We start from the raw sequence: 576,716 nt of genomic DNA on the forward strand, positions 1-576,716 counted from the left end.
AATGTATATGTATACTAAATATATATATAATGTTATAATGTTACACATTAATTACTTATGCATTATATTTTTGTATTTAAAAAAAATATATGTACATAAATACACCAATATATATATATATATATATACAGATAAAAAAATATATATATGTATTATTTATATACATCTATATGTATATATATATATATATATATATATATATATATATATATATATATATATATATAACAGATATCTATACATATGTGTGAACCATCATATCAACTGCATGGAAAACAAATGACTTTTTAGAAAGGAGCAGGGCTTGGTCCCTCCCGCTCACTGATGTCTGCCCAGTGGTGTGTCAGCTGCTGCTGTGTGTGATTTATCACAGTGCAGTGGCCTACACACAGCTGCACTTGTCCCCAGAGCACCTGACGCTGCAGCAGGGCATATCCCTTGTCAGGCCTACCACCTACTGCCAGAACGAGGGAGAGATGGTGCTGCACCCAGAAAATGAGAGCGGCAACCTCGGCCTTGCTGAAGATTGGTCAGGGCCGCACTCCTGCCTGCCTGCCTTACCTTCAAGGGGTGTTTGTGATACCTGCTTCTGCCATTGGAAGGAGAGGGACTGGAGTCAGAAGGGAAAGTGAGAGAAACAAGAGGAGGACAGACAGAGGACAGGAAAAGAAAACAAAGTACAAAAACTGCGAGTTCTGCTCAGGCCTAATTTTTCCCGTTTAAGACTTTTCTTCATTAGGAGTCATTTAAAGTTTTCACTTGTTGGAATCACAACTCATGTAAGACTCCTACTATATAAATGATCCCCTCCCTTTATTCTCAACACTCTAGGATAGCTACTAGTGTTTTGAGTGCTTAATAGAAATCTTTCAAAAACTGATAGATGGGAAGCTGACATAAATGCAACAATATTTAGGTGGCTCAAGACAGCACAAGATAGGTTATATATTAGTTGGTGTTCACTTTTATTTTTCACTTTTTAAATTTTACTGTTTCATTCTTTTTGTTGGGCGTTAGTTATATGTTGCTATACACTTGAATTAAACTAAGGAGCAGTTGAGCCAAATACAAATAATTCAGTATAGAGAACAGCCTACTGGAGACCCAAAATTAATATAAGAAGCTTCATGTTAGTTTATAGTTTCTAGCAAACATTTAGTTTTAGTTCCTTATGTAAAGTTCATAACACAAAACGCATTGGCAAAGCCAGTACATCTTGCCTTTCAGACCCATTGCACATCATATCCAATGGTGTGTAGCATGGCTAAGGAATAAAAAAAAGGTCTGCCTCATTTTGTAGGCACATGCACCATGCATTCGTGTTCCTACAAAATGACATGTGTGCTTTTTTTATCTAATGATTCAAATTGGTTTGCTAAATAAATAGAATAACATGCAAAATATTTGTTTTAAATGGGGGTGCAACATGAGTGGGGGAAGCAACAGAGAGGGGGCAGGTAGGGGCAAAGAAAAGCAAGGGAGAGAAAGAAACTTGGAGCACGGGGTGAAAAAAGTAAAAAGGTGAGAGTGAGAGAGCAACATGGAGCTAAGAATAGTAGCACACAGGCAAGAAAGCAATGCACAGGTAGAAGCACACTAAAGGCGCTTATTATGGAGGGGGATGGGGAGAAGCACACGAGCTACAGAGAGCAAAGTAGAGCACAGGGAAGATAAGTACACTAGAGAGACAGTTGGAAAACCCAGGCACTCTGGTACAATACAAAAAATAGTAGTTCCCTAAAAGAGAGCAGTGGAAAGACACAAGTGAATTGGAAATGCTACAGGGGAGACAGACTCAAGATGGACAAGGTAAGTCATTGAATAAGAAGCAAGCAAATAAGTGTGACAGTATAGCCAACCCATGCTAAGAAATGGTCTAACTGGGAACACCTTTATAGTCTTGGGAGCCCACAATATCTTTTGCAGCCAGACATCTACCTTTTATGTAGGCTTGACCAAAAAATAAACAGTGTATTGTTATGTGTTGCGTGACATGATCATTTTTAAAGGACCCAGTTTTTTTTGTAAAAAAATGAACTTTACTTGGGGAAACAAATAAACATTGTATTAATCAATGTACTAATATAGTATAATTGTATTAGTTGCCACCAATAAGTTGTTCTGTATCTTGTAAGGTACACCAGAGATGGTAACTGGTGTTTTGTGAGGACACTGGCGTTGTACACTATTTTCCCTTTTATATCCTTAATAAATAATTCTGTGTGCATGTTAGAGAAGAGAGTGTGCATGACCCCTTGATTCTGCAGTTAGACACTGAAATTGAGGTACAATCTAAGCAGGAACCTCAGACAAAACCAGATTTTCTAATCCAAGCAGAGAGAAAATTAACAGTGCCATCTGGAAAACAGTGGTAAAGTGTGAATTAAAGTTGTGCAGGAAGAAAAAACAAAGAAGGTGCTCTTGCGAGAGAATAATCTTCCTCAGGAGGAGATATAGAAATCTGAGACCTTGAGACAGGTTTGGTTGGTGAATGTATGTCCTCCAAGACCATATAAGATTGAAAATTATTAGGGGTTAGATGATGACTGTAAAATGAAACAGCTAAAGATGAACTTAAATACACATTTCTTTCAAACCCAGTATAATTTGGAAGAACAAAAGAGATTGATAACAGAATGCAAGAAACTTCTAAAATGAAATACATTTTTCATTAGCGAAAAGAGGCATTAGATGAGATAAAAATCATTTGCCAAATTGACCATACAGGGATCTCATACAGCATGCTAGGAATGGGTAGATTTTTCGATCCCCACCCAGTCTTGGTAATTCCAGTGTGAAATGACTGATGCTGTTTTCCTGCACAAAGCATAATCAGGGCTGAGGGTGGATAAAATGCTGCATCTGGTCAAGCATGTTTTTCCAATGGGCCTGGTAATGAGACACAAGCTGTACCACAAGTCAAGAACATTTTGTCATTGACTTAGATCCTGACTATGAGTGCATCGGTATTTTGCAACCCCATGCAAAATCCTGTTTGCTCAGGTATAGATCAGAGTTGTGTGGTATTTATCGCACTTTGGGCCAGATGTAAAAGGCCCTATCGCCACGGAAGCGTCACTTTTAGTGACGTGTCGGTAACGCTATGCACTGCGCCATATTTACAGTGTGGCGTTAAGCCACTTTTTGTGGCTTAACACCACCTTGTAAATATGGCCTCTTCATGGGCAGCACTTTGCTTGGATGGTGCATGAAATAGGTGTTGCTGTGGGTGTGCACAGCAACACCAATAGCATTTTGACGCTGCCCCAGATTTATGAGTTTTCGCAAACCTGAAGCAGTGCCCAAATCTAACACCACCCCAGGGGGTGGTGTTAGTATAGCACAATCTGGAGAAATTCTTTAATTTCTCCTAATTTTTTACCCTTTCAAATGCAGCACCCATAGAAAGACAAAATTGCCATTAAAGATTGTTTTTGTGCAGGAAGGTTTCCCTTCCTGCACAAAAACAATCTTCCCCACAGCAATGCCATCCTTGCTTCATGGCACAAGGGTGGCTGCACTGGAGCTCGGCAGGAAATTTAGTGCAGGCGCAGGGAGCAACACAGGGGTGCGTGTGTATTCTATTAAATACGGTGCATCCCTGCACTTTGAAAATGACAGAGCGCGGTGCTGACAAATGTGGCGTCACATTTCAATTTCTTTCAAATCTAAGCCCCATTATTTCCCAGGTGCGTTAAATACCTCATGGTTTGTTACATTTCAGCAAGCCCAAACCTTCTGGAACTTAAAGGGGGAAAACAATGCAATATTTTCGATACTATGCAGCGGTAACCACCAAAATCCGCTTGTTATTGAACCAAAACAAACAATAGGTTGCTCGCACCTATAACCTCCAATCATACAATTCATAATCAGCGCCTTGAGTGTTTCTAGGGGCTGAGACAATTGGTGGCCAAGAGTTGTGCAATTTAAGCCAAATGCCACAGGGGAATTGACATGCCAAATATCCCTTTAAAACGGCACAATCTAATCCGAAATTGTAGTAAGAAAGATTATTTGGTTCATATTTATATACATTTACGATACAGTTTAAGGAAAATAGGTCAGCTTGTTCTTAGTTTTAACATGACCGTTTCGACACCATGGCCTTCCATTTCTTAAATCAGACATAAAAAGCACTGTATCTGGCACAAAACTCGTTCAAAGATGTTATAAATGAGTAAAAAAATGTGCCGGTTTAACAGAAAGTAGGTGTTTTTCCTCTGTCTCTCCACAGTCAACAAGTTTCTGTTCCGCTATTGTGGGGCTCCCCTTCAACAAATCATGCAAACAATATGTATCTGCAACATTTAAATCACTTAACTGTGCACAGTTGGCAACTGGTTGAGCCAAAATAACGAGGCAACCAAAATATGCTGTTCGGCTCTGTCGCCGAACAATCTCCCTTTGTCTTCCTGGGATGTCTTCCGACCACAGACATGCCTGTCGAGAGTCGTTATGGCCATATCACAATTGAAAGTCATTAATGGCACTTTAAGTTGTTGACCTGCTGTATTCTGGCAGCAATAGACATTCAGCTACACCCTGCAGCATATTGTGCACAGCTGTGAGGTTTGTAACATTGCCAATTACATTGTTGTTTTTTCTATTTCAGAGAGGCAGCACTGTCCAAAGTAGTGGAATACAAGTCAAAATCTAAAAATATTGGGACCGATTCAGAAAAAATGTAATAAAATAACAAGCATAGAGTAACGCCTCTGTCTGAATGCAAGTTTATGATTTTTCAAACATCAGAAGACTTAAGTGGAATACACATTTTGTTTTTTGTTGTTTTTCTCCATGGAGAAACCTCTTCCTTTATATCCCCAAAAATACATATGCTCCATGGGAAATAATTTATTCTTGCCCATGCCAGGATAATACCTACGATTATTATGTGGGAAAGGCCCTATAGCAGCTTGCAAAGGCCCAAACCTGTGTTTTTGGGTGTTCATATAATTCAAGGCCTATTGCTCTTTGAAATGCCAACTATAAACCACTTGCAGGTAATTCTACATGAGCACAGGGTAGTTTTCATTGGATATAAAAGGTTTACCAGTGCCAAGTCAAGTTTTGCGAATAAATAAATACAGCCATTAGCTATAGTAACTCAGGGGCAGATTTATTAACACATCATGTAATGCAATGCAGCAAGACAACTTGCTGTGCTGCGCTGTGTGACAGGAAGAGAGCAGGAATGTGCCATATGTGCTCATACATGGTGCATTCCTGCTCTCTCCCTGAGCTGGCACACAGAGTGCAGCCTAGAGCTAACTCATGGCACTCGTGGACCATGGTGCAAGCATGTCTGGGTTACAGGCAGGACGGTTTTTGTGCAGAAAGGGACACCTTTCTGCACCAAAAAACATCCTTGGAGCATTTGCCTCTTTCCGTGTAGAAAGAGGAAAAATGTGGATAAATAAACATATTTCTCCTTGTTACTCTTCACCTGCAAAGGCATAGCATTTTGATGCATTCCCAGGCTTACTGATGTTAGTTATTTTGGGAATGCTCCAAAAACCTTGGGAAATGCATGGAAACACCCACACATCATCCATGAAATGCCTTACCAGGACAGAGTAACGCAAGGCAGTGATGTGCACTGCCTTGCGTTACTCCAGATTTAGTAAGCCATGCAAAGCCACTCAAGGTGGATTTGTGTGGCTTAGTAAATCTCACGGAAGCTCTTTGCGTTGTCCTGCACCACCTTGTGTGATGCAATAGCAATGCAAGGGCTTCATAAATCTGGGCTGCAGTTTTATGAGTATAAATGGCCTTGTGAATTGGGCTGTTGTCTTCATCTCTATGAGAAATTGACTATCACAATAAACCCATGGTCGATGTCATATTGTGGGCATGTTCTCCATTCATGATGAATACACAGAAACAATCATACCCGTAATGAGAGCAGGTAGCGTAAGATCAAGCATTCTCACTCTGTATTCTTAGTATAATCTTTTAATGTTCAGTTAAAAGTGGAGCAGTAGTTGGGTGGTAATATCCTGCACTACTACCACTGCATTATTTTATGCATCATTATATATATGGGTATCACTTGGACATTAAGGAGCAGATTTAAGGAAAGTGGTGCTGCACCCTGGGCTGCGCCACTTTCCTTGTGCCCCTTAGCCCCAGCCCCGCCGCCACCATGTGTGCACCGTGTCGAAGATACGGTACACCATGATGCAGGGTAGAGGGCAATAGTGTATTGATGTACTGTTCAGGGTTAGTGCCATCATTTTGGCCCTGATCCTCAACAGTACATAGGGGCCCATTATAAATAATGTTGTGCCCCTTTGAACGCATGGTCTGAGCAGGCATTAAAAGTGCAGAGAAAAATGAGATTTCTTTGCACCATTTATTCAGCCCCCCTAACTGGGCAACACCCCCATTGCATACATTATGCATGGTACATACAAAATGTAGAGCAAAGGTTTGCAAAGTGGTGCAACGCATGTATTGTGCCACTTTGTAAATACAGTGCTGGGAAAAGGCCACCTTAGCGCCAAAGAAATTACACTAAGGTGGTACTAAAGTAGCGGTAGGCTCTCTTAAATCCTAAGAAAGTTATAGCACCTTCTCGATTACTAGCACAGTTTCATCAGGCACTTATCATTTGAATTTTACTTAAAAAGAGCTATCTACAAGAAAGAACCTATGAAGCAGGAAGTGCAAGTTAACCAGACCAGACTCAGGATTTTAAAGTTGTTTGTAGCTGGGAGAAGAGATAAGGAAAAAAATCTATTTAGTGCGGCCTCTGTGGAAAAGGTTGTATTTTCTGCTCAGCAGAATGGATGGGCATGTATTACCATAGAAACGAATCAAAAACGCATCAGCTAAAATCGTATTGTCATTGTAAATATTTCACATGCAACCAACACTCAGGGCCTGATTCACAAATGTAGACTTACAGTTTTGTGTAACTTTACACTCGCTTGCCATTCACAAAGGTATTTTACCAATACTATCTTTAGGAGTGCGGAACCTCAGCACATAAAAAGATAGGACAGTCTGCTCGAACCCCCGTGCTAACTCGAGTCCATACAGTTCATACAAATCACTCAGTGGCCATTTGCAAGAACCCCCCAGAAAGCATGCCCGGTGATGCGATGGCACCGCCATGAGATGAAGAAGAAAGGAGGGGAATGAAAGCGTGCATTTTGGTTAACATTCCTATGCTTCATAAAATATAAGTCCGTTTGTCACGTTGAAGTCATTTTGGTCCATGGGTCGCTCAATTTTCTGCAGCAGACATGTTCATGAAAAGTAGCAAGTGAGTTGCATGTACATTATAGAAAGAAATGCACTTCCATCAGAGAGGCAAAGCGTTTTCAGCTACTGGCATTAAAAGTAGACATAAAGCCATCATTGCTTCTGTTACTGTTTCTTCAAGATAAGTTAGCCACATCTTTCAGGGAGCTGTACATTGTTCTACTCGCAATGTTTTGTGCACGGAAACTCACAATTCTGATCCTCAGATTCTGGTGGGACAGAACTTTATATGCAAAAGTACATTTGCAAGTGTGAACATTACATCCGTTCAGTGGAATTTCAGCATAAATAAATCTAGACTTGGAGTGGTCTGTGTGCATTTCTGGATGGTATATCAGGCACAGCCGAGGAACAGCTATACAAATGTATCCTTGGGGTTGTTCAGGTAAGTCTTGGTGATCATTTACCACCTTCGACGTGCTCCCAGAGATATAACTGTAAAGGGAAGGAAAGTGTTCTTCGAGGGTGGAGGTGTTGAAGGTACACACGCATATTTAATAATACTGTAGGAGTAAAGTGCCTTCATGAATTGCAAAATAAAATAACAACTAAGGGTCCGATTTAGTGTATGGCATCCATCAAGGTCACAGAAGCCATTACCACCACCAGCCTGATCAACTACCATCTGCCAAACTTAGAGCTGACTCTCAGCTCAACAGTCATCTCTCTACAGGAGTGTAGCTAGCAATAGTGCACGTGGTCCAATGGCACCTGGGCCCAGGCGTGCGAGGCTCCCTTTCCACCTCAACTTTCTCAATTGTATTAAGGCCCATAACACCCTTGCTATGGACTTTATTTATATCCTGAAAGGTACCATCATAATTACAGTTCTTCACAAGACATAAAAAGTTTACTGGAAGGCTATCATTGGTTTTAACAGCCGTTCACCAAACCTTCAAACTTTTTTCTTTTTCAGAAACAAACTCCCAAAGAAGGAAACATAAATAACTAACTCCAACCACTTGGAAGTTCTCCCCCAGGGTGTGAGTCACTGTTTTCTTTTTTTTTACCCTCACAGAAAAATAGACATTACACCATTCACTCTAAGTAGGGTGGGTGGTGTTATGCCCTTTCTTCGATGGCCCCTAGTCTGTTGGTCTTTTGGAAGAAGCTTTCCATTGATGTAGCCAACATGTGCTCAGTCAACTTAAGGTCTACGGTTCAGCCGTCTCTAAGTGAGGTGGATGGCAATGAGTTTGGGGGACAGAGTACTCAGCCATGATTGCAATGGAGTACCCTATCCACCAAACTCTAAATCAGGACTTAAATGTCTAACTCACACTTAAACCATATTGGCATATAGAGATTGTTTCACCTATTGGAAAATCAGGTCTGTCATTTAATTCAGTGCATTTCAAAGAAACTATTTAATTGAAAACCGTGCAACTAAAGAATTATAGTACACTTTGTATTAATAAAGACAATTAAATGAAAATTATTATTGAAAATGTTTGCATTGAGAAATGGCACAGATGCTCAATGATATATTTTTTTTCAAATATATTTCTAAACTTTTTATTAGTAATCCTGAATTACAAACCCAACTCCTAAACCTATTTATTACCTAACTTACCATCATAACTGTTAGACTCATCTCTTAGAGCAGGGTCATCCTCAAACCTTTTGCCTCCCCCTACCTGTTTTTATTTCTATGGGCTTTCAAGACTGTGCATACTTAACCACTGCTAATCAGTGCTAAAGTGCTTGTGGTCTCTCCTTAAAACATGGTTAAATTGGTGTAAGAAATTGGGTCTTTGGTTGAGAGTCAGGTTACCCCCTGTTCAAGCAAGAACCCTCACTGTAGTCAGGGTAAAAGAGAATCACCCTCAGCTAACCCCTGCTTACCCCCTTGGTAGCTTGGCAGAGCAGTAGGCTTAACTTCAGAGTGCTACATGTAAAGTATGTGTACCAACACGCACAGTAACTTAATGAAAACACTACAAAATGACACAACACCAGTTTAGAAAAACAGGAAATATTTATCTAAAGAAAACAAGACCAAAACGACAACAACAATCCGACAACACTGGCGCCGGGCACGGAGTCACACAGACCTCCAGGTACAGTACCTTTGGTGAAGAGTGAAAACAAGCTGATGCGCGAAGTCGGGGATCGCGGCGTCTGTGCGAAACGTTGAATCTGCGCACTTCAAGCGGCGTCAGTCATAACGTGGTGCGGCGACTTCCACAGAGTCGCAGACTTTGGCGGGGCTGCAGCGGTGTCGGTCTGGAGTTGTCCAAAGTCGATTTTCTTGAATTTTCACCAGCTTTTCCTTTCAAGGGCCCAGGGACAGGATAGGGCACCACTTGTCAGGGCAGGAGTCTCTACAGAAACTCCAGGTGATGGCAGAGAGAAGTCTTTGCTGTCCCTGAGACTTCAAACAACAGGAGGCAAGCTCTTAATCAAGCCCTTGGAGATTTCTTCTCAAGATGGAAAGCACACAAAGTCCAGTCTTTGCCCTCCTACTCTGGCAGACACAGCAACTGCAGGATAGCTCCACAAAGCACAGTCAGGGCAGCTCTTCTTCCTCAGCTCTTCGGCTCTTCTCCAGGCAGAGGTTCCTCTTGTTTCCAGAAGTGTTCTAAAGTCTGTGGTTTTGGGTGCCCTTCTTATACCCAATTTCTCCTTTGAAGTAGGCCTACTTCAAAGCAAAGTCTCTCTTGAATGTGAAATCCTGCCTTGCCCAGGCCAGGTCCCAGACACTCACCAGGGGGTCGGAGACTGTATTGTGTGAGGACAGACACAGCCCTTTTAGGTGTGAGTGACCACTCCTCCCCTCCCTCCTAGCACAGATGGCTCATCAGGAAATGCAGACTACACCCCAGCTCCCTTTGTGTCACTGTCTAGTGTGAGGTGCAACCAACCCAACTGTCAAACTGACCTAGTCAGGGAATCCACAAACAGGCAGAGTCACAGAAATGGTATAAGCAAGAAAATGCCCACTTTCTAAAAGTGGCATTTTCAAACACACAATCTTAAAATCAACATTACTAAAATATGTAGTTTTAAATTGTGTACTCAGAGACCCCAAACTCCACATGTCCATCCACTCCCAAAGGGAATCTACACTTTAATCAGATTTAAAGGTAGCCCCCATGTTAACCTATGAGAGGGACAGGCCTTACAACAGAGAAAAACGAATTTGGCAATATTTCACTGTCAGGACATATAAAACACATTACTATATATCCTACCTTAACCATACACTGCACCCTGCCCTTGGGGCTACCTAGGGCCTACCTTAGGAGTGTCTGACATGTAAGAAAAGGGAAGGTTTAGGCCTGGCAAGTGGGTACACTTGCCATGTCGAATTTACAGTTAAAACTGCACACACAGACACTGCAATGGCAGGCCTGAGACATAATTACAGAGCTACTTATGTGGGTGGCACAACCAGTGCTGCAGGCCCACTAGTAGCATTTGATTTACAGCCCCTGGGCACCTCTAGTGCACTTTACTAGGGACTTACCGGTAAATCAAATATACCACTCATGGATAAACCAATTACCCATACAATTTACACAGAGAGCATATGCACTTTAGCACTGCTTAGCAGTGGCAAAGTGCTCAGAGTTCAAAAGCCAACAACAACAGGTCAGAAGAAATAGGAGGCAGGAGGCAAAAAGATTGGGGATGACCCAGCATAAGCAAAAAAGTCCAACAATTGGCTTATACCCAATTGGCATGTTTAATTTATCTATAAGCCCCTTGCAATCTGGCACTACCTGTGCCTAAAGGCTGTAAATTAAATGCTACTGGTGGGCCTACAGCACTGCTTGTGCCACTCACATAAGTAGAGCTTTAAACATCTCTCAGGCCTACCATTGCTGCCTTTATGTGCAATTTTAAAACTGCCATTTCGACCTGGCAAGATAATCCTTTTTCCAAGCCCAAACCTTCCTTTAATACATATAAGTCATCTCTAGAATAGGCCCTGGACAGTCCAGAGGTCAGGGTGCAGTGCATTTAAAAGGCTGGACATGAACCTTTTTAGTTTTACAGGTTCTAGTATTGCAAAACTCCTAAATTTGTGTTTCATTATGACAAGACTTACTTTTCCCATGGGATAGCATTTAAGTAACCTTTACATTATATTCAATAAGCTGTAATTTCCAAATGGGGGCAGTTAACCAGTTAATGTTTGGTGTCTTTGGAATTGTAATTAAAATTTCTAACTTATGGTGGAGTCGGATTTTAAGTTACAGTTTAGAAAATGCCACTTCTAAAAGTTGGTACTTTTCTCTGAGACAGCAACACACAATAGGGAGTTGTAGGGAGCTGGGTTCTGGTTGCAGTACAGCCCCTACACTTTTTGCCTGTTTTTAGAAGCAACTGTGACTGAAGTGCACTAAGTTCCTGTAGGTCCACAGTGCCAGTGTTCCTTCCCTAAAACAAGACACCTGGTCACTTGATCCCCAAGTGACCAGACCCTTCAGCCCCCTGTAATCCCTAGTAAATGGTACCCCCTGATACCTAGGACATGGGTAATGAAGAGGGCCCCTCAGAGCTGCAGCACAACTTGTGCCACTCTGAGGGACCCAGCACCAACCTTTTCCAGACTGCCATTGCAGGCTAAGTGACAAGGTGCTCCCAAAATTGAAAACAAGACATATGCACAGCCTGTGTGCCATGTCCCCTGACATTGTATGTGATACATATAAGTCACTCCTTTTGCATGCCTTGCAGCCCTAAGGCAGGATGCATTATATTACACAGGAGTACATATTTTCATGAGTAGATGTGCACCTGCTATGTCTTTGTTCATTTTCAGACATAGAAAGTGACGAGAGAAGCCATTTTAAACACATCTGCTAGACACTGATCACTATGAGTTCCCCAGCTATATGATGGCTCCACTGAAGATAGGGAAGTTTGGTATCAAAAACATCTCATTTGGGTGAACCCACACTGATGCCAGTGTTGGATTTATCAATACATGCACCCAGAGGGCACCTTAGATGTGCACCCTGAAAACATATTAGCTACTACTGTGTTAACTAACTGGTTTTGACCAGTTCAGCCACCTGACCCCCTAAGGTGAAAGCCAGCGGTCTTGGGCCCAGAGACAAAAGCCTGCACTGGGCAGGAGTGTCGACACCTCCTCCAGGAAGGATGAACATTTAAGGGTGGGAAGTTTCAAAGGCCTAGCCACCTTTTGTAATGTGACCCAGGTTCCTCCAAATGGCAGAGATGACCACCCCCCCGGCATGAACCCATTTTTGGCGATAAAACAGTTGGGAAAATTGGGCATATTAGGAGGTGTGTCCACTTCATGTCAGTCCCACCTCTAAGGTGGACGAGCTGAAGTGGGCATCACTTTTTAAATTCCTCCATCTTGGTTTGGATGGAATTAGGCCACCACAGTCAGCGTTATGCCCACTTCCCAACGGACGTGGTGATAGAAAGGGTATAGTCACCCTAAAGGTGGGTAACCCATTGGCTGCCACCTGGGCCTCTCTCAAACACCCCTAAATTGAGTATTTAGGTGGCACCCTTGAATCCTAGAACTCAGAATCCTGCTGACCTGAAGAAGAAGGACACCCCTGGGATGCAAAAAGCAAGAACAGAAGATCCGTGACGGACTCTGCGTCTACACTGCCAGCCTGCTTGTGGACTTCAACAATTGCAAGAAAGACGTCTGTCACATCCTCCAGCTGCTGAAACTTCCAAAAACCCAGGAAGACTGCCAGATTTCACCCCAGCACAAGGAATTCCTGTAGAGTAGCTGAGCTACTCCCCTGCATCCTTGCAGGCACCAAAGAACCACTGAAGAGGACTCCAGAACGCCGAAGCCGTCGCCGGACAGCACCACTGTACCCAAGCCTCCCAGTCCATGTTGAAGTGGACCAACGGTGTCAACCTGATCTCTAGCCTCTCCAGCAGCCCAGTCCATTGTGGGCTTCCCCACTGCAACCTTCACACTGATGCCTGCAGCCTCTTTGAGCAGCCCCCCTCAACCTCGACTGCTGCCAGTGACTGTAACCTCGATGGTCCACTGCACCTCTGCATCCAGATGTCCCAGACCGAAAAGAAGAGGACCACTGGTGTCACCATATCTCCCAGGCTCGTGAGACTTGAGCCCACTTGTTGGTCCAGGTGCAGAGGGTTCTTGGACCATCAGGTGTCCGTCACTAGTGGCAGTCGCGGTGGAGGGAGCCCACAGAACAGGCTCACCAAATAGGATGTCCAGTCCTAGCTGAAGCCTCTTTTCATAGTGAGTGATCTCCATAGGAATGCATTGGGCACCTGACACTTATTTGCCTATGTCGCTGAGGGTGTATTGTGCATGCTGTCTTGGACCCTGCCCCCTATGTACCTTGAACCCAGGAGATTGGTCCTGTAAGTCACTGTACTTAACTTATTTGCTGACTTTGTTTTCCTTCGATAGGTTAACACGGAAGAACTCTGAAATTGCATTGTGCCTATTTTTTGTAACTAAAAAATATTTATGCTTAAAAATTTACTTACCTTATCATGAAGTTCTTGAGTTTGAAATATATATATAAAAAGAAGTGTTATTGTTCTAATTTGGTCTCAGATTTATTCTTCGAATGTGTGTCTCATTTATTGCCTCTGTGAGTACGACAAATGCTTAGCCTAACTGCCCACCCACAATACCACAAAATAGAGTTTTAGTCCTATCTACTTTTGCCTCTGCAGACCAATTGGGGATCCATTAGACTCTGTGCACGGTGTACTTCTTTTTACTGCACCATATAGAGAGCCAACTTCCTACAGGAGTTTAGATGTGTGTTGATGGGTCATCACTGACAGGGTGGAAGGGAGGAGCCGGGGCCAGCCTACGTACTAAGAGCTGCGCAACCCATGTAATTAGACTAGAGCCTGGGCCAGCAAGGCAAGGCACCTGTGCACTTCAAAGTCCTGCCCCTAGAAGCGTCTCCCCACTTCAAAGGCATAATTGGGTTTAAATACTGGACCTCAGACACCAAGTTTTGAGTGGACCTGTGGATACTCTGCCTGGAAGAAGGACTGCTGTACTGCTGAAAGGACTGTCATTCTACTGGACTGCTCGGCTGCTGATCTGAAGGACTGCTGACCTGCTATACTGAACTGCTGCCTGCTGTTCCCTAGCCTGAGTGAGAAGGACTGGAACTGCATCTCTTGAACCCAGCGCTCCAAGGCAACTCCAAGGGCAGGTTGGCTGGCCTCCTGATCTGAAGCCTCAGGGGTACAACAGGCTTCCAACAATCTTGCTCTTTTACCTGGACTCTGTCCTCTGCGAGTCTACCCTGCCAAGGTAAGGCTTTTGTGATATAGGTAGCTTTGAAGTGCTAGGTAACCAACATTCCTTGCCAAAGAGACAATTGTGCACCACAGTCACTATGGACAAGTGTGGAACTTCAGGGGCGTAGCTTTCCCTGGTGCAGCAGATGGAGTGGCACTGTGCCACAGGTCTGTGAGGAGCCCTCTGCCCTCCAAGTAGGGTGTCTTTGACCAGGGGCAGGGCCCTTTTGATTTCCTTCCTCATGAAGACAAGGCCACCCACCTCCTAAGCTACTGGCCACTACATGTCCTTCATTAGCCTCAAGTTTGCAGAATGAAGTAGTACTCGTAAGCAGTGAGTTGTCTAATTAGGCAGGGGAAAACACCTGAACCAATCCTGTCATGTGGCAGACTGAGGCTTAGACCAAGCTTTTCAGCACATCCTTAGATTCAGGTCACCAAGAAACAGGCACAATTAGTGTCTCACTTATTTTTGATCCAGCATGCCAGCAACCACTCCTTTTTACTGCCCATGCATCTACATCAGCTCCTCTGCCAAAGACGTCCTGAAGAATGATACATGAAGTCTCCTGCGGTCTGTGCACAGTCTGGGAGCAATGGGAGAGACGTGATCAACTTCCAGAAACATGCACACGGACTGAGACAACATCCATAGCTGAAGCTGGACCACTTAAAGGCAGAAGTACTCTTCTATTAGCTCTGGGCCATCAGCATATTATGTATTCAAGAAGTACATGCAGACAGCCAAGACAGCTGTTTCCGCTGTAGGTCAGACAAGCTCCCTGTCGGTCTACCCTCTAGGATCTGATGGGGTTCCTTGCTTGCCCGCTAATGATCCTTTTCTGAGGCATCCAGTCTCTGCTGGAGACAGTGTGGACTGAGGGAAAGAGAAAGGGAAGATTGATAAGTGAACGGTAAGTATTCTATATTACAGTATACCTCTAGCAAATGTCATGTTTTAAAATGTACACATATGTGAAATTCTGTGGGACGATGTCAAAACGTGATAGACAGCAGTGGGACCAATGCCTGAAGGGAGCTCAAGGAAACAAACTAATGCTCAAGAAGGCTGACCAAAAGCCCTTTGGTATTTAATATGATGTGTGTGTTGTTTCTGTTGTGTTGTGATATAAGGTCCTGCCTGACAGATGAAGCCGCCTCTAGCTCAACCGGAAAAACAGACATAAATGAAAGAACATGCCAACTGAGTGGGCAAGAAGGGGCTCATCACTTTTGGAGGTCTGGATATAGGAGGTCTGAGAACAGCAGTTCACTGAAATGCAGAGCCCTTCAAAATCTAGCTCATGAAAAAGGAACAGATCTGTAGTTTAAATTGCTCAAACCGCACAGAGGTGCTACAGTTTTCATTTGAATTCAGCATTGTTATTGTGGGAAACATCCCTAACAATGCGGTCAATGCACCGCTAAGCATTGACCACGTTGACCATTACTACGCATAAATACACAGAAAGAGAGCAAGGGAAGCAAGGCTAACCCACACCGCCTCCCAAAAGAAACTCTATAATCACAAAAGGTGTGGGGTAGTAGGAACCGGGGGTAAGACTGGGTTAGTCTTTCATCCAGTGCCTGGTTACATTAGGTTGCTTTATAGGGGGTGCTGTGTTGACCTACAAGAGTAGCAGGGAATTTTCCTTTACGGACTAGGTGGTCTCACACACATAGTAGTGTCTTGCTTCATCATATGACCACCTAGCCCCACCCAAGTAAGATGATACTACTCAGGCGGACTCAACCTCTGGTTAAAAGAACCAGAGGGAGTGCTGAAATTAAATTGACTGGATAGTTACAGTGATCCAGAGGGGGTGAATAATAAAATTACCGAACATGTCACCTGTGGCTCTTGTTAATTTTAATGGTGGTGCATGTTGGTAAGACTAAAACTAAGGGGGACGGCTCGTTAGAGAATGATGTCTCTTGGAGTCTAAAAGGGGATGGATAAGACCAACATGTTTCAGCCCTCACTAGGTGCTGGTAGGTCAGGGGCATTCGTCATGGTCAGAGCACGTGTAATAAGTACGGTGCTCAAAGTGAAAAGTGTGTGGCCTACCTGAACAGGTAGTTCACGGTGGGGTAGGCCTATGGTAAAATGATAAATAAATCACAATTAATTCAAAGTGACAAAGAAGTGGCACACCACAGCACACGACACAGCAATAGGTGAAAAAATGAAAAATTGCACTCACACATGCATGCAACAGTGACTTACCCCGGAGCTGGGGGCGTATTGCCTCTGGTCTGGCTAGAACCTGGGGTGGGGTTTCCCTTGTAGTCACACTCTGAGGAGATTAAGGGTTTAGCAAGGGGGGACAAGGAAAAGGAAGGGGACTGAGGACGCATAGTGTGCTTACAGAAAAGAGGAAAATGCGCAGAGTGCGCTACAGACAGAGGGAAGCCAATGGGGCAGGTTAATAGGAAAAGAAAGGGGCGAAAAGATGAAGAAGGTAAACATAAAGATCTGGGTAAAAAAAGGGGGGGAGAGAAAAGGAATGCCACAGGGAGAAGAAGAAAGAGGAAAAAGAAAGAAAGAAGAGGTACTAAAGATAGAGAAGGCCAGGCTGAAAGAAATTAAAATAAATTTAAAAGCTGCCAGAAGAAATAACCGGTAGCAGTGAAAGAAAGGGGGAAGAGAGAGAAATAAGGTGATTTAAAGGGCCAGAGTAGCCCACACTTACCACGCCAAAGGGAATACCATGGGGGATACCTACATGCCGGAGCCAGGCCGCTCTGGTACTGACTGAACGGCTTGCCAGGTCTTTATGAGGAGCTACAGCCAATCGATGTGAGGCTGCTGAGGCCAGGGGCGGTGCCCAGTGATTGCACTCAGGTGTGCTGTGCGTCACATAAATGGAAAATCCAGTGCGTCGGGGAAATAGTTGCTATGCCCCGGGGCCAGCCGCGCCCCCTCGGGGGCTGTGCTTCGTTCGGAGCCCACAGGGTCCCGATTGGTCCTGGAGAGGCGCGACGGCCCGCGGGGGCACCCGGGTCCGGGGCCCCGCAGGGAGCGTCGCGTGTAGTGACGGTGCGGGGAGGCAGGGCGCCTCGTCCAAGGCGCGGCTAGCGCGCACGGGCGAGCGTCCTGCAGTGACGCGTCGCATGTAATGCGGCGCGCCACTGGAGCCCGTGGGACTCTGGGGAAGTGAGTCCCACGGGGAAAGTCTGGCTTGCCATATGCGCGACCAGGGAAAAGAGATGAAGAGGCGGGGGGAAGAAGAGGGAGGGGGCGGGGGGGAAAAAAGAAAGGAAAAACAAAACAGGGAGAGGAGAGGAACAAAGAGGGGGGGAGAGACAGGGGAGGGGAGGGAACGGGGAAAGGAGAGACTAACAAAAAGTGACTAAAGATAGAGCAGGCAGGGAGGAAAAAACGCGGGGGGGAAAAAGGAAAAAAGGGGAGGGAGGGGGGGGGAAAAGGAGAGAGAAAGGAAAAGAGGAAAGAGCAGGAGAAGAAAAAAGAGCAAATACAAAGGAGAATCCAGCAGATGTTGTAAAAAATTAGAGAGGAAAACAGGAAAAAGAAGGGGGGGAAAAAAACCAAGAAAGGAAGGTGAGGGAAGGGAGGAGCGACAATGGCTTATCTACTAGGAGTAGGGGGAACTATTCTAGTGGATCAGGTAAAGTTGTGATACACAAGTATGCAAATGGTAGGTCCCGCAATGGGGATTAATAGGGCTTGTCGAATGTCAGTAAAGTTATCTAATACCGGTTATGATCATAGGTAGGTTGGTCATCAGCCTAGAGCTGACCATTGAATATTGTCATTCAGTCCTAAGGTGTCCGTTCGTAGCCTCCAGATCCATCTCTGTTCATACAGCAGGAGCTTGTGTTTGGCATTGGTTGTTGTGGATTTAAGTTGATCCAGTACCACCCACTGCATGTCATCAGGATGGTGACTGCTGGAGATATAGTGCTCTGTGAGTCTTGTTGCATCTCTTTTGCAACGGATGGTGCTCCTATGCTCGCAGATGCGTGTGCCCACTCTTCGTGTCGTCATCCCAATGTATCTCTTGTCACAAGGGCATGTTATCATATACACCACATTTTTACTGTTGCAGTTCGTTAGTTGCCTAAGTTCCCAAGGTGTTGGTAGTCCCAAATCGAGTGTGAGGGTTTTTCTGGTAAAGGCGCAAACACTGCAATTGCCGCAAGGGTAATGTCCTTTAGGAGGGGGAAGGTCCCAGAGGGTCTTTTGTCTGCTTGTGGTGGGGTTTATCCGTGGGCGGGTATGCACGATCATATCCCGGATACTTTTAGCCTTTCTGTAGGCATTCATGGGGATCTCGAAAGGGAGACCACCAGAGGTGAGGATTTTCCAGTCTTCGTTTATTATCTTTTTGATCATGTTGGACGCTGGGTTGAATGTGGTCACACAGATCAAGGGGTTCCCCTTGCTGGTTCGATTGTTTGGGTGCAGTAGAGTCTCTCTGGGGCTCACACGGGCCCGTTTATCTGCTCTCCTCAGTAGGTGATCCGGGTACCCTCTTGCTCGAAGTTTGCCACTAAGTAGCTGAGCATGCTTTTTGTAGTCTGTTAGTTCGGTACAGTTCCGTCTGAGGCGGAGGTATTGCCCCACTGGGAGGTTTTCCCTGAGGGAACGTGGATGAAAGCTCTGAAACTGGAGGAGAGTGTTCCTATCAGTGGGCTTGTAATACACTTCTGTTATAAGGGAGCCATTTCTTTCAATTATTAGTAGGTCGAGAAAGGAGACTGCCGGGTTGCCTACTGTGGCTGTGAATCTTAGAAAGGGATTTAGGGTGTTTAACCACGTGATGAAGATGGTTGCTTCTTCCCTTGTACCTCTCCAGATAATCAGGATATCATCGATATATCTTTTCCATAACCTGATATGATTGATGTATGGGTTTTCTTCAGTGAGTACCATTGCTTTCTCGAAGTGATCCACGTATTGGCATGCCAGGCTGGGTGCAAAAGTGCTCCCCATTGAGGTGCCCTGGATCTGTAAAAAGAAGTTTTTATCGAACTCAAAGAAATTTCTGGTAAGAGCCAAATGGGCTAGATCCAGGATAAATTCTGGGGGGGTGATGTAATTCCAGGTGCCCTTATTTAGTAGATCGCTGACCACTTCTAGAGTTGCTTCTTGTGGAATATTAGGCCCGTATTTATACTCCGTTTGCGCCGAATTAGCGTCGTTTTTTTCGACGCAAATTCGGCGCAAAACTAACGCCATATTTATACTTTGGCGTTAGACGCGTCTAGCGCCAAAGTATGAAGAAAGAGCGTCATTTTTTAGCGTGAACGCCTTCCTTGCGTTAATGAGATGCAAGGAAGGCGTTCCCGTCTAAAAAAATGACGGCGACGCAAATGCGTCGTATTTATACTCCCGGGCAAAAATCACGCCCGGGAGGTGGCGGGTCAAAAAAACCCGCATTTGCGCCTGAATTTAACGCCTGGGTCAGGGTAGGCGTTAAGGGACCTGTGGGCTCAGAATGAGCCCACAGGTGCCCTCCCCTGCCCCCAGGGACCCCCCCTGCCACCCCTGCCCACCCCAGGAGGACACCCAAGGATGGAGGGACCCATCCCAGTGAAGTACAGGTAAGTTCAGGTAAGTATAATTTTTTTTATATTTTTTTTTGTTTGTGGCATAGGGGGGCCTTATTTGTGCCCCCCTACATGCCACTATGCCCAATGACCATGCCCAGGGGACACAAGTCCCCTGGGCATGGCCATTGGGCAAGGGGGCATGACTCCTGTCTTTACTAAGACAGGAGTCATGAAATGGCGTCTGGGCGTCGAAAAAATGGCGCAAATCGGGTTAAGACGATTTTTTAGCGTCAACCTGACTTGCGCCATTTTAAGACGCCCTAACGTCATTTTTTCCCAACGCCGGAGCTGCCTGGTCTACGTGGTTTTTTTCCACGCACACCAGGCAGCGCCGGTCTGATTGCGCCGTCTAACGCCATTCCATAAATACGGCGCCCGCAAGGCGCTTCAGAATGGCGTTAGACGGCGCAAAATTTTTTGACACTAAACTGCGTTAGCGCAGTTTAGCGTCAAAAAGTATAAATATGGGCCTTAGTGTATAGCGACTCCACATCCAATGTCATGAGGTGTTCGCTATCTTTGTCAAATTCTAAGGTGTTTATAAGGGAGAGGACGTCTGTTGTGTCTTTCAGGTACGTGGGAATTTGTTTCACGAATGGTTGGAGAAACCAGTCGCAGAATTGCGACAGTGGTTCAAGCAAAGAACCAATCCCGGAAACTATTGGTCTCCCCGGGGGTGGATGCTTGTCCTTGTGGATTTTGGGCAGAATATAGAAATACAGAGTTTTTGGATCTGGTTGAGTGAGGAAAGAGGCCTCATGTTTGGTGATCCAACCGTTACTCATGCCCTTGTCTATAAGGAAAGTGATCTCTTCCCTGACCTCTTCTGTAGGGTCCCTTGACAGTCTCTTGTAGTGATGGTCATTGTTTAGTAGGCGTAGGCATTCAGTATTGTACATCACTGTGGGCATTATTACTATAGCCCCGCCCTTGTCGGCTGGTTTAATAGTGATGGAAGAGTCGTTACTAAGGTCATGGAGGGCTGAGAGTTCTTTAGTGCTGATGTTATGGAAAGACTCCCTCTGAGTCTTCTGTAGATCGTCGACCCTCCTGCTCACTGATTTTTCAAATGCCAAGACTTCGGGTGGCATGAGGTGGGAGGTGGGGGTAAATTTGGATTTGGGACGTAGCCCAGTGTTTTTTTCTTGTTCCGGGTTGGGTTCGGGATTCTGGAGGAAGAAGGTTCTAAGCCTGATCTTCCGAAAGAACTCTGCTAATTCTATCCTTAGTTTAAAGACGTCAAGTTTTGGGGTGGGAACGAAACCCAGTCCTTTCTCTAAGGCTTGGAGCTCGTTAGTATTTAGCACTCTTGAGCTTAAGTTAACAACTGTGGTGGACCCCTTAGTTACGTTCTGCTGGTGCTGGGGGATTTGTCGTCTGTTGGTCCTTCCTTTAGGTTCCAACTGACTCCCTTTTTCCTGCCCCTTCCCCGTCCGGGGCCTCTCCCAAAAAAAGGAACATTGGGATAAGACCACGTCGTTTGTGACTGGGGATACAGTGGGGCTTGGAATTGGTTGGGTGGCCCATAAGGGGAGGGCCACGCCCAGGGAGGTATGTTGAGCAACGGGGGTGGTGGGCCTGTGAATGGCGTAGGCCAGTTATTCCGAGTGTTCCCCCTCCTACCCCGCCTTGGCCGTGTTGGTTGTGTCCGGTTGGAGTCGGAGTCTGAACTGGAGTAACCCCCGGAGGAGGTATCGGAAGGCAAAGAGGACTGGGCTGTAAAATCTTCCCTTGAGTAGGGATGAACTTTCTCTAGGGAGAACCTGTCCAGATCTTTCTGGAATTTGGCAATTTTACGGTGAGTCAAGTAGTCTTTGAACTCACCGATTGTCTTATTTGTTTCTTCTAGTTTTTTCTTAAATGCTGCGGCCGTAAGTCCAGTTTTTAGGTTACTTTCTGCCGCTTTGATTTGGATCACTAGGGCATCTGATAGTCTGGTGGCTGTCTTAATGATTAGGATTAACCAATCACGTGTGCACTTCCAGGCTATTAGGGACCAATCTTTTCTAAATTCTTTATCTTCTAGGAAGATACGTGGTTCGGTGGTGATGATCAGCCCATTTGGTGCTGCGTTTTTCCTCAGATATTCAGTAAGGACAGCCCCATGTAGTATGGTTTTAACTTGTGTCCTTTTTAATTCAATCAAAGTATCCCAATCCCCTAGTTGGGCTATTGTCTTGGAAAGTGAAGAATCTCCTAAAAGTGAGGGTGCTGCGAGGATGGCCTGGAGCTCCTCCTCGCTGAAGGCAAGCCCTTCAGCCATACCCGGGAAGAGTATGGCAGAGGTTTCCAATTAACCTGTGCGTCTGTCACAGGGATTATAAAACAAGACTCTCACAGCTGGCTGCTGCGCTAACTACAAATACACAGAAAGAGAGCAAGGGAAGCAAGGCTAACCCACTCTGCCTCCCAAAAGAAACTCTATAATCACAAAAGGTGTGGGGTAGTAGGAACCGGGGGTAAGACTGGGTTAGTCTTTCATCCAGTGCCTGGTTACATTAGGTTGCTTTATAGGGGGTGCTGTGTTGACCTACAAGAGTAGCGGGGAATTTTCCTTTACGGACTAGGTGGTCTCACACACATAGTAGTGTCTTGCTTCATCATATGACCACCTTAATTGGAAACCTCTGCCATACTCTTCCCGGGTATGGCTGAAGGGCTTGCCTTCAGCGAGGAGGAGCTCCAGGCCATCCTCGCAGCACCCTCACTTTTAGGAGATTCTTCACTTTCCAAGAAAATAGCCCAACTAGGAGATTGGGATACTTTGATTGAATTAAAAAGGACACAAGTTAAAACCATACTACATGGGGCTGTCCTTACTGAATATCTGAGGAAAAACGCAGCACCAAATGGGCTGATCATCACCACCGAACCACGTATCTTCCTAGAAGATAAAGAATTTAGAAAAGATTGGTCACTAATAGCCTGGAAGTGCACACATGATTGGTTAATCCTAATCATTAAGACAGCCACCAGACTATCAGATGCCCTAGTGATCCAAATCAAAGCGGCAGAAAGTAACCTAAAAACTGGACTTACGGCCGCAGCATTTAAGAAAAAACTAGAAGAAACAAATAAGACAATCGGTGAGTTCAAAGACTACTTGACTCACCGTAAAATTGCCAAATTCCAGAAAGATCTGGACAGGTTCTCCCTAGAGAAAGTTCATCCCTACTCAAGGGAAGATTTTACAGCCCAGTCCTCTTTGCCTTCCGATACCTTCTCCGGGGGTTACTCCAGTTCAGACTCCGACTCCAACCGGACACAACCAACACGGCCAAGGCGGGGTAGGAGGGGGAACACTCGGAATAACTGGCCTACGCCATTCACAGGCCCACCACCCCCGTTGCTCAACATACCTCCCTGGGCGTGGCCCTCCCCTTATGGGCCACCCAACCAATTCCAAGCCCCACTGTATCCCCAGTCACAAACGACGTGGTCTTATCCCAATATTCCTTTTTTTGGGAGAGGCCCCGGACGGGGAAGGGGCAGGAAAAAGGGAGTCAGTTGGAACCTAAAGGAAGGACCAACAGACGACGAATCCCCCAGCACCAGCAGAACGTAACTAAGGGGTCCACCACAGTTGTTAACTTAAGCTCAAGAGTGCTAAATACTAACGAGCTCCAAGCCTTAGAGAAAGGCCTGGGTTTCGTTCCCACCCCAAAACTTGACGTCTTTAAACTAAGGATAGAACTAGCAGAGTTCTTTCGGAAGATCAGGCTTAGAACCTTCTTCCTCCAGAATCCCGAACCCAACCCGGAACAAGAAAAAAACACTGGGCTACGTCCCAAATCCAAATTTACCCCCACCTCCCACCTCATGCCACCCGAAGTCTTGGCATTTGAAAAATCAGTGAGCAGGAGGGTCGACGATCTACAGAAGACTCAGAGGGAGTCTTTCCATAACATCAGCACTAAAGAACTCTCAGCCCTCCATGACCTTAGTAACAACTCTTCCATCACTATTAAACCAGCCGACAAGGGCGGGGCTATAGTAATAATGCCCACAGTGATGTACAATACTGAATGCCTATGCCTACTAAACAATGACCATCACTACAAGAGACTGTCAAGGGACCCTACAGAAGAGGTCAGGGAAGAGATCACTTTCCTTATAGACAAGGGCATGAGTAACGGTTGGATCACCAAACATGAGGCCTCTTTCCTCACTCAACCAGATCCAAAAACTCTGTATTTCTATATTCTGCCCAAAATCCACAAGGACAAGATCCACCCCCGGGGAGACCAATAGTTTCCGGGATTGGTTCTTTGCTTGAACCACTGTCGCAATTCTGCGACTGGTTTCTCCAACCATTCGTGAAACAAATTCCCACGTACCTGAAAGACACAACAGACGTGCTTTCCCTTATAAACACCTTAGAATTTGACAAAGATAGCGAACACCTCATGACATTGGATGTGGAGTCGCTATACACTAATATTCCACAAGAAGCAACTCTAGAAGTGGTCAGCGATCTACTAAATAAGGGCACCTGGAATTACATCACCCCCCCAGAATTTATCCTGGATCTAGCCCATTTGGCTCTTACCAGAAATTTCTTTGAGTTCGATAAAAAGTTCTTTTTACAGATCCAGGGCACCTCAATGGGGAGCACTTTTGCACCCAGCCTGGCATGCCTATACGTGGATCACTTCGAGAAAGCAATGGTACTCACTGAAGAAAACCCATACATCAATCATATCAGGTTATGGAAAAGATATATCGATGATATCCTGATTATCTGGAGAGGTACAAGGGAAGAAGCAACCATCTTCATCACGTGGTTAAACACCCTAAATCCCTTTCTAAGATTCACAGCCACAGTAGGCAACCCGGCAGTCTCCTTTCTCGACCTACTAATAACTGAAAGAAATGGCTCCCTTATAACAGAAGTGTATTACAAGCCCACTGATAGGAACACTCTCCTCCAGTTTCAGAGCTTTCATCCACGTTCCCTCAGGGAAAACCTCCCAGTGGGGCAATACCTCCGCCTCAGACGGAACTGTACCGAACTAACAGACTACAAAAAGCATGCTCAGCTACTTAGTGGCAAACTTCGAGCAAGAGGGTACCCGGATCACCTACTGAGGAGAGCAGATAAACGGGCCCGTGTGAGCCCCAGAGAGATTCTACTGCACCCAAACAATCGAACCAGCAAGGGGAACCCCTTGATCTGTGTGACCACATTCAACCCAGCGTCCAACATGATCTAAAAGATAATAAACAAAGACTGGAAAATCCTCACCTCTGGTGGTCTCCCTTTCGAGATCCCCATGAATGCCTACAGAAAGGCTAAAAGTATCCGGGATATGATCGTGCATACCCGCCCACGGATAATCCCCACCACAAGCAGACAAAAGACCCTCTGGGACCTTCCCCCTCCTAAAGGACATTACCCTTGCGGCAATTGCAGTGTTTGCGCCTTTACCAGAAAAACCCTCACACTCGATTTGGGACTACCAACACCTTGGGAACTTAGGCAACTAACGAACTGCAACAGTAAAAATGTGGTGTATATGATAACATGCCCTTGTGACAAGAGATACATTGGGATGACGACACGAAGAGTGGGCACACGCATCTGCGAGCATAGGAGCACCATCCGTTGCAAAAGAGATGCAACAAAACTCACAGAGCACTATATCTCCAGCAGTCACCATCCTGATGACATGCAGTGGGTGGTACTGGATCAACTTAAATCCACAACAACCAATGCCAAACACAAGCTCCTGCTGTATGAACAGAGATGGATCTGGAGGCTACGAACGGACACCTTAGGACTGAATGACAATATTCAATGGTCAGCTCTAGGCTGATGACCAACCTACCTATGATCATAACCGGTATTAGATAACTTTACTGACATTCGACAAGCCCTATTAATCCCCATTGCGGGACCTACCATTTGCATACTTGTGTATCACAACCTTACCTGATCCACTAGAATAGTTCCCCCTACTCCTAGTAGATAAGCCATTGTCGCTCCTCCCTTCCCTCACCTTCCTTTCTTGGTTTTTTTCCCCCCCTTCTTTTTCCTGTTTTCCTCTCTAATTTTTTACAACATCTGCTGGATTCTCCTTTGTATTTGCTCTTTTTTCTTCTCCTGCTCTTTCCTCTTTTCCTTTCTCTCTCCTTTCCCCCCCTCCCCCTCCCTCCCCTTTTTTCCTTTTTTCCCCCCGCGTTTTTTCCTCCCTGCCTGCTCTATCTTTAGTCCCTTTTTGTTAGTCTCTCCTTTCCCCGTTCCCTCCCCTCCCCTGTCTCTCCCCCCCTCTTTGTTCCTCTCCTCTCCCTGTTTTGTTTTTCCTTTCTTTTTCCCCCCCCGCCCCCTCCCCCTTCTTCCCCCCGCCTCTTCATCTCTTTTCCCTCGTCGCCCATATGGCAAACCAGACTTTCCCCATGGGACTCACTTCCCCAGAGTCCCACGGGCTCCAGTGACGCCCCGCATTACACGCGACGTGTCACTGCAGGACGCTCGCCCGTGCGCGCTAGCCGCGCCTTGGACGAGGCGCCCTGCCTCCCCGCACCGTCACTACACGCAACGCTCCCCGCGGGGCCCCGGACCCGGGTGCCCCCGCGGGCCGTCGCGCCTCTCCAGGACCAATCGGGACCCTGTGGGCTCCGAACGTAGCACAGCCCCCGAGGGGGCGCGGCTGGCCCCGGGGCATAGCAACTATTTCCCCGACGCACTGGATTTTCCATTTCTGTGATGCACAGCACACCTGAGTGCAATCACTGGGCACCGCCCCTGGCCTCAGCAGCCTCACATCGATTGGCTGTAGCTCCTCATAAAGACCTGGCAAGCCGTTCAGTCAGTACCAGAGCGGCCTGGCTCCGGCATGTAGGTATCCCCCATGGTATTCCCTTTGGCGTGGTAAGTGTGGGCTACTCTGGCCCTTTAAATCACCTTATTTCTCTCTCTTCCCCCTTTCTTTCACTGCTACCGGTTATTTCTTCTGGCAGCTTTTAAATTTATTTTAATTTCTTTCAGCCTGGCCTTCTCTATCTTTAGTACCTCTTCTTTCTTTCTTTTTCCTCTTTCTTCTTCTCCCTGTGGCATTCCTTTTCTCTCCCCCCCTTTTTTTACCCAGATCTTTATGTTTACCTTCTTCATCTTTTCGCCCCTTTCTTTTCCTATTAACCTGCCCCATTGGCTTCCCTCTGTCTGTAACGCACTCTGCGCATTTTCCTCTTTTCTGTAAGCACACTATGCGTTCTCAGTCCTCTTCCTTTTCCTTGTCCCCCCTTGCTAAACCCTTAATCTCCTCAGAGTGTGACTACAAGGGAAACCCCCCCCCCCGGTTCTAGCCAGACCAGAGGCAATACGCCCCCAGCTCCGGGGTAAGTCACTATTGCATGCATGTGTGAGTGCAGTTTTTCATTTTTTTTTTCACCTATTGCTGTGTCGTGTGCTGTGGTGTGCCACTTCTTTGTCACTTTGAATTAATTGTGATTTATTTATCATTTTACCATAGGCCTACCCCACCGTGAACTACCTGTTCAGGTAGGCCACACACTTTTCACTTTGAGCACCGTACTTATTACACGTGCTCTGACCCTGACGAATGCCCCTGACCTACCAGCACCTAGTGAGGGCAGAAACATGTTGGTCTTATCCATCCCCTTTTAGACTCCAAGAGACATCATTCTCTAACGAGCCGTCCCCCTTAGTTTTAGTCTTACCAACATGCACCACCATTAAAATTAACAAGAGCCACCGGTGACATGTTCGGTAATTTTATTATTCACCCCCTCTGGATCACTGTAACTATCCAGTCAATTTAATTTCAGCACTCCCTCTGGTTCTTTTAACCAGAGGTTGAGTCCGCCTGAGTAGTATCATCTTACTTGGGTGGGGCTAGGTGGTCATATGATGAAGCAAGACACTACTATGTGTGTGAGACCACCTAGTCTGTAAAGGAAAATTCCCCGCTACTCTTGTAGGTCAACACAGCACCCCCTATAAAGCAACCTGACATTACTACGCATATGCATTTACTACACGTGTTTAGCACGCATGTCTTTACCACGCCTATGCGTAGTCACGGCAGAGAAAGCAGTCCGGGCAGAATAGGAAGGACCAGTGACCTCAGGGGAGAGAGGTAAGTGAGGCTGGATATTTGGGGGGGGGGGGTTGGGGTTTGGGTTAGCTTTTAGGAAAGGGGCGGGGTTGTTCTTAGGACATGGTGGGGTAGGTTTTAGGGATCAGGGTGGGAAGTCAGGGTCATTTTAAAACAGGGTAGGTTTTAGGGTTTAGGGCACGGTGGGAGTTGGGGAAGTTTTTGGGGCAGGACTGAGTAGGTTTAGGACAGGGTAGGGTAGCTTTTAGGGTTTAGGGTGAAGGTGGGAGGTCTGGGTAGTATTTAGGGCAGGGCAGGGATATCTTTTAGGGTTCAGGGTGCGGGCATTGTAGGTTTTAGGACAGGGTGGGGCAGTGTTTAGAACAGGGTAGATTTTAGGGTTTAGGGTGGGGTCGGGGTAGTTTTTAGGACAGGATGAGGTAGGTTTTAGGACAGGGCAGGGTACCTTTTATTGGTTAGTGTTGGGGTGGGAGGTTGGCGTAGATTTTAGGACAGGGCAGGGTAGCTCTTAGGGTTTAGGGTGGGGGTCATGGTAGTTTTTAGAAAAGGGTGGGGTAGCTTTTAAGACAGGGTAGGTTTTAGTGTTCAGGGCATGGTGGGGGGTCAGGGTAGTTTTTAAGACAGGGCGGGGTAGGTTTTGGATAGGCACAGTAGCTTTTAGGGTTTAGGAAGGGGTAGTTGTTAGGACGGGACAGAGTAGGTTTTAGGGTTTATGGCTGGGCAGGGTTGGGGTAGATTTTAGGACAGGGCAGGGTATGTATTAGGACAGGGTAGATTTTAGGATTTATGGCAGGGTGTTGGGGTAGTTTTTAGGATAGGGCAGGTAGGTTTTGGGACAGAGTAGAGTAGCTTTTAGAGTTTAGGGCGGAGGTGGGGGTCAAGGTAGTTTTTATGATGGCAGGGTTGGTTTTAGAGTTCAGGGTGGAAGCAGGGGGTTGGGGTCGTTTTTTGGACAGGGTGGGGTAGGTTTTAGGGTTCAGGGAGGGGGTGGAGGGGTGGGGTCGTTTTTAGGACAGGGCGGGGTAGATTTTAGGACAGGGCAGGATAGCTTTTAGAGTTCAGGGCAGGGTTCTGGTAGTTTTTAGGACAGGGCGGGGTAGGTTTTAGGTTTCAGGGCAGGGGTCAGGGTAGTCTTTAGGACAGGTGGGTAGTTTTTAGGATAGGGTAGATTTTATGGTTTAGTGCAGGGGTCTGGGTTGTTTTTAGGACAGGGCAGTGTAGGTATTAGAACAGGGCAGGGTAACTTTTAGGGTTAAGGGTGGGGGGCATAGTTTTTAGGGCAGGGAAGGGTAGGTTTTAGGGTTTAGGGCGGGGGGTCAGGGTAGTTTTTAGGACGGGTGGGGTAGTTTTTAGGACAGGGTAGGTTTCAGGGTTTAGGGTGGGGTGGGGGGTTGGGGTAGGTTTTAGGGTAGGGTGGGGTAGGTTTTAGGGCAGGGCAAGGTAGGACGGGGTTAGGGCTCAGGGCATGGGGTGGAAGATGCCGTTTTAAGGGCTTGGGTGGGTGGAGTATAGTGTCAGTTGTAGGGGACAGGGCGGGGTAGAATTTACCAAGCATGTTGCTTTACCAAACATGCTTTTACAACGAAATTCGTTGAAAAGGCATAAGTGGTAAAGGCATGCGTGGTCGTTGTAGAGACCGCATTGTAAAGAAATGTGTAATATAAGCATACGTAGTTCCATCATACATCCTGTTATGGTGATTTAGATTATGCATAAATGAAAACGTTTATTAAAATGCAGGGCGATTTAACTGGTTTTCAATTTGGCCCTATATGTTTAGCAAATTAGCCTTCGTATCCTCCACTTCTACACCGTATTTTCTCTCATTTCACCGTCAATATCTCAGGTTTAATTTCGAAGAATATAGTATACGGACCGGAAGCTAATAAAAAGAAAATATCGTGAAAATACAAATTTCTTGTCCATTCTAGAACTTTCAAGGATCTGGTACCCTGTTAGACTTATTAGGTAATTGCAATTTAAAACTTCACTCGAGCATAATAAAGCACATAATATTGCCGTGATTCCTGACTCCTATGGGCTTATTGACAATAAAAAATATTAACAATGGTAATGGTTATGGCACTGCTATGAGACATTTAAGACAAATGTGATGTGAATCATAAATCTCAAGCCCTGTGTCATTAGCAGTAACAATTTATAATCATAGCAGGGCTAAAATATTGATGGTGGATTTCAGAGATTTAAAAAATGAAAATCAAGTTTGATTTAGCAGCAAGTGGGTTGAATTGTCTACAGTGCTAGTAAGTAGTTCAGTACAAAGGCCTGCATGTGGTACTGGGTCGCGGCTCGCAAGGTCTGGCGAGATCAGGCAACCATAAAACAAAACTCTGTCCACCAGAAAGGAAATTGTCAAATAATGAAGAAACCAAAATTATAATCCACGCTTTACCTCTCAGCTAAATATTTCTCAGTTTTTAGAATATACTCCAGGAAAAGGACTATTAAAATGAAAAAAAACACAGACGGATGAAATTAGGATCAATCTGCTCGTGGTTACACATTTTATGTTTTGTATTATAAAGCTTGAATTTATGTATGCTGCTTTACTTACATTGTGTTCCATAATTTAAAAGGAACCTAAAACCAAGTAAAGTAATCACTGTCAGTAGCATAACGAGGCAGTGAAAATCTATTCACTCAGGATGATACTATTATATAATTACAAATAAATGGATTTAATTATTAATATAAAATTAATAAACCATTAGAATACATGCATTAAACATATAAATAACTTAAAAATTAAATGTATTAAAGCGAAATATATATTTAACATATGTATAAAATAAAATAAAAATAGTTGTAAGTATTCATATAAAATACATGTAGATGTTCCTTCTAAATGTGACTTGTGCGTCTAAAAGTGTTTGTGCACTCCTGTTGATGTTGCATCATGAGTGAGTCTGCACCCAAATGCGATTTAGTAGACAAATGTGACTTTCCCCTTGCGAAAATTGCTATCTTTCTGCATCCTGCTGTGCTCTGTTAAGAAAACTATTCTCAATTTGTTGACATTTAATTTAAGAAAATCACCTCCTTACTTTCTTCTTCCAACTCTGCCTCTCCTCCTTCCAAGTTCCATCTTCCCTTTTAGGGTTGAGCGCACTCTTTGGGCTTTTAACCACACCCATGTCACGCCTGTCACTTTCATTGGTTTGTCGGCTTGCCTTTTAAAATCCGCTTGATTTAATTAGTGAAAGGCATGATTAACTCATGCCTTTTTCAGTGTTTAGCCCACCTCCACAGCATCAGTACACTACTGAAAACATACGAGGCTCCATGTTTTCAGCCTGGTTTCTACACTACTTTATCTTTTTAATTTCCACGCAGCGCGATTGCGCTGTTTTTTTTGGGTTTTCAATTTCAGTACAATCGTGCTGGGTTTTACATAACGCGATGACAGTATTTTTTTTTCTATCAATTTATGTGGCAAGAAAAGTCCGATTAGGAGTTTACAAGGCCAATAGCTCTAACTCGAGCAAATGCAATATCGGTTGCATTGCAAATGCTTGTTTCCTGTGTTTTCCCGGTTTTATAATGGCCATGAGCTGTCTAAAGGCTGACATCAACTTTTATTCGCTTGTACTATGTAAAGCGCTCTCCTGGCTTTTGGGCTAGCTTCATGCTATGCAAATAATAAAAATGAATGAATAAAAAAATATATGCATGCAACATTTCGTCTACCCTACTCACAATAAAGGTCTTAACCTGGCCCTGATATTCATAAAGAAAAAACACATACATATTTTTTACCCTCTCAGATTTGATTGACCAGTCTGCCCTTTTCACTCAAAAGAAACTGTAACACCAACAGGACTATCTTCAATGTACTAATGCATGAAAAGATATGAATGCACAACTGTGCACAGACCATTTGTTATATGGCTCTGCACAACCTATTGCTATTTACGTGCCTCCTATGTCTGTGCTTTTTATTTTATTCCTCAAGCTTGCTTAGTGTTGGAAGCAAAGAAACCATGTCCACAATCTAAGAATGAGTAGCTATTAAAAGTAGCTAAAAAAGACATTGTTGCATTAATTTAGAAAAATCTTTTTCTGATAGATCCTAAGAATGAACCAAGATAAATCTACTCTCAGTCAGAAATCCAGCACTTCATTATACTTTTGGTGGTGGTCCTGCCTCCTGAGACAAGTACTCTGTTTGCCAGGCCAGTCTCTGTATAATATCCAGGAATCTCAGACTTAGAACCTACACTTGGTACTTCTTCCAGTTCCAGTGAGTTAATGTTATTCTGCATCATGAACACAGCTGTCTATACAGTACAGTGCTCTAATGTGTGTTCGGACCCCAAATCGTAAATCACATGCACCCCAGTCCAAATGATGATGCTTATGATCCCCAAGACAAGGAAACTGAAGACTGTAAGACAGACCTTCTGTTTCTATGCCCCCAAACTCTGGCACAATCTATCTTTCAGCTAAGATTATTCTCTTCATTACTTAATTAAAAAAGAATCTCAAAAGCCTCACTTTCTCTCAAGACCTTCCCATATCTTCTTAACCTTCCTTTTCCCAGTCATCAGCTAATGTGTGCCCTGCTGTAAACTATCCCACAGTGCTCCTTTCTGCCAAAATCTATGTAAATGAAACCCTTTTCCTCTTGTGCCGAGCCTGGTGCCCACCACAGAGGTGTGGCCAGGGTAATGATCTGCCCCTTCCCTATGGTCACTCTAAACAAATACTGTAGCACAGCTCCCCTCCTACTGGAATTGGTGCTAGCCTGACTGGGGTAACAAAAGAAAGGGCCTCTCCAGGTGACATCTGCCTATGACAGGGGAAGTCCCTTTGAAGTAAATTAAGTTCCTGTGCACAGTCCATATGCTAATCCTGCTAAAAAAATAATACATCTTCTCATACCCAGGCCTTTATCTTTGCTCTGGGAGCACTTTTCACATCTTGATCAATCTAGGTTTTTCCGAGCCAAAGATAGCATTATTAAATGTAATGGTGCATGCAGTGCCTGTCTGTGGAACATCCAGTCTTGCTACAGTGAAAAATAGCTTTTAGGAGTTGTAGTGAAAATAGCTTTTATGTGATAGCCACTGTAAGGACATGTCTAACATTACCTTTCTACATGTCCTCCTTTTAACTACTATGCACCCTGCCTTATGGGATATAAGCCTATACAGGGGTGTGTTATTACATTTGACCTGTCAAAAAGGTTTATTTTAACAGGACAGAATGATAGGTCTGAAGCCATGTTTACACTGCCACTGGATGACATAGTTTATGCTTCAGTCCACTAGTGGCATTTAACTTAAGGGTACAGGCCCTGAGTACACATTGGGCATATACCAGGGACATATAGGTAAGTCAGATATAACAATTAGGAGTATAGCCATTCAATCATGTTAGACGGGGAGAAAAGGCACTGTAATACGGGTTAGCAGGCATTAAGTCCAGAGTTCTACAGCCAGAAATAGCAGATATAGCAAAACTATGTGGGTATACAACACAAAAGACAGTCATTTCCTACAATTGTAAACACACCAAAATGTGCTTTGTCAACCTTGGATGCACACTAATTGGCATCATGAACCAATTTATCAAGAGGGTCATGGCTGACTAATGCTACTATTTTGAAGGCAGTGCTCCATCATGCACTTTAAAGTGTTTTGACTCAGATCTCAGTTGTAATTGCTCTGTTGTCTAGGCTGGATCAGCCACTTTGGCCTGTTGAGTGATCTTTTACAAGCAACAACATTTTCAGATAGAGTTGGCCATTGATTTTTTTTAAACATACTTTATTGTGATTTAGATTTTTCAGATAGAGTTGGCCATTGATTTTTTTTTAAACATACTTTATTGTGATTTTGATTTTCAATCGGTCAGTAGGCAAGTATATAAAACATCTCACAGAAATACATGTAACAATTCAAGTGGCCTATGTCTGCGGGATATCTGACCTTAAGGGTCCTACACAAAGAATCCCGAAATTGCTACTAATCCTTAACATCCCTCCCGTGTCCCACCCCTATTCCCTCCCCCCAGATGAGCGCATTGCCGTGCTGTAGTTCTTTTGGAGGAGCTGAGCATGCTATAACAAGGTGTGATCATTTACCTAACGCTAAGGGTAGTGCACTATTTCTTTATCTATCTTGCCGTTCCCATTGTCCAGGTCCCAGGGAGGGTCGCCAGCGGCCAGAATTACCTGCGTCATAATTGTCCCTTGGCCCGTGAGTCTGTTAGGGGGTTGATCCAGCCTGGGTTTCGGCCTTAAGAGTTTCGAGTAGCATCTCCCAGCCCTCTGCAACTTCTGGGGGTCTGATTCCTCTCTTGGCCTCTCGATGGAGAATATTCCCCTCGCTACCAGCCCATTTAGTCAACTCACTTTTCCACTGGGACGCTTTTGGCCCCCTTGGGTTTTATCAAGACATCGCAATCTCTCGCCTTGCCAGGGAAAAGTCCAAATCCTGGAATCTATCGGAAACTTTATTTTTAGTTGAATGTGGAAACCAACCTAATAGACAGTGACCCATTGTGCAAGGGATCTCTCATTCTATGACCCGTGCCAAGGTTTGGTTCACCTCCGTCCAGAATGCCCCCAGCTGGGGACAATCCCAGAACATGTGTTTAAATTCTACCCATATCACCACATCATGGGCAGCTCTCGCTCTCTTTCCCAAAGTATTTGTTGATTCGTGCAGGTGTCAGGTATGCCTGGTGGAGCACATAGAAATTTATGAGCTTGAATCTGGCATTCCGTGTCGCTTTAGAGAGACCACTCAGAATGCGCCCCCCATTCTTCTTCGGTGATATCAGTGTCCAGATCTTTCTCCAAAGTCTGTTTAAGAGGGGTTAGGGGGACAGTCCTGTCCGAGCGCATCAAACCATAAAGGGTTGAGACTGCTTTGTGCTTGCCAGTTGAGGATGCCAGATATGAGCATGTCGTCTGTGTTGGGTGTTCTTCCCCTCCTCCCCGCCATTGCCTACGAATACTGCCCACTAGTGACCCATTTAATAAGAAGTGCCCCCCCGGTAGCCCAAATTCCGCCCTGAGGACATCGAAGGGCATCAATGTTCCATCCTTGAATAATGCACCCACCATAAGGATCCCGGCCTCCACCCAGGTCTTGAGTTTGTTCCAAGTACCCCAATGTGGTAAAGCCCGTAATGATAACAGGGGGATTTCTGGTGATAGGGGGTTTCTATTTTAATTTTGCACAGGAATGCTTTCCAACACTGAGTCAGGATTTTTAATTCAGGAGGGTCATGTTTCCCATCTCCGGTAGTTCTTAATAAAACTTTGAACAGCCTGGGCCCTGGCGGAGTGAACGCCTTTACCCTCGTCCCTGTTTCTACTCTGCTCGATATCCATTGTGTTAACCATTGGAGTTGAGCCGACAAGTAGTAGGTTTCAAAGTTGGGGACCGCTAGCCCTCTGTCTGTGGAATGTCTTTGGAGTTTGGCCAGGGCTACTCTCCTCCGCCCCTCTCCCCATATGAATGTCACTACCATTGTTTCTAATTCTCTAAAGATTGCCCTGGGTACCCAGATTGGGAGCACTGAGAAGTGATATAGTAGTCGTGGGAGCACGAACATTTTAAGAATCGCTATTCTCCCTGCTACTGATAGGGGAAAGGTTTGCCAAAAGGACATACAGGACCTTATGGAACGTATGGAGCCACCTATGTTGCCCTCTAGGATGTCTTGGGGATCGTGATAAATTTTGACTCCCAAATAAGGGAGACCACTCGGGCCCATCTGACTAGGCCTAGGTTCAGCGGGGGTGTCATGGAAACCCCCAGAGGGAACAAACCGGTTTTATCCCAGTTTACTTTCAGGCCAGAGTATCCCCCAAACCGAGACAGCATCTGTTGCGCTTGGGGTAAATCCCTTTGGACATCGTCCAGAAATATCAGGAGATCATCAGCGTAAAGGGCTATTCAATGTCTCTCGCCTCCTGCTGAGATTCCCGGACCACCCTCTCCTGCTCTTGCCGCGGCAGTTAGTGGTTCCATTGCCAAGGCAAACAACAGCGGTGACAAAGGACAACCCTGCCTGGTACCCCGCTCAACTATATAGCTTCTGGATATTGTCCGTCCCGTGCGCACTCTAGCTGTGGGTTTGATATACAAGAGTTTTACCCAGGAGATATATTTGGGCCCTAGTTTAAGTCGGGCCATCACTGTATAAAGAAACTCCCATTCCAGGCTGTCAAAGGCTTTTTCTATATCTACTGCCAGGACTCCAGAGGGAGTGGTTGCGGAGTTCTGGTCTCTCATGATTGCTAGTAGTCTACGAATATTGCCCGCTGTATTTCACCCAGGGATGAAACCAGCTTGATCTGAGTGTATTAGTGTAGTCATAAATGGGAGGAGTCTAGTTGCTAAAATCTTACTGAGGATTTTGTAGTCAAGGTTCAACATGGATAATGGTCTATAGGCCCCCGTTTCCGTTGGTTTTTTTCCGGTTTTCAGGACGGGAATTATGACCACTTCACGGGCTGTTGCAGGTAGTTTGCCCTGCTCTTTGGCAATCCTGTATAAGTTTTCCAGTCTAGGTGTGAGTATATCTATGTAAGTGGCATAAAATTCAATAGGTAGTCCATCTGTCCCCGGGGTTTTCCCTCTAGCCAGGCTTTTTATGGCCTCCTTGATTTCTGGCTACGTAATGGCCCCTCCCAGTAGTTCCGGAACCTCAGGTGAGAGTGAACCGAGTTGCAGCTGGGATAAGTATCCCTCAGTGGCTTCCCTGATGTAGTTGAGTCTACTTTTATACAGGTGTTCATAGTAGGTCGTGAAATGTGAGTTGATTTATTCTTTCCCGTATATGTGACCCCCTTGCTCTGTAGTTAAGTCCAATATGACTGGGGTCCTATGGAACTGAGATACAACCCATGCAAGCTTTCGGCCCGCTTTGTCTCTCTCTCTCTCCATGTGCTCTTGTAAGGTAGTTTCTATAATGAAAGCACCAGAGGCGTTCTATACAGTCTGCTACATTGCTCTAAGCTCTCTTATAGAGTTCTGTAGGTGTGGTTTCCCGAGTCTACTTCTCTCAACCTCTCGCAGCTTGTCCTCTGCCCGTTCAGTGTCCCTGAGGAGAGTCCTACGCATCCCCACTGCCCCTGCTATGCACCTCCCCCTTACCACCACCTTAAAGGCATCCCATTCATTCAGTGGGTTATTAGTGGATGCTTCGTTATCTTCAAAAAACTGAGTGATATGTTGCCGTAGTTCTCCCCGGAAGAGCGTCTCCTCCAGAGTTTCCGGTTTGAGCCTCCAAGTGGGGATGCGGGAGGGGGGCCATCTTAATGACAACAAGAGGGGGTTGTGATCAGAGAGTGTGCGGGCAAAATATTGCAAATTGTGTACATGCGGGTAGACATCTGGCGTGCAGAAGAACGCATCTAATCTAACATGCAACTCATGTAAGTGTGAAAAAAGGAGTAGTCTCTTTCGTCTGGATGTAATCTACGCCAGGCATCAATCTGCCCCCAGTTATTTTGCCAGGTTGAGAACTGCCGAGCTACCCTCACCAGCGGAGATTCATTCAGTGGCGGGTGTGATCTGTCCATAATGGGGTCCCCCACACAGTTGAAGTCGCCCCCCAACACAACTGAGGATTGCAAATACGGGGATAATAGACCAGATATGTGCGTGAAAAACTCTCCCTGGTCCGTGTTGGGTGCATACACATTAATCAACGCAAGTTCTCTGCCCTCCAATCTGCCCCAAACCGCTACATACCGGCCCTCTGGGTCTATGAGATTATCTAGCATCTGGAAAGGGACCCCAGCCCGAATTCAAATTAGTGATCCCCTCGCATAAGCTGAATATGAAGTGTAATACGCCTGGCCTCTCCATCGCTTTTGGAGCGCTTTTCCTTCTAATTGTGTTAAGTGTGCTTCTTGCTGCATTGCTATCTGAATTCCCCTCCGCTGTAAGTGAGAATTTTTTTTATATCTCTTAACCGTCGAGGGCATGCCTCTTATGTTCCACTTGAGGTACTTATAGGAGTCAAGTACTGCCATTCCGGAATTCCCCCCCCCTCGATCGGGTACCAACATACATTTCACCTATCTTAACCATCTCACATGTCAGCTGTAATTTCCGTGTTAATTCTCTTTGTGGCTCACCTATCCCCGTAAATGGAACCCAACAGGTAACAACCCAACTCCCCATCCCCGGGACAAAAGTAAGAATGTCTCTCATCCAACTAGAAAAAAGATTTAACCGGTCTATTAAAGTAGAGGGTGCTCCCAGATCGAACAAGAAGTACATCGTAACACCATCTCCCAGTCTCAGGGGAGAGAAGTACACGGGGATTTTGTGGTCCCTGTCATCCTGCAAGCTCAGCAGTTCTCTGTCGCAGGGCCAGCCAGAGATTTTGATGTAATCTGCCACAGTCGTGATTGTCGCGCCAGCTTTCCATCTTGGAACTCGTTTTTTCCTTTGGGGGAGCCTGGGAAAGAGTCTTTCAGATGATACAGTCTGAAGTGCCCAGAGTTACGTCAGGGCCAGTCTTTTCTGATGTGTGTGAGAGCTTCGATTCCTGTTTCGATTCTGATTATTCTAAATCTTCTTGTGTCCGCTTATAGGAGCCAGGGTCAGAGCCACTCAAGGAAGCAGCCGCCTCCATCGCTTTTTGTCTCTCCTTCAGCATTTCAACAGGAGAAGGGCTACCCATTCTGCTGGCTTTACTGTGTCTGCTTTTCCTCTCTCGCTCTGGGCGTGGGCTCCCTGACATGTGTGCACCTTCCTCTGGTACCTGCATATCGATCCATTGCCAAACTTCTTCTGCCGTACTGAAGAATAGTATGCCATTTTTAGTCACTACTCTTAATTTTGCAGGGAACATCATCCCATATTGGATTCCCATTTTGCTGAGTTTCTGTTTGGCGTCCCTGAAGGAGGCTCTTTGCCTCTGTACTTCTCTGGAGAAGTCTGGGAAGATACGGATCACATGATTGTCCAGTGTACTGTCTCCTCTTTTCCTGCTTTGGCTAAGCAGATAGTCTCTGTCCCTATAGTGGAGTAGTTTGGCTATTATTGGCCTCGGGGGCCCTGGAGGAGGGGGGCGAGCCGGAACCCTGTGCACTCTTTCAATTGCAAAGAAGGGAGTTAATCCATCTTCGGCCACTTCTTCCTTCAGCCAATGTTCGAGAAACTCCACCAGGTTGGATTTTTCAGTACGTTCGGGTAAGCCAATTACGCGGATATTATTTTGCTGTGATCTGTTTTCTGCATCTTCAGCTCGCAGTTCTAGCTCTCGAATCTGTTTTTCCATTTGTTGCGCCATCTTGGCAGTGTCTTTAACTTCAGGTCGCAGTTCTTCCAAATGCTTGTCTGTGGTAGCTGCTTTTTTAGCTAGATGGCGGTGGTCATCTCTAAGCACTGTAAGGTCCGTGGCCAATGAGTCAATTTTTCCATCTAGTGCCACCCGGGAACCGTTATGGCCTGCAGTTCGTCCTGAAGGGTGGGGTCTCCTCGCCTTTCTTCTTGGGAGGGATTCATGGCACTTCCCTGGTCGGTCATCTCTCTCGAGGTAGGTCCACTCTTGCCTTCTGTTTCTTTTTTTCAGCCCGTTTTGCCCATCTTGTGCGTCATCCAGTGTGCTCACTGCGGGCGACTTTGCCTGTTCCCTCCTGGACCCATCTGTATAATGGGCTGGACCCAATCACCAATGGATCTGTCTCCCTCCTCCAGCCGGATTACCTCAGTTTTTAAGGCAAAGGGAGGGGCTCACAAGTCGGCCCTCGGGCTGTCGCTCCGTTCTGAGGTGTCCACGCCCTGCACAGAGCGCCGTCCAACTCCGACAGGACTCCCTATCAGCTCTGCTCCAGCTTCCCCCCTATCATTGGGGGGGTCGGTAGCCAAAAGGGGAAGGGAAAAGAGGGGGGCCCCCACCGTCTTCTGCCGGTGCAATTCTCCGGGCGGTGCCCCCACAGTAAGAGGGGCCACCCCGTGGTCACCAGGGGCCAGAACAGCGGGAGAGCCTTCTCAATGGGTCGTCACTGTCATGGGGTGGCTCCTCCCAGTGCCCCCATCCCTCTCCTCAGCCCCACATGGTCGACCGGAGCCACTGCTCTGCCCACTATGCCCCCAGGACCCCTCACCTCAGTGCTGGAGAAAAAAGACACCTCTGCGCGCTCTCAGGAGCCGTCTACTCTGTTTCGGTTATGGCTGACACCATCTTGGATCCTTCGCGGCTCCGAGCCGCTCTGTTTTGCAGCTTTAAAGTCGGGCCGCGGTCTGGACAGCCATTGGCAGCCCGACCGCTAGCCTCCTTGCACCTTTAGCCCCACTGCCGGCTCGGTTGCTGGGCCACGGATCTGCAGGATTCCCTGAGATGGGGAGCTGAAGACGGGAGCCTTACGGAGAGGCGTCTACCGCCATGGAGTCCGACCACGCCCCCCCATAGAGTTGGCCATTGATGCGATATTTATCAAATTATCCATCAAATGAGTTTAGATAAAAATAGTAGGGCAACAAAGAGACATATGCACTGAGATAGTGTGAACTTGCATAGTGTACACTAGAAATTCTTCAAAAATAAAGGAACAAGAAAACTGTAGATTAACCTGAACAACACAAGATTCAGCATGCAAATTTGGCCTTTGATGAAATGAGAACAAAAACCTCACTTTATCTAGTGAACCAGATGAATGTCTTTAACCTACCTAAGTCACACACGCACACAAGCACAAACATCCTTGGTCCCTCCTTCATCCAAATGACAATGGGCGTGTTCATCAATATAGTGGATAAGTAAGGAATTGGCATAGCCCCTTCGTCTTAATCCTTAAATGGCAAAATTGTATAAACATGGCTGAATGTATAAGATTTAGCTACATAAGTAAGAATACGACTAGAATACACTATCTGTACAATGTAATGAGAGAATCAGACTCTGGTCTGCAATAGTGTCTAACATGAGAAACGTGTGGAAGTCACTGGAGTGATAAAAGTGCTATGGAGCATGCCAGGGGCAGAATGCTAGCTCTTACAATGTCTAAAACATACCATAACACAAAAAATAAATTTGCCCCGATTTGCAAATAAGCACATTATTTTGTTATAAGCAAATTATCTTGTAGTATTTAATCCTTTATTGGTGTATGTGAACGTTTTATTAGTGGCTTCTACTTATTCTCTCCTTCATCACTCCTATTTTGCATACACAAATTGCTTATTTTTACATTTTCAAACTTTTCTCAGCCTCTTTTTGCAAGACCGATCAGCTAGTGTTTATATGACTCATAGCATCACTCTTCAGCATTAGGGTTCTCATGACTTTGGTGAGGTGTGTTTTTTGGAGATAGTATAAGCAGCATTATGTCCATCTGGTCAGTTCACATTTAATTGTTGATCCTAGTGTGCAAGGTTTCACATGTCCTCTAATTTGGATGAAGTTGGCAAACTTCAATTTGAAAAGGTTTTCCAAAAAGAAATGTTTTGTGAGATAATATTCAAAGTTTTGAGGCATGCTTAGGTTTACAGATCCTTGTAAATATGGAAATTCATCAAAACCCATGGGTGTTGCATAGGAAAAACCACATAACATCCATGGAACGCACCTATGACACAGTGTAAGGCAATGCTGTGACTTGTGCTGCATTGTCTTAAACCATATCTACAAGGACATGAAAAGCCACATGTTAGAAATGGGTTCTTTGGTTGGCAGTCAGGTTTCTCCCTGCCCAAGCAAGGACCCTCACTCTAGTCAGGGTAAAAGAGAATCACCCTCAGCTAACCCCTGCTTACCCCCTTGGTAGCTTGGCATGAGCAGTAGGCTTAACTTCAGAGTGCTAGGTGTAAAGTATTTGTACCAACACACAGAGTAACTTAATGAAAACATTACAAAATGACACAACAATAGAGAATATTTATCTAAATAAAACAAGACCAAAATGACAAAAATCCACAATGCACAAGTCAAGTTATCAATTAAAAAACAAAAAGAGTCTTCATGTAATTTTAAACCCACACTAACGCTGTTAGCATGAAAATGTACTTTGGGTGTGTCAAAAATAACCCAGCACGGGCGAGTGTGCGTCAAAAAGGGCTTGCGATGAGTCAGTTTCACTCATGAGCAAGACCTTGCATTGGTTCTCCTTTCGTTGGGTCAGCGTGCATCATTTCTTCTCTCCGCAGGAGAGCGAAGCGTCGATCTGGTCAGCACTCTCGGGTCCGGGCAGGCCTTGCGTTGTTTTTACATGCCCAGTGGTACTTGCGTCTGAAATCCAGCCGCACGATGATCCGAAAACCACACAGAGCAGGTTGCGATCTCACCAGCCTCCATCAGCGATGCTGTGCATCGTTTCTTCAGCCCCTGGCATAGATCTTTGGACCGCGTTGCAGGCGAGCATCGATTGTCAGCCGCGAAGCCGGCGGCATGTCGATTTTTCAGCTGCAGATCGGAGGTGCATCGCTCTTTTCCCCGCACAGCGTTCTGTGCGTGGCTTTCTTCCTCTTAGGCTGCCAGCTTCTCCTTACATGGTCCCAGGAACTGGATGGGCACCACTTAGTAGATTAGGAGTCTCTCCAGAGACTCCAGGTGCTGGCAGAGAGAAGTCTTTGCTGTCCCTGAGACTTCAAAGAACAGGAGGCAAGCTCTAAATCAATCCCTTGAAGATCTTCACAAGATGGAAGGCACACAAAGTCCAGTCTTTGCCCTCTTACTCGGGCAGAAGCAGCAACTGCAGGATAGCTCCATAAAACACAGTCACAGGCAGGGTAGCTCTTGTTCCTCAGCTCTTCAGCTCTTCTCTAGGCAGAGGTTCCTCTTGGTTTCCAGAAGTGTTCTAAAGTCTGTGGTTTTGGGTGCCCTCCTTATACCCAATTTCCCCTTTGAAGTAGGCCTACTTCAAAGCAGAGTCTCTCTTGAATGTGAAATCCTGCCTTGCCCAGGCCAGGTCCCAGACACTCACCAGTGGGTTGGAGACTACATTGTGTGAGGGCAGGCACAGCCCTTTCAGGTGTGAGTGACCACTCCTCCCCTCCCTCCTAGCACAGATGGCTCATCAGGAAATACTGACTACACCCCAGCTCCCTTTGTGTTGCTGTCTAGTGTGAGATGCAACCAGCCCAACTGTCAAACTGGCCCAGACAGGGAAACCACAAGCAGGCAGAGTCACAGAAATGGTATAAGCAAGAAAATGCTCACTTTCTAAAAGTGGCATTTTCAAACACACAATCTTAAAATCACCTTTACTAAAAGATGTATTTTTAAATTGTGAGCTCCGAGACCCCAAACTCCACATGTCCATCCACTCCCAAAGGGAATCTACACATTAATCATATTTAAAGGTAGCCCCCATGCTAAACTATGAGAGGGATAGGCCTTGCAACAGTGAAAAACGAATTTAGCAATATTTCACTGTCAGGACATATAAAACACATTACTATATGTCCTATCTTAACAATACACTGCACCCTGCCCTTGGGGCTACCTAGGGCCTACTTTAGGGGTGCCTTACATGTAAGAAAAGGGAAGGTTTAGGCCTGGCAAGTGGGTACACTTGCCAAGTCGAATTTACAGTTTAAAACTGCACACACAGACACTGCAGTGGCAGGTCTGAGACATGATTACAGAGCTACTTATGTAGGTGGCACAACCAGTGCTGCATGCCCCCTAGTAGCATTTGATTTACAGGCCCTGGGCACCTCTAGTGCACTGTCCTAGGGACTTACTAATAAATCAAATATGCCAATCATGGATAAACCAATTACATACACATTTTTATAAACGAGCACTTGCACTTTAGCACTGGTTAGCAATGGTAAAGTGCCCACAGTAACAAAAACAGCAAAAACAGAGTGCAGCACACATCAACAACCTGGGAAACAGTGGCAAAAAGTTAAGGGAGACCACGCCAGGGATGAAAAGTCTAACACCACACAAAAGGGCTTTGCGTGGCCTCGTGGATATGGGTCTGCATCAGTGGCAGTTGGTGACTTTTCAAAGTGGTGGGGCATTAAATTATGGAATGAGTGCCCTGTGGCGAGCGAGCCCCACCGTAATAAAGGGTAGTGTGGGGGGTCTCCCCCTGGGACATTTTTGGAAAAAGAGTGGGCAAATGGTGCATTTTCATGCAAATATGAGAAAGCAAGAAGGTTGATAGCAATTGTGAAAGTGCGCTTATGACATCAATAAAGAGATTTCATATGATAATGCCATAGGTAGCTGCTTATTTAGTATTATCAGAAAATTTCACTTCACAACCCTCAAACGTACAACGCACCTACTCACCTATAAGCACTGTATTGTCATTTACTTTTGCCTTCTCAATATTTTGGCAACTGTGTGCCTGCTTCACACACAGTTGCACAGAATCACAATTGCAGCTGGAATAAGTGACCATTGCTCTATTTGCTCAGCAGAGGCCAAGGATTGGAGGACTAAGTATTCTGAACACCTTTTTGACCCAATGACAGGCACTGTGAGAAATTTGCACTGCCTTCAGCCTTTGTTCCAGAGCCTCAATGGTGGCCCGTTAAAAATGCCTGAAAGCAACTCAGTTCAAAGTATGCACTGTACAAGAGAAATATGCTTCACAAAAAATACGGAAATACATCATCCTGAAAATAGTGAGCGCTCTTAAGGAATGCAAGATTAAGTAAAATGTGAACTATAAACAGGAACTAAATCACTGGCATGGAATACTTTAACATTTTATACATTCATTTTTCAGAAATCAATCATTGTTGTTTGCCCGTTTTGGATGGGTTGATTGGAGGAGGCATGCAGGTATTTATGGATGGATGGATGCCTGGTAATGTGAATGGACGGATGGGTGGGTGAGTGGATGGATGTGCTTGAGGGGGATGGGTGGATGAATGGAGAAATTTGCTGATGGGTGAATGAATGAATGTGTGGGTTATGGATGGGTGGGAGAAGGGGTGAGGTTGTGGGGCGAATGGAAGTATGCAGGAAGGAAGAGGTGGATGGATGAATTGGATAGAAGAACAGATGGTGTGGTGGAACGATGAATAACTTGTGAATGGAAATATGACATGGATTGATGAGTGAATGTATGGTCAAACAAATAGTTTTGGTGGCAAGATGGATGGACAGGATGATGGAAGAGGTGGATTCATGGATGGATCCCTAATGGAAGATGGATTATTGATGGAAGGATGAATGGATGGGTATGTGTATGGTAGGATAGGTGTATAAAGCATTTCTTTAGCACAATGCACCTTGCCAACAGCAGTGGACAGAGATTGTGAAAAGTTATAGCATGTATTTAGGTATAATCGTCATTAAACTGATTGGATGTTAAAACAATTATATTCCCATATTGCACTTTGCAATGTTAAGAGCTTCTGGCTATTGAGAATCAAGACTTCTCTACCAAAAACACTGTATAAATTACATGGCAAAAGGAAGTCTGCAACTGGCAATTTCTGGCCCCAGAACGGACATGTTTTTTAATTGGCTAAACACAACCTTACTAAACACGTGTGCTGCCATGCATTGAGGGAGCTGGGACAAAACATAACATTTGCCCTTGATGCTGCTAACAGGCAGTGCATTCTGCTAGTGCACATTGGTCTGAATAAGACACACATGTGTTTAGACTTTTGAGTGGTTTATGGCCATCTGAGTCTCGATGTAGAGGCTAGAGAAATGTTGCCCATAGTTAAGTAGCATCTATCTCTTACTGGCACCCGTGAAGTGTGCAGACAAACTGCATTAAACCTTATACTGAGTCTGCCTCTGGAGACAACCTGCACTGAAACTAAATTTACATGCCTGGGAACTTAATCCTGTCTCCTGGGTGCTCATTTTATAACAATTGAGTTCCTGTTTTAATGTCTACTACTCTTTCCGATTTGGGCTGGTTTTCCTTTGAAAGAGTCTTCGATCCTGGAAAGTGGATTTCTCTGGAGGATATGGCACGTGAAACATGGCTACTCTTAGTCCTACTTTTTGCAGCTCACAGTGGGGTAACATTGTTGGTACATTTTGGGCAGTTACACAGAAACCTTTTGACTCTAAGCCCCTCTCCTATATCCTCTGCCCCTTAGCAGAACGTGTACCTAACCAACACAAAGATCACAAGTCACTTGTTTCCCAGAAATACTCATTGAACTGTGCAGCTATCATTTGTAGCACTATCTTGCCGGAAATTTAGAAATGGGGCCTGTTAGATGTACGGCTGAACTGTAAAAGGGACTATGAAGTGGTTTCACAGTGTAAGTGACTCCCACCTTCCACCAGTGAGTCACGGTCCATCACAGCACATCAGTGCGAGGCGTTGGCTGCATTATTTAAGTTGAATACATGCTTTAAAAGTATGCGCCGAGCCGGATGGCCTCTGAGCTGTCAACAGACCGGCTTGGTCTATTCAGGCCGTTGTAAGAGGCCCAGGGACCGACCGGGTAACCGTGGTGACCTCCCACGCAACCACCAGTCACCCGCTAAGAGGAAACACACCCGCTCTGACACAGACACACCAACACACACTCACACTATCCTACACAGCACAGCAGCTACACAGAGACGTATAACAAAATGTGTGCCGAGACTTGTGAACTTAAGCAGGCGCACACGCAAATGCACACGCATACTTACCTACACATGCTAACACACACAGTAATACGCATGCGCACATGAAGAGTAACACACTAACACACACTCGCTAGCATGCACAGACCCACCTACACACACTCATGCTATCCTAGACAGCACCTACACACAGAGGTAAATGGGATGCGTGCTAACTTGTGACCATAGGCAGGAGCACATGCAAATACTCGCATATAGTAACCTGCACATACTAACACACATTCACAGTAACACACACACTCACATACACAGAGTAACACACACTCACTAACACACACACAAATGCATGCTATCCTAGACAGAAGCTACACACAGAGGTATACGGAATGTGTGCTGAGACTTGTGAGCTTAGGCAGGCGTGCATGCAAACACACTGAAGATGTGTTCCTGTGAAGGACAGAAAGAAGTGTGTCCAGGGTGGGAGCTGGGAGGGAGCACTCCAAAATTCCAGGGCTCTAACAGAAGGGGTTTGTACACAGGAGAAACATATTTTATGGCGATATATATAAATTATAAAAACCTAAAAAGTCAGTAAGTTAATTGCACTCAAAAGGCACATGTATGTATACAAAAATGTTTTCACATAGGAGTAACCTGGAATGCACATTATTATCCCAGAACAACTCCTGGAAGAATCTTCTAAAAATTCCAGTAAAGTTAGACATTTATCCAAATGTCTACAGGAGTACAATTTCCAGATTTCTTATGAACAGAGCCTGTAGTATTCTTGGGGTGGAACAGATAACGAGGGTGAGAGATTTAGGTCACGGAAGCCCTGGTTTAATACGCAGCATTAAACTCACTACTGATACTACCTCTGCACTTACACCCTCCAGCAGTGCCTCGCCTTCTGTCACAGATTCCTCCACTCAAGACCCCTTCTCACATGGCCATATCTCCCTCCAAGGGTTCGCCAGTCCCACCCCCAGCTCTCGTGCCAATCTAGATGCTGCTTCCTTGCTGTTTATGCCAGTAAACAGCATGAGAGCAGTACGACGATTGGCTCAGTCTGCTGCTGCCAGCTCTCCATAGGAGACTTAGGGGCTATGGTTTGAATCCTTCAGGCTCCTAACACCAAGCTGGTAGGAGAGGGTTCAAGTGCACATATCAGGCTGGGCACAGCAAGGTACCTGTCCTACCTGACATGCACACTTCACCACAAAGCGCAGCTCAACCTATGTGTCAATTATTCAATTAGGCTCCACCCCCACCCACGTCCGCCCGCCCTCACTCATGGAAAAAGGCAAACTATGCCCGGGCCATGCCTTAATAAAACACTGCGGCTAAAAATTGAATTAGATCATTTAACATGGGGACCAAGGGCAACAAAACAAACGGGGGAAACACCCTCACATCCCAATGAAGAAACCACCGCTGGCCTGCACATAAAAAGTGACGCACGTGCTGCGCATGGGACCTGTAAATATGCTCCGTATTGTGCGTGTCATAATTTAGTTGCCATTCTTAAGATGGGTCAGGCTTTTACTGACAGCCCATTTGTGACTGGCATCACTTGGTATGGACCCGTATTTTGGCTGTGCTGATCTCATTTATCAGCCTCCTTGGTCAATACTGAGCCCCACGGTATTCTGGGTGATTATACCACATCAAGTAAATATCTCTGAGTCAGGGTGCGGTATTTACTCTGCAATAGATTACTACATCCGTCTGAGTTCAGCACATAGGAGTGGGAGATAATGCGGTAATAATGCATGATTACCTATGTTTTGAGGTGCACAACTCAGACTGTGCACATACAAATTTCACCATATTTCACCTGGCAAAATGTGTGATGCGAAAAAATGCAGCATCGCAGCACCAGATGTGATCTTTATTCAGTGACACACTTCTATTTTTGCACTCACCATGATTACCAGCTCATTAGTATTAACAAAACATGACAGTTGTAAAGCACACTTTCACTCCCAAGGAGGTCTCGGCCTTACTTGACACAGAGCACCTGTTTATTAGTATTACAATCAATGGTGCTCCTTTTATCATCCCTGGGACGATGGAAGACTGATTGGACCCACCAGGATCTCTGTTTGTATCCATGGGACAAAACACAGATCACTGGGTTGAATGTGTTTGTCCTCTGGACCACCAGACCGGGCCCTGACATTGACGGCCAGGGTGTCCCTTCATGACCTTATTTGTCACTAGGCTTTTTCTGCCTCAGCAGGGGATCGGTGCAGGCAGGCAGACACTCGTAACAGCATCTCTGCCGACTCTCTGTCGACGGACCGGACCGGACACAGGTGGACGTGGGAGGAGCCCCAGTTGGGCCGGCCAGGCCATCTGAAGCCATCTGAAGAGGGGGACGAAAAGTGATGCGTCTCTCCCTACCGTGGGTCGACTGCAGGAGGAGCTGTGGCCAGCAGCATTACTGAGGAGTGGACGGCGTCCCACTCGGATTGTGGGAGTAGCTGTGGCCACTCGGATTGTGGGAGTAGCTGGGGCCACCGTGACAATCGAGGAGGCAGGTGCAGGCAGGCTCGGCTTGTCCCCTGATCTCAGGAGGAGCTGTGGCCGGTTTAAGAGCTGGTACACTGTGCTGAGGGGAGCGGAGGGCAAGAACAATTGGAGAGTGTGCCCGCTCCTCCTGTATTGTGCACACCCAACACAGTAAGCGACTACGCAGAAGAAAGAAGGAGGAAAAGTGGACTCCCTGGGCCAATTTAGGAGGTTTAAGAGGTGAGGTGAGTGCGCCTTTTGCCTTGTGCCATGTGCTTTGTACCAACCCGGCACTGCCATACATATTAAATTTGCTTTACTATTCTTTTTACTCTGCCCGATCTTGGAGTACAGTGACTTCCCCGCTCGGATTCTGGTGGAAACAGAACACCAGTAGAGTTACCAGTAGTGTATTGGAGAGTTACGGATTACGGATATTCCAACATTGCTGCTATTGTGCTCGTGCCCGCCACCTGTCCGCCACTGGTACTTTCATGTCTTCCTGTCCTTTGAGCCCCTGTGTGGCTGTATTACGACATGTCCAGCAGCGTCCTTATTCGAAGCAATGTTCTTAAAGCAGAAAACCTTACAGGTCATTTTAGAGGTATTGAAGGTGAATAACGATCTAGGTAAATCACATAAAAACCAGATACAGGGGATCACACAAGAATTAAAACAAATAAACAGCTGTATGCTGGTACTGGTGTGACCAGTGTCAGAGAAAAGGGACCAGGAGGTGGGTGTGTTTGTAGAAAGTAGTGAAGGAGAGCCCATAGGTACAATGAAGATAACGGATCCGCCATTGGAGTATAACTCTAAACAGCCTATGTTGGTGATAAAAAAGAGGTTGAGGTTGGGGAATGCAGGAAAGTAGCCTCTTTTTTAGCATGGTTACCCCCACTTTTTTCCTATTTGTCTGTGGGTTTAACTGTGTTCATTGGGATCCGCTAACCAGAACCCTGGTGATTATGCTCTCTCCCTTCTAACTTGATAACTTGGTTACTCACACCGCATATTTGGCACACTTTTTCCCCCTTGTGAGTCCCTAATGTATGGTACCCAGGTGCCCAGGGCATTGGGGTGCCAGGGGATCCCCATGGGCTGCAGCATGTATTATGCTGTCACTGGGGAGCCCATGCAAAGTGTATCTGCAGGCCGGCCATTGCAGCCTGCATGAAAGGGTGCATGCACCCCATCTACAGGTCACTGCACCAGGTCACTGTAAGTCACCCCTATGGCAGATCCTCCTAGCCCAGAGGGCAGGGTGCAAGAACCTGTGCGTGAGGGCACCCCTGCAGTAGCAGAGGTGGCCCCACAAACTCCACCTCCATTTTCCTGGACTTCGTGAGTGCAGCGACTCCATTTTATGCATGTACTGGACATAGGCCTCTACCTCTGTCCAGCTACCTAATGGTAACTCCAAGCCTAGGCATGTTTGGTATCAAACATGTTGGAATCATACACAAATACTGTTGCCAGTATTGGAAGTATGATTCCATGCTCTCTGTTGGCTCCTTAGAGGACCCCCAGGATTGCTCCTACCAGCCTTCTGGGGTTTTCTGGGCAGCTCAAACTGCTGCCACCACTCAGACAAGTTTCTGCCCTCCTGCTGCTTGAACAGCTCCAACCCAGGAAGGCAGAACAAAATATTTCCTTTGGGAGAGGGGGGAAACACCCTCTCCCTTTTGGAAATAGGTGTTACATGGCTTGGGAGCAGTACCCTCCCCAAGAATCTGGTATGTTTTGAAGGGCACATTTGGTGCCCTCCACGCATAAACCAGTCTACACCAGTTCAGGGACCTCCAGGCCCTGCTCTGGTGCACAACTCGACAATGGAAAGGGTAGTCACCCCAGGGGTGGTGCCCAGAGCTCCTTCAGGGGGATCCCTGGGTTCTGCCATCTTGAATCCAAGGTTGGCAGGGATCTCTGGGAGGATCTGAGTGGCCAGGTCAGACAGGTGCCATCAGAGCCCCCTCCTGATAGGTGGTCACCTGGATAGGTGACCAAGCCCCCTTTCAGGGCTATTTAGGGTCTCTTTCTTGGGTGGGTCCTCAGATTCAGCTTGCAATATTCCAGTAGGATTCCTCTTCAACCTTACATAGCCACTGGAACGGCGACTGGTCACTCCAGGAACCGACAATCTGCTTCCACGACAAAGACTCTGCTTGCAACATTGTTTCCACAGCTCCTTCCAGCTTCTGCATCATTTTCCCGGCTGTGCATCCTCTGAGGGTGGCAAGTCTTCAGTCTGCAGGAGAAGGAAGAAGGAATCTCCCTTAGAGTGAAGGAGTCACTTCCTTGCATCCGCAGGCACCAACTGCAAAGATGACCTGCTGTGTGGATCTCCTCTCATTCTGAGCTGCGAGGTTCCTGCATCATGGGTGGTACTCTAGAGTAGTCCTCTTGGTCCTCTCTTTGGTGGAGGTAAGCCTTTGCCTTCCCACGCATGACAGTACCCCTGTGCAGCACATCTCTTGCAGCTAACAAGGCTTGTTTGCATCTCCTCCATTGGATCTTCAGGCTCAGTGTAGCCCCAGCCACCAGCACTTATTCCTGCAATGCACAGCTCTCTGCGTGCTTCTCCTGTAGCGTGGGACCCTTCTCCAGTTGTGCTGCATGGGCTTCTCTGTGACTTCTGGTTCCTCTTCCAGTGGGTCTCCTGTGGGTGTTGCCTCTTCTTCTTTGGACTCTCTGCCTTGCTGAGGGTCCCCCTAGGACTCTTCCATTTGGTTGAGTCCCCCTTGACCTTGCTGGTCCCCGGCAGGTCCACTTTTGCTTCACTGCGACTTCTGCCTTTGCCAAGGCTTGTTGGTGGCTTTTCCATGCCACTGACCAACTGCAATCATCCATTTGGCATGGGACATCAACTGCATTGTTCAGGAATTCTTCACCTGCTCTAAGGCTGCATTCCTGACTTTCTTCGTCCTACTGTCGACTAATTCCTGCATCCACAGCTGGGTGGGTAATAGCTCCTGCTCCTCCTGGACTCTTCTGTGACTTCTGGACTTGGTCGCCTTCTTTCAGAGGTCCTTCTCTTCAGGAATCCACCACTGGTTTCTTGCAGTCTTTTCTGGGTGTTGCATTTTCTTATTTTTCTTCCTTTTGTGTGGTTTTGGGAAAATCCAGTAATTTACTCCTTTCTTCCTGGTTGCTGGGGGGCACTGTGGTACTTACCTTTGGGGTTTCCTCGTACCTCCAGCTCCCCTCTACACATTCCACTTACCCAGGTGGGGTCCTGTGTCTGCTTTCCATTGTTTTAGTAGATGGTTTGGGCTTCCCCAAGGGTCACTATTGTCTATTTGCATTTGCACTGTTTTCTATCACTTTCTATGCCCATTGCTGATGACTAGTGTACATAATGAGTGTGTTTATTTCCCTCCTATTGGAGGGTTGTCTCTCTAGTACTCTTTGGTATTGTGTCACTAAAATAAAGTACTTTTATTTTTGTAACACTGAGTGTTTTCTTTCATGTGTGGAAGTGCTGTGTGACTATACCAGTATTGCATGAGCTTTGCACTAGATAAGCCTTGGATGCTCATCCACAGCTACCTCTAGAGAGTCTGGCTTCTAGACACTGCCTACACTACACTAATATGGGATACCTGGTATAAAGTGTATGTACCTCAGGTACCTGCCACACACCAGGCCAGCTTTCTACAGGGAGTAAGGGGTTATATACCCTATCTCAATAGACTAAAAAGTAAACAGAGGAATATTAAAATGAAAAAGGCCATGAAGAGAGGGGGAGAGGATAGATCAGTATAAGAAATTAGGAACAGCCCCATGACAGAGGCATGAAATGGGCGTCCCCAAGAAAGGGAGTGTGACTCAAAGGGGATCCAGAGCAGTAGACATAATAGATACGCGGTTAGTAAAGGTGGTCATAGGGAAGGAAAGCAAGGAAAATAAGGAAGTTATTGACATTAAAAGGAAGGTAATTAGTGGAAAAAATATGGGGGGAGAAAGATTAGAACAACAGGAGAAGGGTGGCCCCTTACCAACATCTAGGGTTTTTGGAAATACAAGGAAGATGGAGGGTTACAATGGAAGTGAGAGTCTGTGGGTATACCTGGAACCCTGGGGAAGGGAGATTGAGAGGAAGCGACGGAGAAAACTTAAGCCATTAAATCGCTCGTGCCTATTAGAAGTTATGGGCAAATTCCCCAGCCTATACAGGATTGGGTCAGAGGACATAAGACAAATAGGATTTACGATTTAGGGAATGAGGTGACAAAGGTCCTTTTTTTATTTAGGATGTGTTAGACATTTGGTATTGAGGGCAGAGAAGGAATTAGAGAACAAGGGCATAAGACTGGTTCAAGCGAGGGAGATGGAGAATGTAGGGAGAAATTATAGAGCGCTCATTTGCCACGCAGGGCTGCTACCAGAACAGGTAAAATAGTGTCTAGTAGGTCTTCAAAATCCAAGAACATATGTGGACTGGAGTAATGGCAGGCTAAGTGTGAGCGTAGCAGCCGACCCTAAAAGCCTGAGGAATCGTTTTGAGCCCCTTTTAAATCCCTTTCGATGATTATAGTGGGGGAAGATGAGTGAGTTTGACTAGGGATTAGCCTCTTCGCACAGCCTCCAGGCTTTTTCCTGGAACTTAGGAGGATATATTAAACATTTAAAACAGGACTCATTTAAAGTGAAGTTGGAAAAATATGATGTATTGTGTTTCCAAGAAACTTGGCTGTGCGAAGAGCTGGACCAGTCGGTTGCTTTTTGAGACTTTTTAATGATGCCACCCGGTTAGGCCCAGGACGACCGTCGGGTGCCCTAATTACTTTAACCTCGACTAGACTAGCCAATACATTTACAAAGATAAAAACAAAAAGTCACTGGCTACTAGCAGGTTGGGTAGATCTTTATAATGATGTTGGTAGGTCAAGGCAAATTATTTTAATTAATTTCTATATCCAGCCAGGGATGACAGCTGATTCTAATATCCAGGTGGGTCTGTTTGAGGAAGATTTGGAGGCAATATGTATAATTAAAGCAGAGCAGTTGGTATTGATCTTAGGAGATTTTAATCATAAATTAGATCTGACATTTGGTGATCAATTGCACAAAGAGCTGTTGGCCACTGCACATGTGCTGCAAGCTTTTTGCCCTAAATTAGAGGGTACGGCATGGGATAGGTCCTTAGTAAGAATTTTAGGCTCTCTAGGATTGTTTTGTGTCAATGGACGTATAAACACAGACCGCCTGGCAAAGCAGACCTTTCAAACAGGTAACCTGGTTTGCCCTATTGATTATGACTTTGTAAATGTTTGGCATTTCAAGGAAGTGGCGGGATTCGAAGTTATGCACCTAGAGGGTAGTGATCACTGGCCTTTACAGTTAACACTTAGGGTAGGGAATAAAGATCTAAGAGAAAGAGTGGTTGCATTGCAGGTGGAATACCCACGTCGGATAACTACCCGTATTACAGAGAATAGCTTAAAGGTTCTTAATGATTTGATAATAAACTATAGGGGCCTCAGCGAGTCTGAAGATCCTAATAAGATATTTAAGGGATATGAAAGGGAGATCGAACAAATAGTAGGTTGTTTGAAAGTAAAATTTAAAATAATGCATGCGAATAAACCTCAGGGACAAGCTAGAAGGGACTATAAGAACACCTGGTATAATCAAGACTGTAAGATCCAGAAGCGAAGGAACCCGCAGTATCAGGAGTTCTTGGAAATTGGTGAGGGAGAGGAAAGCCTTTGAGAATATGCGATGCGTTGGGGAAGATGATTGGAATGAGCATTTGAGCAATTTATATGGAGCGAAGGATGCTGCATGAGACCAGAAGAATAATGTTGAGGTAGGTAGAGGTATAAGGGCATATTATTCCCCTCAAAAGATCAAAGAAATAATGATGGCTCTTACGTTAACTAAAGCATCTGGCCCAGATAACCTTCTAGCGATAATAATAAAAAATAATGTTGGTTGGTGGGCAAGACTTTTTTTGTTACCTTTTACAATATTTTTGACCCTGGCTGCTTCCCTGAAAGCTGTAACGGTGCAATATTTGGGCCAATTTATAAGAAGGATGACCCATCACAACCAAAGAACTATCATCTGATCAGCTTCTTGGACGTGGACAAAAACATTTTTGCAAAGCTACTGTTAGGCCAAAGGAAGTCTTGGGTAGAGTTAAATAATTTGAATCCAGTAGAGCAAGGTGGCTTCAAAGAAGGTCACTCTACAATAAACCACTGTTTCAGTCTTTGGGCACTGGCAAAAAAGTCAATAGAGGTACAAGGACATTTATTTTGTTGTTTTGTGGTTTTTCGAGCCGCTTTTGATCTGGTAGACCGGAATTTGTTGTGGAATATGCTGAGGCAGATCGGGGTCAATTCTTAACTACTTTTACTCCTCCATGGCCTATATACACAAAATTGGGACAAAGTAATTTTAGACACTGGTGGGTCGCTATCAAAGAAGATCCCTATAAAGAATGGGCTGTGACAAGGTTGCGTTTTGGCTCCACTATTATTGGCTATATTTTTGTCTGACTTGCCAAGCATATTAAAGGAGGTTAGGGGTCTTTGCCAAAAAATGGATGTATCCCACATTCCATATTCATTATATGCTGATGATTTGGTGATAATTGATATGACGGAGGTGGGATTGCAAAGAAAACTAGATGTTTTTTATAATTATTGTTAATGTAAAAAGCTTACAGTAAATTTGGACAAAACGAAAATAATGGTGTTGGAAAAAAGGAAGAGGGTTTTTTCCTGGTACCTCGGAGGTGATAAAGTAGACATGGTTGATAAATATAAATATTTAGGTATGTGGTTTGAGTCTGAATTAAAATAGAAAGAGGATATCGAGTCATTAAAATCCACAGCATAAACATCGGTTTGGGGATTAAAGCAGTTTAGTCGGAAGTATGAAGGACCATCTCTTCACCCAGTACTTTCCTCCTTTAATGCACGGTGCACCCAAAATTTCAATACAGGGTGGAAGTTTTAACTTTTGCTGGGAAGCTGAATTGGGATGCGGAAGAAAGTAAATGTGTTAGACAGTTGCTTATGCTTCCCCCCTCAAGTATGATTTAGGCAATAAGGACAGAATGCCAAATGACGGCGTGGAGTTACCAGGGAATGCAAGACTCATTGAAATTCTGGTGGAGCCTGTCTGAAGAGGGTATATCCCAAATTGAGCTTTTATGTAAAAGGGAAATAAGGACAAGTGACCTGAACTGGGCATCCCAAGTGTGAGGTCCGTTAGAGAAGATCTGCGCCACCCTACTTTTAGCAGCTAATCAGTGGCGAAGAGAACAAATCCCAAAGCAGGAGATTTAGGTTATTTGGAAGGGAAAATATCCACCCAGTTTATGCTGTGTGGGTGGAGAAATAAAGAAAACTTCCCCTATATAGAGGCTTTGTCTAGCCCCAAGTTAAGGGATGCAGTGTTAAAATTCTGAGTCGGGTTAAACTAATGTTCAAGGGCTCTGAAAACAAAAGCCATGATGAGGGATGAGCTGGGCTTATGTGCAGCTGGCCTCAAACAAAAATGTAGTTCCCAACATATTTGACTGGATAGTTTGTGGTTCTTAGATTAACGGAAAAAAAATGTAAAACCAATTTTTAGGGAATATAATGTTATTAACCAGGATCAAGCTCTCAGCCTATTGGTAGATTTTTGAATGTGACATGTGCCCTAGGCTGATTTTTAAATGAAATACGAGGTTCCCTATCGGGGCTTTTTGGTGCTTTGTAAGGGATGAGAGAGCAAGTACGCAAGGTATAATTTATTGAAGGCATTTATAAGGATTACATTATTTTTTACACTTGACCATATGACAAGGAATGCGGAAATGTTAACTAAAATGCATTTAGGGTTAGGTAGGCCTATATCACTCCTCCAAAAAAACAAGTATATTGTATAATGCTGCCTTGTATGATTTAGTAAAATTAGAAGATGATGACACTTTTATTTTATACCATTAGCGTGTTGTTTTCTACGTAATGATGAAAAAGTGATTTTACATTCAAGAATTCAAGATTTTAAGCTATTGTTCTTATTTAACTGTTTTTAGATGAACATGTTATCTATGTTAAAGCTGCTTTCCATCTGAGGACCAGGGAAAAATGATTTATTCCCATGTCATTTGAATTTTAAAGCAAATCAAGTCACACTTTTTCTAGATCTGCCTGTACCTGAACCCTAGATTGATGTTTTTTTATTGGGTCTGGTTGGTTTTATAAAGCCTTTTGTGAATAGGGATATGTTAAGCTACACTGAATTTTACCAAGAGGCATTACAATACAGAAATTATATTAACTAAGAACAAATATGAGGCTCTAAACTATAGGTCAGATTAGTTTTAGTTTTATACTATGTATTTATGGATCATGTTTTTATGGCTTTTGTATGCTGAATAAAGATTGATTGACTGACTGCCTCAGCTCTTTGTAGTTCTGGGCAGCTTCGGTATTTTGAATGGTAGCAGTTCTATTATTTGCATCCACATGAGAAGTCATAGAGAATGTTTACATATGCTTAGTGTAGGAAAATGGCTCCCTGTTGCAGTTACATCCCACGTTTTGCCTGATATTGATGCGGACTTGACTAAGAAGTGTGCTGGGACCCTGCTAACCTGGCCCTAGCACCAGTGTTCTTTCACTAAAAATTTACCATTGTTTCCACAATTGGCACACCCCGGGCACACAGATAAGTCCCTTGTAAAAGGTACCAGTGGTACCAAGGGCCCCCTGACCAGGGAAGGCACCTAAGGGCTGCAGCTGGTGTTGTGCCACCCTTAGGGACCCCTCACTTAACACATGAACACTGCCATTGCAGATTGTGTGTGTTGGTGGGGAGAAAAAGGCAACGTTGACATAGCATCCCCCTCAGTATGCCACGCACACAAAATAATGCCTGTGGCATAGGTAAATCACCCCTCTAGCAGGTCTTAAAGCCCTAAGGCAGGGTTCACTATACCACAGGTGAGGGCATAGCTGCATGAGAAATATGCCCCCACAGTGTCTAGGTCTATTCTTAGACATTGTACGTACAGTGTGGCCATATTAAGTATATGGTCTGGGAGTTTGTCAAAACGAACTCCACAGCTCTATAATGGCTACACTGAACACTGGGAAGTTTGGAATCAAACTTCTCATAATAATAAACCCACTCTGATGCCAGTGCTGGATTTATTAAAAAATGCACCCCTGTATTTTACCCAATCCTTCAGTGTAGGACTGACTGGTCTGTGCCAGCCTGCCCCTGAGACGAGTTTCTGACCCCATGGGGTGAGAGCCTTTGTGCTCTCTGAGGGCAGAAAGAAAGCCTGCACTGGGTGGAGGTGCTTCACACCTCCTCCCTGCAGGAACTGTAAAACCAAGCAGTGAGCCTCAATGGCTCAGGCTTCATGTTACAATGCCCCAGTGCACTCCAGCTAGTGGAGATGCCAAACCCCTGGACACAGCTCCCACTTTTGGTGGCAAATCCGTGGAGATAATTAGAAAAACAAGGAGGAGTCACCCTCCAGCCAGGACAGCCCCTAAGGTGTCCTGAGCTGAAGTGACCCCTGCCTTTAGAAATCCTCCAACTTGTTTTAGAGGATCCCCCCAATAGGATTAGGGATGTGCCCACCTCCCCACAGGGAGGAGGCACAAAGAGGGTGGAGCCACCCTCCAGGACAGTAGCCATTGGCTACTGCCCCCAAGATCTATACACCCCCCTAAATTGAGTAGTTAGCGCCCCTAAATACCCTCAACCCAGAAAATCAGATTCCTGCAACCTACAACAAGAAGGACTGCTGACCTGAAAGCCCCACAGAGATGACGGAGATGACAACTGACTTGGCCCCAGCCCTACCGGACTGTCTCCATACTCAAATAACCTGCACAGCGACGCATCCAGCGGGACTAGTGACCTCTGACGACTCAGAGGACTGCCCTTCACCCAAAGGACCAAGAACCTCCCGAGAACAGCGGCACTGTTCAGAAACAGCAACAAACTTACAACTAAGAAACAACTTTAAAGAGATTCTCACTTCCCGCCAGAAGCGTGAGTTTTCACACTCTGCACCTGATGCCACCAGCTCAAGTCAAGGACAACAAACACCGCAGAGAGGACTCCCAGGCGATTTCAATGACGTGGACACAGTGAGTCGACCTCCATGCACTCCCCTGGCGACGCCTGCATAGAGGATCCAGATGCTCCGACTGACTGTGACTGGCTGGTAACAAAGGAACCCGACGCCTGGACCACGCACTGCACCCCTAGGACTGAGAGGAACCACCTACCAGTGCCGGAGTGACCAGCAGACAGCTCTCTGCCTAGCCCAGTCAGTGGCTGGCCCAAGAAACCCCCTGTGCCCTGCCTGCATCGCCAGAGTGACCCCCGGGTCCCTCCGTTGCTTTCAATAGCAAACCCGGCGCCTACTTTGCACACTGCACCCGGCCGCCCCTGTGCCGCTGAGGGTGTGTTTTGTGTGCTTGTGTGTCCCCCCCCAGTGCTCTATAAACCCCCCCTGGTCTGCTCACCGAGGACGCAGGTACTTATCTGCTAGCAGATTGGAACCGGAGCACCCCTGTTCTTTAGCCCTCCTTTGACCACCTGACCGGACCTGTGTTGCTGGTGTGGTGGCTTTGGGTTTCCTTTGAACCCCCAACGGTGGGTTGCCTATGCCCAGGAGACTGACTGTGTAAGTGCTTTGCTTACCTAAGAAAACTAACCAAACTTACCTCCCCCAAGAACTGTTGATTTTTGCACTGTGTCCACTTGTAAAATAGCTTATGGCCATTTTAACCAAAACTGTGTGTACTACTGTTTCAAATCAAAGTTCTATACTTATCTGTGTGAAGTACCTTGCATATTATGTACTTACTCCAAATCTTGAATCTTGTGGTTCTGAAATAAATTAAGAAAATATATATTTCTATATAAAAACATATTGGCCTGGAGTTAAGTCTTTGAGTGTGTGTTCCTCATTTATTGCCTGTGTGTGTAGAACAAATGCTTAACACTACCCCCTGATAAGCCTACTGCTTGACCACACTACCACAAAATAGAGCATTAGTATTATCCAATGTTGCCACTATCAACCTCTAAGGGAACCCTGGGACTCTGTACACATTATCTCTCACTTTAAGATGGTATATACAGTGTCAACTTCCTACACTTAGGAACTGCAAGCTGGGGTAATGCTCTTTTTCTTTGTGATCTACAAGCACTCACACTGAAGGTATGGAAAGTCGCACAACCATTTGTGAACTGCAGTGTCACTTTTACATTGCACTTTGGGGTTTTAGGCAGAAACCTTTGCACAAGCAAAATAGTTTTGTTCATCGTCTCCTTGGTACTATCATGCAGTCACTAGTATGGTGAGAAACACTCGACTTTTTCTGTTGATCATCCACACAAGTGCCCCCCATTATCCAACACAACCTACCCTCACCATCTCCACTATACCTAAACCAAGGTGTAATCATCTCTTCTGGCGACAGCCTTGGGACATGTGCCCCTAAAAGACAAAACAGCCGACCGATGTCCCCAGTACAATGTGTCCAATTCCTATTCAAACCTGCCTTACCCCGTTATAAGAGCACATAATGCCACAGCAATCTTCTTTGGTTGCAGGCTTCTCCCCTTGTACACGTTACCCGATATAAACGCCCGATTTTGTGGCTGACCCACCAGCGCGACCATGTTGTGTGCCCCACCAACTGATTATGGGACGCCGAGCCAGATATCACTGCATTCTCCTGCAACTTTGCACCCTTATCTAGTACCTCTCACTTCGTGACAGGTGGAGGTATGTAGGCTATACCAAACTCCTCCTCTAGGTGGCTCACCCATCCGACATCCGAGCGCAATAAATTGTTAGAGAGCAGCCAGTTTCAACAATTACATGAGAATCGGCCAATATTGTGACTTCACTCACCTTCATCAAGAGCGAAGTTGCACTTTCCTGAACTTGCGCAGCTATGCAAGAGTGAGGAAACCCTATGCTACTGTTATGTCGCAGGTTGATGTTGTACTTATTTACATTAATGAGCCCCTTTTAAAATCAAGAATGCATTTTGACCCATGACTTGAAATCCTTCCACTTTGACCAAGCTTATTTCCGTGAGGTTTCCTTTGGTTATTTCAACTTTCAATGTACAGAGTTTCATTTTATCACGTTTAAATTGCTCGACTCTGTTGCACATAACAGAAGCAACTGGTTTTGTGTGCATTTGTCCACGACGTACTGTATTTGGTCTATTCTGTGTTATATTATAGGAGTGTGTCAATGACACAATCCACGATTATGTCAGTTCTATGACTGTAATGTTGACTTTTGGGTTAGCACAAAAAGCGCACTGCTTCTCCCATCACCCCTTCTTCGTCATACACGTATGCTAAGAAGCATTAGTACGCCAATAATGCAACTCGACCAGATAAGAGCTGCAGCAGATGTATTCTTCCTATCTACTATGCCACATTTAAGCTTTATGGCTCAAACCTTCAGTTTGGAATAGAGATGGATTTCCAGTGTTGGTATTGAGATTCGTGTGCTATTCAGACCACGAATGAGAAGAGGTAGGCGCTTTTGGTGCAGTACTGGACTGACATGTACAATAGCTTGCGATCACAAGTACTGAACAGGACTGTCCCTTTGCCTTGGAAAATCTGAGGAGGTTGAGCGATAGTTGCTCAGGGTCGAGTGGCAATCTGTTCTATGAGAATTTAGAAAGGTTATTTTTAACCGCCTGCATGTTAACGCAAGCACTAAATTCATTTTAATTGTATTTAGCTCAGCGTTTCTGGCTCCGTTGTGTTTACCTGTTTTTTTGTTATAATTAACCTTAAAATTCATAGGGTGACAATTAAGGGATTTGTGATCTGTATCATAGAAAGTTCTAAACCTCACTTTTAGTAAGGGGGTACCATGAGAGCTGTGACATTTTAAGGCCCATATTTATACTTTGTTAGCGCCGAATTCGCACCGCTTTTTGACGCAAAAACGGCGCAAACTTACAAAATACAATTGTATTTTCCAAGTTTGCGCTGCTGTTGCGTCAAAAAATGACGCAAATGCGGCGCTAAAAAAGTATAAATATGGGCCATGTTTTAGTCATGTAACGGTTTTACTTAAGTATACGTGTTTGATAAATACGTTTGAATTCGAGTAGCAGTCTTCCACAGTCATCCAGTGGAATGAGTCCTTGGCAGTGATGTGCTCACATGTGAGGTGGAGCCTCTAGGTTATAGCGCCTGGTTGTCTCTTGGAGGATCTGTGAGGTTCTTGAGAGTAGGGTTGGGGTGCCACAGAGGAAGTGAGAGGTGAAAAACAAGTGTAGCCTGTAGCCATGATGAAAGTGGATCATGATGTATCTGCCCTTCTAGGTAAAAAAAAAAAACTCGGATTGATGCTGTAGCTGCAAATTTTGGATAGGCGAGACAGTCTACTTCAAGTTTGTTTCATGTTTGTGAGATATTTGAGAGGAGACTCATCCCAGACAGTCTTCTGTATTGCATCAAAGTGTGCTACACTTGGGGGCTTAATCTGTACAGCATCCCTGAATGTTGTGGGAGACCTGTCCATTGTTTGACTTCAAGGTGAAACCTCAGAGCTATAAAGATCAGTCTAAGTTTTCAAACCCGTAGAAGACCTGAAATGACCAAGAGAACCATGGAACCTCAAACGTTTCCTGAGGCTATCACCATAAGGACAAATTAGGTTCTCGAGATTGATGTGTTTCAGAAGTTTATAAGAGGAATGGAGGAGAGACTTCTAAAACTCAGGTGCACTGATCAGACCATAGGAGGGGACGAAGCACCCTGACCTCTCACAAGAGAAAAAGCATAGTGACACAGGGGTCATCCAATTAAAGGTGGGCACCAAGGCAATCTGCTAGCTGGCCTTTTTTGTGGAAAAGAGAGCCTTCCTGACGCCAGTGTTGCAGTAGTAGTGTCAAGGGCCATGCTCTGAAGCCTTTTCTTTGTCCTTTGCCTCTTATTAGGCTTAGAGGCTTCGGCCTCTACACTGTCTAGTCCAGGTGTAACACAGCTAATGGAAAAGATGTCTCATGGAAAAAAGTGCCAGACTGTACCATGGGTAAAGTGCCCAATGGGATAAAAAGCTTCAAAGTACAGATTTTTATAAGCAGGACTTTCCTTGCAAGACAGAATATTTGGAAACGGAGCAGACCGAACTGGAGCTTGCAGGACCAGAGCAGAACGGTTGTATGTCAGAACGACGCCTGCCGGAACAACGAATGCCAGAACAACGAGGTCGGAACAACGACCTCGTTGTTACCACTAATGCCTTTACCATGAATGCCTTAACAACGATTTTTCGTTGTAAAAGCATTCCTGGTAAAGGCATAAGTGATAGGCATCCATTGTTCCTGCATGCGTCCCCCCTATCCCCCTCACCCCCACCCCCACCCCTAAAAATTACCGCGACCCCCACCTAAAACCACACCAACCCCCCACCCTTGCCCCTAAAACTACCCCTGCCCGCCCCTAAAACTGACCCCCACCCTACCCCCAAAACCTAAAACAACCCAAACCCCCACCCCATCCCTGAAACCTAAAGTACCCCCACCACTAGAACTGATTGTGAAGACCAGTGCAGGGAAGAGCGGGGGATGCACTCTTTCACATTTCAACAAATGGCACAGTACACTTCTGCTGTTGTTGGAGATCAGTTAATAAGCATGCATGGGGTGGTTGAGAGTACGTTCTACTCACTCAGGCCAACACAACCTTGATGTCAGCAAGGAGTAGCAATTTACTAAAATGCCAGCTTGTTCTGTGCGATTCTCGACCACTCTCATCAACTACTGATGCAAAAATAGGGTCTTTCAAACTCACAAAACAAGAGGTGACAACTTGTGGTTAACAGATGCAACTGCAGGCCAATTTTAGTTCATTTAAATAAGCAACATTACATATTTCATTTACTTATACTTCACCACCAAATGGCTCTTCTGTGGGATGTTTCAAAATGCGACTGACACTTTTACCATGCCATGGCTCAAACGGGTCAGCCCAAAGCCCTTTTGTGTACATATTTTGTGTTACCTATGCTTATTTTTGTAGTTTTTTTGTTTATAAGTGCTCCTGGAAAGAGCTACAGCTGTTTCTACTTAGAAACATTACAGCTGCAAATGTGCAAATTTAAAGGTTGCATATTTTCATCACACCTGAAGCATAGGACTCACACACAATAGTCAGAAATTATAATCTTTTATTTTTCCATCAGTTACATAGCCTACACACCAGGAGAGCAACCATTCATTGTAAACAATGCAGACATTTCCCACACAAGCGTAACCACACTTGCCTAAGCAACGCATCGCTGTTTCTGTGCCTTAACCACACATGTGCTGAACTACGCACATGCGTGGTTAGGGCACAGAAACCGCCATGCTTTGTTCGGGAAAGGATGTGGTGAGGTAAGTGGGGCTGGGGTGTGGGGGTGGATTAAGGGATTGGGGTGGGTGGGGGGACTCGGGGCGTTCTATTTCTTTTTTTGAAGGGTTGGGGGGTTTGCGTATTTTTTTAAGGAATTAAGGTGAGGGTTGGGCCATTTTTTTTATTCGGGGCGGGAGTGATGCGGTGAGGTAAGTGGGGCTGGGGCAGGGATGGGTGTTGGATTAAGGGATTGGGGTGGGTGGGGCGCTGGGGTGGGTATTTCTTTAAGGGGTGGGTGTGGGGGGTTTGGGTATTTTTTTAGGGGATAAGGGTGGGAGTGGGGGGATTTGGGTGTATTTTTTATTTAGGGTGGGGTCGGGGTAGTATATTTTTAAAGGGGTGGGGGAAAGTTTTAGGAAGGGACAGAGGAGAGAAGAGGGGGAGGATCAGGAGAGGATGCAGTGAGGTAAGTGGGGTTGGGGCAGGGTTGGTGGGAAGTTTTTAGCGGTGGGGGCCAATTTAGGGCTTTATTTTTGTCAGAGTACTTTAGTTTTTAGGGGCAGCGGTAGGGGTGTTTTTTTTTTTTTTTTAGGGCTCAGGGTGGGTGGGGGGATTCTGGGTAATTTAGTTCTGAGGGGATGGGTTTGGGATAGTTCATTCATTTATTTTTTTAGGGCTTAGAGTGAGGGTGCTTTGGGTGGCTTACTTATTAGGGGGGAAGGTTTTAGGGCTCAGGGCAGGTGAGGGATGTTGTGGCAGTTTAGTTTTTAGTGGTCGGGGTAGTTTTGATTTTTTAGGGCTCAGGGCGGGTGGGTGGGTTCAGGTTAGTTTATTGATAGAGGTGGGGAGTCGGGATATTTTTTTTTTTTAGGGCACAGGGCAGGTGAGGGTGTCAGGGTAGTTTCAATTTATGGGGTCGGTGGGGGGGGGGTCAGTGTACTTTATTTTATAAGGGTGAGGTTGAGGATGTTGGGATTGTTTTTTTTAGGGTGGGTAGAGGGGTCGGGTGGTTTATGTTTTAGGGGTGGGTGTAGTTTTGGGCCTCAGGGCCGGTGGGGGGGTGGTATGATAGAACCATGCATGCCGTTTTGCATGCCGTTTCCAGACATGCCTTTACTAGGCATGCTTTTACAATGAAAATTTGTCGCAAAGGCACGCATGGAAAAGGCATGCATAGAAACAATGCGGTCATTGTTCCGACCATGTTGTTAGGACATGTGTAGTTACAGCATGCGTGGTTACATCATACAACCCTGTGTATTCACAAAGTCTTCTTATTAGAAACAATAACAGGCAAATGAACATATTGGAGTGAAACCTATTCCTATCTGTGTCAAAATTCTATTCAAGTACAGTTTCAAATAGCACATATAGAATCACTTCTGCAGATGGTCAATCATGCTGCCCAATGCCTTCGGCTGTGCCCAGCAGGGCCAAGAAGCAAAGACTGGCTGCTCCTGCACTCCACTAACTTCAAGGGCCCTACTCAGCTGTGCAAAGCCTTCATCTGTGCGTATCACAGGGAGGCCACAGGGCATGGGTTATGGCGCAAAACTTTAAACGAAGGGACCAATGTGGATAAACTTTTGTTTTTGAAATTTCTTTTATGTTGTGACAGCCATTACAGGACTAGAAGAGATTGCCCCCATTGAAATCCAAGTACAAAAAAGCCACTGTTTGAGGATGACCAAAAAGAGCACAAATAAAGGGTGGTAACTGATTTGATTCATAATGCAAATTGTTGGAAATGGCCTCTCTGCAGGATCACGCCCACATTTTTTGCCTTCCTCCTCTTCTTTTTCTGACCTGTTAACCAGTGCTAAAGTTCATGTGCTCTCTCTCTAAAAACATGGCAACATTGGCTCATACCCAATTTGCATTTTTATTTTTTCTTGTAAGTCCCTAGTAAAGTGTACCACACTAGGGCCTGTAAATTAAATGCTACTAGTGGGCATGCAACACTGATTGTGACACCCACATATGTAGCCCCTTAGTCATGTCTCAGGCCATTGCAGGGCCTGTGTGTGCACGTTCACTGCCACTTCGACTTGGCATTTACAAGTACTTAAACTCCCATTTTCCTATATATCAGTCACCCGTAAGGTGGCCCTAGGTAACCCATAGGGCAGGGTGCTATGTAGATAAATGGCAGTATATGTACATGTGTGCTTTATATATCCTGGTGGTGGAAAACTCCTACATTCATTTTCCACTACAGTGAGGCCTGCTCCTTCTATAGGCTCGTATTAGGATTGCCCTCATATACTGTTTGAGTGGTAGATTCTGATGAGAAAGGTGTATCCAGGTCATATTTAGTATGGCCAAAATGGTAATAGAAAATCCTGCCAATTGGTGAGGTTGGATTTTATATTACTATTTTAGAAATGCCACTTTTAGAAAGTAAGCATTTCCCTGCACTTAAAAACCATTTGTGCCTTACAGTCTGTCTTCAATCAACATCTGGGCTGTGCTGGGCTGGTTGACAGCTTTCTTGTGCATTTCACCCAGACAACCACAAACACAGGACACTGCACTCATCTGCATACTGAATGGGTCTTCCTGGGCTGGAAAGGTGGAGGGCCTGATACTTACATTTTAAAGGCTAGTGGCCTTCCCTCACACAATGGACTGCCTAACCCTCTACTTGGACACTGGCAGTCAGACCTGTACTGAAAGGGGAACTTGTGCACTTCAAAACCACTCATTGAAGTCTCCCCCAGTTCAAAGGCATTTTTGGGTATATAAACTGGGTCTCTGACCCCACCACCGCAGACATTTCTGGACCTGAACCTGCAACCTGTCAAGAGGAACTGCCTGGCTCCCCAAAGGACTGATCTGGGCAGCTTTGCTGAGAAGGACTGCTGCCCTGCTGTTTCCCTGCTTCCCTGCTGTCCTCTGACTTTTCTGAGAAGTGCTCTACAATGGCTTGGATTGAGCTTGCCTCCTGTTTTGTAAAATCTCAGGGCCAAAAAGAGTTAATCTATTCAGTATACTCCTTGTGCACTGAAAATTGTTGTGCAGCCTGTTGTAAACGACGCACAGGCTGCCTTGTGACTGACAAACCGCCACACAGCCGAACCGGAATTATGCAGCCCGACTTCCCGGGTGGAAATTTGATGCAGCACCTGCCTTGTGACAGAAAATTAAATGCACAGCCCTACCGGATCAACGCACAGCCAAACCAGAACAATGCAGCAGATTCCCCAAGTGGAAAATCGACACAGCGCCTGCCGTGCAACAGAAAATGCAACACATCACCCCATTAGATCCACGTAACACCGGTGACGTATTCCAGCGCACCCAGGATTTCTCTGCATCGTCCCTGGGCATCAAAAAGATCCCCGCATCGCTGTGAGGAACCAAGACTGCATGCTGAAAAATGACACAAGCCCCTTGCAGCGTAGAAAGAAACAACGCATCATCTGTGTCGTGTCAGAAAATCCGATGCACACCATATGTTTCCACACATCTCCTCCTCTGCAGTCTCAGTCCATATTATTTTTTGACGCAAACCAGGTACTTTGTGTAATTAAGAGACAACTGTTGATTTCCAAGATTTAAGACTCTTTTAAAGCTTGCAACAATGATATTTCAACTTGTGCTTATTGAATCTTTATCGGTTTGACCTTTTTTTAACCAGATAAATATCATATATTTTTCTAAACCTGTGTGGGGTATTTTTGTGGTATTTTCACAGTGTTGCTGTATGATTTATTGCACAATTACTTTAAACATTGCCTTCTAAGTTAAGCCTGACTGCTCAGTGCAGGATAATTTGGATTGTGTGTGACATACCCTGACTAGGATTGTGGTCCCTACTTGGACAAGGGTGTACACATCTGCCAACAAAAGACCCCATTTCTAACATAAATCCTTTGTTGATATCACCATACTAGCTTAAGGAATTGTGGTGTGTTGTACTAGGACTTTAACCCATGAAAAAAACAGTTTTCTCTCATGATTACCTCATAGAGGTTATGGAACTTGCTCCAAATGCTCATATGAGAGCCCATTTCGTATATACACTCACACTATCTTCCTCAGCCATTTGACAATAAAGTGTGATATTCCAAGTAAAACATGAACTTCCAACAGCAGCAGCCTGTTAGTTGATTCCCCAATGTTCCACTGCAACTTTCCATAGTATTCTGATGGACAAGTAGAGCACTAATCTTTGGTAATTATAGTCAAAAGTGTGTAACTTGTAACCTTAGAGTATGGGTGTGTGAGTGTCTATATGTGTTGGTGAGTGGGTGTGAGCAGCTGTATCAGTGTGTGAGTGGGTGTGTGATTGACTGTATGGGACTATGAGAGAGTGGGTAAGTAGCTGTATTGGTGAGTGTAAATGGGTATGTGAGTGGCTATATGGGTTGGTGAGTGGGTTTACGAGTGGTTTTGTGAGTGTCTGAGTTGGTGTGCTAGTGGCTGTATGGGTTTGTGAGTGAGTGTGTGAGAGATCTTATTGGTGTACTTGTGGTTGTGTGTGTTTGTGCCTGTATCTTTCAAGTGGGTTTGTACATTTGCATACTTATAGTAATTAAATTAAAGGACCATAGACTCTCCTGTCACCAGGAGAGAAGAAAAAAAAGTCCAGAGGGTACAGTTATTACAAAAAGATTGTGCCCTGATAGATGTATGATGCATTTGCCTGCTTCAAGGATTTCAGATTGTTTTTTTAAGATGCAAATCTTTGAAACACAAACTTGCTTTTCCTTTGTCAAAGATAAGAAGATAGAATCAATTGTGCTTTAAAAAAAGTTGTGGTTTTAAGTGGGGCACCTGCGATCTTCATATTTTTAAGTCCATTAAAAAGAAAATTGCATTTTTTGAAGGATTTTTTGGATTTGTGAATCTGTTGCAACCCACCCTGGTCTGTATATTCTGGTTCCATGAGACGTCTGCAAATCCAGCTTGTTTTTTAGCAACACTTAAAAACATATATAGACAGTATAACATTGATGCTTGAGGTAAGTGATTTACTATAATGATAAAGAAAGGTTCATTCTAATAAGCAAATATAGTTTAGAACGTTGTTTAAATATATTTTCCCGAATCACAATGACATAGCGACATCACCATGACATCATCGCAAATTCCATGTGACACAGGAACAAATTGATATTATTGGTTAAAACACCTTTCACTCATTTATAGAGGAAGCCCGTCAAAGTTTATTCTGCTTTGGGTGTGGCTGTGAAAAATCATACTTCACAGAGATACATTTACAGTTTTGATTTTATTTTGTGTTTTGTTTTGTATGGATTACAACCACGGCATCTGATAGTAAAGAACATCAGGAGCACCATAGGAAAAGCTCTTCATTCGATGAAGAACCATTGGTGAAGAAAGAGAGTATCACCTGGCAATTTTGTCACCATACTGTCGGGTAAGAAGAAAGTTATTTCACAAAAAGGAAAGTGCAACATCAGTGACAAACAGCTTTCTGGAGGAACATTCAAAAATATTTGTGTTGTACATCTAGCATGCTGAAACACTTGAAGACAAAATACCCTTGTCACCTTGCTCACGCAGAAACAGAACAAAATGCCAAGAATCTGTCAATATCTTGTGCAGGGCAGGTAGTTCCTGGTAATCTTGTTGCGCCTGGAGTTGCAAAACAGCTACCTGCCAGTGTTCTGGAGTTTGCCGTGGTTGGGCAATTTTATATAAATTGCAACAAGTTGCTGAGTATGGGACAACAGTCTATGCCTGTTCCTATTGAAGCTAGCAAAGCCAAGAGTGTATTTTTTTAAACATTTGTTGCACACGTTTTGTGCATTTTGTTGTGAAAGTGACTTTTCCATAGTTTTTTTTATAAAAACAATCAATTTTTTTTTTTTTTAAACGGCTCTAGTTTAAAGTAGAACCACCTATTCTGGTTTAAAAAAAATATAATATGTTGCTTGTGAAAGTGTAAATACCTGTTTCTATGTATTTAGAAAGATGTTAGTTTGAATGGGTGTTTTGGTGTTTGCTTGTCTGTGATTGTGGGTAGCTATGTGGTTGAGGAATGGGCTGTTTGAGGGGCCTGTATGTGTGAGTGACTGGCTGTGTGAGCTGCCTGGGTGAGCGGTTGGGTGTGTGAGTGGCTATATGGGTGAGTGACTTGCTGTGTGACAGGCTGTATGGGTGAGTGAGGGGCTATGTGAGTAGCTGTATGAGAGAGTGAGTGTGTGAGCGGCTGTGTGAGTCAGTGGGTGTGTGAGTGGCTGTAGGGCTGAGTGAATGACTGTGTGATTTGCTGTATGAGTGAGTGAGTGACTGTGTCAGTGCCTGTGTGAATGAGTGATTGGATTTGCGAGCAGCTCTATGGATGAGTGAGTAGTTGTGTGAGGGGCTGTATGGGTGAGTGAGTGGCTGCCTGAGTGGTTGTATGGGCGGGTGAGTGGGTGTTTGAGTGGCTGTATGGGTGAGTAGTTGTGTGATTGGGTGTATGGGTGAGTGAATGGCTGTGTGAGTGGCTATACAGCTGAGTACGTGGGTGTGTGAGTAGCTGTATGAGTGAGTGGGCGAGTGTCTGTGTAAGTGAGTGGATTTATGGGTGAGTGATTGGGTATGCGAGTGGGTGTATGGGTGAGTGAGTGGGTGTGTACATGGATGTATGGGTTCATGAGTGTCTGTATGAGTGAGTGGCTGCATGAGTGACTGAATGGATGAGTGAGTGGCTGCCTAAATGGTTGTATGCATGAGTGAGTGGGTGTGTGAGTGGCTGTATGGGTGAGTGGGCACCTGTGTGAGTGGCTGTGTGGGTGAGTGAGTGGCTCTCTGAGTAGCTGTATGAGTGACCGACTGGGTGTGTGAGTGGCTGTATGAATGAGTGAAAGACTGTGGAAGTGGCTGTGTGAGTGAGTGAGTGGGTGTGTGAGTGACTGTATGGGTGTGTGAGTGAGTATATGGGTGAGTAAGTAGCTGTGTGAGTGGCTGTAGGGGTGAGTGAATGCCTCTGTGAGTGGCTGTGTGGGTGAATGACTGGCTATGTGAGTGGCTATATGAGTGTTTGCGTGGGTGACTAAATGGGTGTGTGAGTGGTTGTATGGGTGTGAGAGGGCCAGTATCAGTATGTGAGTGACTGTATTAGTGTGTGAGTGGATGTGTGAGTGACTGTATCAGTGTGTGGGTCAGTGTATGAGTGACCATACCAGTGTGTGAGTAGGTGTATGAGTGCCTCTATGTATGTGAGTGACTGTGTGAGGGACTGTATCAATGTATGAGTAGTTGTGCTAGTGACTGCATCTGTGTGTGGCTAGGTATGTAAGTGGCTATATTGTTGTGTGGCTGGGTATGTGAGTGTCTTTGTTGGTGTGTAGCTGGATGTGTTAGTTGCTGAATCAGTGTGTGCCTGCATGTATCAGTGGCCATATTGATGTACACCTGGGTGTGTCAGTGGTTCTATTGGTGTGTCAGTTTGTGTGTCAGTGCCTGTCCTGGTGTGTGCATGGATGTGTCAGAAGCTGTATCGGTGAGTTGCTGGATGTGTCAGTGGATGTGTCAGTGTGTGGCTGTGTGTGGCAGTGGCTGTATCATTGTGTGTTGCATGTGTAAGTGGCTGTATCTGTGTACCATTGGATGTGTCAGTGGCTATATCATTGTGTGCTTACCTATCTGTGTATCAGTTTGTGCATTGGTGTTTCAGTGTGTGTATAGGTGGGTGCTTGGCTGTGTGAGTGGCTGTATCTGTGTACATGAGTGTGTTAGTGTCTGTATCGAGGTATATCTTCGAGTCTGTCAGTGGTTGTATAAGTGTGTGTGGCTTCCTCAGTGGCTGTTTAGGTGTGTTCCTAGTTGTGTGAGTGTCTGTATTAGTATGTGGCTGGGTGTGTGAGTAGGTGTGTTGATGTCTGTTTTTTGGTGTGTCAGCGCATGTATTTATGTGTCACTGGGAGTGTGAGTGGCTGTATCATTGTGTGTGATTGTGGGGAAAAACAATCATACAGATTGTAGACAAAACAGAACTGCACGGTATGCCACTGTAATTATGCAACTCTGTATATTGCACTCACTACAATTCTTCAAACAATTGTTTTAATTATACTTGCTCCACTAATCTAAAGAAACATATGCTAAAATAACTCCTTCAACAGCAGAAGTGCTACAGTACTACTAATTGTTATAGCGTATGGAAAGCCTTATGAAGACATCACCCCTGGTAGGCCGGATGATATAATAAATGCGTATTATGCATCAACTACAAGTACATTATTTCAGTTTTATAATTGTAATCCTCCCTATAACTTTGGTTTCCGAAACAAAAGATAGAAACTTGATAGATTATAAGTCAATCTTTGCTTCAATTTGAGGTTGCTATCATTAAATGGCATCCATCCAGTACTACACTTTGAAAGGAACTTGTAGTGTCTAGATGTAACACTAACTCATTCATGAAACATGATAGCTATTGTAGTATATGTTTTTCCAGAACAAGATATTTGTCCTGCTTTGAAAGTTGTAATTTCTGTTTCCAATTTACTACCATCTTCTCTGCATTGTTGTAGCAGTAAGTGCACACCAGCATATGAAAAGCTTTATAAAGACATCACCCCTGTTAGGCCATATGGTATAATAAATACGGATAGTGCAGCAACTACAACTGCACTATTTTACTTTTAAAATAGTAATCCTCCTTAGAACTTTGGTTGAAGAACAAAGAATAAGAATTTGGCAGCTTACAAGGCAATCTTTGCTTGAATTTGAGGTTGCAGTCATTACATTCTGTCCATCCAGTTTTACTTTTTTAATAGACAATGTAGTTTCCAGATGTAACAGTAACTCCTTGATGAAATCTGATAGCCAGAGTAGTATATCTATTTCCAGAAATATGTGTGCTTTAAAGTTCCTAATCTCTGTTTCCAATTTACTGCCATCTGTTCTGCATTGTTATAGCATTAGAGTAAGATACTGGCCAGTTCTTCCTATATGTAAAGTTGACAGAAGATCTGATTGACAATTTAGGCAGGTACTGTTTTGTGTAACATGTTTAAGCATGTTACACAAAACAGTTTTGCAGTGTGGTAGTGTTAAATGAATAAATTGCTCTGAATGTATTTCTGTAGTTGATGTGAATGAGAAATTATCACACTCATGGTTCCATGAGCAAGTAAATCTAAATAACTCCTTAACAGGTACTTCTTCTTCAAAAATAGCAAACATCACCATTAAAAACTCCTGTGCATCTTCTTGAGTGTTTCGTGTAAGCTGTACAGATCCAGTGCATACATGGAAAAGGTCTCGAAAGTGTGACTCACAATGTTCTTTAGTTCTGTCACAATGCAGATGTTGCAACAAAGCAAACAGTTGAGAATGCGATCTCTTCTTTGCTTTTGTTCAATTGCAAGAACACCATGAGGTAATGTAAAGACCACATTTTGAACACTATTTGCATAGCAGTTGATACCAGAAGGGTTTGACAGCTGGTAATTAACAAAATCTCCCTGATTATCAATTTTCTTTTCCTCAACACCTTTCTTGTTTTCTTTCTTTACCTTCTTTCCAACAACATGATTACAATCCTTTGAAAGTTTTCACTGTGGGCAGCTGGTACTTGTTCATAAACTGGATACAGCCCTAAATGAGGAGCATAAACACTTCTTAATCTGTTGTATTCTTTCACACAACTTGCGTAAGCATTTACTTTGCCGTCATCAAATTCATTGAGATACAAACCACACGTCTTAACTAGAGATAAGATTACACATGGCATACCTTTCTTAAACACTGTACTACCAATCTAAATAAATGCTGAATCTACACTTAAACCTTGAGATTCATGAATAGTCACAGCCTATGCTAGAGAAACTGGAAACTGCTTTCATTGAACATTTAAATCTTTCACAAGCAAAAAATGTACAATGGACCTTCCTATCTGCTTCACCCCATCAATCTGATCACATGTTATTGCTAGGTATTCCACCTCATCCCTATTAGGAAAGCAAATCAAATTATAAACTTTACCCATAGCACTATTAACTAATCCTTCCTCAACATCTAAATTTTGAGGCAACATTACTCTACAGTTCTTGAAAAAACATAAACATTTCACAATCCTACAGTTCTTGAAACAGATTTTTCCAATGAATCTAGTTTGGTTTGTAACTCCTCACTTCAGAATACTGTCACACCCTGGTGTTCCATTTTATCTATTGCTGTCAGTTCCAAACTTTTTTCTTTCTCCAATTCCAGCAATTGTTTGTGGAAAGAAGCACATTCTGCCAGGCACACAATTGATTTTCCTTCTTGAATAGAAGCAAACATTAGCTCTGCTGCGGTCTAGTTCTTTGAAAACAGTTTTTTAAGAAGCCGGCTTTCTAGTAGACGCTTCCCCTCTTTTGAGAGAACACCTACTCTAATATCCTTGAAAATGTTCACATATTCAAAGTCAGATGTCACATATTCCTAAGTAGTTCTTTGAATTGGAAGTTTAAGCAAATGTTCACATTTCCAATACTTCCCAAAGAATTCAGAGTTTCATCATGAATTAGTGTTTTGAAGACAGGCTGTCCTTTGGCTGGTGTAAGTTGCAGTAGATCTCTGAACATAATTGTTTTTCTCCAAATAGCAGATCATAGTCTGTTCTTAGAATTTATTGTACCATCAAATGTAAAAAGGGAAGCATTACGTTTGAGACCATGCTCATCTCATCGACGACTAAAAGTTAATTTTTTTTTAGAACTCTTGATACTTCATACCAACTTCACCGGATAACATTTGATACTCCTGTTTGTTGCCATGTTCCACTGTAAAGTCATTCCTTTAATATTGTGGGCACTAATTCAGTGGACATGACAAATTGCACTCTAGTCTTCTGTAGGAACACAGTGAGAACTTGTATTAAAAAGCTTTTACTGATGCCAGCTTGACTGTTGGCATACAATTATATAGGCTTGAATGATGTGTATGCACACTCTTGCTTGTCATGGAAGAATCCATGTTCAACTCTGTTTTTCACCTCCACATATAATTATTTTTCCTTGTCATTTAGTTTTCTAAATAATTCTTCCAAATCAATACTTTCCTGCCATGCTTGTTTCATTGAAGTCTTCACCTCATTAACAGCAGTGGCAGCTTTATTTTGAATTATTGATTGTGCAAAAGGATCTTGGCTTAGAGGACCTGAACTTTGGCTGCTTTTTGAATGCTCCTTAGCTATCTCAGCAGCAATTGTTTCCTCTTACTCAATCTCATCATTTAAGATTTGCAACAAGTTAGGAAATAGTGAACACGCAATGCCATCCTTTGCAGCATTGAAAGAGTCTTTGTGGCAGTCAAATTTTCTATGTAATTGTGATTCAGAACGCCAAGGTTTGAACAGTTTTAGAAGTGCCATTAGAAAAAATCTCTTCTTTAGGTAACCTGGCAACTATGATTTCTATGGTTAATTAGATTGCCTTTTGTGTGTCGTACCAAACCACCATCACAACACACTACTGCAAATGTACCTTCATCTACATTTTCTGTTACATTGTTTTTATATCTGTAGAGATAAAGTATTCCATAAAGACAAATATTTTCAATATGTGGACTCCTTTTTAGATAAAAGATGTCCAACATGTTAGTGTTCACAATGACTATACTTTTGGGGTCAAAGTATCAACTGAATTTCTTTGAAAAGACTTGAGCATTCGATTTTATGTTCATCCTAGGCCTAGAGTTACCCAAACAATTCTTCTTGTCTTCAAGTAAAAACTAGGTGAACTTAACTGATTAGCACACATACGATCCAATTTCTCTATGTGAAAGCATCTTCAAACTAAAGCTGTACAATTTCATGGTTAGATACGTTTCAGCAGAAATCTCCGCCACATATCTTTCATCTCCGTCTTCTCAGATTTGTTATGTATGAAGGTATATAATAAGCTACAGCTATAGAGTTGTCTGCTACAAATTGAATATCCGTATTGACATTCCACATTTTCAGAATGACACGATTGTAGTCATTAGTATATTTGGAGGCCTTTTTTCTTTTGAGGTTGTATGTGTTTTGGGGTAATTTTCTAGTAAGTGTATGTCTCACTGCAGACTAAAAACTATTCACTCTTCCTTTTGAAATTACAGGTACTGGAAATCCAAACCAACACTTTGTATAAGGTTTTTCTTTAGCTCTGTGTTTCTGCCAACAGTATGTCCCACATTTATGTGGCTGAAAAAGTAGAACTGGCTTTTTCAGGCCTTTTTCATCACTGTGTTTTGGAATCGCACATGCAAAATACTGTTTTATAAAAGAAAGTACATACACAACAGTTTTGATGCATCTTTTATCCATTACAGTATATGAATAGGAGGAGAACTTCTTGCTTGGTACTTTTAATGCCAAACAAAATCAGTAACCTCTCCAAGAGGTGGATTTTTTTTTACTTGCAGATGAAGGAGAGCATGGCCTGAATTCTGTGGTTCAATACCTACAGACATTTGCAGGATCTAAAAAGCTAATTTCTCCTGGTGTCTTCATATTGATGTCCTTAATGTTAGAGTTTGCTTCTCTCAAAAAGTCAAATAAGTCATCTCATGCATACTCTGCACAACTGAGGGTCACAAACCAAGTTTTAGCACTGAAATTTCCCAACATACATTTCAGTTCATCATGATGAGGATACAATACCAATTTGTCCCACATTGGCATCCCATCAGATTTGTCAAACTGTACTCCAACTTCTCATCTTTTCCATGTTTTTTGTCAACAAAGTCTTTCATTGACACATTCTGTAGATTAACTCCTGTTTTAAGAATATGGCTGACAGCATATGATCCTCCAGACAAATCACTTTCAAATAACAGATGGAATAATCATACCGTCCACCTACTCCATTTGGAAATAGTTTCAGAAAACAGTGAACCTCTAACCTTTTCTCCCACACACTCATTGGAGCTCCGTTATCTTGTTTCATCTGATACAGATCAATGACATCCCCCATGATCTCTTTTGAATGGAATAGATGGATACTGTAGTGCTCATCGATCTCTTCAGATTTACTTCTATCCTCTTTTTAAATCTGTCCACTTGAAGATAAGATTTCAGCTTTCATATAACTTCCATCTGCAACAAGATCTATGTCTTTGAAATAGACATTAATAATAGACATTATTATTTTAGTTTGAGGTTGATTGTAGCTTTTTTACTTTATTGACAGCCACTAATTTTTGCCAGTTTTGTTGTTGTTTTTGTTGTTTATGTGCACATCATTCACTAGAATAATTGGTTATTCTATATTTCTCTCTACACCCACATTTTCAATGTTGTATTTAGAATCTAAAGGTAAGTACACAACTCTTTCTTTAAGGCTTTTCTGTAGCTCAGTTGGTGGTAGTTTCCCAGTCTTTGGTTGCATACAACTATTGCTTGAAAAGGGTGAATAGATTGTACCAGTATTGTTTCATAAACATTTAGATGTTGCAGTTCCTCTGGTATGTGAACCAACTATAACTTATTATGTATTGCTCTAGCAGGCATTTTGGTATCCTCTAATTTATCATAGCAGTACTTGCAGATGATCTGACATGTTGACAAATCAAACCTCTATTCCCTTGCTTAGTTTTTAACAACACATCAACATTTCAAATGTTGCCTTTTAGTGAGTTTGCCTACAACAAATGCACCTATATGCCCTCATTATGAGTTTTGTGGTCAGCGGACCGCCGCAGTGGAGTTGGCAGTCGCACCGCCGCGGCCCCGTCAGTGAAGACTGCCATTTCAAAAGTAGGCACCTGCAGAACACTGTCAAGTTACCGTTCAGACTGCTACTGCGAAGGGGCTTGTGCAGCTGGTGGCAGCCATCTCCAGGCCGGCGGTCAGGCAGTATCCCACGAGCACATTACAAGGTTGCACACTGCAGGGATTTCCGGGACGGATCCACCGCCACCAAAGCCTGGTGGAAACGAACAATATGAAATGGAACATCCATCTTCAGGAACACAGGCACGTCTATAGGCACCATGGCACAAGCATTGCAACTCCTCTGAATGCTCTACCTGGCCATGCAACTCCCGGATTAGCAACGGTGACCAAGATACCAACCGTAAGTGCACCAGCGTAGCACACACTGGAGGGAACAATGTCAGTACACACACAACACGGGAAGCCATGCCCACACACACACACACACAAACACCCATACCAACACACACATATACACATGCATACATGCGAATACCCACAACTACCACACATACATGTGGAAGGAAATCCAGGACAAGGTAGGTACCATCAACACCAAAGGTGTTGTGGCCCAGATATATTATAACATGGTATAATCAGGAATAAAACTATGTACACACAGGCCCAAGGGTCAGTTCATAAGTCCCACAGTGCCCCGATAACACTGGGCACAAGGTGACGCCCCAAATTGACTCCTGACTGCAAAGTGCAGGCCTTCACAGGGCAGGTGCATCAATTGGGTATGCAGGCACCTCAAGGGTGAGGGGGTGGGGTGGTGGAATTTGTCCTTGGGCTTGGAGGGGGGTCCTTTAGTCTGGGCTTGGTGGGGATTCCTTGGGGGTGGATTTGGAGGAAGGGGTCCTTGGGCTTGCCCTTGGAAGGGGGGTTTAGCTGGGGAGGGGGTTTGGGCTTGGCCTTGGAAGTGGAGGGAGTGGGCTTGGCCTTGGAAGTGGAGGGAGCAGGCATGGGCTTGGGTTTGACAGGAAGAGCAGTGGACGTGACAGGGGCGGAAGTGGCAAGTGGTGGAGGGGCATGGCAAGGGGCAGTAGTTGATTGGGAGGTGAAAGACAGGGGCTTTGGAAGGGTAGCAGGGTGCTTGGGGGGAACAGGGATCGGGGCAGTGGTGGGGAACAGGGAAAACTCTTTGAGGAAACATTTTTTGGGGACACAAACCAGGGCAGGTCAAGGTAAGGACGTTTGGGAGTGGAGGGAGTGGGTATGATTGTGAGGTGTGTATGTGAAGGTGCAGTGGGTGCAGGTGCATGGGTGCATGAAATGTGTGTGCTGGGGGACTGTTGGGTGGGTGAGTGTGGGCGTTTAGATGTACTGGGAGGAGATGGGGAGGAGATGCAGGGCGATGGCAAGGGGGACGTGTGAGTGTATGTTGGGATGGTGTCTGCTGGTAGGGTGGATGTGCTGCATGTGGGTGTGTTGGCAGTCGTTGTGTCTGTGCCAGTGGTGTATGGGGTGCATGAATGGGGGTTCGGATAATGTGGTGACGGTGGCAGAGAGGACACATGTGGCAGGATCAGTGACTGATGTGGTGCTGACTGCAGGTGTGAGTGGTGTACAGACTGTGAGGGGGAGGTGGTGGGGGAGTCAGTGCAGCGTGTGGATTTTGTCATGTCTGTATGCGTTTTTTGTGTGTGTGCATGGATGTGGTGACTTTGTGTGCTTATGTCTGTCCTTGGGTACTGTGTCTATTTATGTGGATGCATTTGGGTCAGTAGGTGTGCCTTAGATGGGTAAGGGGAGAGGGATGTGGGTATGGGAACAGGTAGCTGGAGGGGATACGGAAGAAGAGGAGACTCTGGCTGCCATCAAGGAGGAGGCCAGAGCCTAAAATGATCTCTGTCGGCCAGATAAGGCACTGTGAATGCCTTCCAGGAATGCATTGGTCTGTTGCATCTGGGATGTCAGTCCCTGGATGGGATTCACAATAGTTGTCTGCTCCACAGAGATGGACCTCAGGAGGTCAAAAGCCTCCTCATTGAGGGCAGCAGGGCTGACTGCCGCAGGGGCAGAGGTGCCTGTGGTGAAGGAGATGTCTACACTCTTGGGTGAGCGGGAACTGGGTGGGGAGCTACAGGAAGGGGGTGCTGGTAAGTGGGGTGGTGGACAAGGATGGTGGTGGGATGGTCTCAGAAGGGTCTACCACTGCCAGGGTGCAGCCATCAGAGGAGGAATCAGAAGATGCAGGATTCGGTCAGGTCTCCCCCGTGGCACTCCCCTCGCCCTTCGTTCCACTGGTCCCCTCAGCTCCGCTGGTGTCAGCCTCCTGGGGCCCATGGGCTTCAGTTTCCCCACTCACCGGCGCCCCTTCTCCTTCACCAGATGATGCTGATGCACACAGAGACAGAGGAGGACAGGGAGGGAGGGAGAGAGAGAGAGAGAGAGGGTGCAATCAGTCAATGCCAGCACAACAGTAACACAGGGTAGAACATCACCATTTGATGCCATGCCATGATGCACTGTGCCCACCCCTGCACATCCTACAATTAGGGAACCCCATGGGGGAAATTAAAACAATGCACATGTCAACCACTGATGGTCTGATTGATTCAAACATGTACATGAGGAGTGGCATTCCTGACACACCTTTCCAGTACCTGCCCACTACCCATGGCTGTTGAGACAGGCATGTAATGGACTGCTCACCCAACAGAATCCTGCATGGCTGGTTGGCAGGCCTACTTGGCTATTGTCAACTAGCGCTGTGACCACTTGGCGCACCCTACCCCACTACACATGCTGTGCCTGCCAGCTGATTGAGGTCCCGGGATCCAGCCCTTTGCAAGGACTAATCACAATGGCCTGACACCTCAGCTCCAATCATCCTGTTGCCATGAGCTGGCAAGCACTTCTAGCTAGTAGGTGGCCACACAGTTACAACATTGGAGGAAGCTGCCCCACTACCACTCACTGCATGGCATTACCCACACCTGTGATGACAATCCTTCCCAGATGAACACTATCCATAGTGGACATCATTGTACCAAGCACCCATGCCACAGCTACCCAATGGTGCCCACCCAGAGCCCTATGGCAACACATGTAGCAAGTGAGAGTGAGTACGTATCCCATTTGTCTGCTGTGCTGCCCTCAAGTGCCCATCCACCTCAGGGTAGGCCACCGCCAATATGCGGGCCATTGGGGGGTCAGGGTCTGAAGGTCAACCCTCCCTCATTGGGAGGACGTCCCCAGCTGGGCCTCTGTGGTCTTCCGGGCCCAGCGTCTCATGTCCTCCCACCACTTTCTGCAGTGGGTACTCTGCCGGGCATGGACCCCTTGGGTCTGCACTTGCTTGTCGATGGCATGCCAATTCCCCTTCTTCTAATGGACAATGACCTGCTTGGGTGACACAGACAAAAGGACACAGTCATGTAGAGTGGCATCCCTGGGACAGCAGTGGACAGTACACATCACACCTCCACACCCACATGTTGCCACCCACTGTAGCCTTAGGCCCCTCACCCATGTCCATGATCCAGACACACTGCCACCTACCAAGGCCCCCATCCCCATGCACACCACTCACATACAGGACAATGACATTGGGTTCACCTGCTGCTCTGGTGCCTCATACAACTGTCCATAGAGGGGCAGGACCCCGTCCATGAGTCTCTCCAACTCTTCCTGGGTGATGTCTGGGGCCCTATCTCCTGCAGGACGTGGCATCTTGGCTACCAGAGTCAGAACACAGCAGCACACGCAGTGGAGGTCTTCAGTGTACGAGTTTCAGGAGTCAAGTGAGCAGGAGCACATGAAATGGCAGTCATGGCTGCCGCGGACATCGCGTCACTTCCGGCGGTGATCACCAGTGGCTCCTGCCTCCATAGACAACAGTATTAACCAATGGTGAGTTGCACGGCGGTCGTGACCTCCTACCACCATGAAGTGTTACACCAGCCGGATGACCTCACTTCCACTTGTCCCATGCATGCAGGACAAGCGGCTGCCATTTTACATGTCCAATGTGTATTGTAGGTGAAATGTTAGTGTGTCATGGGTGACATTTGGTGACCTGTGGCCACATCAACACCGTCGACACAGTCTACGGTGCATGACATAATACCAACTCTCTCCTGTTCCCAGGTACGATGTAAGGTTGAAGATGAGAAGTGCACCGGTGTACAGGCCCCTAGTTGACCTTGCCACCCTTAAGGAGCGTCACGTCATCCAGTCCTATCGCCTGGACCGTGAGACCATCATGGAACTGATGGTCCAGTTGGAGCCGGATCTGTTGCCTGCCAATCATCATCCCAAAGCCATCCCTCCCACAGTGCAGGTGTTGTCAGTCCTCCACTAGCTTGCCTCAGTCTCCTTCCATATCACAGTGGACCTGGCAGCAGAGATGTCACAGCCCATGTTTTGCAACATCCTGAGGGACATACTACGTGCCCTGCTCAAACATCTGGGCAGCTACATCTGGTTCCCCCAATGTGCAGAATTGCCCACTGTCAAGGCTGCATTCCATGTCCCTCATGTCATTGGGGCCATTGATGGCACCCACATTGCCCTGGTACCACCCAGGAGGAGTGAACAGGTCTATAGGAACTGCAAAAAGTTTTATTCGGTTAATGTGCAGGTGGTTTGTCTCGCGGACCAATACATCTCCCACATGACGGCCATGTTCCCAGGCTCTGTGCATGATTCCTTCATCCTGTGGAACAGCAGCATCCATACATGATGGCACCAGTTACGAGTGACCGGGTCTAGCTCATCGGTATGTACCCCTGCATATGTGTGCCCCTCAGCTCTCAGTACTCTTGTGTCCCTGCCCTATTGTCCTCTCGGCCTTTACATCCTCTTACTTCTGTGCACACAGGTGACTCTGGCTATCCCAACCTGCCCTGGCTCCTGACACCTGTGAGGCATCCAACTTCAGAAGCAGAGGACCATTACAATGAGGCCCATGGTCATACCAGACAGGTAATTTAGAGGTGCTTCGGCCTGCTGAAGGCCAGATTCTGGTGTCTGCAGATCTCCAGAGGTGCCCTGCTCTACAACCCACAGAATGTGTGCCAGATCATTGTGGCCTGCTGCATGCTACACAATCTGGCCCTGAGGCGTCATATCCCCTTGCTGGATGCAGAGGAGGGGGTAGCTGTACCAGTGTCTGATGAACGGGACATGGGGAGTGATGAAGAGGAAGATGATGAGGATGCAGCTGACTCCAGGACAGAGCTGATTTGACAGTACTTCGACTGAGATGCAGGTATGTGCCAACTGACAGGTTTGTGTTCTCTACAACTGTTTGCCTTGTCCCTACTACCACCTGTTGTGTGTGACCACTGACAGTATTGGTTGCAGCTGTGACTCTGAGTGGGTTGGGGGGGTCACATGTGCCCATGACTGAGGTAGTCACAGTGTACAGGTCAGGCCTATTGTCAGGCAGCTATTGTGCTGGTGCACTAGTGCCATCAACGTGTATGTACAATGTTCCCTGAGCTGCCAGTTCAAGTGCTATGTGTGTGCCAAACAGGGTTGTTGCATCTGTGCAGCATCTATCCTGGGAGTCGACATTGAGTGGCAGTGCTACATTGTTGTTGAGGCAGTGAGTATGGGGTCAGGACAGGCGCTGGGTGCTGTGAGGGTGGGACCATTGGGTTGGTATGTGTTGTTTTTGTGTGTTGGTACTGGCCATATGGTTGTGGACTTGACTGCCATATCTGCCTTGGATACCTGTTCCTACAGTGTATTTGTGTTGAGTCGGAATCTGTAACTCCTACAGTGATTGTTGTCCCTGTCTCACTCTATTTTCAGGACATTGTAGTGGTGTACTCTGGTCCCTGCCTGACCTGTTGCCTCCCTTGACACATATCTCCAGCCACTGGCTGCTCCACGATTGTCCTCCCTGCATTTTGCTCCCCCCTTTGTCACCCTCCTATGCATGTGCTGGGTGATGGGTTGTCAGTTGCACATGTATTGGCAGTTCCATTCATTCTCATGACAAATAAAGACGTAAGCAGTAACTGTGTTCAATGGTGTTCATTTGGGAGGGACAAGTGCAATGGGCAATAAGTGTGGTCATGGCGGCTGAGATCATTAGAGTGGTGAGGCCAGCTGTGGGTAGTCCAGGTCCAGTGTGCTGGCCATGGGAACATGGAGATACGAGAGTAGACAGTCACTAGGGTGTCAGTCACACACAGGGGAAAATGTTCAGGAGAGGGTCACTTCCTGGCAGTGGTCGTGGTCTTGGCATCATGTCCGGCTGGATGTATAGTTGGACGTCCTCTCTTGCATTTGGGTTCCTCAGGTACAGGGGTAGGGGTGCTAGTGTCCTGTGGGTCTTGTGGTGGGGCTTCCACACCATTGGCTGCCGCTGACGTGGAGGGCTCTGATGGGATGTGGCCAGTGGAAGGGGCCTGCTGGTGGGTGGTGGACTCATGCAGGATGATAGTCAGGTCCTTGAGCACCCCTGCTATGGAGGCCATGGTGGCATTGTGGGCCTGCCACTGTTGCATTACCTCCTGATGGTATTCCTCCTGTAGCCTTTGGGTCTCCTGGGATCTGGGTTACTGTGTCCTGGTTCTGCTGGTATACACCCAGGACTTGCTTGAAGGCCTCCTGGGCAGTCAGTTGGTGTTGCTGCCCGAGCCTTGGACCACGGTTCCCCTCCCACTGCCCTTGGCCCCCTGTGCCTGTGTATCTGGCACAGTGTGCCTATTTCCAATAGCAGCAGGGCCTTCATTGTCTGTGGTGTATGCCCTTGATCCTGGCTCCAGTACAACGGGGCACACCTCTGATTGTGAGGTTCCTAGGGGTCAGGTTTGGGGTTCATGGGCTGGCTGTGATGTTGTTGCCACATGGGTGGGGGTGTCCGGTGTGTCCAGGGTGGGCCTGCTGTTGGTGGACTGTCCAGTGGCCCCAGATTGCCCAGGCATGTTGTCCCCATCCAAACATCCAGTGGGGCGTTCATTCGGGGGAGGGCTGTCTGAGCCTGGCATCCTCTGCAGGGTGGCAGGGGTACCTGTGGATGAGATGGTAGATATTAGTTGTGTAACTGTGCTTGTTATGTCCCTGTTGTGATGCATGCAGTGGCTCAACTTACTTCCCAGTGATGGCAATGACAGCTCTGCACTGTGTGTGTGTCGAGTGCAGTGCGGGGTTTGTGGTGATGTGGGGGTGTTTGGCTGTGGGTGCTGGTGGGCTGTGGTGGTAATTTGTAAAATCTGTGCTGTGTGATTGTTTTTGTTGTGTTTGGGGTGTGCTTTGTGTCGAGTGTGTCTGTGGCTGCTCGTAGTTGTCTCTAGGGATTGTGGGTGTGTGTGTGGGTGTTATATGATGGCATGTGCAGGTGTGCGTGGTGTGTGTATGAGTTTCAGGTGTGGGATATTCAAACTGGCCTTTTTGTACCGCAGCGGTGCGTACCGCCAATGGTTTAACGCCATGCATGTGCCGCTGTGCTGGAGGTTGCCTCTAAATATGACGGTCGGAATGCTGTCGGCATGGCGGGGCCGGCGGTTGAACAGTCACTCTTTCGCCGTGGGTTGGCCTGGCGGTGTTGGTTTTGTGACTGTTTTTGGGCAGTGTGTGTTTTGTGACCCATAATCCAGCGTTCGCTATACCGCCACCATAGGCAGTATGGTGGCGCCATTTTGCATGGCGGTCTTGACCGAAGGCTGCCAAAGTCAAAATGATGGCCATAGTTTGGTTTGTCTGTAGAAACTACATTAAAAATTGCTATTTCCCAAGCAAAGTTGCGATTACTAATGTCTGTGTTCTGTTCTTCCCCACCTGAACAAACCAATCCCTCATTTTCCCTACACTGTTCTTCAGGACCATAGAAACATACTTCAATATAATCACAAACATTTTCAATCTCAGATACTGTACCATACAACAAGGCTTGGCTAATTTCTTCTAAACATAATGCAGAAGTTTTTACAAAGTAAAGTCTTCTATCTAAATTTCACATTTTTCAATGGTCAACAGTCAGCATTAAAAAATGATGAAAAGTGCTTGTGCACACTTTCTTGCTGCACACTCCTATCCTACTTGGAAATTGATGTAGAAAATTTCTTAACATTTCATTTGATTCCTGGTGAACTGTACAAATACTACTACAGTCCTATTTATAGGCAGGGGCTTGTCTACACCTTCCTTGTACCTTTTCAGCTATCTCTTGCTTTACATTTCTCGGAACAATCTCCTCTTTTGGAATAAGAGTAACATCTTTTACCTCATAGCATCAACCAGTTATTTCAACTACATGCACTAATGTGTTATTTTATAAGTAGCTTTTTCATTAAAGAAAGCCTCAGTACTAGATGTATGCTTCCGTTCTCCTTTGAAAAATTTACAAAAATTACTTTTTTTAATAATCCTTTTCTTTTGACTTTTTCCCTTTATAGACAACACTGTTTTATCCAGTGTTCTCGTCATGTTCAATATTAAGATATGCAGTTTTCACTTCAGGGCAAATGCTTTATCAACCTCACTTTCCATATGCTCTTTGTGCTTCAATGCTATCCTTCTTCTCTTACTCCCCCTAATATTTCCTACCAAATCCTAAATTATCCTACTTCTAAACATTGTCACTCGTATTTCTTTAACTTGTTTCTGTCTTCTTGTCAAAAAAGCCCTTTTTTAGAACATTTCCCACTTTCAGTATGACTTACTCCTTCACGATTGTTATTTGATTGTGAAGATGTCTTTTTATTTGAAACGTTTTCTACTGATTGCATTTTCCTATATACTATTTTAACAAACTCCTTCATTCTCTTACCAGCAGTTCTTTTTTTCTGAGGACATTCTCCACATTTTGCGATTTTTTACTTTCACTTTCAAGCGGATAGTAGTGGTTCCTCTGTTTTCTTCTATTTTCTTCTTTCTTGACATTTTAAATCATCTTCTTTAAGCACAAATATGTGACAACCAAACATAAAATACATGTAACTTTAAATCAAGTACTACTTCATCACATACGATAAGCAAACAATACATATATAGTGATTTATCTCATTTCGTAACATGTTCTCTAACTCTGTGTGTGAAACTGGCTATGTCAGTAACTGCTTGGGTATAGTAGCAGCTGTGCAATTCACTGTATAAGTATCTAAATGGGTATGTAAGTGCATGTATGGATTGGTAACTATGTGTTAGTTGATTTTTGGATGCATACCTGTGTCTAGCATGTTACTGGTACATACATAACTGCTATGTGGTTGTGTCAGTAAATCTGCAATTGCCTCTATGGCTGCCTCACTGGGTGTATAAGTAACTGTTTATTTTTTAAATAGGTACATGAGTGCTTATATATGTAGGTGGGTGAGTGTACATTTGGGACACTTTGTGTACCAGTGTCTGTTTACCTTACTGTGTGAGTGCTGGGTATGTGGATGGCTCTATAGTTGTTTTAGGTGTTTCACTGGATACACCATTGCCTGTGTGCATCTGTCAATAACTACATAAGTGGATCTGTAGGTAACTACACTCATATGTGAATGCTTTTATTAGTGTGTTTCTAAGAGTCTTAGTCACTGCCTACCTATATTACTTCTAGGTACATAAGTGCCTTTCTGCTAATATAAGTGGATGTACCAGTGACTGCCTCACTATGTGTATTGGTTGCGTTAGTGAATGTTGGGGTAAATAACTTTGTGTGCAAGTGATTCTGGTTGTGCTGAATACATAACTTCTGTGTAGATGTGGGAGTAGATGTGTAAGTGTCTTTGTCACCCTCTGACTGGATGTGTGAGTGGCTCTATGGATTTGTAAATAGATATGGCAGTGGCTGTATTGTATGACTATAATGGAGTGATTCCTAGATACATGAATGGCCATTTCATAATGTACTGATAAATCATGTCTTTATAATCTACTTTGCAAAAATTGCTGACTTTGACCCAAACACTCACTAATCAGTAATATTTCGATACTATTCTCCCATTCAGATTAACAGTCTAGTATTTATTTTCCCCTTCCACCATGTTTGTGTAGCTCTGTTTCCATGATGACCATGCTTGAAACATTGTCTGCTAGCACTAGGTCAAAAGTTCACAACACTTTCTGTCAGAAGCATACTAGCTTCAAATTCAACTGGTGCAGATGTGGTTGACTGTTTAGAATTATAAGCACATTGCAAACAGCATACCTTTTTTATATTTTTCCAAAATCCATCACAGGCAAAGTTACTTTTTTGCAATATCACTTCCTAATTTTATATACCTGCTTTTTTACAGCACCCAATCAAATATGGTATTTTAATGTTTAGGCGCTGTCCTGATTTTAACTGCCTTACATTTTGGAAATGTTTTCATTCAAATGCAGCCTTCTCCTGTATGCTACACCTGCGTGCTTCCAAAATAGTTGGAGTGTGGGTCATAGTTTTGTGTTTTGATCCAAAGAAACTGCTAGAAAGGGTGGCATTGATAGAGGCTTGGGTTTACCTAATGTAGACATTACTTAGATTAGCCTGAGAGGGTTAAAGTTGCATGGATTGCTGACTTTGGTAGAAAGCATTGTGGCTTGTCAACATCCGGACCTCATGACTGTGCACTGTGGTGCCAATGACCTCAGCACCCTTGCTGGGATAGGACTGAAAATCCTACTAAAGGATACCTTTGGTAAATTAAAGGCACTTTTCCCACACACTACTTTGGTGTTCTCCGAGATTTGTCAAAGGCAGAAGTGGAAGTGATCAAACAAATTCTATCCACAGATAGACAAATCTAGGAAACATGTCCATTAAACTGTTTCTGCATTCCTCAGAGACCACAACATGGACTCTATATACCAACAATTTACGGTTTGATATGGATGGAAAACATTGAAGCAGTGGAGTTAATTTCACAGAGATTAACAACAGGGTGTTCCTTAACAACTTGAAAAACTGCTTCCTGTTTTATGAGTAGTTATCATTTACACACCATAAGCACAAAGACTCTTTTCAGAGCCAACCCTATTTCCAAACTCTGCTTTAATTTCTGTTAAAACTCCTTTTTATTAATTATGTCACATGGATCCACGGATTAATTGTGAATACCAAACCAAAAATTCAAAGCAAAAGAGCAACACATTTTGACTTTGCAGCAGATCCATGGATCATGTCAACATCAGGGCAGTGCGCGCTCTATGGGTGACTAGAATGCAAAAACCTAACAATTTCAAGCTAACATCATTTATGCATTGTGCTGATATAATGTTGTTTAACCTTTTGCATTGCAAAGTTTAATCCTGAAGACTTATGTTCAGCATGCACATAAATACTGTTCACATGCAATGTACTGCTGCAGGCTTTCAGACTGTGTCAGGGTGTGGTCCCCTTCCAGGGACTTCTAGAAGCTTTCCCTGCAGCATGCCTGGGTGTGGTTGGTGGGCTGGGCTAAGACTCTATCAAAGACAGCCAGCCCAGCACCACGTGCTCACTATTCAGAGGTCCCGGTGCAGAGCAGCAGCAACGTCCTGAGTTCCTGTTCCAGAGGCCTACTTTGACCTTTCAGGCCTTTGCCCTTCATTTACATTGGTGATCCTTGATCAGGGCAGTAAGACGGAGGTCGGGCTGGGCCCCCTATCCCATTTTCGAAGGCATCCGAGTTCTTGGGCCTAATTTTCATGTTGAGAGATTTTACCTTGTGTGTGCAAATGTGCTCTGGGTTTACTCTTGGCAGTTACATGTTTACATTCGAATTGGCAAGACGCGCAATTCGTTTCTCATGCTTTAACCCTTGATATTCATTGTGTGCTACCATTTCTTGGCAGTTACATGGTGGCATTCGAATCGGCAAGACGCAGCGCGATTAATTTCTCGTGCTTTAACCCTTGATATTCATTGTGCGCTACCATTTCTTGGCAGTTACATGGTGGCATTCGAATCGGCAAGACTCGCAATTCATTTCTCGTGCTTTAACCCTTGATATTCATTGTGCGCTACCATTTCTTGGCAGTTACATGGTGGCATTCGAATCGGCAAGACGCGCGGTTCGTTCCTCATGCTTTAACCCTTGATATTCATTGTGCGCTACCATTTCTTGCCAGTTACATGGTGGCATTCGAATCGGCAAGACGCGCGATAAGTTCCTTATGCTTTAACCCTTGATATTCATTGTGCGCAACCATTTCTTGGCAGTTACGTGGTGGCATTCGAATCGCAAGACGCGCAATTCATTTCTTGTGTGTAATTCATGTTATTCATTGTACGCTACCATTTCCTGACATTCATATGGTGACACTCGAATCGACAATACGCGCGATTCATTTCCTGTGTTTAAAATCACGGTGTTCATTATGCGCTACCACTTCATGGCATTTACTTGGTGGCTTTTGAGTTGGCACGACGCGTGATTTATTTCTCTAGTCTAATTTATGTTATTCATGGTGCACAATCATTCCATGGCATTACAACCTTTTGTAAAAATCTGCAATGTGCGCAATTCATGTTCTGGTAATTTTGAGAAAACTAAAATGCTAGAGTTCTAGATGTAATGTTGTATGTACATAATAAGTTCCTCAAACTCGATTCATATGATGTTTTAGAAATCATTCAGATTATTTCCTGATCCTCATGCAAAAGATAATACTTGAATTTGAAAGTTGCATTTAACCTTTCTTGATTCCCTCACAGGTATCCAGTCATCTTGAAGCCTAGTTATTTAAGTCTATGCTTAGGTCATCCATGTTTTCAAAATGACAATGCTTAGAGTTATAGCCTAGTACTGATTAATGTGATATAATCTTGATATTGTGTGTTTTAACCTTTTTGCTTCTTACAGGTCTCCTTCCCAGCTGTTCCCTTCCTAATCCCCTTTTCCCCACTTGGACTCTCTTAAACTCTGTGATAATTCTACTCGGAGCTGTCTTGTGGTGGAAGTGTTGGGAACGTGCACAGACCCCAAGGATCTGGTGACTCTGACAGATGAAATCCTAACTCAAAGCATTCTTACAAAACACCAAAATATTTAATACATTATTCGAATAATGCCTGCATCCATATACCACAAACTGTGTGAGCGGATGTTTACCTGTGTGAGAGGATTTCTTAGTTACTCTATGGCTCTGTTATGCACATTTGCCTATGTGAGTGGGTATTTGAACAGCTGTGCAAGTGATTGTGTGGTGGTGTGAGACACTGTGTGACTGGTTATGCAAGCGGGTGTGTGACTACCTGTTTGGCACTATGTTTCTGATTGGCTATATGGGCATGTCAGTAGTGTGTGAGTGTCTGCACTGATCTGTGAGTGGGTGTAAAAATATCTGTGTGGTTCTGTGAGTGGGTGTGTGAATGTCTGAGTGGGTCTGTGAGTATATGTGTGACTGTGTGCGTCTGTGAGTGGGTATGTGATTATCTGCTTTGGTCTGTGAGTGGGTGTCTGAGTGGGTGTGTCAATATCTGTATGGGTGTGTGAGTGGTTGTGTGAATGTCTGAGTTGATCTGTGAGTGTACCTGTCTGTGTGAGCCTGTGAGTGGGTGTGTGAGTGTCTGCTTTGGTCTGTGAGTAGGTTTGAGAGGCCCTTAGGCCTCCCCCACTGCCCCATGGACCACCACCTCCCCAGAGCTTTAACTATAATAAATTTGAGGGGTCCGCACCACCCCCCACGTCCTGAGGACCACCACCTCTCCAGGGCAATATCTAAATCTGGTGCGGGGTGAAAGTTATAATTAAGTTAGGGGGCGAGATATAGTTACTTGAAATAACTCTAACTATAACTGCTGAATTTGTATGGTTTTGTACGAGTAAATTCAGACCCAAACTAAAACCTCCCTGTAACCTTTGGTTTCTTCAGTGAATATATATATATCCTACTGGCGGTCGCCAGTAGGTAGTTATAGTTAGGACCATGTTTCCATATAAGAACAGTTTTTTGACTTGCCTATATCTTTGGCACCGTTTGACAAATCTTCATGAAATGTTCCAAAACAAAGTGTGTTGGTGATTCTTCTTGTGCATGGAAGGTTTCAGGATGATCATTCAAATGGGGACCGAGAAAAAAGGGAGGTGAAAAAAGTTGTGTTTCCTATGTTAATTCCCATAGGACCTCTAGACATGACTACAGCCCTAACCACTGGATGGAATTACACCAAATTTTGCAGAAAGCTAGCTTTTTGTATGCAGATTGTGCTTTCGCTTATTTGTTGTAAATCTGTCCAGTAGTTTTGGAGATATTAAAGGCCATGATTTGATGTTATGGGAGAGGGTCCCTGGCACTGAAAATAGAAATGAGAAGTGCTATAGTGGTCATGGTGGAGGTATCCTGACACCATGGGCTTGATGAAGGGGTGTTTGAGGGTCAAAATATGGGTTTACAATGATTTTTCTTCACCATGCATGATATTCGAGAATATTCTTGAACATTCAGGAATTTTCTTGAATATTTGTGAATAAGCAAAAAAAAGAAAGAAAAAAATAGTCAGACTCTCATTTATGCACTAATTAATTCAGCCATAAATGCACTCTCCCACTCCCACTCAGACACTCATGCACTCATTCAGACCCACTCACAGACTCACACACCAACTTTCATACCCACTCAGATACTCACGCTAACACTCACAGATCCACTGACAGGCTTGGGTGGTTGCAAGGGCATTGCTGCTGGGCCTGGCTGCAGGCCAGGCCCTGTAGCCACCTCCCGCCATGCACGGCCGAAGCCTGTGAGTGGTGGATTAAAATTACTTTACGTTAAAAAAACATAGAAGTAACAAAAAAAAAAAAAACTAAAGGTTACAGGGACATTATGGTTAGGATCTGAATTTACTTGCATAAAGCCATAGAAATTCACTAGTTATAGTTACAGTTATTTCAAGAAACTATAACTCCCACTCTAAGGTAACAATAACTCATGCCTTCGCTATGCACAGCTAATTACTACACATATTACATCATTGATGATATCTTCTATGGCATCTTTGATATTTTCACAGAGGCTTTTGCAATAAAGTAAACAGTGCCTGGCAAGGGCGTGAGTTGTAGTTACCTTAAGGTGCAAGCTAGAGTTACTTGAAATAACTCTAACTATAACTGGTGACTTTTTATGGTTTTGTACGAGTAAATTTAGAACCTAACTTCAATGTCTTGGTAACTTTTGTTTTTTTTCAGTGAAAAAAACATATATATATACATATATATATATATATATATATATATATATGTATATGTACAGGCGATAGTCAGTAGGTAGTTATAGTTAGGACCAACTTTTCCTATAGACAAAGCATTTTTTGTTTTGCTATTGACTTTGGCGCCTTTTGATGAATCTTCGCAATATTTTCAAAAAACTAGCTTGCCACTCACTTCAGCTGCTGTGTGAAATGTTTTGGGGTGTTTTGTCAAATGGGGGCAGAGAAGTGGGTGGGGGGGTTCCTAAAACGCTTTTCCTCATGCAATGTCAACATACCGCCAATTTGATCTTGGTCCAGAAAGATCTCTTTTTGTTATTTGGTACAAATCTATTCAGTAGTTACGGGATTAATAAAGAAATACAGGGGCATATTTAAGAGCCCCTAGTGCCTCCTTTTGTCCCATTTGCTTATATTTTTTATGCAAATGAGGCCAAAAACGCTGTGACATATTTACAAAGTGGTGCAATGCATGCATTGCGCCACCTTGTAACTCTTTGCACTATTTTGTGCCTGCACCAGGCATAATGTGTGCAAAGGGGGTGTTTACCCGTTAGGGGGGCTGAAAAAATGGCGCAAGAAAATCTAAGAGATTTCCTTGCGCCATTTTTTGGGCACTTTTAAAAGGAGGTTTCAATTGCTTACATTGGGCCTCTACACTAATCCTACAAAGCGCCGGACTAGTGTAAAAAATTCTGACACTATTCCCCTAACTGCCGCCATGGTGCACCGTGTATTAAATACAGCACACACATGGTGGCGTTAGGGGAGAGATAAGTGGTGCAAGAAAAGTGCCACTGCACTGTGTGCAGTGCCATTATTCTTAAATATGCCCCACAATTTTGTATATCTAAGGACGCTGATCCTTTGCGGATCTGCAGGTACCCCCCTGGGTATGTGTATATATATATCTACACATATTTGTACTGATGTATGTAAATATATATATACACATTTGGAATTTGGAGTTGCATGTTTTCTCATGTATTTGTGTAGATTTTCAGGCACGATTGCTGTGAATAGATGCTGAGGTGAGACGTCTTTTGCTGGGGTTTGTGAGAGCAAGTCTGAGTCATTTGCATAGTCGAGGTCTTCCAGTGTAGAAAATAAGGTCCATGTGATGCTTCTGGCTTGTTCTAAAGGGTGTTTGTCATATCACGCAGTTGATGACTAGGTTGAAGAGCAAAACTAACCATGCATTGCTATCTAACAGTGGTCTTGACTTCAAAGCTATACTCATAGTCTCCTACCTTGCAGGTAACATTATCATAGAAGCTCTTGATGAGGAGCTCTATCTGCTGCATCATGCCATAGGCTCTCAGTATACGCCCAAGCCTGTCAATTTGGATACTGTCAAAGGATTTCTCAAAATAAATAAAGTTGATGTGTAGTTGTCTCTGCCACTCTGTGCACTGCTCTATGACACTGTGAAGAGTAAGGATCCGATCAACACACCATCTGCCCTTCCAGAACCCAGTGTGCTGTTTTCTAAACTGCTTGTACACTTCATCAGAAATGTGCTGTAAAAGTTTTGTCAGGAGTTTGCTCTGGTTTGACAAAAGGGTGATTCTACACTAGTTAGAGTTGGATAATGCTCCCCTCTTTGGAATCTTGACATTGATGCCTTGGTTTCTGAAGACTGGTACTTTCTTACCCCCTCCTCCCACACTGATGTAAACAGGGGTTGGAGGGTATTAGCTGATATTTCTGGGTCTGCTTTGAACATTTCTGCATTCAGGTTGTCTTGGTCTCGAGCTTTTCTGTTCTTGAGAGATTGGAGGGTGGTGATGATTTCTTCTTTCTGTTGTGGGATGATGTGCACATCCATGTATCCCTCTGCTTCTTGGATGTTCCCTTCGCTTGTTGCTACTGGTCTGTTCCCTACTTCTTTGAAGTGCTCAGCCTTGCATGCTTCCTGCCTCTTTTTCTTTTGTTCGTAGCCTGCCTTGCTTGTCCACCGTAGTGGTGTTATGTGTTATATAAGATTTACCATTGACTACCTTGTATTCTTAAAAATCTTCCCCTGTTCTCCTCTACTGGCTGCCAACTCTGCTTGGCAGTCACAATTTTCCATGTATGCCCGCTTGTCAGTCCTTGTCATTCTTTTGACTGCTCTGTTTGCTTCTACTGTTGCTTTCACTTTTTTGTTGCCTTACTGTCTTCAATAGCTTGCCATGTTTCTTGTCTCATTCATTTTTTACTCTTCCTTCCCCCAGCATGCTTCCCTGGTCGTCACAAATATTGAAGAGACCTATTCTCACTCCTTGTTGAATAAGTGTGCTGCTGGCTCAGACCAATATTCCACATCTGACCAAAGTTGGAATCTGTATTTGATTTGTAGGACAATTGCCTTCTTGATATTAAGGTCCTGTAATTTTGCCACATCTAAGGACTGTCATCCTGATGTTCAGTGTTCTGCTTTTCTGAGCTTCAGCTTCACAAGAGTGGTCATTAGATGGTGATCACTGCCGACACTCTTTTCCTCACACTGACATCTTCTAGTGAGCGTCTCCATGTGCCACTTATCATCAGGTGGTCCATCTGGTTTCTATCTCTGTCTTTGGATGAGCACTAGATAGATTTTGAATGTCACAGTGGTGGTGAGAGTCCCTCCTATGACTAAATAATTCATTGTGTAAACTTCCAACAGGCTTTCTCCATTGTCTTTTATTTTTCCACTACCTTCCTTTCCCGTGGTGTTGTCATGTTTTGTGCTGTCATTTCCCACTTTATTATTTTGGTCCATCAACACAATCTTCAGGTTGTGGTTCAGCATGGCTTCAACCTCAGCGTGCATCTGTTAATAGAATATGTCCTTGTCTGTTTCCCCTGTGTCATCCACTGGAGCATGGCGTTGGATAATACTGGTGTCAATATGTCTACCTTTTACCTGGCTGTCATAAGTCTGTTGTTGACTGGCTTCCATTCAATTATGCGTTTCTCTATTTCCATGCTCAGCATGATGGCTACTCCTTTGTGATGTGGGGCATAATCCCTTCCTGAGTATAGCACCGTATCTCCTGTGATGGTTTTCATTTCTACCAGATGTAGTCCACCCACTTCTGTTGATCCGCCTGGATGTGTAGATTGTAACGCCTCATCTCAGATCTTTCTTCAGCCAGATTTCCTGTGTCACTCATGGTTGGTACATTCAATAATCTGATTCTGGGCTTGCACTTAGCACCCAGAACTTCTGTCATCTTATCAGTAGATTCCTTGCGGCTTTGACTACTGCCAATCATGCATGTCCTACGCAGAGAATCTGGACGTCCCTAGTGTCCAGAAGTTTTAGTGGTTCTTGCTTGTGGTTCATGGAACTCTGAGGTGACTTACAATATCCTTATAATGGCAAAGAGTACTTTAGTTTTGCTGACCTCAGAACTCTGCACACTTTACCACTGCTAACCAGTGCTAAAGTGCCTGTGCTCTCTATCTAAATCGTGGTAACATTAGGTTACACCCAATTGGCACATTTAAATCATTTGTCAGTGTCTAGTAAAGTGGTACTACCTGTACCCAGGAATTGTAAACTGAATGCTACTATTGGGCCTGTAGGACATATTGTGCCACCCTCTAAAGTAGTTGAAATCCTCGTGAGTGGCAGGAAGAATCTGTGGCTCTAAAATTCAGCGCAACGTGCTGAAATTCCACCAGCCACAGAACCCTTCAGAAACTTGTTGAGTTTTTTGGTAACTCTGTGGTATTCCGCAGAGTGAAACGCCACAAGTTCCACCCAGGCCTGATTTTAACACTACTTACACTATTTACACCTACTACCAAATTTAGCATTTATAGCTCATAATCTATGTTCTTTGCACATTGCCACTTTCATGTTATGTCTGTTTCAAGTACCACACTCCATTCTATGTCACTTCACTCTAGTCTATTACACTCTACGGCTCTGCACTCTACATCACTCCACTATTCACCCCTCCGCTTTATGCTAATCCACTGTATGCCATTCCACTCTACACTAATCCTCTGTATGCGACTCCATTCTGCCCCACTCCACTCAACGTCACTCCACTCTACACCACTTCATTTTACAGTAATAAGCTGCACACCACTCCCCTCTGTGTCACTCAACTCTATGCCACTCCAATGTGCGCTACTTCACTTTACACTATTCCACGCTATGCAACTTCACTCTACACCATTCCATTGTACACAATTCCACTGTACACTATTCCATTGTATGCCACTCCACTCTATGCCACTCCACTGTACGCAACTTTAGTATACATCACTCCACTCTACGCCACTCCACTGTACATTATTACACTACACACCACTCCATTCAACGCAACTCAACTGTACTCCACTCCAATGTATGCCACTCCACTGTACACTACTACACTATGCTATTCCACTGTATAAATCTCCACTTTACGCCATTTTATTCTGTGCTATTCCACTATATGGGGCTCCATTCTATGTCACTGCAAGGTATGCAATTACACTCAATGTCATTTCACTCTACACCACTCCACTGTACCCTAATCCACTCTATGCCTCTCTACTCTCCGGCACTCTACTCTATGCCACTACAGTCTACACAATTCTGCTCCATGCCATTTCACTCAATAACACTCCATTCTATGACACTCCGCTCTATGCTGTACCACTCTACAACCATCCACAACTCTCCACTGTATGCTACTTCATTCTACATTATTTCACTGTGGTGCATGGCCGTTCTTAGTTGGTGGATCGATTTGTCTGGTTAATTCCGAGAACGAACGAGACTCCTCCATGCTAACTAGTTACGCGACCCCCAGCGGCTTTGGCTGGAGTGATTTATACATGAAGGAATAAAGAAGACTTTGAGGACTATATTGGGTCTGAATTTTATGTGAATTATTTTAAATATAAGAAGATGTGTGCATAGTGCATTGTACACTGTACACAACTACACTCTATGATACTCCACTCTACAACACTTAACTGTACACTATTCCACTGTACATTATTACACTGTACTACACTCCACTCTGCGTCACTCCACTCGATGGCACTCCAGTTTAAGTTATTTCACTGTATGCCACTCCACTATACACCATTCCACTTCATGCCACTGCACTCTACCCCACTGTATGCTATTCTACTTTATGCTACTCCACTGTACCTCACTATAGACTACACCACTCCATGCCACTCCACTCTCTGTTATTTCACTATTTGCAACTACAGTTATGCTGCTTGCTAGACGCCACTTCAATGTACACCACTCCACTTTACACAATTCCAGTCTACACCAATCCACTAGAAGCTATTCTACTGTATGCAACTACACTCAATGGCACTCAACTTTATGAAATTCCACTGTACAGTCATCCACTCAATCCAACTACACTGTATTCTATTCCACTGTATGCAACTGCTCTTTACATAGCCTTAATGTATGTCATTTCACTATACGCTATTTCAGTGAATGCCACTACACTCTATGGTACTCAACTTCATGCTACTTCCCTATACGCTATTCCACTGTACATCACTCCACTTCATGACACTCCACTCTACTCCCATTCCATGGTATGCCACTCCACTCTAAGCCACTCCACTGTACACTACTATGGTCAATGTTATTCCACTCTACACCACTCCACTCTACACTACTCCAGTGTATGCTACTCCACTCTAGCCCCACTCCACTCTGACACTAAACTCTATGCTATTCCATTCTACGGTACTCCACTGTACACCACTACACTCTACACCACTACACTGTACACCACAACACTGTACCCCACTCCACTCTACGCTGCTCCACTGTACTGTACTGCACTCTAAGCCACTCCACTCTTCACTACTCCAGTCTACACCACTCCTCTGTGCATCACTCCTCTCTTTGCTATACCACTGTATGCTATTCCACTATATGCCACTCCACCCTACTTCATTCCACTGTACCCCAGTTCACTGAATAATATTCCACTCTACATCACTATATTCTTAGATACTCCACTCTATGGCACTCTACAGCACATTCACAACAACTTGCGCCTTCTCCAGGCACTGCTTACACCCTTTTATATTATATTACTTATACCATCTAAAATAACAGCATTTACCATAACACTTATGGTTTTGCAAATTACATAATTTGTGAGAACAAACTGAATAATAGAGTGGGTAGTTATAGTTAATATATAGTTAATTTAGCGTGGCTACTAAGTTCAATACACTGTGTGGAGGTGTGCGATTTAAAAGTATTTGAAGGTGCTGTATAAATTATAAATGAAAGGCATAAGCTTAGAATTTATAACTTGTGTCTAGTTTAAGTTTGGTTTGCATCTAAGGAATAAATAAAGTTATAGTAGGTTAAAGGTGGTGTCTAAATGATACATTTAAGGTATAACTATAACTTTAAAATGTTTATTGTTTAGGTAGTCTTAGGGCCTGATTTAGATGTTCGTGATAATTGTTCCGCTCTTAAATTTTCGACTGAGAAACAGTCCACCGCCATGACTGTCTGCCCACCATCTCTGTCAAGAAACACTGCCAGCAACAATGGTGGGATAGGGAAAAGTGGTTACCAGCGGGACCCAACCCACCCTTCCCCCAGTGCAGATTTGGATGGTCCGACCTCCAATTGTGAAAAGGGGAAAAAGTCACCTTTTTCCCTATTTGCCAGCAACAATGGTGGGATAGGGAAAAGTGGCTACCAGCGGGACCCAACCCACCCTTCCCCCAGTGCAGATTTGGATGGTCCAACCTCCAATTGTGAAAAGGGGAAAAAGTCACCTTTTTCCCTATTCCACCTCCATCTTTGACTGGACACAGCTTGACAACACCTTCTGTCACTGCTGCCACTGTCTCATTAAGAAAACACGACCCCCCCATCACTGGACTCGAAGGTAGGGATGCTGCATTGCCAGGGTACGTTGGGTGGGCACTGCATGGGAGGTCAGGACCACTACAGACATATACATGTCACTGTAATTTATTTTAATCACTGTGACATGCATATGTTAGGGAAACAATTGTGTCATACATGGCTGGGGACACACAGGCATATTACACATGCATAGTACACACATACACACATGTCATTGTGGTGTCATCATTCATTACCAAATGAATGCTGGCACCACAATGAGGGTGCATTCCCACTTGACAACTGTGTCCATGTATGCACATTGCAAACAGAACTGTACTGGTAGTTTTATACTATCTGTTGTGCATGTGAGTCAGTATGTGTGTGTGTGTGTGTGTTTGAGTTGGCTGGTTGTGATGGAGGGAGCTGGAGTGAGTGATGTGGTTGTGCCTGAATATGTGGTCACTTACATGTGAGGCCAATATTGTGTATGTTGTGTTACCATGTGACACATTCAGGTGAGTGTTGTTGTTGTGTGGCAGACATTGTCATGAAGTGTGTAGTTGTGATTGTGTGTGAGTGTGTTTTTGTAGATGAGTTTTTAGTTCTGTTGTTGGTGTGGTTGTGTTGTGTGTGGGTGCAGTGTCAATGATGTGTGTATGTTCTGTCATGGATGGATGTCAAGGTGTGTTCTTGGCATGTACAGGTTGTGTTGGAACTGTAATGGATGATGGTGTGTATGTGGTGGGTTGTTTAGTGTGTGGTGCACAGGGACACATGTGGCGAAGGTACAGTGTGAGTGTCACTTACCTCTATTCCATAGCCTATGCTATTGTACGAAGTCCATTGGATGCCTACACCATCTCCATCTGTCAGAAATCTGTCACCAGTCCTCCGCTTGCAGAGCTATAACATGTAAATATGTCAGGCTGAAAACAGTTGACTTGACGGTCTTCTCAGGTTCGGCTCTGATGTGGCCCGGTGGTAACACCACCAAGATATAAATCAGGCCCTAAATTTGTATAGAAAGAATGGATAAGTGTTTCAAACTTTAACAAAGGTTTTATATATATATATATATATATATATATATATATATATATATATATATATATATATATATAAATAATATATATATATATATATATATAATATATATATATATATATTTTATATATATATATATATTTTATATATATATATATATATATATATATACACACACACACACTCACATATTATATATACATATATGAATATATATACATATGTTAGACCAGGCCATTTTTTGCGGGTTCATTCCCAGACCTTTTGTCTCCTTCTGCCTATATTTTCTGACCTCTTGCTGTTGGCTCTAGAACTCTGAGCACTTTATCACTGCTGATCAGTGCTAAAGTGCAGGTGCTCTCCCTTCTAAAGTTGGTGTGATTGGCTTACACCTTATTGGGATATTTCATTTACCTGAAAGTCCCTTGTACAGTGGGTATCACTATACCCAGGGCCTGTAAATTAAATGCTACAAGTGGGCCTACAGCACTGCTTGCGCCACCCACTGACGTAGCCTTTCAAATCTGTCTCAGGCCTGCTAGCGCAGGGCTTTCGAGCAGTTTACTGCCAGAGGGACCTGGCATCTAAATTTACTTGTCAGGCCAAGAACTCCCCTTTTACTAAATGTAAGTCACCCCTAAGGTAGGCCCTAGACAGCCCTATCGGCAGGGTGCTGTAGAAGGCAGGACATGTGTCTGGTTGTGTGGCCTGTCCTGGTAGCGACAAACAGCCTATTTGGTTTCTCACTGCTGTGAGTGCTGCCTTCTCATAGCATTGCATTGGAAATGCCCTGCCTTACGTCTAGGGGGTATTGTCTAATTTATGAGGGGTAGCGTAGGCATGTTTGGTATGGTTTAATGGCAGTGAGAAATGCTGCTTACTGGTGTAGGTGGATTTGTTATTATCATTACAGAAATGCCACTTCTCGAAAGTGAGCATTTCTCTGTGCTAATGGCTCTGGTGTTTTCCAGCTTGACTCCAATCCATGTCTGGGCAGAGTGACAGTTGGGCTTTGTGCATACTTTTCAGACAGCCTGTACACAGGGAGGGTGGAGGTGTTGTAGAGGTGAATCTGCATTTTGAATGGTCTTCCTGAGCTGAGAGAAGGGGGGGCGTTTACAAAACACGAGCGCGTCAAAAGTGCGGCGTGTCCTGTGCCCAGGGGGCACCAGCCGGCCCCTACTTTGGGAAGTTCACTGCTGGGGTCTGGGCGGGCTGCAGCTGGCTTGCTTACCAAGTCGGGTATGGGCGAGTCAGCATTCTAGAGAAGGGCTGGGAGGAGGCCTCATCTGAGGCTCCCCGCCCCACCGGGCCCTCATTTGTGCTCTAAGGATGGGTGGGGAGGAAGCCTCATCGGAGGCTGCCCAACAGGCCCTTATTTTTGTTAGAGGTTGCGGGTGGGGAGGGAGCCTCATCAGGGGCCCCCCGCCGCTTGACCCTTTTTGTTGTTTGGCTCTGCTCCCTCCCCTGAGGGCCGGTTGTGGCCAGGGGGCCACAGGGATTGTAGGTGCCCGGTTTGGGCACAGGCCCTCAGGAAGGGCCCCAAATACAAGTACAGAGGGGGTGTATGGGCATTTATGAGGATCTTATGACATGTGCATTATTTTAGTAATGTTTATCCTGACTACTGCTTATGATTCACAATAATGAGTAACTGTCGGGACAGGGCCACTCACTTGAAAAGCAGGATGTCTGCAGGGGTGACGGTATGCCCCCGACCTCCTGGTACACCTCTCAGCACTTCCTGGTGGACACAGAAACCCTGTCAGGTGTCCCAAAAGGAAAGGGGGAGTGGAAGAGAAAAAGACGAAACCTTGCCACTTCTTGCCGGTCCAGCCAGGCACCCTGTATCTTCGGGGGCAGGTCGTTGTTGACAGAGTGATAGTAGAGTTAGTGCACTCAACTTCCTTGAAACTGAATCTCTTTTTCTGATATGGGTACGGGAGTGGTAGAAGAACACCGGGATACTCCAGCACTTTTCTTGGATAATAATAACTGTTGGCACAATAACTAACACTGCATTACCAAATACCCAAACTGAGTACCATAACAAGAAGTACTGCGACACTAGGGCTAGCTTCACAGAGATTCACTGTTGCACACTAACTGTGGTTGCACGTATCATGCACAAGAAAGACAGACAAGGGCTTTAATTATATCACATATAACTTTCCTGCATGCATACGGTTAAACTAAAAGGAACAAAAACAATCCAAGAAATACAAATGTCCACTCTGGATTAAAACAGTTAGGATGGCACAGTTTGGTTTGGTTTCACTATGTGTGTGAAAAACCCTTCAAAAGCAAATTCCTCAAACCTGAAACACAGGCATGAATGACACAATTTAAATCCAAGAGTTATGCTATTAGAGAAAGAAAAGTCACGTAAATGCTCTTTTTAAATTGCACTTTTTGTAGTACTTGAGCTCAAGCATATTTCCTGAAGCACATTTAGGCAAGTAACTACAATAATAAAGTAGAATGTTTAGAAATACATTTGTCTCTTCAAGATAAGCACTCTGCCAAATACGGGGTCTGAAATACACCAGCTTTTCTATGAAAGTGCGGCGCTCAAAGAATAAACTCCCTTGAGAATACTTGTCACTTAGCTGCAGTCTTTTCCGGAGTGCTGGAGGACTGCCTGGTGTCAGCTGGTACAGGAACGAAGGAAAGAATTGCCTCAAAAGTCCTGAATACGAGGATGACAGCAAGGACTGGACTGCCAAATCAGATGCTGAGATCAGGAAGCAAAACAAAGCTAAGCAGGGAGGCATGCTTCACTGTGCTATTTATAGCCAATTAAGATTGCAGTTGAGTTTCCTCATGTGGATGAGTCACCACACCCAATTAGAAGCACATGTCTACACCACACCCAAATAGAAGCACACGTCTACACCTGCCCACATTAGCAAACAAGTATTGGTAAAACAAGCACTGATAAAACCAATTGTTTAGCACAGCACATTATGTTTACTTAGAAACACAAAGGTTTAACCAAGAACAGGGATATGATTTAACCCTAATCCCTGGGGATGCTGACAGATAATACAGGAGGCACCTTGGGGATTCCTGACAGTAACCTGTGTGTTATATGTGCCTGTTGCTGGTTTTCGCAGAGTAACAGTACTGTGTAATGTTCTGACAACTGCATGGGTAGCAGGGTATTATAGGCATGTGTTTCGTCTAATGATGGTGTGTACAATACAGTTTATTTTTATATAACTTGGTGTTGTGTTTCCTTTGGGGTGGGGAAAGTGCATCACTTGTGTTGTGTGTGTTGTGCAAACGCTTTCCACATTGCCTCTGGGATAGGCCTGACAGCTAGTACCAAGATACCAAAGGGGTGAGCAGGGATTATTTTGGGTGTGTAACTCCATCACCCTGACTAGAGTGGGTGGGTTCTGCCTGGCTTAGGTGCATACCCTAGCCAACCAGAAACCCCATTTCTAACAATCTATTCTAAGATATAGTTCTATATATATAGGTATGTACACATATATGTCCCTTCTCCCCATTAAATATGGTGCCAGGCTTCATGGGATAGGGTCCCCAGGGCTGAAACCATTCTGGGGAGGGTGGCTGTATGCTCCCCTCCTCATGAAAAATGTTGCTGGGCCCCAGGGCCAAAAGCAGCCAGTTGAGGGGGCCCCTTGCCCACCTCTTTCTAAAAAATGCATCGGGCCTTGGGGGATGACTTCCCTGGGCCCAAAAGTGGTCCAGGGAGGGGGCCTGTGGGTTGGCTCCATTTAGGGGGTTGGCAAGCAGGGCCTAGCTGCATGGCCTAAGGCAGAGCAAGGCATTGAGTTGGCTGCATGTGGGGGATTGGTCGCAGAGCAGGGCCACAGGCAACCAATGGTGTGCAGAACTGAAGGCCATGCATGACAGTTGTTTTATTAACATATGGTTATTAAATATTTTTTCGCCTTTGAAAAACCTAGAAATTCACTGAAAAACTGAAGGTTACAGGAACATTATATTTAGAAATAGCATTAAAAAAGGCAGAAACTCACTAAAAAAATCAAAGGCTTCAGGGATGTTATAGTTAGGAAAGAGAATTTAAAAAAACCTTACAAATTCACGAAAAAAACAAAGGTTACAGGGAGGATAGGGATAGATTCAGATTTTACACACACAAAACCATAGAAATTCAGCAGTTATAGTTAATTATCTCAAGAAACTATAACTTGCGGCCTAAGGTAACTATAACTTGTGTACTCACCATCTATTGCTAATTACCCACCATATTACATCAGTCAGGACATCTACTACATCATCATTGATAATATCATTGCAACATTTGCAATAAAACTATTGATGGGAAAATTGTTCATTACCTTAGGGAAGGAGTTATAGTTTCTTGAGATAATGAGATAAGTATAACTGTAATTGCTGAATTTCTATGTTTTTTTGTTTATAACATCTGTTCCTTGTGTTTCCTTACCTTATGTTTCCTTTGATGAGTGCAGGCTGGTTTCCCCGATGTCACTCAGTTTGGGTCTGTGGCTCCTTCTTTCGAACAAAATGTGTTGGGATTGCAATTTACTGGAGCCTGACCCACCTCAACTCATCAAAGGAAACACAAGGTACGGATGTGAATCCATCCGTTATATTCAACTGAGGTAGGCAAGGAAGAGAGAAAGCAATATTTTTGCTCTTACTATCATTAATATGTGGGTGCAGTAAGAGGTGTTAATTATTCTAGCAGCATGGTTATTACAAAAACTGGAGAATTACTGCACGTGAAAAGTCAGAAATGATAATTATGATTGCAGGTTGTGAAATTAATAGTGAATGGGAAATAACACTGCAATTTGAAAGTGATTTGAAATACCTTCAAATGTGCACTCTGATGTTGGTATGACTTTAAGATCACATAATACCGAAGTGATTTTGGACTGGCCTATAAATGTCACAAGATCATGTCATAATCAGAGGACTTGCTCAACTGTGATTAAGGCTCCTCATGAGCCGAAACACACCAGGATAAAAGGAAGCTGCCGCACTTTGTACATTGAATTAAGCACCTGATATTTCTGAAAGTTTGGGGTGCGGTGATATTCGTTTGAAAAAAAAAGGAGTGTGCTTGGATATTTTTGCGAGGTTCTTCATCCCTGTTTTGCCGAGGCTGCCCTGTTTGGGTCTGGGATTCCCTTTTTCAGAATATATATATATATATATATATATATATATATATATATATATATATATATATATATATATATAAATATATATATATATATATATATATAAATATATATATATATATATATATATATATATATATATATATATATATATATATATATAAATAAATAAATACATAAATATGTGTATATATATATATATATATATATATATACATACATATATATATATGTGTGTGTGTGCAGTTTTTCTCCAATAATTTAACTGCTAATGTTTCTTTGCTATTTTTATTCACAATACAAAAATTGTCATGAGTGCTGTAACGTCTGGGGTAATTAGCAGTGCATGATGAGGGCACAAAGTTACCTTAGGGTGTGAGTTATAGTTACGTGAAATAACTCTAACTATAACTACTGAATGTCTTTGGTTCTGGTTGAGTAAATTCAGAACTTTACTATAACATCCTGGTAACCTTTGTTTTTTTTCAATGAACATACATTAATGAAACCTTTGGCTGTGCAAGGCAGGGGAGAAGGGGTTGCCACAGGTCCTGGCCTGCGGCCAGGCCTTGAAGCCAACCCTCTATAATCACCCCACCCCGCACCATGCATGGCCTTTGGCTGTGCACGGCTGGGATTGGCTGCAGGGCCTGCGGTTAGGCCCTGTGTCCAACTCCCTATAATTGTAATTGTAATTGTAATAGTATTTATATAGCGCTTACTACCCCTGACGAGGCGTCAAAGCACTTTTCGGTGAGTAGCACGCTACTCCGGAACCCAACAAGAATTAGTGATGGATTAGTATAGGGAAATATGAGTACAGTTTTAGTATTATTATGAGTTAATTCGAGCCGTGGATATGAGAGTTTGTTAGTTAGATTGACTGGAGTATTGGAGGGGTGGAGGAGGAAAGAATCCAGAAGTGTTAATTGGGAGTATATGGTAATAGGATTTAGGCTTGGGATGAGTAAGGGAGGATGGATGAGGGAAGAGTCTGTGGAAGGTGTTAGGGAGATCATTGTAGTAGGTTGAGATAAATGAGGGTGAATTTAGTAGGGTTGTTTGGGAGGTCATGATTTTAAAGTGAGGTTTGGTGAGTTAGATGTGGAAGCAGAGGGAATAGCTTAGGCAGAGTTATTTAGGAGATGAAAGTAGTAGAATGGATTTAGGATGAGTCAGAGTGGGAATGGAGGATAGATTGATAGAGACATGACATATGGTGATGGGTATATAAGAGTGATATAAGATGAGAGCAGGGATTCATAGATATCTAGTATAACAACCCACCAAGGAGCCATGCAATGACCCACGAACATGCCAAGCACAGAACAACATACATACATACATATATATATACATATACACACACACACACACACATACACACATGAATACACACAGATATGCACACATATGTACATACATATACATATTTAAACCCATGAGTAAATATACTTAGTTAAACAGGTTTAAAGAGTATATGGCCCTCATTCCGACTTTGACCGGCGGCGGTCGCCGCCGGCCTGTCGGGGGCCGCCAGAATACCGCTGCGCGGTCAAAAGACCGCCGCGGTAATTCTGACTTTCCCGCTGGGCTGGCGGGCGGCCGCCTTCAGGCCGCCCGCCAGCCCAGCGGGAAAGATGCTTCCACGATGAAGCCGGCTCGGAATCGAGCCGGCGGAGTGGAAGCTGTGCGACGGGTGCAGTGGCACCCGTCGCGTATTTCACTGTCTGCCAAGCAGACAGTGAAATACTTGTAGGGGCCCTCTTACGGGGGCCCCTGCAATGCCCATGCCAGTGGCATGGGCACTGCAGGGGCCCCCAGGGGCCCCGCGACCCCCCCTACCGCCATCCGGTTCCCGGCGGTCGGACCGCCGGGATCTGGATGGCGGTAGGGGGGGTCGGAATCCCCTCGGCGGCGCAGCAAGCTGCGCCGCCTTGGAGGATTCAATGGGGCGGCGGGACACTGGCGGGAGACCGCCAGTGTTGCCGGTCCGACCGCGGCTTTACCGCCGCGGTCGGAATCCCCATTGGAGCACCGCCGGCCTGTCGGCGGTGCTCCCGCGGTCCTCCGCCCTGGCGGTCTTTGACCGCCAGGGTCAGAATGACCGCCTATGTGTAGTATATTGTTATGACATGGTAGCGATACATATTTTCTAAAGAACTGTACATAACTACAATATACACATAATCAGAAAAAATATTTATCATCATAGGCATATGCAGTCCATAGTTGTTTGAATATGGTAGTTATGAAGGAAAGAGCCAACTCTTGAGTAGTTTTCTGAAGACAAGAAAGTTATCTCTGGCAAGTTATCTGTGGCTCTTATAGTTGGGGGTAATGAATTCCATAGTTTGGCTGCTTGAACGGAGAAGGATGTACCACCTATAGTCTTTTTTTTATATGGTGGTGTTCTAAGGTGGGGTGCCAATCTTGAGCGGAGGTTTCTTTGTTGAATGTATTTGGTTATTTTGTTTCTGATAAAACGCGGTCCTGTTCCATGTAAAGCTTTGTGGGTGATACAAAGCACCTTGAAAGTGCATCTTCTGGCAACGGGTAACCAGTGTAGTGCTCTCAAGGCAGGGGAGATTTGGGCTTGTGGCTTTACATGTAATAGTAGCCTAGCTGCGGAGTTCTGAATATGTTGTAGTTTTTTCATATAATAGATAGAGATGATCCATGGTAGAGGCCATTGGCATAATCCAGTTTGGATATTACAAGCAAGATAGTAGCTTGCACCTTGTGTGGAAATCCGAGGTGGGGGAAGATGCGTTGTAGAGTCTTCAAGGTGATGAAGCTTGTTTGTGCTAATTTGTCCACTTGGGCATTCATAGTTAACTTGGAGTCCATGGTGATTCCAAGGTTTTTAACTTCCTTGGATAATTGAGGAGGTGGTCCGAGATCGTCAGGCCAGGCGCACAGTGGGTCATAACTTTTCCAGTCACCACATAGTATTTTTGTTTTGGAGGTATTTAGTTTGAGATGGCTCCAGGTAATCCACTGATAAACGGCTCTGAGGCAACTGAAGATTTCTGAGTTTTCAATGTTTTTGGGGCATTCTAATTTAAGTAGTATTTGTGTGTCATCTGCATAGTTGTAGCCTCTGAGATGAAAATCATTGATCAGTTCTGGTAATGATATCATGTAGATGTTGAAAAGCAAAGGTGAGATGATTGATCCTTGGGGGATCCCTGCTTTGGTGAGGTAGGGTTTGGACGAGAAGGGGGGAGAATAGATGACATTAGATCTTTTTTGAAGATAGGATGTAATCCAGTCGAGAGCAGTCCCTTCTATGACGGCTTTGTGGAGTCTTTGAATTAGGGTGTCATGGTCAACCGTATCAAAGGCAGCCAAGAGGTCCAAGAGAAGTAGTGCAGCAACTCCATTGCGGTCGACTGTGTTTTTAAGATCATCCCAGATTTATATGAGTGCCGATTCTTTGCCTCTTCCTGGGCGGAATACTGTTTGGAAGTCTGAAAGTATAGAATTGTCTTCAATGAATTGTGACATCTGGGCGAATGCTGCTCTTTCTATCAGTTTGCCCAGGAAAGGTCCATTTGTGATTGGCCTGTAGTTGTTGGGGTCCTGCGAATCTAGGTTTGTTTTCTTTAATAACGGTCTCATGTATGCCTTTTTCAGGTCTACAGGAAACGTTCCTGTAGTTAAAGAGTTGTTGATGATTCTTCTTACAAGTGTGGCAGCAGAAGTAGATAAAAGAATGTTCTTGAAGATTGGTGGTGGACAAGGGTCAGAAGGGCTACCGGAAGGCCTGCTTGCTTTGACCAAATCCATAAATTCACCTTGGGATATTTGTTGGAAGGACTGTAGAGGCATCCAAAACGCCTCGGCCCGCCTCATCCTCGACGTACCCCGCAACAGCCACATCTCCGCACACCTGAGACACCTGCATTGGCTCCCAGTCAGCAAAAGGATCACCTTCCGTCTTCTCACCCACGCACACAAAGCCCTCCACAACAAGGGACCGGAATACCTCAACAGACGCCTCAGCTTCTACGTCCCCACCCGCCCCCTCCGCTCCGCTGGCCTCGCACTTGCTGCCGTCCCTCGCACCCGCCGCTCCACGGCGGGTGGGAGATCTTTCTCCTTCCTGGCGGCCAAGACCTGGAACTCCCTCCCCACCAGCCTCAGGACCACCCAGGACCACTCCGCTTTCCGGAGACTCCTAAAGACTTGGCTGTTCGAGCAGCGATAACCCCCCCTTTCCCCCCTAGCGCCTTGAGACCCGCACGGGTGAGTAGCGCGCTTTACAAATGCTAATGATTTGATTTGATTTTTGATTAGAGGCTGGGTTGGTTTATTCTTAGAGGGTATTTTAGGAAAAGGGTTGGTTCTGATGGTTTTCTTCTATTTTAAATAGGATTTCAATGTGTCTGCCTTGGTTGTGTAATGAGTTTCCAGTTTGTTTGTGAAATCTTGAGTAGTGGGGTGACTTGCTTCAATGCGTGTAGGCTTTCGAAATTCATTGAGAATTTTATAAAATTCCTTGGTTGTAGACTTAGCATTTTGAATTCTGGCGGAGTAGTACCTTTTTTAGCTTTTTTGATTGATGATTTGTATATTCTGTTAAGTTTGTGTAGCTGCAGATTGTCTTGGCTGTTGTTTGTTTTGAGCTAGGTCCGCTGCAACTTTCTGATTTGTTGCTTTTTCTTTTTAAGTTCTGTGTTTCTCCAAGGTGTTGGTTTTCTTTTGTCGTGTTTAGTTTTTCTGAGTAGTATTAGGATATCAAAAGCTTCCTGTAGCCACTCATAAAGTTTTGGAACAGAATTAATTGTATCTAGATCTGTGTTGGCTGTTAGTTGTGTTTCTAAGTCATCCAAATTGAGTTTGCTCCAAGGTCGATAGGTGCATGTATGTAAGTAGTTGTGGGGTGTGTTGATTTGTGGATTTTTATGTCAGAAAGTTATCAAATGGTGGTCTGACCATGTGATTGGCGTGATGCTATGAACGGTAACTAGTTCAGGCTTAGCAAAAATTACATCTAGGATGTATCCAGCGATGTGTGTGGGATTGTGTACAATATGATGTAGGTTCAATGCGACTAGGCCAGTGGTGATAGCTTTTGGATGGGGCATATTGGGTTTGTCAAACCAAATGTTTAGTTCCCCAAGAATGCATAGGTTGGAGTATAGTGTAATAAGGTTTGAGACTGTATCTAGAAAAGCATCTGGGAATGTTGAGTTGTTAGGGTTGTTAGGTGGAGGTCTGTAAAGGAGGAGAAAGTTACAGGAGGAAGTTGGAGTAGGGTGGCATCTGGTGAGGAGGGCTTCACAACCTTGTATGGAAATGTTGTCTGTTTTACTGAGATTCATTGCCTGTTTGAATATAATAGCTAGTCCACCTCCTCTCTTGCCTATGCGGTTTTGTGTGATGGTTTGATAGCCCGGAGGAAGGGCTTCGTGCAACATTGGGGCCATGTCATCTCCCAACCATGATTCTGTTATGAATAGTAAGTCAGGTTGTGTGTCTGTGAGCAGGTCGGTGTTTGTTTTATCAGAGTGACCGAGCATTTATGAGCTGGCAGTTTAGAAAAGGTGTATCAGTGGCAGTGTTGTTTGGTTTAGGAGAAGGGTAAGCAGTATAATTTGAGCTTTAAGCAGGTGTGTTGTTGGTTGTGATAACTGTGTGAGGCGCACAATAGTCTTGTTTTTCAATATAGTGTTCCTCTTCCAGCAGGTTAAGAAGGCATTTTGTTGGGTCTGTGTGTGTGGGTGGTGGACTTGGTGGCTGAAAGAGATATGAAGAGTGTACTGTTTTTTGTAGGGTAGTCTTATTATGTAATAGACAATGGGATGCAAGGTTGTTAAGAGTGGCATGTTGTTTATTTTGTTTGTGTCTGTTTACTGTCAATGGAGTATGGGTTAGGGGTGGTGTGGATCATGATGTAAGGCTCTAAATTGTGCAATGGAGGAGAAGCGAGTGAAAGAAAGTTGCTGGGTTGGTGTGCTTGTGAAGAGTGAGAATGTAGGGGTAAACATAGGATGGGACTTGTATTCTTTGTGTAGTCCTGAGGGTGGGAGTGGGTGTGGTGATAAGTATAAAGAAAGTTTGTGTTGATTTGATGTGCTAAAGTGTATTGTCAGTATTGTTTTTTGGGAATAGTGAGAGAGGATATTGATGTAGTTGTTTTTGGTGAGGGATTTGTATGTGAGTTAGTGCTGGTGAGTGGAATTAGAGTGTTACAGGGGGTGTTGATGTGTTTTAGAGAGGAATGTATCAGGTGTGTAATAGGGAATGGATGTGTGTCAGGGGAGTTTGTGTTAGTTGTGATGACTGGAAGAGGTAATATATGAGGTGGAGTGAAGTGTGAGGATTGTATGGTTGTGTGTAATTGGTGAAGAGAGGGGAAGGGTGTTTGTAGATGGTGTGTTGGAAGGCTGGGTTTGGGCATTGTTATGATGAAAGGTGGTCTATGTGGAGCAAACAGAGGATAGTGTTGTTGGTTTGTATGAACAGGGAGTGTGCATCTGGAAGGCTGAAAGAAATGTATAGTGTGGTTTTGTGTTGTGTGGGTGATGGTAGGTTGTGTTAGTGGGAGTGGACAGAGTAGTGTTTGTTGTGAGAATGCAGGTGTTTGACTGTTGTAGTTGTGGAGGATATGTGTATATGTGTAGTATAATGGGCAATGTGTTGGATGATGGGACATTGCAATCTGTCTGCGGTCAGTTTGTGATGCATGAGTTGGATGTCTTTGCAGATATTGTGTTTGCATTTGGATGGATGTCTAAGGAGTTAAATCATTTCTGGTCAATTGAGAATTGGGCAGCATTTCTGGCCCAAGGCCATAGTCCCTACCTGTCCTGAACAGACCGAAACAGGCAACTGCCCTTGTCCTCTCCACCCTTTGCCTCAACGCCCGGGCTGAGACGCCCTGAGTCCTAGGCTTAAAGAGACCTACGAGCCAAGAGAAACCTAGTCCCAACCCTAACCAATCAGATTTGTAACCCTGATTCTAACAACAAATGGGAGACCCAGCCCTAATCACCAATCATACCCCTAATCCTGACAACCAATCACAACCCCAGCCCTAGAATCAGCAACCAATCAGATTCCCAGGCCTAACCACCAATTACAGCCCTAGAAACAGCAACCAATCAGAATCTCAGTCCTAACCACCAATCACAGCCCTAGAACCAGCAACCAATCAGAATCTCAGCCCAAACCACCAATCACAGCCTTAGAAACAGCAACCAATCAGAATCTCAGCCCTAACCACCAATCATAGCCCTAGAACCAGCAACCAATCAGAATCTCAGTCCTAACCACCAATCACAGCCCTAGAACCAGCAACCAGTCAGAATGTCAGCCCTAACCACCAATCACAACCCCAGCCCTAGAACCAGCAACCAATCAGAATGTCAGCCCTAACCACCAATCACAACCCCAGCCCTAGAACCAGCAACCAATCAGAATCTCAGCCCTATCCTCCAATCACAGCCCCAGCCCCAGCCCTAGTCCCTAAACCAATGGAAAGGCCAGCCCCCAACAACCTATCACAAAAACATATGCAACAACCAATAGGAACTTATATAAGGGGCGAGTTAACTGAAATCCAGTCCCTGTGGGCAGAGAGGAGGCAGCTGCTGCTCTATTCAGAATCTCCTTGGATACAGACAGGCTGAATCCACACTTCAAAGCTAGCAGGGTCTACTTCCCAGGTAAGGGAGAGATTGTTTAAAACAAACACTGAAATACTGCTTGTCGCGCATCCTGAAATGTGGCTTTTAGTAAGGCAAAAAAACAGGGGATGCAAACAGTTTCTAAACACAATTTAAATCACAGAAACAGATTAAGCAGTCTCCTAAACACACTCTGCAAAATGTATGTAGCCTTTTTACTTAGAAAAGGGGGGGGTTATGAAGTCTTGTGCCACAAACTAGAAAGGAAATTGACACAGTCACGGCTAAAAAACACCACTTTAAAAGGTCAAGCTGCCTGAAACACAGAGAGTCTACAGTAAAACAGGCACGGGTAGCTGAAAAAACCCACTTTTAAACAAATAATACTATTTTCCCACCCAACACTGCCGTTGGCCATGCACAGTGGTGGTTGGCTGCAGGGGCTAACCTGTGGCCCTTGCCTTGCAGCCATCCCCATATAACCACCCAACCTCCGGCCACTTACAATGAGAAATGTTCTGAGAAATCGAAAAAAAAAACAATGAATTTGACAATTAAAAATATTGAGATCACTAAAGCTGGAAAAAATTTAAAACCGAGTAATGACAACAGACACACCTAGGCCGGGACCTCAACCTTCATATGTACTGTGAAGGCATCTCTATGACATTCAAGCTAAATTTAGTGATGGCAAAAATGATGTAACTGTTCTATGACAAGGAATGTTTAACATTCAAAACACGAGTAAATAAAGAGACGCACTGCCATGAGGTACCAGAATTTGAACCTTCAACCTACTGAGTGACAGTCCAAGAACTTTACCAGTAGGCTGTAGGTAACTGTTCTGCTGTGCATCAAAATGTAACTATAACATTCCATCCAAGCATCCTGCTAGTGTGACGTTCTGAAGTCTTTGTATGGAGAAACCATTGCATTAATAATGTCTCTCTCTCTCTCTCTGTCTCTTCCATCCTATAGTGGGATGGAAGAGAGAGAGAGGGTCAGGCAAAGCAACAGGACCCCGGGGGAAACCTCAAGGCCCTCGGGGTCCTAGCCTCCTTGAAGGAATAATGTTTTCATCTCTTTCCCTGGGGAGGTGATGGTCCTCAGGGTGCAGGGCATATTATAATACTCTTGCCCTGGGGAGGTGGTGGTCCGGGGGCTTTGATAAGCCCTTGGAGGGGTGTCCGTGTGCCCCACTCCTATATAGTATGAATGTCCCCTCTGCCTGGCCCACCTGGGGCTAAAAGAAAAACAAGCATGCCAAGGTAGACCGTGCTTGCCTCTTTTATTAATCCACTGCGAATTCATAGTGAATTAAAAAAAATGCTTTTTAGCCATTGGGGATCCCTGGGGGACCCCTGAACCAAGGCTAGAGGGGTAATGCAAAATGCAACAGTACCATGCCCCCCTCTTAATTTATTTTATTTTGTTTATGAGACTCGGATGAAGCTCAGTCTGAAAAAGGCTGCCAATACTACCTTGTTGAGGTGTTGGCAGACACTCATATCCCTGCACAAGATTGTCAGTATTCGCCAATCCATTGCAACACTGGATATACATATTTCAATTTTCTTTCTTTTTCCTAAACTACTGAACAGACATACCCCAAATAATAAAAAGCACTCTTTCTGGACTAAGAGCTACTTTCCTGCCAAATTTGATGTAATTATGTTCAGTAGTACGGCCTGTAGTCAGCCCCACTTGATGGAACGGCTGAAAATTCAGAACCTAACTATAACATCCCTGTCACCTTTGGTTTTTTAAGTGAATTTCCATGTTTTTTTAAATTCTATTTCCTAACCATATTACAAGTTCCATTATATTCTATGGAACTTGTAAAACGGTGGGCGGGATATCCGTCATGTTTGGAATGGAGTAATCCCATCTGCCAAGGTTGTAATCAGGCCCTGTGTGTTTAAATGATGTGTTTGAGTTACAGTAAATTACAAACAACAGTACCTTGATTGTGTAAGTAAAATTTATTGGGCATATTTATGTAGGAGTTGTATCACCCTTGAATCATGCAATGGGATGCAGGAGCGAAGCTACATTGCGTTACTCTGCCCCAGGGAGGCATTCCATGGGTGGAGCGTGGGTGTTCCCATGCATCCACCGATGGATTTTTGCACATTCCCAGATTTACCATCAGTGGCAACCCAGGGAATGTGTCAAAATGGTACACCACTCCAGTGAGGCGTATCAAGGAGAAATATTTTTACTTCCTCTTACTATGTGTGCTGCATTGTGCAGCACACTTCAAAAGAGAAAAATGCCTCAAGGGGTTGTATTGTGTAGGAAGGTGTCCTTACCTGCACAAAAACCATCCTGCTTACAATCCAGGCACCCTTGCACCAAGTTGTAAGAATGCCTGAGTTGACTCTAGGAAGCAAAAAGTATGCCAGTGCTGTGAAATTACAGGAATGTGCCATATATTGTTAAGTACTTTGCATTCCTGCCCTTTCCCTATCACACAGCGCAGAAAGGTGACTTGCTGCACTGTATGATAATCTTTTTTTACCAGTCAACATTTAGCAAGCCAGCAAGTAGCCCAGTTCATCTTCCCTGACAGCTGCTAATGGAGAGCTGCCTGCCCTGACTGAACAGATTACTGCACAGAAAATGATGTAAGCAGGCACCCTGTTTAACAAAAGACCTGCGTATTCGCACAGGTAGATTGGTTCCAAGGTTGCTGTCATATAGGTGGGAACAACTCAGACTCCTTACCTTAAAATTAGCAATTGCATCATTCCTTGGCATTGACAATGTGGAAGATTAAGGAAACCCATTCATCACTGTTTGGATAATTCCTAATACCATAATGCAGGTAGGGAATGAAATGTGATAATCCTGGTTCCAGCCGGATCATAGTAGTAATCTCAGTTTAAGACACCTGATAGGAAATTGATTACCCAGGAATTCCTGGGTAGTGTACTACCGTGGAAGGGACATTTCCCCCAGAAAGTGACTGAGGCTGGGAAAGCAGCACCCGGTGGTTCTGACGTTTTGGTAATGAGACAATGAATAGATTGGTGTTATCAGACTTTACTTTGAGCACGGTCAGACACACAGTTCATGGACCAGGATGGAATGGCCAGATAGTAAAACAGCCCAGTTAGATCAGGAAGTACAGAGTAGAAGTAGTGAGTCAGGGAGCAGGCAACCGGTGTTAAGTCTGATGTTTCATTAAGAGAATGATTACATGACTGGTGCCGGTAGGTTTAATTTGAGAAAAGTCAGACACCCGACTTTCAAGTTCCCAGATTTAAGATATCTGGAAGGTGTCTTTAAGGGAAGAACGACCATAGCTGAGGCATCAGTGTGAGTCTGATGTTTTGGTAAGTGGACAACCAGATGGTTGGTGTCAATTAACTCTACCATGAGCACTGTCAGACCCTTTGTTGCAAAACCTAAAAAGCACATTAGTTTATGAATGAATATCCCTCCATGAGTAAGGAAGACATACAAATGATATAGTACAATAGTATTTCATAATTATAAAGGAGAAAGGGTTATACACTTTCCAGAAATAACCTGTGAATCCACCACAAACAAATATCCCAAAGTGAGTTACACAGAGATTTTGAATGTATCTTTGACATCAACAATGCCACCGAGTATAATAACAAAATAGAGAGATTCTCTACTGGGAATAAGATATGTGAAATAGTTCCAATAATAAGAGGGGGTCTACAGCCCACTACGGGACCAGAGGTCTCTGTTGGCTTCTCACAAAATTGATACAGGACAAATGACAGGCATACAAAGAATACTAGAAACAGAGGAAATGGTTGAATTGATAGTGGTCTTAGGACATCAGAGTGGAGAGCCTGTATGCGATCAGGGTCAGAGATTGTAACAGATTTAGAGATAGTTAGGAAGATGTTAGTAGATGCATTATTGACTGAAATGTGGGCAATGGTAATAACAAACAGTAGTTAGTCTGGCATGAATGAAAGACCCATATCAGAATTAATTATCCACATACCCAACACTTAAGTAGTGGGGTATTCATCAGTAACATACCGGTCACATCCATCTATCCCTGCATCCTCCCCCGATATACTAATAGAAATAGTATACAAAGCCCTGGGCTTAGATCCAAAGCACCCACAGGCCATGATAGTCACATGTATTAGTACCAAAGTTATGCCTAATGGCTCGGAGACCAGAAGTAATTGAGTGAGGGAGAGGTTTAGAGAAGTAGGACGTTAGAGGCATCCAAATAACTGGTCCCCGTAAATGCAACAGTCCAGTGTTATACACGGAAAGGAAAATATAAGCACACACAAAATATACTGTCAAATAAACAAGGGGAACAAACCATCTTCAGGGGACCATAGGGAGCCCTCTTGAACACATGAAAAAGACACTTCACTTAAATAAAAAGAGGATAGAGAAACACTATATGGAGTGTTATAATGAAACACAGAAACAATTATCCTGGCCAAATGAAGGCACATTTGATGAAAAGATAATAGAACATGTCACCACCCATCTCAAGAGTAAGCACAACAGGAAGAATTTAAGAATTTAGAGAAGAGGGAAGGCACCTTGGCCATGTGACGGGATTTTTGTCAGTGCACAAACCCAGAGCCAGACCACATCACACCACCTAGTGCATTACCATCTCCCTACACCACTGATTCCACACCAGGAATATACATGGCCATACATAAACAAGAGCAACCAGTCAAAGGATATGAAAATCCCAAAATAGATCCTGCTTTGTTGAAGAAGAATGACACCCCCACAACTGTGTAGGCTACCCTGAGACAACCTGCTGTGTTGGCTCTCATTATAACAATGAGACTGCTGGATTCGGGCAGCAGCACCACTGCAGGGAACTGTGGGGAACTGAGTTCCAATTCCACACTGTGTGACAACCGGCGGCCTAACCCTTCCATCCCGTTAGCAGTACCTAACCAGTAACCAAGAGTAGAGGTGATTTGTGGCAGCAGTGTGCATGACATTTTGATTTTTCAGGGAACTCATGGTGGAACAGATCTTATACTTTTCTCTCAGTTACATTTCTCTAACACATGCAAAGACATGCTATGGAAACCCTACAACTACCCAGGGAGTTTTTCTATTGCCCCTATAGAGCAAGGTCATGGGAGCAGCCTGAAGTAATACTTTACATACAACTATCAAAATAAGGCCAACATATGGAGTAGGGATAGCAGATGAATGGGACCCCAACTGGTGAGCATGCATCATTTTTACTGGTCCAGGAAAAACAATAAAAGAGGTGTTTGATGACCAGCTGTTTGGGGATAGCCCACGTACTACTACGGTCATGTTCAAAGAAAAGAGTGTGGGATCAGAGTAGATTTAAAGGTTATAACACCAGTCCCAGGGCCAATGTATGATACAGTATGTGAGTCAGATTTGGCTCTAGTGCGGTCCACATTATGGACCAAAGACCCACATGATGTAGGGCTGATACGGACAGCCACCCCAGTATGGATTAACCTGATACCAGGTGCTATATTCCTCAGAGTGTGTCACTTTCCCCTGTCCAAAGAATCAAAGGAGGGCATAGCTCCAACCATATAGGTACTACTGGAACAAGGAGTAACATACCCAGGGGTGTTCCCATGTAACTCCCCTATTTGTTTGGTGAAAAAATCAAACAGTAGCCTGTGGGGCATGATTCAAGACTTGCACACCCTTAACGACATTGTAATACCTGAGTTTTCAGTAGTACCAGATCCCTCCGTGATACTGACAAACATCCAGAGGGTCGCCAAGTGCTTCTCTGTGAAATACCTCAAGAATGCATTTTTCAGCATTCCAGTGCACCCAGATAGCCAAAATTTGACTGCATTTACATACTGCAGTGCCTAGTATCTTTATTTTCGATTACCACAAGGGTATTGCAAATCCCCAGGCATTTTTAACCGAACTGTGAAGCAAGGCCTCTTTAACTCGCAGTCCAAGAGTGCTCTGCTTCAATATGTTAATGACATCCTCATCTGCAGCCCCACAGAACTAACTTGTAGAACTGACACTGTTAAATTGTTGCTCACCCTCATACAGAGGGGTTACAAGGTGGAGAAGGATAAGGTGCAATATTGCCAGGAAGAGGAACATTACCTAGGCCTGTTGATTTCAACCTCAGGATGGAAAGTAACACCTGAGAGGGCTTAGGGCCATATTCATACCCTGTTTGCGCCGGATTTGCGTTGTTTTTTTTTACGCAAATTCGACGCAAAACGAACTCCATATTTATACTCTGGCGTTAGAATGCGTCTAGCGCCAAAGTTCATGCAGTTTGCGTCATTTTTTAGCGTGGACACCTACTTTGCGTTAATGATATGCAAGGTAGGCGTTCCCTTCTAAAAAATGACTCCGAGGCATGTGCGCCGTATTTACACTCCCGGGCAAAAATGACGCCCGGGAGTGGGCGGGTAAAAAAAAATGACGTCCAGCTGCTTTTGCGTCGTTTTTTAGCGCCTGGTCAGGGCAGGCGTTAAGGGACCTGTGGGCTCGGAATGAGCCCAGAGGTGCCCTCCCATGTCCCCAGGGCCCCCCCCGCCACCCTTGCCCACCCCAGGAGGACGCCCAAGGATGGAGGGACCCATCCCAGGGAACTTAAGGTAAGTTCAGGTAAGTATTATTATTATTTTTTTTTGTGGCATAGGGGGGCCTGATTTGTGCCCCCCTACATGCCACTATGCCCAATGACCATGCCCAGGGGACACAAGTCCCCTGGGCATGGCCATTGGGCAAGGGGGCATGACTCCTGTCTTTGCTAAGACAGGAGTCATTTCAATGGGGGTTGGGAGTAAAAAAAAATGGCGCAAATCGGGTTGAGGCGAAAATTTTGCCTCAGCCTGACTTGCCCCATTTTTTGACGCCCAAGCTCCATATTCCCCTACGCCGGCGCTGCCTGGTGTAAGTCCTTTTTTTTTACGCACACCAGGCAGCTCCGCCGGCTAACGCCGGCTAACGTCATTGAATAAATACGGCGCCCGCATGGCGCTTCAGAATGGCGTTAGCCGGCGTTAGATTTTTTGACGCACAACTGCGTTGGCGCAGTTGTGCGTCGAAAAGTATAAATATGGCCCTTAGTCTATTGGGAAGATACCAGAGACTCACACAGTGAAAGATATGCAAACATTCTTGGTTCTCTGTAATTACGTTAGGCAGTGGATTTTCGACTACAGCAGGCCAAGAATAGCAGTGATATTATAGAATGGACAAATGATAGACCGGTCTCATTTAGCAAATTGAAGACAGAAATAACAAACACCCCAGTACTTGGCACATCAGACTATTCAAAGGAATTTTATCTTGTCTCCCACTCCAATGGTGTTGCAATGATGGCAGTTCTAATGCAAACGTACCCTCTCGGTCATAAACCAGTACCATACTTTAGTGGCCTACTGGACCCAGTGATGAAGGGACACTATCCTCGTGAACAAGCACTGGACACATTTGCAGTAGAGAAAAGCACTTGCATAGAGATAGGCTCACCTGTAACGCTGTATGTGGAGCATGCAGTTTTTGCTGTCATTCAGAAGGCCAAGACAACCTTGACTATTCAGAGAGTCTCAGGGTACAAAGTGATTCTATCATTACTGTCACTGAAAGTTGTGTGGTGCCATACAGTTAACCCAGCTACTTTTTTCATCCATCCTTGTTGGATAGGAGACAATGCTCATAATTGCACTACATATGTGCCAGACAAAAGCAGCAAAGCTGAAGAAGACCGAATACCAAGCAGCACAATATATTTGTTGATGGCTCCTTTACAATAGATCAGGAGACAGGAGTAAAACACACTGGTGCAGCAGTAGTTGGAGTATCACAACATGGGTCCTCAGATTTTTAGTTGATAGACCAAATAACACTGCTGCCACAGATCTCAGTGCAGGTTGTGGAACTAGTGTTCCTTCATAGTAGCCTTTATATATGCAAATGAGGATAAGGGGACCATCTACTCAAATTCTGCATAAATCACCACTGCCATCCACTCCAGCATCACACGCTGGATGAGGAGGGGGTTCCTTAAATCACATGGTACCCCAGTCATGCATAGGACTATATTAGGACATTTAATCCATGCACTGGAACTACCCTCTAGAGTAGCCATTGTTAAATGAATCTCATTTACAAATAAGAAGGACTTTGGTCGCAAGACACTGCCCTGGCGGATTGGGCAGCCAGGGAAGTGCCCATGGCACACCATCTGAGCACTCTATCTTGCGCCTCCAGCCACCCACTACAGAGACTCCGGATACTGCTTACACCCGAAGGTCATACCTGCCAACCCTGACCTTTCCTTCACTGAGACAGCTAGGCTACATCCTAGGGAAATACAAGGGGCAGCACCACAGCATGAAAGAGAACTTTGGGAGAAGAGGGGATGCCACTAGAGTAGCCATGATCTCAATTACAGGCTCATGCCTACTGGCAAGCCTGTCTTGCCATAAGCACTTCTGTTAGTAGCCTTGCAGCAACTACATTTTCTAGCACACACCTCCAAAGACACCATGGCCCTCATTCTGACCCTGGCGGTCTTTGACCGCCAGGGCGGAGTACCGCGGGAGCACCGCCGACAAGCCGGCGGTGCTTCAATGGGGATTCCGACCGCGGCGGTAAAGCCGCGGTCGGACCGGCACCACTGGCGGGGTCCCGCCAGTGTACCGCGGCCCCATTGAATCCTCCGCGGCGGCGCAGCTTGCTGCACCGCCGCGGGGATTCTGACCCCCCCTACCGCCATCCAGATCCCGGCGGTCGGACCGCCGAGATCCGGATGGCGGTAGGGGGGGGTCGCGGGGCCCCTGGGGGCCCCTGCAGTGCCCATGCCACTGGCATGGGCATTGCAGGGGCCCCCGTAAGAGGTCCCCTAAATGTATTTCACTGTCTGCTGCGCAGACAGTGAAATACGCGACGGGTGCAACTGCACCCGTCGCACAGCTTCCACTCCGCCGGCTCGATTCCGAGCCGGCTTCATCGTGGAAGCCTCTTTCCCGCTGGGCTGGCTGGCGGTCTGAAGGAGACCGCCCGCCAGCCCAGCGGGAAAGTCAGAATTACCGCCGCGGTCTTTCGACCGCGGAACGGTAACCTGACGGCGGGACTTTGGCGGGCGGCCTCCGCCGCCCGCCAAGGTCAGAATGAGGGCCCATGTCTGCAACACTGCAAACACATTGGTTTATCACCAGTGCAGCTGAAATAATTACCCTATACATCTATAATTGCGCCATTTGCCAGCAGTATCACCCCATGTGACACTAAAGGTCATAACATCTGCTGTACCAAAACCACAGGGGCCATTCAAGGAACTACACATCGATTTTCTTCACATGATTGACAGATGTGCCAGTTATAGATACCTCATTGTTGCAAGTCCCTTATCATGTTGGATAGAGGCAGGTCCCTGTCTTCACTGCAATGCTAAATTGGCAGCCAACTTCATAGCACACAAGGTCATACCAAGGTGGGGAGAACCAGAAGTGATCAGGTCAAATAATGGCAGCCACTTTGTCAACAACATCTTCACACATCTCTGTACCATGGTAGGCATTAAACACAAACTATCCTTAGCATATCACCCTCAGAGCAAAGGAGTCATTGAGTGCCTCAATGGTTTGTTAAAGAACAAGATAAGCAAGATATGTGCCACTTTGGTTAAGAAGTGGCTGTACTGCCTTCCAATACCACAATTTGCCTTGCACATCACTCCCAATGGGGATCACCACCTCACATTGCGTCAGGTAGTTACAGGGAGACCACATTTCACTATAATAATACCCATCGCCATATGTGCTTCCAGTGCGCATAGCCTGCAGAAATGCTTGATAATGAAATGCATGTATATTTTTCTGAACTGACAAAGGTTGTAAAGTTTTGTTCCAAACAGGCAGTTATATGAGAGGAGAAGCATGCCACTGCTGAGGTCGAAGTCCCAGCTGTGCAAATAGGAGATCCGGCAACATCAAGAACTTTGTTTGGTAATGGAAGGATCCCAAGTTTGACAGCCCCATATCAGTGACAATGAGTAGCCCCACAGCGATAAAAGTACACATCAGGGAGCCATGGATCCTCCTATCAGATATTCGACTGGACCCTTGTTTGCATGAGAAGCTGCCACAAATAGAAAAGGAAAAAGAGGGGGGAATGCAGTATCAACTGTAGAAACCCCTCCCTCCAACACACAAGTGGGGCACTTTTTTGACTTAGCAAGTGGATAGTTATTAAATGTTGTTTTGTTTTTCCTTTTGTCTTTTTTATGTTGCTGTTTATCTTATGCTTTTACAATGACTTATGCCTAAGATTATGTCAAAATGGCACATGCCTACAAGAAGAAATAGATACACATAGCAATGTATCTCATAGTACTCAGGCTGGCTTACCAGACAATATGTGGTATCAACACATGTCAGAAATATGACTGGAAAGCACCAATGAATTATGCTTTGTATGGTCATTGATACCCTACGACACAGGGTCAGGTAGGCTACATTCAACTAAAGAAGTACTCCCGGGAATAGCTTTATGCTTGTTACGTCTCCTCCTTAGTAGGATTAAGGCCCAAATGCAGCCACCACATGTCTAGGTAGCACATTTTAGGGTAAATGCCACAAAGTATGACTCACTAATAGAAATATTACAAATCCTCACTGATAGGCAGGACATTGAGGATGAAAATGGATGAATGAACAAAATAGGTCATCACAAGGCCAAAGAATGGAAAGAGTTCTAGACTTAGGCTTTTTAGGGGTGGCGTGCCCACCCAGAGGGTACAGCATTTATTAGTAAAGCCCTTACTCCTGAACTGTGCACGTAGGCCAGGACTCAAAATCACTGGATCAGTCTATGCCCATGATCAGTGGCATCCCAAAATCAAGTTTACCTGGATAGCCATATCTATATTGAATGGCACTGATATTAGTTAGGACACAATAGGAAAGTGTGTGCATACATGAGACAACAACATTGCAGGATACACTCGGGTAGATGGTGCAGTAAGCTCTCGGTCAGTCATGAGATTACTATCAGCTTCTTTATGTTTCAGAGGGAATGGCACCACCAATGGAGGACAAAACACTCAGTGCAGTACCACAATAGATAACTCTGACGTGCAGGGGGAGCACATCCTGCCTCGTGGACTATTGTTGGCAGTGTAGAGAATTGCTATATGCCCAGTTACCATCGAACTGGAAAGGCCTCTCTTCTTTGCTTACCTTAAATACACCAACCCTGGTCATCCCTGGAATAAATATCTCCAAGTTACTTGACTATCCCATGAGCTGTCCAAATACCCAACCCCACCATCATTGGAAGAAAACAGCTGCAGAATATTTTGGTACTTGTGTCTGGAAAGATGTCACCCAAGAGCTCAGGCTGTTTAGTGATGCCTAGCTGTCTTTCAGAAGTGTTCTACTATTCGTTCAGACAAAAGCAACTGATTGATGGTTGCAGATAACTAAATGGAAACTGATGAAGGTGATCAATGCCACTGAGGATGGATTCAGTGCCATAAAGGAAGAACCGAGTGCCATGAGAATGATGGTCATGCAGCACCACTATGTACTTGACCTTATAACAGCAATAGAGGGGGTGCCAAGATAGGGACAGCTTGTTGTACATATGTTCCTGTGAGTGATGCAGAAAATGGAACATTGACAGAGGCTACGCAACCTCTGCATAACTCACAAAAAGCAATGAGGGACAAGGGAGGTGCCCAATGTTTGACCTGGCATCCTTGGCGTGGTCTCCCCTGTATTTTCTGCCTCTGCTTCCCATGTTTTGACAGTGTGCTGGACTCTGTTTTTGATACTCTGGGCACTTTACCTCTGCTGACCAGTGCTAAAGTGCAAGTGCTCCCTATGTGAAACTACATGTGTAATTAGCTTTTCCATGCTTGGCATATTTGATTTACTTGTAAGTCCCTAGTAAAGTGCACTAGAGGTGCCTAGGGCCCGTAAATCAAATGCTACTAATGGGCCTGCAGCACTTATTGTGCCACCCACATAAGTAGCCCTGGAAACATGGCTCAGACCTGCCACTGCAGTGTCTGTGTGTGCAGTGTTAAACTGCCAATTCAATCCTGGCAAGTGTACCCACTTTTCAGGCCCACACCTTCCCTGTTTATACATGTTAGGCACCCCTAAGGTAGGCCGTAGAAAGCCCCAGTGCATTGTGCAGTGTATGTTAAAGGTAGGACATGTACCTGTGTGATTTTACATGTCCTAGCAGTGAAATACTACCAAATTCGGTTTTTACTGTTGCAAGGCCTATCTCTTTCATAGGTTAACTTGGGTGCTGCCTTTAAATATCCTTAAAGTGCAGTTCCCCTTTGAGAGCAGATAGAAATTTGGAGTTTGGGGTCTCTGAATTCATAATTTAAAAATACATCTGTTAGTAAAGTTGTTTTTTAGATTGTTAGTTTGAAAATGCCACTTTTAGAAAGTAGACATTTTTTTTCTTAAACCATTCTGTGACTCTGCCTGTTTGTGGATTCCCTGTCTGGGTCAAACTGACAGTTGAGCTGTTTGTGAATCTCCTCTAGGCAGTCACACAAAGGGAGATGGGGTGTAGCCTGCATATCCTAATGAGCCATCTGGGCTGGAGTGGAGGTAGGAGTGGTCACTTACACCTGAATGGGCTGTGCCTGCCCTCACACAGTGCAGTCTCCAACGCCCTGGTGTGTTTCTGGAACCTGGCCTGGGCAAGGCAGGATCCTGTAAACAACAGAGACTTTTCTTTGAAGTTGGGCACCTTCAAAGGCAGAAAGGGGTATAAGTATTGGACCCACAACCCCAGACTTTAGATCGCTTCTGGATTCAAGAGGAACCTCTGCCAAGGAGAAGAGCTGAAGGGCTGAGGAGAAGTGCTGCCCCTGTCTGTGACTGTGCTTTGTTGGGCTATCCTGCAGTTGCTTCTTCTGCCTGTGAAAGGGGACAAAGAATGGACTTTGTGGTATATTCCTGCTTGAGAAGAATCTTAATGGGCTTGAACTGAGCTTGCACCCTGTTCTGAAGTCACAGGGTCATCAAAGACTTCCTCTGCCAGCACCTGGACTCTATTTAGAGAAATACTGGCTATTTTTTTTAACCTGGTGTTAAGTCATTTTGTAGTGTTTTCACTGTATTACTGTCTGTGTTGGTACAAATACTTCACATTGTCTCAGTGCTAAGCCTTTCCGCTCTTGCTAAACTACCAAGGGGATGAGCGGGGGTTAACCAGGTGTGTTTCTGAGGGTCCTTGTTTGGACAGGGGTAACCTGACTGCCAACCAAAGACCCCATTTATAACACCCAAGATGAATGGTTTAAGGGTTGGTTTAATTGGCTGCTGTCCTGGATTTCGGGACTGTTTAAGGCCTTGTTGTCAGTTATTGTGTTCTTGCTATTGGTTTGTTGTGTCTTTCAATTAGTTATAGCTTGCTGCAAGAGGATAAGTGCAAAGGTGAGAGGGATGTTCAGTCAGGCTAGGGTTAGAGGGAATCACTGAAATATCAACTAGAGGGAGGGATGTTAAGGAAAATATAAAATGCCAGGAAATCTCACCATCACAGACACCAGCAGAAAGAGTTGTAGAACTTTACATAATTGAAAAGCAGTACAAGCCTAAGTTTCACAAGGGCACAACGTAGGTGAAAGTTCACAAGATAACAGAAAACAAGTTTAGTTATTCAGAAAAACATGACTAACAAAGTATTGAAGAATTTAAGGCCACAGCACACAAACATTTACCCCACTCACATTGTTAGCAGAGACGCTGTTCAGAAAATATGTGGTCAAAGGTGGTTTTAGTCATCAGTGTAGAAAGTCAGATAAGAAATCCTGGGAACAGCACAATGAACACACACACACACATGAAGGGAAGGTTAATGTTTCAATGTTCTGTCAGGATCAAGATAAGGGAACCAGGGGGCGGACACAAGTTCAAGGATGCAGGTGGTGCGGTGTCTATGTGGTAATATATCAGCAACTTGTCTTATTCCGAGACATGTTTATTGCTTTTTTAAGATAACTGGCATGAAGTCATTGTAGCTTTTGAGTATGTAAGGAGCTGCCCGTGAGCAGTATTTTGAGGTGAGCATCAGCTCCATAGATTTGACTGACGTCCTGGACAAATTTGTGATTTAACCTATATTGTACTGTTATTTGCCAGTCAACAACTGGAAAGCTGGGACACATTCTGTTAAAATAAAAAAAATAAAGACACCCACCATTTTACTTAGTTTGTATTTAGCCGTCTACTCTTCAGTCATGAATGACTGTAAAATCTGTGATAAGGTGGCAGAAATACTGCTAACAGGCCGGCGGTAATTACCGCCAAATTATGACCATGGAGGTGAGAACTCCCATAGACAACCAATGTAACACACCATCCGCCAGGGCGTTAACACCACGCATGCCGGTGGTCGCCATCAACAGCCAGGCGGGAGACAAAGCACTGCCCACCATATCACAACAGTACACCTCCATGATTTCCGGGGCGGAACCGACGCCATCAAAAGCCTGGCGGAAACACATCACAGAAGATGAAAGACTCACCTACAGAGACACAGAGAAGATCAACGCCGCCATGGAACCGGAACTGCAAGTCTTCCCGATGCTCTTCTGCACCGTGCTCCACCTGTACACCAACGTCGACGAAGACAACGACGTTGAGTACAGCTGCCTAACACACAAGGGAGGGAGGGAGGAAAAGGAGAGTGACACACACGCACAACACACACCAGACACACACAGACACACCATACACACAACCAGCTGCAGAAGGAAACCAATGGCACAGGACTCATGTCATAATAATGCAAGGACAACAACACGGCAGTAATGAGAATGTATTGAATGGGAAGAGCCACCTAATGAACCAATTGGATAAAAAATAGATATGTACAAATGTCCACAAAGGGCCGATGCCCAGTCCAAAGTACAAAGGGCCCACATGGCCACAGGGAACAGTCCAAGGCTCAACTTGATTCCTGACATCATCTGCACAGAACTCTGCAGGGGCATCATTTTGCAAGTGGGCAGGCACCTCAGGGGGATACGGGGGGCTCCTCAGCCAAAGTCAGGAACTTGCCCACTGGTTCTGGAGGGGGCTCCATGCCCATTACTCTGTGCTGGGGAGTGCAAGGTCACAGTCGCTCAGGTAGGTGACTTGCCCACTAGTTCTGGAGGGGGCTCCATGCCCATTTGTCTTTGCTGGGGAGTGCAAGGCCACAGTCACTGAAGTGGGGAACTTGCCCACTAGTTCTGGAGGGGGCTCCATGCCCATTTGTCTTTGCTGGGGAGTGCAAGGGCACAGTCACTGAAGTGGGGAACTTGCCTGCTTGTTCTGGAGGGGGCTCCATTCCCATTTGTCTTTGCTGGGGAGTACAAGGTCACAGTCTCTCAGGTGGGTGACTTGCCCACTGGTTCTGGAGGGGGCACCATGTCCATTTATCTTTGCTGGGGAGTGCAAGGTCACAGTCTCTCAGGTGAGTGACTTGCCCACTGGTTCTGGAGGGGTATCCATGCCCATGTCTCTGTGCTGGGGAGTGCAAGGTCACAGTCACTGATGTGGGGAACTTGCCCACTGGTTCTGGAGGGGGCTCCATGCTCATTTCTCTGTGTCGGGAGTGCAAGGTCACAGTCTCTCAGGTGGGTGACTTGCCCACTGGTTCTGGAGGGGGCCCCTTGTACAGCAGTCCCAAGAGGGTGGCCTACATGCCCTCTGCTGGAGGTGGGGGCTGGACTGTCTCATCTGAAGGTAAGGACTGCACTGTGTCAGCAGGTGAAAGTGCCTCCTGGGCAGCCTCAGCCGGAGGTGAGGGCTACACTGCGTCAGCAGGTGAAGGTGCAGCCTCTGCAGGAGGAGAGGGCTGCACTGTCTCAGCTGGAGGTGAGGGCCCTGTGACCACTGGTGGTGGTGGTGTCACCCTGCCAACCTCTGCTAGAGCCAAGGGCTACACTGTGTCAGCAGGTGAAGGTGCAGCCTCTGCAGGAGGAGTGGGCTGCACTGCCTCAGCTGGAGGTGAGGGCTCCGTGACCACTGGCAGTGATGGTGGTGTCACGCTGCCAGCCTCTGCAGGAGTCGAGAGCTTCTTCTTCTCCATGGCAGGAGTCGAGGGCTTCTTCCCCTTCATGGCAGGAGGTGCGGCCTCATTCCCCATCATGGCACGATCAAGGGCTTCTTCCACTTCATGGTAGGAGGTACGGGCTCCTTCCCCTACATGGAAGGAGTTGAGGGCTTCTTCCCCTTCATGGTAGGAGGTGTGGGCACCTTCCCCTTCATGGCATGAGTCGAGGGCTTCTTCCCCTTCATGGCAAGAGTTGAAGGCTTCTTCTCCTTCATGGCAGGGGGTGTGGTATCCTTACCCTTCTGGGATGGTGGAGTAGGATCCATCACTGTCTTGCCTCCACGACTAGGAGGTGCCTCCACTGTCCGCGTGGACAGTTTGGCTGAGGTGCTGGGCTGTGTTGTTGTGACCCTGCTCTTACGGGCAGGACGGGGGAAGGGGAGGGAAGAGGTAAAGTTGGGAAAGGAAAAGCTTCTTAGGGATGGTGGGGTGGGAAGAGGGAGGAGGGATGGGAGTGGAGGTTGAGGGAGTGGTTGTTGGAGGTGTATGTCTGCTGGACTTGGGTGCAGGTGCCTGTGCAGTGTGCGTGTGTGAGGTGGATGGCTGTTGGGTGTCTGAGTGCTTGCATTTGTGTCCTTTAGGAGGGGGGAGACTGACAGGGTGGGAGAGGACACAGGGGACGTGTGCATGGATATTGTGGAGGTGTCTGCTAGTGAGGTGTGTATGCTGCTTGGTGTGGTGATGCTGTGGTGGATGTTGATGCAGTGCATGCAGATGTGAGTGTGGACGTGACTGTGAGGGAGGTGGAGGAGCATGAGGAGGGGGAGACAGTGGAGGCAGTGGATGTGGTTGTGTGTGCTACTGCCTGGTGTTTGCGGGAGTGCTTGTGGGCTAAAGTGTGGGGCCTGTGTTTGACTGTGCTACTCTTTTGTGATGTCTTGTGTGCATGCTCGTCTGTATGTGTGCATGGGATGGGTTGGGGTTGAGAAGACTGGGACTGGGAAGTGGTAGTTGGAGGGGGACAGTGGGGACAGGAACAATGGCTGCCATCAGAGAGGAGGCCAGAGCCTGAATCGATCTCTGTTCGGCCGCCAATCCACCATGGATGCCCTCCAGGAATGCATTGCATTGCTGCATCTGGGATGCCAGACCCTGGATGACATTCACAATGGTTGACTGCCCTACAGATATGGATCTCAGGAGGTCAATAGCCTCCTCACTGAGGGCAGCAGGGCTCACTGGGGCAGGGCCTGAGGTGCCTGGGGCAAAGGAGATGCCCACCCTCCTGGGTGAGCAGGCACTGGTAACTCACTGAGGGGCTACTAGGAGGGCAGTGCTGGTATGGGGTGGCGGCTGTAGCTGCAGCTGCAGCTGGGGTGGTCACATAGGTGTCCGCCACCACCAGGGAGCGTCCATCGGAGGATGTATCTGAGTCAGTGTTGTCACCTCTTGCCTCTGCCGTGGTGCTCCTCTCGCCCTCCGTCCCACTGGTTCCCTCGATGTCGTTGTACTCTGCCCCCTGGGTCCTGTGGGATGCAGCTCCCTCTGTCACCGGTGCTCCTGCTCCTCCACCAGATGATGCTAATGCACACATGGACAGGATGGCAGAAGAAAAAAGGGGGGAATAAAGAAAGGGAGCACTAGGTCAATTACTGCACCAACACCACAGAAGGCATACACAGTATCGTCACACACAGGGATCAGGATTTGGCACTATGCATTGCACTGACAAACAATTGGCTATATGCCACAGCAAGATGAGGGCCAACCCTCGCCAACTGCGCCCCTCCTGGGACCCACTAGGCCCTGTCTGACATGGAATGCAACCTACCTAGGTTACCTTGTTTTCCCTTTTAACCATTACCCTGGAGCTGGATCACGCTGCAATGTCTGGCCTGGCATTGAGGGCACCCACTAACTGACACCTACACCCGGATCCCATGCCACCTACAAATTATTGTAACAGCCACTGTACTCACCCCCTTGTGACTGCTGTGATGCCCTCAAGCACCCATCCAGCTCTGGGTAGGCCACCGCCAGTATGCGGGCCATCAGGGGGGTCAGGCTCCGACATGCACCCCTTCCTCGTTGGGAGGCCATCCTCAGCTGGGCCTCCGCGGTCTTCCATGCCCAGCGTCTCAGGTCTTCCCAAACTTTCCGACAGTGGGTGCTCCACCTGCCATAGACCCCCAGGATTCCCACGTCCTTGGCGATGGCACACCATGATCCCTACTTTTGATGGGCACTGACCTGCAGAGGCAATACAGACAGGAGGACACCATTACACATACAATCTAGCCTGTCACACATATGGCCCACCAATCCTGTTTCCATCACCATTGGCACACACATTGCCCTGCACACACCAGGTACACCACTACATGACATTCCACCCCCCAATGACATGATGCTTGCACACACATCTCCATGCATCCTTTCCACATGCATCGTGCCCAGGGTATACTCCCCTGTTGGTCTGGAGGCCCATTCAGCAGCCCGTACTGGGGTAGTCATTGGACAAAAAGAAAAAAAGAAAAAAGGGAGCACACTGCCTCACACTCAAGCAAAAAGTTAGCCCCAATGCATCATGGTAAATGCAGTCACTTCGTTTTGTGCTGAAAAAGTAATCAAAAGTCTTTCACCTAAGTAGGTGCAGCAAGTGCTGTGTATCTCTGGACACGTGTTTCTAGGTTTAGCCCGTCATCAGCAGAGAGCAGCCAAGTCTGTGGGGTTGCTTGAAATGCCGCCAAAAGTCTTCTCGGGTTTATGTACCACTCACTGGCGCACAGGTGCCTCTCCAGAGCTCGTCAGCTCGTTAGCTCAAGGGAGCAGTCATTGGACAAAAAGAAAAAAGGGAGCACACTGCCTCACACTCAAGCAAAAAGTTAGCCCCAATGCATCATGGTAAATGCAGTCACTTCGTTTTGTGCTGAAAAAGTAATCAAAAGTCTTTCACCTAAGTAGGTGCAGCAAGTGCTGTGTATCTCTGGACACGTGTTTCTAGGTTTAGCCCGTCATCAGCAGAGAGCAGCCAAGTCTGTGGGGTTGCTTGAAATGCCGCCAAAAGTCTTCTCGGGTTTATGTACCACTCACTGGCGCACAGGTGCCTCTCCAGAGCTCGTCAGCTCGTTAGCTCAAGGGAGCAGTCATTGGACAAAAAGAAAAAAGGGAGCACACTGCCTCACACTCAAGCAAAAAGTTAGCCCCAATGCATCATGGTAAATGCAGTCACTTCGTTTTGTGCTGAAAAAGTAATCAAAAGTCTTTCACCTAAGTAGGTGCAGCAAGTGCTGTGTATCTCTGGACACGTGTTTCTAGGTTTAGCCCGTCATCAGCAGAGAGCAGCCAAGTCTGTGGGGTTGCTTGAAATGCCGCCAAAAGTCTTCTCTGGTTTATGTACCACTCACTGGCGCACAGGTGCCTCTCCAGAGCTCGTCAGCTCGTTAGCTCAAGGGAGCAGTCATTGGACAAAAAGAAAAAAGGGAGCACACTGCCTCACACTCAAGCAAAAAGTTAGCCCCAATGCATCATGGTAAATGCAGTCACTTCGTTTTGTGCTGAAAAAGTAATCAAAAGTCTTTCACCTAAGTAGGTGCAGCAAGTGCTGTGTATCTCTGGACACGTGTTTCTAGGTTTAGCCCGTCATCAGCAGAGAGCAGCCAAGTCTGTGGGGTTGCTTGAAATGCCGCCAAAAGTCTTCTCGGGTTTATGTACCACTCACTGGCGCACAGGTGCCTCTCCAGAGCTCGTCAGCTCGTTAGCTCAAGGGAGCAGTCATTGGACAAAAAGAAAAAAGGGAGCACACTGCCTCACACTCAAGCAAAAAGTTAGCCCCAATGCATCATGGTAAATGCAGTCACTTCGTTTTGTGCTGAAAAAGTAATCAAAAGTCTTTCACCTAAGTAGGTGCAGCAAGTGCTGTGTATCTCTGGACACGTGTTTCTAGGTTTAGCCCGTCATCAGCAGAGAGCAGCCAAGTCTGTGGGGTTGCTTGAAATGCCGCCAAAAGTCTTCTCGGGTTTATGTACCACTCACTGGCGCACAGGTGCCTCTCCAGAGCTCGTCAGCTCGTTAGCTCAAGGGAGCAGTCATTGGACAAAAAGAAAAAAGGGAGCACACTGCCTCACACTCAAGCAAAAAGTTAGCCCCAATGCATCATGGTAAATGCAGTCACTTCGTTTTGTGCTGAAAAAGTAATCAAAAGTCTTTCACCTAAGTAGGTGCAGCAAGTGCTGTGTATCTCTGGACACGTGTTTCTAGGTTTAGCCCGTCATCAGCAGAGAGCAGCCAAGTCTGTGGGGTTGCTTGAAATGCCGCCAAAAGTCTTCTCGGGTTTATGTACCACTCACTGGCGCACAGGTGCCTCTCCAGAGCTCGTCAGCTCGTTAGCTCAAGGGAGCAGTCATTGGACAAAAAGAAAAAAGGGAGCACACTGCCTCACACTCAAGCAAAAAGTTAGCCCCAATGCATCATGGTAAATGCAGTCACTTCGTTTTGTGCTGAAAAAGTAATCAAAAGTCTTTCACCTAAGTAGGTGCAGCAAGTGCTGTGTATCTCTGGACACGTGTTTCTAGGTTTAGCCCGTCATCAGCAGAGAGCAGCCAAGTCTGTGGGTTGCTTGAAATGCCGCCAAAAGTCTTCTCGGGTTTATGTACCACTCACTGGCGCACAGGTGCCTCTCCAGAGCTCGTCAGCTCGTTAGCTCAAGGGAGCAGTCATTGGACAAAAAGAAAAAAGGGAGCACACTGCCTCACACTCAAGCAAAAAGTTAGCCCCAATGCATCATGGTAAATGCAGTCACTTCGTTTTGTGCTGAAAAAGTAATCAAAAGTCTTTCACCTAAGTAGGTGCAGCAAGTGCTGTGTATCTCTGGACACGTGTTTCTAGGTTTAGCCCGTCATCAGCAGAGAGCAGCCAAGTCTGTGGGGTTGCTTGAAATGCCGCCAAAAGTCTTCTCGGGTTTATGTACCACTCACTGGCGCACAGGTGCCTCTCCAGAGCTCGTCAGCTCGTTAGCTCAAGGGAGCAGTCATTGGACAAAAAGAAAAAAGGGAGCACACTGCCTCACACTCAAGCAAAAAGTTAGCCCCAATGCATCATGGTAAATGCAGTCACTTCGTTTTGTGCTGAAAAAGTAATCAAAAGTCTTTCACCTAAGTAGGTGCAGCAAGTGCTGTGTATCTCTGGACACGTGTTTCTAGGTTTAGCCCGTCATCAGCAGAGAGCAGCCAAGTCTGTGGGGTTGCTTGAAATGCCGCCAAAAGTCTTCTCGGGTTTATGTACCACTCACTGGCGCACAGGTGCCTCTCCAGAGCTCGTCAGCTCGTTAGCTCAAGGGAGCAGTCATTGGACAAAAAGAAAAAAGGGAGCACACTGCCTCACACTCAAGCAAAAAGTTAGCCCCAATGCATCATGGTAAATGCAGTCACTTCGTTTTGTGCTGAAAAAGTAATCAAAAGTCTTTCACCTAAGTAGGTGCAGCAAGTGCTGTGTATCTCTGGACACGTGTTTCTAGGTTTAGCCCGTCATCAGCAGAGAGCAGCCAAGTCTGTGGGGTTGCTTGAAATGCCGCCAAAAGTCTTCTCGGGTTTATGTACCACTCACTGGCGCACAGGTGCCTCTCCAGAGCTCGTCAGCTCGTTAGCTCAAGGGAGCAGTCATTGGACAAAAAGAAAAAAGGGAGCACACTGCCTCACACTCAAGCAAAAAGTTAGCCCCAATGCATCATGGTAAATGCAGTCACTTCGTTTTGTACTGAAAAAGTAATCAAAAGTCTTTCACCTAAGTAGGTGCAGCAAGTGCTGTGTATCTCTGGACACGTGTTTCTAGGTTTAGCCCGTCATCAGCAGAGAGCAGCCAAGTCTGTGGGGTTGCTTGAAATGCCGCCAAAAGTCTTCTCGGGTTTATGTACCACTCACTGGCGCACAGGTGCCTCTCCAGAGCTCGTCAGCTCGTTAGCTCAAGGGAGCAGTCATTGGACAAAAAGAAAAAAGGGAGCACACTGCCTCACACTCAAGCAAAAAGTTAGCCCCAATGCATCATGGTAAATGCAGTCACTTCGTTTTGTGCTGAAAAAGTAATCAAAAGTCTTTCACCTAAGTAGGTGCAGCAAGTGCTGTGTATCTCTGGACACGTGTTTCTAGGTTTAGCCCGTCATCAGCAGAGAGCAGCCAACTCTGTGGGGTTGCTTGAAATGCCGCCAAAAGTCTTCTCGGGTTTATGTACCACTCACTGGCGCACAGGTGCCTCTCCAGAGCTCGTCAGCTCTTTAGCTCAAGGGAGCAGTCATTGGACAAAAAGAAAAAAGGGAGCACACTGCCTCACACTCAAGCAAAAAGTTAGCCCCAATGCATCATGGTAAATGCAGTCACTTCGTTTTGTGCTGAAAAAGTAATCAAAAGTCTTTCACCTAAGTAGGTGCAGCAAGTGCTGTGTATCTCTGGACACGTGTTTCTAGGTTTAGCCCGTCATCAGCAGAGAGCAGCCAAGTCTGTGGGGTTGCTTGAAATGCCGCCAAAAGTCTTCTCGGGTTTATGTACCACTCACTGGCGCACAGGTGCCTCTCCAGAGCTCGTCAGCTCGTTAGCTCAAGGGAGCAGTCATTGGACAAAAAGAAAAAAGGGAGCACACTGCCTCACACTCAAGCAAAAAGTTAGCCCCAATGCATCATGGTAAATGCAGTCACTTCGTTTTGTGCTGAAAAAGTAATCAAAAGTCTTTCACCTAAGTAGGTGCAGCAAGTGCTGTGTATCTCTGGACACGTGTTTCTAGGTTTAGCCCGTCATCAGCAGAGAGCAGCCAAGTCTGTGGGGTTGCTTGAAATGCCGCCAAAAGTCTTCTCGGGTTTATGTACCACTCACTGGCGCACAGGTGCCTCTCCAGAGCTCGTCAGCTCGTTAGCTCAAGGGAGCAGTCATTGGACAAAAAGAAAAAAGGGAGCACACTGCCTCACACTCAAGCAAAATGTTAGCCCCAATGCATCATGGTAAATGCAGTCACTTCGTTTTGTGCTGAAAAAGTAATCAAAAGTCTTTCACCTAAGTAGGTGCAGCAAGTGCTGTGTATCTCTGGACACGTGTTTCTAGGTTTAGCCCGTCATCAGCAGAGAGCAGCCAAGTCTGTGGGGTTGCTTGAAATGCCGCCAAAAGTCTTCTCGGGTTTATGTACCACTCACTGGCGCACAGGTGCCTCTCCAGAGCTCGTCAGCTCGTTAGCTCAAGGGAGCAGTCATTGGACAAAAAGAAAAAAGGGAGCACACTGCCTCACACTCAAGCAAAAAGTTAGCCCCAATGCATCATGGTAAATGCAGTCACTTCGTTTTGTGCTGAAAAAGTAATCAAAAGTCTTTCACCTAAGTAGGTGCAGCAAGTGCTGTGTATCTCTGGACACGTGTTTCTAGGTTTAGCCCGTCATCAGCAGAGAGCAGCCAAGTCTGTGGGGTTGCTTGAAATGCCGCCAAAAGTCTTCTCGGGTTTATGTACCACTCACTGGCGCACAGGTGCCTCTCCAGAGCTCGTCAGCTCGTTAGCTCAAGGGAGCAGTCATTGGACAAAAAGAAAAAAGGGAGCACACTGCCTCACACTCAAGCAAAAAGTTAGCCCCAATGCATCATGGTAAATGCAGTCACTTCGTTTTGTGCTGAAAAAGTAATCAAAAGTCTTTCACCTAAGTAGGTGCAGCAAGTGCTGTGTATCTCTGGACACGTGTTTCTAGGTTTAGCCCGTCATCAGCAGAGAGCAGCCAAGTCTGTGGGGTTGCTTGAAATGCCGCCAAAAGTCTTCTCGGGTTTATGTACCACTCACTGGCGCACAGGTGCCTCTCCAGAGCTCGTCAGCTCGTTAGCTCAAGGGAGCAGTCATTGGACAAAAAGAAAAAAGGGAGCACACTGCCTCACACTCAAGCAAAAAGTTAGCCCCAATGCATCATGGTAAATGCAGTCACTTCGTTTTGTGCTGAAAAAGTAATCAAAAGTCTTTCACCTAAGTAGGTGCAGCAAGTGCTGTGTATCTCTGGACACGTGTTTCTAGGTTTAGCCCGTCATCAGCAGAGAGCAGCCAAGTCTGTGGGGTTGCTTGAAATGCCGCCAAAAGTCTTCTCGGGTTTATGTACCACTCACTGGCGCACAGGTGCCTCTCCAGAGCTCGTCAGCTCGTTAGCTCAAGGGAGCAGTCATTGGACAAAAAGAAAAAAGGGAGCACACTGCCTCACACTCAAGCAAAAAGTTAGCCCCAATGCATCATGGTAAATGCAGTCACTTCGTTTTGTGCTGAAAAAGTAATCAAAAGTCTTTCACCTAAGTAGGTGCAGCAAGTGCTGTGTATCTCTGGACACGTGTTTCTAGGTTTAGCCCGTCATCAGCAGAGAGCAGCCAAGTCTGTGGGGTTGCTTGAAATGCCGCCAAAAGTCTTCTCGGGTTTATGTACCACTCACTGGCGCACAGGTGCCTCTCCAGAGCTCGTCAGCTCGTTAGCTCAAGGGAGCAGTCATTGGACAAAAAGAAAAAAGGGAGCACACTGCCTCACACTCAAGCAAAAAGTTAGCCCCAATGCATCATGGTAAATGCAGTCACTTCGTTTTGTGCTGAAAAAGTAATCAAAAGTCTTTCACCTAAGTAGGTGCAGCAAGTGCTGTGTATCTCTGGACACGTGTTTCTAGGTTTAGCCCGTCATCAGCAGAGAGCAGCCAAGTCTGTGGGGTTGCTTGAAATGCCGCCAAAAGTCTTCTCGGGTTTATGTACCACTCACTGGCGCACAGGTGCCTCTCCAGAGCTCGTCAGCTCGTTAGCTCAAGGGAGCAGTCATTGGACAAAAAGAAAAAAGGGAGCACACTGCCTCACACTCAAGCAAAAAGTTAGCCCCAATGCATCATGGTAAATGCAGTCACTTCGTTTTGTGCTGAAAAAGTAATCAAAAGTCTTTCACCTAAGTAGGTGCAGCAAGTGCTGTGTATCTCTGGACACGTGTTTCTAGGTTTAGCCCGTCATCAGCAGAGAGCAGCCAAGTCTGTGGGGTTGCTTGAAATGCCGCCAAAAGTCTTCTCGGGTTTATGTACCACTCACTGGCGCACAGGTGCCTCTCCAGAGCTCGTCAGCTCGTTAGCTCAAGGGAGCAGTCATTGGACAAAAAGAAAAAAGGGAGCACACTGCCTCACACTCAAGCAAAAAGTTAGCCCCAATGCATCATGGTAAATGCAGTCACTTCGTTTTGTGCTGTAAAAGTAATCAAAAGTCTTTCACCTAAGTAGGTGCAGCAAGTGCTGTGTATCTCTGGACACGTGTTTCTAGGTTTAGCCCGTCATCAGCAGAGAGCAGCCAAGTCTGTGGGGTTGCTTGAAATGCAAGGACCACATCTCCAATCGCTACAACTCCTCTGCAGTGAAGGCAGGGACCCTTTTCCCGGTCACACGGGCCATGGTAGGTTCCAGACACAGATCACAGCAGAGCACACGCAGTGTAGGTATTCTCCTGTTGAAGGTCAGGAAACAAATGAGGAATCAGATAGGAAATGGCGGTCACGTACACCACCGGCGCAGATCCCCATTGGCCACTGTACTCCATAGATCCCATAATAGCCAATGAAGAATTGCACAGTGGTCCAAGACCGCCTTCCGCCATGATGCCCAATGCCGGCAGAGTTACTTCACTTCCACCTGTCCCTACATTCAGAACAGGCGGTTGCCATTTCATGGTGGTGGACAACGATCAGATTAACCTTGACTGCGTCACTGCCTAGATTTGCACATACCTTGCCATTCACACTGTACCATCACATAAATGCACTATGTACACTGAGGTGGTGGTTCCATTGTTCAACTTGTGACAGCCTACTCACTCTTGTGTACCTTAGATACCTAGCGCTGCAGATGAATGGGAGGAGAAGACGAACCCCTGTATACAGACCCATCGTGGACTTGGCTACACTGGAGGACAGGTACATTGCACTGACTCATAGACTGGACAGGGCTACAATCACAGAGCTGTGTGCCCAATTGGGCACACAGAGCTGTGTGCCCAATTGGAGCCTGACCTGATATCAGCTATCCGTCATCGCACTGGGATCCCTCCCTCTTGTGCAAGTGCTATCAGTGCTCCAGTTCCTGGCAACTGGTTCTTTCCAAGTGACAGTGGGCTTGGCAGCTGGAATGTCACAGCCAATGCTTTCAATCGTGCTGGCAAGGTTTTTGTCTGCCCTAGTGAAACACGTGTGCAGCTGCATTGCTTTCCCCCAGGTGGAAGATTTGGCCACTGTGAAGGCAGGATTCTATGCAATGGGGCTTATCCCTAATATTATTGGGGCGATTGATGGTACACATATTGCGTTTGTCCCCCCGCCAGAATGAACAGGTGTTCAGGAATCAGAAGAGTTTCTACTCACTGAATGTGGAAATAGTGTGCCTAGTGGACCAGTACATCTCCCACGTCACTGCCAAGTATCCTGGGTCGGTGCATGACGCCTTTGTCCTGAGGAATAGCAGCATCCCAACTACAGAGGCACAGGGTGTGGCTAATAGGTGACCTAGAGTCCCAACCCACTGTATGTCAGTGCATGCCTTCAGGCGTTATCCCCATAGGATTGTGTAAGGGTAAATGTTGTCCCTCAATTCTTGCAGGTGACTCTGGCTGCCCAAACCTATCGTGGCTCCTGACCCATGTGAGGAATGCCAGGACAGGTGCTGAGGACCGTTATAATGAGGCACATGGGCTAATTGAGTGGACCTTCGGCTTCCTGAAGGCTAGGTTCGGGTGCCTCCATCTGACAGGCGGATCCCTGTGTTACTTACTCTGATAGGTCTGCCAGGTAGTTGTGGCATGCTGCATGTTGCACAACTTGGCCCTCAGGTGACATGTGCCTTTTCTGCCAGAGGAGGGGACTGGCGATGACCCTGTGGCAGCAGTGGACCCTGAGGACAGTGAGGATGAGGAGGCAGAGGATGAGGATTAGGACAACAGAACATCAGTTATACGTCAACACTTCCAATGACACACAGGTGAGACAGTTAAACTGACCATTACTCTGACTATTGATGTTTTCTATGTGGCTGTGGCATGATGGCATTCACTTCGTTTGCATCTCAACTTACTGTCACCTCTGGCTTCTCATTTTCCACACATTGGTGATATGGCAACTATGTCCTGATGTGATCACTACAGACAGTTACAGGCCATTATTTGTATGCTATCACAGTGTTCAGATCATTTGCACTAGATGTGACTGTTCCCACAAATGTACATTTTCAACACATAAAACAGTGTCACTCAAATTGTGTTCAAGGGTGTTTATTGTAGTGCAAATAAGTAACTGAAAAGTGCAATGGAATGGGGTGATGGTGAAGTCCAGGGTATTGTTCCATTCTGTTTGTAGCACAGGTCCAGTGTCCAAGGGGCCATGGGAAGGGGAGCAAAGGCAGTTCAAAGTAGACAAGGTGACAGGGTGGGACACAAGGGGGACAATCAGGAGGGTCTTATTTCCTGGCAGTGGTCTTGGTCTTGGCAAGTGACTCTGGCTTCTGTCTGGGTCGCAGGGAATGTTTGCGGGGTGGTTCACCTTCTGCAGGGGGAGGGATGCTGATGGCCTGTGGGTCCTGTGACGGGGCCTCCTGTCCACTAGCTGCAGCGGATGTGGTGGGCTGGTGTAGGAGGCTGGCTTGGCTTATAGTGGGTACCTGATGGTGCTTACACCTTGTGCCAGGTCCACTTATCCTTTATTGATAGATTAGTAGTGTTCTAGAAACTTAGGCTGATAGAGGTAGCTATAGCAGAGCAGCTTATGCTGAACTAGGAGACATGCAAAGCTCCTACTATACCACTTATATCATATGGCACTATATCATAAGAAACACAATACTCAGAGTTACTAAATATAAAGGTACTTTATTTTAGTGACAATATGCCAAAAGTATCTCAGAGGATATACTCCCTTAGGAGGTAAGTAAAATACACAACATATACACACAAACCAAAATTAGGTAAGTAAAACACTTAGAAAAGTAGTGCAAACACTGTAGAACACAATAGAATGCAATGGGAGACAATAGGCCTAGGGGCAACACAAACCATATACTCCAAAAGTGGAATGCGAACCACGAATGGGCCCCAGGCCTAGTGTAGTGTGTAGAGGGTCGCAGGGAGTGTAAGAAAACACTAAGGGTGTCCAAGATACCCCACCCCAAGACCCTGAAAAGTAGGAGTAAAGTTACCCTACTACCCCAGAAAGACAGTAAAGTCGAGATAGGGGATTCTGCAAAGACAACAACTGACTGCAAAGCATTGAAGACGGATTCCTGGACCTGAGGACCTGTAAAGGAAGGGGACCAAGTCCAAGAGTCATGCAAGTCTCCGGGGGGGCAGGAGCCCACTAAACCCCGGATGAAGGTGCAAAAGGGCTGCCTCTGGGTGGAAGAAGTCAAAGATTCTGCATTAACAGAAGGTGCCAGGAACTTCTCCTTTGGTCAGAAGATGTCCCACGGTGTGCTGGAGGACACAGAGCTGTTTAAATGCAGAAAGACCGCAAACAAGCCTTGCTAGCTGCAAGAGTTCCAGTTGAAGATTATGGGTGCTGCCAGGGCCCGGGAAGGGCCAGGAGGTCGCCCCTTAGAGGAGGAGACAGAGGGGGCACTCAGCAATAGAGAAAGCCCGTGCAGAAGCAGGCAGCACCTGCAGAAGCACTTGAACAGATGTTCAAGAAATCTGAGCACAGCAGTCATCTCAACACAACAAAAGAGGGTCCCACGAAGTCGGAGATCAACTCAGTGAGTTGGGCAATGCAGGATGCAGTGCTGGGGACCTGGGCTGTGCTGTGCATGAAGGAAGTCTTGCAAAAGTGCACAGAAGCCCTAACAGCTGCAGATCACGCATTACACAGGATTATTGTCTGGCGTGGGGAGGCAAGGACTTCCACCAAATTTGGACAGAAGGACCACTGGACTGTCGGGGTCACTTGGATCCAGCTCCTGTGTTCCAAGGACCATGCTCGTCAAGATGAGAGGGGACCTAGAGGACTGGTGATGCAGAAGTTTGGTGCCTGCGTTAGCAGGGGGAAGATTCTGTTGACCCACGGGAGACTTCTTCTTGGCTTCCAGTGCAGGGTGAAGGCAGACAGCCCTCAGAGCATGCACCACCAGGAAACAGTCGAGAAAGCCGGCAGGATTAGGCACTATAATGTTGCTGGCAGTCGTCTTGCTACTTTGTTGCGGTTTTGCAGGCGTGCTGGAGCAGTCAGCGGTCGATCCTTGGCAGAAGTTGAAGAGAGAAGTGCAGTGGAACTCTGGTGAGCTCTTGCATTCGTTATCTGATGATAAACCCACAGGAGAGACCCTAAATAGCCCTCAGAGGAGGATTGGCTACCTAACCAGGTAAGAGCCTCTCAGGAGGAGTCTCTGACATCACCTGCTGGCACTGGCCACTCAGAGGTCTCCATTGTTCCCTCACACCTCTGTATTCAAGGTGGCAGAGGTCTGGTACACACTGGAGGAGCTCTGGGCACCACCCCTGGGGAAGTGATGGACAGGGGAGTGGTCACTCCCCTTTCCTTTGTCCAGTTTCGTACCAGAGCAGGGGCTGGGGGCTCCCTGAAACGGTGTAGACTGGCTTATGCAAGCAGGGCACCATCTGTGCCCTTCAAAGCATTTCCAGAGGCTGGGGGAGGCTACTCCTCCCCAGCCCTGAACACTATTTCCAAAGGGAGAGGGTTTAACACACTCTCTCAGAGGAAATCCTTTGTTCTGCCTTCCTGAGACTGGGCTGCCCAGACCCCAGGAGGGCAGAAACCTGTCTGAGGGTTGGCAGCAGCAGTAGCTGCAGAGAAAACCCCAGAGAGCTGGTTTGGCAGTACTCGGGGTCCATGCTGGAGCCCTGGGGATGCATGGGATTGGAACCCCAATACCAGATTTGGCTTGGGGGACAATTCCTTGATCTTAGACATGTTACATGGCCATGTTCGGAGCTACCATTGTGAAGCTACACATAAGTATTGACCTATATGTAGTTCACGTGTGTAATGGTGTTCCCACACTCACAAAGTCTGGGGAAATTGCTCTGAACAATGTGGGGGCTCCTTGGCTAGTGCCAGGGTGCCCTCACACTTAGTAACTTTGCACCTAACCTTCACCAAGTGAGGGTTAGACATATAGGTGACTTATAAGTTACTTAAGTGCAGTGTCAAATGGCTGTGAAATAATGTGGACGTTATTTCACTCAGGCTGCAGTGGCAGTCTTGTGTAAGAATTGTCTGAGCACCCTATGGTTGGCAAAAGAAATGCTGCAGCCCATAGGGATCTCCTGGAACCCCAATACCCTGGGTACCTAGGTACCATATACTAGGGAATTATAAGGGTGTTCCAGTGTACCAATAAGAATTGGAGAAAATAGTCACTAGCCTGCAGTGACAATTTTAAAAGCAGAGAGAGCATAAACACTGAGGTTCTGGTTAGCAGAGCCTCAGTGACACAGTTAGGCACCACACAGAGAACACATACAGGCCACAATTATGAGCACTGGGGTCCTGGCTAGCAGGATCCCAGTGACACAGGCAAAAACAAAATGACATATAAGTAAAAATGGGGGTAACATGCCCGGCAAGATGGTACTTTCTTACAGCTGGTCAATAGACCGGCTAGTGGTAGGGGCCAACTGCTGTGCAGTCCATTCCCTCATGATGTTGGCCATGTCTGCCAGCATCCCTGCTATGGAGATCATGGTGGTGCTGCGGGCCTGCAAGTCCTCCCTGATCTCCTGAGGGTGTTCCTCCTGCAGCCGCTTGTTCTCCTGCATGTTGTTCAGGATCTGGCCCATTGTGTCCTGGGATTGTTGGTATGCCCTCAGGATATTAGTGCGTGCCTCCTGGAGAGTTGGTTCCCTGGGCCTGTCCTCCCCCTGGTGCACGGCAGTCCTCCCAGTGTCCCTGTTGCCCTGTGCCTCTGTCCCCTGAACGTGTGCCCACTGCCACTGACCCCAGGTCCCTGATTGTCTTGGGTGTGAGGTGTTGACTGCGATCCCTGTACAAGTGGGCATACTGCTGATTGACATGTCCTGGGGACAGAGGTGTGGGGATGCTGGTTGGGTGCTGTGGTGTTGGATACTGATGGGGGAGACTCTGTGGTGGATGGTGTGTGGGCTGGGGTGACCGACTCACCAGTGGTCCCTGATGGGCCAGGTTGTTGATCCAGATCCTAAAGTCCAGAGTTACTGTCATCACTGGGGGCATCTTCTGTTAGGGGACTAGATAGTCATAGCAACTCCTCTCAGCTGACATTGGCTGGGGCACTTGAGGGGATATAAGTGATGTATTATACTTCATGGCTGTGACATATTGTACGACCCTATCTTCCCCTCTGTCGTTGCTGTTGCCCTGCCATCTTTGAATATGTATGTTGATGTATTGTGGGATTGTTAGTACCCCTATGCTGTACATGCTTTGGTGATGGGTGTCCATGCAGGGCTGGGAGGGCTGTCCATACATTGGTATGACATGCAGGGCTTGGCTTTGGGGTTAGTCATCGGCGTTGGTGCAGTGTGTGGTATGGAGTGGAGTGATGGGAGTGAGGGTGAGGGTGTGAGATGGCATGCAGGTATGGGGGGTGATAAGTGGTAAATGTTGACTTACCAGTGTCCAGTCCTCCGGCTACTCCAGTGAGTCCCTCTGGATGCAATGATGCCAATACTTGCTCCTCCCATGCTGTGAGCTGTGGAGGAGGAGGTGGGGGTCCACCACCAGTCCTCTGTATGGCGAGCTGGTGCCTTGCTGCCACAGAACGTACCTTCCCCCGTAGGTCATTCCACCTCTTCCTGATGTTGTCCCTTGTTCTTGGATGCTGCCATATGGCGGTCACCCTGTCCATGATTCTCCACCATAGCTCCATCTTCCTTGCAATGGATATCTGCTGTACCTGTGCTCCAAGCAGCTGTGGCTCTGTCCTGCCTATTTCCTCCACCATGACCCGCAACTCCTCATCTGTGAAACGATGGTGCCTTTGTGGGGCCATGGGTGTTGTGTGGTCTTTGTAAGTGTGTGGGTGTTGGGTAGTGTGATTGGGTGTGCGTCGTAGAGTGTGTGAGGGATGTATGGGTGTGTGTGTAGTTGTCGCAGTGGTCTTGAGGTCTGTGTGGTGGCAATGATTTGTATTCGTAAGGGGTTGTGGGTAATGTGGGTGTGTGTTTTATAGTGGTGTGAGTGGGTGGGTCTGGTGTGTGTATGGGTGTCGGTGTGTGTTTTTTTAATTGGCCAATGTTGTGTAGTTTAGTATTTGGGTGTCCATTCTGAGGGCGGCGGTGTATACTGCCAGTGGTTTACCACCGTTGAATGTCGACCATGGTGATTCGTGGGTTATGATGTGGTGGGCGTTATTTTGTTGGTGTGGTATGGGTGTTGGTACAGACAGTTACCCACTGACCTTTGGGCTGGTGGGTTTGTGTATGTGACAGTATTCTGTCAGTTTGGTGAGTGTGTATGTCATAATATGGTCAACAGATATCCACCACCACGGCGGTATGTTGACGGCCGTCAGAGTGGTGGTAAGTGGGACTTACCGCCAATATCATAATGGGGGCCATTGTTTCTTTCCTTAGTCATAAATTTAGAGTGAAATGTGGGAGCAACCACATCCTCACTGAAAGGGCAGTGAAATGGAGGGAATGAAGAAGTAGTAAACACTCATAAAATTGTGACTTTGTGGCTGTTCATAAACCTTTCCAAATGATTTCCACACAAACAACCCATTTCATAAAAATATTACAAAATCTGAATAGGCAGGTATACACTCTCACATGGGTGTAGAATTAAAGATATCAGGAATTTACAAATCTCTCCCAAAGAACTCCTCTAAACGTTTGACAGTCCTAAGCTTCCAGGAGGACCCCTGTAAAACATGTATGAATTAGTATGTGTGTAGGTGATAGGCTTTCAGCATGCATAGATCTACATAGGCCCTCATTAAGAGTGGTCTGTTAAACTGTGATGTATTCACAAACACTTGTTGACATATGGATCACAATTACAATTCACATTTAGTGCACCCAATAATTACCAAGTGCGTTAAAGTCATACAATTAGTTAAATTTCAACAGGTGAAACCTGCCAGAATCTAACAAGGGGAAAGGGCCAATATTACACCAGGACATGCAGATTTTGGTGCGGTAATTGCCAAAATCTGTATGTTATTCCCCCAAAACTTAGCATATGTTATAATTATCACATCCATTAAAATGTTAACACATCAGCGTCTGATTTTATCTATGCGATAATAAACGCATCAAAATGCCCCCCCTCCCCGTAATAAGGGCGTAAGTGTGCAGTTGTGCATAAAGGAACATCATTGTTTTGAGTAACCAGTCTTTTTGTTCTGTAAGATTTGTATTTACTATGGTGAAAACTCTTCCTCTATGCCCTCACCAATTTTGGAAATAATTCTTTCCTAGTTTCGCCCTTGGAAGAGATTTACTCCAGCCTTTTAGAAGAGCAAACCTCTGACAGTTTGCAGAGTGGGAAAGGGTTGGGAAATATTTATGAAAACCGATATGATCTCAAGTTTGTAGCAGTCCCAAAAATGTGAAAACCGGGAACTCCAAGGAGCTGACTAGGATTTAAACATTCTCACTTTTACATCATTCTGAGGAAGTAGCATCCATGAGTAAATTGATTTACAAGTGCAAGTTCACGTTTTTTAAATTCCTTGCATTCATGAAGCAAATCATCCAGGTCTGCATGTAGAACCTCCAAGAGTAATTGGCTGTGTGAATCAGACACAAAGGCCCATATTTTATACTTTTTTTTGCGCCACATTTGCGTCATATTTTGACGCAAAAGCAGCACAAACTTCCAAAATACAATTGTAAGTTTGTGCCGATTTTGCGTCAAAAAATGACATGAGAGCGGCACTAAGAAAAGTATAAGGGGCATATTTATACTCCGTCTGCGCTGAATGTGCATCAAAAATATTGACGCACATTCGGCGCAAATCTTGCCCCATATTTAAACTTTGACGCCCGCGGACATCAAAATCCCACCGTGTGCATCATTTTCTGGATGCGGGAAACCGCCTTGCGTTAATGATATGCAAGGTAGGTGTTCCCGTCCAAAAAATGACACAAACACCCGTGCGTCTATTTATGCTACTGCGCAAAAATCCCGCACGGCCGGGAGGCAGAGGCGGAAAATGACGCACAGCCCGATTTGTGTCAAAAATTAACGCCTGGGTCAGGGCAGGCATTAAAATGGGGCAAACACACCTGTATTTAATGAAACCACACAGAAGCAACAGCAGAGCAGCAAAAGGAAGACATGGAGGTGCTTCTCACCCAGCGTGCACGCAGACGCAGAGCACAGCAACAACAACAACAACAGCAGCTTCCACAACCCCAGCAGGGACCCCAAAGGCAACGCAGAAGGCAGGAGAGGATATTCCGCACCAGGACAACCCTTCATGGCCTCAGGGAACATGACATCATCCACAGGTACAGGTTGAACTGGCAAGCCGTTCAGCAGCTGCTGCGCAACATTGAGCTACAGTTGGCACCCAGCTTGCAGACACCCCGCACCATCCCACCAGAAACCAAGCAGCAAGCTGTACTACACATGTTGGCAAGTGGCTCCTTTCAAACCACTGGCACCCTGGTTGCTGGGATCCCAAAGCCATCATTCTCTGCCTTCCTGCCCAAGGTACTGGATGCCATCATCACACTCACACCCCGCCACATCTGCTTCCCAAACACACAGCAGAAGCAGCAGGAGACCAAACAGGGGTTTTACCTCATTAACGGATTCCCACACGTCCTTGGTGCCATTGACTGCACACATGTACGCCTTGTGCCACCTGCTGCAACTGAACATCTATACTGCAACAGGAAGAACACACATTCTATCAATGTGCAGGCCATTGTGGATCACCAGGGATTGATCACCAACATCCTGGCAAAGTATCCTGGGAGTGTACATGATTCATTCATCTTCCGTCACTGTACCATCAATAAACCCTTCCAGGATGGATGATATGGCAATGGCCTACTTGTTGGTAAGTACAGAAACCGACTTATATACACACTGCACAGCAACCCTCTAGGACAAACAACAGATACACCATGACAGTGACATGTGAACAGGAACACACTGAGGTTGTGACACCACTAGGCATGTTTGATAGGTCTGCAGTGAACTTGTCACACATGTGAAATTAGTGTACAGTCAAATGTTAAGACGTCAATTATCACAACATATGGAGAAGTTTGGCTAATTGTCACCTTGCAAAATGTAAGCGTCTCACTGATGTTTAAATTAATCCATTGCATATGTCAAAGGGATGGGATGTCCAGGGTACATAGATGCTAACGTGTTACCACCACTTTCAAACTGAATCTGTGTATGGAACTATCATCTCACCCCCAGTGAAGACACAGGGACACCTGTATCACAAGTCACAGTGCTAGGGAGTACCCAATGTACTGCAACTCCCAAAATATACTCCTGACAATCGGTCAGCAGGCAAACACTCGTTCAGCCGAGGATACAACCCAATGCTTATGGTACATCCTAGAAGCCTAGGAATCAACACAATAACACAAAAGAGTCACAGACAACACAAGACAACTACTGCCATGCCATGCAAGGTGATATTAACGGGGCAAGCTACATCAACATGATCTCAATTATTTTCTCTTTCAGCTGATCAGGGGTATGGGATCCAGCCATGGATTATGACACCATTTGGCAATCCAAGCACTGCAGCAGAGCGTGCCTAAAATGAGGCACATAGGAGGACACGCACCATAGTCGAGAGGACCTTTGGCATCCTGAAGTTGAGATTCAGGTGCCTCGACATCACTGGTGGCAGCCTCCTATACTCAACAGAAATGGTCTGCAAGATCATTTTAACATGTGCCATCCTGCACAACATTTGTGTAAACATGAGGGGGACCAACCAAACACAGCTGCAGGATTGCGTAGGCGCCAACATATTGTCAACAATTTCTTTTTAATCAACTCACCATCACCACTGTATCAACATATGTAAATAAACACCTATAATAATCACCATATTGATTGCAGCATATGGCACACAACTAAGACACCATCAGTCAATGATGGAACAAAATGCATCATACATGAGGCAGGGGATGTGCAATTGCAACAGTAACATTAATGTATGGCCACAACCTTGACAGCAGTAACTGTTCATCACCTATCTTTGCAAGGAACATGTGTGACTAGAATTCCATATAAGCAGAACATAGAGAGCACAAGAGCCACACCTATGACAAGCATTGCGCACATGACGTTCCATGTACATGTCAGCCCATGTCCTAAGTCCTGACACACCCATGTTCCTGGTCTGACCCCACCCGTCTAAAGAGGTCCCTGGAATGGTAATATGTGTACCCAGATATTCCCTCCCCTACACACACACAGACTAACAATATTAATCCAGTGTGCTTCACCCTTTACTATGGTATGCCATAGTCATTGTACATCTGTCCGCATGGACGTCAGGTTAAATAATGCACTGGCTTGTAGTCTCTAAGCCCTGTTCTCACCTGTAGTTTGCATGGCAGCATACCCCCATGGAAAGGTTGTTGGTGTTGAGTAATGGTGTGCCCCAGGTTTTCTCAGAACGGGCCATGCCCCTGTGCCGTGCCCCTTTACCTATGCCACTCCATGTATATGATGACTTACATGCATTGTGTAGTAGGTATTCCCCCCCCCGGTTGCAGTTAACATTTTAATTCCCCATGCTACTTACCCTGCATGTGCGTTGTCTCCTGGTAGTCTGCGCTGTCCTGTCCTTGATCCCTGTGACGATCTCCTCAGGGATGACGGCTGCGACCATCTCCTCCATGTGGTCCAGGGCCTCCTGTGGTGCTGGACTCCCACATCCAGTCTGCAGTGCTGCCTTCCTGTTCCTGGCCATCTTTTCCTTGGTCCTGCGCTTGCAGTCATGCAAGCGTTTCTTGCACTCGATGACTGTTCTGCGTACTTCTGCAACACTGTTAAGCTTGTCAACAATTTGTTGCCATATTTCCTCTCTCCTACTGATTGGCAACTTTGAGTTGACAAACAGTTGGTGCTGGTGTTCCGTCACCTCTTTAACCAGAATTTCCTGCTCCTCTGCACTGAAGCAACACTTTTTTTTTCTTCTTCTCCCTGCTGTGGGTCTTGTGTGGGTCCTCCTGGCTGGTTCCTGGTCTGTTGTCATCTTCCTGGGGTCTGGACAGGCATCTGAGATCCATTTTGGCTCTCCTCTGCTGAAATGGCTGTGTTTGCGGCGAGTTTTGACGCTATTGCGTCAAAAAACGCTGCATATCCGGTTTGCGGTGTTGTAAATTGGCTCACAGTCATTTCTGGCGCGTTAACGTAGTTTTCCTTTACGACGTGATGCTGTGGTGTGCGGCAAATAAAATGACTCACACCTGTGGTTTGCGCCGCCGTGCATCAAGGTATAAATTTGACGCCGCACGGCGCACAGAAATGACATTAGCCGGCGGTAATATTTTTGACGCAAAACTGCGTCGGCGCAGTTTTGCGTCAAAAAGTATAAATATGGGCCTAAATATGGGCCAAAATGTGCGAACCCTTCAGTCATGATCTAATTACAAGTTCAGAGATAAATTCATATTCGTGTGCAAAAAGAAGCTTATGAACACATCAGAATTCAAAATTGTGTGACAGCTATCATACTTTTAATGTTTTCTGGTTTCAAATTTCGACGGTTCAAACCTAACGAAATTTATCAGGAAAACGCCTGGAAAAATGGTAAAACGTGGAGTTTTGGTGTGTTAAAAGCTAATTCTTCATGCAATGCCTCATTTCTATTTCCTTGGGTTATGGTATTTACCAGTTGTGATAAACACCCCACCCTATCCCTAACAACTTGTAATAAGGACCTTGGAGCAAAAAAACGAATGGATTACGTGAGGTAAATGGGTATGAACAACACAAACAAACCCATGCCTACTCGTGGTGTATTGAAAGGATTTTCTGCATCTGGAAACTTGTTTAAGGGTGGAGAAAAACTTACCTACTCACAGATCAGATAAACCAACACCAAACGCTCCTTTGAAATGATTGTTGAGTCTCATTGCTTCAAACAGGCACATTCCAATAGAAATCTTCAGATAAATGAAGTGTAACATTTTAAGAATATACTCAGCAGTTTTTGGTGATTAGGTGCTACAAAGCACTAACTTATAGTATCACGGTAGAGCATCCTTTATCTTCAGTTTTCGCAATGTGAGGCTCCCCTTTGTGCATGATTTTCCTATTACAAGTGAACATAAATCAGATTTTTGGACAGTATACCATGATAAATACCAACTTCATTTTACAACTGTACGAACACTGCGTGTCCGTTGTTCCAGGTAAGAAAGAAAAAGTGAAAACACAAATTGTAAGACCACTTTTGTTGAGCTATTTACTTTACAGCAGCTTTTTGAAACTTGCCATTTGGGAAATGTATCCATGTTATTAAAAAATCCCTAAAATTCTCAGCTGAAAAGTTGGCTTCTGGTTTTTTTTCTACAAGCTAACTCGTACGATTTGTCAGAACAGCTCGAAAATGAAGTGCTAACTGCCGGGTTTTATTGAAAGGAAACCAAGTGGAACAACATATGTATTTTCCAAGGAAACCAAAAGGCTCCCAGTCATGTGCTGCTCCTCAGGGCAAACCCTTTGTTTTGAATTACAACCTGCTCACTGATGAGTTGTTAATAAAAAAAAAAAGTAGGCCTGCTGGCCCATTATTTTCATTCCACAGTGCACACGGTTTAGAGTTTTTGTAAAATTTTCATTAATGGAATGAGTGTGAATGAATGTGTTTCCAATTTGCAGTTGTTTCCTCTTTGTCAGGGCAGACAGGAATTGCACAATGAAACAACTTTTTTCGATGTGTTTATATAAAAATGAGAAACCGAAAGAAATTGAATAACTGATGTAATCAAAAGTTGTGTTCTCATGGTGCTGTCTACTTTCACCAAATAGGTGACTCACGGACATAAGGATTATAGAAAAGGTACCATAGCGCTAGAGGACTCTGCCTCATGGGAACATCTCTCGGCTGGAGTTATATGTAGTCGAAAAAACAGGATGGCGGAAACTGATGAACACAAATGGAACCAGATGTCAAGCTAGGGCGCCAGAACAACTTTATTCAGCACTGTGGTTTTATATTTACACCTATTTAATACACACACCTGGGTGCAACAGGGAATCTTCGAAATTGCTGGCGTTTTAACTCTGGAGTCATTTAAACATTTAAGCAACACATACTTCACAAAAAACAGTAAATACGATCGAGAAAGAACCCTGTGCCATTTGGAATGTCATATTTCGTGTTGGTGGGAGCGGTCGTCAAAGGTCCTGCTCCTCTTTAACATTCTCTCTCAGCAAAACATTTTTCCATGACATGGTTGAAGTCTTCAAAGTAAGCCAGCAAACGGCAGAATGTTTGAATTTGGTGATGTCACTGAAGGACGTTGTACAGTTGCAGAGTTAATCAGTCCTTTAAATAGAAATACAATTGTGAATGCATTAACGAAGGACTGGTTGAATGATATGATTGAAGCCGCAAGAGCTCTGAAAGTGAACTGTAGATTCTATACTCATAGGGACGTATTTATGAGCGGTTTGCGCCATGTTTTCCCCGCGCCACGTGGTACAGCAATGGCGCAAACCACTTAGTCATATTTTTGAAGTCATGTAAAGTCACGTTGAGTTGCTTTGAATGACTTCAAAAATATGGCCAAGTTAATGCAGCACAAATCGCTGCGTTGCCTTACGCTGAGCAAAAGAGGCGTTTCATGGGTGTTGCGTGGGTGTTCCCACACAACTCCCATGGTTTTTGACGCATGTCCAGATTCACCGAACCTGGTAAACCTGGGAATGCACCAAAAAGACACACCTTCCCGGGAGAGGCATAACCAGGAGAAATATCTTTATTTCTCCTTGATTTTTCCTCTTTCTATGTGAAAAGCCTGTCAGGATTGTTTTTGTGCAGGTAAGTGTCCCTTTCTGCACAGAAACAATCCTGCATGCAACACAGGCCCCCTTGCACCCTGGTTGCATTGGTGATAGGCTACCAAAAGGAAGCCAGCAGAGGAGGGCAGAAGAGGATAAATACCACACATTCCTCCCCTGGGACTGCATATAGAGTAGGGCAGTGGTTCTTAACCTGTGGTCCAAGAGACCTAATCAGGGAGACTGAGACTATTTCACAAATGTAAATAATTTTAACATTAATAAAAAATAATAAGTAAATACAAATAAGATGCACAAATGAGAATATGAAAACTACTTGATTATTAATTAAAAAAATCAATAAATGAGCATTTGTTTGGTGCAAACTTGTTTTTTGCATTATATATATATATATATATTCAGTAAAAAAAAAAAGGTTACCTGAACGTTTTAGTTAGGTTCTGAATTTACTCCTACAAAACCACAGAAATTCAGCAGTTACAGTTAGAATTATTTAAGTAACTATACCTCACACCTTAAGATAACTATAACTCGTGACCTCACCATGGACAGTTTTCTTATCAATTATTTTATTGCAAATGTTGCAGTGATAATATCAAACAGCCTTAGAAAGTGCCAATCGATGATATCATATGTGGAGTAATTAGCTGTCCATGGTGGTGGTGCGAGTTATAGTTTCCTTAGGGCACAAGTAATAATAATAATTTTGGATTATAATTGCATACCAAAAATCACCAAACCTAATTTATCTCCTTAAAATATTGCAATGTGGAACATTTCCATACATGTACTGCAGCATGTTATTCCTTTGACTATCATGCCCTGAATGAGTGATATTATCAATGATCTTTTAGCATCTTTCCCGCCTCGGTCATAGGTGGCTCGCTCCCCTAACATCAAGGTGTTTAACACCTATAGTGGTAGTGAACAACATAAAAAAAGGACATAGCAAGGTCCTGTTATTTCACAGGAAACTGGCGGACATTGTGACCTTATCAAAAAGAAGTTACAAAGGTCAAACCACTGAAAAAATTGCACAAAAATTGCACAAATATCCTGTACTAAATAAAAAGCTTACTGCACGTGTGTGCGAAGGTAGCCTCTTTCTAGCCTTGTTACCCCCACTTTTGGCCTGTTTTGTGAGTATATGTCAGGGTGTTTTTACTGTCTCACTGGGATCCTGCTAGCCAGGGCCCCAGTGCTCATAGTGGAAACCCTATGTTGTCAGTGTGTTTGACATGTGTCACTGGGATCCTGCTAGCCAGGACCCCAGTGCTCATAGGTTTGTGGCATATATGTGTTCCCTGTGTGGTGCCTAACTGTACCACTGAGGCTCTGCTAACCAGACCCTCAGTGTTTATGTCTCTCTGCTTTTAAAATTGTCACTGCAGACTAGTGACTAATTTTACCAATTCTGATTGGCACACTGGAACACCCTTATAATTCCCTAGTATATGGTACCTAGGTACTCAGGGTATTGGGGTACCAGGAGATCCCTAAGGGCTGCAGCATTTCTTTTGCCACCCAATTCTTTTACAGGACTGCCACTGCAGCCTGAGTGAAATAACGTATAGGTTATTTCACAGCCATTTTACACTGCACTTAAGTAACTTATAAGTCACCTATATGTCTAACCCTCACTTAGTGAAGGTTAGGTGCAAAGTTACTAAGTGTGAGGGCACCCTGGCACTAGCCAAGGTGCCCCCACATTGTTCAGGGCAATTACCCCGGATTTTGTGAGTGCGGGGACACCATTACATGCGTGAACTATATATAGGTCAATACCTTTGTGCAGCTTCACAATGGTAGCTCCGAACATGGCCTTTAACATGTCTAAGATCATGGAATTGTCCCCCCAATACCAATGTGGTTTTGGGGTGCCAATCCCATGCATCCCCGGGGCTCCAGCATGGACCTTGGGTACTGCCAAACTAGCTCTCTGGGGTTTTCTCTGCAGCTACCGCTGCTGCCAACCCTCAGACTAGTTTCTGCCCCCCTGGGGCCTGGGAAGCCCAGTCCCGGAAAGGCAGAACAAAGGATTTCCTTTGAGAGAAGGTGTTACATCCTCTCCCTTTAGAAATAGGTGTTACGGGCCTGAGAGGAGTAGCCTCTCCTAGCCTCTGAAAATACTTTGAAGGGCACAGATGGTGCCCTCCTTGCATAAGCCAGTCTACACAGGTTCAGGGATCCCCCAGCCCCTGCTCTGGTGCAAAAGTGGACAAAAGAAAGGGGAGTGACCATTCCCCTGTCCATCACCACCCCAGGGATGGTGCCCAGAGCTCCTCCAGAGTGTCCCAGACCTCTGCCATCTTGAATGCAGAGGTGTTAGGGCACAATGGAGACATCTGAGTGGCCAGTGCCAGCAGCTGATATCAAAGACCCCTCCTGATAGGCTCTTACCTGGTTAGGTAGCCAATCCTCCTCTAAGGGCTATTAAGGGTCTCTCCTGTGGGTTTCTCTTCAGATAATGAATGCAAGAGCTCACCAGAGTTCCTCTGCACTTCCCTCTTCAACTTCTGCCAAGGATCGACCCCTGTCTGCTCCAGGACGCCTGCAAAACCGCAACAAAGTAGCAAGAAGACTACCAGCAACATTGTAGCGCCTAATCCTGACGGCTTTCTCAACTGTTTCCTGGTGGTGCATGCTCTGAGGGCTGTCTACCTTCGTCCTGCACTGGAAGCAAAAAAGAAATCTCCCATGGGTTGACGGAATCTTCCCCTAGCCAACGCAGGCACCAAACTTCTGCATCACTGGTCCTCTGGGTCCCCTCTCATCCTGACGAGCATGGTCCCTGGAACACAGGAGCTGGATCCAAGTGACCCCGACAGTCAGTGCACCTTCTATCCAAATTTGGTGGAGGTAAGTCCTTGCTTCCCCACGCCAGACAGTAATCCTGTGTACTGCGTGATCTGCAGCTGCTAGGGCTTCTGTGCACTTTTGCAAGACTTCCCTTGTGCACAGCACAGCCCAGCCCAGGTCCCCAGCACTCCGTCCTGCATTGCCCAACTTACTGAGTTGGACTCCGACTTCATGGGACCCTCTTTTGTTGTGCTGAGACGACCGATGTACTCAGATTTTCTGAATGCCTGTTCAGGTGCTTCTGTGGGTGCTGCCTACTTCTGCGTGGCTCTCTCTGTTGCTGAGCACCCCCTCTGTCTCCTCCTCCAAGGGGCTACCTCGTGGTCCTTCCTGGGCCCTGGCAGCACCCAAAATATTCAAACGCGACTCTTGCCTCTAGCAAGGCTTGTTTGCAGTCTTTCTGCGTGGAAACAACTCTGCATCCTCCAACACATCGTGGGACATCTTCTGACCAAAGGAGAAGTTCCTGGCACCTTCCGTTGTTGCAGAATCTTCAGCTTCTTCCACCCGGAGGCAGCTCTTTTGCACCTTCATCTGGGGTTTAGTGAGCTCCTGCCCCCCCGGACACTTGCGTAACTCTTGGACTTGGTCCCCTTCCTTTGCGGGTCCTGAGGTCAAGGAATTCATCTTCAAAGTGGCTTTGCAGTCAGTTGTTGTCCTTGCAGAATCCCATATCTCGACTTTACTGTCTTTCTGGAGTAGTAGGGTAACTTTACTCCTACTTTTCAGGGTCTTGGGGTGGGGTATCTTGGACACCCTTAGTGTTTTCTTACACTCCCATCTACCCTCTACATACTACAGTAGGCCTGGGGTCCATTCGTGGTTCGCATTCCACTTTTGGAGTATAAGGTTTGTTTTGCCCCAGGCCTATTTTCGACTATTGCATTCTATTGTGTTCTCCAGTGTTTGCACTACTTTTCTAAGTGTTTTACTTACCTGATTTTGGTTTGTGTGTATATTTTGTGTATATTACTTACCTCCTAAGGGAGTATATCCTCTGAGATACTTTTGGCATATTGTCACTAAAATAAAGTACCTTTATTTTAGTAACTCTGAGTATTGTGATTCTAATGAAATAGTGCTATATGATATAAGTGGTATAGTAGGAGCTTTGCATGTCTCCTAGTTCAGCCTAATCTGCTCTGCTATAGCTACCTCTATCAGCCTAAGCTGCTAGAACACTACTAATCTACTAATAAGGGATAACTGGACTTGGCATAAGGTGTAAGTACCATCAGGTACCCACTATAAGCCATGCCAGCCTCCTACAACGTGAACGAAGTAATGCATAATTCACAGCGCTCCATAGATAGAATTAATGAACCAGCGGAATATGTATAAGCAGGGATGTACAAAATGATATGCCCCAATCCATCATATTGCACTACTGTCATTACTCGACAAATGGAGCCTCAAAAACAGGTAAAAGGGGATTCTGAGTAAGACTCACACAATCGTGCCTTATGTTTGCTACCCAATGATGCCCAAAATGCATGTAATCATGTATTTTTTAATCACATCCTGGCAGGCTAAGTACAGAAGGATATTCAAAATATATATCATTAGGTGCTCATATAATCACGTCCTAGGTGGGCTAAACACAATCATGTACCAGTGGGCTAATAGGACCAAGGAAAGCTGAAAGAGGCAAAAAAGTGGAGGGATATAGGTGAAACAAACCCACCCACTTAAATTAGTTAAAACACTGCATATACGACCAGCAAAAAATCATATGCTTGATGTAAGGAAATGCCTCCTTGGCATGGTTACCCCCTGACTTTTTGCCTTTGCTGATGCTATGTTTTGAATTGAAAGTGTGCTGAGGCCTGCTAACCAGGCCCCAGCACCAGTGTTCTTTCCCTAACCTGTACTTTTGATTCCACAATTGGCACACCCTGGCATCCAGATAAGTCCCTTGTAAGTGGTACCCCTGGTACCAAGGGCCCTGATGCCAAGGAAGGTCTCTAAGGGCTGCAGCATGTCTTATGCCACCCTGGAGACCCCTCACTCAGCACAGACACACTGCTTGCCAGCTTGTGTGTGCTGGTGAGAACAAAACGAGTAAGTCGACATGGCACTCCCCTCAGGGTGCCATGCCAGCCTCTCACTGCCTATGCAGGTATAGATAAGTCACCCCTCTAGTAGGCCTTACAGCCCTAAGGCAGGGTGCCCAATACCAAAGGTGAGGGCACCAGTGCATGAGCACTGTGCCCCTACAGTGTCTAAGCAATACCTTAGACATTGTAAGTGCAGGGTAGCCATAAGAGTATATGGTCTGGGAGTCTGTTTTACACGAACTCCACAGCACCATAATGGCTACACTGAAAACTGGGAAGTTTGGTATCAAACTTCTCAGCACAATAAATGCACACTGATGCCAGTGTACATTTTATTGTAAAATACACCACAGAGGGCACCTTAGAGGTGCCCCCTGAAACCTTAACCGACTATCTGTGTAGGCTGACTGGTTCCAGCAGCCTGCCACATCCGAGACATGTTGCTGGCCACATGGGGAGAGTGCCTTTGTCACTCTGAGGCCAGTAACAAAGCCTGCACTGGGTGGAGATGCCAACACCTCCCCCAGGCAGGAACGGTCACACCTGGCGGTGAGCCTCAAAGGCTCACCCCTTTGTGCCAGCACAGCAGGACACTCCAGCTAGTGGAGTTGCCCGCCCCCTCCGGCCACGGCCCCCACTTTTGGCGGCAAGGCCGGAGAAAATAATGAGAATAACAAGGAGGAGTCACTGGCCAGTCAGGACAGCCCCTAAGGCGTCCTGAGCTGAAGTGACTCTAACTTTTAGAAACCCTCCATCTTGCAGATGGAGGATTCTCCCAATAGGATTAGGGATGTGACCCCCTCCCCTTGGGAGGAGGCACAAAGAGGGTGTACTCACCCTCAGGGCTAGTAGCCATTGGCTACTAACCCCCCAGACCTAAAAACGCCCTTAAATTTAGTATTTAAGGGCTTCCCTGAACCTAGGAAAACAGATTCCTGAAACTACAAGAAGAAGAGGACTGCTGAGCTGAAAAACCCCTGCAGAGGAAGAACAGAAGACACCAACTGCTTTGGCTCCAGACTTACCGGCCTGTCTCCTGCCTTCCAAAGAAACCTGCTCCAGCGACGCTTTCCAAGGGACCAGCAACCTCTGAATCCTCTGAGGACTGCCCTACTTCGAGAAAGACAAGAAACTCCTGAGGACAGTGGCCCTGCTCCAAAAGAACTGCAACTTTGTTTCAAGTAGCAGATTTAAAGACCCCTGCAACTCCCCGCAAGAAGCGTGAGACTTGCAACACTGCACCCGGCGACCCCGACTCGACTGGTGGAGAACCAACACCTCAGGGAGGACCTTCCGGCGACTCCAAGACTGTGAGTAACCAAAGTTGTCCCCCCTGAGCCCCCACAGCGACGCCTGCAGAGGGAATCCCGAGGCTCCCCCTGACCGCGACTGCCTGAACTCCATTTCCCGACGGCTGGAAAAGACCCTGCACCCGCAGCCCCAGCACCTAAAGGAACGGAACTCCTGTGCAGGAGTGACCCCCAGGAGGCCCTCTCCCTTGCCCAGGTGGTGGCTACCCCGAGGACCCCCCCCCTTGCCTGCCTGCAACGCTGAAGAGATCCCTTGATCTCTCATTGAAAACCATTGAAAACCCGACGCGTGTTTGCACACTGCACACGGCCGCCCCCGCGCTGCTGAGGGTGTACTTTTTGTGCTGACTTGTGTCCCCCCCAGTGCCCTACAAAACCCCCCTGGTCTGCCCTCCGAAGACGCGGGTACTTACCTGCTGGCAGACTGGAACCGGGGCACCCCCTTCTCTCCATTATAGCCTATGTGTTTTGGGCACCTCTTTGACCTTTGCACCTGACCGGCCCTCAGCTGCTGGTGTGATAACTTTTGGGTTGCTCTGAACCCCCAACGGTGGGCTACCTTGGACCAAAAACTGAAACCTGTAAGTGACTTACTTACCTGTTAAAACTAACATTACTTTACCTCCACCAGGAACTGTGAAAATTGCACTGTGTCCACTTTTAAAACAGCTTATTGTGTTTTATGTAAAAAGTATACATGCTAATGTAATGATTCAAAGTTCCTAAAGTACTTACCTGCAATACCTTTCAAATGAGATATTACATGTAGAATTTGAACCTGTGGTTCTTAAAATAAACTAAGAAAATATATTTTTCTATAACAAAACCTATTGGCTGGATTTGTCTCTGAGTGTGTGTTCCTCATTTATTGCCTGTGTGTATGTACAACAAATGCTTAACACTACTCCTTTGATAAGCCTACTGCTCGACCACACTACCACAAAATAGAGCATTAGTATTATCTCTTTTTGCCACTATCTTACCTCTAAGGGGAACCCTTGGACTCTGTGCATGCTATTCCTTACTTTGAAATAGCTCATACAGAGCCAACTTCCTACATTGGTGGATCAGCGGTGGGGTACAAGACTTTGCATTTGCTGGACTACTCAGCCAATACCTGATCACACGACAAATTCCAAAAAATTTCATTAGAAATTGTTTTTTGCAATTTGAAATTTTTCTAAATTCTTTAAAGTCCTGCTAGGGCCTTGTGTTAGTCCCTGTTAGCATTTCTTTTAGAGTTTAAAAGTTTGGTAAAAGTTTGAATTAGATTCTAGAACTAGTTTTAGTTTCTTAAAAAGTATTCCAACTTTTAGAAGCATAATGTCTAATACAGATGTGAATGTGGTGGAACTCGACACCACACCTTACCTCCATCTACAGATGAGAGAGCTAAGGTCACTCTGTAAACTAAAGAAAATAGCAATGGGCTCCAGACCTTCCAAACTACAGCTCCAGGAGCTGTTGGCAGAGTTTGAAAGAGCCAACCCCTCTGAGGATGGCAACACAGAGGATGAGTATAGTGACTAGGAGGGTGATTCCCCCCCACCAGTCCTATCTAGGGAGAACAGGGCCTCTCAAGCCCTGACTCCACAAATAATAGTCAGAGATGCTGGTTCCCTCACAGGAGGGACCAACCTCTCTGAAATCACTGAGGATAACTCCAGTGAAGAGGACATCCAGTTAGCCAGGATGGCCAAAAGATTGGCTTTGGAAAGACAGATCCTAGCCATAGAAAGGGAAAGACAAGAGATGGGCCTAGGACCCATCAATGGTGGCAGCAACATAAATAGGGTCACAGATTCTCCTGACATGTTGAAAATCCCTAAAGGGATTGTAACTAAATATGAAGATGGTGATGACATCACCAAATGGTTCACAGCTTTTGAGAGGGCTTGTGTAACCAGAAAAGTGAACAAATCTCACTGGGGTGCTCTCCTTTGGGAAATGTTCACAGGAAAGTGTAGGGATAGACTCCTCACACTCTCTGGAAAAGATGCAGAATCTTATGACCTCATGAAGGGTACCCTGATTGAGGGCTTTGGATTCTCCACTGAGGAGTATAGGATTAGATTCAGGGGGGCTCAAAAATCCTCGAGCCAGACCTGGGTTGACTTTGTAGACTACTCAGTAAAAACACTAGATGGTTGGATTCAAGGCAGTGGTGTAAGTAATTATGATGGGCTGTACAATTTATTTGTGAAAGAACACCTATTAAGTAATTGTTTCAATGATAAACTGCATCAGCATCTGGTAGACCTAGGACCAATTTCTCCCCAAGAATTGGGAAAGAAGGCGGACCATTGGGTCAAGACTAGGGTGTCCAAAACTTCCACAGGGGGTGACCAAAAGAAAGGGGTCACAAAACCTCCCCAGGGGAAGGGTGGTGAGACAGCCAAAAACAAAAATAGTAAAGAGTCTTCTACAGGCCCCCAAAAACCTGCACAGGAGGGTGGGCCCAGAGCCTCTTCACAAAACAATTCTGGGTACAAGGGTAAAAACTTTGATCCCAAAAAGGCCTGGTGTCGTAGCTGTAGTCAGTCTGGACACCAAACTGGAGACAAGGCCTGTCCCAAGAAAGATACCACTTCTAACTCCATTCCAGCTAAAACTGGAATGGCCAGTCTCCAAGTGGGATCAACAGTGTGCCCAGAGCAAATCAGGTGTCACACTGAAGCTACATTAGTCTCTGAGGGTGGGGTGGATTTAGCCACACTGGCTGCCTGGCCCCCTAACATGCAAAAATACAGGCAGCAGCTCTTAATCAATGGGACAAGTGTAGAGGGTCTGAGGGATACAGGTGCCAGTGTCACTATGGTGACAAAGAAACTGGTTTCCCCTGGCCAATACCTGGCTGGACAAACTTATCCAGTCACCAATGCTGACAATCAGACTAAAGTACATCCCATGGCTATGGTAACTTTAGAGTGGGGAGGGGTCAATGTCCTGAAACAGGTGGTGGTCTCCTCAAATATCCCAGTAGACTGTTTGCTTGGAAATGACCTGGAGTCCTCAGCATGGGCTGAGGTAGAACTGAAAACCCATGCAGCCATGCTGGGTATCACTGAACTGGTGTGTGTCAAGACAAGGGCACAGTGCAAGGCACAGGGTGAAAAAGTAGAGCTGGAGTCTGGAAAAAGGGCCCAGCCTAGCAAGAGGAAAGGAAAGTCAGCTGGGAAACCAGCTGCAACACAACAAGAAAAAGAGAACCTCTCTTCTCAGGAAAAAGTTCTACCCTCTGAGGGAACTGAGCCTATGGAGCTGGAACCTTATCAGGTTGAGCTCCTAGGCCCAGGGGGACCCTCAAGGGAAGAGTTGTGTAAGGGACAAGAAACCTGTCCCTCTCTTGAAGGCCTTAGGCAGCAAGCTGCTGAAGAGTCCAAAGGCAAGAAAAATGGAACACATAGGGTCTATTGGGAAGATGGGCTCCTGTACACTGAGGCAAGAGATCCCAAACCTGGTGCCACTAGGAGAGTGGTAGTGCCTCAGGGTTTCAGAGAGTTTATTCTGACCTTAGCCCATGATATTCCCCTTGCTGGGCATTTGGGACAAACCAAGACGTGGGAGAGGTTAGTCAACCACTTCTACTGGCCCAATATGTCCCAGAAGGTTAAGGAGTTTTGCCTCTCCTGCCCCACCTGTCAAGCCAGTGGTAAGACAGGTGGGCATCCAAAGGCCCCCCTCATTCCACTTCCAGTGGTGGGGGTCCCCTTTGAAAGAGTGGGTGTGGACATAGTTGGTCCACTGGAACCTCCCACAGCCTCAGGAAATATGTACATCCTAGTAGTCGTGGATCATGCTACTAGGTATCCTGAAGCTATTCCCCTTAGGTCGACTACTGCCCCTGCAGTAGCCAAGGCCCTCATTGGTATCTTTACCAGAGTGGGCTTCCCTAAGGAGGTGGTGTCTGACAGAGGTACCAACTTCATGTCAGCATACCTAAAACACATGTGGAATGAGTGTGGAGTGACTTATAAGTTCACTACACCATATCATCCACAAACTAATGGCCTTGTTGAGAGATTCAACAAGACATTAAAGGGCATGATCATGGGGCTCCCAGAAAAACTCAAAAGGAGATGGGATGTCCTCCTGCCATGTCTGCTTTTCGCTTACAGAGAGGTGCCTCAGAAGGGAGTAGGGTTCTCACCCTTTGAACTTCTGTTTGGCCACCCTGTAAGGGGACCACTTGCTCTTGTTAAAGAAGGCTGGGAGAGACCTCTTCATGAGCCTAAACAAGACATAGTGGACTATGTACTTGGCCTTCGCTCAAGGATGGCAGAGTACATGGAAAAGGCATTTAAAAACCTTGAGGCCAACCAACAACTCCTGAAGTTGTGGTATGACCAAAAGGCTGCACTGGTTGAATTTCAACCAGGGCAGAAAGTCTGGGTTCTGGAGCCTGTGGCTCCCAGGGCACTTCAGGACAAATGGAGTGGCCCTTACCCAGTACTAGAGAGGAAGAGTCAGGTCACCTACCTGGTGGACCTGGGCACAAGCAGGAGCCCCAAGAGGGTGATCCATGTGAACCGCCTTAAGCTCTTCCATGACAGGGCTGATGTAAATCTGTTGATGGTAACAGATGAGGACCAGGAAGCTGAGAGTGAGCCTCTCCCTGATCTCCTCTCATCAGACCCTAAAGATGGCTCAGTGGATGGAGTGATCTATTCAGACACCCTCTCTAGCCAACAGCAGTCTGACTGTAGGAAGGTCCTGCAGCAGTTTGCTGAACTCTTTTCCCTAACCCCTGGTCAGACACACCTGTGTACCCATGATGTGGACACAGGGGACAGCATGCCGGTCAAAAACAAAATATTCAGACAGTCTGACCAAGTTAAGGTAAGCATCAAGGTGGAAGTCCACAAGATGCTGGAATTGGGAGTAATTGAGTACTCTGACAGCCCCTGGGCTAGCCCAGTGGTCTTAGTCCCCAAACCTCACACCAAAGAAGGAAAGAGAGAAATGAGGTTTTGTGTGGACTACAGAGGTCTTAATTCTGTCACCAAGACAGATGCCCATCCCATTCCTAGATCTGATGAGCTGATAGACAAATTAGGGGCTGCCAGATTCTTAAGTACCTTTGACTTAACAGCAGGGTACTGGCAAATCAAAATGGCCCCTGGAGCAAAAGAAAAGACAGCATTCTCCACACCTGATGGGCATTATCAGTTCACTGTTATGCCCTTTGGTTTAAAGAATGCCCCTGCCACCTTCCAAAGGTTGGTGAATCAAGTCCTTGCTGGATTTGAATCCTTTAGTGCAGCTTATCATGATGATATTGCTGTCTTTAGCTCCAACTGGCAGGATCACCTGGTCCACCTGAAGAAGTTTTGAAGGCTCTGCAATCTGCAGGCCTCTCTATCAAGGCATCCAAATGCCAGATAGGGCAGGGAACTGTGGTTTACTTGGGACACCTTGTAGGTGGAGGCCAAGTTCAGCCACTCCAGCCTAAGATCCAGACTATTCTGGACTGGGCAGCTCCAAAAACCCAGACTCAAGTCAGGGCATTCATTGGCTTGACTGGGTACTATAGGAGGTTTGCGAAGGGATATGGATCCATTGTGACAGCCCTCACAGAACTCACCTCCAAGAAAATGCCCAAGAAAGTAAACTGGACTGTAGAATGCCAACAGGCCTTTGACACCCTGAAGCAAGCTATGTGCACAGCACCAGTTCTGAAAGCTCCAGATTACTCCAAGCAGTTCATTGTGCAAACAGATGCCTCTGAACATGGGATAGGGGCAGTTTTGTCCCAAACAAATGATGATGGCCTTGACCAGCCTGTTGCTTTCATTAGCAGGAGGTTACTCCCCAGGGAGCAGCGTTGGAGTGCCATTGAGAGGGAGGCCTTTGCTGTGGTTTGGTCCCTGAAGAAGTTGAGACCATACCTCTTTGGTACTCACTTCCTAGTTCAAACTGACCACAGACCTCTCAGATGGCTGATGCAAATGAAAGGTGAAAATCCAAAACTGTTGAGGTGGTCCATCTCCCTACAGGGAATGGACTTTATAGTGGAACACAGACCTGGGACTGCCCATGCCAATGCAGATGGCCTTTCCAGGTTCTTCCACTTAGAAAATGAAGACTCTCTTGGGAAAGGTTAGTCTCATCCTCTTTCGTTTGGGGGTGGGTTGTGTAAGGAAATGCCTCCTTGGCATGGTTACCCCCTGACTTTTTGCCTTTGCTGATGCTATGTTTTGAATTGAAAGTGTGCTGAGGCCTGCTAACCAGGCCCCAGCACCAGTGTTCTTTCCCTAACCTGTACTTTTGATTCCACAATTGGCACTCCCTGGCATCCAGATAAGTCCCTTGTAAGTGGTACCCCTGGTACCAAGGGCCCTGATGCCAAGGAAGGTCTCTAAGGGCTGCAGCATGTCTTATGCCACCCTGGAGACCCCTCACTCAGCACTGACACACTGCTTGCCAGCTTGTGTGTGCTGGTGAGAACAAAACGAGTAAGTCGACATGGCACTCCCCTCAGGGTGCCATGCCAGCCTCTCACTGCCTATGCAGGTATAGATAAGTCACCCCTCTAGTAGGCCTTACAGCCCTAAGGCAGGGTGCACTATACCATAGGTGAGGGCACCAGTGCATGAGCACTGTGCCCCTACAGTGTCTAAGCAATACCTTAGACATTGTAAGTGCAGGGTAGCCATAAGAGTATATGGTCTGGGAGTCTGTTTTACACGAACTCCACAGCACCATAATGGCTACACTGAAAACTGGGAAGTTTGGTATCAAACTTCTCAGCACAATAAATGCACACTGATGCCAGTGTACATTTTATTGTAAAATACACCACAGAGGGCACCTTAGAGGTGCCCCCTGAAACCTTAACCGACTATCTGTGTAGGCTGACTGGTTCCAGCAGCCTGCCACATCCGCGACATGTTGCTGGCCCCATGGGGAGAGTGCCTTTGTCACTCTGAGGCCAGTAACAAAGCCTGCACTGGGTGGAGATGCCAACACCTCCCCCAGGCAGGAGCTGTCACACCTGGCGGTGAGCCTCAAAGGCTCCCCTTTGTGCCAGCACAGCAGGACACTCCAGCTAGTGGAGTTGCCCGCCCCCTCCGGCCACGGCCCCCACTTTTGGCGGCAAGGCCGGAGAAAATAATGAGAATAACAAGGAGGAGTCACTGGCCAGTCAGGACAGCCCCTAAGGCGTCCTGAGCTGAAGTGACTCTAACTTTTAGAAATCCTCCATCTTGCAGATGGAGGATTCTCCCAATAGGATTAGGGATGTGACCCCCTCCCCTTGGGAGGAGGCACAAAGAGGGTGTACTCACCCTCAGGGCTAGTAGCCATTGGCTACTAACCCCCCAGACCTAAACACGCCCTTAAATTTAGTATTTAAGGGCTTCCCTGAACCTAGGAAAACAGATTCCTGAAACTACAAGAAGAAGAGGACTGCTGAGCTGAAAAACCCCTGCAGAGGAAGAACAGAAGACACCAACTGCTTTGGCTCCAGACTTACCGGCCTGTCTCCTGCCTTCCAAAGAAACCTGCTCCAGCGACGCTTTCCAAGGGACCAGCGACCTCTGAATCCTCTGAGGACTGCCCTACTTCGAGAAAGACAAGAAACTCCTGAGGACAGCGGCCCTGCTCCAAAAGAACTGCAACTTTGTTTCAAGTAGCAGATTTAAAGACCCCTGCAACTCCCCGCAAGAAGCGTGAGACTTGCAACACTGCACCCGGCGACCCCGACTCGACTGGTGGAGAACCAACACCTCAGGGAGGACCTTCCGGTGACTCCAAGACTGTGAGTAACTAAAGTTGTCCCCCCTGAGTCCCCACAGCGACGCCTGCAGAGGGAATCCCGAGGCTCCCCCTGACCGCGACTGCCTGAACTCCATTTCCCGACGGCTGGAAAAGACCCTGCACCCGCAGCCCCCAGCACCTAAAGGAACGGAACTCCTGTGCAGGAGTGACCCCCAGGAGGCCCTCTCCCTTGCCCAGGTGGTGGCTACCCCGAGGAGCCCCCCCCTTGCCTGCCTGCAACGCTGAAGAGATCCCTTGATTTCTCATTGAAAACCATTGAAAACCCGACGCGTGTTTGCACACTGCACCCGGCCGCCCCCGCGCTGCTGAGGGTGTACTTTTTGTGCTGACTTGTGTCCCCCCCGGTGCCCTACAAAACCCCCCTGGTATGCCCTCCGAATACGCGGGTACTTACCTGCTGGCAGACTGGAACTGGGGCACCCCCTTCTCTCCATTATAGCCTTTGTGTTTTGGGCACCTCTTTGACCTTTGCACCTGACCGGCCCTGAGCTGCTGGTGTGATAACTTTGGGGTTGCTCTGAACCCCCAATGGTGGGCTACCTTGGACCAAAAACTGAAACCTGTAAGTGACTTACTTACCTGTTAAAACTAACATTACTTTACCTCCCCCAGGAACTGTGAAAATTGCACTGTGTCCACTTTTAAAACAGCTTATTGTGTTTTATGTAAAAAGTATACATGCTAATGTAATGATTCAAAGTTCCTAAAGTACTTACCTGCAATACCTTTCAAATGAGATATTACATTTGGAATTTGAACCTGTGGTTCTTAAAATAAACTAAGAAAAGATATTTTTCTATAACAAAACCTATTGGCTGGATTTGTCTCTGAGTGTGTGTTCCTCATTTATTGCCTGTGTGTATGTACAACAAATGCTTAACACTACTCCTTTGATAAGCCTACTGCTCGACCACACTACCACAAAATAGAGCATTAGTATTATCTCTTTTTGCCACTATCTTACCTCTAAGGGGAACCCTTGGACTCTGTGCATGCTATTCCTTACTTTGAAATAGCACATACAGAGCCAACTTCCTACACTTGATAAGCAACAATAGTCAAATACAATGATGACCAAGGTAGAATAATGTAGTCCAAACGGCTGATCCCAGTCTTACATTCAAATTCACTTATAATCATAACAAGTTAGTTCATGATAATTCAGCCTGCAGATATTGAAATAATTAAAGACAGAAAAGAGGGACCAAATTGAAAAAGTGAACAGTGTGTATAAAGAACCATATGCCCAACAATTGAGATATATAAACAAAACAGACTTAAAATAACTTTAAAAAATCCACAAAGGGATTGTAAACAGACACGGAGAAGAATAAGCAGTAATTTCATTTAAATATAGGGGGCTCAATATTGTCTGAAACTGGTACAGGAAGAATTTGAATTATCCCAAATGAACTGCTAATTCCTCATTGATGTTTAAACCTTGTGGTGTCTTGGTGTTCAGATGAATAATATATTGAAACTTCAACTGTCTAAGCAGTTTGGCTCTGTCACACCAGATGTATTAGGTGGTGTTCCTTCAATGAGCAGAATGTGAATGTAGAGGTGTCTTTATTATCCATTTGATTAAAGTGTCTTGCAACCAGGTAGTGGTGGTTGGCATGTCAGATTTTTCTAATGTGTTTAAGTATTCTTTTCCTGGCTTCATGTATGGTTATACCTGTGTACCTAAGTGGGCATTGGCATTCCAGTACATATATCTCAAATCAGCAGAGCATGTAAAATAAGATTTGATAATAACCGTGAGCAGGAGGCTGGCCATCTATGTAGTGTGCAAAACCAGGAATACTGTGTAGGGGTCCGGGCAACCACACATTGGTTTACAGAGGTTGAAACTAGACCACTTAATGCTCTAAGTTTTGTGGTAGCTTTGTCGAGCAGTTAGGCTAATCTTGGAGAAGTGCCAAGCATTTGTTGTACTCGCAGTATCAATAAATGAGACCACACACTCAAAAGAATAACTCAAGACCAACTTATGAAAATACTTCAGATTTTTATAATATTTTAAAGACAAAGATCATCAAAATCGGGTAAGTACTTTTCAAGTTATGAATTTGTGAAGTTTAGCAAAAATAGTCTTTTTGTGTGTAAATGTGCACCAGAGGAATCAGTGGAAAAATACTTTGAAAATGCATATAAAATCAGGTAATCAGTTTAAAATGTCTCCTTTTGCAGGTATGTCCAGGTCGTTGGTGGGTACTAAAGACCAGCTGTGGGTTTGGGCGGTTCCCGGTTTCGGCAGGAGCAGCTGCATAAAGTTGTTAGAGCTAGTGCCAGGCCACTGCATGGGACCACTTGGAAAAGCACTGCACAGGTGGACTTAAAGGTAAGTTCGGTGGGTCCCTTTCGATTGTTGAGGTTGCAAGGGGTGGGGGTCCCTTAGGGCACAGCTGAATCTTCAGTGCAGGGCAAAGGGTAGCCAGGTTCAGAGCGAATTGATGAGCCAAGAGGTGTGCACATAGGTGTCCTTAGAAACAGGAGGAAGGTCTCTTTGAGGGTCACTTGCAGGTCAGCAGAGGCTCTCTGGTGGGAGGTCCTGGTGATTTTTGATGTCCCTCAACTCAGGCTTCCTCCTGGTCCTTTTACAGTCCGGAATGGACTGTTCTTCTTGGTATCTGTTGTGGAGTGGCCAGTACCTAAGGCTATTGCAAAGTTTGGCCACTGGAGGGTGCAGTGCAACCAAACTGGGCACACTTGCAGGATCTGTCTTCACATTCCATTGGGTGGAGTTTGGTCCCAGCTGCATGCTCTGGTTCCTTTGTCAGCAACCGATCAGTGAAGTGGCCTTTACTTGGTCTTTGGTCTTGGGTTGCAGAAGAGAGATTTCCTCACTCTTGTGGGAGATATCGTTGGTGATTTGCAAAGAGTTGAGGTCCTCTTGGGGTTTGTAGAGTCTGTTTAGTGTCCAAGCAACCCCTTAGTGGCAAATGTTGAGTCCTGGGTGCAGCAGGCAGGGCTTGGCACCTTTTCTGTGTGCAGCAAGACTTCAGTTATCAAGCTTTGGGTCTTCTCTCTTGCTGGGATTATTTTGCCCCTGGAATCTAATCTCTTGGTCCAGGGATGCCCACTAAATACAGTATTTAGTTTTCATTTAGGGCAGTACCTGATAGTGACCAATGGGTCTTCTACGTTATAGTGACTACACCCACTAAGTGGCAATTTCCGGTGGGCAGATGTCATTACACATGCAAGATGGAGGAAAATGAAAGGGCGGGGTCAACTTGCATGCAATACCTTAGAGGTGGTGCAAGCTGGGCATGGCCACTCCCACGATCCTTTGTGTGGTTTCCTGCTTTTGCTTTCACCAAAAGTGGGGGTTTGCAATGAGGGTCCCTATCTGCTGTTAGCAGCAGGCTTGGGGGCAGAGTTTCAAGGGTGGAATGTCCTTTGAAGCTTGCTAGCAGGCCATTGAACATTCCTGAGGGAGGGAGTGTTTGCACCTCCACCCTAGAAGGGCCTTCTTCTGAGACCCAGGGAACAGGATCTTTCACCCCAGGGTTCCAGAATCTTGTCCGGTGGTGGCAGGCGGGTTGTGACTAGACTGCAACTATGCCAGGGTAGTTAGCTTTTGCAGGGAGCACATCTAAGGTGACCCCTGGGTACATGTGATAATAAATCCAATACTGGTACCAGTTTTGATTTATCACTATGAGTTGTCTTTTACTACCAACCCAGAGTTCAGGTAGCTGTGAAACTTGTACTGACCAGTGTCCAGCACATGTATCAAAATGGCTGCTCTTTTCATTTACTATGTCCAGGGTTTGGCAAGGACACTACAGGGGTATATGGCTCATGCACCTATGCCCACACATACAATATAGTACACCCTGACTTCGTGCTGGAGGGCCTGCCAGAGGGGTGACTTACCTATAGCACATGCAGTGTGAAGTGGGGAGGGCACACAGGCTGCATGCCATGTCGAGTTCATCTTTTAGGATTGCATCAGAACACTCAGCCTGCAATGGTGGTGCTGGGTGCTTCTGTATGCATGGCTCTAGAGGGTGTCACACTCTGTGCTGCTGCCCTTAGGGGCCTACCCTTAGTACCCCATGCCCTGGGTACCTAAGTACTATTTATTAGGGACTTATAGTGGCTAACTATGAAAAAATAGGCTTTTTCTCACACCATGGTGCCAGACAGGGGTGATATGTATTCTGTAACCTATGTTTACATGTCTTCTACTTAGAGCATGAGAAGAAACATTTTCTTGTATCTCTATTTTTATCTTCTCTGCAAATATCACTCACACCACTTATCCTTCAAAGTAGTGCCCTTCCTGAACGTCACCCTAGGGACATCATCAATGTACTGCGAAAGACTCTCCTCAACTAAAGGGACAGGCCATTGTCTTTCTCACTTCTTGCTCTTTATCATTATAGGTAGTGCTAAACTTACACTTCATTGTTCCATCTTTAAGGGAGCTTTTAGGAACCAATAGATCTTTTCTTTTCCATTTGCATGCTTTTTCTTGGGCTTTTCTAAGGATGACTAGTCTACATCCCCTTTGTACAAAGGTCTGAAACATAGATGTGCATTCCTCTTGGAATGCTTCCTCTGTTCTACAGTTCCTCCAGTCCCTCAAAAATTCCCTGTAGTGAATGCCTTACATTAAGTTAAAAATCTGCCTACCAGATTATGAGCCACAAATCACCATGGTTCTTCTGTGGCGGTAAAACATTGGCGGTGGGAGTCGCCGCAGTCACAAACCACCACTGACAAAACACAACACCACATTGGACAGTTTGAATACCCCACACCTGACACACAACCACACACTCGACACACCCCAACACAATCCACAAGCCTTTGTGATTTACATGCCAAATAGAACACTGAGAGCAGGCATATACACAGAGAAAGCCCTCTAACACTATAGGCTCACACATCACACATATCAAACATCAACTAAACAAACACAATACACACAAACTCCACTACAACTGTCCATCCAGCACAATGCACCACCCACACTCCAACATTCACCCAACACTGCACCGTTTCATACACAACACTCTCCCAACACTATCAACACAATACCAACCATGTCCCCACAAAACACCCACGATTCACCGACGATGAGTTGAGGATCATGGTGTATGAAATTGTCAGGGTAGACCCACAACTGTTTGGAGCACAGGTAAAGCAAACATCAATTGCAAAGAAAATGAAGTTATGGGAAAGAAGAGCCATCAGGATCAACTCAGTGGGAAGTCATCCACGCACCAGGGACGACATCAGGAAGTGTGAGAGGACCCAAGGGGGAAGGTGCGTTCCATGGCATCCAGGCTCCAAATTGCTGTGCAGAATACTGGCGGTGGGCCCCCACCTCACCCTGACAGTTCACATCTTGGGAGGAGAAGGTCTTGGAAATACTGCATCCTGAGGGCCTGATTGGAATACCTGGAGTCTTGTAAATACCCACCACATCCATGTTCCACAATTGTCGTGTCCTGCATGCTTCCTCACCAACAGAATACCCCATAATTCACTAAATGTCCCACTACACCTACCTACTAATCACCCAATTTCCCCCTCCTGCATGCCATCCCCAGCACAACCCCACTGTCAACACAGCCCTTGGCAAGGGCACAGATACCACAGGCTAATCCTATCACTACGACTCCCATAATGTACCAGCCCAATACTGTGAAAACCTGCAATGTGCACATCATGTCACATGTTATGCATGTATGACTATTGTACTACCTACACCAACTAGAATGTACGACTGAGGAACAATACATGGCAATGACAGCAATGCAATGGCACACCCCAATGGCAAGCAAGGCAAAACACAGCTACAGCTCTGTAACAATTCTAAATGGACACTGATCCACATGCTCAAGCCTTTAATGGACTGAGTATAGGTTGGAAAGTAAGATGCCAGACTCCAGGCTCCAGGCACATGAACAAGATCCAGAGACAGGAGTATTTGCCTTGCATACCCACATACTCTGTTCCTAATGGGACATAATGGTGCTCTGTGCAGCCATATTGTGTGACAACTACCAGGCCAGACTACTCACCAGGTAGAAGAGTTGAGTAGTCATGTCAAGAACAGATAGTAACAGAAACCCATCAGCAGTGCAGATGTACAAATCATTGATGACAGCACTCCTGTCACAGTCTTGTATGTTCCACAAAGCTATGTTGTCATTGCAGGGAATCATGCTAAGCCATTGTCTGTATCACACAAAGAGGGTACCAAACACACTTTCTAATCTGTACGCTGTGTCTCCCTCAATCCACAGGTAACCCTGCCATTGCCACCATGGACAGGATACCAGACCCTGCCAGCTCTCCTCAGGATGAAGGCCCCAGTGAGGACAACGCGTCTGGATGTCTGGACAGTGACGACCTACCTGACACCTGGTCAGTCAGTGAGTCCCAACCTCACCCTGCCCATATCAATCACCCACCCCAGTTGCTCAGACATCCTAGCCAAGCAACCGCCCTCAGACCTGTGTCCCAAGGACTGTTCAATCTATTGTGTGCCCCACAGTACTGGGACCTGAGTCAGACCTTTACACCCTAGACAATGATGGTCCTGCTAACACTGGGAGTGGGCCCACCATGCCAGGGGCACAAGGCACCTGGGGGCAGGGGGCTTGGGATGGTTAATGTGGTCCAGAGGATGGGGCCGCAGAAGGACTCCACTGACCAGGAAACCATACCCCAAGTCCTGGGAGCATATCAAACTTTGCAGAACAGGATGGACCGGATCATCAACATGTTGGGGAAAAATCAAAGGCTGCAGAGGGAATAGCACTAGGAGGCCATGCAGAAGTGGCAGGCACACAATGTCACAATGGCCTCCATAGCAGGGGTTCTGAGGGACATCAACACCACCCTGCATGATATAGACATCCACCATCAGGCCCCTTCCACTAGCAACGTTACATCTGCCCCCTCTACATCTGCAGCAGCTAGTGGAATGGAAGCCCTGCCAGGGGAACACCAAGCCTCAGACACCCCTCCCTCCTTAGCTGAAGAACCCCCCACAAACGTGGACGTCCATCCAGCCATCCGGCTGGAGCAGATTCCAAGAACACACCCACTGCCAGGAAGTGAACCTCTCCTGATTTGACTCCCTTGTGTGCCACTGAGACTCCCTGTTGACTGTTCTGAAACCTATCTTCATTTTCCCATGATAAAAGGACACTGGACCTGTGTGACTAAATGTTGTAGCAGCTACTCTGATTAAACCATCTACCATGGCTCTACTCATCACCTGTTTGTCATGCTGTTAACATATATTTCACTTATTACAAAACTGATATGCACAATGAATCACTGATGGACACAACTACTGTTTATGTGTTTAATGATACTACAACTTTTGTCCTTTTACCCAACTGTTGTCTGGAAAAGTCCCCCGGAATCGAACTGGCAGTGAAATGGCCATCAGACGGAGGCCCTCTCTGCAGGACAAACATTCCACAGTAACAGCAGGGAGTAGTCCATTGAGCCATCTGCAAATAGTGCAAGACAGAGAGCACCATCAGGATGGAATGCATGATGAAACAGTAAGCACAAGTAATCAACTTGGTGTCTATTGTAGTATGACTCCAAATCATTGGCACAAAATAGGATTTATACAGGACCTGGCTCAGGCCCTTCTTATTTTCCAGTTAACAAGCTATTTGTCATGTACACCTCTCAAGAACTGTACTCTTTCACCATTGAGTACTGACAATGTATACCTCGCACCCTAGGTACCTGACCAACACATGATATCCACATCATATGGGTAGGAGGAGATGACAATCTGAGAATGCAGGAAATCCTGCTCTAAACTGGTCAGTCCATGAGAGAAGTGAATGTTGGAATCAGTTGCTACAACACATGTTAGGGGTAAACCAATAATACTTTACACCTTACATTTCATCTGTCTGCTACCATAACTCACACACAGGCTTTGTACATCATTACACCATCACATATGCTAAAGGTCAGGAGGTGTAATGTCAGCTGTCCACTTCTGAATGTGGACTGACAGGCCATGAAAAGGTCCACATCAAATACCTGCATGTCACTGGAAGTACTGCTTGATGAGCTCAGTCTTACAGTCAGCTGCTCCGTCTTCCTCTGTCTCTTCATCAGTTTCCAATTCATCATCTGCAGGTACAGGTATCAATGCCTCACCCTTATCAGCTAGCAGTAGTATCCGACACCTCAGGGCTAGATTGTAGACCATACAGCAGGCAACAATGATTTGGCAAACCTTGTGGGCAGGTAGAGGAGGGCACCTCTAGATAGGTCCAAGCACCTGAATCTTGCCTTCAGGAGGCTGAAAGTATGCTTGACTACACGCCTTGTCCGTTCATGGGAATCATTGAAACGGACTTCCCCTGGCATGGCTGGGTACCTCAATGGTGTCAACAGCCAAGGAAGTTTTGGCTAGCCGGAATCACCTGTGACCACAACAGTAGAAGCAGGTCCATTGAAGGTACTGTGAGAGTGCAGATTGTGATGACAGGTCACATGACATACAAACACATAACTATGCATATTCACCAACCAGCCATGCTTTCTCTGTGTGTAGTTGCACAATCATGTTTGGGGCATTGCTGTTCCGCACAATGTAGGAGTCATGCCTTGATCCAGGAAACTTGTCAGTCACTCGGGAGATATACTGGTCAGCCAGACACACCACCTGCATGTTGATAGAGTGGGAGTTCTTCCTGTTCCTATGCATCTGTTCATTAACACTGGGAGGAACCAGGGATTCATGGGTGCCATCAATGGCCCCCACCACATGAGGGTTAGAAATGGGGTCTCTGGTTGGCAGTCAGTTTGCACTCTGTCTAAGCAGGGACCCTCACTCTAGTCGGGGTAAAGGAGAAACACACCTGGGTAACCCCTACTCACCCCCTTGGTAGCTTCGACGAGCAGAAAGGCTTAACATCAATAGCAATGTGTAAAGAATTTGTACCAGCACACACAGTAATACAGTAAAAACACTACAAAATAGACACCACACTAGTTTAAAAAAACAGGTAATATTGATCTAAATCAAACAAGACCAAAATGCCAACAATCAAATATATACAAGTTAAGATATGAATTAAAAAAAATAAGAGTCTATGGCCCTCATTTCAACTCTGGCGGTCGGTGACCACCAGGGAAAATGTGACGGTAGTACCACCAACAGGCTGGCGGTACTACTCACCATTTATTGACTGTGGTGAAAGCACCACGGTCATACCGCCGGGGCCGGCGGTATACTGCCATGGCAGTGCCGGGGGTTGTAATCCACCAGGGCAGCACTGCCCTGGGGATTTCGACTCCCCTTACCATTAGCCTGTCCATGGCGGTGAACACCGCTATGGAAAGGCTGGTGGTATGGGGACTCGGGGTGCCCCTGGGGACCCCGCCACTGCCCATGACTTTGGCATGGTCAGTGCCGGGGCCCCCAGGCACAGCCCCATCGCGCAATCCACTGCCCGAATTACGGGCAGTGGATTGTGCGACGGGTGCTGCTGCACCCGCCACACCGCCACATTGCCGCTGGCTCCATTAGGAGCCAGCGGCACTGTTACAGCAGAGTTTCCACCCACTGGCCCAGCGGGGATGTACAAATGTGGCTGGCAGGGTCCAGGCCGCATAGGCGGCCGACTGGTGGTTCAATATTGGCAGACGGCCTCCGCCGCCCCCCAATTTTGAAATGAGGCTCTTAATCCATAGAAAACAGTGAGAACGCTCTTTGTACACAAAAGTACTTGGTTTGCATCACATGTAAAGCACACGGGTGAGCGTGCATCGGAAAAGTCAGTGATGTGTAGATTCCTTACTCACAAGTGAGCCCTTCTCCGGTCGGTGATGCATCGTTTTTCTCCCTCGAAAGAGAGCGAGGAGTCGATTTCCGGATGGGTACCATGGGTCCGGGCAGGCTTTGCAGAAATTTTTCACGCCCAACGATGTTGCAGCAAAATCGGGTCGCACGGTGTCAGGAGACCACACTGCGTGGGGTTAGAGTCACTATGAGCAGCCGCTAACAGGTGTTGCGTGTCATTTCTCATGGATTTGAACTGCGAAACCGCATGCCGGTGTTTTCGTGGATTTCAGTCCTTTTCCACCAGCACATCTTTGCAGTGCCCAGGGACTGGATGGGGCACCACTTGTTAGGAGTCTCACCAGGGAGTCCAGGTGCTGGTAGAGGAAGCCTTTGCTGGCCCTGAGAATTCAACAACAGGAGGCAAGCTCAACTCAAGCCCTTGGAGATTCTTCTCAAGCAGGAATGCACAACAAAGTCCAGTCTTTGTCCCCTTTCACAGGCAGAAGCAGCATCTGAAGGATAGCAACAAAGCACAGTCACAGGCATGGGCAGCACTTCTCCTCAGCTCTTCAGCTTTTCTCTTTGGCAGAGGTTCCTCTTGAAATCTTGAAGAAATCTAAAAGTCTGGGGTTTGGGTCCACTATTTGTACCCCTTTCAGCTGTTGAAGTTGGCAGACTTCAAAGGAAAGTCTCTGTTGTTCATAAGATCCTGCCGTGCTCAGGCCATATTCGAGACTCACACCAGGGGGTTGGAGACTGCATTGTTAGAGGGCAGGCACAGCCAATTCAGGTGTAGGTGACCACTCCTACCTTCACTGTAGCTCGGGTGGCCCATCAGGATATACAGGCTACTCCACAGCTCCCTTTGTCTCGCTGTCTAGAGGGAATTCACAACAGCCCAAATGGCAGTCTGATCCAAACAGAGAATCCACAAACAGGCAGAGTCACAGAATGGTTTAAGCAAGAAAACAGCCACTTTCTAAAAGTGGCATTTTCAAACTGACGATTTAAAAACCAACCTTACAAAAAGCTGTATTTTTAAATTGTTGGTTCAGAGACACTAACCTCCAAATTTCTACCTGCTCCCAAAGGGAACCTGCACTTAAAAGTTATTTAAAGGCAGCCCCATGTCAATCTATGAGAGAGATAGGCCTTGCAATAGTGAAAGGTGAGTTAAGAAGTATTTCACTGTTAGGACATACAAAACACATCAGTACATGTACCACCCTTAATATACACTGCACCCTGCCCATGGGACTACCTAGGGGCTACCTTAGAGTTGCCTTATATGTAGAAAAAGGGAAGGTTTTGGCCTGACAAGTTGGTACACTTGCCAGGTCGATTTGACAGTGCAAGACTGCACACACACACACTGCAGTGACAGGTCTGAGCCATGTTTACAGGGCTACTCATGTGGGTGGCACAACCAGTGTTGCAGGCCCGCTAATATCATTTGATTTACAGGCCCTGGGCACCTTTAGTGCACTTTAATAGACTTACTGGTTAATCAAATAAGCCAATCAGGAATAAGCCAATTACATATACAATCTACACAGGAACACTTGCACTTTAGCACTGGTCAACAGTGGTAAAGTGCCCGGAGTACTAAAAGCTGCAAAAACAGAGTCCAGCACACAGTCAAAACAGGGGAAGCAGATGCAAAAAAGACAGAGGAGACCACACCAAGGATGCCAGGTCCAACAATAAGGAATCTGTCCCATCTGATAAAAGTCACCCTTCGCACTGGCCATATCCACTCTTTGGGGAAACCTCATGTAGCTGTCCAGGTGTTGCAAATAAGCACACAGTACATCACTTAACACCTGACTGAACATAGGTTGAGATATCCCATCTGTTAAGGTGAAAGTATTCTGGAAAGACCTTGTGGCCACAAAGAGTAACATTGACAATACTTGGACGATGGGAGGTATGAAAAGCTGATTGCGATTGTCTGGCATCAGATCTGCCTCCAACTGTCTACATGGATCCATGATGGTCTGGCTATTCAGACGGTAGGTCTGAATGACATGCCTGTCCTCCATGGTTGTCAGGTCTACAAGTGGACAGTACACTGGTGAATATTTCCTTCAGGGCACCATATCTATGTTGAAAGTAGAGAATGTGCAATAGGTCATGCATTTGGCACACGTCATCAGCACATGATATACTTGCAGACACCTAACATGTGTAGGGGATGCGTAGCAGTGCTGACATAGAAATCACAGACCATAGAAATCCACATTATACACCATCATTGCTGCACATTGGCTGAAATGTCAGTCGGATAGGACATATGACACATCTGTATGACTAAATGTGTGGTTGACTGTGCAGTCCTTCACTGATGAAACATATGTAACTAAATCAACCGATAGATAACCGACACCTGTGTACCTCAGAGTATCTACACAGGACTATGCACATGTGTACATGATCAACACATCATATTCTCATGATTTTCTCATTTAGTAGAATAATCATGAAGTCACAACATTGGGTGACATAGATTTATGGATGATCAGATGTCTGATGCACTTTCTTTTTTAAGCACATGCAGTGAGCACATCTGCACAAAATGGCAGACGCCTAACCTTCTGTTCTGGACAGTTGGAAGTGACCTCAGTCTGCTGGCGGAAGTCGTCATGGCGGTAGGTGGTCGCAATCGCTGTGCAACTTGTCATAGGTTAACATTGCTGCCTATGGTGGACTGGGGCCAATGGCGATGACTGCCGGCAGTGATGATCCTGTACGTGGTGGCTGTGACCACCATTTTTTGCAGTCTTGCTCACTTGACTGCTGACACTGTTGCTAGCTAGAACTCCACTATGTGAACCGCTGAGTACTGCCTCTGGGATCCATCATGCCACGTCCTGCATGTGATAGGGTCCCGGCCTTCACACAGGAAGAGCTGGAGGAGATGATGGAGGAGGTCCTACCCCTGTATGAACAGCTATATGGGGCACCAGAGGAACAGGTGAGTCCAAAGCCCCAGCCATGTTTGAATGGTGTTGTGTGTGAAGGTGAGTCGATCATGTGACCTGTAGTTAGTGTAGATGCGTGCATGTGGCATACTGTCAAGCATGTGTGCTGAGTGGATGGGTATTTGTGCTCAGTTGCTGTTACAGTTGGATAGTGTAAACTCCTGTTGGAATGGGCCATTTGTGCATGACTTTCTTCTTTTGTCTGTGTCATCCATGCAGGTGAACGCCCATCAGAAGAAGGGGATTTGGCGTGCTATCACCAAGCAAGTGTGGACCCTGGGGCCCACAGTCAGTGGAACACCCATTGTAGGAAGCGGTAGGAGGACCTGAGATGCTGGGCCTGGAAGACCGCAGAGGCCCAGCTGGGTATGTCCTCCCAACGAGGGAGGGTTCTCCGTCAGACCCTGACCCCTCTAATGCCCTATTGGCAGTGGCCTACCCTGAGGTGGATGTGCATTTGAGGGCAGCACAGCAGCCAAAAGGGGGTAGGTACAGACAGTTGTCTGGTACCTGGCTCTGGTTGTATGCTGTTTGCCTTCTCATTGTACCTTCTGTGACAATGTAGTAATTGACAAATGTTTCCAGACTAGTGGTAAACAGGTGATACCAACTTGCCAGTGTATGAGATGTTGCACTGGCATCATGTCTAGCTATGTGTAAGTTTTATACACCTGTTTCAAGCCATCATTCTGACTGCATTTGGCAATGCCCTAATTTCAATGTCACATGTGTTGCTCATCCTGCCATTCCTATGCATGTGAGCTAGTGTTTCACCCTACCCATTTACTCTATCCGGTCCATCCCTCTGCATATGAGCCTCAATGGCTCTGAGGTGTCTGACCACTCCCATCTGTTTTGATCACCTGTCATACCAACAGGTTGACTCACTTTTCTTCAAGCTCCAAACATAACTTGTAGTCGTACAGGTATGGACTCCATGTGAGCCTGCCATCTCAAGTACACCACAGATATTGCTAGTCTAGGACAGTACATATATATGTTTGAGGTTGTAACCCCATTGTCTGTTCTTCTCCATTCAATGGGGTATGTGTAGGTGGCAACGAATGGATTTTCTACTTTGCAGGTCTAATTTGTGTTTTCTAAATCATCATGCGTTTCCATGTGATTGACATGTGGGCATTTCATCTCTGTCTGAATGGGTTGGGTGTAGAGGAGGTAAGTACCTTGGCAGAGTTAGGCTTACACAACATGCATTGTCAACGGTCTGTGCGCAAATGCCCTACCAATATCTTAGCAATCTTGGTAATATGCTGCCTACATCATATCTCAGTTTTTACTTGGGGGCACAACATGTGGAGTAAGACAATCTATGGTACCCTTGGCCTAAATGACGTGTCCAGTCAGGTGAGGATTAGGTATTGCATCACTTATGTGATCATGATGTGATGGTCTTGTTGTACCACACAATCAACAGCAGGTTGTTGTTGGAATGGGAAATGTTTTTAATGCACTGGCAGTCGTGTAGGTCCATGTGTGCATCATGTGTACATGTCATTTCTGTGTGACATTTGTGTTGTCTGGAGTGAGGTACAGGTAAACACATGTCAGGTATGATGTGAGTGATGTTGGTTTACTGATGTAGTCAAGTCCTAGACCTGTAACTGCATATCATGTAGAATGGTTGTGGCCTTTGTTGTCATTTATGGCTGCCTGAACTGTAGTAATTGTGACACTGCACTTAGTGGTTGCCTATCAATGTGTAATATGTGCTCTCTAGCCCTTTGTTTTGCACATTAAATAATGAAGTGATGTGGAGTATCTGTGTTAAATGTGTGCTGATTTTCTCTGTGATTGTGTGAGTGTCATGCCATGCCTGTTCTGCAGACATATATTCTACATATCAGTTATCACCTGTATGGGACCACCAATAGTTCTGACTTCAACAGTTAAGGTACCCATGTTGGCATATATGTATAGTGGCTTAGCCAGCAATGTGATATAAGGGAGGTGCTGTGTGGTCTGTGAATGGGGTAGTCTACACTTCCAAGGGACATTAGTAATTGAGATGGACTGGTCAGGTGTTCTTTCTGGACATGCATGATGTGTTGTGATCAGTCACCTGCTCTTCCAATAGGTGATAGGAGTATGGAGAGATCTGATCTACTTCTGCCAGGACGTGAGGAGCAAGCTGACATGGCTTAACAGGTGTCCAATTGGATTACTCCAGTTGTGCTATTTTATGCAGATTGTGATGTGGGTCTGAGGGATTACATGAAGGGATGGATAGTAGAAACATGTTGTGACATCATGTAGGATATGTGTGATCTCAACAGAGATAGCCTAGCCTGGACACATTTACCTGCTGTTGTACATGTTTCCAAGTGTCTATGTAAGGAATGTGATAACCCTTTCTCTCCCTCTCTGGTTCTCCCTCTCTCCCTCTCTAGCTGTGTGCATCATCATCGGCAGGTGAAGGAGATGGGGCACAGGTGAGTGGCGATGCCACAGGCCACGGGACCCGGAGTGCTGCAACCAGCGTCAGCAAGGGACCCAGTGGCCCGGAGGGCAAAGGGAGTGCCTTGGGGGAGACCTGTTCTTCCGCATCATCTTCAGAATTCTCCTCCAGTTGACACTCCATGGTGGTGGTGGACCCATTTAGGACCACCCCAGCACCATCTTTGTCTGCCACCTCTCTTACCACCATCACCCTCCCAATAGCTCCCCACCCAGTTGTCCATGCCCGCTCACCCAGGAGTGTGGGTGTCTCCTTCGCCGCAGGTACCTCTGCCCCAGTCAGCCCTGCTGCCCTGATAGAGGAGGCTATTGACCTCCTGAGGTCAACCTTTGTGGGTCAATCTGTTGTGTAGCCATTTTAGTTATAGCTCCATGCACGTTATTTTAGCATACTAGGCCTGCCGCTGGAACTTTACCCTAGATATATTTTATTCAGCTTTGTTTACTATTCTTACAATAGCCACTTTTGCGGTCTGTTTTATTTCTTTCTATCTAGCTGTTTTTGCTTAGGCTAGCACTATTTTCTTAAACAAGACATTCTTAGTCACTCTGTGCTTCTTTCAAGGCTGCAGTGAGAAAGGCTGCCGTTGAACGTGGTACAAGTTTTGTCTCTGACATTCATAGAAAAACACACATCCTTCTGCAGGGACATTTTGCTAGAACATCAGCTGTTTTATTATATAAACACTTCCCTGTCCCTTACACTTTAGATAGAGATACCAGCCAGAGAACCATGACTGTATGCTGATTGCTGAACGCTTCGCTACAGCTGCTTATGCAGACTTCAGGCCTTTGCTCAGGTATGGGGGATGATGTCTTCCCAGGGGAACCTGAAGGGCAGAATTAGAGCTTAACATGCTGTGCTCTATTATAGCCTAGGTAGGAATTAGTCTATTGACTCTAGTGACAATATGGTAGCGGTATTTCTATGCTTCACTCTCCTTGTTACAATTTTAATCTTGTCATGCTGTATCGTCCTGGTTATTGCAGTACATGCTTTGCTATCTAAGATGCAGTCGCTTCATTAAAACCTTATTGAAACATATACTGCCTCTGTTTGTCATTGTGTATGTGAGACTAATGTAACTGAGAGAAATGGATGGGAACTGATTGACCATGATTTAGTTTGAGAAATTAACTATGTCATGCGCTCGCCTCCCCAAGCATCCTTGCTCTTGGGTAGAGATGAGGCACTGCTACTTAGCCGGAGCAAACCAGATTCGGGCGACAGGCGTCACCTGTAGTGGGTTAAGACTCAGTCTCCCACACTGCAGGTGATTCTGCCACTCAAAATCCAGTAGTCTCATTAGAATAATGAGAGCCTCCGCAACAAGTCGACCATCGTGAATGCCATTCAGGGGCTTGCAACTCAAGTCCAACAGAGCAATGCATTCCTGGAGGGCATTCATAGTGCACTGGCTGGCCTACAGAGATTGTTTCAGGCTCTGGCTGCCGCACACTGATGGCAGCCAGTCACCCTTTGTCTTCTGTTCCCCCTTCCATCTCCTCTTCCTAATCCCATACCCCTCTTCTTCGTCCCAACCAGAGCACACAGACAGACAGGCATGCATCCACGTCAACAGCCACAGGTACCGCAGTCAGACACAAGCACCACAATACCCACCACCGGCAGGCACACAGACAACACCGACCTGCAGACACACCAACAACCACTACCTGCACAGACATCCCCACTATCCCACCTTCACAGACACTACACCTTACACACCAGCAGACACCAAACTGATATTCACCAATCCAGCCACAACTCAAATCCTACCCACAGTCAGCACAACAGCAGACCTGCAGCCATCCACCCCAGTCACCACATTTGCAGCCGCCACAACCACAGATACACCCACATGCAGCACATTCACCATGCCTGCAGTCACCACCCCAACAGACACTCACCCATCCAGGACGGCATCTAGTAGCTCCTCCACCCCCTCCTCCCAAGACACATAAATGCCCCCACTCACCCACCCAACAGACACCCAGCACACACAAGCATTCCTCGCACACACCTGCACCCAAAACATCCACCAAGACATCTCCTACAAGCAATCCCTCTCCCTCCACTCTCACACCCTTTTGCCGTGACTGTCACCTGTGTCTAAGAAGTTTTTCCTCTCAGAAATGAACCTTTTCCCTACTCCTCTTCCACCCCGTGTGACCCGCAAGAGATCCATTTTCCTTCCCAAATCCAGCCCTACCACCTTCAAGTCCTTCACTGCCCCCCTGCAAATACCCATGCCCATCCCCCTGCCAAGAAGTCGACTATTCTGATGTGTTCCCAGCCTTCCCCTAAGCCAAGTCAGAAGCCTGCCCACCCAAGCCCAAAGACCCCCTTCCACACCTAGATCCAAGCCCCCCATCCCACCCCTAATCCCCGAGGTACCTGCCTGCTCCTTTTCAGCCGCTACCAATGGAGGTTATTTAGCAGTCAGGAGTCATGTAGGGACAGTTTGACATGCCACCTGTGCATATTGCGCCTTCATTTTTGGACTGGCCTAAGGCCTTTTATCATTATATATACTGATTTATTATCTTTGAAATTAACTATTTATTCACGTACATGTGGGCCAACCACTTGTCGCTTCCAACGTTACATCTTTGTCCTGCCTTACATTCCTTATGGCTGTTATGGTCTTGCCTGCTTTATTTTGTGTGTGTGTGTTTTGTGTGTGTGGTGGTTGTGCTACCTATTGTGTGTGAACTGCTTGTGTGGGTGTATGCTTTTCATTTCTGCTGCAGTGATGCCTGGGTATTGTGTGTTGGGCATGTTTGTGCATGGGACATACATTTAGGCTTATATTGTGTGCATTTATTGAGTTGGCTTTTGTTATTTGGAGTGTGGTGTGGCCTTCTGTTGTTATACTGTATGTGTGTGGAAATTGGTATACCTGAACCACTGTTGGGTGTGTTTGCGTTACATGACATATGCCCCATTACATGGCTGTGTGAGTGTGTGTCTTCGTACAATGGTTTTGTTACTTTGTGTTGTATTTATGTATTGTCAGGTGGGGATGTGTGTTGTGAAGTGTTGACGGTGTGTTTGAGGTGTTGCTGTTATTGTATAGTTGCGTACTTTGCTGGTGTTGTGGGTTATTGTGTGTGACAGTGCTGTGTGTCTGTGGCTCGGTATATGCTTTGGTAGTGTTTGTTGGCCCTGGTGTGTGTCCTAAGTCTGTGCGTGTGTATATGTGGCTGTATGTGAATGTGCTTGTCAGTGTAATAGTATGTGTACGTGTTGCCCTCGCCACCCATTCCGGATGAGTATGTTGTGTGTGTATGCACTTTGACCATTTACATCTGTGACAGGTAAGTGTGTGTACTCACGGTTGCTGTCATTGTCACTGGTTCTGGAGTCATTGTACAAACAGGAGCATTGGGAAGATGTCTAGTTCAGGTTCCATGGTGGTTCCAGGCAGGTATGAGTTTCTGAAGGTGGGTGTCTCCTTTTATGCTGTTTGTTTCAGCCAGGGTTTCTGTGGTGATCTGACTGCTTCGGAAACCTTGGCGATGTGCAACTTTGTAATCTGTCTGGCAGTACCATGGACTCCAGTGGCCTGAAGGTGTCACCTGCCATCTGTGGTGGTCTGTCTGCACTGGGGGTGCTGGCAGTGAATTGGCTGTATTCTGTTGTGAATACCGCAATGGTCATAATTGGCAGTCTTCTCCGCCGGTGGAACATCCACAACCTCCAACATGGTGGTACATCCGCCACCTCCAACATGGCGGTCATGGTATCACCAAGATCAAAATGATCCCCTTAGTGTCAGTGTGTGCTTCAAGTTAACATTAAAAGTGTTGTTATTAAGATATTGAATTAACTCTTCAGTTTTGTTTTGGGTGCCTTTCAATATGACAAATATGTCATCAATATCTATTAGCCATAGGACCACTTTCGAATGAAAATCCTCATGGGCCTCAGATACCTACCCCATAAAAAGGTTGGCAAAACTCACAGCAAAGCAGGTACCCATGGCAGTTCCCTGCTTTTGATGAAAACGTTTGTTTTCAAACAGAAAGAAATGTTTTCAAGGCAAAATTGGACAATCTGTAGAATCATGTCTGTGTGAAAAACCAAAAAAGGGTCCTAGCTTGCAAAAAATGTCACACCACATTAATTAATGCTGGTATAAAGGCTAGCTACATCAAGTGTAAATAATAAGGCATCATACTTCCATTCTACACACAAACTCCTATTAAGGAAATCTCTGCTGTCCTGTATCTATGAGGGGAGGGTCTAGATCAGAGGTCTTCAATCTGGGGGTCGCGACCCCCAGGGGGGCCGTGGAGTCCTGGAAAGGGGGTCCTGCATTCCCCCAACTGATTGTTAAAATACCTCACGTGAACTTTGATGTATTGAGTCTCCCGTGCTGTGAAAGCCACAGACAGCTCAGGAGGCCTTCACACCAGGCACCTGCTTCCTGAATGAAATGCAAATGTGCTCTACGAGCTGATCTGCAAATGTAAAGGGTAATCTGCAACTATAAAGGATGCTGGCGAGCTGATCAAATCACTCACAGCTATGTGATGACAAACGTTTATTCTTTTTTTTAGGGGTAGTGCAAAGAGTTAAGAATTGTGTGTGCTTTTAATTGTAGTTACACAGCGCTTACTTCACCTGGAGGTGTTGAAGGGACAGCTATTTAAAAAAAAAGGTATAGCATATGCTCTGGTATTACTTAAATCTAGGAAGCACAGTTTTATCTTAAACCTCTTTGTAGTGGCCTATCTTATAATGCGTGTGCATTAACTAATAGAAGTTTCCTAATGCACTTCAGTGCATTTCCCAATATGTAACAACTTTATTTTATTTATTTTTCATTAAAGCTGGCTGTTATTCTATATGTAGCTACCTGACGGTGAAAGAATTAAAAACAACTTCGAATATTTTGGGGTTTATGTATGAGAGGCTTGAGCTGCTGGCGCATCACTTTTTTGGCATTCCAGCGGCACAAGCCTCTCAGTCATACGTATGAGGTGACACAAAGCCACCCTACGTGGCTTTGAATGGCCTCATAGATATGGAGTAAGGCAAAGCAGTGCAAGCCAGTGCATTGCCTTACTTTGCGTCAAGGAGAGGTTCCGTGGGCTTTGTGGTGGGTGTTCCCATGCAACACCCATGGATTTTGACGCTGCCCCAGATTTACAAAATGACATCAACTGGAGCAGTGCCAAAACCTTAGGCCTCCCCAGAGCAGGCATAATGAGGAGAAATGTTTTAATTTCTCGTTGTTTTTCCTCTTTCCGTGTGTGTTGCTATCTGCCGCACATATAGAAAGAGGTACAATGCCTCTCTGGATTGTTTTTGTGCAGCAAGGTGCCCCTTCCGGCACAAAAACAATCCTGGCTACGTTGGTGCTAGGCAGCAATTTGTGCACCAGCGCAGGAGGAAAGGACAGAAATGCATTGTATTTCATAAATACGGTCCATTCCTGCACTTTTGTATTGGTGTAGGGCAGTGTAGCAAGAAGACCTGTGACACTGTCCTACACGAAATCCTCATAAATGAAGACCTTTGTTTTTAGCTACTCCTTTGGCCACGCACCCACACTCACTGACCTTTGTTTTGCTAAACAATGTTTAATATTAATATTATTTCCTCACCATAAAAATGATTTGCTGTGGGAAATGGGGACATTTATTATTGACTATGATGAGGAGTACCAGGTTCTAGAAATTTTTGTCAGGAGGGGGTCCTTAGACCTAAAAATCTTTGAGAGGGGGTCCCGGCATCAAAAAGTTTGAAGACCTCTGGTCTAGATATAAGGTCTAGCAAAATAATCAATACAGCGTGAAGTGTTCTCCAGAAGATAATTGAAGACACTGAGAGCGCGTAGTTTAAATATCATATATTATAGACGTGAAATGCTTACACTTGACAAAGCAATATTAATAATTAATAATTAAAATGTATTAATAAACGCAAAGATTTATTCATTTATGAACACTAATGCTGAATTAATAATAATCTTCAGTTATATGTATTATTACGATCAAAATTGTATTCATTAGAACTCGTAAGTCTTAAGTTAGCATGAGTCGCGAACTAGCTGTGTATCTCTCATTTAAAAGCGTGTTTTTCTGTTTCTCCAGTGTGCGGACTTGCAAATAACCATGACCCAGCCATTGTTCTTTCTGTACTAGTTTGAAACATGAAGGAATTTTCTCATCCGCATGCTAGCAGCTTTTAGTATAAGATGATGTGCTTCGAAACATTAATGGACACTTACAAGGACAATGAGACGAGGGAAAGATAACTTTTAACCTGAGACGTGTGCCAAGATGGTGAAGTAACCCCGGACGTACCACCTACGAAAATGCTGATTATGAAGACCAATTGGGAGACAAATTAATATCATGAAGTGACAAATGCATTACTTAATGTATAATTTGATTGGTTACCAATTGTGGGGTGTAGTTATTAACCAATAGAATTTTGGGGGAATGTATTACGAAAAAGGGATAAAAACTCATGACACAAGAGACGAGAGCATTAGGTAGGGAATGATATTGATTGCATCCAGAAACTCTGTCACTCTTTTTGGTGATCTGAGACTTAGACAAAATTATCCTAGCCCATAGACTGCCCTTTACACTTTCCTCCTTAAGAGGAGAGTGTCCCTTGCTTCTAAATTAGATAGATTGACGGTGAACTAACTGATGTCCTGAAGACGAAGACTGATCCTGTATGCTGACCTATCTCGAGGAGGGTAATTATTAATGCTAACGGAATCTATTTGCCTTTTCTTTCTAGGTACCAACTGCTGTGTATGTTTAATTAGATATCTTAGTTAGATGTTTTCCAAATTGATGTTTTAAAATTGTTTTGCATGAAGCCCAACATGCTAATGCTGATTTGAGGTTAGATGAGGAATTCATTTGACGGACGGAACTGACGTGACTGACATGTAACTATGCTGAACTGATATTCTATGGTCTATTATGCACTATGATCTATTCTTTGCTAACGTATCTATTCTATAATTCTGATCATCGCATTGTTGAAAGTTCATCGTAGCTGCCACTTTGTGATTATGCTTTTATGCTTCTTGGTTTTGAGATTAATACGTTTATTATTAGATTGTAATCAATAGGGAATAAATTCACAAAATCTTCCTTCAAGGTGTGGTTATTTGAGTCTGAGAACTAATGAATGCGTCGAAAGTTCATTGATGGTTTATGTGAAATATATTTTGATGCTTGGTAATCTCGTTTTACGGAGACTCACCACTGGGTCCAAAGGTTCATCGACCTAAAACGAGTCCTGATGTGTATAAATTGACATAGACGGACGCGTTAACAGTTCTGGTAGCAGAGCGACGGTTAGGTCCTTGGGGGCCCTAGGACGGAGTTTTCATTTTTAATTCTGTTTTCTGTGATAATGAAATTTGGCAAAACGATGAGTGGCTAGGTTCTCCATGGGCTTTCCTGGGATCTCGGAGCCTGCCTAGATGAGTTGGGAATGTTCTCGGCGCCATAGTATGTGTGATTAGGGCCTTTGCGCTTGCTTAAAGCTTATTCATCTTGCAGGAGATTGTGAAGATTGTGTGTATTTAGGCCAAAATTAAGTGTTGTTTAGCAGGAGTGGGCGTACTCCACAGTATGAGAGTAGGGAAGTCAGCGTACTTCATGTGAATGCAGCGCTTATTGTTCAAAATTATCCACGTGGTTGGTTAAGGTATACGGATCTATTGAGGTCTAAGACTCCGGAGTATGATGTTAAATTGATTTATGTTGTAATCTGTGCGGTTTAATAGGTCAATCGGGCGTGGTTGACAAGTCAAGTTTGAGTCACAACGTATGTATGAAACCTTCGATGGAGATTTGACAAACTCTAAAGTGCACTAGAGGGAGTCATTGACAAGTCGAGAGTAGGATTTGCGGGTCGAATTCTGCTTGCACATGTGGGATCTGAGAAGGAGAGAGTAGCGGCTGAGGCTTCAAGTGAAATCTCTGTAAAGTTCTGAAGCGAAGGTGTTACCCTTCCTGTAGTAAACCGGCAGATTTGTGTTGTCATTTAAAGTGTCTGCAATAAATCGCATAAGTTTGTATGAGTTGTAAGAATTTAGCGAGGTGTGGACAAGCCGCAAGACTTTGTCAGCTGCAGTGTGTATGGGTGTGACGTCAGTGGTGCCGCGCTGGGATAGGTCAGATGTCGAGAGGGGCCGCGCACGGATTGGCTGCCGTTCGTGAGAGGCAATAGGGTGAGCAAAGGGCAGGTGAAGAGTGTCCTGGGAACTAAGCCGTTTTCTGATTAAATATAAAATAATATGAATTTTGTTAAGGCATTCAAAAGCGCTTTGAGGGGAGATGTGTACATTGTCGCAACCGACGGGGAACCTACACCACCCGAGGGTTCTCCAGCCTACACAGTTATGGAGGAAAAAGGTGTTGCACCTTGTTTATGGATAAAACAATGGCGCAAGTTGACAGAAAAAGAAGGGTGTCTAGCGTTTCTGGAACATGGGACATTTAATCAAAAGGTATTAGAGAATTTGAGGTGGATGTTAAGTACGCAGAAACCACCTCCGAGACCGGCACAATACGAGGCTCTAGCGATCTGGGATCTGATGGCTCTTAAACATAAGCAGGAAAGGTTTCACAGGAGGTTGACAAGGGCAGAAAAATCATATGCAGAAGCAAGATGGGACAATAAGAATAAAATGTGGAGACGGGGAATAGTAGATGGGTAAAAGCTGTTTCCAGCGATAACACAGGGAGAAGAGACACAGGGAAAGAAAGCTTCTTGCAAAACTAACAAAGACTCAGGCAAAGTTAAAGAACAAAAAAGGTCTTGGGAAGAAGAGGATGATTCAGAGGATGAGGAGTTTATGGATAGATTGCTGCATGATCGACCACCACCTTATGCGGTGAGCGACGATGTTCCGAGCACTAGCTTGGATCCTGGGAACCAGACACAGGAAAAGGGAACTACTGATACGGTACAGACTAGCGATACAGCTTTGATACAGAATGGTGACAGTGTACCTATTGCACCAGACGTACCGATACAGTTACAACCTCCACCACAGATAAAAAGAATTTACCCCGATGTTCCAGTACTCAAGACTACTACGAATTTGGTGGTGCCGCCAGACCCGACATATACAAAGCCAAGGCTGATACAGATTGAGTCAACCCCACAGTTAGTGTCACAACCACCACGACTGATACCGGGGTATAACCCAGTAGCGGGTCCTTTGAAAGAACCTGCACCAGGATTATTAGAACTGACTTATGGTGTTGCAGCTCCTAGAAGTCTGGGATCAGGTCAGACACCTGCCGCTATATCACTACCTATCACTGTTGGTCCCCCAGTACCATTATATGCGCAGGAGAAAACAGGGACATGCGAACAGGGAGTTATGACCAATGAAATGATAAGAGGAGGGCCTATTAGAACTCCACAAATAATGGCCCAGGCAGGACAAGTCTGCGAACAATCAAGACCCTTAATGGACCTCAGTCCAATAGGGGCGCCTCTTGAGGCAATGCGACAAGCAGGGTTGGGAGTCCTGACTCCCCAAACTATGAGTACAAATACCTCATATACTCCAATGATACATGCAGGGAACATTTATCTGCAAGGTTTTACAGTACAACAGTTAAATGAGTGGTTAGAGAAAACTTGCACATCACAAAAGACTACAGTGACTACAGTAACCGAGGCCAATCCCGAAAAAGAAAAACAAGATGAATATCTGAATCTTGTAAGACTAGGAGCAGAAGCTGCTGAATTGGTGGAAGGAACAATGGGGGTGAATAGGTTGGAATCTTACACCGAGGCAGAACTGAGATACTTATGCCCTAAGATTACCAAAGAAGTAGGGAAAATACACCAGAAATTAACGAATTTGGAAGATAAATACAATATCGACATTGGAAACACAAAACATTTGAAACGAAGTTACAGATTAGATTTTGACACGAAAGATTTTGAACACATGAGATCCGCAGGTATGAAGACACACATGAAAGAATTGCTGCAGAGTGCGCAAATCTGGGGAGCATTAGAAAAATGGGAAGACCGATGGGCAAAGAAAAGAGACAAAGGGAAGAGGGATAGCCCAGGGTCTATTGAAACAGTGACTACACCCAATCTGGATTCAGTAAAAATCCTGCCCATGAGAGAAACGGCTGGTGGTGTTTTAGTCCATGTGCCTTGGTCCAGGGGAGATATTTTGTCCTTTACGAATGATTACCCAAGGTTGAGAGAAAAACCGATCGAGTGGTATCAACAGACAGATAGATTTGTGAAGCTTGCAAAATGTCTTTGGGAGGACTTAAATACTTTGTTTGAGATTATCGTTCCACCGGATTTGTGGCTTGAGTGCAAGAGAGGGGTAGATTGGCCCACAAAGGAACCGGCAAGGGATAAGGCGACTGGAGCACCTTCTGAAGAGGTGATGAAATATTATCATAAAGTCATTGAATTTTTTAAACAAAAGGTGTCACCGAAGGTGACCGATTGGCAGAAAATCGACCGGACTTCGCAAGAAGTTAAGGAATCAATACATGCCTATTATGAGAGATTGTTAAAAGCATTTAAACATTACAGTGGTACTGAGACGATCGAGCCGAAAGACATGAATCATCTTGTGTTCAGATTTGTTGAAGGGTTGAGACCAGAGGTTGGTCAGATGATTAAGAACCATTTGATTTGTTGGCAAGCTAAACCAATTGATGAGGTGTTGCAGTATGCGAAATACTGTAGTGATGAAATTGAGTTAAAACAGAAAAAGCTGAAAGAGAAAGTGATGGTGATGCAGACAAGAGCTGCACAAGCTGGAATTCAGGGAAATGGTGTTCAGCAGATGATGCATCAGCAACTGCAAATGAACGGTGGGTTTCAGGTACAGCCGAGAGGTAGAGGTCGAGGTTTTGTGAATCGTAGTTTGGACATGAATAATGTTGTCATTCAAAATGACGGGCAAGTAGTGAAGAGGATGTCACCATGTCATGCATGCAGGGGCATGGGACATTGGAAGCGGGATTGTCCAAATATGGTGCATGATGGTACAGTTCAGCAGGGCATGAGTGTCGGTGCACAGCAGAATCCGCGAGGTCCAAGAATGAGACAACAGAATCAGAACTATCAGAGTAATTTGGTGCAATTGTCAGGGGTGCAACCAATGCAGCAAATGCAAATGCCACGTTTCCAAACTGTGTCAGTACAACCAATGTAACCGCAGATTCCTATGGTGCCTAGACAGCAAATGCAGTTGCCCCTAGCCCTGATGGGACAGCAACAGGCGATGCTTCCTCAGCAGGTCACAGGTCAGGTAACGAGTCAAAACAATACTGTGCAACAATTCCCATTACGAGGTGAAAATGAAATGAATGAAGAATGGTCAGATGACAGTTCAGACAGTGAAGAGTGCCGGCTTGCAGCCTCATTAGAAGTAGATCAGAGAGGCCCATATGTAGAGGGAAAAGTAATGGGCTATAAAGTCTCCTTTTTGGTTGACACTGGAGCTACACGCTCTACAGTCCGCAGTGTGGAAGTACCGAGATTACCCTTATCAGGACGCATTATACGAGTGGTTGGTGTGGCTAATCAGTATTTGACAAACCCAATTACTGACCGAGTACAGGTTGAAATTGGAAATTTCCAAGGCCTGCATAGGTTTGTCGTATGCGACTCAAGTCCAGTATCCCTACTGGGAAGGGACTTACTATGTAAAACTAAATGTTCAATTACCTGTTCCAACAATGGAATAGAGGTTCAGACAAACAGTGATGATGAAGGAGATGAGGGCCAGCTCATAGAAGGAGGGGAAATGACCGAAGATTATCCTCTAATTACTTTATTCCCAGTGTTCACTCTGATTGACTTACCTGCTGACCTACAAGGGTCCGTAACGGAGAGAGTGTGGGACTTGACAGGAAAAGAGGTTGGATTAATTAAAGGAGTCAAACCAGTCAAGGTGCAGATAAGACCAAATGCAGTATTCCCACAACTACCACAATATCACATGACTCAAGATGTACTCATTGAAGTGACACAGATAATTGCAGATTTTCTCAGGCAAGGAGTTTTGAAAGAAGTTTTGAGCAGTCCGTGTAACTCACCTATTATGGGTTTGAGAAAGCCCTGTGGGAAAGTTCGAATTGTGCAGGATTTGAGAAAAATAAATGAAATCGTGATAAAATGCTGCCCTGTGGTTCCTAACCCAGTGGTAATAATGTTCTAAGTTCCTTGCGATGCCGAATGGTTTACCGTAGTAGACCTATCACAAGCATTTTTCTCAATACCGCTGCATGAGGACAGGCAATTTTTGTTCAGTTTCAAATTCCTGGATAAGGTGTACAGTTGGTGCAGAATCTCTCAAGGGTTTTCTGAGTCACCATCCATCTTTAATCAGATACTAAAGAAGGATTTGGAACCCCTTGTGCTGCCTTTTAACTCAACTCTTGTGCAGTACATTGATGACCTGTTAATTGCATCCAAAACCAGAGACAGTTGTAAATATGATACTATTGCATTGTTGAACCATTTGGGAAGAAACGGGCATAAGGTGTCACCTAAGAAACTGCAATACTGCCAGAAAGAAGTAAAATATTTGGGGTATCTAATTGAGAAAGGTTCCCGAAGGATATCAAAGGAGAGAATAACAGCTGTCATACAAATGAATCCCCCAACAACAAAAAGAGATGTCAGGATGTTTTTGGGAATGGTAGGTTATTGCCGTCAATGGATACCCAATTTCTCAATCATTGCAAAGCCCCTAATAAAATTGACAGGGAAAAATGTCAAAGATGAACCATACACAATCACTTTGACAAAAGAAGAACTCGAGTCATTCTTAGAGCTGAAGGAATGCATGTGCAGGGCCCCAGCATTAGGAATGCCTGATTACGAGAAACCCTTTCTGTTGTTTTGTCATGAACGTGATGCTTGTTCTTTGTCTGTTTTAACACAGGTCGACAGAGATGCAAATCGCCCTGTAGCATATTTTTCAGCTACCTTGGACCCTGTCGCAGCAGCCCTACCGGGTTGTTTGCGAGCAGTTGCAGCAGTTGGTCAAAGCCTTTCCCAATGTGAGGGCATAGTCATGGGATACCCTTTGACAGTTTTGGTTCCACATTCTGTTGAAATCCTGTTGACAAGAATTAAAACACAACACATGACAAATGCATGACTTACCAAATATGAGACGATTATTTTGGGATCACCAAATGTTACACTGAAAAGATGCACAGTACTGAACCCGGCAACTCTACTTCCCAATGAGAATACAGAAATCAAAGAGGGGGAAGAATTTGAGCATGATTGTCTTGAGGTGACTGACCTCTGTACCAAACCTCGCCCAGACATACAGGACATCCAATTAAAAGAAAACGATTGCATTATGTTCGTGGATGGGTCCTGTTTAAGAGATTCAACAAGGACATTGAGAGCCGGCTATGCAGTATGTACAATATCTGGCATAGTTGAGGCCTCTTGGCTTGAAAAGGTATTTTCTGCACAAGAGGCAGAATTAATAGCTCTTACAAAGGCCTGCCATGCTGCTGTGAATTTGAAAGTTACAATCTATACTGACAGCAGGTATGGATTTGGAATTGTACATGATTTTGGTCAGATCTGGTCACAAAGGGGTTTTATGACTTCCTGCGGATCACCAGTGAAAAATGGAGAACAAATAAGAGATTTGTTACATGCAATTCAGTTACCTCTTGAAATTGCCGTGGTAAAGTGCAGTGCTCACACCAGATCACAAGACTTTGTATCAATGGGGAATGGTTATGCAGATCAGTTTGCAAGATTTTGTGCATTGAATTGTATATCATTCAGAGAGCAGTGGGAATTGCTACCTCAACCTGAAAATGATACAACTTTGAATCTAGCATTACAAGTGGTTGATACTTTAGATGAGTTAAAGACACTACAAAACCGTGCTAACAAAGAAGAAAAACGTTCCTGGCAGAAAATGCAATGTGTACAAAGAGCAGATGATATATGGGTCTCAGATGATGGAAAATTGGTCTTACCTAATAGTCTTCTGTCACAATTTGCCCGATTATATCATGGGCGAGCACATTTAGGAAGAGACACCATGATCAGATCTTTTAAAATTGATTGGTTTAATCCAAAATTCAGACATGCCGCAGAAATTACTTGTCACAGGTGCATCATCTGTCAACAGATGAATGCTGGAAAGGGAACAGTGGTAAATTTGAGCCACATTGGAAGAGCTGGAGGTCCATTTAATAGAATACAAATGGATTTCATTGAAATGCCTGTTTGTGGAGGATTGAAGTACGTGTCGGTGATTGTGTGTGTTTTCAGTCATTGGATCGAGGCATACCCTACACGTAGAAATGACAGTCTCACAGTTGCAAAACTATTACTGAGGGAATTAATACCACCATTCGGGTTTCCGGTTTCTATAGAATCAGAGAGGGGAAGACACTTCGACAATGAGGTGATCAAGCTTCTGTGTGCAGCACTCAACATCGAGCAGAAGTTACACTGTAGCTATCGCCCTGAAGCATCAGGACTAGTTGAACAGATGAATGATACCTTAAAATCAAGAATAGCGAAAATGTGTGCAGCAACAAACATGAAGTGCCCAGATGCATTACCGCTAGTATTGATGTACATGAGAAACACACCAGATAAGAAAACAGGACTGTCCCCCCATGAAATCCTCATGGGTAGAGCAATGAGGTTGCCAGCGGTACCTGCAAATGCCCTAGTGAATATTACAGATGATATGGTGTTGGATTACTGCAAAAGTTTAGCTGACGTGATACGCTCTTTCTCTCACCAGGTGGAAGCTAACACGTTACCACCAATCGGCGAGCCAGGACACTCTCTACAAGCTGGAGATTGGGTGGTTGTCAAGAAGCACGTAAGAAAATCGTGTCTTGAACCGCGCTGGAAAGGGCCATATCAAGTGATATTGACGACCACTACTGCTGTGAAGTGTGCCGGGGTTCCCAACTGGATACATGCCAGTCATACAAAAAAGGTAACGTGTCCTGTTGAAGAGGAACTTGAAAATTCCGGTACAGCAACTTCGAGAGGAGAAGTTTCAGAGTCAGAAATCAGTCAAGAAAGATCTGAGACCACAGGAGAGCCCGCTGAGAACAGCCGCGTCCCTCACACTATCAGAGAGTTCGAGAGAGGTGACGGAGTGCCAATCTCAGTGGAGGCAGCAGGAGAACAAAGGCAAGAAGAGGTTCTCCCAGAAGCAGACAAATACAATTCAGAGCCTGAATACAGTATCGAACAGGAAGAAGAGAGAGACAGAGAAGTGATAAATCTAAACGAATCAGAATCTTCTGATCAAGTTCCAAGCTTATCAGGAGAAAACACCATATCCCAAGAGGAGGGTGCTGTCCAGCGTCCTGAAAGAAGATGCCGAAATAAGACACATAGAGGTGATACATGGCCAGAAAAATCACCTTTTAGAATAAGAGAAGTAACAAACGAGACAATAATAGAAGAAAGCGATACCTCACGGGTGGATGATCTGAGTGAAGGGGAACAGCAAGGTGAACGAAGACTAAAAAGAAAGAGAATAGCAAACCGAAGGTACACAGGTCCTGAATGGGCATACGCTACAACTTCTGAATGGCAACAAGAATTCTTGGCATTTTGTTTTGATCGAGAAGTGCCAGGCCAATACTACGGTACCTGAAGGAAAACAACAACAGAAAATCTTGGAAAAAATATTGAAAGGAAAGAGACTTTATAAACCTACCAGAAAGAGACAATTAAACCTGGATTTGACTTATAGAAACCTGATTGTGACAAGCTGCTAACCTGAACTGACGAAAAAGGGTCGTGGAGTGAGAGAAGACGCTGTAAATACGCAGAAAGAGTTTGCCATCTTGAGTTGATTGTTGATCTACTCTTCTGATTCTATACAAACATGGCTTATAGCAACAAAGGAAGTAAGGTGTGTGGTTGGTTAGGACTTATGATAGGTGTTGTGGGAGTGATTGTGGGAATGCCATGGAAAGAGAGTGAAACTATTAATGCAACTTTAAAACCTGAAACTACCACTACAACTAATAAACTATCACCATGGGAGAAATTTGAGCAGGATGCTAGACATCTACATGAGGGAACTGATACAAAAGGGGAACTTTCTACTAATGTTTTCTATCGCTTATTAAATGAGTATGTGGAAACTATGGATACGAAAGATTGTTATGTGTGTACTAAAATTCCTTCATCTGTGCAGGAGGGGGTTACTTATCATAGCCTCCCTCTTACTTATGGGATTAGCTGCAGCTTGCTACTAACAAGATTTTATAATCAAGAGCATGTACAATACTTTTATTCAAATCTGGATGTTGTGTTTTCTTTTGTGCCTGTAATTGAATTCTTAAATAAGTTAGCTAAAGAGCATGATATAAAATTAGTTAGAGGATTCTTTGAGCCAACACTAACATTTGGAACTGCTTATGCACACCGCAACAATTTAACATGCTTACTGTCTCCTGTGGAGAAAAGCTTTTTAGATCATACAGATGATAGACGCAAAGCATTAAAGGAGAAGTTAGAAAAAGGTTTAGAAAAACGCACTTATGCAAATGATTACGCTTATACTGCAATTAAAACACAAGGCAAATTAGCTATAGATGCATTACACGTAGGTAGGCTATGTATATACAGACCAAAATCCGATCAAGACAATTTGTTTGTGGGTACGAGTGAATGTCGACATGTGTTTTTGTTTCAGAGTAAATGGACCTTCATGTTAAATGGACAAGACCCAGCGATTCCTGGAATCTATTACATCTGTGGGTTAAATGCTTATTATCGTCTCCCAAAGAGATGGTATGGGACATGTTATTTGGGAATAGTTTTCCCAAAGATATACCAGATTGATGACTTAAAACAAATACCTAAATCTTCTGAAATACAACATTTTAGACAGAAACGAGAATCAGTGGCTGCTGTCATTGGTGACATATTTGGAGCAATAATCCCATCAGTTGGGGTTATTTTAAATTCTATGAAAATTCAAAAGTTGTCTACTATTGTGGATAACATGCTGACAAATTTTACAGGAGCAATATTATTGATGGATACTGAACTTGCTGCAGAAAGAGCTATGACTCTTCAAAATCGGCTTGCTTTAGACATTCTTTTAGCAAAGAATGGAGGTGTGTGCAAAATGCTTAATGAACGTCACTGCTGTTCTTATATACCTGATAACAGTAAGAAAATTAGAAGCATGCTTACTAACCTGACTAGAGATAGTACAGATTTGAAGGATCTAAAAGAACTTGGAGTTTGGGAAAAATTTGGAAAAGGAATTGCCCGGGTAGGAAACTGGTTTACCAACATTTGGAATGGAGTTCTTGCAAAAATCATGTTAGGCTTACTAATTGCTTTAGTTTGCCTATTAGGATTATGGGGAGCATGCAAAATTAATGACAAAATTAAAAGAAACCTGTCCAAAAGATCCAGACAGAATGAAGAAAGTGAAAGAGAGAAAATGTTCAATGAAATATGGGAAAGTTCACATAAAGGGCAAGATGTTGAAATGCGCATTATGCGCAAGGTGAAAAATTGAAGATCAAGAATTGTGTGATGACGTTCGTCATCAGAGGAGGGACTGAGAGAGCGTAGTTTAAATATCATATTTTATAGACGTGAAATGCTTACACTTGACAAAGCAATATTAATAATTAATAATTAAAATGTATTAATAAACGCAAAGATTTATTCATTTATGAACACTAATGCTGAATTAAAAATAATCTTCAGTTATATGTATTATTACGATCAAAATTGTATTCATTAGAACTCGTATGTCTTAAGTTAGCATGAGTCGCAAACTAGCTGTGTATCTCTCATTTAAAAGCGTGTTTTTCTGTTTCTCCAGTGTGCGGACTTGCAAATAACCATGACCCAGCTATTGTTCTTTCTGTACTAGTTTGAAACATGAAGGAATTTTCTCATCCGCATGCTTGCAGCTTTTAGTATAAGATTATGTGCTTCGAAACATTAATGGACACCTACAAGGACAATGAGACGAGGGAAAGAGAACTTTTAACCTGAGACGTGTGCCAAGATGGTGAAGTAACCCCGGACGTACCACCTACGAAAATGCTGATTATGAAGACCAATTGGGAGACAAATTAATATCAAGAAGTGACAAATGCATTACTTAATGTATAATTTGATTGGTTACCAATTGTGGGGTGTAGTTATTAACCAATAGAATTTTGGGGGAATGTATTACGAAAAAGGGATAAAAACTCATGACACAAGAGACGAGAGCATTAGGTAGGGAATGATATCGATTGCATCCAGAAACTCTGTCACTCTTTTTGGTGATCTGAGACTTAGACAAAATTATCCTAGCCCATAGACTGCCCTTTACACTTTCCTCCTTAAGAGGAGAGTGTCCCTTGCTTCTAAATTAGATAGATTGACGGTGAACTAACTGATGTCCTGAAGACGAAGACTGATCCTGTATGCTGACCTATCTCGAGGAGGGTAATTATTAATGCTAACGGAATCTATTTGCCTTTTCTTTCTAGGTACCAACTGCTGTGTATGTTTAATTAGATATCTTAGTTAGATGTTTTCCAAATTGATGTTTTAAAATTGTTTTGCATGAAGCCCAACATGCTAATGCTAATTTGAGGTTAGATGAGGAATTCATTTGACGGACGGAACTGACGTGACTGACATGTAGCTATGCTGAACTGATATTCTATGGTCTATTATGCACTATGATCTATTTTTTGCTAACGTATCTATTCTATGATTCTGATCATCGCATTGTTGAAAGTTCATCGTAGCTGCCACTTTGTGATTATGCTTTTATGCTTCTTGGTTTTGAGATTAATACGTTTATTATTAGATTGTAATCAATAGGGAATAAATTCACAAAATCTTCCTTCAAGGTGTGGTTATTTGAGTCTGAGAACTAATGAATGCGTCGAAGGTTCATTGATGGTTTATGTGAAATATATTTTGATGCTTGGTAATCTCGTTTTACGGAAACTCACCACTGGGTCCAAAGGTTCATCGACCTAAAACGAGTCCTGATGTGAATAAATTGACATAGACGGATGCGTTAACAACACAATGGGCCTACCTGGTGGGTTTGTAGGGGTCTTCTGAATCTTTGGTAGGAGGTAAAAAATGAGAATTTTGGAATGCTAATAATAAAGAAATCTAAATTATTTCCATCCGAATAAACCCCTCTCCCGACATTCAACCAATTTGCCATAGTAACTGCTGTTGGAGTTGTATCTGGTGTTATAACCAGTGAGTTCCTAACACTCCTTATTATTCAGTTGGAAGTATTCTTCCTGTAGCTGCATCTCTCTAAGGAGTATGACTATGTAGCCCCTTTTGTCAGATTGTCTAATTACAATATTAGTGTCTTCCTGTAGGCTCTTCACAGCCTCACATTCATACGTGGTCAAATTATTTGAATGCCAGTGCTTTTTCCGAGTCTATTTTTTCAAATCCTATCCAGGGCCTCAAAAACAATAACATCATAATTAAGTTTTGGATTAAGTGTGGATTTCACCTTAAAGTTACTGGGACAACTCATTTCCAGGTTACTATCCATATCATCTAGAGTCAGAAGGGGAACTGCTGTGTAACTCAATTCAGTATCTAGTTTTGCCAAAGTAAAGAGGATCTCAACATCACTTATTGTCAGGTTACTCACTCTCACCCTCTTGAGAGGTCTGGGTGCAGGAGTACCCTTCAAAGTGTACAATTGTGTAGTTTTAATTTTCTGATGAATTGGAAAAGGTCAATTCTGCTGTATTTAAAGTTAAAGGCATTTGTAGAGCAAAATGAGAGACCTAGCTTCAAAACTCTTACCTCTGTCTCGATAAGGACATGGGCAGAGATGTTACTCATATTAATGTTCTTATCCATTTTTTACTTGGTTTCTGACCCCTTGCCATCATTCCCATGAGGGACAGCTTTCTTTTTGTTTTTTCCTCTTTTGTTCTTCCTTTGTTTGTGCATCTGCTTCTGCCTCTTCCCCATCTTTCTTCCAGTTCTGATGGCTCCATTCCTTCCATATTAGTCTGAACTCCTCCCATACATGTGACAGTTTGTTGCTTTCACCAATCACTTTGCACCCGTTTCATTCACCAAGATATCACTCTTGCTGAATTCATTATACCCACGTTCTACCTTTGGGCTATTACCTTGCACTAAATGTAAATTATTTAAGGCTTGAAAATTCCTCATACTGAATGTTAGAATCCTACCTGATTCATAATCTCTCTGATCTCTTAAGAATCTATTGTATTTTTTAATTAGATTTGTGTCTCCAACTTTGTTACCTTGTCAATGATCTCCACCAACTGCTTATCAAGTTGTCTTCATTGCCCATTGCTTGTAATTCCTGTTTCAGTTTTGCAATCTTCTGCAAAAGCTGCTTCCAGTCCTTCCATGCATATTTTATTAAAATATTCATAATTTCTTTAGAGCAATTGGAACTATTTGTTGCCCAGTTTTAGAGCATCTCAGGATTGGGATGCTTATAGGAGGGGGCTTTTCTTAGTAATCTTTTGCTTCATTAATGTTCCTAATTTAAAGAATTTTTGTCTGGTGGTTAGGTTATTTAATGGTGCTCCATCCTATATTGTATTGTTGTCTGCTTGTGTAACAAAGCACCAGCTTGTGTTATTCTCTCTGGGTCATCCATGATGTTGCTATTAATATTATAACCATTAATGTAGTCCTTAAAGTGCCACATCCACTGCTTAATAAAAACCAAGCACTGCGGTCATGCTCATAAAAATCAACTCAAGTTCAAATAATCACAAGCACTACATGTTGACTTTTCAGTTTGTGATATAATGCTCAGGTAACCAGATAATGTGTTGCAAGCACTACTACAAGTAAATGTCACTTCACTGTCAAGTAAACACAAAGACTTTTACAAGTAGTTCTGTACAATCATGCTTGCATACATATGTGTGACCTGAACTGAGAGGCAAGTTAGTTGAATTTAGTTGAAGATCCAGGTGGGGTGAGGTAGCTTGAGGTAGTTTCATGCTTTAGGAATGATGTAGGAGAAGGCCTGGCCCCAGCTCTGTTTTGCATATTTGTGGGATGTGAGCTAGAAGGCATTTGGTGGAGTGTAGGTACCTGTGTGGCTGGTGGAAGATGGCATGGTTGTTGATGTAGGCAGATCCTAGATTTAGAAGACCCTTGCAAGTGTGTTTGAGGGGTTTGAACTGTAGTCTTTTGTATGGGGAAGACAGTGGAGTTCTCATTGAGGGGATGTGATATGGGTTCTGCATGGGAGATTAATAGCAGCTGTGCTGCTAAGTTCTGGACAACATTTAGTCTTCTGGTAAGCTGTTTGGTTATTCTGGCAAATAAGGTTTTCCCAAAATCCAGTTTGCTAGTGACAAGGGCATGGATGACCATTTTCCTGTTGAGGTAGGGCCGCCATCCAAAGCCTTCCATACTTTCATAGAGCTTGCTGACTTGGATATTGCCAAAGTTTCTTGTATGCAGACCAGGTGAAACTGTGTGACCATTGTCTTAAGTCCTCAATAAAAAAGTTTTTTAAAAAAACCACAAGGATTAGGAAAGACATACCCTGACCCCTAGGCCTGGTAGTAGAGCCCCCTGGACAAATATATAAAAAAATATATGTTGCTACAAATTGGCAAAGGAACTGCAAATCTGCAGCAATATTTTTTACACATTTGTTTTCTTAAGACCCCAGTGTGGGCCAGGTTCCAGGGGGAAATATTTATAATTTGGGCAAGGGGCGCAGGTGACCCCCTCCCCAGGCTGATTTCAGTCCTTGGGCCTCCATTCCCTGTGGTCCAGCAGCATAGTTAAGAGGAAAGGGGAATGCGGCACACCTCTCTGGGTTGTTTGTGACCCCAGGGAGCCTCATTCCCTGCGGCCTGGCCGCATTGTAAAGAGGGAGGTGGCACATGACCCCACCTCCTTGGGCTGATTTTGACCACAGGGACCCTATTCCAGGGACCTGGCTATGTAGCAAATGGCAAGGGTGCAAGCAGTCCCCTCTATGGCCGACTTTGGCCCCAGGGATTCCATCCCCTGGGCCTAGACATAATAAGAAAGGGGCAGGGGGCATGTGGCCTCGCTCCCTTAGCCTTTTTCAGCCCTTGAGAGCCCATCCTCTAGGGCCCATCTGTGTAATAAAGGAAGAAGGGACACAAAGCCCCCCTAGCTGGGCTGCTTTAAGACATAGGGAACCCATGCCCTGGGGCCCAGTCATATATGCATTGGGATTGCTCCCCTCCCTGAGCCATTAATGTCCTTGGGGACCCCATCCCCAGGGCTGGCTTATGTGCTATGTCCTGGGTTCTACACCATAGAACATAGAAGTTTCTCTGCCTCCAATAACACGGGCAAGGAAACTTGTGTTTGCTGTCACTTGGGAGGAGTAATTTAAATCTACCACCAAGCAAGCCTAAACACAACGTCCGCGCCCAGCAGACAGGAATTTGAAAAATGCTGCTATCAATGGGAGATGACTTTTCATCTGTTTCCCTGCCTGCAGTGAAGAGGGCAGGGAATCAGTTAAAAAAATTGTTCCTGCCCACAGGGAGAAACATTTTAGATACTCTCTGTGGGCAGGAGCAATGCTGGTTCCCGCTGGATGCAGGGAGACGGCTGCAAAAGCTGTAGCCAACAACAAAAGTGTGGTTGCCACCAGGGTGCCCACACTTTGTTGGCAGGGCTCTGGGAATTGAGCTCCCTGGGGCTTAAATCAGCCTGAGAAGGAAGGCAGTCAGGCTCTCTCTCCCTTACCAGATACTGCCAGATGTGGCGAAGCCCCGGGGATGGGGTCCACCAGGCCAAGGCTGGCCCATGGGGGGTGCTGCATGCCCTCCCCATTCAGATATTCCACCAGACCCCAGGGAAATGGGGTTCAAAGGGCCAAAATAGGCCAGGGGAGGGGCGTAACGTCCCCCTTCCCCTTAATTATGTTGGCATCCACAGGCCCAAAAGCAGCCCTTGGAGGGGGACCCTGTGCTCCTCTCCCCTTTAAAGTTGCACTGGACTCTGGGGGATGGGATCCCTGGGGCTAAACGCAGCCCAGGGAGGGGATCCCCCTTCACATAAGTGGCTGGGCCCCAGGGACGGGGTGCTAGGGATAACATGCTCCCAAAGAGGGGGGCCATGTGCTCGCTCCCACTTAAATATGTTGCTGAGCCCTGGGAGATGGGGTCCTGAAGGCCAAAAGAGTCCCATGGTGAGGGGCCACTTGCACCACAAAAAAAATACGCTTGCCCCAGAGGATGAGATCCCTGGGGCTGCAATCGGTCCAGGAAGGGGGTACCACATGTCCCCCTCCCCATATTTTTAATTAGTGGCCCTGAAGGTGGGGTGCCGAGGGTCATAAAAGGTTCAGGGAGGGGGGCTCATGGCCCCTTCCTCTTAAAAAAAAAAGGCCCAGGGGTCACAGGGCCAGGCCTTGTGGCCAAACCCTCACCGCACACAGATGAAGGCTGTGTGCGGAGTGAGTTTGGCTGCCATTGGGGGGTTGGCCACCTAGCCACAGGCCGGGACTTGTTGCCAACCCCCCACTGTGCACCACCTTTGGATGTGTGCAATGGGGGTGAGCTGCATGTGTGGGGTTCGCCACATGACCTAGCTGCAAGCTAAGCCTTGTGAACAACTCCCCATTGCGTATGGTCAAAGGCTGTGCCCAGAGTGGGATTGGCTGTATGTTGGGGATTGGCCGCAGGGCCTGGCCCTGTGGCCACCACTCACCATGCTTGACCAAATGCCCTGCACAGCTTGGGGCTGGCTGTATGTGGGGGGTTGGCTGCAGGCGCTGCAGATGACCCCTGCAGAGCAAGGCCTAGCTAACCTCTCGTGTGCGCTGCCAGAGGCCGTGACTGGCAGGTATTGGATTGATATATGGTAATTAAATATTTTACTTTACAATACAAAAACACCTAGAAGTTCACTGATAAAACCAAAGGTTAAAGTAATGTTATAGTTAAATGAAATTCTCAGTTTTAAACTCTAAAAAACACTGAAATTCACCAGTTATAGTTATCTCAAGTAACAATTACTTATGCCTTAAGGTAACTATTACTCACACTCTTGCCATGCACTGCTAATTACCCTAAATATTACATCAGCCATCTTCTTTGACATCATTGATACTATCACTCTGCACTTGTCATGGCTCACCAGTCTCTGCCACAACAGGCTTATTATTATTTTTTCTTTACTGTCCTCCTGCTTTCATGTGGACCTTGTTAAAAAAGTTCCAGATTTTTTTTTAAAAAGAACAAACATTTTATTTTCAGAACCAACCAACTACCTCAAAAGATAAAGGGTTTCTACCAATATGAACTTTTTTTCAGGTATCAAGTGTAAGGCAAGTAAAATGCGTGCCTAATGGTTGTCTTATGGTTGCTTCATAGTAGATGGTAAGTTAATAATAGACTACTACAATGATGTCTGATTATATGTAATAAACATACACACAGTCATTCCATCATTGTTTTCCTTTTTATGTGTTTTCAGACAAAACTACCATTTCTGTTACACTATTATGTCTTCATTTAGAACATTTATTGCTCAAGATGGTTACATGGTCATCGTGGGCTTTTAATATTTTAAGGACTCTACCAAGTTTTTGGCATATATCACTATTTAAATGTAAGTATTCCAGTTTGTTATCATGCATGACAGGTAATAAAGTAGACAATGTAATGATCGATGCAGTGTTTGATGTTATGTTATGCTAAGCAAGTGGGACTAGCAACTACACAAGATAAATTAGCATTAGCATTGTTCCAAACAAGCAGTAATTACTTAAATAATACAGCTTTTCCCTGGGCTTGCGTCTACATTTTCTTATTGTAATGTAGGTTCATTGGAGTGCATTCACATGTTCCATTTTCTTGTTCAAGTCCATCATCTACAGAATTCTTTGTTTATTTCTAAATTTCTAATTGTTCCCTATTCAATTAACATACTAAGTCATCTAAATTGTGTACATCTTTTTTGACATGGTCCACTGCATTTAGAACATCATCTACAACAACCATAGTTTCAGTATCAATAATCGATTGCTCATGTGTGCCAGGAGTACTGGAAGTAGACATGTTATTAGTAGATGGAGTATTGCATTCAATTTCTGCATTAATATTGTTTTCTTTTTCTGTTTATTGGTTGGGCATTTGTAAGTGAGTTTGAAACTCAGGGAACACAAAGTAATTATTGTAAATATTAAATGCATCTTCATAGCACTGAAAGGGACCTAAAAGTTCTCCTTCATGGGACAAGAGTTTAAATAGTTGAAGAAGTGCTAAGCAGTAAAATTCTTTCTTTTCTCCTATGTCCAAAATTAGTTTTCAATTATTAATAACAGTAGGTTAACTAGGATGTATTAAATAACCATTGGTACCTTCTACTAAAAATGTATCAGTGTTCATATCTTCTGTCAACTTGTTTCTATATTTGTTGAACTGAGCAACTTCATAGAGACATAGGGGGTCATTCATTCCCCTGCTTCCTCATTCCAGCACTGTGTGGTCGTTGTTCTGCCACTGCCCGTACCGCCTGCCCTGCACAGTTAGCTTGCTGCCCCATCCACCTCCTCCCTGCCCTCTGTTGACATGCACCAGCTCCCTCCCTCCTGTCTTGCATTGTCCAAATATGCTGCCACTGCCATCCATTTAGTTTGAGTCCCTGCCCACTCCTCCTGCCTTCTGTTGTCCAGTTCTATGCACCATCATTACCCTCCTGCTTAACCTTGTGCTTAGCTTGCTACCACTACCCTCCTCCCCCCTGCCCTCTGATGTCTATGTACTTGCCCCTGCTCCCTCCTTTTTGCCCACCATGTTCCATGGACCTTCCACTATCCCTCCTATCTAGTCTGAGTCATCTGTTGAACTGCCACTGCCCCTCCCACCTGACTATCATGTTCATATGACTGCCACCTTTCCTTGCCACCTTCACCCTGCCTGTCCGGGTTCCATTCCCCTATTCCCTCCCTCCTGTCCAGCGTGGACCATTTTGCTGCCACTCCCTTCTGCCCTCCATGCTCTGTTCTGCCGCAATAGTTCCTCCTGTCTACCCTACATGGTGTGTTGTAAAGGCCTTTCCCCTGCCCTCTCTTGTCTACCCATTCCTTATGAACTCCATGGTCTGTTGTACATGCCCGCCCCCTCTCTTCTACCCTACATGGCTATTGTGCTGCCACTAACCCTCCTGCTTGCCATACATTACCGCCACAGCCCCCACCCCCACCCAGTGGGGTCAGTTTGCAGTCTGTGACCACCTCACACCTTCCCTCCGTTGTCTGTGTGTACACCACTATAGTCTCACTGTTGCCCTCCATGGAGTGTTGTGCTTTCAGTGTCCATCCCGTCTGCCCTCCATGGGCAGCTTGCTGTTCCAGCCCTGCCCCCTGACCTCTGTTTTCCATGTGCAGGCTGCTATCCCCTCCCTCATGTCTTGTCTGGTCCATTGTACCCTTGCCCCCTCCCTCCTGCCCTTCATGGTCCATTATGCTGCAACTGTCCCTCCTGTCCATCCGTTATGGTCAGCTTGCTGCCCTTGCCTCTTTCCCTTCTGCTCTCTGTTGTCCCTGTGCATGGCTGTGCCCCCTCCTTATTGCTCTCCATGGCTCATTGTGCTGCACTGCTGTCCCGCTTGCCCTGTGTGGTATATTGTGCTGCTGCAACTCCCGACTCCTGCCCTGTATGGCCAGTTTGGGGCATCTGCCCATGTCCCTCCTACCCACTGTTATCTGAGTCCTTGTCCCTACCCCATTCCTCCTGCCTTCAGTGATCCAGTGTATCATACCTGCCATTTTGCACTTGGTGAGAGGGAGATTTTGATAAAAAAAACCTGGGGAATTAATTTTCCCCATTGAAACACTCATTGAACAAGAGGATATTTTAGGCAGGAGACAGATAAAATAAATCCCCTTTGGGCTTAAGAACATCAGGAGTCTCCAGCCTGAATCAGGTCCTTTGGCATGTAGGGTTGTACTGTACTGCTTCTGTCTTTCTTCCCTTGACGATCTGTTATATTGCTACAGCCTCTCTTGCCTGTCCTGCAAGGTTGGTTTATTGCTCCTGCCTCCCTTTCGCCTGCCCTCCATAATCTGTTGTGCTGCCACTGCCCCTTCCATCTGGTCGTCGTGGTCAACTTGTTGCCTCTGCACCCTCCTCCTTGCCCTCAATTACCTGAGTCTGTGCCCCTGACAGCTGTCTCTCCACAGTATTCGCATGAAGAACTAGGTTGCTCACATTCTATATTTATTACAAAAGTGTGGCATGGCTGACGTTATCTTGATATAATCAAAACTGTAATACCTAAAGCATTTCCCTAAGAAATTATAAAAATTAGATGATCTTATTCCCATAAAAAGTATGGTTAGGACTCTAAAAAACTAAAATAAGGACATATTTTCTGAGTTCTCAAATAGCGACAAAGCTCTTTTAAATTATTTGCTATCTTGATTTTTTTTATCCAGTTGATCACTATATATACATCACATCCAATTGCCACAACTTCACTACCGAACTACTTGTGGGCAGGTGCTTCCATCATGATTGTGGCCATCAAGAAACATATACCAAACCAAAGCCTACACATACGGAAAGCACAGAGCACTCTTTGGGTTCCAAAAAATCCTAATTTATTAGGCAGAAGCATTTCAACAGTTACTCCTTTCTAAATGGCAAATGACCACTGATTGACAACTCACACAGTTTAAACAATTACTGCCACGTTTCCATTGTACAGTGGTATATGGTGAGAGACGGACTCTAATTTTGCTGAGTTCATTTATTTTTGTCCGCCATATTAATGTGTTTCAGTCACAATTACTTGCTGTCAATAGCCATGCCAGCATACTTACGATGCCAATTACAATGTCTGTCTCTTGCATAGAACGAAGTATGCAGCATGTTCAAGCTCTCCTCACATGTGTTCAAATTTTGCATGATCACATTTTTCTTTCACTATTTCATGTAGTCAATTAAAAGATTTATATCCCTCACCCTGCTCTATTTGCACTTCTCTTCATGGCACATACTCACAGCAGCTGGTTTTGTACCCACCATCCATCAGTGGCAGCTCCTCCACTACGGCAGAGGAGTGTCATCCCCCTCCCAGCCAGCAGCAGCAGCTGCAAATCTTTAAAAATAACACAATAATAAATAGTGTTTATTATCATTTCATTTTTAAAAGGACAAGGCTATGGGGAGGATAACAGCCATGGAGGGGAGTGCACAGAACTCTCCTCAGTGTGCATGTATGTTTGGCAGTCCAACTTGGGCTGGCCAAACACACATGTACACAGGGCTCTCTCCAACCAGGCACTGTGTTGCTAGGTGGAGAGAGCATGTAGAGACTTCCACTCTGCCTCGGAGTGCCCAGTCAGGGTGCTCCAGCCAATTGTAACACTGCTCTGAGCAGCGTCAGGATTGGCCACAGGGCAGGCTGTGAGCCTATGTCTGCAGTGCAGCCGAGAGTGGCGGTGCGGTGGTGTAGTCAAGGTAATTTTTTTAAAATATATCTTTTTACTTTTGTTTTGTTCCACCACCAGCCACTTTGCCCCATCATCAGCTACGACTGTCATCCATCCATTTAGTAATGGTTCGGCAACAGGTGGACTGGGCACGCCATCCTTTTCCAGTCACATCGATTGTGGCAGTTTTTAAATTTACGGCACATCCAATTGCCACAACTTCACTGCCGAACTGCTTGCGGGCAGGTGGTTCCAATGTGCTTGCGGCCATCATCAAACAGGTACCAAACCAATATCTAGACTATTACATCCCTTAAATAGAAGTTGTTCTTGACTCAATGAGATTCATACTCCTAACATGTCAAAAGTGTTGGTAAATTTTAGCTTAATTGAACAATTGAGGTTTATTTCAACCAATATAGCAATACACCTGAGGTCCTGCCTGAACTTGAATTTGGAGCTACTGTATTTTATAACCAACCCTTATAGGAAGTGTCTATTGCCCATGTTTATTGTATCAAACAAACGTTGAAACCAACAACAAACAGTGCCCCTTGGCTATCACAATTTTTTTATTTTATTCCTAAAGTATTCTGACTTAATAGAGTCACTTTCCTAGTTAAATCTGGATTGGTGACTCTGTTACTTCTATGCTGAGTTTTCTAGCCATTGAGCATGTAGGCAACATAATATTTTTTTCCCTATCTTGTGGCTATCTATGTATGAGGGAAATACTCTGATACACACTTTTAATCAATCTCTTTGTAGGGTCTGTATTTATATTTCCAGACAGTTTACTCCTACAAAATCAGAATCCAGACAACCAACCTCTGTTTCCCTATTTGGGCAAAGAGTCTTGTGGGCCAGATGTTTAGCCCTAGAGGGGACTGTATTTGAATTTGATTGAGGAGTTTAAAAGAGGGGTAGTGCAAGCAACTAGGGCTACCATGCGTTAGCCATTTCCTGCTATTATGCCCAGTGTTCCTTTGTCCCTGTGCTCAGTGATCAGTGGTAGAATCCAGGGCAGCCTTATTGGTTAGTAGTTATAGTTGTGCAGTAGAAATTACTTACGTTATGTGCTGTAGGGAGCTTTTTTGTGGGACAATCCATTCTTTTGTTTGACAGCTTTTGGTATTGGCTAAGTTCACAGTAATAAGGGGCAGTAGAAAATTCTTGGGCGATTCAAGGATGCAGAAACACCTGTCCTAGCTCTGTCCCAGAAAGGGTTAATTATTTCCAGGCCTGGGTTTTCAGCATCTCTTGCTTCCATTGTCAACACTCCTATCAGTAGGACCTAATGTGTGCATTAGGAATCATGGCTGTTAATGTCCTAACCATCTTTTTTAGCTCTACTATTTTGGCTTTAAAATCAGTTATCAAACCAAATAGTTCATTATTATCCAGAGTTACTTGGTTTGGTTGCCTCTTTGCACCTTTGCTTTTACTGGAGTTAGCTTCATTCAGCAGATAGGGCTCACTGTCTGTTAAGGGAATAAACCTGTTACTGCAGATATCTCAGGGCTCCAGCAGAATACCCGTCACACTCGACGATGACCAGTTATTAGCATTTTCTGTCTGATCAGTCTCACTGGTGGGACCAAGGTTACCATTAAAGGCAATCCATGAACAAGAGATTGGGATTTTTGGTTTCTTTTTCACAAGTTTGCTACAAAGAACTTTCTAGGGGTTTAAGATAAGTTTTGCCTCCTCAATGTAAACATCCATTTCCCTCACAGTGCAATTTTCCTCTGTTTGGCAGGTTTATTCATGTTAACAACCCTCTGTGGGTTCTCTGCTGCCTTCCTTTTACCCATTATAGCATAGGAATCTCCCATAGCAGTCTCATGGTCCTTTAAATACACTCTGGTACCACCCTTATTATATAGCAAGATTGTTAGTCAAATTAGAAAAAACAATGCAATCAAAACAACCAAATTGCCTCAAATTAAGTAGCATGCCAATATAACCTGCATATCAATATGTTGCAGCTCATAAGATAGGGTCATCATTGAATAATTATCCCTACCCATAAACAGGGATTAAGATCCACACCAAGAGTCGGCCTGCTGGATTAGCATTAGAATGCTTTGTCATGCTGGGAAAGCCCACCTCATCCATCAACCCATGTTCAACTTGCAATTATGCCAATTGTCTGTTGTGATGTAATTGAACCAGCAATCCTCAGTAACAGGGAAATGTTACTAGAGAACGGAGGTAGGAGGGGTAGCCCTGTCCTGCCCCTTCTGTCACTCATGGATGTGGACGGGTGTGACTCTGGCCAAGATTTGCCAGGGGCTATTCTGAGCAAGTCCAGCACAGGGGAATTGGTAATGACAATACATAGCACTGGTTGGTCATAGGCCTGTGTCCTTCCTCTTCCAATGGTGGGCAGAGCAAAGGGTACTGGAAGTTGGAGTCCTCAGCAGCGTTGTTTTCTTCCATGCAGCTGCGCCAGTAATACTGCTATATGTCACTGGATGATCTTGGGGCACCTCCTTCCGGCCATCACATGCAGGCACAGATGAATGGTCCTAGGACTTGCAGTCCCCAGAAGCATTGTTTCATCCGGTGCAGTAGGACCAACAATCGGTTTATAAAGCCTGGCTGGTCCAGAGCCCACCTCCTTCCCCCTTCATTGGCAGGCAGAGAAAAGGGTCCTGGGACATGGAGCCCTAGGTGGCATTGTTTTGTCCCACCACAATTTAGCCATAAATACAGAATGTTAGTGTTCTTTTTTTTATTAGACCACTATGGAAAACTGCAGTTGAGTTGGGAGTTAACTGACAGTCTGCTGCTTGTGTTGGAAGTGCCTGTTTCACTCTGCATGTCACATATGATTTAATAAAAGGAATAAAGAAGATATTAGAAATGTGTCGTCATTTTAGGTTACTGTACCACTAACCTTAATTTCTGTGACACAAAGAGCCCCTTCATTTTGCTCATTCCTAAAGGAATTGTTTTAGGTATTATAGCTCTCATTTTATCAACATGGCTTCAGGTATGCCATACTTTTGTCAGAAATAGAAGTTTTAGCACTATTGCAGCGCATTAGAATGTTGTTCTAATGAGCTGCTAGAGTGCTAAAACATATTTATTCCCTTGATCACAAGAGAGTTAACTGATAGACTGCTGCTAGTGTTGAAAGCAAATATTTCAGTCAGAATGTTTCACTAACATGGATGAGAAAGATATCTGAGACCTCAGAAAGTATTTCCTCATTTTTGCTTTCTAGATCAGTAACCATAATTTCTATGACAAAATGAACCCTCAATTATATTTATTTTTAAAGAAAATGATTGCAGTTCTACAGCTTTGATTCCATCAAGATGGCCTCAGGTGTGCCACAGATTTGCCATGAATGCAGAATGTTGGTGCTCTACTTGTTCATTAAAAATCTTTGGAAGGCGTTGAAGAACACTGGGAAATCAACAGCCAGGCTGCATCTAGTGTTGAAGTACATGATTCACTCAAAATATAAGACTTTTTTCTCACATGGCTGAGGAAGATAGTGTGAACTTATAGAAAAAATGTGCTCTTATTTTAGCTTCAAGAGCACCTTCCTTAACCTCTATGAGAATATCATGAGAGAAAAAAGTTTTATTTCAAACATGGTTCATCAAATCCCAGCAGAGGCTCACCATTTTTCACAAGATAAAATCACATTCGAACACACCACAGTTTCTAAAATTAGTATGGTACCACCAACATATGATATCTGTTACCACCTTTTACATGTTCTCCTTTTTGTGACCCTCAAAATCTGGCATTCCCTGTAATTTATTTCAGTGGGACCATGTTACCAAGTCCTGTAATGGCTGCTTCAGGTTTTGTCAATTTTTTGGCCACACTGTAACGGGGTGGTTCTTCTGAGACTCCATCCACATGCCCTCTGCAGCCAGGGTGTGCTCACTAGGCCCCATTATATTTTGTTTAGTTCCTTTTCAGGACACAGGTCCATGTCCTCAAATCGTGCATCGTCTGGCACAACATATTGTTCAGGTTGTGACCAGCCAATCAGAGTAGGCTGGTTCCTATTAAAGTAGTTAGTTAGAGCATATCTAGACACCGAGGGCCAGATGTAGCAACAAAGCAAATTGCGACTTGCAATTTGCGAGTCCGTGCGACTCGCAAATTGCAAGTTGCAATTTGCTATGCAGAAAGGTGTCTCAGACACCTTCTGCAACTCGCAATGGGGTAGCAAAGACCCACCTCATTAATATTAATGAGGTGGGTCGCAGTTTGCGACCCCATTGCGAGTATGGGCACTCACGGGGATGGTGGCCTGCTGGAGTCAGCAGACCACCATGTCCGTGACTGCTTTTTAATAAAGCAGTTTTTTTTTTCCATCTGCAGCCCGTTTTCCTTAAAGGAAAACGAGCTGCACTTGGAAAAAAAAAACGAAACCTTTAGTTTCGGGTTTTTTAAGGGCAGGTAGTGGTCCATTGGACCACTGCCTGCTCTGAATTTTATTTATTTTTTCCAGTCACAAAGGGGAAGGGTTCCCATGGGGACCCCTTCCCGTTTGCGACTGGGTTACCATCCACTTCAAGTGGATGGTAACTGCGATTTCATTTGCGCCCGGTTTCGCGGTCGCAAATGAAATTGAATAGCATTGCGAGTCGCAAATAGAAAGGGAACACCCCTTCCTATTTGCGAGTCGGAAATGCATTTTGCGAGTCGGACTCGCAAACCCTTCGCTACATCTGGCCCCAAAAGTCCAAATATACCTATTTTTGTAAACCCTTAATGACCAACAGAGCACCTCTTCTAATGTGAATTTCTCAGAAACAGCTGACTGAATTATACAGAATAACAAAAAATACAGGTTCTGAGTAAAGTTCTAAACTTTTGCCAAATTTAGTGCAATCCCATTCAGTTATTTGTTTTTTCTGTATCTTTTGCCAACATTTCCAAACAAAAGAAACATGAGAAATCAATCTTTTGGGCTCCCTCTTTTTGTTAGCTCCTGCTTGTTGGATTAACACAAAATTTTACAGGAAGGAAAGAAGTGGATGAGTTTTTTTTCTGGTAACTTTTGTAAAGATTTTTCAAATGGCACCAACAAAACAATAATCACTTTCCTATGTATATATAATTTCCTAGGCAATCCCTGCAGTGAGAGGATTACCTCATGCATAATATTACACCAACCTTCAATGACATTATGCTTGCAAGTAAGTTCACTTTTTGTGAACTGCAAAGTCCCTACACTTGCAAATGACTCAAAGAATTGAGCCCTTTCAAATATGTTGGTACATAGCATGTTTAAGAAGTGTCTGGTCGGGATAGGAGTGGACCACATAAGATTTTTGCATCTACTTTTTCAGATTGGTGCAATTTTAGAGGCAGCCATATTGGGCATTCAAGGGCATGCTCCACAAAAAGTTGAAAGCTGAAAGTCAAGCTGCTTCAAATGTTATGCACATCATAAAGAAACCTTTAGTGCTGCAGAATCCAGCACTGCACCTTACTCATTTCCTACTGGTTAAGACCCAGTGTATTATTTTAAAGACATGTCTTATTGCCATATGTCTATATATTTCCTCTAATTTTGACGGCGTGCTTTTCCTCTTCTGGCAGAGAATTAGAGCTGCAATCAGCAGTTGCTGCAGAAACGTTCAGATTGGCTGTGAGGGCATTATAAAGCAGACAAGGCCTTAAGACTTATCAAGCACAGGACACCCTAAGAAAGCTTCTCATAAGGCACTCTTTTCTGTGTTGAAATAGGATAGCTGGAGCAATAAATGAGGCCCATGATGAACACTAGATTGGAAGAAGAGAAGACATTTAAGTATGATAGGGGTAGAGCAATGGGAGTAAGATTTATATGTGTACAATATAGGTGTTGGTTTTCTATGTGTAATTTAAATTGACTGTTGTTGCTATTTCCAGTTGAATCACAACGTAACATCATATTTGTCCCCTTCGTTATAATGTGTTATAAAGTAACAACAAAGTTAAGTTGCTTAATCTTCAGAAATGCCAACTCAGCTTGGGATGATTCCTGGTGCACCACATTCCTCGGCACCTCTCCCGCACTGTCTGAGCATACGCGCAACTTAGGAATCTTCCTCGACTCCTCCCTATCCATGACACGCCAGGTAAACTCTGTTGCCTCCTCCTGCTGGCACACACTCCACAAACTTCAGAAGATCTTCAGACGGATCCCAGCAGACTGTCGCAGGACAGTCACCCACGCCTTAGGCACTAGCAAGCTTGACTATGGCAATGTCCTCTACGGCGACACCTCAACCAAGAACATCAAAAAACTACAAGTCATCCAGAACGTCGCCGGCAGACTCATTCTGGACCTCCCTCGCCGAGAACACATCTCTCAACCCCGAAGGACCCTCCACTGGCTACTGGCCGAGAAGCGAATCACCTTCAAGCTTCTCACCCACACATACAAAGCCATACACAATGCAGGACTAGCCTACCTGAACCACCGCATCTCCTTCCACACCCCCACCAGCTCCCACCGCTTTGCCCAGATAGCCCTGGCCACCATCTCTCGCATCCAGAAAACCACCGCTGGAGAATGATTCTTCAACTACACTTCAGCGAAGAGCTGACATAACATCCCCCTGCATCTCAGACAAAGCCCGTCGCTCGCCATCTTCAGGAGGAACCTCAAGACGTGGGTCTTTTGATGAGACCCCTTCTCTCCCCCCCAGCACCTTGAGACCCTCACGGGTGATTAGTCTATCTCTACAAATACTGATTGATTGAATTTATCAATTGTCCTAAACAGGAAATCACAAACATAGAACACAATCAATTCAACATGTTAGATTTTTGTCCAAGAAAAAGCAACACAACAAAACCAAAATAATACTAGGAATAAATATGTTATATTTTAATAACAACTTGCAGAGATGAAACCTTCATTCCACTAAAACCAATGGACAACCCATTTGAAAAGTGTTGTACTTAATGCTTCACAATTAGATTGCCTATGCATTTCCCATAATTACTTTTGAGTATGTGTTGGCAACCTGAACGATGCCAGCCAGGTTAATCCCTAGGTAATTTTTTATATTTTATTTCTCAGATCAAAATCAGACATATCAGTTGAATAATTAAAAGACTCCAAATGACCCTGGGCTTGTCTCTTTAATCCAACTTAGGTCTTCTTTTCAAAACAGCATTCTATTTGACTCACCTAATAACACATCAACCTTTCCTCCCCTAGGTTGAGCCCATAGCAGCTGGTTTTTAGTTTAGTAGCAGATGAGTTTAAGTAAATTTAAAGAAATTCTAAATATTTCCCTGTCACCCAATTGGCATACCGTAATACAAAACCTGCAGTGTAGTTTAACTCCATAACACTCTTTACTTTTGGAGTATGTCTTATCCACCTACTATGTCAAATAATTTCATTTCCATCATCATACATTGACCTGCTGGTTGTTGGTGCTCAGAATACAGCAACATATTACAACCGATCCAGGTCTGGGGCAACTATGTCAAGATGGGCCAGGCAGAGAGATGTACCTGAGTGCGATCAAAGCTCTTTTTTGTATGAATGTGCTTTATTATTGGCCTGGGAAAAGCCTTTAATCCATCTGTTTCTGAAACAAAATCTGGCAAGTTGATAGATGAGATTCCAAAGACCCCCCTCTCCACTGCTTCTGTTGTTTCCTGAAGATTTTCCAGAGCCAAGAATTGCAGCTGCACCCACGGACGTCGAGAATGATACAGCCATACAGCCCTTTTGAAAAGGTGAGAGGGAGGGCAGGGATAGGACTCTGGCATATTACATGCAAAAATGCAACCAAAGAATGTAAAATAGGGGACAATGTTCGATTGTTCACATGCAAGTGAATGAAAGAACAACAAGAAATCTGCTTTCAAAGCATGTCTCTACTAGACTGTGTTTACAACTGTTAATACAAATACGGAAACCCAGCGTTCACACTCTCAGCATGACTGCAACATCATGGTTTTGTTACAGAGAGAACTATGCATGATAACCAGCAGGTTACTCTGTATTTCAATATGTCAACGTGGATTTAATTATATGTGTTCGTAGATGCATTCTACTGTGTAGGATATTTAGTTTGTAGTTTGTTACAGTATGCCTGCAATTTCCAACTTTCTAAAAGTGGCCTCAGAAGGCAAAATCAAAAAGATGAAACATTTAGAGAGAGTTAGTGGTTAAAATGGTTTATTCAGGGGCATGTCTGAATAATAAACTAATGACATCTAATACGTTTTATGTTGCATTTTATGTTCACGCAGCAAATTAATTCTAATAATGAAAACATAAATTAATGCCAGTGTGCCCTTATAATAAAAGTTTACCGTGCACTAGTCTGATGCTGCATAAGATGTTTTGTTTATGGCTAAATGCATTTCCATAGGTATTTCACTCTGATTCAGCTACGGAGTCAATATTAAAAATTGAATAACATTACAGTAGCTATGAAAACATACAGTACGCTAATAACCCCTTCGCTGCCAGGCCTTTTCCCCCTCCTCTGACGAGCCTTTTTTTGGCTATTTGGGGCAGTTCGCACTTAGGCCCTCATAACATTTTGTTCAAATGAGCTACCCACGCCAAATTTGCGTCCTTTTTTTCCAACATCCTAGGGATTCTAGAGGTACTCAGACTTTGTGGGTTCCCCTGAAGGAGACCAGGAAATTAGCCAAAATACAGTGAAAATGTTGTTTTTTAAAAACAAAATTGGAAAAAAGTGCTGCAGAAGGCAGCTCGTGTTTTTCCCCCTGAAAATGGCACCAACAAAGGGTTTGCGGTGGCAAGATCACCATCTTCCCAGCTTTCAGGAACAGGCAGACATGAATTGGAAAACCCAAGTTTTCAATACAATTTTGACATTTTACTGGGACATACCCCATTTTTACTATTTTTTGTGCTTTCAGCCTCCTTCCAGTTAGTGACCAAAATAGGTGAGAAACCAATGCTGGATCCCAGAAAGCTAAACATTTCTGAAAAGTAGAAAAAATTCTGAATTTAGCAAGGGGTCATTTGTGTAGATCCCACAAGAGTTTCGTACAGAAAATAACAGCTGAAATAAAAAACAAATTGAAATTGAGGTGAAAAAAACAGCCATTTTTCTCCACGTTTAACTCTGTAACATTTTCCTGTGATGTCAGATTTTTTAAAGCAATATACCGTTACGTCAGCTGGACTCTTCTGGTTGTGGGGATGTACAGGGCTTGTGGGTTCATCAAGAACTCTAGGTACCCAGAGAAAATAAATGGGCTCCACCTTGCAATAGGTTTTTATTCTACACTGGGTATACAGCAACTCATTTGCTGAAATATAAAAAGTGAAAAATAGGTATCAAGAAAACCTTTGTGTTTCCAAAATGGCCACAAGATAAGGTGTTGAGAAGCAGTGGTTATTTGCACATCTCTGAATTCCAGGGGTGCCCATACTAGCATGTGAATTACAGGGCATTTCTCAAATAGACATCTTTGTTACACACTGCCTTACATTTGGAAGGAAAAAATGTAGAGAAAGACAAGGGGCAATAACACTTGTTTTGCTATTCTGTGTTCCCCCAAGTCTCCCGATAAAAATGGTACCTCACTTGTGTGGCTAGGCCTAGCGCCCACGAAAGGAAATGGCTCAAAACACAACGTGGACACATCACATTTTTTCACAGAAAACAGAGGTGTTTTTTGCAAAGTGCCTACCTGTGGATTTTGGCCTCTAGCTCAGTCGGCACCTGGGGAAACCTAGCACACCAGCGCATTTTTGAAAACTAGACACCTAGGGGAATCCAAGATGGGGTGACTTGTGGGGATCTGACCACGTTCTGTTACCCAGAATCCTTTGCAAACCTCAACATTTGACCCAAAAAACACTTTTTCCTCTCATTTCGGTGACAGAAAGTTCTGGAATCTGAGAGGAGCCACAAATTTCCTTCCACCCAGCGTTCCCCCAAGTCTCCCGATAAAAATGGTACCTCACTTGTGTGGGTAGGCCTAGGGCCCACGAAAGGAAATGGCCCAAAACACAACGTGGACACATCAAATTTTTTCACAGAAAACAGAGGTGTTTTTTACAAAGTGCCTACCTGTGGATTTTGGACTCTAGCTCAGCAGGCACCTGGAGAAACCTAGCAAACCAGCGCATTTTTGAAAACTAGACACCTAGGGGAATCCAAGATGGGGTGACTTATGGGGATCTGAACAGGTTCTGTTACCTAGAATCCTTTGCAAACCTCAAAAGTTGACCAAAAAAACACTTTTTCCTCTCATTTCGGTGACAGAAAGTTCTGGAATTTGAGAGGAGCCACAAATTTCCTTCCTCCCAGCGTTCCCCCAAGTCTCCCGATAAAAATGGTACCTCACTTTGTGGGTAGGCGTAGCGCCCACGAAAGGAAATGGCCCAAAACACAAAGTGGACACATCACATTTTTTCACAGAAAACAGAGGTGTTTTTTGCAAAGTGCCTACCTGTGGATTTTGGCCTCTAGATCAGCCGGCCCTAGGGGGGGCAGAAATGGCCTAAAATAAATTTGCCACCCCAACCCCCCCCGGGGATCGACCCTTGCCTACAGGGCCGCAACCCCTGTGTGACATTGGCGCAAAAAAAAAGATCCCCGGTGCCTAGTTGTTTCTGCCCCCCTTGGGGGCAGATTGACCTAAAATCCGCCGATCTGCCCCCAAGGGGGGCAGAAATGGTCTAAATACAATTTGCCCCCCAGGGGAGCAACCCTTGCCTAATGGGTCGCTCCCCATCTCTAAAAAAACAAACAAAAAAAAAACCACCAATTTATTTTTTAGCCCTGGCGGCTAGAGGTTTCTGCCCCCCCGGGGGAAGATCGGCCTAATAACAATAGGCCGATCTGCCCCCAGGGGGGTCAGAAATGGCCTAAAATAAATTTGAACCCCGACCCCCAAACCCCCCCATGGGGAGCAACCCTTGCCTACGGGGTCGCTCCCCTTGCGTAACATTGGCGCAAAAAAAAATCCCCGGTGCCTAGTTGTTGGGGCAGATTGACCTAAAATCCGCCAATCTGCCCCCAAGGGGGGCAGAAATGGTCTAAATACAATTTGCCCCCCAGGGAAGCGACCCTTGCCTAATGGGTCGCTCCCCATCTCTAAAAAAACAAAAGAACAAAAAAAAAATTGCCCTGGTGCCTAGAGGTTTCTGCCCCCCCCTAGGGGCAGATCGGCCTAATAACAATAGGCCGATCTGCCCCTGGGGGGGCAGAAATGGCCTAAAATAAACTTGCCCCCCACCCCCCCAGGGAGCGAACCTTGCCTACGGGAAAAGATTCCTGGTGCCTAGTGGTTTCTGCCCCCCTTCGAGGGCAGATTGACCTAAAATCGGCCGATTTGCCCCTAAAGCGGGCAGAAATGGCCTAAATACAATTTGCTCCTCCAGGGGAGCAACCCTTGCCTAAGGGGTCGCTCCCCATCTGTAAAACAACAACAATAACAAAAAATCCACTTTGCCTAGTGGTTTCTGCCACTCTTCGGGGCAGATCGGCCTAATTAAAATAGGCTGATCTGCCCCCAAGGGGACAGAAATGGCCTAAAATAAATTTGCCTCCCAGGGGAACAACCCTTGCCTAAGGGGTCACTACCCTTGTGTGAAATTCACGACAAAAAAAAACTCCCTGGTGTCTGGTCGTTTCTGTCCCCCTTGGGGGCAGATTGGCCTCATAAAAATAGGCCGGGCAGAAATGGCCTAAATATAATTTACCCCCTATGGGAGCGACCCTTGCCTAAGGGGTCGCTCCCCACCTCTAAAATTAAAAACAAAACAAAAAAAATGTTTCCCTGGTGCCTAGAGGTTTCTGCCCCCCCCCCCCCGGGGGCATAAAAGGCCTTAAAAAAAAATACCCCCCCAGAAGCGACCCTTGCCTAAGGGGTCGCTCCCTCATGCCAGTTTCATTTACAAAAATAAATCCCTGGTGTCTAGTGGGCGTTCCTTTCCTTCCCTTTGAAGCCTCTCTGGCCTCCTCCAAGTGATCGGAAGAGAAATGCTTTGCATTTTTCTTCCGACAATCAGCGCGCGATCGTGCGCTGGCGTCACAGGGGGGCTGGGGGGTCAGGGAAGAAGGGGAAGGTCTTCCCCTTCCATCCCTGCCTTGGGGGGGGTGGGGTGAACCCCACAGAGGGAGCGCTAGTGCTCCCTCTGGGCTCTGTGCCCAGGACGTAATGGTTACGTCCTGGGCACACGAGCACTGTGCCTCAGAACGTAACCATTACGTCCTGGGCACAGAAGGGGATAAGCACATACAATGGTAAGAGCAGATAACATATCATCCCTTTTCAACTTAGTATATAATGACAATACAGAAAATACTTCTAGAAGACTACGTCTAACATGCACACTTTTCTTACAATGTTTTTAAGGCACTTTGGGCCATATTTATACTTTTTGACGCAAAACTGCGCTAACGCAGTTTTGCGTCAAAACAATTAGCGCCGGCTAACGCCATTCTGAAGCGCCATGCGGGCGCCGTATTTATTCAATGACGTTAGCCGGCGTTAGCCGCCGGCGCTGCCTGGTGTGCGTGAAAAAAAATGACGTACACCAGGCAGCGCCGGCGTAGGGGAATATGGAGCTTGGGCACCAAAAAATGGGGCAAGTCAGGCTGAGGCAAATTTTTCGCCTCAACCCGATTTGCGCCATTTTTTTCGACTCCCAACCCCCATTGAAATGACTCCTGTCTTAGCAAAGACAGGAGTCATGCCTCCTTGCCCAATGGCCATGCCCAGGGGACTTCTGTCCCCTGGGCATGGTCATTGGGCATAGTGGCATGTAGGGGGGCACAAATCAGGCCCCCCATGCCAAAAAAAAAATAAAAAAAAAATACTTACCTGAACTTACCTTAATGTCCCTGGGATGGGTCCCTCCAGCCTTGGGCATCCTCCTGGGGTGGTCAAGGGTGACAGGGGGTGTCCCTGGGGGCATGGGAGGGCACCTCTGGGCTCCTTCCGAGCCCACGGGTCCCTTAACGCCTGCCCTGAGCAGGTGCTAAAAAACGGCGCAAAATCGGCTGGACGTCATTTTTTTGACCCGCCCACTCCCGGGCGTGAATTTTGCCCCGGAGTGTAAATACGGTGCACATGCCTCGGAGTCAATTTTTTAGACGGGAACGCCTACCTTGCATATAATTAACGCAAAGTAGGTGTCCACGCTAAAAAATGACGCTAACTCCATGGACTTTGGCGCTAGACGCGTCTAACGCCAAAGTATAAATATGGAGTTAGTTTTGTGTCGGAATTGCGTAAAAAAAAACGACGCAATTCCGGCGCAAACGGAGTATAAATATGCCCCTTCATGTGTCAGATCAGTATAGATGCTAGCATTGCAAGCATTTGCAGTGACACCAGGGTTCCCACTCAATATTCCGCCAATATCTACATCAACGATCACATTGTCTTATTTTTGCTTGCTACATCCTTTCGGGCAAGACAACCTTGAAACAAAGAAACCCTATTGATATTCCAAACTTTTCCCCCTTCTGCCATAACAGCTTTAATAAAATCATCCACTACTTTGAAAGGGACTGACTAACTAGGTAATCTTCTACCAGCCACAATTGGAAATGTGATCCTTACCAGATCTGCCAATCCAACTTTTGGCTTGGAGGCCCCTTAAAATTCTCACTACTCTTCCCTCTCATTTTTAGTTGATCATATACAGAAATGTTCACAATCCAACTTCACAAAACAAGTGATACAGAAGCACATGTATTGTGTAATCAGTTAGTTTTATATGAGAATTTGTTCCATATGAGGGCCATGAATCCAAGGGCCAGATGTAGGTAGAGATGATTTTGCGACTCGGAAATTGCGAGTCGCAAAATCATGTGCAGAATGGTGTCCATGACACCATCTGCGAATCGCAAGGGGGTCACAAAGACCCACCTCATTAATATCAACGAGGTGGGTCGCAATTTGCAACCCCCTTGTGATTCTTTGCACTCACAGGGATGGTGGCCTGCTGGAGACAGCAGACCTCCATGTCTGTGACTGCTTTTTTGATAAAGCAGGTTTTTTTTGTATTGGAGCCCGTTTCCTTAAAGGAAAATGGGTTGCAATAAAAAAGAAAAAATTAAACCATTTGGTTTCATTTTTTCAGAGTAGGCAGTGGTCCATTGGACCACTGCCTACTCTGAAAAAATAGTTTTGGCGACATTCACAAAGGGGAAGGGGTCCCCTGGGGACCCCTTCCCTTTTGCGAATGAGTTACCACCCACTTGACATGGGTGCTAACTGCGAATTGCTTTGCGACCGTGTTCGCGGTCACAAAGCAATTCTGCATTGCAGTGCGAATCGCAAATAGGAAGGGAACACCCCTTCCTATTTGCGAGTCGCATTCCCATTTTGCGAGTCAGTACCGACTCGCAAAATGGGAATGTGCATCGCGATGCCCATTTTGCATGGCGCAAACTGCGAATTTTGCAGTTTGCGCCATGCAAAACGGTTGCTACATCTGGCCCCAAATGTTTATTTGGTAAGTTGTCCCGAACAATTACATAGATATTGTTTGTGCTTGTCTTAACACACGTTTATGTATATACTAACAAAAGAGATTAAATAAGAGAAGACACAAATGTGCACCAAATGTAACTTGATTATGTGGTGTTGTTTAAAAATGAAATAAAATAAAGTAGAACTTCCAAAATGGGATGGTGCAGGGACATTCATGCATTGCAAAAATCCCATACAAGTGAACATGCACACTCTAAATAATTTCAAATCCCAAGTAATCCCATCACCTACAAATTAATAAATTTGAATATTAAACAACAACTTATTATGTGAATTTGTTCAGTCCAAGGAAGAAGACAAATAAGGAGCACCTTGTAAAGAAAGGGATGAGTAAAAACAAAAGTATGTCTAATCTAAAAAGATAAATGAAAGTAACTCCGAAAATTACAAAATGAATACCTCAGTATAAGTTGTCCTATCTTCAAATACATTCCACATAAAAGTGAGACTGGATAAGATATTTGTAAAGTACAAGTAGTAAAACAACATGTCCAAAGTATTAATTGAATAAGTAACCTACATTTTGTATATCATACATGAAAGGGTCACTGAAGTGTTAAGATTTACTATGAAGTAGAGAAGACTGTATCCTATGCAGTAAGCTTCAAAGAAATGTTGCACATTGATACTCTTGAAGTTTGGCCGCCAAGCGAGCTAACCATGTTGTCAATGATCTTCCTCCACCTGTGCATATCATGTTTACCAAAGGTTTCTTGCTTTTCCTTACAACAAACCTGTCCCCATTAGAATTTACTTGAAATGTTGAGTCACCAATGTAAAAGCTAATAATTCTTTCTCTCTAGTAGCCTACCTACATTCAGAGTTCCTTAATGTTTAAGGAGCCTATGATACTATCCACTTGCTTCCTTTGCCTTTCTGTATTAATTCTGCTCCCAGACTGACATTACTAACATCAATTGCCTCAAAGCATTTCTTACCAATAACATAAACCTTAAAAATAATGCTTCCACGATTTTCAACTTGTCTCTCAAAAGCAGATTGTTGACCTTATACCAACTCAAAATGTAATCCTTTCCTAAGCAACTGTGTTAGAGTATCCATTGTGGTTGTGTAGTTCCGAACACATTTTGCCTAAAATTCAGTTAATCCTAGAAACAATAGCAGTTGGTCCTTAGTGGCCGAGGGCAAGACTTTCCGAATTATTTTACTATGATTTTGTTTGAGCTTGATTCCTTCCTTTCAAATTCTGTGACCTAAATACTCCACTTATTAATATCTAAATGTATACTTAGAAAGTCTTAAAGACAAACCCTTGCTTTCCAAAATCCTCATCACCACTTGCAAGTTCATGTTACTCATAATCCTTTTGAAAAACAAGTATACCATTTTGAAAAAGCAACAGTGCCAGTGATTTTTTTCAAGTGTTTGTTACGGAAGCCATTGAAATGCAGATGCAGTGCTTTGTTTGGCATTCTTAAAAGTTGAAACATCCCTTCCGGTATCATAAATGTGCTTAGATGCTTTGACTCTTCGTGTAATCCCATCTGGTGGTATATACTTGCTAGATCGATTTTGGAAAACACAGTCACACAAGCAAAAGCAGAAACAATTTATGTAATAATGGTTCTGTCTATCCAAATGTCCTGATTGAGTCTCCACAAATCAACATACAAGGGTAATTCTCCCATACTCTTTAATGACACATTGGACACCCTTGGAGAAGACTAAATTGCTTTGATAACTTTCTGATTACACAAATCAATGTAATTAACTTTATTCAATTCAGATAACTTAAATCATCAAAAAACAGATACAAACATATACAAATTATTAAAAGTGCAAGATTCTTAACATTAAAATTTCAAAATGAACAATCTAGGTAACACTTTGACCAACATAAATCTGATCCTGGGCAAGTACAAACACTATGAAAGATAAAATTAAAATCATTATTATCGCAATCCACCCAGTACATAAATCTTCTCTATTAGGATACAGGAACCACAAGAGTACAATATAAATAATGATGCAATCAATAAAAACTCATTTCCTTTTGAAAGAATCTCTGATCTAATATTTTTGGCATGCCAAAACAATTTAGCCACAGTGAAGTTGTTGCAGACATAAAAGAGCAGGTTTACGCTGGATACAACTATTTTTTCAAAAGGGCATTACAATGTACTCAAGTCAGTATAAAAAACACAGACAAACAACAAATGTAAAGTGCTTTGTTTGGAAATGGCATCAAAGGGATACAGCTGAAAATGATCTTTCAAGGTGTATTTAAGAGGGAAGGAGACTATCAAATATACCATATTTAGGTGAAATCTTGTTAAAGTATACCTGTGTTGTGCATTACTGACCAGTGAGGTGTAAGGTTGGATGCCACCACTGAATAACAGAGGGCAATGCCTCAGAGTAGTCACGTTTTTCTGATTGCTTAGCTCCCTGGCACTTCATCTATAATTATTAAGTAATGTTTTGAAATCTTGTTTGTTAATCCCTTTCAATGATTCTCGATCTTCAACTACTCTTGTACACTCATCTCATTACACATATTCTTGTAAGGAAATGCATAGTTTTGCATGTTCACCCCCAATTTTGGGACTGATGCTGCTTGTTTTCTGACTTTGAGAGTACACTGAGGCCTGCTAACCAGGCCTCAGTGCAAGTGTTTAACCCTATACAAAAGTAGATTTAATCGGCTATCCCCAATTGGCAAGAACTGCCTTACTAATGAGTCTCTAGTATATGGTACCCAGTTACCTAAGGCATGTAAGGCAGAGTGCCCACACAGGACTGCAGCACTGTTTGTGCCGTCCTGCATGTACAAAATGTGAAAGACACCTCAGCCTGCCAATGCAGACTGAAAGGGCAGTGTTCCACTATGCTAACTCGACTTTGCTGTTACCCCTAATGGCAAAGGGATCACTTCCCTTAAGTATATATTTCAGACTCTCCTAAAAGCAGGCCTATCAAGTCCTATGGCAGGAAGCAATGTATTCTTAAGTTAGACATATGTTTTAATGTGTCCTTTCAGCAACACTTCCTAATTGTTGTTTTGCAGGGGAAGGTTAGGAGCCCCACTGGCTAACACAGGGCTCAACGGTTTACACTTAAGCATGTCTAACTCCTGAATGGGATCACCTAACAAGTCAAGATATGTATCAAATTAACGGAATAATGAAGAGGACTGCATCTGCTGCACTTTTGAGCTAGTGATCTGGGACTCTGTCTGTGGCTCCTGACCTTGGGAATACTTCATTCCTCAGCATCACCACCTTCAGTGTGTATCATCACCAGTACTACAGACGCAGCTGTACAACTACTGCAACAAAGATGACTGTAAGGGACATCGAGATAGGTGACCAGTATCGTCCCACATCACCCACGAACCATGGAACTACCAGAGAGACATTCCGTCGACCACACCACTACTGGAGCATCCTCATGAGCATTTTTGCCAGTATCCCTCAGCATCAGGACCACTCATTGTTTCCTATGACGGTCTTGTGCTAAAGTTGGTAACTTGCTTTAAAATCACTCTGGTGGCCAGATAACTGTGCAAAGTATCCTCTCTGCCCCCCGGGGGTGTGGCTAAGATGGCGGTTGGAGCAGATGTCTAAATCCATCTCCGTTCCAGGCCTGATAAAAATCCTGAAATGACCATGACAGCCTAATTAAATATACCAACAGAACATGAGTCCCAAAACTTGCAACCACGGCACCGCAGTTGATGCACTGTGTCACCCTCGCGGAGACAGACCTGGGCCTGTTTACCGGCTTCGGGCTGTGAGTTGCGCCCCGCCAGGCTGGGGATTGGGCTGCCGTGGGGCTCGAGTGTGCGGACCTGCCACCGGGAGTGTAACCGCGGCGTCCCCTGCCTCCAGGGGGATCGCCGGGCGGGAACCTTCACCCGCAAAGCAGTGCCGTGTGGTGGGATCAATTGGCCTGGCAAGCGGAGGTGGCGACCTACTCCAGCGCTGGGTTGCGCTGTGCTGACGTCTGACGGAGAGGCGCCTGAAGACCAAACGAGCGGCCCGGGCCCAGAGGCTGCCTGATGAGAGACATGCTGCACTGGTGGTGTTCACTGCATTCCTTACCGCCCCCCTCCCCCATTGAGCCCAGTGCTGAGGCTAGCTGTGCCGGCGTGCTGTTACCTAAGGGAGGGAGCCTTGGAGAGCGGGGAATTCCCAATAAAACAGAACTGTGGAGCTGGACCGTGGGGGAGTGCGCACTGGATTTGCACGCCGGACCCACCACGCAGCGGACACTCTATGCCCAGGTCACAAAGCAAACCATGAGAGTGGCTTGGGGAGTGTCAGACTTGACCCGGTGGTAACGCGGATTGTTTTATGTTCTCGCAATAATACAGGATGGGACGCACCAAATCGGACAGGCCTGGGATGTCGAGTCCAGGTATGCACGAGAAGACAGCGTCGGAGGAGCATGGGATCTCCCTGGAGGCCTCGGTGGTGACCATTCTAGCGGCGCATACGCAGAAGTTTAATGACATTCTTAACGCAGTGCAGAGTATTAAGTCCACACTGGAACCTAAGATTGATGCCTTGCGTATTGATATGGGCCACCTGCGGGAGGATCATAAGAAATTGAAGGACCGTGAAGCAACCTCTGAATGCTGTCAACATCAGGGCAGTGCGCGCTCTATGGGTGACTAAAATGCAAAAGCCCAGTCTTTATGCAAGAGCATAATTCATGCGTTGTGTTTATATGCAGTTTGTTAACCTTTTGCAGTGCAGAGTTTTACCAAACCAAAATTAATGATGTTTGCAAATAATGTTCATTTGCAAGGTATTGCTGCAGGCTTACAGAGTGTAAAAGGGTGTGGTCCCTTTCTAGGACTTTCAGCATGACTGGGTGTGGTTTGTGGGCTGGGCCAGACTCTATATAAGGGAGCCAGCCCAGCTCCACAAGCTCACTATTCAGAGGTCCCGGTACTGAGCAGCAGCAACTTCCTGACCTCCTGTTCCGGAGGCCTATTTTGACTTTCCAGGCCTTGCCCTTCATTGTATTGATGATCCTTGAACAGGGCGGTAAGACGCAGGTCGGGCTGGGCCCCCGATCCCGTTTTCAAAGGCATTCGAGTTTTTGGACCTAGCTTTCATGTTGAAAGATTTTCCTTGTGCGTGTGAATGTGCTCGTGTTTTCTGGCATTTACATGTTGGTATTCGAAGCGGCAAGACGCGCAATTCGTTCCTTGCATTTAACTCTTGATATTCATTGTGCCCGACCATTTCTTGGCATTTGCATGGTGGCATTTGAATCGGCAAGGCGCGTAATTCATTCCTTGCATTTAACTCTTGATCTTCATTGTGCGCGACCATTTCTTGGCATTTGCATGGTGGCATTCGAATCAGCAAGACGCTCGATTCATTCCTTGTATTTAACTCTTGATACTCATCATGCATGATCATTTCTTAGCATTTTGCATGGTGGCATTTGAATCGGCAAGATGCGCGATTCATTCCTTGCATTTAACTCTTGATACTCATTGTCCGCGATCATTTCTTGGCATTTGCATAGTGACATTCGAATCAGCAAATCATGCAACACATTCCCGCATTTAAACCTTGATGTTCAGATCGCTTACAGAGTGCGTGATCATTTCATGACATTTGCATATACTTGGTGGAATCGGCAGTGTGCGCAATTCATTTCCTGCATTTAAACCTTGATGTTCAGATCGCTTACAGAGTGCGCGATCATTTGATGGCATTTGCATATACTTGTTGGAATTGGCACTATGCGAGATTCATTTCCTGCATTTAAACCTAGGTGTTCAGATAGCATACAGTGTGCGCGATCATTTCATGACAATCAAAACTTTGATGTGTAGTGTTTCCTGAAGTGCACACAATTATCCAGGGCCCTTGAATTTTCTGCAAAGGTGGTAAATTCAAGATGTTGCATTCTATGTGCATTTTAAGTCCTTAGTACAATTCCTATTGTGTTCCAGGGAATGTTTACATTACCTTCTGTCCTCATGTAAAGAGGCAATGTTTGGTCTGAAAACATTATTCTAGAAGGTTCTTATATTCCTAGATAGTATGTAACAACTCATGAAAAGTCCATATGAAACATTGTATTAACCATTCTTGATTCCTTTCCAGGTACCTCGATTTCTTGAGGCCTAGTTAGAGTCTAGTTCTATGTCATTCATGTTTCTTCAGCCAGAGTGTTTTTTCATGTTCCGAGTATCATTGAACTATAGGTTCAACAGAGTGTTATTTCATGTTCCGAGTATCATAGAACTCTAGATTCAACAGAGTGTTATTTCATGTCCCGAGTATCATTGAACTCTAGATTCAACAGAGCGTTATTTCATTTTCTGAAAATCATTGAACCCTAGATTTCAACAGAGAGTTTTTATGAACCTCAATGTGATTATATCTTGATATTGTGTTGTTTAACCTTTGCTTCCTACAGTTCTCCTTCCCAGCTGTTTCCTTCCTAATCCCCTTTTCCCCACTTGGACTCCCTTAGGCTCTGTGATACTTCTATCAGAGTTTTGATGCTGTCTTGTGGTGGACATGTTGGGAACGTGCGCAGACCCCGAGGATCTGGTCTCCCTGACAAAAGCACAGTATCTCAGTAGCGCCGTCAATGGCGGATGCTACCATGCGCATTAAAGACTTGCAAAAAGAGGTTATGCACCTACATCAGCGACTTGTAAGATCAGGAAGGGATACTGTCGCTACAATATACGCGTGATGGGACTGCCGGAACAGTAAGAGGGCCCAAGCATAGATCTTTACATGAAAGAGTGGCTATCCCAAACAGTTCTGCAAGTTAAACAATCGTCCTGCTTCTCAGTGGAGCGAGCCCATGGGGTCCCTGGCAGGCCCCCTCTACCGGGGGCTCGCCCATGCGAGGTGGTTCGACTCTTTAATTACAGAGACAGAGATCACATCCTACAGGTGGCTCGCGCCAGAGGCCCCTGGAGAATATCCAATGAGCAGGTACACATTTATCCCGATTAAAATCTAGAGGTTCAACCAAAGAGAACATCTTTCCTCATGGTGAAGTGCACGCTGAGAGAGCAAAATGTTAAATATGCATTGCAATTTCCGGCGACCCTCCGGATCATAACAGACACCAGCACCATCTTTTGTGCCACACCAGAGGAGGCCTGGGCATGGTTGGAAGGCAGAGGTATAACTCAAGAGATGCCAAGATTATCTCCACGATCCACAAGGCACAAAATAAACGGGAGCACTCCTGATGGGGCCCGGTGCTCACATGAAGCTCCTTCCAAAGAACAAGCAAACAAAGAGAGAGAGCAGGCATGGCCTGAGGTGGAACTGCAAGCGATTTCCCCCACGCTGTCTCTAGGGAGAGTGGAGCAGCAAGATAAGGACGTGGAACTGATCCACGTAATTTGGGCGGAGGCCCGCTGGTGACACCGCAGACTGCAGAGGATCTGATATGAGGCACGCCACACCCAAATTGCAAGGGGCTCACAGCTCAGAAACAACATAGCATATATGGCAGGCTCGTCAACGACATGCACACTACGGGCTGTGCAAGACTAATGTGTTTTCTTTTTCTCTTAAGGCACCAAGTTATTAATACCTGTCTGCACTGCCACTATTCCCCCTAACACCTTGGTGTATTCATAGTTGAACAATCATGTTTCAGTTTTGTATCAGATTTTTAGTGCTTTTGGCTGACCACCAGTTTGCGTCTCAGCCTGGGAGGGGAAGTTTACTGTTATATTCATGTTTTACTAGCAGGTTTGCTCAGTGGTTTATCAATGGGTTTGTGAAGGTGTGCAAGACGGGTCCCGTAATGGGAGGAAGGCACTGTTGTAGGGGGCAAAATGCAGTATGTATGACATTGGCTACTTGGGTTGCCTCTGCATACAGGCTGTCCTAGACACGATTTACACTATACACTTTTAGTTAAATGACACAATACTCTTTTATAACATGGAATGTAAGGGGTCTAGTGGGTTTTAATAAATGATACAAGATCTACCAGTTTCTGCACTGCCACAATTTACACGTGGCCTGCTTCAAGAGACACATCACACGGCTCCAGATCTGGGACAAATGTGTAAAAGATGGCGAGGGACTATAACAGGGACAACATACTCCAGATATGCCAGAGGGCTTTGATATGGGTGGCTCCGGAGGTACCATTGGTGGTATTACACACTAGGATAGATCCAGACGGACGATACGCCATATTGGAAGGGAGCCTAGACTGAGCACCGATTTCTCTAATTTCATTATACGCCCCTAATACAAATCAGAATGTATTTTTACAAACACTGCCTATATCACTTCTCCATAACCCTATGGCACCATGTTACTGGGGCAGAGATTTTAATAGCACTCCGTGCATAGAGTTAAATAGATCTCGCCCTCTGGTTCAGGGTGCCCAATCAATTGCAATCGCACAACGACTACTTCTCTGGGCCACACACAATCAGCTACATGACGCGAGGTGTAATCTGCACCCTACTGGGCGTGTGTACTCATATTATTCAGGTTTGCACGTTCTGCACACTAGGATTGACCTGGTTTACTGCAACTCTGAAGCATTGCTAAAAGTTACCATTGCGGAGTATTTTGGACAAGTATTATCTGACCACTCGCCTCTGCAGATAGGGTTACAGTGGAACCGCTCCCCTCCGAGTATTCCTACTTGGAGACTGCCTGTAACGGTGTTACGAGATGCAACATTTAGGGAAGTCCTTAGAGGGCATATTAATACTTACTTTGAGATAATTGAGAACATGGCAACGGATGTGGGGACTGAATGGGACACCTTTAATGTGGTACTGAGAGGTCATGCAATAAAAACAAACATCGGAGTGGCGCTGCTCCTGCGTAGGGAGCTCCAGGACCTAGTAGCCAAATGACAACACTATGAGCAACTTGTGCACATGGATGTGGGGGCGGCCACATCATTAGCGAGTATACGAATAGCTCAACAGCAGGCACTTGATAGATTAGCCCAGTTGCATTACAGGGATTACCAAGCCCATAAACATGCTGAAGAAGACAAGGCAGACAGACTTCTGGCTTGGCTCCTACGATCGGAGCACGTTCAAACACCAATCACTGCACTACGGGGTGGGAATGACCAACTACTGAACACACAGGAGGATATTAATGCGGAATTTTATGAATATTACTCCACCCTATACACAGCCCCAGAATTCGGAGGTAGAGAACAACGCAATGGAGGAGTTTCTGGGCTCCCTCCTTTTGCCTAGAGTGTCCCCTGCAGATAGGGAAACACTGGAGGGTTCACTGCAGCTTACAGAAATGGAGGAGGTAATTGAAGGCATGGCGCGGGGAAAGACACCAGGCACAGATGGAATTCTGCGCCCCATACCAGTACATTTTAGCCCCTAAACTGTTGGCGATGTATAATGCAGCATACGCTAAGGGGATCCTCCCAGCATCTTTGAGAGAGGTGACGCTGGTGGTCCTCCCCAAACCAGGCAGAGACCCCTTGTTGATGGGGTCATACAGGCCGTTATCATCACTTAACTCCGATTACAAGATCCTAAGCTCCATGTTGGCAAACAGACTCATGCCCATATTCACTGGATTAATTAATTCCGACCAGAACGGATTCAGTCCAGGCAGAAGCACCTTCCTCAACCTTCGCCGATTGTTCTCTATTATGGACTGGGCGAGAAAGAGGGAGATGGGCGCATGCCTGGCATCACTAGATATAGAAAAAGCATTTATTACACTGGGGTGGTCTTATCTGCTAAAGGTGCTAAAAAAGATGGGCTTCAGGCCTAATTTCCTGAAATGGATAACTGTTACATCAAGCACCATTGGCCTAGGAGAAGACGGGCACTATGATCTCAAAGCCCTTTGATATTGGACGTGGGATATGGCAGGGTTGCCCCCTGTCGCCATTTCTCTTTGCGCTAGCAATGGATCCCTTGGCACAGGCCCTAAGGTTGCATGTGCCTGATTGGGGTCTGCACATGGGAGGGGTTTGGCACATCGTCTCACTATACGCTGAAGATGCGCTGGTATACCTTTGCAGCTCTGCGGAGGTCGTGCCCCAGTTGATGGCATTGTTGCAGAGGTTCGGCAAGGCATCCGGCCTAAGGGTGAATTTGGAGAAATCCTGTTTGTTCCCCCTCACACCCTTAAACACGGCCCAACGTGAACAATTACCCATCACCTCCTTATCTTGGGCATGCGATACTTTCAAATACCTTGGGGTCAGAATATACCACAAGGAAAAAGATCTAATAGACGCAAATATCGGTAGTGCACTGACGGGAGTGAGATCCTCTTTGCAATTCTGGTCTTCCCTCCTTCTGTCTCCAATGGGCAGGCTGGCCATCTCTAAGATGCTGGTGCTCCCGAGATTATTATACCACTTCTCAGCCTTCCCGGTCTTCCTCCTGAATAATTGGTTCGCCGTGCCGTGTTCCCTTCTTACAGCAATGATATGGAGCAAAGGTAAAAGCCGGGTAGCCCTGAGCAAGCTTTATGCACCTAAGTCAGAGGGCAGCCTGCGTGCCCCAAATTTTGAACAATATTTTGTAGCGGCCCAACTCCAATGGCCCATGCGTTGGCTTGCAGGACAAAATTTACATGAACTATGCAACACATACAAACAGGGCGACACAAACAGACTCCTAAGCTGGATAATGAATCGGGGCTCAGATACACCAATAGGTGATAGCAATCTATTAATGAGAAATGCCAAAAAGTGCTGGATCAGATGCATGCACAAACCAAAGCAGAAATACCCATACGCGCCACAACTATCACTTTGGGCCTTGCCTGGCTGTGCTAATAGTTTGCACAAACCGACAGCGTCCGCCTGGGAAATTGAGGGAATAGTGGAATGGGATGACCTCTTTGAAGACCATATGCTGATCACATTTAATAGCTTAATGAATGATTTCGGTTTATCACCAGGCACCTTCCTCACTTATTCGGCGTTAACTCGGCATGCCGCACTCTATTGGGGCACCATACCCAAAGAACCACAAACGTCAGTACTGCTGCAGACATTACTAACACACGGAGGAGAGAGAAAACCGATCACAAACATCTACAAAGCGCTACACATAGACGATAAACTTCCCCTTGAGTTGCTGCGGGCATATTGGGATGAAGCGCTCCAAAGGGGACTTACAGATACACAATGGGAACAAGCTCTCGTGGTCCCGAAGATTATATCAATGAATGCTCGCTACAAATATATACAATTTAATTATCTGCACCACACTTACCTCACTCCTGCGAGGTTGGTGAAGGTTTATCAGTCCACAGTAGGTAGATGCCCGAGATGCCACACCGGGAATGCCGACTTTATACACATGGTATGGACCTGTACCTAGATGGTTGAGTTCTGGGAAACTATAACCGAGATGCTGAATAGGATCACAGGGTGGGTTACTCGTCGTGACATGGCACATTATATGCTCGGAGTAACGCATAGAACTCCTAAGACCAAATCCCCGAACAAATTCTTAGACTTAGCGCTCATACTAGCAAAAAGACGCTTAGCAATGTGCTGGAAATCAGCTACAACCCCATCAGTTAAAAGATGGCTAACAGACCTACGCATAGGAGTACCTGCAGAACAACAAATATTACTGTCGTCACATACAGTGGCTGGCCCCTCGCCCAGACCCCCAGATTGGACAACACTTATTGAGGGAATTGAGAGAATCTTAGGCCGGCAGGGAGTGTAGGATGTTGCAAATGTAACCCCCTTGCACGGGGGATACTCGAGTCGCTTGTCTGCTGTGCTGGGTCTTGCCCCAACTAAAGAACGGAACTCCGACTCACGCTTCTTGCAACACATCCTATCTGCGCACCTAGTCAATAACAGTTATATTTTATTTTAATTTCTGGTCATTACATTAAATATGTACATCATTCAGTGGTACTTAAACTGTAAACCCGGTGACAAATCTAGCAAGAGCACAAATGTCCAATTGATATGTATAGCTATACTACAATGGTCGTCAAACGTATCGCATTGCATGATAATAACTACATACAGCGTTGATATGTTGCAGTTAAAAGATTGTTGTACTGTATAAATTTGCAATTGGAAACGCTTGCTAATGATCAGAAAAATAAAGATATATGGAGTTTAAAAAAAGTTTCCTCTCTGCCCCCCTAAACCTCATCCCTGTCAGATTTGATTGCCCAATCCAGGCCAAAATACTCCAACTATTTTTTTCAAACTTTCCAAGGGTTTTCAAATTTCACATTAACTAGTTCTTGCTTGCAGTGCATTTAAAGGTATTTAAAAGTTATGAAATCTGTAACTCCGGAACCCTGAGGCTTGTTTTGCTGGTCAAGGCCTCTAAAAAATCATAAAAATATGCTTTATTTTTTATAAATTGTTGTTGTGTCTTTTTATTGGTGTATGATTTTCTGATTGCGCTATATGGTACTGTTAAATGTTTTACACTAAATTCCTTTACTGAGCCTTACTGCCCAAAGCCACAGCTACACAGGGTTGAGCTAGAGATTAAGTAAACAATACTGTACTTTCCAAGAAAGTTCTCTGGAGCGTACTTCATGATAGGCCCACCTAGCTCTAGACCCTCCTAATTCCTAACATAAGTTAACAAGGGTATTTGGTCAGCTTGAATCCAGCTTATGTCGAACCTGTAGAATTTCTCTGTTTAGGAAAGCAGCGGGCTTCATCCCAATCGACTGCCATTATATCAAGTTGAAAGTTTGATGCAGTATTCTAAATAAGGCATACCCAATTCTAGATGACAAATGGCAGTAGAGCAACTAGTTGAAACTGCCAAACCTCTTTTAAAACAATGATTATTTACTATTTGTATCATATTCACATTCACATAGCCCTAGATGCCTACTTCATACTAGGCTACAGACACACTTTTTGCAGAGTAAGTGGTTATCACTTTAAGAGGTTTCATAACCTGCCTTGAGGCAAAACTAAACACTCCTAATATAGATTTTTCAGTGTAAAGCCTTCTGTTTTCTCATAAATGGCTCTCCAATTATTCCAGCAATCAAAATTCGAACCTAAGTATGAGAACGACTTAGTAGCTGACAGCTTACCACTCTTTAGAAATGGGCACAGGATCTCTGATGAGCTGGGCTTAGAATCATTGTATATGTTTTACTGCATTTAACACTCAAGCATAGGTTATCCATAAATATGACAAAACTATATAAAAGGCATTGTAGTCCAGTCCCATTGCATGCAACCAGGACTGCATCATTGACATACAGTAACATCGGAAGCGGGGGTGTACCAATTTGGGGGAGATCTTTTGCCTTCACTACCAAATACATCTTGATACCGTTTATAAATTAACTGTACAGGAAAGGTATCAAAACACAGCCCTGCCTCACTCCTCTAAGTATCTTGAACTGGTTGGTGCACTACCCATTCCTTCCATAGCATAGACGTGCCATAGCATCTGCATACAACTGTCTCAAAAAAGTAACATTCAAAACATAAATCCCATAACACCCATGAGTGCTTATCACTTGGCATGACTTACACTGTCAAGAGCGCTCAGTAAGTCCATAAATGCTAGGTAAGTGGATACAATTTTGCCGAGGTATATTTATTTGCTAAAAGGTGAAGATTTAAACACTGTTCGATGGTGCCAATTCCTTTACGGAACCCACACTGAACATCGCATATAGTGCTTTGCTATTGTGACCATTATTTCAGCCCTGATAATAGTATGCTTCCAGTGATTTTCAGTGTTGAATCAAGTAATCAAATAGGCCTTCATCAGTTCATGTCTAATCTATTCCCCTTTTTAAGGTTGCTTCCAGGAGGAGGGGGCTTATGGCAGCATTCAATATGTTAGTCAATAAGGGACCCACAGATTGAGTTTCTCAATTAATGTGTCTAATTTGACCTCATCAGGACCTGGAGCTTCCCCTTATTGCTTCTTTGGATAGTATGACCAACTTATTCTAAACTGAACCCGGTACTTACGGTTTTAGCTATATCAGCACTTTGCCCATTGGTTGTTGACAGAGCACCTAGCTCTTCTGTTTGAGCATGATAAATACAAGGGAAATGTTCTACTAATCATTTGGAGGAAATTTGGCTTTCTATAATTGAGGCTAAAATAGGACATACCTTCCCTAATATTACTGGTGAGAGAGCGTAGTTTATATAATCTATAGTAACATGAAATGTTTATGAACTAATGTGTGATAATGCCGCATAGAAAATATATTGATGTATTTTTCTAAAACGTGCACTTGAAACGTGAAAACGGGGAGTGGCCGCCAATGTATACGGGGACTAATGAAAAAGACTAATGTTATCAATAATTGCATAGAAATGGTTTTATACTAATTATTAAGGACTATGTTATTAAAGTTATGCCAAATAAATCTTGTCTTAAGGCCCTAAGTTAGCATGAGCCGAAGCCTAGCTGCCTGGCTCTCATATTAAATGTATTTTTCTAACGTACAGTGTGCTGACTCGCAAAAGGACATGACCTCTTGTTTTTCTTCAACTAGAAGCTGAATGTAACCATAGTGGATCCGTTCTCATGAAATTCATCTTGCTTGTAGGAAAGTTTAGTTAAAATGCAACAGTGTAGATTAGTATAATGTACAAGATCGTTTAAACCGGTGAAGACAATGGAGCTACTGACCAAAAGATGTGCAAAGAATTACAGAAGGATGAAATCATACCGGACATGCTACCTCTGAAGGCGTCAATCATATGGACCAATAAAATGTCTGTAAATTAATATGGGGTGAAAGATTAATGACATAGGGGGTCATTCTGACCCCCGTGGGCGGCGGAAGCCGCCCGCCTGGCGGGAACCGCCAGAAAACCGTACCGCGGTCAAATGACCGCGGCGGTCATTCTGACTTTCCCGCTGGGCCGGCGGGCGACCGCCAGAAGGCCGCCCGCCGGCCCAGCGGGAAAGCCCCTTCAACAAGGAAGCCGGCTCCGAATGGAGCCGGCGGAGTTGAAGGGGTGCGACGGGTGCAGTGGCACCCGTCGCGATTTTCAGTGTCTGCAAAGCAGACACTGAAAATCATTATGGGGCCCTGTAAGGGGGCCCCTGCACTGCCCATGCCAGTGGCATGGGCAGTGCAGGGGCCCCCAGGGGCCCCCAGACACCCGTTCCTGCCATCCTGTTCCTGGCGGTAGAAACCACCAGGAACGGGATGGCGGGAAGGGGGTCGGAATCCCCATGGCGGCGCTGCTTGCAGCGCCGCCATGGAGGATTCCACTGGCCAGGGGAAAACCGTCGGGAAACCGCTGGTTTCCCTTTTCTGACCGCGGCTTTACCGCCGCGGTCAGAATTGGCCAGGAAGCACCGCCAGCCTGTTGGCGGTGCTTCCGCGGTCGTTGGCCCTGGCGGTCCATGACCGCCAGGGTCAGAATGACCCCCATAATCTGTTTTCTAATAGGGTAGAGATAGTGGGGTGTAATATTCAACCAATTAAGTTTTAGGGGAATGTGCAACAAAAAAGGGATAAAAACCCATGACACGGGGAGCCATTTAGGTGGGTTAGGGAGATGCTGTTGATTTTATCCAGAAACTTTGTCACTCTGTTTGGTGACTTATTGGTTTACTTAAAACCATCCTTTCCTTAGATTGCCATTTACACTTTGCCTCCTTATGAGGGAAGTGCCCCGTTTTCCCTGTGAGCTGAGTTTTGACTGATGGCGAATCGACTGATGTCCTGAAGACGAAGACCGAACCTGAGTGCTGACCTAAACCTTGGAGGGTAACTATGACAATGAAATTGTGATTTGTCTGTTTGCTTTCGCTTTCTAGGTACCAACTGCTTACTTTTGACAGGGACCATAGCTAGATGTTTTCCAAATTGGTGTTCTAAATTGTTTTGCATGAAGCCCAACACGCCAATGCTAATCTTTGGTTAGGACAGGGGTTCACTCAACTGACGCAAATAGACAAACGACTGAATCTATGCTTTGTTGAACTGACACATTAATGACACTCTGCTAAAATTGATCTATGTTTACGCTGTGTTATGTTCTGATGTTTGTGATTCTTGCCTCAATGAAATCTAATGAGTTGCCATATTGTAACCATGCTATTTTGTTTCTTGGTTTTGAGATTAACACATCTGCTTTTAGAATTGTAACTAATAGGGAATAAAACTCATAAAATTCTATTAAACTGGTGTGGTTATTCATGACTGAAAGGTCATGGTGGTGTTTTGAGTTGATTATGTCTTTGACTAAAGTGAAATGCATTGTTGTGATAAATATTGACCACATTATTGATGTATTGATTGATATATTGATTAGCTATCTCGTCCTAAGGTGTCTCTCAACTGGGTCAAAAGATTCATTGGCCTAAAACGAGTCCTAATGTGTAATAAATTATCATAGAGGGACGTGTTAACACTGGCTTCACGTCATGCCTCCCACGTCTCTTCTTTGATATCCTTTTTTCCATTTTCGTGGACGTTTTCCATAATTAGGCCTGCAACTTTTTACAAGCTCCGTATTTCTTGGAGTATAAAATGCCTGGGGACTTTGCAGGACTCACCGCCACAGACTACATCTTGCCACTGTGAGTGAGGAGGAGGCAGGGCTCTGATCTAGGCACCTTGCTTGGCACACCATAGGATGAAAACAGGATTCCCCTGGATGCCCAGGCCAAAATGAATATGTGACAGAACAACTAGGTCCTAAACAACTATAGCCTAAACCACTACTGCTAAACAACTAAAAAGTCTCTACAACTAAGTACTGAACAACTACTGTCTAAACAACAATTGTGCCTGAATACCAATTGCCTGAACAACTAATATATATATATTTTCTAAACAACTAATAGACCATAAAAAACAAAAAGAAAACCTTACCTTAAAATTAGTTGTTCAGGCAATTGTTATTCAGGCACAATTGTTGTTTAGACAGTAGTTGTTCAGTACTTAGTTGTAGAGACTTTTTAGTTGTTTAGCAGTAGTGGTTCAGGCAAGTAGTGGTTTAGACCTAGTTGTTCAGGATGTTTCCCTGCCAGAATTAGCTCATCTATGCAGAGTCCAATACAGGTTGGTCTGGGCCACTCCCTTTGGTTCTTTTTCTCCCTGCCTTGAAATATAACAAAATATAGCAATGGGGGAAAGGAAAACTGCACCTATAACAATGGGCAAAAAGAGATCCTCAACTACAAGTATTGTGACTTTCTTAACTAATGCTAGGTGGGCAACTAATGAAGAAGTAAGTAACATGAAGGAGAAGTTACTTACTACACAAAGTCCTTCGACTGATACGGATATTCAGTTAACTCCTCTGAGGCGGGTTTTGCTTTCCGGTTAAAAGATAATGAGTTGAGACACATCACTAATCCTTGGGTACTAAAAGCCTCAACGATCAATGAACTAGCATCCCCCACTGATAACACTGGTCTCCAACCTGCCAAAAAAAGCTACTGGTGAAGAAAAGTGCTAATGTCACGTATAGAAGACTAGACTCACTTGAGTCAGCTGTTAATAACTATACAGCCATAACTAAGGAGATACACTTTGAGTGTAAGAGTGTTTGTGCCTGCACATAGAGCTTCCATCATGCTCCGTGGCTAAGAGTGTTTCCAGGTAGATGCAGAAGTATGTCTGCAGGATGCTGACGATCAGAGAAGGCTCATGGAGCTGAGTTTTATGGAGCTGAGTTTGAGAGGGCCTCGAAGGGATGATGACAAGGAGCTTCAGGAAGCAGAAATATAAGACAGCTTGTATGTTGGTGCCCATACTGGAATTGCCGCAAGGAGTTGCTGTACCGAAGGCTGATTCACCGGGCACAGCCATAGTCACCTGGCTGTGCTGCCAATATGGTGCATTCCTGCGATTTCCCACAGTGCTGGCGCCCATGTGGCTGCCTAGTGCCAATGCACGCACTTTTGCATCATGGTGCAAAAGTGTCTGTGCTGTAGACAGGGCTGATTTTATGCAGCAAGGGGTTGTTTTTGTGCAGAAAGGGGCATCTTCCTGCACAAAAACAATCCAGGGAGGCTTTTTCCTCTTTCTGTGTGTGCTGCAGAATGCACCACACACAGAAAGAGGAATAAACAAACAGAAATAAACATATTTCTCCTTGTTGTGCCTCCCCTGGGGAGATGTAAGGCTTTGGTGCATCCCCAGGTTTACAAGGTCTTGTAAATCTGGTAATGCATCAAAATCCATGGGTGCCGCATGGGAACACCCACCATAATACCTATGGAATGCCTTCCTTGCGCAGAGTAAGGCAGCGCAGCAATTTGCGCTGCCTTACCTTACTCCATATCTATGAGGCCAGTCAAAGCAATGCAAAGTGGCTGTGAGTGGCCTCATAGATACAGGTTCAAGGTTTGTACTGCTGTTGCATCACAAAAAGTGATGCAAGGGCATCTCAAGGGGCTCAGAAATATGTCCATGAGTCTCTAGCCACGCATTCCCATTGTAACATACCTCTGCAATACTCTGGTAAACTTTGGAGACCGTCATCTCAAGGAGCAGATTTGTCAAAAGCAATACAAGCCAAATCCTTTCAAACTTTAGAGAGTTTTTCATTCACGATATGCCCTTGACACACTGACATAAAGAATTTAAAATTATGATTAACTAATTCAAGCAGGCGAGTGCCCAAGAGGGGTTGGTTCAACAATCAAAGCTGAAAGTCATTTGCAATGGACAATTTCAGATTTTCTCCTCAGTCAGAGATGTTAACAAATTTCTGGAATCTATAAATGTACCCCAGGATGGGGATAGGAGATAGGAACTATAGTGGTAAGTGAATATAAGCTGTCATTTCAGTTCTCTGATCTGTCCTTGCTGCTTAGCTCTTTTTGTTTTTTTCTCATTTTATGGTACTCTCACTTAGCTGCTGGGTCCTCTCTTGCTGCACTATGTTCATTGTGTTTATTATGTTCATTATGCATGATGTTGTTTTTCCCTAATGTAAGGGGGACTAAGGGGAAAACAATTATAGATATAACACCGCCAGCACTCCAGAAGGTATTTCTGAGTGCACTTCCAAGGCACTCAAATGGGGGAGGTGGTCCAAAGGGAGGGCTCTTTCTAGGAGGTTTTCCGAAGATGGTCAAGAAGTGTTACCAAAAGGACCTGGGATGGGTGGGGTTCTGGGGGCACCTTCCGAGCTAGACGATATTAGGTTTAGGGAGAGGGTGCACCTTTGCAAAGAAAAAGTAGAAGAGATTTATTAATAGTTGAAGGATCAACAATAAAATGGATGTTAGTGTTGTCTTAAAATGTGTGTCAAAATTTGCTTTTTATGGTGTACTTGTCAAGGTAGTGGTTGACAGTCCAGCCCACAAAAAAAGCTTTCATGGCGTGACCATGCTGATGGTTAAAGTGTGATTTCAAGTCCTTAAAACAAGAATCATGACTAGATTCATAAAAGTAGTTTCATGTAATGTTAATGGGCTCCATAATAGGATCAAGTTTCAATCAATTATGGCCTGGCTAGGGACTTCTAAAGCAGCTGTTTTCTTTTTTCAAGAAACTCATTTCAAAAACATTCCACCTCAGTCAAGAATTTCAGGTTATGTTGTCCGTGCCTTTTTTGCATTTGCAAATGCAGCAGTTAGAGGTGTGGCTATATTAATTTCTAAAGGGATGAGCTATGAAATAAAGGAGGCGATACAAGACCTAGGGGCAAGAACGATTTGGGTTAAAACCGTGGTGCAAAATCAGGGGACTAACTTTATAAGTTATTATGACCCCATTAAAGATTCAGGGGCATATTTATACTCCGTTTGCGCCGAATTTGCGTCGTTTTTTCGACGCAAATTCGACGCAAAACTAACTCCATATTTATACTTTGGCGTTAGACGCATCTAGCGCCAAAGTTCATGGAGTTAGCGTCATTTTTTTGCGTGAACACCTTCCTTGCGTTAATGATATGCAAGGTAGGCGTTCCCGTCTTAAAAAATGACTCCGATGCATATGCGTCGTATTTATACTCCCGGGCAAAAATGACGCCCGGGAGTGGGCGGGTCTGAAAAACCCGCATTAGCGCCGGATTTTAACGCCTGGGTCAGGGCAGGCGTTAAGGGACCTGTGGGCTCAGAATGAGCCCAGAGGTGCCCTCCCTTGCTCCCAGGGACACCCCCTGCCACCCTTGCCCACCCCAGGAGGACACCCAAGGATGGAGGGACCCACCCCAGGGACATTAAGGTAAGTTCAGGTAAGTATTTTTTTTAATTTTTTTTTGTGGCATAGGGGGGCCTGATTTGTGCCCCCCTACACGCCACTATGCCCAATGACCATGCCCAGGGGACAGAAGTCCCCTGGGCATGGCCATTGGGCAAGGGGGCATGACTCCTGTCTTTGCTAAGACAGGAGTCATTTCAATGGGGGTTGGGAGTGAAAAAATAATGGCGCAAATCGGGTTGAGGCGATTTTTTTGCCTCAGCCTGACTTGCACCATTTTTGGACGCCCATACTCCATTTTCCCCCTACGCCGGCGCTGCCTGGTGTATGTCGTTTTTTTTAATGCACACCAGACGGCTCCGGCGGCTAACGCCGGCTAACGTCATTCAATAAATACGGCGCCCGCATGGTGCTTCAGAATGGCGTTAGCCGGCGCTAATTTTTTTGACGCAAAACTGCGTTAGCGCAGTTTTGCGTCAAAAAGTATAAATATGGGCCTCAACATCTGCGTTGGAGGAATATTTAACATTTTGATAGGGGCAAATGGCACACTTATAAAGGGGGTGATTTTAGTCTTCTTCAGGACTCTTCCTGCATAAATACGCAACAGAGCAAACCTAAACCCTTTTACGCTTCTGACAAGGTTAGTACGGTATTTGACCTTGATGGACCCCTGGCAAACCTATACCAGATTTTTTCTTAATATTACACTTATTTCTTTATGGGAAGGCAGAGATTCTTGCTAGTGGCTTTTTCAACCATTCAGCAGTAACAACTGAACTAATGAGTTGGATCCTATTCTCTATTGATGGTATTTTATTTAATAGTGCCCTGTAGATCCTACCTATAACAATGGAAGCCCATTACCTACCTATTACCCCTGTTAGATACCTGGATATATTTTTTGCAACTGATTTCGGTAATCTTTTTGGCCTAAACTATGTCCCAGTAATAGTGAAGGTGCATAGGCTAGTGAGCCAATGACAGCTGCTACCGTGAACTATTATTGCTCAGGTCACACTAATCAAAATAAATATCCTTCCCTTGTTTCAATTTGTTTTTTCTAACGTCATGACTAAATTGAGCAGTCTTTTTTTGATGAAACAGATGAAATATTATGATATTTTTCATGGCAGGGATAGAACCATAGATCATATATAGACGTTGCAATTAGATGATGATGAAGGAGGGTAAGCGCTCCCCAGAATCCACACGTATTATCAAGAAGTCTTTTCCCATGTTAGCCCGAGCTGCTGCCATCAACATTGTTTGAAACAACTTTTACTTTGATACCCGCCTCCGTGTATTTCATTTTTTGTAAATCGTATTTCATTTCTTGTCATTTGTTTTTCATTTTACACACTGTTTTTAACTTTACCTGTGCCCATTTTCTGCTCCGCTTCGTTTTATTCGCTCTGATTGTGGCCGTTTTTCATTTCCGGCTCTTGCCGGTTGTTCCAACGCTGTCGCTGAGTCCCCTGCGGCCCCGCCCCCCTCGCACCACTATTGGCCTCTCCCTCCCGCCTCCCAGCTGCTCCTCCCTCCCACCTCCCCTTCTTAATGGCAGCCGCTAGTGCGCCAGAGGTGCACCAGAGGCAAGCCCGTCAGCGCCTGGACTGCGCTCAGCGCCAGTCCCCTTGGTCCACGCTCCTCCGGCCCCCCCAAGCGCCACTACTCCTCCACAGAGCTCCTTGCTCTCAACCCCGGCCAGCACACCGCCTGCGCCCAGGCCAACCCCAGACACACACACGGACCTTTCTCATGCCACTCATGCCACTTCTCCTGCACTCACACCAACACCAACAACACCAACAAGCACCACAACAACACCAAACCCCCCAATCACCTCAACTGCATCCTCCTTAACACCCGCCTCGTCCACAAGCACACCATCGAGCTTTGGGACCTACTCACCACAAACTCTCCCGACATCGCCTTCCTCACTGAAACATGGATGAACTCCTCATCGGAACCCGGCATTGTCATAGCCATCCCAGAAGGATACAAAATTGCCCGTAGAGACCGCACCGACAAACCAGGAGGAGGAATCGCCATAATACACAGAAACTCCATCAAGATTTCCACCAACACCAATGACACCCTAGACAACGCAGAGCACCTACACTTTCAGGTACACATCAATGCCACCACCACCCTAAGAGGAACCCTCATCTACAGACCACCAGGACCCCGTCCCCCATTCTGTGACACCATCGCCGACACTATTAGCTCCCACGCCCTCACCCCCACAGACTACCTACTCCTTGGCGACCTTCACTTTCACCTGGAAAGCACCCACGACTGCAACTCCACGGCCCTGCTGGACAACCTCGCAAACCTCGGCCTCAAGCAACTGCTCACCTCACCCACCCACTCAGCCGGACACACACTAGATGCCATCTTCACCTCCAGCAGCCACATCACCTTCAATCACACCACCAACCTCGGCTGGACTGACCACCACTGCATCCATTTCTCCTTCCTGAAACCCACCACCCACCACCAACAACATCCTACCCCTTTCCGCAAGTGGATCAAAATCTCCAAAGAACAACTGATCTCCAACCTCGCACAAGCTACACCTCCCAGTACCAACGACCCCAACGCCGCCGCCATCAACCTCACACGATGGCTGTAAACATGCACAGGCTCCATCACCGCACTAAAAAATAACCAACAACACCTGCACCAACAAGACCGCCCCCTGGCTCACCAGAGAACTTCAGTCTTCCAAACGACAATGCCAAAAAATTGAGAAAGCCTGGCGCCAAGAACCCTCAGTGAGCAACTTCTCTGCCCTCAAATCAGCCATGCGCAAACATCACCAACTCATCCGAACCACCAAACGATCCTTCTACAAAGAACACATAGACGACAACACACACAACAGCAAGGAACTTTTTGCCATCATCAAAGAACTCACCAAACCCAAATCCTGCACCATCGACCCTCCACACTCCCAAGACCTCTGCAACTCCTTATCCAACTACTTCCACCGCAAGATCGCAGACATATACGAAAGCTTCACATCGTCATCACCCACCATCTGACACAACCACTGACACAACCAACACCACAGCACCCTGCTGCACCAATCTACTGAACACCTGAAGCCCCACCAACGACGAAGAAATCAGCTAAACCATGAGGTCCATCCACTCAGGCTCCCCAACAGACCCTTGCCCCCACCACATCTTCAACAAGGCCAGCCAAATCATCGCTCCCCAGCTCCGGGCCGTCATCAACAGTTCCTTCGAGACCGCAACCTTCCCCGATATTTGGAAACACACCAAAGTCAACGCTCTTCTAAAAAAAAAAAAAAGCAGACCCTGAAGACCTCACAATCTACCGACCCATCTCTCTACTCCCCTTCCCCGCAAAGGTCATAGAGAAGATAGTAAATATACAACTGTCTCGCTTCGTAGAAGATAACAACATACTCAACGTCTCCCAGTCTGGATTCTGCAAAAGCCACAGCAATGAGACCGCCCACATCGCATGTACAGACGACATCAGGACCAGATTGGACAAGGGTGAAACTGTCGCCCTCATCCTCCTAGACCTCTCCGCAGCTTTCAACACCATATGCCACCAAACCCTTCGCACACGCCTCTTCGACGCCGGAATTCACCACAAAGCCCTGGACTGGCTCACCTCCTTCCTCTCTGAAAGAACCGAAAGAGTTTGCCTTTCCGGTCTACAGCCACCAAGACCATATGTGGGGTCCCCCAAGGATCGTCCCTCAGCCCCACCTTTTTCAATATCTACATGGCTCCACTCGCCAACATCATCCGCCCCCACTGCCTCACCAACATTTCATATGCCGACGACACCCAGCTCATCATCTCCCTCACGAGGAACCCATCTACCGCCAAGATTAACCTACATGCCGGACTCCTCGCTATCGCTAACTGGATGACAGCAAGCCACCTCAAATTGAACTCAGAAAAAAACGAGATCATCATCTTCGGTCCCAACAAGACAGCATGGAACGACTCTTGGTGGCCCACCACCCTTGGACCACCCTGAACACCCACCACCCACGCACCAAATCTCGGCATCATACAGGACCCATCTCTCTAAATGACTCAGCAAATCAACGCCATATCATCCTCCTGCTTCAACACCCTTTGCATGCTATGCAAGACTTTCAAATGGATTTCTTTAGAAACAAGAAGAACAGTCACCCATGCCCTCATAAGCAGCAGACTGGACTAAGGCAACGCCCTCTACGCAGGGACCACAGCCAAGCTTCAGAGAAAACTCCAGCGCATCCAGAACGCAGCCGCACGTCTCATCCTCAACATCCCTCGCCACAACCACATCTCCGCCCACCTCAGATCCCTACACTGGCTGCCCATCAACAAAAGGATCATTTGCAAAATCCTTGTCCACGCTCACAAAGCCTTCCATGACACAGGACTGGCCTACCTCAACGAAAGAATCAACTTCCACAAACCAACTCGACAGCTCTGCTCCGCCGACCTCGCTACAGTCCCCCGCATCCAATGCACCACCTCCGGTGGCAGATCCTTCTCCCACCTTGCCGCCAAAACCTGGAACTCCCTCCCCACCAACCTACGCAAGACCCAGGACCTCCTAACCTTCAGATAGCACCTCAAAACATGGCTTTTCAAGCAGTAACCGCTCTCATTCCCCCCAGCGCCTTGAGACCCTACCGGGTGAGTAGTGCGCTTAAGAAATGTGTTTGATTGATTGATAGAATGATTAGAGAGACAGGATCCAAGCTTTCATGTTTATAAAACTACCTAAACTCCAAAAAAGGTCTGGAAGTAAGATGCCACATTGAAAAACTAATAAATGGTATAGCATTTGACAGGAATTTAGCATTCCCAGGTTCCATTTATCTTTACGTCTAACCGATTGCACTGCACTAGGGCTACAGTTGAATGCACTCACTATTAGCCAATGGGATTGAAGGTAGTAAACTGAAAATCTTTTTTCAAGCTAGCTCTTTTATCCAGTGGAATCAACTGCTAAGAATCTATCCTCGTATAGGGCCCAATTTATGCCTTAGCTTTATTCAAATTAAAGTTTTTTCAGTGGCTATAAAAAGGAATGTAAGGAAGTTCAGTGCTTTACACGGAAATACAGAAGTGCAGGGATTCACTCGCCAGGGTACCTACTGGTTCTGGGAAGTGCTGTTACTTTCCCATTAAATGTATTGCAGCAGCGCTGAGAAGAGCAGGTACTGCCTCTTTCAACTTAAACAGGTGCAGGTACTCAGTACCAGACAGTACCTGCCCATTTAAATCACTGGAAGTAGTCAAATGTATTAGTAAAGCCTACTTTGTTTCGCCATGAAACGGTGACGCGGGCAATTAGTCTTGCATCTTACATCAGAAAGTATTTGAGGAAGTGGTACCCCATTTTTTTTAACAAAATTGTATCCACAGCCAGCTCTAAGATCGATGCGTCCCAATGGAGATTTAATAGTGCATTAAGCTCCAAAGTCATTCGAGTGGCAAATTATAGGAGAATGTCTCTTTTCAGCAGATGGATGTTGTATACAAACCGCATCCTAGCCACAAAATGCACCCCATAGGTTTGTCAGCTTGTTTTAGATGTAGAAATGAAAAGGGAGACTGACTTCATTGTTGTTTTACTTGTCCCTCATAATTTCTAGAAATAGATTTTCTTGTTTACTAACCAATAATAAAATTGTGCTTAGTGTTTGATATATACGGAGCTCTACTTGGCATAATTTCACAGGTCCCCATTCGGCAAAAATGTTGTTATTTAACACCATGCTAATCACTATACCTAGTTTTAGCCACTGGCTTGCAAAAAATTATGAGGGATGAAATGTTTGAAAAGGTGTATGCAGCAAGAATTGGATCATTTAAATGAGTTTTAAAATGCTTAAATAAGTGACATTGATTTGTGTTTTATATTATGAGTTGTTTGGTGCGTTATAACTACATTGTTTTGATTCGAGTCATAATTGTACTGGCTCTTTGAAATAATATTCTTTCTACATCAATAATAAATTAAAAAAGAGTGTTTTCACCTAAGATTTGGATTATAACGAGGTGCATACACAGGAGAAATTACAAAGTCAGTCAGTCTATCGAGTGGGTGTCCATCCTCTCATTTCATTTCTAGAGCGGCCCAGTCAGAGGCATCTCTACACTGATTGAGTAACCTAACCTGAAAATCTTCCTGTATAACCACAGTCCACATAAGATGCAAGGTGATTAGGATGGTATTATGAGAAATAACTATCTACAACTGCTGCTGAGGGAAGTCCGCTTTCCTCGTACTAAAGGATGTTCCACTTTTAAGAAAATACCAGTATGAGGGGTGGTGTGAACTGTGGAACAAAGTCAGAAACTGTTTGGGACATACTCTGGGTAGAGACTAAGAACTTTTGAATTACATTAATATGGCCCGACATGTCCCTTTGGTTGGAAAAAGTCCCAAACACACGAAAGAATACTTGCATACCGCCTAGTAAGGAATAGTAACACTTCCGTTGTTACTCTCCGCTATTTTTATACATTTTTGGAGCTTGGTAGATCTTGCAATGTCAGCCAATCCTTGCCACGCCCTTAAAATTTCCACTTGGCTGCTCCCCGGATAACCCACCCTGTTCCAGCACATAATCGATTTGCTTCAGCTCACTGAAAGATCAGGACTGACAATGTTCAATAGCCACAAACTTTCAGACTTTGGGGGTGAGGTGGGTAATCGCATAGCAATCATACCTGCACATACTATTTCAGAAATAAGGTGCAAATATGTCGTTGCTCCTAATCCCACCAATATTGTGCTAAAAAGGTAGCTGTAAAGATTTTATGCTGGAATGTTGCAGGTGCCAAATCTAAACTCAAGAATTAGATTGGTTAGGCTATATCAAGGTAATGAAATCTTATGCCTTCAAAAGACAAGGGTCACTAGCGTGTTTTATGTAGATTGCTATACATCATATTTCTTGGAAGCACCTTTATCCAGGCAGAGGAAAGCAGAGGGACTCTTAGCTATTTTGATATCAACCACTTTTCCTGGCAGGGTGACAAATGCACTCTCCATTTTACAAATTTCTTTTATTAGGACTGAAAGGCATTAGGAAATTATCGACTGGTTATTATTATAATAACTTATTTGATCTCATCAGTGCTCATTTTATTCAGGTTTTAGAAAAATTTCTGAATCAGTTTATGTACTCTCTTTAGGGAGAAAATTACACTGTTTGGTTAGGGGATTTTAATGCATCAATTTCCAGGCTTTCAGCAAAGGAGGTCTGCAGTCTGAATAATAGAGAGGGGAAGGAGTTTACTCATTCTCCCATAATGCTTATGAGAAGACTTTAAACAATATAATTATTACATTTAATATTCAATTTACAAATGATGTCTGTCTGGCATTTTGCCCCTACCCCCTACGTTTTGGGAAAGGGTATAGCCAGCACTTTTGATGTTATTCTTTTTACTTCAAATTTTAAAATGAATGTATGTAATTTCGTGGCCACACCAGTGTGTATGAGTGATCACAACCTATTACTGAGTGAACTTCAAATAATAAGAGTAAAGCAAAGCTTTTGGGTTGGGTCATGGCTTACAGAATTGCACGCGGAATTACCTTATCATGAAATAGAATTCGATTGACTCTGAGTCACTCCTTGCCACCATCTTAAAAGAAAATACAGATCACATAAACAACTGTTTAGATGAAACTGCGGAAGGTGACTCAATTATATGTTAATATGGGATTTTGTTGAAACAGGTTTTTGATGGATTTATTAGCTATTATCCAAAAGGGTAAACCTAAAACATTTAGGTGGTTTGATAAGGCTTGTTCAAAGGCTCACCACTCATTAGAATAGGCATTAAATGATACTCCAAGAAATATGGAGCTCGTAATTACAGAAATAATTTAGCATGTTTTTTAATTTCTCACAATATGCCACAGGTACATTCCTCACTCTATGCCTCACCATGACAGCTCTCTCCTTCAACTTAATTTTGTGTTGGAAACCTTCTCATTTGCCCAACATATCCTAAAAAATATTAGAAAAGGTCATTCTTAAATGTGGCATGAAATTTCCATCATGAACTGGTGATGAAGTATTAGGTTCCATTTGAGTTCCCTATTTCCTGCTGATGTGGCTAAACCAAAATTGCCTTGCACTTGGTTGCTGCATATAGTTGCCCACAGAATTTCCTACCTCTAATCTCCAAGTGTGCCAAACAAAACCCTCCATCAAGTCAATTTTGTGGCCTGTATAGAGTCCTTGATTAATATAAGGAAGACACAATTATTTTTCACCTCACAGCTCATGGATTATAGATTTGCCTATAATGCCTCCCTACAAAGATAAATCAACAATCATAGATAACTGTTTACCACTGATGTTAAGGAAATATTTGGGAAATCCTTTACATTTGTCTGTTACACATCAATGGCATTCGGTTTCAAGATAGAGTTGGTTTCTTCTTCTATCATGACACAATTGACTCTGTTAGCCATAATAGCCTAGTACACTCTCCCAACATGTAATTAATTCCAGCTAAGGCATACATCAAATTCAGGGCATAATGCCTGAAACAAGCCAAGATAGTCTTCCTATCCTAACTCTTACTTTCATAGTCATTTCTATTTTTACTATTAGCATTATCTTTACTAGACAAACAGTTCCAATATCAGTATGTTTGCTACCTAAATTATTTATCTCATTTACAAATGTCTCAGAATGCTCAATTACTTTAGCACAATGTATCATGGCACTCGTGGTGGTGTCAGTGCCTGCCCATAATCTCTCCTGAATCTTCTTGGACTTGGTCTTCATCACTACTTGATCCTTCATCACTTGATCATAAGTGATTGTTCTGTGATAGTGTTTTGAAAAATATGAAAATGTGCATATTTGTATGAAAACTACTTGCCGTAATTAGCATTTTACATAATGCATAGAGTCGTAACTGATGAATTAATGACAGTTAGCGCGCTTGGTCCTTAGTAAGTAAACTTACAAGGGGACGTGTATAGGCCGATGAAGCTTTTGGATCGCATGGAGTGTCCTAGTCATGTAGCGACCAATGTTATCAATATTCAATACAACCAATCAATAACCACTAAGAGAATCGTTAATCATTAGACAATTATACCAACTTTTCATGAATAACCACAACTCAATATACGTTTTAATACGTTACAATTCTAATGCATAAGGTTAACTCAGACTTTATTCAATCAGCTCAGAATTTAGTTCATTAGTGACCACCAATAACATAATCTAATCAGAACTTGAGAAAACATATGCTCTAATGCTTCCGCATAAACCAACAAAGATGAACTTAATGACATTAATAGCAGAGTTCAGCAATCAGTTCGTCAATCATTTGTCACTGTCGACGTCACCCAAAGAACCCTACCTAACCCAGATTAGCATCAGAATGTGGGAGTTCATGCGAAAACAATGTAGAATGTGAATTTAGAAAAACATCTAGCTAGGAGAAAAACTATTTAAACAGCGCAGTTGGTACCTAGAAAGAAAGGCACAAAGTTAATCAGTCACATTGTCATAGCTACCTATCCATGGAATGGATCAGCAACAAAGTCAGTTTTTGTCTTCAGGTCATCAATCAGTCAGCAACACATCAGGCTCTCAGAGCATGAGCCCAATGACAGAATCTCGAATTGCATCTTCTGACATCATCAATTCACCCCTCACATCTGAAGTTTTAGCCCTCTGTCATGACCTTTATTAAGGTTACCCAGTCCATCCCCCAATTCCTAATTGGTCAGTTAATCACCAGTTATTACCCTAACCAATAATGCTTTTTTTACAAATCTATAAGTTATAAGATTACGCCGTCCTCAGTTCATTGATTGGTTCACTGTACTATGTCCTCATCATTCGGCACATTAAGGGCCAGATGTATCAAAGCTTTTTGCATTTGCAAACGGTGCGAATGCCCGTTTGCGAATGCAAAAAGCCATTTCAGAATGTATCAAAGGCATTCTGAATGCAATTTTAAGGAATCACTAAAATAGCGATTCCTTAAAATTGTGACCCTGTTTAGTGAGTCGCAAATTGCGACTCTCTAAATAGGAAATCGCAAATAAGGAATCCTTATTTGCGATTTCTAAAGCACATGTAACAAGCAATTCCTTAATGTGAATTGTGCATTAAGGAATCGCTATTTACCACCAAGTTGAACTTGGTGGTAACCATGTGCAAATTTTAAAAATGCATTTAAAATGCATTTTTAAAATTTACATGTAAAGCACACATGCCCTTTTGGCATGTGTGCACCTTACATGTTGTAAAAAAATATTTTGGGGTGCAGCAGAGGGGCCCTAAGGCCCCCAACACCCTGGACTTTGCATTTCCAAAAATTGCGATTTCCAGTGAGGAATTCTCAATTTTGGAAATGCAAAAAATTTGCAAATATGGACCTATAGGCGCGAATGGGGGCCGGTATCGCAATTTGTGATTCGGTAATAGCATTCGCGATTTTTAAGAAATTGCTATTACCGAATAGCAAATGTGATACATTGCATTTTGCGAATCAGAAATAGCGATTTGTTAAAAATCGCTATTTACAATTCGCAAAAGGCCTTTTTCATACATCTGGCCCCAAGTATCGCAAATGTTGCATCTTCTTCTCCAGTCAGCGTCTCTATCGTTCCGGTCCTGGGAAAGTACATCGAATCTGTTTTACACTAAAATTGTTACATGTCTAGTTCCATCATCTCCTGTTCGTCGGTTCATTGCAGAAAATACTAGCTAAGCAGACTTTATTAATATCTAGTGGTTCAGGGTAAGTTCAACACATTTACTTCTTGTAACAGTACATGGTTATTCTGCGGCTGCACGAGGCCTGGCAAAACTAGGCCACAACTTCAGCTAAGTTAGCTTCTACAATATAATGCAAAACATAGGTTAGACATCTCACTATGACATATTGCTACATTATTATTACACATTTTCAATATTTCACCCATATTTAATCATTTTAGTGCAAGTTCATATAATCTGGCTGTCACTCTTCGTAGGCACATTTTCAAATGTGCACATTAATTTCTCTACGTTTAATTTTTCTATCATGTTCTCGTTAATCAAAACACATAAACATTCAGCAATAATTTCTAATTAACATATCTGCTCCAACTTGATATTGCAACTAACATTTGAAAAAGTCAGGGGAGATAATGAGATAAATGGTTATTTCTCATTCGACATTTTCATGTGAGACACCATTATTTCTAATATGGATAGTTTCTGATGTTCTGCTCAGTCTGCTTCTGTTTATTTCCCCTCCCATCAGTGTTCTGCTGCAAGGCCATCAGATGGCTCGCTCTGGCTGCCTCCAGCCTCAAGCCATCTTCTGCACATGTAAAGCACTTCATTCACATGGCAATTGCTAGACACACACCAGCTGTGTCAAAGCCAACAGCTTCACAGAAATAATGGATTCTTGCCAGCAGTCTCAAGTAAGGGACAGCAATATTTCCCATTATTTTTTCTCGAAGTAGGTCACAATGAGCTAGCTCTACTGTATATAGGTAACAAACATGTCTTCCTGAGAAATTAAGAAATTCTCAATGGTCAGATTGGTGAACGCTGCTCTTGTTTCTCTGTTCTCCAACTCGTCACCAAAATATGTAGTAATTGGAGGTCCACACTTGATAAACAATAATAATGTTTATTTTCTAGTGAGAGTGGTTTAAACACACTGCATCTCTCCAGCTTGCATCCTCTCTCAACAATGGCCTCCATTCACATTCCAGAATTTAACTCCATCAATGTTCCAAATGGAATAACATTACACTAGATGTGGAAATACATAACACACATTACAGTAAGGAGTGGCTGAAAGCCCAGACCTACTCACATAACATTTCCTACATTGTGAGATTACGACATCCAATTTAACATACTGCAAAGTACATACCTCTCACCACAACTAATTTGCTGCATCTTCACAGCAGCTCCGGACACCTGTGCTCGGCTCCAGCGGCGGATCTCAGACATGTTTTATGGGACTGCCCAATCCTCACTCAGTACTGGAATGAGGTCTTTTTGACTATATCCTCAACCACAGGTCACCTGCCCCTGGACATCTGGGAGGTGGGGGCACTGGGCATCTATGCACACAAAACGAAAACAGGACAGCATCCAGCTTTAATGACCTGGCCCTAACCCTGGCAAAACATGCTGTAACTATGCACTGGAGGAGTGTGGCTCCCCTCAGTGCCACAAGCTGGAGAGTCATTGTTGTGCGCTGGGTGTAACCTAAGGCGACAGCTTTTTATAGGGAGGTTGCAAGGTTGTGTACACCACCGTCCCATTGACCCATTCTGGGATGAGCTGTTGTCACAATTCCTGAACATTGACGAGGAGACACCCTCCTCTTTTTCCTCATGAGGTTTCTTTCTCTAACTGCTCTGAGGAGTGCTGGTAATTGGAGTGTCTGACCGGGCCCAGCCCATGATACTCAGTAAGTACAAAATGATGTCTCATTGCATATCTGACCCCTGCTACACAAGATATTCGCTGATCTGGATCCATATCCCTGCATCATTCCCACTGCCGCCATTGTTGCACTCAGTTTCTTGTTTGCCCTTTTATATTGTTGATATCTAACCTGAGGCTGATTCATGTTAAAGAAACAAACAAAATGTTTTAAAATCAAAAACATGTATTACAGTAATAAGAGCATACAACAATAAGAGCGTGTAACAGTTATCAATTGTTATAATTTGTTCTCTAGAAAGTGTCCCACTACTCATTGTGATGTATTGTTGTATCGCACGCTGGCAGTCTTCACGGAGATGCCGCATTTGGTATATCGTGCGCGGTCTCCAAGGGACGCGTACGAGGAGACGACGGTTGGAAGGCGCTGGATGGCTGGGGCAACGAAGAATAAACAAGACTCCTTTACCTTGAATATATCTGTTTGTTGAAGTTATTAATGAGCCCAATTTCACACTGGCGACGAGGGTGGCTCAACATCGCCTCAACATCTCAGCAGGATTAAATTAAAGATGGCAGACAGCAGTTCCATCGATCGCATTCTGACATTTGAAGCGCTGCATCCTGAGGCTCTCAGTTCCTCCCTACATCGTGTTGGTGAGTCTGAATTCGGGTCCGGCGATTAGTTTAAACTTTTTCCAATTCTGCTGATTACTTTCAGGAGGCCGCGTTTTCAAACGTGAAGAGTGTTTAGCAGTGGATTGCCCCGGAGTCACGTTTGAAGCTGTGCTCTGGTTTCCGGTATCCAGTAGGCGTGGATTAAGAGTGCTTGCCCTTAAAGGGATCGTTGCGGAAGCAGTCTTAAAGGGGAAGGTTTACCCTTGCCCTTAAAGGGATCGTCAAAGACTGTCTTAAAGGGGAGAAGTAAAGCTGGATTTTGATGTTCACTTCAAGATACATTACCATAACAGCGTTAACTGGATACGGTGACAGGCACACCTCCAATATTTAATAGTTAATTTGCCTGTTGTGTACATAACATGGTGACAGGCACACCCTCAATATTTTGATAAGACAGTCTTCCTGTCATGTACATTTCACAGAGACAGGCACACCTATGATAAAGTTGCGTGACTCAAGGGAAAACATTTTGTCAAACATATAATAAGGGTAGAAATATCTGTGTTGTGTATCCCACGGGGAATTTGCAGGGTTGGAATGCTGTATTAGTCTTGCACCGGCATATTTAAAGAAAAGTGTGTTGTGTTGGTTAGTAAAGAACACCTGTGGTGTTGACTATTGTGTAAGGAAAGTGGAAATGTTCATAGTTAAAGAATGCAGAACGTAACACCCCCTCCGTTTTTCTAAAGCAGTCCAGGAGATCCTACATATCCCTGGACTAAATGGAAAAAAAAAGTTTGTTCATTACGCTAGAGTGTGTGACCGACACCCAGCGCGGAGAGGAAGCACGCACTATTGATGCACTGTTTGTGGGGTGAGGGTCAAGAGGTGCTTGAAAATTTACCAGATTAAGTCTTGAAGAGTCAAGGAATCTGAATGAATACGAACTGTGCATTAAGAAACTGGACAAACATGACTTACCTAGAGTAAGTACGATAATGGAAAGGTACTATTTTGGGAGAAGAGAACAAGGGAAGGATGAATCGGTGGAGGAGTACATTACCAGTTTGAGGAAACTGGCAGCGTCATGTAAATTTGGAACGTTAGTGGACGAAAGAATTAGAGACCAATTTATGTTAAAGTGCAGTAGCGACAAAATTAGGGAGAAATTGTGGTTAAAAGATGAACCACCTTTGGAGGAAGTGATCATGGTAGCCAAGAGGGTGGAGCATATGATGAAGTGTGTTAAAGAATTGAGTAGTAACAAGGGCATGAGTGGAGAATCTACAAAGGTGGAAGAAGTGGTATGTGAAGTGAAAAGCAAAGAGTTTGGCGCTGAGAAAAAGAAAGATGAGGGGTCAAAATTTAAAGGTGAATGTTTTTGATGTGGGAGAAGTGACCACAAAGCTAATGCAAGCAATTGCCCAGCACTAAATGTAGTGTGCAATGGATGCAGGAGAAAAGGTCACTACTATAGATGTTGTCGTAACAAAAAGAAGAAGAATGCTAATGGCAATATGATGAGAGAGGTCAAAGAGTTGTCTCAGGAGGTTATTTTCCAGGTTGAAGCACGGGGGAGAATGAGGAACATCCAAGTGAGGTGGTGAGAGTGGATGGTGTTGATTTATTGATGAGATTTGATTTGTGCTTGCAATTGATGATAATTTCCAAGAAGAGTTTTGATCTAATAACAAGGAAAGATAGAGGTTTAAGAAAAATGGATGTATGTCCTGGTGGTTATGGGGAACAACCAATAAAGATGCTAGGATATTTTGAAGGTCATCTTGAGCTAAAAGGAAGACATGTGGTGGCGAAAGTCTATGTGTCCAACCAGGGAGATAATATTTTAAGTTGGGCACATCAAAGATTGTTAGGGGTTGTATTAAATCTCAATGCACGACCACAAGTGCAAGTGCAGTGTGTAGACGGTGATGAAGGTGAGCTAGTCTCTGAATTTCCTGAAGTATTTTAGGAGAATTTGGGATGTTTAAAAGGCTACAGACATAAAATTAAACTGAAGAAGGGTGTCACTCCTGTATTAGCAAAGATGAGGAAAATTCCCTTGGCATTACATGAGCCGGTTCTGTCAGAACTCAAAAGGCTGCAGGATTTGGGCATACTTGAGGAGGTGGAAGCAACTGAATGGTTGGCACCTATAGTGGTGGCAAGGAAGGGTGAGGGGGATATTAGACTATATGTGGACCTTAGGGCCTTGAACAGAGAGGTAGTGGTTGACAAATTTCCTCTTCCAAATATTGAAGAAATTGTGTCCACGGTTGGGGGAGCAAAATATTTCTCCACGCTAGATTTAACATCGGCGTATCATCAGGTAGAGTTGGAAGAGGATTCACAAGAGTTGACAGCATTCATCACACCTTTCGGTGCCTTTAAGTTCAAGAGGATGCCTTTCGGACTTGAATCTGCAGCCTCTGTGTTCCAACGCTTTATGTATAAGATTTTGGGAAATGTGTGTGGTGTGAGGTGTTACCAGGACGATGTTTTGATCTTTGCAGACTCAGCAGTGGAGCATTGGGAGCGAGTGAGGTTAGTGTTGAGAAGTTTAAGTCAAGCTCGTTTCACCCTTAAGAAGAAAAATATTTGTTTTGGTTTGACTGAGGTTGAATATCTGGGACATTTGATCACAGGGGAAGGTGTGAAACCCAAACCTGAGTTGGTCATGACGATAAAAAAGTTATATGCTCCCCAAACCAAGGAGGAAGTGAGTTCATTTTTGGGGATGGTAGAATACTATAGGAGGCATTTCAAGAATTTGTCAGAGAAAACAGTGAACATGAGAGTCCTATTAAAAAAAGGAAAGGAGTTCAGGTGGGACACTGAATGTGAAAAGGAGTTTGCCAAAATCAAGGAAGAATTGGATAATACTCCGTCTCTACAGGCTTTTAAGCCGGGCAGGCTGACCGCTATTGTCACTGATGCCAGTGCGAAAGGGTTGGGTGCGATCTTGATGCAAGATGACAAAGGGAAGAAGAGGTTGATTGCTTGTGCATCCAAGGCTTTGAGTGGAGCTGAGAGGAATTACTCAATGATTGAAAGGGAGTAGTTGGCTATATACTGGGCACTGAGGAAGTTTAGAAATTTTGCCTGGGGTACGGAGTTTGTGGTGCTGCCCGATCACAAACCTTTAGTTGAGGTGTTTAGCAGCAAAGGTTTAAAATTGTATTTCAGCAAGAATAAGGAGGTGGATCATTGGTCTACAGGATTTTAAATTTAAAGTGGAGTAGCTACTGGGGGCGTTGAATGTCAGTGCAGATTGTCTTTCCAGATTAGTGATGGAAGATGTGAAGGAGGGTGAGCAAAAGGAATTAACTGGGCAGGAGGAAAATTGTAGTGAAATTTACTGTGATGTGTGTGAAATTACATGTGGGGTGATAACTGAGCAAGAGTGGAAAGAAGCTGTGATGGAAGATGTGGAACTGAGTGAGGTGTGTGAAGCATTGGAAAATGGAAGATTTGGTGCCCTAGATAGGGTGTGGGGTTTGATAAAAGATGAATTGGCAGTGGATTATGGCATGTTGCTGTGAGGTACAAGATTGGTTCCACCAGGTATGCTAAGGAATAAAATAATGAACCAAGCTCATGAAGGCCACCTGGGAATAGTTAAGACAAAAGAAAATTTAAGAGCGAACTTCTGGTGGCCAGGAATGGATTTGGAGGCAGAACGTGTGGTCAGAGAGTGTATACAATGTTCACAGAGCGACAAAATATTAAAAACTCATAATGTACCAATGTACTGTAGGAATTAGCCATACAAACCCTGGGATGAAGAGGTTATAGACCCTTTATCAGGTGAACATTTTACCCCATATCTGATTGTCTTAATAGATCTGTATTCCAGGTGGGGAGAAGTTAAAAATGTACGTGATGTCTCCTCTTCTAGTGTGATAAGTTTCCTGGAGGACATTTTTAGGAAAGAAGGACTTCCTAAATCATTGTTATCGGAATATGGTCCACAATTTTGCTCAACAGGTTTTGAGAAATTTATGAGTGAGTGCAGGATAAAGCACAAAAGGTCGGCGGTATATCATCCCGAGACCAATGGTGCAGTAGAAAGATTTAATAAGTATATCAAAGAAAGTATACAACTGGCAAAGGCGAACGCTTTGAATTGACGGATGGGACTATTGAAGAGAATCACGGCTTATCGATTTTCACCACATTCTACCACTGGTAAATCTCCTTTTTGTTCAAGAAAAGGATACCTAATACCAAGTTGTGTCCAGGTTCGATGGAGTGGAAGAAAAATAATTTCTATTTGGACAATACTGATTGGTGGACAGAGAACTAAGACTCAGAGAGAAAAGGAAGCAAGAATTTGATGCACGGAAAAAGGTGCAAAAAGTGAACATAGATGTGGGTGATATAGTGAAGATAAAAGCACCCACAGGGAGTGTCGATGGATCAAAATTCACAAGACCCCTTGTGGTGGTCAAACTATTTAAGAATGCCCTAAAAATGTCTGATGGGAGAATTTGGAACATGAACCGAGTAGTTCGGATAAAGGAAGTGGTGGAACCGGAATTGAGTATAGAAGGTAAAAGCAAAAGTGAATCTTGGTCAAGAACACAAAATAACAGCTGGTGTGGAGTTAAAAGGTGCGAAGGAATGAGGAAAAGTAGTCAGAGGAAAGTCTGTCCTGAGCATCTTAAAGACTATGGTGGTCATTACAACCGTGGCGGTTGGTGTTAAAGCGGCAGTAAGGCCGGCGGTAAAAAATGTGCAATTACGACCGTGGCAGAAACCGCAAACAAAGACAGCCACTTTAACACTCCGACCGCCACGGCGGTACAGACAAACAGCTCGGCGGTCGCCGGCAACAGACAGGGGGAGGACAATGTAACGCCCACAGTATCACAACCTACCAATCAGCCACTTTTCCGGGGCGGATTCACCGCAGATAAAAACATGGCAGAAACAGGATTCCGAAGGGAAAATGCTCACTTCTACACACCCCACGAGGAACTAGGACACCATGGAGCCGGAACTCCAAATTCTCCCTGCGATAGTCTTCCTGCTCCTCTACCAGGAGCACGAACGCCGGCGGCGAAGACCACGGTGAGTACTGCACCTACGACACAGGGGAGGGGGGGAGGGAAAAAACAGGGACACACACACACGCAACACCCCCACCCTCACCCACTACAACACACACACTAATACATATTAATACATGATAGTCACACCCCCAAGCCCCCCCGGAAGAATGCAAAGACAAATGGAAATGAGTGCAACCATTGTAATATATTAAAAGTAAGTAGGCAAAAATATATATATACACCATTAACAAAATATACACCAAGCATAGTAGTCCAAGTAGTGCTCCAATTAAGTCCCTAGAACACTGGGCCCACACGGTATGGTCGAGGCCCACACAAGATCCCCGACCATGACGGAGAGAACACTGCAGGGGCATCAGAGAGCAAGAAAACAGGCACCTCAGGGGGAGGGAAAGGGGGGCACCTCAGCCGGTTGAGTGCACGTCGCCAAATCCACAAGAAGGCCACATGCCCACTGTTCAATCCTGGGGAGTGCAAAGCCACAGTCTCTCAAGTCTCTACAGTGGGTGGGTTGCCCACTGTTCAATCCTGGGGAGTGCAAAGCCACAGTCTCACAAGTCTCTACAGTGGGTGGGTTGCCCACTGTTCAATCCTGGGGAGTGCAAAGCCACAGTCTCTCAAGTGGATAACAGTCTGCACTGGTTCTGGAGGGGGCATTGTGCCCAGAGTGCTTCTTCCTGCTAAGGACAGAGGTAGTGGATGTCATTCTCCACTGGTTCTGGAGGGGGCCTTGTGCCCAGAGTGCTTCATCCTGCTAAGAACAGAGGTAGTGGATGGATCTCTCCACTGGTTCTGGGGGGGGCATTGTGCCCAGAGTGCTTCATCCTGCCAAGGGCTGAGGTGGTGGATGTGAATATCCACTGGTTCTGGAGGGGGCCTAGTGCCCAGAGTGCTTCATCCTGCCAAGGACTGAGGTAGTGGATATCATTCTCCACTGGTTCTGGAGGGGGTCTTGTGCCCAGAGTGCTTCATCCTGCTAAGGACAGAGGTAGTGGATGGATCTCTCCACTGGTTCTGGAGGGGACCTGGTGCCCAGAGTGCTTCATCCTGCCAAGAACCGAGGTAGTGGATGTCATTCTCCACTGGTTCTGGAGGGGGCATGGTGCCCAGAGTGCTTCATTCTGCCCGTGACGGACTCAGTAGCGTCAGTGCCCTTGGCGCTCATGGGCCAGCGTTGCTTGAGACGGCGGTGCCCTGTTTAGCAGTGCTTGAGACGGCGGTGCCCTGTTCAGCGGTGCTTGAGGCGGCGGTGCCCTGTTCAGCGGTGCTTGAGGCGGCGGTGCCCTGTTCAGCGGTGCTTGAGACGGCGGTGCCCTGTTTAGCGGTGCTTGAGGCGGCGGTGCTCTGTTCAGCAGTACTTGAGACGGCGGTGCCCTGTTCAGCGGTGCTAGAGACGGTGGTGCCCTGTTCAGTGGTGCTTGAGACGGCGGTGCCCTGTTCAGCGGTGCTTGAGATGGTGGTGCCCTGTTCAGCGGTGCTAGAGATGGCGGTGCCCTGTTCAGCGGTGCTTGAGACGGCGGTGCCCTGTTCAGTGGTGCTTGGAGCGGCGGGCTCCTTTGCAGTGACTCAGCTGTTGGCGGTCCTTCATGGCCCAGCGGGGCTTGTGCTGGCGATCCTCTCTAGCCCAGCGGGGCTTGTTCTGGCGGTCCTCTCTATCCCAGCGGGGCTTGTGCTGGTGGTCCTCTCTGTCCCAGCGGGGCTTGTGCTGGCGGTCCTCTCTAGCCCAGCGGGGCTTGTTCTGGCGGTCCTCTCTATCCCAGCGGGGCTTGTGCTGGCGGTCCTCTCTGTCCCAGCAGGGATGATGACTGTGGCCTCCTGGTCAGCGGGGATGATGGTTGTGGCCTCCTGGTCAGCGGGGATGATGGCTGTGGCCTCCTGATCAGCGATGGCTGTCAGCGGGGATGACGGCTGTGGCCTCCTGGGCAGCGGGAATGATGGCTGTGGCCTCCTGGGCAGCGGGGATGATGGCTGTGGCCTCCTGGGCAGAGGGGATGACGGCTGTGGCCTCCGGGGCAGCGGGGATGACGGCTGTGGCCTCCTGGGCAGCGGGATGATGGCGGTGTCCTCTGCCGTGCTGCTCTTCCCAGACTTTCCTGGTTTCTTGTGGCCCTTCCCCACCTTGGAAGGTGTCGCAGCTGACTCTACACTCCCAACGGGACCCCTGGAAGCGGCTTTGGTGGCTGGAGTCTTCCCCCTCTCCCGCCGGGCACTGGCCAACTTCTGATGCTTCACAGGTGGGGGACTGTCTGTGCTGTGGCTCCATGCCACACTGGCTGCCCTGGTGGCCGGTGCACTCCAGATTCCGGTGACTACAGGCACGACTGGTCCCGGAGATGTTGTGGCTGAGGTGCTAGTTCGGAACCTAGGAGATGGACGGGTGGGGGAGGTGTGGGATAGAGGTCAAGGTTGGACAGGAAAGGTTTTTGGGAGACACTGGGACGGGTAGCTGGAGGGGGTTTGGGAGTGGAGCAAGAGGTTGTGGTTGTAGGAGGTGTTCATTTGCTGACTTTGGGTGAAGGTCCATGCGCTGGAGGCTGTTGTGAGGTGGATGGCTGTTGGGTGGGTGTGTGCCTGCATTTGTGTATCCTGGGAGGTGGTCTCACAGACACACTGGGAGAGGACACAGGGGACGTGTGAATGGTAGTGGGGGTGGTGACTGCACGTGAGCGGGTTGTGGTGGTGTGTGTGCTGGTGATGGCAGTAGTGGCTGTAGAGGTAGTGCATGCAGGTGTGAGTGGAGATGAGACTGGGAGGGAGGAGGGAGATGAGGAGGAGGGGGACACAGTGGAGGCAGTGGATGTTGGTGTGTCTGCATGTTTCTGATGCTTGCGTGAGTGCCTGTGGGATGTGTGGTGCTTATGTTTGCCTGAGCTTCCCTTGTGTGTTGACGTGTGTGCATGCTGGTCTAGAGGTGTGCTTGGGATAGGCTGTGGTACAGGGGATTGGGTCTGGGTGGAGGAAGTTGGAGGGGGGAGGCTAGACACAGGGACAATGGCTGCCATCAGTGCTGAGGCTAGAGTCTGAAAAGCTCGCTGAAGGGCCGCCTGAACAGAATGAACGCCCTCCAGGAATGCATTGGTTTGTTGCAACTGCCTTTCGACACCCTGGATGACATTCAAAATGGTAGACTGCCCAACAGTGAGGGACCTGAGGAGGTCAATGGCCTCCTCACTGAGGCCAGCAGGGGTGACTGGGGCAGGGCCTGAGGTGCCTGGGGCGAAGGTGATGCCCACCCTCCCGGGTGAGCGGGCACGGGGCAAAGGGTGAGAGGCTGCTGGGAGGGCGGTGCTGGAAGGGGGGGGTGGCGGCTGTACCAGTAGATGGGGGGAGCACAGATGTTGCCGCCACCATAAGCTCCCATCAGAGGATGAGTCCGTGTCGCTGGTCTCAGCTCCTGTCCCCGCCGTGGAGCTCCCCTCGCCCTCCATCCCACTGGTGAAGTCAGAGTCCGTAGTGTGGCCCTCCAGGGCCATGTGGGATGCAGCCCCCTCGTGCTCGGGTGCCTCTGCTCCTCCACCTGATGATGCTAATGCACACAAGAACAGGGAGACCATAAAAAGGGGGGGACGACAGAAGAAAGACATGTTGCGTGCATGCATTACCGCTACAGTTGGCGGACACAACAGACACACAAGCCCCCTGCACTACGCCGTGCTCTTGGGCTCCACTGTTCAATTCCTGGGAAATGGCCTACTAGGCTATGGGTGACATCTGCACACATGGATGACACAGGGGCATGACTAGGTGTACTTGGCACTCTACAGAGGTGCGGTGGGGTGCCACATGGCCTGCCTTACGGAGGGACCTTGCCTACGGAACTCGCCCTGGCCTAGGGAAACCCACACCCCACCTCCCCCACCCAGACCGCTCCACTGCGCGCTAAATCAGCAGGATGACAGTGTACTCACCCCCTGTGGCTGCTGTGATGCCCTCAAGCGCCCATCCAACTCCAGGTACGCCACCGCCAGGATCCTGAACATCAGGGGGGTCATGGTGCGACGGGCACCCCTCCCACGTTGGGAGGCCATCCCCAGCTGAGCCTCTGCTGGCTTCTTGCTTCAGCGGCGAATGTCCTCCCATCTTTTCCGGCAGTGGGTGCTCCGTCTGTGGTAGACCCCCAGGGTCCGGACATCCTTGGCGATGGCATGCCAAATATCTTTTTTCTGGTGGACGCTGACCTACATGATTTGTACAGGGGGAAGAGAAACTTATTACCAACTGCACCGTCACAGTCATTGGCCCCCATCCCTACCCTTGGCATGTGGCACATGCACTCACCGTCGTTTCATGCATGCCGCACTCTCCCCCCTTCCTTCTTACATTCACCCCTCTCCACATAGGCATAGCCCATACAGAATGCTCCCAGTGTACTTACCTGTTTGTCTGGAGGACCGTAGAGTAGCGTGTACTGGGGGAGGACCCCATCCACGAGGTTCTCCAACTCCTCCGATGTGAAGGCAGGGGCCCTTTCCCCAGACACTCATGCCATTGTCTCTTCCAGACCGAGGTCACAGCAGAACTTGCAGTGTAGGTCCTCTCCTGTCAAAGATCAGGTATCGAGTGATTGAACAGATAGAAAATGGCGGTCACGTCCGCAGTGGTGCGTACCGTCACCGCCGGCGTACATCATCATTGGGTCCTGAGACCCATAGGGTCCAATGTTAACCAATGCAGCATTGCGCTGCGGTCTTCGACCGCCTACCGCGACGGTGTACAACGCCAGCGCAGTTACCTCACATCCAATTGTCCCACTTTAGAGGTCAGGCAGACGCCATTTCAGTGGCCCACATGGCTTCATTTTTAACTCCATTACACATACCTAGGCCTAGACTCAACACACATACAGGCCACTTTTTAGATTATGATTGCTGTTCTGTGTAAGCTGTGGGTACGTACCTCTGAGTTGTTTAACCCTGTGCTCGCTGTTGTCCTTCATAGACACCGTCCGCTGGGACATGTGAGGAGATGGCGGCATCCTCTGGTGTACCGACCGTTGGTGGACCTGTCGACAATAGAGGAAAGACATGTGATCGTCACCCACAGGCTTGACCGTGCCACAATCCAGGAACTGAGTACCCAGTTGGAGCCAGACCTGATGTCAGCTATCCGCCATCCCACAGGAATCCCCCCTCAAGTGCAGGTGCTGTCAGTGCTCCATTTCCTTGCAAGTGGGTCATTGCAAACAACAGTGGCCATAGCATCACGGATGTTCCAGCCTATATTTTCCAACGTGTTGTCCAGAGTGTTGTCTGCCCTGCTGAAACATATGCGAAGCTACATTGTTTTCCCTCAGGTGGAGGATTAACCTACAGTGAAAGGTGATTTCTATGCCCTGGGATATATCCCCAATATCATAGGTACCATTGATGGGACACATGTGGCTTTGGTACCCCCCACAGGAGTGAACAGGTGTACAGAAACCAGAAGAGTTATCATTCGATAAATGTACAGACGGTATGTTTGGCAGACCAGTACATCTCCCATGTGAGTGCCAAGTTCCCTGGCTCAGTGCATCACGCCTATATCCTGAGGAATAGCAGCATCCCTTATGTGATGGTTCAACTCCAGAGGCACCATGTGTGGGCAAGTCAGTGGGAATGGTTGTCTGGGTCTGGGGTTATCCCTACAGGTTAGTGTGTGTCTAACAGCTGTCCCTCGCCATTTGCAGGTGACTCTGGTTACCACAACATGTCATGGCTACTGACCCCAGTGAGGAATCCCAGGACAAGGGCAGAGGAACGCTACAATAAGGCCCATGGGCGAACTAGGAGGGTGATCGAGCGGACCTTCGGCCTCCTGAAGGCCAGTTTCAGTGCCTCCATATGACAGGTGGATCCCTATTCTACTCACCAAAGAAGGTGTGCCAGATCACCGTGGCCTGCTGTATGCTTCACAACTTGGCTTTGCGACGACAGGTGCCTTTTCTGCAGGAGGATGGTCCAGATGGCGGTGTTGTTGCAGCTGTGGAGCCTGTGGACAGTGAAGACGAGGAAGCAGAAGAAGAAGACATGGGCAACAGGGACTCAGTGATCCAGCAATATTTCCAGTGAAACACAGGTAAGAATATAAACCTGCCTACTACATGTACTTAAACACTACTACCTCTCTACTGTCTGTCGTTTTCACCCAGTGTATGGTCACTGAGTTGTCACTTTCCCTTACGATTTCACAGATGTGGGTCCCAATGTGTGACATCTGCTTTGATTCCTCATGGACTACAGCTGTGTGACATAGGTATGTTGACATTACAAATGAAAGAGCTTTTTGCCACAGTATTTGCTAATACACTATTCCGAAATTACAGACTGACTCCAGATTGTTTTGTGCTTTAAGGGTGTTTATTTAAGTGCTCAATATTGGAGGGGTTAGCAAAATGGTGAGGGGTGATGGTGGAGGAATGTCCATGGCAGAGTCCAGTCTATTAGTCTCACAGGTGCATTGCCCTAATGGGCATAGGAAGTGGAGCTGGGGCAGTTTAAGGATGGACAGGGTGACAAAGTGGGACAGTAGGATGACATTCAGGGTGGTCTCATTTCTTGGCGGGGGTCTTGGCATCGTTCTCTGTCTTTGTCCTGGATCTCAGAAACCGTTTGCGAGGTGGTTCTCCCTCTGCAGGGGGTGGTGGGCAGTGGCAGTGCCTCCTGTCCACTAGCACCGGCGGAGGTTGTGGGCAGTTCATCATCCATGCTAGTGTCAGGGGCCCCTTGTAGTACCACAGTGTCCCTCCTGGTGTTGAGTACTTCCTTCAGCACCCCTACGATGGTGCCCAGGGTGGAATTGATGGCTCTGAGTTCCTCCCTGAAGCCCGAATACTGTTCCTCCTGCAGGCGCTGGGTCTCCTGAAACTTGGCCATTACCGTTGCAATCGTCTCCTGGGAGTGGTGGTGGGCTCCCATGATGGAGGAGAGGGCCTCGTGGAGAGTGGGTTCCCTGGGCCTGTCCGCTCCCTGTTACACAGCAGCCCTCCCAGTTCCCCTGTGTTCCTGGGCCTCCGTCCCTTGGACCGTGTGCCCACTGCCCCCAGGTCCCTGTTGTTGTTGGGGTGGTGGGTTAGCCTGGGTTCCCTGTAGTGGTGGACACACTGCTGATTGACGTGTCCTGGGGACGGAGGTATGGGCCCGCTGGGTAGGTGCTGTGCTGGTGTTTCCAGAGGGGGGAAGGTCTGTGGTGGCCTGTGACTGGATGAGGGGAACCGACTGTCCAGAGGTCCCCGATGGGCCGGGCTGGTCATCTAGATCCAGTTGGACAGAGGTGCTGTCATCGCTGTGGGCCTCTTCTGTTGGTGGTGTGGACATGTGTGGACCCTCCTGTCCGGTGACGTTGGGTAGGGGTCCTGCAGGGGTATAAAAGGATGTTTATTACATCTGTGTGTGCCATGGTGTGCAATAGGTGGGTGACTGTGTACCCCAGTGCTTGCATTCCTGTGTGGGACCTTGTGTGATGATGGTTTAGGGGGGGTGTATGGGTATGTGCAGTGGGCATGCTTTAGTGATGGGCGTCCATGCATTTTTTGTTGCATGCAGGGCTTGGTGTTCATGTGTCTGGTTTGTGATGTTGGGACATTTGTGAGGAGTTAGAGTGATGGGGGTGAGGGTGAGGGTGGGGTTATGTGCTGGCATGCAGATAGGGTGAGGGATGTAATAGTTAAGATCTGACTTACCAGAATCCATTCCTCTAACTACTCCTGCGAGGCCCTCAGGATGCAGAATCGCCAAGACCTGCTCCTCCCATGTTCTTAGTTGTGGGGGAGGAGGAGGGGGTCCGCCACCAGTCCGCTGAACCGCAAGGTGGTGTCTTGAGACCACGGAACGCACCTTCCCCCGAAGGTCGTTCCACCTCTTCCTGATGTTCTCCCGATTTCTTGGGTGCTGTCCCACTGCGTTGACCCTGTCCACTATTCTTCGCCATAGCTCCATCTTCCTAGCTATGGAGATGTGCTGCACTTGTGCTCCGAATAGCTGTGGCTCTACCCGGACGATTTCCTCCACCATGACCCTGAGCTCCTCCTCCGAGAACCTGGGGGGTCTTTGCCATGCCATGGGGTGGTGTAGGTGATGTGTGGGGTGGTGTGTGGGGTGATAAGTGTGCTGATATGTAGTGGTGTGTAGTGTGAGGTGCGTAGAAGTTATGTGGGTGATAGTGTTGCGTGCCTGTGTATGCTAGTATTGTTGATGGTGGTGTATCTCTCCGGCCTTTTCTCAGTAATTGTGGTTGTAGGGGTTTGTGGGTGATGTGGGTGTGTGTTTTATAGTGTATTGGGTGTGTGGGAGTGGTGTGTGTATGTGTATCAGGTGTGTGTATTTCGAATTGTCCAATGTGGCTGTGTTTTGCATATGTGTGTGTATTTTGAGCGCGGCGGTGTGTACCGCCAATGGAATACCGCAGTTGAAAGACCGACTCGTGGATTCGTGGGTCGTGATGGTGTGGGCGTATTTCTGTTGGCGTGATGGTGGAGGATTTGTTTTCGCCAGTTTATCACTGGCCTTTGGGGCAGCAGACCTGTGTGGGTGTCTGAATTTTGGCAGATTCCGTGCTGTGGGTCATAATAGCTGTGGCGGATTTCCGCTGCTGCGGCGGTGTGTTGGCGGTCTTCTGCACGGCGGTAAGCGGCTTTTACCGCCAATGTTGTAATGACCGACTATGTCCTAGATTGAATGATTCGAGTAATGGTTAAAAGGTTTTAACGTTGCTCAGGACAAGCAAAGGGATATTGCATTCACTTTGTTATAGTGTATATAATCAAACTCACTTTGTAATGGGAAATATGGGTTGTTTGGGTCATTGGTTGTTTCACATCCTTGCGGTATATGGGTTCCTGTTGTACTAATGCGTTTTACCTTTGTGTTTAGGTTCTCTTATGCGGATACACATACTTCTAAGTTAATATTTGTTGATTATAAACGAGGGAGATGTGTGATGTATTGTTGTATCGCGCGCAGGCAGTCTCCACGGAGATGCCGCATTTGGTACATCGCGTGCAGTCTTCAAGGAACGCGAGGCGAACGAGAAGATGACGGGGAGACGACGGTTGGAAGGAACTGGATGGCTGGGGTAACGAAGAATAAACAAGACTTCTTTACCTTGAATATATCTGTTTGTTCAAGTTATTAATGAGCCCAATTTCACACTCATGTGGTGAGATTTTCATTCTTTGAGTATCGTAATAATACTCAAAGACTGAAAAAATTAATTAATCTTTCCACGCTCATAACTAGAGCTAGAGATGTCCATCGGACCCTGGGGCATATATAGGAATTCCGGAAAGATTAAACAAGACCTTGTGAGAATAGCAGACAAGAAAAAGACCCTTAAGGACACTGAAAACCAAGGATCATCCAAAGCCCCTTCATGTGAATGTGTTTAATACCAGTCTTGGGAAGTTCTTCACAGGGAGATCATTATCTTTGGTTTGATCCAGTGAGAACAATGGAGGCAGTTATTTAATTTGTTCAAGTAGTCAAATACAGAACTTAAAGTCCCAAGGAAGATCTCCACTCAGTACTCTAAGAGTAGCAAGAAGTAGAAATTGAGTAACTAGAATGTTGGGGTAGCCACATCTGGGTAGATAACAGGCTTGTGATGCATGAGTGGTGTTTGGAAGAGAAGTGATCATATATCTGGGGATCCAATGTAAATCAGGATCACCCATTGAAGGTGTTATCTTGGTGTGTCAGGGGTTGCTCTCCCATCTAGGCGGTTTGCAGGGACTGGCAAAGTATCAAAATTCCCAGAACCAGTGTATCATTACCATAGACAGTGTTTACGTGAAATTAACAGTGCCCCCAGAGGGAAAGGGGAGGATGAGAAATCAGGGGAAATGTGGATGAGAGGGAAAATGATGCCTACTCATCTATTGGAGTTAAGGACAAACCAAATCAGAATATGAATCATACTGCAGTTGTAAATGACATAGATTTTTCTATACTAATGTTTTACCTCTGGTGACTGGCTATAGTCTTCTTGGAGGTATTTCCTCTTCTTGGAAGAATATCCTCTTGCGTTACATGCTAAAAAAGCTGCTGGCGAGAAAGAAAGTCACGCTGCTTATTGTAGCTCAAGAATCATATACTTCTAAGATTTATTTGACAACAGTCAAGGAATGATGTGAGGTGCACACCCGTCACAGTCCTGTCCCTCCAGAGTTTCCTAGAGGAGCATTTGACCCTTTATGGCACCTTCAATATTGTGCCCCCAAAAGATGCACCAATGATGCAGAACCTACAATTATGGCCATTTCTTGTTCTTGATTGTGTAACTGATTCAGGCACCTGTGCAAAGGTATTTCTTAACTTGTACGGAGCCATACCCCTTGTAAATAATACTGAAGTATATCCGCTTCCCAATTTGCTGAATTAAATTTTTGCCACTTCAATGGGTATTGACAAAGGTGATGTGCAAACATGTGTTGTCTTTTCTGTGATACAAATGTTTCCAAGTTGCAATTTGTTGATTTGATGGTATTGATGATAATATTGCCAGGGAAGAGAAAAGAATACTCATTACCATAACCTCTAATTAACTCTGTTAAAGCTTCCTGCTCATCAAACAAGTAACAACTAAGGGGCGCCTCTCTGAGTTTGCAATTCCAAGCTGCATGAGGGCTCAGTTTGTATGCACAGTAGCATTCCAATGAGGCATAAAGCCATGCCCCTCCTAGGTCGCCAATAATACAATAATGGTGTTAGGTGACTTCTGTAGGGCATCTCAATTATTTAGTTGCTTCTCCAATTAGAGGCAGTATTTCAAGTAGCACCGCTTCAACCCAGAATTATGGCTTTGACTATACTACCCAGACCATGGACTATTCTGCAAGTCATCTTGCCAATGGGGTGCCAATTGAGTTGTCAAACCACAAGTTACACAGGAAGGAGTGCTGAACAAAAGCAACTATAATGTAGGCCCTCGCCATTCAATGCTTATTATCTCACATACTACATCATTCATGACAGGTTCTATGACATCATTCATAACTTCAACACAACATCTGTAATTACATCGTTGATGACAACACTGTGTATGGCTGGGGTTCGGGTTTCAGTTAACTATAATTAATGCAATTCAGTGTTTTTTTAGAGTATAAAACATTACATTTTCACTAAAATATAACATCATTTTAATCTTTTTTTTAAGAGAATTTCAGAGGTTTCCTTAATGTAAAGTAACATATAATTACCAGACCTAACTATAACTATCCCTTTAACCTTTCTTTTTTATTGAAGATAGATGGACGGAGGGATGGATGGATAGATAGTTAGATAGATAGAAAGACTGTGACAACATTGATGGAAACACTATGCATACCTTAGAGTGAAGTGACTCCTCCGCAATGTGCAAATGCATTTCCCACACATCACTATTGTCTTTTTAAAAATAATAATAAGGAGCTGTCCTTGTGGCATGTCTAAAAAAAACTTCATCAATTATATTTGTGCGACTATTTGCAACTCCAAGACATAAGAAAAAAAGTGTGCTAAATGATAAGCAACAGACCTGTATAAACAGCATGGCTAAACAACACCATGGTGCATGCCTGAAACCTTGACATTAAAAGGCATGTGGTAATTCAGATGAAGACAATGGACTTCACAGCAGCAGTGTAGAAAACATTTGGCATGATTACAAAACCTAAAAGGCTACCAGTGTCACATGAGTTCTAACATCATTCGTAAGGACAGGTAAATGTGAAGCCTACAAACTAAAATGGTGATGCCATAATGCAATGTCTAGTACAGGTGTCTCCAACTAGTAGCTTGTGAGCTACTGGTAGCTCTCCAGTTACCTGAAAGTAGCTTTCCTGGTTACTATTATAGAAGCTTTTGCTAGGTTGCATTGATATGTGTATAGCAAAATTAAAAAGTGTTTATTTGAGATAAAAATGTGTGTATTTTGAGGACTCAGAAGCTGACATTTGGAGACAATTTCCTAACATTTCAAAATGGCATTAAAACTAATATTTGAGTGATCAATCAGTTGGCATTGGAGAGATGTATTAGTCATATTAATATTACTTTGGGGTGCCAGTGGGTTTGCCGCTATGGCTGTTTTGTATTAGCTATATAGAGGCATTCCAAATTCATAATACTTTTTTTACTTTACTGCTGACAACCTTGCCACCTGCACTGATGTGATCACTGCTTAAAATCACGAATGGGATGGTCACTATTACATCACTAACATTAGAAGCTCAGAGCGATTTTCATTGAACATAAGTAGATCTTGTCTCAGAAAAGGTTGGAGACTCCTGGCCCCGTATAATGCTGAGTAAGATACTCAGTTGTCCTTAAGGAGTACCAGTCCGCCACATTTAGAGATACTCACCAGCCCTGCAGACATCTCTTAATTTTGGCAGGAACCGCCGTCAATGTGTTAAAAGTTTGACGGACAGCTCTGTCAAACATGATGGCTGCCATCCAACTTTTCACTTGCTTTTCTTTCAGGCTGGACTGTTATTATTAGTGTAGGCCAGAGGCTGATTTGCATAGAGATATGGTTTTAATCTGGGTGGCATGGTGAGCAAAATAATGATGGAACGAGTTGCTGCCCCAAGTAATTAACACTGACTAATAATAATTCAAGCATTCCACCCATCACTGTATTGTTTACTTCAGTGTGACACCCTATGTGTGATAGGTATGCCCAGACATGGGTGTCATGCTCATAGTGCCACTGGAACCACGCTGCAGATGACTGACGAGCAACAATCAGGATAAAACCAGTCTTAGGTCTCTTGTTTTTCAGTTCAGAGAAGGCATGGTTTGGCAGTTCAGGTTTGACTGTTCCTATTGGAGAATGACCAGTGCTGATTTGATTAGAGCTGGGTTTAATCTTGAGTGACCAAAATAATCATAGACCGGGATGGAGCACCAAGTAATTACTAATGGCTGAGATGAATTCAAACATTCCACCCATTGCTGTTTTGTTTACTTTGGTGCAACACACCTTGTTGTGGGAAGGGTAACTCTACACAAAGGCAGAGAGCCAGAAAGATACGCTTGAAAAGGAGCCAAACCAAATTAAGTCTGCAGATACATACAGATTTTACATGTAGTCTTACTCAATTTTTCTGATTCCTGGTGCAATATTTCTTTAAATGTGACTATGTAGATTCTAAGCAGTAACTGAGCAACGAAAAAGAAGAGTCTACCCCTCAAGATGTTGCAGCAAAGGAATGAAGAATAGAAGCAAGGGAAAATGCGCATTGTGTAAAATGCAAAGTAAACGTCAGTGCATACATGAATTACACAGACTCTGCCAATATGTTTATGTAATTGGGAAATTAAATCCATGCAGTGTCTGCCACCACTGCCTGTCCTGTCCCCACTGCCTCTCGCTGCTGGTAATGTGCTCTTGCCCTTTATACTCTGTTCTGTTTCTGTCACCCCTCTCTCTGGCCATGTTGTTTTACTCTGATTTAGACATTTTGCAGCTCTGCACATCCTTCCTACCGCTGGCTCTTTCCGGCCCTCTATCCCTGTACCCAGTTGTTTTTCTCCATGTGCTGTTGCTCATCCTTTTGTCCTGTTGCTCGCCCTTCCCACTTTCTGTTGTGTCGTTACATGTGTCCTGCTTATATTCACATTCTGCCCTGTTACCCTTCTATCTCCCTCTCTGACTCGCCCTCTCTGGTTTGACCCTGTTACTCTTCACGTCTGTTACCTCTCCCCTGTGCATTGTTTACCCTTGCTGTGTGCCCTGTTGCCCCTTACCCATGTCATGTTGCCCCAGTTCCATGTCCTTCTCCACCGCTATCTGTCTTTGTTCATCTTCTCCATCTCCTGTTGCCCTGGACCCTGTTGCTCCTCTCTCCGTGCCCCTTTTCCCCTGCCCCCATGTGCTGTGACCCCATTCCTGGTATCATGTAGTCTCGCTCTGGTCCTGCTGTATTGCCCCCTCCTTGAATCATGCTTCACTTACTATAGCTCTCATTCTCCCCATTTGTTCTCGCTCTCAGGGCCCTGCCTCTTCATTCTGCTTCAGTTGCTCCACTACAGGGTCCTGTCTCTGCCCCCTTGTCCCCACTGCACCCCATTCTCCTATGTCCTGGGCATAAGGCTTATGGCCTCTGTGTTGGTGCGTTCTCCGGTACTTATTGGCCCACGACTTCTGTGCTGCCAGCATCCTCCTATTTCGATCTCTATCTTCACACGATGAAGCACCTTCTCAGATGATGTACCTATAGCGCCAACCCCATCATGGTGGGAATGATTAGAACAAGCATACATTTCCAAAGCAGGGACAGAGCTTTGCAATGCAGAGTAAGGGGCAAACGTAATTGACAACACCTAATGAATCTGTGTATTGTACATGACCTTACTGTAGCACAGCTCCTAAGACTGGATTCATATGTGTGTGAGAGTTTTCCAAACTATTTTAATGATAATTCTCTCCCAAATTCTATTAAAGGCAGATGGTACCCGTGTTTCTCATACATTTTCTCTGTACCTGATCAAAGGAAAAATTAGAGAGACTGAATGCCATTATCAAAACATGGTCTGTGAAGTGAGGGCAACATGACTTTGGCCACCGAAGGAAGAGTTACATTATTATGTATGTACATTGTCATGCACTGTCTGACATAGAGTTTTCTTTAACAAATATTTTGACAAATATTCCAAATTTATAGATAAGAGGCGTGACTACCTATGTTATCAATAGGCATAACCAGACTGATGAATGGCTAGTAAAACACGTTTTTCTGTTGGAGGAAACCACCTTGAACACATTTCTAAATGGTATTATATTCTAACGTTTATTGCCCATCTTTTCAAATAAGATTGGATGCTGAGCAGGTCAGACAAGAGGCTCTCTGCAGGTTACTTGGGAACAAGAGTGCACATGTGCGTCTCATGTACAGACTGAGCAAGAATGACTGTTGTCTGACTTAGTTTGTCATCTGCGCACAGGTATCACTGTTGTAGATGAGACTCAAATTGAATTGGTTTTGGCCTCCTAAGGGCTTGTAATTTAAATGGGAAACCAAGAAGAAAATGCCCCCTTTGCTTTTTAATGAAGGGTACATCTTTAGTGCTTACAGTGGTTTGCATTTTGGGTAACGTGTACTTAAAATTTAGCTTTTGATCTGCAGAAATTTCATTGAAGGGTACTTTAGTGACAATAATAACGGGTTCAAAACTATTATTACGTTTGCTTTACTCTATGTAATTTTTGTTGATGTGGTTATAAAACTATCACATTTTCTGATTCAGCCCTTATTCGAATAATGGGTTCAATCTCCACGCTGGGGAACTTAACTACTCTGCTGCCCAGCTGGCAGATCAAGCCCCCCCCCCCCAAAAAAAAATAGACCTCACCTGGGGTGCTTAAATTTCTCTTGGCAGACAAAGGTGTGGTGGTTAAAACTCCATAAGCTGATTAGCTCCAGCTCGCTGTCAAGTTATTGCAGGATGTTACAATATATGCCAAAGGGAGTGCAGGTAGGCCACTGGCTCCAGCTACCACTGAGGGATTCTTAGAGGTTTTGAGGGAATAAGTCAGGCATGTGTAGGCAGAGCTAGGCCCACCTTAGAGACATGCTGTAATTTTGAGTGCAGCTGCCATCCATCATTCTAGAATGTTGTGAAAGAAGTCGAGCAGCCAATTCTGCGAATCGGGCTGTTTGCTATGAGAAAAAAGTATTGTACATGTGGTCCTTAATGGCTTATTTCCAATGTTATTGTTATTCTGCTCTCAATAAACATTTCTATGTTCTGCCATGACTTGAAACCTCCATAAGGTCTGTCTGTTTTTTTCACTGTGCTCTGTTCAGTCGCATAATTCCTTATTGTTCATGTATCTAGTTATGTTCTAACATCTCTCTGAGGCATTAGCATAGCGCAATAGATTCTAACCTTTTGACTTCTGTGGACCCCCTCCTTATTATTACTTGAACCTTGGGACCCCTACTTTATCATCACTGGAACCCAGGGAACCCCACTGAACCATTATTGCAATCCGGGGAACCACCACTGAGTCATTACTGGAAGCCGGGGACCCTGACCTAAACACTGCTGATGATTTAAAATTCAAAACAATGCACAAAAAAATACAGAAAGAGGCATTCATCATACACAATTGATAACACATTTTATTTAATTTGCTAAAAAATATAAATTAAAAAAAACATTTAATTTTAATAGAAAGGTTGGAGTTTTTCTAATTTCATTTGAAGCCACACATCGTGCATACTATATTCTGTTTGATGCACCTGCACTGTTCCCACAAATCAATCTCAGGATACTAATTTAATTTTTGGCCTCAAATTTCAAATTCCTTGACACTTACAGGACGTTTTAAAATGCTCAGTTGTACATTTAGCTAATTTATTATATACACTTCATTAAACTGCTTATATTATTTTAATTTTCTAAGCAGTCGTGGACCCTCTGAGGAGGCTTTGCTTCCCCCGAGGGGTCCCCCGGGAGCCACTAGCACAGAGGATGCAGAATAATTATTAATTTAGTGGGTTACTGCTCAGGTGTTAATGCAATCTGGCGTTCATTTTTCATGTGCTCTGATTTGCTGATGAAATGACACATATGCTGACACCACAGTGAGTCACAGGTCTCTGTAATTTCAAGAGTGAAAATGATGTATCTAGAGACCCCTTGATAATGAGGGTGAGCCAAAAGACTTTACTGATGACATGAATGCTGCTAGGGAGACATTGTCTCATAATACTGAGGTGTAACACCATCTCTGGTAGTAAAAAATACATACATTCATTTTTCACTACTACAAGGTCTACCTCTCCCATAGACTAACATTGGAGTTGCCTTATTGCATTTAGTAAGCTATCATTTCCAAATTGTAATGAAAAATCATACCTTATGGTCTGATTTAAAATTACAATTTTGAAAATGCCGCTTTTAGAAAGGTGACAGTTTCCTGCCTTACCTGCCATTGTCATTATGTGTCTGTAGCCTGTACATGGGTCATATGACTGGGTAAAGCTGACAGTTTAGCTGTGTGCATTCCTCCTAGGCAGCCACACATAATAGAGAGCTTAAGTGTGCCTGGATTGGCCATCACTGGCGGGATGGGAGGGAGGAGCTGGGTATCAACCCACTTCCACTTGAATAGGCTGTGTCTTAAAACCACACAAAAGGATGCATACACCTGTAGCTAGTATGGAGCCAGAGCAGGGAAGGCAAGATGCAAGGGGACTTCAAAGGGAAACTTGTAAAAGCTTCTTCCCCACTTCCAAGACACAACTAATATACATACTGGACCTCAGACACCAGATCTTCAGAATACGTCTGGACCTGAGGATACTGTGCCAGGAAGAAGGGCTGATGTGCTGCTGTACCCCTCTGCTTGACTGCTGCGCTGCTGGACTACTACCTTGCTGGAGTGCTGCCTTGCTGTGCTGGCCTGCTGCCCTCTTGCCTGGGTGAGAAGGACTGGACCTGCATCTCTTGAAGTCAGACCCCCAGAGGGACTCCAAGACTAGTTGGCTGGCCTCCTGACATACATCAGCGACAAAAGTCTCCAATAACCTGGAGCCTGCATATGGACACTGCCAGCTGTAAGTCTACCCTGCCAAGTGGTGCCACCACAGATCTTGACCCTTGGGAGTGGGCCTAAGGTGCTCTGCCAATCTCTGTCGACCGAGAGGAACCAACGCATCCCTCTGTTGCATGGTACAACCCCAAGTAGAAGCGAAGCATCACTGCTGCTGCTTGGATCGTGCTGCATCTCATGGCATCCTGTTGAGGTATTAGAACTGCCACTAGGCTACACATCTTCAGCGCAGACACTTGAATCCTTTACTCTGGACTACACATTGCAAGCCCTCGTCAGTGAGATTATTTTTGAGGACGATGCAGCAGAACCTCACACTGCAACCTCACCGCATCTTGGAACCAATGCATCTATGCAGCTATGCAACACATCTTCAGCGCAAATCCTCGCAACACTCTGCAAACCAGGATTTAAGGTACTCTATTCAGCAGGCCAAACTGGGTCCATGTAGCCGGCCAGCGTTCCATCACAATCAGCCTAAACATGTGACTTTGACCCGGTCTGGCGCAACCAGACATCCACAGTTGGTGCTTTATGCCTTTTGGCCCTGACTTTACTAAAATCTTTAAAACTGAATCTCTCAGTTTCTACTATTTGGATGTTTGTTGTTTTGGTCTTGTTGTATTTATTTAAAAAATAACTATTTTTCTAACTCTGTTGTTGACTACTTTTGTGGTGTGTTACTGTTTGAAGTGTCACACAAACACTTTACACATTGTTTCTGAGTTAAGTCTGTCTCTGTGCCAAGCTACCCTAGGGTTGTGCAAACTTTAATTTAGGGTTTGTTTGTGTTGTCACCCTGACAAGAATTGTGGTTTAACCCCTCAAACAGTAACCCAATTTCTTACATTTGTGTTTTACTGATTATAAAATAATCAGAGGGGGATCTGTAAGATTATTTTATGAATTTGTATTTGTGAGTAATATTAACAATGAACAGAATATATTTTAACACTCAGTTTTACATGTATACCCTTAATGTAGTGCTTTGCTTTTGGAACAAATGTTCTTTGATGTGCATAAGTGGTTTCCTGATGTATGTTAAAAAGGCCACATTTGTAGTGCAAATCCCATCTTTTCCTCTATGGAAGTCATCTCTGTCACTCATCCTGCTTTCCTCCCCTGCCCACTGTCTCTCCTTGCAAACTCTGCAGCATACAGTCTAGTTGAGATGTAAAAAAAATTCCACTGTTGTTATTCTGCTCTCAATGAAATTTCCCATTCTGCCATGACTTGAACATTTTACAAGGTCTTTCCATTTGTTCACTGTGCTGCATTCATTCACATATCACCTTATATTTCTTGTATCTACTTATGTTCTGACATCTCCGGATGACATTAGAATAAAGGGTGCTGAGTAATTATTAATTTAGGGTCCCTTAGTGCCCCCCCTACTGCCACCATGTGATCGCCATAATTAAAATACGGTGCACCATGGGGCAGGGTGGGGAGCAATACCATCTGAATTTTGACATTATAGATGAACTGTTCAGGGTTAGAGTCAAAATTTTGGCACTAATCCTGAACAGTACATGGGGGCCCATTAAACCCAATGTTGTGTGCCCCCTTTTAATGCCTGCTCTGAGCAGGTGTTAAAAATGCTGAAAAAAATGACGCAAAGAAATCTTTTAGATTTCTTTGTGCATTTTGTTCAGCCGTCCTATCGGGGGAATGCCCCCCTTGCATCCATTATCCATTATGCCTGGCACAGGCATAATGTGGCACATGGGGTTACAAAGTGGTGCAATGCATGCATTGTGCCACTTTGTAAATCTGGTGCAGTGTTTTCCCATAATATTGCCACATTGTCATTAAAGAAATTATGGTAATGTGATGATATTATGGCAAAAGGGGATCTTAAATCTGCCCTTTAGTCTGTTAGTGCTTAGGTGTCAATGAAATGTAATTGTTTTAATTTGCTGATGAAACAATATATATGGTCTCAAAACTTTCTTATGAGAAAACATGTACAAAAGCCCTTTGATTTTGTGATTGAGCCAGAAGACAAAACTGATGGCCTAGATGCTGTTAGAGATGCTGTCCACTTCTTGTCCAATTTTACCATCCATTCAGTGCCTTATTGGAGAAATCAAAACAGTCTACCCAAGTCTGTGTGGAACGTTTGGTGCTGTCCCTAAACCTCTGATGGAATTTTTCAGGGGTCAGCCCAAACTTGGCCAGAAAAGCGGCTTTCATGTGTGCATAGACATTCTGATCATGTGGATCTAGTGTAAGGAGTGTGTCCCTCCCCACTACTGTTACATAAAACCACAAGGTCACCCCCCATTGCTCCTCAGAGGTCCCATGAGCCTTTAGTGCAACTTCATAGGCAGCCAACTACTTATCAATGTCATCTCCCACCACATAACTTGGCAACACATTCTTGGGTATACAAACCTTTTTCTCCCCAACAGGTCCTGCATGTATGCTACCACCATCACTGCTGGACTCAGACTCTTGCCTTGATCTCCAGCTCCTTGAGACTCAGTTCATGAGCCAACAAAAGTTTATTTTCAGCCAAGGCTCTCTCAGCTGCTTTTGCTTCTCTCTCTGCCCTCCTTTCCTCCTGTTGAGCTTCAATTTTTAAGCTTGCCATTTCCAATTGAAGTTATTTCTCCTCTCTCCTTTCCTCTGCGGTCATGCCCTGATTAGAGACACTGCTCCCTGGTTTGGCAGGGGTCACAATTGCAGTGGTAACATCATCCACTGATGGCAAAATATCCTCTGAGGGGCCATCCTCTGGACCCTCCTCCTCAGCATCCTCCTCTGAATGGGCTTCTGCCCAGGCCCTCAGCGCCATTTGAAATTCCTCCTTTCTGGAAGCACTTTTGGTGGGTACTCCCATGTCCCTGCAGAACCCTTTCAGCTGTTTGACAGTATATGTCTCCAGCATGGCTAGGTCAAAATCTTCATTTCCAGCTTGAGACCCAGCCAGAGACATGTTGAGTGAGGATTTTAGTTAAACAATTTTCAGGTAGAAAAACGAAATTGCAGAAAAAAATAAAAAATCAAGTTGACCTTTAACTGTGGGTAGGTAGTGGACACTTAGCTATTGCATGTCACTGCACAAATACAAATCCTATCCTCACCGCTGATCACCAATGTTAGAAATGGGGTCTTTGGTTGGCAGTCAGGTTACCCCTTGTCCAAGCAAGGACCCTCACTCTAGTCAGGGTAAGTCACACACACTCCTTATTATCATGTGTCCACCCTCTGGTAGCTTGGCACTGAGCAGTCAGGCTTAACTTAGAAGGTAATGTGTAAAGAATGTGTGCAATAATCATGCAATAACATAGTATAGCACCACAAAATATACCACATAGTGTTTAGAAAAATATAATATTTATCTGATAAGATGCAGGTCAAAACGATTAAAATGCAATAAGTACATGTTGAGATATCACTGTAAAAGTGATATAAAAGCAATAAATGTCTCTTTCAAGCACAAAGCACCTGGTTCATGCTCAAAATCTACACAAAGAACCGTAGAGGAGTATATTCGTGGAAAACATGGGGGTGTGCATCGATTTCTCGGGAGGCACACAGTGATGCGTCGTTTATTTTTCTCTCAGGGACTGCTGTTTGTCGATTTCCGGCGTTCGGTCATGGATCCCCTTTGGGTTTTGGTGTTTTCAGACACCCCGGGGACAATGCGTGGATTTCCGGCACTTACAGGATGAAGTCACAGGGGCTCCATTGATCCGGTGGGCGTTGCATGGAAATTTCTACTGCACGGCAGGCGCTGCGTCGCTTCCTCTCTGGAAGTCGGGCTGCGTCGATCCAGTGAGCCGTGCGTCGACTTTCCGGTCGCTATGCTGCGTCTATCTTCTCATGCGAAGTTGGGCTGCGTCGTTCCATTCAGCGTGCGGATAATTTTTCCCCACGATGCAGGATGTGTGTCGTTTCTGGCAGGCTGTGCATCGATTTTCTCCACACAAGGAGTCTTTCTTGTAGAAATGAAGTCCTTTTGGTCCTGAGACTTCAAGAACAGGAGGCAAGCTCTATCCAAACCCTTGGAGAGCACTTCTCACCACAGCCAGAGAGCAGCATGGCAGCAAGGCAGCAGGGCAACAACAAGGCAGCAGTCCTTCACAGAAAGTAACCAGGTGAGTCCTTTGGGCAGCCAGGCAGTTCTTCTTGGCAGGATGCAGGTTCTGGTTCAGGTTCTCTTCTCCAGGAATGCCTTTAAGGTAGAGTGTCTGAGTTGGTAGGGGCAGAGGCCCTGTTAAATACCCAAATGTGCCTTTGAAGTGGGGAAGAGTGCACAAGGTCCTCTTTCAGTTCAATCCTGTCTGCCAGGGTCCCAGTAGGGGGTGTGGCAGTCCTTTGTGTGAGGCCAGGCTACAGTTCTTTGACATGTAAGTATCAGACCCTCCTCCCTCCCAGCCGAGGAAGACCCATTCAAAATGCAGATGTAGGCAAGTGAGGCTGAGTATCCTGTGTGTCTGAGTGAATGCACAAGGGAGCTGTCAACTAAACCCAGCAAGACATGGCCTGCAAGGCACAGAAGGATTTAAGTGCAGAGAAACTCTCACTTTCTAAAACTGGCATTTCTAAAATAGTAATAATAAATCCAGCTTCACCAGTCAGCAGGATTTTGTATCACCATTCTGGATATACTAAATATGACATTCCTACTCCTTTCAGATCAGCAGCTGCCACTCAAACAAGATATGAGGGTAGCCCCAATGTTAGCCTATGAGGGGAGCAGGCCTCACAGTAGTGTAAAAACACATGTAGGAGTTTTACACTACCAGGACATGTAAAATACACAGGTACATGTCCTGCCTTTTGCCTACACAGCACCCTGCCCTCTGGGTTGCCTAAGGCATACCTTAGGGGTGACTTATATGTAGAAAAAGGGGAGTTTTAGGCTTGGCAAGTTCTTTTAAATGTCAAGTCGAATTTTGCAGTGAAACTGCACACACAGGTCTTGCAATGGCAGGCCTGAGACAAGGTTAAGGGGCTACTTAAGTGAGTGGCAAAACCAGTGCTTCAGGCCCACTAGTAGCATTTAATCTACAGGCCCTGGGCACATATGGTGCACTTTACTAGGGACTGATAAGTAAATTAAATAATCCAATTGGGTATTATCCAATGGTACCATGTTTAAAGGGAGACAGCAAATGCACTTTAGCACTGGTTAGCAGTGATAAAGTGCACAAAGTCTTAAAACCAGCAACAACAGTATCTAAAAAGTGGAGGGAGGCAGGCACAAAGTTAGAGGTGACCACCCTAAGGCTGTCAGGTCTAGCAGTTAAATTCACCTAAATTGGAACCAATCGAATACAATTTCCCCAGCCTATGCTAGGACTATGCTTGCTAAAGTTTATCAGGCACTGTTTGTGTAAAGCCACTAGAAGAAAAAGACTGTCTCCATATATACTATCATCCCTTTCTCTGGCCCCCAAGTAGCAACCACTATCATAGATGACCTCTGTCAACTTGGAGAAATATTTCCGTACCAAAAGCAGTTCCAGAAAATGTGTTGTCACTATTGCAGTGGAACTTGCAAATTGAATTTGGCTTTCTTCCAATTTCTTTCAGTGCCTCCAGTACCACTAAAATGCAGCTTCAGAGGCCATTACTGGAGTGTACTAACCACAAATTACACTGATTGTATGAAGTCTGCACTAACTTCCAAGGCACAAAATGTCTGTTGTAATATTTTGTGCTTAGTGCATTGTTCTCTGTGTGGCCAAAGCCTGTTCTTAGATGGAAAATATAGGCTTGGCTACCCTCCAAATCATTACATTCCTCTGATGGTCAATGTGCTTCTCTTTCACATAGCTCAGATAGGCAGCTATAAGTACACCTGAGTACCTCCTAACTATCTGATGGCATTACGAATCTGAAATTGCCACCCTAATGAGATTATATTTATTCCTGCAGAATAGGAGACCCCTAACCCATTCACAAACTAGACTAGAAGTTGTTCAGGACAAATCTGTTTGGTATAGTAAATAGATTGTAGGATAATCCCAGTCTTGATTAGAAATATAACACCTTCCACAAAGAGTGAGCATGAAATGATTCAGTATAGGTGTGTCTTCAAATTTATCCCAAACACTTGTAATGAAAGACAGTCAACATGTCTTTCTCCCCCTCCTGGCATACATGCCTGTGGCTTTTTCAAACTATACTATACCCAACAGATTTGTCCTGAAAAACTTCAAGTATTACAAATCTGCCGGCCTTTTACTACAAGCCAAAAAGAAGCTATTCTCAACGTATCCCAAACACTTCAGCGGACCATGTTTTTTCTGTGTAGCACAGTTCTTCAGGCAGACTTTTTTCAGTAATACGGACATGAGATCCTTGGATGACAAGTGCGCTTATTAAATACAAACATTCCCATAAACATGTGGTTTTGCACTGTATGATAGGGGTTACTTTAAACTCCTTCAATTAAAGATGATACCCACTAATTTTGGTTGTTACTGCCAACATCAGCTGGTCATCGATCGAAAGGAGCAAATGGTCCATGGAGGACTGCATCCGTTTTGGGGGAATAAACATATTCTTCCGTGAGCATAGCACATTTTTGTATTGTGACCAACCATTTTCTAATTTAGTGTACAGAGTAGGGTTGTGGGGATTTTTTATTACACGAGCAGAGACCTGCATAGACCTTGATTACTGGCCTTCTTATGGTTCACTGTTTTTCCTTTGTTTGTGGTCTGTCATAGATTTGTCCCTTTAAAATTACACGGTGTCCGCTTGATTTGGTAGTGGGAACATGTTTTCTTTTGAATGAACTTAAAAGAAAAGCGGAAATACTGCTTTTAATGTGAAAACACTCACGTGAGAAACTAGGCAAACTACGTGTAGTTAATTGTGCTATTCTGACAAATTAGTGGAGGTTTGCAAGAGGAAAACAGTGCACACCTTTAAACCAGAGTCACAAAAATAATCCACTATAAAAGTGAAACCAGGGCAGAGGTTTGCTGACCCCGGCAGCCCACCAACTCTCCATTAGCAGCTGCGTCCAGACATGCGCAATGGCAAAGCTGAGGCAGGCGAAGCTCGCCTTAACTGCTTGTTTCTACATCGCCGTTTTATTCATCCAGTGCTGGGTGAAGAACTGATCTGCTTCTAGTAGAATGATGCTGCGCTGCATTACCGCTTTACACGACATCTGGGGTGGGCCTCACATTTTCTCATGATCTGCAAACTAGTCAAAATATATTTGAGTTTTTTCTAGCTTTTTTGGTACCTTAAAACAGTGCCAAAATACATTTTAAAATGTTGCATGATTTAGGATATTAATAAAGACACATTCAAACAGCTGGTTGAAAAAATCTGGCTCTTCTGAAAGAGCTGTACAGACTACACACAAAAGTTAGGAAAATAATCCTTTCAATTAGTGTGTGGCCAGTGCACCTGCAACAAAGACATGTCCAAGAAAAAGCATCAGCAAATATCACAAAGAACAATCCATGAATTCATCAGCTAGGCCTTGTTTTAATGGGACATTTACACAGATGTGCATCCCTGGAGTGCAGACACCAGAGGAAGGACAAACTAAACTCTGAAGATCCTGATAAACTAAGGTTCAGATAAAAAAGCTGTTTGTTTCCTTATCACTGACAGCAGGATACTGTTTAACTGCTACGTGCAGAAAACTTTATACATTTATATCAGCAACTTTTATAGTTACTTACTATGTCCTCAAATACATGGCACTCATGGGAGTAATGAGATCAGCTAAATGAATCGGGGGATTTAATTGACTGCCAGTTGAAATGCAGGGCTTAATCGACTGTACTTTGGCAGAAATTAAACTTATTAAGTAGTGAGATGATGGAATAATACCTGTGCGCAAAGTTCTTCGACAACTTGTGTGACATACTGCTCAGAGAGCAAAGGCCAGAAGGGATTATGTGATACACACATGTTCTGCTGTGAAATAAATACGAAAAATAAAGCTGAAGCTGGTTTCTTCAGGAGGGAATACACTATTTTTCATAGGGATTTCTTAAATGGAGAAGGGTGAGAAGATGATATAGGGAGCACCATTTCAAGTGTATGTTTTTAAGAATTGTTCGTTATTGATTTTACTTATAAAAGCAAGAATATGTTTATAAATAATCGGGGGTATGATTCTTAGTGGAATCTATAGCTGGGTACCCTGAAATTAGCACAACACGTGTACATGCAATTGATAAACATAGTTTCAGTGCTTAGTTTATAAAAAAAATCAAGTACCAGGGCCCAGGGTATTTCACAGGGGTCCTCTGTAGCTGGCACAAGGCATGTCACTTTAAACTACAGGTTTACGTCCAATTTTTATGTTTTGTTAAGACCTTCCAAATGCACACACAGCACCTGCATGTGGTGGGTTCTCACAAGTATGTGCAGATAAATCCACAAACAAAGCAGTGCATTAAATATTTTAAACAGCAATAAACGAACCCTGTTACTCAGTCTGCATTCGTCTTATGTCTTTGTTATATCCCTGTGGTGAATACAGTTCTGTCTTTAAACCTAGCTCGGGAGCTATCCTGAGGGTTATTGTTCTAGTGTATTTACCCCCACATCTCTGGTGTTTATAAAACATTTTCACCTAGTTGTTTTTTTCTCTGATGCCATGTAGGTATTGTCCACTCTTGTGTTATTTTTAGGGGAGGGTGGCGAGCTCCGTTCCGCTGGCAGAACTAACGGAGATTTTTGCCCTCCGCGTGGAGCACAGAGTTCACCCCAAAACTCCGCTATCTCCACCAGCAGAGCAGAGCTCGAAGCGCATGCACTGCAGCCCAGTTATGGGCCACACAGCGCAGACAGTCTGCACTTGCGCTGTGTGGCTCATAACTGGGCTGCAGTATGCAGGCATCGTGGAGCTGCTTCAAGGCCTCCCTCCGAGGCTCCAATGGTGACTGCGGGAAGCAGAGATCCAGGCCGCTGGCAATAAGGACCCCCTGGGAGAACCCAGGTAAGTTCTAATTTTTTTTCTTTGTTGGGCCCACTGGTTCACAAGAGACCTGAAACTGAAGCTTTCTCTGACTATTGCCCTTGCCTGAATTTAGCCTGCCCAGGCCTCTTGTACACCGGCCTGCCCATGTGCAGTGCACACAGGACAGATTGGTGCACAAAAGGCCTGAAACAGCAGCTTTCGCTGCCTGCAGCCCTGGCCTGAATGCGTCCGAACCCGAAAGCACTAAGCAGGGTCGGGCCTGGCTAACAAGGCCTGACCCTGCTTAGCGCTGCACACAGGGCACGGGGCAGTGCACATGGGGCAGGCTGGTGCACAAGAGGCCTGAAACAGCAGCTTTCACTGCCTGCTGCCCTCTCCTGAATGCGTCTGAACTCGAAAGCGCTAAGCACGGTCTGGCCTAGCTGACAAGGCCCGACCCTGCTTTTCGCTTCCGAGATTAGGCTCATTCGGGAGAGGGTGCCACACTGCCACTCTGTGGCACACGGAACTCCACCTCCATGGAATCCCACAGAGTTTTTGATCAACACCATGGAATTTTGTGCAGTGGAACTCTGTGAACTCCACCATAGCATAGTTATACTGCCACCATGGGCTAGATCACAAGCCAGGTGGAACAAACTTAACACAGGCTTCTTTCTATGAGTTAGTTTCACTCTGCCTGTTTTTTACTGGTTAGATATTTCGGCACTCAGCTTTATCAGGTTTGAAAAAAAATGAACCTGATTTTCTGGTCAGGAAATTCAACTAAAAAAATCACAAAAGACTTTGGGCCTGATTACGACCTTGACAGATGGGATACTCTGTCACAAATGTGATGGATATCCTGCCCTCCGTTTTACAAGTTCCATTATATCCTATGGAACTTGTAAAACGGCGGGCGGGATATCCGTCATGTTTGTGACAGAGTATCCCATCCGCCAAGGTCGTAATCAGGATCTTTGACTATAACAGCAACCAATTCTCATTCCGCTTTTGGTTTAATAACTGGGAGGCATACAATGCTTCCCCCTGCTGGAAAAATATATCCCTTACCTCCCCTGCTCCCCCAACCCCGCCCTCACCCCCACCCCATGTACATACTCCCCACCGCATACAATCACCTGCTGCTCAGAGCAGATGGTAAATGTATGTGGAAAAACCCCACGGAATGGCAACAAGAAAAATCAGTCCCACATGATAATTCCACATTCGAGAGGGGCCGACTTTTAATTACATGGTATACTATGTCGCTTTCACAGCATGGTAACAGTAAATATGCCTTCAAATTTACCGTTCAGTGAATCAGCCCAAGTACTGTGCAGTTAGGACATATGTGTTTAAACCATACCTAGTTCTTATTTTCATGCTGGTCCAGCTCCATCTGTTATTCATGGAGGCTGTGTGATCCTTCTACATGTTTGTCTCTTGGGTATCATGATGGCTGGGCTGTGGTCATCTCTTCAAGTCTGATAAGCATAGAACCCAGTTTATTGTTATGCAATAAATGAAGTGTGTAAAAAGGAGCTAATGACAAAAATGTAAACTTTACACTTGAACCCTGAGCATTGACATGTGAATCTTACGTGTTGTGGGAGTTGTAGTGGTTTGTAGCTTCTATTTAAATCATTGGTCTAGTACTTTAAAGGAATGGTTGAAACTGATATGTTGGTCCAGATTTACTTTGTATTTATGTGAACACTTGCTTGATAAAAAGAGGATCAAAGTGTTACAAATAGCAACATAAATCAACTTTCAAGGGAAAAATATATTTTGCTCTGAATATTTGACGTGCATGCTGCGCTAAATGGTTTTGCATTAGTTAGCATCAAACACCTGATAATGAAAGCAAAGGGCATGTAACTAGGCAGAAACAGTGCAACTCAGACATTAGACACTAGACAGATCTACTGCAGTAGCATGACCTTGCTTTGCATGAAATCCTACCACCAAAGAAACTAGGCACAAATAATGGACGAGGGGAATATTACATGAAATCCCCACATGAAACAAGTATATTTCTGCAAAACTGAATATTTTACGTGACTTAGTCTTGGGTTGTTACTTTCATCTTTTCATGTCAGTGTTATTTCATACATCAATAGACCGAATGCGGCATATTTAAGATAGGAAAATCGGAGCACGGATGTTTTCATGCCAGTGCCATTTAACCATATTGGCATGCCCAATGGGGATGGGAGTCAACAATAGCATGATGAATCCTCATGCTAACTGTTTTTTTGCGCTATCCCCCACTGTCTCTACTGCAATAAGTTGCAAGGTGTTGGAGTTATTCGTTTCACCATTGGTATGCCCGCTCGATAGTATTACCTTTCATCTGGTAAGTTATGACATCCAGATTTCCTCCAACTAGAGGATGGGTCCTAGCTCCCTTCTCCCTAGCCCATGGGGTGTTTCTAACTCGTACATTATGATCTGTAAGTTATGCAGGCAAGTGTGCATACATCTACCTTCCTTTCTGTGTTTTTTTGTGTCTATTTCGCTAGTTGCCGCTTGCCTATTTGCATTGACCTTGGGTTTTTTATTGATTACTTTTTGTTATCTTCTCATCGTCTTTCCCTCTTCTGCCAGCAATTGGCTGGCTGAAGGCAGCACCCCACCATTATGTTTCTCCTGTGATCATTTTGCCTCCAGTACTTTATTAAGGAGTTCCAACTGGTTTTTACTGAGATAGGATTTGTTGATTTGGTTAATATATACTTCCTTAGGACTTCTCCATTTTTCCTGCACCAACATGATCCTTCATTCTCGTTCTTTCGAATTTGCTAGACCTATCCGGTAGCGGTAGGCCGTTTGGAAGCAGGGGCCTTCCCCCTCTCCTTTCTTTCCAAGGCATATTTACAACATTCCATTTGGATATTATTGAGGTATGATTTACCTCGAATGAGAATTTTATAACACATCATGATGCCTGGAGTGATGATTGCAAAGAGCATGTAAATGTTGAGTGCATGAAAAAAACGGGCACTGATCAGTTGTTTAATCTTTCTTCATTATATGTTGCATTGGCATGTCACCGGTGGCGGTTCTGACTCCGTAGTTACAGATATGGAGGTAAAATAATTTTTAAATGTGGCTCAGTAGAATATAACATGAGCTGCAGGTTGTTGACAGAGTTTTTGGCTTGGAGGTGGCTTTCCTGAAGAAGGCACTGGTTCGCTGAAACGCACGTAAAGGTAGAGAGTTTAAGCCACACGAATTTATGAAGAGTGTGTCACTTTGGAAAGAATAATGTGTTTAAGTCACACAACTCGATGATCATTATGGCATTGCTGGAAAAGTGGCAGATAGTATTCACAATATGAGGAAAACTTCGTTGACTTGTGGAAAATATTGTATTTCGTTTGTAATTGTCAAATAATTATGAAGCATAAATAGGAGCCGCTTCATAATAATAAATGATGTGACAAATTGTTATTTTAGTGACACATATGTGTCCTATATGAGACTGATATGTACTATATATTCTGTCTGATATTTCAAGTAGAGTGAAAGGTCTGCAGTGATCTGGTGAGGTTGAATGAAGGCGAGTGCAGAATATATGGAGGATGTGCGTAGGCCATTTATATGTGATGAACTGTAGATTAATGAAAGTTGAGATTATGTTAAAAAATTGATGATCAACAAATACTAATAAAGATACACACACAAATGTATTCTGTCTAAACCACTTATAGAACTATAGAAATTCGAGACACTGTTATTTGATTATATATGGTTGCCTTGGGTTGTTGTCATTGCAAAGCAATTTTTACTGCAGAGTGCACCTCTAGTACAAATGTCACATGAAAATCTGTTGGCTTACCTGTGAATGATGGAGCAACGCATGGCGTTGCAGTGAAATATAAATATTTGCATGAACACAGATAAAAATATATATATGTATTGATGTTCGATTAAAATCAGTAAAACACAACAGAAATATTCCCTAAGGTGGTTTTCCTTGCTTGCATGATCATCCGATGGACCGATTGGTTCACCTCAGCCACTCCCCCACAGGACCAGTTCATCACTTCCCCAGATGTAAAAGTCATTATTAAAATCTGATTGTTCACAGCAACTTTTCTGCTCCATTGTCAACATCAAGTTTGCCCCCCCCAAACCCCTGATCAAACCCTTCTGATATTGATGTCTCAAAACTTAATACTAATGTTTATGTTAAAATGTAGGCCCTCATTTACAAAGTTTTGGCGCAGGACAGCATCGCAAGCCTTTTTGCTGTGCTGTGCTGTCCTGCGTCAAAACAAAAGGGCAGGAATGCATCGTATCGACACAATATGGCGCATTCCTGTCCTTGTCCCCAGTGCATGGTGCAAGGATGCCTGCATTGCGGGGATGATTGTTTTTGCGCAGGAAGGGACACCTTCCTGAACAAAAACAACCATTAAAGGCATTTTCCTCCTTCTATGTGTGCTGCAGAATGTAGCACACATAGAACGACGGACAAACAGTAGAAATAATGTGATTTCTGCCACCCCTATGCCACCCTTGGGGTGATGTAGGAAACTGATGCATTCCAAGGTATACGAAGCCTTGTAAATCTCTGAATGCATTAGATTCCATGAAGGGTGTGTGAGAACACCCACAGCAGCACCCATGGAACTCCCCTTTTAACCCCTTCCCCGCCAGGGACGTAATGGTTACGTCCTTGGCAGCGCCCGTGTGGCGCCATGGACGTAACCATTACGTCCTGAATGCTGCCCTCGGGAGAAGCGCTAGCGCTCCTCCCGAGGGCCGCCCCCCCACTCCCCTAGGTCAGGGCTGACAGGGGAATCCCTTCCCCTTCAACCCCCGACCCCCCCCCCCCAACCCCCCCTGTGACGTCAGCGCGCGAGCGCACGCTGACAATCACACAACCTCCCCCATCGTGCTGGAAGCAGAGCTTCCAGCGCGATCGAAAGAGAAATGCTCAGCATTTCTCTTTCGATCACGTGGGGGAGGCCCGGAGGGGCTTCAAAGGGAAGGAAATGTATTTCCTTCCCTTTGAAACCCCACTAGACACCAGGGATTTTTTTTTTTTTATATGTAATTGACAGACGGGAGCGACCCCTTGGGCAAGGGTCGCTCCCAGGGGGTCATTTTTTTTTAAGGCCTTTTCTGCCCCCCCTGGGGGCAGATCGGCCTAATAATAGGGGGGGGCAGAAACCTCTAGACACCAGGGATACTTTTGTTTTTTTTGTTTTTTGATTTGTTTTCTTTTGTGTTTTAGGTGTGGGATGCGACCCCTTAGGCAAGGGTCACTCCCATAGGGAGAAATTATATTTAGGCCATTTCTGCCCCCCTTGGAGGCAGATTGGCCGATTGTAGGTCAATCTGCCCCCAAGGGGGGCAGAAACCACTAGGCACCAGGGATCTTTTTTTTTGCGCCGTCACGCAAGGGGAGCGACCTTGTAGGCAAGGGTCGCTCCCCGGGGTGGGGGGGGGGGTGAGGGGGGCAAATTTATTTTAGGCCATTTCTGCCCCCCCTAGGGGCAGATCGGCCTATTGGTATTAGGCCGATCTGCCCACAAGGGGGGCAGAAACCTCTAGGCGCCTGGGCAAATAGTTTTTTTGTGTTTTTTTTTTTGTTTGTTTGTTTTTTTAGAGATGGGGAGCGACGCATTAGGCAAGGGTCGGTCCCCTGGGGGGCAAATTGTATTTAGACCATTTCTGCCCCCCTTGGAGGCAGATTGGCCGATTGTAGGTCAATCTGCCCCCAAGGGGGGCAGAAACCACTAGGCACCAGGGATCTTTTTTTTGCGCCGTCACGCAAGGGGAGCGACCTTGCAGGCAAGGGTCGCTCCCCAGGAGGGTGGGGGGGCAAATTTATTTTAGGCCATTTCTGCCCCCCTGGGGTCAGATCGGCCTATTGGTATTAGGCCGATCTGCCCCCGGGGGGGGCAGAAACCTTTAGGCACCAGGGCAAATTTTTTTTTGTGTGGGTTTTTTTGTTTGTTTGTTTGTTTTTTTTAGAGATGGGGAGCGACGCATTAGGCAAGGGTCGCTCCCCTGGGGGGCAAATTGTATTTAGACCATTTCTGCCCCCCTTGGAGGCAGATTGGCCGATTGTAGGTCAATCTGCCCCCAAGGGGGGCAGAAACCACTAGGCACCAGGGATCTTTTTTTTGCGCCGTCACGCAAGGGGAGCGACCTTGCAGGCAAGGGTCGCTCCCCGGGGGGGTTGTGAGGGCAAATTTATTTTAGGCCATTTCTGCCCCCCCTGGGGGCAGATCGGCCTATTGGTATTAGGCCGATCTGCCCCCGGGGGGGGCAGAAACCTCTAGGCGCCAGGGCAAAACATTTTTTGTGTGTTTTTTTTTTTTGTTTGTTTGTTTTTTTAGAGATGGGGAGCGACGCATTAGGCAAGGGTCGCTCCCCTGGGGGGCAAATTGTATTTAGACCATTTCTGCCCCCCTTGGAGGCAGATTGGCCGATTGTAGGTCAATCTGCCCCCAAGGGGGGCAGAAACCACTAGGCACCAGGGATCTTTTTTTTGCGCCGTCACGCAAGGGGAGCGACCTTGCAGGCAAGGGTCGCTCCCCGGGGGGATTGGGGGGGCAAATTTATTTTAGGCCATTTCTGCCCCCCCTGGGGGCAGATCGGCCTATTGGTATTAGGCCGATCCGCCCCCGGGGGTGGCAGAAACCTCTAGGCGCCAGGGCAAATTGTTTTTTTTGTGTTTTTTTTTTTTGTTTGTTTGTTTGTTTTTGTAGAGATGGGGAGCGACCCATTAGGCAAGGGTCGGTCCCCTGGGGGGCAAATTGTGTTTAGACCATTTCTGCCCCCCTTGGAGGCAGATTGGCCGATTGTAGGTCAATCTGCCCCCAAGGGGGGCAGAAACCACTAGGCACCAGGGATCTTTTTTTTGCGCCGTCACGCAAGGGGAGCGACCTTGCAGGCAAGGGTCGCTCCCCGGGGGGATTGGGGGGGCAAATTTATTTTAGGCCATTTCTGCCCCCCCTGGGGGCAGATCGGCCTATTGGTATTAGGCCGATCCGCCCCCCGGGGGGGGCAGAAACCTCTAGGCGCCAGGGCAAATTGTTTTTTTTGTGGTTTTTTTTTTTGTTTGTTTGTTTGTTTTTGTAGAGATGGGGAGCGACCCATTAGGCAAGGGTCGCTCCCCTGGGGGGCAAATTGTATTTAGTCCTTTGGGGGCAGATTGGCCGATTGTAGGTCAATCTGCCCCCAATGGGGGCAGAAACCACTAGGCACCAGGGATCTTTTTTTTGCGCCGTCACGCAAGGGGAGCGACCTTGCAGGCAAGGGTCGCTCCCCGGGGGAGGTGGGGGGGCAAATTTATTTTAGGCCATTTCTGCCCCCCTGGGGGCAGATCGGCCTATTGGTATTAGGCCGATCTGCCCCCGGGGGGGGCAGAAACCTTTAGGCACCAGGGCAAAAAAAAAATTGTGTGTTTTTTTTTATTGTTTGTTTGTTTTTTTAGAGATGGGGAGCGACGCATTAGGCAAGGGTCGCTCCCCTGGGGGGCAAATTGTATTTAGACCATTTCTGCCCCCCTTGGAGGCAGATTGGCCGATTGTAGGTCAATCTGCCCTCAAGGGGGGCAGAAACCACTAGGCACCAGGGATCTTTTTTTTGCGCCGTCAAGCAAGGGGAGCGACCTTGCAGGCAAGGGTCGCTCCCCGGGGGGGCTGGGGGGGCAAATTTATTTTAGGCCATTTCTGCCCCCCCTGGGGGCAGATCGGCCTATTGGTATTAGGCCGATCTGCCCCCGGGGGGGGGCAGAAACCTCTAGGCGCCAGGGCAAATTGTTTTTTTTGTGTTTTTTTTTTGTTTGTTTGTTTGTTTTTGTAGAGATGGGGAGCGACCCATTAGGCAAGAGTCGCTCCCCTGGGGGGCAAATTGTATTTACACCATTTCTGCCCCCCTTGGGGGCAGATTGGCCGATTGTAGGTCAATCTGCCCCCAAGGGGGGCAGAAACCACTAGGCACCGGGGATTTTTTTTTTGGCACCAATGTCACGCAAGGGGGGGCGACCCCATAGGCAAGGGTCGCTCCCGGGGGGCAGGGGGGTTGGGGGTGGGGGACAAATTTATTTTAGGCCATTTCTGCCCCCCCTGGGCCCGGCTAAGCTAGAGGCCAAAATCCACAGGTAGGCACTGTTTTCTATGAAAAAATGTGATGTGTCCACGTTGTGTTTTGGGCCATTTCCTGTCGCGGGCGCTAGGCCTACCCACACCAGTGAGGTATCATTTTTATCGGGAGACTTGGGGGAACGCTAGGTGGAAGGAAATTTGTGGCTCCTCTCAGATTCCAGAACTTTCTGTCACTGAAATGTGAGGAAAACATGTTTTTTTAGCCAAAATTTGAGGTTTGCAAAGGATTCTGGGTAACAGAACCTGGTCAGAGCCCCACAATTCACCCCATCTTGGATTCCCCTGGGTTTCTAGTTTTTAAAAATGCGCTGGTTTGCTAGGTTTCCCCAGGTGCCGGCTGAGCTAGAGGCGAAAAATACACAGGAAGGCCCTGTTTTCTATGAAAAAATGTGATGTGTCCAGGTTGTGTTTTGGGCCATTTCCTGTCGCGGGCGCTAGGCCTACCCACACAAGTGAGGTATCATTTTTATCGGGAGACTTGGGGGAATGCTAGGTGGAAGGAAATTTGTGGCTCCTCTTAGATTCCAGAACTTTCTGTCACCGAAATGTGAGGAACATGTGTTTTATTAGCCAAATTTTGAGGTTTGCAAAGGATTCTGGGTAACAGAACCTGGTCCGAGCCCCGCAAGTCACCCCTCCTTGGATTCCCCTAGGTCTCTAGTTTTCAGAAATGCACAGGTTTGGTAGGTTTCCCTAGGTGCCGGCTGAGCTAGAGGCCAAAATCTACAGGTAGGCACTTCGCAAAAATCACCTCTGTTTTCTTCCAAAAATTTGGATGTGTTCACGTTGTGCTTTGGGGCGTTTCCTGTCGCGGGCGCTAGGCCTACCCACGCAAGTGAGGTATCATTTTTATCGGGAGACTTGGGGGAACGCTGGGTGGAAGGAAATTTGTAGCTCCTCTCAGATTCCAGAACTTTCTGCCACAGAAATGTGAGGAACATGTGTTTTTTTAGCCAAATTTTGAGGTTTGCAATGGATTCTGGGTAACAGAACCTGGTCCGAGCCCCGCAAGTCACCCCTCCTTGGATTCCCCTAGGTCTCTAGTTATCAGAAATGCACAGGTTTGGTAGGTTTTCCTAGGTGCCGGCTGAGCTAGAGGCCAAAATCTACAGTTAGGCACTTCTCAAAAAACACCTCTGTTTTTTTCCAAAATTTAGGATGTGTCCACGTTGCGCTTTGGGGTGTTTCCTGTCGCCGGCGCTAGGCCTACCCACGCAAGTGAGGTATCATTTTTATCGGGAGACTTGGGGGAACGCTGGGTGGAAGGAAATTTGTAGCTCCTCTCAGATTCCAGAACTTTCTGCCACAGAAATGTGAGGAACATGTGTTTTTTTAGCCAAATTTTGAGGTTTGCAATGGATTCTGGGTAACAGAACCTGGTCCGAGCCCCGCAAGTCACCCCTCCTTGGATTCCCCTAGGTCTCTAGTTATCAGAAATGCACAGGTTTGGTAGGTTTTCCTAGGTGCCGGCTGAGCTAGAGGCCAAAATCTACAGTTAGGCACTTCTCAAAAAACACCTCTGTTTTTTTCCAAAATTTAGGATGTGTCCACGTTGCGCTTTGGGGTGTTTCCTGTCGCCGGCGCTAGGCCTACCCACGCAAGTGAGGTATCATTTTTATCGGGAGACTTGGGGCAACGCTGGGTGGAAGGAAATTTGTGGCTCCTCTCAGATTCCAGAACTTTCGGACACAGAAATGTGAGGAACATGTGTTTTTTTAGCCAAATTTTGAGGTTTGCAAAGGATTCTGGGTAACAGAACCTGGTCCGAGCCCCACAAGTCACCCCTCCTTGGATTCCCCTAGGTCTCTAGTTTTCAGAAATGCACAGGTTTGGTAGGTTTCCCTACGTGCCGGCTGAGCTAGAGGCCAAAATCTACAGGTAGGCACTTCGCAAAAATCACCTCTGATGTCTTCCAAAAATTTGGATGTGTCCACGTTGTGCTTTGGGGCGTTTCCTGTCGCGGGCGCTAGGCCTACCCACACAAGTGAGGTATCATTTTTATCGGGAGACTTGGGGCAACGCTGGGTGGAAGGAAATTTGTGGCTCCTCTCAGATTCCAGAACTTTCGGACACAGAAATGTGAGGAACATGTGTTTTTTTTTATCCAAATTTTGAGGTTTGCAAAGGATTCTGGGTAACAGAACCTGGTCCGAGCCCCACAAGTCACCCCTCCTTGGATTCCCCTAGGTCTCTAGTTTTCAGAAATGCACAGGTTTGGTAGGTTTCCCTAGGTGCCGGCTGAGCTAGAGGCCAAAATCTACAGGTAGGCACTTCGCAAAAATCACCTCTGTTGTCTTCCAAAAATTTGGATGTGTCCACGTTGCGCTTTGGGGCGTTTCCTGTCGCGGGCGCTAGGCCTACCCACACAAGTGAGGTATCATTTTTATCGGGAGACTTGGGGCAACGCTGGGTGGAAGGAAATTTGTGGCTCCTCTCAGATTCCAGAACTTTCGGACACAGAAATGTGAGGAACATGTGTTTTTTTTTATCCAAATTTTGAGGTTTGCAAAGGATTCTGGGTAACAGAACCTGGTCCGAGCCCCACAAGTCACCCCTCCTTGGATTCCCCTAGGTCTCTAGTTTTCAGAAATGCACAGGTTTGGTAGGTTTCCCTAGGTGCCGGCTGAGCTAGAGGCCAAAATCTACAGGTAGGCACTTCGCAAAAATCACCTCTGTTGTCTTCCAAAAATTTGGATGTGTCCACGTTGCGCTTTGGGGCGTTGCCTGTCGCGGGCGCTAGGCCTACCCACACAAGTGAGGTATCATTTTTATCGGGAGACTTGGGGGAATGCTAGGTGGAAGGAAATTTGTGGCTCCTCTTAGATTCCAGAACTTTCTGTCACCGAAATGTGAGGAACATGTGTTTTATTAGCCAAATTTTGAGGTTTGCAAAGGATTCTGGGTAACAGAACCTGGTCCGAGCCCCGCAAGTCACCCCTCCTTGGATTCCCCTAGGTCTCTAGTTTTCAGAAATGCACAGGTTTGGTAGGTTTCCCTAGGTGCCGGCTGAGCTAGAGGCCAAAATCTACAGGTAGGCACTTCGCAAAAATCACCTCTGTTTTCTTCCAAAAATTTGGATGTGTTCACGTTGTGCTTTGGGGCGTTTCCTGTCGCGGGCGCTAGGCCTACCCACGCAAGTGAGGTATCATTTTTATCGGGAGACTTGGGGGAACGCTGGGTGGAAGGAAATTTGTAGCTCCTCTCAGATTCCAGAACTTTCTGCCACAGAAATGTGAGGAACATGTGTTTTTTTAGCCAAATTTTGAGGTTTGCAAAGGATTCTGGGTAACAGAACCTGGTCCGAGCCCCGCAAGTCACCCCTCCTTGGATTCCCCTAGGTCTCTAGTTTTCAGAAATGCACAGGTTTGGTAGGTTTCCCTAGGTGCCGGCTGAGCTAGAGGCCAAAATCTACAGGTAGGCACTTCGCAAAAAACACCTCTGTTTTTGTCCAAAATTTAGGATGTGTCCACGTTGCGCTTTGGGGTGTTTCCTGTCGCCGGCACTAGGCCTACCCACACAAGTGAGGTATCATTTTTATCGGGAGACTTGGGGCAACGCTGGGTGGAAGGAAATTTGTGGCTCCTCTCAGATTCCAGAACTTTCGGACACAGAAATGTGAGGAACATGTGTTTTTTTAGCCAAATTTTGAGGTTTGCAAAGGATTCTGGGTAACAGAACCTGGTCCGAGCCCCACAAGTCACCCCTCCTTGGATTCCCCTAGGTCTCTAGTTTTCAGAAATGCACAGGTTTGGTAGGTTTCCCTACGTGCCGGCTGAGCTAGAGGCCAAAATCTACAGGTAGGCACTTCGCAAAAATCACCTCTGTTGTCTTCCAAAAATTTGGATGTGTCCACGTTGCGCTTTGGGGCGTTTCCTGTCGCGGGCGCTAGGCCTACCCACACAAGTGAGGTATCATTTTTATCGGGAGACTTGGGGCAACGCTGGGTGGAAGGACATTTGTGGCTCCTCTCAGATTCCAGAACTTTCGGACACAGAAATGTGAGGAACATGTGTTTTTTTTAATCCAAATTTTGAGGTTTGCAAAGGATTCTGGGTAACAGAACCTGGTCCGAGCCCCACAAGTCACCCCTCCTTGGATTCCCCTAGGTCTCTAGTTTTCAGAAATGCACAGGTTTGGTAGGTTTCCCTAGGTGCCGGCTGAGCTAGAGGCCAAAATCTACAGGTAGGCACTTCGCAAAAATCACCTCTGTTGTCTTCCAAAAATTTGGATGTGTCCACGTTGCGCTTTGGGGCGTTTCCTGTCGCGGGCGCTAGGCCTACCCACACAAGTGAGGTATCATTTTTATCGGGAGACTTGGGGGAACGCTGGGTAAAAGGAAATTTTTGGCTCCTCTCAGATTCCAGATCTTTCTGCCACAGAAATGTGAGGAACATGTGTTTTTTTAGCCAAATTTTGAGGTTTGCAAAGGATTCTGGGTAACAGAACCTGGTCCGAGCCCCGCAAGTCACCCCTCCTTGGATTCCCCTAGGTCTCTAGTTTTCAGAAATGCACAGGTTTGGTAGGTTTCCCTAGGTGCCGGCTGAGCTAGAGGCCAAAATCTACAGGTAGGCACTTCGCAAAAATCACCTCTGTTGTCTTCCAAAAATTTGGATGTGTCCACGTTGCGCTTTGGGGCGTTTCCTGTCGCGGGCGCTAGGCCTACCCACACAAGTGAGGTATCATTTTTATCGGGAGACTTGGGGGAACGCTAGGTGAAAGGAAATTTGTGGCTCCTCTCAGATTCCAGATCTTTCTGCCACAGAAATGTGAGGAACATGTGTTTTTTTAGCCAAATTTTGAGGTTTGCAAAGGATTCTGGGTAACAGAACCTGGTCCGAGCCCCGCAAGTCACCCCTCCTTGGATTCCCCTAGGTCTCTAGTTTTCAGAAATGCACAGGTTTGGTAGGTTTCCCTAGGTGCCGGCTGAGCTAGAGGCCAAAATCTACAGGTAGGCACTTCGCAAAAATCACCTCTGTTGTCTTCCAAAAATTTGGATGTGTCCACGTTGCGCTTTGGGGCGTTTCCTGTCGCGGGCGCTAGGCCTACCCACACAAGTGAGGTATCATTTTTATCGGGAGACTTGGGGGAACGCTAGGTGAAAGGAAATTTGTGGCTCCTCTCAGATTCCAGATCTTTCTGCCACAGAAATGTGAGGAACATGTGTTTTTTTAGCCAAATTTTGAGGTTTGCAAAGGATTCTGGGTAACAGAACCTGGTCCGAGCCCCACAAGTCACCCCTCCTTGGATTCCCCTAGGTCTCTAGTTTTCAGAAATGCACAGGTTTGGTAGGTTTCCCTAGGTGCCGGCTGAGCTAGAGGCCAAAATCTACAGGTAGGCACTTCGCAAAAAACACCTCTGTTGTCTTCCAAAAATTTGGATGTGTCCACGTTGCGCTTTGGGGCGTTTCCTGTCGCGGGCGCTAGGCCTACCCACACAAGTGAGGTATCATTTTTATCGGGAGACTTGGGGGAACGCTAGGTGAAAGGAAATTTGTGGCTCCTCTCAGATTCCAGATCTTTCTGCCACAGAAATGTGAGGAACATGTGTTTTTTTAGCCAAATTTTGAGGTTTGCAAAGGATTCCGGGTAACAGAACCTGGTCCGAGCCCCACAAGTCACCCCTCCTTGGATTCCCCTAGGTCTCTAGTTTTCAGAAATGCACAGGTTTGGTAGGTTTCCCTAGGTGCCGGCTGAGCTAGAGGCCAAAATCTACAGGTAGGCACTTCGCAAAAAACACCTCTGTTGTCTTCCAAAAATTTGGATGTGTCCACGTTGCGCTTTGGGGCGTTTCCTGTCGCGGTCGCTAGGCCTACCCACACAAGTGAGGTATCATTTTTATCGGGAGACTTGGGGGAACATAGATTAGCAAAACAAGTGTTATTGCCCCTTGTCTTTCTCTACATTTTTTCCTTCCAAATATAGGAGAGTGTGTAAAAAAGACATCTATTTGAGAAAAGCCCTGTAATTCACATGCTAGTATGGTCACCCCGGAATTCAGAGATGTGCAAATAACCACTGCTCCTCAACACCTTATCTTGTGCCCTTTTTGGAAATACAAAGGTTTTCTTGATAGCAATTTTTTACTCTTTATATTTCAGCAAATGAATTGCTGTATACCCGGTATAGAATGAAAACGCACGTCAGGGTGCAGCTCATTTATTGGCTCTGGGTTCCTCGGGTTCTTGATGAACCTACAAGCCCTATATATCCCCGCAACCAGAGGAGTCCAGCAGACGTAACGGTATATTGCTTTCGATAATCTGACATTGCAGGGAAAAGTTACAGAGTAAAACGTAGAGAAACATTTATGTTTTTTTCACCTAAATTTCAATATTTTTCTTTTTCAGTTGTTATTTTCTGTAGGAAACCCTTGTAGGATCTACACAAATGACCCCTTGCTGAATTCAGAATTTTGTCTACATTTCAGAAATGTTTAGGTTTCTGGGATCCAGCATTGGTTTCATGCCCATTTCTGTCACTGACTGGAAGGAGGCTGAAAGCACAAAAAATTGCAAAAATAGGGTATGTCCCAGACAAATGCCAAAATTGTGTTGAAAAATTGGGTTTTCTGATTCAAGTCTGCCTGTTCCTGAAAGCTGGGAAGCTGCTGAGTTTAGCACCGCAAACCCTTTGTTGATGCCATTTTCAGGGGAAAAACCACAAGCCTTCTTCTGCAGCCACTTTTTCCAATTTTTTTGAAAAAAACAAAATGTTCCCGGTATTTTGGCAAATTTCTTGGCCTCTTTCAGGGGAACCCACAAAGTCTGTGTACCTCCAGAATCCCTAGGATGTTGGAAAAAAAGGACGCAAATTTGGCTTGGTTAGCTTATGTGGACAATGTGGACAAAAAGTTATGCGGGCCTAAGCGCGAACTGCCCCAAATAGACAAAAAAAGGCCTGGCACAGGAGGGGGAAAAGGCCTGGCAGCGAAGGGGTTAAGCAGAGTAAAATGTGAAAGAGGGCCATATCTACAAGGCCATGTAAAATCATGGAAAGTGGCTTTGCGGGGTCTTGTAGATATAGCCCTGAAGCCTGTGCCACCAGTGCATAAAAAAAAATGGTGCACCGGTGGCGCAGGCTGCTTGTAAATGAGGATCTTAGTTTTAATTCACCTGGATGGGTTCCTCTTTTGTCGTTCTCTAATTGCACAATGGTCCGCAAAAGTGCTCATTATACATAAATTAGAAGATCATTTTCACACTCAAGGTAAATTCCCACTTCATCCTTTCTGGGAATGAAAATAAGGCCCAAGGTGCTTAATCCGAAAACTCCATGTGTTTGATTTAAACACGATGTGCATTTGGTAGGAGTTGGTTTTAAAGAGCAAACTTAATTCCCACTGGTTCCCAAAAAAAACAAAGTTCTCTGTGTGAAAGAAGTGGGTGTTTGACCTTAACACAGTGTGGATATATTCAAAATTGCTTTTTCAACGCAAGGGAGATTCCACTTCAACCTTTCAAAGACTCAAAGACTGCTTAAAAGATCCCAAAGTGATTAATGCAAAATGTGTATGTGTTTGGCTTTACCACATCACGAAGGGTTCACCTCAGCTTGTATTATTCAGAACACTGCTTTGCTCCCAATGGTCAATTCCCATCAGAATTTAGATGCCTATTCATTAGATGATCAGGCAGCAAAAGTGTGAAAAATGCTTAGGGCCTGCCAGGTCGCTTGCTTATCCTACTTTTTGTAACGCATCAGCCGCCACTTTCATGAATTTTAAAAAGTGCCCTGATAGCTGGCACGGTTCTCCCTTTATGGGGCAAAGGACTGCGGTTTTACGGGATCTCATGTTTAATACTCTGAACATTGTTTGTAGCCATATCTACCTCAGGTTTTTATCTTTCACAGATGCATATCACATGAATCATTGTCACCTCTGATTGATCACATAACCTGCATTATTTATTGTTTTCTCTCTTCTTTCGACCATACCAGGAACCTCTTAATGGGATCAGTCCAAAATATAGTATCAAGATTATATTTGGCCTGGTTTGAAAGTGGTTGACGCAAATAATCTGGATGAGCATCTAGAGTGTAGAGATCATCTGCCACACTTCAGTTTGCTTTAGACTTTAAGTCATGTATATCATGTCTGCTGATATTAACTTTGCATTTTTGATTAATAATTTTGCTATTAGTTTTGTTGGGATGTTACTTCTTATTATCCCCTTTGCATTCAGAACGCTGATAAGGTTTGCATGAGCACAGCTGATGATATGATCACAGAACAACTCTTGTATTCTCACAATGCAGCTCTGCAGATTTTCACAGGTCTTGGATCTCTTAACCTTGGTACAACATGGAGCCAGAAGACAGCCCTAACCAATTCCCACTTCTGAACTCTCCAAAACTGCAGACTATGTGAATCTACCACTACAGTGGATGATACACATATTGAATTAGAATTTTTGTGTGCCATATTGTGGTAAGCATGTTCTAACTGCCAAAATATCCTGGACGAGAATATCTAAGGTACTAACGTGGGTATAGAATATCCTTAGTAGGAATATTGTTGTTAACTTTAGTATACTTGAAATGAATATAGTTTTTTTCATTAATTTGATATGTAGTGGATATTATATTATTGCAGGTGTAAGCATTGTTAGTATGATTGGTGTTAATATTTTGAAATATACTTTATAATGTAAAAGTCTAATTAAATATTTTATTTAATTAGTAGTTTAAATATAGTAGTGAGTTAATTGGTTTGTATGCTGATAGGGTATGTAGGTAATTGAATTATAAATAATTTAATATTAATGCAAATTAATTTTTATTGGAAGGTAAATATTGAACTGATTAGAATTGTGTTAATTGTCTAATTGTGTGTTTTGATATATTTATTCTTACTTTGGTGAATTTAATGTGTAATTTAATTTCTATACTTTTGTCAGTAATTTGTGTTTTAGTAGCCTATTATTGGGTTTGCAGGGGAATACGGTGGGAAATTAATTAAGTTACAATTAAATTGTTTTAATGCTAATTAATTTTTATTGTAATTTTTCGCTACCGTTGGTTAGACCGGTGTACCAATAATAAACATAAAAACATAACCCCTCCAAAGCCCAATGCATTCCCTCCTGCTGCAGAGATTGGAGTGGGAATAGTAAATCTAACCCCTCCGGTGTCCAATGTTTTCCCTATTGTTGCATCAACTGGAGGGGGGATGATAAATCTAACCCTCCTGTATTCCAGCACCCTTGCTACTGTTGCTTAAATTGAACAGAGAATACTAAATCTAACTCCTCCAAAGTCCAACACTTCCCCTATACTTGTTTAGATTGGATTTATATTAATTATTTGTAATATTCATATTTAATTGTATTTGCTGTTAAAATATTGTTTTTTTAAATATTTACTTTATTTCTAGGGAAATATGTTATCTGCTTTTTTAATATTTATTACATTACTTCAGTGAATTACATTATTTATATATGTGATTTAATGCTTTATGATGTTTATTTTTTGCACATGTTCTAATTAAGAGAGTGTTATTATTTGAAATATATATATGTATATCATTTGTATAGTTCGTTTCAACTATTAAGTACAACTATTTTATATGAGTTCATTTTGATATTTAAATTATGAAAGATGTTTGTTTGTTATATGTTATGCTAATTGTTTTACTTGAAGTCGTTTTATTGAACATGTATCAAAAGACAACACTACACATGATATGGCATCACAGGAAGAGAGATCAATTGTAGATCAAGCATAGCATTGCAATGCAGTTAGATTCAACACCGCTTAGAAGACACTTGACGGTAATAAGAGGCAATAAGCAAGATGTGAGACAGGCAATCCACGTTGACTCTTGTGGATAAGTCATGGCAGAAACAAACAAGCCAAATGGAGAATAAAGGTCAGCAGCATTAGGTTAACTATTGCATTCAACAATCCCTAAATCAACAGTGGCAGGCACATAGAAAAAGCCTTCATACACAAGTGGGGGCATCCCATACACTCAGAGTGAATAAGGCCGTTCTGAGGGAAAGGATGTTTAATTAGAGAGCTGCAACACTTTTAAGTTTTAGGGGGTGAAAGCATGTGAATTTGAGGTGAGTGAGATATGTAAGTAAGGGATCCAAACCCACAAGAACTTGACAGGAGTATTGGCCAGATTATGGAAGAGTTGTTCCATAACCATCTCATGCCAGAGTGCTGAAACCATACGGCGAGGGAGAGTGCCACTGACTTTTTCCAAGCCAGCACTATGGACTGCTGGGCAGCTTTTAGTAAATGACTAATAAGTTGCCAGTCTGCGTGAGTCATAGCTTTAGAGATCGAGTTTGAAAGCCCAATATAACAATGGTATAAGTATGAGGTATTGGGTATCCCACTACTCCCTTAATGTGTCCCAATATCTCCTTTCGATACATAGCTATAAGGGACAGGACCACCAAATATGTGAGAAGTCACCTCTCTCCGTTCCACATTTCCAGCACAGGGGAGAGGTAGAGGTGTACATAGTGTAGAGGTAGATCAGCATGTAGTACCACTGAACCATCAGCTCATAGGCTGTCTCCCATTGGGGAACACTTCAGTCTGTTTTAGGGATATCCAGCTGTAACTGCAGGATGTTCTCCTGTGGAATGGAAGTGGGCGGCGATTGAAAAAGGTAAAGGACCCAGGCGAGAATGTTAATTTTTCTGACATTGATGTGGATCAGCCAAGAGTTATATTGGGGCCTCCAGTGGTGCAAGTCATCCAACATGGACCACCAGAGTTATATTGGGACCTCCAGTGGCGCAAGTCATCCAAGTTGGACCTCCAGAGGCCCGAGGGCGAACCAGTTTGCCTGAGTCCAGGAAGCCAGGTGTGAGGTGAGATTAAGACCCAAATGTGTGTAGATCCCACTGATACAGCGCTGACACTTGCAGCTCTGGAAGAGTCTTTTAGGGTATGGTGAGATTAAGCACAAAGCACTCATCCATATTAACTTTAAAGCCTGACACTGCCTCAAAAGTGGAAGGGCAGTACACAATTGTAAGCATGGAGGTCACCGGTTGGGCGGTGGTGAGTAAGAGGTCATCTGCAAAGAGACTAATCCTGTGGGCTTGGCTGCCAAAAGGAATCCCAACTATGTTCACCATCTGCCGGATGGTGATGGCCAAGGGCTCAACCACTAATGCAAAAATGAGGGGTGATAGCAGGCACCCCTGATGGGTGCCCCTCAAAATACAAATGGGGGTGTATACTTGCCATTGAAGCTAATAGAAGCCTATGGTGCTACATAGGATGCCATGCATTTGGCAATCATACCGGGTCCCTGTCCAATCTTACCCAGGACTGCTCACAAGAGGGTCTAACTCTCCCTGTCAAATGCCTTCTCTACATTAAGTGAGAGAAGGTACGCAAGAATTCCATGGTTGTCGGATTTTTCTACCAGGTGGGCAACCCTGTGAATATTTTCAGCACCCTGTCTGTTACAAATGAATCCCATCTGGCCAGGATAAAAAAAGCCAGGTATGAACCATTTCAACCAAATGGCTAGTATCGTCATAGAAATCTTAGCATCAGTGTTTAGGAGCACAATGGGGCGATAGGATCTTTTCCAGGTTTGGGTGTAAGCGCAATCTCTGCAGCCACCATAGTGAGAGTGAAGCCAGTGGCCTGAGTAAAGGAGGTTAAGAGATCCAACATGCGGTCTTGCAGGTTAGGAAGGAACAGCTGCTAGAAGGCAACAGCAAGCCCATCAGGTGCCTTACCAAGTTGAAGGTCCTGGACCACCTGGTGGAACTCCTCCAGAGTAATGGGGGCATCAAGGAGTTCTGCATGACGAGGCTCTATGGGGTCCCAATCACAGTCCTGTAAGTAAGTGTTTATTAGGCTCTGGGGAATGTCACTCTGAGTGTGTAGAGTTTGGTAGTAATCTTGAAATGCCCTTTGCTTATTAGGTTCAGTGGTTGCAAAGTCACTGTCCTAGTCTGAGTTATGGCTATGTGTGTCTTCGCTTGGCACTGGTAAAACTTACGAGCAAGCAGTGTACGCTCTTTGTTTCGCCCCTAATAGTATTGTTGCTTCAGGGCCAATAGAGAGCATTCAACCTTGTTAGACCTATGGGTCAGCAACTGGTGTTAGAGGATCACCAGCTTGCATTTATTGTGCCTGCTGGGGGTCCTATAATCCCTCTTTTCCAGAGCCTTGATCTCAGCCTTCAAGCCTGCTTGTACCAACCTAGAATCTCTAAGGAGGAAGTGAGTGAGGTAGACATAATCAATGTGGGAATATGAGGCATGCACGTGAGAGTAGAATGAATAGTCACACAGCTTATGATGTCTATAGTGCCCTGCATCTAATAAGTCCTAATCCAAGATATCTTGTTTCAAGTTGAGGAGAAATTGCCCCTGTATCATAATAAGATGTTGAGCTCCAATCTAGGACTGCGTTTCACACCAGGTTCGGAGCCCTGCCCACAATGATGTCCCCTTCCATCCCAGATAGTTGGTCCTGCACGACACACCAGAGGTAGGCATCCTGCACCTGGTTAGGGGCATAAATATTAAGTAGCATTAGGGAGCGTTGACCCTGCAGGATCTGCAGTGCTAGAAAGTGGCTTTTTTATCCTTACCTATTTTTAGGACGTTAGTACAGAAATCCGCCTTGCAGGGATGCCTACTTCCAGAATTTTAGTGGGGACATGCGCCTAAAATCAGTGTGGGTAATTTGGGTGTGCCATGCTGTGGGTAACTACCTTCAAGAGATTAATCTTCTGAAGAATGACATCTCGGTCTTTCTGTAGGAGGTATCACCAGACTTGTTTGCACTTGCTAGGCAAGTTTAGCCCCCGGACATTTAAGGAAGGCAGATTATTGTATGAAAGAGTCCCATACATCAAAGAAGGTAGTGTCCATAGCTGACAAGAAGTGAGGCCATATGTATGAAGGCGGGGCAAAAGCATGGGATCGTAGATGCAGTGCCCCCAAGAAGTGCTGGACCTAAAAATAAAATAAAAAAGGAACAGAACCAATCACAGGCAAATGAGTCCCAGCATAGTTCTTAGCATCCCACGGAGATTGGTGTGTAAATGCACAGATCCTGCCAGAAGTGTCACACTTTTGGAGTTGATGTGGGGTGGGCGAAGTGCACGCTACACCACTATGCTGTATGCCATGGCATTCTGCGCTATTCCAAAGTGTGCCACTCCACGCCAATCCACTGAACACTCACTGTATGGCATTTCACTGTAAACTACTACACTCTACTCTACACCACTCCAGTTCACGCCACTGCACTCCATGCTATTTCATTCTACTCCACTCTACTCTCCACTCTCCACTCTCCACTATTGTTTTGAACACCGCTCCACAGTATGCCGCTAGACTCTATGCTATCCACTCTACTCCACTCCACTTTACACCACTCCAGTGTATACCACTGCAGTATATGCTTTTTCAGTGTATGACACTACACTCTCCTGCCCTACTCTTTACGCTGGTCCATTGTACACTATTCCACTGTACACCACCCCAGTCTATGCCACTCCACTCTACCCTTTTCCACTTTATGTCACTCTACTCCATGCCACTCCTCTCTACTCTACTACAGTCAATGCTACTCCACTCTATGCTACTACACTGTATGACCATGCACTCATTGTCACTCCAATCTATGCCACTAAACTCTATGCTATCCCACTCTATGACACTGCACTCCCCTCCACTCCACTGCATGTGACTCCACTCTGCTTTATTACACTGTATGCTACTACACTCCACCCCATGGCAGTGTACCCCACTCCACTCTATGGTACTGCACTGTATGCCACTCCATTGTTCAACACTGCAGTCTACATCACTCCACTGTGCTCCACTTCACTCTATACTACTTTACTGTATGCCTCTCTACTCTACGCCACTCAACGCTACACTATTCTAATGTATGCCACTCCACTGTTTGCCACTACACTAAATGCTATTTCACTCTACACCACTCCACTCTACGCTCCTACACTGTATGCTTCTTCAATCTATGGCACTCCACTCTGCGTCACTAAACCTTAAGTTAATCCACTCTATGCCACTCCACTTTACACTATTAGACTGTATGCAACTGCACTCTACCCCATACCAGAACACACCACTCTATGCTAGTCCACTCTATGCCAATGCACTCTACGCCACCCCACTCTTCACCACTCAAACTATGCCACTCCACTGTCCAGCAATTAACTCTACCTTACTTCACTTTAAGCTCCACCACTGCCCACCCCTCCACTCTATTTCTACTTTATGGCGCTTTCGTCCATGCCAGTCCACTATACTTCACTCTACTGTATTATATTCCACTATAGCCCACTCCACTCTACACCATTAGACTCTATGCTCTTCTTCACTACATTTTCCACAACTTCAGTCATGCCACTCTACCTTACACCACTACAGTCAATGGTACTCCAATGTATGCTATTCCACTGGATGGAACTCCAATGTGCTCCACTTCACTGAAAGCTATTATACTGTCTGAAACTCCACTCTATGCCACTATGCTGTTTTCCTATTCCTTTGTACACCTCTTCACTGTACACAACTGCACTCAATGCTATTCCACTGTACACCATGGGGCTTTTCCGTACTTCGCTCTATGCCACTCCACTCTACCCCAATCCATTCTGCTCCACTCTACTCTATGCTATTCCTCTCTGTGCCGCTCCACTCTATGGTATTCCAGTGTAACATACCATACTCCATTCTAATTCACTACTCTGTATTCCACTGTAAAACACTAGATTTTACTGCACCACAATTTTTGACACTGTCCTCCACTATACTCTACCACACTTCACTTAACACCACTCAGTTGAATGACACTCAACGCTATGATTTGAAACACAAATTTATTAAAAACCATTTAAATTGAAGGAAAAAACATAGGTTAAAGCTAAGTTATAGTTACAAAAACTTTATATATTATTTGTATACAAACCCAACTTTAAACTGCACAAACATTACAAAATCTAAAGTTATAGTCATACCTTAAATTTCTAATTTGCACATCACATTATAATTAACGTTTATAATTTATGCCCCACCTTCAAATTACTATTCTTCATGCGCCTCTGTACACAGTCTAGTGGTAATCCTAATCACACAACATTAAAGGTAACTCGCCCTTTTCCATGCACTGGTTACCTATGCGTATTTATACAACTTATACTATATGAAATCATAGAAGTCCAATGTACTCTATTCCACTGTGTGCTGCTCAACTTTACTACACTTCAGTCTACTTTACTCCACTATATGCCACTACAGTGTATGGCAATCCCCTCCACATAATTCCACTGTACAAAACTCCACTGTACAACACTCTAATTTATACTGTTCCACTCTTTGCCACTCAACTGCATGCCACACTAATATATTCTATTCCACCGTATGCCACTCCATTCTATGCCTCACTCTATGGTTCTCTACTCCATCCCACTTCACTCTACACCATGCCACTCCATATGGCACTCCATTCAATGCCTCTCCAGTCTACACCACTGCAGACTACGCTACTCCACTCAATACAAATTCTACTGTATGCTACCCCACTCCCACTACTCCACTCTACAATATTCCTCTCTACACTACTACACTCTACACTACTACAATCCACAACATTCACTCTATGCTATTCCTCTGTACACCACTGTGTGCCACTCCACTGTATGCTATTGTACTGCATGCCACTACACTGTACCTCCCTCTACTTTATGCTGCTCCACTCTATGCTGCTGCACTCTACTCTACTGTACACTATTACACTCTAGCATACTACACTAAATACCACTTCACTTTTTGGCATGCTACTGTATGCTATTCTACTGCAAACCACTCCAGTCTGTGCCAATATACACTACAGCACTTCTCTGTATGCCATTCCTGTCTACGCCAATCCACTGTACACCACTCTGCTGTACCCCACTCAACTCTAAACCACTCCAAATGTGCACTTTTTCCCTTTATGCAACTACACTCTATGCCACTGAACTCTATGCTGTTCATCTCTCTGTTCTACTGTACCCCACTCCACTCGGACACACTCCATTGAATGCCACTACATTGTGCACCACTTCACAGTACGCTATTCCACTGTATGCTGCTCTATTGATGACACTTCAGTCTACATCATTCCACTGTATGCCACTAGTTGTATGGCAATCCACTCCACATTATTCCACTGTACACAACTCAACTGTACAACACTCCACCCTATGCCAGTCCACTATATGCCACTCCACTTTACACCACTCTACTATTCACTATTCTACTGTACACCACCCACTATATGCAACTCCACACTATGGCACTCTACTCTACCCCACCAATCTCAATGCCACTTCACTCTATGCCACTTCACTCTATGTCACTCCAGTCTATACCACTGCAGATCACACTACTGCAATCTATGCTACTCCACTGTATGGTCTCCACTGTATGCAACTTCACTGTCACAACTCCGCTCTATGCAATTCCACTCTGTGCCACCACACTCTACGCAACTCCATTGTACGCTACAGTACTGTCTGCTACTACATGGTATCTCACTCCACTGTATGCTGCTCTGCTCTATTCCACTGCACTTGACTCTATTCTACTGTACAGTATTACATTCTAACATACTACACTCAGTGCCACACCACTCTTCGGCACCTTACTGTATGCCATTCTACCTTACGCTAATCCTTTCTGCATCACTCCACTGTGTGGGATTTCAATCTACATCACTCAACAGTACACCACTCCACTGTACCTCACTCCACTCCACAACACTCCACACTGTACTATTCACCTGTATGCAACTTCACTCTACACCACTGAACTATATACTATTCATCTGTAAGCCACTTCACTCTATCACACTCCACTGTACACTACTCCACTCTAAGGCACTTCAGTGTATGCCACTCTACTTCATGCCGCTCCACTCTGTGGTACTTCACTGTATGCTATTTCAGTGTATGCAACTTAACTCTACACTACGCCCATCTATACCGTTCCACTGTACCTCTTATGCCATTCCACTCTGCCTCACTGCATTCTATGCCACTCCACTCTATGCCACTTCCCTGTACACCACTTCCCTTTACGCTATTCCACTGCAGGACACTCTTCTCTACCACACTACACGCTATGTCACTCCACTCTACAGCACTCCATGAAACTCCTCACCACTGCAGTCAATGCCACTCCAATGTACAACAGTACACTCTATGGCATTATACTCTATGGTATTCCACTGTGGGTAATTCCACTTTACTCCACTGTTCTTTATGCTATTCTACTCTTTGCCACTCCATTCTATGTCATTCCCGTGTACACCACTCCACTATATGCTACTGCACCATACGCCACTACACTCTATAGCACTCCACTCTACAGTCTTATACACATAGGGAGAACGTTAAGGCTTAACGGAGCGCCACTCGAGCCTCAATTCATGTCATCAACACACATGGTATGTGGCACTGGGTGGTACTCCTAAACCATTACCCTAGAACTCTTCTTTTTAGAGTCTATATCGTAACCTTTCCTACTCAGGAGTCCCCAGACATCTCAAAGATTTGGTCAAGGAGGGCTTGCTCACGTAATGTGACATGCTTCATCATCGGCCACCTTGGTAAGATGATATTGCCAGTGCAGACTCGACCTTAAGTGGGGCTATCTTGAAGGAGTTCTTAGATAGACAAGGAACTCTGGTCCAGGTACAATTTAAAAATATCTTAGGAAAAACTACAAAAAGTGTCCTTTTTAATAAGGTGGTATCCTCAATATGAATAAAATAACACCCTCAAGGAATTAAGAAGTGGTTTCTGATGGGTATTATGCCCAGTTTATATCCCTTTGTATTGCTTGCTGACATGTTTCTGCCCATGAGTTGTTAGCCTAAAAAGGTCTTGGGCATTCCTCGCGGCTTAAATCTAGGACCTTAACTCAAAAGATTATTTCAAGAAGGTGATATAAATGAATACAAGTGGTGGACCTACCTTACATATTTTGCTACTTTATGGTAGAACACCACTGTAGGATAAAAAGTTAAAAATAGAAAATAGGAAGGGAGAAGAGCTTAGTTATAGGGAAAACATCTGGAACAACGACTCCTAAACCACAAAGTTGTGGAAAACGAAAGCGAAACAACGGTTTTGTTTTCCACGACTTCCTGGTTTTCGTGCCTTAACCACGCATGAGTGAACCACGTACATGCATGGTTAAGGCACAGAAGAAGCGAGTTGACGCGGTGAAGGAGGAGGTAACTTGGACTGGGTCTGGGGCTGTTTTTTAGGGGGTGGGGTGGGGGCTCGGGGAGATTAGGGTTTGGGAGGAGGGGAGTCAGGGTTTAGGTTTTAGGGGTGGGTTGGGGGTTGGGATGCTTTAGGTTTTAGGGGCGGGTGGGGACTCAGGTTTTTTTTAGTTTTTTGGGGTGGGGGTCTTGGGGTGATTAGGGTTTAGGGAGGGGGGAAAAAGGGCCCGGGTTTAGGTTTAAGGGGTAGGTTCGGGGTTGGGGTGCTTTAGGTTTTAGGGGAGGGGGTTGGGGTTGTGGTAATTTTGGGGGTGGGGGTTGGGTTGGTTGTGGGGATGGGGAGTTGTGGTAATTTTTAGGAGTGGGGGATTGGGGGAGCATGCTGGAACCGTGCATACTGATCACAAATGCCTTTACAATGAAAAATTGTTGTAAAGGCATTCGTGGCAAAGGCATTAGTGATACAAACAAGTTTGTTGTTCCGAACTCGTTGTAAAGTAATCACTCTTAACCCCTTCGCTGCCAGGCCTTTTCCCCCTCCTGTGCCAGGCCTTTTTTTGCCTATTTGGGGCAGTTCGCGCTTAGGCCCTCATAACTTTTTGTCCACATAAGCTAACCAAGCCAAATTTGCGTCCTTTTTTTCCAACATCCTAGGGATTCTAGAGGTACCCAGACTTTGTGGGTTCCCTTGAAGGAGGCCAAGAAATTGGCCAAAATACAGTGAAAATTTCATTTTTTTTTTAAAAAATGGAAAAAGTGGCTGCAGAAGAAGGCTTGTGGATTTCCCCCTGAAAATGGCATCAACAAAGGGTTTGTAGTGCTAAACTCAGCAGCTTCCTAGCTTTCAGGAACAGGCAGACTTGAATCAGAAAACCCAATTTTTCAACACAATTTTGGCATTTTACTGGGGCATACCCCATTTTTGCAATTTTTTGTGCTTTCAGCCTCCTTCCAGTCAGTGACAGGAATGGGCAGGAAACCAATGCTGGATCCCAGAAACCTAACCATTTCTGAAAAGTAGACAAAATTCTGAATTCAGCAAGGGGTCATTTGTGTAGATCCTACAAGGGTTTCCTACAGAAAATAACAGCTGAAAAAGAAAAATATTGAAATTGAGGTGAAAAAAACATCAATTTTTCTCTACATTTTACTCTGTAACTTTTCCCTGCAATGTCAGATTATGGAAAGCAATATACCGTTACGTCTGCTGGACTCCTCTGGTTGCGGGGATATATAGGGCTTGTAGGTTCATCAAGAACCCGAGGAACCCAGAGTCAATAAATGAGCGGCACCCTGCCGTGCGTTTTCATTCTATACCGGGTATACAGCAATTCATTTGCTGAAATATAAAGAGTAAAAAATTGCTATCAAGAAAACCTTTGCATTTCCAAAAAGGGCACAAGATAAGGTGCTGAGGAGCAGTGGTTATTTGCACATCTCTGAATTCCGGGGTGACCATACAAGCATGTGAATTATAGGGAATTTCTCAAATAGATGTCTTTTTTACACACTCTCCTATATTTGGAAGGAAAAAATGTAGAGAAAGACAAGGGGCAATAGCACTTGTTTTGCTAATCTATGTTCCCCCAAGTCTCCCGATAGAAATGATACCTCACTTGCGTGGGTAGGCCTAGCGCCCGCGACAGGAAACGCCCCAAAGCACAACGTGGACACATCCAAAATTTTGGGAGAAAACAGAGGTGTTTTTTGCGAAGTGCCTACCTGTAGATTTTGGCCTCTAGCTCAGCCGGCACCTAGGGAAACCTACCAAACCTGTGCATTTCTGAAAACTAGAGACCTAGGGGAATCCAAGGAGGGGTGACTTGCGGGGCTCGGACCAGGTTCTGTTACCCAGAATCCTTTGCAAACCTCAAAATTTGGCTAAAAAAACACATGTCCCTCACATTTCTGTGGCAGAAAGTTCTGGAATCTGAGAGGAGCTACAAATTTCCTTCCACCCAGCGTTCCCCCAAGTCTCCCGATAAAAATGATACCTCACTTGCGTGGGTAGGCCTAGCGCCGGCGACAGGAAACACCCCAAAGCGCAACGTGGACACATCCTAAATTTTGGAAAAAAACAGAGGTGTTTTTTGCGAAGTGCCTACCTGTAGATTTTGGCCTCTAGTTCAGCCGGCACCTAGGGAAACCTACCAAACCTGTGCATTTCTGAAAACTAGAGACCTAGGGGAATCCAAGGAGGGGTGACTTGCGGGGCACGGACCAGGTTCTGTTACCAGGAATCCTTTGCAAACCTCAAAATTTGGCTAAAAAAACACATGTCCCTCACATTTCTGTGGCAGAAAGTTCTGGAATCTGAGAGGAGCTACAAATTTCCTTCCACCCAGCGCTCCCCCAAGTCTCCCGATAAAAATGATACCTCACTTGCGTGGGTAGGCCTAGCGCCGGCAACAGGAAACACCCCAAAGCGCAACGTGGACACATCCTAAATTTTGGAAAAAAACAGAGGTGTTTTTTGCGAAGTGCCTACCTGTAGATTTTGGCCTCTAGCTCAGCCGGCACCTAGGGAAACCTACCAAACCTGTGCATTTCTGAAAACTAGAGACCTAGGGGAATCCAAGGAGGGGTGACTTGCGGGGCTCGGACCAGGTTCTGTTACCCAGAATCCTTTGCAAACCTCAAAATTTGGCTAAAAAAACACATGTCCCTCACATTTCTGTGGCAGAAAGTTCTGGAATCTGAGAGGAGCTACAAATTTCCTTCCACCCAGCGTTCCCCCAAGTCTCCCGATAAAAATGATACCTCACTTGCGTGGGTAGGCCTAGCGCCGGCGACAGGAAACACCCCAAAGCGCAACGTGGACACATCCTAAATTTTTGAAAAAAACAGAGGTGTTTTTTGCGAAGTGCCTACCTGTAGATTTTGGCCTCTAGCTCAGCCGGCACCTAGGGAAACCTACCAAACCTGTGCATTTCTGAAAACTAGAGACCTAGGGGAATCCAAGGAGGGGTGACTTGCGGGGCTCGGACCAGGTTCTGTTACCCAGAATCCTTTGCAAACCTCAAAATTTGGCTAAAAAAACACATGTCCCTCACATTTCTGTGGCAGAAAGTTCTGGAATCTGAGAGGAGCTACAAATTTCCTTCCACCCAGCGTTCCCCCAAGTCTCCCGATAAAAATGATACCTCACTTGCGTGGGTAGGCCTAGCGCCGGCGACAGGAAACACCCCAAAGCGCAACGTGGACATATCCTAAATTTTGGAAAAAAACAGAGGTGTTTTTTGCGAAGTGCCTACCTGTAGATTTTGGCCTCTAGCTCAGCCGGCACCTAGGGAAACCTACCAAACCTGTGCATTTCTGAAAACTAGAGACCTAGGGGAATCCAAGAAGGGGTGACTTGCGGGGCTCGGACCAGGTTCTGTTACACAAAATCCTTTGCAAACCTCAAAATTTAGCTAAAAAAACACATGTCCCTCACATTTCTGTGGCAGAAAGTTCTGGAATCTGAGAGGAGCTACAAATTTCTTTCCACCCAGCGTTCCCCCAAGTCTCCAGATAAAAATGATACCTCACTTGCGTGGGTAGGCCTAGCGCCGGCGACAGGAAACACCCCAAAGCGCAACGTGGACACATCCTAAATTTTGGAAAAAAACAGAGGTGTTTTTTGCGAAGTGCCTACCTGTAGATTTTGGCCTCTAGCTCAGCCGGCATCTAGGGAAACCTACCAAACCTGTGCATTTCTGAAAACTAGAGACCTAGGGGAATCCAAGGTGGGGTGACTTGCGGGGCTCTGACCAGGTTCTGTTACCCAGAATCCTTTGCAAACCTCAAAATTTGGCTAAAAAAACACATGTCCCTCACATTTCTGTGGCAGAAAGTTCTGGAATCTGAGAGGAGCTACAAATGTCCTTCCACCCAGCGTTCCCCCAAGTGTCCCGATAAAAATGATACCTCACTTGCGTGGGTAGGCCTAGCGCCGGCGACAGGAAACACCCCAAAGCGCAACGTGGACACATCCTAAATTTTGGAAAAAAACAGAGGTGTTTTTTGCGAAGTGCCTACCTGTAGATTTTGGCCTCTAGCTCAGCCGGCACCTAGGGAAACCTACCAAACCTGTGCATTTCTGAAAACTAGAGACCTAGGGGAATCCAAGGAGGGGTGACTTGCGGGGCTCGGACCAGGTTCTGTTACCCAGAATCCTTTGCAAACCTCAAAATGTGGCTAAAAATACACATGTTACTCACATTTCTGTGGCAGAAAGTTCTGGAATCTGAGAGGAGCCACAAATTTCCTTCTACCCAGCGTTCCCCTAAGTCTCCCGATAAAAATGATACCTCACTTGTGTGGGTAGGACTAGCGCCCACGAAAGGAAAGGGCCCAAAACACAACGTGGACACATCACATTTTTTTATAAAAAGCAGTGCCTACCTGTGGATTTTGGCCTGTAGCTCAGCCGACACCTGAGGAAACTTAGCAAACCAGTGCATTTTTGAAAACTAGAAACCCAGGGGAATCCAAGATGGGGTGACTTGCGGGGCTCTGACCAGGTTATGTTACCCAGAATCCTTTGCAAACATCAAAATTTGGCCCAAAAAACACTTTTTCCTCTCATTTTGGTGACAGAAAGTTGTGGAATCTGAGAAGAGCCACAAATTTCCTTCCACCCAGCGTTCCCCTAAGTCTCTCGATAAAAATGGTACCTCACTTCTGTGGGTAGGCCTAGCGCCCACAAAAGGAAATGGCCCAAAACACAACGTGGACAAAACATATTTTTTCCCTGAAAACAGAGGTGTTTTTTGCAAGGTGCCTACCTGTGGTGTTTGGCCTGTAGCTCAGCCGGCCCCAGGGGGGGGGGCAGAAATGCCCTAAAATAAATTTGCCACCCCAACCCCCACCCTCCCCGGGAGCGACCCTTGCCTACGGGGTCGCTCCCCCTGCGTGACATTGGCACCAAAAAACAAATCCCCGGTGCCTAGTGGTTTCTGCCCCCTTGGGGGCAGATTGACCTAAACTCTGCCAATCTGTCCCCAGGGGGGCAGAAATGGTCTAAATACAATTTGCCCTCCTGGGGAGCGACCCTTGCCTGATGGGTCACGCCCCATCTCTAAAAACACAAAAAAAAAACACAAAACAAAATTTGCCCTGGCGCCTAGAGGTTTCTGCCCCCCCCGGGGGCAGATCGCCCTAATAATAGGCCGATCTGCCCCCAGGGGGGGCAGAAATGGCCTAAAATAAATTTCTCTCTCCCCAACCTCCACCCCCCCCCCGGGAGCGACCCTTGCCTACGGGGTCGCTCCCCCTGCGTGACATTGGCGCCAAAAAACAAATCCCCGGTGCCTAGTGGTTTCTGCCCCCTTGGGGGCAGGTTGACCTAAACTCAGCCAATCTGCCCCCAAGGGGGGCAGAAATGGCCTAAATACAATTTGTCCCCCAGGGGAGCGACTTTTGCCTGATGGGTCGCTCCCCATCTCTAAGAAAAAAACCAAGAAAAAAAAAAAGAAAAAAAAAAATTCCCCTGGCGCCTAGAGGTTTCTGCCCCCCCCCCCCCCGGGGGCAGATCGGCCTAATAATAGGCCGATCTGCCCCCCGGGGGGGCAGAAATGGCCTAAAATAAATTTGCCCCCCCAACACCCACCCCCCCCCGGGAGCGACCCTTGCCTACGGGGTCGCTCCCCCTGCGTGACATTGGCGCCAAAAAACAAATCCCCGGTGCCTAGTGGTTTCTGCCCCCTTGGGGGCAGATTGACCTAAAATTGGCCAATCTGCCCCCAGGGGGGCAGAAATGGTCTAAATACAATTTGCCCCCCCAGGGGAGCGACCCTTGCCTGATGGGTCGCTCCCCATCTCTAAAAAAAGAAACAACAAAAAAAAAAAACACAAAAAAAAAAAATTGCCCTGGCGCCTAGAGGGTTCTGCCCCCCCCCTGGGGGCAGTTCGGCCTAATAATAGGCTGATCTGTCCCCCGGGGGGGGCAGAAATGGCCTAAAATAAATTTGCCCCCCCAACCCCCACCCCCCCCCCGGGAGCGACCCTTGCCTACGGGGTCGCTCCCCCTGCGTGACATTGGCGCCAAAAAACAAATCCCCGGTGCCTAGTGGTTTCTGCCCCCTTGGAGGCAGATTGACCTAAAATTGGCCAATCTGCCCCCAGGGGGGCAGAAATGGTCTAAATACAATTTGCCCCCCCAGGGGAGCGACCCTTGCCTGATGGGTCGCTCTCCATCTCTAAAAAAAGAAACAACAACAAAAAAAAAAACACAAAAAAAAAAATTGCCCTGGCGCCTAGAGGGTTCTGCCCCCCCCTGGGGGCAGTTCGGCCTAATAATAGGCCGATCTGTCCCCCGGGGGGGGCAGAAATGGCCTAAAATAAATTTGCCCCCCCAACCCCCACCGCCCCCGGGAGCGACCCTTGCCTACGGGGTCGCTCCCCCTGCGTGACATTGGCGCCAAAAAACAAATCCCCGGTGCCTAGTGGTTTCTGCCCCCTTGGGGGCAGATTGACCTAAAATTGGCCAATCTGCCCCCAGGGGGGCAGAAATGGTCTAAATACAATTTGCCCCCCCAGGGGAGCGACCCTTGCCTGATGGGTCGCTCCCCATCTCTAAAAAAAGAAACAACAAAAAAAAAAAAACACAAAAAAAAAAATTGCCCTGGCGCCTAGAGGTTTCTTCCCCCCCTGGGGCCAGATCGGCCTAATAATAGGCCGATCTGCCCCCAGGGGGGGCAGAAATGGCCTAAAATAAATTGCCCTCCCCCCCAGGGAGCGACCCTTGCCTAAGGGGTCGCTCCCTTTGCGTGAAATTCACGCAAAGAAAAAACTCCCTGGTGTCTAGTGGTTTCTACCCCCCTTGGGGGCAGATTGGCCTCATCAAAATAGGCCAATCTGCCCCCAAGGGGGGCAGAAATGGCCAAAATATAATTTTCCCCCAAGGGGAGCGACCCTTGCCTAAGGGGTCGCTCCCCACCAAAAAAAAAAAATATATAACACAAAAAACAAAAAACAAAAAAAAAGTTCCCTGGCGCCTAGAGGTTTCTTCCGCCCCTGGGGCCAGATCGGCCTAATAATAGGCCGATCTGCCCCCAGGGGGGGCAGAAATGGCCTAAAATAAATTGCCCTCCCCCCCAGGGAGCGACCCTTGCCTAAGGGGTCGCTCCCTTTGCGTGAAATTCACGCAAAGAAAAAACTCCCTGGTGTCTAGTGGTTTCTACCCCCCTTGGGGGCAGATTGGCCTCATCAAAATAATGGCCAAAATATAATTTTCCCCCAAGGGGAGCGACCCTTGCCTAAGGGGTCGCTCCCCACCAAAAAAAAAAATATATAACACAAAAAACAAAAAACAAAAAAAAAGTTCCCTGGTGCCTAGAGGTTTCTGCCCCCCCTGGGGGCAGATCGGCCTAATAGTAGGCCGATCTGCCCCCGGGGGGGCAGAAAAGGCCTTCCCGAAAATATGCCCCCCTGGGAGCGACCCTTGCCCAAGGGGTCGCTCCCTTTTGTCAATAACAATAAAAAAAAAAAAAATCCCTGGTGTCTAGTGGTTTCTACCCCCCTTGGGGGCAGATTGGCCTCATCAAAATAGGCCAATCTGCCCCCAAGGGGGGCAGAAATGGCCAAAATATAATTTTCCCCAAAGGGGAGCGACCCTTGCCTAAGGGGTCGCTCCCCACCAAAAAAAAAAAAAATGAAAAAAAAAAAAAATAATGGTCCCTGGTGCCTAGAGGTTTCTGCCCCCCCTGGGGGCAGATCGGCCTAATAAGGCCGATCTGCCCCCAGGGGGGGCAGAAAAGGCCTTCTCAAAAAAATGCCCCCCCTGGGAGCGACCCTTGCCCAAGGGGTCGCTCCCTTTTGTCACTTTCAATAAAAAAAAAAAATCCCTGGTGTCTAGTGGGGTTTCAAAAGCCGGATTGCAAGCAATCCGGCTTTTGAAACCCTCGGAGGGACTTCAAAGGGAAGGAAATACTTTTCCTTCCCTTTGAAGCCCCTCCGGGCCTCCCAGTGATTGAAAAAGAAATGCTTTTGCATTTCTTTTTCAATCGCGCTGGAAGCAGAGCTTCCAGCGCGACTAGGGTGGCCCCTGTGACACATCAGCGCGCGCGGGCGCGCTGACGTCACAGGGGGGGTGGAGGGGGGTCAGGGGTGTAAGGGGAAGGTCTTCCCCTTCCATCCCCGACTTGGGGGGGGAGGGGGGTGCACGGGGGGGCGCGCTGGCGCGCCCCCAAGTTCCCCTGTGCCTAGGACGAGATGATCTCGTCCAAGGCACAGGGGAACTGTAGCCTTGGACGAGATCATCTCGTCCAAGGCACAGAAGGGGTTAAGGGCTAAAATGGAGTACACTATCCATTTAACTTCTGAAAGCAATACAAAATTTCAGTAGCACAGAACTAAAAAAAAGAGGAGGAGGTCACAATGCTTGATAGGTTCAAGGTATTGTATACCCCACCTGGGTATTAAGAAAAGCTGTGAATCCTTGGCAGGATGAAGCACACTGGGCACAAATCCCCCTCCAGAACCAGTGGAGAAGCCATCCACTTGAGAGTCTGTGGCTTTGCACTCCCAAGGAGCAAGCAGTGGGCACATCACCCACATGAGAGACTTGAAAGACTGTGGCTTTGCACTCCCCAGGACCAAGCAGTGGGCAAACCACCCACTTGAGAGACTGTGGCCTTGCACTTCCCAGGACCAAACAGTGGACACCCCACCCACTTGAGAGACTTGAGGGACTGTACTTTGCACTCCACAGGACATTGCTGTGGACATGGAGCACCCTCGAGGAGCAGTGGCGTTGTTCCTTCTTCCGGCTGAGGTGCCCCACCTTCCCCATCCTCCTGAGGTGCCTGTGTGTTTTCGAACTGATGCCCCTGCAGTGTTCTCTCCGTATTGAGGCAGGAGTCAAGTGTGGGCTTGGCCTATGATTTTTGGCCCAGTGGCCTACGGACATTTGCAAAGGACTATGTACGGCCTTCTGTACATATTGTAAATATTTGTAAATACTGTTTTAAATTTGTTACGTATATCTGGCTGTTTATAATATATAACTGATTGGACTCTATTCCTTTTGTCCTTGTGTTCTTCTAGGAGATTACGGGGTGTAAATGTACTATTGCTGCATGTGTTTGTGTGTATGGTGTTGTGGGTAAGGGTGGGGGTGGGGGTGTTGCTTGTTGCGTGTGTGTGTCATTCTCTTTTTCCTTCACCCCTCCCCTGTGTGATAGGTGCTGTACTCACTGTGGTTGTCGCCGCCGCCTTTGATATTACTTGTGTATGAGGTGGTAGACCATCATGGGCAGGATCTGCAACTTGGGATCCATGGCGTCCTGGTTCTTCATTGAGTGTCGAGAGGTGAGTGGTTTCCCTTCCAAACACTGTTTCAGCCGTGCTTTTGATGGCATTGGTACCACCCTGGAAAAGCTGGCTGATTGGGGAGTTGTAATGGGGTGGGCGGTATATTGTCTTCATCATGTCTGTTGGCGGTGACCGCTGCGGTGTTTGTTGCTACCACGGTGGCGGTCTGTGTTAAAGTGGCTGTCTGTGTTGGCGGTTTCCGCCGTAGTCGTGATCCCATTTTCTTTACCGCCGGCCTGTTGACGGTATTACCGCCACCTTATCACCTACCGCCATGGTTGTAATGAGGGCCAATATCCTTTGTGGTACACCAAAAGAATGCGAATGGTTGTTTGCGTTGCTTTGTAAAAAAAACGGTAGGCGTTCAATGGTTGGTTCATGGGCATTCCCACGGATCCACTAATGGATTTTGACACTGGAGCTGGCATAACAAGGAAAAATATTTTTTATTTCTCCTTGTTATTTCCTCTTTGCGGTTGTGCTGGATTATGCAGCACACATATGAAGAATAGCTTAAAAGGATAGCTCTCGTGACCTTAACACAGACCCTCTTGCGTCTCCCTTGGTGCTAGGCAGCCACAAGTGCACCAACGCATGAAGAGATCAGAACTGTGCAATGTCTTTGAAGATATGGGGCAGTTCTGCTCTCCCCTATTCACACAGTGCAGCACAATACAGTGCAGCGTTGAATGAAATCTTTGAAAATATGCCCCCTGTTAGTTTGGTAACTCTTCAAAGGCACTGGTACTATTGACAGTTATAAAATATTTTGGGGCATCGTCAGAATAGAAATGTGTTTCAACATTGAATCTGGAAAGCAAAGAGAATGAGGCAGGGGTTAAGTAGATCTTAAAGAGGGTGTGGTAAAGAGAAGGGCCCTGGGGCATGAATGATTGAAAAGATAGTGTTAAACATATCGCCGCAAGCTCTTATCTTGTAGTTCGTGACGTAGTCTTGCAGAGATGGTATGAACCCAAGTCCTTCTCCCCAACTGCACCTACAAGTGAAATATCACTTACAACTAGAGGGCTAGATCGGGGATAGAGAAGTGGATCTTGATGGTTGAGTGGTGCTGTGAGAATGATTCCCAAGTTGCAGGTCTGTAATTTGGCATGAGAAATAAGAGCTAATGAGCGAAGGATCTAGCTCCTCTGCATTCCTTCCCCTGCTACCTTGCCAACCCTTCCCTAGGATTCTCTAAGTACCTGTGAGTCAACTTGTGTCTGCCTTGCACTAAGCAGATTAGTAGTGGAATGTAGTAGGAGACAAGTTCCATTTTTGTGGGCCTGCAAATAAACACCATGTTTATAGGAGGTTCAATGTTATCAACCTTCTCCTTAGCTGAATACCTTAATTAATATGGTTACAAAATGTACTCTGAGTAAATGTATTCGCAATATACATTATTTACTTGCATGAGATTCTGTAATTCCTCTCAATGAGGAATTACAAATGATGCTTCACATTAAATTCCTTCTCATATGTTTTTCTTGGTTAGACTGCCTTAAAAGCTCAGTTTGTTGTTTTGAGTTTCAGCTCTTTAGAAAATGAAGGATGTCTGATAATGAAAGTAAGTCTGTACTTTATTGTGTTATATGTTGAGTTTACCTTTTGTTCTTTTTTTGCAGGTACCTGTAGTGATGCTGTGACTGAGGCAAAGAGAATAAAATTCAAGGCCCTCTACATAACCCGTAGGATATACCACAAAAAGGCCTCAATCTGCTTCAGCCCTACTACAGCCGTATACACCCTGTACGGTGTAAGGTCTGACAATGCAATGCAATTTTCTATCCCTAGAATTAGCAAAGATAGGGCTGACGGATGGTCCTTTTCATATCTCGTTCCAAAGTTATGGAACTCCCTTCCAGCTAGGATCTGGAAAGTCAAAAATGAAGTCAGCTTCAAAAAGCACCTGAAAGCATGGCTGTTTGTCAAATAGATCAACTTGACTACCAGGACAGATGGTACTGCAAACTAATTGCAACTTTCATGTTGCTCAGCACTGGGAAGCCCCCAAGTAGCTATGTCTTCTGTTAATCACATAGAATAGAATGGGCTAGAATAGAATACAATAGAAGGGGAGAATAGGGTGCATCCATGATAGTTCCCCTCCCCCCCAACATAGGGAACTTGGGAGGGTGCTTCATGGGATGACAAATGTGGAAAGCACATGTTCAACCTTGCATCCTTGGTTTGGTTTCCCCTAAACATTTTGCCCTTTGACCTCCTGTTTTGCTGAACTCATTTTTGCTGGCTTTAGGGTACTTTATCACTGCTAACCAGTGCTAAAGTGCATGTGCTCCTTACTTAAACATGATGCCATAGGCGTATCTGCAATTGGCATATTTAATTTACTTGTAAGTCCCTAGTAAAGTGCACTACATGTGCACAGGGCTTGTAAATTAAATGCTACTGGCGACCAATATCACTGATTGTGCCATCCACTTCAGTAGCCCTTTAAACATGACTCAGGCCTGCCATTGCAAAGCTTGTGTATGCAGCTTTAAACTGCTATGTTGACCTGGCAAATTAACCAATGTGCCAGACCCAAACTTTCTTTTTTAAAACACATAAGTCACTCCTAAGGTAGGGCCTGGACAGCCCCAAGAGCAAGGTATTTAAAAAGATGTTACATGTCCAGATAGCAAAAAACTCTTAAATTCATTTTTCACTACTGTAAGGCCTACCTCTCCCATAGGTTAACATTGGGATTGCCTCTTGACATTTTTGTAAGTGTAATTTCCAATTGGGAAGAGAGGGGACCCCCAAGTTTGTTGTCTCTGCAATCACAATGTAAAATCACAACTTCTGGTGAAGTTGGATTTTAAATTGTAATTCTGAGAATACCACTTTTAGAAAGTTACCATGTTCTTACTTTAAATCATCTAGTGCCTTCCTCCTGTCTCTGACTATACATCTGGGTGGGTGACAGCTGAGCTCTTGTGCATTTCCTCCAGAAAGCCACACACAAAGAAAGCTTACATGTGACAGAGTGGTCATCTGCATGTTGATGGCCCATCCTGGGCAGGATGGAAGGGAGGAGCTGACACACCTGAATGTACTGTGTCCTGAGCCCCACAAAGGACTACATAATATCCTGTAGTGTATCTGGAGCTCAGGCACGAAAGGGTAGGGACTTTGTGCACTTGAAAGGCTTCTGTTTGAAGTCTACCCCACATCAAAGGCACCCCTGGGTATAAGAATTGGACTTCTGACTAACCAAATCAGTACACTTCTGGACCTGAGGACATTCTACTAGGAAGAAGGACTGCTCTGCTGCTGAAGGGACTGTCACTCTGCTGGACTTTGCTGGACTCCTGCTGTGCCAACCCTGCTGACTTCTGCCTTCCTTGCCTGGGTGTGAGAAGGACTGGACCTGCATCTCTACATCCCCGGAACCAATGTGATAGCAAGGGATTGCTGGCTTGCCTCTTGTTCTGAAGTCTCAGGGACATTAAAGACTTCAGTCACCTCTGCTTCAGCCTCTGTACTCTGCCAACTGTGAGCCCTGCCTCTGCAAGTGGTGCCAAACCAGTCCTGGGTCCTTGGAAGTGGGTTCTGCAGCTGCTTATACAAAAAGCCATGCATCAACATCATTGCGCTGATCGGAACAGCTGCATCTCTCCTTGATGTTGATGCATCACCGCTGCCGCTGAGAACAAGGACATCACAGCCCCAATTAAACAACTTGGAATTGACACATCACCTTCATTGCCCAGGGTTCGCCGACGATGCATCCCCGAGTGTGTGAAAAAGAATTGACCTGTCACCCACGCATCGCCTCCTCGCATCAGGAGTTTGACGTAAATGCATCCTCCATCTAAGGTATTTTTCCAGCAAGACAAGGTTGGTCCCTGTAGCCAGCCTATGCTCCATCATGGTTGGCCTGAACGTTTGGATTTACCCAGGTCTAGTGCGACCAGTTATGCCTGGTTGGTGCTTTACGCTTCTAAACGCTATAGTTGCAGATATTCTTTAAAAAATAATTTCTCGACTTCTTTTTATTGGACTTTTATCGGTTTGGTCTTGTTTTGTTCCTTATATTAAGATCTATATTTTTCTAACCTGGTTTGGAACCTTTTTGTTGGGTGTTTTTCCCTATTTTGCTGTTTTAAGTGTTGCACAAATACTTTACACATTGCCTCCTTAATTAAGCCTGCCTGCCCGGTGTCAAGCTACCAGGAGATGAGCATAAGTTAATTTATGGTGACTGACTTACCCCGACTACGATTGTGGCCCATAGCTGGACAGGATGCATACCTCAGCCAACTAGATACCCAGTCCCATATTTACACTTTTTTTGCGATGCATGTGCATAATTTTTTGATGCAAACGTGGCACAAACGTACAAAATATAATTGTATTTTGTAAGTTTGCGCCGCTTTTGCGTGAAAAAATGATGGAAATGTGTCACTAAAAAAGCATAAATTTGGGCCCTAATTTTTTAAAAGCGCCATGGGGTGTTGTTGAAAATGTTAGGAAGCAGCTCCTAAGACTGGCTTTCAGGGCCATAACCTTTCCAATTGACTAAGTAGTGGAACATTCCCCGGCAGTGCTTAGATTTAAAAATAGAAGTCATCTCATACGCATCATTATCCCCCCACCTGAATACCAGGAAGAGGGGCAGCTAACCCGGTCCCAGGAAACACCAGTTATAGCAAGGAAACATACAGAACCACGTGGTAATTGAAGACAAACAGACACCAGATATTTTGTAGGGTCCTACAACTGGGGTAAGAAAGTCTTCTGTCCTGAAAAGTCAAATTCTTGGTGGATAACCACTCTTTGTCACCCAGGGCATACAGAGGCTATTGTCTTTGTCACTTTTTCTCAAAACTTTTAAAGGCTTCTTTGGCTTGTGGTAAAGCATAGTGTACTGCTTGGAAAAAAGTCTGGAGAAAGGCTGAGTAACCCGTACTGCTGGGACAGGAAAATCTACAGGTTTGTCCCACGGTGTGACACATGGGTGATACCATTGTAAACAGAAAAATGGAGGCAACCCTAAAGAAATGTGGTTTGTGTTCTTATGAATTTAACTCAGCTGCCCATAGAAGTATCCTAGTCACCACCCAAATCGAACAGCAAACAACATAGATTTTGTTCCATTTCTTGATTAGTTTGTTCAGCCTGCTGATGTGTTTCAAGATGGTAGCTGGAAGATAGGCACACATCCATGTCCAAAGACTCTCACAGTGCTGTCCAACAAATGGGAGATAAACTGAGATACTTTGTTGGTAATATGAACTGAGGGCAATCCATTTAGCCTCACAATATTTGTCATAAAAATGGCTGCGAACTCAGCGACTGTGGTGAGTTTCTTTAATGGGAATAGATTAGTCATTTTGGTCAAATGGCCAGCCACCATTCAAATGGTAGTGTTACCCAGCTTTGTCTTTGGGAGGTCTATTGCAAAACCCATTGACACAGAGTGCCAGGGAATAGGTACCTCAAGGACGGGGTGCAATAGGCCAGCTGGGGACTAATGACTACTCTTCCCTTGTGCACAGGTTTGACATGTTTGCACCTACTGTTGAGCATCCTTTGACATGGATGACCACCAGAAATGTCGTTTTTTGAAGTGCCAATGTTTTTTTGGGGACTGGATGGCCAGCTAACAGGTTATCATGACCTAATTGCAACACTTGTTGTCATAGGTCATCGTCAGGTAAGTAAAAACTATTTGCAGGCAAAATTAAACCATTGTGGGAAACTACATTGTCACCTTTTTTAACCTATTGATTTTTTCTCAATTTGAAGGTGTAAGTAGTTTGGAAAGTCTGAAGTGAATACTATCCCTTGAAAACAGGTGGGTAAAGGGATTGGCTGTGTAGGATCTTTTGAGTCTATGATCTCCTTTTACCAATGCCAGATAGGGCATCAGCCTTGGCATTGTCTTTTCCTGGTGGTAGGTGATAACAAAGTTGTAATCATTATAAAACAATGCCCAATGCAATTGCCTAGGAGAGAGAGCTTGAACTGAGTGATAAAGTGCAAATTTCTATGATCAGTGCAGATTGTGATCAGATGCTTTGCCCCTAGCAGGCACAGATGCCATTCTGCAAAATACTGCCTTGATGTAGTAGGAGACGATTCCTCTTTCTGGGACTGCCAAGGAACTCCAGATTCACCTTCTGTAAGAGATACAATGTTATCAACCTTCTCCTCAGCTGAATTCCTTACTTAACACTGTTACAAAATGTACTCTGAATAACGTTTTCCTAAATATACACTGTTTACTTGCATGAGATTATTCAGTCCCCTCAGTCAGGAGCTCCAAATGTTGCTTCACATTAAAAGCTCCCTCATAAGTTCTTCTTGGTTAGACTGCCTTCAAAGCACAGTCCATTGTTTTGAGTTTTAGCTCTTTAGAAAACTAGGGATATCTGATAATAAAGGTAAGTCTGTATCTTAATGTGTTGTCTTTTGAATTTACCTTTTGTTCTTTTGTTGCAGGTGCTGATGGTGTGACTGAGGCTCTATGATGCGGACAGGGAACAGTGAGCCAAAATCAGACATGATTCCTCTGATGCTGCTGAAGTGCTGGTGAAGCGAGCAGGGAGCAGCTCCCTCAAAAGCAGGTAATTGATTCTTGAAGTGTGGGTGATATGTTCCTCATGCGGGCATTGTCTTCTTGGTGGAGACAGATGTCGATACGGGCAGGAAATAGCCTTGTTCTCTGGAAATCTCAAGGAAACACAAGGACTTCTGTCTCAGGTGTGACATACATATCCAAACCATGCCCAAGATGGCTGCTGAAATTTGCTGAGATCTCGCAAGATCTTGGCAAACCTCCATTTGATGAGCATGCAGCTACATCATTACATACAAGACTTGAGGGGCTAGGATATTTGGGCACACTGGATATTTTAAGGCATAAAGCAATGAACAAGACTCAGGGGCTGAGCTATTTGGGCACACTTGAAAACTGTAGGTCTAAAGACTCAGAGTATAAACAATGGGATGGGGGACCTGGAATGAGGGAATTTTAGTCAAACTGCAAGGGAGACCGTGACATATAGGCACCTCTTCTTACTTGCTGATATCCTTGAATTCATTTTTCTTTAGATATCCTAAAATCTTTCCAGTTTAAAAAATGCCCCAAGCTTCATCTGGCTTTAGTTAGCATGTTTGTTGTACAAGCAAGAACTACTGCTTTACCTGTTAAAATACAATCTAGGGCAATGTTCTATCCTGCAGAATTAATTGCTTTTGACCACTTCTCCGCATGTGCTGCTTTCAGATGTGTCATTAACCAAGACCTTTTGATTCTACTGAATCAGTGGGGGAGAGCAGGGAAATGCATGCACTCTGATGGAGTTCCGAAAGTAAAATAAATCAGGCATTGGCAAAACTAACATGCCACTTTTAAAAAGTGAGTATTTTCCTGCTTAAAACATTCTGTGACTGCCTGTTGTGGATTGCCTATCTGGGTCAGACTGACAGTTGGGCTGCTTGTGAATCCCCTCTAGATAGTGAGACAAAGGGAGCTGGGGAGAAGCCTGCCTATCCTGATGGGCCATCTGAGCTGGAGTGGAGGGAGGAGTGGTCACTTATATCTGAATGGGCTGTGCCTGCCCTCTCAAAATGCAGTCTCCAACCCCCTGGTGTGAGTCTAGAGCCTGGCCTGGGCAAGGCAGGATTTTGTGAAAAACAGATACCTCCCTTTGACGTTTTACCAACTTCAAAGGCAGAAAGGGGTATAAGTAGTGGACTCAAATCCCCTGAAAATTAGATTTCTTCAAAGATTCAAGAGGAACCTCTGCCAAGGAGAAAGGCCGAAGAGCTGAGGAGAAGTCCCCTGCCTGTGGCTGTGCTTTTTTGGGCTACCCTGCAGTTGCCTCTTCTGCCTGTGAAAGGGGACAACGACTGGACTTTGTTGTGCATTCCTGCTTGAGAAGAATCTCTAAGGGCTTGAACTGAGCTTGCCTCCTGTTGTTGAAGTCCCAGGGCCATCAAAGACTTTGTCTGCCAGCACCTAGACTCTCTGGTGAGACTCCTGCCCTGCCATGTGGTGCCCTATCCAGTCCCTGGGCCCTTGAAAGGTGAAGCTGATGAAAAAGGACTAAAATCCATGCAACGACCACCGTGTGGGGACATGTTTGATGCAACTTCCGCAACGTGGCTGATAAACGACGCGCCGCTGCTGAAATCAATGCTCTGCCTGCATCGGGGCTGGAAGATCGATGCATCATGGCTGGAGAAACTATGCGCAACACCTGTTTGCAGCTGCTGGTAATGATGCAAACCAGATGCAGTGCGATTTTCTGACACTGTGTGACAAGATTTCAAATGCAAAATCGCTGGGTGTGAAAAATCAACACAAAGCCTGCCTGGACCCGAGGTGCCTGTCCAGAAATCGATGCATTGCTCTCAAGAGAGAGAGAAAAATGACGCATTGCCGACACAACCAGAGAAGAAATGATGCATGGACTCCCTTGTGAGTAAAGAATCGATGCATCGCTGACTTTTCTGGCGCACGCTCGCCTGTGGGGCTTTATTTTTTACGCAAACCAGGTACTTTGTGTAACAAATGCATTCTAACTGTTTTCTATAGATTAAGGGGCATATTTATACTCTGTTTGCGCCGGAATTGCGTCGTTTTTTTTTACGCAATTCCGACGCAAAACTAACTCCATATTTATACTTTGGCGTTAGACGCGTCTAGCGCCAAAGTCCATGGAGTTTGCGTCATTTTTTAGCGTGGACACCTACTTTGCGTTAATGATATGCAAGGTAGGCGTTCCCGTCTAAAAAATTGACTCCGAGGCATGTGCGCCGTATTTACACTCCCGGGCAAAATTCACGGGTCAAAAAAAATGACGTACGGCCGCTTTTGTGCCGTTTTTTAGCACCTGGACAAGGCAGGCGTTAAGGGACCTGTGGGCTCGGAAGGAGCCCAGAGGTGCCCTCCCATGCCCCCAGGGACACCCCCTGTCACCCTTGCCCACCCCAGGCCCAAGGCTGGAGGGACCTATCCCAGGGACATTAAGGTAAGTCCCCTTGGCATGGCCATTGGGCAAGGGGGCATGACTCCTGTCTTTGCTAAGACAGGAGTCATTTCTATGGGGTTTGGGAGTCGAACAAAATGGCGCAAATCGGGTTGAGGCGAAAAATTTGCCTCAGCCTGACTTGCCCCATTTTTTGACGCCCAAGCTCCATATCCCCCTACGCCGGCGCTGCCTGGTGTATGTCGTTTTTTTCCACGCACACCAGGCAGCGCCGGCGGCTAACGCCGGCTAACGTCATTGATTAAATACGGCGCCCGCATGGCGCTTCAGAATGGTGTTAGCCGGCGCTAATTTTTTTGCGTTAGCGCAGTTTTGCGTCAAAAAGTATAAATATGGCCCTAAGACTCTTATTCTTTTGAAAATTCCTATCTTGAATTGTTTATGTTGGATTTTTGTTGTTTTGGTCTTGTGTGATTTTGATAAATATCACCTATTTTCTAAACTGGTGTGGTGTCTCTTTTGTAGTGTTTTTACTGCATTACTTTATGTGTTGGTGCAAACACTTTACATATTGCTTCAGTGCTTAAGCCTTTCTGCTCGTTCCAAGCTAGCAAGGGGGGTGAGCAGGGGTTACCCAGGTGTGTTTCTCCCTTACCCTGAATAGAGGGAGGGTCCCTGCTTGGACTGAGTTCAAACTGACTGCCAACCAGGGTCCTCATTTCTAACACCAGCTTGTTTCAATGACTCCATCTGCTTCTTCGGGGTTAAAAGAAATACGAAGGTACAGCTCATGCTTAGAAAACTAATATAAATACTTAGAAAAATACAGACAGTAGGTTCACATCATAGGTACCACAAATCTTCAAGTTTGTATAGTATAACCCAAGCTCAGATAAGAACCTAATACAGTATACCAAATCAATGACCACGAAAAACCCAGATAGAAAAAAGGGGGAATGATGAATAGGAAGAAAAGAAAAAATGTAAGTTAAACAGAAAGGAGTCAGGCAGAGCTCAAAGATAATAATAAATATCTAGAGTTTAAGACAAAAGAGAGTATAGACAGAATAATGAAATGTGTGTACATGTGTCAGAGCAAGAGTAACCAAACAAATCTCATATAATTAGCCTTTTAAAAGATTGGAAAAGATTGGGAATCCCTACACTAAATTATAGTTTACATAAGACAAACGAAAGTATAAGCAGGGTTAAAAATATATCTACATGTGTCAGAGTAAGGTTAATCAAGCAAAACTCATGAGACCAGTGTTCTAAAAGATTGTGAATCATTACACTAAATTATGGGTTGCATAAACGTCTTACTTTCCAAAGTGATATGTATTGCATTCAGGTGAGATTTACCATGGTTTACTCTGCACCCAACTCAAATATACCTCAAAACCATTAGAGAATTGTTCCTAATCCCCAAAAAGATTCATACATCTACAAATGCAAAACCTTAATATACAAAAATACAATAACTAGCTAAGCTAAGCAGGAACCAAAATGTTTAAATGTTGGCTTACTTTATGCCAATATTATCCACAGGTAGATTTACTGCTTAAATATATTCTTGTAAAGTGTAAAGGTTTGCATTCACTGTCCACAGTCTCATCCAGATTCAACTAAGAAAATATAACCAATAACACTTTAAATTGAGAACGAAAATGATTTAAAAAATTGTCAAATAATAGAAAAACAAGCAAAGAATACCCTTTCCTGTTCATGCCAAAATGTGTGAAAGTAATCCTTAAGCCAAAGCTACACCATGTGAAATAAATGCTACTCCTAATACCCAAAATTGCATTAGATCTAAACATACTGTTGCTGGACTCACCAACAACCCTTATTGCTCTAAATTATTAGAGGTAGGTGACTTCACCAATCGCTCAATAATCACCATAAGCATACATATGTTAACGCATATTCATGATACAAAGGGGCCTATTTATAATCCCCTAGCGTCACCTTGCGTCACTTTAGCGTCATTATTTTCGATGTTAATGTGGCCCAACAAGGCCGTATTGCGCCACTCTGTAACCCTTTGCGCTACATTATGCCTGCGCCAAGAGTAATGTACACAAAGGGGGCATTTCCTCATTGGGGTGGGCAAATAAAAGGCACAAGGAAATCTATGAGATTTCCTTGCGCCATTTTTTACGGCACTTTTCATTCCTGGTCAGATCAGGCATTAAAAGGGAGCTTCCATTATTTAGAATGGGCCCCTCTGTACTCTGCAGGAGTAATACCAACATTTTGGCGCTACTCCTGCAGAGTACATCAATAGCGTCATGAAAAATGACGCTATTGCCCCCTACCCTGCACCGTGGTGCACCGTATTTTAAATACGGTGTACACATGGTGGTGGTAAGGGGGTGCTAAGGGTTGCAGGAAAAGTGGCAATGCATTCGGTGCAGAGCCACATTCCATAAATCTGGCCCAAAGTATCCAACTGTTTAAGTCCTTAAGCCGCCAATACAACTGATATCCAAAAAAGAAATGAAACCAAAATAGATAATGTTTAGTAACGGTGGCCCATGTCAAGGACCCTAAATTATATACAGTAGACTGCTGCATTTTTTAACCTCAACTTACAAAATTAGTATAAAAAATCTAAACAAAGTATAAATATTCATCTCGAATTGCTCCCGCAATTGCGCGATAGCAAATCTCCATCCTCATCTTGCGACACTGTTCTACTTCCACAGTTATTTGTGTTTCAAGCTGCTTTTGAAACACCGTCATTCCTTGTTGGCCACTTTACCACTACCGAAAACCAAAATAGAGCCAGCATTACTTCTAAAGCGTGTGATCACTTTAAAATGAATCGTCTACAACACAATAATTTACATGCCAACGTCACTCTTACAACCGTTCAATAACATCATACTTTCAAACAGCTTCCGCCTTCATATTCAAAACCGTCATGAAAGGCCCTAAACTCAACCAGGTGCTTTAAACAGGTATCTTAATTTTCTAAATAATTTCATGATGATTTAGTTGGTTAATTAACTTGAAAAAGATTAAATGAACCTGTCACATTGCATCACATACATGGTTGGTTAGTAATCTCAAAAAGGTTTAAATAAACCTTTGCAAAAGCTAAAGCACGCTGGATTATTCTCATTACGTGTTTATATTTCACTCATTTCTCAGTTGAAACTCTCTTATTGATTCATACAAGCTAGTGGAAAAAAAATGTATAGTCCAACCATAAGAAAAACAGTAATATACTTGAAAGACCTCAGAGTAATTATAAATTGACCACATTTAAACTCATCTTCTAATATTAGAAAGCAATAACGTGGGTCTCGAAACCCTGTCTGTTATAGACAGAAGTGACTCATACTGCTATGCTAATGATTCACCTAAACTATTACTGCACAAGGAGCAAAAGATATACCAATTCTCAGCTTGATAATAGCGTTCTTCTTACAGATTAAACATTATAAAACAGTAACATGGGTCTTGAACCCTTGGCTGTTACAGACAAAAGTTACATGTTTATACCGCTACAGCAACATAGAAGTATGATGGACGGAATGTTCAATATTGTCAAACATTCACTCCTAGTCACAGATCTGGGTTAAATCTATAATTTTTTTGCTCACCATGCCACTCCGGTTTGGACCCAGCCATACGCAAATCAGTCTTGACCCTGCTTGCCATGGGAACAGTCCAGCCTGAACTGCCAGGTCATGTCCTCCGTGGACTGGAAGCAAGCATCCTAAGACCAGTTTCAGGGTATTACCCCTCATCAGCAACGCTAGCTTGAATCTAGTGGCACAGTGAGTGTGGGTATACCTTTCTCACTTAGGGCAACTATAGCACACAAAAAGATGATGAACGGAATGCTGAACATCATACCGCTATGCTACCGATTCACTTACATTATTACTGCTCAACTAGCACAAGACATACCAATTCTCAGCTTGACAATAGCATTACTCTTACAGATGAAACATTATAAAACAGTAACATTGGTCTCAAACCTTTGTCTGTTATAAATAGAAGTGATAGGTTTATACCACTACGCTAGCAATTCACTTAAATTATCACCACACAACTAGCACAAGATATACTAACTCTCAGCTTGATAAGAGAGTTCCTCTTACAGATTAAATTAGTATCACAATTTCCTTAGGGTAAACATATGTATACTGGAAAGACCTCAAAGTAATTACAAATTAACCAGATTTTAACTCATCTACTAAAATTAAAAAGCAGTAACATGGTTCTCGAACATTTGGCTGTTACAAAATAAAGTAACAGGTTTGTGCCACTACGCTACCTAATTATATGTTACATGTTGTTATATAATGGTAACTCATGGAAAATATGGAGTCTGTCTTCATTCTATGTTCTAGAGCTGGCACGGGGATTCTGAGTTGGTCAGTTGCTGTGGGACTGGCTTTGGGATACCACACTCCTGTTGTAGGTGACAAATTTATTAATAAATTATCTGAACTCATCATTGAATCATTTGTCTTTCCTGTGAGGGTACAAGACTTGACAACGAGGAGGCCAGTCATCACCTACAACCACTGGAGTTGGTGTGAATCCTTTGTTGGTTGTGTGCTTTGTGACTTGTGTGTCACAGTCCTTGGAGGAGGTTCTTAACAGCAGTACGGAACTGACCAGTGGACCAGAGGACATTTATAATCTGGTACAATCCTTCAATTTATTTTGGGTGTACTGTAAGGACGTCTCAGCTTGAGCCTGAAATAACGGACGCAGAATGTGAGGCAGCACAAGCCTGCACAAAAGACTTTGGAGCTTGAGCATGGGTTAGCACGAGTCTTCCAGCGGTGTTCCTCAGCCCTGCTGATGTGGTTAGAGCATAAGATCTTCGTAATCCCACTGAGGTCAATGCTCTCACAACAGCAACATGTGCACCATCTTTGATAGGGTTAGCCTATTCGATGTATACACTGTTGAGGACGTGACTGACGTGTCAATGTTACATACGTGGGTGTGATATTTGTCAAGGTATTGTTTGTGTTCTGAAGAGTCACTGTGACATGCACACCTGTATGTGTTGTTTTAAGGGAATCAATAGAAGTCACAGTGATATGCACACCATTGTGTGTCACAAAATCTACACGGATATACAGAATTCAGTTACATGCACACCATGCCAACTTCAGAATTTCATCATTGTGGAACATTCAATTTTCAGGTGATATGCACACTATTGCACATCATGAACATTGAAAGGAAAACTGAAATGCCTGCATGTCATAAACTTTAACAAACTTCAGGTGATATGCACACCATATAATTAATGATTGTATCATTGCACATATTATACAGGTACAATCTTCATACAGACAATCTTCATTTATTAGACAAGAGTAAAATGATCATTTGTTGATACAGTATATTAACCTTGTTTTAGTTGTATTTTTAATTAAGCTAAGACTCATTGTGGAATCTATAACACATTTGAGTCATGGGACATTTTGCAAATGCAAAGTACTATTGTCACTACTCCTTTAGTTTTTTCACAACCTGACCCATTGACAATAGAATGGGAGGATTGGACAGTTATGTTTGAAACATATATTGAGGCATTAGATGGGCAAAGGTTAAGCGCTGCTAGAAAGAAAGCATTACTCTTGAATACTCTTGGCAGTGAGGGCCAACATATTTTTTAATATTTGCCTGTAGCTACTGAACCCAATCGGGATCTAATTGAGGATGTGTATGTCGAAGCCAAAAAATATCTTTAAAAAAGATTTGTGGAAAAGGCTAGCTTGGTCTTGACAAGATATACATTTTACCCATGTCCCCAAAGTGAAGGTGAAACGATTGACGAGTTTGTTTCATAATTGAGAGAATTGTCAATGAAATGTAAGTTTGGAGCAATGACGGAAAAGTTAATTAGAAATCAATTCATTGTACATTGTAGAATCAAAAAATTCAAGAGCGCTTATGGGTTGCTAAGAATCTGTCTTTGAAAGATGTACTGACATTGCCAAAGTAGTGGAACAGTCAGCGAATGCATAAAGGAAGTGGAAAGGTAAAACATCACCTCAGATGAGATTCCAATGTGTTAGGGGAGAATTTGAGGTGGGTGCAGTACTGAAATCTATCAGTAGCACAGGGTAGTATAAACAAAACAGTGAAGTGTGTTATCGGTGTGGGAGTAATAGGCATACAGCGGACTTTCAAAAGTGTGTAGCAAACAATGAGGATTGCAGAAAGTGTGATTGTAAAGGTAACTTTTCTGTAGTGTGCAAGCAGGGAAAGAAACAAGAGTAGCTACTATAGATAAGGAAAATATAATGATAGAAAACGAAGATCACATTCTTTGTGTGGGGGTATGGACATCAGTAAAGGCAGAAGGGGTAGACCCAAAGCACAGTTTGAAATTGACAGAAAGACAGTAGAACGTATGATTCATTGTGGGGCGATGTCCACTATTGTTCCCAGAGATCTCTTCACGAACAATTGATTAGGAACTGTCCTGTTTCCCAAAACATTACTCTGGGAAGATACCAGGGTAAAACTATTGACTTAGTAGGATACATGGACCCTATCATTAAATTCTGTGATTGAGAGATTATGGGGAAGGTGTACTTATTAGAAGATGGCCCACCCATTTTGGGTTGGGTACATGAGTATGATCTCAACATCATTATTCAACCCAGATCTCCCAATCAAGTAATGGTGGTTGAGAGTATTTCACTTTCGGTCATTCTGAAGGAGGCACAAGATGTGTTTAAGAGTGAATTAGGCCTCTTCATAAAGTATTTCTGAAACCTGATGCCATTTCTGTTCAGCACAAAGTAAGAAGAATCCCCTTTGGTTGCTCGTGCTGTAGTTAAAGGAATGATAAATGAAATGTTGTAGAGTGCGGTGATTAAACTAGTAGAGACCATCAGATGAATGTCACCCATAGTTATAACTGAGAATTTGAAAGATTGGTATAGATTTTGCGTGGACCTTAGGCCTCTCATCCAAAATGTTGTAGGAAACACACATTCGTTACCGAATATAAATGAATTGATCTTAGCTTTGAGTAGAGGTAGGTACTTTTCCAAATTAGATTTGAAGAACATCTACCATCAAATTAAATTGCATGATGATTATAAATCACGGACTTCCTTTGTCACAATGGAGGGTGCATTCCAGTTCAAACGCATGCCTTTTGGACTGTGTTCAGCAGCCAGCATGATTCAGAGAATGATGAGTGAACCGTTCAAAGGTTTGAGCAGCATCTTATACTTTCAAGATGATATTTTAGTTTTTGGTGACACAATTGATCAACATAACATGGTTCTTAGGCAGGCATTGCATAGGTTAAAGAGCCCAGGATTAACCATTTGCTGGGACAAGTGCAAGTTCTTGGTGGAGCAAGTAGACTATCTGGGATACAACATTAATGGTGATAGTGTGAAACCCAAAAAGAACCTATTGAGTGCCATCAAATTAGTTCCATTACCCACCAACAAGTATGTGCTGAGATTGTTTCTTGGCCTAATAGAGTACTATGGCAAATTTGTAGAGAGATTGTTAGATAAGACAGAGTGCTTGAGACAATTATTTAAAAAAGGTGTTGCCTTTGGTTGACGAGAAAGGTTAAAAAAAGTGCTTTGAGTTAATCACAATGAGAGATTTGTGATGCTGACATTCTAACTCCTTTTAACACCAAGTTGAAATCTATAATTACCGTAGATGCCAGTGCCACAAGCATAGGAGCGGTTCTGTTGCAAGTTCCCAGCAAGTGCGAGAGAACAGTCACCTTTGCTTCAAGAACGTTGTCCATCTTCCAGAGAAATCACTCAGTTATAGAGCGCAAAGCTCTTGCAGCCGCCTGGGCAACTGAGCATTTTAGGACCTATTTGTGGGGAACTAAGGCGTATATTTATGGAAGGTTAGTGTCACCTTAGTGTCATTTATTTTGGCGCTAAATCGGTGCTAACTTAACTCCATATTTATCTTTTGACGTTAGATCCGTCTATCGTCAAAATATTGGAGGTAGCGCCATTTTTAGGAAGCGCCAACCCACCTTGCATCAATGAGATGCAAGGTAGACGTTCCCTTCCTACAAATGACGCTAGCCCCCAGCACCATATTTAACTCCTGATGCAGAAATAACGCGCAACGGGGATGCGGCCCTAATTAATGCCACTAAGCCCGTTTATCGCCATTATTAAATGCCTGGTCAGACTAGGCGTTAAAGTGCAGGTATGCCCATTTCTATGGAATAACACCATGGAATGGGCACAAAGATCCCCAGAAACACCACCACCCACACCACAGGAGAAGGGAGCCCATCCCAGGTAAGTTGCGGATAAGTGCATGTGTATGTGTGTGGTGTGCCATTGGGGGCCCCTTACATGGGTCCCCTGTAGTGGGCAATGGGCTAGGGGTAATGACTCATGTCTATACTTAGACAGGAGTAATTTATTGGCTGCTTGTGCATCAAAAAATGACACTAGGCTGACTAACGGCAGCTATTTTGCCACTAACCAGCCAAACGTCATTTATGACCCACTAGCGCCATTTCCCCTAATGCCATCCCTCACTAGCTGGCATCTTTTTTTGAGACGCGAGCCATTCCTTAGCGGCATTGTGAGTCATTTTATAAATAAGGCACATGGATGCCTTTAGGGAATGGCCTAGGTGGCGTTAAGTTAAAAAAAATGATGCACAACTGCATTAGCGCAGTTGTGTTACATTTTCATAACTATGGGCCGAAGTTTCTACTGTGTACAGACCATAAACCATTGGTATGAGTGCTACTTCAGGAGGGGCGAGTAAGGTGTTGGCAAGGTTGGCGAGATTTGCAGCGAGGTTACAGGAACATTGTTATACAGTGGAACATATTCAAGGACGGAGAAACTGTCAGGTGGTCTAGTTGTCGATGGACTGGCATGTGGTGGATGGATCTGCTGTACATGCCAAAGAGAATGAAAGTGCAGTGGCATCGGTACAAGATGTGATTGACAGTTGGAAGGCCTTATCTAAAAGTTTTAGATTAGTTATCTGTTGAAAGTGAAGAACTCATAAGGAAGGGTGAGAAAATTGTCCCACCTAAGGGGCTGTGGTCAAAGTTGATTGGAACAGTGCATGAGGGACATCTAGGACAGTCTAAAATGAAAAAAAAGATTAAGAGGAAGTTGTTGGTGGCCTGGCATAGATGAGCAAGTTAAGAGATGGGTAGAGAAATGTACCATATGCAAAGAGAGTGAAAAGAGATTGAGAGTGAGGGTGCAGTCAGGCATGGGTCACATTAGAAATCCTAGAAACCCCTGGTATACTTTGAGCTGGGATTTTAAAGGGTCTATGTATGAGTTGAGGAATGAATGGATGTATGCCATGGTTGTAGTTGATGATCGCTCTAAATGGCTGCTTGTCAAATTCATGAAAGAGATTACTACAAGAGTGACTGTGTCAGTGTTAAAGAAGATCTATGTTGAAGAGGGTACTCATCCAGTGATTATAACAGACAATGGGACACAGTTGGCCTCTACAGAGTTGTACAAATGTCTGGAGTCCTATGGCATCATACATAACTGCACTTCTTTTTATACCCCACAAAGCTATGGGAGTGTGAAAAGGGCAAATAGAATGGTTAAACATATGATTCAAATGGTAGTAGCTGGAAGGCAGGATGTGAATAAGATGGTAATGGATATGGTGTGTGCTTATCGCATTAGTGATCATGATGTGACTCGTAAAACCCCTTTGAAATAATGCGTAGAAGGTTGTCAGGTACTAAGTTGGTGCCTCTGAGGTTGAAAGAGATAAACCAACCATTGAAAAGAGTGATAGGAACAAGGATTCTCAAAGCATTCAAGTAGGTGATTTGGAGAAACTGTTCTGTGTAAGCCACTTAACTGAATTCCAGGCATTCCGATGGGCCGATGACAATTCTCCAATCTCGGTCAGGACTAAAGTGCACGCGATGAAGAGTACATTGCTCCATCGCAAGTCCTTAAGGGGAAGAGGGTTTTGGGAAGAGAAAAAGAGAAAATACCAGCTTCCACTTCGTGGACTGAAGAATCGGACTGCTGGACCCTGGATTGCGTGCCGTGTTGGGCATCAGGACTTCGGATTTCTCAAACTACTGGGTTCTAGGTTTTTAGGATTCTGGGCTGCAAAATAATTGCTCATAAATACATTGAATTTACAGAAACTATTGTACATAGCATAATGTCAGTTATTGTTGACACATTGTGCATACGTTTCTATAAGGCTGAACAAGTCTCTTCCTCTTTTTACAATACTTTCAGAGTTTCTGCAGCAATGTTGAAACTCATAAACAATCAACTTGACTAAAGGGTTTCTTTGGGTTCTGGCGTAATCTCTTGCCAATAATAGTTTTGATAAACTTGCGCTATTTCCAATCTCCTAATTCTCAGGGGAGCACTTGTTACAGGAAATATGTCTTTCCTTAATGTCTGTTTAGCAGTATCTTGAATTCCCACTCAAATGTTAAATCATGCTAGTTCTTATTGTCATAAATGATTTAAAAGACAGAGCTCTGTTTTGTTTCTTTCAAGCAATTAATCTTTCTTTACCTTGAAATGAAGTTGCATTCTTCAAATTTTCAGAAGAACCTAAATTGAGCGTTTTCACCTTTCTTATTTTCTCTCTTTTACAGGAAATATGGGATCATCAGCAGAAGATGAAAGAGGTGATCCGGGACTCCACAGGAAGCCGACCGGAGGGCGAGGATTGCCAGAACATGACTGAAATGCTGGAACTCGACTGGAAGCTGGTTGGAGGACGCGGAACACTGGAACTCAACTGGAGGCAGGCTGTAGAACAAGGAACTTGACTTGTACTGGAACTCGACTGGAGGAAGGCTGGAGGACAAGGAACTTGACTTGATTGGAAACAGATGAACAGAGCAATAGGTACAAAGCCAAGCAAGGCCTCAGACTCACAAGCATCCTTAAATAATCAAATGTGCACTTGTGCCTATTGGCAGTTGATTGCTTGTTAAGGAAATGAGCAAATATCCTCCTGATTCTGACACATGTTCAATATAGATCACATTGTGGAGAATACATGCTTTGGCAGTTACAGTTGGAGCAGGTGGAAAGGCAGTTGGTTACTTCTTAAGGAAATGAGCAATTATCCTCCTGATTGTAACATAAAACAACCGCTATAATGTTCCATGTACAAACAGCCGACACGTGTTTTGTCGTAACAACGACTTTTTAGACACTCGAAGTGACTGACGAGCTCTGACACACTACGGTTTGGACTTATCATGCTCCAGGTACGACCTTTGACTTATATCTAAGGTGTACCCCTGAACACAAATTGGTATACCATTATATTTTGAAAGGAATTCTACTCTGAACGACTCAATATGGATTTGTCTTGACACAGTTCTAATAACATATCCTATATCAATAAGCCTTGAAAAAGTCGTTGTTAACGACGAAACACATGTCGGCTGTTTGTACATTGAACATTATAGCGGTTGTTTTATTCAATGAATAACCAAAGAAGATTAAAGGACAAACATTTGGAATGATTGGATGTGCCGTGGTTCTTTCAACTTCAATTCTAGTAGTAGTAGTAGTAGTAATTTACTTTATTTCAGTACAAAAACATAAAAGCATATATAGATATATAAAAATGTATGTTTGTAAAACTGTCCACATAAAATAGACATATGATTTTTTTAATTTAGGACAAAAGAAGAATATATTATTTGAAACTACTTAGACTGAAGACTTTTAATACATATACAAATAAAAGGAGGGAATGCACATTTAAAAACAATGCTAATCTAATAGATTGCTAGCTGCCCAAGACAGAACACATGGAACCATATTAATTACCTAGAAATATGCCATGATATTTCTTCCATTTTATCGTGCATGGGGATCCGAGATTCTACCTTAAAATATATAGAGGAAGCGGACAATCCCACTCCAGAATATGTTACTTGGAGCTACTTAGAGTAAAATCTTATAGTGTGTGAACAAAGAATAGACCAGGGACACGTTTAGTGATAATAGAGCTTGAATGTATCATCAGCTGCTGGTTACACACCTCTATAAACACAGAGGATGCAATTTACAGTCAATTGGTTAGAAATTGCATTAGGACAACCCCCTCCATCTAACATGCCATGAATGATCTAAGTATTTAGGGGCATATTTATACTCCATTTGCGCCGGAATTGCGTCGTTTTTTTTTACGCAATTCGGACGCAAAACTAACTCCATATTTATACTTTGCGTTAGACGCGTCTAGCGCCAAAGTCCATGGAGTTTGCGTCATTTTTTAGCGTGGACACCTACTTTGCGTTAATGAGATGCAAGGTAGGCGTTCCCGTCTAAAAAATTGACTCCGAGGCATGTGCGCCGTATTTACACTCCCGGGCAAAATTCACGCCTGGGAGTGGGCGGGTCAAAAAAAATGACGTACGGCCGCTTTTGCGCCATTTTTTAGCACCTGGAAAAGGCAGGCGTTAAGGGACCTGTGGGCTCTGAAGGAGCCCAGAGGTGCCCTCCCATGCCCCCAGGGACACCCCCTGTCACCCTTGCCCACCCCAGGAGGACACCCAAGGCTGGAGGGACCCATCCCAGGGACATTGAGGTAAGTTCAGGTAAGTCATTAAAAAAAAAAAAAATTGTGGCATGGGGGGCCTGATTTGTGCCCCCCTACATGCCACTATGCCCAATGACCGTGCCCAGGGCATGGCCATTGGGCAAGGGGGCATGACTCCTGTCTTTGCTAAGACAGGAGTCATTTCTATGGGGGTTGGGAGTCGAAAAAAATGGCGCAAATCGGGTTGAGGCGAAAAATTTGCCTCAGCCTGACTTGCCCCATTTTTTGACGCCCAAGCTCCATATCCCCCTACGCTGGCGCTGCCTGGTGTACGTCGTTTTTTTCCACGCACACCAGGAGCGCCGGCGGCTAACGCCGGCTAACGTCATTGATTAAATACGGCGCCCGCATGGCGCTTCAGAATGGAGTTAGCCGGCGCGAATTTTTTTGACGCAAAAAAAAGTATAAATATGGCCCTTAGTGACTGCAAATACTACCAGAGCCTTTGTGTCATATTTAAGAATTCTCAGGGCCTCCTTCTGATGCCTGACACTCAGAAGTTTGCAAACCGCAATTAACCATTTTCTGCGTGGCTGTATATACTGGGGACAAAAGAAGAGGAAATTAGCCTCAGTTCCTTTATCCAATAGACAAAAGGGGCAGTACACTGAGGAATCTTGCTTGACCCATTTGGCCCTTGTGATTCTTAAAGGTAAAAACACATATCTAAATTGGAGATAAAGCCGTTTGGCAATGGGTGGATACATTTCATCCATGAACTCCTCATAAGCCAGAGAAGATTTGACTTTTAAAATTGCCCGGTCAGATCCTCATTATCATAGTTCAGCAAAATCTGTTCCAGGGCGCAATTCCAAAAGGCACTTTTTACTTTCTGCCTGGCTACCTTAGCGCCAACTTCTGGCGAGTTCCAGAGGTCCGTCATTTTCAGCTTTTCGCACTGCATCTTAACATTTCTGAGCCATGGAGTAACTACCCTTTTATCACAGGAAATCAGATCACTTAGGGAGTTTCTATAAGGTGCCAGCTCCTCATTTGACTGCAGTCTTACCCAATACAATAAGGGTTTTAAAGCTACCTCCAGGTTATTAGGTTTAAATGCTAAATCCAACCTCAGTGGCATTAGGGGCGTAAACTTGACAATCTTAGATAGACCCCTTATAAAGGTATTCTCAGCCAATAAGATGGCCTTTGCTCCTGCAAATCCACAGATTTCAGCCCTATAAGTTGCTGCCGGTAAAGCCGTGGCTTTTTAAACCTGAAGGACCGGGGAGACCCCCCCCCACCCACTAACGTCTGTTTCCTACTAATCTGATACATTTTCTGTTTAAGAATATTTTTACTCTTCCCTATTTGGTGGGTCCAAGACAAGGTATCAGACAGCCGAACCCCTAGATAGTCAAAGTGTTTGACCTGTTTAATTATGGGCCTTCAATTACCATTCTCCCTTTGAATGATTTATGGGTATTAATGCCCATAATTTTTGTTTTCAGAGGGTTGGTTTCAAGGCCCCACATCTTGCAAAAGGCCACAAAAGAATCCAGCTCTGCCTGAAGACCCATAGGGGGTTCTTGAAATGAGCAAGGTATCATCCGTGAACATCAAAATCGGGATTGCAGTTCCAGCTAACTTAGGGGCATCATGCATACATTGGAAGAGCCATTTAACTGCACCATTGATGCAGAGGCTAAATAGTGTCGAGCCAATACTCATCCTTGTTTTACCCCCTACTTGATCGGAATCTTGCCTGTTAGGTCCCCACCCAAATTCCACCTTAGTTTCGCAAAGGTGTTTGCATGGTGGGCTCACAAAATCCATAATAATTTGCATGGGACCCCATCAGCTTCAAGAACCTTCCACAAACTACCCCTTGGGACTAAATCAAAAGCCGATTGCAGATTTATAAAGGCAACGTACAAATGGTCTTTCTTTAGGGTAATGTAATTGCAACACAGCAGCTTCAACCGGAAGACCTGATCAAGGGTACTAATATTGAGCCTAAAGCCTACCTCAGTGTCTTCAAGAGTATGATTATCTGCAACCCAGGATTGTAGATTTGCCAGTACCTGTCTACTGAAAAGTGTTTGGGCGCTATCCAGCAAGCTAATTGGTCTATAGTCCCTACTCCCTTTTTTATAGATTGGTATAATAACTGCTCCTCGCCAAGTGGATGGCAATTCTTCACCCCTCATAATGGCATTACTAAGGGCATTAAGATAGGGACACCACATCTCAGGATGAGATAGAGAGAGATCACCTGGAATCCCATCAAGCCAGGGGGCCTTTTCCTTCTTCATTTGCATTAGTGCTACCCTTGTTTCTTCCAGGGTGAAGTAGGGGGCTCTCACTCAATGGTATCCACCTTCTTTAAGAAGTTAGTTTGAGCCACTGGAATTCAAGGCAACCCCCCTCATTATAATCCTCCAATACATTCCCAACGTGCTCCTGCCCCTTCTCACTGTAAAAGTCCCTGAAGTGTTCTACCCACCCCTCAGGCTGCACTACTGTGTCAAGATGATTATCAATTATCTTTGAGCTGGATGCTACCAATTTCCAAAATCCCTTTGTGTTCTTGCTCTTAAGTGCGTTAGTCAGCTCATCCCATTAATCCGTCACCCGTCTCTTTTTCGCTTTAGATAGAGTAGACTTCAATTGATTCCTTGCAGAGGTTATTTGAATTTTGGTGTCCGACTTCAGGACTTCCAAAAGCTTGGTCTTAGCATTTCAACATTCCTAGGTGTAATACCCTTAGGGCGTGTTTAAGGGAACATCCTCTCTTCCTATCTTTAAAGAACAAGGCCCTTAATTTTTCCATTAACTGACAGTACACAGGGACCATTTCAGGGAAACACCCTCTCTTGTTAGTTACCTCAGCTAAATTGTCCACAAACAGCTCATAGATTTGGGTTTGGATAGCTTTATTATCCATAACTTGTGCCCATTTGACACTCCTTCTATCATTACCTACCTCTACTGGACTGACATTGTAAGTTGGGGATAGGCTACTGCTTTTGAGCATAACTGCTGAAAATACAGCACTTAAAGCGTCATGGACGCAACTGCTCCAGAGATGACAGTCATATCAATTAGAGAGGCCCACACATCCTGATCCAGCAAGTGATAGTTGATATGAGATTTAACAGGCCCTCTCTGAAAGGTCGGATTGGGAGGGATATCATATCTAGTGCTGCCATTTGCAATTTTTAAGCTATGCTCAAGGATTAGATCTTCCAATTGAGTTGCAACTGTACTTGACGTTTCTGTGATTTGATCAAGCACCCTGTGGCTATCCATTGGGCTAAATGGATATGGCAAGCAATCTAGCCTCCTCAGCCCTATTTAAAGCCTTATGTTAGAGTCACCAGCAATAAGTTTCAGAGTACTGCCTTTAAGACTGTAAAATATCAGCAAGGCGAGCCACGATAGGGGAGAGTACATTATAGGGTACAGATCTGACATAGACATTATTAATAATAGCAATGTGCCGCACCCCGTGGAATTTTTTACTTTTACATCAACCCCCAGAAAGTCCTTAGTCCCTGCTACAACGCTTTTCACTATTGGGAAGAGATCTAGTTTCAACCAAATAAGTAATCCACCAGAAGCTTTACCAGAGGTAGAAGGACCAGCGTCTGCCATAAAAGTGACATACTCACATCGAAATACCGGAGCTACTGACCACGTTTCCTGCAGAAGTATTATTTGATGGAATAAACTCTCTCCACTCCTGGTCTGCTAGCTTATCTCACAGACCTGCCACGTTCCAAGAAGTATTTTTATTGAGTCACTACCAGATGGTCCTCTCCCAGTCATCCACCCTCCACTATTTATAAACTGGGCTTCCAGAGTAGGGATCACCTCTAGATGCAAGGCTACATCTATTCCCCTATCTCTCTTAGCACCTAGCTCTGAGTCCTGTATCATCCTTTCCCTACTAGTAGGCCCCTGGGATTCCAGAATAGAGTTAGCCTCTGAATGGAAAGCTGTATGCCTTCCCTTGTCCCTACTGACATCTATCATTGTGTCCTGTGTCAGCAGTACTCTAGCGGGCCCTTCCAAGCCACCATAAGTGAGTTGGTTACAGGTAGATTCAAGCCCTATGTTCCCTTGTTGTCAATCAACCTCCACTAACATGGAATACTCGTCCTTAGAGACAGGACGGAGTAGAGGAGCAAGGGGATTGTATGCTAGTGGATTTAGGTTGCCCTTTGCTGTGTTAGGGGCTATGAGTTTCAGTCTTATATTTGAGCTTGAATGGGACTTGAATAATAGCTCCCAGACTAACAGCTTATCCACCATTTTACGGCTCCTTAATTTTAGCCCTATATAGTCGGTTTGTAGTCCTGCTGGGCTACAGCGAGTAGCATACAGGATGTCATCCCTAATTACAGATGTACATCCCCTAGTGTAACAAAGCCGATAGATTACTTTGTTCATACAGGAATCTTGCGATTCTCTACCTCCACGCAGAAGTCTAGGGACATCTGTTCAGTAGATGTCACTCGAGTTTTGCGTACGCTTCATGTTGCTGCTGGGACCGCAGTACCCAGAAGGGTTCTGGTCTCTCTGGCTGACATTTCTCCAAATAAATTGTGTTCTGTGGCTACTAATCTGCTTAAGAGTGTATCTTCCCTCAACAAGGTCACAACTTTCAAAGCTAGGTGGTAATGTGGTTACTTTGCCAGAAAAACCTTCCTTGCCTGGGGGTTTAACTATGGAGCCCTTTCACAATGTAAACTTGGGGTTTGCCTATTGTGCTGAGTCACTACTTTATCAACACCCACTTGAGTACATATATTCACCAGTAGTGAAAGGTTAGCCACCTTTATGTCTAAATCGCTAACCAGCTTGCTCATTCACTCACACAAGCTTTTGATCTCTCCCCTTAGTAGGTGGAACTGTGCAAGAGATTAGTTCAGATTAGACTGGCTAATGTCACTCAAAACTACAGGCTTAAATGTGCCAGAAGAATCCTGCTTCTCGGGTGAAGCCCCTCCATTAGTGGCTAGAGGAGCAAAGCGATCGAAGCAGTCAATATTGATTACAGATGAGCTTTCCATCTGGGAATTTCCCAAATGGTGATCTCCATCAACCACTGACCGGTGTTCAGCTGGAAGTTCTTCACAAGGGGCGGTACTGACGTCCTGCCTTAAACCAGCCATACTACCCAGACTGGTGGAGGTTTTATTAAAACATGAGTGTATACCCTTATGTAAAGCACCCTGCCCTGCCTCTTCCTGTTGCTGACGGGCACATAAAGGGCCCGCCCTTGGGCTGGGCTCTGCCCAGGCACACCCCACGCTGCGTTGAGAGTGAAGCGCTTAAGTAGTGCAGAATCAGGTCAGGTGTACTAAGACAAAGGACCGCCGCCTGAGGTCCAATGCCTGCTGGTACTTGGAGTCTCCCCCTGTAAAAGCTGGTCATCTAGAGCGTCCCCTTCAATTCTAGTAATTGTTAAAAATCTTTTGATGCAATCGAAAATACAAAAACTACCTAATGAAGACATGCCGTTCTAGTACTAATAGATACTAATTAGGTACTAACTACTAAAAGGCACTCAGATAAGCCTAGGTCCCCGTTCAGCTCACCATTTCAATTGTTCTCCACAATATAGAGCTTATGAGATATTGATACAAATCGTTATTTCAGCAAATTGAAGAAATCCTGTTACATTCAACCAAAATTAAACAACAAAGTAAGGGTGGAATCACAAGGACCAAAACACAGTATAAATCCAAATAATTACTCAAGCCGGTCATTATCATTACAGATTTCAGACACAACATTCAAACTAGTCAGTCAGCTTTTTCCAATCTTTTAGAACACTAGTTCCATGAGATTTGTTTGATTACTCTTGCTCCAACACATGCACACACATTTCATTATACTGTCAACTCTCTCTTTTGTTTTAAACTCAAAATCTTTAGTATTATCTTTGATCTCTGTCTGGCTCATTTCTGTTTAATTTACAGTATTTTTTAGTCTTTCTATTTATCACTGCCCCGTTTTTCTATCGGTGTTTCTGATTCTGTATTCTATACTAGGCTCTTATGTGAGCTTGAGGTATACTATACAAACTTTAGAATTTGTGGTAACTGTGATGTGAACCTAGTGTATGTATTTTTATAACTATTGATATTATTTTTCTGAGATTAAGTTGTACCTTCATATTTCTTTTAGCACTAAAGATGGTGATGGAGTCCGTGAAATACGTGTTGCCATTTCCAGTTCCTTTGATTTACTACTATGTATTGTTGCGATCTCCAGCAGTTGTAAATTATCATTTTGATTTGTCAACATTTTGAGATATATGATTTTATTGCTGTTTTTTGAGTATGTGAAACTGTTAATTGGAATGGAACTGGTGGTTTTGCAACATATTTGTGACTAATACGTATATTAATTGAAAAAATACGAGCACTAAATATAAGCAATACTAAGAAATACTTACATTGTAGAGCTGGTTAGTTCAGATTTGATTGTATGAATAGTTTTACTACTCCCCACTACCTTTTGTTGTTTTTCAGTGTGCCCTATACTTTCCAAGTGACTGGTGGGAATATTGTAGTGAAGAAATCTTCACAGGATCTCTACAGCTATCTTCCAAAGTTAGCCTAAGATGGTTTCAGGGAAAATAAGCTTCAAATGCCTACTTTTCACCATAATCCTAGGGTAGAGCTGTCTCTACTGTAGAATGATGGTGATGTGCCAGTTCCACACTGAAACGTCATGATTGCTTACTATGGGAGGGATGTAGGATTGTCAAAGAGGACCAGTATGCACTGTCAGTGAAAAACAAAAGAGTTGAAGGTTCACTTATCAAGGATTATTGTAGAAGGTGCCTAACACCAAACAGATGATTTAATTGATAGTGGCCCAGTGACAATTAAAATTAAGTTGATGCATGTATGAACTTAAGCAGGTAAGTCAACATGTTTCACTCCAAAAAACAGGCTGTGCAGTTGCATCAGGAAAAAAGTGGTTCAACCTTCATACACGTTGTCCTTGTTAGTCACATAGCAGTATCTCAAGAGTCAAAATGTACCCCAAGATGTTTTGCTGTGACCTCACATCAGGGACCTGTATTAAAGAATCAGTCATCCAATGTGCTTAGATGGAGTAGTTAACCCAACTCTTGTATTCACAAAGGAAAGCTGGACTGACTCATTTACATGGATCTACCTGGTCTCTCAAAACATTTTTTTCTCCAACAGCTGGATCACAAAGTGCATGCTATGTTGATGTAAAGCAATACCTTTTTGATCTTTTGTGATGAAGCCTGTGCACTTCTAACCAAATGCCCCTTGCGTGTCCTCTCTGAAAACCAATGAGCAAGTCTTGCAAGCTATCCCTCTTGATCTCAATGCAAATGCTTGAAAGCTCCTTTACAAACCTGGGTGTGTGCGGTTTCAGCATACAAATCTGCATATTCACTTGTGCTACTCAAATAAATGTGTGCTTGTTTTCTCTAGTTTAAGTGAATATGCAAAAGCTCAGTTATGATGATCAGTCAATATTACAGTTTCAATAAACACCTTACATGTTATGGAAGTCATTAATAAAACCCTGATATACAAAGGTATTGCCAGTCACTGGTAAATACAATATACATACACATCATTTACATTGCTGGACATTTTAGGTGGTTGTACACATGTGCAGCCAAAAAATGCAGAAGTGTAATCAGATGAATGGCTGAAGAAGGTTGCCCAAAAGCTTCTCTATTCATAGACATGTAAACATTTTCATTATGAGTAGCTCAAGGCATTGCAGGTGTTCCTCTTGAGTCAGACGCAGCTTTTTTAAGTCTTTCACAAAGCAGCGCTATATTAAGTCATCATCATCACCTTTAATGTGAGACTAGGGGCATGATTTAGAGCTTGGTGGATGGAATCCCTTGTGACATATAAAATATCCTGTTCACTGGACTACAGTTCATCATATTCTTCTATGCACTGTCTCACTCTCTTCTAATGATACTGCAGATGGGATATTCTTTATCTGTCAGGGGTATCACATCTGCCAGACTCTGTCAGCCTAAGACTACAATCTATGTTTGGACTTAGGATAGTAGATTTGAGGAGGGAGCTGGAGAAGAGCAGGGTCATTGGAATTATGAGTTCACATACCATGGTACAGCTAGGCTGCCTCAAGAACAAGATGGATGGTAACCAGACTCCCCAGCATGGCTTTATTAATGTTGTATAGTCAAGTATTAATTGTGCAGCCTATGAGATATATACATATTACATGTACCTTGCTCATTAATGGCAGTTAATTCATTTTTAATACTCGTAAAGTGTGTGCTCAGTTTGACTAGGAAATCCTTTAGTAAAACCAAATTTTCTGTTCATTATGTTGGTGTTCTGCCTCAGTTATTCTGTGCAGTCAGCACTATGATTGATTACCTAGCTATGATGTGATGCATGGGTGGGAAAAACATGACTTAGGTTGTGTGACGAGTACTACTCAATATCATCAATCATCACATCCAAATTAAATTCTAATGGCCCTAGGGGAACAGCAATGTCCTGCTACTATACTGTGCCACTATAGGCAATATAAACAAGTGTTTGAGCCGAGCATCACAATTTGTGTTTTTGTATTTTGTTCTTCTTACTTTCTTGATAAAGATACTCTTGCTGTTGGCAACAGCCAGCAACCAGCATTGGCCACCACATGACTGCCCAGCTGTGGCCGCAGAATTTGGAATGAGTGGCTATCAAGTAACACCAGCTGTGGCCCTGGAGGAAGAAGAGCATGAGGCACAGGGCCAGGTATGACCTTCCCACTCACCAGGCTCACCACCAACAGCAGTAGCTGGGGTTCACTGCTGCCTGTACCTCTACCACCCTCCCCTCCTCGGACCCAACATCACACCTCCTCCACCATGCCCTACGACAGCTGGCACACCTCAGGTGTGAGACATCATTGTTCCAGTGTGGGCAGCAGGACTTGGCTAGGAAAATAGAAGACCTCAATTCCTTCTTTCATTGATTTTTTGTTTTGGTGGGAGGGCATGTTGTGGATGGAGAGGATGGGAAGGCCACTAAGTTGGGAAAAGAGTTTTTGTTTTGAACATTGGACTTTAACGTTTTTGGGAATTTTTTGCTTGAGGAGGGTATGAGCCTGTTATGGGTGGAGAGGGTGGATCTGAAAAGTAAATGGGATTCACTTTAATTTCTTTGTCATCATTATCTGTGTTTCCAATGCCAGTTGGCATAGCATTATTATAGAATTATTGAGTGTACTGTTTTTGACAAGAGAGTGCAACACAGAGCTGCCCTCTGAATCAACTTTTCTCCCTAAAATTTTCCTACCTGACTTGTATATATACTATATACTCTGCCATGTATTTATTCTTAAGAAGGTCACTTACCTCTGCCTGCTGTACAGTATTGAATTTTACCCTACAGAAAACTGGTTAATTTAATTCAGTTTGACTTGATGAGGTTTTGCAGTACCCAGTTGCCAATCAATTATTCAGTATAATATAGTAGTTGGGGTAGTAACTGCCTGTGTCCTACTGTCTGTAACTGGTTGCCCAGTAAGGAGTCTACCAACATACACAAAAATGTAATTTATTTTATCTCACCTTCAAAAGGACATTTTAACCACGTTGTCAGGTAGATAGTGTGAACAGTACTCTGTTGCTAAGCTTGTCCAACCAATTGCAGCACATCATGATGCAGTGCTGGCACAGCAACTATGACAAAATAGGTCTGGCTGGGAACCTTCCTTTTTGGGCAGATGGCCACCACAAATTCAAAAGATCACACCTCTTCAACAAAAGAAAAAGAGAGGCCCAGCACTAACATTTAACCAACTTCTAGTTCTACAAGCATGTCATTGGATGGTTGTGTTCGTAGGATTCTTCAGGCTAAACATGACCGTAAAAGTGGCTTGGATAGTTTTCTTTTGTGGTGACAGTTGTGCAAATGACTTCTGGAGAGACAAGGAAGTGTTATACTCAATCTGTGTCTTGGGGTAATCATCGCTGCATGCAGTGGTGGCTGCATCTGACTTTGAGTCTTGTACCATTTGAAAGTTGCTGATACGAGTGGTGCTGTCGAACTGGAGGGGACAGTGCTGCTTTGTGTAGTATAGCTTTCATCCTCTTCTTCCTCATCATCTCCTATCAATGTGACCTGAGGTGATTCCTCTCTCATCACCACTAGCAGCTATTTTTTAAAGTGCTCCTCCCACTGAAATGCATGATGTTTTTTCATATAGGTTGTTTGGCCTCCATTACCATAGTGTGAACCAAACTTACCTCGATGAACACATATGTGGCAAATGAAGCATATTGTGGTGTTATCCACCTGCTTGCTAATCTTAAAGAAGTCCTAAACTTGGTGGGGGGGAGAACTTTTTTAATATGCCACTGCCAATGCCTGAAGAACTGGGGGTAGGTGGGTCTGTTGCTTGCCTTGCTGCAGTTTGTACTTTGACCGAGGTAGTGGTGGATGCAGTTTTTAGCCAGGGCCTTACAAATATGGAAGCTGGCTGTGGTGGTGCTGGAACCAGTACCACATCCCTCTGAGCAGGTTGCACAGGATGGGCAATGTCGGTGTCCTCTGAGCCGGCTTCCTACTGACAAGCAATGGCTCATCCTCAACTCTTTTCATAATGTTAAGGCTTTCAGGAACTTTCCTTTTCCCTTTTCTTTTGTGGTTTGTCTTGGCTCAACTGGGGTTCAATCCATATCCAGATCATCAGAAGGAGAGCTTGAGGAAGATGGTGGACTACCCCTTCTTTTTCTCGAGGGAGATCAGGAAGCAAATGGTTCAAAAAGAAGTAGATCTTGCTCTGCAGGAAGCTCAACCTTCTGTTTTGCTCCAATTCAGAAATAACTATTCTATCACTGTCCCTAGAAAATGGCCCTGAAAACCAGAAAAAAAATTAACACACTGGCTGCCTCCATCTACTGGGTGCTGGCCACATGGTCAAACAACAACAACCAAGGAGGTATGGCCAATAAAGAACACATGCAGGCCTATGGCAAAAGCCCTCTGCTACAGAATGGTCAATGGCCACATGGCCAAACAACATAAAGAAGTAAGGAGGCCTGGACAACAAAGAACACATGCAAGCTTATGCCAAAGCACACTAACTGGCTGCACAAAATGGCCACCAGCCACATGGTTAAACAACAACAACTAGCAAGGGGGCATGGTCAGCAAAGGACACACTAAATGGCTGTACAAAATGGCCACCGGACACATGGTCAAACAACAACAAGAAAGGAGGCATAAACAACAAAGTACACATGCAGGCCTATTGACAAGGCTGCACAAAATAGCTGCTGGCCACATGGCACGGAGAAGAAAGACAAAATGGTAGCCTATGGCAAACACACACAAACACACACTGGTCAGAAAAAGGAGGCATGGTAAAAATGAAAAAAACACTACCATTATTTCAGCAATGCAAAAACTGAGAATTAAGTCAGCTATAAACATTTGTACAAAAACACACATGCTCCCAAGGCATCAAAATATATTACCCCACCAAAATATATTTTTTACAGAAAATGTGAGATACAAAACAAACATGTTTTTCATTTATTCTAGTGCCATTCATGGCCTAAATCATAGATGTTTTTAAACAACATATACCACAGAAACAGTTGTTTCATACACCCAGTGAGTTTTACTAGCTGGATGGCCCATGGGCAATAGTGAATAGTGCAAATTTAACAAGCATGGAGAAAATGTACTTAATTGTGCAACCGTTTTCCCTTATAAAAGATAAAAAATTAAATGCAGAAAAATAATGCTAGGCCCCTACTACAACTCCAGGACACTCACTACAACCACAATCAAATTTAACAGTTGAATAAAAGCACAAATACTAGTGCATGCCCTCTATCAAAACAACCTTATCCAAATGTTTTTGAACTTATTTGTTGTGATGTCACAGAAGCAAAGTCCTTAAAATTCAATTGTACACATGCAGCAGGAATTGCAAACAAAGCAAGTGTTCCTTTTGCCTTGAAATCCAAATGAAAAGTGACTAGGAGATGGACAAAGCACTGGAAGGAGCCTTCTGGACAGGAAAAGAAAGTTGGAGTTTCTGGGGCACTTCCTTCCTGTTGAGAAAAGAAGTAAAATAAAAAATGCTTTTTGCACTAAAAAACAACCTGAAGCATCCGTTTGAGTAGAATATTCACTTAAAAAAGTATTTTTACTACTACTACTACTTGAGAAGCAGCTGCAACCACTCACGATTGTGGGTATCACAAAAATGGAGCCGGAAAGCTCTGTGGTGACCGAAAATCATGATAGGAAGATGCAAATTGCATTCGTGCTTGCAAGTGCGCACTTATGGAGCCTCATGTGCGCAAATGGTAATGTAATTAACGGCACATGCGAGATGCCAAATTCCGACAGGAACGTCACGTTACACACAAAATGTGGAGTTACCTGAACTCTGCCAACTCTGAGAGCAGAATTATATTTCCACCCGGGCCTACAAAAAAGCTACATGAGCAGCATATAATAACAATAGAAGTCTCAATTAAAACAGAAAGGATAACTCCGTACAAAAATATAAAGGCCAAGCACGAGTTCATTCTCATCATGCAATAGCTGGCCTACTTTATGTATCCTATTAAAATCATATTTGGTCAAATCGCCATGCTTTTCCTTACCTTGACTGAGGAAAAATACAATAGAATCACATGTAAATCCATTATTTAACATTTGTAAAAGTGAGTGGGAAGTACTTGCCTAAACCGTTAGTCATTCAGGAGGGGTGTGATAAAATGTAAGCGGGTTATGTATAATACTTTCAAAACTGTAGAAAATTGAGGGAATCCTTAAGAGACAATGAGTTACAGCCACAGAAACGAAAGTGTTTAACAAAATTACACATATTAGGTAGTGCCAAAAGACAGTGCAACATGCTCAGCTTGAACTCATTAGCAAATAACAATGATTACTTTCTGTAATAAATATGAGGTAAGGTTCAGACAACATAACTGTATTTTTTTAAATATTCTTATTGCTTTTCTAACTCACATAAAAAAAAGAGCTACAATAGTGTAAAATAGCATAGCAAAGCAAGAAACAGTACATCTACATATCAGACATATATAACCACATGAGGAGCATAATGGCATGAGCAATATACATGGACCAGGGTAATCATCCTAGAGTATCAGTTAATTAGTCTGGTTCCGTAATCCTCAGGTAAATGCAAAGGGCGTCCCAGATATCTTTAGGTCTGGATGTAGGGGGCTACAGGGAAGCATACAGGTCACTAGTAGTGTCACAATATATCATATCCTTCAACCAATCATTGGTGGTGGGTGGTCTAGTGCTGCCCAAAGAATAGCTATGCATTGTTGGGCTAAGAGCAGTGCCATGGCTGCAAACCTCCTGTGTGAAGAATATAGAGGTTTCACATAGCACAGGAGTTCTTGGAGAGGGTCTGGGGTAATGTTATGCTCTAGCATGGTGGAGATTAAGACAAAAATAGCCTGCCAGTATGCCTGTATAATGGTAGAGTTCCAGGTTAAATGGGCAAAGCAAGCGTGGTTGGCTGCACATTTAGGGCAACTATGGGAACCCAAAGGGTCAGATTCAGAATGAGCCTGAAGGGTGGTGTATGCTCGATGAAGAAACTTGTAATGAAGTAGTTTATGTCAGCTATTGATGGAAACTAATTTGGTTTGCGTGCAGCAGTAATGCCACATCTTCTCTACAATAGTGCAGCCCAGATCTCTTTCCAATGCCATCTGTGATGCAACAGTTCCTGCCGGTCTCCGCTCCAAGCATGTGTGATAAAGGTGAGCCTACTACTCTCTGTCGTCGCAATCACTATTGTAAGATGAGGGAAATCGAAGGATTCCTCTGGTTATTTAGGCATTATTTTGCGCAGTGTGTTGTGTAACTGGAGGCAAATGAAGTTGTCCATTAAGGAAGTGTTCCCTGCTGACCGGAATGTAGTGTGGAGTCCCTCCCATGATTAACAAAGAGTTCGTTCACAGTGCCCAGTTGATGAGTCGAAAGTGTAAGTTGTACTAATTTTTCTTGTGTCATGAGGAGCCACGGATTGTTGATAATAGGAATATTTGGAGAGTATAGGAGGGTAGGTAGCATCCAAATATTGACGGAGTTTGGACCATGCCCAGCAGGTGGTGGAGATAGTGTGTATGTCCAAGGTCTTGCAAGGTAAAGCCTTGGGTAGGATAGAGGACAGGGGGAGCTGTTTCCCCTGGTCCTACTCTGGCTTCAGATAGGGAAGTCTGGCATCCAAATAGTACCAGAAGTAAGAGAACTGGCACTGTGCGGCCAGGTAATATAGGCAAAAGTCATACAGCAAAACCCCCTTTAGTATGAGGGAGTGCAAGAGTCTCCCATTAGACCCTGGGATTGTGCCTGCCCAAATTAGTTGTGTCAAAAGGCTATGCACCATAGCAAAAAAGGAATTATTCAAGGTAATCAGGATAATAATGAATAAATGAAGAAAGCATGGGTATACGACTATTGCTATGATGGCAACACGTCCCGCAAGTGATAGAGACAGCCAAATCTGCCTATCAATCAGGGCAGTTAGCTTATCAATTGCAGGCCCATAATTACCTCATCTTTTTTCCTATAGAGAAAAATACCAAGGTACTTAGGAGAGTCATCACACCATTTCAGTGGATATTCCACGGACTAGTGGATAGTGACATCCATTAGTGGGAACCATCCAGATTTATGACAGTATGTCAACAGGCCCACAAGGGCTCCATAGCAAATTATTTCCTTGATGATAGGGGAAGGATTAGTAGCAGGGTCCCATACAATCAATAGTATATCGTCTGCATAAACAGATGCTAGAAGTGGACCTTTCTGGAATCGTAATTCCCTGTGGATGTGGTGCTCCTGAAAATGATTAATCAATGGGTCAAGGGCTATAGTGAAAAGTAGGGGGGAGAGGTGTCATCCCTGACAGATGCCTCTGAAAATATGGAATGGGCCCAAAAGGTCATTATTTTCCTGCAATCATGCTAAACGGGCTACCATACAGTAGCATAGTAAGGTCACAGAATCCACAAGGTATACCAAGTTTGATAAGTGGTGCCCTCAAGAATTGCCTTTCTAGCAAATCAAATGCTTTTTCTGCATCAAGGAGTGCAACTGCTGCCGGGAGAATTGAAAATATTTGGTTCATAACAGCAAATATGGTACGGAGATTAATAGTGGTAGAGCAATGGGGGACAAACCCATCTGGAGTGGAGAAATAATCTCTTCCATGAGATGTGTCATATGAGTCAATATCACTTGGCAAACATTTTATTGATATAATTGAGCAAAGGCAGGGGTCTGAAGGGAATGCAAAGGTGTGCCAGCTTGCCAGGTTTGAGAAGGAGGGTAATAACAACTTCCCATAAAGTGGGGGGGAGAATGCCCTCCTCGAGGGCATAGACATAAACCTCAGATAGGTAAGGGACTAGTACATGTTTCAAAGCATTATAAAAATTTCCCACAAGTCCATCAAGACTGGGGGCTTTTGATCCACCTAGGCCACTATAGATTGTGTGATCTCTTCCTGTGAAACGGGGGCTGCCAAGACCTGCTGCTGCCCATCTGTGAGTCAAACCATAGCTAACTCAGAGAGGTAAGAGCCATCTCAACAGTGTTAACTAATAAATGTGTGGTATAGAATGTTTAATAGAAAGTCAAGAGTGTCTTGGTAATTGTGGCTTTATCAGTAATTGCTTCACCGCTGTCGCCAAGAAGGTGGGTAATGTATGTTTTTTGGTAGTCAGGTCGTAGAATAAGGGCCAAGCTTTGAACCGGATGGAAACCCTCCTCATACTGATGAACTCTAGTGTATTCACTGAGGTAAGCTAGTTCTCGGTCTGCTAAGTCATGGAATTCTTGAAACAAATTGATTGCTTGTGTAACCAAGCGGGCTGGGTGCCTGAGGTGGTAGCAGAGTCGATGGCTCAGAGTTCTGACTCCACATGAGTCAAATCACCACGTATGCTTTTCAGGACCCCTGAATGAGTGGATATACAGACCCCTCTAATGTAAACCATGAAGGCTTCCCACAAAGTAGGATGTTTAAGTATTCGTTGACTGCTGTGAGGAGCTCAGACTTAAAGATAACATCATGGAGTAAGTTCTCTGGGATTCACCATTGTCTGAGTGCGTACCCAGGATGTGGCACAGTGATTGTGACCTTCACAGGAGCATAGTCAGAGAAGGTGTGGGGCATGTGTGCCACATCTTTCAGCCAGAGAAGGCTTCAGGAAATGCACTAATAAGAAATACGTATCCACGTGTCATGGGGGGTAAAATAAAAAGTGAATCCCTTGGTGTGTGGGTGGCGGGTGTGCCATGGGTCAGATAGATGATGTGTACCAATGAGATCATGAAGTGCTCATAATGAACAAGGTTTTGCACTGGTTGGGGCTCTAGGAGAGTCAATAGTAGGCTGGTGAGTGATTTTGTGATCCCCATCCATTATGATCAGGTCATTGTGCATGCGGTTTATCAGGGTAGAGAGGTTGTGATAGAATTTGGGTGTGTCAGTGTAAGAGCCCTACACACTTACTAAGAGTAACGACCTGAACCATGGCACCGGAAACACGTACGTAATAGCCCTCATCATGTGCGATATGGTCCTGATAAATAGAAGGGAGGGATTTCTAAATTAAGGTACATTCTCTGCAGGAATAGGAGCTATAATGGGAAAAATAGTTGTGGGCACCCCATACGTGTGCATATTGGCACCTGCCTGGGGGGATAGATGAGCTTTGTTTAGGCATGCTAAGGTGATGGGGTGCCTGCGAAGATATGAAAATATGTGTTTACCTTTTCTAGGATTTTTCAGGCTGCGTATGTTCCAGGTGATGCTTGTTACATCTAACTCTTGCGGGTTCATAGGACATTAGTCAAACATATGGTCATGTGAGAATTCAACATGTGGATAGAAAAAACATTGAACATGGGATGTAGTGGAGCAACGCTGGAGTAGCAGAGAAAAAAAGGAAAAAAGGAACATAAAAAACAGTGGAGAAATTAAACAACCCATCCCTTCCCACACCAGTTTTAACACAACTGGCAAATCCCCAGCAAACAGTAAACTAAGCAAGAAAGATAATATCCTGTATACACCTTAAGGGGGTGGCAATGCCTTGGGGAAATAACGCACTTTGATATGTGTTTATATTGCAGCCATGTCTGTGGTCCATAATTGAGAGGTGCACATATAGGTGATCACCATGGAAGGAGACATAATAACTGGTGTGTCACAAGTATGATGGTTATCAGACATTAGAATATTCAAAGGGCAAAGTATCAGATGATTATCAGATAGGCGTTAGTCAGAGGAGTCAAGCACTGATGATGCTGCTAAGATGACATAGGAATGTTCGAGAGATCTATGGCCAGAGGCATGTTTACGTCCGCTGTGCCGCTTGCAGAGTTGGATCACCTCAGCGTGGTTAGAAACGATCTGACGGTGATCATCTGCTTCTACCCTGAAACGGGCCGGGTACAGCATGCCATATATCAGTCCCTGCTTGTGGAGATAAGTTTTCATATCTGACATTTTCACCTCGCGTCCTGCACCCAATGGTAAAGTATGGGAATATGGAAAGCGTAGAGTCTTGATATTGAAGGGGGACATGCTTCCTGGCCATACGAATCACCAGGTGTCTGACTCTGAAGTTAATGAGACATGTGAGGAGTGAGCACAGGGGAGCCCCCTCAGCTGGGCAGGTGTCCAAGGATCTATGTGCTCGTTTTCTACCACAAATGAGTCCATGAAAGCTTGGTGGGTGAAAAGGGTGACGAGCACATTTTTGACAAAATTCAAAAACTCCCAAAATGCGAATATGGTTCCACCATGATCTAGCTTCCAGATCTTCATTCTTGTCCATGGCGGTTTTAAGCATGTACTCCACATTCTCCAAGTGTTTAATGATGTTGGATGTGTTGTTTTCCACCTCAGAAAGATGACACTCTGCTCCATCTCGGAGTGTCACATGTCAGTCTATTCATTCCCCCACGGGGTTTAATCGTCTGCCAAGGGCATCAAATTGGGATCAGTCTCCTGGAAGCCCACACACAATTCCGCTATAATGGAGGCCGTGCCGTAAGTAAGTAAATCAATAGCGTCATTTGAGGGGGCGTCTTCAGAGTCAAGGGCAGCGTTGTTGTGATGGCCCCTTGCTCAATTAAAGGTGAATTTTAGTTGTTTGGGGTCCCGGTGCCCTACAATGTACAGTCCAAAAGAGGGGAGCGGGGTACTGCATGAGAGCAGACGTATCAGCCAGGTAGCACAGGCAATATGGGTTTAGTGAAAGTATAGAGCATCTGGAGTAAAAGCGTGGTAAATCACCACTGGTGGCAGAGGTGGATGCATCTCAAGAGGGGGGGGGCGGATCTGGTGCTCAAATCAGCATTATCACAGAGAAGCCATTGAGGCATCCGTGGGCCACAGATAAGACCAAGTGGAGCGGTCAGTTGCCTTTCCATAGTCCTATACGCAACTCCAAGTGTGTGAGGTGGCTGGGGAGCCCCACCGTGCCCCAGATCATGGCCCATCCCAGGCTTCACGAGAGAGATTAAGTATTTGAGGGCCAGCAGCGTGGGGGCACTCACAGGAGCTCACCACCATCTGTGATTAGGCTGGGCAGAAGCTCCCAGTGGCAGTACATAATGCTACTTACTGCCCAGTAGTCGATGCAAGGTCCTTGGTCCATGGACCCCCAAGCCCATCCAAGACCACAAAGGCACTGCGGGCCTGATCCTTATAGGCGGTGGGCCCCAGCAGGCAGATCTTCCAAGACTGTAACCTTAAGTTGGCAGATGCAGAGGTATGTGTCTACCTCTCCCTGCAGGTATCTGGGGAGGTCAAAGGTGTCAGCTAGCTAGAGCCGGGTGGGGATATATCAGGCCCCCATAGCCAATGAGTGGTGAGGCCCATGTGCCAGTGGGATGAGTAAGCCCCTCGGGAGGCAGGTGTTGCAGCTGATATGCTAATATGAGACTATTCTAATGATTTGCGACTGCTTACTAATGAGAAAATTTGACCTTTGAATATCAGTAATTGAAAATAACGTGTAATGTGAAAAATGTGCCCATGGGGAGTCGTCACCATCCGTGTTAACAGTATTAAATGAATGTGAAAGTTTAATATTATGTATTAATATGCTATAATGATGCTTCGTACTCTTAACTGGTCGGCGCTGGGCCTTGCTTGGTTAACGTGGAGACGCAATGAGCTGCTGAAGACTGGAACTGGAGAGAAGGACCTTGAATGTGCAGAGTTTAAAATTGAGCTCTGCTAGAAAAATCTGCAAACTCACCAGCGGATAGGCGACAATCAGAACAAATTGAGACAATTATGTGTAGAGTAGGCTAAATGTACTTTCTCAGGACTCAACAATGGAGCTACAGTCTAAGAGCTGGGGCAACAATTTTGTTACCTGAAGAGCCGGATGATGTTCTCATCGACAGAACAACCAATCATATTAATGGAACTTGACTCTCAAAATAACGTAGACACGTGGAAACAAAAACTATAGGTTAGAGTCATAAACCCTGATAAGGTTGACCAATTGGCAAATTGTGGGATGGACTGAGAGACCCTAATAAAAAGTCATGACATGAGAGGATGAATCAGAATGGAGGGACGAAAGTTGATGACGTCAGGAGACGCTGTCCGAAGTGCTGAAAATTGGGCCTGCTCCTTGTGAGCCCGAGCCTAGCTGATGACTGATGACCTGGAGACGAAGACTGACTCGTTGCTGATCTATCTTGGATAGGTAGCTATAACTCAACTGACTAATGCATGCTTTTTCTTCTAGGTACCAACTGCGCTGTTTTAAAAATAATGTTTTTTTTCTCCTTTGGTTAGATTCTTTCCAAATTATTGGTTTTTGACAAAATTGTGACTAATGGTGACTTTGACTTAGAACGACTGACTTATTCAAAGTTTATGAATTGCTATGCTTAGATTAATGTTGTTTGCATACTAATAAAATCTTGATAATTCATTGCTCATGATGCTAATAATGTTTGATAATCATGGTAGGAGTTGAATAAAGGTTTTTGATTAGAATTGTAATTAATAGGGAATAAAATAAACTAACCCTATTATTATTATTATTATTATGATTAATGGTATTTTTCCTATTAGACTAGTCTTTGGGATTATGTATTGACTAAAAATTATGAATTATGGATGTTTCTTACTCATAACACTTGACTAGGATATCCTATGCGATCCAAAAGATTCATCGAACTATACGCGTCCCCTTGTATGTTTACTGACTGAGGACAAGGCGCGCTAGCACAGGCACTCCAACAGAAACCAAGCTCCTCAGATCAAGGTCACTTGCTGTGGTACATTCTTCAGGAGTCCCAGTCCCTGCACCGCAATACTTCAGGGTCACTGGGATGGTGTGTGGGAAAGCAGATGCTGTGGCCCTGCTCTCATGCTCAACTGTTGCCCTTATCGCTATGGGGCCTCCCAGGGTTACGTCAGGCTGTGGCATTGTAGGAGTGTGACACGGTGCCTAGGATGCCTCCACAGATGTCATCCCCCGTCAGGATGCAGGATGGTGATGTTGCACAGCGCATCCACTGTCCAATGCTAACGTCTAGGGTCGGATTGCAGAGGACCACAATGTGTCGGGCATATCTTCACCCAGAGATTCAATGCTATGCGGCCATCTTTGTAGCTGGCTTGGCCATGCCCCAGACATCAGTACTGTCTTTAACAAAATATACCGTCCAACTGAGTAGTATATGGGGATACCTTCCATCAAACTTTTTGACAGGTGCCACACACAGTGATGACATAGGCAATGACTTGGGTGTCCTGCCTGGAGGTTGTCAATCAATCACTGTGTCTGTCATGTGTCTGTGGCTGTGTAATTGATAGCGGTCAGAGCATGCGCCTGGGGTCTGTGTGTGCCCAGAAATGTTCACGCTGTCAAAGGATTGTGAAAAATTACAACCCTAACAGCTTGCTCAGTGTGTGGATCTATCAAGGTAAGTCTATCTGCGTTAAGCTGTGTCTAAAATTAAAGCCCTAAAATTTTGCGCACTGTGTGAGTCTAACAGGGGCTTGTTGGGGCAGGTTCTGGGCTGTGCTGTCTGTCTCAGCTGAGCAAAGGATATGTATGAATAGGCAGGATGTCTCATGGCTGCCTAACATGGAAGTCGGAGCTTAAAAAAAAAAAAATCAAGAAGAAGTGGCCAGTTTAAAAGGACCCAATAAAACAAAATGCACAAACCTGTCAAAGCTTCCAGCTGTGTGTCGTAGAATGAGTGACAGAGATTTAGGAAAGAGCAGGGTCATAAACAATTGTGCATTGTCAAATCACCCTGCAAACAGCTTCAACAAACAGAATGCAGGAGGAATCTGTAAATCAGACCCACAATGTCAGAGACATTCAATGGTTGTCAAGCTGAAAACTTTAAAAATGAATGGTCCCAATGAAAGCCTAGTGTAAAAAGATGCAACCAACACAATGCCAGTGACAGCTTGAAATCAGAGAATATGGCAGTCATTATGAACCCAGCAGTAAACACCACCGACCGACGTGGCGGCGGTGAACAGAAGACCGCCGTTTGTGGTGAATAGAAAGCCTCCATATAATGAACCAAAATCCCTAACCCGCCAAAAATCACCAGTCCACCAGTCACTGCCAAGACCCTGTCGACAGAAATGCTGGACCTTCCACCCTAGCACACCCACATCCCGACCTCCAAATAAAGATGCACAAATAACCTTGGCGGTCAGTGAAAGTCGAACGACCATTGGCGGTGCCGACCGCCACGGGCGGCAAGTGGACCCAACAGCAAGAAGTGCACACATTGGATAAGCTAGAAACCAACACCCCTGACACACATCCACAACACCATAAAACACCTACATACACACCTCACAATCCTTTGCAATGAAACCAGAAGACAGACAGAGAGCAGTAGAAGCAGACACCGAACGCCACTATACACGAGACTCACACCGAACCACAGAAGAGCAGCCTCACCACGATTCCACCCGAGACCATTCACCACACTCACCGTGTCACCCCCCAAACATCCACGCTTCACAGAAAGGGAGTTTAGGACCATGGCGGATGAAATCCTGAAGGTGGAGCCACAAATATTCAGGGCACAGGTGCAGCATACACCCATTGCCAGGAAGATGGAGCTATGGCAGACCATTGTCAACAGGGTCAATGCAGTGGGACACCATCCACGCACCAGGGAAGACATCCGCAAGAGATGGAATGACCTGTGGGGGAAGGTCAGGGGCATGGCATCAAGGCACCACATTGCAGTCCAGAAGACTGGGGGAGGACCACCACCAACAGCACCCAAAGACACCGACTGTGAGGAAACGGTACTGGCCATCCTGCACCCTAAGGGACTCACTGGACTCACTGGAGGAATGGACTCGGGTAAGTAGTCTACAATTACCCCATATACATCACACCTGGAATGCATGCACCACCCCACCCCACCAACACCCACCAGGACCACTACCCCACCCAGCCCACAGCCACTGAATCCACTCCCCCTGCATGCCCACAAACCCACTAACAGGCCCACATCCCTCCCCATGTGCACAGCCACCTACCCCTGCAAGGATTCACAATGGCACTACACCACCCACAATGCTACTCCACATCCGAAACAAAATGCAGTGCAATCCTCACAAAGGCACCCTGCATGGCCCCAAAAACTTACACCTCCACAAAACAGCCCAGCCCTGTGCACCCCATCCGATCATGCATTTGTAACAGACATGTCCATTTCCCCCTATAGGCACCACCACCCATGCTACCCTGACGGACAGGACAAGGAGTGGCAGTGCCCTCCAGGGAGACAGAGGCTCCTCACAGGACAATGGGGATGGATCCCTGGACACTGATGAGCAGGCTGGCCCTTCACACAGTCATGGACTGTCACCATCCAGCAGCCCCACCCAGGATACCACTGACAACCTTACCACCCAGCCAACAACATCAGCCCAGGGCAACCGTCTCCACACCTGTGTATCCAGGCCACAGACTTTGGAACACAGGTACAGACGCCACAGTCACCCCCTACCAGCAGTCAGGAAGACAATAGCCCCAGTACAAGTGATACCGCCAGACCTGTGCAGGGGACACAGGCACAGGGGTTAAGGCCCAGTGGTAGGGCCTCAGTGGCCGAGGGGGGAGGCCACAGGATGGATGCTGCAGCCCAGGACGTGATCTCTGAGGTCCTGGGGGCCTACCAGCATACCCATGACAGATTGGCACAGACAGTATCCACCCTGGAGCAGAGTCAGAGGATGCAGCAGGAACACCACCAACAGGCCATGGAGCAGTGGAAACAGCACAACGCCACAACGGCCAGCATAGCAGGAGCACTGCTGCAGCTGGTACAAACCCAGTCTGAGACCCACAAAGAACAGGGGGCCCCCACTACAGCACAGGAGACAGACCAGACAATGACAGCAACAGCAGCAATATTCCACGAACTACCCTCAGAGGAACACAAGGTACAACCATGCCATCCCCTCTAGGTCAACAGCAGGTGACCAAACGGACCCTCAGGCCAAGATACCCCTGCCAAAAACAAGCCCCCTCCAAAAAGTAACTCTGCTACAATCTGCCCACCAACCATCCCACACAATCAACCATCAAACAGTGCTATCAATAAGAACTCATGTAAGCATTGATGGACCCATCAATACCAACGACAAAGCTGCCACCATGTTGGCATTGAGGACAACCACCCATGACCAACTGCTATCACTGCAAATTGCACTATTCAATCCCTGCCACAAATAAAACACATATCACACTTGTAACACTGTCCCCTATCATAATGTGAGAACAAAGTGAAGTATGGATGCAAGTGGCTGATAACTACTTTATTGGTAATGGGTAGCATGAAAGTACACCTGTGTGCCTAAATGTTGTGGAAAAAAAGGAATAAACTAAATTGTATTTGGTACCATGCAGACCTGGACCCAGTTTCAAATAGTAGATTCAAACCCCCTCTAGATGACAAAGCACATTGACAGTTTGTGTCACAAACACCAATGTCAGCCCTTAGTCCCACATAGTTACTGGAAGTAGAGGTGTATCAGTTGGGTCCTGGAATTTAAATCATCCCCTTCCTCATCATCACCATCACTCTCCTTGCCCTCTCTGACTAAGCTGGTCAGGATTTAAAGCACCATCCACATCCAAGAGAGGGATAGAATTTCTCACTGCCACGTTGTGCAGCGTACAGCAGGCCCACTATTCTACACACCTTTTCAGGCCCATAGGCCAGGGAACCCCCAGAGATATGCAGACAACAAAATCTAGACTTCAGGAGACCTATTGAGCGCTCTATCACCCTCCTAGTATGTCCATGGGCCTCATTGTAATTCCTCTCTGCATCTGTTCCAGGATTCCTCACTGGTGTCAGGAGCCAACGCAAGTTGGGATAGCCAGAATCACCTAGACAAATGTGCAAAACAGAGCAGTCAGAGTCAAGCCTTTGAGTCAGACAGCCTGGCTGTCTGCTAGGTGGCAGTTATTGGCAGAAGTACCTACCTATGATCCACACTCTGTCGTCTTGTAGTTGTTCCATCTTCTGTGGCACACTACTGTTCCTCAGCACAAAGGACTCATGGACTGAACCAGGGAACATGGCATTCACATGTGAGAATTACTGGTCTGCAGTACACACCAATTGGATGTTCATGGAGTGAAAGTTCTTTCTGTTTCTGTACACCTGTTCACTGACTCTATTATCATAGGTATGTGGGTACCATTGATGGCACCGATCACATGGGGCATGTTTGCAAACGCATAGAAGTCAGATTTGAGGGCAGGGAGGTGAGTACTTTGGGGAAACCTCACATAGGACTGCAGGTGTAGTACAAATGCATTTAGAAATCTTGTCAGTATTATGCTGAACATTGGCTGTGAAAATCCTGCACCCATGCCCACTGTCACTTGAAATTAGCCCATGGCCAGGAAATGGAGTGCAGAGAGCACCTGCACTTTAGTCAGGATGGCAGGCTGATTACGATTTGCCGGTCTCAGTGCTGGATCCAGTAATGCACAAAGTTCGAGAATAGTTGCACGGGTGAGTCTGTAATTGATTATGATGTGACGCTCCACCATGGTCCACAAATCAACAAGTTTTCTGTACACCTATGGGGCCCTTCCTCGCCACAAGGGCCGGTACCTACGAGGGATTTGAAACACGTGTGAGGAACACACAGACATAGGCACACATTGTCATTCATTGTGCACTGCTTACTTGATTGTAGGGACTCAAAAGTTAAATATCCTTGACAGAATTTAATTTAGACCTCAATGAGGGAACAGGGTTTGATATGTGTGGTATTGTTAATGGTCACATGCATAGGTGTGTTAGGTGAACAAAAGGGCCTGATTTGTGCAAATATTATTTTTATTAATGCGTAGTTTTGGCCAAAATGTCTGCCCCCTGTAATCCAGAACTGTTGCTGTGGAAGTGATCTCACACTGCTAGAGGTTGATGTAACAGCGTAAGGCGGTGTTTACCGCTGTTCGCACCGTCATTGGTTAACATGAATGCCAATGGGGAATCCTGGCGTATCATGATCACCGCCGGCAGTGACAGTGCACACCGCTGCGGGACGTACGCAAATTCGTCACCTCAACTACACTTGACTCCCTAATCTTGTGCAAGCAGGTACTCCACTGAGTGTACTGCTGTGTCCTGCCTCTGGTCATGGAAGTGGCTCGTGTTGCAGAGGAAAGAGCCCTGGCCTTCACCCAGGAGGAATTGGAGAGGGTAGTGGACGGGGTCCTGCCCCTGTACGCCAAGCTCTACGGACGGCCAGAGGTATAGGTGAGTCGGGGTTTTGGGGGCACTATTTGGGTGTAATGGATGGTGTTGTAAGTGCATATGTGTGCACTTCTGAGCCTGCGTGGCCCATGGTTCATGCCATGCTGCGTGCATGTGTCCTGTAAGTTTATCAGTACTGTCCGTCCCATAGTGGAGGTATAGCCAGCTGTACATATTTTCCATGTGCCTGACCTATGTGTTACATTTCTGTGTCTCCCTTTTAGGTCAGCGCTCACCAGAAGAAGGCACTTGGCATGCCATCGCCAAGGAGGTGCAGACCCTGGGGGTCTACAACCGGTGGAGCACCCACTGCAGGAAGAGGTGGGAGGACCTGCGGCACTGTGCGCGAAAAATCTGTGAGGCCCAACTGGGGAAGTCCTCCCAACGTGTAACGGGTGCCCGCCGGGCACTGACCCCCCTCATGCTACGCATCCTGGCAGTGGCGTACCCAGACCTGGATGGGCACTTGAAGGCTGCACAGCAGTCACAAGGGGATGAGTACTCATGTCACGATCCTAACCCTTGATGGGTGTCTGTGTGTGCATTAGGGTTTATGCTGCTTAGTTTCAGGGACTCTCACTGAAGTCCACCTACATGATGGCCCCTGCAGGGTGTACGGGTGTTTTGGTCAGGTCTCCTACATTTCAGGTCCTTAGGTAGTTCAGGGGATGTAGAGCAGAGTTCTGGTCACTAGTCAGGGGCATGGCCAAGGGCACAGTGGAAGGGGCTGTCTGTTGGGGGGGTCTTCTGGGTGGGTGTTTGTCTGGCCACTATGTTCACTCCTTTCAGATATTTACAAGTGTCTCTCCTGTTTTGTCTCCCCATCCCTGTTCTCTTATGTTGTCTGTGTACATCAGCATCATCTGGCAAGGCAGCTGAGGCACCGGCAAGTGGGGATGCAGTGGCCCACAGATCCTCGGAGGCAGAGTCATCTGACGCCAAGGGGACCAGTGGGTTGGAGGGCAAGGGGAGTACCACGGGGGAGGCAACTACCACTGGAGGTAGTGACTGAGATACCTCCTCCGATGGGGGCTCCCTGGCGGTGGTGGACACTAGTGGGCACACCGCTACAATAACATCTTTCACCACCCCCCATTCCATCACCACCCTTCCTTTTGCTCCCCACTGAGTTGCCTGTGCCTGCTCACCCAGAAGGGTGGGCGTCTCCTTCGCCCTAGGCACCTCCTGCCCTTCCCCAGTCAGCCCTGCTGCCCTCACAGAGGAGGCTATTGACCTCCTGAGAACCATATCTGTAGGGCAGACAGCCATTGTCAATGCCATACAGGGGCTAGCATCAGAGATGCAGCAGACAAATGCCTATTTGGATGGCATTCACAGTGCCGTGTCTGACCTAGAGAGATCTTTTCAGGCTCTGGACGCCTCTTTGACGGCAGCCAGTTTCCCTGGTCATTATGTCCCCTTTCTCAGCCTCCTTTACCCCTTCCAGCACCCCACTCCTTTCACCCATCCAAAGCAGACAATCTGACACCCAGTCAAGCACCTCAACACACAAGAAGCACACTTCTAAGCTCAAGCACCACACCTCCCACCACAGGCATTCACACAGCCAACATACACATGCACACACAGCCACATCCACTTCCCCCAGTGTGCCCACCTCTTCCACCTCCCTGTCTGTCCCCTCTACATGCACACCCACAAGCACTGCACCTTCAGTCACTATTGCTGAGCCTATTCCTGCACTCACCACAACAGCAGACATCCAGACATGCATCCCAGACACCACACCTGCACTCACCACAACTACTGTAGTTGACACATGCAGCACACTCACCAGACTTTCAGATACCCACACAACATACATCCACACTGGCAGACTGTCTTCACCAACTGTGTCCAAACCCCCTCCCCCAAAAACACACAAATGCACCAAGACACCCACCCTTCACACATCCATCACACCTCAGCATACTGTCCAGTCACCTGCACTCATGACACGCACAACTACACCACTTACGACTACATCCTCTACCTCCACTCCCATGCCCTCCTCCAGGCCCAACCAAATTGCACCCAAGAAACTTTTCCTCTCCCATGCTGACCTCTTCCAACCCACTGGCCCATCCCGTCTTGTCCCTAGGCGTGTGCACCTCCTTGCCCTTTCCACACCTTCCACTTCACAGCCCGCCCCTGTCCGCCCTTCACATTCCTGTGCCCCTTCCCCAGAGAGGAAGAATTACTGTGCTGAGCCAATTCCATCTGGCCCCACCCGGTCAAGCCCACCCCTTCCAGCTTCCAAAGCCAAACCCAAGCCCCCTCCACCTTTCAAGTGCAAGTCCAAGCCCCACCCCATCGCAAATCCCCACCCTCATGACCCCCTGCCCCTGTTCCCTGAGGTGTCTGGATGACCCATTGTTGCCCCGTTAGGTGGAGTACCATGAACTTTTGGGAGTTAGGTTGGGGCCATTGTGGCCCATTCACGTCTGACACTATAGACTGGCCATTGGCCTTGTTGTGTATAGTTGGCTCTGTGAGCTTAAATAAATATTTATGTGTGCCCTCTGTTTTGGCGTCACACTCCTGTACCCTGGTCTCTCGTTTCATTGTTTGTGGGTGTGGGGCATTTGTATGTACTATGGCCAGGTTGGATTTGCCTTGTGTCGGGTAAGTACCTCTTGCTGTGGGGTGTATGGGTTGTGGGGGCATTGCAGGGTGGGTGGAGTGGGTGGATGGGTGTGTATGTCACTGTGCCCTTTCCTCCCTTGTGTCATAGGTTGCGATACTTACTGTCGTCGTCTTCGTCTGCGATCTCGGTCGTGGAAGTGTATGGCAAGGAGCAGGGCTGGCATGATCTGCAGCTCTCTATACATGTCTGCTTCGATGCATTGTGTGGGCCTCCGGTGAGTGTTTCCTTATATTAAGTTAGTTTCCGCCTGGCTTTGCGTGGCGGTGGTTCCCATCCCCGAGCTGACAGCTGTCTAGTGGTTCATTATTTGATTGGCGGGTTGGGCCTTTCCGTCGGCCTGTGGGCGGACTCTGCTGTTGTTGTCGGCACTCCTCTACTGGTGGTGGGTGGTTTTCAGGATGCCTGTGTTTCAGTTAGTTCTTTATTTGGCAGTCCGGACCACTCCTCTGTTGGCGGTTTTGACTGCCACTGCCAGCGGCGCGGTTTGGACTGCTGTGTTCATAATGAGAGCCTGTATGTCAAAGAATCAATCCTAAACAAACAAATCTGAAGGGTCCCAGAGCTGTCAAAATGCAGAGGAAGGTTGGAAATTATGACCAGAGATTGTGAGGGCAGTGTCACAAGACACAGTTTGATCTGTTGACAACCTCTGACAGCCATCAGTATTCCCACAGTATGGTTAGCAGGGCCCAGTGCAGAAATGGGCTATAAAACACAATGTTAACACAGACCATTGTTCTCTAAAGCAATATATGCGTATAACTAACAGTTGTCACAGGTATAGAAAAACCCTCAGTAACCCTGTCACAGACCCATTTTGGACAATTTTAAGTCCCCACCAATATGGAGTTGAACCCAGCGCAGAGTTATTCCAGGATCCTATCCCAAGACATCTAACATGGCCCAGAAGGACACACCACTGAATGCAGGGGCAGACCAACAACTACTGAAGGTAAGTAACTGTCATATTTACATTTTATATTTAAGTTTAGCGCAAATAGGCCGCCTATCTATACTGTAACTAGCCCCAAATGTGAAATATAATGGTGGTTAAGGCTATGTACACGGGGCATTTTACAAATAAATAACATGTTAAATGTTTTGTTGTACTTACCCTGTAATGGCAGTATTTGTGGTGGGGTGGCTGGTAACATCCTCAAGTGTATTCTCTGATTGTTGAGACGCTGGCCCTAGTGAGGGGTCCTGTAGTGTTTCTGGTGGCGTTTGTATTTTTTTATCTGAATCCACGGCGAATATTATGCGGTCCTGAGCTGTGTTAAGGGGTGCTGGAGCGCGAGTGGTCAAGCTGTCAAGGGATCCCCAGCAATCGTAAGTACTATGGTGCGGTATAGGGTGTGTGATGGGGTCTGGGAGCCGGTGCCTCACCCTAACATGGCAGTGGCTCCCAATATATTTAAAAATTTCTTAGGGACTGGCGCCTAAACATGGGGACATCGGTCCCTCAGTGATATGGGGCCCTTATCGGTCACCGAGCCGGCACCTCACCCTAATGGGGCGCCGGCTCCCGATATATTTTAAAAATCGCTGGGGACCCGCGTCATACCAGCGTGGCGCAGGTCCCCACGTTAGACATGGGGGCAGTGCGGTGGGGTTTGGGAGTCGGTGCCTTAACCCCAGTGACACCGGCTCCCTTTGGGGTTTACACTTCTCTGAAACACACAGCTGCCTGATCCTAAAGCATGGTTGGGCCTCTTTAATGCATTTTCAAGCACCACTTGCCACCCATGCTGCAGCTTACTCGTGCAGATGGTTGCACTTAACCCCTCTGTCCCTGCTTTCACCAACTATACCTTTCCCTTAGAGGTATTTTGCTCCCACTAAATGCAGAAACACATGGGTATTGGGAAACCCTCCCCGATACAGCCAACCCCTGTTCTGTAGAGAGTCTTGCACTGTTGAAATTAAATGATATGATATTTGCGCCTTGCAGAGGAGCCGATGTTGGACGCATTACAGACATTTTTGCAGAGAAATGTGCATTTGTGTTTCATGCACCATCAATATTTTAACCCTAAAATGGGTAAGGGTAATATTAGTAAACTGTTGTTGAGTTAAAATATTGAAAACGCATGTTGCTGATCCTAAATATTAGAATGTGGCCCATTTTGTCTGTTTTCTGTCTTTTCTATGCCCCTACCTTACACAAATGTGTATTTTAATGCAGTAAACATGTAAATGTATAAAAGTATGTTGCTTAGGGCTAATAATGCTAAGGTTTGATCAAGTCAAATGCAACAATGTGCTTTTTTAACATTTTTCTAAGTAGTTCAACCCTTGATGTTTTGTGTTGTTTTATTCTGCGTACTTTTCAAACTGTCCACCGGTTTGCTTCAATACGTGTAATCTACCTATGTTGAAAAGTGATGTTGTCCCAGAGACTTGTTTGTGAAACGGTGTTGTATCAATATGGTGCTCTCCCAGTATTAAGGTGTGATAAGCTGAAATGTAACAAGGGTATTTTTAACATTTTTCTAAGTAGTTCAACCCCTGATGTTTTGTGGTGTTTTATTCAGCTCAGTTCACAAACTGTCCATCCCCACCAGTTTGTTTTAATACCTGTAAAGTGCAAATGTTGAAAAGTGATGGTGTCCCAGAGATTTAAGTGTGAAACACAGGCTTGTAGTATTTAATTAGTGGTGCACTGTGTATTGTGCTGTGTTAATATGAAATGCGCATGTGGTGTTTTTCTAATGTATTATATCCGCTTTTGCAACTTTAGCTAACTCTTGCAACTTGCGTACTTGTGTAAAAGTTTTTAAGGCATTTTCAATTTTCGTAGTCTTTTTTCAATGGTGTGTCTTGCTCCCTGGTAAACTATGGCTAGAGCCAGTCAAAATAAATGTTGGAATTATGCGCAAATGTTGTAACATGACCCGTCTGGGTTTTAATTTTAAAAATGTTTTACTTAACAGTGTAGGTCCCTGTACGGTTATTGTTTATACTCGTGACTAGTACCTGGGCTTTTATAAATGCGGGGTGCCAAAGGGTGTTGAGACTTAAAACCTCTGGCGCTCATTAGATATTATTTTAAAGCCATCTTATCTGTTCTGTATGCAGGATATCCCAGAACTAGCGTGGACATGACAACAAACTGAAGCCTTCCAACAATGTACAAGTTTTTAGAGCTTTATAGCTTAGAGACCCATCATCAACCCCAGTGTTTTACCCTAGGTGTTTTATTTGGTAATTTTTCTAAAATGTTTTTAGAAGTTGCAACGCCGAAGAACAGATGGTTGTGCACGCTCTGCAGCAAATCCTAGACAATCAAGACGCCGCAAACACAGTGTCCCTTTTACAACTCTTGCAGGTAAATAAAATAGGAACTTGTTGCAAATGTTATGTTAACATTAGAATAGTATAGTATAATTATATTGTAGATGCAGCACTGCTGTCTTTTTTTTCTCCATTATAGTCCATGGAAGCATATCTGGACCGCGTTGGACCGTTAAAGGTAGAACCCATCACGAAAAAGAAGGGTCAGAAAAAAAAGTCCAAGGTGCTTGGCGAAGGGCCATCCGCAAAGAAAGGAACGCCTCTAAGGAACAAAACAGGTATGTTTTTCACAACTGTACAGTCAAAAGGAGCCCTAATATCTCTAGATATTTTAGACCTTAAGAATGTGCTAGAGACCTGCATTAAAGACATCCAGGGGCTGTCAGAAAGCTAAAAGCGTCACTCCGCTCTAAGACATTAAAACCAGGGAAGGCTGGAAAAGGGAATCAGCACGTGAGGGTCGTTCCAAAGGAGGTAATTCGGAGGCTGGAGCGGTGTAGAACCAAGGTGATCCAGGCCTGTGAAGCAGTCACTAGGCCTCATAGGGTAAGGCCGGCATGACTAGGACCAAGAAGCGCCCTATGGGGCGACGGTTCAACATTCACAGGGCCCAAATATAACAAAAAGATAGCGGCTATACTAGCTAAAGCCCTGCGTTTCTTACGCACCATCAAAACAAAAAATCATATAGAACACCCTGAAGTTCCAAAGATATTGCAAGCATTGTCTAAAGCCGACCCTCCCTGTTCCCAAAAGATACATTTCAGTGATAACACAGGGACCGTCACAAACTTCAAACCCCCTATGTGACAAGTAGGGTGACTCAAAGACCCCAAACACTTAGAAGATCCATCTGAGCGACCTGTAGTAGGGTCCTCAGTGGGGTCAGCTCCAGAGTGTGTCACGGAGGTCATTCAAATAGGCAGTAGGAGACTCCCTAAAAGCCGGTGAGCCGGTAAAAAGCAAAAGTGAGCAGTGCCAAACAATGCCGGCTTTTATTAAGTACATTAAAGAAAGCCAGAATATGCGCTGTGCGGAGGGTAAATAATACAGGTGCTCTAAACAACAGTCAGACTCCCCTAAATGGCCCTCCTGAGAGTTCCCCCTTCAGAATAGATCCTCAACCTGGGGATTCCGATATAGTTTTTCTAGAGAGCGTGAGACGGTATAGTTGCAATGTAGAGAGGTTTAAAGCTAGAGAGCATTATGAGGAGTTTAGGTTTGTTAACCTAGACCATATAAACTCCTCCGATCAGAGTGTTAGAGCTATACACAAGGCTGTACAAATACTCATAGAATGATTTTTACACAATGTGAGGCCTAACAATTTCTTCCAGCTATGTTTTCAGGGGCAGGGTCTCAACAGCCCTCTGTTCACCAGTTGGTCATCTCGAGATGTGTTTGACGCTGTGACGTTTCTAGAAAACCTGTCTAAGCTTTTACAGAGAAAGCGTAAATTAATGGTGTACGGGACCTTCAGAATCATCACCCTCATTGTTAAGGGTCGTGAGGGAGGTGCTTCCAAAACCTTAAAAAGCATCATGTACTGAAAAATCATCGGCAAGAAATATTGATGGTTGCTCGACTTTAACACCGGAGTTAGCAATATGTGTCTGTCAGCGAGGATTGCAGAGTTGCTGGTTGACTGAGCCACCCCAAACAACATCCTAATGTCTATGACAGTGGCAGCCCACGAGGCGCTTCAAATACCGCCCAATAGACTGGTTGGTTTTGGGGGCCTGGGACTTATTGAGAACCATTTTGATGTTACAGTAAAAGTTCTGTACCACAGCGGTTCTTGGAAGTACTCACTACCGATGCTACCGATACCACAGCTGCTTTTACCACGGCTGTCCGCATTGTTACAAACCCTGCGAGTTCAATAAGTTGGAAAAGCAGATATAATACATTAGAAAAAAACCACATGTCATTTTATTAACACAATACACAGCGCACCACTAATTAAATACTACTACCGCATGTTTCACACATAAATCTCTGGGACACCATCACTTTTCAACACGTGTTCTTTACAGGTATTAAAACAAACTGATGGGGATGGACAGTTTGAAAACTGAGCTGAATAAAATACCACAAAACATCAGGTGAACTACTTAGAAAAATGCACCACAGCAAGCACTCCAATGTTTTCTCTTCTGCTTCTCAATTCTGCTCTTCTTTCTTTTGAGAGGTATTTGAGTGTTTGATACACCCGGAGAGAGTTAGGACGTTTATGGATACACACTGAATCCACCTCTTTGGGAAAAGTTGTTGCGTCCTTATTTTAGATCTATATCCTGCTAAGAATCCACGCAGGAAATGGCTATAGCCATTACTAAAATTCAGGCTGAGGTTGTAAAGGCTAGTCATGAGAGAGTGTCCCTGTAAAACTGCATTAAAGGAATCATGTCTTCTCCCCAAACCTCCGAAGTCCCACCATAGTAATGGACTCCAATCCAGTTTCCAGGATAGTTCAGGGGAAAGTCTAGTACTTTTCCAAGGACAATGACAAAATTAACATTTAATTTGTCTTACCTCACAAAGTAAGCAATGGAATGGGAGACATATTTGAATATTAACAATAGTTCTTGACTTTTGAAATATGATCTGTTTTGGCACAATTTAAGATGACAATTGGCAAATTGTAAACATTACAGTCAATCCATACTAGTCTCCTTATTTGGAAATGAGGAAATCCAGGCCTTGTTCTTTATAATAAGTCAGTTTCAACAGTTAATTATTAACAAGGCACTGTGGATGAATTAGAAGATGATGCTCATTAGAGCTAAACAGACCAAGCAACCATGGATCTCATAGACTTGACACTACAGACTGATGAACAACTGCAGAGAAGGAAGAAAGAGAAAAGCGAGTAGACTCGCTGGCTGTATAATGCTTCCATTCCAGAAGATTTTGCAGGGAAATATACAGCTGAGAAACCAATGCCTGTGCATGCCGAAGAAGGAAAAAGGCAATTACTCCTGTGGAAAAGGAATGTAGAAGGAAACATAACATGCTTAAATTGTGGCAATGTAGGCAGTTTGATGACATTCTCCTCAATCAATTGCTGGGAAAGAAATCTGTTCGTCCAGTGAAGATAGAACTATGGCGATCATTTCAGACACCCAACAGTCTGTCAACGATTTTATTTTATCCAGCAAGCCTTACTGATAACTCAAGATGGTCCAATAGCTCTCCATGCTTTGCTGGATTCAGGTACTGTTGGGAAGTTTATTGATCATGCCTCTCATGTACAACATGCTGTTCTCAGTCACTTGTTTAAAAAGGACATACGTGACATCAAGGGAATTGACTGCACTTCTCTTGTGTCTAGGCCAGTGAAGAAACCAAATCTATGACAATTACATATGTGTGCATGGGGAAACTATTCACTTCAATGTCATCGACTCTCCTGCATTATCCCTACTATTAGGAGCTATTGCTTGAGAAACCATACCTGGTGACTGATAAGTAAAATATAAGCATTTACTCATCTTCACCATATTGTTTACAGCCTAGCTATCCAAAGCTTAGAAACTCCCAAACCCAGGAATAAAAGTGTTTTTTCCTCCAAAAGACAATGTTATTGTAACTGGAAGATGTTAGCCCAGTCGATTTCAATACCAGCTGTTTATGCTGATTTTGTTGACATCTTTAGTAAGAAAGGGGCACATACTCTTCCTCCATACTGAGACTAATATTGTGCGATTGATGTGATTCCAGGAGTATTGATTCCACATGGTGGAATTTATTCCACTAGTGTAATGGTGAAGGAAGATGAAGTACCAAAACAATATTTAAAACAGGGGCGGCTCCTCCGCTAAGGCACCCCACAGTTTTTTCCAAAAAGGTCAAATAAAATTATAATAATGTTGAGTGGGGCTGGGCTGGAGTGAGGGGGCCTGAGGAGGGCTATGTGCACACAAATGGACACAAGGCCCTTTAGCGCCCCCCTAACGCCACCAGGGTAGCGCCATATTTATAATAAGGTGCACCATGGCGGTAGTTGGGGTGACTAGCATCATTATTTTTTACGCTAATTAGGTGCTTTACAGGACTAGCATAAAAAATGATGAAGCTAATTCTGCAAAGCACCCAGAGGATCAATGTAATCAATGAGAGACTCTTTTTAACGCCTGTACTTAGCGCTGGAACACCATACATTATGCCCAGCGAAGGCATAATGTGGTGCAAAGGGTTACAAAGTAGCACAATTCATGCATTGTGCCACTTTATAAATATGGCGCAGTGTTTTTCCCCTTCCAATGCCACATTAGCGTAAAAGAAATGATGCTAATGTGACGTTGGAATGGTGCAAGCACTCCATAAATCTGGCCCAAAGTGCACATGCCTTTTTGCCTAGCCGTGTTCAGCCGGCCAAAAAGACATGCGCACTTTGCATGTTCTCTACCCGGCTGTATAGCACAGCTGGATAGAGAACATGCCCAGTCTCCCATTCGCAGTCTGAGCAGCGAAGCAGGCCACTCAGACCAATCACGATGCTGCTATCAGCAGCATCGTTATTGGCTGGGAGCCTGTGCAGCCGGGAAGAGGAAGAGAATGGATGGGAGATGAACGCGTCTTCTCTCGAAGGTAAGTGTTTTTTTCTTTGTTTCTTTTTCTTTAACTTTTGTTCCTTTGCACCATGTCCCGCCCACCCCCGTTCAGTGGCAGCCACCACTGATTTAAAAGAAAGCTTCAATAATGGTTTCATGAAACATTCTACACCTTCAGCAGGGGACCCATCTTTTTTTACCCAAAGTGAACTAACTACCCAGAATTAAATTCCATCACTATACGGAACTGCTGTTCTCTCCCTCTCAGTTCTGTTTCACAGGAGCAGATAAAGGGCCTCATTATGACCCTGGCGGGCGGCGGAGGCCGCCCGCCAGGATGCCGCCCTCCATAATACCGCTCCGCGGTCAGAAGACCGCGGAGGGTATTATGAGTTTTTCCCTGGGCTGGCGGGCGGTCTCCAAAAGACCGCCCGCCAGCCCAGGGAAAAACTCCCTTCCCACGAGGATGCCGGCTCGTAATCGAGCCGGCGGAGTGGGAAGGTGCGACGGGTGCTACTGCACCCGTCGCGTATTTCACTGTCTGCTATGCAGACAGTGAAATACTAGCGGGGCCCTCTTACGGGGGCCCCTGCAGTGCCCATGCCATTGGCATGGGCACTGCAGGGGCCCCCAGGGGCCCCACGACAATCCTTACCGCCATCCTGTTCCTGGCGGGCGAGCCGCCAGGAACAGGATGGCGGTAAGGATTGTCAGAATCCCCTCGGCGGCGCAGCGAGCTACGCCGCCTTGGAGGATTCTTAGGGGCAGTGGAAAACCGGCGGAAGACCGCCGGTTTTCCCGTTCTGACGGCGGCCAAAGCGCCGCGGTCAGAATGCCCAAGGGAGCACCGCCGGCCTGTCGGCGGTGCTCCCGCCCCCGTTGGCCCTGGCGGTTCTCTACCGCCAGGGTCATAATGAGGCCCAAAATCTGTTAAGGTTTTCTCTAAATGGCTCCTGTAATCTAGTGTGTATTAAAAGTCAGCATTCAATACATACTAAGGACATTATGAATATCTCTACATATCAGTTAGTTTATGTAATTCCCTGGTTGTGTTCCAGCACTTAATAAATTACTTTTTTAGGTACCTATTGAATGCATTTTATGAGAGTGCAATTTGATGTCTTCCTCATGTAGCCTGAGAACGCAAAACAACAGAGAGAATTGTTCAAGGAAGTGCTCACACAGCTGAAAAGATACATTCTCTGTGTCTAGTTAGAAAAATGTCTTTGACGTTTGTGAGATCACTTTTTCAGGATATTAAATATCTGCAAATAGGACTGGTAGGGACAATTCAAAGGAACAATCAATGTTAAAATAGCCCCCTTCTAATAGCGTTAAAAAGATTCAAAAGTTGGTAGGATTTGTCAATTGTAGTCATCATTTCATTGAAGATTGTTTCCCCACTATTCAATCCCTCATTAATTTGCCTAAGAAATGGTTAATATTCAAATGGGGGTAAAGAACACGAAATAGCCTATTCTGTCTTGATGAAAGCCTCCACAACAGATCCCATTCTTCATCATCCAAATCTTCAACTTCCTTTGATCATTGAGACTGATGCTTTGTCCTTTTATTTTCAGGGGCCATTGTGTCACAAAAAAATCTTAGGCTGAAGCCTTTCATTTTGTGGCCTACTATTTTCATACCTTGGCCACCACTGAAAACATCTCACAATATATGGCATAGGACTGTTGGAAAGGGGCCAATGGCAACTGCGTCGACATATCAAAAGAAGTTATAATATTTAACTTTAATGAAATGCGCCAGTGTACATCATGTGCGGTGGTTCCTTTTCTGTTCTCAACTCCATTATGAACCTGGGCACCATGATAGAAATGCTGATACACTGTCATGACAGACCAGTGAGGAAGAGAAGTCTTGCTAGCCTTTAGGTACACTAGCTATATTAGCTATATCCCCTGCATCAAGAGATACCCAGGGCTGATTTTGCAGCAAGTAGTTAGAGCGTAGCAATACATAAATCATACTCAAGGTCTGCAGATATATTTGAAGGCATAGAAAGTAGAAGAACTGACATAAACAAATGACACAGAGTGACTGAGGTGTGATTAGGAAATTATGGGATGCAGTGGTCTAGGAAGTGAAAAAGGAGATTAGTGTGATGGCAAATACTCTTTTGTAAACAAGCATCAATAAATATATACAGCCCTGTTTTTTTGCAGTGAGCCATCCAGCATGGTGGTGATCTGCTAAGGTGGGAGTAGGCATAGGAAGTCTGTGTAAGATTCTAGAGTTGAAGTCTAGCACCTTAAAGAATGTGATGAAGGAATATTGGGGAAGGCCCACCAGTAAATTAGTGAAGTAGTCCAGTCTGCCAAGTACAATTGGTTTGATGCAGAGATGTGGGCTTACATACATCCACTGACATTCCAAGCAGCCTTGCAGATATAGGGCTTTAAAATGTTGATTTGGCCTTTGCTAACTTTCTGTAGGGACACAATGGAATCGTTGAATAGTGCCTATTGTAGATTAGTCTAGTAAGCGTGACTTATGAGCATTTCTTGCTTTTTCCAAAGCTTTCTGTGCAGATTTTTTAATATCAATGGTCTCAATATATGTTCTCACACACTTCAGAAGAAGCTGATGTAGACAAGGACTGATTATAAGAGGAATAGGAACTGGCCTACGTTAGCTAGGCTGGTAGACAGAAGACCAGATGGACAGCAAGCAGGAGACAATCAGGTCCTCAGTTTTGTCCGACTTAAGCCTTACATTTGTACTGAAAAGGTTATCATCTGAGAAGGGCTAGTTTATACAATCTCATTACAGGAAACCATGTTAATGTTGCAGCATGTTTACTTGATCTAGCCCAGTTTCCTAAAAAAACTGGATTGCAGCATTATTTTCAAAATTACGTAGGCATGTAGCCACAATCAATGGAAGTTCTTGTGGACCACCATGCAACAGAATAGATGACAACCATCAAGTTATTTCTAAAGCTGATTTAAAGGTGCACTCTTATATCATATCATCAGCCTCCATCTGTCCTGTAGTTTCTTATTATCCTAATGAGACTACTGGATTCGGGCAACAGAATCACTTGTAGTGCCGGAGACTGAGTTTGATCCCACACCATGTGACACCTGTCGGCCTAAACTGGGTTTGTACCAGCTAACTAGCATTATCTCATCTCCACCCAGGAGCACGGTTAGTTGTGGCAACCGGGCACATGACATACATGACTCCTCAGGGGAATCGTGGTCACTCAGATATCCGTTTCTCTCAGGTACATTAGTCTCACGTATGCAAGGTCAATCAGAGGTAGAGAAAAGTTCAGTAATGTTTTATTGAAGTAACTGCATCTTAGATAATAAAGCATGTATTGCAATAACTAGGATGATGAAGCACAATAAGATTAAAATTGTGACAAGGAGAGTAAAACACAAGATTAATGCTACCATAATGTCACCAAGGTCTGTAGGGGTAGTTCCTACCTAAGCTATGTTAGAGCACAGCATGTTAAGCTCTAATTCTGCCTTTCAGGTTCCCCCTGGGAAGACCTCATCCCTCCTACCTGAGCAAAGGGCCTGGATTTCACACAAGCAGCTGTAGCGAAGAGATCAGCAATCAGCATACAGTTGTGGTCATCTAGCTGAAATCTCCCTCTAACGTACATGGGTCAAAGTAGTGTTTTTATTTTTATTATAAAACATATGATGTTCCAAGAAAGGATCCCCACGTAAGAGTATGTATGTTTCTGTGAACATTGGAGACAAAACTAACCACTTTTGCCGCCAACCTACCTTACTGCAGCCTTGAGAAAAGCATAGAGTGAAAGAAATATCTTTTTTAGGAACGCAGAGCTGACCTAGGCGAAGAACAGCTAGATAGAGAAAATAAAACAAGACCGCAAATGTGGCTAATGTGAAAATAATATCTGAATAAAACATACCTAGGTTAAAGTGCACAGCGGCAGGCCTAATTTGCTAAAATAACATGTATAAAACCCATCAATAGTGGCTTTTGTAAGAAACTAAGGGCCATATTTATACTTTTTGACGCAAAACTGTGCTAACGCAGTTTTGCGTCAAAAAAATTAGCGCCAGCTAACGCCATTCTGAAGCGCCATGCGGGCGCCGTATTTATTCAATGACGTTAGCCGGCGTTAGCCACCGGCGCTGCCTGGTGTGCGTGAAAAAAAACGACGTACACCAGGCAGCTAGGCGAAGAACAGCTAGATAGAGAAAATAAAACAAGACCGCAAATGTGGCTAATGTGAAAATAATATCTGAATAAAACATACCTAGGTTAAAGTGCACAGCGGCAGGCCTAATTTGCTAAAATAACATGTATAAAACCCATCAATAGTGGCTTTTGTAAGAAACTAAGGGCCATATTTATACTTTTTGACGCAAAACTGTGCTAACGCAGTTTTGCGTCAAAAAAATTAGCGCCAGCTAACGCCATTCTGAAGCGCCATGCGGGCGCCGTATTTATTCAATGACGTTAGCCGGCGTTAGCCGCCGGCGCTGCCTAGTGTGCGTGAAAAAAAACGACGTACACCAGGCAGCGCCGGCATAGGGGGATATGGAGCTTGGGCACCAAAAAATGGGGCAAGTCAGGCTGAGGCAAATTTTTCGCCTCAACCCGATTTGCGCCATTTTTTTCGACTCCCAACCCCCATTGAAATGACTCCTGTCTTAGCAAAGACAGGAGTCATGCCCCCTTGCCCAATGGCCATGCCCAGGGGACTTCTGTCCCCTGGGCATGGTCATTGGGCATAGTGGCATGTAGGGGGGCACAAATCAGGCCCCCCTATGCCACAAAAAAATAAAAATAAAAAACTTACCTGAACTTACCTTAATGTCCCTGGGATGGGTCCCTCCAGCCTTGGGTGTCCTCCTGGGGTGGGCAAGGGTGGCAGGGGGTGTCCTTGGGGGCTTGGGAGGGCATCTCTGGGCTCCTTCCGAGCCCACAGGTCCCTTAACGCCTGCCCTGACCAGGCGCTAAAAAACGGCGCAAAAGCCGCCTGACGTCATTTTTTTTGACCCGCCCACTCCCGGGCGTGAATTTTGCCCGGGAGTGTAAATACGGCGCACATGCCTCGGAGTCAATTTTTGTAGATGGGAACGCCTACCTTGCATATCATTAACGCAAAGTAGGTGTCCACGCTAAAAAATGATGCAAACTCCATGGACTTTGGCGCTAGGCGCGTCTAACGCCAAAGTATAAATATGGAGTTAGTTTTGCGTCGGAATTGCGTAAAAAAAAAGACGCAATTCCGGCGCAAACAGAGTATAAATATGCCCCTAAGTTGTTGGTTGACTGGGGTTGGAGCCCTGGTCAAGCAGCAAACACAATTCCTGCCTGGGAAATGCACAGGCAAACCCCAGATTAACCTATGCTCAACTCCCTGGTCGCTTGGCACAGAGCAGTCGGCTTAATTTAGAGGCAATGTGTAAAGTAGTTGTGCAACCATTCAAAAAGTATAACAGTGAAAACACCACACAAAAATATCCTACACCAGGTTAGGAAAATAAAGCATAATTTAATAAATAAAACAAGATCGAAATAACGAAAACCCAATCAGTGAAAACCGAGTTGTGAATATTTTAAGAATAAAGTGTAAAATAGCTCATAAAAACACAAAGAGCCAACTGCAGCTATCCAGTAGCACTAGACTTGGTCAAACTCAAAAGTTTGGACCTACCATGATAAAGCATGGGTCAGATAGAGTCCTAGATTAGTTCTGCTGAAATTTAACCTTCTTAAGTTTTGTACCAAGAGTCCCATTCTCATTGGAGAGCGTCATCACGGGCAGTTGTTGTTATGGCACAAAGAGCATGAACTTGCAGATCCAGTTATTCTTTCTCAGGCAGAGGGCAGCAGACAGCAGGTCAGAACAGAAGGGCAGCAGTTCCATTAAAGCAGCAGTCCAGCAGATTGGCACTCCTTGTAGCAGCACAGCAGTCTTTCCCGCTGGCAGAGTATCCACAGATCCAGAAGTGTATTAAATTGTTGGTACCTGAGGACCAGTATTTGTACCCAGTTGTGCCTTTGAAGTGGGGAGACACTTCAAGAGGTTTCCCTTTGAAGTCCCCAGGCATACTGTCAATGCGATATTCCTCGGAGCTTGAATGCTGATATAATGTTCCACCTCCAGGCACCACCAAATATGAATATCGTGGTAACTCAGATTATTGGAGTGGCCAGGTGGGGGAAGGGTGTTGGGAAGAGAACTGCGAGGAGGGAGATCTGTGAAAGGAAAGTATTAACCACAGATAACAAGCATACGCATTTCATTTGCCACCTGGCAAAAGCAATTATGTTGCTAGTATTTTGATTCTCTGTTTCTTAGATCACCCACTGAGAAACAAGGGTGTCTTACCTATCAAACTTTTTTCTTACACAAGTGTATTTTATTGTTCATAAAATGACTGCAGCCTTGTTCCAATTCTTCCAGATTGGAAGTATATTTTTTAAAGAAACACAACTATAAAATGTGCAGGATGAGACATGGACTCGGGTACCAGTCGAACTGTTTAAATACATACCGAATACTTAAACAGTGTCCTTTCACAGCAAACACCAAATGCACACTAAATTCCTCAAGTGTGCACTTCTACAGTAACATCAAATGCACACAATACTCTCCAATGTGCACTGAATTCCTATGTCGTGTCATTCACAATAATCTCAAATGTGCACTGAATTTCTGCAGCACGCATAGAAAAAGTGAAAAAAACTAGGAGAAATAACAGTATTCCTTCGCATTATGCATGGGTGTTGCTGTGGCATTCCCGCAGCAAAACCCATTGCACACCCCTCTGACACAGATAACTATGTTTGAGGGCCTCATATTTACAAGGAAGTGTAACGCCTCAATGTGGCGATACACCTCCTTGTAAATATGGAGCAGAGCTTAGCGTCACTGAACCGTCACGTAAATTGACGTTCCAGTGACGCTAGGGGCTCATAAATATGCCCCCAAATGAGCACTGAATTCCTATGTCATGCACTTCCATAATAACATCAAATGCGCACTGAATTTATCTGTCCTGCGGTTCCAGTACGAACACCAAATGTGCCCTGAATTCCTACATTGTGTGCTTTCACAATAACATCCAATGCACACAGAATTTCTCTATCATGCACTTCCATTACGAACACCAAATGTGCCCTGAATTCCTATGTACTGCGCTTTCACAATAACATCAAATGCGCACGGAATTTCTCTATCATGCGGCTCCACTACGAACACCAAATGCGCAATGAATTCCTCAACCATGCGCTCAGATCTTAACACAAGGATATAAAAATATTTGGAATCCTCGTGACAACACTCTTACCAGGCAGAGCATGGCCGGCTCTGAATGACGTGTCCGATCTAGAGCGCACCCAGGGAATCAACGGGTAACTGTTACTCAGCTGTAGAACAGCAGAAATGCAGAGATAACTGCTCTGAAGATAGTTGCACAGAAGCCGCTGAGCCAGAGTGGAGGAGAAGTCTGCCTCCAGGCTGCAGAGGAATAGTGAGCAAGTAATCATGGGTGGGGTCACTTTTATACATGAGCTCCACCCAAGACGGCCACCACTGTAACACCTGGGAATTTGGAGTCAATTTCCAATGGCACATCACATGTGCTCAAAATTACCATAGTAGCAACATTGCAGTATCTGAATTTGAATAGTACAACAGTATCAACAGTGCATAGTGAAATTACAGTTATGACATTTACAATATCAGAATATAAATATTACAAGAGCATCTGCAGTGCAAAGTTGAAGTACAGTTATGACCAAAATGCTCAAACTGAGTTTATTCTGATAAAGGGTGCACGTGGACACCGTATCCAATATTCGGTGACCATGGGACCGTGGTGCAAATTGCCACAGCGTTCGTGAGAACAAACTTGCGCTTTTAATTCCCTACACGTCCTAGCGACGCTATTTGCTGTCATGACACATCCTACCTTCCCTGTCCTGGCTCCAGACCAGCAACAGGGGGAATGCAGCCCTTTGAGTGGAGGCAGGATGCAGCCTATTCACGTGTAAGTGGGTCTGTGCCCAGCTCCTCCCTCCCATCCTGACAGTGATGGCTCATCCAGGCACACCTAATATGCCTGTTGTGTGTGGCTGGCTAGGAGGAATGCGCAAAGCTCAACTGTCATCTACACCCAGTCATGTTACTAGAGACAGGCTACAGGCACCAAATGTCTGTGCCAAAAAATAGCAACTTTCTAAAAGTGCCATTTTCAGAATTACAATTTAAATTTGACTTCACCATAAGTTAGGATTTTAAATTGTGATTCCAGAAACACAAACATGAACTGTTTACCTCTTTCCATTGGGAAATATACTTATAAAATGCAATAAGGCAACTCCAATGTTATCCTATGGGAGAAATAGGCCTTGAAGTAGCTACCAGGACTTGTAAAGCCTAAAAGTACATGTTCTAATTTTTAAATACATCGCATGCTGCCCTAGGGGTGACTTAGATGTATTGAAAAGGAAGGTTTGGGCCTGGTAAAAGATTTATTTTGAGAGGTTGAAATAGCAGTTTAAAACTGTACATAATGGCTCCGCGAGGCAGGCCTGGTACATGTTTACAGGGCTACTTAATTGGGTGGCACAATGAGTGCTGCAGACCCACTAGTAGCATTTAATTGACTAGCCCTGGGAGCATGTAGTGCCAGTTTACTAGGAATTTATAAGTAGATTAAATATGCCAATGCCAATGTTACCATGTTTATAGGACGGAGCACAAGCACTTTAGCACTGGTTAGCAGTGGTAAAGTGCACAGACTACTGAGGCCAGCAAAATAAAATTCAGCAAGAAAGTGGAGGGTAAAAGCAAAAGCTTTGGTGGTGATGCTGCAGAGAGGGCCTGGTCCAACAGCCTCTCTTCAACTTTTCCTTTTTATAGATACACCATCTAGAACTGTTTGCTAAACCTAAATTTGTTTGCTCTGTATTTAAAGTCACTGCAGCTGGTTGTGGTGCTGGTTGCATATGGTTGTGGTGTTCATGGATAACAAATCCTTCATCTGACTCTCCTGGCTCTTTCTACAGGGGTTAACATACCTCATAGGTTTATGTCTGAATGTGAATAAGACCAAAATATTTTCATTTAATTTTCTTTACTTCACCTCTCAGCATGGAAAGGATAGAAATTGTAGGTGTGAGATTCAGTTCCTCCCTAACGAAACTGAGGTGAATCAGTGTTAAATATTTTCTTCTGAACACCACTGTGCATTTTAAAAAATATTCGAAGCTGCATCGATGTGATAAATATGAAAAGTGTACCACAAATTATATATTTGTTGAAATCCTGAGGAAATTGATAGCACCAGAGAAGGTTATAGGTTTCAACAGATATACATATTTTACCTCTCTAAGTGCATTTTATATGTGCCAAATGTCTCATTACCGACAATGATGTGTTGGAAATTCGCAAACAGCCTATTATTCAGGAGGGCACTGTGTCACTCAGACTGTTAGGTCTACACAGGAATCAAAATCCTCCTGCAGCAGAGTTCCTTGATTATATCATTCTTCTTCTTCTTTAATCTTTTTTATGAGTGTGCAAAGTTTTTCTGCCATCAGATTATCATAATTCTGGCAAGAACTACACTTATAAATTTGAAAGTTTTCCATATGTGGGTTTTTACATTAACATCATGACTTTCCTACTCCTCCCTGTTTCCAAGTTGACAGGAAATTGTTTTCAAAGTTAACACACAAGAAAATGACAAATCCATTTTCTGTTTCACCTAGCAATCATGAGGAAATATTCCCAGTTTGCAGGGAAAGACTGTGTCAATTAGGGGTTGCTAGTAGTCGTAGCTGTCACCCCTGGCTTGCCCTTTGCTACCCCTGGCAGAGTCTCTGCGACCCCTGGCTTACAAGGCTTGATGTGTAATGGTTTATTTCTGAAAAGGAAAAACAAAAATTCCTCTGTAGTGCGGCATGCTTGTCTTGAAAGCACAGCTATAGCTACTGACAAGTTTACCACATAAGGTTTCAGGTTTTTTTTGTTGTCTAAATACAATGTTGCAAAAAGTAAATTAGCTGACTGGTCACAAGTTCAGTGCCTGGTGCAACAGAGATGGGTCTCTGAGTATAGTGAGTGTGTATCTCTGGAACAAAATGTGTTTTCATTTACCCATTGCTTTCAGCACGTGGAGGTGTGTATGCTGAAGAGGGATGAGGGGAGCTGACCAACGCCAAATGGCTTAAGGAGTTGCATGGCACTCTACCACTGCTGCTGCATAAAACAGACCTAATCTCAAGTAGGTCAGTCATCCACTGTGTGCTCTATTTTTTAAAGCAACTGTTGTGTGGGACCCTTAGATTGATAAATCCGCAACGTACAGAAATGAAGAGCTAAGCATTTTTATGACAATGGACCACGCTGAAAAAAACTAAACAACATATACAGCCGGGGTTTTGGGTCAGCTATATTCAGCATCTTAAAGATTAACTGAGAAAAATGTTATTACAATGAGTTGATCATAATTTACAGTTCTTAGGAATTGCAGAATTGCAAATCAAAGTGCTGTATAAAAAGCAAGTAATAATAATAATAATGATAGTAATAATAATAATAACAACTTGTTTTTATACAGCACTTCGATCCATACTTATTTGATTCTTAAGCACTATGAGAGTGTGTTTGTATGTGTGTGCATATGTGTTTGTGAAGGGAAACGTCTGGAACAACGACTCCAGAACAACGATTACGTTGTTAACGCAAGCGGAACCACGCTCGCGTTAACAATGACTCCTTTTTTCTCTGCCTTAACCATGCATGAGCTAAACAAAGCACATGTGTGGTTAGGGCAGAGAAAAGGGAGATTGCTTTGGGAGAGGACACGGTCAGGTAAGTGGGGTTGGTGCAGGGTTAGGGGTAGTTTTTAGGAGTGGGGGTAGATTAAGGACATGGGGTGGGGGCGCTGGTCGGTCGGTTTAGTTTGTTTTTTTAGGGGGTTATGGTTCTGGTTAGTTCTGGTTTTTAGGAGTAGGGGATTGGGGCAGTTCTGTTTTTAGGGGCGAGGTGGTGGGATCAGGGTAGTTCTAGTTTTAGGGGCAAGGTGGGGGTTGGGGTAGTTTTGTTTTGGGGGTCGGGATACTTTGTTTTTGGGGGCAGGATAGTGTTTTTTGGGGGCGAGGCTGGGGGATAGAGGTAGTTTGGTTTTTGGGGAGGGGGATCGGGGCAGTTAGGTTTTTGGGGGTGGGGGATCAGGGTAGTTTAGTTTTTGGGTGTGGGAGTCGGGGTAGTTTGGTTTTTTGGGGTGGGGATTGGGATAGTTTTGTTTTTAGGAGTGGGTAGGGGTCGGTTGTTTTTAGGGCGGGTGGGGGAGGTTGGGGAAGGGTTTAGATCTCACGGTGGGTGGGAAGGAGGTATTCGGGGTAGTTTTGTTTTAGGGATGGGGTACTTCTGGCCCTTAGGGCAGGTGGGGCGTTGCATGCTAGAACCACGCATGCCGTTCCCGCACATGCCTTTACTAGGCATGCTCTTACATGAAATATTGTTGTAAAGGCATGTGTGGTAAAGGCATTTGTGGTAACAACGCGGTCGTTGTTCCGGTATGTGTGGTTCCAGCATTTGTTGTCCCATCATACATTTGTTTGTGAGCATGTGACTGTCTAAGCCATGTGAGTGAAAGTTAATCATAGTCAGTGACAGGTAGTGAGTGGGAGTCAATGACAGGTATTTAGGGGCATTTTTATGGAAAGTGGCGCTCCACCGAGTGCAGCACCACTTTTCCTGCACCCCTTAGCGCCCCCCCCTACTGCCACCATGTGTGCTCTGTATTTAAAATACGGTGCACCATGGCACATGGAAGGGAGAAATAGCGTAAATATTTTTGATGCTATTGATGTACTCTGCAGGAGTACACAAAACTGTTGCTGCTACTCCTGCAGAGTACATAGAGGCCCGTCCTATAGAATGGAAGCACCCTTTTAACGCCTTCTCTGAGCAGGTGTTAAAAGTGCTGTACAAAAATGGCGCAAGGAAATCTCATAGATTTCCTAGTGCAATTTTTTTAGGTGCAGGCATAATGTAGCGCAAAGGGTTACAGAGTGGAGCAATGCATGCATTGAGCCACTCTGTAAATACGGCGCGGGGATTTCAGCCTTGTTGGACCACATTAATGTAAAAAATAATGACTTTAATGTAGCGTAAGGTGGTGCTAGAGCATTAAAAATATGCCCCTTAGTTAGAATATGTGAGATTGAGTGTCATTGAATATGAGTGAGTCAGAATATTTGATAATAAGAGTGAATGAACATAAGTGGGAAAGTATGACAAAGTTAGTGTGAATATGAGTGAGTGTGAGTGAGTGAAGAGAGAATGAGGGAGTGACAGTATGTAAGAATGAGTGACCCGTGAGTGAGAATGGCAGAGTTAGCGTAAGGGAATATGAGTAAGTATGGCTTAGTAAGAATGAGTGAGAGAATGAGTTACAGTGAATGCAAAATAGTAATGGAGAATGAGTACAAGTGAGAATGAAGGATGCAGTGTGAGTGAGAATGAGGGTGAGGGAATAAATGTAAGTGAGCCTGACTGAGAAAGTGGAGTTATGCCTGCTAATCTGACATTGGCCCGAGCATACCAATGGCAATTCTTGTCTTCTAGAGGCACCCATGGGAAAAATACTGCAGCTGGCTAAATGGAGGCAATTGTTACCATGACAGCTGCCTTTGGAAAATACTAGTACTGGCATGCTGGAGGTAATTGTTGGCATAGTGGGCACACATGGGAAAATGCTATCCTGGCACACTCGCTGATATTGTTGACATGGGGGCCTGGTCAGATTGGGATAGAAACTACGCCCGGCACCAAGATAAAAGTGGCCTCCATTAATGAATCGAAAAGCTAAAAAGTGGCCTATTGTTGCAAACTGGGGCAAGTTTTAACTTGTTAAGGCACTGTATGTTTTGTAAGGCTTTTTTGCCAGATATGGAAGACTGCATGGATTTGAGCTTGCTGCAGTCAATATTTGTTTTAATTTCAGGAAACTCAACAGTAAAAAACTGTCATAGAAGACCGTAAACAGACCCAAAAACAACCAAAAGACTAGCCCACATACTGGACTGTCAGACCACCCTAGATACCTTCCAGCCCAGTCTGGCCCTGCATGGGGGCAGCCATGGCTAAATGCTGGCGCAGGCTCATTGAAGATACTCCTTGGCATGAGGGAAGAAAACGTTGACCCCTGGGAGGGGGGCAACCATGACAAAATACTGGCCCTGACATACTGGAGGTTATTTGACGTAAGGGTAACCCAAAGTAAATGCTGGCATTAATTGAAAAATTCTGACACTAAAATATTGTACTTGAATTTTGGCATTATCTGGCAGCCATGGAATATGAGGGGCACCCCTGCCAAAATGCTTTCCTTGGCACAATGGAGGTGATTTTTGACATAAGATGGCATCCATAGCACATTCTTAAAACAGTGGGATGAACTCTTCATGAGCATCAGGTTTCATTGGCTTGGCAATCTAAAGTAATTGAATATGAATGAGTGCCCTTTCATAGACTATGGCCCTCATTTCGACCTCGAGGTACCGCCGTGCTGAAGACCGCCAGTGCAGGCGGTTTTCTGCGCGGCGTATTATGACTGCTGGCAGCCCTCCATCCTTTTTCGGACGGAGAGCCGCCAGCAGCCATATTGGCGGTCGGTGGGGAAGTGGAGGCTGCTCCACCTCCACCGCCCGTCATCAGAACACCGCCCACCGAATCACGTTCCATGATTCGGGGTGGCGGTGTTCTGGTAAGGGGAGCTGGAGGTGGAGCAGCCCCCATGGATCCCGTCCCCTCCTGGAGGATCAACGGACAAGGTAAGTTGATCGTCCGTTAGGGGAGAGGTGTGGGGGGTGTTGTATGTTGTGTGCGTGCATGGGGTTGTGCGTGTGAGTATGTAGAGGAGGTGTGTGAGTGCGTGTATGCATGCGGGGGTGTTGTGTGTATGGGAAATGTGTGTGGGTTGGTCTGTGTGCATGTCTGTATGTGTGCGGGTATGTGTTGTTGTAGTGTATCTGTGCATATAGGGGTGTGTGTCTGTGCATGTTGGTGGTGGGGGAGGGGGTGTGTGTCTGTGCATGTTGGTGGTAGGGGTGGGGAGGGGGGTCCTGCCACCTTTGGGGGGTGGCAGTAGGGTGGGGGTGTGGGGGGAGGACTCGGGATGGGGGCAGGGGGGTGGGGGAGACCCCTATCAGTGCCAAGGAAGGAATTCCCTGGCACTGATAGTGCCTACCGCCATGGATTTCGTGGCAGTTCCAAACCACCCACAATTCATGGAGGTATGCAGGGTCCTGATACTGTCGGCGGTCAGGTGACGGCCGCTGGGCTGGAGACCGAAGTCTCCAGGCCAGCAGTTGTCACCGCCCTAGCAGTCGGAGTGGAGAAGTGGCGGATGCCATGGTCATAATTCCATTTTTTTCCGCCGGCCTGTTGGCGGTTTTACCGCTACTTCTCCCCCGTCCGCCAGGGTCATAATGAGGGCCTATGTATTTTATATCAAAACTATGTCCAAGTTGTGCTTTTTAAATAAACTATTTGTCCCCACATTTTTTTTAAACTTGGGAAAATCCACCCCCTCCAGACTCCCATCCCACCAAATTCAAAAATCATGACAGCACCCTAATATGTGGATTCTAAAACGGTCATTTGTCTGTGTTGTATTATACTGAACATGCAGTTATTACAAATCTTCAGCAGTAGCAATAACAATTATTGCTATGTCTTCAGGGTTAAGGTCATATGACTCTGCTCCCTGGGGACTTCTAGGGTCAAAGGTGATGTGATGTAACTTTCTGTGATGGTACTAAGGTCAAATTGTGAGTGATGTCACGTCCGGTTACCATGGTATTTTGGTGAATCGACGTCCATATCCATGGACTACACCCGTACATAAGTATTTAAAAAGCAGGGAACGACATGAGCTATGGGCAGGACTATAATCAAGATTCATGAAAAAATGTGCATGCGTAGTAAAAGCTTTCTATAAACCTATAGCAAAGCAAAATGTGTATTTGTAGAGTGGACCTTCACTCTTGGGTCTCTTTATGAAATAACGGGTGTTAATTGTTACTAACGTAATGCCACAGTATGGGAAGCTTGTCTTGAAGTTGGCTGTTCTGCTACTGTCCACTACACTTATGTAGCATGTCGTGTTGACATAGCATGCCTTTATTTAGGCTTACTTCATGTGTTTTTGCGTGGAAATTACATGCATCACTCGTTTTTTTTATTTAGGATGTTTGTATGTATATATCTAAACGGTATTATGTGTACCTGTCTCTTCTTCCCTCAGTGCCATTGATCAAATGAAATTCAGATTAAATCAGTTTGATTTAGGTTAATCTCAACATCGCCAGCAATGTTGATGATGTGTTTTATCCTCGTGGCAGTAGAAAGGTTTTACCTTTCCTCTCTGCTAATGATATTTCCATTTATCTGGTCTTTTGCTTGCTCTGTGGATTTTTTTTTACATGGCCCTGCAAGAATCCAATCTGAGCTTCCTGCGGTACAGCTGACGTCAGTGATAGTGTCTGGTGAAGTCAAAGTAATATAGAAACAACATGGACAAGTCTGTCAGATAATTTTTCCTTCTCAGAAAAGGAGAACAGGTTTGCGCAGTGGTGTAGCATTTATGCCAAGAACTCTAATGCAAGCAAGATAAGTGTTCCCCAGCCCCCCTTTGGTAGGAAAAACAGTTATATGCGGAATCCAGTGGCTCCCTTTCACTCCTGGACCTCTGTGCCCCTGCGCCTTCTGCATTCTTGATGCCTGTGTCCCTGCGTTTGAGGACCAAAGGAGCATCCCATTTTCTTTATAGAGAAGTGTAAAAGAAGCCCCGTATAAATATTCAAATGAATTGCTTTTCAACAGCAGCTATCTCACGAAAACGTTTCGTCTCAAGTGTATTTTAAAATGTCAGTGAAAATGCCTATATCACGTAAGCATGTTTGTGTCAGTGGTCTTAGCACTATAATAGTCATACACTCCACCTCTATTAAGTGGATTTTCCCAATTGATATTGTTTATCCTGAAAATAGTATATATTTGCGTTATTTCGAATGTGGCATACATAAAATGCCATGATGGACTCCATGAAAGATAAGTCCTGAACGCTGCACTGAACACACTAACAAATGAGCTTCTGGGTAGACATCAGGCCTTCTCCCTATGGCTTGGTATTTATATTTATTTCATTTCTTTTTTAACAGGGGAGTGCATATATTCAGTGATTGCTTGCAAGCACGTACACTTCTGAAATCCCAGACCTCAAAGAGAATAACGAATGCCAAAGAAAACCAAAAAACATCAGCAGTGTTCATAAATTAATTAAATGAATTGATGCACTTTGTTTCAACATTTGTCCAGAGACATAGGGGGTCATTCTAACCCTGGCGGTAAAAACCGCCAGGGTGAATGACCGCGGTAGCACCGCCAACAGGCTGGCGGTGCACCGCTGGGCATTCTGACCGCGGCGGTTCAGCCGCAGCCAGAAACGGAAAGTCGGCGGTGTCCCGCCGACTTTCCGCTGCCCTTGAGAATCCTCCATGGCGGCGGAGCGCGCTCCGCCGCCATGGGGATTCTGACACCCCCTACCGCCATCCTGTTCCTGGCGGGTCTCCCGCCAGGAACAGGATGGCGGTAGGGGGTGCCGCGGGGCCCCTGGGGGCCCCTGCAGTGCCCATGCCAATGGCATGGGCACTGCAGGGGCCCCCGTAAGAGGGCCCCAAAAGGAATTTCAGTGTCTGCCTAGCAGACACTGAAATTCGCGACGGGTGCTACTGCACCCGTCGCACTCCAGCAACTCCGCCGGCTCCATTCGGAGCCGGCTTCATCGTTGCTGGGTCTTTCCCGCTGTGCTGGCGGGCGGCCTTTTGGCGGTCGCCCGCCAGCACAGCGGGAAAGCCAGAATGGCCGCCGCGGTCTTGTGACCGCGGTGCAGTCATTTGGCGGTAACCGCATGGCGGGCGGCGACCGCCGCCCGCCGCGGTTAGAATCACCGCCATAGTTTCTGAGGGTGCTTTGGGTGGTAGTTTTGTGTTGGGGCCCTTAGTTGGGTCTACCATGTCTATGTTAGTTTTTCTTGTCATGCTGATTTTATTAAGAAGTTTTTACTCCTTCATTTTTTATGGGCGAGCGCAAAACGCTCCGTCCCATTCTGTAATCTCTCTTTGGGCTTTAAACTACGCCCATCTCACGTCAGTCACTTACATTGGTTTGTGGGCTTGCCTTTTAAAATCCGCTTGCTTTCATTTGTGAAAGGCATGCATACGTCATGCTTTTTCCGATGTTTAGCCCACCTACACAGCACAGGTAAGCTACTAAAAACATACGAGGCTTGATGTTTTCAGCCTGGAGTCCGGACTACTTTATCTGTTTATTTTCCACGCAGCGCAATCGTGCTGCATTTTACATACGGCGATTGCGCTGCGTTTTTTTTTCTCTTTACAACGCTAATAGCTCTAACTCGAGCTAATGCGAGACCTGTTGCATTGAAAATGCTAGTATTAATTGGGAACAGAAATATTTTTAGGTCCAGCTAGACAAAAATTAGGTGTTGGGGTTGCACCACATTTCTGATGCAGAGTCAATGCAAACTTCTTTTTGGTATTTGCAAAGCCACACAAATGTCGAATTGCGTGGTTCTGAATAAAAGTGTGAGCTTTGGGTTCTATAGGTGGCGCATGGGCGTTTCTGTGAATTCACATATGGATTCTGTTGAAAACCCATTGTTGTAGAAATGCACCCACGTAACATTAAAATAATTCTGATTTATTTAACATCAACCACTAAAATGAGACTCCCTTGCCTGCTCCTGCTCAGCTTTCACCTCAACCACCACAGAATCCCCCTCCTGCAAGATTTCAACAGTAGTTACGACAACCACGTGAGCACGAGGACAAGCGAGTGATGACAATCTATTAATAACAATTTATTAAAACATATCTCCTTTCTTTACACAGAAATAAAGCCGATATTAAATAATACATTAGTAATGAAAGCCTAAATAATGTATTCTAAACCTTACTGATAAAATACATAATTTGCTGAATCAACATCTTCTTAAACTGAGATAACATAATAATCAATAAGGGTTTTAAAATACATGCAAATACAAATCTTCTTAAAGGTATCACAAAATAATCCATTACCTAATCTGAAAATACAGTGTTGTGTATTTTGTTGCCTGGTTGTACCTATTTCCCCTTCAATACCACTTCTAGCTTGCCTTTTGCCTCCCTCTTCACTTATTCTCTCCCCTTCCACTTCCCGTACCAAACCTTCCACACTTCTTTTACTTCTTCTCATCTCTGCATCAGCATGAACTCACTACATCTTCACTCCACTTCACCCCTTCATTTCAGTTTTCTGCTACATTCATCAACAGTCTTGACATATAATGCCAGCCTTCTCTTGTTCCATCATTGTCCATTTCTCAACACAACATGCCAAGCATGAACCTCTTTTACTTCAATTGGATTAGAAAATTTACTTACTCCGTCACCTTTCCTTCCCAATTTAACCTTCACAAAATCCCCTGCTTCTAGTTTCCCTTTACTCTGAACTACTCTTTCTTCTGTCATTGCTCCACTTCCACTCAACCATTGAGGTGATACCTTTGCCTCCCTTCCTCACATCCTTTTGAACTTTGTTTCACCTGTAGCCCATTTTCTGTGCTATTGTATGCCCACACCACATTCTTTACTGCGTTTCTTACATTCTGTCCTACATTTATTGCCATTTGTATTGTTCAGTTGACAATACTGTTCATTTGTTCAACCACACCATTTCCTTGTGGATTACGTTTGTATATGCTTTATACCATTTATCTTTAAAAAAAAATCTGTATAGCAGTGGATGTAAGTTGTGTACCACTGTCTTTAAAATTCCTGGGCAACCTTCCCTTTCTAAGACTTGCTCCAATATCTTGAACACACTTTCTGTTGTTACATTCCTCATGAATTCTACCATCACCCACCTTGAAAATACATCCCTTAGAGCCATTGTAAATCTTTTACTCTTACGTAAATAATCCCGGAGAACTACGAAATCCAAACTTACTTTCTCCCATGCACTTCTGCCCTCACTCAATGAACCCATTCCTTCTAACTCCTACCTTCAAACGTTTCTCACTTTCCCTACACAACATACACCTTTCAACCTAATCTTTCACATCTCCATCTATTCAGGTCACCAATATTTTTCTTTTAATCATTTCTTAGTAAGGGATTGTCCTAAATGACCGATATTTGCCAACATGATCAATATCTTTCTTACTCCTTCTGGAGGCACATAATTCTCACCCCTCAAAACAAAGTTTTAGTCATCCCTCTGGTGAGTTCCTCCGATATCTAAACAAAACTTCTTAAAGATGGTCTCACTTCCTTCTTGCTTCCACCCCTCACAAATACTCATCACCAAATCCTTGAAAACATCATCGTTAATGCTGCTGTTTCCCATTCCTCCAGGGAAACTGACTTAAAACCCCATGCTGCTGCTTAGGCCTCTCTTTCAATAACCACATAGTAATGTTCGGTTTTGCTGAGTTTCTCATCCCCATACTTCATTTGCAACATCATTGCCCCAATGCCACATGCACTGGCATCCACTGTCAATATGTTTTTTTTCTTTGTTAGAATGGAGTCAAAATTTCTGAGTTTGCTATCTCATTCGTAATTTTTAAATGCACTAGCTTGTCTTTCTTTCCACTCAAACTCCTTCCTCTTCTTCAATAGCTCTCTCAAAGCTCCCATTTACTCAGCAAAAATACCCAATATGTTGCATAATATTCTGTTAAACCCATGAATGAGTGTAAATGATCTTTTCGTTTGGCAGTTGGGGTCAGCTGTATTGATCTCACTAAGTCTTTCTTGTGTTTTATACTATGTTCTGAAATGGTGTGCCCTAAATTTTCAATTTCTCTCAACAAAAATTGCATTTTTTCTTTCTGCAACATTAAACCAGCTTCACCTAATACCGTCAGAACTTTAACCAAAGTTCTATTGTGATCTTAGTCTGAAGCTCCTATAATCAAAATGTCATCCTCAAAGAAAAGAACATTAGGCACATCACCAAATAAATTGTTCATCATGCATTGGAAAACACTGGAAACTGATGCCAGTCCAAATGGAAGTCTTCCAAATTGAAACACTCCATCCACGGTTATAAATGCTGTGTATTTTTTGTATATGGAAAGTAACCTTATTTGATAGTATGCTGACTTTAAGTCCAGTATAGTAAAGAATGTTTTTTTGTTAAGCATCAACACCATTTCAGAAATGTTGGGAAACTATCCATAACAATGCACTGATTCAAGGATCTTAGGTCCACACAGAATCTCAATTTACCATCTCCTTTTTTGGTATCACTACCAGAGAAAGCCACTTTGATGCTTTCACTGGTTTGATGAAGCCTTCTGTTAGCATGTCTTTCATCATTTCCTTTACTTTGTCACAAACAGCAACAGAGATTCTTCTTACCCCGTGTCTGACTTATCTCATGGTAAGAACAAACAGAGGTACACTGTTCCACAAGGCAGAGGTAGTCAAGGAGACCTGAAATATCAGGAGCAAGTTTTGAACTCACCAGTCACTATCAGAACAGTACGGCTTGTTGCCCCCTTATGGGAGCCCGTCAGGCATTGCACCGCCGGCCTGGCGAGGAGCAGTTCCCGATGATGATATTATCCATACAGTGTGATGCTTTAGGGATCTTGCTCCTGATATTTCAGGTCTCCTTGACTACCTCTGCCTTGTGGAACAGTGTACCTCTGTTTGTTCTTATCATTGAAGGGAGAACGTACACTGGACCAGTAAAATCTCCCGGTCCCTCCCCCCCTTTTTGCCTTTGACTTATCTCATGCACATACCATTTTAACATACCAATCTTATTCTCAAACACATGTGAAAATTTCTCCATGATAGATTCCAGCTCCTCACCATTTTGTACCACCAAAACATGTTCATTTGACCTGGGAAACAGCAACACAAGCAAATCATATTGTTGAGCCTAGTCTAAAGTAGCTGGACTATCTTGTGACACATACACCTTTTCCATCGCTTTTCTTCCTTTGAATTCAAATTTTGACTCCATACATCCCACTATGTGTATATTCTCACCAATATAACTCCTGGTTTTATGTCAGTACTTTGTAATTTTGTTTCCAGGTGCTTAATCCTCAAATAAGTCCCTAGGAATGATGATGTACACTGATCCAGGGTCAACCATTAATTCTACCCGAATCCCATTCACTGTGAATATTGCCTTTGGTCTATGTATCTTAACACCCTCTTTGTCTTCAAGGCAAAGTACAATATCTTGTGTGCTGGCATCCTCTTTCACACATACTATCCTATCCTTAGACAAGTACATACTTTTTTTTACGGTACTCTTTCTCATGAGCAAAACACCCTTTGTAACGTGCAGTCTGTCCCATGCTCCCACACCTGTAGCAACCTTTAAACCTTGTTTTATTACCACTGTTGAACTTATCCTTTTCTAACCATTCTTTACCTTCTACATTATGTTTTCCTTTTTCATCAACCTTTGCATGACTTTCTTTCTTGTTTACTACATTGATTCCTTCAACCCTTCTAGCTTTCAACTGTTGCATTTCTTTCATGAACAAATCCAATTCTTTAACAATGTTTGCAATGTATATCGCCTCCTGCGACATGGAGTTTCTTGTAGCCCATAACTTCTCTTGCATGCTTTTATTGTTACACTGAACTATCAATTGAGCTCTGATAATTTGATCTGTCACTGTTATAAAATTGCATTTCACAGTCAATTCTCTTAATCTTGTCACAAATTGATCCACTAATTCATTCACTTTTTGAGGTTGGTTATAAAATGTATTTAGCTGCATCACTATAGGTACCTGCTTGCCATAGTATATCTCCCACCTCCTCTTAGCTTCAATATCGGGATTTTCTATGACCTGCCCATCAGCCTCCATCGCTTCTGGCAAGAATTTAAAAGCAAAGCACTTAACAAAACAGCTTTTTTCCTAGATGAAGGATATGTTAAACCATCTATTTCTTCTAAGTAGTTCTCAAAAATCCCAATCCATTCTTTACATTCCATAAAAGGTGACCCATGGAAAGATAAACACATTAGCGGGGGTGGTACTCTTTGATTGCTTGCCATTTTATTAAATTAAGGTGAATTGTATTCACTCCTATACACATAATCCTCTTAAATTACTAACATGAGTTTCCTGAATAGTATAATTTCTCTTCTTACCAAAATCAGTGTCAGAATTAGTCTGTTACTTATGTCTAAAACAAACTCCTTCCACTGGGCAGATCCATACAACTGTTTCTTGCTCACTAATTAATTGTAATTGTATTTATATAGCACTTACTACCCCTGACAACCCATCCAAGCACTTTTCAGCAAGTAGCACCACTACTCTGGAATTCAAAAGGATTAGTGGTGGATTAGTATATGGAAATATGAGCATGGTATTAGTATTATAATAGGGAATTATTAGTTAATTTGAGCAGAAGACACGTGAGTCTGTTAGTTGATTTGAATAGAATAATCAAGGCATAAAGGAGGGAAGAATCCAGAAGTGTTAATTGGGAGATTAAAGTAATAAGATGAAGTTTGGGATGAGTAAAGAAGAGGTGGAGCACATAAGAGTCTGTAGAAAGGTATTAGGTGGATTGTAGTAGTTAAAGCGCGTCGGAGGTCCCAGGAGGTGTGTCAGGGGCAGGAGCCCTTTAAAACTAACACAGCGCTGCCGCCGTCGCGGGAAGCGCGTCGGAGGTCCCAGGAGGTGTGTCAGGGGCAGGAGCCCTTTAAAACTAACACAGCGCTCCCCCCGCGCGGGACGCCAGGAAGAGGCAGGGCTGGGCCACCCCTCTGACATTCATCCAAAGTTGTATGGATTAGGCAACCTACAGGTACCTACAGGTATGGCCGCCTGAAGGTACTGTGTTGACATTTACTCCTAAATAGGTCTTCCTACGGAGGGTCTTAGGACGGTATTCTCCACCTATTGTTGCAACGCTTTTTCATTACCTAATAGATATTGGAGAGGGGCTAGGTTGGGCCTCTGCCCTCTCACACTTTTTCACACCTTGCAAGAGGTCTGCTTATATCTATAGTGGAAAATTTATAGTTATCGTTGTCTCACGAGAAGATAATTGTACAAACTAGGTCTATCCCCATCAGCCCTTCTTCTATTCTCTTTAATAAATTATATATTGGGGACTGGTTTACAGTGCCGAAACACTACATAGGCAGTTCAAGAAATGGGAAAACGCAAGGCATCAAGACCCCCAAGGGGGAAGGAGAAATCTGTAAAAAAAACTTAGGAATGCGGGTGAGAACTGCACAATAGCTGAAATAGATCATCTTATCGAGGAGGTAGAGTCACTACTATGTAGTAGGGCTACTATTCGGGAGGGTCCCGATAAAAAGATTACCTCCTATTACACGAAGAAAATCGAACCAGTGGAAGACAAAGTGATAGAGATTGTTTGCCAGCAAGAGGGGGAGGCATCATCCGATATTAGGACTGGCAGTCCTAAAGTTGCTACATCTAGATCCTTACACCCATACACCTTCGATAATACTAGGAAGAAGAGCCGTATGCAGGAGGGTGAAGCTATGTTCTCCAATAAATATGCAGTCCTGGCAGAACTCGATAGCAGTAATGTACAGAACGTGCAAGGGGGGAATCCGTGGATGAGATACACCCATTTATCCCAACTGTACAGTTAGATAGTGAGAGGACCTCTCCTCTCAACTTAGAACCAGTGAACCCTCTAAAACACAAAACAAGATCTATAGCAGACCTTTATGATCTAATCACCGGATTAATCCAGGAAGTTAGGGACTTGAAACTTGAAGTAAGAACCTTAACAGATATCGTGGAAAAGGAGGGGGGTAGGGGTACCCATAGAGCTCAGTGCGAAAAGGAGTCCCCCCAAATATCGTTCCATCCACAAGGTAAACCCACATGTTCTCAAAATTTGATCACTAACCCCAACCCTACTCCAGCTATAGCTAAGATTGTACATCAACCACAGGGATGCATGATAGGGGCTAATGGGGAGAATATTGGCTCACACAATTTCCCTAGAAGAAATGCTAGTGATTTATGCCAAGGAACAGGGAATTCACGAAGAGATCCCCGTTTGGCAAAAGGATCCCAAAAAGGAAATTTGGAACCTACTCTGAACCCCTATTCGCAAGTATCTAATGATTATAATCAATACACTATACGGAATCCATATTCTGAGGAGGATAGGTTTCCTACTAGGACCAATGTTGTTTATTTGTTAAATGTTCCAAAATTGCCCTTAAATAGTAGAGAAGACGAGGACTCCTTAAAAAATAAGCTTACACGCTGGATTAGGGCTAAAAGACACTGTCTATCCATAATTCGTTCAGATATCAGGGGGGCAGAAAGAATCCCTGGAGAGAAGGGGCAACTTGACGTTATTGCACTAACATTTAATGATGGAAGATTAACCAGAGGCTTGATCGACATGGAACAGAGAATCCCCGCCCCCAATTTTAATGCCATGAGGTTCAGTTCGGATCCATTAATTACCAAACTCCGAGTCCAGAGGCATAAGTACAATCACAATGAGGGATTGCAAAAGAGAAATGGTGATTCCAATCTTGAAAGTGTAGATTGACTAATCCAGATAGATCATGCACAAGTGGGTCCCAATGGGGACCCAACAGTAGATGAGCCCCTCGATGGGAATGATTTGCATGCTATAGGGACAGGGAGTGTAGTGGAGCCTTTGCATAGTAGGAAAGACTCAACAACCTATCTGAATCCTACTTCCAATGTTACGACCCTAAACGGAAGGGGTCTTATCACTATGATCTCAAGGAATGTAGCCGGCTTAAAAAATAAGCTTATAGACCCAGAATGGCAGGACTGTATTGATCAATATCATGTCTGTCTCTTTCAAGAGACGTGGCTTAAAGATCCACCGTTTAAATTAGGATATAAAACCTACTTTATTAGTGCAACTTCAGCTGCCAGAGGGAGACCGTCTGGGGGGTTGGTTATATGGGCGAAAATCTCATTAAATGTAGAGATATGTATGCAGGCTACTGAGTCAGAGGACATCTTATGGTTGGTAGTGGGGAAAAAAAATAAGATAATAACCCACTTGTTCAATGTATATATAAGACCTAGAAGGACAAACTTGGAGTCTCCTGAAATAACTCTACTAGATGACCTGCTCAAAAAAATCCCAGTAGGAGAGACAATTATGATAGGGGGTGACCTTAATTGTAATTATGAACCTATAACTGGATTCGAACATTTAGCAGAAGAGGAAGATCGAATGAGAGCAATTCCTTACCTAACAATAGAAAAAACTGTCCCAGGCACAGTGGCCGCACTGCAACTCATGGGCCTTACATTAAACCACGGACTGAGGGCATGCAATGGCAGAGTGGGTGAAGGAGGCCTTAATCTGGATACTTTCCAGAGAGGCAACTCAACTTCAAAAATAGACTACATTCTGCATAGTATAAGTACATGGGGAAGATTAGCGAATATTAAAATTGATAAAAGAAGGGATAGCGATCACTTCCCGCTAATAATTGAACTCAGGGCCCACCTCCTAGATTTGGACTTGAAATATACTGAACACGACAAGGTGGAGTTACAACCCACCCTTAGCAACAATAGAAGGGTTGTAAAATGGCCAGCAATACTAGGCAATCAGGATACAATGGCAAATATTTATAACATATTTTCTGATCTCCTGGAGCCTTATGCAGAAAATAATCCTAGTGACATCCCTATTACGGCTATCCACCATTCATTGAGTATTACACTAAGATCCGTCCTGACCAAACAGCCACAGAACAAGCATAAAAAGGAGAAGGTCCAAATCACCCCAAGCAGTCCATGGTATACTTCCAAATGTAGGGAGAGGAAAAGAGTACTGATAGAGGCACTAAAGCAAAAAAAACAATTAGCCGTACAACAGGCAAGGGCCAGCTACAAGAAAACGCTGGCTACTGCCCAAAGCAACTGGGAGGACCAAAAATGGCAAGACCTGCTGGAAGCAGCAAAAAGCAATGATACAAGGATCTTCTGGAAAATCGTTACCCATGGCAGTAAAGAAGGGATATTTACCACAGATCATCATATAGATCCCAAAACATGGGTTAACTACTTTACACATCTTTACTCTGACCCCCCCACCCTCGATTTCTATCCCTCAAGATATAAAACCTTAGTTACTTGGGGCATTTTACCCGAGTTACAATTTGGTCTGGAAGAGACGGTGATTGCCATTAAAGCAATCAAGCCAGGAAAAGCCCCCGGTTTGGAGAAGATCCCTGGGGATATGTTTAAACATAACTTAGAAATTTGGGCACCTTATCTAAACCTTTTAAGCAACGCTTTAGCAAGGGGAGGCCCAATACCCGAGACATGGAAAGGGGCAGAAATAATTCCAATCTACAAAAAACGATCCAGGGAAGACCCTGGGAACTATAGACCAATCAGCCTCATAGATGTCATGCAAAAAATTTATGCTAGACAGATCCTGAATAGAATTAGTACCTGGATAGAAGAGAACAGCATAATGACTATATACCAAGCAGGCTTTAGACAGCAGACGAGTACAGTCGACCAGGCCTTTAGGCTATTGACAATAATGTAGAAATATACTAGACTAAGGAAAGGTCACCTCTATATCGCATTTGTGGATCTGCGTGCAGCCTTTGATCTGGTGCCAAGGGACTCCTTATGGGCAGCACTAGGAAAACAGGGCATGCCAGGGAACCTCCTGGGCCAGCTGGAGAGGTTACATGAAAATACATTTGCAAAAGTTCGGTGGGGGCCAAAGGGAGAGTTGACAGACCCAATACCTATCAAGAGGGGCGTGAGACAGGGCTGTGTGCTGGTCCCAACACTTTTCTCATTATACATCAATGATCTGGTTCATTATTTGAAACAAAGCAACCATGATTCACCAAGATTGAACGATGATCCAGTCCCCGCCCTCCTTTTTGCAGATGATACTATTCTATTATCTCAAACTCCCATGGGCTTGCAATCTCTATTAGATAAATTCAGTGAGTATTGCAGCTTGAAGGGATTAGAAATAAATACAAATAAGACCAAATACTTGACTGTTAACCCCCATAAAGCACTTGAGAGGAACATTCGGATTAGAGGGCAGGCACTGGAACGAGTAAAAAATGTCAACTACCTAGGGATATTGCTTGATGCCAAATTGTCATGGGCACCACACATCAATAAAGCTGCTATCTCCTTAACACATAGCTCCATGGCAATTAGTAAAAATTACAAATGCTCAAGGTCGAGCATTGTGTCACCAGTATTTGAGATCTATAGGTGCAAAGCACAGGCCGCTGCTCTTTATGGCGCTGAACTCTGGGGGTTCACAAAACTAACCCCATTGGTTACTCAGGAAAATAATTTTATGAGGGGGGTACTGGGTCTCCCTCCATCTACTCCGTTGATCCCTTTAGCCTATGACATTAACATGAAACAAATAGGCAAATTGGCAGCCCTGAGGCCCCTGCTTTACTGGTGTAGACTTTGGACAACCCCTGAATTGTTCCAATACAGGCAAGCACTAACTGAGATCATGGGTTTGGATAAGGCCATCTCCCTCCCGTGGCTTCACTATATCAGGCAATGCTTTTACACTCTAGGGCTGAAATTCTATTGGGATGAACCGCATACACTCACAACTCAATCCAAGATCAGACTAAAGCAAGTATTTTGGGACTTCACCCTTAATAGCCCTTTCTATAGCAAGGATCTTGGCAGACTAACCTTAAGCTTCCTGGATTTCAAACCATTACCGAGTGCTGAGGAATGGATAGATACTATCCAACCTAGACGAGCAAAAGTTTTATATATGAAGCTTCGATATGGGATTCTCCAGGTTATGGCCTTTACCTTTAAATGGGGCCTCCTGAATGGGAGTAATCATGAGGCAACCTGTGAGCTGTGTAATATGGAGACTCCAGAATCAATGGATCATGGTCTTTTAAACTGCATTGCTTACGAAAAACCAAGGAGGAAATGGATCCGACCTATCTGCAGGAACGTTGGAATCAGGAACTGCAATGAAGCTGCAAGATTCTTGAGATCCAGCACGATACCATATGTTGTTCTTGGTCTAAGCCGGTTTTTACTTGCAATGTCATTCATTAGAGACAAGGCGGGCCTGAGGTTATAGGCGCTTTAACTCAGGCATAACTTCCATAGTCAATCCACGGTCCCCAAATTGATAATTGGGAGCCACCTTTTGGAATTCAATGGCCTTGGGATATACATTCAGCCAAGGATATATTTAGCCCAGGGGATATCGATAATGCCCGGGAAGTACTCAAATCATAATATTCTTTTTTTCTTTTTTTTGCCCCCTGGCATAAGGACCGTAGTCATTGGGAGGTTTCTTAAGATATCTAGAATGGTCATTGACACCTATGGAACTAGTTCTTGGTTCCAGTTACTTATCTACTCTTATTTTAGAAATTCCCCCCTTACCTAAGCAAATAAGTGCCTGATGGCACGGGAGGTAAATTTCATGGGTTTTATAAATGACATACTGTTCTTGATTCTTATTCATTGTCTTTAAAACCAACATCTGATAACTTGTTTTCTAGTAGTTAAGTGAATATTAGTTGCTGTTGGAATAATGTGCCTTTTATATCACCTGTTTGTACCCTTTTATGGCTTCTAAATGAATATAGGCACGCTTGGAAGAAAGAATACGTTGGGTCCTAGGGACTGTCAATCACCCCTCAAAAATTAGCTAAACAACCCCTAATGTGATGACGGTATGCACATTGCCAAGATTTTTAGAGGCATTTTGACATGCTAGAGGCAATTATTCTTCCAAAAAGCATGTACCCTATTTTTATAATGGTCACTATTTGTGCTAGTACATAGCTATTGCTACTATTAGTGAGATAGCAATCTTAACTGTTTTTGTATAAAGATTTATATTTATAGGTATTTTATAATATTTATATGGTGTTTTGTATGATGATGTGTTTGTATATTTTTACAGTGTCTTTATCGATCAATTGTTTACTTTTATAACACTCATATCCACAACTTGCCTATTTGTATTGTATGGCCCTGAGGGAGTTCTGGTCTTGATCTGATTTTATCGTCTTTTTCAAAAGTGCTTTCGTTTTTTTTTTAGAAATGTAAGATTTTTGTCAGTATGCTTTTATGGTATTGTTTTGTCGAAATAAAGCTGAAACAGCAACAGTAGTTAAATGGGGTTTGGGATGAGTCAAAGGAGAGATAAATGAAGGAGAATTTAGTCGGGTTGTTTGGGAGTTCATAGTCGTAAACTGAGGTTTGGGGTGAGCCAGGAGGGGTAGAGGAGGGAAGAGTCTGGGAAGGGTTATTTTGGAGATACTAGTAGTAGAATGGGTTTGGGATGAGTCAGAAAGTGGAGACAGAGGATAGATTGATAGAGGTGTAGGGTAATGGTCTGACAGAGTAAAGCTTTCGAGTGAGTAAAATGTTTTATTCCTCTTGTACAGTAGGATTAGATTTGTAAATATATTCGTACATGATCAAGGGAATTAATGTGTAAGGAATATAATATATTGAGATTTAAAGTTGTATCATATAAACAAAGGCTTTCAAGAGTTACAGTATTTGAAGCTAACTTATTTGTGTACTTTTATAACATTATTTTCTCTTTCTTCAATATTTCAATAGTGAAATGCATGTAAATAAATAGTTAAGATAATATTTACCTATGGTGATAGATAAAATAAAAACAGAGACTCATAAAGATCTAATCAAGCAACCTGTATAGAAAGTATGCAATGAACTATGAACATGTTGTGTTGAATAATATATATATATATATATATATATATATATATATATATATACATATATATATATATATATATATATATATATATATGTATATATATACATATATATATATACACATAAAAACATACACATATCCAAATTATATATATATATATACACGTACACACATACGTACACCTACACATACAAATACATACATATATACATTTAATTGATGTAAAATATACATTTGTTAAACAAGTCTAAAGAGTATGTATGTATTTTAAGATAAAATAGTTATTATACATATTTGTACAAGGAAATACACATATCAAGATATATACACAGAATCAAATTATAACATATTTATGTATACTGGGATATGCAGTCCCTTGCTGTTTGAGTATGGTGGTTATGTAGGAAAGATCCAACTCTAGAGTAGTCTTCTGAAGGCAAGATAGTTATCCATGCATCTTATATTTGGGGGTAATGAATTCCATAGGCTCACCTAATGCAAATTAGTACTGACAGCATTCCTCATAGCGCCAGTCCATCCTGAACCTTGGTCACTTCACACATTCACCCTGTGGCAAATGATATTTAGTTAGAAAATTTCAGGTTCACCCCCCTCCAAATCTCACTGACTAAGCTACTCCCCTGGATGAGTCACTAAATTCTAGAGACAATTAATGACATTTGGCCACAGGGAGATGCACATCTAAATATTTGTCAATAGAAACTAACATTCTATCTCATAAACTAGCCAAGCCTACCCTCCAAATCTGTGAGCAGAAAGGTTAGATGCACATAAATGTTTTGGCAGTCCTTTGGATGCCTAAGTCTGAGAAAAAGGGAATCCTATGTTGTGCCTTCAATAGAATTTTTAAAGCTAGAAGGCACTTCCACAGAGGAAGAGCAAGCCATAGATCATGGCACTAGCACCTGTTTCTGATAAAAAGCAATTAATTGGCTGGTTTGGAGCATTGGATATATGAGAGCGCCACATAAGACAATGAAGTGGCTCGGGCCAATAACGGCTGTCATGATCTTTCTTCCTATTCCTTTTTAATTTATAACTTCTTGCCCCGAATGAGTGGAATCATCTAGTAGGATTATAGACCTTCTGTCACAACAGTTGTTAAGGGTCCTCACCATCCTTAAAAGCCTGAGCTGCCTTACGTTCAGGGCCTTTAACAGATGGTACTTCCCCAGGCTGCAAGCTATAGCGCTTAATTAACATTTTCAAGGAGCATGTACTGGAACATGCAAACAAAATGTGTAATGTATTTTAAGCAGTGAAACATTAATTATTTGAACAGGCACATTGAGGGGAGGAACTTATTTTGAACCGCTAAAACACTTTGTCAATGAAAATCCCCCATTGGATCTTATATCTTCTCTTGGCACTTTAAAGGTGCTTTGAGGAGCAGATACACTTATTTGTTCACCTTAAATTGAAGGTTTAATTTGGATATTGCCAGAGGTAGAGCGTTTTACTTGGTCTATGTAAATAATGTAAGGAGTTAACTTACTACATGGAGTTACAGAAAGAGTTGTGTAATTTACACCCATCTTGGTCTTAAAATGTCTATGCTGCTAAAAGTTTAGGCCTCTGCCTTCTTCACAGTCCATGTGTTGTATTTTTCAATGGTAGTTGCTTCTACCTTTGGGTGCTTGTCAGCTTCGAGTTGAATGATTGTATGCTGTGTGTGAGGTCTGTACAACCCCTGAGAAACTAGTGGGTTTGTAACAATCAGGTCAGGTGGGTAGTAACCGACTCTCAGGATTGGTGTATACTTGTTAGGTATAAGCACACTTGTGCAGATGCCGATTTTTTTTGTGCCTGCGTTGTATGCTGAACTAAACCAATTTGAATTGGCTGTGACCCTTAGGAGTCAGAGACTATTGTTTCTGGAGATTATTTAATTTAGGAGGCAATTGAAAGCTGGGACTCTACTTCCCTAATATTAGCCTTTGGGGTTACCAGTGACTGAGATTTTCGTGGTTGTTGTCACTAATGCCATGTTTCAGTAGTCAAGCAGAATGAAAACACAATATTAAGAAGCTTGGTAACCTAAATAATGTTGTCTGTTTGGGTCACTGAACCATTCCAAACCAGTACTACTACTCTGGTAAAATGCTTCTTTGAGCACAAGTGTGGGGTCAATTGCAACCATTAAAAAACTAGTTACTAATTTGCTTAACTATTTGACTCTTTTGCTAAAATTCTAACTTCTACCTAGCCAATCTCCGCAAGTGTGTTTGAAATTCGTTGAGATCGATTACATTTATTCCCATTTAAAAGAAAGATACCTCTGCAGATCTTGCCTACTATCTACCAAAATAACTCCTGAGATGGAGTGTGCATAATTTATGAGAAAGGCTATGAGACTGTTTATGATGTGTACTAAGTACACCAAGCTGTTTACCAGACCTTTAACAACCTCAAGGCAGCATTTGACTCTGTGGAACAGGGCCTTCATTGGACTGCTTTTGAAACATCAAGGATTGACATATCAACTACTCAATGCCTTGATAAATCTGCATCGCCAAACAACCAGGGTAAGGTACTTTAAGGAACAAAAATACACAGCAAATGGGAGCCTGGACATGCCCAAACTGGGAAAACAAAAAATAGTAATCCTCCATTTTGAGGTTCATGCAGTGCTTTTAATACTAAAAAACCTAGCAAAACAAAACCACTTGAAGGTCTTTTTAGTATACTTAACCAACAAAAAGACTTCTATTAATACAGATAAGACAACATTCAAGATAATGAACCAAAAAGTGAACATTGAGGTAAGTGGACTACATTTGGAGAAGGTACTGAGTTTACTTAGGCATAATGTTTGATGGGCCTTTCACAAGGACAAGATGGCAGATATAATACATTGGAACATGGAAGTTGTGCTCCACTTTGAAAGCAAGTTCAGAGGAAAGTCCTGAAAATCCATCCTAGAAGGGTAAATAGTGAAGGTCATTGCGGCAGCAACGAACGTTGCCAAGCTATAGGGTTACACAAAGGTGCCACAAAGGATAGAAAACCTCTTTAGAGGAAGTCTTTTGCGTGTTGCCCATGGCACTCCTTTGAAAGCACTTTGACTGGACCTGTGATGAACAACATAGACATCATGACACTATTGAAGCATGTATTATTCTGGACACAATTATTAGTTCTTTCTACATCTCATGCAACCAATTATTTCCAACTCATTCAGGTTCATGATACCTAATATAGTCAATTTACTGTTTGATGTGAAAATTCCTTATAATTGTTTAGAATAATGTATTGTACTTCTTGGTCTAGAGTCTGAATATGTCCTGGCTGCAGGTATGGCAAGAACCACAGGAGATGGTGAGCTTGCCTGCAGGAAAAGAAGGAACCTTGGTAGTGATAGCTTTGTGAATGACTTAGCTGGTTTTGAAGACGGTGGGTGTAAGAAATTGGGCTATTGATTGGGGGTGAATGGAAACCCTTCTCAAGCAGAAACCATAATACTTGTGGGGATGAACCACAGAAGTCATCAAATTTGCCCGTGCTCAACATTTGGCTCACTGACACACAAACAATATTGTGAACAATATCGTTGACATAAATATTGCTTACCACAATATTGTGATCCTGTACTGATGATGGTAAGTACAAAAATATTGTTAATACGAATACCATCCAAAAATAGGCAAAAATATACATTTTATAATATGGAGTTTACAGTCGTAAATGTTAAATATTTCAATATATAATTCTGATTTAACCCCTTTAATGCGGGTGTCGGCCACTAGCCGACGCCTGCACTACCTCCCTGGTGCGGGTCACGACCAGTGACCGACAGCAGGGAGGAAACGCCACTAGACACCAGGGATTTCACTTGGGGGGGTCGGCCCCCTAGGAAAACGGGCTGCCCCCCTTGGGGCATATTTTTAAATTTAAATATTGGGGCCCACTGGGGGGGTGCGATGGCGCCACCCCCAGGGGCAATTTCTTTTTTTTTTTAAACAAAATAGGCAGGACGAACCCCTGTGTGGGCAATTTTTTTTTTTAGTAGTTGTAGGGTTTCCCTGGGAGCCATTTTGGCCCCAAGGAAACCCTACAACTACAAAAAAAAAAAAAAAAAATATATATATATATATATATATATATATATATATATATATCAATCAATCCATGTAGATAGATATGTCTATCTACATGGATATATCTATAGATAGATCTGCATATATATATATATAGATCTATATATAAATATATATATACATATATATATAGATATATCCATGTAGATAGATATATCTATATAGAGATCTATCTATCTATCTATCTATCTATCTATCTATCTATCTATCTATCTATCTATATATAAATATATATATATATCACTTTTGTCAGTGCATGTGTGGTTTCCCTGGGGGCTGCAATCGGCCCCCAGGAAAACCAGACCCACACATAAAAGTGATCTATATATATATGTTATATATATATATATATTTGTCACCAGTTGTCTTGCAGATGTAGCTTGCATCTTCAAAGCAGTGCACACACTTCAACTGACGCATTTTAACTGTAGCTTTTAGGCAGCAATAAAGAAGTCAAGTAAGTCCTGTGATTATGTTTCTGCTACAAAAGGATCAGACTTTTGTCTAGTGGCAGTTTTAGTGCCATAAAGAAGCGCAGAAGGTTTATATGACTACTGCAAAGTGCAAATCTGTATTTTAAGTAAATAGCTGAGTACGTTAGTAAAGTCAGCCACTACCTGCGCTATAATACAAATGAAATGTATGTGCGGGGTGGGGGGTGGCTATGGAGAGATGAAGAGCACATTTGCTGGGTGGTAATGAGGGAATCCGAGGAGGAGGACATGGGAGTGGGAGCACCAATAATGATTGTTGGACTGGGCGCAGGAGGTGCTAAAGAATGTGACGGGTGGTATGTGACTAGGTGTTTGAGTGTCTTGAAAGAACGTGCTGATTGAGGGAAGAAGCGCAGGTGAGGTGGCCTCTACTGTTGGACGTATCGCACACACACACCAGCAATTTTGTGACTGTCAATGTAGGCTAGTGTTTTAAAGCAACAGTTTAGCCAATAGCAGAGATGGCATCTTGATGGATGACTGCTGCTGACGTCACTCTGGTTATAGAGGACAGCTCTGATATAGGATCGGAGACTGAGACAGCAGATACTGAGACAGCATCTGAGGGATAGGACAATGGCGCAGACTCTGGGAGTGATTTTTCATTTGGAGGAGTCCCATTGGATAACTCCTTCCAGTAAATTTTGAGGGAGGTGATGAGGGCAGTCCTGTTGTCCCTTCGCAAGCACAGTCTGTGCAACAGGGCAATAGTGGATTAGCCCAACCTAGAGAGCAGGTGAATGCGGGGGCAAGCACAGAGAGGGTGCTCTCTTGGGAGCTCCCCAATTTAGTTCAGCCCCGAATTCCACTGCCCAAATTGTATTGTGGAGACAAAAATTATCTATCACAAAACAAACTGGTTTTGTAAGGCAGGCACCTGTGTTTTTGGTCCTGGGTTCGGCAGCTATATATGGAAACATACTAAACCCAAACATTTCTGGAAACTAGACATCCGGGGGAGTCCACAGAGGTGTGACTTGTGTGGATTCCCCAAAGTTTTCTTACCCAGAATACCCTGCAAATCTGAAATGTTGAATAAAAACTCTTTTTTTCTTGCATTTCTGTCACGAAAACTACAGGAATATGCTGTGATCCACAAAATTCCTACCACCCAGTGATTCCTAACGTGTCCTGATAAAAACACTACCCCACTTGAGTGCCTATACCTAGTGCCTGCGTAAGGAATGGGTCACCCCAGGGTCAACAGTTGCCTCATGTAAGTACCAACATTGACCGTTGTGTGATCTACTCCTGTTGCTGGCACTAGGCCTACCCACACAAATGAGGTACCACTTTTATCGGGAGACTTGGGGGAATGCTGGGTGGAAGGACATTTGTGGCTCCTCTCAGATTCCAGAACTTTCTGTCACCGAAATGTGGGGAAAAGGTGTTTTTTTGGCCACATTTTGAGGTTTGCAAAGGATTCTGGGTAACAGAACCTGATCAGAGCCCCACAAGTCACCCCATCTTGGATTTCCCTAGGTGTCTAGTTTTCAAAACTGTGCAGGTTTGCTAGGTTTCCCTAGGTGCCTGCTGAGCTAGAGGCCAAAATCCACAGCTAGGCACTTTGCAAAAAACAGCTCTGTTTTCTCTGTCAAAATGTGATGTGTCCATGTTGTGTCTTGGGGCATTTCCTGTTGCGGGCACTAGGCCGACCCCCACAAGTGAGGTATCATTTTTATCGGGAGACTTGGGGGAACGCTGGGTGGCAGGAAATTTGTGGCTCCTCTCAGATTCCGGAACTTTCTGTCACCGTAATGTGAGGAAAAAGTGTTCTTTTGGCCACATTTTGAGGTTTGCAAAGGATTCTGGGTAACAGAACCTGATCACATCCCCACAAGTCAGCCCATCCTGGATTCCCCTAGGTGTCTAGTTTGAAAAAATGTGTAGGTTTTGTAGGTTTCCCTAGGTGCCGGCTGAGCTAGAGGCCAAAATCTACAGTTAGGCACTTTGCAAAAAACACGTCAGATTTCATTGTAAAAATGTGATGTGTCCATGTTGCCTTCCCTGTTGCGTGCATTAGACCTACCCACGCAAGTGAGGTACCATTTATATCGGGAGACTTGGGGGAAAACAGAATAGCACAACAAGTGTTATTGCCCCTTGTCTTTCTAAAAAAAAATTCCTTCCAAATGTAAGACAGTGTGTAAAAAAGACGTCTATTTGAGAAATGGCCTGTAATTCACATGCTAGTATGGGCACCCCGGAATTCAGAGATGAGCAAAATAACCACTGCTGCTCAATACCTTATCTTATGCCCATTTTGGAAATAATAAGGTTTTCTTGCTACCTATTTTTCACTCTTTATATTTCAGCAAATGAATTGCTGCATACCCGGTATAGAATGAAACCCCATTGCAAGGTGCAGCTCATTTATTGGCTCTGGGTTACCTAGGGATCTTGATGAACCTACAAGCCATATATATCCCTGAAACCAGAAGAGTCCAGCACACGTAACGATATATTGCTTTAAAAAATCTGACATTGCAGGAAAAAGTTACAGAGTAAAACACTGAGAAAAATGGCTGTTTTTTCAGCTCAATTTCAATATGTTTTTTTTCAGCTGTTATTTTCTGTAGGAAAACCTAGTAGGATCTACACAAATGACCCCTTGCTGAATTCAGAATTATGTCTACTTTTCAGAAATGCTTAGCTGTCCGGGATCCAGTATTGGTTTCATACACATTCCTGTCACTAACTGGAAGGAGTCTGAAAGCACCAAAAATAGTAAAAATGGGGTATGTGCCAGTAAAATGACAAAATTGTGTTGAAAAATTTGGTTTTCTGATTCAAGTCTGCCTGTTCCTGAAAGCTGGGAAGATGGTGATTTTAGCACCACAAACCTTTTGTTGATGCTATTTTCAGGGAAAAAACCACAAGCCTTCTTCGGAAGCCCTTTTTTCCCATTTTGTTGACAAAAACAAAATTTTAGGTGTATTTTGGCTAATTTCTTGGCCTCCTCCAGGGGAACCCAGAAACTCTGGGTATCCATAGAAACCCTAGGATGTTTGAAAAAAAGGAAGCAAATTTGGCATGGATAGCTTATGTGGACAAAAAGTTATGAAGGCCTAAGGGCAAACTACCCCAAATAGCCAAAAAGGCCTGGGGGGGGGGGGAGGCCCAGCAGCTAAGAGGTCAATACTATACATATATATATATATGTAATACAGATATAGATAAATAGATATATAGATATAGATATAGATATATAGATTTATGCACTGAGGAAGTGTGTTGCGTCCGACACAAGGAGAGTAAACACTCTGAGATGCTAGAAACAAGGTTGGAGCAACATGAGAAAGAGATTAAGGGCCTGATTACGAAGCTGGCAGTCTTAAGATCACAGCCTCGCTGTGGCGGTCAGGACCCCTGCTGCAGTGGCGGTCTGACCCCCACATTTTGACCCTGGTGGTCAGACCACCAGGGTTCCGCCATCTCCACCAGGATCGGTGATCCCAACGGGCTGACAGTGGGTGCTGGTTGCAATAATCCAGGGAGGCGCTGCATGCAGCGCCGCCCTGCTGATTACGGCCTGGTTCTCTGCCAGCCTTTTCAAGGCGGTTTCACAGCCATGAAAAGTCTGATGGAGAACAAGTGCAGGGGGCCACAGGGAAGCCCCTGCACTACCCGTGCACTAAGCATGAGCAGTGCAGGGGTCCTCCTGCCAAGCAACCTCGTAATGTTCACTGTCTGCTGTGCAGACAGTGAACATTGCAATGGTACTGGTGCACCCTGCAGGTGACAGTATTGCCGCCAGCTCCATTTCAAACCGGAGACAATGCTGCCACCACTTTCCCGCTAGTCTAACTGACAGAAACCTCTGTTTCCACCCGTCAGCCTAGAGGTAAACTCATAATGGGTCCGGTAGGGAGGTAGCCAGTGTGGCGGCAACCTCCCCATCCGAAGTTCAGCAGATGGGTCTTCCCATCCACCGAACTCATAATGAGGCCCTAAGACAAAGAAGAAACGTGAATTCCTAAGAGACAAGATTGACAATGCAACAGGTCGTATCCTCACATTTGGTAAAAATACGATGGGGCAAGGAAAGAATTCAGGCAAACAAATTCTTGGAGGCAACAGGAGCTGATGATGCCTGAATCCAGTTCAGATGTGGAGAAGGTATATGGCTCATGATACATGGTTCAACTAATTCCAATGCTCCACCCTTTACGACATTAGAGCAATACCATTTTATACAAATGACTCAAGGGCCCCTGATAAAACCACCAAGAGGTAGTGTAAGCACCAGAGACAGAGGAGCATAACCAGGAGAGGAAACAGAAATAAAGAAAGACACTATGCCACATGGAAGGAAAACATGGCAGAGCAAGAAGAATGATGGATAAGAGCAATCTTACAGTTATAAATCCATCTGCCCATGAACTCAATACTGATAAAATGATCCTTATTAGAAATTCTGCCCCATAGCCAATTCTGACTATTCCAGGACTCGAATTGACCTCTTTTTGCTTATTAGGAAGTTAATACACTGATAGAAAATTTAACGTTTTTGCACAGCAAAAAGAAAAAAAGTAAATATGGGAGTAATGTTTTGGGTGATGTTACGGATGATGCTACCTTTGATTATTTGTGCACTGTTACATGGAGGGACTATCCGCACTGAAAAAACATTAGTGTGGCTGGAGGGACTCGGACTCTGAATGTGATTTGTTGTGCAATTTGGGCCTTCAAACTGATAGGACCAGTAGTAATGTTTTTAGACCCAAATCTAAGTAGATTCCTATCACTCCACATGAGGTTGTTGCTTCCAAGCTGCTGAAAGTGTGGCATTGAGGCAGTAATGGCGTTTCCCAAAATCTGACTAAAAGTCAGCCACAAACCCTTGATACCATGAGCAAAGCCACTTCATTTGTTATTAAACCAGCAGATAAGGGTGGCAATGTGGTTTTGTGGGTTATAAACAAATATTGGCAGGAGGCTAAATGGCAACTAGAACTCTCAGGGAGTTACGGAAGAACATCACTGGCTGCATACACACAAACTATCATAAGTTACCACTCTATGTTGTCTAGGTGGCATGAGCATGGTTTGTTGGATGTTGAGAAACTTTAATTCCTATTGGTTAAGAAACCTGCTGCACCTTTTTTTTTTACATGTTGCCTAAAAATTCACAAAAATAGCATGGACCCTGCAGGCAGACCGATTACATCGGCTATTAATAGCCTGTTAGAAAATACTTTTTATGTCCTTATGTTTTGTTTCTACCAACAAACTGTAAGGACAGCATGGATTTTATAACTAAAATTCAGAATATTCCATGGAAGCCAAGTTATACCGTTGTTAAAATTGTTGAAGTGTCTTTGTAAATTTGCATAAACCCTGATGCTGGGGTGCAAGCTTGCAGATACTTTTTCAGGGACAAGCCTTTGTTGTTATATGATTACTCCATAATGCTTCTATATATGCTGCAGTTCTGTTTGGAAAATAGCTTTTGTTTCTTTTTGATGATCAATGGTTTAGGCAGCTGAACAGGATGGCGATGGGAAGTTGTATTGCTTCCAGTCATACTGGGATCTTCCTGGAGTGGTGAGATGCACAGTACATCTGGATAGATGACAATGAGAGATGGACACAACAAATAGCATTGTGGACACAATACATTGCTGACTTATTTGTGATTTGGGATGGTCCAAAACAGACATTGGATGTGTTTTTGGAATGTTTTTTAGATAAAAATCAGAATCTTAAATTCATATCTAAAATTCATGAGTCAACTTTGGAGTTTTTCGATGTTCTTGTTAAGGTAGAGGGTGAAGCAGTACACACTAGCCTCTTGAGGAGGAGCAGTGCTGACAACAGTATTTTGCATGCCCACAGTCACCACCCGCCTAACCTTAATTGAAGAATTCCCTATGGGGAGTTGCTGAGGGACAAAAATAAATTGCAGTACCTATCAACCATTTCAAATAGAACACAGCAAAATGGAAAGGGGGTTCAGATCCTGGCAAGGTTAAAAAAAGCAGCCTGTGAGAAGGTCTCAAAGGTCAGCAGGGACAGTTTGTTTGTACTGAAACATAGAAACAAGAAAGATAAGGAAATGAGAATGATCACAAACCATAACAGTCAATCCAATTCTGTCTGTGGTATATTAAGTAAACATTGGCACATGGTAAGGTCTGACCTAGTTATTGGGAAACTTGTCACCCCTCACCCCGTGTAATCTTCAGGAAAAGCAGGTCCCTGAAGTACATGTTGGTACACAGTTACCCAAACAAGCACTATAGAAACCCTGGCACCTGGCTTAGAGAGCAACAAGGGATTTTCAAATGTGGGAGATATAAGGCGTGTGCCCACAGCCCAAGCAGAAAAAAATTCACATTACCTATGGGTAGGAAGGTTAAGATCAGAAAATTAATTAATTGCAACAGTGATTTTGTAGTAGCCGTTGTGGGCTTCAATATGTGGGTAGCCTAATTTTCCCATTTAAGAAGAGGATCTTAGAGCACTTGCATGCAATAAAAACCGAGGATCCAAGTTACCCTGTTGCACGTCATTATCACTGAGTGCATACTACAGATACTCATGAGCTTTCCTTTTTTGTGATTGACAGGGTCACAAAGAGGTTGTATGATAGAACCATGCATGCTGCAACCACGCATGCCTTAACAACATGGTCGGAACAATGACCGCGTTGTTTCCACCCATGCCTTTACCACGCATGCCTTTACAATGAATGTTCATTGTAAAATCATGCCTAGTAAAGGCATGTGTGGAAATAACATGCAAAACGGCATTGATGGATCTATCATACCACCACCCCACCCGCCCTGAGGCCCAAAACTATCCCACCCCTAATACATAAACTACCCTGACTCCCCGACACGCCCTAAAAAAACCTATCTCAGCAACCTCACCCTCATCCCTATAAAATTAAGTACCCCCACCCCCATGCCTGCCGTAAACCTAAAAAAGCTATCCTGTCCCCCACCCCATAAAAGAAAACTACCCCAACACCCCTACCTGCCCTAAGCCCTAAAAAAACTATCTTGACTCCCCCACCCCTAAAAATAACTTACCACTACCCCCACCCGCCCTGAGCCCTAAAAACAAAATACTGTGACCCCCACCCCCAGAAACTAAATTACCACAAGTTCCCCCACCTCTGAACCCTAAAACCCAGCCCCCTAATAAGTAAACTACGCCGAGCCCCCCACCCACCCTAAGCCCTAAAAAAAACAACTAATAAACTATCCTGACCCCTCACCCCAGACCCTATGAACTAAAGTACCCCAACACCCCACGCCAACCCTAAGCCCTAAATCCTTCCCCACTGCTAAAAACTACCCACCAACCCTGCCCCAACCCCACTTACCTCATCGGGTCCTCTCCCGATCCTTTCTCCTCTTCTCTCCTCCCTTCCTTCCTTCAACCTTCCCCCACCCCTTTAAAAATAAAGGGGCATATTTATACTCCGTGTGCGCCGAATTTGCGTCGTTTTTTTTGACGCAGATTCTACGCAAAACTAACTCCATATTTATACTTTGGCGTTAGACGCGTTTAGCGCCAAAGTTCATGGAGTTAGCGTCATTTTTTGGCGTGAACACCTTCCTTGCGTTAATGAGATGCAAGGTAGGCGTTCCCGTCTTAAAAAATGACTCCCAGGCATGTGCGTGGTATTTATACTCCCGGGCAAAAATGACGCCCGGGAGTGGGCGGGGCAAAAAACCCCGCATTTGCGCCTCTTTTTAACGCCTGGGTCAGGGCAGGCGTTAAGGGACCTGTGGGCTCAGAATGAGCCCAGAGGTGCCCTCCCCTGCCCCCAGGGACACCCCCTGCCACCCTTGCCCACCCCAGGAGGACACCCAAGGATGGAGGGACCCATCCCAGGGAAGAAAAGGTAAGTTGTGGTAAGTATTTTTGTTAAAAAAATTGTGGCATAGGGGGGCCTGATTTGTGCCCCCCTACATGCCACTATGCCCAATGACCATGCCCAGGGGACATAAGTCACCTGGGCATGGCCATTGGGCAAGGGGGCATGACTCCTGTCTTTGCTAAGACAGGAGTCATGTTAATGGCGTCTGGGCGCCCAAAACAAATGGCGCAAATCGGGTTAAGACGATTTTTTTGCCTCAGCCTGACTTGCCCCATTTTGGGACGCCCAAACGCCATTTTTCCCTACGCCGGCGCTGCCTGGTGTACATAGTTTTTTTTCACGCACACCTGGCAGCGCCGGTCGGCTAACGCCGGCTAACGCCATTCAATAAATACGGCGCCCGCATGGCGCTTCAGAATGGCGTTAGCCGGCGCTAATTTCTTTGGCACAAAACTGCGTTAGCGCAGTTTTGCGTCAAAAAGTATAAATATGGCCCAAACTACCTCGCCCCCTACCTAAATAAAAAAATACCCAAACCCCACACCCCTTAAGAAAAATAGCCTGCCCCAGCTCTCCACCCACCCCAATCCCTTAATACACCCCTCACCCCTACCCAAGCCCCACTCACCTCACCACGTCACTCCCACCCCTAGCCCAACCCCCACCCTAATTCCTAAAAAAAATAAAACCCTCACCCCCGCCCCTTAAAAGAAAATAGCCTGCCCCAACCCCCATTCACCCCAAAGCCTTAATCCACCCCTGCCCACTCACCTCACTGTGTCACTCTACCCCTAGCCCAAACCTACACCCTAATTTCTTCAAAAAATACTCAAACCCCCCACCCCTACCCCTTAAAAGAAATAGCCTACCCCATCCCTCACCCACCCAATCCCTTAATCCACCCGCACCCCCTTGCCCCAGCCCTACTCACCTCAATGTGTCACTCCCGCCCCTAGCCCAACCCCCACTCTAATTCCTTAAACAAATACCCAACCCCCCTAACCCTGCCCCTTAAAAAAGTAGCACACTCCCAACCCCTCACCCACCCCAATACCTTAATCCACCCCAACTCCTGCCCCAGGCCCACTTACTTCACTGCATCCTCTCCTGAACACAGCATGGCTATTTCTGTGTTTTAACAACACATATGTGTAGTTTAGCACATGCGTTGTTAAGGCACAGAAACAGCCATGTGTTGTTTAGGCAAGCATCGTTACGCTTGCGTGGGAAACTTCTGCGTTGTTGGCAATGCATGGTTGAAGATCTTTCCCTCACAATAAGCATGAGAGAAGGTGACAAAGAACAGATTCTGAGGAGACTAGAGTCAGAATTTATTATCAAACAACTCATAGCAAACACCCAGGTAGTCTTAACTAGGACGAAGAACTCCATTGATCATACTGGCTGAATTTGGACCACATGTATCTTTTTTCTGCTTTTCTGAAACCGGATAATCAGAGCTATTTGAACGTTTTTTGTATGAATACACATGGTTGGTTTTTTAATTAAATCTATGTGTTATGTTGGGATACACCCTGACCCCTGAATCTAAAGTCAACAAGCTAGTGTGGATGTAATGCACTTTTCATGTATATACTATTGGATTTGCTGTCTTAACTTGTTTTCTGTTCTCTTACCATCTGAAAACTAATAATTTTGCTACAGGGTATGCCCATACCTAGTGTTTTTACCTTTTTAATTGACACATATTTATTTTTGGATAGTTATGTATGTGGGTCATTTTCATTGAGCAGTCACTCGACTTTGCATTTGCAACATGAAAACCTAGCCAGTTTCTGCCACTTGTTCTTAAGAAGGAGGGGCTTTGAAATCAGTTGAATGAGTTCAGCAACTTGGTTGAGAAATGAGGATGTGGTGGTAGTTAATGTGTATGATGCTGTGTCCATACCGAGTTAACATGAGCACTGAATAGATCACCATTTGTTGCCACTGGGCTATCTCATGCTGAATATAATTTCACTTTGAACTTTGATTTTATCTTTACTACAGGCAAAGCCGGACTTTATCACTATTATTTGACTTATGACTGCTGTTATGCCTTTTCTTTAAATACTGGTTAACCAGCATACTGTAATTGAATTTATTGAGGGCCTGGTTAGGAGTTGGGTGGTTGAACCACCACAACTCCAATACGGTGGTGGTGAGGAGACTGTCAAGCTTCACCACCGCCTTATTATGATGTTTCCTCTGGGCTGACTGGCAGAAACCTTCATATTACAATGTTTCTGCTGGTGAGTCCCGCGGAAACAGTGCGGAGACATTGGCCTTGGCTCCCTTAGGGAGCAGGGGCCAATGCCATCGCACACAGCACCCACGGCATTCCAAGGGTGCTGGCAGGGGCCCCCTGTGGTCCCAGCACTGCCTTTCCACCTGCCTTTTCATGGCGTGGACCCTGCCATGAAAAGACTTGTGGAAAGAGAAGTCAAGATCAGCACAGCGGTGTGGAACTCGTCTCTGCCGTGGCTAACAACGACTTTGACTGCCCCCACCCCGTCAAGATCAGTGATCCTTGAGGTGGTAGCATTCTCCTGGTGGTATGACCACTAGGATTATAATCTGCCGGTTGGACCACCAGGAGTGAGCGGTCAAACCGTCACTGCGAGTTTGGTGGCCTCAAGACTGCCAATCTCATAATTAGACCCTATGTCTTATGAAGTACTTCTATTTCAAGGGGATTGGGTACTTTTACTTTGTAATATGTCTTTGACAAACACCGGATGGTTGAAATGTGTCAACCAGCATAAACATAAGCGGTTTACACATCTCTGAGTGCGGACTCTTCCTGTGCCGGACGCCACACACTTCCTCTTGCATATTGAGCTGGGCCTGCCACGCTGTAGAGCACTGACCCGATAGGTGAGTGAGTTGAGATGATCTGCAGGACAACACCTTGTATGTATATATATATCTATATATATCTATCTCTCTCTCTCTCTCTCTCTCTCTCTATATATATATATATATATATATATATATATATATATATATATATGTTACCTACTGGCAGATGCCAGTTGGTAGTTATACTTAGGACTGTATTTCCATAGATAAAACATTTTTTGACTTGCCTATATCTTTGGCATTGTTTGAGAAATCTTCACGAAGTGTTCCAAAAAAGGTGCACCAGTGATTCTTGTGCATGGAAAGTTTTGGGGTGATCCGTCAAGCCAGGGCCAAGTAAAAGGGATCAAAAAAGGTGTGTTTCCCATGTTAATTCCAATAGGAAATTTGAACATGACTACAGCCCGAACTGCTGGATGGAATTATATCAAATTTGCCAAAAAGTTTGCTTTTCATCCACAGGTTGTGCTTTATGTTATTTGGTGTAACTCCGTTCAATAGTTTCTGGGAAAAAAGGAAAATCAAATTTGTATATCTAGGGTCACGGTTCCTCCCTGACAACTTTGCGAATAATAATTAGTTCATAAAGAGATCTGCAGAGCTCTGATTGGGTGCCAACACTTCAACCAGGAAGTGGTGGCAGCAATCTTAGGACCGAACTTCAGGCGAGACCCTGAAGAAAAGTGACAACAAAGAGAAGGAGCCAAGGTAGGGACACCCTGACCCCTTAGCCCTGGTGCTGGACAAAAAAGCACTGTTTTTTAAAATGTTTGCAGCCAATTTGTGGCAAAAATGTAAAAAGCAGCCTAAAATAACTATATCTTGTGCCCTTGCCATGCACTGCTAATTACCCCAGATATTACAGGACTCATGACAACTTTTATAATGTCAATAAAAATGTGAATGAAACATTAGGAGTCAAATTATTAAAGAACAAACTGCGCATGCGTGGGAGGTATAGTTACCTTAGGCTGTGAGTTATGGTTATTTGAAATAACTCTAACTATAACTGCTGAATTTATCTGGTTTTGTGTGAGTAAATTCAGAATCTAACTATAATGTCCCTGTAACCCTTGGATATTTTAAGTGAATTTCTATGTTTTTTTAAATTCTGTTTACTTACTATAACCTATGCAACTTTTGTTTTTTTAAGTGAATATATAATACAAATATTTGTGTTAGTACATGTTTTTACATTCTTATACTTTATTTTTATATTGTAAATGAAATATTAAGAGTATATATAACATAATTAATAAGAATCTATTTTACACTATACTGAATTTATATATCTTTCATTTACTAATTTAAATCTATATATCTATACATGTTCATAATAATGAATTTAAAATATTAAAATTAATGCAAAATAAATGTTTTATTAATTGTAGGGGTAAAATTTACTATTCCCACTTCAGTCTGTGAAACAGTGGGAAAGTGTAGGATTTTGGAGGGGTGAGATTTACTAGTCCCACTCCAAACAGTGCATCAGTAGGGAAAGTGCTGAACTGCAAAGAGATTAATGTCACTATTCCTACTACAGTCCTAACAACAGTAGGTGAAAGTACATCACTTCAAATATATTATTACATATAGAAGTAACACCATGAATGTAGAAGAAATATTAAACTCTCAATATGAAATGGATTAATTAACACACACACATGAGTGTATAGTAAACATCAAAACACAATTAATCAATTTACATAATCACTTTTAAATAAAAGAATTATATATCAATTATTTAATTAACTTCCTACTTTACACCCCTACAAACCTAAAATATAACTTAAATATTAAGTATTCTTAAATACAATTGAATAGTTAATCATTAATTGCTAATTGATTATTACTTGATCATTTCCCAGTCTAGACCCCTCCAAACCTAGCAGCCTGCAACTAAAATATAATAAAAATAAATATTCCATAATTTAAATATTTAAAATGCAATTAAATATTTACAAATAATAATTAATTAATTATTACGTAATTAACCTGTCACTCCACACCCCCACAAACCTAGCATCCTGCAACTAAAATATCAGTCAAATAAATCAGTAGTCCATATTTTACCAAATTCAAAGTGAATTAAGTAATAATTTAAAAATATCAAAAGATTAATAATTCATTATTACTTAACTTTGTACCATAAATCCTTACAAATTTACCAGTCTGCAACTAAATATGAGTAAAATAAACGTGTCCCATAAATTACATAATTAAAAACAATGCACTACTTAATTACCAATTAATAATTAGTTGTCAATTCATTAAAACTTAAATAACTTCCCACCCTATACCTCTACAAACCCAACAGCCCTCAAATAACATATATTGAAAATAAATCTATACCACATAAATTACATAATAAAAATAAATCACACATAATTAAATAAAATGTAATAAATAAATCATAATTAATATTAACTAATTAACTTCCCATCCTATTCCCCATAAACCAAACAACCTGCTACAAGATTAAAAATTACTATAAAACCTTAAAGAAAAATATCTAAGTAGCTTAAAATAAAACCATATTTAAACAAATCTTTAAATAAACAATAGTAGCACATAAAATTCATAAATCAACTAAACCACATTCAAAATATTTAGCATTTCTAACCACTATATTATTGAGAACAATATTAAAAACATCAATATTATTTAAAACAATATTAATTACCTCAAAAAACAATATTCTTGTCAACGATATTTGTGCATCACTATATTCGTGTCATGATATTTATTTTTCACTAAATCTGTCTCCCAATATTTTTACATACAGGATTTCTCTCTGTCTTTAAGAGGAGTGCTCTCTGATGCCAGCCAAAGGTCCACGTCCTGAGATGTCCTTCTTGGGGATCAGGGACTACTCTAGAATAGGCCAGCAGGGCTCAGACAGGTCAAGGTGCAGGTCCAGGCAGGTCCAGTTGCAGCAGGTCAGGTGGAGAGCTGCAGGGAGCTGCTTGAGTACCTGTTGCTCAGAAAAGGAGGTAAGCCAACTGATCCTTGGAGTCGTTGAGGGCTATATGCGAACAAGGAGATGGCCCAGTTCTCCTTCAGCAAGGCAGGCCTCCAGCAGCAGGACATTCCTGTAGTATTAGTAGGACAGTATTCTGGGGGTCCAAGAAAGCCTCTAACAGCAGGGCAGTCCTCTGGGGAACAATGTAGTCCTTCCAGTGGTCTTCCACAGATGGCACTTTCTGTCCTAAAGCAGCCCAGAGGAATGAAGGTGTGGGTCGAAACATTGATTGTCAAGTTGTTACACCTTACACTTTAGATGAAAATCAGATTTATCAAAGCACTGTTTGCTTTTAAAATAATTGTTTGACATCCCTGCTATATGTATGTATCATATTGATGTTCACTTCACTACACATATGAGCACTGCGCCAAATGCACCAATATGACTGGAACATCACCTGTTTTTCAAATAAATGACATGGAGTTATTGATGGCATAGAGGAAGACTTAATTTTAAGTTGTATTTTTATGTATATCTTTATGAGAATGTAAATGTGTCCCAAGAAATGCTGGTGTTGATTCTACATTTAGACTCTGTTCCGTTTATAGGCATAAATGGTTTGGTCCTGTATATTTACCAAATCAAAAATTAGCACTTATTAAATGTAAAAAGGTAACCCAATGTTATCTAAAGGAAGACAAATTTAGGAGTTTTTTCACTATCAGGACATGTAAAACTTAGAAATGCATGTCTCACTTTTTTAATACAATGTACTCCTCCATTAGGGCGGAGGAGCGTTGTCCCCCCACCAGCAGCGGCAGCAAAACCTTTCCAAGGAAACAATAATAAACTGTTTATTATCGTTTTCTTGGAAAGGGGAGGGGCAATGGGGGTGAAGAGCAGTGAGGGAGTATGCAGTGCTCTCCCCCTCAGAGAGCATGTGTGTTTGGCTGGCCATCCCGGGGGGTGGCCAAACCCACAATTGCAGTAGGCTTGATAGCATGCACAGGCTCCCAGTCTACCTGGGAGCCCCCTGCCTGGGCGCTTTTAGTCAATCCTGATGCAGAGTCAGGATTGGCCATTCACAGGCTCTGCATACATGTGGTATCACTTTACTAGGGGCTTATAAGTAAATGAATAGTGCCAATTCCGTATAAGGCAATTTTACCACATTTAAAGGAGAGATCACAAGCACATTAGCACTGGTTGGCAGTGGCAAAATGCACAGAGTGCTAATGCCAACAAAAGCAAAATTTAGATGACAGTTAGAGAGAAGGCCACATCATGGTCCTCAATTCTAACAGTGGGGTACTGCAAGGGGAGCCAATGGAGATCCATCAGGATGGGGTTAATATGATCATATTTCTTCAGGCATGTACTATGCCTTAAGGGCATACCAATGTAGATGGTGGGAGGCCATGGAGGACACTGATTACCATCTTCCTTATGTAACAGTCTAAGAGTTTGAATAGATGTTCTGAAGTTCACTTTCTGGAAGAAACAGTTTGTATTATTTAAAAGAGAGAACTGGTTCCACTGCCTATTCTTTTTTTTGGCAATGTGGTCACAGAGGGTAAGACTAATTTCAGGGTGAATCCAAGTGATTTGGCATTTGGTGAAAGTTGGGATTAGAAGTCGTCAATATTCATGCTAGTGACTCAGGATTATATGTTGTTAGGAAGCATGCTTTTTGCAGGTTCACTTTGTGCCCCCAATTTGACCATAGGTATTGGTGTAGTGGCTCCAAAATGCAGATCTGGTCTCATTGCATGTACACTGATCCTTAAAAAGGTACGTGTTTAACTGGCCATTCCCAACTGGCACAACTTAGCTTACTTATGAGTTCCTAGTATATGGTACCAAGAGTACCCAGGGACTGTAAGTAGTGACAAAGCAAAACATGTTTTCCAGCCTGGTATTGCTGGCTGGCCGAGCAGTTTTAAAATGCTAACTTGGCTTAGGCTATTAAAGGCATGGCAAAGCTCAAGTCTTGCTTTCAAATATTTGTAAGTCAGCCTAAGGATTCTGGAGGTCCTGTCCCTGAAGCCAAGTGACTTATGCCCCAGAGAAGAGATAGAGGTTTGAGGGGAGACCATTCTTGAGTGGAGACCCAGAGAGCCAGGGGAAACCTACACAGGTAGGGGAGGATGCCAAGACTGGCCCTGGCAAGGCCCTCCACCCCCTGTCCCCAAAGGAGACTGTGGCGGTCATTATGAACATGGCTGACCGCCGTGGCGATGGTGAACAGAAGAGCGTCATTGGCGGTAAACAAAAACCCGCCATATAATGAACCAAAAATCTGATCCCGACAAAAATCACCAGTCTACCAGTCTCCGCCAGGACCTTGACAGTGGAAATTCTGGACCTTCCACCCCGCCACCACCGAACACACCTATACTCCGCCCTCTAAATAATGATGCACAAATCACCTTGGCGGTCAGTGGAAGCCGAACGACCATTGGCGGTGCCATGGGCGGCAAGTGGACCCAACAGTAAGAAGTGCATACATTGGATAAGTTAGAAACCCACACACCTGACACACATCCACAACACCATAAAACATTCACAGACACACCCCACAATCCTTTGCAATGAAAGTAGGCCAACGAAGGCAGAGATCGCCAGAAGCAGACACCGAACAACACAATCCACGATACTTACACCCAACCACAGAAGAGCACCCTCACCGAGATCCACACCAGACACCATTCACGACACTCACCAGGGCACCCCCCAAACACCCACACTTCACAGAAAGGGAGCGGAGGACCATGGTGGACGAGATCCTGAAGGTCGGGCCACAACTATTCGGGGCGTAGATGCAGCACACACCCATTGCCCGGAAGATGCAGCTATTGCAGACGATGGTCAACAGGGTAAATGCAGTGGGACACCATCCACGCACCAGGGACGACATCCGCAAGAGATGGAACAACCTGCAGGGGAAGGTCAGGGCCATGGCATCCATGCACCACATTGCAGTCCAGAAGACTTTGGGAGGACGCCCACCAACACCACCCGACTACACTGACTGGGAGGAAAGGGGACTGGCCATCCTGCACCCTGAAGGCCTCACTGGACTCACTGGAGGAATGGACTCAGGTAAGTCATCTACATTTACCCCATATCCATCACACCTGTAATGCATGCACCACGCCACCCCTCCAACACCCACCAGGACCACCACCACACCCAGGCCACAGGCACTGAATCCACTTCCCCTGCATGCCCACAAACCCACTAACAGGCCCACATCCCTCCCCCTGTGCACAGCCACCCACCCCTGCAAGGAAACACAATGACCTATAACACCCACAATTCACCTCCACATCCTAAGCTAAAAGCAATGCTAACCCCACTAAAGCATCCTGCATGGCCCCAAAGTGTGTAAGATGCAAAAATCCGCCCAGGCCCCTGCCCCCCATCCAACAACACAAATGTAACAGACATGTCAATTTCCCCCAACAGGCGACGGACAGGACAAGGCGTGGCAGTGCCCCCCAGGGAGACAGAGGCACCTCACAGGACACTGGGGATGGAACCCTGGACACTGATGAGCAGGCTGGCCCCTCACACAGTCCTGGACTGTCACCATCCAGCAGCCCCACCCATGATACCACTGACACCCCTACCACCCAGCCAATAACATCAGGCCAGGGCAACTGTCCCCACACCTGTGTATCCAGGCCACAGATTCGTGGAACAAAGGTACAGAGGCCACAGTCACCCCCTACCAACAGGCAGGAAGACGATGGCCACAGTATAAGTAGTACTGCCAGACCTGTGCAGGGGACACACTGGCACAGGGGGCTAGGCCCAGTGGGAGGGCATCACTGGCCCAGGGGGGAGGCCACAGGATAGATGCTGCAGCCCAGGACGTGATCTCTGAGGTCCTTGGATCCTACCACCATACCCAGGACAGATTGGCCCAGATAGTATCCACCCTGGAGCATAGTCAGAGGATGCAGCAAGCATACCACCAAGAGGCCATGGAGCAGTGGAAACTGCACAATGCCACAATGGCCAGCATAGCAGGTGCACTGCTGCAGCTTGTCCAACCACAACCTGAGGCCCACACAGAACAGGAAGCCCCCACTACAGCACAGGAGACAGACCGGACAATAAGAGCATCAGCAGCAACTTCACATGTACCACCCTCTGAGGAAACATAGGGGACATCCATCTCATCCCCTACAGGCCAACAACAGGCGCCCAAACAGACCCTCAGGCCAAGGTATGGCACGGGAACACCTGCCAAGAACAAGGCCCCCTCTAAGAAGTGATTCTGCAAAAAACTGTCCACCAACTATCCCACTCAATCAACCACCAAACAATGCTACCAATAATTAAAAACTCATGTAAGCATGGATGGACCTAACAATACTGCCAACAATGCTGCCACCATGATGCCATTTTGGATAACCACCATTGACTCACTGCCATCACTGTAATTTGCACGATTTAATCCCTGCACCAAATAAAACACATATCTCACCAGTTACAAGGTCCCCTGTCATTATGTGGGAAAAAAGTGAAGTATGGATGCAACTGGTTAATAACTCCTTTATTTGTACCTGCGTAGCATGAAATGCACCACTCACCCTACATGTTGTTGTGCCTAAATATGTTTAGAAAAAATACACTAAATTGTATTCTGTCCTATGCAGACCTGAACACAGTGGCAATAAGTATATTCCAACCCCCCCAGATGACAAGGCATACTGACAGTATGATGCACAGACACCAATCTCATCCAATTGTCCCACATAGTTACTGGGAGTAGAGTTGTATCAGTTGGGTCCTGGAATTTACGTCTTCCTCATCATCACTATCACTCTCGTCTCCTCTCTGATGAAGCTGGTCTGGATATACAGCACCCACCTCCTCCAAGAGGGGGATATAATTTCTCACAGCCACATTGTCCTGCATGCAGCAGGCCACCACTATTCTACACACCTTTTCAGGGCCATAGGCCAGGGAACCGCCAGAGATATGTAGACAACAGAATCTAGCCTTCAGGAGACCTATTGTGTGCTCTATCACCCTCCTAGTAGGTCCATGGGCCTCATTGTAATTCCTCTCTGCATCTGTTCCAGGATTCCTCACTGGTTTCAGGAGCCAACGCAAGTTGGGATAGCCAGAATCACCTAGAAAAGGTTAACAACACAACTTAAAATGACAAGCCTCAGAGGCAGACAGGCTGGCTGTCTGCAAGGTGGCAATAAGTGACAGAAACACCTACCTATGGTCCACCCTCTGTCCTCTTGTAGTTGTTTCATCTTCTGTGGCACACTACTGTTCCTCAGCCCAAATGAATCATGGACTGAACCAGGGAACATGGCATTCACATGTGTGATGTACTGGTCTGCAGTACACACCAATTGAATGGTCATGGAGTGAAAGTTCTTCCGGTTTCTGTACACCTGTTCACTTACTCTTGGGGGGATTATAGGTATGTGGGTGCCATCAATGGCACCTATCACATGAGGTATGTTGGCAAAGGCATAGAAGTCTGACTTGATGGCAGGAAGGTCAGTACTTTGGAGAAACCTCACATAGGACTGCAGGTGTCGTACAAATGCATTCAGGAATCCTGTCAGTATAATGCTGAACATTGGCTGTGAAAAACCAGCACCCATGCCCACTGCCACGTGAAATTAGCCCGTGGCCAGGAAATGGAGTGCAGAAAGCACCTGCACTTCAGTAGGGATGGCATGCTGATTGCGATTTGCCGGACTCAGTGCAGGATCCAGTAATGCACAAAGTTCAAGAACAGTTGCACAGGTGAGTCTGTAATTGATAATGATGTTATGCTCCACCATGGTCCGCAAATCCACAAGTGGTCTGTACACCGATGGGGCCCTTCCTCCCCACAAGGGTCTGTACCTAGGAGGAGCTGGAAACACGTGTGAGGAACACACATACATCGGCACACAGTGTCAGTCATTGACCACTGCTGGCTTGATTGTCTCAACAAAAATGCATTATGTGTATGACATAACATCAACTTGACCACAATGATAGATCAGGGCTTGTCAGGTGAGGTAATGTTAATTGTCACATGCCTATGGGTGTTTGGGGAACAGTAGGGTCTGCATTGTGCAGATGGGAGTTTTATAAATGTGTAGTTTTTGCCAAAATGTCTGCCCCATGTAATCCAGAACTGTTGTTGTTGCCTCATACTGGTAGCGGTTGACGTAATAGCGTAAGGCGGTGTTTACTGCCATGCGCAAATTCATTGGTTAACATGGATGTCAATGGGGAATCCTAGCATATCATGATCGGCGCCGGCAGTGACGGTACACACCTCCGCAGTGCGTACGCGAACTCATCACCCCCAAATTTACTTGACTCCTTGATCTAGTGCAAGCAGGTACTCCACTGAGTGTACTGCTGTGTCCTGCCTCTGGTCATGGAAGTGGCACATGTTGCAGTGGAAAGGCGCTGGCCTTCACCCAAGAGGAATTGGAGAGGCTCGTGGACGGAGTCCTGCCTCTGTATGCCAACCTCTACGGACGGCCACCGGTACAGGTGAGTAGGAGGATTGGGGGCCATGGATGTGTGTAATGGTTGGTGTTGGCAGCATACATGTGTGTACCTCTGACCCCGGATGGGCCAGGATTCCTGACATGCTGCGAGTGTATGTGGTGTTAGTCCGTTTGTACTGTCCGTCCCATAGTGGATGTATAGCCAGCTGTATATGTTTGGCCAGTGCCTGACCTCTGTGTTACATTTATGTGTGTCACTTTTAGGTAAGCGCCTACCAGAAGAGGGCACTTTGGCATGCCATCACCCAGGAGGTGCGGACCCTGGGGGTCTACAACCGGCAGAGCACCCACTACAGGAAGAGGTGGGAGGACCTGCGGCGCTGTGTGTGAAAAATCTATGAGGCCCAGCTGGGGAAGTCCTCCCAACAGGGAATGGGTGCCCATCGGGCACTGACCCCCCCTTATGCTATGCATCCTGGCGGTGGGGTACCCAGACCTGGATGAGCGCTTGAAGGCTGCACAGCAGTCACAAGGTGGTGAGTACACATACCATATTTTTGACCCTTGATGGATGTCTGGTATGCGCATTCAGGTTTATGCTGCTTAGTTGCAGGGACTCTGACTGATGTCCATCTACATTATGGCCCCCGTGAGGAGTAGGGGTGTTTTGGTCAGGTCTCCTACACATCGGGTCCTTTAGTTATTTGGGGAACGGCTGTGGAGCAGGGTTCTGGGCACTAGTCAGGGGCATAGCCATGGGTATTGCGATAGGTGCTACCTGTAGGAGGGTCTTCTGGGTGGGTGTATGTATGAATCACTATGTTCACTCCATTCAGCTATTTTCATATGTCTCTGCTTTTTTGTCTCCCCATCCCTGTTCTCTTGTGTTGTCTGTGTACATTAGCATCATCTGACGAGGGAGCTGAGGCACTGGCGAGTGGGGATGCAGCGGCCCACTGATCCTCTGAGGCAGAGTCGTCCAACGCCAAGGGGACCAGTGGGTTGGAGGGCAAGGGGAGTACCACGGGAGGCAACTACCACTGGAGGTAGTGACTCCGATACCTCCTCTGATGGGTGCTCCATGGCTTTGGCAGACCCTAGTGGGCCCACACCTACTGTGTCATCTTCCCCCACCCCTATTCCATCACCACCCTCCCATTTTCTCCCCATCGAGTTGTCCATGCCCTCTCACCCAGAAGGGTGGGCATCTCCTTCACCACAGGCACCTCTTCCCCTGCCCCAGTCAGCCTTGCTGCCCTCATGGAGGAGGCTATTGACCTCCTGAGAACCATCTCTGTAGGGCAGACAACCATTGTTAATGCCATCCAGGGGCTAGAATCAGAGATGCAGCAGACCAATGCCTTTCTGGATGGCATTCACAGTGCCATGTGTGGCTTACAGAGATCTTTTCAGACTCTGGCCTCCTCTTTGACGGCAGCCAGTGCACCTGGTCATTCTGTCCCCCCTCCAACCTCCTCTACCCCTTCCAGCACCCCACTCCCTTCACCCATCCAAACCACACAATCTGACACGCAGCACACAACTTAACACACAATAAGCATACTTCCAAACACAAGCACCACACCTCCCACCACAAGCATTCACACAGCCAACATACACATGCACACACACCAACATCCACTTTCCCCAGTGTGCCCACCTCTTCCGCCTCCTTGTCTGTCCCCTCTAAATACACACCCCCAGGCGCTGCACCTTCATTCACTGTTGCTGACACTATTTCGGAAGTCACCACAATAGCGCACATCCATAGATGCACCCCAGACACCACACCTGCACTCACCACAACTACTTTAGTTGATACATGCAGCACACTCACCACACTTGCAGACACCCAAACAACATATATATTCACACTGGCAGTCTGTCTTGTCCCACTGTGTCCACCCCCCTCCTCCCAAAACACTCAAACACACCAAAACACCCACCCATCACACATGCACCACACCTCAGCATACTGTCCAGTCACCTGCACCCACAACATGCACATTTACACCACTCACGACCACACCCTCTACCTCCACTCCCACGCCTTCCTCCAGGCCCAACCCAATGGCACCAAAGAAACTTTTCCTCTCCCCTGCTAACCTATTCCAACCCACTGGCCCACTCCATCTCATCCCTGAACGTGCACACCTCCTTTCCCTGTCCACTCCTTCCACGTCACAGCCCGCTCCTGTCCACCCTTCACATTCCTGTGCCCTTTCACCAGAGAGGAAGAAGCCCCGTGCTGAGCCTATTCCATCTGCCTTCACCCGGTCCAAGCACACCCCCCCACCTTCCAAGGCCAAACCCAAAACCCCTCCACCTTCCGAACGCAAATCTAAGCCCCACCCCCATCGTAAATCCCCACCCCATGCCCCTGTTCCCTGAGGTGCCTGGATGCCCCATTGTTGCCCCTATGAAGTGGAGTACCGTAGCACTTGTGGGAGTCAGGTTGGGGCCATTGTGACCCATGGGACTTCTACCACTATGGACTGGCCATTGTCCTTATTTACAGTTCATTTGCTCGGAGAGCTGAAATACATGTTAATGTGTGGCCTGTGTTTTAGGAGGCACACTCAGGATCCCATGTATATCGTTTCGTTGTTTGGGGGTGTTGGGCACATGTATGTACTTTGGGCAGGTTGGATTTGCTTTGTCTTGGGTAAGTACTTCCTGCTGTAGGGTATATGGCTTGTGTTGCTATGAAGGTTTGTGGGAGCGTTGCAGGGTGGGTGGAGTGGGTGGGTATGTAACTGTGCCCTTTCTTCCCTTGTTTCATAGGTTGAGGTACTTACTGTTGTCGTCTTCGTCGGCAGTCTTGGTTGTGGATGTATATGGCAAGGAGAAGGGCTGGCATGATCTGCAGCTCTCTATCCATGTCTGCTTCGGCGTGTTGTGTTAGCCTCTGGTGAGTGTTTCCTTATATTAGGTTTGTTTCCACCTGTCTTTGCGTGGCGGTGGTTCCCACCCTGAACTGACGGCGGTTTAGTGGTTCATTACTTGATGGGCGGGCTCTGCCGTCGTTGTCGGCACTCCTCTGCTGGCAGTGGGTGGTTTTCAGGATGCCTGTGTTTCAGTTGGTTCATTTGGAGGTCCAGACCGCACCTCTGTTGGCGGTTTTTGCCGACGGTGCGGTGTTTACCACTGTGCTCATAATGAGGGCCTGTGTGTCAGCCCAAGAAATCATGGAGTGTTAGGCAACTGTTCAGAATCAGGATGCCCCCCTGAACTGACAGAAGGAGGAGTGGAAGGAGGGTGTCCTCCACCTATAATGGTAGACCCCTCTCTGAAAATCTAGAAGGGCTCAAAGAATCCCCAGTTGCCCCTCAGGGAGGACATCCACCTGTCAGTGCAGAGCTCAGGGCGTGATTTTGAGTACTGATAGCTATCAGTAGCCTCTGCTGATTGCTGGCCCTTGTGGCAGCACTAGCCTTAGCAGACCCATTGGGAAACAGACCCATTGGTAGGAAGCAAGGTAGCCTCCCTAACCCTGTTTGTCACGGTGGGGTTGCGCAAGTGTTGGGTAACCTCTCTGGGTAAGCTAGGTGTAGCCTTAGCTAAAGTAGGGATAGGTGAGGTTAGAACCACATCGCCCCAAGTAATGGGTTGAGGAAAGTTTGGGAGAGACACAGCCCCAGCCAAGGCCCAATATAGGATGGGGCCTGGCTGAGCTGAGCTAGGTCAGCTCCCCAGAGGGAGTGACCTTAGCAGAAGGATGTGAGGTTGAATATCCCCTACAATGATCATCCAATTTCCCCCATCCTCCTTGCTGAATTGGCAAAGAGAACTACTAAAAGTCTTGTTAAATTCTAGATGCTTTCGCTGGGGGTCGGTGTTCACCTTATTTTTTGCACCGTTTGTGACCCTAGGTGCTTATGTAATGGTTCTGAAAAGCACGGATCCCTAATGATCAGGCCTCAGTGCATGTGTTCCAACCATTAAAAGGTTATATGTTTAATTGGCTCCCCCCAACTGGTATACCTTTACTACACTTGTAAGTCACGAGGGTATAGTACCAGGGGTACCTAGGACCTGTGAGTTAAAATGTCTCTCATAAACTGCAGCACTAGTTTTGCCATTGTGACTGTGTCAAAACGAAAGCATGACTCCCAGCCTGTCTTTGTTAGGTGTTTATACCTCCATACCTTCTAGTGGATCTTGTTGGTTTTGGTGTCAATACATTCATATCTATTTTTATAACTTGGTTCTTGAGAGTCGTGTTTCTTTCTGTTCCAATTGTTTTGGTGCTGTTTCAATGCTTTACCAATGTTGTTTTGTTTATGCCTCACAGTGCAAAGGCATATCTATCCAAGGTTGAGTTAAGGTTTGACAAATGAGCCTGCCTGGACCAGTGACGGTTTTGTGATTGTATTATAGAACCACACCATACAATTCACCACTTTCCTCCCATATGTTCTTGGCAAATAACAGGAAGTCTGTCTTATTTGGGTTGAGCTTTAGATAGGTGCTAGACATCCAGATCAGGATGATGTGCAGACAGAGCTTTGGGATATTGGATGTGTGAACCGGAGGAGGCTTTCAAGTAGCAGTGAGTGTCATTGGCACATTGGTGAATTTTGATGCTGCTGTCTGTGAGTAGAGAACCAAGCATCTCAATGTAGAGGTGGAAAGAAGCCTGGGGGACTCCACAAGTGATAGGGATCTTTTGGGACCTGGAGGTGCTCATGTGAATGAACAGGTTATGTTATGCTATTGGGTTTTTATAATGTGTACAGCTACTTAGAAGAGTGTCCCAGCATTAGCAGATTAGTCCCCACAGATCAGAAGGAGAGCATTTCAGAAAGCCTGTTAAAACAACTCTGGCCCTGCGCTCTAAAGGAAGAGCCTTCCAGCTTGAAGATGCCAACTCTGAAACAGAAAATACCCTGTTTCTTCTGTTTAGTTTTTGGTACTACCACCGGCAAAGCATCAGAAGAATGCTAAGTTCTGGTTGGAAGATAGCATGCTACTCTGTTAGTCAGGTAGCTAGGGGCAGACTAAAAAAATAAACTCTATATGCTACTACTAAACCGTTAAGATGAACACGCTTTTAGATCCATAGCCAATGCAACTCCTTTAGGTGCAGACATATATGATTGTGTTTACGGAGTACTGAGGCAGATGGGCTGCTGTGTTCTGCACCAACTGGTATGCTGGAAGACCCCAGTGCAAAACATTAGCAAAGTCCAAGCATGAGGTGATGACAGCATGGATTACAGTCTTCTGGCAATCTAAAGGAAGCAAATTTAGAAACTTTTTTAAAGAAAGCAGCAGGCCAAAGCATGTTCCCACCACACTGCGTACTTGAGGGACAAAAGATAACTTATTGTCAAATTTTACTCCAAGGTTACATACCACAGATGCCGTAGTAGGCGGAGGAGGAACCAAGCAGAGCCAAAAATTGCCTCTACACAGGAGTGGTGGAACCAAAAAGTAATATTTCAATTTTACTATTATTACCTCACAGATTGCTCCTACACATTCACTGAAACACTGCTGAAATTCATGCAACAAATCTGCATCGCATATTGGGGGTGTTGCCATCCCACATAAGGAGGATCTGTGTGTCATCAGCGTACGACACCACTTGCACACCAAACCATTCAACCAGGGCTGCCAGAAGAGTCATATACATATTGAACATTGTAGGACTCAACACAGAGCCCTGGGGAACTCCACATCTCAATAGTTTTGAATCGGACACAAACAATAGCATCCAAACGACTGGCTTTTGTCAAGACAAAAAGATTTGAACCATACCAAGGCAGCCCCTCCTATTCCGATATTGCTCAGTCTTTGTAAGAGGATTGGGTGACAAACAGTATTGAATGCAGTTGATAAATCTAAGAGTAGAAGGGACATTTGCTTCCCATGTCCCACAGCAAGCTTAATAATATGAGAGATTTCCACCAACATAGTTTCAGTGCTCTGTCCACGCCAGAAGACCCATTGAAAAGGATAGCCACCATAATATGGGAAAGGCAGGGATCATCAGGAGAGCCAGATGTACACGTTTTTAAAACTTTCTCAGAATCCTCCAGAGAAATTGTAGCAAAAGTAGACAAAGACCAGGACAAGTTTGAAGAAGCTGAACAAAACGTATTTCTCTCTATAGGGCACCTGAATGAATTATTGACTCTTGACAGAGATAAGGCATCAACAATGCCTTTAATCTTGTTATCACAAAAATCTGAAAGTTGAGAGCAAAATGTAGGAGAGCCCTTCAGGGGCTATGCTAAAGCGTTCAAATTATAGATTTTTTAGCAATTTTAAAGATCTTTCTAGGATTGTTCTTTGACCTAATAATTTTACTGGCAACAAAAGCAGCTTGGGCCCTATTGATTTCTTGGTGATAACCCTCAAGCTCCTTCCTGTAGAGTTCTTTATCCGCAGGTAAATAGAACTTTCTCCAAGGCTTTTCATGTCTTTTACCTAATTGCTGTCTTTTCCTGAGTTCCTCATTAAACCAAAGGGGCTCTTAGATGGCCAGACCCCACCTTCAAAGGAGCCATGGTGTCAGCCATCCGTCTAACCCAGGTATCGGCTGCCCGTGCATCCACCTCTATAGATCACTGCAAAAGACGAACACTCATATTTAACATGTATTTCCAAATTCATGGAGCCTGATTCACAATGGTAAACTTAGACCAAAAGTCTAAATTTATACCATAAGTATACGTTTAGAGTAAAGTTAGACTTTTGGTGTAAGTTTAGAATTTTGGTCTAAGCTTACACCAAAAGTCTAAACTTACACCAAAAGACTAACTTTACTACGAGTAAAGTTAGACTTTTGGTCTAAACATAAACTTTTGGTGTAAACTTAGACTTTTGGTCTAAGTTTACCCTTGTGAATTGGGCCCATGATCTTTGCCCAACTATGATGCGGTAAGGATGGGATTGCTATTCATCCTTTAGATCCTTGCTTGAAGGTCCAGCTGAAATAGATCATAGTGTGATCAATCCACGTATTACACTTGACATCCCTTTTATTACCTGCCCGTTGGAGAAAATGGGGTCCAAAAACATGGCCTGCAGAATGAGTGGGCTGTTTAACACACTGCAATGGGTTCGAAGTGGATAGACTGTCAAGAAGATGGCATGTGTGATGATCATTAACATTATCCAAGTGGATATTCAAATCCCCAAAATAGAAAAACTGGAATATTTTATCAAGTATTTTGATATTCAGTCATCTAAGGAGGACAACAAATCTCCAGCATAGACAGAAGCGCAGTAAATAAGGGCTCCCACCAGAGTTTTGATTGCTGAAGGGAAAATCAAAAACCTAAGCATTCTGCCTCTTTGATCTCAGAAATCTCAAAACTGGTGTCAGTTGGAAAGGAAAGAGGAGAACCAGTGAAGGACTTTGGTGGTGAATCCCATTCAACACTTAATGATGTGTATGAGGGTGGGATGGTCGACTGCGTCAAAGATAGCATAGAGGTCCAGTAACAGCAGAATACAGAGGTCATCTTCATCTGTGTTCATGAGAGCATTGTCTACAATGTGTGAGGTAGTGTTCTATGTGTTGCAGTGTAATCTGAGTTAAGAGTGGTAGTGATGTAGGAGAAGGTTGACACTGAGGTGATCTTATAATTAAACATTGGATGATTTTCAAATGGTTTTGCCAGTGAATGGAAGGTGAGTGATGGTTTGGTAGCTTGCAAAGCCTTTGGGGTTTAATGTAGGTTTTTTTAGGAGTGAAAGGACCTGGCCTGCTTTGAAAGCTTGTGGGAAGATGCCTTGAGTGTGGGGGGCATGGCACTGGTAGTGGGGTGAGAGTGAGACCGTAGAGAGACTTTGATGAAGAATAAGATTAAGATATCATCTTTATTAAAAAGTGGCTTTGAGGGAGTTGATTATGCACCGCCGCGGACGTGACTGTCATTTTCTATCAGATTCCTCACTTGCTACCTGACCTTCCATAGGAGAGGACCTACACTGCATGTGCTGCTGTGACCTGTGTCTGGAACCTACCATGGCCAGTGTAACTGAGGAAAAGGCCCCTATTTGCACTCAGCTTCTTGATATTTTGGTCATCAATATCTTTGACCCAATATTATGTCCACACGATATTTCTGTTTACGATATTCTGTCAGTGTTCCATGTTTGATTGTCTTGAAAATTGTGCTTCTGTTTGTGGCTTCATTGTGCAATAGTCACAGTCACATTTATGTAGAGTAGAATTGTGTACCCCTGGTATGAAGCTCTTTATGAGATATGAGCATTTCATTCATCACACACACCCACACATCCAAACTATTACTCTAAGGGAAACTTGCACTGCTGCCTCCTTGCCATAGATATTCTGTCTTTGAAAGGGAAACTTACACTGCTGCTGCACATGCTGCACATGTAATATGTATGAAAGGTGCTGCGGAAGCACTTGCAAGTAAGGTTTCTTTGTGAGTGTGTAAAGAAGCATTCACCTCTGCTGCCACCTATCACATAGCTGCATTTAGTGTTAGGAAAGGTTGCATTGCTTCGTGTTATGATCTATCTGTGCCATATGATAGCGAAGCTTGCTGAACGTACATGTTCACTAAATAAAAGCCATACAATTAGCAGTTAAGAGAGAATGCAGGAAGTTTGACAAAGCACACAGTGCAAGGTAAGATGAGCGGGTGTAGGGGGGCAAATGGTGGAATGAAGAGTGCAGGATACAAGGAATGAAGTGAATGATGCAACAGATGAGTGCAAGGTGAAAAGGATAGTGCAGTAAACAAGGGAAAGGTGTGTGGGGCAAGCATGAATGCAGCATGTTGGGGGAATGAAAGATGTAGGGGAAAGGTTGAGGAACAGAGTGCTTTTGGGAAAAGAAATGGAGTACAAGTGCACAATAGGAAACAAAGGTTGCAAACTAGAGCACTGTGTGCATGAGGAGATTGCAAAGTGCAAGGGGAGAGTACAGGGTGCAAGAATTGTGTAGGCTGTGTTGGGGGACTTCAGGGTGGTAATTAGAGGTCTCTGGGGGAAATCAGGGTGCTAATGAGGGGTGGCATACACCTAAGTGTCCAACCATATCACTTCAAGAATGATATCCTAGTGGCATTAAAACAGTGAATCTCTAGCAAAATCTAAAAAAGTTATAAATGCAAATTATCATCCATAAGAAACCCTTCAATGGGTTGGTGCTTAGAGAATATAGGCCCTCATTACAACCCTGGCGGTCGGTGATAAAGTGGCGGTAATACCAACAGGCTGGCAGTAACTATCCCCAAATTATCCCCAAATTACGGACATGGCGGAAAGATCTCCCAAAGACATGTACCACTCCGACCGTCAGGGCGGAAACAACAGCCACCACGGCACAGCCACCACGACAGTAGCCACCTACAGCCAGGCGGAAGTCAAAGTTCTGCCCACCATATTATGACTACACTATCTGCCACCTTTTCTGGGGTGGTACCAACAACAATAAAAGCCTGGCAGAAACAGACCTCAGAAGTGGAAGGACTCACCTTTGGAGACACAGGGAAGAACCACACCCCCATGGAACCCCAACTGCATGCTTTTCCGATTATATTCTACGTTCTGCTCCACCATGAACACCAATGCCGGCAAAGACAATGACGGTGAGTACAGCCGCCTAGCACACAAGGGAGGAGGGAGGAAAACAAGAGTGACACACACACGCACCATACATACCCCACACACACACACCATACGCACAACCAGCTGCACACGAAAACAAGTTAAACCCACTAACTCGACTGAATAATTCAAGGACAAAAATAATTTACCAAAGTGAATCTAATAGGATCAACACATTATAAATAATAATTTAGGCAATGTAACAGATATATACAAATGTACAGAACAAGGGACACAGCCCAGTCCTCATTTTGCGTGGGCCACATGGCCACAGGCCAAAGTCCAAGTCCCAATTTGTCACCTGCATCAACACGGAGAGAACACAGCAGGGGCATCAGTTGATAAATAACAGGCACCTCGGGGGATGGGGGGCACCTCAGCCGGGCTCTGAAACAAGACCACTTGTTCTGGAGGGGGCAACATGCCCATGCTTGGTCCTGGGGAGTGCAAGGCCACAGTCTCTGGAATGGGTGTCTTGCCCACTGGTTCTGAAGGGGGCAACATGCCCTTTGCTTTATCCTGGGGATGATAGGCCACAGTATCTCAGGTGGGTGTCTTGCCCACTGGTTCTGGAGGGGGCAACATGCCCGTGCTTCGTCCTTGGGAGTGATAGGCCACAGTCTTACAGGTGGGTGTCTTGCCCACTGGTTCTGGAGGGTGCAACATGCCCGTGCTTGGTCCTGGGGAGTGACATTCCACAGTCTGTCAGGTGGGTGTCTTGCCCACTGGTTCTGGAGACTGCAACATGCCCATGTTTGGTCCTGGGGAATGATAGGTCACAGTCTCTCAGGTGGGTGTCTTGCCCACTTGTTCTGGAGGGGGCAACATGCCCATGTTTGGTCCTGGGGAGTGATAGGCCACAGTTTCTCAGGTGGGTGACTTGCCCACTGGTTCTGGAGGGGGCAACATGGCCATTGCTCTTTGTCCTGGGGAGTGCAAGGCCACAGTCTGTGGAGTGGGTGTCTTGCCCACTGGTTCTGGTGGGGACAGGCTGCACAGCAGCCCATGGACGCAAGATTACATTTTGTCTGCCGTCTGTAACGGCTGCACTGTGTTGGTGGGAGGCTCCGGCACATCGCATGTGACCTCGGATGGATGCACTGTGGTGGTGCTGCTGGTGGAGGGAGGCTCCTGCACATCCCCTGCACCCTCAGATGGATGCACAACCATGCTTGGTAGTGGGGGTTCCGTCACAGCTTCTGGCCCAGGATTCTTGGCCTTCTTGCCTGTTAGTGCAGGCTCCTTGCCCTTCGTGCCTTCTGGTGCAGGCTCCTTGGCCTTCCTGCCTGCTGGTGCATGCTCCTTGGCCTTCGGGTGGCAGGTACAGGCTCCTTGCCCTTCTTGCATGCTGGTGCAGGCTCCTTCCCGTTGAGGCTGGCTGGTGCAGGCTCCTTCCTCTTCAGTAAAGGTGGCCTGGATTCCTTTCCACCATGAGTGGTTGCGGATGGAACTGGGCCGTGGACTGTGTGGCTGAGGTACTTGACTGGGTTCGTGATTCTCTGGCTATTCATGCAGGATGAGGGGCAGGGGTAAGAAAGAGGTTAATGGTGGAGAGGAACAGTTTTTTAGGGATATTGGAGTGGGAAGAGGGAGAAGGAATGGGAGTGGTTGTTGGAGGTGTCTGACTACTGAATTTGGGTGCAGGTGCATGGGCTGTATGCTGTGGTGAAGTAGATGGTTGTTGGGTGTCTGAGTGCTTGCGTTTGTGTACTTTAGGAGGGGGGACAGACACAGTGGGAGAGGACACAGGGGACATGTGCATGGATGTTGTAGAGGTGTCTGCCAGTGAGGTTTGTGTTCTGCTTTGTGTGGTGATGATGCTGGTAGTGGATGATGATGTAGTGCATGCAGGTGTGAGTGTTGACGTAACTAGGTGGGAGGTGGAGGAGGAGGAAGAGGAGGAAACAGTGGAAATAGTGGATGATGTTTTGTCTGCAACTGGCTGATGTTTCTGTGAGTGTCTGTCTGTGGGATGAAGTGTGGTGCTTGTGTTTGCCTGTGACACTCTTGGGTGTTGTCTTGTGTGCATGTTCGTCTGTATGGGTGCTTGGGGTGGGTTGGGGTTGAGGAGCCTGAATCGATCTCTGTTGGGCTGCCAATTCAGTGTGAATGCCCCCCAGGAATGCATTAGGTTGTTGCATCTGGGTTGCAGCCCTTGGATGGCATTCTCAATGGTTGACTGCCCTACAGAGATGGATCTCAGGAAGTCAATAGTCTCCTCACTCAAGGCCGCAGGGCTAACTGGGGCAGGGCCTGAGGTGCCAGAGGCAAAGGAGATGCCCACCCTTCTGGGTGAGCGGGCACGGGCAACTCAATGAGGGGCTGCTGGGAGGGCGGTGCTGGTACGGGGAGTGGCGGCTGTACCTGTAGCTGTGGTGGCCACAGAAGTGTCCACCACCACCATGGAGCTTCCATCGGAGGAGGTATCTGTGTTTGAAGTATCCCCTCCAGTCTCTTCCGTGGTGCTCCCCTCGTCCTCCATCCCACTGGTGTCCTTAGCATCGGTGGTCTCTTCCTCCTGGGACATGTGGGATGCAGCTCCCTCCGTCGCCGGTGCCTCTGCTCCTCCGTCAGGTGATGCTAATGCACATAAGGACAGGATGACAAAACAAGAAATGGGGAGAGAGAGAGAGACAAAGGATCACCACCGTTGACATACAAAGCACCCTCACACACCCTCCACACAGGGAATAAGCCTATGCAATATGCATTGCACTATCAGTGAAATTGCTAGCCACCAAGGCATGGGGAAGGGCACACCCCTGAAAATGCAGCACACTTGGGACCCACCCAGCCCTGACCAGTAGTGAATGCCTACGAGCTAGGTAGCAGGATTAGCCCTTCAGAACCCTAGCCACCAGGGGACGTACGCTGCAATGTCAGGCTTGGCCTAGTGTCACCCACTGACACACATCCATCACCCGGATACCACCCTACCATGCGTAAGTTGAATGATGGGCACTATACTCACCCAATTGTGGCTGCTGTGATTCCCTCAAGCGCCCATCCAGCTCTGCATAGGCCACCGCCAGCACGCGGGCCATAATGGGGGTCAGGGTTCGACTGACGCCCCTTCCTCATTAGGAGGCCATCCCCAGCTGGGCCTCCACTGTCTTCCGTGCCAAGTGTCTCAGGTCCTCCCACCGTTTGTGACAGTGGGTGCTCCACCTGCAATAGACCCCCAGGGTCCACACCTCCTTGACGATGGCACTCAATATGCCCTTCTTTTGATGGGTGCTGACCTGCAGAGGAAATACACACAGGGAAATACCATCAGACAACAAGTCCAGCCTGTTACACATATGGCCCACCATACCCGTTTCCATCACCATTGGCACACATATAGCCCAGCACACAACCTGTATGTTGCCAAGAGGACATCCACCCCCCCCTTACATGAGGCCTTTAAACACTCCACTCCATGCGTCCATGCCACATGCATCGTGCCCACAGTGTACTCACCTGTTGGTCTGGATGCCCATACAGCAGTCCGAACTGGGGTAGGACCCCATCCACCAGTCTCTCTAACTCCTCCGAAGTGAAGGCTGGGGCCTTTTCCTCAGTTACACTGGCCATGGTAGGTTCCAGACACAGGTCACAGCAGCACATGCAGTGTAGGTCCTCTCCTATGGAAGGTCAGGTAGCAAGTGAGGAATCTGATAGAAAATGACAGTCACGTCCGCGGCGGTGCATACCGTCGCCACGGGCGTAAATCCCCATTGGCCACTGTACCCCATAGGGCTCAATTAACCAATGAGGAGTTGCACGGTGGTTCCTGACCGCCTCCCGCAACAGCACACAACGTCAGTGGAATTACCTCACTTCCACCTGTCCCTCCACACAGGACAGGTGGACGCCATTTCAGGGGGGGGCAGGCCTCTCTAATAATGCTGCATCACAAGAAGTATTGGCACATACTGGACAAATCACACTGACCCATTACATGTTTACAGAATATCTACTGTTGTGGTGCCATTGTTCAGGTTGTGACCAGCTCCTAACTCTTTTGTCCCTTAGATTCCTATCGCTGCGGATGAATAGGAGATGGAGACATACTCCTGTGTAGAGACCCCTGGTGGACTTGACAACACTGGAGGACAGGCACATTATCCTCACTATAGACTTGACAGGGCCAGAATCACAGAACTGTGTGCCCAGTTGGAGTCTGACCTGATGTCTGACATCTGTCATCCCACTGGGATCCCCCCTCTTGTGCAAGTGCTATCAGTACTCTATTTCCTGGTAACTGGTTCTTTCCAAGTGACAGTGGGCTTGGCAGCAGGAATGTCACAGCCAATGTTCTCAAACGTGCTGACAAGAGTGTTGTCTGCCCTGATAAAACACATGTGCAGCTACATTATTTTCCCCCAGGTTGAGGATTTGGCCACAGTGAAGGCCGAGTTTTATGCAATGGGACATACCCCAACATAATTGGAGTGATTGTTGGAACACATATTGCATTTGTCCCCCCCGCCAGAATGAACAGGTGGTCAGTAATCATAAGAGTTTCAACTCAATGAATGTTCCGATGGTGTATTTGGGGGACCAGTACATCTCCCACGTCAATGCTAAGTATCCTGGGTCAGTGCATGATGCCTTTGTACTGAGGAATAGCAGCATCCCAAATGCGATGGGCCAACTACAGAGGTACAGGCTTGGCTAATAGATGAGCCCTGGTTCCCACCCAGTATATGTTGGTGTATGGGCATGGTGTGGGCCATAAAGGATAGTGTGTGGCTAAATGTTGTCCCTCAATATTTGCAGGTGACTCTGGTTACCCAAACCTATCCCGGCTGCTGACCCCTGTCAGGAGAAGGGCAGAAGAATGTTATAATGAGGCACATGCCCAAACCAGAAGGATCATTGAACGGACCTCTGGCCTCCTGAAGGCCAGGTTCCGGTGCCTCCATCTAACAGGTCTGCCAGATAGTAGTGGCATGCTGCATGTTGCATAACCTGGCCCCTAGATGCCATGTCATTTTTCTGAAGACTGGAGATGCCCATGTGCTAGCAGTAGACCCTGTGGACAATGAGGATGAGGAGGCAGAGGATGAGGATGAGGACAACAGAACATCTGTGATCCATCAATACTTTCAATGACACACAGGTAGGACAGTGTAACTTTAAATTTAAATTGGTTTGGTTGTAATCTGTGTGGCAATGGCATGCTGATATTTCCCACTTCTATGCCCACTTACTGTTGCCTCCGGAAATTAATTTTGCAGATGTTGATGACTTGACATATACTCCTGGTGTGATCACTTCAGCCAGCTACAGGTAATAATCTATGTTCATTCTATGTACAGTTAAATTGCAAGGTTTGTACCTGTTTCAATCAATACATATTTGAAATACATGACATATTCAAAATCAATTTTGATCCAAGGGTATTTATTGAAGTGCTAACATATAGGGGAAAGTGCAATGGGATAGGGTGATGATGGAGGAAAGTCCAGGGTATTGTTCCAATCTGTTTGTAGCACTGGTGCAGTGTCAATGGAGACATAAAAAGGGGAGCAATGGCAGTTCAAGGTGGACAGGGTGACAGAATGGGACACAAGGGTGACAATCAGGAGAGTCTCATTTCCTGGCGGGGTCTTGGCAAGTGTCTCTGGCTTCTGTCTGGATCACAGGGAATGTTTGCAGGGTGATTCACCTTCTGCAGGGGGAGGGATGCTGGTGGCCTGTGAGTCCTGTGGCGGGGCCTTCTGGCCACTAGTGGCGGTGGACTGTTCAGATGTCTGGCTAGTGGCAGGGGCCTGCTGGTGTGAGACTGTCTCCCTCATAATGTTGGCCATGTATGCCAGCACTCCTGCTATGGAGATCAGGATGTTGTTGATGGCCTGCAAGTCCTCCCTGATCCCCTGGTACTATCCCTCTTGCAGCTGCCTGTTCTCCTGCACGTTGTCCAGGATCTGGCCCATCCTGTCCTGGGAATGTTGTTAGGCCCCCAGGATCTCGGAGAGTGCCTCCTGGAGAGTCGGTTCCCTGGGCCTGTATTCCCCCTGGTGCACAGCAGTCCTCCCAGTGTCCCTGGTGGTCGGTGCCTCAGCCCCCTGAACCGTGTGCCCACTGACCCCAGGACCCTGATTGTCTTGTGTGCGAGGTGTGGCCTGGGGTCCCTGAAAAGGTGGACACACTGCTGATTGATGTGTCCTGGGGACTGAGGTGTGAGTACGCTGGGTGGGTACTGTGGTAGTGTTTCCTGATGGGGGTGGCTCTGTGGTGGTGTGTGACTGGGCCTGGGTAACTGGCTGTCCAGTGGTCCCTGATGGGCCAGGTATGTCATCCAGATCCTGAAGACCAGAGTTGCTGTCATCACTGTGGGCCCCTTCAGTTGGGGGACTGGAGAGTGCTGACACCTCCTCTCTGCTGACATTGGCTGGGGTACCTGTGGGGATGTAAATGATGTGTTATGGTTTATGTGTCTGACATATTGTACATCCGTGGCGTCCCCTCTATGGTTGGATTTGCCCTGCCAGCTTTCACTTGTGTATGTTAGTGTATGGTGGGATTGTTAGTTCTCTATGGTGTGCATGCTTTAGTGATGAGTGTCCATGCAGGGCTATGAGGGGTATCCATGAATTGGTACAGCATGCAGGGCTTGGCATTGGGAAGCATGAGATATGATGGTGGGGTGTGTGGGACATGGTGGAGTGACAGGGGTGAGGGTATGTCATGGCATGCAGGTAGGGGGGTGATAGCAGCTGAGAGTTGATTTACCAGTGTCCAGTCCTCCTCCGACTCCAGCCAGACCCTCACGATACAGTATTGCAAAGACTTGCTCCTCCCATGCTGTGAGTTGTGGGGGAGGAGGTGGGGGTCCACAGCCAGTCCTCTGGATAGCAAGCTGGTGGCTTGCTGCTATGGAATGTACCTTCCCCCTTAGGTCATTCCACCTCTTCCTGATGTCATCCCTAGTTCTAGGGTGCTGTTCCACAGTTTTGACCCTGTTCACGATTCTCCCCCATATCTCCATCTTCTTGGCTATTGATATCTGCTGCACCTGGCTGTGCTCCAAATAGCTGTGGCTCTACCCTGGTGATTTCCTCCACCATGACCCTTAGCTCCTCCTCTGGAAAATGGGGATGTCTTTGTGGTGCCATGGGTGTTCTGTGAGGTGTGTTGGTGAGGGTGTGTTGATTAATGTGTTGGGGTGTGTGATGTGGAGTGCGTGAGTGGCATATAGGTGTGAGTAGTGTGTGGCTCTAATTGTGTCATTGATTTTGGTGTCTCTCTGTTGGCAATGCTTTGTAGTCATAAAGGGTTGTGGGCACTGTAGGTGTGTGTTTTATAGTGGTGTGGGTGTGGTGTGTGAATGGGTATCAGGTGTATGTTATTTGAATTGTCCAATGTAGTGTTGTTTTGGTTGTGGGTGTCTATTGTGAGTGCAGGGGTGTGTACCACCAATAGTTTACCGCCATTGAATGTCCATCGTGGTGATTCGTGGGTTATAATGTGGTGGGCGTTGTTCTGTTGGCGTAACGGTGTGCATTTTGATGCCACCACTTTATCACTGACCTTTGGGCTGGCGGATTTGTGTGTGTGGCTGAATTCTGTTGGATTGGTTTGGGTGTGTCATAATATAGTGAACAGATATCTGCCGCTGCAGCAGTAAGTTGGCGGCTGTCTGCATGGTGGTAAGTGGCATTTACCGCCAATGTCATAATGAGGGCCATAATTTCTTAGTACTGGAAGAGATAACAACAGAAAACGAGAACCAAACAAAAACATGTCAACAAGTCCTCTTGGGTTATTGTGGGGTTTGCAAAAAGGTAAGATAGCAACAGCACATAGGACATGGTGGCGCATTAAGCAGTGAAAGTGAACTGCTAATACTTATGTCCAGTTGGCACTGTGTTGAGAGTGAGGGCTACATTTGAGACTTTGGGGGTTATTCTAACTTTGGAGGATTGTTAATCCGTCCCAAAAGTGACGGTAAAGTGACGGATATACCACCAGCCGTATTACGAGTTCCATAGGATATAATGGACTCGTAATACGGCTGGTGGTAAATCCGTCACTTTTCAGTCACTTTTGGGACGGATTAACACCTCCTCCAAAGTTAGAATAACCCCCTTTGTCTGCAGTTTTGGCTGGCTGTAGGACACAAGTGGTAATCATAGGCTTTGAAAGGGATACCAATCCAGCATGCTACCTCTAAGCAGAGACCTGCACACCATTAACAATTGACTTTCTTTTGGTACTACTCCTCTTCAGTGTAAAAAGGGGGAAATATTGCACGGGCCAAGGTGATGCTACACAGGGCTAGGGGAAAGCACTAGATGGGTAGGAGCGTTGCATGCACATTTCTGCTACCCCTGAACATCCTAGCCATTTTGTCTGGTTATAGGAGTCAGATCTGGGTCCTCTTATCCAGTTGGCAGGGCTACATATGGGTGGGGGTATAACATTCAGTTGTTAAAAGCACAATATAGAAAGGGGCATTGAAGGGGGGCCTTGCTCTTTTACTTCGGTATCAGCAAACCAAAATCATTGAAACTACCTACTGTGCTGCTCATCACCAGTGTTAAGTGTATGTAAAAAGGAATGCAACAGCAAATTCATAACCCTAATAATTATTTTGTTATTTATTTTCCACTTTTCTATCACACAGAACAGAAAGGCTATAGATTGTTTTTTATGCAACAATGCAACAAGTGTTTGGTTGAGTGGATGGTATATGACAGTAGAAGTAAAATTGATGGAATGGTGGAAGAAGATAAGTAGTGTGTTTCATGAGGTGCACATTAGCTAAAATTAATGCAGATTTTTTTTGTTTTTGTAGCTGTTTTCTACAAGAGAGGGGATCTGGTTGAGTCATAAGTAGGAGAGCAATAGACTTTATAGAGTGGATACGGCACCAGTGAAGCATTGCTTCAGTGTCAGAGATGTTTTAAATTGTGGGGTTTCTGTCTCAATAGTTCTTTCTCCCTAGTCCTTTCATTCCTTTGGTGATGACCAAATGTTTCCCCAAGTATGGTGGGAATGCACAGATGCAATATCGTATGTGTCAGAGAGCAGGCTTTAAATTCAGTCTGGCCTGGACTGGCAATTAGTGTAGTTCCTTCAGAGCCAATGAAATCTAATAGAATTTTCTTTTTGAACATTTGAGACAGTTTAGTCTCTTTTGTGAGTGTAAGAAAAAGTTTCATGATTAGATTAGCTTGCTGATATAAATTGAGACTGATTGTCAATGCTGAATCACAAGGATCTGACAATGGAGGAGACAGATGAGTAAAAACACCACCACATTTGAGGTAGTTCAAGTTGTTTTTATGCAATTGAAGAAACTGATGAGATGTCCACGGCTGGAGTTTTATGAAACACAATTTGAGGGTGATAATGTAATTGATGGATGAAGTGTTTACATAAAAGTGTGAGTCATGCAAATACTGGTGTATTGTGACTCCAGAATACATTTACATTTTGGTGGGAGGTTCCAGTTAGAAACTGAAACATATTGGTGCTAGAATGTAGCCATGGTGATGATACACTTGGATGTCTACCCTATCAACTTGCAGTGGTGCTTTCTATGTCTACCATGGTGACCACAGGTAATGCTGAATCATGTCTCAATTTTGAAGAGGAAGCTTGAAACACAGCTACTACATTTTTCTACATTTTAGGAAGGCAGCAGGGGAATGAATTACCCACTCTGGAAAATAGCAATATAGGCCTCTCTGAAGGCCCTGAAATTTGAACTAGTGCACTTCAAATCTTTGAATGAGGATCCATTGGAGAGCAAGTTAGTGTCATCAGCCATGGTAATTCTAGCTCTGATAATGTATATTAAAGTTGCTGCAGTTAAATAGCTTGTAGTTTGAACTTGGTATCAAGATGGTGGTCTGCTGCGAGACAAGAGGTCTCCAATCCCAGCCCCTGCTTCTCTGTATCCCCTTGATGTTTTTGAGTGCGTGTCTTGGGGGTCCAAAGTGTTCACTTTGAAAAGATTAGAATGTTCAAAGTAGACCAATCACCTGAATGCTTGAGCTAGGAATAATGGAATAGAATTCCAGGTCAGGTTAGTTGGTCTTTGGAACTGAGATCATTAGGTGCAGTGGAGCTCATTGGTGTAATACATGAGGTGTGGATTCCAATTTTTATTAGTTCCAATGAGAGAGGTGTGCGGAGAACCAATGAGAGACCTGATTGTGGACGCTCATTTTGGATTCAAGCAGATTCAACATTATATGATAACCCACAGTGTTGAATGCTGCTAAACAGAGAAATACTAGCAGGCAGGGGTTGGACAATAATATTAGACAAATGCCAATGACCTCTTTTGGAGCCAATATCTTAATAAATGCATTTTCAGCGCATTATTTATAGCAGCACATTACAGAACTTTCACAAATGATGGAATAAATAGGCAAGACCTCTTCTATGATGTAGATCTAGCGTGTTAGAAATGGGGTCTCTAGATGGCAGTTGGTTTACTCCCTGTCCAAGTAGGGACCTTCACTCTAGTCAGGGCAAGGGAGAAACCTAGCTCAGATAAGCCCTGCCCACCCCCTTGGCAGTCAGGCACGAGCAGTCAGACTTATCTCAGAAGCATTTGCACATAACATACAGTAATAAAGTGAAAACACTACAAAAGGACACCACACCAGTTTTAGAGAAATAGCCAATATTTATCTGTTTATATCAAGACAAAAATGAGAAAAATCCAACATACAGTAATTAAGATATGAGTTTTGCAAGAATCACTTAAAAATACAGTTCCTTGAAGTTGATAGCTCCATTTAGGGCTTTCATGGCATTGTGAACTACAAATCCAACTGTTCCAGCTGACCACGGGGTGGCGGGCCAGCTACGGTGTGAGGAAGGCCCACAAACAGTACCTTGAAAATGTAGGGTGTTGTGATCCTCATGATGAGATCCAGAGTGGGGCATCACTGGCGTCAGCAGGCGTTGGGGGGCATCAGTTCCGGAGGTTGATGCAGGGGTTGTCAGGCCCTTGAAGTCACATACATTGCAGATCGAACTCTGGGCTGATGACGAAGTCAGGAGCGCTGGCTTTGATGGCGTCGGGGCTGCAGTGCGAAGTGGAATGATGTGACATGTGGTGCCCACAGATCACGGTGCAGGCAGCGGCTCAGTGACGGCGTCCTGCTGCAGGCTCCATGCAGCACCCATGGGTTGCAGTGCAAACAGGGGCATCTGTTGATGGAGCTGAAGTCGATTGCACTGGTGTCGGTGGACCGGGGCTGCGGTGCAGGAAGGGACGGTGCTTTGTGTACCTCACAAGTGGTGTCTTCAGGTCACGGTTGAGGCAGCAGCATCAGTGTCAAGACAGAGTGGCGGCATCTGGGATACCAAGGCTGCGATGTGAGTGAGGTGATGTGTAGTGCAGGGCCCACAGGGCACAGTGCAACCAGCGGCTCCGTGATGGCATCAGGTGGTGGAGTCAATGAGACCAGGGCTCTGGTGCGAAGCAGGGCATGGCTCCATGCGGCAGCGTCAGGTCACAGTGCAGGCAACGGCACTGCTGACAGTGGCATGGTAGTATTTCTTCTGTTGCAGCACAAAACACACAGTTCCCAGTGCTGTAGGGAGATGAACCTGAAGTCTTTGATATCCCTGAGACTTCCAACAGGAGTCAAGCTCTACTTCAAGCCCTTGAAGAAACCTCACGAACAGGATGCACAGCAAAGTCCAGTCATAGTCCTCTTTAAGGCAGAAGCAGCAACAGCAGGCCAACCCAGCAAAGCACACAGCAAAGGGGCAGTACTCCAGCTCTTCTCCTTGGCAGAGGTCCCTCTTGATCCAGAAGTGTTCTAAAAAGTCTGGAATTTTGGGCCCACTGCTTATATTCACTTCTGCTTTTGAAGTAGGCAAACTTCAAAGAAAAGTCTCTGTTGTTCACAATATCTTGTCTTGCCCAGGCCTGGCTCCACACGCACTCCAGTGGCTTGGAGATTGCATTGTGTGAGGACAGACACAACCCTTTCAGGTGCAGGTATCAGCTTCTCCCTTCCCACTCTAGCCCAGGAAGACTCATCAGGGTATGCAGGATACACCTCAGGTCCCTTTGTGTCATTGTCTAGAGGGAATTCACAAACAGCCCAACTGTCAGTCTGGTCCAAACGTGGATTCCACAGGCAGGCAGAGGCACAGAATGGTTAAGCCAGAAAATGACCACATTCTAAAAGTGGCATTTTCAAACAGCCAATCTAAAAACCAACTCTACCAAAATATGTATTTTTTAACTGTGAGTTCAGAGATCCCAATCTCCATCTTCTCCCAATGGGAAACTGCACTTAAAAGATATTTAAAGGCAGTCCCCATGTTAAGCTATGGGAGAGATAGGACTTGCAATAGTCAGAAACAAATTTGGCCGTATTTCACTATCAAGACATCTAAAAACACCAGTACCTGTTCTACCTTTTAAAAACACTGCACCCTGCCCATGGGGCTACCTGGGGGGGCCTACCTTAGGGGTCACTTACATGTAGTAAAAGGGACAGTTTAAGCCTGGCAAGTGGGTACACTTGCCAAGTCGACTTAGCAGTGCAAAACTGCACACACAGACACTGCAGTGGCAGGTCTGAGACATGTTTACAGGGCTACTCATGTAGGTGGCACAATCAGTGCTGCAGGCCCACTAGAAGCATTTGATTTACAGGCCCTGGCACCTCAAGTGCACTTTACTAGGGACTTACTAGTAAATCAAATATTCCAATTCTGAATAATCCAATCACCAATACAATTTACACAGGGAGTACTTGCACTTTCGCACTGATCTGCAGTGGTAAAGTGTGCAGAGACAATAAGTCCAGCATATCATAAAAACCAGAGGTCAAAAGACAAAAAGACGGGGAAATCATGCCAAAAGATGTTAGGTGTAACACAGCACTTCATCAGATGATGTCCACTCACAAAGTTTATACCACAAGCTTCTTGTGAGCATTTGGGTTGTTGGTTTGGGAGGGTTTGAGCCCTCCTCAAGCAAAAGCCACAATCCCTTTCAGGGTGAAACACTAAAGTCAATAAGAAACAGTGCTTAAGCCTTTGGCAGCTTGGCACACAGGTAGTCAGGCTTAAGTTAGAGGCAATGTGTAAAGTATTTATGCAGCACATAAACAGTAACCAAGTGAAAAAACAACATGGGCAGTTGCAACAACCATTAAACAACAAGAGGGAGAAGGGGTTACGTGGAGTTCTCTTCATGCTCTGTGACTGAGTCTGTGTCCTGGTCGGAGGCAAGATGGCTGACCGGTAAGCTGAAGCGCAGCACAGCCAGGTTCATACAGCGTTTGTACACCCGACGGAGGAGGTGATGGAAGCAACAGAGGAGGCGGCAGTTGACTTATAGAGCCCCAGAATAATGCAGAGATGAGCAAGACAGTGCAGCACGCAGCACGACGGCGGCGGCGGTGGTAACAGGTGAGGAGGCGATGGCGGAGGCGGTCCACTAATGTGGGGGAGCAGCAGAACACACCATAGCATGACAGTAGGAAAGGCTATGGCTTTCCTTTCATCTTCATGACGCTGCGGCCGCATAGCGGCACAGGGGCAAGCAGCAGGTAATGGTCAGATGGAGGGTGCACCACGGAGATGGAGGGTGAAGAGGAGGTCGCCTTACCACATGCAAGGGGGGGAGGGGAATAATTATCTTAGAGAGGCACATCTAATTTTGGATTACAAACCTATGACTCTAGTTTATTAGTGCTAAAGAATCTAACTTTTTAGAGTATTGAAGGGTGTCGAAGACCATGTAAAAAGCTCTGCAGCACCTTCAGTAAATCAGCAACGGGTCGCAGCAAGCAAAAAAAAAAAAGAAATCGATAGGATACTAGAAGCTTGCAAGCTTTCAAACTAACTGCACCATTGTCTGCCTCCAAGGGTTAAGGGAGGAATGACAATCTCTAGAGAGGCACAGCCAGAGTCAGATCGCAAATGTATAACTCTAGTATATTGGCACTAAGGATCACACCGCTCAAAGGGCATTGGAGAACGCGCAAAAACACTATAGTGTCTTCAGTAAATCAGTGTGAAAACTCTAGAGAGGTGCATCTAATGCTCACCCCCGCCGCCTCCGGTGGTAGATTGTACCTGATTACTGCGGCATAGTGGCACTGAAACAGCAAGTCAGCGGGTAACCGATGATACCAGAAGCTTGCGAACTCTGAAACTAGCTGCACTATCACCTCCCTCCAAGGGCAAAGGGCTAAATATCAAGGACCATATAGGGGTGTAGCAGAATCCGGTCCTGCTGTAGGCAGTTCCGAGGTAGAGTAAAAACCCTGGGAAGCAGCAGAAGCGGTCTATGAAGCACAGATGCAGCCTGTTGCACCTTAGCTTCCCTCCGGCTCCCCCTTTAACACTGGGCAGTATGAAACGCATTGTTTCATTTAAAACCCATGCAACCAGCAAATTACTGAAAGCAAACAGTGAAAAATGTGACTCCTTTTGTAGGAGAGTCCTCCTTTTTGCCCTGGTCACCCCCAAACTTTTTGGACAGGTACTGGTGGTTACTGACTCTTGGTTGTGCCCTAGGTACTGCTTACCAGCCCCAGGGACAGTGCTCTGTGTAACGTGGATATGCAAATTAGGCTAATTATAATTGGCAAAATTAACCTACCTGTAGGTCCCTAGTATATGGTAGGGCATGTAGGTTTAGGGACCCCAGCTTCGGTAGTGCTGAGGTGTCCAGTGTCATTTTAAAGGCAGGCCTGCCTGGCTGGCTGCTTTTACATTAAAGTTACTTGCAAATTCAACATTGGAATTAAAAGTAGTTCCAAAGTCTTAACCTACCTTTTTTACATATAAGTCACCCCTAAGGTGTGCCCTATGTGCCCCTAGGACTGGGTGCCATGTAACTGTAAGCAGGGACCCTATAAACATAGTTTTTATAAGCCCTGGTGAGATAAAACAGCCAAATTTGTTTTTCCCTCATTGTAGTGAATGGCCTTCCTAGGCTAGAATGGGGAGACTTTATGCTAATTTTAAAACTCCCCTTAAGTAACAGATACCACAAGTTTGGTATCAAATTAATTGTTATAATAAATCCCACAACTTCCAGTTCTGGGATTTAAAATAACTTGTTCAGGTAAGGAGTTTTAAACTTTACCTGAAAAGTTGCCAACTTCAGCCCTGCAGTGTTTTTTTCTGCGTTGCTCTGATTGCCCAGCCTCTGGCAGCCTGGCCAGGCTGCCTTGATGAGGTGTGAAGTGGCCTGGCTCAACACAAAGAGGTGTGCCTGGGGAGGAGATCTCCCTTCAGCATATAGGGAATCAGGAAGTGGGGAGGGCTGCCAAACTGGTCCTCAAAGGCAGGGAAGGACATTTGGAGCAACCCAGCAACACCCTCACATCCTGCAAACCCAGACAATAAGGTGCCCCTTGATTAGATTAGGAGAGGGCAGGAGAGGGGTGTGTTTAGGATTTTTAGCCACACCAGTGGGTGGGCTCAGCCAAATGTAACCTCCAAAAAACACTTTCAGCCATGATGGATTTTTGAGGAATGTTGCTCCCTGGGATTGATTTTTGCCACACTTCCTAGGAAGTGGTCATCACAGGGGGAAGGACCCTGCCCCTGATTGGAGAACCAGGACCCCCCTGTTTTTCATCCAGGAGCAAGGATAAAACTGGCAGACCTGCACCCACACCTCAGATCCCTATCAGATTCAAGGAAGAATTACAGAAGAAGAAGGACTGCCCCGCTGGACCCCTGACCTGCACCTGGACACTGCACTCTGGAAGTCTGCACCAGCTGCACACTTGGGCTTCACCACAAGAAGGACTTTGCCTGGCTTCAACTGGTTCAAGGAGGGACTCCATGTTTGCTACAGGTGAAAACTTGCTAACCAGAGTCCCCTGCACCAACTCCGGAAGAAACCAACCAGCTGACCACTGCCCAATGGCAAAAAAGGAGTTTGCGCCAGGTACATTCTGGGAGTTGTAGTCCACACCCCTCAAGGAGCATCTCAGAGTTTCTGGAACTTTGGGGTAAGCTGTGGACCTCAAAAGACCCTAAAAGGAACATCTGGAAGAAGATCAAGAAGTTTGGAGAAATTTGGAGAGCTTGTGGAAAAAAGCTCCATAAAGGGACCGACCGGCCACGGCAACTCTAGCCGGCATGCCTCAAATGCGACCCAGCCTGACTTGCAGGTTTGTCCCGGTGTAGAAAATCTCCAAAAAAGTGACTACGTCTGAATGTAGGAAGTTGACCAGGACCTCCCAGGCAGTGTATCCGAAGAGGACTCAAAGGACGTTGGATCAAGATTAAGGTTTGCCCCGGTCGAAGGATTTTCACCTCGAAAAAACGACAAAGGACCTCATTTCAACCTCGCCAGTGGTGGCGGTCTTACACCAACCATATTATGACTGCTGGCAACCCTCTGCCCTTTTTTGTACGGAGAGCCACCAGCAGCCATACTGGAGGTCGGCAGTGAAGTGTAGGATACCATCACCGCCACGTCATCAGAACACCGGCCACTGTAATACGACCCAGTATTCGGCGTGGCAGTGTTCTGGTGACGGGGTGCTGGTGGCGGAGCAGCCCCCATGGATCCCATTCCCTCCCAGAGGATCACCGGAACAGGTAAGATGATCGTCCATTAGGGGGGAGGGGGGGTGTTGTGTGGTGTGTGCGTGCATGGGGGTGTGCGTGTGCATGTGTAGAGGGGTTGTGTGAGTGCGTGTATGCATGCAGGGGTGTAATGTGTGTAAGGGAAATGTAACATGTATGTATGTGTGCATGTTTGCATGTATGTTCGCGTGTATGTGTGTGAGTGGTGTGAGGGTGCATGTAGCAGGGTGTGGGGGGTATGTGTGGGGATTTCAATGGGGGTGGGGAGGGGGTCCTACCACCTTTGGGGGATGGTGGGGGGTCATGGGTGTTGAGGGAGGCGAGAGGGGGAGACCCCAATCAGTGCCAGGGAACGAATTCCCTGGCACTGATGTTACATACCGTCATGGATTTTGTGGCGGTAAAAAAAAACACCAAATCCATGGCGGTATGCTGGGTCCTGATACCGCTGGTGATCTAGTGACGGCCGCTGGGCTGGAGACCGTTGTCTCCAGTCTGGAGGTCGTTACCGCCGCAGAAGACAGTGTGGGACATTGGTGGTTTGGCATATGCCAAACCGCCAAAGTCATAATGGGGTGGTAATGACCGCTGGCCTGTTTGCGGTCTTACTGACCTTTTTCCACCATCCGCCAGGGTTGTAATGAGGGCCTAAGTCCGAAGGTAAAAATCTCCACCAAGGGCTCCTGCGACGCGGATCCGAGGAAGAGTTCCAGGAGGTCGGATTGGACTGGGGACTTGGTCCTGCTGAAGAAAATCTCCAGAAAAACGACTAAGTCCTAAAGTAAACTTTTGACGAGGCCTCCCACGGGCTGTAGCTGAGCCGGGCTCCTTCCCGTTCAGCCTTAAGCTTTGACTTTGCCCCAGTCGAGATGCGACCAGATAACCAGATTGGCGCTTTTTGTTTCTATGCTCTAGAAAGCATGAATTCTTTCAAAATCTCCGGTTTCCCTTATCTGATTTTATTTGTTTAGGTGTCATTTTAGAGGTAAAAATATTTCCTATTTTTATAAATTGATTTTAAACTGTTTCCTGTGTTTTATTTAATTACTGTTTTGTGATATTTGAATGCTTTACGCTTTGACTCCTAAGTTAAGCCTTGTCGCTGCTTGCCAAACTAACAACGGTTAAGCTGGATTTAATTTACTGAGACCTACCTGGAGCTAAGTGGAGGTTAGTGGCCTATTGCTAAGTGTAGGTACTTACCTGCCCTTACCAATAACCCATTTTCCAACACCTTTATTGTCAGGAAAGCAGAAACACGGTCTAAAAAAGGACCAGACTGACCATGTGGAAAATCCCCACGATAAGACAAACACATATATGATGCCAATGCCATCCCCTCTAGCGAAACACTGCACTACTCAACAAGAGACAGGTACAACCCAGCTACCATTGCCCTCTTCAGCTCTAATGAGGGGGGTCTCCCGTTCTTTGTCTTGACAATGGGACGAGGCTTTCCTTTACAAATATGGAAATCTCTGCACCTCCTGCTCCATCTCTTGTCGAGGCTCAGCTTATAGGAAAAGCCTCCTATCCCTTGTTTTGAGTATATAGTAACAAGAGGGGCGAAAAAAAGAAGAGTTCCTCCATGGCTGAGAAAGCACAAAATAATCAAATTACCAACAGCATAGCGGCTTCATTTGTGCCAGTTTCTCATGATCCTTTCCCCCCCTGGCATCAGACTTATCATCTGATAGAAATGATGGGAATGACAACTCTGATCTTGAATCCCCCACACAATGTACGCCCCTGCCGGCATAGTGCAACTTGCAAATTTGAAAGTTTTTCATAAGGGCTAGGCCCATAATTTTCAAAGTGCTCAACAGGCAAAACACTTCCTTGTCTCCCTCAAGAAGTAATATAGGTGCTAAGGAAATTTGAAGAGGGATGGAAGGATGTTACTAGGTCGCTAGGAAAGAGGAGGCTCGTGATATGGCTTTTATAACCTAAAGTTGTGTTTATTTTTTCCTTTTGCTCATATGTTCGTTTCAGTATCTATTTCAGATGCATTCTCACCGGCCTACACTTACTATCTTCTCCAGACACAGACCTAAAGGGTGCCATGTCAGGGCACGTCTTACAGGGTTTTGGGGGGTATGGCACAGGGGTGGGTGTTTGGGGACTCAGGGAGGGCAAGGCCATGATGGGTAGGCCCTGTTTTCATGAGTGGGGGGTGGGAACAAATGGAGGCAGAGTCCCGGTACTGGGGTGGGAGAAAAGAGCAGGTCACACACACAAAGAAATTGATAATTCAACGTCTAGAATGATTGTGCTGAGAAAAAATGGTCTGTTAAAAAAGTAATTAAGGATACGCTTTGTACTGTTATTTATAAGATGCAAGACCAGGTCCAGCGTCAACAGGCTCTTAAAAACTCGTAACTTCCTACCAAATGAGTGATAGTCAAACCAGTACATACTCCTCTAGGTTTTTCAAAATTGCTTCATGCAATGCGAATGGGCTGAATAATTCACATAAATTTAGTGCAATACTTCATTGGTTAAGATCCTCCCAGGCCAAGGTGATTCTACTGCAGTAAACTCATTTTAAACAACAGGCACACTGTCCTAGCATCCCTAACTTAATTTCTCATCCCTTGTTTGCCTCTGCTAGTGCAGCATGGGGTGGCAGTACTGTTCACTCAGGACATCCAAGGAGAAGTTCTCGAGGTCCATCGTGATCCTCAAGCAAGATAGATAGTAGTTAGCGTCAAATTAGGAAGGCAGCTAATGCATATTACAAGCTTCTATGGTCTCAAAGAAGACAAAATTACCTCTCTGCAAAGCCTCTATGACCTCTTGAGCACACTTTCTAGCCTCTTGGTAGTCAGAGGTGACTTTAATATAATCCAAGACACGAATCTCAATGCCTCCTGCGAAAATCATTCACAAAACAAGCCTCAAGCCCACTGATTTTTGACAAACTTTATCCACGATCTGACTCTGCAGGATCCCTGGTGGCTCGACCATCCACAAGGCCAATGTTATACCTGTTTTTCAAAAAGGTTTAATTCGGCATCAAGAATCAATTTTTTCTTCGTATCTCATTCTTGTGACAGAGCCAGCTCAGACATAATATCCAATCCTCTTTCGGATCACTCCGTTCCATTGGTTCAACTATCTTCCTCTAATCAACATCGAGAAAGACCCAGGTGGTCTGTAGACAAATCTTTATTAACCGATGAAGGCTGGATCTCTGCTTTGAAAGTATTAGTTGGCGAGTTTTTAACTAGAAATGAAGCAACTGCTTCTTGCTTCGCTATCTGGGAGTCACGAAAGGCACATATTAGAGGGGAAGCCATAGCTTTTAATGCCTTTCTTAGAAAAGCAAAGAAGGAAAAAGTAAACAGCCTCCAGCAGGAACTCAATCATGCCATGCACCTGCATCAGTCACTCAGCGATCACAAGTCATGGACTCGCCTCCATGATGCAAAAACCCAATTGAAGATTTTTTTCTTAGAACAAGAGACTGTTAATCATAATACATGTTTTCAGCAGTACTACAAAGAGAGTGAGCATGTAGGTAAATTTCTGACGCACTATATAAAAAAAAATGTCAGAATGCTTCTTTAATCAAATCCATTTTTGGCGAGTCCCAGGGGCACATGGGGGATCAGGCCAAGAAGATAGGAAAGGTGTTTCTAGCTCACTACACAAATATCTATACTCCCAAGACAGCTTCATGCATCAAGCTCATTAACGAATACCTCAAATCCGTTTCTTTACCGAGTCTTAACCAAGAGCGCAAACCTTCATTGCTGCAGCCAATCACTAAATTAGAGGTAGCTGAAGCTATTAGGAACTCTACAAATGGTAAAGCTTCCAGGGAAGATGGTCTTCTAGTGGAGTTGTGCAAAATTCTGTCTGAGCAGATTACAGTGATCCTAGCCGCACTCTTTAATGCAATACTTAATAGAGAAGAAGTACCTAGTTCATTTACCCAGGCAGTCATAGTCAGCTTCCTTAAAAAAGACAAGCCTAGCGAAAAAACTGATTCCTATCGCCCTATTAGCCTTCTTAATAATGACTATAAGATGCTTATGAAAATTTGGGAAGCTCTCATTACACCCGTAGCTCAGGGTCTTATTTACAGTGATCAGTGTGGGTTTCTCCTGGGAAGATTTATCTCCACTAACACAAACTTCCTACTCCAGGCAATTGAGTATTACTCTCCTAATAAAGTCAAAGCAGTTATAATAATGCTTGATGCGAAAAAAGCTTTTGACCTGGTACAATGGGAGATCCTTTTTGCAATCCTTTGAAGATTCAAATTTACTAATAAAATAGTCAAATTTTTCTCAAACTTTTACCAACCGGAGGAGGCCAACATCTTAGTCAATTCCCGAGTAGTCGGTAAGATTTCATTACGGCGTGGGACCCGGCAGGGATGCCCTTTGTCTCCGGTCCTCTTCTCTCTTTTTATCGTGCCATTGGCTTCTGTTTTGAGGCAGGATAACGCTATAAAACCTCCGATGCCAGGTGCTCTCAAGTTAAAACTGTTTGTGGATGATGCAATTTTGTACCTGGCAGTCGAATTGCAGAATATTGAGAAGGCCTTAAGCAAAATCCAAGCGTTTTCCAATCTGGGAATTAATAAATCAAAATCGAAGTCATTGCTTTTTAATACTCAAGATACAATTTTGGCAGTCGAGATGCAAATTAACTATTGGACTCCCCACCCTATCAGATTTCTTGGCATCTATGTCACTCAAAACATGTCTGACCTTTACTAGATGCATATTTCCCCACCCTTAAGAAAGCCCAGGCTCTTCTGCTCACACGGCAGAATTCACCTTTAATGATAATTGGCTGCATTGCCTTGATCAAAATGGTGTTACTACCCTTATTCTTATTAATATTTTCTATTGTTATGTTCAAGGCTCCTCAAATGTTTTTCAAGAATCTTGATGTAATGCTACGTGAATTTGTTTGGTCAAATAATAAATCTCACACTCTGCTGGAGACACTTCAGCTGACTATAGAGGTCAGATGCCTAGCTTTAATCCATTTTCAAAAATATTATGAGGCGACCTACATAGATTGGATTGTAAGTGCTGCTTCTACATACCATGCTGACTCAAACTTCTATTTGAAACAGATGCTTCTTGAAAACAACATTCATCTATCTCATTTCCTTAAAATGCCATGGCTCCTGAAATGTACTAGTTATAAGATCCCAAACCTTATCTGGTCCAGAGGTGCAGAACTCCAACAAAGCTATAATTTTACTTGTTTCCATCCAACTATTTCCCTAAAAGAAGCTGTTGCATTTGGGCTTCCTCTCGCTACCGAAGCTCTAAGCAAATGTGAAAATCTGGGTTAGGAAAGCTCCAAGATTTTCTAGCAGGGGATAGTGTCATATCATGGCCGCAACTCAAAATTGGCAATCCAGCTATTCCAGCACATGTAAGCTTTTCTTATTTTCAGATACTTCACTTCATATAATCAATGGGTTCTCTAGGCCAGTATTCCACTGAATCACTATCCTTCGGAATTAGACAAGCAATGTGGGTTCAGAAACGGACTAGGGTCGGTAACTGGTACAGTATTCTTCTAGAAGAATTGCCAGCTAAAGTTCTCCCTCCTGTGCTAAGCGGGATAGCAGCTGCTACAGCTTGCATGATTGATCCCCAGACATGGAAACACTATAATAATTATTCCCCCAAAGCTTTAAGAGGAGAAAATGTTAAAAGAATGTCATTTTTTATAAGGTGGATGCTCTACTACACTCCTGCGCAACGTAATAAGATGGCTCTATCAATTTCAAGCAACTGCTTCTGATGCCATTGTTAGGTTGGGGATTGGCTTCATGTCCATTATCTTTGCCCTGTTGTCACACATTTTTGGGTCCAAATTTTCCAATTGATCAGTACGAAACTTCAGGTAGCGCTAACACCAGAACCGATGTGGGCACTTTTTGGCATATCTAACCATCCTGGGCTGTCCAAACACTCAAAGCAATACTTCTTTATTGCAACATTGATTGCAAAATCCCTGGTTTTACAACAATGGAAGACCCCCAACCTCCATCATATGATCTCTGGGAAAAGAAATGAGAACAGTCTAAGCTACAGAACTTCTTTATGCAGAATGAATCGGGGCCACACGGAAGTATCGTTCTGTATGGTAAAAGACGTCTTAATCCTCAATTTAACCCAGAATCAAATCCAAATCCAATGCACAATGAATTAAAACAACTTTGCGAAATACTAAATTATTATTACTATGTAAAAGAAGCGTAACAAAATCCAGCACTAAGGGCTGCACTGAATTGATCTGTATGAATATTTCACAATCTTGATTTGTAATGTCGATGCTTTACTGTCGTACCTGCCTGCATATGCTTAATAAAAATAGTTTACAAAAAAAAAGAAAACACAACATGATAAAAAATTCCAAACCAATTTAGAAAATTAGAGTACAATTCAATAAATTATTTGACACCACAATGACAAAATTCCAATAAGGAGAACTGTAGATATACAATATTAACCGTTTAAGTGAAAATAGTACTTATTAGCACAAAGGGCCAACTGTGGTTATCTGGCTGCACTGGACCGGGGCAAAGTCATAACTTCAGGCTGACTGCCATGGCACCTGCTGAATACAAGGACCAAGTTAGGCTCAAGTTAGGCCCACTGATGACTGTATCTTACATCCGGGATGTGGAGCAATGCGCCACGCAGCAGCAGTTCTGAGGAGTGATGCGAGGTCCATGTTGAGGATCCGAATTGGCAGTGGCAGTTCTGATTAGCTGTGAGGGCTGCAATGCAGGCTTGTGTTTGGACTGCCTTGGTTCTGATGAGAAGCTATGAGGGCTACGATGCAGTCTTGCATCAAGGCAGCACCACACTGCATCAGTTCTGAGGGGGAGCTGCTAGTCTACTCAAGGTTTGCGTCATGCTGCAACAGTTCTAGTGAAGTCCACAGCTGGGCTATCAGAGCACCTTTAGGGTGATTTCCAAGGCTTCAGGACTGGAAAGGTACTACTTAGGGGGTTAGGACTCACTGCAAGCAGAGTCCGGGTGCAGGGTTCAGGATATTAAGAGCCTTTTCTGTCCTTGAGGCTCTGATCAAGAGCCCAGTTAAACAGCCCCTGGAGTCATTCTGATGGTCCTGGGTTCAAGGTGCAAGTCCAGTCCTTTCCACTCAGGCAGCCAGGCAGCAAAGCAGCAGGTCAGGAAAGCAGCCCTTCTTGCAGCAGAACGGTCCTTCCTTTCAGTCTTCCAAAGGACCAGAAATTATCTTATGAGTTGATTCTGAGTGTCCAATCTGTATTGTGGGTGCCTTCTTTGACATGGAAGAAGTTTCTGGAGTTGCCCTCTACAGAGGTGTCTGGAATTTCCTGCCTCCTTACTCTGGCCCCAGATTGACTTTGGGCACAATAGGCTAGTGTGAAGTCTTTTGTATGTAAGATGAGTTAGTTCCTTTGATGTGCAAGTGTGGTGGTCAATAGCAACACTCCTCTATCAACCATCTTGCCAATATCCAGACCCTCCTTTATGATACTTTCTAGGAGGAATACACAAAGGCAAAATGCTCACAACACCTCGTCATGTGGCCAAGGAACAGGCTGCAGGAAAATAGGACAGGACATAAGACGAGAAAATAGGACAGGAAAATACCAACTTTTTAAAAGTGGTATTTCAAAATTGGGGGTATAAAACTGACTTTACCTTTAAAAGGGATTTAAAATTACAATTCCTAAGATACCAAACATGACTCTGCTACCTGTTCCCAATCAAATGTAAGAATGTATTAAATGTAATAAGACAATCCAATGCTAATCTATGGGAGAGGTAGGTCTCACAGTAGTGAAAAACGAATGTAGATGTTTTTCACTACTAGGACATGTGAAACTTAAAAGCACATGTCCAACTTTTTAATTACAATGCACCCTGCCCTATCGCCTGTCTAGGGCCTACATTAGAGGTGAATGTCAATAATAATAAGGCAGTTTTGAGCTTGGAAAAGGTATTATTTTGCCAAGTCAAATTTGCAGTTTAAAACTGCAACCAGGCTGCTGTGGCAGGCCTGAAAAGAGGTTTTAAGGGGCTACATAAGTACTGCAGGCCCCCTAGTAGCATTTAGTTTACCTGCCCTGGTTATGTGGTATACCACTTTACTCAGTACTTATAACTAAATTCAATATGCCAACCATATCTAAACCAATTCTATCATTTTTTGGGGAGTGAGCGCTTCAGCACTGGTTAGCAGTGGTAAAGTCCACAAAGACCTAAGGCCAACAAAAACAAATTCAGCAAAAATAAAAGGATGAACGCAAAACATTTGGGGGAAGACCACTCTAAGGTTGACAGGTTTAACAGTTCTACTTTCATTGGCAAGCCAGGCCCAGGTTTTTCATAACAAAACCTATAATACTTCCTGATGAGGAGACTGGTGAAGTTCAAAGAAGGACAAGCCCACAGTATCTCGAATTTCCCATGCTGTACTATGCAGTGCCTGTAGTGTGCTTGATGCCTTCCATATGCTGAGTAAATTTTATAAAGCATTCTAGGTGCTCTCCATGAGGTAATGTGTACTCTCCCAGGGTTCTGAATACTTTTTATAGGGTTTGGGTGCTCCCAGGCCATATATTGCGTTCAATGGGGCCCTGGAACTTTCCAGTAGAGATGTTGGTGCTTCCTACATTGTTCAAGCCACTACTAGTATATTGCTGGATGCTCCATTTCGTATCTGCTCTGGCTTACTATTGGGTGCTGAATTTGTGCCTAGCATACACATATCTCACCCTTTGCTTGGAGATTAACTCAGATGATCGATGGGGAAGATAGATAAGAGAGAATAATGAGAATAACTAACAGGTCACAAATCGGTGGAGAAGGGAGGAGAAATACCAGAGTAAATAGGTAATTGGAGAAAAGAGTACTTGGAGAATACAGATTGAGGGGAAGGAGGAGGAGGAAAGAGAGTAGACGAGGAAGAGGAAGGAGTGGTGAGGAACTGGCTAGCTGCTCTTCTAGCATTAATTGCAGCATAAGTTTACTTACTGTAGCATATATGTGTTAAAACATGCAGACTGAGTCCTTAGGGAACTCTATGTGTTGTAATGGTGGCATAGGTCTGAAAATGCTACAGAGCTGATTACGGCAGGATTCTGGAAATACAAGGGTTTTGATTGTACCAGGACTCTGTATTTTACCGCAGATTCTAATAAAAGTTCTTAATAGCAAATTTCATAAAAGTGGTGCTGAAACCAGTGCAACGCCACTTTTCTTGCGCCCCTTAGCGCCCCCCTAACGTCACCATGTGTACACCGTATCTAAGATACGCCACACGATGGAGGTAGTTAGGGAACTAGCATCAAAATTCTTGATAGAGCTTTGCAGGATTAGTGTAAAAATGTTGACGCTAATCCTGCAAAGCCCATTTAGGCCCATTGTAAAACAATGGTGTGCCTCCTTTTAACGCCTGCTCTGAGCAGGCGTTAAAAGTGCCCAAAAAAATTACTCAAAGAAATCTCTTGGATTTCTTTGTGCTATTTTTTCGGCCACCCCCTAACAGGGGAGCGCCTCCTTTGCATACATTATGCCTGGCACAGGCATAACATGGTGCAAAGGGTTACAAAGTGGCACAATGCATGCATTGAGTAATTTTGTACATTTGGTGCAGTGATTTTTGCCTCATTGGGCCACACTAGCATAAAATAAATCACGCTAATGTGGCGCAAGCAGGCGCTAGAGGCTGTTAAATCTGCCCCTTAGTCTCATGTCTATGTATTAGGTTTAAATCTACCTATCTAAAGTATATGAAACATGTTTACCTTAGAGCATTGTTTTGAGTTTACCAAAGGTTTCTCCTAATACATTGGAGTAATCCATAATATTTAATTAGAATTCAGCTACAGTGGCAGAGATGCCAATGGAAGGGCAAATAGATTCAGGTTCACCCTTTTTATTTGTCATCCTCCTTTGTCCTATATTGTGTTACAACAGGGACTTATAATTTAATAATTTCTCTAAATTAGAGGATCAAAAATCGTAACATGCAATAGGCCATTGGCTATAATGCGAGGGCTAGCTGCAGTTGGATCATAGCGATCTTAGTGTCATTTTTTTTACACTAAGGCAGTGGTAAGGTGGCCTTTTCCCCATGCCATGTTTACATAGTGGCGCAAAGCATACATTGCACCACTTTGTAACCCTTTAAGCCACATTATGCATGAGCCCTGCATAATGTATGTAAAGGGGGCGTTCCGGCGCAAGGAAGCCTGCAAAAATGGTGCAATGAAATGTACAAGATTCCATTGTGCCATTTTCGGCATAATTTTTAACGTCTGCTGAAAGCAGGCATTAAAAGGACGCACCCATTGTAATCAATAGGACTCCTTGCACTTTGCGGCACTAGCGTCAAAATGTTTTGACGCTAGTGATGCAAAGCGCCACAATAGCGTCAAAAATGTTGAAGTTACTGTTCCTAATACTGCCATACTGCGCCGTATCATTGATAGGGCACACACATGGTAGCGTTAGGGGGGGCGCAGTAAAAGTGGTGCTGCAATGGATGCAGCGCCACTTTTCTTAATTTGAGCCCTGAATCTGATGGTCGATAGAATAGCCAATGCGCTTTCCACCTGAGCAAAAGTATGCTTTTTCCTCTTTTTCGGAGAAAAGATTGGGGCTTCTGGTGTCATTACAAAAACATGGTTCATAGTTGGGCCTCAACCTTGAAAAACTCGTATAGCATTAAGGAGGAAAGTATTTGTTTAGAGACAGTGCATGTTCCACAACCACGCAATTCAGTTGAATGACGCTGTCAATTACGTAGCCGGCATTTGTAGCGTAAAAATAAAGCTGCCCTGTCTTTTGTATATATATATTTTTTTTCGGGATCGGGGGCACAATCACTCACATCTCATTTCTTGGCTTGGGAGATGAGATTAAACTAATTGTGGTATGCTTGGAAGGATAGCTTTTTCAGACAAATGAAAGCATAGGCAATTATTTCCATTCTAAGGCGCGACTCAGTGTCTAGCAAAAGTATTACAATACTGGTAGTAAAAGTGTAATTATTATAAAAAGTGCAAAACTTTTTAGGCTTTTACCTTTTGATTGTGATTGAATGGCTGGTCTCAAGAAGAAGACCCACTTGATGCTGGCTTGATAGTTGTAAAACACTCAATCACTGGGAATGAACGTCACTTCGCCTTCAATAATATTATTACACCTAGCTTACACCCACTGGGAATGTGGCATGATGCACTCTTTGCATGCAGAAACAAAGTGTGCTGCATACGGTTCCTGCACTTCCCAGATCTGGCTTCATATGTAGTGATGATGCAAAACGTAAACAAGGTAAGTACTTTAAGAGTAACGAGTTGAATGTATGGAGATGCAGGAATTCATTGATTTTCTGATCTGATCTGGGGGATTGATTTGTTTCAGTAAATACATTTTGGGTTATGCTCCAGGTTACAAGACCTCAGGAAGGTGTCTTACGTGCCGGTAGCATTGCCATTTGCTATATTTACTTCAACGTTTATTCCATTTCATAAGGCTGGTGTATACTTTTGACAAGAGTGACTGATTTTCACAGAAACAACATACTTATATGCAATCTTTAACATTATTTATAATTGATGGCAGTCACCAGATTACTAACGCACGTGTGTATGTGTAAACTTTCCAATCTGTTTAATATTTTACGATTCTGGTCTATATTATGAGAGCATTTTAGTAGTGCGTTGAAGAAATACACAATGAAAAGCAATCATTACATAATGTAAAGTCATTTTCAGCACTCGCCACACAGACTACGTTTAATGAAATCACTGAGCGCAAAGAATAGAATTTGTTGACAGGTGAATGTAATGCAGCATGAGTGATGACACACTATAATATGTTTACCATGATAAGACTGATGGTTATTAACTGCTACCTAAACAGTGTCTTGGCAGTAGACATACAGTGGTTGTTAATGTACTCAATCATAGCAGACCAATTAAGGACCTTTGAATCTTGCCAAGTACTGTATAAACCATTAAATACATTTCAGTCTTCCAAGTCAACTTCGACATATGTCTGATTACAATTGCTTATGGAAGAGGCTAAGAACGTTCAAAGCGTTCTTGTTCTTCTTACCCCTTTTCCTGTGTTTCTGATGTGGTAGCATCATGATGCCTGGATCTCATCATTTCTTTCAGGCAGAACCCAGAGAGTCTGCCTTCCACCATTCATATCAGAAGCCTCCAGTATCATCTGTAGCGTCCTCCAAGGCTCATCAACGTGTACATGGCCCCACTCGCCAACATCGCACGAACACACCACATCAACATAATTTCCTACGCAGACGATACTCAGCTAATCCTCTCCCTCACAAAAGACTGCAAAAAACAACCTCCACAACGGACTCCAAGCCATCGCCAGCGGGATGGAGCAAGCCGCCTCAAATTAAATACAGACAAGACAGAGATCCTCATCTTCGGAGCCAACCCCTCAGCATGGAACGACTCCTGGTGGCCCACCTCCCTAGGATCAGCACCACCTCCCACCACCCACGCATGTAACCTGGGATTCATCTTGGATTCCACACTCAGCATGACTCAGCAGGTCAACGCCATCTTCTCTTCTTGCTACAACACCCTCCGCATGCTCTGAAAAATCTTCAAGTGGATTCCTGTTGAAACCAGGAAATCTGTCACCCATGCCCTTGTCAGCAGCCGACTGGACTACGGAAATGCCCTATATGCAGGAACAACAACCAAACTCCAAACAAAGCTGCGAAGAATCCGGAACGCATCTACCCGACTCATTCTGGACATCCCACACCCCACCACATCACCCCCCACCTCAGAAACGTATACTGGCTACCAATACCAAAGAGGATCACCTTCAAACTCCTCGTCCACGCACACAAGGCCCTCCACAACACAGGCCCAACCTACATCAACGAAAGACACACCTTCCACAACCCCACCCGCAACCTTCGCTCCACCAGCCTCGCCCTTGCCTCCGTTCCCCGCATCCGCAACACCACTGCCGGAGGAAGATCCTTCTCCCACCTGGCCGCCAAGACCTGGAACTCCCTACCGCTCCACCTTCGCCAGACCCACGACCTCTTAACTTTCCGGAAACACCTAAAGACATGGCTTTCCGACCAGTAGCTTCTCCCCTCCCCAGCGCCTTGAGACCCTATCGGGTGAGCAGTGCGCTTTATAAATCTTGTGATTGATTGATTTTGGTATAAACTGCGCTCTAGAAATAAAAACACATATAAACAAACAAACCAACAAACAAATAAATGGCAAATAAACATATACATACATACATATCCACACAGTAAATAAGCCTTTTTGAATCCAAACACAGATTTGCGTCAAAGATTTTAACGCTGGCTAGCGTAATTTCTTAATGCCACCTGTGCATCATATTTATACTTTGACGCACAGTGGCGCTAAGAACAGGTCAGAGTCATTTGTTCTGACGCTAACCATTGTGCCTTGTCGTAAGGCAAAATTACGTTAACGCAGGAAAAATTAATCTAATCTGGTTTGCGACATGGAAAAACGTCACAAAACAGATATGCACCATTTTACACCGCAATAGCGTTAAAAAAATGCAAACCCATCAAACAGTGCTAAGGAGCCCCAAAATGGATCCCAGAAGCCAGGGGAGACTCCAGGGAGAACCCACACAACCAGGAACCAGCCAGGAGGACACAGACATACCCAGGGGAGAGACAAGAAGAAGAGGATGTGTCACTTCAGCACAGAGGAGCATGATATCCTGGTCAGAGAGGTGACGGAGCACCAGCATCAACTATTCATCACCAATAAATTGCCAATTGGAAGGAGAGAGGCAATTTGGCATCATATGGTGGAAAAGATTAACAGTGTGGCAGAGGTCAGGAGAACTGTCACGGAGTGCAAGAAATGCTGGCATGACTGTAAGAGCAGGACAAAGGAGAAAATGGCAACGAACAGGAAGGCAGCACTGCAGACCTGAGGTGGGAGTCCAGCACTGCAAGAGGACCTGGACGAGATAGATGATATGCTTGCAGCCGGCATACCAGAGGAAATCGTCACTGGTATGGAAGGACAGGACAGCGCAGACTACCAGGAAACAACACATAAGTTGCATGGGGGACCAAAATGCCTAAATGTCAAGTGCAAGAAGGGGGAGGCACATACCTACTACACAATGCATGTCCGCCCTGAAAATCAGGCAGTGGAAAGGGCAAAGGGGCACGGCACAGGTGTGTGGGCTGTGCAGGGGCATCCAGGGGAACAGCACAACACAACACCAACATCCTTTGCAAGGGGGTACACCGCCATGTCAAGGCTGCTGGAAATGCTGAAGCAGACCAGGCGGGTAGGGTAGAACGTAAAACTGGGCTTCTGTCACAGGACAGCTAGTATTGACAGAATGTAAATTAGGAGACAATGCTCAGTCTCAGGCCATTGGCTCAAGCGGCATTTACCATTGACAAGACTTGCCACTACTACCTGTGCTGTGTGTGCTGGTCAATTAGGGAATGGCAATTAGGTGCCCATGGCACAAACACACTCAAAATGAGGGTTCAGTATGACTACATGATCAATACCCATCAATCCCTATCCCATTGCAACTCCTGTCAACTGCTCATGTTCATAGACTTAATAACCATCAGGCACTGTCACATACATTATGATGTACACAGCATACCTATGCTGCCCATTCCCAGGTTTACCCCTGTGTCACAATAGCTATAATGCCACCATGCAACATCTAAGGTATCATAGTGCTAAGACAACAGCATTGAGGGGAGGACATATGTATGTAGGTAGGCAAACACACCCGCCCAGTTATAAGAGGAAATGGAACTCTGCTAGGCCCATCAGTGCAATATAATGTAGCACATATACGCAAACATCAACACGAGAAACTACCAATGGTGACACCTGTATCGTTTCATGGAAATGCAATACATGGTATGGTGCTAGGTCTCAGCACCGCATACGTGTATGTGAAAAATGATAGACTGCAACAGTGCCATATTGTCATGTGTGGTGCTGTGGCATCAGCAGACCAACAATCATTGCAAGGCCTCACCATGCTAATGGCAGCAGAGGGAGGGTTGATTAGGACAAGAAGGTGGCAACCCACAATTTCAACAGAACCCACACCTAGAAGATGTGACACAGACAATTCCCCAAACTGCCCACACTACACTTGACATGCAGGTGGGGAATAGGACTGAGAGACTTCAAACATTAATGACAGGAACAATGCATGGGAACCAAGACAACGATGTACCACCAATAGGAAGTCAGTGACGTCACATTACAACTGGCACAACACAGACGCACTAATTGTACAATATCTCATTGCAGAGGACAGTGGCTCTCCTGTGGATCTGTCTGTCCTGGACTACCCTGATGACCTGGATGACCAGCTGACAACTATCAGCCAGGAAACCCTCCAAGATGTCCTGGGAACCCTCCAGATACCACCTCCAGCTGCAAGGAGGAGCACACATGTAGCAGCCATCCCAGAGGACCCACCCACCATCCCAATAGTACGACCTGCCAGCTGAGGATTCTGATGACACTGGGACCACCTTTGAGAAGACAGTAGTTGGAGTACAGTGGAAACTGGCCAAGGAGATGCACGTGGGGTTGTAAACTATGGCAGCCAGCCTTGAGGGGATACACATGTGCATGATGACATCCACAGAACAGTCAGTAGCCATACAACACAATCCCTACTGCAAGGAGTTCAACAGTGTGTGAGGGACCTCACCACTGCCTTGAGGGAGTTGCCACAACACCTGCCCTCCCAATCTTGCAGCTGCATGCATGACAACAAGCTGGACTTCCTCAGAGCAGACATGGCTGCCTACCACAGGGATGTTGCTGCCATACTCAATAATCAGCATCTCCACCTTGCTGCAGTAATGCTATATCTAGTTCTACAGATGGAAGCTGGAGGGGAATATGGAGTCCACTTCTCCAAACACTGAAGAGTGTGTTGCCCCCTCAAACCCACCCCCACCCCCATAAAGGGCAGAGGAGATGACACACACATCAGAAGATGAAGATGTAGAACAGATCATCTTCACCCGTCGGAGTACCCGGTGGCACCAGCCCATGCCACATGGGCATTGATTTTCCTTTGCCCTGTGCTTGACAACATGCCAGTGTTGCTACAGTTGTTGACATGCACTCTTCACTGACATACTGTTGACCTCACCACTATGGACTACAATTGTCTCTCACTACTCAATTTGCAATTCCTGTTCTTCTTCACTGAATGACACTTCATCTCAGCATGTCCAATGACAACCTTCCACTTGTGTTGCATCACAATAGAATGCTTTAGGCTAATGGGTTCGCAAACCTGGCCTATGTAAATATTGCACTAAAGAACTTTAAAATAAACAACACCTACATAACCACTTTGTCTCTGTGTAATGTGACACATCTACTTTGGTGGAGATTTGTGATGCATGTAACATGTCTATAGTCACAGAGTGTGAATACCAGAGTACCAAAATAATGTGGGCAGATATTTGTGCACAAGGGTCATGAAATCTAAATCTTCTGTGCAGCATTTGCAACATTTTTGAAGCAAAAGCAACACAAACTTACAAAATATCATTATTTTTTTAACGTTTGCGCTGCATGTGCGTAAAAAGATGAGGCAGATGCAGTGCAATAATAGTATATTTCAGGGCAAAGGTATCTACAAAATGAAACTCAATGCTGGCCACATCCCATACAAGAAAGTCATTGTGTATGTGACATTTGCTTTAAAACATACATGCCTCATCCACAATATACAGCCGGAATGGCTGTGTAAGAGTGTTTGGCCAATAACGTCAGCTGGGAGTACAATTAAAACACATAGGCGTGACATTTGTATACTTGACCTCATCTGAAATTGACACTACTCAGTTTAGCAGTGTTCACATGACCATCAGGCTGCAGACAGATGTCCCACATTCCCCAACATTCCAACACAGGACCCAAACAATGACAGCTTTAAAACCACACCTACCTGTCCAATACATGGGAACCATAATCACGTTCAGTGGTGGGTACAATAGATGGCAGATGCATTGAGATTTAGATTGTATTAGCTGCCAATGTGACAGCTGAGTTTGAAGTGGGAATTAACATGTCAAAAGAGGGATCTGGATGCAGGATGGAATACACAGACCAACAGACAATTGGGACTGTACGCTGCACCCCAAGCATATGACAAATGCAGAAAGGGAGTACCTAAATCTTTAATAACTATGTACAAAAGAGAACTTAAAACTATGTAACACACCTATACTAACCTAATCTATCCTAACTATACACTACCCACAACTGGCCCTAACTACCCTCTGCAAAGCTTACTTACCACATTTAACAACATACTATAAACATTAGCCCCCCCACCGCCCCTTATATGACGAGACACATGTAGTACAACATATACTAACCTAAACAGATACTAATTAATACTAAACAAATATATATTTTTAATTTTATATTTTTTTTTCATTTTTTTCAAATACACAAAAGCCCCAACATTAACCCCCACCCACCCACAAACTAACATGTAATAATATGAACCATCTACCTACTTATCCTATCTAAACTACTACCCTACTCTAACCTACCACTAAACCCCCTAACCCCACTAAAAACTGGATAAGGAATGAGGAGGGAGGGGATGGAATTAGGGGTGAGGGGAGGCAGGAGTTCAGAGGTTTGCCCTCCTCAGAGTTTTCTTGATAGATTTTAGTCTCTGGCTATTTTTGTCCATGTCCCGCTGGAGATTGTCAAGCTTTTTCATCACTTTACCCATGTCCCTCTGGAGCTAGGAAATGGCGCCTATGTCCAAAGCAGCAGATGTGGTGGTCTGTGTCCAAGACGCTTTTGCTTCTGCAGGTGTGGTGGTCGGTGGTGCTGAAGTGGAAGGTGCAGCAGGTGTGGTGGGTGTTGGTCCTGAGGTTGAGGGTGCAGCAGGTGGGGCTGATGTCATGGTGGCCGCTGTGCTAATGGGTGCAGTTGTGGCTCCACTCATTGTGGCCAATACCGGTTCCCCTTGGCTGAAAGCCCACCATTCTCCTGTGGCTCTCTCTCTGAGATAGCATCTTGCCATCCTCTGGAACCCAGACTCAACATCCAAGATATGTCTGTACCTCACTGCCCGCTTCTGGAAATCCCTGATCTCTGCTGCATTCATGCTGGCAGCTGTAAAAATGAGACAGGCAACCATCAGTGTCATCATTGTGTGATGCATGTACAGATTATAATCTAACACTCTCCCTTAAATTGCATACGCGGTCCAAATTACAGTACAGGTGATATAATGTCCTGACAAATGAAATGACAACGCTGCCTACCCATCAAGTATTTAACAGCACAGCAATGCACAACAGGAGGTGTACCAAATATAGTGATCTGTGCATTGATATAGTGTAATGTGTCACAATGCAAATGCAGTAAGTACTTCACATGGGCCAGGCCGACTAATCTTTATAATCTGAGTCAACTTTAAGGCACCCAAGACCAGTGATTTGTGGATGTAATTGGCAGGAGTGTATACAGTTGCTAATCATAAGGGGTCAGTGTTGTTTGGAACACATGCAATGCTTGAATGAGATGTCTGTCATCTACACTGTGACCATCACATCTACCTGCATTTATGTTCTTCCCCTACCCCTGTGCCTCAGGGGGGATGGGCATGCAAAACATCATCACAACTGTCGAGGACAACCACAAAGCCATGTCCACCTGTACATGGATTTAGTGAGTGGAACACATGTGAGGAGTGCTGGCACCTAGGAATGAGATATCCATAGGTCAATCACATTTACATTCATGTTTCCATTTGTGGACAACCATCAACACCTGATCTGCCGACACATTTCCAAAATCATCCATATTGATGATAGCACATGTCTGGCCTTGACCTGCATGCACGCCTATTACATACCACATAAGTGTCACATACATGGAGTACAACTTATGGGGCTGGATGCTGGAGGACAGTTACCCATACAGTCCTACATGTACATTACAATACAGGGATGCACAATTTTGTGCAAAAAATGGATGCATCACTGTCTTGTGAAAATGAGGGTATGACTCGTTGACAATATTCTGACACTGGAGCACTTCCAAGTCAAATGAGGGCCTACATGTTGCTACTAATCACCTTGTTCACATGTTGCTGCCTATTGCACAGCACAAGACTCCCAAGATATGACTACCTGCCTGTGAATGTCTAACCTTTGCATGGAACACTATGTCAACATCCAGTCAGGTAATATGTCAGATCACGTGCCAGCTCATCATATCTTGCAATGAGTGCAACACACAAGAGTCACTAACACAACAGTTGCAATCACTACACAGGACAGACATTTTCACACTTACTGGATATGTCTGGGTCCTCAGATAGAGCTACTTCCCTGATGGTATGGGGGCCGGTCTACCTGTAACACTTCGAAAGGAAATATATGCTCAATGACTGATCACTGTACAAACGTGTGGACAACATATCACATTGTGTAACATTTTATATGAGTTAGCTGCAGATCCTGCATGTAGTCACTCCAACATACATACCACTGCAAACTCACATTGACACTGACACTCCAGTGAGTGATAGACACACATATGCACATATGCACTGGGCCTAGAAATCATGTGGTGCTAAACCTGACTACAAACATTTGTGGCTAATCCATTTCAGATGGTACTCCATGTCATGATTTGTAATTGGGTGACAATTTCAATGGCACTTCCCTGGTGCACTGCAATACAAGTGACCCAGGTATTGTGGCTTGTGCATCAAGGGACAATGATTAGCTGTGTGATGGACATGTGGCTCAATTTTCTGTCAGCAACTATCGTGCATGCAGTGGTCCATAACAGATGTGGCACAGTTGTATGTAGGTAACAAATGCTCCATTGGCAGTGTCCCATAAGCCATATATGCCCCCTTTGCCAACGTGATGGCAGGGGTCATGTGTGTGTAATGATGACAATGAAGCACTAAACATAGAAAGCCCACTTTGCTGTCCGAATACATTGAAATGTGGTATGCTGACAGTGTCTTAGCTGATCATCATTGACAGAATGCATGTGCACAGGTGTTGTCATTGCACCTGAAATGTATTACTCTGGGCCACATGTACCAAGATCAGGTTTTGTGAGTCACACATTGTGAGACTTAGCAACTCGCAATTTGCAAGTAGGATGATCTGAGGTACAACACTGTAAAGGACACTGTTTGCAAATCATAAATGGGGTAGCATATGACCTACCCCATGAATGTTGATGAGGTAGGTCTCATTTTGCAAACCCCTTGGGAACGGCAGCACTCACAGGGATACTGACCTGCTGGGCTCAGCAGAACACAATGTCAGTGACTGCTTTCAAATAGAGATGTATTTTTTTGTTTAAATACAGCCTTATTTCAGCAGGGGTAAACAGAAAACATTTAAAAAAATGATATGACTCAAATAATTTTTTGGAAGCAGTCAGTGGTCCATGGGAAGACTTCCTGCTCAGAAACAATTTTGGGGCATGCATTCACAAAGGGGAAGGGATCCCAGGTGACCCCTCCCCTTTTGCAAATGGATTAGCACCAACTTGAAATGGATAGTAACTGCAATTGTTTAGTGCCAGCATTTGTGGTCAAGAAAGAATCAATCAGAGGACTGTGACTCGATAATAGGATAGGAACGCCCCTTCCTAAATGCCACTAGCAAACCCTGTTTTGTGATTTTGCAATGTGATAGCAGAATGGCAAATTGGGGATGTGCATCTGAATGATTATTGTTCCTGAAGTAAACACAAAAAATCTAAAAACTAGGTCGTTTGTGAGGATTAAAAATAGCCTGGTACATGTGGCCCTAAGTAATAGTCAGACATGACTCAACAAAGCTCAGGACTGCATTGTTAACATGTATATACATGTGAAATACATCTCAGTACTGGGACACCAACAGTTTGTTCTACAAACATTGCATGCAGAACATCAAGACATCTGCTACTGTCACTCAGGAGCATTCTACTGTACACATTTGTCAATGTGATACTCACCAACAGGGCCACGATCACCACACCCAGGTGGTCCAGCAGGTCCTGTTCTCGGGCCACCAAGTCAGCCCAGCGATGCTTCATCTGGTGCTCTTTCCTTGTAGTGTTGAAGACACATTTGAGGTGGTAGATCACCTTGCCCCAACACAGCCACCTTGCCTCTGTGTGATACCCCTGTATCCAACTCCAGCAGCATCGGCAGAAAGTGGCACACCAGGCCACACAAAGGACCCAAGCTCCTCCTCACCCATTCGGGTCAGCCTCGCCCTTCCCGACATGGAAGTGCACAACAATTCAAACAGAAAAAGGGAAAAAGGAAGGAAAATAAATCTGAAAAAAGGAAACTTACAACCCAAAATACAAACCCCAACTAACCCAACTAATCTAACCCCCAAACAGACACCCGACAGTACAAATACAATCCAAAAAACACTATACTACACAAAAGCACTTAAACAGGTACAATATACAAATAGAATTTACAAAAAGACACAAGAGAGACACCACAAGATACAATAAATGCAATCCAGACACAAGCAACACCAAGACACAGCCACACAGTCAAGAAAAAGGACAGACTGTAAAGTGAAAGTACACCCACAGTACCATTTCTGTAAACAGGATTTCCTATTACATCACTTCCTGTCCCCTGTGCAGTCCGTTTTCCGTCTTGCGTGTAATACGTTGTTTGCATGAATATATTTAATGTTTAACCTACATGTGTGGCAAAATACTGCGCATTACTAGGAAACTTCTATTTTAATCGATATCCGTATGCATGGGGTGCACTGGTGGAATTAACGCTGAGGGCCCATATATGTTTAGTTAGCGTTTGCATTGTTTTTCGATGCATTTGCGTAATTTTTTTTGACTCAAACTGTGTTTGCGTGATTTTCAATTATTTAACATGCATGCACCCTGTATCAAGATGGAAATAGGATGGTATGGCCTGCAGTGTGTGGTATAGTGGTTGGCCACATGTGGTAGAGCATACAACTGCGGCCCAGATTTATACTAACTTTGCACAGCGTTTCCTTCATTTTCTGACACAAAAGCTGCACAAACTTACAAAATACATCTGTATTTTGTAAGTTCGTGCCGCTTTTGTGTCAATAAATGATGGCAATGCGGTGCTAAAAATGTATAAATCATGGCCTGTATGTTTTGTGAGTGAATGAACTGTAACAACAATATGTGTGCTTCTGAAGGAACGACAAGCAATACATTTGATGTAATGCTCATGTATGAATGTGTTACAAAGGGGTATCTACATCAGATGGCAATGAGTGATGCACAACAGTCATGATATGTGTTTGTAATATGTGTTAACTCATTTGATGTGTGTAGTTGTTTGACTTTGGAGACATTACATTTCCCACTACAATCAAAACACAGGGATGAATAAGGATGGCTGATGAGGGCTATGTTGGATATGTTACCCCTCATATGTCATTAATTGTTGGCTATGACTTCATGGTTACTTTGTGTGAACTACCCATATGTCGGCCATTTGTACATGTTTGGTAGGTACAGTGTTTGCGACACTGTACCTTAATTCAATTCCTAAAATTGTTATGTACACGTCACTTTGACTCATGAAAATTACCTATGTTACTAATGTTGATGTGGTGGACCTGCTGCCATGGCTGCATGTGTTCACATATTTTCAGATGTGCATTTCACATAAGTGTCCTGTTCAAGTGTGTGGGCATGTGTACCCTGTGTCAGTATTGGGCTCCATGATGTTATGATTTTGTGCGGGTCTAGTCAGGAGTCTGTTGGGGCAACCCTTGAGTTCACAGAGTATCTTGCAAGGAAGATGTGTACCAAAGCAGAAGAGAAGCTAAAGGCATAAAAGGGGATAGGGCAGCTATGGTAAGGCAGATAATACAGAAGAGTGAATACAGAGCAACCTTAGTGTGGACAAATATTGACCGGGTCAGTAATGGACAAACATGCAGGGCTTATCACTAAGATTGTACACAGGGTGGGGCTCAGACCTTCCCAGAGCAACAGGGAACGTCAGTGACTCTATGCAGAATAATCTCACAGATAGTCACCACGCAAGCCCCATACAAAGGTGGCAGCAGAAGTGAATCTGTGTCTGGACCCTTAGGCACAAACAAGGATAATACTTACATACACAAGACTAGCCCTTGTTGGTCGGGCTGGAGACACAGTAACAATTCCTGGAATACAGCCATAGCACACTGTCACTGTTAGTCACTAATGACTACATGCAACACTAGACAAAGGATGGGGGCTGGATTAGCCTCCTGGAAACCAGGTGCCAGAACAAATACAAAGTTAAACACTTCTAGACACATGAGGACTGATAGTACACTTACCAACACATACCCCAAGAGGAAACAGAAAGCAAGGGAACCAACTAGGAGGCAAAGCCAGGCACAGGGAACAGGCTCTGGTTGATGTAAAGGCTGGAATAGGTCTGGTAACAGAAAGTAGGCTCTGGAAGAAACAACCATGAACAAGACTGAGAAACAGGGAGCAGAGTCTGACTGGAACAAGCAGGAACAGCACTGGGTAAACAGAGAGCAGGTTCAGGCATAATCAGGACCGTAACACAATGGAACATAAATGAATCATACTCCAATGCACAATGAGGAGCCTCAGGGAATGGCAGCTTCTAAGCAGTACCAGGCAGCAGCAAGGGCACGGCAGAGTAACATGGGTGGGCTGCACAAGAGAGGTCACAGGTTTGCAGCTTCAGTCTCTCACAAGTCCTGAGGAGTGAATCCAGTATAAAGGGATAACCGGACTTTTCCCATAGGCAGGAATGGACTGAAGATTACAGGTCTTACCGACTACCAGGCAGTGCATTATGGGATCTGAAGTCCATGCAGGCTAATGAGGTTCTCCTAGAGCATGCCATATGGAAAAGGGAAGCAAACAGGAGTCAGAATGGTAGTCTGGATGAGTGTTAATGATAATTGATAGGTTACAGATAGTCCATTTACAGCACCACCTAGAGATGGATGGGGAGAGACTTAACACATGGCAGTGGCAGGAATTATTTCCAGTGATGAACTGTGCACGGCATGTGTTGTTAACATTGCTTGTCATACCTGGGACATTCATGCTATCAATTTTCAGAAATTATGCACCTCTTGCAGAGATAGCAAATGTCACACTTACTGATGTCAGGGGTCTGTTCATACATTCCTGTTACCACTGATATTTCACACCCACTGCCTCATGTATGAGGCACTAATTTACCTTATGATTGTAGATGTCATAGTTGTGTGTCATGTGCTACAGAAGACCAGGTTAGCAACATGGATGTGTATCATATGCTGTGGTCCTATGATTTTGTCCTTCGTATGTGAAATTCAAAAGATGATTTATTTTATATGTGTGCAATATTTGCTGTACAATCATACGCATCACATGTGATGTTGCATCAGAAATAGTCAGATTTGTCTTTGTGTCATTCTCCCTGAGGTAATACTCACATTCCTAAAGAACATGTGATGGAAAAATAAGTAACCAGAGCAGGATTGTGCGATAAAGTGAGGTGTTTAATTATATATCTTAGGTGTTTAGAGTGACTATTGGTGAAAAACAGTTTTGAACAATCTGCTGTCTGCGGTGCATTCCTGCAGCTGTGTTTGGATGTTCCCCTTCATTTTCTCTGGCACCATCCTCCTCATCCTCCTCAGTCAGTTCTTATAGGGGGATGTTCCTCCTCACACGAATGTTGTGCAGGATGGCACAAGTCAATATGATCTTGCAGACCATTTCTGGGACACATAGGAGGCTGCCTCCTGTGATGTCCAGGCACCTGAATATGGACTTCAGGACACCAAAGTTCCTTTCTACAATGGTGCTTGTCCTCCGATGTGCTCTGCTTCTGTGCTTGGGTTGGGGAATGGGGTCATGATCCATGGCTGGATCCCGTAACCCTGATCAGCTGAAAAATAAAATAGGAGTAAGCATTTTGTTAGTGCTTGCACCAGGAATGTCATGTAGCATGGCAGTTGATATATTGTGTCGTCTGTGACTCATATGTGTTTGTGGTATTGTGTGAGATCCTGGGCTTTTGTGAGGTATTTTTTTGCTGTGGGTTGTTTGACTTGACAACTTGAGTTTGGCTCATTGACCTGGGATATGTGATTTTGTTTCCAAACTGCTGGTCAATATGTATGTACCATATGTTGTGTAGTGAGCAACATGTTTTAGTGTGCTTTCACTGGAGGGGACATGATACATCCACACACACAATAGATTCCGATGTGGTGGTGACATGGATGCACTACATGGCCTGGACATCCCATCCAATTAAACATATGTCATTGCAGATGAAATGCAACAGTGAGGCTCTTTAATTAGGCTTGGTGACAATGCACAACACATCTCCCTAAGTTTGCAGCACTAAGGTGTTCAGTATTGACAATGCATAATTGTTCCATGTGTGACTTTGTTCTATGCAAACCTTTGTAGTTCCCTCTTCCAGTGGCTCATGTGCATTTGTGCTCCTACACTAGTGGCACATCAATATGTGTTCATAGCACAGTCCACTTCCTTATTGCTACCTGGCAACAGCACCCCAGGAGTGAAGTATGATTTTGGGACTGCCTCAGTATTTCCGTCTCACCTACATGTGAGTCTGCATCATCATGTTATGTGTCTCATGGTGTTTGACCTGCAGCAACAGACATTGCACACCCCTTCCACAGTACATATTGCTTGGGAGAGTGTGGGATTAACTATGTGGCCTAATGCAATTGTAAATGGTTCAACTTCTAAGTTATACTTCCAGTGCAGGCCATGTCATTGTCACTGTGTTCTTTGACATTGGTCCCTTGTAGCTCTAGAGTGGCAGCTAATGTTATTGGCAGCTGTCATTTGTCCATAGGTGTGTATCCCATTTTGTCAGGGTGTACAACAGAACTACCTGTGTCACACCTCAGTGTCTTTCTGCCCACTTGTGTGAACTACCCATATGTCGGCCATTTGTACATGTTTGGTAGGTACAGTGTTTGCGACACTGTACCTTAATTCAATTCCTAAAATTGTTATGTACACGTCACTTTGACTCATGAAAATTACCTATGTTACTAATGTTGATTGATATTGACAAACTGCTGGTCAATATGTATGTACCATATGTTGTGTAGTGAGCAACATGTTTTAGTGTGCTTTCACTGGAGGGGACATGATACATCCACACACACAATAGATTCCGATGTGGTGGTGACATGGATGCACTACATGGCCTGGACATCCCATCCAATTAAACATATGTCATTGCAGATGAAATGCAACAGTGAGGCTCTTTAATTAGGCTTGGTGACAATGCACAACACATCTCCCTAAGTTTGCAGCACTAAGGTGTTCAGTATTGACAATGCATAATTGTTCCATGTGTGACTTTGTTCTATGCAAACCTTTGTAGTTCCCTCTTCCAGTGGCTCATGTGCATTTGTGCTCCTACACTAGTGGCACATCAATATGTGTTCATAGCACAGTCCACTTCCTTATTGCTACCTGGCAACAGCACCCCAGAAGTGAAGTATGATTTTGGGACTGCCTCAGTATTTCCGTCTCACCTACATGTGAGTCTGCATCATCATGCTATGTGTCTCATGGTGTTTGACCTGCAGCAACAGACATTGCACACCCCTTCCACAGTACATATTGCTTGGGAGAGTGTGGGATTAACTATGTGGCCTAATGCAATTGTAAATGGTTCAACTTCTAAGTTATACTTCCAGTGCAGGCCATGTCATTGTCACTGTGTTCTTTGACATTGGTCCCTTGTAGCTCTAGAGTGGCAGCTAATGTTATTGGCAGCTGTCATTTGTCCATAGGTGTGTATCCCATTTTGTCAGGGTGTACAACAGAACTACCTGTGTCACACCTCAGTGTCTTTCTGCCCTACTTTGTGTGAACTACCCATATGTCGGCCATTTGTACATGTTTGGTAGGTACAGTGTTTGCGACACTGTACCTTAATTCAATTCCTAAAATTGTTATGTACACGTCACTTTGACTCATGAAAATTACCTATGTTACTAATGTTGATGTGGTGGACCTGCTGCCATGGCTGCATGTGTTCACATATTTTCAGATGTGCATTTCACATAAGTGTCCTGTTCAAGTGTGTGGGCATGTGTACCCTGTGTCAGTATTGGGCTCCATGATGTTATGATTTTGTGCGGGTCTAGTCAGGAGTCTGTTGGGGCAACCCTTGAGTTCACAGAGTATCTTGCAAGGAAGATGTGTACCAAAGCAGAAGAGAAGCTAAAGGCATAAAAGGGGATAGGGCAGCTATGGTAAGGCAGATAATACAGAAGAGTGAATACAGAGCAACCTTAGTGTGGACAAATATTGACCGGGTCAGTAATGGACAAACATGCAGGGCTTATCACTAAGATTGTACACAGGGTGGGGCTCAGACCTTCCCAGAGCAACAGGGAACGTCAGTGACTCTATGCAGAATAATCTCACAGATAGTCACCACGCAAGCCCCATACAAAGGTGGCAGCAGAAGTGAATCTGTGTCTGGACCCTTAGGCACAAACAAGGATAATACTTACATACACAAGACTAGCCCTTGTTGGTCGGGCTGGAGACACAATGTAGTGGTGTATGTGTTGTGTGTCCTACAGGGTTGCTGTGCCATGTGTATATTGCTAGGTTTATGGACTTATCGACAAGAAGGCCATTGCAATATCGTCCTTCCTGGAAGTGCTGATTGATGGTGCTGTGGCGAAAGATGAAGGAATCATGTACACTCCCAGGATACTTGGCCAAGATGATGGTAAACAATCCATGGTGGTCAACTATGGCTTGCGCATTTATGGAGTGGGTGTGCTTTCTGTTCCGGTATAGATGCTCTGTTGCTGCAGGTGGGACAATCCGGACATGGGTGCAGTCAATTGCACCATGCACATGCGGGAAGCCATGTATTTAATAAAACCCCTGTTTGATCTCCTGCTGCTTCTACTGGGTGTTGGGGAAGCTGATGTGGTGGGTGTGAGGGAGATGATGGCATCTAGGACCTTGGGAAGGAAGGTGGAGAATGAGGGCTGTGATACCCCAGCGACCAGGGCACCCATTGTTTGGAAGGAGCCACTTGCCAACACGTTCAGAACAGCTAGAAGCTTGGTCACCGGTGGTATATTGTGTGGTGTCTGCAGGCTGCTGTTATATGTGGCTCAATTTGGCGCAGCAGCTGCTGGGTGGCTTGCCAGTTGAGTCTATACCTCCGGATGATGTCCTGTTCCCTGAGGCCCTAGAGGGTTATCCTGGTCCTGAAGACCCTCTCCTGCCTTCTGCGTTGCCTTTGGGGGCCACGTTAGGATGGTGGTGGGTGGTGGGTTCTGCTGTTGGCCCTGTGCTCTGCGTCATCTAGCATGCTGCATCAGTAGCACCTCCATGTCGTCCCTATTGAGCAATGATGTTACTTGTGTGTGTTTTTCTTAAGTAGTGGTGTGTTTGCCTCATTTTAATGCCTGCAATGACCCAGACATTAAAATTTGGCACAAATCAGGCTTAGCGTCATTTTTCGGGTCCACGTCCGACCCTTGCATAATTTTTGCACTGTTGGATAAATATGGCGCTAAGGGGTTTGTCATTTTTTGGACTGGAACGCCTACCTTGCATCTCATTGACGCAAGGCGGATTCACGCATCCTTAAAATGACGCAAACTCCATATTTGTGATGCTAGATTTGTTCAGCATCAAAATATAAATATGGAGTTAAGGTTGCATGGGATTTGGATCAAAAGAAATGATGCAAATCCGGCGCAAACAGAGTATAAATATGGGCCTGAGTGAGGGCGCAGCCACTGGAGGATTTAAAAAAAAAAATACCCCTGGAGACATTAAGGATCTTCCGTGTCACCCCCACCCCCATCCCCTTCCCCCCCTTTGTGGCCGCTTCCTGCTCTGATGGGGAAAACAGCCCCAAACGTCTTTCCCGACATTTAAGAAGGCCTCGTTTGAAAGAGGAGACTCTCCCCAAACAAGGTCTTCTGGAACCGGTTTCCAGGCCCTCGATCACAGCACAACTGATGAGTGCCCCACATGTCATCCCATCTTGAATTACCCTCGGTGTCTAGTTTTAAAACATGCACAGGTTTTGTAGGTTTCCTTATGTGCCGGCTGAGCTAGAGGCCAAAATCCACAGCTAGGCACTTTCTAAAAAACACAGCAGTTTTCAATGTAAAAATATGATGTGTCCATGTTGCGTTTCCTGTCAAGGGCATTAGGCCTACCCATGCAAGTGAGGTACCATTTTTATCAGGAGACTTTGGGGAACACAGAATAGCAGAACAAGTATTATTGTCCCTTGTCTTTCTCTACATTTCTTCTTCCAAATGTAAGCCAGTGTGTAAAAAAGACGTCTATTTGAGAAATGCCCTGTAATTCACATGCTAGTATGGGCACCACGGAATTCAGAAATGTGCAAATAGCCAATGCTCCTCAACACCTTATCTTGTGCCCATTTTGGAAATAGAAAGGTTTTGTTGATACCTATTTTTCACTCTTTATATTTCAGCAAATTAATTGCTGTATACCCGGTATAGAATAAAATGCAAGGTGCAGCTCATTTATTGGCTCTGGGTACCTAGGGATCTTGATGAACCTACAAGCCCTATATAACCCTGCAACCATAAGAGTCCAGCAAACATAACTGTATATTGGTTAAAAATATATGACAGCGAAGGAAAAAGTTACAGAGTAAAACATGTAGGTAAATGGCTGTTTTTTTCACCTCAATTTCAATACTTTTTTATTTCAGCTGTTATTTTCTGTAGGAAAAAGTTGTAGGACCTACACAAATGACCCCTTGCTGAATTCAGGATTTTGCCTACTTTTCAGAAATGTTTAGGTTTCTGGATCCAGCATTAGTTCAGACCCATTCCTGTCACTAACTGGAAGGAGGCTGAAAGCACAAAAAAATAGTAAAAATGGGGTATGTCCCAGTAAAATGCAAAAATTGTGTTAAAAAATGTGTTTTTCTGATTCAAGTCTGCCTGTTCCTGAAAGCCAGGAAGATGGTGATTTAAGCACCACAAACCCTTTGTTGATGCCATTTTCAGGGGTAAAACCACTAGCCTTCCTTGGCAGCCTTTTTCCCATTTTTTTTTACAAAAAAACACATTTTTTTGCTGTATTTTGGCTAATTTCTTGGTCCAGGGGAACCCACAAACTCTGGGTACCTTGAGATTCCCTAAGATGTTGGAAAAAAAGGATGCAAATTTAACGTGGATATCTTATGTGGACAAAAAGTTGTGAATGCCTATGTGCGAACTACCCCAAATAGCCAAAAAAGGGCTCAGCACTGTGGGGGGAGGGGAAGTGGGCGGGTGGGCAGCAGCTAAGGGGTTAATACTGCAAAATGAAAAACAAGGAAAACAAAAAGTTAAGGTGTTATGCAGCATAAAAACGTGATCTGTACCTATACATTTAGCATAAGTTGTCGCACAAAAATTCTCCTTGAGTAGTGTTTTTGATATATAGTGTGTTTTTTTAAATTGCGGAAGCTGGACCATGTATTTGCAAGAATGAGGGTACTTCAGAAACACGTAGTTACTGTACCTGTTGGAAGTAGTAATAGCCTGTAAACTCAGGGGCAATGTAAGCTTTGCCTTCAGGTGTGGGTAGACAAGATAGGAAGAGCAGTAGATGTCAGATAAACCCGTCTTTGGTAAGACCCATCGTCATGAGCATGTGCATCTATTTTATACTGGAAAGAATTAAGTTCACAAGACATTCTTTGTGTAGGCTAAATGAGTGGTATGTGGAATTGCGACTGAAATAACAGATGTTAATTGTTAACCAAGACAACCGTACTCATTTGATCGACCTCAGACGGACAAAACGTTGAGTAAACCCACTGGAATTAGAACCTGTAACCACGTGGTCAAACACAGACCCCTAAGATCAATGCATTTGGCCACTGCGCCACAAATTCAACAATGAGTGGGAGGCATTATCTTTTCAAACACTTTGGTGGTTGTTACTACTGCATTCATCATATTGTGCCTGTGGTGGGGTGTTTCAGCCTCTGTGAAGGTAGGACGGCACAGTATACTTGAGGCAACATTGTGCTTGCATTGAATCTAGGTATCACAGAGCAGTGAGTGGGTGACCATGCACCCCGTGTATAAGTGCCACAGATACATTAAAAGGGGTATTTTGATTCCCATGTTTCATTGAAACAGGGCAGTAACCATAATATAAAGAACACCATATGAATTTGCTGGGGTTGATACACCTAAGTGTGTAAAATGTCACTCACGCCCATGCCTTATTGCCCTGCATCTCGTATTTTCTTACTACCAGGAACGAACAGACTATCATTGTAATAGTAAGAGTATCTCTATGAGCATTGGGTTTGCTAAAAAACTGAGCCCTATAGCCTGAATACTTACGAGAAACCTGGTGAGAGCTGATCAAAGATAGTAATAAAACAATGACCGTATGGTCATGAGTAGTGGGCAGGAACTTGGGGTACACTGCACACCAGAGGGCAGTCAAATGGGGATGTGGATTCTGGTGGGTCTGAGGTTATTGTGGGCGTGAGAAGCAAGGTACATGGCATGATGGTGGACTGTGTGTGGGTGTGTATGTCTGTGAATGTGTGTGCATGCATACGTTTATCAAAGTTGCCCATGAAGAATGTGGGTGTTTTAATTGTAATTATGCCCTAACAATTTGTGCAAACCTTTTCAGTGAGAGGAGAAAACACACTATCTGGTGCTCCCGTTTGACATCAGATTCTAAAACTAGCATTGTCAAAGCCAATTTGTCTTGCCTATACAACAGCTACTGGCTTTGGCACTGTGTTTTGCCATTTTGTACACCAGTGTGGCTTTTGTTCAGCATAGCTGAAAGTTAGTGACGTGAAGTGTCAGAGTGGAGTGGGAGAGTGGGGTGTCATAGAGTGGATTTGTGAGAGTGTCACAGAGTGGTGTAGGGGTTAGTAGAGTGTCGTAGAGTAGAGGGGAGTAGAGTTCAGTGACAGAGAGTTTGTATAGTAGGGTGAGGATGGGATGGATTGAGGAAGTGGGGTGGATTGGATTGGGGAAGATTGAAGTTGATTCAGTGGAGTGGGGTGGATGGTGGTGGGGTGGATTGGAGTGGGGTGGATTGAAATGAGGTGAGGTGGATTGGATTAGGGTGAATTAAATTGGGGTGATAAGACTAGATTGGGTGGATGGTTTGGATTGGAATGATAGGGCTGAGGTGGAGTGGATTGGATTTAGGTGAGGTGGATTGATGGATAGTGGGGTGGAATGGAGTGGATTAGATTGGACTGGAGTGGGGTGGATTGGATTGTAGTGGGGTGGATTGGAGTCACTGGACTGGAGTGGGATGGATAGGACTAGAGTGGGGTGGATTGGATTGGACTGGAGTGGATAGGACTAGAGTGGGTTGGATTGGATTGGATTGGAGTCAATTGGATTGGAGTGGAGTGGATAGGACTGGAGTGGGGTGGGTTGGATTGGATTGGGGTCGAGTGGATTAGAGTGATGTGGATTGGATTGGATTGGATTGGAGTGTGGCAGATTGGATTGGAGTGGGGTGCATTAGATTGGGATAGAGTGTGAGTGAGGTGGATTGGAGTGGGGTGGACTGGATTAAATTGGGCTATGGTAGGCTAAATGGGACCCATTTGATTGGAGTGGGTGAGGTGGATTGGAGTAGGATGTGTTGAACTGGAGTGGGATGGGTTGGATGGATTGAATTGGAATGGGGTGTGGTGGACTGAATTGGGAAAGGGTGGGGTGGATTAGGCTGGTATAAAGTGTGCTGGATTGATGTGAGTGAGGTGGATTAGATGAGGTGGCCTGGATTGGAGTGGGGTGGATTGAAATGGGTAGGGTAGATTGGATTGGGGTGTGGTGGACTGTAGTGGGATGGATGTGATTGAAATGGGTGAGGTGGATTGGAGTGGGATGTGTTGAATTGGAGTGGGATGAGCTGGATGGATTGGATTGGAGTGGGGTGTGGTTTGGTTGACTGAACTGGAATAGGGTGGGCTGGATTATATTGGTATAGAGTGTGTAGGATTGGAGTGGGTGGGGTGGAATAGATGGGGTGGCCTGGATTGGAGTGGGGTGGATTGAAATGGGTAGGGTGGATTGGATTGGGGCGTGGCAGGCTGTAGTGGAATGAATTTGATTGGAATGGGTGAGTGGGGTGTGTTGGTTTGAATTGGGGTGTTTTGGATTGGATTGGTGTGGATTGGGATGGATTGGAGCAGGGTGGATTGGATTGGGGTGGATTGCACTGAGAGGGTGGATGGGAGTGGGGTAGGTTGGATGGATAGGATTGGAGCATGGCGGGCTGGACTGGGATGGAGTAGGGTGGATTGGATTGGGGTGGTGTGGATTGTAGTGGAGTGGATTGGATTGATGTGTCTTGGACTAAAATGAGATGGGGTGGATTGGATTGGGGTTCAATGTGGTGGAGTGGAATGAGCGTACTGGACTGGAGTAGAGTTAGTTAAAGTTGGCTGGGTTGGACTGAAGTCGGGTGGATTAAAGTGGATTGTATTAGAGTGGGATGGATTGGGGTGGTGTGGGAGGATTGGAATGGAGTGAGGTGGATTGGGTAGCAGTGGACTTGATTGGAGTGGGTAGGATTGGTATGGGTGGGTTGGATTGGAGTACAGTGGCTTGGATTGGGGTAGGCTGGATTGGAGTGGGGTGGGTTGGGTTGGGCTGTAATGGGGTTGATCGGACTGGATTTGAGTGGGGTGGATTAGAGTGGGTCAGATTGTTGTGGATTGGAGTGGGGCAGATTGGAGCAGGGCAGATTTGAGTGTGGTGGATTAGAGTGGAGCAAATCGCTTTGGAGTGAAGTGGAGCAGATTGTTTTGGATTGGAGTGGGGCAGCTTGGAGTGGGGTAGATGGGCATGGGGCATATTGTTTTGGATTGGATTATTGCAGATTGGAGTGGGGCAGATTGTTTGGATTGGCATAGGGCAGATTGGAGTGGGGTGGATTAGAGTGTGACAGATTGTTATGGATTGGAGTGGGGAAGATTGTTTTGGATTGCATTTGGGCAGATTGGAGTGGGGCAGGTTGTTTTGGATTGGAGTGCTGTAGATTGCAGTGTGGCAGATTGTTTTGGATTGGGGCAGACTGGAATAGGGCAAATTGTTTTGGATTGAAGTGAAGCAGATTGTTTTGGACTGGTGTGGGGCAGATCGGAGAGGGGTAGATGAGAGTGGGGTATATTGTTTTGGATTGGAGTGGGGCATATTGGGGTATGGCAAACTGTTTTGAATTGAAGTGGGTGAACTGGGGTGAGGAAAGACTGGGCTGAGTGGTTTGGATTGGAATGGGTGGACTGGTGTGGGGTGAGGTTGGTGGGTTGTGGTGGATTGTTTTGGGACCGATTGGAGTGGGGTGAATTGGGGTGTGCTGAAGGGTTATGCATTAAAGCATCATTTCAGAAATTACACATATTAAAGAAACAATGTTGCTTTGCAATATTTAGAACAAGATAATTGTCAATTTTATAGAACAGCACCCTCGAGCAAAAACAAAAGAAAACATGAATGTAAAGTGAGAAAAGATGGCTTGGCAAAACAAAATAGCTATAAAAAATAACTTTGCAACTTTGTTTGTCTAGCTCAGCATGTTTTAGCCAGTCACATGTCTTCTGTTTGCAGTGCACTAGAAGTTAAAAATAACAAAGTAGTACCTCAATCACATTGGGGGTAGCAAACATGCATTGATTAAGTTAATTCAATCAGTGCTTGGTCCCTGCACCAAACAGAGGAACGGAAATGATGCTTGGCTGGAGTGACGAATTACAAGGCTGTAAGGAAGAGTGCCACGCAAGCCAACAAATGGTAAGCAACAGGCAGGCTTCAAGCCCTTTACTGTACATAACAGAGTCTCCCAAGTGAGACAGTTCATGCCCTAGAACATGTACTCGCAAGGTCGACCCTAAAAAACTCTATCAGACTCTGAAGCAGCGCGAGTTTTCATGCAGAAAACACACTAGTTTCTTGAAATTCCATCCTACCCTTTGCTCTTATTTTCAAATGGATAGGGATATGTGTGGGTATTGTCACTCAGAAACACAACACTACTGTATCAATACGCTTGCGCTAGCGCAGGTGTTTTAATAAAAAGTATTAATAAGTGTTCATGTATCCTGAAGAATGGGTTTGTGTAGAAGATTTAACAACATAGAAAGGTAATGCACGCATATGAAGATGTGATTGCGATGAGTGGCTGCCAATGTTCACAAAGTGTACTTATTAATATTCTAATTCTGTAAAATGTTGAATATGTATGTGACTAACGTAGTAATATGTCATATTAAAGGTTATGCATTATATATTAGCTTTATTATTAGTAGGTCTTAACTTAGTGAAGGTCTTAGCCTTCTTGTCAGGCTTCATGTCAAGCTGTATTTCTTAACGGTTAATAAATGGCTATCCTAGAGAGTTTAACTGTGATTTTCCATTTGTATTGTTTAAATGTGCTGGTAGCTGAAACGTTTTCTCATGAGAACCGACTGCTAGAAAATGCTGTTCTTGTTAATGTAACATTTTGTATGTAATGTGTGTAAGACTGACTTTCTCAGGAACAGAACAATGAAGACACTGACTGGAGTGGAAGCTGCAACAATATTGATGCCTGACAAGCCTGATGATGAGGTCATTGCAGGACAACCAATCAACAACATGTGAACAGAATAATGGTAGAATTCATAGATTTGAAGTTTTTGTTTTATTGGACAAAGTGTGAACATGCGATTCATTGACCAATAGGGATTTGAGCCATAGTTTTAGTAGTTTTAATTTAATGAGACTGCATTGTGGGAAGACATGTTCAGTGATCATTTTCTTGCTGGCTGAAAGGTCAATATTTTCTTGTGCATCTTGACAAGAGACGTACTTAACTTTATTGCTTAGAAACTTTGCGTTTTCTGAACTTTGATGCTGGATCCCGATCCCTTGCTGATTGACTGATGTCCTGAGGATGAAGACTGACTCTGCTTGCTGATCCACACTGAGTATAGGTTTTATGAATTAGAATATTGATTATCATGCATATTTGTTCTTTCTTCCTAGGCACCAACTGCACTGTTTTGATAGAGCCATAGTTAGATGTTTTTCCAATTTCATGTTACTAATTTGTTTTGCATAAAGCCCAACATGCTGATGCTAATCTGATGTTAGTTAAGGATCCTCATTAATGAAATTCTGCTAATAGGGAATAATGCTGGATGAATTTCTCTGTTGAACTCAAAGGTATGTATTCACTCTGACGCAGTTGACTTTGTTATTAACTTGCACCATAACCTTAGAATGTGTCGTAGTTCAAGCTTTGATTAGATTACGTTTCTTCTGTCGCTTTGGACAGCCAGTATTGTTTCTGTATGCGTTTCATTTGATTTTGAGATTAATCTACATGACCTTAGCATTGTTAATATAGGGAAATTAGTACTCTAACCTTTACTAATAGGTGTGGTTATTTATGACTGAAAGGTTATGGGGTGTGACAATTATTGACAATTGATTTTTAATGTTATTGATTATTGTTGATTATTGCTATTGTGTATTGGTTATTGATCATTGATTTGCCTGTACCGGACTTATGGTGGGAATATCTTAATTGCGAGTCAAATGTCCATCGACTTATTCGTGTCCCCTGGTAAATTTACTTATTAAGATCTGACGTGCTAACACAGATGATAGCAGACTGATGGTTTGTCTCCTTAAGAGCTTATCATAGACGCCTGATACAGAGTAACAGGTGTTAACAGTGTTGGCAAAGAAAGGTGAAGGCTCATTATTACTGAGATTTGGATTTTATTTTTCAAAGATGCAAATTGAAGAGAAAATGTTTCCCTAAGGTCCAGAAATGACTTTACTAGAATCTCAGATCCTGCCAATGGTTGTTTGAGGATGTTCTTGGCGTTCTAGTAACAGTGTGAATGAAGTAGGTTGCGCTTGCACAGCTTATGCAAATTACAAGTGAATTGTGAGGTTTGTGAGGGTTTAGTGAGTTTGCATACTCCAAATGAAGTTGTAGAAGGAGTGTGCGTACTCTGCAGTGTGAGAGTAGGGAAGTCTTCGAACTTCATATGTGTGTGGCGCTTTGTGCTCAAAAATTGCCCACGTAGTTATTGATGTACTGACCCATCATGGTCTAAGACTCCGGAGTATATTGAAAAGTGTATGAGACATTTGGGTTTTATGTTGTATCTGTCTGGTTTAGTAGGTCGATCGGGCGTGGTCGACAAGTCAGAGTGTGAGTCAAAATGAGTCAAAGAAAATTTCAACTGAGATTTGGTGAGTCCTATGTGCACCAGGACAGACCCACTTATCAGTTGAGAGTAAAATTTGCGGGGCAAATTTTGCTTGCGAATCTGAGAGAACGAGAAAGAAGGAGTAGCTGTTAGAGCGAGAGCCGTCAGTGAAAAATCCGTAAGGTTTCTGAAGTGATTGTGTTACCTTTCCTGTAGTGAACCAGCAGATTTGGTTTTTGATTTTTGATTTGTGCTCACAATTTTTGCATTAGTTGTGTGAATCGGAGTTTGGGAGGGCAAGCCGTAAGACTTTGTCAGCCGCAATTCGTGTGAGTGTGACGTCATTGGAGCTGCACTGGGATAGGTCCATTAGTGAGAAGGGTTGTGCACAGATTGGCAGCTGTTAGTGAGAGGCAATTGGCTGAGGAGTAGGTGAAAGGAATTCTTGGATTAAAAGTCACTTCCTGATTTGATTTTGGATAACAAAAAGGTTGAAAAGATGACATTTTTTAAAGCTTTAAAGAGTGCTTTAAGGGGAGATACGTATATTACAACGAGTATAGGCGAGGCTACACCACCAGAAGGTACACCAGCTTAAATTGTAATGGAAGAGAAGGGTGTTGCGCCATGTCTTTGGCTAAAGCAATGGTACAAAGTGACAGAGAAGGATGGAAATTTAGCATTTCCTACAAATGGGACGTTCAATTTGAGGGTTTTGAAGCATTTAAGGATGGTGCTATATGAATCGAAGTTCCTTCCGAGACCAGCAAAGTTTGAGGAATTAGCGATTTCGGAGCTAGTAGCCAGACAACAACAGCAACAGAAATTCGAGAGGAGGATGAGAAAGGCAGAAAAGACTTTAGCAGAGGCTTGGTGGCATAGTGATCAGAGATTTTGGAGGATGGAGGCTTTGCATGGAATTAAGTTGTTTATGGCAATTATGCAGGACAGTGAGAAGGAAGGAAGGGAAGCTACTAGGAAGACTAACAGAAGTCTGTCCAAAACTAGGGAGACTAGAAAGTATTCAACAGTGGAGGGGGAATCAGATGATGATGAGTTTATTACGAAGTTATTGAGAAATCACCCACCACCATATAAAGCACATGAGAGTGGTCCAAGTACCAGTGCTGATCTGACAACTCCAACACAGGTTAATGGGACATTGAGTCCAATGCAGGTTGATGCTAGCCTGACACAGAATGCCATGCAGAGTGTTCTTAGTGTGCCTACTACTCCTGTTTAGCAAAATTAAATGCAACCGCCACAGGTTCGGAGAATTTATCCAGATGTTCCCATTATGGAAACGACTTTGAACTTAATGGTACCTACACAACAGGTTTCCCCAAGGCCGATATTGGTTCAGACTGAACAAACTCCACTTTTACTGCCCCAAGTGCAACTGCAGGTAATCCCAAGATTCACTCCAATAACAGGGATACAGTAAGATATGACTCCCATGATGAGTCAGAATATGGGAGTTACTCTCCCACAGAGCGTAAGGGTCAGACCAACCCCAGATGCTATATCACTACCTATTACTATTGTCCAGCCGTACCCTTATTTGCACAGAAGAAACCTACTAGAGGTGAACGGGGAGCAATGTCCCAGAGTATAATGAGGGTAGGACATAATGAAAATGCTCAAGTAGTCTCTCCTGTGGGACAGACTTTTGATGAGTCAAGATCATTGTTAGACCATTTGTAGCACTTACAGATACTATGGTAGGGTCAAACGTTAGCCAGAGTTTGAAATTGTTGACACCGCAGACCCAGAATGCAGTTGCACAGCAGGTGCCACCAGTCCAAGCAAGTAACATTTCATTGCAAGGATTGACAGCTCAGCAGTTGACTGAATGGTTAGACAAGTTGAATATGCCACAGAGTGCTCCTAAGGGAGAGGAGTCTTTGAATTATGCCAGGCTAAGCATGGAAGCGGGTGAACTCATTGAAGGAATTATGGGTGTGAACAGGTTAGAATCCTATACAGAGGCAGAGTTGAGATATTTGTGCCCGAAGATTATGATGGAAGTGAGCAATGCGCATCAGAGACTAGCAGACCTGGCAGAGAAGTATGGTATAGAAATAGAGAAAACGAAGCATTTGAACAGGAGTTTCAGATTAGATTTTGAGGCTAAAGATTTTGAACACATGAGATCTTCTGAAATGAAGGCACACCTTAAGGAATTGCTTCAAAGTGCCCAGACTTGGGGAGGATTAGAAAAATGGGAAGGCAGATTGGTAAAGTAAAGAGACAAGAGAAAAAAGGATTCTGTGGAGCTGACTGCAAATGTGCAGCAGGATAAAGATCCAGTGAAAATTTTACCAATGAAAGAGATTCCAGGAGGGAACTTTGTTCATGTCCCTTCCTTGGAGCAGAAGTGACATTCTGTCATTTACAAATGAGTATCCAAGATTGAGAGAGAAGCCAGTAGAGTGGTATCAGCAGACAGACAGGCTTGTGAAACTTGCGAAGTGCCTGTGGGAGGACTTGTACACATTACTAAAGATAGTGGTTCCAGCTGATCTGTGGATTGAGTGTAAGAAGGGTGTAGATTGGCAAACAAGTGAACCAGAGAGAGACAAGAATGCAGGTGCACCATCTCCTGAGGTTTGAATTCTTGAAAACTAGAATTGCACCCAAGAATATTGATTGGCAGAGGATGGACAGGACAGCTCAGCAAGCAAAGGAGTTGATATATGCGTATTATGAGAGACTGTTGCACGCATCCAAGCATTACAGTGGTACAGAGACAATTGAGGTGAGAGACATGATTCATTTTATGTTTAGATTTGTGGAAGGTTTGAGACCTGAAATTAGCCAGATGATTAAGGGTCATTTGATTTGCTGGTAAGCAAAGCTGATTGATGAGGTGCAGCAGTATGCAAAATACTGTAGTGATAAGATTGAGTTGAAGCAGAAAAAGTTGAAAGAGAAGGCGATGGTGATACAGATTAAAGCAGCTCAGACGGGAATGCAAGTGAATTTTCTGCAATAGTTACCACAGCAGCAGCAGGGAAACATCATGTTTCAGCTCCAGATGAGAGGTAGAGGTCCTGGAGGCAATGTGAATCGTGGTCCAGACTTAGATACTTTAGGGGTTCAGAATGATGTGCAGGGAATGAAGAAATTATGGCCATGTCACGTTTATTGAGTCGTTGGACATTGGAAGCGGGAGAATCCGATGATGGTGTAGGAAGGTGTCGTTCAGCAAAGTAATTACATCAATTAGTTCCAGAACATGATAGGGCTGAGAGTGAGAGGTGAGAGTGAGAGTTCCTAATCCAAATTTTCAAAATAATGTGAATCAAATGCAGAATTTTCAGCCTGTGCAGCAGGTGCAAATGCCACGTGTATAAATGACACAGTTGCAGCCAATGCAACAGCAGGTTCCCATGGTACCCAGACAGCAAATTCAAATACCTCAAGCCCCAATGGAACAGCAACAGATGATGCTTTCGCAACAGGTCACAGGTCAGAGGCTTAACCAAAGTAATAACACACTGCACCAATTCCTGTTACACAGTGAGAATGCAATAAATGATGATTGGATGAGCGACAGTTCAGATGAGGAGCCATGTGTGCTTGTAACTTCCTTAGTAGATCAGAGAGGTCCCTATGTGAAGGGAAATGTTAAATTTGCCCCTTTCAGGTAGGACAGTTCAGATTGCAGGAGTGGCTTTGTAGTTACCGCCCTGAAGCATCAGGACTAGTGGAACAGATGAATGGTGCCTTGAAGTCAAGAGTTGCAAAGATGGGTGCGTCCAAGAATTTGAAATGGTCTGACGCATTGCCTTTAGTTTTGATGTCAATGAGAAACACACCCGACAGGAAGACAGGATTATCGCCGCATGAAATCCTTAAGGGCCCACCCATTAGGTTGCCAGTGGTGCCTACAAATGCACTTGTCAACATTACAGATGATATAGTGTTGGACTACTGCAAAGGTCTGACTGATGTGGTTTGCTCTTTCTCTCAGCAAGCGGAAGCCATCACACTGCCCCCAATCCCTGATCCAGGGCACAACCAGAAAGCTGGAGACTGGGTTGGGGTCCAGAAACACGTGAAGAAAATCTGCTTGGAACCTCATTGGAAAGGACCTTTCCAGATAGTTCTTACAACTACCACATGTGTTAAGTGCCCTGGAATTCCGAAATGGATCCATGCCAGTCACACAAAGAAAGTGGGATGTCCACTGGATCATGAAGAATAAAAGTTATTGAGAGTACCAACAACAGCGAAACAAGTCTCAGGGCCGGAAAGAGAACAAAGAGGAACTGAGACTGGAGCTGAGCCTGTTGAGGACGGTTTAGTCACTCTTGTGAGAGACGAAGGAGAAGACCTCCAGGAGGGTGATGGAGAGCTTATATCAATTGAGGCAGCAGGAGAGTCTAGTCAGAGGAGGGCTTTCCCAGAAGCAGATGATCTTGAGAGACAGGAGCAGAACAATGAAGACACTGACTAGAGTAGAAGCTGCAGCAATATTGTTACCTGACAAGCTCGATGATGAGGACATTGCAGGACAACCAATCAATGACATGTGATTGGAATAATGGCAGAATTCATAGATTTGAAGTTTTAGTTTTATTGGACAAAGTGTGAACATGCAATTCATTGACCAATAGGGATTTGAGACATAGGCCCTCATTACAACCCTGGCAGTCGGTGATAAAGTGGTGGTAATACTGCCAACAGGCCGGTGGTAAAAAAAAATGGAATTATGACCACCGCGGAAACCGTACACACAGACAGCCACTTTAACACACCGACCGCCACAACGGTAGCAACAAGCACCACAACGGTAACCGCCAACAGCCAGGCGGAAGACAATGTTCCGCCCACAGTAATATGACACACCTCTCTGCCACCTTTTCCGGGGCGGTACCAACGACATCAAAAGCATGACAGAAACAGTACACAGAAGGCAAAGGACTCACCTCTGGTGACTCAAGGAAGAACCACAACACCATGGAGCCTGAGTTGCACATCTTCCCCATGCTGCTATACCTCTTCATACATTGCGAACATCAACGCCGGTCAAGACGACCACGGTGAGTACAGGCGCCTAGCAGGCAAGAGAGGGGGGAGGAAAAAGAAAGTCACACACATGCAACACTCAACACCCCCAACACCATACACACATACAGATACAATAACATCACATATCTACCCTGTACCTCTCAGGAATAATGCAAGGTCAAAAGGAATTGATTAAAGTGAGTGTAATAAGATAAATAAGTAGAAAACGTGCTTCAAAATCAAAACAGTAAATACATATATATAAATGGAGGGATACTGCCCTGTCCTCAATGTCCGTGGGCCACAGGGCCACATCACATAGGCCAAGGCCCCACCTCACTCCTGCAACAACATGGAGAGAACACTGCCAGGGCATCTGGTCGAAAATACACAGGCACCTCGGGGGGACGGGGAAAAGGGGGGCACTTCAGCTGGAAGATGGTACAACACTATTGGTCCTGGAGGGGGCTACATGCCCTGTGCTTGATCCTGGGGAGTGCAAGGCCACAGTCTCTTCAGTGGGTGGTTTGCCCACTGCTTAGTCCTGGGGAGTGCAAGGTCACAGTATCTCAAGTGGGTGATTTGCCCACTGCTTGGTCCTGGGGAGTGAAAAGCCACAGTCTCTCTAGTGGATGGCGTCTCCACTGCTTGGTACTGGGGAGTGCAAGGCCACAGTCACTCTAGTGGGTGCTTTTCCCACTGTTCGGTCCAGGGGAATGCAAGGCCACAGTCTCTCCAGTGGGTGGTTTGCCCACTGCTTGGTCCTGGGGAGTGCAAAGCCACAGTCTCTCAACTGGGTGGTTTGCCCACTGCTTGGTCCTGGGGAGTGCAAGGCCTGTCTCTCAAGTGGGTGGTTTGCCCACTGCTTGGTCTTGGGGAGTGCAAATCAACAGTCTCTCTAGTGGATGGCTTCTCCACTGCTTGTCCTGGGGAGTGCAAAGCCACAGTCTTTCTAGTGGATGGCTTCTCCACTGCTTGGTCCTGGGGAGTGCAAGCCCACAGTCTCTCAAGTGGGTGGTTTGCCCACTGCTTGGTCCTAGGGAGTGCAAGGCCACAGTCTCCCTAGTGGCTGGTTTGCCCATTGGTTCTGGAGGGGGCCTTGTGCCCAGTGTGCTTCATCCTGCCAAGGAGGGGGTGAGTGGATGGCTTCTTCCACTGGTTCTGGAGGGGGCCTTGTGCCCAGTGTGCTTAATCCTGGCAAGGAAGGGGTGAGTGGATGGCTTCATCCACTGGTTCTGGAGGGGGCCTTGTGCCCAGTGTGCTTCATCCTGGCAAGGAAGGGTTGCATGGATGGTTTCTTCCACTGGTTCTGAAGGGGGCCTTGTGCCCTGTGATGCAACACTTGGGGAGTGCAGGGTCACAGTCTCTCACCTAGGTGTCATACCTAAATTATTTGCTGGGTCCAGGACACACTACAGGCCATGAAGGCAGGACAATTCATTTCCCGCCGGCGGTGACAGCTGCTCAGTAGTGGCAGTGGCGATGCTGGTGTCGGGGATGCCAGTGGTGGGTGGGGGCTCCAGCCCTTCCCCTGCAGCCTCGGACGGCTGCCAACTGTGGCTGCTGCTGCTGGTGGCGGTGCTCGTGGCGGGGATGCCAGTGGTGGGTGGAGGCTCCAGCCGTTCCCCTGCAGCCTCAGATGGCTGCCCATTAGGGCTGCTGCTGCTGGTGGCGGTGCTGGTGGCAGTGCAGGCAGTGGTGAGAGGAGTCTCCAGCCCTTCCCCTGCAGCCTGGGACAGCCTCCCACTGGGGCTGCTGCTGCTGGTGGCAGTGCTGGTGGCGATGCAGGCAGTGGTGGGGGGAGGCTCCAGCCCTTCCCCTGCAGCCTCGGACGGCTGAACCAACATGGTTGGTGGTGGGGGCTCAGAATCAGTCCAAGCAGCAGGCCTCCTGGCCTTCCTCCCTGCAGGTGCAGGACCCTTGCTCTACCCTTTCGCAGCTGGTGGTGCCTTCTTGCTCTTCCCCTTGGCAGCTAGTGGTGCCTCCTTGCCCTTCCCTTTGGCAGCTGGTGCAGGCACACTTTCAGTGGTGATGGCGAGTTCCCTGGAGCCTCTCCCACCTGCATTAGCTGCTAACACTACTGTGGCCATGGACTGGGTAGCTGAGGTGCTCATCTGGGTTCTGACCACCCTGGCCCAATGTGAAGGACGGGGGTAGGGGTAGGGAAGAGGTCAATGGTGGAGAGGAAAAGGTTCTTGGGGACACTGGGGCGGGAAGAGGGAGAAGGTTTGGGAGTGGATGAAGAGGAAGTGGTCATAGGAGGTGTCTGTCTGCTGTGTTTGGGTGCAGGTGCATGGGCTGGATGCTGTTGTGAGGTGGATGGCTGTTGGGTGTCTGAGTGCTTGCGTTTGTGTAGTTTGGAAGGAGGGGGCACAGACACAGTGGGAGAGGACACAGGGGACGTGTGCATGGATGTGGGGGTGGTGACTGCCAGTGAGGGGCGTGTAGTGATAGACGTGATGGTGATGGAGGTAGTGGATGAGGATGTAGTGCATGCAGGTGTAAGTGGAGATGCTACTGGGAGGGTGGTGGACGAGGAGGAGGAGGGGAACACAGTGGAGGCAGTGGATGTTGGTATGTCTGCATTTGGATGGTGTTTTGTGAGTGCCTGTGGGATGATGTGTCAATAGCCTCCTCACTCAGGGCAGCAGGGCTAACTGGGGCAGGGCCTGAGGTGCCTGGGGCAAAGGAGATGCCCACCCTCCTGGGTGAGGGGGCACGGGAAACACGCTGAGGGGCTGCTGGGAGGGTGGTGCTGGTACAGGGGGTGGCTGCTGTACCTGCAGTTGGGGTGGGCACAGAGGTGTCCACCACCATCAGGGAGCTTCCATCAGAGGAGGTATCACTGTCAGAACTGTCCTCTCCAGTCTCCGTCGTGGTGCTGCCCTTGCCCTCTGTCCCACTGGTGCCCTCACCATCAGTGGATTCGGCCTCCTGAGCCCTGTGGGATGCAGCTCCCTCCATCACCGGTGCCTCTGCTCCTCCGCCAGATGATGCTAATACATATAAGGACAGGATGACAAAACAAAAATGGGGGATAGACAAAGGATACACTTGGTCAATGGCAGCAACAACACCACAGTTGGAGTACACAACACACACAGGGAACAGCCCTACATACTAGGCAAAACACTACCAGTCACAATGATAGTCACAAGGCCATGGACAGGAATACCTAATGCCAATAGCAGCATACCTGACACCCACAGACCCCTGCCCAGTAGTGGATACCGACTAGCTTGATAGGAGGTGGTGTTCATCAGCCCCCACCCAACATGGGACCTACCCTGCAATGTCCGGCCTGGGCTAGGGGCACCCACAGGCCACATACCCCACCTGGAGACCACCCCACCACCGCAATTAGTATATTGGGAAACTGTACTTACCCACTTGTGGCTGCTGGGATGCCTTCAAGCACCCTTCTAGCTTCAGATAGGCCACCGCCAGTATGCAGGCCATCGGGGGGGTCAGGGTTCGACAGGCACCCCTTCCTCGTTGGGAGGCAATCCCCAGTTAGGCCTCTGCAGTCTTCCTTGCCCAGCGTCTCAGGTCCTCCCACTGTTTGCGACAGTGGGTGCTCTGCCTGCCTTAGAACTCCAGGGTCCGCACGTCCTTGGCGATGGCACGCCACATACCCTTTTCTGATGGGCACTGACCTGCAAAAAAAGAAACATAGAAAATGATATCAGTCATACCGTCTGGCCTGTTACACTCATGGCCCACCATAGCCCTCACATCCCCTTACGCACAGACAGTGCCCACCATACATGCAACACTCTGTCCAGAACCCTTCCACCAACCGCCCCTACTCAAGGCTCTCACACACAGCACGGCATGCATTCATGCCCCTTGCATTGTGCTCACAGTGTACTCACCTGTTGTTCTGGAGGCCCATGCAGCATTCGGTACTGGGGTAGGACCCCATCCACCAGTCTCTTCAACTCTGCAGCGTGAAGGCAGGGGCCCTTTCCCCAGTGACATGAGCCATGGTCGGTTCCAGACACAGGTCACAGCAGCACTTGCAGTGTAGCTCCTCTCCTGTTGAAGATCAGGCAGCAAGTGAGTGAACAGATAGAAAATGGTGGCTATGTGCATGGCGGTGCATACAGTCACTGCTGGCGTACATCACCATTGGCCACTGTAACCCATAGGGCCCAATGACAACCAATGAGAAGTTGCACTATAGTACTGGAACACCTCCTGCAACTATGCACAGTGTCAGCGGCATTACCTCATTCCCACATGTCCATCCACACAGGAATGGCGGATGCCGTGTCGGGGGGCCAGGCCATGGCACCTAACTGCGTCACAGTACACCTAGGCACCATTTGGACCTATCCAACAATATACTGTTGCGGTCACAACACTCAATACAGTGTAGTGTTTGGAAATGTGGAATACTGACCAGCTTCTCACCATTTTGCCCCCAAGATTACAACCACTGTGGATGAATAGGAGATGGATACATCCCCTGTGTACAGACCCCTGGTGGTACTGGAGGACAGGCACATTATCCTCACCTATAGACTGGACAGGGCCACAATCACAGAGTTGACAGGGACAGGGTGACAGAGTGGGACAAAAGGGTGACAATCATGAGAGTCAAATTTCCTGGCGGGGGTCTTGGCAATGTTCTCTGGCTTCTGCCTGGATTGCAGCAACCGTTTGCGGGGTGGTTCTCCTTCTGCAGGGGGATGGGTGCTGGTTGCCTGTTGTTCCTGTGGCGGGGCATCCTGTCCGCTAGTGGCAGCGGAGATGGAGGGCTGTTCATCGGTGTGGCTAGAGTCAGGGGCCGGTGGTGTGCCACTGCCTCCCTCATGGTGTTGGCCATGTCTGCCAGCATCCCTGCAATGATGACCAGGGTGGTGTGGATGTCCTTCAGGTCCTCCCTGATCCCCAGGTACTGTCCCTCGTGCAGCAGCTGGGTCTCCTGCAACTTATCCAGTATCTGGCCCATCGTCTCCTGGGAATGGTGGTATGATCCCAGGATGTTGATGAGTGCCTCCTGGAGAGTCGGTTCCCTCGGCCTGTCCTCCCCCTGTTGCACAGCAGTCCTCCCAGCTTCCCTGTTGTCGTGTGCCTCTATCCCCTGAACCGTGTGCCCACTGCCACTGACCCAAGGTCCCTGATCGTCTTGTGTTTGTGGGGTAGCCCGGGGCCCCTGTAGTGGTGGACACACTGCTGCTTGACGTGCCTGGGGACAGAGGTATGGGCCCGCCTGGTGGGTGCTGTGCTGGTATTTCCTGAGGGGGGAGGCTCTGTGGTGGTATGGAACTGTGCCTGGGTAACCGACTGTCCGGAGATCCCTGATGGGCCAGGTTGGTCATCTAGATCCAGGTGTCCAAAGCTGCTGTCATCACTGTGGGCCTCTTCTGGGGGTGGACTGGATGTTGCTGGCACCTACTCCCTGGTGACGATGGGTGAGGGACCTGTGGGGATGTAAATGCAGTGTTATTGTTTCTGCGTGTGACATTGTGTGCCCTGTATGGTTGTGATTGCCCTGTCAGCTTTGCCTTGTTTTAGTAGTGGTTTTGTGGGTTAGGTGATTCTCTCTAATGTGCATGCTTTAGTGATTGGTGTCCATGCAGTGCTGTGAGTGATGTCCATGCTTTGGTGGTGCATGCAGGGCTTAGTATTGGGATGGGTGGGTTGTGATGGTGGGGTGTATAGGAGGTTGTGGGGTGAATGGGGTGAGGGTAGGGGTAGGGGTATGTGATGGCATGCAGGTAGGGGGGATGAAAGTAGTAAAGAGTTGGCTTACCAGTGTCCAGTACTCCTGCTCCTCCTGCCAGGGCCTCATGATGCAGTATTGTCAAGACTTGCTCCTCCCATTTTGTTAGTTATGGGGAGGAGGTGGGGGTCCACCGCCAGTCCTCTGTACAGCTATCTGGTGTCTTGCTACCACGGAACGTACCTTCCCCTGTAGGTCGTTCCACTTCTTCCTGAGGTTATCCGTTGTTCTGGGGTGCTGTCTCAAGGCGTTAACCCTGCCCAGGATTCTCCACCATAGCCCCAACTTCCTAGCAATGGATGTCTGCTGCACCTGTGATCCGAATAGCTGTGGCTCTACCCTGATGATTTCCTCCACCATGACCCTTAGCTCCTCCTCTGAGCACCTGGGGTGTCTTTGTGGTGCCATGGGTGTAGTATGTGTGGTGTGTGTGTGAGGGTGTGTGGGGTGATGTGTTGGGGTGTGTGCTGTGAGGTGCGTGGATGGTGTATGGGTGATGGTGTTCTGTGGCTCTGGTTCTGTGGGTGCTCTCGGTCTCTCTCTCTATCTAATGTCAATTTTTTTTAGTAATAAAGGGTTGTGGGTATTGTGTGTTTATTGTAGTGTGGGTGGGTGGGTGGGTGGGTGGGTGTGGTGTGCGTATGTGTGTCAGGTGTATGTAGTTTGAATTGTCCAATGTCGTGTTGTTTTGTATGTGTGTGTGTATTTTGAGCAAGGCGGTATGTACCGCCACAGCTGAATGTCTGCAACAGTGATTCGTGGGTCATTATGTTGTGGGCGTAGTTCTGTTGGCGTAACGGTCTGGGTTTTGGTCCTGCCAGTTTATCACTGACCTTTGGTCTGGCGGACTTGTGTGTGTGGCTGTATAGTGACGGATTGCTATGTGTGGGTCATAATATGGGTAGCGGTAAACCGCCGCAGCAGCGTTATGTTGGCAGCAGTTGGCACAGCGGTAAGTGGAACTTACCACCAATGTCATAATGAGGGCCATAGTTTTAGTAGTTTTAATTTAACGAGACTGCATTGAGGAAAGACAGGTTCATTGCCTATTTTCTTGCTTGCCGAAAGGTCAATATTTCCTTGTGCGTCTTGACAAGACTTAACTTTATTGCTTAGAAACTTTGCATTTTCTGAACTTTGATGCTGAATTCTGATCCCTTGCTGATTGACTGATGTCCTGAGTATGGGCTGACTCTGCTTGCTGATCCGCACTGAGGGTAGGTATTATGAATTAGAATATTGATTATCATGCATATTTTTTTTCTTTCTAGGCACCAACTGCACTGTTTTGATAGAGCCATAGTTAGATGTTTTTCCAATTTCATGTTACTAAATTGTTTTACATGAAGCCCAACATGCTGATGCTAATCTGATGTTAGTTAAGGATTCTCACTAATGAAATTCTGCTAATAGGGAATAATGCTGGATGAATTTCTCTGTTGAACTCCAATGTATGTAATCACTCTGACGCAGTTGACTTTATTAATAATTTGCACCTAACCTTAGAGTGTGACGTAGTTCAAGCTTTGATTAGATTACGTTTCTTCTGCCGCTTTGGACAGCCAGTATTGTTTCTGTATGCATTTCATTTGATTTTGAGATTAGTCTACATGACCTTAGCATTGTTAAAATAGGGAAATAAATACTCTAACTTTTACTAAAAGATGTGGTTATTCATGACTGAAAGGTCATGTGGTGTGACAATTATTGTGTCCATTGATTTTCAATGTTATTGATTATTTTTAATTATTGATATTGTGTATTGGTTATTGATCATTGATTTGCATTGTTAAAATGTGCTCATAGCTAACAAGTTTTCTCGTGAGAACCGACTGCTAGAAGATGCGTTTCTTGCTAATGTAACATTTTGTGTGTAATATGTGTGAGACTGACTTTCTCAGGAGGAGAACAATGAAGACACTAACTGGAGTAGAAGCTGCAACAATATTTTCACCTGACAAGCCAGCTGATGAGGCATTTCAGGACAACCAATCAACAACACGTGAACAGAATAATGGTAGAATTCATAGATTTGAAGTTTTAGTTTTATTGGACAAAGTGTGAACATGCGATTCATTGACCAATAGGGATTTGAGACATAGTTTTAGTAGTTTTTATTTAATGAGTGCATTAAGGGAAGACATGTTCAGTGCCCATTTTCTTGCTGGCCGAAAGGTCAATATTTTCTTGTGTGTCTTGACTTGCATGTTTCGGAGTTATAGTGGGAGCATCTTAATTGCTAATCAAAAGGTTCATCGACCTATTCGCGTCCCCTTGTAAGTTTACTTATTAAGGTCTGGCGTGCTAACACTTGTGAAGACCTCAAATTGTTTACTATAGTAGGGACATTAGGAAATGCAAGCAACATCTAAAGTAAAAGAGGACAAGATAAGGCAGCTGATGATAAAATACCTGAAGAGAGAACTATAAAGATTTGCTGAGGCCATGTTTTCTAACCATAGCTCTAAAAGAGATCATGGCAATTGAATTGACAACCCCTGTAAACTTCACAAACCCCTTAGCCAGAGCACTGTCAATGGTTTTCCAGTTTAATTATTGTTTCCTTCTGCAGTCGTTTCCCAAATTCAGCAAAGAGAAAGGATACACATAAGCTTTATTGAGCATGCCTCCTACCTAGCCAACAAAGATCAAGGAAAACAGTTTTTCATCCATACAAGGCAAAACTGAAAGGGTTTAGTTTCTCCTCACGTTTTAGTGATCCATCAGACACACTGAGCCGAAGAGTGAGGTTACTCTCTGTCTCAATTAGGTACTCGAGGAGTGCTGATGGACAAGGGTGTGAATGGGTAGAGCTAGAGTTAGTTACTGACCTGAGACCTCCCCAGTACAACCAGTTTGGGGATTTTTGAAAGTCACATGCAGCTCTCTAGATGCTACTGTCAAGATACTGACTGTGAAATTGAACTCACAGTTAATATTCTTGAGATGCTGGCAAATGCAGTGGCAGCTATTGACTCCACAATGACTTAAGCACTTGAACGAGTAACCACAGCTAATTATGTGTGGTTGCACTCACATTATAGATAAATTGATCTCCCAACAAGTAATTGTACATTCACTACTTTTGATTTTATTATAGAAAAAAATGCTACTTAACAATAAGACATATGTGTTAACATGATGTTTATTCACGAAGTTACTGATAACAACCCGGGCAATAACAAAAACCCAGAAATATGAGATCTCATATTTTAGTAGTAAAGGAGATTTTTTGGAAGCCTACCAGCTTATTCGAGAATGACATCCAAAGAGTAATAGGAAATATAGATCAGTAACCTAGAACTTGCCCCTGCTTGCACACAAGAAAAGCAAGATCGTTGTTAGTTAAGACTTACACCATACCCAAAGAACTGTGGTAGTGCAGACTAATGGAGTTTTGTCAAAAAACACAAAGAGACTGAGAAAATGGCTAAAAACTACTGGGTACGGAGAATAATGAGTATGTGACACAGAATTCTGAGAATGATAAAGACATTACAACAGCCATGACAAGTATGAAGGGAAAGTCCCCTGTCTTCTTTACCAGGGCCCGTGTTAATGATGCTCCGACACATACCCACACTGGGGTGATATGAGATCCATACATGTGACAAAGGTCATCCCTATGAGGATAATCCGACTGCTATGACTGGAACTCAACTACACTCTTTGTGTGACACTGGGATACAGGCTTCAACTGCTATTTATTATAGGGGAATTATTTGCAACCAAAACCCAACCATCAAATCGTCACATCGTCACATCATAACAATCCACAAGGATATAGTCCAGGAAAGGTACTTTGCACAATATTTATGCATCAACTCAGCTAGGACTATTCCTAAAAAAGGCAGAGCTTCCCAGAACAGGTTCTCCATGGAGGAGGTAATCAAAGCCTATTCACAAGTAAGGAGGGGCAGCTGACCACTAGCTCACATGATAAAGAAAACAGTGAGTCCCTACTTTATCCATTACATCTTCAACATAAAAAGTCAGGCATGTGACAATTCGTTCCCAGACCCATTCATAATATCTCTCTATTGACATGGAACTATCATTAAGAACGGCCATGTGGCATCTTGAATGGGGGCCATATTTGAAAGCTCACAACAGGCCAGGTGGCTTTGGCACATGTTTCCTTGAAAGTTATGGAGGACGTGGAGCCTTTCTTATAAAGGGGAGACAAGGTATAATGGCTGCTAATATATTTTGCCTGATAGTGTATTGGAATGGAGGCACGTGAAGTGAGACGTTATAGCATGTTCTACTGTAGGAGAACAAAAGAAAGCGTCTGCGATCCACTTGAACAAACAGATATAGGGTTGCAGACAATGGCAGTTTCTCCTGGGTATCTCCCCAAATGTTTTGCATTATTGACTTGATAGCATTATATTGTAGGTACTGTCCATGTGATACTTGAATATGTGTCTTCACAGGCACAAAGGAGAAAATGTCCTCTGTCTCCCACAGGTTTGCCAGCCTAAGGCAACCTCCCCTTCTCCACTCCAACACATCTGCAGTACTTTCCAGGCAGGCAATTTATGGCTAACACCATAATGACAAGTTCTCAGTGTACGGGACAAGGCTCCCCCATTGCCCGGAGTACTTCTGCCATATAAGTGCCATCTCCTGCACTATATGGGGCGACCTATGAAATGCATGTGGTGCCATGAGCAGTTGCTTAGACAAGCCCTTCCCCCAGCCCATCCCAGTAATAGCTTGCTGTCTGTGTTGGCAGCAGCATCAAACCATCAAACAGTATACTGCAGCCACACTGCAGGTAATATCTTTCCATAGCTGGGATAGAAATCTTTGGAGCCCGAAATGCCTTAGATTAGTACCTGTGTGTTCAGCTCATGCCAGGTGTGCTCTGAGGTAGTTATCATCGTCCCCAGATATTGAAATGGCAGTGTTTCCCAGGGAATCACTGGGGGGAAGCAGCTCTGCAGGCACTGCTGAGTCCAGCTATCAGATATACCAGCTGTAGGAAAGTGCCTCTTTTGACATGGTCACCAACTCCCTCAATTTTTTGCCTGGTTTCTGGTGTCATTTTGATTGAAAGTGCACTGTGTTCCTGCTAACAGGACCCTAGTGCCAGATCTCTTTCCCCCAAAACTGCACAATAATTTTTTTTTATTGGCAAAACCTTTAGCACCCACTGTAAGTCCCTAGTATATCGTACTCCTGGCACCAAGTTCTTGGGACTTGGGTACTAAGGAGGGACCCTAAGGGCTGGACAATGAATTGTGCCACCCTGATGGACCATTCGCAATGCACTATAAGCTGCCATTGTAGGCTGCTTGTATTGGTGCAGACAAAAGTGAAAACAGGAAATGGCACACAGACTGTGTTCCATGTCCCCCAAACCCTGCAGGCAATGTATGTAAGACAGCCCTCTATCGGGCCTTACATCCCTAAGGCAGGGTGCATTATTTTACATGTGAGGGCAAATCTACACAAGAAGATGCCCCTGCTATGTCCTTGTCAATTCTCAGACACAGTAAGTGACCAGGGAAGCCATTTTAAATGCATGTGCTGGACACTCTCTCTGTTTGTAAAGACTTCAAAAATGTTGGTTATTTCACAAAATAATGCAGTTTCTCTCACATAGTACACCCACCAATCAGCATTCCTCTCTCTTTACACTGCCTCTTAAGCCCCTCTTGTGTACCTTGCTTTTCGTATAATGTATGTTAGCATCCTGTACCATTGTGATTGTCGAGAAATCTGAACACCCTTCCAATCATACTGACCAAGCTACGTCCCTGACTGCACCCATCACCCACGACCCAATTTGAGTTGGGTCATTGGTGCCAATGATGTACCCTGGCTCCCCTGAGCTCGCGTCCACCCTGGTTTCACCCCTGCTTGACTACCCGGTGACGCCTGCAGTCTCAAAACACAGGACCACCTGACCGCGAGTGTGCCTGGACGGAGGAACCTGACATGTAAGGACACCCCTGAATCCATCAACTTGGGGCCCTGGAGAAAAGGACCAAAGGTGCATCTATGTCCCGAGCAACCTGAGTCGACAACCTACCTGTTTGTTCTCCCTAACTAACTTCCGAGCCAGAGCCTGCAGCCTGTCTTCACAAGGATCAACTCCCATTGAAAATCACTGGGCACCTGACGTCCTGCTGCACCCCTGCACCTGGCTGTCCCAGTGCTGCCCGGAGTGACCTGTTAGTGTGGTTCTGATCAGTGCCCAGTACATACCTTAACTCTCTGATATTGGCCTCATAAGTCATTATTAACCATATTTTTGCTGAATATTGTTTTCTTCCATAGGTTAACATTCAAGAATCCTAAAATTGCACTGTGCCGATTTCTTAAACTTAAAATGATTGATGCTTGACGACAAACTTAACTTGTACTGAAGTTCATGGGTTTAAAGTATATATAAACATATACATTATTTTTCTTAATTGGTCTGAGATTATTCTTTGAGTGTGTGTCTCATTTATTGCCTCAGTGAGTGCAACAAATGCTGAGCACAACCCTCTGATAAGCCTAACCGCTTACCCATACTACCACAAAATACAGCATTAGTCCAATCTACTTTTGCCTCAGCAAACCAATTGAGGATCCACTTGACTCTCTGCACGGTGTATTTGTTTTTAGTGCTCCATATAGACAGACAACTTCCTACACCAGCGATTTCTGTTCATTAATGCACAGTCTAGAATGGCGGCCAAAGTCATCTAATATATTAAGTGGGTGTGGCACCACCTCATTAGGTTTTTGTATGTATCCAAGCAGATCATCTGCATCAAGAGACACAAAGGCCCTCCTTATGACCCTGGCGGGAGGGGGTGTTATGGAGAAAAGTACTGCCAACAGGCTGGTGGTACTTTTCCCCATAATATGATATTGGAGGTTTGGCTTAAGCCAAACCGCCAATGTACCACTCCGTCTGCCACAGTGGTAACAGCCGCCGGGCTGGAGACTTCAGTCTCCAGCCAGGCACACCTCAATAGCCCGCCCGTGGGATTATGACCCCGCCTACCGCCATGGTTTTCGTGGCATCCTTACTGCCATGAAAACCATGGCGGTAGGCACTATCAATGGCAGGGAATCCCTTCCCTGTCACTGATAGGGGTCTTCCCCGCCCCTGTCCCCCTCCCCAGATTTACCCCCCACTCCCTCCCTCTCCAGACCCACCCGCCAACATACACGCACCTTCATGCACCATCACACACACTCATACACACACTTATACCCACATGCACCCACGCATGCATTCATCTATTCACACACATCCAAACACACTGACATACATTCAAGCACACATCCATTCACACAACACAACATTCACACATCCACACATGCATGCACATACCACACGCAACGCACACCCACATTTACGAACACACAAACATACACACACACAAAACACCCCCCACCCCCTCCCCTGTCGGAGCACCCAACTTACCTGATGTCAGGGAGTCCTCCGGCAGGATACGGGATGGGGCGCTGCTGCCAGCAGCAGCGTCCACCAACAGAACACTGCCAGACCATATCATGGATCATGATACGGTCTGCGGCGGTCTACTGGCGTGGCGCTGCTGCTGGCAGCAGCGCCACCTTACCGCCATCCGCCGCCTTGACTGTAGATGGAATTCTGCCATCCTTCTGGCAGTATTCCGGCTACGGTCATGATGTGACCATCAGCTGGTAGCTAGGGCGACAGTCTTTTGGTGTCCGTCGCCGTGGCGGTAGGCGGTTTTTACCACCAATGTCATAATGAGGGCCAAAGTGTTTCACCACTCTCACCTCGATGGCCAAGTCTGCCAGAGAGTGATGGAGCTGACAGGCCAATAGTTTGCCCACAAGCATATGTAGCAAAGGGGACAGTGGACACCCCTGCCACTTTTGACTTTCCAACTCCAACGCTGCTCCTATTTACACATTATTTTTACCATGGCGATAGGTTTGATATACAGTAATTTGGCCATTGATACAAACTTCAGACCAAAGTTCAGGACCCTCAGACCTCAAGCATGTAGCGCCAGGACGGGGTGTCAAAGGTTTTCCCTGTGTTTAAAGACATGAGGGCCATGGGTTCAGAAAGTTGTTGCATTTCAGCAAGGACATGTCGCAGTTGACTAAGAATGAGAGCCATACGACTACCCGGTATAAAACCACTTTGATCCTCATCACCTAGTACGCCTATTACTTGTTGGAGCCAACGGGCCAGGGCTCTACCCAGTATTTTATTATCAGTATTCATCAGTGAAAGCCATGTCCTACAATTTAAAGGGTCCTTTCTAGGTTTAGGATGGTTACTATCATACTAGCACAGGATCTCTTACCAAGTGTGGAAAAAAGCCCCTGTCTAGTGCCTCCCGAAACATCTGCAGTAATTGTTCAGTTAACAGGTCACTGTATTCACAATACCATTCTGCAGGCAGCCTATTCAGCCTCAGTGCTTTACTGGAATCCAAGTCCCTCATGATCTTTCTAATTTCATCAGCAGTAAGTGCCACCTCTAATGGCATTCTCTGGGCATGCAACAGTTGATGTAGGTCGGGCACCTCCAGAATGGGATATGTAGTGTCTACAACTGTGGGGCATGAATTTTTGCACAGCTTCTGATAATATGTATGAAAGATGCAATTTATTACTTCTTGCCTGTCCACAATATTTATGGCTGTTATGTACATTGGTGTCTGCTCCCATTTCAGGAGCCAGGCCAATAGTCTGCCCACCTTGTCACCATTCCTGTACAATACTTGATGAAATGTATATTTCTGCAGCAGTTCTTTCTCCATAGTTTTCTGTATGATATCTGTGTGTAGTGTCCACCCTAGCCTCAACCTGGGGATCTCCGCTGGTAGTGCTCTGTTGGCACAACAGCTCTCCTGCCATGTCACAAATTTCATTATCCTGGGTTCTAGTCATTGATGTCACCTGGGAACCAGCAAAGCTGTGCACTACTACCTTACCTACCTGCCATCAAAATCCTCCACTAGTGTACTAGCCATCTTATCTTTAAAGGCCAAATACTTCATAATCATCTCTGAAATGGAAAGTCTAAAGTTTGCGTCATGTAATGCTGAACCAGTAACCAGCACGTGGGTATACGTGTTCTGCATGCAGCAACAGAGTAGGACCCATGTTATATATCTCACTTGGCTCCTATCTACCAATATGTACTCCAATCTAGAGTAAGTGTGGCTGGGGGCCGTGTAGTGTGTGTACTCTCGTTTGTATGGGTTACACTGCTTCCAAATATCCGCCAAGTCCAGATTTACCATCACCTAGAAAAGTGAGGCAGACACATTGGGGGTCATTACAACATTGGCGGTAAAAGCCGCTTACCGCCGTGCAGAAGACCGCCAACACACCGTCGCGGCCATGGAATTCCGCCACAGCTATTATGACCCACAGCTCGGAATCCGCCAAAATCCAGACACCCACACAAGTCCGCCACACCAAAGGTCAGTGATAAACTGGTGAAAACAAAACCTCCACCGTCACGCCAACAGAAATACGGCCACACTATCACGACCCATGAATCCACGTGGCGGTCTTTCAACTGCGGTATTCCATTGGTGATACACACTGCCGCGCTCAAAATATACACACATATACAAAAGACAGCCACATTGATCAATTCAAAATACACACACCTGATACACATACACACACCACTCCCACACACCCAATACAATATAAAACACACACCCATATCACCCACAAACCCTTACGACCACAATTGCAATAGAAGGCCAGAGAGAGACACCACAATCTATAATCAGGCATCCACAGGCACACAACACCATCACCCTCATAACATCCATGCACCCCACACAACACACCACTAAATATCACCCCACATATCATAACACACACCACCCCACACATCACCCACACCACCCCATGGGACGGCAAAGACACCCCAGGTTCTCTGAGGAGGAGCTCAGGGTCATGGTGGAGGAAATCATCCGGGTAGAGCCACAGCTATTCGGATCACAGGTGCAGCACACCTCCATAGCTAGGAAGATGGAGCTATGGTGCAGAATAGTGGAGAGGGTCAACGCAGTGGGACAGCACCCAAGAAATAGGGATGACATCAGGAAGAGGTGGAACAACCTATGGGGGGAAGGTGCATTCCGTGGTATCCAGACACCACCTTGCGGTACAGAGGACTGGCGGTGGACCCCCACCTCCTCCCCCACAACTAACAACATGGGAGGAGCAGGTCTTAGCGATTCTGCATCCTGAGGGCCTTGAAGGAGTTGCTGGAGGAAAGGACTCTGGTAAGCCAAACCTTAACTACCTTATCCCCCACCCTACCTGCATGCTAACACATACCCCCACCCTCTCCCCCACCTCCATCACTCCAACTCCTCACACATGTCCCAATATCACTAACCACACATCCCAAACCCAAGCCCTGCATGCAACACCAATGCATGGACACCCATCAACAAAGCATGGCCACTGCACATACCCATACACCCCCCTAAACCATTATCACACAAGGTCCCACACAGGAATGTAAGCACTGGGGTACACGGTCACCCACCCATTGCACACCATGGTACACACAGATGCAATAATCATGCTTTTACACCCCTGCAGGACCCCTACCCAACGTCACCGCACAAGAGGGTCCACACATGTCCACACCACCAACAGAAGAGGCCCACAGTGATGACAGTAGCACTGTCCAACTGGATCTTGACGACCAGCCCGGCCCATCTGGGACCTCGGGACAGTTGGTTCCCCTCACACAGTCACAGGCCACCACAGAGCTTCCCCCCTCTGGAAACACCAGCACAGCACCCACCCAGCGGGCCCATACTTCTGTCCCCAGGACACGTCAATCAGCAGTGTGTCCACCACTACAGGGAACCCAGGCTAACCCACCACTCCAACAACAACAGGGACCTGGGGGCAGTGGGCACACCATTCAGGGGACAGAGGCCCAGGGAAACAGGGGAACTGGGAGGGCTGCTGTGCGACAGGGGGAGGACAGGCCTAGGGTACCCACTCTCCACGAGGCCCTCTCCAACATCATGGGAGTGTACCATCATTCCCAGGAGATGATGGCAACGATACTGGCTAAGTTTCAGGACACCCAGCGGCTGCAGGAGGAACAGTATTTGGGCTGCAGGGAGGAACTCAAATCCATCAACTCCACCCTGGGCACCATCGTAGGGGTGCTGAAAGAAGTCCTTAACACCAGGAGGGACACTGTGGCACAACAAGGAGCCCCTGACACCAGCCTGGACGATGAACTGCCCACCACCTCCGCTGGTGCTAGTGGACAGGAGGCACCGCCACAGGACCACTACACCAGCACCCCACCCCCTGCAGATGGAGAACCACCCCACAAACGGTCCCTGAGATCCAGGACAAAGACAGAGAACGATGCCAAGACTCCCGCCAAGAAATGAGACCGCCCTGAATGTCATCTTTTTGTCCCACCTTGTCACCCTGTCGATCCTCAAACTGCCCCAGCTCCACTTCCTATGCCCCTTTGGACAATGCACCTGTGAGACTGATAGACTGGACTCTGCCATGGACATTCCTCCCCATTTTACAGCACCCTCCAATATTGAGCACTGAAATAAACACCCTTAAGGCACAAAACAATCTGGAGTCTGTCTGTGATTTTGAATTAGTGTATTAGCAATTACAGTGACAAAATGCTCTTACAATTGTAATGTCAACATACCTATGTCACACAGCTCTAGTCCATGAGGAAACAAAGCAGATGTCACACAGTGGGACCCACATCTGTGAAATCGTAAGGGAAAGTGAAAACTCAGTGACCATACACTGGGGAAAAAGGACAGACAGTAGAGAGGTAGTAGTGTTAAATTAAATGTAGTAGGCAGGTTTGTCTTCTTACCTGTGTCTCACTGGAAGTATTGCAGGATAACCGAGTTCCTGTTGTCGATGTCCTCTTCTTCTGCTTCCTCGTCTTCACTGTCCACAGGCTCCACAGCTGCCACAACACCTCCATCTGGACTATCCTCCTGCAGAAAAGGCACCTGTGGTCGCAAAGCTAAGTTGTGAAGCATACAGCAGGCCACGATGATCTGGCACACCTTCTTTGGTGAGTAGAATAGGGAACCACCTGTCATATGGAGGCACCTAAACCTGGCCTTCAGGGGGCTGAAGGTCCGCTCTATAATCCTCCTAGTTCGCCCATGGGCCTCATTGTACCGTTCCTCTGCCCTTGTCCTGGGATTCCTCACTGGGGTCAGTAGCCATGACAAGTTGGGGTAACCAGAGTCACCTGAAAAGGCGAGGGACAACTGTTAGACACACACTAACCTGTAGGGATATCCCCAGACAATTATTACCACTGATTTGGTTTCAGGTGCTCACCTAATAGCCACACACGGTGTCTCTGGAGTTGCCCCATCACTATTCCGCAGGATGTAAGCGTCATGCACTGAGCCAGGGAATTTGGCATTCACATGGGAGATGTACTGGTCTGCCAAACACACCATCTGCACATTCATCGAATGATAACTCTTCTGGTTTCTGTACACCTCTTCACTCCTGCGGGGGTACCAAGGCCACATGTGTCCCATCAATGGCACCTATGATGTTGGGGAAATGTCCCAGGGCATAGAAATCACCTTTCACTGTAGGCAAATCCTCCACCTGAGGGAAAACGATGTAGCTCCGCATGTGTTTCAGCAGGGCAGACAACACTCTGGACAACACGTTGGAAAACATAGGCTGGGACATCCCTGATGCTATGGCCACTGCTGTTTGAAATGACCCACTTGAAAGGAAATGGAGTACTGACAGCACCTGCACTTAAGGGGGGATTCCTGTGGGATGGCGGATAGCTGACATAAGGTCTGGCTCCAACTGGGCACACAGTTCCAGGATTGTTGCACGATCTAGCCTGTATGTGATGATTACATGTCTTTCCTCCATTGTCGACAGGTCCACCAGCGGTCTGTACACCGGAGGATGGCGCCATCTCCTCACATGTCCCAGTGGACGGTGCCTATGAAGGACAACAGCGAGCACAGAGTCAACCAACTCAGAGGTACGTACATACAGCTCACACAGAACACGATTCATAATCCGAAATAAGCATGTGTGTGTGTTGAGGCAAGGTCTAGTTATGTGTGATGCAGTTAAAAATAGAGCCATGTGGGCCCCTGACATGGCGGCTGCCTGACCTGTAAAGTGGGAAAATGGGATGTGAAGTAACTGTGCTGGCTTTGTACACCGTCGCGGTAGGCGGTTGAAGAGAGCGGTGCAATTCTGCATTGGTTTACATTGGACCCTATGGGTCCAAGGAGCCAATGACGATGTACGCCGGCGGTGACGGTACGCACCGCAGCGGACGTAACTGCCATTTTCTATCTGTTCAATCACTCGATATCTGATCTTCGACAGGAGAGGACCTACACTGCAAGTGCTGCTGTGACCTCAGTCTGGAAGAGACAATGGCTCGTGCGTCTGGGGAAAGGGCCCCTGCCTTCACATCGGAGGAGTTGGAGAAACTCGTGGATGGGGTCCTCCCCCAGTACACGCTACTCTACGGTCCTCCAGACAAACAGGTAAGTACACTGGGAGCATGCTGTATGGGCTATGCCTGTGTGGAGTGGGGTGGATGAAAGATAGGGGGGGAGAATGAGGCGTGCATGAAACGACGGTGAGTGCATTTGCCACATGGCAAGGGTACGGATGCGGGCCAATGACTGTGACGCTGCAGTTGGAAATAACATCTCTTTTTCCCCTGTACAATTCCTGTAGGTCAGCGCCCACCAGAAGAAGGATATTTGGCGTGCCATCGCCAAGGACGTCCGGACCCTGGGGGTCTATCACAGACGGAGCACCCACTACCGTAAGAGATGGGAGGACATTTACCGCTAGAGCAAGAAGACGGCGGAGGCCCAGCTGGGGATGGCCTCCCAACATGGGAGGGGTGCCCGTTGCACCATAACCCCCCTGATGTTCAGGATCCTGGCGGTAGCGTACCCGGAGTTGGATGGGCATTTGAGGGCATCACAGCACCAACAAGGGGGTGAGTACACTCTCATTCTGCTGATTCAGCGCGCAGTGGAGGTTTCTGGGTGGGGGAGGTGGGCTGTGGGTTCCCCTAGGCCAGGGCGATTGTGATAGTTAGGTTTCCTTTTTCTGGCAGGCCCTGTGGCACCCCACCCCACCTGGGTACAGTGCCAACTACACCTAGTCAGGCTCCTGTGACATCCATGTGTGCAGATGTCGCCCATTTCCTTGTAGGCCATGTCCCAGGGATTGAATAGGGGACTCCAAGTGCACGGTGTAGTGCAGGGGGCTTCTGTGTCTGTCGTGTCCGCCAACGGTAGTGGTAATGCATGCACTCAACATGTCTTTCTTCTGTCGTCCCCCCCCTTTTTGTGGTCTCCCTGTTCTTGTGTGCATTAGCATCATCAGGCGGAGGAGCAGTGGCACCGGAGCAGGAGGGAGCTGCATCCCACATGGCCCTGGAGGGCGACACTACGGAGTCGGATTTCACCAAGGGGACGGAGGGCGAGGGGAGCTCCACGGCGGGGACAGGTGCTGACACCAGTGACACGGACTTGTCCTCTGATGGGAGCTCCCTTGTGGTGGTGGGCCCATCTGTGCCCCCCCCATCTACAGGTACAGTTGCCACCCCCCCTTCCAGCACCGCCCTCCCAGCAGCCCCTCAGCCTTTGTCCCGTGCCCACTCACCCAGGAGGGTGGGCATCACCTACGCCCCAGGCACCTCAGGCCCTGCCCCAGTCACCCCTGCTGCCCTCAGTGAGGAGGTCATTGACGTCCTCAGGTCCCTCACTGTTGGTCAGTCTACCAATTTGAATACCATCCAGGATGTAGAGAGGCAGTTGCAACAGACGAATGCATTCCTGGAGGGCATTCATTCTGGTCAGGTACCCCTTCAGCGAACTTTTCAGACTCTGACCTCAGCACTGATGGCAGCCATTGTCCCTGTCTCTAGCCTCCCCCCTCCAACTTCCTCTACCCAGACCCACACCCCTGTACCTCAGCCTACCCAAAGCACACCATCAGATCAGCATGCACACACCCCAACACACAAGGGAAGCTCAGGCAAACATAAGCACCACACATCCCACAGGCACTCATGCAAACATCACACACATGCAGACATAGCAACATCCACTGCCTCCACTGTGTCCCCCTCCTCCTCGTCTCCCTCCTCCCTCCCAGTCTCGTCTCCATTCACACCTGCATGCACTACATCTACAGCCAATATTTCCATCACCACCACACCCCGCTCATGTGCAGTCACCACCCCCACTACAATTCACACATCCCATGTTTCCTCTCCCAGTGTGTCTGTGACGCCACCTCCCAAGATACACAAATGCAGGCACACACCTACCCAACAGCCATCCACCTCACGACAGCCTCCAGCACATGCACCTTCACCCAAAGTCACCAAACGTACACCTCCTAGAACCACAACCTCTTCCTCCACTCACAAACCCCCTCCAGCTACCTGTCCCAGTGTTCATATGAAACTTTTCCTGTCCACCCTTGTCCTCTTTCCCTCACCTCCCCCACCCCGTCAGTCCCCTAGAGCCCGACTCTCCAGGTTTCAACCTAGCACCTCAGCCACAACATCGCCGGGATCAGTGGTGCCAGTAGTCACCGGATTCTGGAGTGCACCAGGCAGCAGGGCAGCCAGTGTTGCAAGGAGCCACAGCACGGACAGTCCCCCACCTGTCAAGCATCAAAAGTTGGCCAGTGCCCAGCGGGAGAGGGGGAAGACACCAGCCACCAAAGCCGCTCTGAGGGGTACAGGTGGGAGTGTGGAGTCAGCTGCGACACCTTCCAAGGTGGGGAAGAGGCACAAGAAACCCGGCAAGTCTGGGAAGAACGGCACGGTGGAGAAGACCGCCATCAGCCCCGCTGCCCAGGAGGTGACTGCCATCAGCCCCGCTGCCCAGGAGGCGACCGCCATCAACCCCGCTGCCCAGGAGGCGACCGCCAGCACCAGCTCCGCTGCCCAGGAGGCGACCGCCATCAGCCCCGCTGCCCAGGAGGCGAGCACCAGCCCTGCTGCCCAGGAGGCAACCGCCATCAGCCCCACTGCCCAGGAGGTGACCACCAGCAGCAGCCCGGCTGGCCCAGACAGGACCACCAGCACCAGCTCCGCTGCCCAGGAGGTGACTGCCAGCAGCAGCCCCGCTGCCCAGGAGGCGACTGCCAGCACCAGCCCCGCTGCCCCAGACAGGACCGCCAGCACTAGCCCCGCAGGCCCACACAGGACCACCAGCACCAGGACCGACAGCAGCTGAGTCACTGCAATGGACACCACCGCCACAAGCACCGCTGCCAAGGACACCGCAAGGACACCGCCGCCACAAGCACCGCTGCCAAGGACATGGCCGCCACAAGCACCGCTGCCAAGGACACCGCCACCACAAGCACCACTGCAATGGACACCGCTGCCACAAGCACCGCTGCAATGGCCACCGCCGCCACAAGCACCACAGGCCCATGAGTGCCAAGAGCACTGACGCTACTGTGTCCGCCTCGAGCAGGATGAAGCACTCTGGGCTCAAAGCCCCCTCCAGAACCAGTGGAGATTTACATCCACTACCTCAGTCCTTGGCAGGACGAAGCACTCTGGGCACAAAGCCCCCTCCAGAACCAGTGGAGATTTACATCCACTACCTCAGTCCTTGGCAGGATAAAGCACTCTGGGCACATAGCCCCCTCCAGAACCAGTGGAGACTGTTATCCACTTGAGAGACTGTGGCTTTGCACTCCCCAGGATTGAACAGTGGGCAGACCACCCACTGTAGAGACTTAAGAGACTGTGGCTTTACACTCCCCAGGATTGAACAGTGGGCAACCCACCCACTGTAGAGACTTGTGAGACTGTGGCTTTGCACTCCCCAGGATTGAACAGTGGGCATGTGGCCCCCTCGTGGATTTGGCATTGTGCACTCATCCGGCTGTGGTGCCCCCCTTTCCCTTCCCCCTGAGGTGCCTGTTTTATTTCTATCTGATGCCCCTGCAGTGTTCTCTCCATCATGTTCGGGTACCTTGTGTGGGCCTCGCCCATGCAGTGTGGGCCCAGTGTTCCACGGACTTAAATGGAGCAATACCTGCACTTCTATTCTTAGTGTATATATTTGTTAATAGTGCATATATATTTTTGCGTACTGGATTTTAATAGATTACAATGGTTACACTAATTTCCTTTTGTCTTTGCATTCTTCCAGGGGGGTTGGAGGGTGTTACTGTGATGTATCAATATGTATTAGTGTGTGTGTTGTCGTGGGTGAGGGTGGGGGTGGGGGTGTTGCCTGTTGCGTGTGTGTGTCCCTGTTTTTTCCCTTCCCTGTGTCGTAGGTGCAGTACTCACCGTGGTCTTCGCTGCCGGCGTTCGTGCACCTGGTAGAGGAGCAAGAAGATGAAAGATGGGAAAATGTGAAGCTCTGGTTTAATGGCGTCCTGGTTCCTCGTGGAGTGTGTAGAGGTGAGCGTTTTCCCTTCGAAGTCCTGTTTCCGCCGTGTTTTTGTTCACGGTGAATCTGCCCCGGAAAAGGTGGCGGATTGGTAGGTTCTGATACTGTGGGCGGTACATTGTCTTCCGCCTGTCTGTTGGCGGTGACCGGCGCGCTGTTTGTTTGTACCGCTGAAGTGGCGTTCGGAGTGTTAAAGTGGTTGTCTATGTTGGCGGTTTCCGCCACGGTCGTAATTCCATTTTTTTTACCGCCGGCCTGTTGGCGGTCATACCGCAGCTTTAACACCATCCTGTCCGCCAGGGTTGTAATGACCACCATTGTGTTTATATGTAAGGTTAGAAGGGTTGCGGAATATTACATTTGGGCAATTCTTTAGTGACTTTTACAACTACCAAACAGTGCAAAATCAATACCTTTCATGGGTCTGTTCACCCTGTAGACCAAGGTCTCTCACGTTGGAAAATATTTTACAGAGTTGGTACTTTAGTGTTATAATTAACAGCAAAACCTTTGAGAAACGCGTGCTAGTCATTTTTAAATACCTTTTACTGGATAGTAATAAAACAATATTCAAAATGACGCATGGACTGACTAAAAGTAATCTTTTCTAGCAGAGTGGGGAAGGAAGGACTAAAGGATCAAGGAAACAAATGAAAAACAAACACGGAAAGCTGCAAAGTTAAAAACAGTGAGAAGAAGAAGCCACTTGGGAACCGGGTTGAATTTCAGGCTTTCAAGAAACCAGCCCCATGATCTTTCTTGTAAATTAATTCCACACTTAATTTCTGGAATTCTTTCTTATTTTTCCAAACCGAAGCCAAACGTGAGTCAGATGAAATGTTATAGGGCCCTGGCAGCCAAAAGCCAGAATGGTGAAGTAGTCCACTTTCACAGTTCACTTTCATATGTAGATGTAGCCCCGCATATCCCTTTGTCATTGCTGACAAAGATCTAAGCTTCCTTCCTCAGGCATCATCTTTTATTAATAAGCTTATTCACTACAGAGTCCAAGAGACTGCAAATGGACTCCTACAGATGTTGATAAATGTCTTAAGTTTCTCATAAGCCAACTTGAGGCCAAGCATGTTTTATTAATAAGAAAACGTTCATACTTACAGTGTTCTCAGTATGCTGTATCACACTTGAGAGGCCATCCTGTTCACACTAGGTAGTCTGATTCAGCTGAAGGCAATTAATAGATTTTTTGGACTCGGGTTGACACATGCTAGAACCATGTGCACCCACAGTAACTGTGAGAGAGGGCAAGTGAACTCTTCCCGTCGCACAATGCGTTGACTAAGGTCGCCACCGCCGCTATATACGATGTACTTCGAGGGCCTGTTATTGAGTAGCCTGTTGAGGGGCTGGCAATTCCGACCACCGGGAGTTAGTCATCAGTCAGTACGGCTGCAGAAAAATGAGCCTTTACTAAGAAATGAAGAACTGCGGTGGAAGCATTAACAACATTTGATTTCCCTGGTAATTCCTGATGCGTGGCCGCGTTTTCACCCAGAAAATGTAGCTGCTTTGTGCCTCAGGAGTCACTTGGAGACACTGTCCAGGTGCGTGGCTTTAGCGGAGTACACGCAGTCCCAATTAGCCCGGCAACTCTTGGTACGGGCTTCTTTAAACAACTCATACTGGGGCCACTGGTCTTATTCATACAATTTAGCGGTTTCAAATACATACATATTGTAGTGTGGGAGCAGACCTATATTAGTCACGCATTCAAAACCATTTTAAAACAGCTTACAAATTCAACAACGAGTACCTAACTCACTGAATCACCTCATCAGCTATTTAAATGTTCACAACTTAACTAATAATTGATTATAGCAGTTCAAATGGGAGTGCTTAACTGTAAATAAAAGGTGGTAATACTACGCAATTGCGGTTGCAAACAACTGTTGGAGCTCTGTACCTCTAGAAAATCTGCATTTCAATGGCTTGCCCTGATTTTAGGAGGATAGAGGATGGTTTTACCTCAAATTATAAGGCCAAAGACAAGGTTCAAAGCAGCATTTCAACATACATTCAGTAAGTAAAAGACTGGCCCCAAAAGTGAGTTCTAAAGTGGAATGTAGGAAAACAATCAATGTTTATTATACAAGCTCAAAATAGCACCCAAAACATGCATCAATTGTCTCGTTTAAATGTACAAAGTCATTGGAAGGCTCTGAGTAACAAGAATAAACAGAAATAGGCAAAAGATTTATATTTTTAAAACTCACACAGCACTGTTACCTTTGTACTACCCCACTGCATGAATATTGATTTGTAAGGAGTGTCAACTAGCGGTGTTACAACAAACTAGTTACACAAATTACAGTGAATCATTATGAATGGGTGTAATTCCGCGTGCAAGTAGAAAGACTTTGAAAAACGTTGCTGGTCTTTAGCTAGCAGCTTCTTTGATAACATAACAGTGCTATTCAGAAATAAACAAATCCACATCTTGCTGCACATAGTGAGTGTCAGGTGAGTAGTGTAAACATAGAATGAACATTATGAAACAGCATTCATTTCGGACAATATCACGTTGAGCGATAACTGAGGCCTAATTACCTAACGCTAGAAGAAAACACTTTAATATTTCATTCCATGTTTAATTCAATTGTGATAGCTCCATGTCACTATACACATGTGAATTCAAATGTAGTTTATTACTCTTCTCACTATTATTATTGCAGATTTTGATTTAAACGCACAAAAGCTCTCACACCCTTTATACATACAATATTGATTCACAATTAGGAAGGAATGCCACTTTCACACCCTTCTTAATTGTGATTTGGAATGAATCTGTAGATCCAGTTTGGGTGTTAGAAATGGTTTGTGATTCACAACATTGGTTTCAAACATACCGAAAAGCCAATTTGCAGTTGCAGACTCTTAGAGTATGTGTAGCGAGGGTAAGCACAAAATGGCTTATATATCAGGCAATAAATATGAAGTTGCGGGAGTTTGGTGCTGCAAAGTTCGTAAAAGGCTAATGAACGCTTTGCATCAATCTCAGACTTCTGAAGTGCTTTTAAGAAACAAAATGGAGGTTTTTGCATGTGAAATGTATATGTTGTATTTAGTTGGATAAATGGTATTGCAGAGGACGTACTTTACAAAAATTATTAATTTTCCTCTGCCAATGTCATTTCCAAATTCCTTTTACCCTAAAAGTATAATTTACTTCTTTCATTTACCTGCAAAAGTAGTATGTGAATAATCATTCTTCGAAAAAGACAAAGGGGGTGATTCTAACCCTGGCGGTCGGTGTTAAAGCGGCGGCCAACCCGCCAACAGGCTGGCGGTAAAAAATATGGAATTCTGACCCTGGCGGGAACCGCCAACACAGACAGCCACTTTAACACTCCGCCCGCCACGGCGGTACAAACAAACAGCGCGGCGGTCACCGCCAACAGCCAGGCGGCAGACAATGTACTGCCCACACTATCACAACTCACCAATCCGCCACCTTTTCCGGGGCGGGAGCACCGCCGATAAAAACACGGCGGAAACAGACTACGAACGGGAAAACGCTCACCACTACGCACTCCAGGAGGAAGGAGGACAGCATGGAACCCGAATTAAACATCCTACCTGCTCTCGTCTACCTTCTCATCTACCACGAGTACGAAGTCCGGCGCAGACGACAACGGTGAGTACTGCACCTACGACACACGGGAGGGGGGAGGACGAAAGGTTACGGCACACACATATGCGACCCCCCCCCCCAACTATGTACACACCAATGCAGAGCAACAAGTCACAGTGACACCACCCAAACACCCCAGAAAAATGCTAGGACATAATCAAATTTGGAATAAATATTTATGTACCAAAAAGCTCCTGAAAAATATCGTACAACCATGAAAGATATTCACAAGAAAACAAATGACATACACATCAGTGTATACCTGAAGTAACAAGTCCTGCACATCCTACAAATTCATCATGTCCGTGGGCCAAAGTTTTGAGAAACAAGGGCAAAGCCCACACAGGAGACCTGAGTCCTTTGGAGAGAACACTGCAGGGGCATCAGATGTAAAAACTACAGGCACCTCAGGGGGAAGGGAAGGGGGGGCACCACAGCCAAATGAGTCCACGACGCCAGATCCACGAGGAGCCACCATGCCCACTGGACCATCCTGGGGAGTGCAAAGCCACAGTCTCTCAATGTCTCTACAGTGGGTGGGCTGCCCACTGGACCATCCTGGGGAGTGCAAAGCCACAGTCTCTCAATGTCTCTACAGTGGGTGGGCTGCCCACTGGACCATCCTGGGGTGTGCAAAGCCACAGTCTCTCAATGTCTCTACAGTGGGTGGGCTGCCCACTGGACCATCCTGGGGAGTGCAAAGCCACAGTCCATCAGGTGGATGACAGTCTCCACTGGTCAAGGAGGAGGCATGGTGGGCACAGTGAACCATAAACAGTGATTGAGACGGCGGTGCCCAGCGGAGCGGTGCTTGAGAAGAAGGGCCCAGCGGAGCGGTGCTTGAGATGAAGGGCCCAGCGGAGCGGTGCTTGAGACGGCGGGGCACAGCGGAGCGGTGCTTGAGAAGAAGGGCCCAGCGGAGCGGTGCTTGAGATGAAGGGCCCAGCGGAGCGGTGCTTGAGACGGCGGGGCCCAGCGGAGCGGTGCTTGAGATGAAGGGCCCAGCGGAGCGGTGCTTGAGACGGCGGGGCCCAGCGGAGCGGTGCTTGAGACGGCGGGGCCCAGCGGAGCGGTGCTTGAGAAGAAGGGCCCAGCGGAGCGGTGCTTGACAGGAAGGGCCCAGCGGAGAGGTGGAGAGACAGCGGGGTCCAGCGGAGCGGTGCTTGAGAAGAAGGGCCCAGCGGAGCGGTGCTTGAGAAGAAGGGTCCAGCGGAGCGGTGCTTGAGAAGAAGGGCCCAGCGGAGCGGTGCTTTAGAAGAAGGGTCCAGCGGAGCGGTGCTTGAGAAGAAGGGCCCAGCGGAGCGGTGCTTGACAGGAAGGGCCCAGCGGAGCAGTGCTTGAGATGAAGGGCCCAGCGGAGCGGTGCTTGAGACGGCGGGGCCCAGCGGAGCGGTGCTTGAGATGAAGGGCCCAGCGGAGCGGTGCTTGAGACGGCGGGGCCCAGCGGAGCGGTGCTTGAGAAGAAGGGCCCAGCGGAGCGGTGCTTGAGACGGCGGGGCCCGGCGGGGCCCAGCGGAGCGGTGCTTGAGAAGAAGGGCCCAGCGGAGCGGTGCTTTAGAAGAAGGGTCCAGCGGAGCGGTGCTTGAGAAGAAGGGCCCAGCGGAGAGGTGCTTGACAGGAAGGGCCCAGCGGAGCGGTGCTTGAGATGAAGGGCCCAGCGGAGCGGTGCTTGAGACGGCAGGGCCCAGCGGAGCGGTGCTTGAGATGAAGGGCCCAGCGGAGCGGTGCTTGAGACGGCGGGGCCCAGCGGAGCGGTGCTTGAGACGGCGGGGCCCAGCGGAGCGGTGCTTGAGAAGAAGGGCCCAGCGGAGCGGTGCTTGAGACGGCGGGGCCCAGCGGAGCGGTGCTTGAGAAGAAGGGCCCAGCGGAGCGGTGCTTTAGAAGAAGGGTCCAGCGGAGCGGTGCTTGAGAAGAAGGGCCCAGCGGAGCGGTGCTTGACAGGAAGGGCCCAGCGGAGCGGTGCTTGAGATGAAGGGCCCAGCGGAGCGGTGCTTGAGATGAAGGGCCCAGCGGAGCGGTGCTTGAGACGGCGGGGCCCAGCGGAGCGGTGCCTATCTTCACCGCGGGCCCTGTTCAGCGGTGCTCTTCTGCACAGCGGGCCCTGTTCAGCGGTGCTCTTCTTCACCGCGGGCCCTGTTCAGCGGTGCTCTTCTCCACGGCAGGCCCTGTTCAGCGGTGCTTTTCTCCACGGCGGGCCCTGTTCAGCGGTGCTCTTCTGCACGGCGGGCCCTGTTCAGCGGTGCTCTTCTGCACTGCGGGCCCTGTTCAGCGGTGCTCTTCTGCACGGCGGGCCCTGTTCAGCGGTGCTCTTCTCCACGGCGGGCCCTGTTCAGCGGTGCTCTTCTGCACGGCGGGCCCTGTTCAGCGGTGCTCTTCTCCACGGCGGGCCCTGTTCAGCGGTGCTCTTCTCCACGGCGGGCCCTGTTCAGCGGTGCTCTTCTGCACGGCGGGCCCTGTTCAGCGGTGCTCTTCTCCACGGCGGGCCCTGTTCAGCGGTGCTCTTCTGCACGGCGGGCCCTGTTCAGCGGTGCTCTTCTGCACGGCGGGCCCTGTTCAGCGGTGCTCTTCTGCACGGCGGGCCCTGTTCAGCGGTGCTCTTCTCCACGGCGGGCCCTGTTCAGCGGTGCTCTTCTCCACGGCGGGCCCTGTTCAGCGGTGCTCTTCTGCACGGCGGGCCCTGTTCAGCGGTGCTCTTCTGCACGGCGGGCCCTGTTCAGCGGTGCTCTTCTCCACGGCGGGCCCTGTTCAGCGGTGCTCTTCTCCACGGCGGGCCCTGTTCAGCGGTGCTCATCCAGCAGGTCAAGGGAGCCAGACCTGGCCTGGACTCCCTGCTCAGTCGCCCTCGGACCGTGACGTTTCTGGACCCTTCGGGGACGGACTCCTGGCCTCCTTAGTGTCCTCCTTCCCAGCTGGGATGTGGCATGTGGGGTCCACCTTCTCCGCGCTCCTGCTGCCCTTCCGCTCCTTTGATGGGGCTCTCGGGCCCTTGCCTCCCCTAGATGGTGTGGGTGGTGAAGTGGCCGCACATTGCTCCTTGGGGGCAGCCCTGTCGGTCCTCGCACGGCGGCCCTTGTTTTTGCGGGTCCTCTTTCCGGGGGGGGGCTGGACGTGTCCTTGCTGCTGATCGATGTGTCACTGCTGGCAAAGGGTAGGCTCCAGTACCCATGCACAACAGTGACACCCGAAGCTGGGCTGCTGGTGGCTGCGGTGCTCTTGGGACTCTTTGAAGATGGATGGGGGAGCTCATCGGGGGGAAAGAGGTCAAGGTTAGCCATGAAAAGTTTTTTAGGTCCAAGGTAAAGGGTAGGAGAAGTGGAGATGGAAGTGGAGGTAGAGGAGGTGGTTGTAGGAGAGTCAGGTGTGCTGTCATTGGGTGAAGGTGCTGGTGCTGTAGGCTGTCGTGAGGTGGATGGCTGTTGGGTGGGTGGCTGCCTGCGTTTGTGTGTCTTGGAAGAGGGGGTGACAGACACAGTGGGAGAGGACACAGGGGACGTGTAAATGGCAGTGGGGGTGGTGACTGCACGAGTGTGGACTGTACTGGAGGGTGAGGTGGTGATGGAAGCACTGGCTGATGTTGGGGTGCATGCAGGTGTGAGTGTAGACGTCACAGGGAGGGAGGAGGGAGACGAGGAGGAGGGGGACACAGGGGTGGCAGTGTCTGTTGGCATGTCTGCATCTGGGTGTTGCTTGGGTGAGTGTTTGTGGGATCTGTGGTGCTTGTGTTTGGATGAGCTGCTCTTGGGTGTTGAGGTGTGTGCAGGCTGGTCTGATGGTGTGGATGGGATAGGCTGAGGAACAGGAGACAGAGAAAGGCTGGAGGCAGTAAGAAGAGGGAGGCTGGAAACAGGGACAATGGCTGCCGTCAGTGCTGAGGCCAGAGCAGTGAACGCTCGTTGATGGGCAGCCTGACCCGAATGAATGCCCTCCAGGTACGCATTGCTCTGTTGCACCTCCCTTTGCACACCCTGGATGGCATTCAAAAGGGTCGTCTGCCCAACAATGAGCGTCCTTACCAGGTCAATGAGCTCCGCACTGAGGGCAGCAGGGGCAACAGGGGCAGGGGCTGAGGTGCCTGGGGCGAAGGAGACGCGCGCCTTCCTGGGCGAACGGGCACGGAGCGAAGACTGAGGGGCTGCTGGGAGGGCGGGGCTGGTGCGCTGGGTGGCGGCTGTACCTGTAGAGGCGGGGGGCACGGATGTTGCCGCCACCCCTAGGGAGCTCCCATCCGAGGACGTGTCGCTTTCGCTGCTCTCACCAGCGGTCCCCGTCGTGGTGCTCCCCTCGCCCTCCGGATCACTGGTGCCCTCGGTGTCTGTTCCTGGGCCCACCGGGGCCTTGTGTCCTGCAGCTCCCTCGTGCTCCGATGCCAAATCTCCTCCGCCTGATGATGCTAATGCACACATGCACAAGAAGATGAAGAGAAAGGGTGGGGGGAGAAAAAAGAAGACCAGGTTGAGTGCATGCAATGTCAACACCGTTGGCGGAGAGGACAGACACAGGTGCCTAATGCACTAAGCCGCGCATTCGGGGTACACTACTCAGTACTACTAACTAAGACAACAGGCCAAGAGACGTCAAACGCGCACATGGGAGATGCTGGAACTTCAATGGCTGTACTTGTCACCCTACCGAGGTGGGGGCCGGGGGCACAGGGCCATGCCTAAGGGAGAGGACTACACTACAGAAAGCGCCCTGGCCTAATGTCACCCACAGCCCTCCTCCCCCACCCAGACGCCTCCACTGCGCAGAAAGATAGGAGAATGTGCTGATACTCACCCCCTTGTGTCTGCTGTGATGTCTTAAAGCGCCCATCCAATTCAGGGTAGGCCACCGCCAGGATCCGGGACATCAGGGGGGTCATGGTGCGACTGGCACCCCTCCTAGGTTGGGAGGCCATCCCCAGCAGTGTTTCTGCGGTCTTCCTTGTTCCGCGGCGGATGTCCTCCCACCTCTTGCGGCAGTGGGTGCCCCGTCTGTTGTGGACCCCCAAGTTCCGGACTTCCTTGGCGATGGCACGCCAAATCTCGATCTTCTGATGGGCGCTGACCTATTTGACATGTACAGGGTGGAAAGGAGGAAATCATCAATGACCTGCATGTTAGATGTAATTGGCCCCCCCCACCAACTTTGCCATATGGCACATGCTCTCATCTGTCGGGCGTTGCACTCCTCATTCGCCCCCCACCCCACCAACTTACATCCACCCCAATCCACACAGGCATAGCCCATTCCATGTGCACCCGGTGTACTCACTTGTTGGTCTGGAGGACCGTAGAGTAGCGCATACTGGGGGAGGACCCCATCCACGAGCTTCTCCAACTCTTCAGACGTGAAGGCAGGGGCCCTTTCCCCAGTCGCAGCAGCCATTGTATCTTCCAGACCGAGGTCACAGCAGCACTTGCAGTATAGGTCCTCTCCTGTGGATGATCAGGTCTCGAGTGATTAAGCAGATAGAAAATGGCGGTCACGCCCGCGGCGGTGCGTACCGCAGCGGTGCGTACCGCGACCGCCGGCGCACTGCGTCATTGGCTCCTGAAACCCATAGGCTTCAATGTTAACCAATGCGGCTTTGCGCCGCGGTCTTCGACCGCCTACCGCCACGGTGTGCCCCGCCAGCGCATTGACCTCACATCCCATTGTCCCACTTCACAGGTCAGGCAGCCGCCATTTCAAGGGCCTACATGGCTTAATTTTGACTGCGACACACAGGCCTAGGCCTTGCATTGCCACACATACACGCCTTTCAACCCATTGCCATTCTTTAACTGTGCAAGCTGTCTGTACGTACCTGTGGTTTGGCTGACTCTGTGCTCCATGTTGTCCTTCCTAGGCACCGTCTGCTGGGACTTGCGATGAGAAGGAGGAATCCTCGCGTGTACCGACCGCTGGTGGACCTGTCGACAATGGAAGAACGCCATATAATACTTCGATACAGACTTGACCGTGCCACTATCCATGAACTGTGTGCCCAGCTGGAGCCAGCCCTGATGTCCCCCATCCGCCAACCCACAGGGATTCCCCCTCTGGTGCAGGTTTTGTCAGTCCTCCATTTTTTGGCAAGTGGGTCATTCCAGACCACAGTGGCCATGTCATCTGGAATGTCTCAGCCTATGTTTTCTAAGATTTTGAGCAGAGTGTTGTCTGCCCTAAAGAAACTCATGCGGAGCTACATCATTTTCCCAGAGGAGGGTGACCTGCCTACAGTGAAGGGTGATTTCTATGCCCTTGGACATATCCCCAACATCATTGGTGCCATAGATGGGACCCATGTGGCTTTGGTACCCCTAAAAGACGATGAGCAGGTGTACCGAAACAGAAAAAGTTATCATTCGATGAATGTCCAGGTGGTCTGTTTGGCTGACCAGTACATCTCCCATGTAAATGCCAAGTTCCCAGGGTCAGTGCATGACGCGTATGTGATGCGAAATAGCAGCATCCCCTATGTGATGGAGCAGCTACAGAGACAACGTGTGTGGCTAATAGGTGACTCTGGTTACCCCAACCTGCCGTGGCTACTGACCCCAGTGAGGAATCCCCGGACAAAGGTAGAGGAACGCTACAATGAGGCCCATGGGCGTACTAGGAGGGTGATTGAGCGAACCTTTGGCCTCCTGAAGGCCAGGTTTAGGTGCCTGCATATGACCGGTGGATCCCTAATGTACTCACCAAAGAAGGTGTGCCATATCATCGTGGCATGCTGTATGCTTCACAACCTGGCTTTGCGACACCAGGTGCCTTTCCTGCAGGAGGATGGTCCAGATGGTGGTGTTGTAGAAGCCGTGGAGCCTGTGGAGAGTGAAGAGGAGGAAGACTCAGAGGACGACACAGACAATAGGGACAGAGTGATACAACAGTATTTCCAGTAACACCCAGGTAAGAATCACCCACGCCATTTCACAATTGCTTATAGCCTCCTGCATCTGTACTTTCTGTAGTTCCGACCAGATCTAGTTGGGTAATTTTTGTTTTTCCCTTCCCTTCTCAGTGCTGTATGACTCAGTGCCTGACTTCTGCTTGGTTTGCCCATGAACTACAGCGTATTGACATTGGTATGTTGTCATCACTAATTGACAGAACAGATATTGAACAGTAATATGTAATACATTTGCTAATAATACAGCATGACTCCAAACTGATTTGTGTGCAATATGTGATTTATTTACAGTGCTAGATATTGGTACATGTGATTATAAGGGTGATGGGTGGGGGTGGAGTAATGTCCATGGCAGAGTCCAGTTCTCAGTCTCACAGGTGCATTGTCCTTTTGCCTGTGGAAGGATGGAGCAGAGGCAGTTCATGGTTGGACAGGGTGGCAATGTGGGACAGTGGGAAGAGTTCAGGGGGTATGTCCTGCTGGCGGGGAGTCTTGACATCCTACTCTGTCTTTTTTTTGGATCTCAGGCTCCTCTTACGGGGTGGTTGTTCTTCAGCAGGAGGTGGGGTTCTGGTGGCCTGTCGTGGTGTTGGGGCCTCCTGTCCACTAGCGCCGGCGGAGGTGGTAGGCTGTTCCTGGTCCGGGCTAGTGACAGGGGCCCTGTGTGGTGCCACATGGTCCCGCAACGCGTCTTCTATCCTGTTGAGGGCCAGGGCGATGGTCCCCATTGCGGTCCCGATGATTCTCAGCTCCTCCCTGAACCCCATGTAGCGTTCCTCCTGCTGTGCCTGGATCTCCGTGAACCTGGACAGTACCGTCGCCATCGTCTCTTGGGAGTGGTGGTAGGCCCCCATGATGGTGGTGAGGGCCTCTTGGAGAGTGGGTTCCCTGGGCCTCTCCTCCCCCCCCTGTCGCACAGCAGCCCTCCGAGCTGCCTGGTTTCCCCCGGCCTCTGTCTCCTGGACGGTGTGCCCGCTCCCACTGCCCCCAGGTCCCTGTTGTTGTTGGGGTGTTGGGTTAGCCTGGGTGCCCTGTAGTGGCAGACACACCGCTGATTGACGTGTCCTAGAGACAGAGGCATGGGCCCGCTGGGTGGGAGCTGTGCTGGTGTTGGCAGAGGGGGTCGGGTCTGGTGTGGCCTGTGGCTGCCTGAGGGGAACCGACTGCACAGAGGTCCCCGATGGTCCGGCCTGGTCATCAGGTTCAGTGTCGACAGAGCTGCTGTCCTCACTGTGGGCCTGTTCCGGGGGTGGGATGGACATTTCTGGACCCTCCTGGCTGGTGTGTTGGCGTTCGGGTCCTGCATGGGGTAAGAGAGTTTGGTTATTGTTTCTGTGTGTGCAATGGCGTGCGTGTTATGGGTGCCCTCGTCCCCCAGTGCAGGCATTCCCTTGAGAGAGGTGTTGTGAGGGTAGTTAGTGGGGGGGGGGGTAAGTGCAGTGGTCATGCTTGGGTGATGGGTGTCCATGGATTGTGTTGGCATGCAGGAGTTGGTGTTGGGATGGGTGGGTTGTGCTGGTGAGACATTGTCAGGGAGGATGTGTGCTGGGGGGTTGGGGGTGAGGGTGGGGGTGTGGGTTGGCATGCTGGTGGGGTGGGGGGGATATAGTAGTTGAGATTGGACTTACCAGAGTCCATTCCTCCGGCTACTCCTGCGAGGCCCTGAGGATGCAGGATGTTGAAGACCTCTTGCTCCCATGATGTAAATTCGGGGGGGGTGGGTGGGGGTCCGCCGGCAGTCTTCTGGACCGCGATGTTGTGCCTGGAGACCATCGATCGGACCTTCCCCCGTAGGTCGTTCCATCGTTTGCGTATGTCCTCCCTATTCCTGGGATGCTGTCCCACTGCGTTGACCCTGTCCACGATCCGCTGCCATAGCTCCGCCTTCCTAGCTATACTGGTGTGCTGCACCTGTGAGCCGAAGAGCTGGGGTTCCACTCTTAGGATTTCCTCCACCATGACCCGGAGTTCTTGGTCCGAAAAGCGTGGGTGCCTTTGGGGTGCCATGGAGTGGTGTGGGTGAGGTGTGGGGTGGTGTATGTGATGATGAGTATGTTGGTGTGTGGTCCTTTGTGCTACTATGTGGTGTGTGTGATGGTGTAGTGTGCCTCAGTGTGTATTGCTATGGATTGACTGCTGTGTCTCTCTCTCCTTCTCTCAGCAATTGTGGTCGTAGGGGTTTGTGGGTGATGTGGGGGTGTGTTTTATAGTTGATTGATTGTGTGGGAGTGGGTTGTGTATGTGTATCAGGTGTGTGTATTTGTAATTGTCCAATGTGCCTGTGTTTTGGTGCTGTGTGTGTATTTTGACCGCAGCAGTGTGTACCGCCAATGGAATACCGCGTTGGAAAGCCCGCCGCGTTGATTCGTGGGTCGAAATGGCATGGGCGTATTTCTGTTGGCGTGACGGTGGAGGTTTGGTCATCTCCAGTTTATCGCTGCCCGCTGATGTGGCGGCCTGCAGTGGAGGTCGGATTTTTGGAGGTTTGGCCGTTGTGGGTCAGAATGACCGTGGCGGCTTTCCACGGCCGCGGCGGTGTTATGGCGGTCTTCTGACCGGCGGTAAGCGCCTTTTACCGCCGAGGTCAGAATGACCCCCAAAGTGCCCAGAGCCAGTTGTACGACCATTTAATTTTGCTAGTCTCAAACTGTGATTTTTGGGGCTCACAGTTAGAGACTTGTAAAACAAAATGTACTAATGTGTCTCTGATACATTTAGTGATTCCCAATGGGTTCGCAAATGACCTACATCATCAATGTTCATGAGGTAGGTCGCACTTTGCTACCCATTAGGAATCGCCAACACTCACAGGGATGGGGACAGGAGACCACCATGTCTGTGACCACTTTTCAATAAAGAAGTTTTTTTTTAAATTTAGTTCATTTTCTTTAAAGGAAAACAGGATGCATTTAAAAAAGAAAAATGAAAAGTTTTCTTTTAATTTTTTGAGAGTGGACATTGGTCCGTGGGACCTTTGTCTACTCTGAAAAAATATATTCATTACCATTCACAAAGGGGTACCGTGGCCCTTCCCAGTGCCAGTGTTCCCTTCCCAAAACGAGACACCTTGTGTTGGACTTTTTTTGCTTATGCAGAGGCCTCCCCAATCTTTTTGCCTCCTGCTTCCTATTTTTTCCGACCTGTTGCTGTCGGCTTTTGAACTCTGAGCACTTTACCACTGCTAACCAGTGCTAAAGTGCATATGCTTTCTGTGTAAATTTTATGTAATTGGTTTATCCATGATTGGCATATTTGATTTACTAGTAGGTCCCTAGTAAAGTGCACTAGAGGTGCCCAGGGTCTGTAAATGAAATGCTACTAGTGGGCCTGCAGCACTGGTTGTGCCACCCAGATCAGTAGCTCTGTAATCATGTCTCAGACCTGCCACTGCAGTGTCTGTATGGGCAGGTTTAATTGAAAATTCGACTTGCCAAGTGTACCCACTTGTGCCAGGCCTGAACCTTCCATTTTCTTACATGTATGACACCCCTAAGGTAGGCCCTAGGTAGCCCCAAGGGCAGGGTACAGTGCATGGTTAAGGTAGGACATATAGTAATGTGTTTTGTATGTCCTGACAGTGAAATATAGCTAAATTCATTTCTCACTGTTGCATGGCCTGTCCCTCTCATAGGTTAACATGGGGGGTACCTTAAAATCTGATTAAAGTGTAGATTCCCTTTCGGAGCAGATGGACATGTGGAGTTTGGGGTCTCTGAGCTCACAATTTAAAAATACATCTTTTAGTAAAGTTGATTTTAAGATTGTATGTTTGAAAATTCCGCTTTTAGAAAGTGAGCATTTTCTTGCTCATACCATTTCGGTGACTTTGCCTGTTTGCGGATTCCCTGTCTGGGTCAGTTTGATAGTTGGGCTGGTTGCACGTCACACTAGACAGTGACACAAAGGGAGCCTAGGTGTAGTCTACATTTCCTGAAGAGCCATCTGTGCTAGGAGGGAGGGGAGGAGTGGTCACTCACACCTGAAAGGGTTGTGCTTGTACTCACACAAGTCTCCAACCCCCTGGCGAGTGTCTGGGGCCTGGCCTGGGCTGAGTAGGCCTACTTCAAAGGAGAAATTGGGTATAAGAAGGGCACCCAAAACCACACACTTTAGGAACACTTCTCGAAACAAGAGGAACCTCTGCCTGGAGAAGAGCTGAAGAGCTGAGGAAGAAGAGCTGCCCTGCCTGTGACTGTGCTTTGTGGAGCTATCCTGCAGTTGCTGCTTCTGCCAGAGTAAGAGGGCAAAGACTGGACTTTGTGTGCCTTCCATCTTGTGAAGATCTCCAAGGGCTTGATTTAGAGCGTGGCCCCTGTTGATTGAAGTCTCAGGGACAGCAAATACTTCTCTCTGTCAGCACCTGGAGTCTCTTTAGAGACTCCTACTCTGCCCTGTAGTGCCCATCGAGTTCCTGGGACCCTGAAAGGAGAAGCTGGCAGTCTAAAGAAAAGGAAATCCATGCGCAGAGCACCGTGGGGGGGAAAGATCAATGCGACTCTGATCTGCGGCTGAAGAAACAACACACCGCGGGCTCTGTGGTTGAAAATCAATGCTCGCCGAAACGTGACCAAAGAATCGACACATGGAGCTGGAGAAACGAAGCGCAGCATCGCTGACGAAGGCTGGGAAACCGCACCCCACGCTGTGTGGTTTTTGGATCATCGTGCGGCTGGATTTCTGATGCAAGTACCGCTGGGTGTTTAAAAACAACGCAAGGCCTGCCCGAACCCGAGAGTGCTGACCGTAGCGATGCATTGCTCTCCTGCGGAAAGAAGGAACGACGTGCCCGACCCGACGAAAGGAGAAATGACGCAAGGTCCCACTTGCAAGTGGAATCGACGCATCACAAGCCCTTTTTGACGCACACTCGCCCTTGCGGGGTTATTTTTGGCGCACCCAAGCTACTTTTTCACGCTAACAGTGTTAGTATGTGTTTAAAACTACTTTAAGACTCTTTTTTATTTTTTATTGATTACTTGACTTCTGTATTGTGGATTTTTGTCATTTTGGTCTTGTTTTGTTTAGATAAATATTTCCTATTTTTCTAAACCCGTGCTGTGTCATTTTTTTGTGTTTTCATTAAGTTACTGTGTGTGTTGGTACAAATACTTTACACCTAGCACTCTGAAATTAAGCCTACTGCTCTGCCAAGCTACTAAGGGGGTAAGCAGGAGTTAGCTGAGGGTGATTCTCTTTTGCCCTGACTAGAGTGAGGGTCCTTCCCTGAACAGGGGGTAACCTGACTGTCAACCAAAGACCCCATTTCTAACACATTGTCTCTTGATCACCAAGTGGGCAGGGCCTTTAGCAGCCCCTAGTAAATGGCGCCCCTGGTACCTGAGGCAAGGGTACTGAAGAGGGGCCCTAAGAGCTGCAGCACAACTTGTGCCAATCTAAGGGACCCAGCACCAACCCCATGCCAGACTGCTATTGCAGGCATCACAACAAGGTTCTTCCTAAAAGTGAAAACACTACATGGCACACAGACTGCGTGCAATATCCCCTAAACACTGCATGTAATATTTGTAAGTCACCCCTACAGCAGGCCTTACAGCCCTAAGGCAGGGTGCATCATGTTATATGTGTGGGCATATCTGCAAGAGCAGATTTGCCCCTGCTATGTCTCTTTCAATTCTTACACAGAGTAAGTGAACAGTGAAGCCACTTTAAATACATGTGCTGGATACTGATCAGTATGAGTTTCCCAGCGACATGATGGCTGCACTGAAAATAGGGATGTTTGTTATCAAACATCTTGTATTAATCAACCCTCACTGATTACAGTGACAGATTTATTAATACATGCATCCAGAGGACACCTTAGTGGTGCCCCCTGAAAACCTACCAAATGCTGGTGAGCTCACTGACCAGTTCTAGCCAGTTTGCCACCAACTGATGAGAATCTGACCTCCAGGGTGAAAGCCTTCACTCTCTGGAGGTCAGAAACAAAACCTACTCGGACTGGGGTTTTGCAACCCCCCCCCCCCCCCCTCCCCACAAGACAGTGTGCATTCCATGGCAGAAAGCTTCAAAGACATTCACCACCTTTGGTATGTAGATCTGACCTCTCTCAGAGGGACATGCTGACCCCCACCCCATGGTCCATCTGACACCAGGACAGGTGGGAAAATTAGCTATGCAGGAGGCGTTTTGCCTTTCCAGGCTGGACACACCCCTCGGGGGGGCAGCATGAAATGTACAAAGCTTTAGAAATTCTGCCATCATGTGTGCATTCAAATTTAGGAATTTGGGAACAGGAGGATGCCCACTCCCTAAAGGAAGTGGTCATCTAGGGGGTGAAGTGACCCCAAGGGTAGGTAGCCTATTGTCTACTGCTCTTCAACCCCTTAATGCCTCCAAAATTGAGTATTTAGTGAACGTAGGAGACTGGCCTGGCTTGTAGTGGGTACCAAAGGTACTTACACCTTGTGCTAGGTCCAGTTATCCCTTATTAGTAGAATAGAGGTGTTTCTAGCAACTTGGGCTGATAGAAGGTAGCTATGGCAAAGCAGCTTAGGCTGAACTAGGAGACATGCAAAGTTCCTACTATACCACTTATATCATATGCACAATATCATAGGAAAACACAATACACAGTTACTAAAAATAAAGGTACTTTATTTTTATAACAATATGCCACAAGTATCTCAGTGAGTACCCTTAGTAAGAAGGTAAGTAATATACACAAGTTATATGAATACAAACCAGAAATAGGTAAGTAAGAGTCAGAAGAGTAATGCAAACAGTGTAGAATTACAACAGGTTGCAATAGGCAAGCATAGGTCTAGGGGCAACACAAACCATATACTCCAAAAGTGGAATGCGAATCACGAATGGACCCCAGACCTATGGGAGCTTGCAGATGGTCACTGGGACTTGTAGAAAACAGTCAGGGTGTCCAAGATACCCCACCCCAAGACCCTGAAAGGTAGGAGTAAAGTACACCTACTACCCCAAGAGAGCACAATAGTCGTGATAGGGGGATTCTGCAAGAACAACAAACACACCAGCAGTGCACTGACAATGTATTTCCAGACCTGAGGACCTGCAAGGCAAGGGGACCAAGTCCAATAGTTGCAACAGTGTCCAGGGGGGGCAGGAGCCCGGGAAACCCCGGATGAAGGTGCATGGAAGCTGCCTCTGGATGGAAGAAGCTTGGATTTCTGCAAAAACGAAGAGGACTAGGAACTTCTCCTTTGGAAGACAGATGTCCTACGTTGCGATGAAGGTTGCAGAAGTGTTCCCACGCAGAAATACTACAAACAAGCCTTGCTGGCTGCAAGGGTCGCGGTAGAGGTTTATGGGTGCTGCTGAGGACCAAGAAGGACCAGGATGTCGCCCCTTGGAGGAGGAGACAGAGGGGGCACTCAGCAACTCAGAGAGCCCTCACAGAAGCAGGCAGCACCCGCAGAAGTACCCCTACAGGCACTTAGAAGATGAGTGAACCGGAGTCCACGTGAAGTTACAAAAGAGGGTCCCACGATGTCGGAGGCCAACTCAGAGGGTTGTGCACTGCAGGACGGAGTGCTGGGGACACATACTAGGCTGTGCATGAAGGAAATCCTGGAAGTATGCACAGGAGTCGGAGCAGCTGCAAATCACGCAGTACACAGCTTTGCAGTCTAGCGTGGGGCAGCAAGGACTTCCCTCCACCAAACTTGGACTGAAGAGTCACTGGACTGTGGGAGTCACTTGGACAGAGTTGCTGTGTTTCAGGGACCATGCTCGTCAGGATGAGAGGGGACCCAGAGGACCTCTGATGCAGTCTTTTGGTGCCTGCATTAGCAGGGGGGAGATTCCTTCGACCCACGGGAGATTTCTTCTGTGCTTCTGGTGCAGGGTGAAGGGAGGCTACCCCCAGAGCATGCACCACCAGGAAACAGTTGAGAAAGCCAGCAGGATTAGGCGCTACAATGTTGCTGGTAGTCGTCTTGCTACTTTGTTGCAGTTGTGCAGGCGTCCTGGAGCAGTCAGCGGTCGATCCTTGGTAGAAGTCAAAGAGGGAGATGCAGAGGAACTCTGGTGAGCTCTTGCATTCGTTATCTGAAGAATTCCCCAAAGCAGAGACCCTAAATTGCCAGAAAAGGAGGTTTGGCTACCAAGATAGGAGGATTGGCTACCAAGAGAGGTAAGAGCCTATCAGAAGGAGCCTCTGACGTCACCTGCTGGCACTGGCCACTCAGAACAGTCCAGGTTGCCCCCAACACCTCTGTTTCCAAGATGGCAGAGGTCTGGGACACACTGGAGGAGCTCTGGGCACCTCCCCTGGGAGGTCCTGGTCAGGGGTGTGGTCACTCCCCTTTCCTTTGTCCAGTTTCGTGCCAGAGCAGGGCTGGGGGATCCCGGTGTAGACTGGCTTATGCATCCATCTGTGCCCATCAAAGCATTTCCAGAGGCTCGGGTAGGCTACTCCTCCCCAGCCCTTCACACCTATTTCCAAAGAGATTGGGTGTAACACCCTTTCTCAGAGGAAATCCTTTGTTCTGCCTTCCTGGGCCAGGGCTGCCTGGACCCCAGGAGGGCAGAAACCTGTCTGAGGGGTTGGCAGCAGCAGCTGCAGTGGAGACCCCGGAAAGGCAGTTTGGCAGGACCCAGGTTCTGTGCTAGAGACCCAGGGGATCATGGAATTGTCACCCCAATACCAGAATGGTATTGGGGTGACAATTCCATGATCTTAGACATGTTACATGGCCATGTTCGGAGTTACCATTTTGATGCTATACATAGGTAGTGACCTATGTATACTGCACGCGTGTAATGGTGTCCCCGCACTCACAAATTCCGGGGAATTTGCCCTGAACGATGGGGGGGCACCTTAGCTAGTGCCAGAGTGCCCACACACTAAGTAACTTTGCACCAGACCTTCACTAAGTGAAGGTTAGACATATAGGTGACTTATAAGTTACTAATGTGCAGAGGAAAATGGCTGTGAAATAACGTGGATGTTATTTCACGCAGGCTGCAGTGGCAGGCCTGTGTAAGAATTGTCTGAGCTCCCTATGGGTGACAAAAGAAATGCTGCAGCCCATAGGGATCTCCTGGAACCCCAATACCCTAGGTACCTCAGTACCATATACAAGGGAATTATATGGGTGTACTAGTGTGCCAATCAGAATTCGAAAATGTTGTCACTAGCCTGCAGTGACACATTTAGAAAGCAGAGAGAGCATGAACACTGAGGTTCTGGTTAGCAGAGCCTCAGTGATACAGTTAGGCACCACACAGGGAACACATACAGGGCACATACTATGAGCACTGGGCCCCTGCCTGGCAGGGTCCCAGTGACACAAGGACTAAAACAACATACATACAGTGAAATATGGGGGTAACATGCTAGGCAAGATGGTACTTTCCTACAGTAGACCCTCTGATACCAAATTCTCAGATCATCACTGGACAAAAATGAAGGAGTGAACAAGAAGCCTACAGAACCAGAGAACAGAGGAGCACAGCGCCTTGAGACCCTCACGGGTGAGTAGCGCGCTCTACAAATTTTTTTGATTGATTGATTCATTGATGTTAACTCTGTCAGCCCGACTGCTGCACCCGACCCTAAAGGAACAACTGACCTGTCCTGCTGCTGCAGCCACCAAAAACTCAGGGGAATTGCCAGTGCTTCGTAAATCACTGAGAAGTACTCTTGTAGAGGAGAGATGTTGCTTCCCTGCATCTGCAGGTGCCAAAGAGAGAATTGTGGGGACCAGGACTGCAAAAAAACTCAATGCTGGGCATCTCGACTGCACCCGAGCTGCCTAGACCGAGCTGAAGAAGGCCAACGGTGTCAGCGTGGTCCCCAGGACCTCCAGAGATGAAGTCCACCTTGAGTTCGCCCACTGTGAACTTCCCATTGGTGTCCGCAGCCTATTTCTGCAGACCCCCATTCAACCGTGAGCAACTCCAGCACCAGAACCTACGCCAAAAGACATCCCTGCACCCGAGCCCCACAGCCCAAGGAGAAGGGGATCAATGGTGTCCCCATGTGCCCGAGGACCTCGAGTTTCAAGCCCTTCAGTGGGTTCCCCCGGACTGACTTTCCAGTCCCAGCTTGCAGCAACTTTGTGACTGGACTGTTTTCCATTGAAGTCAATGGGACACCCAACGCCATAACACACCTCTGCAGCCAGACACCTCATAGCCCCCTGAGGTGAACTGTTGGTGTGGCCATGGACCTCACTCAATTCAGATCCAGAAGGACAGTCCTGTTTGTCGTTGCTAAGTACCCGTATAAAATATCTGTTTCTTTCCCCTAGGTTAACGTTAGGACACCCAAGGCTGAAAAGCACCTCTGCACCTGGCCATCTCAGAGCCCCCTGGGGTGAACTGTTAGTGTGGCCTTGGACCTTGGACCTTGCGTTTACAAGAACAATACTTCAAGTTGTTGCTGAGTGCCCGTATACAGTGTCTGTTTCTCTCCTGTAGGAAAACATTAGAGCATCTGAGGTTGAAAAGCACCTCTGCACCTGGACTACTCAGTGCCTTCCGAAGTGAACTGTTGGTGCTGCTTTGGACCTTGCTAAATACTTACCTTAACTCCAAAAGAACAATCATGTAGTTCATTACTAAGCTTCCGAAAGCAGTACATGCTTTACCCCCCTTAAGATAACATTGGACACCCAATGCTGAAAAGCACCTCGAAACCCAGACACCCCAGTGCCTCCCGAAGTGACCTGTTGGTTCTGCTTTGGACCGTGCCCCATACTTACATTAACCCTTGAAGATTTGTCCTGTAAGTCGCTGCTAAATACCAGTATGCAGTATATGTTTTCCCCCATTGGATAATATTACAGGTCTAAAAATCGCACTTTTTAAAATTGTAAAAATTCATAACTTGGAAAGTACTCACCTGACTTTGATGATCTTGGTATCAAAACATATATATAAAAGTACATTTTAGTTTTATAAATTTATATTGGATTTCTTTATTGAGTGTGTCTCATTTGCTGTCTATGTGTGTACAATACATGCTTAGCACTACCCTCTGACATGCCCAACTGCTCAACCACATTACCCAAAAAGAGAACATTTGAGATTTCATTTGTGCCTCTATGATACCTCTGGGGATTGCTTAGACTCTTTGTACAGTTTACCTCATCATGGTCCACTATATAAAGAGCCAGCTTCCTACTAACTACTTATATTACTTAAAGTAATATTTTTTAAGAGAAGGCACTGGTGTATGGGACGACGACCACTCACTACTCTTAAGGAAATGTTTAACCAACATCTATAAAGGGGCCCCTGGAGACCCCTTCCTGTTACCTGGGTTACCACTACATTTGTGTAATCAGTACTGTTAGAAATGGGGTCTCTGGTTGGAAGTCAGTTTGCACTCTGTCTAAGTAGAGACCCTCACTCTAGTCAGGGTAGGGGATTTACACTTGTACGATAACCCCATCAGTTTAGAAAAATAGTCAATATTTATTTTAATCAAATATAACCAAAATGACAAAAATCCAACATACAAAAGCAAAGTTATGAATTTATAAATTTAAGAGAGTCTTAATCCATAAAAAACTATTGATGCACAAAGTACCTGGTTTGCATCAAAAATAAAGACACACGGGCGATCGTGCATCAGAAAAGTCAGTGACGCGTCGATTCCTCACTCACAAGTGAGGCCGTGTGCTGTTTCTTCTCTGGGTGGGTAGGGAATGCATTGTTTTGTCTCCCGCAAAAAAGCGATGGGCAACCTCGGGTCCGTACAAGTTCACTGTGGCTTTCACGCTTAGCAACAATGCATGCAAAATCCTAGGGTACGGTGGTGCACACTCACGCTGCATGGGTAATGTGTCAATTTTGCCAGCCGCAAACGGGTGTTCTGTCACTTTCGTAGCCGCAATGTAGGTGGTGTGTCCGTTTTTCTGCTCCGAATCAGGTGCTGTGTTGATTTTTCTCCTGCACGTCTCCTGTGTGTGGATTTCAGTCTTGTTTCCACCAGCTTCTCCTTTCAAGAGTCCAAAGACTGGCAGGGTAGGAGTCTCAGCAAGAGAGTCCAGGTGCTGGCAGAGGAAGTCTTTAATGGCCCTGAGACTTCAGAACAGAGGGTAAACTTAGTCCAAGCACTTGGAGACAACTTCACAAGCAGGAAAACACAGTAAAGTCCAGTCTTTGTCCTCTCAAAGGCAGAAGCAGCAACTGCAGGCCAACCCAGCAAAGCACACTCACACTCACCCAGCAAAGCAGTACTCCTCCTCCCGGTCTTCAGCTCCTCTCCTTGGTAGAGGTTCAACTTCATCCAGAAGTAGTGTAAAAATCTGGGGTTTGGGGTCCACTTATATTCTTTTCAGCCTTTGAAGTAGGCAAACTTCAAAGGAAAGTCTCTGTTGTTCACAGGATCCTGCCTTGCCCAGGCCTGGACCCAGACATACACCAGGGCTATGGAGACTTCATTGTATGAGGACAGGCACAGCCCTTTCAGGTGTGTCAGCTCCTCCCTCCGCACTCTAGCCCAGGAAACCCATCAGGATATGCAGGCTACACCCCAGCTCCCTTTGTGTCACTGTCTAGACGGTATTCACAACAGCTCAACTATCAGTCTGACTCAGATGTGGAATACACAAGCAGGCAGAGGCATAGAATGGTTTAGCAAGAAAATGCCCACTTTCTAAAAGTGGCATTTTTAAACTGACAATCTAAAAACCAACTTTATCCCAATTTTTTTTTTCCAATTGGGAGTTTAGAGACCTCAGACTCCATATCCACATACATTGTAAGGGGCTACCTAAGGCTTACCTTAGGGGAGCCTTACAAGTTCAAGAAAAGAAGGTTTGGACCTGGCAAGTGGCTACACTTGCCAGGTCGAATTGGCAGTTTAAAACTGCACACAAAGACACTGCAGTGGCAGGTCTGAGACATGTTTACAGGGCTACTCATGTGGGTGGCACAATCAGTGCTGCAGGCACATTAGTAGTATTTGATTTACAGGCCCTGGGCACCTTTAGTGCACTTTACTAGGGACGTACCAGTAAACCAAATATGCCAATCATGGATGAACCAATCCATAGTACAATTTATATAGGGATCACTTGCACTTTAGCACTGATTAGCATAGGTAAAGTGCGCAGAGATAATAAACCAGCTAAAACAGAGTCCAGTACACCATAAAAACAGGAGGTTTCATGTAACCCACCTGATCACATGCATAACATTTTGGGGGACCCTTCTCTGCAGGTTTTCTCTGTAGAGATCCATGGTTTCTTCTCACCTATTGGCTGGGAATCCTAATCCTGGGAATTAGGTTGGGGTCCTTTCGGGAAATCCCCCTGTTTTTCCCTTACCCCTACAACTTTTTCTTTGGGGGACCCTGTCCACCCTTGGCGGAGTGTCCCCCATACCTCTTTTGGACCCTGGTGCTTTACCACCAGTCCTCTTCTTGGGGTCAGTGAGCTTGCTGACAATTAGGTGCTGGTGCAGCTCTGGAAAACAAAGATTATACAGGTGCTCCCATGCAATCAAATTGTACACCCCCTCATAAGTTGTTACCTTTCTGCCCTCCACCCAATCATCCAGTGACCTGCAGAAAAAATCTACTCATTCCAACCAAGTTTGGGATTCCTATTTTGTATAGGATCTAAACTTTTCTTTGTACTGCTCAGGGGTGAGACCATACCTAGTGTGTAGGGTGTCCTTCATGATAGAATAGGTGAGTCCCTTGGGATCCCCTAAGGATGTCAGGGTGTCCCCCCACCTCAAAGTGCTTTCACAGACCTGCCCCCCAGTGTACCTCAGGGACCAAGTAAATGTGAAGAGCTGACTTGTGCCCCTAAAACCACAGGTATATGTCATCCTCTATTTTGCATTCCTTCACAAAATCCCTTGAGATGTGTAACCTCCTTTCAGGCTCCAATGTGTATTGCTGCCATCATCTCTGCTGGACTGGCCCCTTTGGTCCAGCTCTCTTAAACTTAACTCATGAGCCTAAAGCATCTTTTTTTCTTCCATGGCTAATCTTTTCTCTTCCATTTTCATTTTAAGTTTCTCTAACTCAAATTGGTGCATTCTTTCTGCTTATCTATCCTGAAACTCCTCAGGGGTCAGACCTTTGGAAGAAACATTATTGCCTTCCCTGGAGGCCCTCCGCCCAAGCAGGTCAAGGTTACCCAGCATAACATCATGTATGCTTTGAACCTCGTCATCCACATTCTCCTCCTCTGTGTGCCCCCCCAGTCTCATTAGCTGCCAACCAGGCCCTCAATGCATTTTACAGCTCCTCCTTCCTAGCGGAGATTTTGATTGGGCAGGAAAGTTCTTTGCTAAATTGTTTGAGCAGATTCACTGTTTACTCCTCCAGTTTCTCCAACTCAAACACAACTTTTGTAGTAACAGCTGGTGTATCTCCATATTGAGACATGCTTGTGGGTGAGGTTCAATGAAGATGTAAAAGATCCAATGAGGCAGGGAGATCCCAAGGGAAAAAAGAACAAAAAAGGAAGCAGAAAAAATCCAAAGAGAGAAAATCAAGTAGCATGTGGTCACGTATTGGTCTACAATGAAAACAGTAGTGTACACCAATCACTATATGTCAAGTACTATCCCAACCGCTGATCACTTATGTTAGAAATGGGGTCACTGGTTGGAAGTCAGTTTGCACTCTGTCCAAGCATGGACCCTCACTCTAATCAGGGTAAGGAAGTTACACTCCTAAGATAACCCCCGCTTACCCCTTTGGCAGCTTGGCACAAGCAGTCAGACTTATCTCAAAAGGCAATGTGTAAAGTATTTGTACCAACACACTAGTTTAGAAAAATAGTCAATATTTATCTTAATCTAACAAAACCAAAACAACATAAATCCAACATATACAAGCAATGTTATGACTTTATAAATTTGGGGGAGTTTTAATCCATAAAAAACAATGGATGCATCGTTTTTGCACAAAGTGCCTGGTTTTTATTTATCTAAATCAAACAAGACCACAATGACAAAAATCCAACACACACAAGCAAAGTTATGACTATTTAAATTCTTAATCCATAGAAAACAATGGCTTTGTTGTTTTTACTCAAAGTACATGGTTTGCATCAAAAATAAAGCAGCACGGGTAAGCTTGCATCAGAAAGGTCTGCAATGCCCCGATTACTGACTCACAAGTGAGGCCGTTTGTCGTTTCTTCTCCGGTCGGGTAGGCGATGCGTTGTTTTTCTCTCCTGCAGAAAAACGATGCGTTGATTTTCAGATAGGTAAACTCAGGTCTGTGCAGGTTCACTGTGGTTTTGACACCCAGTACAATGCGTACGAAATCCTAGCACACTATGGGGGTCATTCCGACCCCGGCGGGCGGCGGGTGCCGCCCGCCAGGCGGTGACTGCCAAAAGACCGCTCCGACAAAAGGCCGCCCGCCCAGCGGGAAAGCCCCAGCAACGATGAAGCCGGCTCCAAATGGAGCTGGCGGAGTTGCTGGTGTGCGACGGGTGCAGTTGCACCCGTCGCGATTTTCAGTGTCTGCTTTGCAGACACTGAAAATCTTAATGGGGCCCTGTTAGGGGGCCCCTGCAGTGCCCATGCCAGTGGCATGGGCACTGCAGGGGCCCCCAGAGGCCCCACGACACCCGTTCCTGCCATCCTGTTTCTGGCGGTGAAAACCGCCAGAAACAGGATGGCGGGAAGGGGGTCTGAATCCCCATGGCGGCGCTGCTTGCAGTGCCGCCGTGGAGGATTCCCTGGGGCAGGGGAAAACCGGCGGGAAACCTGAAGCACCGCCAGCCTGTTGGCGGTGCTTCCTCCGTCCCCGGCACTGGCGGTCCATGACCGCCAGGGTCGGAATGACCCCCTATGAGCCACGTCTTGGGGGTCTATCAAGAGTCCTAAGGTGTGATGGGACAGGTCTTGACCAAACTCCGGGAAATCAAGAAGCTACAAAGGGACAATCATAGGGACATGTGTGAACAGATGGAGGCCCACAATACCAACATGGCCTCCTTAACAGGGGTGATGAGGGACATATACACTGTCCTGAGCAGAACTTTTCCAAACCAATCATCCCCTTCCTTTGGCTCATCAACACCAGTCACATCTACATCGGTGCCAGCCACTGGAAGGGAGGCACTGCCAGAGGAGAAGCCATCCTAGACATCCCTGCCTCTGTAGCAGCAGATTATTCCCCACACAAGCGGGAGGCCCAGCAAAGAATCCAGGATGTGTGGTTGGCAAGACATCCACTACTGCCAGCAAGTGACCTCTTCCTGAAGGACCTCCTTTGTGTGCCACATATTCAAATCAAATCAAATCAAATCATTAACATTTATAAAGCGCGCTACTCACCCATGCGGGTCTCAAGGCGCTAGGGAAAAAAAAAGGGGGGGTTATCGCTGCTCGAACAGCCAGGTCTTTAGGAGTCTCCGGAAAGCGGAGTGGTCCTGGGTGGTCCTGAGGCTGGTGGGGAGGGAGTTCCAGGTCTTTGCCGCCAGGAAGGAGAAAGATCTCCCACCCACCGTGGAGCGGCGGATGCGAGGGACAGCAGCGAGTGCGAGGCCAGAGGAGTGGAGGAGGCGGGTGGGGACGTAGAAGCTGAGGCGTCTGTTGAGGTATTCCGGTCCCTTGTCGTGGAGGGCTTTGTGTGCGTGGGTGAGAAGTCGGAAGGTGATCCTTTTGCTGACTGGGAGCCTGTGTAGGTGTCTCAGGTGTGCGGAGATGTGGCTGCTGCGGGGTATGTCTAGGATGAGGCGGGCCGAGGCGTTTTGAATGCGTTGCAGGCGATTTTGGAGTTTGGCTGTGGACCCCGCGTAGAGGGTGTTGCCGTAGTCTAGGCGGCTCGTGACGAGGGCGTGGGTCACGGTTTTTCTGGTGTCGGCGGGGATCCAGCGGAAGATCTTGCGGAGCATGTGGAGGGTGAGGAAGCAGGCGGAGGACACGGCGTTGACTTGCTTGGTCATGGTGAGAAGAGGTTCCAAGATGAAGCCGAGGTTGCGGGCGTGGTCTGTGGGGGTTGGTGCGGTGCCGAGGGCCGTGGGCCACCAGGAGTCGCCCCAGGCAGACGGGGTGTTGCCGAGGATGAGGACTTCCGTTTTTTCAGAGTTCAGCTTTAGGCGGCTGAGCTTCATACAATCTGCGACATCCTTCATACCCTCTTGTAGGTTGGTCTTGGCGCTGGCGGGGTCCTTGGTGAGGGAGACTATAAGTTGGGTGTCGTCGGCGTAGGAGGTGATGATGATGTCGTGCTTGCGTACGATGTTGGCGAGGGGGCTCATGTAGACATTGAAGAGTGTCGGGCTGAGTGATGAGCCTTGGGGTACGCCGCAGATTATCTCGGTGGGTTCTGAGCGAAACGGAGGGAGGTAAACTCTTTGGGAACGGTTTGAGAGGAAGGAGGCGATCCAGTCCAGGGCCTGGCCTTGGATTCCGGTGGAGCGGAGGCGGGTGATTAGGGTGCGGTGACAGACGGTGTCAAAGGCAGCCGAGAGGTCAAGCAGAATGAGGGCGACTGTTTCACTGTTGTCCATCAGGGTTCTGATGTCGTCAGTGACTGAGATGAGGGCGGTTTCAGTGCTGTGGTTGGTTCGGAATCCGGTTTGTGAGGGGTCGAGCAGGTTGTTGTCTTCCAGGAAGGTAGTCAGCTGTTTGTTGACGGTCTTCTCTATTACTTTGGCTGGGAAAGGCAGAAGAGAGATGGGGCGGAAGTTTTTCAGGTCGCTCGGGTCAGCCGTAGGTTTCTTTAGTAGGGCGTTGACTTCGGCGTGTTTCCAGCATTCGGGGAAGGTAGCAGAAGAAAAAGAAGAGTTGATGACGGTCTGGAGGTGCGGGGCGATGATATCGTCGGCTTTGTTAAAGATGAAGTGCGGGCAGGGGTCCGAAGGGGCGCCGGAGTGGATAGAGTTCATGATGGATTTGGTTTCTTCCGTGTTGAAGTGGGACCAGTTGTTGAGGGTGATGGCCGTGGATGCCGGTTCGGTGGTGTTTGGTTGGGTCTGGTGTCCGAAGCTGTTGTGGAGGTCGCTAATCTTGCGATGGAAGAAAGTGGCGAGGGATTCGCACAGATCCTGTGAGGGTGTGACGGCGTTGGCGTTGGCGCTGGGGTTGGAGAACTCCTTGACGATGCTCAAGAGTTCTCTGCTGTTGTGTCTGTTTTTGTCCAGTCTGTCGGTGAAAAAGTTCCTTTTGGCGGCGCGGATCAGGTGGTGGTGTTCGCGGGTAGCGTTCTTGAGGGCGGTCATGTTGTCAGCGGTGCGGTCCTTGCGCCAGGCTTTCTCAAGGGCGCGACAAGTTTTCTTTGATTCTTTGAGGGTGTCAGAGAACCAGAGAGGTTTTTTGGTGTTGGTCTGTCGATGCGTGCGTTTGAGGGGAGCAAGGATGTCTGCGCACATATTCATTCTGTTGATGGATCCTCAACCATCTAACAGTTCCAATAGGAGGAGTACTCTGAACTTTGGACTTCCAATGTTGTGTCATCTACTCCATTGATTTCATTCACCATGACTGACACCTTCACTTTACAGTTTTGTTCTTTTTTGTCCAAATTTTATTTTATGCATCTGCATTGTTTTTAATTCACCTATCACAAACTCATTGTCTGCTTGCTTAATTTCATCATTTTGCTATATAGAGATGTAAGACCATGTGAACCGTATGATGAAGACACAGGCTACTTGTGCAAAGAGGGATATGTTACAGGTACACAGTGTCCTGCTCAGGATTACAACCAGTCCCTACAAACACATACATGCAAGTGTCTGGTCACACCAAATATTTTATTCTAATGTACAGCACATAGGCTGTCCAGATGTCAGGAATTTTTTTAACAAACATGTGTGACTCATACTGAGTCATAATACATATTCCAAGGTACAGCCCCAGGCCACAGAAGCAAGGGATTTGTCAGATATTGTCCTGTAGAATAGACATACATTGAAGTGGTTGATGTCACCAGCTTGAGACTCATCACATACCACACCAAAGTAATCCAACATCACATAATCCAAGATACAAACAGATGGCAGCACAACAGTGCCTAATCACAGATCCATCAAAATCCAAATTCCATGCATCTTGTGGTATGACACAAACATACGTCAGTACTGTGGCACACACACTGTGGCCTGCAATGATGAAACACATCTGCAGCTACATATTGGTCATACAAAAAGAGGGTTTAGCTAATGCTAAGGAAATGTGAGTTGGTCACAATCTATGACTACATATTTCAAGCCCACATGATGACACACATGACACAATTGGCACATCACAGCACACAAAGCAAGTCCATTGTGCACTTCTGACCTTCTACCCAAATACTGTGCAAGCTGTCTTGGCACAGGTCTCATAAAACCAAAATCTGTGAGCTACACTACCTGTAACAATCCATGTCCCCTTTGTATGTCAGAACAGCATCAGATACCTGCCAATGTCATAACTCTGAAATGCCCACATGAGGGTGTCATGGTGAAGGTACCTGTACAAAGAAAAAACAAGGAGTACAGGTTTGAAAACATGGCAATTACACAAATCACATAGTAATCATCTGGAAATGTAATTACATTGCAAAGGAAACTGGCACAAACAAAGTATGATCATCAAGGTGGGGATATGTCAAAAGCTGCCCCTCCATGCAGCCTTTGGCTACATATTGCAGAGTATCAGCTCCCTAGTTGTTTTTAAAACAATCAACTTAACACTTTCTCACAACTACAGTTCATTGTACAGTCACAGTCATGACATCACATGAAATACTTACACTCATGAAACTTAGCTGTGGATGAGATCTTCCTGCAAGTCAGCTGCTTCCTCTTCCTCACTGTCATCCTCTCTTGGCATTTTAGGATTCTCACCTGGTGGCACTGCAGGCTCCCCCTCCTCTGTGATGTATAGGATATCCCTCCGCAGGGCGATGTTGTGGGTAATGCAGCATGACACAGCGATCTGACACACCTTTCCAGGTGAGTAGAGGAAGGCTCCACCTGTCGAGATCAAACACCTAAATCTGGCCTTCAGGAGCCCAAAAGCCCACTCCCCTACCTGCTGTTTTCTTCTATGGGCCTCATTGAAATGGACTTCCCCTGGCATAGATGGATTCCTCAGTGGTGTTAACAACCAAGGATGGTTCGGATATGTGGAGTCGCCTGTTAAGGAATGGTACATATGTGCAACAACGAGTCACTCAGGTCATGTTTGTAGCATCTGACATTGTACACACAGAATCAGGACAGATGTGGCTTACCAACCAGCCAGGCCCTCTCTGGGTACAGTTGTGACATCAGCTGGGATATGGTGCTTTTCTGCATTATGATGGAATCATGGGCTGAACCCGGATAGCAGGCACAGACGTCAGCGGAATTACCTCACATCCAGCTGTCCCTCCACACAGGACAGGCGGATGCCATTCTAGGGTGGGGGGCCGGCCCTGGATAATTACTGCCTCACTGTTTAAATTTGGACATACAGGACAATTCTCACTGACCCATTACAATTTGACAGCATGCATCGTACTGTTGTTGCCCCATTGATCAGGTTGTGACAGGCTCCTCACTCTTTTGTCCCTTACATTGCTACCGCTGCAGATGAATAGGAGATGGAGACATGCCCCCGTGTACAGACCCCTGGTGGACTTGGCAACAATGGAGGACAGGCACATCATCCTCACCTATAAACTTGACAGGGCCACAATCACAGAGCTGTGTGCCCAATTGGAGCCTGACCTGATATCTGATATCAGTCACCCCACTGGGATCCGCCCTTTTTTGCAAGTTCTATCAGTGCTCCCATTCCTGAAAACTGGTTCTTTCCATGACAGTGGGCATGGCAGCAGGAATGTCACAGCTAGTGTTCTCAGTTGTGCTGACCAGAGTGTTGTCTGCTGTTATTAAACACATGTGCAGCTACATTGTATTTCCCCAGGTGGACGATTTGGACACAGTGAAGGCTGACTTCTATGCAATGGGACTTCTCCCCAACATAATTGGTGCAATTGATGGAATACATATTGCATTTGTCCCCCGTCAAAATGAACAAGAGTACAGAAATCATAAGAGTTTCCACTCAATGAATGTACAGATGGTGTGCTTGGCGGAACAGTACATCTCCCATTTCAGTGCTAAGTATCCTGGGTCGGTGCATGATGCCTTTGTCCTGAGGAATAGCAGCATCCTAAATGTGATGTCCGAACTACAGAGGCACAGGCTGTGGCTAATAGATGAGCCCTGGTCTCCACCCAGTATATGTTGGTGTATGGGTACGGTGTGGGCCATATGGGATAGTGTGTTGCTAAATATTGTCCCTCAATATTTGCAGGTGACTCTGGTTACCCCAACCCATCATGGCTACTGATCCCTGTGAGGAATGCCAGGACAAGAGCAGAAGAAAATTGTAATGAGGCACATGGACGAACCAGAAGGATCATAGAAAGAACCTTTGGCATCCTGAAGGCCCGGTTTCGGTGCCTCCATCTAACACGTGGATCCCTGTGCTACTCACCCAAGAAAGTCTGTCAGATAATAGTGGCATGCTGCATGTTGCACAACCTTGCCCTGAGACGCCATGTACCTTTTGTGCAGGACGAGGAGGCTGGAGATGCCCGTGTGGCAGCAGTGGACCCTGTGGACAGTGAGGATGAGGAGGCAGAGGATGATGACAACAGAACAGCAGTGATCAGACAGTTCTTCCAAAGACACACAGGTAAGAATATTATTTTTAAATTCTTTGGCACTGGCATGCTGTTATTTCCCACTTCAATGCCTACTTACTGTACCCTTTGGTAATTCATTTTACAGATGTTGGTGTCTCACAATAGCTCCTGGTGTGATCACTGCAGCCAACTACAGGTCTTTCGTATGTGCTCATTTACAGTATAGTTGAATTGCAATTTTTGTGCATGGTTAAATGTATACCTACTTAAAAAATGTGACATACTCCATACTTCTATTTTTTCCAAGGGTGTTTATTGAAGTGCTAATATATAGAGGGGTAGTGCAATGGGATGGGATGATGATGGAGGAAAGTCCAGGGTATAGTTCGAGTCTGTAGCACAGATGCATTGTCCATGGGGACATAGGAAGGGGGACATAGGAAGGGGAGCAATGGCAGTTCATGGTGGACAGGGTGACAGAGTGGGACACAAGGGTGACAATCAGGAGAGTCCCATTTCCTGGCAGGGGTCTTGGCAATAGTCTCTGGCTTCTGCCTGGATCGCAGGGAATGTTTGTGGGGTGGTTCTCCTTCTGCAGGGGGAAGGGTGCTGGTGGCCTGTGAGTCCTGTGGTGGGGCCTCCTGTCCACTAGCAGCAGCAGAGGTGGAAGGCAGTTCAGATGACTGGCTAATGGCAGGGTCCCGCTGTTGTGATACTGCCTCCCTCATAATATTGGCTATGTCTGCTAGCACCCCTCCTATGGGGACCAGGGTGGTGTGATGGCCTGCAAGTCCTCCATGATCCCCTGGTACTGTCCCTCCTCCAGCCGCCTGTTCTCCTACACATTGTCCAGGATCTGGCCCATTGTGTCCTGAGAATGTTGGTATGCTCCCAGGATATCTGCAAGTGCCTCCTGGAAAGTTGGTTCCCTGGGCCTGTTCTCCCCCTGGCACACCGCAGTCCTCCCAGTGTCGCTGGTAACCTGTGCATCTGCCCCTGAACCGTGTGCCCACTGCCACTGACCCCAGGTCCCTGATTGTGTTGGGTTTGAGGTGTGGCCTGGGGTCCTGGGGTCCCTGTAGAGGTGGACACACTGCTGATTGACGTGTCCTGGGGACAGAGGTGTGAGTAGGCTATGTGGGTGCTGTGGTGGTGGTTCCAGATGGGGGAGGCTCAGAGGTTGTCTGTGACTGGGCTTGGGTAACCGACTGTCCAGAGGTCCTTGATGGGCCAGGTTGGTCATCCAGATCCAGGCGACCAGAGTTGCTGTCATCACTGTGGGCCTCTTCAGTTGGGGGACCGAATATTGCTGGCACCTCCTTTCCGGTAACATTGGCTGGGATACCTGTGGGTATGTAAATGATGTGTTAATGTTTCTGTGTGTGACATATTGTGCATCGGTAGCATGTCCTCTTTGCTTGGATTTGCCCTGGCAGCTTTCACTTGTGTAAGTTGGTATGTATAGCTGATTCTCTCTAGTGTGTATGCTTTAGTGATAGGTGTCCATGTAGGGCTGTGTGTGATACCCATGCATTGGTAGGGCATGCAGGGCTTAGCACCGGGATGAGTGAGATGCGATGGTGGTGTGTGTGGGAGGTGGTGGAGTGATGGGAGTGAGAGTGAGGATGAGGGTACGTGTTGGCATGCAGGTAGGAGGGTAGTTGTAGTAGAGAGCTGACTTACCAGAGTCCAGTCCTCCTCCTACTCTGGCCAGTCCCTCAGGATTTATGATTCCCAAGACTTGCTCCTCCCATGCTGTTAGTTGTGGGGGAGGAGTTGGGGATCTACCGCCAGTCCTCTGTACAGCGAGTTGGTGTGTTGCTGCAATGGAAAGTACCTTCCCAGTAGGTCGTTCCACCTCTTCCTGATGTCATCCCTGGTTATTGGGTGCTGTCCCACGGTGTTGACCTTGTCCATGATTCTCCGCCATAGTTCCATCTTCCTAGCTATTGATATCTATTGCACCTGTGCTCCAAAAAGCTGTGGCTCTACCCTGATGATTTCCTCCACCATGACCCTTAGCTCCTTCTCTGGGAATCGGGGGTGTCTTTGTGGTACCATGGGTGTTGTGTAAGTTCTGTAGGTGAGGGTGTGTAGGGTGATGTGTTGGGTGTGTGATGTGGGGTGCATGCATGGCGTATAGGTGTAGGTAGTGTGTGGCTCTGGTTTTGTCTGTGGTCGTGGTGTCTGTCTCGTGCTAATAGTTTGAAGTCTTAAAGGGTTGTGGGTAATGTGGGTGTGTGTTTTATAGTGTTGTGGGTGTGGTATGTGTATGTGTGTCAGGTGTGTGTTGTTTGAGTTGTCCAATGTGGTGATGTTTTGTTTGAGTGTGTGTATTTTGAGCGCAGCAGTATGTACAGCCAGTGGTTTACCACCTTTGAATGTCCGCCGTGGTGATTCGTGGGTCATAATTCAATGGTCGTTGTTCTGTCGGTGTAACCGTGTGGGTTTTGATACCGCCTGTTTATCACTGACCTTTGGTGTGGCAGATTTGTGTCTGTGGCTAAATACTGACGGATTAGTGTGTATGTGTCATAATATGGTGAACGGATATCCACCGCCGCAGCAGTATGTTGGTGGCAGTCACCGTGGCGGTAAGTGGGGTTTACTGCCAATGTCATAATGAGGGCCTATGCTTTATTGTGGAGTTTCTGGCCATTTGCTTCGCACCTGCACAGTCTGTCCTGAGAAGCCTTCAGGAAACGCCACTTCCCGTCCTCTATGAGAAGGGAGGGGACGGGATTCTCTGAGATACCTTCTATTTGTTCTTCTAAAGAAGATGCCACTGCCTTGTGTCTGTTAACTATTTCATTGCAGTTACCGGATGGTCAGGAAAAAAAGGCGTTGGAATCATTGGACTGTGAAGCCAGTGGAATCTATTTGGATGAGAAATGGGCCATGAAACAAAAAATTCCACAAATATCTAAGGATATTCCAGAACAGGTTCCTACAGTTGATGGATCTCTATTAGCTTCCAGTCCTGTCATCAATACTACTCCTACCCAATGTCTACACTTTGCAAAACATCATGAACATGTCTCTTTTAATCTGATCTCCACTCCTAATCATACAATAATCCTAGGAATGCCCTGGTTTACACAGCATAACCCTTATATCAACTGGAAAGCCAGAACTATTTCTCTGTCCTCCCAATTCTGTCAATATCATTGTTATGCCTCAAAAACATATTTGTCACCAAAGAAAATGTTATCAACAGTACCAGAAGTAGGGTGTTCCATAAACCTATTCAAGGGGTACCTAGTCACTATCTGGATTATATAGATGTGTTCCAAAAACCCACAAAACCAGTACTACCTCTACATAGAGAATACGATTGTACCATTTCCCTGGAACCTGGTGCTTTTGTCCCGTTTGGTAGGATGTACTCTCTTACTGAACCTGAAAAGAAAATACTCAAGGAATACCTGCATGAAAATATACAGAGTGGTCTGATTGCACCCTCTTCTTCCCTCGCTGGGGCTTCCCTCTTCTTCATGCCTAAAAAGATGATGGATCTACATCCCTGTATAGACTTACGTGGATTAAATCAAATTACCATAAAAGACCAACATCCACTACCTCTCATCAAAGATATATTGGAAGCAGTCAGAGGGGCTCAGATATTTTTCAATTTAGACCTTGGGGGAGCTTATCATTAGGAAGGTGATAAATGGAAGACCGCTTTTCGCATACCTTTTGGTCATTACAAATATCAGGTAATGCCCTTTGGTTTAGCCAATGCCCCCTCTATTTTTCAGAGATTCATGGATTTTGTATTTTCTGACCTTTTAAATCACACCATAGTAATCTATTTAGATGATATCCTCATATATACCAGACATCCTGAACATCACATCAGACATGTAAAGCAAGTGCTAGACAGACTTAGGCAACATCAACTCTTCTGTAAATCCGAGAAGTGTGAACTTGACAAGACAGAGGTGAAATATTTAGGATATCATATTAGTCAAGTGGGTATTTCGATGGATCCAGAGAAAGTTCAGGCCAGCAAAGACTGGGCATCCCCCTCGTCTACCAAAGAAACCTAGTGTTTTTTAGGACTGGCCAGCTTTTACCACCAATTTATTTCGGATTTTGCTCAACAAACCAGCCAAATCACACAAACTCTTAAAAAAGAAAGTTTATGAAACGGTTTCATTTGGACAAATGTGACTGAAAGCGCATTCCAAAACCTAAAACATGCTTTCACCCAAGCTCCATTACTATGGCATCCGGACACCAGTAAACAAGTTATCGTAGTCACTGATGCTTCAGAAAGAGCTATAGGGGATGCATTATTTCAAAGACAGGACGTACAATGGATTAGAACATATGGGGGTCATTCCAACCTTGGCGGTAAAATCAGCTTACCGCTGTCAGAAGACCGCCAACATACCGCCGCGGCCGCGGTAAACCGCCACGGTCATTCTGACCCACAACAGGCAAACCGCCAATATACAGACATCCCCAAAAGTCCGCCACACCAAAGGCCAGCGAGAAACTGGTGATGACCAAACCTCCACCGTCACGCCAACAGAAATACGCCCACACTCTCACGACACACGAATCCACGCGGCAGTCTTTCAACCGCGGTATACTATTGGCGGTACACACCGCCGCGCTCAAAATACACACACACTTACAAATTCAACCACATTGGACAAATCAAAATACACACACCTGATACACATACAAACACCACTCCCACACACCCAACACAATATAAAACACACACCCACATCACCCTCAAACCCCCACTCCTCCAGAATCGGGACCACGCACAGAGAAATAGAGATCCGAGCACCCAGACGCGCATTTTACTTTCACCCAGCAATATTAAAACGCAGTTCACACAACACACCAATACACATCACCACACTTAGCACCACACAATCCACCCCACACATCACCCACACCACCCAATGGCACCGCAAAGACACCCCAGGTTTTCTGAGGATGAACTTAGGGTCATGGTGGAGGAAATTGTATGGGTAGAGCCACTGCTCTTCGGGACACAGGTGCAGCACACCACCATTGCCAGGAAGATGGAGCTATGGAGCAGAATAGTCGACAGGGTAAATGCAGTGGGACAGCACCCAAGAAATAGGGACGACATCAGGAAGCGGTGGAACGACCTACGGGGGAAGGTGCGTTCAATGGTATCCAGGCACAACATCGCGGTGCAGCGGACTGGCGGCGGACCCCCACCTCCTCCCCCAGAATTTACAACATGGGAGGAGCAGGTCTTGGCGATCCTGCATCCTGAGGGCCTCGCAGGAGTATCTGGAGGAATGGACTCTGGTAAGTCTCATCTTCACAACTTCATCCCCCCCACCCCACCAGCATGCCAACTCATACCCCCACCCTCACCCTCACCCCCATCACACCTACTCCTTGCAAATGTCTCACCATCACAACCCACCCATCCCAACCCCAAGCCCTGCATGCGACCACAAAGCATGGACACCCACCCCCAAAGCATGCCCACTGCACATACCCATCCCCCCCAAACCACCATCACAAAAGCCCCCACACAGGAATGCCATTACTGGGGTACACGGGCACCCACCCATTGCACGCTATGGCACACACAGATGCAATAACCATCCATTTATACCCCTGCAGGACCCGAACGCCACGTCACTGCGCAGGAGGGTCCACAAATGTCCACTCCACCCCCAGAAGAGGCCCACAGTGATGACAGCACCTCTGTCGACCTGGATCTAGATGACCAGCCCGGCTCATCGGGGACCTCGGGACAGTCGGTTCCCCTCAGACAGCCACAGGCCACAGCAGACCTTCCCCCCTCTGGGAACACCAGCACAGCACCCACCCAGCGGGCCCATCCCTCTGTCCCCAGGACACGTCAAGCAGCGGTGGGTCCACCACTACAGGGCACCCAGGTTAACCCACCACCCCAACAACAACAGGGACCTGGGGGCAGTGGTAGTGGGCACATGGTCCAGGGGACAGAGGCCCAGGGAAACAGGGGAACTGGGAGGGCTGCTGTGCGACAGGGGGGGGCAGGCCCAGGGAACCCTCTCTCCACGAGGCCCTCTCCTCCATCATGGGAGCCTACCATCATTCCCAGGAGATGATGGCGACGGTCCTGGCCAGGTTTCAGGAGATCCAGCTCCTGCAGGAGGAACAGTATTTGGGGTTCAGGGAGGAGCTACGAACCATCAGTACCACCCTGGGCACCACTGTAGGGTTTCTGAATCAGGTAGTCACCACATTGCGGGACACTGTGGCACCACAAAGGGCCCCTGACACTAGCATGGACAAAAAACTGCCTACCACCTCTGCCGGCGCTAGTGGACAGGAGGCCCCGCCACAGGACCAACAGGCCACCAGCACCCCACCCCCTGCAGAAGGAGAACCACCCCGCAAGCAGGCCCTGAGATCCAGGAAGAAGACAGAGTAAGATGCCAAGACCCCCGCCAGCAAAGGATACCTCCCTGATTGTCATCCCACTGACCCACATTGTCACCCTGTCCATCCTTAAACTGCCCCTGCTCCACTTCCCACAGCCATTTGGACAATGCACCTGTGATAATACTAGTCTGGACTCTGCCATGGACAATCCTCCACCATCACCCCTCACCGATTTGCAACCACCCACCAATATAGAGCACATAAATAAACACAGTTATTGCACAAAACATTCTGGAGTCTGGCTGTGATTTAGTACAAATGTATTAGAGATTACTGTGCCAAAATGCATATTTACATTGTAATGCCAACATACCACTGTCACACAGCTGTAGTCCATGGGGAAACAAAGCAGATGTCATGCAGTGGGGCCCACATCTCTGAAATCGGAAGGGAAAGTCACAACTCAGTTACCATACACTGGGGGAAAAGGACAGACAGTAGAGACGTAGTAGTGGTTAAGTATATGTAATATTCTTACCTGTGTGTCACTGAAAATACTACTGTATTACTGTGTTCCTGTTGTCTATGTCGTCCTCTTCGGCTTCCTCGTCTTCACTCTCCACAGGCTCCACAGCTGCTACAATACCACAATCTGGACCATCCTCCTGCAGAAAAGGCACCTGGTGTCGCAAAGCCAGGTTGTGAAGCATACAGCAGGCCACGATGATCTGGCACACCTTCTTTGGTGAGTAGTAGAGAGAACCACCTGTCATATGGAGGCACCGGAACCTGGCCTTCAGGAGGCCGAAGGTCCGCTCGATCACCCTCCTAGTTCGCCCATGAGCCTCATTGTACCGTTCCTCTGCCCTTGTCCTGGGATTCCTCACTGGGGTCAGTAGCCATGACAGGTTGGGGTAACCAGAGTCACCAATTAGCCACACACGGTGCCTCTGGAGTTGACCCATCACGTAAGGGATGCTGCTATTCTGCATGATGTACGCGTCATGCACTGAGGCAGGGAACTTGGCATTCACATGGGAGATGTACTGGTCTGCCAAACACACCATCTGTACATTCATCGAATGATAACTCTTCCTGTTTCTGTACACCTGTTCACTCCTGCTGGGGGGTACCAAAGCCACATGTGTCCCATCAATGGCACCTATGATGTTGGGGATATGTCCAAGGGCATAGAAGTCACCTTTCACTGTAGGCAAATCCCCCACCTCAGGGAAAACGATGTAGCTGCGCATGTGTTTCAGCAGGGCAGACAACACTCTGGACAACACCTTGGAAAACATAGGTTGAGACATCCCTGATGATATGGCCACTGTTGTTTGAAATGACCCACTTGCTAAAAAATGGAGCACTGACAGCACCTGCACTAGAGGGGGGATCCCTGTGGGTTGGCGGATTGGTGACATCAGGTCTGGCTCCAGCTGGGCACACAGTTCATGGATAGTGGCTCGGTCAAGCCTGTATGTCAGTATGACATGTCTTTCCTCCATTGTCGACAGGTCCACCAGCGGTCTGTACACGGGAAGATTCCTCCATCTCCTCGCATGTCCCAGCGGACGGTGCCTATGAAGGACAACAGCGAGCACAGAGTCAATCAACCCACATGTACGTAACCACAACTTGCACATAACACGATTCCCAATGCATTGAATGGCTTGTATGAGTGTTGATGCAAGGCCTAGGTATGTGTGACGCAGTAGAAAGAAAGCCATGTGGGCCCCTGAAATGGCGGCTGCCTGACCTGTGAAGTGCGACAATGGGATGTGAGGTAAATGCGCTGGCGTGGCACACCGTGGCGGTAGGCGGTCGAAGACCGCGGCGCTAAGCACCATTGGTTAACATTGAACCCTATGGGTCTCAGGAGCCAATGAAGATGTGCGCCGGCGGTCGCGGTACGCACCGCCGCGGTACGCACCGCTGCGGGCGTGACCGCCATTTTATATCAGCTTAATCACTCGATACCTGATCTTCGACAGGAGAGGACCTACACTGCAAGTGCTGCTGTGACCTCGGTCTGGAAGAGACAATGGCTCATGCGACTGGGGAAAGGGCCCCTGCCTTCACTGCTCAGGAATTGGAGAAACTTGTGGATGGGGTCCTCCCCCAGTATGCGCTACTCTATGGTCCTCCAGACCAACAGGTAAGTACACTGGGACCATGCTTTGTGGGCAATGCCTGTGTTGAGTGGGGTGGATGAATGATGGTGGGGAGGGGAGCGATTGAGGCATGCATCAAACGACGGTGAGAGCATGTGCCACATGGCAAGGGTAGGGATGGGGGGCCACTCACATTGAGCATGCAGATGGTGATGACTATTTTTCCCCCCCTGTACATTTCACATAGGTCAGCGCCCACCAGAAGATCGATATTTGGCGTGCCATCGCCAAGGACGTCTGGACCCTGGGGGTCCACCAGAGACGGGGCACCCACTGCCGGAAGAGATGGGAGGACATCCGACGCTGGAGCAGGAAGACGGCAGAGGCTCAGCTGGGGATGGCCTCCCAACGTGGGAGGGGTGCCAGTCGGGCTTTGACCCCCCTGATGTCCCGGATCCTGGCGGTGGCCTACCCCAATTTGGATGGGCACGTGAGGACATCACAGCAGACACAAGGGGGTGAGTACACTCTCATTCTGTTGACTTTGCGTGCAGTGGAGGTGTCTGGGTGGGGGAGGAGGGCTGTGGGTATCCCTAGGCCAGGGCGATTTCTGTAGGTTAGGCCCCTCCGTAAGGCATGGCCCTGTGCCCCCGCCCCCCACCTCTGTAGGGTGCCAAGTACAGCTAATCAAGGCCCTGTGTCATCTATGTGTGCAGATGTCGTCCATAGGCTTGCAGGCCATGTTCCACGGATTGAGTAGTCGACCACCAAGTGCGCGGCGTAGTGCAGGGGGCTTCTGTGTCTGTCCTGTCCGCCAACGGTGTTGCCAATGCATGCACTCAACATGTCTTTATTTTCTCCCCCCCCCCTTTTTTGTAGTCTTCCTGTTCATGTGTGCATTAGCATCATCAGGCGGAGGAGAAGCGGCATCGGAGCACGAGGGAGCTGCATCCCACATGGCCATGGAGGGCCATGCAACGGACTCCGAATTCACCAGTGGGACGGAGGGCGAGGGGAGCTCCACAGCCGGGACTCGGGCAGACATCAGCAACACGGACTCGTCCTCTGAAGGGAGCTCCCTTGTGGTGGCGGCAACATCTGTGCCCCCCGCAACAACATGTACAGCCGCCACCCACCGCACCAGCACAGCCCTCCCAGCAGCCCCTCAGCGTTTGCCCTGTGCCCGCTCACCCAGGAAGGTGGGCATCTCCTTCGCCCCAGGCACCTCAGGCCCTGCCCCAGTCACCCCTGCTGCCCTCAGTGAGGAGGTCATTGACCTCCTGAGGACGCTCACTGTTGGGCAGTCTACCATTTTGAATGTCAACCAGGGTGTAGAAAGAGAGGTGCACCAGAGTAATGCATACCTGGAGGGCATTCATTCTGGTCAGGCTGCCCTACAGCGATCGTTCAACACTCTGGCCTCAGCACTGATGGCAGCCATTGTCCCTGTCTCTAGCCTCCCCCCTCCAACTTCCTCCACCCAGACCCTATCACCTGTACATCTGCCTATCCCTGACACACCATCAGACCAGCCTGCACACACCTCAACACCCAAGGGAAGCTCAGGCAGACATAAGCACCACACATCACACAGGCATTCACACAAGCAACATCCACATACAGACATACCAACACCCACTGCCTCCACTGTGTCCCCCTCCTCCTCGTCTCCCTCCTCCCTCCCTGTCACGTCTCCACTCACACCTGCATGCACAACATCTTCAGCCACTACGTCCATCACCAGCACACACACCAGAACCCCCCGCACATGTGCAGTCACCACCTCCACTACCATTTACACGTCCCCTGTGTCCTCTCCCAGTGTGTCTGTGACCCCCTCTTCCAAGATACACAAACGCAGGCAGCCACCCGCCCAACAGCCATCCACCTCACGACAGCCTCCAGCCCAAGCACCTGCACCCAAAGACACCAGACTTCATACTCCTACAACCACAACCTCTTCCTCCACTCCCATACCCACTACACCTACCCGTCCCACTGCTCCTAAGAAGCTTTTCCTGTCCAAACTCAACCTCTTTCCACCAACTCCCCCACCCCGTCCATGTCATAGGACTATAGTCAGCACCTCAGCCACGACAAAACCGGGCCCTGTCATGACAGTCTGCCATGGACTGTGGAGTCCCCCACCCTCCAGGGCAGCAAGTTCAGTACAGAGCCAAGGCACGGGCAGCCCACCCCTGGAGAAACATCCAAAGATAGGCAGTGGCCGGCGCGAGAGGGTGAAAACAGCAGGGACAAAAAGCCCTACCATGGCTCCGGCAGCAAGTGTGGAGACAGCTGGCACACCGCCCAAGGTGGGGAAGGGACACAGGCGATCAGGGAAGGCTGAGAAGGGCAGCACGCCCGACAACACTGCCATCAGCCCAGCTGGCCAGGAGGGCCCCGCCAGCCCCATCCCAGGTGGGCAGGAGGCCACCAACAGGCCCGGCACTGCAGCCCAGGAGGGCCCCGCCAGCCACAGGACAGATGGGCAGGAAGGATCCGCCAGCCACAGGACAGGTGGCAAATGACTTCCACGCCATGGCCAGATCCGCTGCACTGGGCACCGCCGTCTCAAGCACCGCTGAACTGGGCACCACCGTCTCAAGCACCGCTGAACTGGGCCCTTCATCTCAAGCACCGCTGAACAGGGCACCGCCGTCTCAAGCACCGCTGAACTGGGCCCTTCATCTCAAGCACCGCTGAACAGGGCACCGCCGTCTCAAGCACCGCTGAACAGGGCACCGCTGTCTCAAGCACCGCTGAACAGGGCACCGCCGTATCAAGCACCGCTGAACTGGGCCCTTCATATCAAGCACCGCTGAACTGGGCCCTTCATCTCAAGCGCCGCTGAACAGGGCACCGCCATCTCAAGCACCGCTGAACAGGGCACCGCCGTCTCAAGCACCGCTGAACAGGGCACCGCCGTCTCAAGCACCGCTGAACTGGGCCCTTCATCTCAAGCACCGCTGAACAGGGCACCGCCGTCTCAAGCACCGCTGAACAGGGCACCGCCGTCTCAAGCACCGCTGAACTGGGCACCGCCGTCTCAAGCACCGCTGAACTGGGCCCTTCATCTCAAGCACCGCTGAACAGGGCACCGCCGTCTCAAGCACCGCTGAACTGGGCTCCGCCGTCTCAAGCACCGCTGAACTGGGCCCTTCATCTCAAGCACCACTGAACAGGGCACCGCCGTCTCAAGCACCGCTGAACTGGGCCCTTCATCTCAAGCACCGCTGCCCCATGAGCGGCAGGGGCTGGCCCGCATCTGTGTTGGGCAGGGCTGCACGAAGCACTCTGGGCACCAAGCCCCCTCCAGAACCAGTGGAGACTGTTATCCACTTGTGAGACTGTGGCTTTGCACTTCCCAGGATGGTCCAGTGGGCAAACCACCCACTGCAGAGACTTGTGAGACTGTGGCTTTGCACTCCCCAGGATTGAACAGTGGCCATGGAGGCCCCTTGTGGATCTGGCGTCGTTCACTTATCTGGCTGAGGTGCCCCCCCTTTCCTTCCCCCTGAGGTGCCTGTAGTTTTGCTATCTGATGCCCCTGCAGTGTTCTCTCTGTTGGAGTCAGGTATCTTGTGTGGGCTTTGCCCATGTGATTTGGGCCCAGTGGTCCACGGACAATGCATGCTACAATGCTCGGACTTGTACATTTATGTATATAAGATTTTTTGATGTGTAGATATATTTTTAAGCCAGTTATACAATATATTCCAATGTTTAGAATAATTTCCTTTTGTATTTGCATTCTTCCGGGGGGTTTGGAGGGTGTCACTCTGGTGTGTTGCTATGCATTGATGTGTGTGTTGTAGTGGGTGAGGGTGAGGGTGGGTGTGTCGCGTATGTGTGTACCCGTAATATGTTCTTCTCCCCCCTCCCCTGTGTCGTAGGTGCTGTACTCACCGTTGTCTTCTGCACCGGCGTTCGTGCTCCTGGTAGAGGAGTAGGAACACTATCGCTGGGAGTATGTGGAGTTCGGGTTCCATGCTGTCCTGATTCCTTGTGGGGTATATGGAGGTGGGCGTTTTCCCTTCGAAATGGCTGTTTCCGCCGTGTTTTTATCGGCGGGGCTACCGCCCCGGAAAAGGTGGCGGATTGGTAGCTTGTGATACAGTGGGCGGTACATTGTCTCCCGCCTGTCTGTTGGCGGTGACCGCCGCGCTGTTTGTTTGTGCCACCGTGGCGGGCGGTGTGGTAATGTGGCGGTCTCTGTTGGCGGTTTCCACCAGGGTCGGAATTCCATTTTTTACCCCGCCAGCCTGTTTGCGGTTTGGCCGCAGGTTTAACACCGACCGCCAGGGTTGGAATGACCCCCATGATCTTTTATCTGTCTCATGTGCTATCTGATTCTGAGCTCAATTATTCGGTTTTGGAATGAGAATTTCTAGCTCTAAAAACAGCCTGTCAGGAGTGGAGACAATTCCCGACGGGCTCTAGGGAACCATTTGAAGTGAGAACAGACCATTAAACTTTACAGTGTCCTCGAAATTTTCAATTTTGGAACAGTCTCCAGGCCTGTTGTGCTTTCTTTTTTAGCCAATTTGATTTTCAAATCACCTATATTCCTCGTTCTCAAAATATTCTGGAAGACGCCCTGTCACGACGCTACCCTGAAGGTAACAATTCCCCTTCACAACACCTCATTAAACCAGACAGAATTATTCGTCTAGTACAGTCGTTTCTTGATAAATACGGTCTGCGTACTCAACCCTCTCAGAAATGAAAATGAAAGATCGAAGTCCAAAATTACACAAGGTTAAAGGGTATTATTACCATAAAGATGCGTTGTTCCTACCTACTAAGATAGTACCAAGAAAAGCACTACAAATGTGTCATGACTCCCCTGTGGCCAGCCATCATGGTATCAAAGCCACACAGGAATTGCTCCTTCATTCCTTCTGGTGGCCTACACTTAAGCAAGATGCTGATAGTTACGTGGTGTCTTGTCCCATCTGTGCTCACGCAAAAATACCCCATACTAAGCCTGCAGGACTACTTCAACCTTTACCTTTTCCACCATCCCCTTGGCATACCGTTTCAACTGATTTAATGTGTTCATTACCACCCTCATTAGGGAATCGAGTTATAATGGTGACTGTGGATTCATCTACCAAGATGGCTCACTTTACTACCTTAAAGAAACTACCCACATCCAAAGCCTGACCCTTTTCATAGACAATTCACCTGTCCTCCGCCTTTGTTAGTGAATTCCGAACTCGAATATGAAGTCCAAGAAATATGTGATTCTCGTATATTCCGAAACCATCTCCAATACCTCATTCATTGGAAGAGTTATCCTCTTAGTAAGTGTTCTTGGAAAGATGCCTCTTCTGTTCATGACCCTCATTTGATTAGTCGGTTATTCCATCTGTATCCGAACAAACCCGGGGCTCCGGGTGGGGGGGGGCTACTGTCATGCCGCAGCCCACAGCCCTGAGCGAAAGTTTGGCATGGGGCGCAACTGGAGCCAAGGTTCATTTGCTTGGCCGCAGGGCAAGCAAGCCCCTTCCTACTGTTATTCTCTCACACAAGGCCCTAGATTGGGCGTTAGGCCTCGGAGAGTTCAGGGCGCAGCGCCCCTCAACCCCTCACTTACCTGGTGATGCCTGTTCTTTTCTTCTTTCTCTTTTTCTTCTTTCTTTTCTTTGTATACATAGGAGCAATGTTCTTCTTTATCCCAGCATGCCTTTCTTCTACCCTTTTCCCT

This window comes from Pleurodeles waltl, chromosome 5 (genome assembly GCF_031143425.1).
Source record: "Pleurodeles waltl isolate 20211129_DDA chromosome 5, aPleWal1.hap1.20221129, whole genome shotgun sequence".
NCBI lineage: Eukaryota > Metazoa > Chordata > Amphibia > Caudata > Salamandridae > Pleurodeles > Pleurodeles waltl.